Source organism: Homo sapiens, chromosome 10 (genome assembly GCF_000001405.40).
Source record: "Homo sapiens chromosome 10, GRCh38.p14 Primary Assembly".
NCBI classification, from domain to species: domain Eukaryota; kingdom Metazoa; phylum Chordata; class Mammalia; order Primates; family Hominidae; genus Homo; species Homo sapiens.
This window is the reverse complement of record NC_000010.11, coordinates 95,603,842-96,091,428: the sequence shown is the minus strand read 5'-3', so window position 1 is coordinate 96,091,428 and position 487,587 is coordinate 95,603,842. Positions and strand designations below refer to the sequence as shown.

The following is a 487,587-nucleotide window of genomic DNA, read 5'->3' as shown; positions in this document are numbered from 1 at the left end:
AATTTTGAGAATACACTGACTCACAAAAATCCAATGCTTTTCTAGTCAAACAGGATTTCTCTACGTGATTTGTATCAAGGACGGTCATTTATCAAAATGTGACAACATGCCTTTGCCGTCATTATAACAGCAGGCAATTAAAAATGTTTTTACCATAGCCAGTTTGCTTATTTTTCTATTTTAAAAGGGTTTTATAGCAGATATGCAAAAGAGAAAGCAGAGAGAAAAAAATAAAATCACTCTCTATTCAAACACTATCACTGTTAATTTTGATGTATTTCTTGTGTTTTTCTAGGCATAATTTGTTTTTACAAAAACATAGCCTTAGTGGCTAGTCCCACTTTATTATGTGAGTACTGGTCAATGCAGAAAGAAGACTAAACAAACTACAGATTGGTTTTCAGTCATATTCTAAAGAAACAGAAGCCAAACAAACACTTGGTCTGGTGGAAAGTCCAAGATTATGGTCCTTGGCCCTCTGTTAAGGCCAGCTAGAGTATCTGGTGATGGTGAGAGGCCTCCAACTGTCTTAGTCCTGGATTTAAAAGGGCCTAAACGGAGCTAAAATGTTCCCCAGAGCCTAGCAATCATTGACAGTTTCCTCAGGTAACCAGCGCTGCAGACGGAGAATGCTGCAAAGGCAAGGTGTCAGAAACCAATTGAAATCCGAGGTTCAGCCAAGGGGACCCAGGCACACACGTGGGCCTTGTGTTCACCATAAAGAGCATACTGGCTACAAGTTGGCCCCTCTCTGGGCAACAGAGTGCCTAACTTAAAGGGGCTTACGAGGATGCCATGCGCCAACAGCTCTGGTTTTACAAAATGGAGTCACCAGGGAGAACGCGGTGTCTGGGTTAGACCACGTTCACCAAGTACCAGCTATACGATCTCGGACAAATTTACTTGCCCTCTCTTAACCTTAGTTTCCCCATATATAAAATGTAAGTGATACATTTCTGACTGCTGGGATTGTAAGGAAGGGATTAAATGGCTTGCCAATGAGGTGTTCAGCACAATGCCTGCCTAACACGTAAAACGTGTTGGGGTTGGTTGGTTGTAAGACCCACAACCTCTCTCCCCACTCTACCCCCGCCCCGCCACCAGCAGCCCAGCTGCAGCCGCTTCCGGGAACCACTTCGCTTCGGTCTCCCACTGCCGAACGCGGATCCCTCCGCGTTGCGTCACTTCCGGGAGACTCTGGCCGCGGCGATTCAATATATCCGGAAGCAACTGTCATGGCTGCTGTCAGTGAGGGCCCGTAATGGAGATCGAGTCAAGGGTTGCCCAGGGACACTTAAGAGCCTTCGGCTTCAAGGAGGCCTCTCAAAGGACAAAGGATGAGACTGCCTGGCGGCAGAGTGCCCCCCACAATCGTAGGAACTGTGTCGCCGCGCTTCCCGTTAACTTGCCGCTAAGTTTTTCTAGAAAAGTCGCCCTTCTTGCCAGGGTGGGACCTCACTTCTGACCTAGCCCTTCTTTGTGTACCAAGTTTTTGTTTCCGTCATTTCCCGCAGCCCGGGAGCTCGGCGGGCGATACTGTGGTAGCCTGGGAGGAAGGGGCGGGCCGGATGCTGGAACCGAGAGAGGTGGGGCTCGTCGAGGAGTCACGGGCGGCCGAGGCTGGAGTCTCCTAAATGCAACCTTGAGCTGTTCCACCCTTTGGTGCTTGGTCTGTTAGCTCGAGGTGCTCCTCACCGTGGAGGCGTTTAGAGCTGGTCATAAGGCTCTTACCTGCTGACCCAACCACCCTCAACCACAGCTTGCCCTGCTCCAGATAGACTTTGATCCTAGAAAATATCTAAGATGGGTGTAGTGCAGTATGTTATTGTTTTAAGTCTCAAACATAAGCAAACTATTATTAAAAGTTTTAGAATTAATAGGCAGAGTTCACATATTGGGTCGTGTTATTGTTTTAAGGTTTAAATTTAGATAACATGTTAGTACTTGTTGAGATTTTAACAAAAGCATTAAAAAAATGAGAAAATAGATTAATCTTTAGAATATTTTAAGTTTGCTACTGCGCAGTGGTAACATGAAGACACCTCATAATAAGTCTTTGATTACCAGAAGCTTCTGAAAGTAAAATTATGGGTATATTAATGTGAGTTTTCCTCTCTGCAGGGTGTCCTATAGACTTTGTCATGGAGTGAAACAGAAACAAATGTGAGTTAATCATTAACATTTCCTAGTGGTTAAAATTACTTTTTAAGCGCTTAACTGTGTATTTTTTAGATTGAAGATTTCAAATGAAATTTTGATTTGACTGAAATATTTAATATGTGATGAGTTGATATTAAAATACAGAAGATTACTATTTTTATAGAAACAATAATGTAGAAACTAATATTTGAAGCAGGTTTACTCCACATACTGTGTTATAATTTAAATTTTCACTTAAACTCTCAAAATCAGAAGAGCTGACCTAGTAAGGCTTAAACCTCTAAAACTTGTGGTTTTAACAAGGCTTAATATACGTAGTTATAATAGTTTTTAAAAAAATTGTTATCAAGTTCCTCAGGTGATTCTGATATAGTATTTTAAAGAAAGCAAAGAGAAATGATCTGTTTATACATTTTAAATATTTTGTTCCTTATTTATGTATTGAGACTGTGCTTATAAATGCATTCACACGCATTGAAGTACATAATTTGATCGTCATGCCAGCCTGGAATCTTGCTTTTTGTATGGTTTCTTGCAGGTAGGTCTATTGGGTTCTTGGCATAGTACCTGGACAAAACATTGTTAAGGTGGAAATTTTCATTGTATTTATCACTTCAAACACTTGACCAGTTTATTTAGTTTTCAAGCGCTTTAGACAACTATATGTGGGCTTGACTTAGTGTATAATAAATGTAAAGTTTGATCTCAAGTAGTTGACATTTATGGAGTATTTACCATATGCCAATCTTTGTGATAATTGCTAGACATATTTTATTTAATGCTTACAGCAGTACTGTGAGTTAGGTTTGTTAAATCCCTGTTTTAATAGATGGAGAAACTGAGGCAAGGACGGATTAAGTTACAAATCCGTCTTTGTAACTTAGAGCCATCTTCTTACCTACTTGTTTTGTATGACACCCTTTTCCTCCATATAACTGAACACTGGTAGAAGAGTGAATGACTGTAGAAAACAGACCTGGACTCTATTCTACCTGTCCAGCTTTGTAAACTAGGGCAAGTTGTGTGACCACTCTGAATTTCATTTTCCTCACCTATAATAAATGAAAACTTTGAACTATTATGTTTTATTGAATCTTGAATCATCAGAAATCCTTAAGGCTGGGTGTGGTGCTTCACGCCTGTAATCCCACCACTTTGGGAGGCCCAGATGGGAGGATTGCTTGAGGCCAGGAGTTTGAGACCAGCCTGGTCAGTCAGCATAGCGATATCCCATCTCTACCACAAAAAAAAAAAAAAAAATTCCTTAAAATGGTGCCTTTACCATCAAACCTGGGATTTTCTTCCAAGCCCCTAGTGCTCATTCTGAGTTTTGAAGTTTTGATGCACGGCAGTGCCAACTCCATCTCCATTGCCGTCTAGTCTGATTACATTGTAAGATGTGACTGATTTCAGAGATGTCAAAATGTAAAATAATGTGCATCTTGGAACTAATGAGCTCTTTTTCAACCCTGACTCTGTAACATCTGTGACTTTTTAACATTTTATTGCAGGATTAAGTATTTTTGAATGTAAATGATTCAAGATAACACATAGACTTCGTTTGATGACATCTGCAAAATAAATTTTTAAAAAATTTGGGCTTCATGATAATGGAAAAGTAGAAACTATGTTTGTCTTTATCACCTGTGAATCCCCCATATTGAGAACATGCCTGGCACATAGTGAGTGTTCAGTAATCATTTACTCAATGAAGTAAACAAGTCTTCATTTCTTTTTTCTTTGTTTGAGACAATCTCACTCTGTTGCTCATGCTGGAGTGCAGTGACGCTATCTTGGCTCACTGCAACCTCTGCCTCCAAGGCTCAAGTGATCCTCCCGCCTCAGCCTCCCAAGTAGCTAGGACTACAGGCACACACCACCGCACCAGTTAATTTTTGAATTTTTTTGTAGAGACAGGGTCTTACCATATTTCCCAGGCTGGTCTTGAACTTCTGGGCTCAAGCCATCTGCCTGCCTCAGCTTCCAAAGTTCTAGGATTACAGGCATCAGCCACTGTGCCCTGCCACGTCTTCATTTCATATTACAAATACAATATTAAAAAATTGTGTTTGACTTGAATTAGACATAAAATACACAGTCATGCATCGCTTAATGACAGGGATACATTCTGAGAAATGTGTTGGGTGATTTTGTTATTGTGCGTGTACTTACATAAATCTACATGGTATGGGCTACTACATATCTGTATGGTATGGCGTATTGCTCCTAGGTTACAAACCTGTATAGCATGTTACTGTACTGGATACCATAGGTGGTTGTAACACAATGGTATTTGCATATGTAAACATGTCTAGACATAGAAAAGGTACAGTAAAAATATTATAACTTTATGGGACCGTCAGTGAAATGTCATTATGTAGCACATGACTGCAATAGTATTAATAGTGTAAAACTATTTTGCACTGAAATTTTTTGCATTCAGAAGTTCACTGTTGTAAACTGTCTTTCTTTCCAAATATCTTTTCTTCTGCTGATTATTGCTGATTGTCATCAAGTATGGGGTATATTTTGTTCCTCGAAGAGTTATAGTAAAAATTGAAATGCTGGCTTATAGACTTTCCAACAAAGAATCTGATTTATTTTTAAAGTGGCCAAAGTATAGGAACATTATTTAATTTTTAGAAATCTTGATTGTAAAAAAAGTTTTAAAAATGTGATTTGATAGCTTATTTAATTTTTGTGAGTATTCTGGAGGTGATTAGGCATACTATCTTTCCTAGTATACAAATAATATTGAATATTTCTGAGTTATGAACAATAAAAATAAACTACAATTGAAATTATGTCATAATTGAAATTATGTCAGTGGGCAGAAAAGTGTTCCAAGTTTTTGGGTGGGCAAGTGTAAGAATAATGTTAACAGGAGAAATTATTCCAACCGTAATTATGGATGTCTAATAGTCTGTACTTTCGGTTAGAACCAGGAAGGTGGCACAGGAATAATTATAGAGTTGTAGACTGTTCTCTGTAGATAATCAGCTGAGTTTTGTGCTGTGGCCAGAAAAGCCAGTGTGTGAGGTATCATCAGGAAGGGATTTGGGAAAATTAACAAAAAAAATGTTACCCTCAAATAACACAGTGTTTTAACTAAACATGAGATACAAGAAATTATTTTATATTCATAATCCAGATGTTAAAAATCGTTTCAATTGTTAAATGTGATTATGGCTATAATTTTACTTACATAATTCTGTAAAGGGTATATGCCTGTATATTCAATTTTTAAAGACCAAATATAGGAGTAAAATCATTTACATAATTACAAAAATTCCTGCCACTAAAATAAAACTCTGTACCACTTGATAGCACTTCATTACTGAGTGAACATTGACCATGAACATCTTGGAATTTTCACTATCAATTTCCTTTTCTCAGAGTCCTTTTTTACAGAAAACACAAAGTTTTTATTCTTTAGTTATGCCTGTGCAGTAATGAGGAGGGAATAGTATTCACTTCTGTTAGTACTTACTTCCTTGCACAAACTTTGTAATGTATACTTTACTGAGTTCTCCAAACCCAAAGGAGAATAAGGCCAAGGGCCTATAATAAATTATTTTATGAGTCCAAAAAAGTAATTCATTTTATGATGTTTTCACAGAAGTTTATGCTTATTAATCAAAGATTTCAAGTTTAAAGAACTGAAGGAGAAGTGATATCATTAAATTTGGAGCAAATATGTTCTTTCAATAATTTTTTAAGTACCTAAGGATTGTTTTGTACTACCCTGAAAATTGTTTTCCTTTAAAGTTTTTATTATTTCCACACCGTTTTTCTCCATCTTTCTGTTTTCCTGTAAACGAATAACAGTAAACCCCCCACCCTAACAAAATGTGAATTCACCTAGGCTGAAATCATAAGATATATTCACTTTGTTTTCCCTACTTTTTCTACATGTTCAAGAATTTATATCAAATACAGATTAATTTGAAAATTTGACATTTGGAGATAATCTCAGTGACTAAAAAGAATAAAACAGGCATGGGACACTTGCAAGGAGGAACAGAAACAAAATTTTAAAACCCTCTCATTACTTAACCTACAGCAAAGATGAATTTATAAGCATCTCATTTAAACTCTAGGGTAAGTAAATTTTTAAAAAGTTTTTAGAGAATGAGGAATACAAAGGGATTTTGCTAATTTAAGACATCATCGTTTTTAGTTTAGTGTACTGGGTAAAGGATTTTCCAAGTTAACTAACAACTTTATTCTCCAAATCCTGAGTTTTTACTTTTGGGTGTCAGCCATGACTACTTCTCATCAGGAGTATTTAAAAATGTTATCCTACCAGTTGGTGAAAAAATATCACACCTCCTTTCTAATCTTTATTGGAAAATCTCCTTTTCTTTTCTTTTTTCTTTTCTGTTGAGGCCTGGTCTCGCTGTTGCCCAGGCTGGAGTGCAGTGGCGCAGTCTCTGCTCACTGTACCCTCTGCCTCCCAGATTCAAGCGATTCTCCTGCCTCAGCCTCCTGGGTAGAGGGGATTACAGGCACCCGTCACCACACCCAGCTAAGTTTTGTATTTTTTCAGTAGAGACAGAGTTTCACCTGGTCTCGAATTCCTGACTTCAAGTGATCCACCCCGCTCGGCCTCCCAAAGTGCTGGGATTACAGGCATGAGCCACCGTGCCCAGCCAGAAAAAAATCATTCTTTATAGTCAAAGCTTAAATGCTTCATGACCCATCTTCATAGGAGAGTATTCTTTTTATGCTCTGTTCCCTGATTTGGTGACTGTGAGAACTCTTATATAACATTTATGAAGTGCTTACACAGCATTAAGAGATAGGCATGAAAAGATGACTACATCTTGCCTCAGCCCTGCAAGTACCTATGGGAGAGTGACATTTAAATGTATACATGTAGCTAGGTGTGGTGGCTCATGCCTATAATCCTAGCACTTTGTGAGGCTGAGACAGGAGGATCGCTTGAGGCCAGGAGTTCAGACCACTGTGGGCAACATAGGGATCTCATCTCTACAAAAAATAAAAAAAAATTAGCCAGGTGTGGTGGTTTGCAACTGTAGTCCTGGCTGTTCAGGAGGCTGAGGTGGGAAGATCACTTGAGCTTAGGAGGTCAAGGCTTCAGTGAGCTGTGATTTTGCCACTGCATTCCAGCCTGGTGACAGAGTGAGACCTTGTCTCCAGTCGATCAATCAATCAATCAAAAAAAAAATACATAAAGTATGAGCCATACTGTGGTGGACGTATGTGTAGGGGTAGAGAGAGGACACAAATGATCCTTCGAAAGGGCTTCAGAGATGCCATGACATGTGAAATAGCCAGGCTTCTTTGAGAAGGCACTCTAAACAGTTTGATGGCTGTATTTCTCAGCAGGAGCAGTAGTAACATTTTGGATAGGTCAGGTTGCTGTATTGTCATTATACTCTCTTAAACATCGCAAGATATTTAGCAGCCTTGGGTCTGTGGTCTTTTCCCACCAGCTAGCATCAGTTGGATCTGGGGAGAGCAGCTGGCATCCTTCTTTAGATGTGCTTATACAATATGACTTTATTATTTTCTGAACTTCCTGTCCCTGCCATTCCCATTCATTTCATTTCATTCACTGAAGACTTTGGCACCTGGCTTATAGTTACCCTCTTCTCCCCAAGTCCCACCTTTATGACGGTCACTTCAAATTCCATGTGGTTAACTAAACCAATATCCTGGCTCTCAACTGCTTGACCTCAAATTTAGTGACCTTTACCTTTTCATGAAGCCACCCAGTCTCTGAATCTTATAATTATTTATGTCAGCAGCTACACCCTTAAAAACTTAAAAAACTCTTCTGCTCTTTGCCCATTTTTCTAGCTTTTTAGCTGAATGACTTCCAGTGCATCTGTACTTCAGCTTCAAGAACTCCAATCCCTTGGCTGTTCTCTCTCCCAGTCAGCTTCCATCACTTCAACCATTACACTCTTGCACCCTTTTCCCTCTGTTAGACCTACCGAGTAAAACACAACCCTAGGTCAGAAATTATAATAATAGCTAACATAAACTGAGTGCTTATTGTATTCCAGACACTCTTCTGAGTTTACCTGGTTTGTCTCCTTTAATATTCTCAATGGCGCTGTTATCTCCATTTTGTGCGTGAGGAAAGTAAAGCTCAATTTTCTGTCTACTGTAGTAGGGTATAAACCCTAGAAGTTTGCCCTTAGAAAATGTGCATTTAACCACTTATTTAGCCTGCGTTTCAAAACAGCTGTCTTCTCTGCTTCCCCACTTGGACTGCTGTACTGTTTTCAGGACAGAGTAGGTTTGGCTAGGTGGAGAGTGTTGAAAGCACTCATCTTAAACCTTGGCTATGTAACTAACCCTTTTGGTAGGCCTCTAGCCAAGCCAGAAAACAGATAAAGAGGGAAGTAACAGTGATTAGGTATTCAATGTCACCAGCTGCTTCTGGGTGTCTGTAGACAGAGGGAGAAGAAAAGCTAAAGAGAATAGGTATCAGTTTGGGGATTGAGTGTGATGTCACCTTTGCCTGATGACCTACTGAACATTAGAGACTGAACTGACTTAAAATTGGTAGAATAAGCATGAGAGAGTCCTCCATTTGTTTGTTTGTTGTTTTTAATTTTAGGTGAGTCTGAGTGATTATGTCATGTATATGTATGTCATGGCTGATGGGCTGAGGACCTCCATTGCCCTCTCCGAGGCTTGGCTCAGCTGGCCTGGAGAGATGTGCTAGGGAACATGCACCCTCTTGTTACCTTCCATCTCTATCTGTTTTGAGAAAACCACTCTAACTAGTCTTTGCTGTGGATTTCTCTCTCTAGATGTCCTTCCTTTTGTTCTGGATTTGTTGACGCTGACATTGTCACTTGAAGTGACAGGGTAAAGCTTTTGAGAGCTGATTGCTTCAGTTATTAGGTCACCTGTGGGACTCTCTAAGTACCGTCATGCATCACTTGACTGTGGTGATATGTTCTGAGAAATGTGTCATTAGGTGAATTCACCATCATGTTTATTTACACACACATAGGTGGTGTAGCCTACTACACACCTAGATTGTATGGTATAGCCTGTTACTCCTAAGCTACAACCCTGTGCAGCATGTTGCTGTACTAAATACTGGAGGCAATTGTAGCACAATGGTGAATATTTGCATTTCTAAACATATCTAAACATGGAAATGGCACAGTAAAAATACAATATAACAGTTGTTTTTGTTTTTTAATACACCTATATAGTGCAGCTCCATTTTAATCTTACGGGACCAGCAGTGTATATACTGTTCATTGTTGACTGAAACATTGTTATGTAGTGCATGATGACTGTAATTAATTTAGGGCTTTGTTTTGACAATGGTTTTGTTTGTTTGTTTGTTTGTTTTTGAGAAGAGTCTGGCTCTGTTGCCCAGGCTGGAGTGCAATGGCGCGATCTTGGCTCATGGCAACCTCCGCCTCCTGCGTTCAAGCGATTCTCCTGCCTCAGCCTCCTGAGTAGCTGGGGCCACAGGCGTGCACCACCACACTGGGCTAATTTTTGTATTTTTAGTAGGGACGGAGTTTCACCACATTGCCCAGGCTGGTCTTGAACTCCTGTTTTCAGGTGATCTGCCTGCCTCAGCCTCCCAAAGTGCTGGGATTACAGGTGTTAGCCATTGTGCCGGCCTTGACAATGGTTTTCATTTTCCTGTACACAAAAACTTTCCTGTCACCATTCTTAGTCCCTTAAAGAGGCAAACTTTTATTTTCTAGATATTTAAAATAATACCAATAACTTCCTATAATTTTCAGATTCACCATAATTTCTGCATGTGATACTCACATAAATGTATTTCCACCACAATTTTGAACGTGAATTTAAGTCACTCAACTTAATTCTCACTCACAAGAGATAAGGCAGCCTCTGGTGGCAGGGATTTTTCTTAGAAACCCCTTTCTGCTCGAAAGACTTCTTAGAGAAAAATCACACATTGGTGAAAACTAATAGCATGACATTTATGTTCATGACTTTGCCTGGCAATTCTTCTCTTTCCCATTCTCCACAGGAGCTGTTTTAAACTTCTGCTGACCTTAGACCCTTCCCTATGTGCTCACTAGATCTCCTACTTTTTCATTCTCAGCAGATTATTTTACCTCCCGTTTTCTCAGAGAAAACAGAAAACATAAGATGGCAACTTTAGCAAATTAGTGCGACCAAACCTTCAAACTTACTTCATTGATAAACCATTTTTGTTCTTTTTTTGTTTGTTTGTTTGTCCTTTTCTCCTTGCACAGTGGAAAAGGTGGTCCTCTTCTGGTCCAAGCCTCTGGATCTCTTCCCATTCATTCCTACTCTTTAGGATTTTTCTCGTTTACTTAGCTATGGCTCCTTCCCACTGGCATTTAGGCATTCTCACATCTTTTCTGTCTTAGAAGAAAAAAATAAAACCATCCTACACCAATTTGCCGCTCTCTCTTCTGTTTCATACCTCTCTGTCCACAGACAAGTGTTCATGAAAAAGTTGTCTTTACTCACTGTTTATTTCCGTGAACTTCCTGTTTATTCTTCAACCAACTGCAACATTTTATCTCAACTGAAATTACCAGTTTTAAAGGTCACTAACTACCACTTCATTTCTAAATCCACTGGGTATTTCTCAGACCCTATCTGACTTGACCTCTGTTCAGTCCAGTGTGACAGTTTATCCACTTTCTTCTTGAAATCTTCTTTTACTTGGGCTTCACTGACACCAGTGTTTCCTAGTATTAAATAATTTACTTCTGTGGTCATTCTTTTGAATGTCTTTAGAGCTTTGCCTTCATTCATTCTCTCATCCTTTTATTTGTGTATTTATAAAGCATTTATTACATGCCAGGCAGCATACTAAGTATTGGAGACTGAGAATCTGAAGCAATACCTGGACTCTTTCTTCAGAAAAATATACTCCCAAACAAACACTGAAAATTTGGCATACATTTTCAAGCCTCTCACACAGTGTTAAATACATGCATATCACTCTAGAATCTTGCTTCAGGGCCTCCGAATTATCTTAGCAGAAAGTTGTTTTTTTTTTTTTTGAGATGGAGTCTCGCTCTGTCACCCAGGCTGGAGTGCAATGGCACAGTCTTGGCTCACTGCAACCTCCGCCTCCTGGGCTCAAACGATTCTGCTGTCTCAGCCTCCCAAGGAGCTGGGATTACAGGCATGTGTCATCACGCCCAGGTGATTTTTGTATTTTTAGTAGAGACAGGGTTTCACCATGTTGCCCAGGTTGGTCTTGAACTCCTGACCTCAGGTGATCCACCCGCCTCAGCCTCCCAGAGTGCTGGGATTACAGGTATGAGCCACCATGCCTGGCCAGAAACTTTTATAGAAATATTTTTTAAAACTGCCCCAAGAGGCTTAAATTTTCTTTTAAAGCCCATGGAAAGTGAAAATGAAAACAGTTTTTCCCAGAAAAAGATTTTGCTACCGTTGGAAATTTTCTTCAAGGCATTAAGACTAAACAAGTTCTTTCAAGCTAACATTTGTGAACAATCTACTTTTCCCCTTCTCCCTCCAACCCCTACTCCCATATGCTTTGATTGGTGTCATAAGAATACAATTCAGGAAAGAGACTTAACCCATCCATGAAAAGGAGAAAATGGAATTATAAGAGCTGATATCTTTACTTGAGAGTAGATTGAATAGGGTTCTCACATCTACCAGGGTTCAAATGGTGGATAGGATACCAACTTCAGAGAAGGGGTGGAGACAAGAGGTTGAGTAATTCCTCATTTGATGAAGTTATTTTCATGTCAAGAGAAGGAAATGGTCCTGGTGTTGATATCTTGTGGTTACAGGTAATAGAATATCTGCATTCTGGGCACTATCCCTTTATGTCATCTATGCTTTACAACCCTCTTCCAAAATGGGTGGGTGCTAAGAAGATCCAACCCCATCTTCCTCATGTAACATATATTTTAAAAAAGAATCTTCTAGCCAAAGACTTGTTATTGGGGTTCTTTCGATCGCTGGAAACAACTAGGGAAAAAAGATGGTGAATTTCATGTTGCTTTTGGGGGCTATTTTGTAGGAGATAAAACATTTGCCAATGTTTTCACCCATTGAATACATATTGAGCATCTACTCCAATAGAGGGCTTGTAAATGGTGAGTAAAAGCAGGTAAAACCCTTGTCCATAAAGCTGATGGTTTAATGTTACAGATCACCAGTAGCCAGATAATCACAAATACAAAAATGCAAATGTAACAGGTGTTAGGAAGAAGCACAAGTTTCTATAGATCACCAGTAACCAGATAATCACAAATATAAAAATGCAAATATAACAGGTATTACAAAGAAGCACAAGTTTCTATGAGAGTCTGTAACAAGAGAATTTGATTTTGTTAGATCAGGGAAGTCTCCCTAAAGTGATGCTCAAGCAGAAATCTGAAGACATGAATAAATGTTAACAAATGAAGAGGGAAGGAATGTGTGCCCCTGATAAAAGGGCTAATATATGCAAAGGACCTGTGGTAGGAAAGAACATTCAAATATAGGTATCAGAAGAAAGGCCAGTGGTCGGAGGGGAGAGAAGGGGGAGGAGATGACACTTGAGACCAGGTTCGAGTTTTGAGAAGATCTCCGTGGCCGCAATTGGAGCAAGGATTAGAGTGGGGCAGAGTAGACCTAAGACCAGTCATCCAAGCATGAGATAATGGTAACTAGGACCCAGGTAGTGGGGATGGAAATTTAAGACATTGATTGTATTTAATACTTGGTAATTGGTTTTGAATATTAGATTAGATTATATATAATTGTTTGCTAGTATTTAGCAGAAACAGTTTGACTCTTTTGGTATTGAAATAAGAATTAGTGGTTTAAAAAAGTGTGTGTATGTATGTGTGTATATATAAAAGTATATATATATTTTTTACCTTTTGAATATTGCTATATGTATTTATTACCTATTCAAAACATTCTTAGTTCTAAAGCCTTTTGTAAATATTAATTCAGGGATTCTCATTGAATTGGTTAAGAGCAGAGACAAATGCTAAGCAAATAAATCAATTCATAATTTCCAAGTAGAATTTTACCAAACCGTAGATCTGATTGGTCATTGCAGCAAAGTTTCTTCTTTTTATTTGGGAAGAGCCTAAAAATATTCTTCCCATATACCAAAGGACAAGGGGCAGTCAGTGAAGACACCTCCACTGCCCTCCACACAATCTTCAAAAGTGCCTAGAGAAGGATTTTGTTATACAGAAAGAATCAGAAACTATAAAACATGGTGTGTCGAAGTCTCAACCCCCGTTCTGCTGTCATGAAGATTTAGAGGAATGGGGTTGACTTATGAGAGGCGGGGCAGGCCTCCAACTCTCCGGATTAAGGAAAAGTGTTGTAGGTTGAGGTAGCTGTGAAAGAGACTGTGAGAGTGATTTGGCTATAGGTGGCTTAATGAGGAGGATTCTTGGGTGTAATATGAGTGAGGGAGTAAAGGAAGCAGAATTAGGCAAAAGAAGGAGTTAGTTGAGCTGTGATGCAGTCACAACAAAGATGTAAGGGGATCCTACAAGGGCACTCCGGAGTTGGGATGACCCTTCAGAGTTGTTGCAAGTTGGGGCAAGGGCACAAAAGTACATGTACTTTTAAAAAGTCATGGAAGACTGTACACTGACGCACAAGCCAGTCCCTCCTTGAAGCCTATTACATCCATCAAATATGAATAAGCCTTACTTTTGAGAAAATTGAGTCTTGGACCTTTGAGAATCAATCTTCAAACTAAAAAGTACCTCTGTGATTTTAAAAGCAATTTTTATAACCAGGGTTGAGATTATTTAGCTTGTTTAGATGGGCTAATGGAACAGTCTTTTGTTAGTATTCTGCATGATTCCCTTACTGACATTCATTTTATAACCGTACCCAACTCTAATTCAAATGCAGATTTAGATGTGATACTTAAAGACCTGTGGTAAAATTGCAGGAAGAGGGTGTTTGTCTTTCTCAGTGTGTTTTCTGTAATAGTGAAGGTTTATTGGTTTCTCACTTGCGTGCCACCAGCATGCTTTGAATAACAAGACTACTTACGATCTCTATACATATGGCTGAATTTCTAAGGTGTGCAGCTTCTTCATATTAATTGGTTTAGGACATTCATAAATTACAGCACCCAGGTGGGTAGGTATAATTAGCTAAAATTTTATTTTTTGCTTCAAAAATCATGGTTCAGTAGCATTCACAACCTTAAGAGCACTAGCAGCTGTAGCGTAGGAGTCACGAATATAACACATCTCAAAAGACATGGGAAGTATGAACATCTTAACCTTAAGACAAGTAAAGAGGGGTGTCTGTGTATGTGTGTGTGTCTGCGTGTATTTATGCATGTGTGTAAAATATCAGAATATTCAGAAATCCAAAAGGTAGCATTTTGAGGAGGGCACAATAAAATGTACACATATCTGACCGTATTGGAGAAGAATACAGGAAACTATACAAAGATGTCTGTATCAGTTACAATGCTTTTGGCAGCAAGTAACAAATCCAGACTCCAAGAAGATTAAATAGTAAAATTAACTCATTGATGACAGGAACTCCAGCTATAGGGTAGGCTTTGAGGCTTGGTTGCCTTTATTCACTGGCACAGTAATGTCATCAAGGGCACAGGTTCTTTGCAACTCTCTGTCATATTTTATGTTACAATTGGTTGGTGAAAGTATGTAATCATGACTTCAACCTCAAGCTGTAGCAAGACAGCTGCAGCAGTTCCAGGCATCACATCCAGAGCTGGCAACATTTGCTCACATTGTTAGAAAACTTCTAGAATCCTCCCAGCAGAGTTCCTCAGTGTGTCCTATTGGCCAGATTCTAAATGTGCCCATTTCCTTTTTTTGCTTTTAGAGACAAGGTCTCACTCGGTTGCCCAGGCTGGAGTGCAGTGGCATGATTATGGCTCACTGTGATCTCAAACTCCTGGGCTCAAGCAGGGTAGCTGGGAATACTAGCATGAGCCACTATGCCCAGCTAATTAAAAAATTTTTTTGTGTGTGTAGAGACAAGGTCTTGCTATGTTGACCAGGCTGGTCTTGAACTGCTTGCCTCAATTGATACTCCCACCTTGGCTTCCCAAAACGCTGGGATTACAGGCATGAGTTAACGCACCTGGCCTTGTGCCAGTTTCTTGAACCAAGCACTGGCAAAGAAAATGAATTACTTTTAGTCTTCTAAGTCCTCTCCCTGTAATTGAGGGCAGGTTCAGCTTCCAATGTTGATGTGGGGGTGGGGGAAGGGCACATGACAAATCAAGCTTCTGTTAGAAGGAAAAAAGGAGAAATGGATGCTAGGGTAGGCAAACTGAATCTTCTGTAATACATCTATTGTCTTCAAAGCTCTTTGATTAGAACAGTGCACACCAAAAGTAGGGGGGCAGTGAATGAGAAAGCTGCTTCATATTCTACCAGTGGACCACAGAGTTAGAAAGCTACTGACCTAATAGGCTCATTAAGAAGTCATTCTTTTGTCAGGTAGCATTTAACAATATATTTGACAAAGAAGGTTAAAGGAGCGTGGATTGGCTGCTAGGAGAAGAAACTAGAGCTGTTTTGGAGTTGATGAAAGTTCACCTCATCCCTTTAGCAGTGGTTCTTAAAATATGGACCTCCCAAAATCTGAATCAGAATTTCCCAGGGTAATTATTAAAAAATGCAGATTCATAGGCACTGTCCCAGACTTACCTTATGAAGTTGGGGTAGGGTGTTAGGAGCCTGCATTAATTAGCTCTTTGATTAATGCACACTGGCATTTAAGATTCACTGCTCTATAGACTAGTATCATATATAACAATAATGAACTTCTTTCCACTGTGCTACAAATAAACCATTCATGCTGGATTGGTCAAACAAAATCAATTTGTAACATATTTGAAGACCAGTGCCATGAGCTAAAGGGTCACTCTAAGCAAGGAGCCCAGATCCTGAAATAAACTTATATACTGTACCACTGAAAGATTCTGGCAGTGGCTTTCTCTAACACCCCTCCCCCAAATCTCCCTGCATTTTAAATCTCCAGATAGCTGACTGTCTCTGTCATTCAAGCTAGCATTTTACCTCATCCAAATAATATGTTCTGTGTGTATATAGGTTAGCATGAATGAAATCTCTACTACTTAGCTAATGAAGGGGCTGTGAGATCTTACTTTTTAGAGGAACTTTCCAGAGTCATCTTCACATTCAATGTTCTTATTGTTGCCCTATTCCTTAAAAAAAAAATCCACTTAATGACCAAACAGTTTTAGGGTATTTGTAAACAGAAGTGTTAGAGGAACTGTTTCTCTTGTTTCCATAGCGGGTATGAGTTTCTACTCCAGTCCGTAGGGAGAAAGAGGAGTGAGAAATACTTTCGGCCACTTCCCCTCCTCAGGGTAGGAGGGAGACTATATGATCTGTGAGTTGAGGATAAGGAAATAGGCATGTTTGGCTTCTCTCCCCTTCTGATCTTCACATTGGCAGAGGGGGGCATGTCTGGTTCACTCATACATGCAGGAAGTTTATTGCAGTAAGCCTATTCTGGTAGGGAAGGCCTACAGTTGTCCTGCCCTGCCTGTGTCTGGGAATACTGAATTATGTGGTAAAGTATCTGTTAGGTCACCCACTGAGATAACACATCTAAGGCATGCCCTTTGAGGTAGGTTTTATTAGTTCTAAAGCTGATACTTTGATCTTCGTCTGCCTTATTCCCATTTTTATCTGTGCATTGATCTGACTTTTCTCCCTTTTTGGGGAGGAGAAGAAAAGGGTGATATTTATTAGCCCCCCTGGAACCTAGAATAGAATCATGATCAAATTTCCTTGTCTCCAGGGGCACACCTGTGAGGTGAGGGAGCACGATGGGGAATAAGGCTCAAGGAAGATGATATGACTCTGGCTTCCCCTTAGAAATTGTGCTTTACTCAAGCTTTGGAGCTTGAGGGTGCCTTTTGGCAGGGACTGCAAAAGTTATCTGTCTTTATCTTGTCTTATAATTAGTGGGAGAAAGTTCATAATTATGATTTTATGAGCATGAATCCATTTGTTAACAAAAGTAAACGTCCCAATTGTGTATATTTTTGGAAGTCTCCAAAGATCTTACTTAGTGTGGGCTAGGGAAGGTTGTACCCATCTAGTGGAATGCTTTTTCCATTCTCCACTTTATTACTCACATTGCCCTGTCTGTGCCAGAGTCATCCCGAGGCTCCCTGCAGATATCATCATGAGAAGCCATGGTAGACACAGCATACATATTGCCTACCCAGTATGTATTTATTCTTTCTTTCTTGTTATTGAAACCTCAGTTTCGCTTGGGATAACAATTGCCAGCCTCAGTCTATGAGTCATGATTCATATGTGTCAGTCATAACCATCTTGTTTCATTTTGCAAGACCCTCATTGGCCTTCTTGCAGATGTGGATGGTTATGTGACCCAGTTCTGGTGGATGAATCATAAGAGGAAATCTGCTGGAGGCTTCTGGGAAGATTTTCTTTTCTGATAACAGTGACAGATGTTTCTTAGCTCTTCCTATCTTGAACATGGACATACTATCTTGGCTGCACCATCTTACCTCATTCTTATGACAGAACAAAATACACTATTCATGAAGTCTGCAAAGAACATTGAGACACTGGGTGCCCAGCCATGTAAGTTTAACGCTGCCCCATACAGTTTTCACATAGATAAGTAGGGCTACTATTGAATATTACACAGAATAATCTTTTTTCCCAGGATCAAAATTAGGTACATGATCCCAGAACCAACTGTGCAGCTTACATTTAACCAATGGCTGACACATTGCCTGATACATAAAAGGCAATACTACAACAGAATTTGTGGAATGAGAGAAAAATGAATCATTGAAAATATGTATGGGTGAATGAAGTAACTAATGAGCCCAAATACCATTTATCATGAATTTCTAATATGATGTAGTTTGGTTTCGTTCACTGCTGAGTACAAACAAAATAGTACTGTACTCAGCACTAAAAACAAACAACATGGATGAACCTTAAAAACAGTATGCCAAATGAAAGAAGTCACACCCAAAAGAGAACATCGTGTATAATTCCGTTTGTTTGAAACTATAGGAAAGGCAGACTTATTCCACGTTGGTAAATCTTCATCTCATGGGTGTTTCTCTCAGTGGTTGCCGGGGCCAGGGGCTTGGATACAGGGAGGATGGAGTGGGAGGGGCACAAAGAATCCTTTTAGGATAATGGAAATGTTCTGTATCTTGGTTGTGGTGGTGGTTGCATAGGTGTCAAAAGTTACTGAGTATGTGCATTTTATTGTGTGTAAATTATACCTCAATAAATTTGAATTTTCAAAAGAAAGCTCACTTCTTCAGGACCAATAGTAGGGAGAGGCACTGATGCTGAGTGTGACTCGTAATTCATGCAGCCGTGAGAGATCCTCATAGAACAGGAGGACAGAGGTGAAAAGGTTATCTGCCAGACAAATTTTTCTGAGTCTACAAGGAAGTGGCCTTAGACCAGGTCATTTTTGTAGGTTCCCTGCATCTTTGTAGGCTCCTTTGTAGGCTTCTCTCTACTTGAGCAAGAAAAGGCCCAAATTTTGTTGTAGATCAAGACTTAGAAGGTTCTCTTGGAATGAGGTCTTCAATACTTGAACCTTTGGATTTTTTAAAACCGAAAAAAACAATATCTGCACAAATACCTACTAAGGCTTTTATCTAGAACCTGCTCTAAGATATAATGAAATCAGTCTACTTTTTGATCTAAGAAGCTTTTTTTTCCTAAAAAAGATATATTTTCTCAATTGTAAAAGTAATCCATAATTACTGTAAGAAAAGTTAGAAAACACAAATTTGCAAAGGCAAAAATAAAAATCATCCATTTTCACTACCCAGCGATAACTATGATGACCCCTTGACAGACATCCTTTCAGATTATCAAATTAAATTAGTTGTCTTTGAATCAGTTAAACATACCCATTAAGCTACCAGGAAGTGACCTGTGAATAAGGGAGGCTTTCAGCCTCTCTGTAATCAAAGACTACTTTCACTTAGTACCTTACTAGAAGGCATATCTGTAAAATGTGAGTCTTACTAAATGTACCAGTTGCTAATATGGTAGCACATACCCTAACAATCCTTTTAATATATATTTCTCAGTGCTATTTCTTGGAGAGCATGGTTTCTAGGATTCTAGATTTAACTTTTATTTTTCCATGCCTTGATATGAGACCCACAGAGGCCATAGTCCTTAAAAGACATGAACAGTGTTTCCCTCAGGTATGTGAAGGAAGAGAAGTGTGAAATTGGAGGATATGGTCACCTTATCTCAGGCTTTGACAGGCCCCCTCCCTGGTGTCTAAAACCCATGAGGTACCTCTGCCAAAAGGAAAGACAAAGAACCTTTGCTGAGCTATTTATTGCCTTCTGTGTGTTGGGAGAGGGGGTAGTGTTGGTGGCTGAGTGTGAAAACTCCTGGGACAGTCATCTTTTTATTTCCACTAGTGCCCACCACAGTGCCTGAAATGCAGTAGTTTAGTGGTGTATTGAATGAAGGTATTAACAATTGTGTTAATAATCAAGGTCAAAGAGAACTCAGGTCATGTGAGGTCATATGTTGATACCAGCTCACTTCTGATGACTCTTAACTGTGTAAAAGACCCAGACCTTAGCCATGGCTGTTACCCTTCCAGGACATGTCCCTAGCCCGGTAACCCAGTGGAGTGGAGGTCGGTACAGGAATAATCTGCAGACCATTACAAGAACATGGCTGCATTCTGTAGGCCCATGCCATCCAGTCCTGCACTTCTGTACTGGGGTGGCTTTCCATGGCAAAAGTTTGTCACCCGCTATCTTGGGAACCTTTTGGAGAAGGACATGCATGTATATGGAGCATAGTTTTTCAAGTAGGCCTCAAGACTTTCTCCATCAGAATCACCTGTATAGTGTCTTTTAAAAATATAGATTCTTGATTCTTATTCAAGATTTACTGAATTGGAATCTTTTGGTCCTGAGATGCAGATGATTCTTATGTACCCCATTTGAGAACCCAGGACTAAGTAGTGTATTTCAAGCTTTTTGGACTCTGACCTAGAGTTAGAAATAAGTTTAGTAAAAACAATATTTGTACTTACTAGAGCAGTGTAGTCTTACAGTTTCTATTTGTTGTTGTTTTTTTGTTTTTGTTTTGTTTTGTTTTTTTCTGTTTAATTTGCTGGCTGCGACCCAGTAATTTCTTTTCTTTTTTTTTTTTTTTTGAGACCGAGTCTTGCTCTGTTGCCCAGGCTGGAGTGCAGTAGCGCGGTCTCAGCTCACTGCAACCTCCGCCTCCCGAGTTCACACCTTTCTTCTGCCTCAGCCTCCCGAGTAGCTGGGACTACAGCCGCCTGCCACCATGCCCAGCTAATTTGTTGTATTTTTAGTAGAGATGGGGTTTCACTGTATTAGCCAGAATGGTCTCGATCTCCTGACCTCGTGATCCGCCCGCCTCAGCCTCCCAAAGTGCTGGGATTACAGGCATGAGCCACTGCGCCCAGCTCTGTGCTTATTCTCATCTACATGTTTAAATATAAGCATGTATTCATGTACTGTTAGTGTACTTAAAAACACCTTGAAAGTAAAATATGGTTCTAAAACATAAATCATCTTTTTATATATGCAAACAATAACCAGATAAAATACAGTGGAAAAACAAATTTCATTCACAGTTGTGGTAATTTTTTTTTTTTTTTGAGAAGGAGTCTCGCCCTGTCACCGAGGCTGGAGTGTAGTGGCACGATCTCAGCTCACTGCAACTTCCACCTCCTGGGTTCAACTGATTCTCCTGCCTTGAGTAGCTGGGATTACAGGCGCCCGCCACCACGCCCAGCTAATTTTTGTATTCTTAGTAGAGATCGGGTTTCACCATGTTGGTCAGGCTGGTCTCGAACTCCTGACGTCGTGATCTGCCCACCTCACTCTCCCAATGTGCTGGGATTACAGGCGTAAGCCACCGTGTCCAGCCGGTAATTATTTTTAAAGGGTAAGATACCCAGAAGTAAACTTAAGAAATGTGTAAGATCTATATGAAGAAAACGTAAAGATTGTACTGAGGGTCATTCAAGAAGATTTCAATACACAGATATATCTTGTCACACTCGGGCACTCCAGCCTGGGCGACAGAGTGAGGGGAGAGACCCTGTCTCAAGAAAAAAAGAAAAAGGAAGATATATGTTGATAGGAACATGTCCCCCCTACAGTACAAGCAAGGGTAAAAAAATGTTAACTGGTAAAAATATTTGTAACAGGTAAAATAGTTAATGGGCTAATTTCTGACTATTTGGAGTGCTTTTTAAAACCAAGAACTAACAACCAAAGGAAAATTGGTAAAGGAATGAACAGCTATTTCATCAAATAAGTATAAGTAGTCAGTACACTCACACAAAAATGGTCATCTCTACTGAGAATTTAAGAAATGCTAATAAAAACAAAAATGAGATATTTTTACCTGATATATTTACAAAGATGAAATCGTTTGATAATAATGTCTGTTGTTGAAGAAGTGTGGTAAAAATATATATTTATTAGAGCATATTTAAATCATTTCAAAACATTAGAAAATGATTAAAATATATTCTATTCATATAATCCGTATGGCCAACCCTTCCAAAATATTCTTTGGATATATTTTAATTTCATGAAAAAATATTGTTGCTGATATATTGTGAAGTACAAAAAATATAATACAAAATTACATATTTAATATGCAGTCCATGTAGAAATAATATATGTGTGTACAGGAAAGATCCTCAAAGCAAATGATTAGTTATGTCCCCTTTTTTTTGTTTTTTTGGGAGAGGGTCTCACTTTGTAGCCCAGGCTGGAGTGCAGTGGTGCAATTTCGGCTCACTGCAACCTCTGCCTCCCAAGCTCAAGCGATCCTGCCACCTCAGCCTCCTGATCCCGAGTAGCTGGGACTATAGGCATGTGCCACCATGCCTAGCTAATTTTTTTTTGTATTTTGGTAGAGACGAAGTTTCTCCATGTTGGTCAGACTGGTCTTGAACTCCTGAGCTCAAGTGATCTACCTGTCTTGGCCTCCCAAAGTGCTGGGATTACAGGCATGAGCCACCATGCCCGGCCCGTTATGCCCTTTTGCTTTATATTTTTCGTTTTTCAAATTTTCTTTCTTTTTTTTTTTAGACGGAGTCTCGCTCCGTGCCCAGGCTGGAGTGCAGTGGCACGATATCGGCTCACTGCAACCTCCACCTCCCTGGTTCAAGCAATTCGCCTGCCTCAGCCTCCCAAGTAGCTGGGATTACAGGTGCACGCCACCACATCCAGCTAATTTTTTTGTATTTTTATTAGAGACGGAGTTTCACCATTTGGTCAGACTGGTCTTAATCTCCTGACTCAGGCAATCTGCTCGCCTCGGCCTCCCAAAGTGCTGGAATTACAGATGTGAGCCACCACACCTGGCCCATTTTTCAAATTTTCTATGTTGACCAGTCAGAAACAAACAGTGAAAATTAATAAATAAAAAAAAAGAGACCTCATGTGATCCTGTAAGCATTGGTGTAATGGTAGCATACTCTGTACTCTGATATGTCTTGGATATCATCCATACCAATGAGTATAGAGAAATATTTTGTTCTTTTAATGCCATTATAATAGCAAAACAGAGTCCCTATGGATGACCATTTAAGTTGTTTCTCATCTTTGCTCTTATCAGTAATGGTGAAATAAATAATTTGTACCTATCCCATTTCACATGTATATAACTCTTAACCTGTAGAGTACATTCCTAGAAGTGGAATTTCTGGGTCAAAAGATTTTTGCTTTTGTAACTTTGATATATATTGCCAAATTACCTTTCATAGAATTCGACCTATCAGACACTCGTAAGTAATGTAGAATAATGCCTACACCCTCACCAACACTGTTACCAAACTCTAAGATGAGGCTGAATATCTTTTCTTCAGAGACATTTGTATTTCTTTTTCTGGGAACTGCCTGTTCATATCTTTCCATCTTTATATGTTAAGGAAATTATCCCTTTGTCTGGAGATTAATTGCAAATACTTGACCTATGTTGTTATTTGTCTTTTGACTTTGATTATGATGATTTTTGCCTTGTAGAAAATTTTGAAAAATTTATATAAATTTTATTGCATTGGTATTCTTTTTTTTTTTTTTTCTCTGAGATGGAGTCTCACTTTGTCGTCCAGGCTGGAGTGCAGTGGTGCGATCTTGGCTCACTGTAACCTCTGCCTCCTGGGTTCAAGTGATTCTCCTGCCTCAGCCTTCTGAGTAGCTGGGATTATAGGCACATGACACCACACCCAGCTAATTTTTGTGTTTTTGGTAGAGTCAGGGTTTCGCCAGGCTGGTCTCGAACTCCTCATCTCAGGTGATCCACCCACCTTGGCCTCCCAATGTGCTGGGATTACAGGCAGCCACTACACCCAGCCTGCATTTGTATTCTTACACATTCTGTCTTTGAGGTTATAAAATAATTCTTCCATGGTTTCTTTTTGGTCAGAATTTAAATGTTTTATTTGTTTATTTAATTTTGTTTTAAGAGATGAGGTCTCACTCTGTTGCCCAGGCTGGAGTGCAATGGTGAGATCATAGCTCACTGTAATTTCCAACTTCTGGGCTCAAGCGATCCTCCCACCTCAGCCTCCCTAGTAGTTGGGACTACAGGCATGCACCATCATGCTTGGCTAATTTTTAAATTTTTTTGTAGGGATGGGATCTCACTGTGTTGCTCAAGCTTGTCTTTGAACTCCTGGATTCAAGTGATCCTCCCACCTCAGCCTCCATAGTAGCTAGAACTACAGACACGTACCACTACACCTGGCTAATTTTTGTATTTTTTACAGAAACGAGAGTCTCGCTATATCACCCAGGCTGGTCTCAAACTCCTGGCCTCAAACAATCCTCCCACCTCAGCCTCCTAAAATGCTGGGATTACAAGCATAAGCCACTGTGCCCAGCCTAAAACTTAAATTTTTTGAGGTGTGGAATCCAAATTTGTTTTTCTAGGTGGCTACCCAGTTGACCTAACTCAATTTATTGAATAATATTTATTTTCCTCTACTAATTTAAGATACCACCTTTATTATATAATAAATTCTAAATATGTTTATTTTGGGAATTTCTGTTCTGTTTCACAGAATTGTGTGTCAACTCATTTGCCAGTACCATTTTTATTTTTTATAGATTTGTAATATATTTTAATATGTCATGGGGCTTTTCTATATTCATTATTCTTTATTTAGGTAATTTAAAAAAATTACCTTGTTAGAGTATGTTAAATTTATAGATTAAGGACAATTGACATCTTTATAAAGTTTACACTTTCTATAAAAGTATATGGTATGCCTTGTGCAACTTTCTTTTGTGTCATAAGTATTTTAGAGTTTTCTTTATGTAGATCTTGTGCATGTGTTGTATTTATTGCCATTTTGTCTTATTTTGGTGGCCATTATAATTGAGTATATCTTGCATTAAATCTAATTGGTTGTTGTTTGTATATATGAGAGCTATTTTAATTGTGTAGCCAGCCAATTTACTAAATTTCCTTATCACGTGTGATAGTTTTTCAGTTGATTACCTTGCATTTCCAGGTATACATTGATTCTGCAAATAGTTGTAATTTTACCTCCTCCTTCCCAATGTTTAAACTGTATTTTATTTTCTCTTGTTTAGTTGTATTGCATGTATAGGTAGGTATTAGTTTTTTTCTTTTTCCCTTTTATAATTCATTTTTACTGCTTTTGTCTTATTTCTTTCCTCCTGCTTTTGTTTGGTTTCTTGTTCTTAGACTTTTTCAGTTGGATGTTAATTTTATTCTGAGCATTGCTTTAGTTTTATCCCAGAGCTCATGATACGTAGAATTTTTGTTACAAGTGATTTTCTAGATAATTTGAAATTTCAGTTTCGATTTCTTATTTGACCTAAAGATTATTTGAGTTCTTTGGTCCTATTACATATTTCTTTTTAGTCACATTTTCATCAGAATATGTCTTCTGTAGTAATTCTACTTTTTGGAATTGTTGCAGTTTTTTGGTGGATTAATACATAGTCAAGTTTTGTAAAACCTCACATTAGAGTTTGATATTATCCAAGAAAACTTACAGAAATATAGTCAGTTATTAGTATACTGTTGTGTAAAGTGAAATCCAGTAATGGATTGACCTCATCTAACAAAGGCAAAAGTGGAAGTGTTTTTGCAGTTTGGAAACCATGAATTTTATTTTCTCTAGATAAGCTGCAGATTAGCTGGTAGCTAGCAAAGAGGCCAGTAAGGATATTCTGATCTCAGGCACCTAGATGGGTCAACAAAGAAAGCAATTTCAGTTATCTAAGGACTCTTTAGAAGACAGAATTTTGCTGTTGGCATGCGTGACAGGCTATCTCTGTACATCTGGCGGTGTACTTTGTTTTCTCTGCCGTCTTTGTTATTCCAGGTCTGCACCATTTCCTTCTCAGAATATCTAATATGTGTCCATTAGATGAACCATAATGGTGTGTTAGGGTTTTGTATATCCTTGCTTTTTTTTTTTTTAATGTTACTGATCTGTCATGGACTTAGAGAAATAAATTAGTTTCTTACCTACCATCTTTTTTTTTTTTTTTGAGACGGAGTCTTGCTCTGTCACCCAGGCTGGAGTGCAGTGGCGCCATCTCGGCTCACTGCAAGCTCCGCCTCCTGGAGCTTTCTCCTGCTTCAGCCTCTGGAGTAGCTGGGACTACAGGCGCCCGCCACCACACCCGGCTAACTTTTTGTATTTTTGGTAGAGACGGAGTTTCACCGTGTTAGCCAGGATGGTCTCGATCTCCTGACCTCGTGATTCGCCCGCCTCGGCCTCCCAAAGTGCTGGGATTACAGGCGTGAGCCACTGCACCCTGCCCCATGTTTTTCTTTTATTTCTCTGTAAAACCTTTATAGTTTGTGCATAATATTGCTACAGTTATTTGATCCAGAAGTATTAATAACTTCATCCTTATCATGAACTGTAACCTTTAGCATTATAAAGTGCCCTTTTTAAAATTTGGTTTAATACATTTTGGCCAAAATTCAGCCTTGTCTGTTATTAAGATCTTGATCCTTGCTTTTTGTTTGAGTTTTTCTGGTATCTCTACTTTTTCGTTGATCTTCAACCTTTCTTAATCATTTTATTTTAGACCTGTCTCTCATACAACATAGATTTGAGTTTCACTTTGTGATTCAGTCTGAAGTTCTTTTTCCCTTAATAGTTGAGTTTGTTTTCATTTATTGATTTGATATGTTTGGACTTAGTTCTGTCAGATTATTTTGTTATACTTTTGCTATTTATACCTTTAAAGTATAGTTTACTATATGGAAAGTTTGCTTTGTTTTATTCCTTCTTTTCATAATTAGAAAGCTTTGTGTTTTTGTTCCTGTAGTTAACTTTGTAATACAGATTGTATAATCAGTATTTCTGTTTTCTATTTAGCCAGTATCTCAGTATCTGTAATTCACTTTTATAAGTAATAACAGAATTAGTATATTTCCTTTCCTTTATTCTATCCCTCAATTCTATCAATTTTGTTTTCTTTCTTAGGGTTTACCTTTGTACCATTAAATATCCATGTACCATTCTTACTCAATTTGTCATTATTGCAGAAAGCTTTCTGACTCCCATCTTCTCTTACTAACCTACCCTGATACTGTCAGATCATTCTTCCTAAAACCACCATTTTCTAAAATCATTATTCTTTCTAAAACCAATCTTCCTAAAATCATCATTCTTCCTAAAATCACCAGTATCATATCACAAATCCTCAGCGATATCTCTGACCCCACAAAGTCTGTATTCTCTTCTGGCTTTCAAAACTCCGTAACTCAACCTCATTCTACTCACTCAACTTTATTTCCTCTACAACTTCTCAATGAGTCTGCCCTCACTGTCCAACAATTGAGCTGAGAATATAAGAAGGGAAGGGCTTCAGCCAGGCTAGTGCAGTCTGCTTTGTGCCAACACTGGGGTGATGACTGCCCTAGTCTAGCTGAAGCTTTTCCCTTCTTTCTACACCCAGCTCAAGTCCCAGGTCCATAAAACCTTTAGAAACTCTTCAGAAACTCTTTAGAGCTTCAGAAGCTCTTGAGAATTGGAAGATGTTTACACCCAAGTTCAAGGATTACTTCCATCCCATTTCTGGTCTATGTCAGGGGCCTCTGTTAACTAGGAACTCAGGAACTCTCAAAGCAGCACTACTCTGTTTGTAACATTCTGGCTTATTATTCATTGAAATGTGAGAAACTTTGGACCACTGACTTAATTCTGCCCTTTGCAGTAATAGGACTTCTCACATCTGGGAAGACAAGCATTTTACCTTTCCTTAGGCTTCCCCAGGTGAAAACACCACCAGTTCCTTCAGTTGTTACTCATATAACATGATTCCTGGACCCATCACCAGCTTGTGGCAAAACTTGGGTTTATCACCATTCCACTTAAAATTCAGTTCACAAGATTTTTGTAGATACGATCTAACCAGTGCTGAATCTGATGGGACTGTGCCTTCCTATGATCAGAGTACTCTACTTTTTAAATCAACCCAAGGCAGCATTTGTTTATTAGTCACTGCCTACTTTTACACTGCATTTTTGTTGTTGTTGTTTTGAGACAGGGTCTCACTTTGTCACCCAGGCTGGAGTATAGTGGCACAAACATGGCTCACTGCAGCCTCGACCTCCTGGGCTCAAGCAGTCCTCCTGCTTCAGCCCCACAAGTAGCTGAGACTACAGGCACACACCACCACGCCCAGCTAGTTTTTTTATTTTTTGTAGAGATGGGGTTTTGCCATGTTGGCCAGGCTGGTCTTGAACTCCTGAGCTCAAGTGATCCACCCACCTTGGCCTCCAGAAGTGCTGGCATTACTGGTGTGAGCCACCGTGCTGGCCAATTTTTTGTTACCTACATCCCAAGAGCCTATGATGTGCTATCATACATCAGATCCCTATCACACACAGGGGCGTAAGATGAGTAAGACAAAATCCCTGCTCTCAAGAAACATATGTTCATTCTATGAAATACCTAACCACGGATTTTCAGAACTGTCGAGGTCATCACAGACAAAGTCTGAGTAACTGTCACAACCCAGAGTTGCCTAAGACCTGAGTGCTAAAGGTAATGTGATATCCTGCATAGGAATCTGGGAGAGAAAAAGGATATTAGGGAAAAACTAAGGAAATTTGAATAAAGCATGGATTTCTGTTAGTAATAGTACATCAGTACTGGTGCATTGTGACAAATGTACCATCTCAATATATTAATAAGAAGAGAGACTGGCTGTGGGCTATATGGGGACTCTGTGTACTATCTTAGTAATAATTCTGTACATCTAAGCTGTTCTAAAATTAAAAATCTTAAGAAAAAAAAAGGACAGCCTGGGTAACATGGCAAACCCCCACCTCTACAAAAAATTGTAAAAATGAGCCAGGCATGTGGTGGTGTATGCCTACGATCCTAGCTACTCAGGAGGCTGAAGTGGGAGAATTTTTTGAGCCCAGGAGGTCGAGGCTGCAGTGGGCCATAATGGCAACACTGCGCTCCAGCCTGGCAGACAGAGGGAAGATATGTTTGACATAGTTTAGATATTTGTCCCCACCCAAATCCATGTTGAAATGTAATCCCCAATGTTGGAGGTGGGGCCTAGTGGGAGGTGTTTGTCATGGGGGCGGATCCCTCATGGCTTGGTGCTGTCCTTGTGATAGTGAGTTCACTTCATGTGAGATCTGGTTAAAGTGTGTGGCACCTTCGCCTACCCCCACTTGTTCCCACCAAGTGAGATTCCTGCTCCTGCTTACCCTTCTGCCATGTTTCTTGAGGCCTCCCAGAAGCCAAGCAGATGCCAGCTCCATGCTCCCTGTACAGCCTACAGAAGCATGAGCCAGTTAAACCTCTCTTCTTTATAAATTACCCAGTCCTGAGTATTTCTTTATAGCAATGCGAGAACGGCCTAACACAAGGTTCTAGTAGGGAGAAACTAGCAAGTAAATGGATACAAGACAGTCACTCTTACATTTTTAATTACAGGTCCCTTTGAGTAGACAAAACTTTAAGAATAGGGGAAATCATTTACATATAAATTGCATACCATGTCAAGGCTTCATGGACTTAAGAACTAATAAATTCAGGGTGGTGATGCTTACCTGGGAGGCAGAGGGTGTTATGGGAGGAAACAGAGTGGTAGTCAGGCAAGGATAGGATAGCAGGTGTCCTTCCCATATGATCCCTGAGCCTGGTCCTTATGCTGTCAACTGACTGTACTTGCTACTTTAAAATCTAAGGGATTGAAAAATGAATGTTGAGTGATTCCTAAACTAACACGATATTAAACCGAGTTCCAGACTACACCAGCCTAATTTTATTTAGTGGCAGACTCTAGCTCTGTTGCCCAGGCTGGAGTGCAGTGGTGTGATCTCAGCTTATTGCAGTCTCCACCTCCTGAGTTCAAGTGATTCCTGTGCCTCAGTCTCCCAAGTAGCTGGGACTACAGGTACGTGCCACCACACCCAGCTAGTTTTTGTACTTTTAGTAGAGACAGGGTTTCACCATGTTGCCCAGGCTGGCTTCAAACTCCTGGCCTCAAGTGATCCACTGGCCTCAGCCACCCAAAATGCTGGGATTACAGGCATGAGCCACCGTGCGGGCCTCTACTAGCCTAATTGCTGCAAGTGTGCTAGTCGTATTTATCAAACTAGATGTAAGCTGCTTGAGGCTAGGGAGGCTTTTACCACGTGCCTGAGAGGCAGTTGTTGGTTATAAACTTGCCACATGGGGCTCAGATCACCTCAAGGCAAAGCTACCTGGCCTGGTTTGGAATGCTTTTTCTTTTTCTTAAAGTCAGCCCTAAAGAACATGGTATATTAACTCTTGAGGGCTGCTAAACCCTGGCACTGTGCCAGAACAAGTGACAATACGATAGTTTTGAGACTAATTTCAAAAATGTTTTTTAAAAAGGCAGTGTAAATTCCTAACCCGCTTGTACAAACCTGTTAAATTTTACTTTTCAAAACAAATTCCATCTGCTAAGGTTTGAGTTGAATTAAGTAGCAAATGATATTTATACTCAGGTAAATAGACCATTCTCACTCACTGTAGACCCTATATTCCTTCTCATAGCTTTAACCATTTTCTGTGTCCCTACTTTTGACATCAAACTTCAGATTTTCTGATGCTTGCATGATTGTTGAATAAATTAGAATCTGTAGTTGCTAACATACTAACAACTGATTTTAAGCTCAAAAAGGCAACAGTGGTGTCCAATATACTTTTGTGGGCTTTAATGCTCAGTATGGAATACGCAATGAACGGATGTTTTATGCCACTAATGGCTATATTCTACATCTTGATGGCTTTTAGTAAATAAAATCATGATTCCAAGTCTGAATTACATGATGAGATGGTTCACTAGAGCTGCAAATATACAAGTTTGTATTTAAAACAAAAATACCGAAGCCATTTTACTGAAAACTAGTTTTATTTTAAAATTAAGTGCATAGCACTCATCTAATTCCATTGGTGTAGACTTTAGCACCATACTTGCTATTTGCAATTAATGTCGTAACACAGATACATTTTGGTTTGCAGTCTGTACTTGAGTAGTGTTTATTTAGTGGACTTTGGTAAAGCCCTTCATACATATTAATCTCTTCACAGTACACATTTAATGATGGTCCAGTATTCTCAAAAAAAAAAAAAAAAGCCTACTTTAAAGACTAATCAATAAATTAAACAAAACAAAACCCACACAATGTTCCCCCACCCCCCAAAGCTAGCAGTTGTGAGTTGTATTTATATTGAAACCTAATGTTTTAAAAATAGTTCTGGTTCTCCAACCACCCCATCCCACCCCGGGTATGCAGCAATAGTAATCAATTATTTTATTCTACCCTCCCAAAAGATTATTAATCCAGTGTTCTTTAGCTTTTTAAAATATAAATTGGGAAAGTGTTATTAATAAGCTTTTTTAAAAGGCATATTCTTCTATAACAAGAATGGCATATAAACCAATCAATAAAAGTATTTGACAAGACATTAAGTTACCACAGGCACTGGCTGTTGTTTCAAGTTGGGATCTCTATCCCAATATCTTACATTCATAGCATTATTGAGGTAGTTAAAATACTGAAAATTGGACTCCAGGTTGCTGGGTTCTGAATGTGAATGTGAAAGATATATTCTCTTTTGAGCCTACTTTCCCCCAAATAATTCAAGTTTTCTTGAGGTAAGAACTACCAAAATCCAATTAGCAGCCTTCTTTAAAAAGGAAAAGTGATGATACTTTCAGAAAACAATTTTCATGCTTAAAAACTGCCATGAGTGAGTGTTCTTACCTGAGTGGTTTTTCATTTTATCTACCAGACTAATAAATCCACATCATGCCCTATGTACTCTAAATATAAAAGTTATTTTCTTTTTAAGGAAAGGATATTTCTCTAAGCATTGATACTGACAGAAGCTACCCACCCACATTCATCCCCGGGAGCCATCTGGATCAGTCCATCACTGTGTTGAGCCCCTTCCCTTCCTGACAAAGGCCATTGGCTTGATTACTGAGACTCCTGCTGCATACCCACAACATCTTTATAGTAAGTTTGTCTTCGATGCATATTGTGGCAGTCACGTATCTGCCATGCAGTTTTCCCTTCTATTCAAGTGCTATCTTAAAAAAAACAAAAAGACACACCTTACTAATTTTTAAACCAGAAAGCTTCCCTCCACCAAATCTTTCTTCTCCCACAGAAAGGAGCACAATGTATACAGTTTATCAGTTATTACAATGACTTTTTAACTTTTTAAGGTTATTCCTCCAAAATGCTTTACCCCCAAACTGCCCTTGCTGTAATGACAATTATTGCTGTTTGCAGTTAATACTGGTACAGTGAAATGTCCCAGGGCAGTTGTAGGGTCAATCCAATGAAAGTAGCTACTGAAATTTAGTCATCAGTTACCTTTGCCTGCTTAGACTGACTAGAGCTGGATTCAAAGGTTGCTTAAAAAACCTGTCTTCCACATAACAAAGTGCTGCTCTAGCACAACCTGAGAACTACCCTGGCCACAGTCCCTTCCAAAATAAACCTACAGGACTTTATTCTAGCACTGACCTCTTACAGTTATGCCATCCCTTGAAATAACTTTTTAAGAATGTCGATTCTGAGTATAAATCATGGATTGCACTGAGATATGCAAAACCTACATATGTATTATGAATCACAGGAACTACCACTTCATTCTGAGCTATATTATGTTCTCATTTGAAAACACACCCTAGCAAGCGTATTTTAACCTATGTTATAAAGGTAGTTCACACTATAACATTCCCAAGGCATGTTGCATTACAGTTAAGTGTTTCCAAGTAGTACAAATTCCCTGAGTTAAATGTATTTTAATTCTAAAAATTTGATGTTGATCACTTAGGGAAAAAAAGAAAAATTATGACCATGATTTAAAAAATAAGATCTTCTCCACCCTTAATTTTAGTATATAAACCCAGATACCTACACTATTTGTGAGACGAAGTTATATAGAATCATCTAAAAAAATTTTTTTTACTGCAGATTGGTATAGCATAACAATTCATGAGTTTAAACTTAGTCAAAAATTCATGTGTAGAACAAAAATAAAAAATTGCAGAATAAAAAAAACCTTTTCAAAAATTAATACTGTAACTTTCCTTCATAAAAGACTGTTTGGCAAGTCCATAGATGAGATAAACATTTAGTCTTTGACTTAGAAGCCAACATTAGGCCCAGATGCTACCACAGGTCAAATCTCAAAATGGCAAATTGAAGTCTGTCCAAATTTTCTGTTGTACTGAATATTTTTGAAATATTTGGACCATCAGCCAGGACTTGAACATTTTTGTCATACAGGGATTTGTTGTAACAGAATTTGACATACTGTTAATTTGCTTAGTCTCCCAGGATTCATGGTGCATTAAAAAGGATATTCAGTCTTCCTGGTGCTGGTACCTGAAGAGTTCTGATGTCATTTAGATCCCTTTCCTTTTGAACAGAAGTTTACAAAACGCTTACCCATAGCTTCATGTCACAAAGCAGTCTGGGTCGGTTATCAGCTTCACAAATAATCACCTTTCAAAACATGGAGTAATACAAGGGTAATGTTCATTTATCTGATAACTCCGGTTGTAAGAAACACTCAGACAGGGCTTAACTTCTACTGGTATTGCCAGTGACATCCCAACACCAGTCTGCATGTGCCCAAGGCCCTGAACACTAGTTTGGAAGCCAGCAGGACATGTCTGTAGTGTGTAAGATGAGGTGTGTGTGGTCGATACAATCTGCTGACAGCTTGGTTGTTCTGACGTAGGATGGCGATACTGCAGTGAGGTCTGATGTGTCTGATGGAGATACTGAGGTTGCTGAAAGTGAACTGGCCGTGATGGCTGGGAGGCTGTCTGGAATACACTTAGTTGCGCTGACTGAGGTCCTGCTTGCCCTCTCTGTTTGTTTGCTTCTTTCACATCATTATCATGAGCGCTGAAACGTGGAGAGAAAGGAAACTATTAAAAATACTGCTTGAGAAGAAATCTGCAAGAAAATCATGCCCCATCCCCAACTCAACAGCTTCTTCCACCACCACTACCCAGGTAGCAGTCACTGCACCATAATTCCAACAACAGTGAGACCTCGCTTGTGTTCTTCTAAAGCTATTTCCCTTGATGTGAACCTTCCTGGTAGCTTTGAGGATTATTTCCAGTTTGGGAGATGTGTCCATAATAAGCACGTAAGTGTGGCTGCCAATTTGGTAACATCCTGGTGGCCCCCAAAATTCAATGATGTTAGGAATGGGGCAAGGCTGGCCTGGACTGATCTCAGGGTTACAGACTTACAGACACACACAAGCAGCTCCTTTCCTTATAATGTGCCCAGAATTATTCTAACAATGACACCTTCCCTAGAGTTCTGCTCATACATGGGCTTGCTCATGGCAGCAAGTAACTGCTGCCAAAAGCAAATAACCTAGGAACTCTGTGCCTTTCAGAAGCTGTTTTCAGGGCACCTCATACATGAAGAAAACTGTTAATGAGAAAGTACAAACACAAGAATAAAAAGGCTTACATCAACAGTCGTTCAATACACTGCACTAAGAAATCCCAAGAGTAGGCAGTAAGACGATGTAGTCTTGTAGGCCACGTTGGAGAAAGACGAAGTATAATCCTCGAAGAAGCCACACATGCAGCAGCTACTAAAGAAGGTGCATAATTTAGAAAGGCATAATCTGTGGAGACACCAAAAATGAACTTAAGGAACAGAATACACGAGTCACAAGTGCACAAGTCACTTACTGGTATTCACAACAACCCACCTTGCAAAGATACTTCCAGGAAGTAATCTGCATATTTGGCCATGTAGAGTTTAGTCTTTTCCAAGCAAATCATTGGCCAGCCGTCATGAAGATCTGTTTCGTGTACTGCTTCAGAGAGATAATACTCAATGAAATGGGCGGCTGTTGGAAGGCAGAGGTTCCACTGAAAGGTTTCTAATAATAATAGTTCCATATGTAGCAAATTTTGTTTTGTTAATACTAGATTCATATTAGTCATACAACCCAGGCTGTTGAGCTGCTCCAGCTTAGGCACACTGTCTTCTTTTTCTTCAAATTTACCTTATAAGAAAAGGGGATGGGAGGGGAGAGAAAATGTCAGGCAAGTGATCATTATTGGTCTAGTCAGTAAAATGGGATTTGCTGTCTTATTGCCAGGATTTAGATCCAAAGACGTACTTACCTTACACAGATACAATTGTGCCAGAACCCTGTGTTTTCTTTCCCAGTGCCACCATCCCCAACCTTTCCCCAATCCCCTAAAAAAAAATGCTTGAAATACATAAACATTTTGATCTGTGTTCTAGTATAGAATGGAAATAGTCATGTGCCAGTGAAAAAAATAACTCAATCTCATCAGCTGAATATTTTCAGGAAATTTTTTTTGCAGGTGGGTGGTAGCTGGTAAAATAAATTATTTGATTTTAGAGTAGAAGATAGTTTTTTTTTTTTTTGAGATGGAGTCTTGCTCTGTCGCCCAGGCTGGAGTGCAGTGGCGTGATCTCGGCTCACTGCAAGCTCCACCTCCCGGGTTCACGCCATTCTCCTGCCTCAGCCTCCCGAGTAGCTGGGACTACAGGCGCCCGCCACCACGCCTGGCTAATTTTTTGTATTTTTAGTAGAGACGGGGTTTCACCATGTTAGCCAGGATGGTCTTGATCTCTTGACCTTGTGATCTGCCTGCCTCGGCCTCCCAAAGTGTTGGGATTACAGGCGTGAGCCACTGCGCCCGGCCAAGAGGAGAAGATAGTTTTAACAATTTAATGTCATAGCTTTATCTGAAATAAAAAATAGTTAAGCTCCAATTGTTTCATCTTGGCATCAACATAATCTCAATTCCAGAGAGAGACTGGAGGGAAAAACTGGGTGAACATTTAACACAAGCACTATCATTCCACAAAAAGCCCCATCCCCCACTTCTTCTGAATTCAAAACAAAAATCTAGTCTGTTAAAGAAAAAAGGGGCATGGGGGAGATAGTTTATATCTGCTTTTAAATTCCCTTACTGAAAGCAGAATAGGAGTAAAGACAATATGATGGCTGAACATTATTCAAAGGGATTAATTTCTTTTCTGGAAATACCCATCTATAAGGTTTCAGCTATGCACAGCTGAAGAATAAGATTCTCTTTCCAGCCCCAGAATGTTTCTATAGATTATGTACCATCTTACACTTTACTTTCCAAACATGCATTTTACTGTCTCTACATATAAAGGCTTCATTTTAGTAAGTATTTCTAGAACTGATGGCTGGAGAACATTTACAAACTATTAAGTACTACTATGATTTTCCAGATGCAGCAACAGAACCAGAGTTGTCATCAAGCCTCTTTGGGTCTTTGTTCCATGGTGGTCCACAGAAGAAAGGAAATTATAACTAAAGCTCCTATTACTGTGTTCTATTTTAGATTTAAGGTTTAAAACCATCATATTATGCCTATGCCAGGAGATTCTAAGCTCATGTGTTGTGAAGAATCTAAGCCCAAGGAAGCAGGAGTGATGGCAGAGAGGTGAACTTCCTTAGATCTAAACCACTCTAAATATTGCTGCAGGTAGAAGTTGATCCCAAACTTAAGTAATTCAGACTTGAATCTAGATAGCCCTTCCTAATTAAAATCACATAAAGATCAATTTAACAAGTTTTGCCAATAGCAAATACTTAAAGTTGAAAGCACTAAAGTGGTCTGTATGACATAGTTATCCAGCTTATTGCCTGAAAAAAGAAGAGGGAACCAGTGTTCCTAGTATGAAGTGAAATTCTTCAGAAGGAGAATGACCTAGGAATTTAGTTCAGTGTCTCTGGATGAATCATTACAGCTTTCAAGCACCCTGCCATTTGTGAAGCAACAGCAATACTGGCAGAATACTTCAAAGGAATACTGTAGAAATTAATGAGTTTATTTATATTATGCTTAAAGTTCCTTTGAAGAAATTAATACATCATAATTCAAGGAGCAAGAATGTTTCATATTATCTCCTTGAAATCTTCAACATTGGGAAAAAAAATTGCATATGACCAATTTCACTGCTCAAAAACCAAGGTAGCGAGGTTGGCCAATCCATTTAAGGTCAGATAAGTTAAATCAAACCAAAAATGGAAGCCAAAAGGAAAATTTATGTTTGAATTCCCAAATTTGCACTTCTAGACCAGAACTGACAGATTTCTGTATTATTAAGCATCTATGGGATGTTTATATTTATAAAATATTTGGCTACAAGTGTGAAAGACTTTGCATATTGATCTTGCAAAGTTAAGAATAATCTGATTCTGAATAAATAACCATACTTGGGGTTTTAATTCAGGGTTCAAATTTTTTGGAACTTTTCCATTATGTATAGTAATAAATATTCAGATACATGGATATTAAAAGATTTCAAAAAGTGTGATAATGTCAATTGAGTACCTGCATTCCTATCTATAGTTTTTGTTGTGCTCACTGCTATGCCTATGTTCATTTTAAGTTTACTTATCCACATTACCACACACAGTTCACAAAGATCAGTTTCTTCAATTGAAAGGAAATAACAGAAGCCATGTGATTATATTGATAAAGGCCCCAAATAGGAAATAAGGGCACAGGAAATTCATATCTGCTTCCCAGAAAATAAAGAATTAGAGGCCACAGAAACAAAAACACTGGGTTGTCTTTCCTTTGTAGGATATGTTCATATCAGCCATGGAAACCAACACATTTTCAAAGCCAGCAGTGAATAGTAGGTATGTGGTAGAGAAGATTTATATACTGAATAGGGCACGGATCAGATGTCACCGAGTGCTCTGCCAACCCACATTCTATTTTTTTATTACTAAGTAGGGGGAAAAAAGTCATCCCTAACATACACTAAGAATTATCACAAATTTATAAAATGAATCTAATATAAAAATGGGCAAACAAAAGAAAAAGGTAATTCATAGAAAAAAATTCTGAGCTCATTAAAAATTGAGATGTAAATTAAACCAACTGTGAGATATAAATTTTCACACATCAGTAAAAAGCTTTGCTAACCCAGTGTTGGTTGGCAAGGGGAAACAAGCACTTGTTACAAATTGTTACTACTAAAAGCCTCTGTCTCACTTTTCACTTTGTCTTGACTCCAAGATCATTTCTTAGTTATGTAAGATCTTGAGCAAATTATGAGAAATCTTATCTCCAAGATTACTTCCACATGCTCCATAAATGTAATGTTGGTCACAGAAGCCAAGGGAAGCCAGGGCATACATGTGAAAGAGTTGGAATAGGAGAACTTCCCTGGACAAATTAGGGTCCAGTTTGAAATAGGTCAAAACCTTTAGGGTAAAGGAGGCAGGCTAAAGGTAACAGAGCAACTTATGGAGGAATTAATAATTACCATGCTAATCTTTTAATGTTTCCATTTCCTACATGCTTTTAAACATATTACCCCCACTTGATCCCAGAACAACTTTGTAAGGTATCTTTATTTCCATCTTATAAAGAAATAACCTGAGATTCAGGGGTTGTTGAAATTCATATTGCTGATGAGACTCCAACCCAGGGAATCCATCACTATGGTCATTGCTCCAAAACACTACACATAGCTCTCCAATCAGAGATAATCTGTAGGCCCTTTCTTCTTCTAATAGTGTAGACATAAGCATTTGCTTCTAGAACTTACAAGGTATGCTCCATCTTTGGCCAAACCACCTACGGCTTCCCATTACAATGAACTCCACAAATTTAAAACAGGAATCAGACACTGAAAAGAGTTTATCAGTTTATAAGAATCCTAAGCTCTTCTGCTGTAAAGTTACAGACTAGGGTTGGGGGGCAAGGGTAGAGAGACTGCTGCCTACTAAGGGCTAACCTCTTCAATTCCTGACCCTGGTGTAGAGCTGATAGCTCAAACTCTTTTGAACAACTTGCTACTTGGGAGGAGCAGAAATCCTGAAGAATACCTCACATACATTCCTACTCTCCAATGCAAAAGGAAGAATGTAAAAGCAATTCTTCCCTCAAGGAAAGGGAAATCAGGAGGCATCAGCAGAAAAAGGAGGGAGGTATCCAGTTCTTTCAGTAATAGGTGATAATTCATATTTGAACCCCAGCAAATACAGATCCTAATGTCTAATTACTGGAAAGAGTCACAAATAACTACATCTTACCACTGATATTAATCCAAATAGTTCAATAAAATAAATTGTTCATGACCTTAAACTAACAGAAATACACAATTTAAAAATAAGAACAATTGAAAACTCCATTCCAACCAACCTAAGATGGTACACAAAGATGGCCTTCCCACTTGGCCCACGCTACACTTTAAAAATCACAGGCATAGAGCAGGTGCTAGTGTTAAAATGACAGTGATAGCCACACAGTTACTTTCCATTAATGATACCAAGTTTTTAAAATAATCTAACTTGCATGTCTGATTTCCAGTGACACTCTACTGTAAACTGATTCTATAATAAACATTCTGTACAATAACAAAAATCCATTTTATTTGTGGACTCACACATCTAAACTGTCACGTGTGAGCTTTTCCAATCTTATACAAACTATTAAACCCCAAAGGGCTTCACAGCCAGTGATTAAACACATACAGTATTACACACATGATTACTTATGAGCATGAAACTTTAATTAGAGGCTAAATTAAAGGTTAATTATAAATGTACAAGCATTACCTCTCTGGCTCCTGGGTAGGGGGATGAGGGATGAGTGAAGTGTCTGAATTTTAGAGAACAGTAGATTAAGGGGAAATGTAGATATTCAGGAAGTAAATGGTATTCTAAGAATTTTGCTCAACGTACATGGGGATGAGACTGGAAAGGTGGCTGGGTCCAGATGAAAGATTCTAAACACTACATTAAGCAGTTTCCACCTTAATATATAGGCAGTGGGAAGTCATGCTGCAGCTGTGTTTTATTTACATTCAGCCTGGTTCTACAATGGATCTGAAATAACTTACAAAGGGACATTCTGGGGACAAAATAAGTAGTTGAGGTCATCAGATCAAAGGAAGAATAAAGGTCAGAAAATAAAATCTGAGAAGAGATTAGTACCAGAAATGATACTACATAGGACTACATTTGGTTTTAGATTTATAAGCAGCCAGGCACAGAAGTGCTAAAGAACTCTGGTGGCATGGATATAGGGGGAATGTTCCTTATTTCATCCCAGCCATATTTGACCCCAAAACCTCAAGGGAGAGTTAGAGGTGAAGGTTATCAGTATATCTACATACTCCTTTAAGATTCTATTATAATGACATGGATAATACAGAAACTACATTACTGATTTAACTTCAATATCAAATACAATCTTTATCCCTCAAGTGAGAGTTAAAAGTGAAGGTTATCAATACATCTACATACTATAAATTTCATTGTAATAACATGAATATAGAAACTATATTACTGATTCAACTTCCATATCAAATACAATCTTCCACATTATTAAAAGAAAAAAAAACACAATTTCAATTCCTTTACGTGCCCTATCTTCAGTGAGAGTACCAACGAGCAATGAAATGAGGTATAGGAAGATGTAAAGAGAAAGAGGGGCCAAAAGATCCACCAGTATATTCTGTACTAAGTAACAAATATGGTTGTATCAGATTGTATCTTGGAGCCTACTACACAGTTGGTCTAATGCATAAGCAAAAGTTTTCACATTTATAGTAGTTGCACATTAACTTTTAGTTCATTAAGCCAACTCATTATTTAGTCAGTAGAAAGTATTCTAATATAAGAATATGGTACTTTTAAGACAGTTTCTCAACTTTAGCTCCATTGATGTTTTGGGACAGAGAATTTTGTTATGGGAAACTGTCCTGTACACTACCGGATGTTTAGCAGCATCCCAGGCCTCTATGTACTAGATGCTAAAAAAGCATCTCCCACTTTATCACCAGATGTGACAACCAAAACGTCTGTACACGTTGCCAAGTGTTCCCTGTGGGACAAAACTGCTCCTGGTTTAGAACCACTGCTTTAAGACAATGGTTCTCAATTGGAAAGGTAAATCAAAATCACCTTTGGAACTTTTTCAAAAAGTTAAAAAATACCCAGTACCCATTATGTAGATTTTGTCTTAGTAGATCTGGAGTGGCCGAGAATGTACGGCTTAGGCACATGTTTTTAACAGGCTCCAAAGCCATTTTTCAATGTCTGGTTAAGAATTATTACACTGAGAAGCACTTTTAACATAAGCTTCTTGATACTAGTGAACTGGAATGAATGGGATTTGATGATATTTCACTGAGTTCTACATAAATTTATTTTATTATATAAACATCAGAAATTTCCAGTCATGTAAATCAGATTCATACTTACTTGCTAGAAGCAGGCAGGAAAGCGCAACTAAATGCAGCTGCTGGATAGAGATGTCATAGCGGTCCATAAACAGGTCCAGTAAATAGACAGCAAGATGGCGGGCAGAAGGGCAGAGTGTGAAGCGATTGCTCACAATGGCAATCAAGTCAGCAAAATACCGTCTGAGACTTAACTGAGGGGACTGGCCTTTATAGGAGGGCAACTTCAGCTCCTAAGTCAAAAGGAACAACATTTAGTCTGACCTATCTGTAGGCGTATCCCCACAAGGCAATGACTTAACATTGTTTTTCCAATATATTAGTATTACAAGTGCCTAAAACATACTTTTCTTGACTGGAATACAAAAATGAAAAAGTTAAGTGGAGGGATAATGAATGACATTTAAAACCAAATTTTTCTCCTTACTCTTAACCACTTCTGATGTGAACAATTATAGATGTTCTTGTTTCTTGCTTTCTAGAATGGATACATCCTACAAAGATTTTTAATAAGAGAATCCTGTTTTCCCTACCAGGTGTTTTCAGAAAAACATCCCTGACAAACCAACCACATACCACACACACGCCCCTACACCTCTCCAAGATGCTCAGAACTTTTGGTTAGAAGGTAATAGATAAGTGGATATGCTGCATACAGTATTATACTTGCAACAGTGTAGAAAGCAGTACCTTTCCTCTAGTATCTTCTAATTTTGTTTCCCTTTTAACAGTTTTATGATCTGCCCTTTCCCATCATCCTCTCATACACCTAAAATCACTTCAATCTCAGGACTATATTATATCAACTTGTTTTTTAAAAACTGGAAAAATTCTATACTATTAAAATATTTCCAGAGCATAGAGAAAGATGGAAAGCTTCCAAATTCATTTTATAAGATCAGCATAATACTGATACTAAACCCAACAGGTATCACAATAGAAGAAGTAACAGGGATACGATACCAAAAGCAGAACTTCCCCTACCCTGCAAAAAAAAAAAAAAAAAAGAAAAAGAAAAAGAAAAGAGAAATGGGACTTTAACAAAATTAAAAACTTTTGTTTAACAAAAGATGCTATCAACAGAGTAAAAGGGCAACCCGCAGAATGGATGAAAGTATTTATAATCATATCTGATAAGGGGTAAATAGCTAGATTATATAAATAACTTATACAACTGGATAACAACCAAAAAACCTAATTATAAAAATGGGCAAAGGATTTGAATAGACATTTCTCCAAAGAAGATACACACAAATGCCCAAAAAATATCATAAAACATGAAAAAGATGTTTGTTCAGCATCACTAATTATTAGGAAATGCAAATCAAAACCACTAACAGCACTTCACACCTAGTTGGATTGCTATTATCAAAAAACAAAACAAAACAAAACAAAACCAGATAATCATAAGTGTTAGCTTGAATGTGGAGAAACTGGAATCCTTGTGCATTCCTGGTGGGAATGTAAAATGATGTAGTTGTTACAGATAACAGTATGGCAATCCCTCAATAAATTAAACAGAGTTACCACATGATCCAGCAATTCCACGTTTAGGTACATACTCAAAAGAACTGAAAGCAGGGACTTGAAGAGAGATTTGTACACACATGTTCAAAACAGGATTACTCACAATAACCAAAAGGTGGAAACAATGCAAATGCCCACCAGCAGATGAATGGATAAACAAAATGTGGTATATACATGGAGTATTATTCAGCCTTAGAAAATTCTTATAATATACTACATGGTTGAACCTTGGAGACAGTATGCTAAATGAAAAAAGTCATGAAAGAACATTTATTGTATGATTCCACTTAATGAGTTACCTAGAATAGTCCTATTTACAGGGACAAAGTAGAATAGTGGTTATCAGAAGCTAGAGGGTGGGAAATTGGGGAGTAATCGTTCAATGGGTATGGAGTTTCAGTTTGGGAAGATGAAAAAGTTCTAAAGATAGATAGTGGTGACAACAATGCAAATGTACCTAATGTCACTGAACTGTACAGTTAAAAATGGTTAGAATGGTAAGTTTTATGTTATGACAGCTGCTGGCAAGGTTGTGGAGAAAAAGGAACGCTTTTACACTGTTGGTGGGAGTGTAAATTAGTTCAACCATTGTGGAAGACAGTGTGGTGATTCCTCAAAGACCTAGAGGCAGAAATACCCTTTTACCTAGCAATCTCATTACTGGGTATATAACCAAAGGAATATAAATCATTCTACTATAAAGACACATGCATGTGTATGTTCACTGAAGCACTATTCACAAGAGCAAAGACATGGAATCAACCTAAATGCCCATCAATGATAGACTGGATAAAATGTGGTACATACAGACCATGGAATACTGTGCAGCCATGAAAAGGAACAAGATCACGTCCTTTGCAGAGAGATGGATGGAGCTGGAGGCCATTATCCTTAGCAAACTAATGCAGGAAAAGAAAACCAAATACCACATGTTCTCACTTATAAGTGGGAGCTAAATGATGAGAACACATGGACACATGTTGCGGGGAACAACACACACTGGGGCCTGTCGGAGGGTGGGGGTGGGAGGAGGAAGAGGATCAGGAAGAATAGCTAGTGGATGCTGGGATTAATACCTAGGTGATGGGATGATCTGTGCAGTAAGCCACCATGGCAAACGTTTACCTATGTAACAAACCTGCACATCCTGCACACGTACCCCTGAACTTAAAAGTTGGGGAAAAAAAGTTTTATGTTGATACATTTTACGATAAACAAAAAAGGGAAGTTATATATTCACCTAACTTAATATTACCTAAGATAAATGGATAAAATAGTCAATGTAATTTAGTAGTGTAGCCAAAGAATACATCAATTGTTGTTTTTTGAGACAGGGTTTCCTGTAGCCCAGGCTGGAGTACAGTGGTGCCATCTTGGCTCACTGCACCCTCCACCTCCCAGGCTCAAGCAATCCAACCACCTCAACCTCTGGAGTAGCTGGGACTACAAGCGCTCACTGCCACGCCCAGTTAGTTTCTGTACAACAGGGTCTCGCTATGTTGCCCAGGCTGGTCTCCAGCTCATGGACTCAAGTGATCCACCTGCTTTCAGCCTCCCAAAGTGTTGAGATTACAGGTGTGAGCCACCATGCCTGGCCAAAAAAATTTTTTTTTTCCACATAAAGGGAAGATGCCGATTTCTCATGTAGTTCCTAGGATTTTTCTTTTCTCCTTAACTCTTTCTTTGGATCTTTACAATGGTGTAAGTGAGTTGCAACTTTACCTTTGCTGCCACCATGTGACATTTATTGAGCATCTCCCATGCAGCAGACACTATACTAACCCAGGCATAAAAGCTGGAAAAACAGTCTCAAGCCTATCTCTAGCAGGTGAATCAAATACAGAGCTTATCACACAATATAGTCACCACAGGTTATTATGGCAACACCTAGGAAGAAAATCTAACTTAGCTCAGGGATTAGGGAGTTGGGGAAAAAAGGCAAAACCAGAGCAGGTTTTCCCAAAAAGTGGCCTGAACATGGTCTTAAAGACTCCCTGGAAACACCTGGAAAACACTGATGGACTTCACTTTCTTAATGTTTCTCACAAAGCTAGAATTGTTCCCATTTGTCATTAAGGCTCCTAAAAACACTTTCCCAAACAGCCTATGACACTAACTATACACAGCAAAATAATGAGAAGAAAGGAGACAAAAGGGTGTAAGGTGACAGCTGCTTTGTAGGGGTTTTTTGAGGGAGTGGATAGTTGGCATGATTTCCATTCATTGTCATTTTCACTCTTCCCTAGTAAACACAATGCTAGTCACACCAAATATTTCTCCACAAACCTAGGGCCTAAACATAGAATACCTTCTGCAGTATCTCAATGGCAACTGCCCAAAGGAAGACCTAAATGTGGATGCTCTAAATTATAGATAAGGTTAGACTATGAAGGCAAGGATCATGTCTCGTTCACTGTTATTGCTCTAACACCTGGCATGATATCATGTATGTCATAAATGATCAACATGTTGAAGAAAAACAGATGACTATCCGACTGAATCACCAATTAATAGCCTGGAATTACCACGTCTTTTCTAGGAGAAAAGTCCATTTTAAGTTTCCTTCAGTGTATTACAAACAGTGGTCTCTCCAGTTCCACAAGTTTAAGTTTTACAGATTAATGTAAATTCTTGTATAAAGTGTTGCCAGTAAGAACCATGGTTTGCATAATGCTTAAACATAAAGACAACCCAGGGCAGTAGGCCATAGGTGGCCCAATAAAACTTTCAGTGGCATTCCTTCACACCCTGTGCTACCTTGTCCTCTGATAGTTCATAAGCAACTTGAGTGAGTATAAGGTTGGGTCTTATGCCTTGGATGCTCCAGAAACTAATCCACAAAAGCCTTCAACAAATCTAAATCTAGGAGAAAAAACAAAAAAACAAAGAACCCATGTCCAAACTCAATTGACAAAATGCAGATAATCACTCACGAATTAAAATGATCTACACATAAAATGATTGAAAAGTATGGAAATCACCAAGAAAAACCTTTTAAGTTTCATGCCAATTAAAAAATATACTCTTGGCTGGGCGCAGTGGCTCATGCCTGTAATCCCAGCACTTTAGGAGGCCGAGGCAGGTGGATCACCTGAGGTCAGGTGAAACTCCAACTCAAAAAAAAAGTACTCTTAATATCAACTAATTAATTTCACTACATACCAGAGGGATAAAAAGGCTGACACTTAAAACACTTTTCAAAATATGTGCAACTATATTAATTTTTTTAAAAAAGAAAACATTTCACATTGAAAGATGACATCTGCCAAAAAAAAAAAAGATCAAAAGTGTATCTGGACAATTTTCCAAGAAACTGCAACTCTTTCCTAACTAACACTCCAGAGATCCCATTAGTTAGAATTTTTATGTGGTATAAACCATCTCCTAGGGGGCTGAACTGTATTTTAGTGAATCTAAGAGACTGAATGTCAGAATTAGTTAAGTAGCATTTAGAAATCTCAGGCCTAGAAAAGGGTAACAATTTAAGTCAGAATTAGGTTTTCCAATCTACTTGACCTGGTCAGAAACTCAAGATAAAAGTTCATTATCATTCCAGGATCTCAACCCCAAGAGTCAGAATCCTTTTTATTGAAAGTCAGCTGTTTTGCTTCTTTCTCAATTTTCTACATTTAACAAATGGCTTTCTTTATCCAAGGTGAAACTGAGTTAAGCTAGAGATCATTTTGGATCTGGTCTCTCTTTTGGTTATCGAAGAGGCAGAAATGTCTCATTAATCTGCCTTGCCACATGCAGAGTAAAACCGTTACTTAATAGCAACAATACACAGACTTTGCTTTGTGTTGGAAAAGTATTTTTTTCCAATATCTATTAAGTCTACTTTCTGCCTTTGATATCAGCAGGAAGGGGCAGCCAACTCCCTCCACTTTAGGGCTTTTGAACAGCCCAAATCCTGAGGGGTAAGTGATAAGAAGTTATCACTTAGTGCTTACTATATACCAAGAGCAGTTTCTAAGCACATGTACGGTACTAACTTAAGTTTCACAATCGCCAGAATCATAAGGCACACTCATTATTCCTCATTTTACAGATGAGGAAATCAAGAAACAGAAATTTCACTTGTCCACGTCTCACGGCAAGTTAGCGGAAAGGCTGAGGAATTTATGTACAAAAGCGACTTAAACTGGCTGCATGCAACGGCAACTCTCGAACAAAGAGGGCTGTTCTGCCCAACAAAAATTCAGTGTATATATCTTTTAAAATACAAGATCAAATTCATGACCCACCTGGAAGCCAGAACGCCCCTTTCCACCTTCCCTGGCCCAACTACCATCTCCCTACTCATTCAGGTTGCAGGTTCTTTTGATACATCCCAGAGAAGGAGCCAAGAAGTTAATTAACCTTGAGCAAATGAGCAAACTCGCCTTTTCTGGCCCGGAAGATAGTGAGTAAAGAACCTGACTAGACCTTCTAGAGAGCCGAGATTCAGAACAACTGGCGCGACACACAGAAGGAGAAGGCAGGCCGGGCCTCGGAGTTACCTTGTAGCGAAGCGCTTGGTGAATATCGGCGGCCAGCTGTCCTCGCCACCACTGCCCCTCCAGCTCCATGGGACCCGGCGGCGCGCCCAGCCCGACGCGGCAACTCGAGTCTGTAAGACACACCCCAGGCGCGGTCACTGCCGGCTCCCCCGCGACCCTCTGCGCCCCCTCCCCGGGGGGTGTGACCTCAGGCCACCCGGTGTGGCTGCTCATCTTCACTTGACTCTTCCTCAACCCAGCCCGACCCGAGTCGTTTCCCCCAACGCCACACGCGAAGCCGGGTCTGCCCCCGCAGGAAGAGCCGAAGGACTCTGAGACTCACTGCTCGACTATGTGTCGGGCAAAAGGGGATCCACTCGGGCCCTGAGTTGCCAAAGCGCGGAGCCAGGTGCGAGCTCGGGAAGAGCTGGGGGAGGCCCGGCTGGGGCTCCCTGCGTCCGGGGCTGGAGTTCTCCCGCCCTCCCTGAGGAGCGGGGAGAGGTGACACGCTCATAGCCCCGCTGAGGGGAAACGCTCCCATGGCAAAGCCCGGGGGTGAGCGTCTGCCTGGCCGCGGGTCTCCGCATGGACGTCGGGAGCCTGCTCCTCCCCGGGAGCCCCGAGAAACGCACGTTCCGCGCGGCCTCAGAAAGGGGAACAAAAGGCCGGGCCAGCCAGGCTCTGCGCCTCACCCCGGGAGGGTCCGCTGCCCCACGCCTACCCCAGGCCTGCCGGGCCGCCCGGCCCCACGCTGGCTCCCTTACCCGGAACCGCGGCCCTCACAGCCCCAGCCCCGCCGTCGTGCGGCGGACGCCGGCCCCGCTCATGCTGCGGACAGTGGGCCGCTAAGCGCCGGCCTCAGCTAGAGCCCAGCGCCTGGACGCTCGCGCCGCCCATTGTTAAAGGACCGGCAGGCGGCTCCGCATACAAAGCCAGCGCGGGGGCACTTGAGGCCCCGCCGCTGCCAATCTCGTCTCGCGATACAGCGGGGTCGCCCCGAGCCGTCCAATTGGCGGCCGGGCCGGGCCCAGGTGCAGCGCCAGGCGGCGGCGCGGCGGCTCCCGCCTGGGTACGGTCAGCATCCCGCACGGCGCGGCGTGGCCTGGGCTGGCCTGGCGCTTCGGTTGCCGGGGCGCTCAGCCGCCACCTACTGCGAAGCCGGCCTGATCGCCGGCTGAGGTCGGCAGAGAGCGCCGGAGAAATTGTAAGGTGGATCACTGCAGTGACCAATCCAGTTAGGCCACTCACCTGCTGAGAACCTTCGATGGCTCCTCGATGCCCGCGGAGCAAAGTTCCGACGCCTCAGTTTGGCGTTTAAAAGTCTTCACGGCATGGATTCGGTTTACCTTACTTCACGTTGCACCAACCGCTTCCATCCCAGGGGCTGCTCCGTGGATCATCAGGCCCTCCAAATGTGCTTTAGCTGTTTCTGCAGCCCCTGAAGCGTTTTTTTTTTCCTGTGAAATTATGCTCTTTTTTTAAGTTCCACCTCAAACTCCACCTTTCTTCTAGAAACCTAATTAATCTCTTCCCCCTCCTTATTTTCGTTGCTGTAGGGATTCCCAAGAGCTTTGAATGAAGACATTTAAGATTACTTCTAGTAACCTTGCTTGTCAAACCCATGGTGGATGTAATTAACCATCTGTGCTCGTAAATCAGGAAACTGCAAAACTGTGAGAACACTCCGACGTCAATTGAGGTGATATGGGGGCTGAAATGTGATTAGAGGAAACCTAATCAATTGTATTTTAACCTCTTTGGTGGATTATCACAAAAGAGGTGGATGGTAACCCTAGGACAGTGAGACTGTCCACTTTTCTGAGACTGGAGATCAATCTCTTAATAGTAAAACGTAAATATTTTTAAAACTTCACCCCTTTTACTTTGAATCCTTTGTCCAAAAAGATACATGATGATAAAGAACTACTACAAAGTGATAAATACATTTTATGTGATTCTGGGTGGCATCTTCATTTGAAGATCATCAGCAGACATGTATATGAGCCGTACCCTATCCATAGACGATGCTTATACCCAGGAGAGCAGGCCCGCAGGAACCAAAGGCAAGAAAAGGGAAACTCAGAAGCTGAAGTTGGCAGATCCCGGCCTAACCCGACATAGTCCAGGGAGAAGGCTGCCCTGGCCTGTCTCTCAGTTGCAGGGTCCTCTAGAGTGAAGGTAGACACATCAGGCTAAAAGCTTCATGCCATTTTTAATGGCATTTAAATAGTGTCTACATCCTTGGGTTCCATTTCATGACTATTAAACAACTTTATAATAATTTGGCTTCTAAATAACTGTCCAGGGCCTATTTAAGAACACTTTCAGAAAAATGGGGCACAGACTATAATCATTAGTATAAGAAGTAGACTGTATTTATCGCTTCTACTTTGAAAATATTGTTCACTGGGATATATTTGTTCAGAAATCATTATTGTTTTCTGGACTTGCCTTGTGATGAGAAGACTTCAATGTCCATTTCCTTTTATGGATTAATGTTCATTTTACACATATATTTTGCCATAGTGTGTCTTAGATAGTAAATCCTTAAAATGCAAAGTTCAAACTTACTATGATTTATTTAATTCCTTTAGAGCAAGGTGGACACAGTTAAGGTATTTACTTAACTCCTAAAGTCTCTGCTCTCATAGAGTTTTTATTCCACTAGAAATAGAGATACAATGAACAACAACAAAAAAACATATCACATGGTGACAAGTGATGTGAAGAAAAATAAACAGAAAAAAAGGCTAGAAAGTGACCATGGGTGGGCTGGGTGTGGTGGCTCATGCCTGTAATCCCATCACTTTGGGAGGCTGAGGCCAGCAGATTACCTAAGGTCGAGAGTTCGAGAACAGCCTGGCCAACATGGTGAAACCCCGTATCTACTAAAAATACAAAAATTAGCCAGGTGTGGTGGTGGGCGCCTATAATCCCAGCTACTCGGTAGGCTGAGGCAGAAGAATTGCTTGAGCCCGGGAGGCGGTGGTTGCAGTGAGCCGAGATCGCGCCACTATACTCCAGCCTGGGTGACAGAGCCAGACTGTGTCTCGGAAAAAAAAAAAAAAAAAAGAAATGGGTGGACTTTGTTTCATGATAAGGTAAGGCATGCAAAGGCCTGAGGGAAGTGAGAGAGTAGGTACGTATCAGGTGGCTGAGCATTCCAGGCCGAGGGAATTGGTACACGCAAAGACTCTAAAGTGAAGGCATGTTTGGAATGAAAATAGAGGCCACTGTATGTCTGGAGTGAAGAGGAGATAGGAAAGACGTTCTAAGTCAAGGAAGCACTGATCACCAATGGTATGAAAGAATGGAAGTAAAAAAGGCAGAACATCTATATAAAGGGCAGAATAGGGAAACTGCAGAGTCCTTTGTGACTGCAGCATAAGGCACAGGTAGATTTGACAAGAGATGAGGTGGGACCAGATTCTCTGGAAATCTTCTGTAACTCACAGAACTTTACGCCGTGGAAAAGCACTGATTTTTTAATTGTTTAAGTTTTTTAAATGAATGCATGAAAAAGCTAGAAGATTTCAAGCCATAGAAGACTATACAGTGACTAGCAAGTTTCTTTCCCTCCCTGGTCCCAGTTTTTTCCAGAGGTGACACCATTACTCTTTTCTTTTGTAGCCTTCCAGGGATATCCAGGTATTTATAACCATGTATATATATATATATATATATATATATATATATGAAACTCCCTTGCCTCATTTTATGTACAAATGGTAGTATGTTACATGCTCTGTTGTGTACCTAGATTTTGTCATACAGAATATTCCGGCGAACATTCCATAACAGGACATCCAGGATTCCTTTTAATGGCAGCAGCATATTCTACTGGATGCAAAGGCCTGGAAGCCAACAGCCCTGGGCTCTGGTTCTCTGTTCTTGATTTGTTGCTATTTGTAGTATTCAACTCATTGCAACTACTATTCATATCCACCATCTCTCAGTTACACTTGTACAGTAGTCTCTTAACTGGTCTTATTGCAACTGCTCCTGTCCTTCTTGAAAATATTCATCACCTAGTAGTTGGAGTGGTCATAAAAAGGTAAATCACATCTGAGCTTGATAGTCAAGAGTTCCTAGATCACATTTCCAAACTGTTTTAGCATATTGAACAATGTTAAGGATAGTTTTTAAGTCTACTTTATAAAAAATTAGTTCCAGGTATTTGTAATCACAGATATTTGTAATCTGTAATTTATGAAAAATATTCCAAATTTTAAAATGCTATATAAGATTCTATTTCTGGATAAGATGAATGTGACAGTTAATTTTATGTGTCAACTTGACTGGGCCAAGATTGGGTGCCAGATATTTGGTCAAATATTATTCTGGGTGTGTCTGTGAGAGTGTTTTTGGATGTGATAAACATTTGAATCATGGAGTAAGTAAAGTGGATTGCCCTCCCTAATGTGAGTGGTCCTCATCCAATCAGTTTAAGGCCTGAATAGAATAAAAAGATTGACCCTTTGTCGAGGAAGAGAGAATTCCTGCTGCCCAACTTATTTGAGCTGGGACATAGGTCTTTCCTGGCCTTCAGACTCAAACTGAAACATCAGCTCTTCTTGCATCTTGAGCCTGCCGGTTTTCAGACTGGAATTACCTGTCAACTCTCCTGGTCTCCAGCTCCTGACAGCAGATCTTGGGACTCCTCAGCCTTTATGATCATGTAAGATATAGATATATAACTATAGATATAGATATAATTCCTTAGTTTATATATCTGTATCTCTGTGTATATGCATATACACACATATATATGCAGATAGATAGGTAAATACACACATATGCACATGCACATTCTGTTGGTTCTGTTTCTCTGGAGAACCCTAACACAATGGATTAAGCCAGCTTCACCCTGTCTCTCCCACCGAATGTAACTATAAAATCTGGACAGACTGCATGAGCAGCTATTTGAAGACAATGTAAAGTAAATAGTAGCAGGCAAGTGGGGAGGAAGACCTTAATTTGAAATATCACCAAACTGGTGGTGAGTTACCCCTTCTTCCTCCAGGATTCCCCAGCTTGGATTCAGGAAGCCTGAAATCTAGAAATGGGCACCAGGGCACAGAAAGGGAGAGCCCTAGGAGAATCCCTTTTGTTATAAGGAACAGCAAAGGAGTCTCCTAATGATCAGAGTGAGGCAATTCCCATTTATTTATTTTTTCTTTCTTTTCTCTCTCTCCTGCTGTAGCCCCCAGGCATTCTTCAGCAGATTGGTGGTAGCCACAACAGTGGTAATAGGGGCCAACAGGTGCCGAAAACTTAGGAAAGGAAAGCCTCTTATCTGATCAGAACAGCTGTGGTTGTTTGTTTTCCTTTGTCTTCCCACTGCCTTACTCTGGATGGAGGTACAATAATGGGAAGTGTGGGCAAAGAGGTGTAACTAAAAACCACAGCTTTATGGCTGGAGAACTGAAAAAGGGAGGCCCAGGGAACTGAAAAGTACTGGGGAGACTGTGGAGAGGGAGGAGCAGCTTTGGAAAATGATCCCACAAAGTGCTTATGAACAACTGGGCTTACCTCTGAGTTGTGCATACATAGATCCACTCTGAAAAGACTAAAAACTCAGAACTGCCCAGAGCAGTGGCTGGCCACTAAGCAGCACACATATGTGACAGATCTGAGTAGCACAGAAAGACTTTGAAAATGGACCTGACATCGAAACCACAACCCACAAAAGGCTAGCCAGAACTTGCAGCCTGAACTCAACCAGATTGGTTCCCGGCTACAACAAAAAACATCAACATTCTCCAAAAGATTTAAGTAAGACGTAGATCTCCTAACATACAGCATATTCAAATTGCCCTGGATACAACCCAAATTACTCAGCCTATGAAGAACAAAAACAAATCTCAATTCTCATGGGAAAGACAATCAACAAACACTAACACTAAGATGACAGAGAATTATTTGACAAGACTTTAAAATAGCTATTATAGTAATGCTCCAAGAAGAGAAAACTTTCTTGAAATGAATGGAAAGATAAGAAGTTTCAGCAAATAAATAGAATACATAAAGAAGAAATTAGATGGAAAATTTATAACTAAAAAGATAGAAAAAAACAAAACTTAAAAACACTCATGGGATGGGCTCATTAGGAGAATGGAGATGTCAGAGTAGTCAGTGAACTTCAAGGTAGATCAATAGAAATAGTACAACCTGAAAAAAAGTTGGAAACAAATGAACAGAGACTTGGAGACCTGTGGGATAATACCCAGTGGTCTAATGCTTATGTCATTGGAGTCTCTGAAGGAAAGGAGAAAGAATATGGTACAGAAATATTTGGGAGAATAATGGCTGAAAATTCCTCTAATTTGAGAAAAGACAAAAACAGATTCAGAAACTCAGGTGATGCTAACAAGGATAAACCCAAAGAAATCTATACCCACACACATAATAAAACTGCTAAAAACTAGGCTGGGCACAGTCGCTCAAACCTGTAATACCAGCACTTTGGGAGACCAAGGTGAGTGGATCACTTGAGGCCAGGAGTTTGAGACCAGCCTGGACAACATGGTGAAACCCCATCTCTACTAAAAATACAAAAATTAGCTGGGCGTGGTGAGGTGCACCTGTTATCCCAGCTACTTGGGAGGCTGAGGCAGAAGAACTGCTGGAACGTAGGAGGTGGAGGTTGCAGTGAGCCAAGATTAAGCCATTGCACTCCATCCTGGGTGACAGAGCAAGACTCTGTCTCAAAAACAAACACACACACAAAAAACCCTTCTAAAAAACTAGAGAAAAAAATTGAAAACAACCAGAGAGAAACAAAACATTACTTATAGGGGAAGAATGAAAAATTCAACGTATGGTGGGTCTCTCACCAGAAACCAAGAAGACCAGAGAGAAATAGAACAAAATTTTTTAAATGCTGAGGTGCCACAGAAAAGAATGAAATCATGTCCTCTGCAGCAACATGGTTGTAGCTGGAGACCATTATCCTAAGTGAATTAATGCAGGAACAGAAAATCAAATATCACATTCTCACAAGTGGGAGCAAAACATTGGGTACTCATGGACATAAAGATGGCAACAATAGACACTGGGTACTACTAGAGCAGGGAGGGAGAGAAGGGGGGAAGGACTGAAAAACTAACTGTTGGTTACTATCCTCACTACCTGAGTGATGGGCTCATTCATATCTGCAACCTCAGCATCATTCAATATATCCATGTAACAAACCTACACATATGCCCCCTTAATCTAAAATAAAGGTTGAAATTTGTTTTTAAGTCCTGAGAGAAAAGAACTGTCAGGCCCAGAATTCTAATCCTGCAAAAATATCATTCAGAAATGAAATTAAAGACATTTGAAGATGAAAGAAAACAAAGACTTGTTGTCAGTAAACCTGCTCTAAAAGAATTGCTAAAGGACATTTTTTAAACAGAAGGGAAATAATACCAGAAGGAAACTTAGCACATCAGGAATGAAGGAAGAACAACAGAGTGATAAATGTTTGGGTAAACATTCTTTTCCACTTGAGTTCTTTAAAATACATTTGATGGTTAAAAGCAAAAATGTGAACATTGTCTTCTAGTGTTTTCAGCATATACTTCAACAGATACAATATATTAGACAATTATACCATAAAGGCAGAAGTACAAAAGAATATGTGGTAAGATTTCTACATTCCACTTAAAAGTGGTAAAAAGTAGATTCTGTGTAGGCTGTGAAAAGTTAAATGTGTATTAGGATAATCCCTAGAAAAACTTAAAAAATATATACAAAAACATATAGTCAAAAATATAATAGATACATTAAAATGAAATACTAAGAAATGTTCAAATAACCTGAGAAAGCAGGAAAGAGGAAACAGTGGAACTGAAACAGAGCAAATGAAATGCAAATAATGAAATGATAGACCTAAGTCCAAACATACCAACAATTACATTAAGTGTAAATTGTCTAAACACACCAATTAAAAAAGATTATCAGAGGGTATAAAAAATATCATAGGCCAGGCATGGTGGCTCACGCCTGTAATCCCAGCACTTTGGGAGCCTGAGGTGGGCAGATCATGAGGTCAGGAGATCAAGACCATCCTGGTCAACATGGTGAAACCCCAGCTCTACTAAAAATACAAAAAATCAGCTGGGCATGGTGGTGCACACCTGTAATCCCAGGTACTTGGGAGGCTGAGGCAGGAGAATTGCTTGAACCCAGGAGTCGGAGGTTGCAGTGAGCCGAAATTGCACCACTGCACTCCAGCCTGGCGACAGAGCGAGACTTCATCTCAAAACAAAACAAAAACCGTAACTCAGGTATATGCTGTCTACAAGAAACTCATTTCAACTATAATTATATAGGTATGTTAAAAATAAAAAAATGAAAATATGTATACCACACAAACCCTAATCAAAAGAAAGCTGGAGTAGCTACATTAACATCAGACAAAACAGACTTCAGAGCAAAGAAAATTACTGAGACTAAAGAGGGACATTGTATAATGATAAAAGAGTTAATTCATTAAGGAGACATAAATCCTAAATGTGTGTCCATCTAACAATAGAACTTAAAATACATTAAACAAAAACTAACAAAACTGAAAGAAGAAATAAACTCCCTGGCCAACATGGTGAAACCTCATCTCTACTAAAAGTACAAAAATCAGCCAGGCATTGTGGCAGGCGCCTGTAATCCCAGCTACTCAGGAGGCTGAGGCAGGAGAATCGCTTAAACCTTGGAGGTGGAGGTTGCAGTGAGTTGAGATTGTGCCACTGAACTCCAACCTGAGTGGCAGAATGAGACTCCTTCTCAAAAAAAAAGACATAGAGAAACTTATAATTACAGTTGGTAACTTCAACACTCCTCTTTCAGTAATAGAACTCATAGACACAAAAGTAGCAAGGATATAGGAAAAATAAACAACATGTCAACCAAATGGACTAAAAGAAATTCCCATCAGTAGGGGAATGGTTTGAATAAGCTGTAATAAATAACATTTACAACCAAGGTTTCTACATACTACACAACTCTAGGGGTCCTTGCACATAAACTTTCGAGTCATGTGGTGCATAACCTCCTTAAGTGTATGCAGTGGTCCTGCCCACACTGTAGAATGTTATGCATCCTTTAGGAAACATGAATAGTTCACTTGGAGGTGTTTTACTATTTTTGAAGGAAAAAAACAATATGCAGAAAAACATATGTCATCTCATTTTTCTAAGACAGTAACAGATGCATATATGTGCATGTGTGTGTGTGTTGGCATATGAATATTTGAGAATGTTGGTGAAGTGAAAGGATACATGCAACATGGTTGGTAAGAAGGTAGAAGAAGTGAACAATGTGGGTGGGGAGAGGAGAGCAGTGGACAGAGACTCAAGCGAAAAAAAGAAAAAACCTGCATTTCAAAAAACATGATGACATTTATGCACTTATATAAAATAATGAGTATCTGTAAAAAATAGTTTTTAAAGTAATTTCAAATATAAAAAAGAAAAATATTATTTTATTCAGTTGCTTAAAACTTTTCAATGATTTCCTGTTGCACTGTAAATAAAATCCAAACTCTTTACCAAGACCTACGTGATCTGGTCCTATCTACCTCTCCAGACTTATGTGCTACTACTCTCCCTTCCCCAGGCAAGTCTCTTTTTGGACAGAAGGACTTCACAGTTGCAGTTCCCTCTACCTCAAATGCTTTTTGCCACTGGTCTTTGCATGACTGGCTTCCTCTCATCTGTGGCAGACTCTGATTTGCCTACCCAACAGCCACCCTCTCCTCCTTCCTTACCAATAGGATACTGACTTTAGTTGGGAGAGCAATATGTCCATTTAAAATACTTGATCTCCCAGGCTCCCTTATGGCTAGGAGTGATACAGTTCTGGCCAAAGGGATATAAGTAGAAGTTACTGGCATGGCTTCTTGGCAAGCTTTCTTAAAAGAATGGAACCAGTTGGCATCGTCTGTCTTCCCCTTCCTTTTCTACATTTTTAAGCCATGAAAATGGTTGTGAAGCTAGAACTGAGGTTCTCAAAGTGTGGTCCCCAGATCAGCCGTCTCAGCATCACCAGGGAACTTACATGTGCAAATTATCAGGCATCACCCTGATAATTTCTGAATCAGAAACCCTGGGGGTGGGGCCCAGCAATCTGTGTTTCAACAAGCCCTTCAGGTGATTTTTATACCTGCTGAAATTTGAAAGCCACTGGGCTAGAAAATAGAAGTCTCTTTAGAGATCGCAAAGAAATTGGATGAAGTTAGTAGGCCTCTTGCACCAAACTTGGACTGCCTCCTCTGGACTTGGAGACATGTGAAAAATAATCCCTATTTGGTTAAGCTACTGTGGTTAGGTTTCTGTTACACGCAACTGAATGCAATTCTAATGTTAAATCATTTTTAAAATATCAGCTTAAATGTTATCTCCTTAGGCCTTCCCTGACTGCTCTGCTTATACCCTTCATCCCCACCAAAGTCCTTCTCTATCATCCCATCCTATTTGTTTCCTTTAGAGCACTCATCACACCCTGAAATCTTCTCACTTACTTGCTGTGGTTTGTTTCCCCTTTAAAAATGTAAGACTCACACTGGTAGAGTCTTTGTCTTTTCACCACTGTGCTCCAGCACATTATTAAATAGATAATACACAGTATCTGGCATGTAATGGATGCCCTGTAATTATTTATGGAATGATATAAAGAACTTTGCAATTATACATTCCACTTAAAATCATGTATTTTTCAAATGTTTTCATGAAAAAAAGATTCATTACAGATAATTTCATGATTTTCAGGAAAAAATTTAATTGAAAAAGTAACACTCATGTAAAAAGGATACAATATAAAAAGGTCCTCCATGCTTTCCTATGAACACTTGCTACCCTACTCTTAAGCAGTCTATCAATTCTAAAAACCCTGAACAACAAATAAAATAGCTATGTAAATATTCAAAGCTGTACAGAAATGAGTTGCATGAATTCAGTCTGTCTTTGGCATCCTCATCTTTCCATCAGCATCATTTTGTGCTAAATCAATCAAAGTGGGGGACTTGTTTAATAATAAAACTTCACATTAAATTTAAACAAAAACATTCAAATAAAAGTAAAAATTCTGATCAGTTTTCTTATGCATGCCACAAGACACATACAGTTAGGTTTTAACCTGGGAGAAAAAAACATTCCTTCACCCATGTCCCTACTTTGCCTCTTCTAGTAATCTCAAGCTTGGTCCAAGACTAACATCACCACAAATAAGTGAGGCCTTTTCTGGCACCAGCCCATGCACATTTAGGAAACAGATACAGATTGGGTATTCCCTGCAGATACATTTGGGGTCTCTGCTCTCTGCTTGTGGGAGTGAACCAAGAAACCTCAGTGGTTCTTCAATGGGAGAGGTGAATGTTCTTTTATCTTTACCTCATACAAAACTGCTCTGGTCAACCTTTGGAAATCCATACTCCTTGATTATTTCTTTTTGATAAGTTATTTTGTCATATGTAAGTAAATTATATAAACACATTTCTTTTAATGAAGGACAAAACAATAAACTAGAAGAAAGTATAGTGCTTCCTACTTAGACCCCTGTCCAGTCTTTCTTGAGGGGCTCTTAGGATCTAGATAAGCCACTACTAAGAAAGAAAAGCAGCAAAAAGTGCCAGAGGCAGAGTTGGGGGCTGCTCACTAAGGAAAAAAAGAGTCCTGAGATTTGTCAAGACCATTTCCTCCCTCACAGAATTGGGAGAAATTAGAGTTTCCTGGGAGTTCCTTCCAAATACATGGAGCTGTAAGAATTTCATGTCAGTAGCATCCAAAGTGCAAACTTTTGAGAAGCTTCCAGAAGCCAACATCAGCCCAACATGGTAGATTTTATTTTATTTTTCTTTACCAGTGAAATAACATTTTATCCATGAGAGGCAATGACCTTAGTTTTCCACTCGAGCAGCTTCCATCTGAAATTGTATCAGACCCAGCATCAAACGTACCAGCCTTAGTTTAGTAGTGACAACATTCTATAAGGCTGGGCTCTCCCTCATAACAGTGCATCAGAATTATCTGGGGAGCTTGTTGAAAATAATGCAGAGTCTGTAGCTTCACTCCCAGAGGTGCTGATTCAGTGGGTCTTGAGGAGGATCTAGTAATCTGCATTTTCAACAAGGCTCTCCAGATGATTCAAATGGAGGTGGTGTGAATTCTACAATTTGAGAAACATTGGTCTTAGGAGAAGAGGCCAAAATTGCTTCTTTCCCAGAATAAGACCTACTGCAGACAGTGACCCAAGAAAGCCAGACTATCCAAAGGTCCTTCCTGGAGAGGTCTCTGGTGAGAAGCTCATCTAGACTCCTCCTCAAAGACTCACTCAGGGGTGCGAGTCTCCATAGTGCCCAGCTCTGTAAGTGAATCAAAAATTGGGCCCAGCACTTAGCTGGACTTGAGAATAAACAGCAAAATCTCAAGGTACCAGAAAAGTTTTTGTTGGTACTAGAGGACTATAGTACAATCTTTTACTTTGCTCTGCTTCCTTTTCATTGATGTTGAACTAAGGAAGCCAAATAGACCCACACAGATAATATGTTGTTTGGGTATGGGTGAATGTATACAGCTAAAGCAAATTCTGTCTGGGGAAATTCAGCAGAGTGAATTCCAGTTTGATAAACAGCATCAATAATTGACTGTACATCAATGTATGGCATCTGGATGGGAAATCCCGTGACCTGGATCAAAGACAGAACAGCACATAAACCCACATTACAACTGGGTAATCTGGAATTACTGTATGCAAAAAGATCACAAAAGCCTCAAAGAAATAGTACTCATAAAATACTATAATAGTTGTCTGTGGGTGCCAAATTATGTTCTAGGTACAGCTAAATGCTTCACATACATATTTAATCCTCAAACAACCCTATGAGGTAGGTATTACTATAATCCTTACTTTACAGATAGGAGCACAACCAGGTCTGAGTCCAAAGCCTGCACATGTAACATTCCACAAACTTTCTAGAGAGCAAACTGCTGGTGAGAAAATTACTTGATTCTACATATGGGGGATTTAAGTGAGAATTTCAGAACAATTTATTCAACATCGATTCAGTTTATGTTTATTAAGTGACTACTATGTGATGGGATTAAAGGATTGTGGAACATGGTCCCATGGAAAATTACCTGTTTAATAATACATAGATGACAACCATTCTTTCACACTGTAATTGCTTAGCTCAGGAGGATTTTCCTGATCCTTAAATCTGTTCACACGCTCTTCCCATGTAGTTGTGTAGCACACTGTCCTTCCTTGAGCTTACTTAATAAAATATGTTGCAATTACCTGTTTTCTGGTCTCTCTCTAACTAACCCATAATCTCTGCAGATGTACAAGACTGTATCTGTCCTGTGTACTACTATAACTCCAGTGTCCAGCATAATGCCTGGCACATAGAAGAAAAAAAATAGATAGCATTTACTAAATACTTACTAGGTGTTGGGTGCCATGGTAATTATTAACTCACATAATCCTCAAGACAATGATAAAATGATAACTTTTTTAAAAAAATTCCTGTTTTCTAATGGAGTAGAGGGTATAGAGAGATTCGGTCACTTGCCCTAGGTCAAAGCTACTGAGTAGTTAAACTAGGATTTGAGCATGGGCTGCAGGGTTTAGTCCAGTTTTATTGTAGACTATGTATTACTAAATTGATTATTTTACATAGGTACTCCACATTTTAAACCTTGGCTTATATTTAACTATGCTTTATTATCTGTTTATCTCCTAATTCTACTAAAAACAAAGCAAAACCTACCTTACTTCTTTTACCATATGAGGAAACAGCAAGAAGGTGTATTATATATACAAGAACCCCTTTTCTGCCAGCACTTTGATCTTGGAATTCCCAGCTTCCAGAACCATGAGAAATAAATTTCTATTGTTTATAAGCTTTAAAATAAAGCAAAGCAAAGCAAAAACAACTTCCTCCCTATTCATGAGTGAATAGTGCCTGTAGATCCCTCCCTCCCCACCTAAGTACTCAACTCCCAATAGATTCCTTACTTCATCTCAGAGAGTTCCCTAGCAGACACCCTCTAGTCTATTGCATGGTAAGGGGAAGGAGTCTCACTCTTGGGAGGCTGAGGTTTTCAAAAACCCACTGGGCCAGTTTATAGGGAAGAAGAGGTGAAAGGATGCCCAGAGCTTGGGGTAGAGTAGGAGAAGGAAAGGAGCACCCTAACAATATACTAGATGCCCACCATGTTTGTTTATGGACTTGCTGAGTTTGAGATGTCTTTTTACCATCCAAAAAGATGTCAGTGGCCTGGCTGAATGTATAAATTTGGAAGTACGGTTGGTCCTTCATATCCATGGGTTTCGCATTTGAGGATTCAACCAACCACAAATTGAAAATATCCAGAAAAAAATAAAAAATAGCAGGCTGGGCACAGTGGCTCATTCTGTAATCCCAGCACTTTGGGAGGCTAAGGCTGGAGGATCATTTGAGCCCAGCAGTTCAAGACCAGTCTGGGCAATATAGTGAAACCCCATCTTTACAAAAATATTTTAAAAATTAGCCAGGCATGGTGGCAAGTACCTGTAGCCCCAGCTACTCAGAAGGCTGAAGCAGGAGGATTGCTTGAGCACAGGAGTTTGAGGCTACAGTGAACTATGATCACACCACTATACTCCAGCCTGGGTGACAAAGTGAGACCTCGTCGCAAAAAAAAAAACAAAACAACAATAAAAAATAATACAAATAGAAAACAATATAATGTAACTATTTATAATTATTACTTATAATACCTAACTATTGTGTGAGGTTGTACATAGATTATATGCAAAGACTATGGTATTTTATATAAGGGACTTGAGCATCTCTGGACTGTGGTATTTGTGGGGGTCCTGAGATAAATCTAATGATACCAAGGGACCACTGTAATTTGCATGTAGAAGATATTGAAGCTTGCCTGGAGTCCTCTTGCCCAGAACAAATAACAGGGAATTGATCTACTACTAGAGGTTTTTCTTAGTTTTTTAGTTGCAGAGTGGTTTCCTTTTGGACATCTCTTTGCAAAACCTGTAATTTATACATCATAAAACATATAACTGGTTCCAAGTTAATGCCATGCAACATGGTCCTAGTAATAATTCTTCAACACATTTGAAGTTTCTTGGTTTATAAGTAAATGCATTTTTAAAAATTTTTAATTTTTGTGGGCACATAGTACATATATAGATATACATATATATATATATATATACATATATATATATATATATATATATATATATATATATATATATATGGTACATGAAAAGATATTTTGATATGGGCATGCAATGATGCAATGCATAGTAGTCACATAATGGAAAATGGGCTATTCATCCCCCCAAGCATTTATCCTTTGTGTTATAAACAATTCAATTATACACTTTTAGTTATTTTTAAATGTACAATTAAATTATGATTGACTATAGTTACCCTGTTGTGCTATCAAATACTAGGTCTTATTCATTCTATTTTTTGTATCCATTACCCATTCCCCACCTCCCTCTGAACTCCCACTCCCCTTCCCAGCCTCTGGTAAGCTTCTACTCTCTATCTCCATGAGTTTGATTGTTTTGCTTTTTAGATCCCACAAATAAGTGAGAACATGTGATGTTTGTCTTTCTGTGCCTATCTAATTTCACTTAACATAATGACCTCCAGTTCCATCCATGTTGATGCAAATGACAGGATCTCATCCTTTCTATGGCTGAACTGTACTACATTGTGTATATCCACCACATTTTCCTTATCCGTTCATCTATTGATGGACACTTAGGTTGCTTGCAAATCTTGGCTCTTGTGAACAGTGCTGCAACAAACATGGGAGTGCAGGCATGTCTTCAATATACTGATGTCCTTTCTTTTGGGTATATACCCAGCAGTGGGATTGCTGGATCCTATGGTAGCTCTATTTTTAGTTTTTTGAGGAACCTCTAAACTATTCTCGATAGTGGTTGTACTAATTTACATTCCCACTAACGGTGTACAAAGGTTTCCTTTTCTCCACATCCTCTCCAGCATTTGTTATTGTCTGTCTTTTGAATAAAAGTCATTTTAATTGGGGTGAGATGATACCTTATTTAGTTTTGATTTGCATTTCTCTGATGATCAATGATGTTGAGCACCTTTTCATATGCCTGTTTGTCAATTGTATGTCTTCTTTTGAAAAATGTCTATTCAAGTCTTTTGCCCATTTAAAAAATCAGATTATTGTATTTTTTTCTTATAGTTGTTTGGGCCCCTTATATATTCTGGTTATTAATCCCTTGTCAGATTGGTAGTTTCCGAATATTTTCTCTCAGTCTTTTCACTTTGTTGATTGCTTCCTTTGCTGTGCCGAAGGTTTTTAACTTGATGTGATCCCATTTGTCCATTTTTTCTTTGGTTGCCTGTGCTTGTGGGGTATTACTCAAGAAATTTTTGCTCAGACCAATGTCCTGGAGGCATTCCCCAATGTTTTCTTGTAGCAATTTCATAGTTTGAGGCCTTAAACTAACTCTTTAGTCCAGCTTGATTTGATTTTGCATAAAGTGACATATGGGGGCCTAGTTTCCTTCTTCTGCATATGAATATCCAGTTTTCCCAGCATCATTTATTGAAGAGACTGTATTTTCCCCAGTGTATGTTCTTGGGGCCTTTGCTGAAAATGAGTTCACTTAGGTGTGTGGATTTGTTTCCGGGTTCTCTATTCTGTTCCATTGGTCTATGTTTTAATGCCAGTACCATACTATTTTAGTTACTAAAGCTCTATAGTATAATTTGAAGTCAGGTAATGTGATTCATGCAGTTTTGTGGGTTTTTTTGCTTAGGATAGCTTTGACTATTCTGAGTCTTTTGTGGTTCCACATAAATTTTAGGATTGTTTTTTCTATTTCTGTGAAGAATGTCATTAGTATTTTAATAGGGATTGCATTGAATCTGTAGATTGCTTTGGGTAGTATGGACATTTTAACAATATTGATTCTTCAGTAAGTGTATTTTAATGCTATAGCATCTATCTTTAAGGATCAAGATAAAAGGCCTTTCAGAAATATTTAAGACTGCTATTATTTAGCAATTAACAACATATATAAAACAAATGTCATTAATGCATTAAATCATATACAAACCCAATAAAATTGTAGTATTCTTTCAAATTCATTATCTCCTTCAGATGAAACAAAGCTTCCTATGCCAAATTCCAGCTTAGGAAGGATTTGTCGCAAAATAAAAGTACACTGTCGATTCCAATGTGTTGGGTGTTTAGGTCGCCATTCCATCACTTTACTCTTCAGAGTCCTTTCGATCCTAAGGTAAGAATCCAAAGGTAATTTTATGACAAGTTATAACTCATTTGGTAAATATAATAAGAGTTTTGTGACTTTTTTTTTTTTTTGAGACGAAGTCTCGCTCTTGTCCCCCAGGCTGGAGTGCAATGGTGAGATCTTGGCTCACTGAAACCTCTGCCTCCCGGGTTCAAGTGATTCTCCTGCCTCAGCCTCCCGATTAGCTGGGATTACAGGCACCTGCCACCACACGTGGCTAATTTTTGTATTTTCAGTAGAGACGGGGTTTCACCATGTTGACCAGGCTGGTCTCAAACTCCTGACCTCAGGTGATCCGCCCTCCTCGGTCTCCCAAAGTGCTGGGATTACAGGTGTAAGCCACCGTGCCCAGCCTGTGATTTTTATTCAAGTATGAGAATGATACTTTTTGGACTTAGGAGGAAACCAGAGCTCTATAGCTAGAGGTGTCTGCCACCATTCACATTAATGAAGCTGGGGAGAGGCAGGCTCTTACTTGGCTTGGGAAGACAAGAAGCCTCTTGGGGATAGCCAGCAATTAACTCTCCAAGGCACATCTCTTTTCCAGTTACCCGTATGTAGGCAGCTGCCTACTGGGTGTGATTTGACAACACCTACCATCCGATTACTGGGTTGACATTCCTACTCTTCAAGACCCTCCCTTGACTTGGACATTTTGTTTCCAAGAAACTGCCCTTATGAAAATCCACGCATCTGGTCTGGGATGATGTTAGCAGGGATGGGATTATTACATGAGTTAATTTAGCAAGCAGAGTTGGGAGGAAACAAGGCATTGAACAGGTAAGTTTGGTGATCAGCTTCCCCCTATTTGAATGTAAGCTCCATAAGGGCAGGCATTGTTACCCATATATATCCAGCCCCTAGAACAGTGCCTGGGGATGAATATGCCAGGGAGGAGAGAGAGGGGACACAGTGTGGGTTGGTTGATGGGGCTCTCCTGAAAAGCCTCTCTGTGCAGGATGATTGTGTGGCATTGATTCTCTAACTGCAGTGTATGTTATAGAGGAAGGTGCTGGAGGTCTCTTCTTAGCTGAGTTTATAGTGCAACTAAGTAGTTTGGAGTTTGTAGAGGGTCTCAATAGCGGCTATGCATCAGAATCACCTGTAGCGCCTTATCAAAATGTTTCACCTCCAGATATTGATCCAGGGATGCTCATACCTGTATTTTTAAATAGTTCTATAAGCGATTCTAATGAAAATCAGTTGGGAACCATTTCCCTATTGCATTTCTTCCTTTTTTGTTAAGAACTGGGAAATGAGGAGTAAGAATGACAGCTGGGGGGCTGGGGGGAGATGTGTGCTAGTGAGAAAGGGAGTGGTAAAATTGCTTTGGTCATGCTCTGTGTTGCTTGCTTTGTAGTGGCTTCCATGACAGCCTGCTATGTGAGTGTGAGCCACTGGAGGCAGTCAGATCTAGAAGCCTCTGACACACATGGCCTGAGAGCCAGTCCTGCTGCAAAGCCTGTGGCCCTTTGGGCTTGACTGACTGACTTCCTCAGGCACTTACGTGTAGGTGCTTGGGAGGCTGGGAGTGTCCAGCTGTGGCAGTACTGCCGTTTCTACTGCCTAACTGGGACATTTTTACCAGATGTCAAGTCACGGGTCATTTACCTTCATGTCCTTTCAAGAAGTGTTGGCTACTGCATTATTATTACTATAGGCTCCAACAGGCATCTATGTTGAGAACTTTCCAGTGGTGGCCCACAATGTTTCCAGAGTTAACTTAGTCTGTCCTATCAAAGAATGCCCTGGATGGCAGAGGGGCCACTTTTCCATGGATGTACCAAGAACCAGGTGGTTCAATGGAACTTTTTTTTTTTTTTTTTTTTTTGCAAGGCCTCACTCTGTTGCCCAGGCTGAAACACAGTGGTGTGTTGTGTGATCATATCTCATTACAGCCTCAAAATCCTGGGCTCAAGCGATCCTCCCCCTCTTAGTCACTGAGATTACAGGTATATGCCATCATGCCCAGCTATATATATATATATATATATATATATATTTTTTTTTATATATATATATATATATATATATATATATTTTTTTTTAGTAGAGATGACGTCTCCCTATGTTGCCCAGGCTGGTCTCAAACTCCTGGGCTCAAGTGATCCTCCCACCTTGGCTTCCCAGAGAACTGCGATTATAGGTGTGAGCCACTGGGCCAGCTGGAAATATTATAAACTCCTTTTTCATGTTTCTGTTGCTGATCTAGCAGGTATTTTGAATGGATGGGTCAGAAGACTGAAAGGTAACCCAACAAGAGATTAGGGGAAAACACAGTACCTATTCCTTAGATCTTCTACCATGCTTTTATCAGTTTCAAAATAAATTATTTCTTCAGGCTGAAATAGACAACCAAAGTTAGAATAGATTCTAGAGACCATGTTTACATCACAGTCACTCCTGGAATGCCAGCTATAATAAGGAGGAAGACAAACCAGGCTTCTGTGGCAAAAACACTCAATTCCATAGGTAACATGCAGACCACAGCATTTTCTTTTATTTTCACACTGCTTCACGAGAATAGGGGATGGGGGATGGGTTTACAAAAGATATATTTTCATGGGTAAAACAGACCTGGCGCCCCAATTCATTTTTCAAACAGGCATTTGACACACTATGGATGCTACTACCAAATAATCTTTGGCAGCTGCACTGGTGTCTTCCACTGTGACCTTGGTGAAGTCTTCACCTCTCTGTTCTGAGTTTTTAACATAGGGATAATAATAGTGCCTACTGCTCTAGGGTTTTGTAAAGATTTTAAAATAAAGTAATACATGTAAAGCCTGGCACATATGGAATGCTCAACAAACATCAGATATTATTATTCTAACATGGTTGATCATCTTCCTTCTTTGATTATTTGTTTCTTTCAGCTGGAAGAAGCCAGTTCTTTGTGTATGTATGCACACATGTGCATGCATACACACACACACACACACACACACATGCACATACACAGAATCCATTTCAACCTCCCCTGTCTCCAAGCCTTTGCCTGGAACAGTGCTATTCCACGTTTCTTCCAGTTCCCTTCCTGGGCAGGATTTTCTGGGAGGAGAGGACTTCTCAAGTTCCTTGCCAACCCAACCCTCAACTCCTTGCAGGTCTCACATGGACAAGAGTGAGGGGCTGGGTTTAGACAGTTTTTACTTTGGGTATTCCTGAGCTGAGGAAGAGGCAGCTGTAGGGACAGGAACAGATGTTCCCCCTTCGTGAGTGGAATGAGGGTTGTGTAAAAAGGAGGCAACATTTGATAGGCCTCTAGGTTCCTAAGTGTGGCCTCCAGACTGGCAACCTCACATCCGGGAACTTGTTCGAAACACAAATTCTTGGCCCTCACCTGAGAACTACTGAATCAGGAACTCTGGGGGTGAGGCCCAGCAACCTGTGTTTCAACAAGCTCCCCTTCCGCTGGCTCTGATGCCTGCCATGGTGGAGGAGCACTGGATTAGAGATGGTCCCAGGCACAGGGAGGAGCCCCACAGTACAGCATGGTAGGAGATGGAAGATACTGAGGAAGGGAAGGATGACTTTGTGTCATCTTGCAGGAGCTGGCAGCTATCTCACACAGGATAGGTGGACGGAATTCCCTGATTACTGTCACCAACGGCTGTCTACTCCTCACTGGGCAACTCCTGTGGATTAGTTAGGCCACTTCAGGCCTGAAAAAGAGGCCTGGTTTATGCTGACTTGAGAAGTTTATGGTGTGTTTATCCTTTCCTTTTCTGGCAAAGGCCTCTTTCTTTCTGGGCACTCATGTCCTTCAAAACTTCAAGGGGATTTCCCTGTTAACACCACTTCTGAGTACCCACATTCTCCTCATGCACATTCAAATTTGTGTTCACAATTGTGTGTAATAGTGTTCACTCTAGATAGTGGTTTATTCTGGGATGTATGTGGCAAGGCAGAAGATGGAGGGCCATGAGCCCACAGGAAAGAAGTAGAGATACAAGCTAAACACAACTATGAGTTTTACATTTATAGATTCAACTTGGCAGAAGGCTTTAGTTTCAGCCCTAAGTCAGAGTAGCTTTTACAAATACAATTTTGATCACAGCAGCCCTTGCCTTAGAGATGCTGGCTTCTGTCTGCCCTGAGGACAAAGGCCCAAACTCTCACCAGGACTGTCCACCCCAGCATTGGCCAGCCTGGCCTTTCAGCTCCTGGACAGATATCTCCTTGTCACTAAAGGTCTTCCCATTCGCTGTTCCTGCTATCTGTCGGGACCATTCTCATTCCTGACTTTTATCTAGGCCAGCTCCTGCTCACCCTTCCTCACTCATGTTTCTCATCACTCTTTCCCAGGAAGCCCCTACAACTCCCCTCCCTCAGGGCCTCCTGCTGTGCACTCCCCAAAGCACCATAATATCTTCTGTAACAGCATTCATTGCTCTGTACTGCACTTGCTTGTTCCCTTCTGTTTCTTCCTCTAGAATCCAAGTTCCAAGAACACTGAGATATGTCTTTTTTCTTGTAGTATCTACATCTAACGTAACACTGGCTCATAGTGGGAAATCAATAAATATCACCTGAATGAACAAGAGAATGATTATACATTAAACAAACAAGAGCCTCATCTTGAAATAGATTATTCTCCCCCTAGGAGGCATCAATGCTTTGGTCACAGCTTTGGGATGGGCAAAGCAAGGTATGGACTCTAGAGGCTTTAAATGTGGCTTGCTCAAGAGAGAGAAGCACTTTTCCCTTTCTTTAAAATGACTTTTCAAGTAGGAAATATAAAAATACCTATCTATGCTTGCATCTGCATGGAGAATGTTAGAAGGATGCACAAGAAACTACTGACAGTGACTTCTTTGAGAGCGGGAAAGAGATGTTGAATAAGAAAGAAACCCATCACTTTTTTTTTTCTTTGACAGAGTCTCATTCTGTTGCCCAGACTGGAGTGCAGTGGTGCAATTTCAGCTCACTGCAACCTCTGCCACTCTGGGCTCAAGTGATTCTCCTGCCTCAGCCTCCTGAGTAACTGGGATTACAGGTGTGCACCACCACATTCAGCTAAATTTTTTTGTATTTTCAGTAGAGACGGGATTTCATCATGTTGGCCAGGCTGGTCTCAAACTCCAGACCTCAAGTGATCCACCTGCCTCAGCCTCCCAAAGTGCTGGGATTACAGGCGTGAGCCACCGCACCCAGCCAGAAATCCATCACTTTATACACTTGGGCCCTCTTTGATTTCTTCCCCCACAGCCACCATGCATTCTTTTTGATAGTGTGAATTGCCTTGAATCTATACAGGCAAACATAGAGAATAATGTAATGAACATCCACCTAGCATACCTACCACCTAGCTACATCTGATCTTTGCATTCTTCCATATTTGTTTTAGACTTTTAAAAAATAAGTAAGATACTACAGACAGACTTGAAGTACTCTGTATACTGCTCCTTGATCTCATTCCTTTTTTTTCTCTCCCCAAAAGTAACCTCTAATCTGAATTTGGTATTTATCATTCCCATGAATGCTTTTCTACATCACCACATATCTATGTATACATAAACCATATACAGCTTTCAAACTCCACATAAATGGTTTTGTACTGTATGTGTCATTTCATGTCTTTTTATTTTGCTCAGCATTACATTTTTTATATTCTTTCATGTAGATATGCATGACTCTTGGCCAGTGATTCTCAACCTCGGCTGCACATTGGCATCAACTGGGGAACCTTCAAAGCTCCTGGCATGTGGGTTCCACCCTCAGAGATTGTGATGTAATGCACTGACAGTCAAATTGGGAACAACTGTAAATTGGCTCAGTTCATTCATCTTTTACTGCTGTACAGAAGATTTCATTGTATAAGTACTTCACAACTCATGTACTGATTTCTAGTTGATGAACTGTTTCAAATTTTTGTTATTTCAAGCAATTCTCTAATGAATGTTGTTGTACTTGTCTCCCCGTGAATGTTCCTCTGGGGTATATACTGAGAAGTTTGAATTGGCACATCAAAGGTTGAGCATCTTCACCTTTACCAGGTATTATCAACATATTGTTTTCCAAAGCATTTACAGAAATGTGTGCTTCCACCACTTCTCTGCCTCTTTGACAACACTCAGTATGATCACACATTTTTTTTTGCCAATTTTATGCATGTGAAATAATTTTATTGTTTTAGTTGTTTATTTATCTTAGAGAAAAGGTCTTGCAGTAGGCTCCTAGGCTGGAGTGCAGTGGTGCGATCATAGCTCACTGTAACCTCAACCTCCTGGGCTCAAACAGTCCTCTCACCTAAGCGTCCTGAGTAGCTGGGACTACACTTGCGCATCATCACCATGCCCGGGTAGTTCTTTTGTTTTTATTTTTAGAGACAGGGTCTTGCTCTGCTGCCCAGGCTGGTCTCGAACTCCTGGCCTCAAGTGATCCTCATGGCTTGACCGCCCCAAGTGTTGGGATTACAGGCATAAGCCACCATGTCCAGCAATTGTTTTATTGTTTTAAATTGTATTTACTTGATTATGAGTGAGGTTTAGCATGTAAGTTACTGCTTCTATGAATTGTCTTTTGCCTAATTTTTCTATTGTTCTTTTGCTCTCTCTTATCCTTTCTCTCTCTCTCCCTCCCTCCCTCTGGGCTCCTGTCTCCTCATTTGTGGACTGTGCAATTGCTGACACCCTGCACAGCTTGGCCCTCAATCCAGAAACAGCTGTTGACATGGTATTTCTAGTGCCTTCCCAAAGTAATACTGAGTACATCACAGATCCATTAGCCAACCCATGTAGTGATTGAGTTACTTCTTGGTCTCCTGTACCCTGAGCCCCAGACAGTGAGTCTATAGCTTTCCTTCCCATCTCCTTTCAAAAACAGGGAAGTAAAGTAGCCCCACCACAGTCCCTGTCTTTAAAAAGTGATGCTTGCTCTGGTTCTCTGGCTTTCATGAAGCATTTTCAGATCTTGCTGCCATCCCTGCTCCAGCCTACTCACTGCTAGTGTTTCTGTCCTGTTTCTATTCCGTGAGACAACTATCATGGTTGGGAGTCCAGAAAGCTTTTTGTCAATTTTTCTACTTGATCCTTACCATAGATATGGCGCAGGAGGGCTAGGTCAGAGTTAGAACTTACTACACATCTTGAACATTATATGTTATGTTTTATGGTGAAAAAATTTTAAATTCTATTTTAGCATCTAAATTTGCATTTAAGATGTCACTTTCTTCTCAATTTATTTTTTCTGCAAGTAGGGGAAAGAGCCTGTGAGCTGGATGGCAGAGAAAACTAGTTTTTAAATTAATATTGCCAAATATTTCAGTAACCAACCAACTATAAAACATAATAAGAGCTGTCACAATTAGTAAAGATTAGAAGCAATGGTAACTCTCATACAGACACCCCTGGGAAAATATGATTTACCTGTATGCTTTGTATTTTTGTTCCTTGAACGTTTTTTGGAAGCAACTGCTTCCAGAAACTTTCCTTTGAATAGTCAAAAAATACAGCCATTGGTGTATTATTTTGTTGAATATTAAACCAGACCTATGAAAACATTAATATAACATTAGTGTAGGTCCATAGGAACACAAGGCCCATTGTTGGTAAGGAAGGAGCAAAATTTTACAGTCTTACTACTCAATGAAGTGGCAGAATCCCAGCGGGGTTCTGAGGCAGGAGATAAAGAGATTCTAGGGTTTCATGATCATTAGACTACCTCAACGGTTCTCATCCTTGAAGGCACTACACAATCACCTGGAGGAGCTTTAGTGATAAAAGATTGCCCCGGCCCCATGCCCTAGGGAATCTGATAGACTATCTATATTTAAAGTTCCCCAGGTGATTCTAGTGTGTAGCCAGGGTGACTCTAGAGGAGATAACTCAAGATTTTTTTTCCCCATATACTTACATTTCTATCATCAAACAAACAATCTACACTTTTTAAGGGACAAAACGGGTCAAACTGCTTATAACATTGGCCAGTTGATGGATTCCAAAGCAAATATTCATTAGTTTCTTGAGTTACTACATAAGCCACATGCCCCTGTATGAGAAAAAAGAAAGTAATTTTTGGTGGATTTAAATAATTTCTATATATGGAAATTATACTGTGATGATTCTAATTTTTAAAGCCTTTTTTAGTGGAGTGTGGTGGCTTATACCTGTAATCCCGGCTCTTTGGGAGGCTGAGGTGGGAGGATCACTTGAGCCCAGGAGTTTGAGACCAGCCTGGGCAACATAAGGAAACCCTGTATCTATCACAAAAAATTTTTTTTTTAATTTGCTGGGCACAGCGGCACACACACCTGTAGTCCCAGCTACTTGGGAGGCTAAGGTGGGAGGATCGCTTGAGCCTGAGGAGTTGAGACTGCAATAAGCTGTGATAATGCCACTGCCCTATAGCTTGGGTGACAGAGTGAGATCCTGTCTCAATAACAAACAAACAACAAAAATAAATAAAAGCCTTTTTGAGGGCTTTTACATTTTCTTTGAAATAAAAAAAAAAAAAAGAAAGAAAAAGAAAAAACAAACCAAAGCTCCAGAAATCCTCAGCCCCAGGTTAGCATGAGGATTCAGATGAAACAACTTGTGAGCCAGTGCTGTCATGTATGGTCCTGCAGAGTGTGCCCCGATGGCAACACAGCTGCTGTTTTAACAAATCAGTGCATTACAAGGGTTTCCCAACAGATAGTACTGCAGTGTTTTGAGGTAGGGCACTTTTGTCTAATTCATACAAGATGCTATATGGACTATCCCTGCTTTGGTTAGAATATATTTGGAGACTGAGGGTGAACACCAGGCAGAGATAGGAAATGGAAACTGGCTTAAGGCTCTGACAAAACCAAGTAAAGTTAAAAAGCCATTAAATTAAATTTGGGAACAAGATTTGCAATTAGAAGCTAAAGGGAAGTATGCAGGAAACCAGTCTGAGGAATAAAAAGTAGTTATTATGTTGTTATTATTTTGCTCTGAAAGATAAGACTTTTTGTAGTGTAAGCCTATCCTACCAAAGAATAAAAATTTTTAGGTAATAATAATAATGAGACTATTTAATTTATTGAGTATTTATGTGCATCAGATATTATGCTAAGAATTAACACTAACTTTGTCACTTTCATTCACTCCAAATTCTGGGAGGAAGGGTTATTATGCCCATCTTTCATATAAAGAATCAGAGGTTAAGAGCCTTGTCAAAAGAGCCTGTGAGTGGCATTACTCCTGTCTCATGAGGAGGTAACTGAGGCTCAGAGAAGTAAACAAGGCTGAGATCATACAGTTAGTGGCATTGCTGGGTTTTTTGTCTGTGTGTGTGACAGGGTCTTGCTCTGTTGCCCAGGTTGGAGTGCAGTGGTGCCATTATAGCTCACTGCAGCCTCGACCTCCCAGGCTCAAGCGATCTTCCCTCCTCAGTCTAAGTATGTGGGACCACAGGTATGTGTCAGTATGCCTGGCTTATTTATTTATTTATTTATTTATTTATAGAGGTGGGGTCTCCCTGTGTTATCCAGGCTGATCTTGAACTCCTGAGCTCAAGCAATCCTCCCTCCTCAGCCTCCCAAAGTGCTGGGATCATAGGCATGAGCCACCATGCTCAGCAATTGCTGCATTTTAAACCTGTGTCTGACTGTCCCCCAAACCCATATTATTAAAACTACGCTGTGCAGCCTGCTCTCCTCGACTTCACAGCCCTTGCTCTTGGTCACTGTGCTCATCATCTTTATAGTAAAGAGGAGGCTTTACCTTAACCCCATGGCTGAGGTGAAACTGTGCAGGGCTACCTCCTGCAGTGTTGGTCCACAGGTACTAACGCTAATAGTTGCCAAAATATTGTTGACTGTTTACTGCCATCTAGTGGCACTTACAACTACGGCAGGAGATCATATAGAGGGAATGAACTTCTATTAATAGTTAACAAGCTTGGCAATGAAATAATAAACAATGCCGAGAGGATACAGGGAAATAAATCATCATGACAAAAACCATAAGGCAAGACTGTAAATACTGACACTTAGCAAGATACTCATGGTAGGGCTAGAAACAGTTCAGAAATGATAGCTTTCTGGTGGTACAAATGTAGAAGAAGCATATAAATTAAGCTGTAAACATTTCAGATAGGGAAACATTAATTCCTGGCTCACTTCTTATAAGATTAAAACCTCAGCAATGGAGCATGAGGAGAAGTGTTTTTTTTACAGATCTTAAAATACACTTATTAGAAACATATGATGGGCTGGGCACAGTGGCTCATGCCTGTAATCCCAGCACTTTGGGAGACCAAGGCGGGTGGATCACCTGAGGTCAGGAGTCAAGACCAGCCTGGCCAACATGATGAAACCCCATCTCTACTAAAAATACAAAAAATTAGCCGGGCGTGGTGGGTGCCTGTAATCCCAGCTACTCGGGAGGTTGAGGCAGAAAAATCACTAGAACGCGGGAGGCAGAGGTTGTAGTGAGGCGAGATCACGCTATTGCCCTCCAGCCTGGGCAGCAAGAGCGAAACTCCATCTCAAAAAACAAAAATAAAAACAAAAACCATATGATGATCATGGTGGTAACGATGGATAACAGCTGCCACAACTACACTATAACTATTACTACATTACCACCACCATCACCACCACCTTTATTGAGTCCAGGTGCTGCTCTCAGTCACTTAATATGTACTAAGTAATTTAATATTCCCAGTAACCCTATGATGTAGCACTATTTTTAGTACTCTTTTACAGGGGAGAAAAGCAAAAGGAAATCAGTCTTTACATTGTAAAAATTTTGATGAACCAACATTATCCTCTTAACTAATCATTGCTTGCCCATGAAATTCCAAATTAGTTTGTGAAGAGATGGAAACCTGGGTTTGAAGTCTTCTAAACTTGCAGCTGAAATCTGATTTCCTTTTGCTTACATTATTTCAATATGAACTCCAGCACTTACTTCTAACACTGACGTTCCCAAGAGGACCAGTGCCTTCTTTCCAAAATACAGAAAGAAATTACAGAGAAGGATGGCATGCTCCTCCTTATTTCCGATAGCTAAACTGATGCAGTGCTAAGACAAAACAAAAGCAATAGGAACAAAAAAAGAAAAGTGCGGGAAAGTTGAGTAACGCAAGCATCCAACTGATGCGGAGCACCTGTACTCACTCCAGTTCCAAACACATTTATTTTTACCAAGTTGCTAAGTTGACAGCAGAGCAGACAGCTCCAGCTTTGCTAGGGCATTAGAGGAAGAGAACATTGACTTGGAGCATTGGGGCCACCTTTATTATAGAACACTTAATGTAGATATTGTATAGAGTGACCAGACAATTTATACCCAAAATGGGATGTTTTTGTTTAGGACAAATATTAAAGTGCCCTGGGCAAGCAGGGACATATGGACTGGTATTTCGAGGAACCTTATCTGATAGGGAATCATATAGTGTTTGTAGGAAGTGATCCTTTGGGCTGTGGAGCTACATTCTGTCCTGTACCAATATAGTACTGTCAACTCAAAGAAAGGAAGAAATCTGAGTTGGATGTTAATCAGGAAAAGTGACTGAAACGTCTTCAACTCAAAGAGCTGAACAGCTGAGCAGGGTGTAACAGATCAAATAGAGAGTGCCCAGTAAAGCACAGCAATATAGCAGGGGAGAAAAAGTATAGCAGAAGTAGCCAACTGGTGGTCTATGACTTAGTTCTAGTCTACAGGTGTGTTTTGTTTGGCTCCCAGAATGTCAAAAAAAGAGAGAACATTTTCTTAGAAAACTCTGGATTTCTGGATTTTGTTGAAAAAAAAAACAAAAACAAACTCTAGCAAAGACTTGGGTCCAAATGCTCAGATGGCAACAATCTGTTGCTGACTAGTGGCTACACCATTTAAATGAGGTGTATGGCCAGGCGCGGTGGCTCATGCTTGTAATCCCAGCACTTTGGGAGGCTGAGGCGGCCAGATCACGAGGTCAGGAGATTGAGACCATCCTGGCCAACATGGTGAAACCCCATCTCTGCTAAAATACAAAAAAAAAAAAAAAAAAAATTAGCTGGGCCTGGTGGTGCGTGCCTGTAATTCCAGCTACTCAGGAGGCTGAGGCAGGAGAATTGCTTGAACTAGGGAGTTAGAGGTTGCAGTGAGTCGAGATCGTGCCACTGCACTCCAGCCTGGCGACAGAGCGAGACTCCATTTAAAAAAAAAATGATGTGGCATGCACTCTCCAGTTCAATACAGTCCCTGAGAAGGGGCTGTGGGGGCCAGGGAGGTGGGGATAAGGGGTGGGGAGCTATAGAGCTCATGGCAATGACTATTTACCAATCATTATGGAAGCATTGCAATGTTTTAACAACTGATATGGCCCTATCAGTGTGCATTGGCTGAACCTGATGGTGAAGGATGGGGGTTAGGGAGGATAGTTAAGGAGGCCCTTCTGAAAGAACAGTGTGAACAGGTGAGCTAAGGGCAGAATAACAATAGTCTTCATTGTCAGGTCAAGGAGGTTCTGGATTTTATAAGAGGAGTAGGGAGAGGATGACAGTAGGGAACTAAGTTTTCCTGAGGTCCAGATGCTTTGCATGTTACTACATTTAGTCTTTTTAAAACTCCTGTATGACATAGATAAGGAAATTGAGGTCCAAAGAAGTTAACTTATCTTAGGTCGCACATCTACTAAGTCTTTGAACTAGGATTTTGAACCAAGGTTGTTTGTTTGTTTTACTCCAAAGACTGTGTGTTAGGTGAGAGAAAATAATTCTTTTCTTGTAAAACTGAATCAGTCATACACTCATGGTTTATGACACAAACATGATTTAAGCTGAAATGGAAGAAATACTCTAAATACTCTACTTAGGGTTGCCAGACTTGAAAAGAAGTTATAGGATGCCCAGTTAGATTTGAATTTCAGATAAACAACAAATAATTTATTACTAAAAGTTTGTCCTGAATATTGCATGGGGCCTGTATTTTATTTGGCAATCAGACTAAAGAGGACTTTAATCTAAGTGCTAAGGAAGAGCACTGTTCTACGAGCTCTTCACTCAGATGGGGGTGATGGGGGAAAGCTTTTGGGAAGTGACAGTGCTTGCACAAGACTTCAGGGTCTGACCAACTCCATAGTGACAAGTCACACTGCTCTCTGGAGAATGGCATAATATTATACTCCTGGAATTCCCGTTGAGTCAAAATATTCATGAGCTACCACTTAGAATGTTGAAAAGATTTTTGGTATTCATGAATTATTTCCATAGATTGTTATGGAACTGAAGATGATGTATAAAATTATCAAATACTTTTAAATTTCACAAGGCAAAGTAATACATAAATACATAATATTTTTAAAAGGTTTCCTTAAAAGAAATACTATATATTTCAATTATATATATAAAATGTAATTTATTACCTCTGATGTCATCCATATATCAGAGCCATCATTTTCATCTGGTGTATTAGGCACAAAAGGAATCAAAGATACAAATCGAGCAATGAGGTCCTAGAATAATATTCACATTTATTGAGTGTGTGCTGTATGTCCATCACTTAGCACAATGCTTTACATGCACTCTCTCATTTAGCATATAATCTAAGCCTATAAAAGTAGACACTATTATTATTCTAGTATTACAGAAGAGGAAATAAGCTTGGAGTAATAAAATAACTTGCCCTGGGTTCCATGGCTAATACAATATGTGAAGTCTCTGGGAAACTGAGCCCAAGTTGGGCTGACTGCACAGGGTGCATGTAACCATTATATTTTATTTATATTTATTTATTTAGTAATTATTTAATTTATTACTAAAATTTTAAATATTACAATAATATGTTTCCACATTAAACATGTACTTTAAAGTACAACTGTTAAAAAATTTTAAGATATTGAAGAATAGCAAAGGTTTTTTTTTTTTTGGTTCAAAATCTATCACAATTATTTTTGTGAATATAACTTTATTATAAGCTGCTGCAGCAGGGAGATATTAGGGTAGTACAATGTGCTTTGTCAAACAATAGAAGTTATACTATGGATTTTTCCCCTATAGTGCTGGAGACAAAGACTCAGACTAATCTAGGAAAGGAGAAAGGGGTGCAAATAAACAATGTGTTAACGTAGAAAGTTCATGAACTGATGTTGAATAGCTGCCATTTATGTGCCATTATGACCTTCTACACTGGTGACTTCATGCAATTAATGAACAAGACTCACAATCCTTGACAAGCAAAGGAGCTCAGATTTGTACATAGTTTTTAAAAGATAAAGATAGCCTTTGAAATAGATCTGAGAGCACTATTACCTCCTTGGATATTGGGTGTCAGGACACACAGGCAGAAAGAAACCCATGATGGAAAAGCGGTGTAGCAATAGGCAATCTAAATTAGAACTTTTGATTTTAGCTTAAAGAGTCCAGCTAAGGGAGCTTTATGACTCACAAACAGTACAAATATTTTGAGGACAGACAACTCACTAGATTGAACCCAAATACACAAAAGGTAAAAGTGATTCTTCACAGATGCCCTTTAATCACAATGAAGATGTTAAAAATAATAATAACTTACAAATGTTGCATTAGAATTGTGAAGAAATATATCCAGAAGTTGCTGAGGTGGATTTAATGCCTTGATATATCTTGTGACTAAGAACTGTATCCCTTCATCATTAAAAACAGTAGTTACGATTCTTCGGTTGGGAAACATTGCCTTACAATTCTTTTTAAAAATCTGTGCTCTCTGCAAGACCTCTGTTTGATCTAAAAACTACAATAAAATGTAAAGTATTTCAGAATTGTACTGTATTGTTCTCACAAGAAAATATCAAGAACCAATGTTTATTTTTGCCATCTTTGAAATTATTACTGGTTTTTAAAATAGTTCATACCTCTTTGATGGTATATATAAAAGAAATTCAATGTAAAACCTACCTTATCTAGTGTTGGATTACAGGTGACATATGATATTTGAGGTTCAATGGTAGCAAAAATATTTAAGAATGTACATTCTTTTAAATTCTGCTCATTGGAATCTTCTTTAGGAAATACATAAGTATTACTCCAAGTATACCCGAGCAAAACTGGTGGAATAGTTACTTGAAATGTTCCACTAATCTGAAAGAGTATATCAGTATAATGGATTATGCATGATGAAAATAAACATCAGTCAAATATTTAGGCCCAGCAGAGTCCACTCCATCACAGAAAGCTTGCTTGCTTGCGTGAACGGGCTTCTACTCATTTGCACTTGCCCAAGAATGAGCAGGTTCTCTGTGGTGATGTGTTCATAGGCACCCTTGACACCTTGGGTCCCTGCCTAATATGTACTATGTAGAGAGGGTAGGAGTAAGAAAGGAATGGAACAAAGAAGCAAGTTACGATACCAGCGATAAAGCTCTTAGAAAATCTAATGCAGGCTCAGAGAAGAAGTTAAAAGATCATGTTACATTTTGTATTGGGTCCAGAAAGAGAAAATATGTAACAGCAAGAAAGACAACCCTGAGGTCCACAGTAGGAGAAATTGTGTGTGTGTGTGTGTGTGTGTGTATGTGTGTGTGCGTGTGTGTAAGAGGTAAATAATAAATATTAGCTGGGAGTGGTGGTGCACACCTGTGGTCCCAGCTACTTAGGAGGATGAGGTGGGAGGATCATTTGGGCTTGGGAGGCTGAGGCTGCAATAATCCATGATTGTCCCACTGCATTCCAGCCTGGGCAACGCAGTGAGATGCTGTCTCAAAAAAATGCATAATAGCTAATAGTTACTGAGTGCTTACTAATGTGCAAGACCCTGTGCCAAGTGCTTGATATAGATCGTATCATTCAATGGAGTAAACACTGCCCTTATCTCCATTTCACAAATAAGCAAACTGAGGGTCAGAGAATTGAAGTATTTGTGCAAGATCACAAAAGTAATGAGTCAGTGGAGCCAGGATTACAACCCAGATGTGTCCACCTTTGAAGCCCACACTCTTACCTACCACTGTATCCTGCAGTCTGGCCTGAGACTGAGCAGTGTCCACAGGGACTTAAAAACATAGGAATCCCTGTAGCTGTACCTCCAACAATGTGTATTCCTATTGCCAGTCTTTGCAACACGTGCCATCATGACTTCATGTGATTGCACATTGTGCAGGCACCTCTACTGTCCTACCTGATATTCGTTCTTTCCCACTTCCTTACCAATAGCTTCAGTTGGTAACATGACAGCCAGGTAGTAGGAACAGAATGTTCATTAACACTTTAACTGGTATACGATGGCAGCCATTTATGTACTACTATGACACTGTACAGTGGTGACTTCGTGCCATTAATAAACAAGGCTTACAATCCTTGACAAGCAAAGGAGCTAGGATTTGTATATATTTTTTAAATGATTGTCTCTGAAATAAATCTGAGAGCACTGTTATCTCCTTGGAAATTGGGTGTCAGGACACATAGGCAGGAAGAAACCCATGAAGGAAAAGCAGGGTAGCAAAAGGCAATCTAAATTAAGCCCTTATTTGCTTGACCAATTTGTCAAGCCCTTATTTTCTTGACAAATTCATCTTTAAGGACTTAATTCAAAAGTTATCGCCTATGTTAAGTTTTCTTTGATCTTTGGTTCTCCTCCTTAGTCTCCTCTTAACTACCAAACTCTCTGAACCACTCCCCCGGCATTTCCACTTGCAACCCAGGAACAGTAAAGTACTCCCTACTGTATGTTCCCATGTACCTATCTCATACCTCTATTAAAGCACTACAGCATTATCACATTGTACTGAAATGTTAGTTTTATTCCACAGACAGTGAACTCATTGAGGTAGAAAATTCATTTCTGAATTTTCACATTTACAGTGTCTGGCATGGCGTCGAGATGTCAAGTGCCTTGCCTATCATCACTTAGTGAAGAAGTAACAGTGGAGTCTGGGCTGGGGCTTTTCTACTTTGCTAGTCATGTAGGCATTTTCCTGCTACATAATAAACCAACAGCAGAGCCCTCTGAGGGTCTCACAGAGACTAGTGCAAATCATAGGTCTTACCATTGTCAATAAACAGTGTTGACAAGCTGAAACTCCTGGTACCCATGATTACAAAGAAACACCATTAATCAGAATGTTTCATGAATCTGATCTTATAGAACTCTTATATGCAAATACAAATGTTGTTTTAAGACCTAAGACTAGTTTTCCTATTCTTTGTTAGTTAACACTCTAAAGAACTCTCCAGAGACAGTTCAAATCTTCAAACACTTCAAAAGCCCAGAACATTCTAATACAGGATCATCTTAACTGACCTACCAGCCTGCCAATCACAGAGTCTGATTCAAAGACAACAGAAAGTTTTTCTATGAGCCAGAGGTCAAAACTTAGAATGAGCAAAGAAGCATTTTCTCTTACCTCAGATTGTTGCAGAAGAGCAGAAAAAGGGAAGACAATGCATCCAAGCCAATTCTTTCTTATATATGAGTGACCACTACAGCTCTTGAGACAGTGATCCTATGAAAATAAATAATTTTTTATTACTTACTTAATATCATGTGATGAATAGTTTTATAAACTCACAGGTAAATATAAAAAGTCATTCTCTTTCTTCTAAAAAAGAAATCAAAAGATAAATAGAAAAGATCTGTTTTTCTTGCTTTTTAATTTCTTTGAAAGATAACTATTTAAAGCAAAAATAATAGTCTGAGAGAAAATTATCTGTTGTGGAGTTTATGACTTGTGTAAAGTAGAATGTATGACAACACTAGCACAATGCAAGGAAGGGGAAATGGAGGCATTATATTATAGTATCCTGCTCTTACACTATATGTGAAGTGGTACTGTATTATGTACAGATAGTCTGTGGCAAATTAAAGAGAATATTGTAAACCTGAGAGCAACAGTTAAGAAAACAAACAATTATAGCTAATAAGCCAATAGTGGAGATAAAATGAAATCATAAAAGTATTCCATCAATCCAAAAGAAGGCAGGAAAAAAGAATACAGAATAGTTGGGATAAGCAGAAAATAAATAGGAAGATGGTACACAGCCAGGTTAATAATTATACAAAATGTAAATGGTCATACATTCAAAGGCAGAGATTGTCAGAGTGGATTAAAAAGCAAGACTCAACTGTATGCTGTCTAGAGTAAACCCATTTTAAATATAAAGACACAGCTTAAAAGAAAATAAAAAGATATGTTATACAAACACTAATGAAAAGAAAGCCGAGTCACTATATTTATAACAGTCAAACCATATTTAAAAACAAGAAATATAATCAGGAATAAAGAGAGATATTTTATACTGATACAGGAATCTATTCATCAAAAAGAAATATGTATGTAATATGTAATATATATCTAACATGTATGAACCTACAAACAGAGTTGCAAAATACAGAGCTAAAAAACATGACATCAAAAGCAAGTTGATAAGTTTGACTTCATCGAAATTAAAAACCTTGCTCTTCAAAACACACTGCTAAGAAAATAAAAAGATAAACTACATATTGGGAGAAAATATCTGCAAATCATATATCTGACAAAAGACTTGAATACAAAGGACTCCCAAAATTCAATAAGAAAATAACCCAATTTTAAAAATAGACAAAAGACTTGAACAGACACCTCACCAAAAAAGATATATAAATGGCAAATAAATATTTACATGGAAGGGTGCCTAACACCATTAGTCATTAGGAAATGCAAATTAGAGCTACAATGAGAAACCACCACACAACTATTAGAGTGGCTAAAGTTTAAAAGTTTGACCAAGTGTTTGTAAGAAAGTGAAAGAACTGGAAGTCTCCTACATTATTGGTGGGCATAAAAAGTGGTACAATCACTTTGGAAAACAGTTTAGCAGTTTCTTATTCATTTACCATCATATCCAGCTATTTTTATTTACTAAGAGAAATGAAAGCATTTGTCTATAAAAGGACTTTACACAAATGTTCATAGCAGCTTTATTTATAATAGTCAAAAAATGAAAACAACCTAAATGTCCATCAACAGGTGAATATATAAACAAGCAATGAAATGCATGTTTATCAATGGAATACTGCTATATAATAAAAAGAAATGAACTATTTGATAAAACTACAACATGAATGAATCTGAAAATAATTTTTCTGAGTAAAAGAAGCAAAACCAAAAAAAAAAAAAAAAGAACACATACCATAGGATTCCATTTTCGATAAAATTCTAGAAAATAGAAACGATAGTGACAGAACACAAATCACTGGTTGTGGGCAGGAGGTAGATAGGCCAACAGAGCAGGGGGATACTTTTGAGGGTAATGGATATGTTTATTATCTTAATTGTGATGCCAGTTTCATTGGTATATACATATATCAAAATGTCAAATTATACACTTTAAATATGTGCAGATTATTGCATGCTAATCATTCCTCAATAACACTATTACCAAAATTAGAGGAAGTATTCATAGTAGGGAGAAGCAGGGATTAGGCATAAAAGGGATTGGCATTCACTACCACCACCACCCCTCCCATTGGCAGCACCCTATGATCTACTCCACTTTTGGCCACTTATATTTTTCATTTCATCAACCAAAGGCCAGAGAATCTAGGGAAAGTGAAAGAAAATAGCTGAAGTTTGAAAAAAGCTGCTAAAACCCTGATTCCTGCCTTTAGTTAATAACCACTGCTTTGGACATTAGGAGCCCTTCCAACTTTTTGCACTTAGGAAGTTACCCCATCCACTTACCAGACAATATGAGAAGTGTCTTTTAAATCCAGAGGCTAACCAGCAACAACAGAGCTGAGCAAGATGGACTGTGCTGCTCTAGTCTAAAAGGTAATAGGCACACTTAGGTAGCTTTGTAGGAATCAAGTCCTTGGAATTCTGACTGATGTGCTCTCAACTGCATTAATCTTTCCATCCTAAGTCCCAGGGATGCTGGAGGCTTCTTAGGTCTACCTTGCCTTAGGCTATTGATTATAGCTCTATCAAGGTTCACTTTAGAATTAGTTCCCTACATGGATGGAGCTGGAGGCCATTATCCTTAGCAAACTAACACAGGAAAAGAAAACCAAATACCACATGCTCTCACTTATAAGTGGGAGCTAAACGATGAGAACACATGGACACATAGAGAGGGATAACACACACTGGGGCCTATTGGAGTGTGGAGGGTGGGAGGTGGGAAAGGATCAGGAAAAATAGCTAATGGATACTAGGCTTAATACCTGGGTGATGAAATAATCTGTACAACAAACCCCTGTGACACAAGTTTACCTGTATAACAAACTGGCATGTGTACCCCTGAACTTCAAAGTCAAATAAAAATAAAAAGTATGTAAAATTAGTTCCTTATGCATCCTCTCTGAGAAGCAATGAAAGAATTTTAAGATCAACAATACGAATTATATATGAAGCAACCTTTAAGGAATCTATTAGTATGGGAACTGTATGTATCAAGTAATAAAAAGAAGACAATATCTGGAGCTATAATGTGTATGTGGTGAGTCTGCATATCCTGGTGTAAGTTGAAGCAGGGCCAGGCACTCTGATGGTTAAATGGTGGAAGAGGTTCTGCTATGATTGGACCATCTCTTTAAATAACTCATATAAATAAAACTCAGATATCTGTGTATTTAGTCTCTCAATCCCTTGTAAATCAAAGGAACCCCTTCATCTTTGTCCTGGAAGATAATTTCTTTGTGAGCAACATAGCTTGTCCAATAGGGTCCCTTATCTTGTCATCAGGAGGAACATCTTTGTATGTTAATTAGCAGTCATAGAGTTGGGACAGTGGCTTGACTAAATGAACCATGGACTAAAGGCTCAAATGTACAGCATGACTTCCACAAGGTAATAAAACTGAAATTTAAAATCAAAAGTTTACACAAAAGCCTTTCAAACATTTGAAAATGCGAAGATACAGTATTAGAAGACTGTTAGGCCAAGCAAGAAAATGTTATAACAAGCAAGAAATGTTATGTATATATATATTATATAAATTCTATGTATATAATATATATTACATATATAAAATAAAAAATAAGTCACTAAATATAAAATACATAGCCTAAGATGTTTACCGAGATAAATTTATAGTCTCAGAATGTTTCTATTATTCATGAGAAGGCAAGAGATCAAACAAACTAGGCATTCAATACATTTGGCCAAAGTAAGTACAAAAACTGTAGTCCTGGAGGAATAGGGAGAAAAAAATAATTAAAATACAAGTGGAAATAAATGAATTAGAAAACCAAAAAAGTGAAAAGTAAAAACAATTTCAGTAGTTGGTTCTTTAAAGAATAGGCAAACATCTTCCAAATTAAATAATTTTTTAAAAATTTGAAAGACATGGTTGGATAAAGTTAGAAACCAGATGAGAGTAGATAATAGCAAGTCAAAAATTATGAGACTATGCTGAAAATTTATATGCTAATACATTTTAAAATCTTGAAAATAACTATTTTTTTAAAAAAAGTATTTAAACCAATCTGAGTTTTGGGTTAGTTTAAGGTCTTTCTGTGGCTACTGGGATTTTTGTTAGAGTTTCAGTTAATCTAAGTTTTAAATCTGGAGTATGCATGGGGCTTGCTCTGCCAGTTCCAAAGGCAGTTCAGTCCATTTCTTTCATGCCAAGCGTTAGAAATAGGCTACGTGTCTGTAAGAGTTCCAATTCTTCAGCTTTCTGCTAATACATAACTGAAGAAAGGGAGACCTGTGGGAAGTAAGAAAACAGTTGATAGCAGGAAGAAAATATACAGGAGGGGCACAGAGAAAAAAAGAGGAAAAATGAAACATTTCTAGACAAAATAATGTTCAGTGATAACTTAAAACCTTCTTTCAATTGTGTGGCTATCTCGGGGCTCAGCCTGGCTCTAGTCATTTAGAAGACAATGGAATGTTTTGGCCCATAGCTACCCTAAAACCTTGTCCATGAGAGGAGGACAAGAATGCAAGGCCCTTTCCTTTTTTAAAGAGCATGCCAATATTGTCACAAACAAGTCTGATACCTAAAGCATGTGGATCTCATTCCAATAACAACAAACTCACTCTAATAACAATGCAAAGCACTTTCAAGGGTTCAGTTGTTAATCAACTGCTATTCAATTCTGATCAAATTAGTCTTTGAGATAATTCACTTTTGAGAGAAAAAATTTGTTAGACATTCTTTTGGGTTTTCTAAGCTTTACCCGTTACCAATTTCGATCATCAAAACACTACTCAGTTTAACTCCTTGGAGAAAAGCTATCACCAAATTATTGCTCAATATTTTACCTTCAGCATTTATCATGGTTGATTTAAAGTTTCTTTAATAAGAATGTGTGTTGTATCTCCTGGAAAACTGAGTTGGAAAACATAGCCATTATGATTTGCAGTGGTTTTTACAGAAGGCTCGTTCCTGAACCTTACTCTTCAAGGTCTTGTTCAACTTCTCTGACATGGATCCCCAGGCCCTCCAGGTAGAATTAATTGCTCCTTCAGTAGCATTGCCATAGAATTTGGAAAACGTTTCTATTAAAGCATTTAATCTACATACCTTAAAAGAGTAGATACTATGGGTATGCATCTTTATATTTTTAGTAGCAAGTTCAATAGTGAGGAAACTAACGTTTATTTTGGAGCTTGCTAGGGTGCTGGGCATTGTGCTAGGAACTTTTACACATCTATGAGGATGACAGTAATTTTAGAAATTAGATTAAGTAGAACTGAATTTTAGCCTTAGGAATAATTTGATCTCTTTTGCAGGAGTGGTATATTTTCTTTGATCAGATAATAAGATATATGTAACCTATTTCTGTTTATATTTCTGTATTGGCTACAGGAAGCTCACATTTAATTGTAATGTTCAATTGCAGAAACCTACTTCTCCCAAGTTCTTGATAATATTTATTCCTCCTCCTCCTGTATGTGGTTTATGATCTCTGTTATTTTTGAACTGACTTGTTATATGTCTGATTTTATTGCAAATTGCCTCAAATCCTTTCAAGAAAATGTTGGATGTAGACATTGCATCTAAAAGCATATTTACAAACATGTTAGTAGACTTCATTCAGTTTGACCTTAGAATTATTTCAGCATTGGCTATTGTAATTATTCTACTTTACCTCATGTTTTTCAGTCATCATTTCATCAAAAATGTTGATATATATGTTATCTTTTATTTTAGATAAGCTTGAGAAGCTATAATCATGTCCTGGTGAGCTGCAAATAAGAAAAATATATTCAAATGCTTAATTTTCTCAAAATCCACTTATTTCCTAAGAGCACTATTCATAAAGAACTATAAAATTACCTGTGTTGTTTTCTTTTATGAAGTATAAACTAAGAAAAAGTTCTATGTTCTGAAGACTGGCTGCTACCTTTCATTAGAGCCAGCATGTGCTTTGTAATTTACATGTCTCTTAAGATGAAAAATAAAAATGTTTAAGTGTTGAACAGAAAGGCTTTCACTACAGCTATCAATTGCAAAGATTCTTTGGAGTATTGTATAGATTTTTCAACTATCTTAAATTCTGCTAGTTTCTGCTAGTTGACACATAGAGATAAAATGCTCTTTTATTCCCAGTTAATAGATATGACTTTAAATACAGAATTTACGGCCCGGCATGGTGGCTCACGCCTGTAATCCCAGCACTTTGGGAGGCCGAGGCGGGTGGATCACCTGAGGTCAGGAGTTCGAGGCAAGCCTGGCTAACATGGCGAAACCCTGTCTCTACTAAAAATACACACACACACACACACACACACACACACACACACACACACAATTAGCCGGGCCTGGTGGCAGGCGGTTGTAATCCCAGCTACTCAGGAGGCTGAGGCAGGAGAATCGCTTGAACCCGGGAGGCGGAGGTTGCAGTGAGTCGAGATCACGCCACTGCACTCCAGCCTGGGTAACAAGAGCAGAACTCCATCTCTAAATAAATACATAAATAAATAACGGAATTTATTCTCTTTCCCATGTTAATTTTCTCCAAGCAGAAACTGGGATAATGGAGTGCATTTAATTTTGCAAGCTGTCTGCTGATGGCATTCTTGATTAGGTACATTTTGGAGGTAGTTGAAAGGGTAGTGTATATCATGAGCAATGAACTTTCACTCTCAGCTCCAGTTTGTGCACTGAATCTCCATCAAACATTTAACAGTGATGGAAATCTCAATCCTGTACAATAGGTTACTTTACACAGAGAAACTGAAGCTCACAGAAGTTAAATAACTTACTCAAGGTAATGCCACCAGCAAATCACAGAGCCTGATCTGGACATAGCTTTTCTTCTTTTTAATATTTTTATTTAGTTTATTTATTTCTATATATATATATATATATATATTTATTTATTTTTTGAGACAGGGTCTATCTTTCCCAGGCTGATCTTGAACTCCTGGGCTCAAGTGATCCTCCTACCTCAGCCTCTCGAGTAGCTGGGCCTACAGGCTGTACCACCACACTTGGCTGGACCCGGTTCTAACAAACTCCAAAGACCAGGTCTTTTCATTATACAGCTGCCACTGACATTACTTGTTGAATCTTGTTGCTTAAGGAAGCAACCACTATTTCAAAGGATCTTCAACAGCTTCTCTAACTTTCTGAAGCCTACAAGCAATGATGATTGAAAAATGCTAGTTGAGTTTAGAGAACAATTTTAAGTGGAAGTTTCCTTATATTTCCTAGTGATAAAATAACTAGCTGACTCCCCTACTTTGTTCCTCAAGGATTTCCTTTCATGTTGCCAGAATCTAAGAAAGGGCGGGGCAGGCAATATTTATTTACAACATTGTGCTAGCAGGAGAAAGAACAACTGTCATCCTTACAACATTTTTTAGCTTGTTAACTTAGTATATTCCTGACATCACTTAAGTCCTTCTGCATTATTTTGCATTCTGTATTCTGTTAAAATGTTCTTCAGATGTTACCATAATTCTTCCCCCAGAAAGGGCTTATGGAGCTAATTATTTAATATTATTTATTACTTATAAATATTATTTATTATGACTACTTATCCATTTGCTTGTGGTTTTTATTCACTAAAATGTCACAAGAAGAGGGGAGTTGGGGTCTTGTATCAGAGGCAACAAAAAGTAGTAGCTGGATGGTTTTGCCTTATCCAAAGCCTCTGATCCACTTGGTTGTGCTCTACATTGTTCTTGGCCTATTTCACTGCTATAATTGCAAGGATGTAAACACTCCCAAGTCTTCTCATTAGTTCACTTATAAGTTTATGTATCTTATTGACTGTTTTATGTTCTCCTAAATTTATTTAATACAGTATATTTCTTCTAACTCTAATGTCTACATTAATATTCCAAATATTTGCAAACACACATGACCACACATTTTACATTTACAAACTTTTCAAACAAATACATTTTATATGTTAATTATTTAACTTGATATTATACAATATTATATAACAGATTTCCCTTTAAGTCAATAATTTCCTTCACACACAAAGAATAAATAGTTCAAGAAAGCAAGTGTCAGAAAACAAGGCAAAGTGAGAGGTACAAGATTCAGACAGGCAGCCAAATAACAAGAATATCTGTTTAGGAACTCTGGCCAATGACTCTGAAAATATAATTGAGCCTATGTTGAATCTGGAAGAACAAATTTGATTTCTGCTAATAGCAGAAGTTCCATAGTATCTAAGCTAACAAAATTCTAAGGTGTGCTTCCTTATAGTTCCCCTACCCCTAATTTGAAATAATGGCATAAACAGGGTCTCCCTTTCCTTGCAAATCCTGTTTAGGATCTGAAGCCTTTCACTTTCAGAAGGGGTGGCTGGGATGTGAATGTTTATATAGCCTCCAAGATGTCATCACATATATGCAAGTGATTATATCGGTTCTTCTGAGTTCCTTTAGCCTTTGTTAGTGGGGTTATATATTAACATAGGCTTCAGATAAAGCATAGAAATCCTATAAAATCATATAAACGATGAAAACATGAAATATAAAATATTCGTAGGAAATTATAGAAAATAAATTATAAAAAAATATAAAATGATGGCTAATCCACGACAATCCTGCTCTATGTGTATGAATAAGAAGTAAATTTTCCCACCTTTCAAAATAAAAAGAAACATATTATTTGAAAAAATGTTTAGATGTTTAATAGCTACACATACCTGCTCATGAGAGAAATTTATACCCAGCAGTAAAGCATAGCAATACTAAAGGAAGTGGCAATGGAATTAGATCCATTTTACTGGGTCTGTGTGTGTGTGTATGTGTGTGTCCCTAAACACCACATAAAGGATTATTCTAGTCTATATCTGTTTTATTCCTTCTTGGTAGCAAGCAGGAACATAGGTGTATATTTCTTTTTGGATTTAAAAATCTGATTTATTAACTATTTTAACTAAAAATACTTTTATATACAGGAATGTTATTGAAAAAGATATCCTCACTCATTCTTCAGAAAATGCGATGGTCTAAAATTTTAATGCAAGTTGACATATGTTCTAAAGTAAGGAAAGTAAAGGAAGACCACTATTTATTAAAGAAGATTTTTTTAAAAGGACATACCATAAAGGAAAGGACTGGTACAGTTTAAAACTTCTTTTCATCAAAATGCATCATAAAGAAAATGAAAAGTCAAGCCATTAGGGAAAGATAGTTTTAACACATATAACTCACAAAGGGCTGGTATCCATAATATATAGAGAATTGCTTTAAAAAAAATAAAGACAGGCCGGGCACGGTGGCTCACACCTGTAATCCCAGCACTTTGGGAGGCCGAGGCGGGAGGATCATGAGGTCAGGAGATCAATACCATCCTGACTAACATGGTGAAACCCTGTCTCTATCAAAAATACAAATAAATTAGCTGGGCGTGGTGGCAGGCACCTGTAGTCCCAGCTACTCGGGAGGCTGAGGCAGGAGAATGGTTCGAACCTGGGAGGCAGAGCTTGCAGTGAGCCCAGATCGCGCCACTGCACTCCAGCCTGGGCGACAGAGCAAGACTCCGCCTCAAAGATAAATATATAAATACATTTTATTTATTTATTTATTTATTTATTATAAATAAATAAAGACAGACGAAACAATAGAAAAATAGAGAAAAGTATCCTTTCGGCTGGAGCAGCCATCTTCCAGTAATTCGCCAAAATGATGAACGCAAAGGAAAAGAAGAAAGGCACCTGATGTATGTTCTCTAGGCCTTTTAGAAAACATGGAGTTGTTCCTTTGGCCATGTATATGCGAATCTATAAGAAAGGTGATATTGTAGACATCAAGAGAATGGATATTGTTTAAAAAGGAATGCCCACAGGTGTTACCACGGCAAAACTGGAAGAGTCTACAATGTTACCCAACATGCTGTTGGCATTGTTGTAAACAAAGAAGGGCAAGATTCTTGCCAAGAGAATTAATGTGTGTATTGAGCACATAAGTGCTCTAAGAGCTGAGATAGCTTCCCGAAACACGTGAAGGAAAATGATCAGAAAAAGAAGCCAGAGAGAAAGGTACCTGGGTTCAACTGAAGTGCCAGCCTGCTTCACCCAGAGAAGCACCCTTTGTGAGACCCAATGGGAAGGAGCCTGAGCTGCTGGAACCTACTCCCTATAAAGTCATGGCATAATTGGTGTTAAAAAAAAAAAAAAAAAAAAGACCTCTGGACTGTAAAAATGTTTCTCTTCATTGAGAAGAAGTGTGGTGTCCTCTCTCTCAAATAAATATTTAAAGCAAATTTTAATTGTGTCCTAATGCATTATATAATGTCTTTACTAGTCAAATTTAATGTATTTCTTGCTTAGATGTGAGGTGGCTTATTGTGCAACAAATTACTCAATTGGTTAGAAAACAGTCAGATATTATTTATGAAATATTTGTACTGGTTTGAAGATAGTCCCTCTAAATCATCATGGAAGAAATAAAATAATTTCCAAAAAGAAAAAAAAAAGAAAAACAGACAAAAGTAATGAAAGGTCATTTCACAGAAAAGAAAATACCAATGACCAATGAACCTATGGAAAGAAGCTCAATGTGGATAAATAAGTAAACTGTGATACATCCATATAATAGAATATTATGCAGGGGTAAAAAGAAGTAAGCAATCAAGCTATAAAAAGACATGGAGAAAACTTGACAGGCATGTTTTTCATGGAAGAAAGCCAATCTGAAATGGCTCCATACTGTATGATTCCAACTATATGACTATGATGGCTAATTTTATGTGTCAACTGGGCTGAGACACAGTTTCTAGATATTTGGTCAAACATTATTCTAGATGTTTCTCTGAAGGTTTTTTTGTTTGTTTTTTGTTTTTTTCTTTGAGACGGAGTCTCCTTCTGTCGCCCAGGCTGGAGTGCAGTGGCGCGATCTCTGTTCACTGCAACCTCCTCCTCCTGAGTTCAAGCGATTCTCCTGCCTCAGCCTCCCAAGTAGCTGGGATTACAGGCATCCACCAGCACAGCTCACCATCTTGGCCAGGCTGGTCTCAAACTCTTGACCTCTAGTGATCCACCCGCCTCGACCTCCCAAAGTGCTGGGATTACAGATGTGAGCCACTGCACCTGGCCTCTGAAGGTATTTTTTAGGTACAGTTTAAGCCAGTTGACTTTGAGTAAAGCAGATAACCCTCCATAATAAGGGTGGACCTTATCCAATCAGTTGAAGGCCTTAATAGACAAAAGACTGACCTCCCCTGTGGAAGAGGGAATTCTGCCAGCAGATTTCCTTCAGACTTAAACTGCAACTCTTTCCCAAGTCTCCAGCTTGCCATCCTACCCTGCACATTGTGGACTTGCCAGCCTCCACAATCATGTGATCCAATTCCTTAAAATAAATTTCTCTCTCTCTCTCTCTGTCTACATCCTATTGTTTCTGTTTCTCTGGAGAACCTTGATGTACACAATGACATTCTTTAAAAGGCAAAACTGTGAAGGCAGTAAAAAGATCAGTGGTTGGCAAGGTTCCAGGGGGAGGGAGGGATGAATAGACAGAGCACACAGGATGTTTAGGGGAGTGTAACCATTCTGTGTGATACTATAATGGTAGATACATGTCACTGTACATTTGTCAAAACCTATAGAATGTACAACACCAAGAGTAAACCCTAACGTTAAATATGGACTATGGTTGATAGTGATGTATCAATGTTGGCTCATTGATTGTAACAAATATCACACAATGCAGATGTTGATGCTGAGGGAGCTGTGTGTGTGCTGTGGTGAGGGCATTTGTGGGAACTCTGTACTTCCCATCCAATTTTCTTGTGAGCCTAAAATTGCTCTAAAAATAAAGTCTCTTAATTTAAAAAAAATTGAAAAAAAAACTGCCTCTTTAAAAAGAAATTATAAATTAAACCACAATGAGAATATAATTTTAGATCCACCATATTGAGAAAAATAATTTTTAAAACACAAAATATTATGAAGACATGGCACAAAAGGAAATTGTATATACTGCTGTTGGGAGTGTATATTGATATAATCACTTTAGAAAAGAGTTTGCATTGTCCAGTAAAGTTGAAGCTGACTTCAGCTACAACCTAGCAATTCCACTTTTGAACACATATCCTAGAAAACAGGTTCTCAAAGTGTCACCTGACTAGTAGCATTAGAACCACTGGGAACTTGCTAAAGATGGAATTATCAGACCCTACCCCAGACCTACTGAATTAGAAACTACAGAAGTGGGCTTACCAATCTGTGTTTTAAGAAGCAGGCCAGGTGTGGTGGCTCATGCCTGTAATCCCAGCACTCTGGGAGGCCAGGCAGGAGGATCATTTGAGCCCAGGAGTTTGACACCAGCCTGGGCAACATAGTGAGACCCTAGTGCTACAAAAATAAAAATAAATTAGCTGGGTGTGGTGGTACACTCCTGTAGTCTCGGCTACTTGGGAGGCTGAGGCAGGAGAATCACTTAAGCCCAGGAGTTTGAGGCAGTGAGCTATGATTATACAACTGCACTTCAGCCTGGGCAACAGAGTGAGATCCTGTCCTAATTAAAAAAAAAAGCTGTCTAGATGATTTGAATGCATAAAAAGGTCTGAGAGCCACTGTCTTAAAAAGAAACTCTTGCACATGTGCTCCAGAGGACAAGTACAAGAATGTTCAAAGCAATATTGCTTGTAATGGCAAAAATTAGAAAAAAGACCAATGTTCATCAACAGAAGAAAGTATAAATAAATTATGGCATTTTTATACAACAGAATACAATATAGAAATAAAAATAAAAAAATAACAATGTCTTAGTTCATTTTGTGCTGCCATAACAGAGTATCTGAGACTAGGTAATTTATAAAGAACAGAAATTTATTTCCTACAATTATGGAGGCTGCAAAGTTCAAAATCAAGATGTCAGCATCTGGTGTCTGGTGAGGGCCTTCTTGCTGTGTCTTCACATAGTGGAAGGTGGAAGGGAAAAAGGAGACAAATGCTGTGTCCTCACATGGCGGAAGAGTAGAAGAAAGTGAACCCACACTGCAAGCCCTTTTTATAATGACATTAATCTATTCATAAGGGTGGAGCTCTCATGGCCTCAAACACCTCCCATTAGGCCTCACTTCCCAGCATTGGGAGTTAAGTTTTCAACACATGAATTTTGGGGAGCACATTTAGGCCACAGCAAACAGCTACAAGCATGAACATGGATGAATCTTTCAAAATAATTAAAGAAACAAGATTACAGAAGAATAAACAAATATAACTCAATTTATATAAAGTTGAAAACATACATAAGTAAATAATACATACTTAGGGATGAATACCTATGAAGTAAAGTCATACAGGAGAGAAAGAATGATAAACACAAATTCATGGTTATTACCTCTAGGGAGAAAGAAAGAAGATGCCGTTAGGTAATGGCACAAAGGGCCTTCTAAGGTGTTGGTAATATTACATGTTTTTAAGCTGGATGGTAAATACATAGATATTCATTTTATTACTTTTCTTTAGAACTTATGTTTATATATACATATAGATTATATATTATGCTATACAGTATACATTATGTATTAGTTTATGTGCATGAAATATTTCAAAATTTAAAAGCTTAAATAAAGCCTATTTCAATAATTATTTTCAATAAGTGGCTCAAGAAAATAATTTTATTATTGCTCTTTTTTTAGGAGCTATGGAAAAATGAACTCCAACTTACACAAAATCTACTTTAATTTCTTCATTCCAGCATGGATGAGATCCACTTGCTGTATTGGTTTTGTATACAGTGTGCTGGAAAGAAACTTCCACGAATGGATGTACAGTATCCTGAAACACATAATAAACATTGACTAGATTTTGAAATACTATATATAGTCGATAAAGGTAGAGGCCTAGGAAATTACTTGGCAAATGTATGGCTTAAGTTTTCTAGTTTTTCAAATGACCATTATTTATTTATTTATTGAATAAACATCTACTGGGTCTATTCTATATCAGGTACTTTTCTAGGATCTAAAGATAAACAGAACTTTCTCTTAAGGATTTTAAAGTCTATCAGGGGAAAATATACAGGTAAACAAACAAGTGCAATGAAATGTGAGAAATAAGAGAAACATCTTTAAGGTATGAAAATTATTCAGGAAAAGGAATGATTAACTTTTGGGGGTGACAATAAGGAGAGCATCATGGAGAAAACATTGCTTGAGCGTGTGCTTTGAAACTTTAAGTCGTAGTTCCTTTGGACAATAACATGGATATGCGTCGAGGCCATTCCAGGCAAAGGAAACAACTAGTAGAGGCCTCATAGAACAAGGAGTAGCATGATATGCCTATGGGATAGAAAGAGATGAGGCTGATTGTAGGCATGGGCCAGATGCCTGAAGATTTTGTAGCCATTTTAAGGAGCTTACACCTTATCATATAGACCCTGAGAGCAGGGAATGAAATAGTTAGAATTACATTTTATAAAGGCCACCTTTACTGTGTCATGGAAAATAAACTGGAAGCCAAAGAAAATATAGATGGAGAGATGAATTAAGAGTCAATTGTAATTCAGAACAAACATAATCAATATTATACTTTATAGAAGTGTTAAATACTTACCTCATGTAAGGTCTCATCTGAGGCTACTGATTTGATTGTTTCTCTATGTCTGAGGCAAGATATAGATGATTTCAAACAAGTAGGCATATCCAAGGATCTTCAGGAAAAACAATAGAGAGACATACACCTTAATTAGTTTTAATATTAGTTTTGGTAGGAGTGGGTGGGTTTTTCCTGTGCTTATGAAGATATATAAGTCAGTTTCTCTGGTTCTTACTGAGTTTGCCTTGAATTGTCTTATCATGTGTGGTTACAGCTAAACATTTGATAATTACTACTCTGGAAGCGCAACTCCTAAATATTGAACTATGGATTAGATCTCGTCTATGATAAAATATTCACAGGTATTCAGAAAAAGGGGAAGAAAAGGCAAGTTATTCACGATGGATGTCAATTAAAATATATATTGTGGGTGGAGGATTACCCAGGTGCCGAGGCAAGAGACTGAAGGCACAAACTGTTGCAGTGTAATAAGGAAAATAGTTAAAATAAGAATAGTTATAATACAGATTAGATATAGAGATGATCATGGACATTATCAGTCATTAGTATAAACATTATTAATCATTAGCTTTTAATATTACTCTTTTTGTATTACTAATATAACCAAGGAATGACCGGCGGGTATAGGGTCAGATGCTGAAGGGACATTGTGAGAAGTGACCTAGAAAGGAAGAGGTGAGCCCTCTGTCACACCCGCATAAGGGCCGCTTGAGGGCTCCTTGGTCAAGCGGTAACGCCAGTGTCTGGGAAGGCACTCGTTACTTAGCAGACTGTGAAAGGAGTCTCCTTTCCTTGGAGGAGTCAGGGAACACTCTGCTCTACCAGCTTCTTGTGGAAGGCTGGATATTATCCAGGCCTGCCTGCAGTCATCCGGAGGCCTAAACCCCTCCCTGTGGCACTGTGCTTCAATGGTCACGCTCCTTGTCCACTTTCATGTTCCTCCCGTACTCCTGGTTCCTCTTTGAAGTTCTTAGAAGATAGCGGTAGAAGAAATAGTGAAAGTCTTAAAGTCTTTGATCTTTCTTACAAGTGCATAGAAGAAAACACTGATGTATGCTGCCTTCCCTGTCTGCTTTGGCTACCTAAAAGGGAAGGGCCCCCTGTCCCATGATCAGGTGACTTGCTTGACCTTATAATCACTTGGACGACTCACCCTCCTTACCCTGCCCCCTTTCTTGTATGCAATGAATATCAGTGCGCCCAGCCATTTGAGGCCACCACCGGTCTCTGCATCTTGGTGGTAGTGGTCCCCTGGGCCCAGCGGTTTTCTCTTTATCTCTTTGTCTTGTGTCTTTATTTCTTACTATCTCTCGTCTCTGCACACAGGGAGAATCCCTGCTAAGCCCCGTAGGGCTGGACTGTACTATATATATATATATATATATATATATATATATATATATATATATACACATACATACACACACACACACACACACACACACACACACACACACACACATTCTCTCTCTCTATATATATATATATACACTCTCTCTCTCTCTCTCTCTATATATATATATATATACACTCTTTATATATACACTCTATATATATTCTCTCTCTCTATATATATATACTCTATATATATACACACTCTTTCTATATATATATGACAAGTTATACTTTAAGAATATATCCCTCCTACTTTTTTGGTGTTACAATATTCTTTTTTTTTTTTTAGCAGCATGATGCTTATAGAAAATGGTGGTGATTTTATATGTCTTTATTTCACAAAACAGCCTTTGAAATATGCATTTGTTTTGAGCATACTTAATTCTTTTAGAAGAACAAGGCTGTAATTTGTAAGACACTGGCAAAACCTTTAAGAGATGTTAACTATAGATTAGTAGCCAGTAAGCAAAGCATTTGTTTTTCATAGGAAGAATTCATGAGCTGTGGTAGGCATAAATGTAAGCAAGCAGGGCACATGTATTGAACACAGACAGAGGGGAATGCCTAACATTCTTAAGGCATTTGGGTATAAATATTAGTAATATATAAATCATACTGACACTACATATATGAGACACTAAATATCCAGGATACACTAAATACACGTGGGCACTTAATATTCATGATGCTGTACTTTGCCCACCCACTAGTGATGTCCACTCTGGCCCCATGTATCCTCTGCCCCCAAAACACAAATAAAACCCAATGGGGCACATACAATTTGTAGATGTTACCTAAAAATAACAGGTCTAAAACAGAGCAGGGTGTAACTGTAGCAATTCTGATTTTACACACCATTCCACATTTGCTTCGCAGCTTTCCTGGGGCATTTTCTCCACCTTTCTGCTTCCAGTACTGAGAGAGTCAGTGGCATGGAATAGGGCAGTTGGCAGCAGAAGCTTCAGAATTTTCACAACAGGGAATAGAGACAAAGGAATTTACTTGATACAGTATGAGAAGGTGAGCATGCAGCCAATACCCTCAAAATATACATGTTAAAGTTACTCTGGGAATCTCGAACCTCAGAAAACTCTTAATACATGGCATTGACAGTAGGTATGACTATGCAAATGAAGATTTCAATTTTCATTCATTTTATGTATATGGAGCATTAACAAAGTGCAAAGGTTTACAAATAGAACAGCATGGAGAATTCTCACATTTAAAATAGACCTTTTGCAACTCTAAAAATTGGGGCATATTGCCTTACCCATTAATTGTTGTTTTTCTGGTAGGAATATTATAGGCCCTCACTATTCGGACAAGAATCTTAATATCTCCGTCAGAGATCGCCTGCGCTGTGACTTTTTTCCTTTCTTTCCTCTGAGGTTTTAACTTTCTCCGTGGTTCAACAAACTTACAAACTGCATCTGTCAATTGGCTAAAGGGTAAAAAATGATCATTAGCCTCATTTACGTTTTCTTGGTTTTAAAAGATAACAGTCTTTTGAGTAATTGAAATGAGACCATTATTCTAAACCATATTCTCTGCATTATGGAGGGGAGACAGAATTGTCTTAAACTCAAGGAGAAATATTTTTCTTAGCATAGGAAGGAAGAGATGCTATGTTCCTTCATGTTGAGAGAGACTGTGATTGCTCCTTGCCCCTTGGGTACATGGTCCAAACAGATACGTGGACATGGAGAGGTAAAGCCATGAAACATGATGATCTTTTGGAAGATTATTCATTGTTCAGGAATCATTCTCTTGAAAGTGCCCGAATATTAACATTTTATCCATGGCTCTGAAACTAGAATTAGTTATATATGCCGCCAACCCAGGCAACACAAATCCATAGAATTATAGTTTTATGGTCACACTCATTTTCCCCTCAAGGACTGAAAAGTAAAACACAATAGAGTTCAGCATCCTAAACCCGTTGAAAACCTTACTGATCATTCCAGGAGTCTGCATGTGGCCTCCAGGGAGTTTTCCCAGAGACAGCCCTGTTCCTACCCTTAGTTCACAGATAGGACAGTATGAGAATTGAGTTACTTCAGCAAACGCTCCCCCAACTGCTGCCTGTGGATCTCAGTACCTTTGTACAGCTGAGGATTCTCTGTTTTGCAAAGGGGTGATTACAGGCTTAGCATGGTGCTAGCAGCAACAACTTTTCCTATAGCAGTCTCAGGACAGGAAATCTTATGGCAAAACTAATTTGGGACAAAGGTGTTTCTTTTATTTTTCTTTCTTGCCCTGAAACCTGTCTAAGGAGAGGGCAAAAAACTGCCCCCAAATACTATATAATTGAAAATATATCATGTAGAGATCCCAAAATGCAACTTTAAATTGACCAAATATTTTAAATCATTATATTTCATGTTATGATCTGAAACCGCATCTTTTGACATATGGCTTAATTAAAATAAAAATAGAGAACTTAGAGGATTTTAAAGATATTATCTTAAAGGTTTATATTTCATACTTAATAGTTTTTAGCAATTACCTTGTAGATACAATTTCTTCATAATCATTCACAATATCTGACAAGTTACATTTGCTAATTTTAACAATTCTCTTCATTATCAACCTTCTCACCTAAAAAAAATTTAGAATTTAATAAAAAATGTATTGTTTATATTTTAAGGTTAAGTATTTACAATGCTACCGGTGCCAGTATATTTTACTCCTAATTTTTGCAAGCAATGAATGGAGTAGGAGATTAGACAAGTGAAAATACTCTTCTGTTTGCTGCCATTATTAAAGTAATTTCCAACTTTGACACTGTCACACCAAAGCTAGTTTATTTCCACTTTTTTTTGTCTTTCTACATCCAGTTCATCTCATCCTAAACTCTTTGCTCTCTTATTTTTTTCATCTAACTCACAGTGTATGTGGCCAGAACTAGTTTTCACCAAAGGAGACAATTGCCCTGTGAATCCACTTCTACAATAGCCACTAGTAATGGATATGAGTCTTGATCTACAAACCCAAGGAATTTTGATCCCATTTCTGTATTTCCTTCGAGTCAATCCTATTCTGACTTTAAGACCTCATTCTGGCAGCCTGGCAAGAAAGTCAGTGCTTGAAGGAAGCCATCTCCCTCTTCCTACTTGGAGAACCCACAGATCTTAGCTCCTCCAAGGACTCTGAACATCTCCTTTTTAGTCTGAGGAAATCCTTCCCTTTCTCCTCTTACCCTGTCTTTAGTTTTTCAGATATGAAACCAGGCAGAAGCATGTCTGGAGGCAATTTTCTGCTTTCTGTCCTGTCAAAGATCATTCTGGAGACAATGTAATCGAGACCCTAGTTATCTTCTTGAAGCGGGTAGGGAAATGGAGTGGTGAGAGATGAATGGGAAAAACATAACTCCTAAAAATTATCCTGCCACACGGACAACAAATTGTTTCCCTTGAAGGTGAACAAGACCCCGGTGGCCCCTTCACTGGCCACTCTCTCTCTTCTCCCACTTTCCCTTGGCACGATGCAGGCTGAGCTCCTGGCTGTTCCTCCCACAGGCCAGGTGTGCTTCTACGCCAAGTTTTCTACGCTGGGTTCCATCAGCCTAGAATATTCTTTCCCTAAACTTCCATGGCTAGCTTCCTTGTCTCCTTTAGGTCTTTTGCAGAAGTGTTACCTTCTTACCGGATTCTTTGACCACTTCTATTTAAAATTGTGCCCTTACTCACCCCAACCCCTCCCCTCCACCCAGAACTCCTGTTCTCTCTTCCTACTTTATTTTTCATAGCACCTTTCACTCTGTAACATACTAATAATGTGTTTCCAATTATCTGACTTATAGAATATATACTCAAGGAGCTCAGGGATTATAATAGGTGCTCAATAAATATTTCTTGAATAAATTAATGAAATGGACAGATTGAAGAGATGTGCTACCCTCTTAGAGAAAACGTTTCAGTAAAAACTTTAGTAATATTTGAGACTACTGGGACCTCATTCTGTACTGCTGTAATCCTGGCCTCAGCCATCACTGACTCCAGTAACACAGCAGGAAATGTAATGCACATAACTCACAGTTCCATGAGTTCCTCTCATAGAAGGATTTAGGTACCTATGGCCGTAATAGGCCTCCAGAAGCAAACTTTTCCAGTATCTTTGATTATAGTAATTATCCCATGAAACTACCAAACCTGTAGTTTCATTTTATTTTATTTTTCAAACCTGTAGTTTTAAACTGTCCTCAGCAAAGAAGTCTTCACAAGGAGTTAAAATCTAAACACAAAATGTTTGGAAAGTGCCTTTCCGGGATTCCTGTATGAAGTTCAAGCATACTCAGATACTTGCTCTCTTACATCCTTCCTAACCCTCTGCTACCCTCCCTCCTGGGCTTCTCCTTACATAAAAAAGAAGAAACAGGATAAGGAGGATATGTGTTCTCTTTTCTTATAAGCAAGAACACTTCTTTATTTCCCGAGACCACAAACTCACTATTAAAGCACATCCCAACTTAAAACATACAGCAAGCTAGTAAAGAAGTAAGAGAGGCAGGGGATGAGTGGGAAAAACAGCTGCCAGTGATAAAGGGGGCTGTCTCATGCCTGGGAGAGCTACAGCGGTCCACATTCCATCTCACAGTCATGGTGTACGAACTAGAAGAACACTTGTGGTTTGATCTCATTTGCCCCTCACATTGGATGTAAAGCAAAGCAAGCATTAATATTGTCCGTTTTTGTAAAAAATAAAGTGGGACTCAGTGATTTGGTTACTTGCCAGTGACACACAGGGTAGTAAGAACAGGTCTTCAGACACCTGCCTGGGGCTCTACTAGCTATACATGGTTGCCTCTCACCTGTCCCCATGAGGGATCTGGAATGTATCTCTTAGCTCTTTCCATAGCTTTCCTTGCTTCTTTTCAAATTACCCTGCAAGGCTGCACTGGTGCTCTACAGCAAAGAAGATGTAGGTGGGTAAGAGTCTACTTTTGTAGGAGTTGTAGAAACCACCTCAACTCCCATCCTTTAATTCATTAATTTCTCAAACATTTATCAGCATTTTCTCAGTGTAAGATACTATGCTAGGCACTAAGGATCTGTAGATGTCGCCCCTGCACTAAGCTTCTAAGTCTAGTGGCATGATGAGGGGTTGATAGAAATCAGGCATGAAATCCAGTGAAGGATTCCACTCAAACCTGGTTAAGACTCTGCTAGAGTGTTTTGTAAATATTCACTATTTGGCTTCGTTTCAAAGCGTATCTATTTTTCTAATACTGTCTGTGTGCCTCTGGTAGCTCCTTCATCCCTTCATCTCCTGAATTGCTATAGTCCTTGACATCATGAGGCACCAGTAAATATGAGTTCTGGCAAAATGCTGGGGTATCTCTCAAGGTGAACTTTTAGAGTCAAAGAAGAGATGGGAAGTCTTTAAAATGTATGTTTAAACAGAAAAGGTTGGGATGTGCTTTAATAATGAGTTCACTGTCAATGAAGTAACCTAACTCTCAAAAAGAGGTCTGAAAAGAACAGAAAACTCCTCAGTGATCTGAAAGAGGTGACGAGTGAGTGGATTCGTCCATCTGACTCTCTGGAAGGACTATAATACCATGGATCTAGCAGACCAGTTTTCACAAAAACAAATGCAAATATATTGATAATACTGTGTTGTTACCTTTTTCAGAAAATTGGCAGAATTAATCCTTTGTGCTGTAATAGAATTTACATCTGAAACGGATACCTCCTTCTCTTTCTGACTTTCATACTCCTAAATACAGAATTGTTAGTTTCACTTCTTGAATGTAACAAAGAGTTCACATATGACACATTGCAATAAATATCACTAGTCACTTCAGTCCATGTGTAAGACACTGGAAACATTCTGAGACTGACAGAAGAAAACATTTCTTTTAGATTCTCCCACTGAGGATAGGCTAAAAACCAGTTTCTAACTATATTCTGTTTGGGTCTAGATTGAAGTCCATTCATCTTTTAAATTAGAGTAATGATTAAGAACAAGATTTGTGACTGAGAAAATGATTTTTTAGAAAAGTGAAGAGGATTGAGAAAAGATTCTTCATGTATGCATTTGCCCTGTATCACTAAAAACAAAATACGTGGTTAAGAGCATGGGCAGTGGAGGCAGACAGTCCTAGGTTCAAGTTGGCCCTGGCATTTACTAACTGTGCAGTTTGGAAAAGTTGATTAACTGCTCCAGACCCCACTTTCCTCTTCAGTAATAATAATAATGCCTCTGTCACAAGATTGTTTGTGAGACTTAATTGAAATAATATCTGTAAAGTGCCTGGCATATACTAAGTAGTTAATGTGTGTTGACTATAATAAATAATTTTAATATTACATATATAGTCAGTATAAGATTGTCAGGATGCTTCATCTAAATAAAGTAAATTTGCATTTGTTATTTATGCATTTTCAGTATTATATATCCCCAATGCACTTGGAAATGATTTTATATTATAGATATTATTAAAGACTATACAAAAATAATGAAGTAAATACTTTAGAATCTTCAGCCATGAAACAACGCATGCTCATTATCTGAAGGTAAGTTACTTGTTCTTCTAATTATCCATAAGAAATCCTGAAATTAATTCTTTTGCAAGTAACAACTTTTATTTAACAAAATATTATATTGCCATTTCATATCACGTTATTTACATTTTTTTTTTTGAGACAGAGTCTCACTCTGTCACCCAGGCTGGAGTACAGTGGCACGATCTCAGTTCACTGCAACCTCTGCCTCCTGGGTTCAAGTGATTCTCCTGCCTCAGCCTCCCAAGTAGCTGGGATTACAGGTGTGTGCTGCCACACCTGGCTAATTTTTGTATTTTTAGTAGAGACGAGGGTCTCACCATGTTGGTCAGGCTGGTCTTGAAACCCTGACCTTGTGATCTGCCCACCTCAGCCTCCTAAAGGGCTGGGATTACAGGCATGAGCCACCATACCCGGCCTCATATCACTTTATTTACTTTTAAAGTATTAAGTTTTAGGAGTTAACACAATACTCTGGATATTAATATTTTAATTTTATATATGTTGGGAATAACTTTTCTAATCTGTAGGTTTTTAATTTTAATGTTATAAAATTTATTAATCTGGCCAGGCACTGTGGCTCATGCCTGTAATCCTAACACTGTGGGAGGCCGAGGCGGGCGGATCACTTAAAGTTAGGAGTTCAAGACCAGTCTGGGCAACATGACAAAACCCTGTCTCTACCAAAAATACAAAAATTAGCCAGGCATGACAGCGCACACCTGTAGCCCCAGCTACTACAGAGGCTGAGGAATGAGAATCACTTGAACCCAGGAGGTGGAGGTTGCACTGAGCCGAGATCACGCCATTGCACTCCAGCCTGTGCGACAAAGTGAGACTCCATCTCAAAGAAAAACTAATTAATCTTGTTCTTTATAATTTATACTTTTCGTGTCTTATTTAAGAAATACCTTTGTATCCCAAAATTGAAATGCCCATTTCAAGTTTTGCTTTTCACAAGTAATCTTCACTACACATGGTATTTATTTCTTTTCTGATGTCTGAATCTAATTTTATTTCTTTCCACATGTATGAATAACAATTCCAGAACCAGTTAATGCATCCTTCATTCTTTTCCAACTGATTTGTTATCAGGGGAACCCGCCCCCAATAATTCAACGTTATTTCACGTAGGTTCTTTTCTATTTCCCTAAGTGTCGGCCGGTCTGAGAAATAAAGGGAAAGAGTACAAAAGAGAGAAATTTTAAAGCTGGATGTCTGGGGGAGACATCTCATGTTGGCAGGTTCCGTGATGCCCCCCGAGCCGTAAAACCAGCAAGTTTTTATTAGTGATTTTCAAAAAGGTAGGGAGTGTACGAATAGGGTGTGGGTCACAGAGGTCACATGCTTCACAAAGTAATAAAATATCACAAGGCAAATGGAGGCAGGGTGAGATTACAGGGCCGGGGCGAAATTAAAATTGCTAATGAAGTTTTGGGCACGCATTGTCATTGATAACATCTTATCAGGAGACAGGGTTTGAGAGCAGACAACCGGTCTGACCAAAATTTATTAGGCGGGAATTTCCTTGTCCTAATAAGCCTGGGAGCGCTACGGGAGACCGGGGCTTATTTCATCCTGTATCCACAACTGTAAAAGACAGACATCCCTAGAGCGGCCATTTTAGAAGCCTACCCCTAGGCACACATTCTCTTTCTCAGGGCTGTTCCTTGCTGAGAAAAAGAATTCAGTGATATTTCTCCTATTTGCTTTTGACAGAAGAGAAATATGGCTCTGTTCTGCCTGGCTCTCAGGCAGCCAGACCTAATGGTTATCTCCCTTGTTCCCTGAACATTGCTGTTATCCTGTTCTTTTTTCAAGGTGCCCAGATTTCATATTGTTTAAACAATTTGTGCAGTTAACACAATCATCACAGGGTCCTAGGGCGACATTCATCCTCAGCTTATGAAGATGACAGGATTAAGAGATTAAAGTAAAGACAGGCATAGGAAATCACAAGAATATTGATTGGGGAAGTGATAAGTGTCCATGAAATCTTCACAATTTATGTTAAGAGATTGCAGTAAAGACAGGCGTAAGAAATTATAAAAGTATTAGTTTGGGGAACTAATAAATGTCCATGAAATCTTCACAATTTATGTTCTTCTGCCATGGCTTCAGCTGGTCCTTCCGTTCGGGGTCCCTGACTTCCCGCAACAATTTGTAATGACAATGCTGTCAAATATAAAATTTCCACATATGCATAATAAGTCTATTCTATTTCTTTGGTTGGGAATTGCATTTCTATATTTACAGTTTAATATGGGTAGAATTGGCAGTTTACAATGTTGACTCTTCCTATCAATGAACATTTACTCAGATTCTTTTGTATATCATTCAAAAATATTTCAAAATGTTATCTGTTGAGTTTTTGCATAACTTCTGTCAAATATATTCCTATGTATCTTACAGTCTTTATTGCTCTTACAAGTGATATATTTGTTAAATTACATTTTTAGTGGGTTTTTACTGGTATATTAGATGCTATTTATTTTTGTTTAAAATTTTTTCGAATTTTCAAACATATAGAAAAGTAGAAATATATATACACACACATGTGTATGTGGGTGTGTGTGTAATTTTTTTTTTTTAAAGACAGGGTCTCACTCTGTCACCCAGACTGGAGTGCAGTGGCAGGAGCTCAGCTCACTGTAGCCTTGACCTCAAGTGATCCTCCCACCTCAGCCTCCAAGTAGCTGGCACTACAGGTGTGGTCCACCATGCCCAGCTAATTTTGTTTATTTTTTTGTAGAGATGAGGTCTCACTATTTTGCCCAGGTTGGTCTCAAACTCCTGGACTCAAACTATCCTTCTGCCTCAGCTCCCCAGAGTGCCAAGATTACAGGCATGAGTCACTGCACCTGGCTGAAAAAAAGAAATTTTAAAATCCATATCTCTACCCCATTGATTAAATAATTAATATTTTATCATATTTGTTTTATCTGTTTTTATTTATTTTATTTTTGGCTAACATATTCTCAATTACAGTCATGATGACACTTTAAGCATCTCTAGATAAATACTTCAGCATGAATCTCCAAAGACTAAGGACATGCTTCTACATAACCACAATGCCGTAAGCACCACAAGCAATTCTCCAATATTATCTAATATTTGATCCATATCCAAATCTCACCAAGTAGCAAACTTAAAGCAACTAATATGAAAAGCTAGCCTTATTTGATAGTGTGCTAGACCTGGCTGGCACCAGCTAGTGAGAACCTATTGTGCATCCCAGCTTTTGTTTTCTTTTAGAAATATTTTAAAGATTCTAACATTGAGATGGGCCTTATAATTAATGTTTAAGTTTACTGTGGTAGTGTCTCTCCCCCTTACTCCCAAAGCCGCTTTTAAATTGGTGATACATTTTATGATAACAAAAATATAATAGTTACATAAATTTAGAATATGCCTAAAGGATTTTGGCTGCTGAATACTGAATAGACTGTTTGGACAACACTAAATCGTAAAGTCAAGCTGAAGAATTTCTGGAATTTGGGAGATACGTATATTTTTAATGCCTAAAGAGAAGGGAGGAAATCTGTCTACAGATTATTAGCTTAAAAAAAAAGAAATAAATTAAGATAGGGTTAAAGCAGCAAAACGTTAACTTTATCATACAATAAGCCATATTCAAATAGAAACCAAATACCTGGAAGACTAAATCTGGAATCTCTGTATCATGGAGGGGCATTTGCTGTAGAAGGAAATTATCTAATTGACCTGCATTTCTAAGTTGCAATAGCTGGAAACGTTTACTCTTTGCCATTTCCTCTTCAGAAACGAAGTTAAATTCATCTTGCAACTGTTCAAGACGAAAATACTTTGGAATATCCTGCCCCTTAAGTCTCATGTACTGTAAAACGCAAAGTCTTTAGTTAAAATATTAATTTTTTTTAATTCAGGAATTACTTCAAAAGACTTTTTCCCCAACTGTGAGATCTGAGTGGCAATATAAGTAGGAAATGGAACAACTGAATTTGTAGTCTAGAACATACAAAAAACAAAACAAAATAGAATCCAGCCTTTGTGGCTTTCCAACCTTTTCCCAGTCATGACTTACAAAGAAAACGAAAATATTCGCACTGAACACTGAATTTTGTATTGTACACTGATAGGGCAGATGAGACTGTTCCTATCTGGTCATCCTGAGTTGAGAGAGGATCAATATTTCTGTATACCTATAACCAATTCTGCACCTCAGCTGAGAAGCTCTAATCTAGGGAGTTTACTTGCAGCAATCTAATCTATAGGTTGTTTTATTCAACAAATGCAAATGTGAGTGCATAGTACACACGAGGAATAGTGCTAGCTGCCATCAGAGAGACACAGATTTCTTAGCTGTAGTTCCACAAGGAAAAATAAAATATATGAATGAATAACTACAGTAGGCTGGGCGCAGTGGCTCATGCCTGTAATCCCAGCACTTTGGGAGGCCATGGCAGGTGGATCACCTGAGTTCAGGAGTTCAAGACCAGCTTGGCCAACATGGTAAAACCCCCTCTCTACTAAAAATACAAAAATTAGCTGGGCGCAGTGGCGTGTGGCTGTAATCCCAGCTACACGAGAGGCTGAGGCAAGAGAATTGCCGGAACCTGGGAGGCGGAGGTTGTGGTGACCCGAGATCGCACCACTGTACTCCAGCCTGGCAACAGAACGAGAGTCCATCTAAAAAAAACAAACAACAATAACAACAAAAAACAAAGAAACCTATAGTAAAAGGCAGAATGAAATTAGAGTCATAAGAGTTGATTTTTTAAAAGAGAAGAAGAAAGGTTAACAGGAAAGCAAGGAAAGAAAATGTGGTGCCTAACTGAGGTTACCAGGGAAGCATTTATTAGACTTGCAGGGTGAATAAGATAACCGCTATGGACACCCTTCTAGGCAGAGCAGTGGCATGAATAAAGGTATGAAGAAAGCATGTGTGAGGTACATAGAGCAGTTCAGTTGGCTATAAAGAAGAGTAGAGGTGACCATATAATGGAGTCTGAGAGAAGGAGTGTGTTTATAAATCATCTCGGTATCTTCAGTATCTAATACCATGGCTGGCACATGGTAACTGCACAATAGATGTTAGCATAAAAGACTGTCAGATGTGCTGTGGCTGCTAAGTAGTGGCAGAGGACCATCCATCAGGCCTAAAGGAGGAATTATTTCAGTTGCTGAGTTTCTAATTGTCTTTACAGTATTGTACACTGGTTGAAAATGGTCTCTGTCCTCAGATTTACTTTTACATAACCCCAAGAGCCTAGAAAAATATACAGCAAACTATGGGGGAAACTATACTTTCCTAAGTAGAGCTTAGGAAATAGAATATGTTTACAGTATTGATATTTGCTTTAACTTACCGTAACAGATTCCATTAAATCAGAATATTCTGGATTATTTGGATCAATTCTGACTTCATTTGCCCATTCAAAAAGCTTCTGTTCATTCATGAGCCATGGAATTCCAGGAACACTTCTTGCATCTACATTCCTTAACATACTAACATAGAGAAAATATTTTGTGAACTTGCATACAATATAAAATATATGTATTATATATAATACACTGTTATATAGGGTAAAAACATACCCATTCTGGGTATTTGAAGATAAAATTTATCCATCCTCTGTATTTATGGATAGAATAGAAAGTTGAGATGTGACATCTCTCCTAGTTTTCACTCTAACTTGTATCACAGCTTTTTGATAAATGTTTATAAGAGACAATAACCTTATTAAGAATAGTCTGTAAATATTCATCTTTGCCATCGATATTGTATGTAACAGCTAAAATACTGTAGATGCTTAAATGAATGGTGCTTATGGGATGTATTATGTAAACCCTAAGCATAGTAACTTATTAAATGTTTTCTTTTCACAGGATGCACAATATTGAAATTTAATCAAAATATTCACTTAAGCAAAATTAAGAAAGCACAGAAAATAAAAACCACATTTAGGCTACATATTTACAGTGGAAACATAATAGAAAGTAATGCAATTAACTGGGTAAGTATGTGCCAGAGGACCATCCTTGGTCATATGAGATAATCTTTTTTTTTTTTTTTTTTTTTTTGAGACGGAGTCTCACTCTGTAGCCAGTTGCCAGGCTGGAGTGCGGTGGCGCGATCCCGGCTCACTGCAACCTCTGCCTCCCAGGTTCAAAGCGATTCTCATGCCTCAGCCTCCCGAGTAGCTGAGACTACAGGCACGTGCTACCACGCCTGGCTAACTTGTGTATTTTTAGTAGAGAGGGCATTTCACCATGTTGGCCAGGATGGTTTCAATCTCCTGACCTTGTGATCCGCCCCCCTTGGCCTCCCAAAGTGCTGGGATTACAGGCATGAGCCACTGTGCCCTGCCATGAGATAATCTTAAAAGTTGGAAAGCTGTAAAAGATAGGCTAGACTCCTAATATATTCTTAGTGACCTTAGCTATAGACTAAGTGCAAAAGGAATTCAACCCTAATTGAGTAAGGATTTCTTTAGAGCCATCAATTATCCCAGCTATTTAATCTGTCTCTTCATAGAGAATTTGTCTTATCATGTGTAACTAGAGAAATTTGGACTACAATCCAAATTTCTACAATCCTTTCTATAAAGTAGTCCAGAAAGGTTCCTGTCTATAAATTGGGATTCCAGAAATACAGTTCTGACACGGATTCAACAATGTCTTAGCCCAAACACGAGCACACATTTTATACTGTCTCCTTCCCATTTGTTCATATTTCTTTGATGATTCTTCTGAGGCTATTGCTGCAAAAGCCAATGTGTGGTATGGTAAGATGTAAGGAAAATTACGAACAGGTGAAGTTTGCATATTCTTCTTTTCTTTTGCTTCCCATGTCTGCCCTCATTTTGAACTGTTTTGATATCTATGTCATAAGAGATCGCTAGGACCTGACACCCTTTACACCATCATGTAATAAATTTTCCTTCTTGAAACAGTCTTAGCCCAGATCACCTAGAAGACAGCCTCAGGTAAAGCTTAAATCTTAACGAATAGATTAGAAACTTTTCCCGTTATATCCTTTAACAACAACAACAACAACAACAACAAACAACAAAGAAAGTTGTAATTGAATTTCAACATAGTCCCATGGTTTCTGCCTCAGAGAAAGTAATACAAATCTCAGAGCCTTGCTACAATGATTCCCCCAGCTGCTCCTATACACGTTTAGCTGTAGGCTATGGCTCACAGCAGTGCTGTTCTTGGGTCAAAACCAGTCAAATGATTGAAGATTTTTCCCTCCCTCCTTCCCTCCCTCCCTCCCTTCCTCTCTTCCTTCCTTCCTTCCTCCTCCCTCCCTCTTCTTTTCGATTGAAGATTTCTACTTTGGTGATGGAGAGCTGGAAGCAGTACTTTATAAAAGGCATGGGAAACTCTTTGGTTGTTGTCTATCTAATGCAGCCCTGACATTTACATCTTGTTTCTGACAAAAGAATCAAAGTATAGCATGGCCCCAAGAAAGAGGCGAGCTTTAATTCTAGCAGGCCCCAAGACCTTGGCTTATACACCCAAATGCAAGGCCACAGCCACCACATTTGTAAATTGAGGTAAAATATACATAACATTTACCACTTTATTTTAAAATACACAATTCAGTGGCATTAAGTACACTCACAATGTTGTGCAACCATCACCACCATCCATTTCCAGATTGTAATGATGGTTGTACAAGCCTGTGAATATATTAAAACCATTGCATTGCATGTTTTAATTGGCTGAATTTTATGGTTTGTGAGTTGTATCTCAATAAAGATGTTAAAAAATAGTTAAAAATATAACTGTGCTGAGAGCTAAGATAAACATTCCTGTGAACCAGAAATGGAAAAGAAAGGCAGAGTGGTGAGTGGGGATAGCACTGTGGGCTTGCTGGGCTTCAGGCCTAGGAGCAGTCCATGGTGGTTGTGGGCTCAGTTCCTGAGACAGGGAACTAGCACCAGGCTTATCATTTTAAGCCAAAGATCTGGGGGGAACTTTACTTAGATAAAGAGACCTTTAAAAAAATACTGACCACTGCATGGGGCCATGGCTTTTAGAAAGCTATGAGTCTAGAGAGGGAAAAGGACACAGACACTGCCCCATAATGAGGAACTGAACCAGGCTCACAGCTCACCAGATACCTAGATCTGTGATGACTCCAGTAGCAACCCAGTATAACAACCCAATCTCCCAACCTATCCAGTAAGTAGGCTTACAGCCCACTTCTGGATTTAGGAGGACAGATGAAGTCAAATTCAGAACCATTAGGTAAGGAGGGGTAGATACAGAAGGAGAGAGAGGAAAAAAAAAAAAAAACACCAAAAACCCAGAAACGTATAAATCAAAATCACCCAAAAGTTCTTCAAGTCAAAATGACACTGCTAACCAAAACTTCTGAGCAAAGAAGCCATGCTCAGAAAAATAATCAACAGTTATCAACTATCAGAACATAAATTAATTCTAGTTGAAATTCATTTTATGAAAGTCTGCCAAACACATTTTAATGAAGTATGCTTACGATGTAAAAGCAAATGAAAACTAATAATTCACTTTTAAATGCAAGAAATAATGGAACAAAATGCCAAAATGAAATAAGAAAATGTAGATATGAAAGAGAATCAAACAGAAAACTTGGCAGCAGAAAATAAAAGTAAAAATTATAACATAAAAATCAAATAAACCTTATACTGGACAAAGTTGAATAATGAATTAAGGAACTAAAAAATAGTACGCAGAAATTCACCCAGGATGCAGATGAAATAAAAACATAAAAATGTGAAATAATAGGTAAGAGATGTGGCTAATAGGCTGAGGCTTGGCTGGGCTCAGTGGCTTAGGCCTGTAATCCTAGCACTTTGTGAGGCCAAGGTGAAAGGATCACTTGAGCCCAGGAGTTTATCAGCCTGGGCAACATAGCAAGACCTCCTCATCTCTTAAAAAGAAAACAAAGAAAGCAAGAAAAAAATTAGCTGGATGTGGTGGCACCTGCCTACAGTCTCAGCTACTCGGGAGGCTGAGGCAGGAGAGTTGTTGAGCCCTGGAGTTTGAGGCTGCTATGATTACACCACTACATTCCAGCCTGAGTGACAGAGTGAGACCCTGTCTCAAAAATAAATAAATGAATAATAGACCAAGAGGCTCCAATACAAATTCAATAAGAAATCCTGAAGGAGAGAAGAGTGGGAATGGGGAAGAAGTAATATTTGAAGAAATAGTGGCTGAGAAGTTTCTGTAATTGATGAAAGATGTGAGGCTTTAAACATGAAATTTATTCTGCTAAGCAGGAAGAAGAATAATGATAAATCCACACATATACAGTATAGTAAAATTTCAGTACTTTAAGGATAAAGCAAAATTTTTTTCATGGCTCAAATGGCAGTTTCTTCCTTTTTTATTAAGGTTAAAGATACATAATATAAAATTTACCACCATTTTAAAGTGTATGATTCAGTAGTATTACGTATACTCACGGTACTGTATAACCATCATCATTACCTATTTCCAGAATTTTTTTCTTCATCCCAAACTGAAACTCTGTACACATTAAAAAATAACTCCTCATTTCTCCCTTCCCCATCCCTGGTAACCTTTATTCCACTTTCTGTCTCTGAATTAAAGTGAAATATTTCAATATTATCAGAGAGAAAAGATAGCCTATAAAAGCCCAACATTTAGACCAATAGCAGACTTATAAATAGCAATGATAAATCCCACAAGATAATGCAGTACTGTAACAGCTTCAAAGTGCTAAAGGGAAATAAATAACATCCTCAAATTTTCTACTCACCTAAACTATTAAGAATGAGGGCAAAATAAAGACACTTTTAGATCTAGAAAGGCTAAAGAATTTTGCTATCCATAGAAACTAACTGAAAGAATCATTAAAGGAGCATGCTTTCAGCATGAAAAGTAAATCGAGAATGAAGGATGGGAAATAAGAAATAAGGTAAACATAAAAGTCAATGAACTATGTTAAAAATTTCATTAACTAGTGTGTGTAAGAAAAACTGTTTCATGTTTAAAAATGAAAACTCTAGACAACGATCATTTAGGTTAGAGAGGTGTGGTGTTTTTTTTGTTTGTTTGTTTTTGGTTTTCTGATTTGTTTGTTTATTGAGACAGAGTCTCACTCTGTCACCAGGCTGGAGTGCAATGGCATGATCTTGGCTCACTGCAATCACCGCTTCCCAGGTTCAAGCGATTCTCCTGCCTCAGCCTCCTGGGTAGCTGGGACTACATGCGTGTGCCACCATGTCCAGCTAATTTTTGTATTTTTAGTAGAGATGGGGTTCCACTCCACCATGTTGGCCAGGCTGGTCTCAAACTCCTGACTTCAGGTGATCTGCCCACCTTGGCCTCCAAAGTGCTGGGATTACACGGTGAGCCACCACGCCCAGCTGGAGAGGTGTGTTTAATGTGGTATTAAAGCACTAAAGCTGGGCTGGGTGCGGTGGCTCATGCCTGTAATCCCAACACTTTGGGAGGTGGAGCCAGGCGGATCACCTGAGTTCAGCAGTTTGACACTAGCCTGACCAACATGGAGAGACCCCGTCTCTACTAAAAATACCAAAAATTAGCTGAGCTTGGTAGCGCATGCCTGTAATCCCAGCTACTCTGGAGGCTGAGGCAGGAGAACTGCTTGAACCAGGGAGGCAGAGGTTGCAGTGAGCCGAGATTGCACCATTGCACTCCAGCCTGGGCAACAAGAGCGAAGCTCTGTCTTAAACAAAAAAAAGCATCAAAGCTTTCTGAGACTCTCTTTCGGTTCACTACTTTATCTACAGTTCAGTCAGTGTTTGATGAATGAGTAAGTGAATGAATGAGTAACAAAACTGCCTTTCAGTTCTCCTTTGGCTTCATTCTCTGACTTCCACAAGTCAGTCCTGCCCTCTGGAGCACCCATCCCAATTCCTAGAACCTACTGCTCAGAGCCAGTCCTTGAGCTGCCACAACAAAACTGTGGGAAAGTTCTGTAACTTCCTCTAATTGTAAAGTTTGACTTAGAGAGGGCCCTGGACTTTGAAAACCTCTTTTGCAATTTACTTCCTGCTGAAACCTGTCATCTGTCCCACTCTTGCATGTAACTGTTTTCAATCTTTTGTAAGCTTGAGTTTCCAAGTAATAGGAATTGTAAGACAACGGAGACAAGCCAATGAATATGGCTTGAAGGTCACTTGCTGGTAACCTTCAGTGACAAGTGGGTAGGATTAGGAAGGGAATGGGTGAGCAGAAAGTGGAGGGAATGTATGCAGACCAGTAGGCCACACATAGGAGAACTCTGGCAGGAAAAATCTAGCCAAAATGGGCTTCAGGATTTAATCAGGTGCTTGAGTTTTTGCTTGTTTGTTTTAAAACAAAGAAGGCTTTTGGGTACAAAAGACCAACAGCCTAGGGAGATGGACAAGTTGAATGGAAGAAAAAGATATAAATGCGTCTGTAGAATTGTAAAAGAGAGTTGCAAATTACCTGCATAAAAGTTAGCCTCAGAGTGAGGAGGACAAACATCTCACTCCAAGAAAAATGCAAACAATATTATGATGAGGCAAAGATTAGGAATAGCTGCTGTGGAGACTATGCTAGAGAAATATTAAGAAATATAACAAAATAATAGTTCTAGGTATTAAACACTTTTCCACTGGCTCCAAAATGAATTACCTTTAATAACTGTAAGATTTGCTCTTAAAATGACCTTCTCCAGGTCTCTAAGAAGATGACCTCATTTACTTAGCAAAACAAGGACATCCATCAAAGTTCCATTTCTGTTTTCATAGTGATGACTGTCCCATTCCCTGAGTTGAGGAAGAGAGAGTTTCTCTTCTCCAGAACCACAGTTATTCACTTGGGTTCTGGTTTGATACCTTCCTGACTCTGAAGGACCTTATACTCTTTCCAATATATTGGGTCTTTTTCCCCACTGATTTCAATCTTTTGTAAGCTCATCACTTTTAATCACTTCTTTTAAGAAGATAAATATGGCCCCAATTTTTAAGAAATCTGTACCTTGATTCTTTTGTCTTCTGTTATTTTTTAGCATTTTTTTATTGTCAAACTCCTTGGTAAGTAAACTACCCCCACTATGTCAGTTTCGTCCATACCAACGATCTCCTTGTGCTACTGCCATTTAGCTTTTTTCTCTTTGTTTCTTATGTACCGAAGAAAAGCATTTATGAACTCTTACTATGACTCTGGCCATATGCTACTGGTTTTTATATATAATGTTCTCCCTGTTCTTTTTTAAACAGTCTCTAATTTCAGTTTTGATTTTCCATTTAATCCAGTTATGTATAACAATTTTCAAAACTATAATATTTTTAAAACATAATTTTTTAGAGAAGTTTTAGATTTGCAGCAAAATTGAACAAAAGGCACAGAGAGTTCCCATGTACCCCATCCCCATAAACATGCACAGCCTCCCCAGCTGTTAACATCCCTCGCTGGAGTGGTACCTTTTTTTACAATCCATGAACCTACATTGACACATCATTGTCACTCAAAGTCCATAGTTTACATTAGGGTTCACCCTTGGTCTTGTAAATTCTGTAGGTTTTGACAACTGTGTAATGACATGTATCCACCATTATAATGTTATGCAAAATAGTTTCACTACTCTAAAAATCCCGTGTGCTCCAACTATTCATTCTTATCTCCCCCTAGAACCTCTGGCAACCACTGATCTTTCTACTGTCTCCACAGTTTTGCCCTTTCTAGAATGCCATAAGTTATATGAAGCTTTTCATTTCCGTTTATTTTTAAAAATATGTGTTAAGATGTGGAGGGGAGAGGATATCTTTTTGTTATCATTGTTCATTATTTTAAATGATGAAATAAACTTTTTCCTTTATATTTACCATTTCCCTCAAACATAGCACATTATGGAAGCCAGCATTATCATCATTTTCATAGAATTTACTGTACTTATTTCTAGTAATCCCACAAATAATTAATCTGAAAATTAACCCCAACCCTTCTGGGAACTCCCAGAATGATGATAATGCATAAATGATTCTTTGCTAATCCAGAATGACTGGGAGATATACAGGCCCCAGAAATAAAGTCCCTGGGAGTCTTGACCTTTGCCTACAAGTGAGGGACTCTGGGAATGCCTCTCTCATCATCTGTGTGGCTATAATTCCAAGCACTGAAGGGACACATTCTCTTACATATAAATACACATACTGCCTTAGTAGAGTGATTTAAATAAAAGATAAATCAACATTCAAATAGACTAAACTCTTCCTATTGCTGCTCAAGTTTTCTCTTTTACACATAATATGTTTTGTGTGATGCTTTGCTGAGACCTGGCATTATTTTTCAAAGATAAAAGTTTATTACCTGCAGTAAGAAGATCTTAATGATTGTGGCATAGGTATCAGAGGAAGACCATTTTCATCTAAGCTCCATGATAGAGAATAGCTAAGTTTTCCTGATGTCAAAAGACAGAGTTCTTCAGTTCCATTTCCCTCAAGAAGAAAAGGCACATCTGTTTATAAAAGGCATTAAAAACATATGAATTGTTTTAAGTGCAGTTGAAGCACATTGTGGGTTTTTTCCTGAGTTTTACTTGTGGAACTCTAGGAACACAAAGGAAGATCTGTGCTAACCCCACTCTTTTTTTTTTTTTTTTTTTGAGACAGAGTTTTGCTCTTGATGCCCAGGCTGGAGTAAAGTGGGGCAATCTCAGCTCCCTGCAACCTCCACCTCCTGGGTTCAAATGATTCTCCTGCCTCAGGCTCCCAAGTAGCTGGGATTACAGGTGTCAACCACCATGCCTGGCTAATTTTTTGTATTTTTTAGTAGAGATGGGGTTTTACCATGTTGGCCAGGCTGGTCTCGAACTCCTGACCTGAGGTGATCCACCTGCCTGGGCCTCCCAAAGTGCTAGGATTACAGGTGTGAGCCACCACGCCCGGCCCTAACTCCACTCTTATCTTAGTGCTCTCCCTCATCTCCTCTCTAAGATCCTTCAAGGACTACAAAAGAGAAGGTAAAGATTGAGATGAATATGTAGAGATGAATATCATGATTTTCTTCCTTTCATGCCTGGAGGCTTCTTAACCATTCTCTGTGGGAGTGGCTTCCAGCAAGAAAGGACCATTGGCAGCAGAAAAAGAGGCCAGCAAGCTGTTCTTTCTCCTCTTTCCTTACATTCCCAAGTCTTCTGCATCTAATCTCCAAAGAGTTTAACAATACTTCTTAAAACTTTTGCTGAGTGCACAGTGTTCCCTAAATTTTTTGAGTCCTGAGTCTTTTGTCCCGGGTCTCCATAAGCTTATTTTTCTGCTTCATCTGGACTTGAAGCAAACTCCGTTCTTCCCTCGTTCTCTGCCCATTTCCCCCCGCCCCCTCCTCCTTGCTCACTTGTTCATACTTCCTTACTTTTCACCAAATAGGCCCAAGTAGTTTCCAAACCCCTAGGAAGGTGAAAGAAAGGAATAATGGGGAGAAGGAGAGGAATGACAGTGATCTCAGAGACGCACTAACTTACATTTAACCGTATAAGAGGAGTAAAATCAATTGAAAAACAACTAACAGAAACATCCCTTCTTTCTTCTCTCCTTTTCTCTGTCCCTCCCTCTTTCCTTCCCTCCCTCATTTTCTTCTTCCCTTCCCTATACAGTTCAAAGACAAACCCATATGTCTGCGAGCACCTGTAGGTTCACTAAAGGAGAGGTCGAGGCAGAGCAGCCAGCCCACTCAAAAGCAGAGCTTGCTTTCCAGACAGCATTCTGTCCTTGCCTTGGATGGCCTGCAAAAAGCGTGGGTGCTAACTGCTCATTTGAAATTTCCCAAAAATCTGACCCAAGACAAAACTTTAAACAATCTAGTTTAACATCTGAATGAATAATTTAATTCATTTTTAACAGAATAAACACAGGGCCAGGTGCGGTGGCTCACGCCTGTAATCCCAGCACTTTGGGAGGCTGAGGGGGGCGGATCACCTGAGATCAGGAGTTTGAGACCAGCCTGGTTAAAATGGTGAAACCCTGTCTCTACTAAAAATACAAAAATTAGATGGGCGTGGTGGCAGGGATCTGTAATCCCAGCTACTGGAGGCACGAGAATTGCTTGAACCTGGGAGGTGGAGGTTGCAGTGAGCTGAGATCGAGCCACTGCACTTCATCCTGGGTGAGATTCTGTCTCAAACAAACAAACAAACAAAAAAGAATATTGTAAATACAGGATTTTGTACTTATGTGAGTGAGCCAGGGTCACTTAGGAATATGGTACTCAGGAAGAAAATAGGGGGAATGTAATATTTTTAATAAACTCACTGCTTCCTACTTCTCCATCGGCAGGCATGACCAGCTTATCAGAGCTAAACTCTACATATTGCAAAGCGGTTTTGCCTTTCAGCTCTGTGTAGTTAGGTAAAGGTATATATAGTTTTGCCAGTAAGCTTGTCCTTTTACTTTTTTCATAAACCTAAATATAAAAGAAATGGCTGATAGATCACTAAAAATACAACACAGAAAAAGGAAAAAATAAGCACCCTTAACAACATATATTTTTTTAAATACCAGAATATAAAATAAGTATTGCTCTATAGCATTTCATCCACATGATTATGAGAAAAGCAGCCAGTCATGTCCTTGAAAGTGTAATGCCTTTTACTGGCTCCATAGAAAATGAATTGAATACAAGGGATTATGAATACAGTTCTGAGAATAAATATATGAGGTACATATAACATAATATCATAGCAATTTTGAGTAGCACTTTAAAAATTCTTTATCTCATGTAAATCTGATAAAAATTATAGGAAATAAATATTATTCTCATTTTATAAGTGAGGAAATGGAAGCTGTATATGAAAATATGTTTGTTTTTATTATAAGTGGTTGAGACTCAGGTTGAATTGCTTAGGAAAAAGGTAGTGATTGGTCATGAAATTCAAGGATGAGTTAAACAAGCTATGGGAGTGGTGAGGGAGGAAAAGCTCCAGAAGAAAGGAAAAGGGGGTGCTGAGTAGACAGTCCCATAGAGGTTCACTGGGCATGAAACCCAGGTCTTCTAATTCTATATGGTGTGTTTTTTACTACAATTCCATATAAGTTTACTGCCATAACTATAACTTTTTTCTTTCTTTTTTTTTTTTTTTTGAGGTTGAGTCTTGCTCTGTTGCCCAGGCTGGATTGTAGTGGTGCAATCACTGCTCACTGCAACCTCCGCCTCCTGGGTTCAAGCAATTCTCCTGCCTCAGCCTCCCAAGTACCAGGGATTACAGGTGCCCACCACCACACCTGGCTAATTTTTGTATTTTTAGTAGAGACGGGATTTCATCATTTTGGCCGGGCTGAACTCGAACTCCTGACCTCAGGTGATCTGCCTGCCTTGGCCTCCCAAAGTGCTAGGATTACAGGTGTGAGCCACTGCACCCAGTCTAAGCAAACTTTTTTCAATAAAAAATCTTATTTTGACTTATACTGTGTTGTCAGTGCTTGGGAAAACAGTGATATGAGCTCTAAGAAGGAAATCAGAGGGGAAAATTGCTCCTTGAAAGATAAGAAAGAATGTGCCAATCAAAGTGATGACTTATTAGCCAAGAAAGCAAAGAAAAAGGAAAGTCAAAGAGGCACATATTTTTTCTAGTTATCTGGTTTTACTTCCTTGTAAGAGAGAATTTAAGACACCACACTGGTCCCTTTGACAAAGGCATCCCTACTGCAGAAAGGTTTGTAGGAGTTGTAGCTCTGTGAAATAACTTTCTTATTGTAAATCAGTAAATGGGTTAACTTTCAGAGAACATGAACTGATAAATATATTCAAATGTTGAGTTGGCATTTACACTTCAGCCTTGTGAATTTGCTTAGGGTATGTAGGATGGATTCTCAGTGGACTGTCAAACCCAGGTTCTTGGACTACAGGCTGGAGGCCAGCCCCTGGACAGCAAGGTAAGTGTACTGAGATAGAGAATTTTATCAGTTGAGGGTTCCTAGGAGCCAGTCTTGTCCCCTGACAACTGTCAACACCATGATGCGATGAGATTGAGCATCTTAAAAGTGGTCAGAATGAAAATGGGCGTTTTTAAACGGAGCAGCTAACATGTACAAAAGCTTAGAGGTAGGAAATTACAAGCACGTGTGGGAAAAGACAAGCAGCTCAGTTTGGCTGAAGTGATGAATGAATAAGGAGGAGTAGTAAGAAATGAACTAAAGGCGGGGCATGTTGGTTCATGCCTGCAATCCCAGCACTTTGGGAGGCTGAGGCAGGCAGATCACTTGAGGTCAGGAGTTCGAGACCAGCCTGGCCGACATGGTGAAATCCTGTCTCTACTAAAGACACAAAAATTAGCGGGGCATGGTGGTGGGCATCTGTATCCCAGCTACTTGGCAGGCTGAGGAAGGAGAATTGGTTGAACCCAGGAAGTGGAGGTTGTGGTGGCTGGGATCACACCACTGCACTCCAGCCTGGGCAACAGGGTGAGACTTCATCTTAGAAAAAAAAAAAAAAAGAATTAAAAATGTAGGTTAAAGTCTGTTAGGCTAGGGCATATCGATTTATTTTGCAATTTTTGCATTTGCTAATGGTGAATTTATCTCTTAACTAGATTCCTCTCCCTCCCTGCCTCTTAGTTTGTTAGGCTCATATGCTAAGTGATAGGATGATAAAGGACTCAAAATACACATTTACCTATTTGGGGAGGCAGATTTTAAACTTCAAGTGATTGGATTATTATATCACAATTTACTTTAGGGACAACAGTAAGAAAGTATAGTTCTTTTTTTTTTGTATTAGGAATTCAGTGTGGAAAGTAGGCATATTTTTAATGTAGGAATTTCAACAGAGGGACATTGTAAGAGAGTGGAAACCTGAATACATGAATAATGAATAGAACATCTATCAGGAGAGAATAAAATTATTCTCGACATTATAAAAATAATTGTGATTTATATATGTAACTACAATTCTCTCCCTACTCCTCAAGCACCTCCCTTCTTACACACAAATCTTTATTCCCTCCTAATTTTTTTTTCAAGTCTAGCTTTAAGTTTAACCCCATTTTTAGCCACCAGGACTTCTTGTCTAGACTCGTTTGTTGTCTCTCATTTTTCTCCATCATCCTATTTTCTTCTTCCATTAGTGTGGGGGTTCTTACAGTGGGATCTTTGCACAGAGACTGGGGGTCTTTTGTGTGTATGTTCTTTCATCTGATTCTTAGAGGGATCTAAAAATCCAAAAAAGGAGGAAGAACAAATACAGCAAGAGACTGAAGCCACCAAGTCAGGAATGTGGAAGTTCGTATTATAGAAATCATTCAACACTTAAAATAGCTATGCTACTCATTATCCTGTAAACAGCACTTTTCCACCTCATTGCAATGAATAGTAGTGCTGCACATCCAGGGGTGCAGAAATTTTAGCAGGAGACGAGTATTTGGAACACTACAAATCAAATAACTTTGTACTTACAGCATAAAAGACTAGTGGTGAATTATACATTTATAAATATCTTATCATCTACACATAAAGATCAGTCCATCTCTTAACATCAAAGAAATTACTTATCACATATAACTGTAGCTAACAAAAAATTTTAAATTATGTATGGCATAAAATAAGATACAAAAGTAAATGACAATGGCATACCTCCAAACAAATCACTTCAGGCCAATACATTAACTGAATATTGAAAATTTGCTGAAACATGACTTTAAAATCAAACTGTAGGGGAGATACTGAAGTACAAGAAACCTGTTTATTGTTGTAAAATATTTTAATAAAGTATTTGAGCTTCTGAATTTTGGCTCTTCTTTTTTGTTCATGCCTAAAAATTAAACAAACCTTTAAATCACCCTTAAAAAGTACAACAGACATAACATATTGTTCTTTCAAAATGTATATTAGCATGTTAAACAGAAGATAATTTCAGAGGACAAATGTTATCTTTACATCAAATAACACTTGTCTACATGTGGATAAAAGTTTCTTCTTCCCAGTCAAATGTTTTTAATGAAAGAGATGTACTCAAAATATGTATTCAAAAATAGAACTAAAATCAAGGTCCTATAAATCATTCAGCTCTTATTTTACTAAATTACAATTTAAAGAGATTACAGCACATATCTACCAGATGTCTTATGAGAGGAAAAAACTGAGGGGCTTGGGAATGGGGAGGGGAGGTTGAATCAAGAATTTAAAAATATTTCCTAACTTTAAAAAGACACACACATAGACTATATACACAAACACACAACCCTCCACACACCATGTTGTCAATAACTTCAAAGATGTGGCTCTAAGGCAACAGGCTTGCTGTGTCCTCTTAAAGGTCTTTGTAAATCACCTTAAGCTTTAGGCTGTGTACCCCTTTTCTCCAGGACAGTGGGGAGGCCACCCTATCTCTGAACCCAAAGATCAAAGGAGCAAGCCAGGTTACTTCCCTGGGGGAAACACTTGTTGAGGCATAAGTTGATCCCTTGACTGATATAAAACTCCTAGAGTCTTTCATTCGTTGTTTAATTCACTCAACCAATGTTTATTGAATATTTTCCTAGTGGCAAGAGAACTGATCTAATGATGTTTAAGACTTGACCCTCTTTCTCAGAAGGGAGAAGGCTGGGTGGAAGATAAACCCTAAGTTGAAACATAAAATCCCCTTCTGCTCCCCAATCTAATCACCCTATGGGCCCAGTATGTCCCTGCCTTATTATCTGTCCATCTCTGTAACCTTCTCAAAGAGTTAGGGGACAAAAGATTACCTATTCTTATCTCCCTGTTGGCCTCTTTCGACCATATTCCCAATTACCTTTCAAGAAATATCTAAGTAAAAGTTACCCTTTCTGTTGCCCTCTAAAAGTATTGATTTTAAAAATTTGAATTTGATTTTAAAAGTTTGTTGAATTGATTTTAAAAATTTGTTTATTCAGGGTTATAATTATCTTCAGGAAATCTTGCCTTTCTCTTCACCTGTAAACTCTTTTTAATTTTTCTCTAATCTCTGTATTCTTTTCACTTCTATCCTCTATATCGACATATTATTCTTTTCTGGAGAATGAGTTTTTATTCTACTGGGTGTGTTAAATAGATGACAGCAATGCTATCGGATGGCAATGGCTTTGCAAAGATATAAAACACCATACATCCTTTTGCCTTGACTTCCACTAAGTTTTAGTCTAGGTTTTCCAGCACAAATATCTTCTTCCTCCTCTTTCTTCTCTCTCCCTCCAACTTTCATTTTATGGCTCCTGTATTCTTCCCCTTGTTTAGATAGTCTTTTTATATGGGTGTCCTACATAATAAAGTATCTCAGGCCCTTTTTGGAAGAAGGTACAGAACAAATAAAGGATTTCTCCACTGCTGCACTTCTCTGGTCAGAAAGTGGGTGGTGATAATTGTGACTTTGTGTCTGCTGCCCTTTTGGTTGTTAATGTAAGCATCCATTCACTCATTTAATATATATAAACATTTATTGATTACCCAGTATTTTCCAACACTGCTAAATGATGCACATTCCCAATACTCAATGATGGACTGGTACCAAGTGTGCCATGGGATAGAGATGTTGAAAAATTAGACCTAGTACTCTAAGTTGCCATATCCTCTTTAAGGGAGATGGGATCCATAGGCCTAGTAGATGGAGAAATGGGGTTACCTATGATGTCTGTTTTTGCATAATGTTCTAGGCATAGAGAGAAAACATTACAGCTCAAGGAAGAAATCACAACTGTGAAGTAAAGAAGTTTGTAATGTCAAAGAAGAAAATTGTTTAGGGGGCCCTCTTGATGTGAAATAGTTTTTATGAGAGCCAGAGTTCCTTTAACAAGCAAAGACAATGGTATATTACTTTTTACAGTGCCTTTATATCTCACCTATTTATACCTGAACGAAAATTACTAACATAGCAAAACAAAACAAAAAAACCCTGCAAATTATCAATATATGAAGACTAGCAGTGAAGATATCACAGTTTCTATAGAACACCAAACTGGTTTATGTCCCACCTCAGGCATGTATTAGATGTGTGAACCTGGGCAATTTAACTTCCCATGAGCTACATTCCTTCTTTAAGATGAGGATAATATGGAACTCTATAGAGTTATGGTGACAATTAAATATGAAAATGTGTTTTTAAAAACTTAGAGTGCCTGGCATATGGTACTCACCCAAGAAATCCCACTTTATTATTAAAAACAATCCAATTAATAGACAATATATAATAAATAAATAATTATTTAAACATGCTTACAAGGAACACTTGGATAAGCTTGTTAATTCTGCAGTGAAAGAAAGTTGTGGCCTCAAGGTAATTGGCTTTATTCTTTCAATTTCTGTTTCGTCTGAAGCTAGATATGAGAGGCTCTAGAAATCAAAAAATAAATATATGATTTGCCATGTACATCCCTGTGTAGGACATTTATTCTTAAAATTCATTTATTTCTTGTATTTGTCAGTTTGTTGGATAACTTTTAGAAATACCAAGATTTCACATTCTATCAAAAAATAAAATATTATAACTAGTTGAGTTTAATGTTATTTTGCAATATAAATACCTCCAGTTTTTTCCCATTCTTAAGTTCTTTTCCTTCATTTTTCTTCTCAGTTTCAGACATTTCTGAGATTTGCTCTTGTTCATCACATTTATTCATTTTAATCCTAATTAATAATAAACAGAATTATTGAAAGCAGAAATAATGGAGGTATTTGAGAGTTGTTCGAGATTTTGCCAACACACACACACACACACACACACACACACACACACAAAACCAATCTCTTACAAGTAATTTTACATTCTAAGGAAATTACCAATTTGATAAATATTTAAAAAACTTTATAAGCTTGTTCTCGGCTTTCAGATATTTCTCCCTACTCAGTAAATTTACCATTAGTGTTTACAGCCCTTTCTAAGGGCATCAAGAAACCTTTCCTCTGGTGAGAATAAGTAACAGGGGAATGGGGAGATAAATATTCAAGGACACATACCCTGTTTCCTCTCATTTTTCTTTCTCTCATATTTTTTAAGCTGTGAGAACCTGAGCAGGTATAAGGGCAGGTGATCATGGTGATATTAAGTAGTAAATCATAGTTGGTGTTTATGCATAAACAGTAAACAATTCATGGCATTAGCACTATTGCCACTGCTGCTGCTACTACTACTACTATTACTACTACTACTAGCTAATCCTTATATAGTACTTACTAAGTATGTGCCAGGCAATAGTGTAAGTACTTTACACGTATTGACTGATTTAATTATCACAACCCTATGAAGTAAGTACTATTATTCCTCTTTTATTAGTAGTTCAATAAAATCTCAGTTATCTGAACAGTGTCAGAAAATTATTGATGTAGGAGTCAAGTTTTTCTGATAGTGTAAAAATTTCTTGTTTTCAGTATAAGGTTTTGTTTTCCATTTTAATCATTTAAGAAGGAAATCCTTTGGTAAAATATTACATGCTCTGTTGGGAATGTAAAATGGTGCAGCTGTTTTGGCAAACAGTCTGGCAGTTCCTCAAAAATGTTAACTACAGAGTTACCATATGACCCAGCAATTCCACTCATATACCCAAAAGAAAGAAAAGCCTATGTCTGCATATGTGAGGAGTGACTGCTAATGGGAAGATGGTTTCTTTAGGAGGTGACAAAAACATCCTAAGATTAAATTGCGGTGATTGTTGCACAATTCTGGGAATTTATTAAAAACCACTGAACTGGAGACTTTGAATGGGTGAACCATATGGTATGTGAATTATATCTCAAGAGAGCTGTTTAAAAGGTATTATATGCTTTTTGCCTTCTGAAATAGAATATAGGGGACTAAGTGCAGATATTATCTATATGGTAGTATCTTGGGCTGAAAACCCAGCCCCATTAATGGCACTGCAGAATCTGGGTAAATTCCTTAAGAACTCTATGCCTCACTTTTCTCATCTGAAAATTAGGTTGTTGTGAGGATTAAATGCACTAATTTAAGTAAAGTGCTCAGCCCAGGACTTGGAGTAAAACAAACACTTAATAAATATTATTATTATTTTCTTCGGATTCAGGGCAATCAATACGACATCAGTAAACTTGCTGTTCTTTAATACAATGGCTTTTAACCTTTGTTACATATTAAAATCACCAGGGAAGCATTTTAAAACTCATGATGTCCAGACCATACCCCATACTAATTAAATTAGAACAGTCATTTTTAGAAATTCCTAACTGATTTCAATCTATAATAATTTGGGGAATAAGTGTTACGAGTAACTTAGACAATAGGTGTTATACCCAGATTTTCTTCTGAGGGAAACTATTGAAGCAGGGTCTATAGCTTCCTCCTTTCTATTCTGAGCCAAATGACTCTGGGAAATGATGAAGGTCCTGATGCTATTTTATCAAATGTTGTTGCATTTCCTGCTTACATAGCTTGCACTTTCTTTCTCATTTTAAGTTTCTTTGGCAGTTATCTGAATCTTCTCCAGGTAGGCAGTGCCAAACAGAGAGCACAAGTGAAGACAATATAAGAAATCTGGATTCTCTGTGTTATTTGCCAGTGCTGTAGTTTGGGTTCAGGGGCAGAAGAAAATACAATCTATCATCTATAGCGACTGACCCACCCAGTCTCTCTAAGCTGAATGCAGTGTTGCTAACAGTTAACAAGGAGAGTTTGCCACCTGAACGAGAAGACAGGGCTATCTCCTCAACTTCCTGTTACCTCATTTCTGCCGCTGTAACTTTATAAAACTTGCTCTAGCTGAGATTATCAATAACCTCCATGTCAGGAAATCCAGTGAACATTTTTAGTAGTGAACTTCACTGATAATAACTGCTAACCACTTCCTTCTACTTAAAATACTCCTGTTTCCTTGCCTCTGGGGCAAAATACTCTAACGGGTGCTTCTCTGTCCCTCCTCTGGTTTCTCCTCCTCTACCATGCCATTCAAAGCAATTTCTCAAGACTCAGTGCTTGGGGTCTCTCCTCATCTTATTCTCTGCCTTCTCCCTAGGCAGTTTCATGCACACCCATGGCTTCAATTATGCTTATTTACTGTGTCACAGACCATGCACGTAGCTGCCCACTCAATTACCTTATTTAGAGATATCTCAAAGGCATATCAACTTCAACATGCCCCAAACCAAATACATGACGAAATGATAACCTGAGCTCAGTGTCTAGGTACCAGGCCTTCTTATCATGAGTACTATCTTTCCAGGAAGCCTAGCTACAAGTTTATTCAGTTAGGGCTCACAAGGACCAGGTATGTTGTGAGGTCAATAGTGGTAAAGTTGGCCAGGAAACAGTTCCGAGGAACATCTTCAAACAGATAGCTTCTCCAATTGATCAGAATGATATTTTTAACTGCTTAAACTAAATGCCCCAATTTAGGGTCACTGGGGCTACCCCAGCTGGGGCCAGCCTGGTGACTGACAGTGTGGTATTTAGCTGAGAGGCAGTCTGGAGAGACAAATTGAAGCCAAAGTCAGCTGGAAAAGTTGAATGTCAGGAAGAACAAACACAAAGGGCCTCAGGTGGGGCTGGAGTTCAGAATAGTGGCAACAAGAGTTAGTGGTGAGCAGGCAATATGGGTCCAGAGCCATTGTTCTGGGTAACCCTACGACATCTGTGTCTCCTCTTTGTTGCTCAGGGATTCATGATGCATGGGTGTGTGAGGTTGGTTTAAAGGATTAGAAGCAAGTCATTACATTTACATTAATTTAGGAGTCTAAGATAAAGTTCAATGCTGGGTTTAGGTTTAGAAACCGTCCAGAGCACTTTTGTTAAAAAAAAAAAAAAAAAAACTACTGCAGCAAGAAAAAAAAATCAACAAAATAAACATTTTTCTTATTTGCCTGAAATTATACTAACCTTTCATACTTTTGAAAACCAAAAGACCCAGGACAATGGGTTGTGGGGAGAAAATTAGTTATTTCCCTGTGAGTTCACAAACAGCTTAAGTGTTTGGGTTTGAATTATTTCCTCCATAAGACATGGTTTTATGATTTTATCAAATAATCTAAAATGCGTTTCATCTAAAGTATGATTGCTGGCTCCACATTTAACTTTATAAGAATGTGCCAAACTGTTTCCAAAGTGGCTGTACCATTTTGCATTCCCATCAGCAATGAATAAGTTTCTATTGCTCAGCATCCTTTCCAGCATTTGTTAATGTCTTGTCTTTTCTTTCCTTTAGTTTTGGATTTTAGCCATTCTAATAGGTGTGTAGCACTGTTTCTTTCTGGTTTTAATTTGCATTTCTCTATTGACAAATCAATAGAGAATGACATGACAATATTGAGCATCTTTTCATGTGTTCATTTCCCATCCATACACATTCTTGAGTGAAGTGTCTGTTCAAATCATTTCCCCATGTTTAATTGGGTTTTCTTAAGTTGTAAGAATTCCACTTTATATATTCAACATATATATGCATATATATATATATATATGTTTATGTATTTAAGATACAAATTCTTTGTTGACTACATGGAATAGTTGCCTAGCTTCTGGATGTCTTCCTAGTCACTGTGAATTTCCAGTTATTCATGAGAAGTTCCTCAGGAGACCAATAAGAGCAAATAGAGCAGCCACTTACCTCTGAACCTGTAACTTTATTGGGGTGCTTGTAAACCCTTGCCCATGTCGAAGAGATTTAATCTGTTTCCAAGTTCGTAATATACTGTGTAGTAGGGAGAGGTCCTTTCCCCTTTCTAAGTCATACATCTGTTTTGTATTACTACAACAAAAATGGCAGAGCAAAAATTTGTCAGTGGATTAGAACTAAAAGCCTTCAAAAGTGGCATGGAAGAATGTATTGCAATAACTCTTCTGAACTCCCTCCCCACCTTATTCTTTTCATTTTATACACATCTGAACGCCATCTTACTATATTTTATGTTACCCACTGCAATTCCATTAGAAATTTGTTCCTTTATGACTTAATGGCTTTTCACTATTCAAAAGTGCCCTGCTAAAATGCAAATGCTTCTGAGAAAGGAAATAGCCTAGCTAGAATTCTACGAGATTTTTTTTTCTTTTTTGAGAGAGTCTCGCTCTGTTGCCCAGGCTGGAGTGCTATGGCACGATCTCAGCTCACTGCAACCTCCATCTCCCGGGTTCAAGTGATTCTCCTGCCTCAGTCTCCCAAGTAGCTGGGACCATAGGCATGTGCCACCATGCCTGGCTAATTGTTATATTTTAGTAGAGATGGGGTTTTACCATGTTGGGCACACTGGTCTCAAACTTCTGACCTCAAGCGATCTGCCTGCCTCAGCCTCCTAAAGCACTGGGGTTATAAGCGTAAGCCACTGAGCCCTGCCAGAACGCTACAAGATTCTGAAGTACCAAAGAGAGAAGAGCAATGGTGGAAGAAAGGAGCAATAAAAGAAAGGGAGTGGAAAGCCCCTACGTTTTGATAATTGTGCTTGCTATCTATTCAGGATTTAGTTAATTTCTGGTTGGCACTTCACTATTTACAAAAAAGAAGATGCAAACCAGCTGCTGCATGTCCCTTCCAATACTTTGGTGCAGTATGATGCTCCCACAACTTTTATTTTGCCACCTAAGTTCTATTTGGACGGTTCCAAAGCCACTGGTGAGGGATTGGCTTAGATTAAGGATGCCAAAATCTCAAGAGGTCTTGATGGGAAAGGATGGTGGTAGCCTAGCACCATAGAGTTTGAGTCACTCTAAGAAAGTGCTGGGGAGGGATTCTTACTTAAAGTGCATGAAGATAGAAAATATGCATTTCAAGGCTGAGCATGGTGGTGCATGCCTATAATCTCAGCATTTTAGAGGCCAAGGTGGGGTGGATCACTTGACCCCAGAAGTTGAAGACCAGCCTGGGCAACATGGTGAAACCCTGTCTCTACAAAAGTTACAAAAACTAGCCAAGCATGATGGTGCACACTTGTAGTCCCAGCTACTCAGGAGACTGAGGTGGGAGGACCACTTGAGACTAGAAGGTTGAGACTGCAGTGAGCCGTGATTGTGCCACTGAGCTCCAGGCCAGGCAACAGAGGGAGACCTTGTCTCAAAAAAAAAGAAAATATGTATTTCAAAACTCAGTTTATATCACTTCCTCAGTACAGCCTTGCTTGAAAACCCCCACAACAAAATTAAATTTTCTTATATCTCTTCATGCTTTTCCTTTTAAATATTCATCACACTTGTAATAAGTCATTCAATGTCTCTTTCCCTGTGTGATTTCAAGGTTCAGGGTACTTCAGGATAACAGGTGTATATTGTAAATGTTACCAACATTTTTTGTAAGCCTCCATTACCTCCCAATCCACTCACATAGCTGAAGTGTGAAACAAGAATACTTAAAGGAGTGTGGTCATTTTGAGTAAATGCCATAAGAAGTGTGATGCAGTAGAAAGGATAGCAAGATACTTGGAGTCAGACAAGCCCAGTGTTAACTGTGGTTCTCCAACTTACTTAAGAAAACTGCTTAAGTGTTCTGGGTCTTCACATGCTCAATTTTTCTTCAACCTCCTGACACCTATTTGAATGAAGTACCTCTAAACTGAAAGCAATGGATCAAATTATTAATCAGAAAATAATAAAATAAATACACTATTCTCCATATATTTCCAGATTTTCTGGAAATTGTATAATGTATTTATTACACTTTTTTCAGGTTAACAATTAGAATATTGCTTCAAATTTAGAGGTACTTTGCCTAATAGGCTAATAATCATATTTTTAGAATACTGAAGTAACATACTGTTTTAAAAAAGTTTCTTCTGTGTTTCATAACTTTGCAAACACATTATATTAGTATGTTAAATTACACTAATCAACACATTGTATTAGTATGTTAAGTTACACTAATTAATTTCTAATGTTGAACCATCCTTGCATTCCTTGGATTATTCCAAATTGGAATAATCCAAATTTGGTTATAATGTATGGAATAACCAAATTTGGTTATAATGTATTATTTGATAAAATTCTGTTTAGTACATTAGTATCTATGCTCATGAGTGAAATTCAGTTGCAATATTTTGATACAGTTGCCAGGTTTTAATTTCAAGGATACTGTAACCTCATTAAACGAGCTGAAAATGTAGCCTCTTTTTCTTTTATTTGAAAGAGTTTGTGAAGAATAGTAGTTATCATTAAATAAGAGGTTGTGAAACTTTTTTGTGCATCAGAATCACCTGGAGGGCTTGCTAAACACAGATTACCAGGCCCTACCTGTAGAGTTCCCGATTCAGTGGTCTGTGGTAGACCTGATAATGTGCATTTCTAACAAACTCCCAGGTGAAGGTGATGATGCTGGTCTGGGGACCATACTTTGAGACCCACTGCTTTAAACGTTCTAGAAAGTACTCTAGTCATCTGAGCCTGGAGTTTTCTTTGCAGAAAGGTTTCAAATTAATGGTTTGATTTCTTTAACAATTATTGAATTACTTAAGGTTTTTTTTCTTGTCTTTCACTTCTTGAATATGTTTGATTAGTTGTATTTTGTGTAGATTTGTCTTTTCCATATAAATGTTTACATTCTTTAGCATAAAGTTATTTAAAATATACAGCATCTATAGTAATGTTCCTTTTCCTTTCCTGACATTGTATATTTGTGCTGTCTCACTTTTTCCACTTGATCAGCTTTCCCAGAGTTTATCAATTTTTATCCAACTTTTGAGTGTACTGATTTTCTCTATTATGGTTTTATTATTAATTTCTGTTTATCTCTTTGTTATTTCATTCCTCTTACCCTTTATCCTAATTTCTTTTCTTTCTCTCTATCTTCTCCTTTTGAATCTCCTCCACTGAATATGTTGGTCCACTTAATGGTGTTCCACAGGTCTCTTAGGCTCTGTTTGTGTTTCTTCAATATTTTTTTCTTTCTGTTGCTCAAATTCAATGATTTACATTGTCCTATCTACAAGATCACTAATTCTTTCTTCTGCCTGCTGTAATCTGCCTTTGAATCTCTCTAGTGACTTTTTCATTTCAATTATACTTTTCAGCTTCATTCTCTTTTTCAATTTTCTATCTCTTTATTGTTACTTCCATTTTGTTTATATGTGGTTTATTTAATTAATTAATTAATTTATTTATTTACTGAGACAGAGTCTCACTCTGTCACCCAGGCTGGAATGCAGTGGCACAATCTCAGCTCACTGCAAGCTCTGCCTCCCAGGTTCAAGCAATTCTCCCACCTTAGCCTCCAGAGTAGCTGGGACTACAGGTGCACACCATGACACTTGGCTAATTTTTGTATTTTTAGTACAGTTGGGGTTTCACCATGTTAACTACGCTAGTCTTGAACTCCTGGCCTCAAGAAATCTGCTCACCTCAGCCTCTCAAAGTGCTGGGATTACAGGCTTGGAGCCAACACGCCCGGCCTATTTTGTTTATGCATGGTTTAACGTACGGTTTTCTTGACTTTCTTGACATCTTTCTTTAGTTCTTTGAGCATCTTTATGACAGTTGTTTTCAAGTCTTTATCTGGTAGATCTGCCATTGAGTAGGTCTTTATCTAGTAGGTTTTTTTTTTTGGCATAGTTTCTGTTGATTTATTCTTTTCCTTTGAGTTGGCCATACTTTCCTGTTTCTTTGTACACCTTTGTGTTTTTTTGTTGTTGAAAACTGGACATTTGAATCTAATAATGTGGTAACTCTAGAAATCACATTGTCCTCCTTTCCCAGGGCTTTCTGTTTTTTGTTATTGTTATTTTTTTTTTTTTAAATCATGGCCAGGTGTGGTGGCTCACACCTGTAATCCCAGGAATTTGGGAGGCCAAGGCAGGTGGATCACCTGAGGTCAGGAGTTCGAGACCAGCCTGGCTAATATGGTGAACCCCCATCTCTACTAAAAATACAAAAATTAGCCAGGCGTGGTGGCACACACCTGTAGTCCCAGCTACTCAGGAGGCTGAGGCAGGAGAATTGCTTGAACCTGGGAAGTGAAGGTCGCAGTGAGCCGAGATTGTGTCACTGCACTCTAGCCTGGATGACAGAGCAAGACTCTGTCTCAAAAAAAAAAAAAAAAAAAAAAAAATCATTGTCAGCTGTCTCTGTGCCCAGGATCAGGCTGAGGTATAAACATAAGGTCCTCTCCAGTCTTTTCTGAGTTGATGCCTTTCCCTGGGTATGTGTGGTCACTTTCTAATTTTCCCTGTATATGCAGTTGCTTTTAAATGTCGTAGTCTTTAATATCTGGCTCCCAAAAGAGGAAAAAGAAACAATGAAGGGGAGGGGAAGGGGCACCAGCCTTTTAAATCCTCTGGAAGTCACTTTATCCAGAGATAGAGGGGCTTGCAACAATGGGGAAAAGTACAACAATAATGGTCCCCTTCTCATTGCACCTCTGTGGTTAGAAGTAAGCAGTGATCAGAGCACAGGTCCTCAATATTTGTAGGATAAGGTCCTTTTTGCTTACCTTGGGCTCCTGAAAAATGTGTGTGGATTACTCCAGGAACAGGTACACAGCTGCCTGCCATGGGGCTGAGGGGCAGGGGTGGGGGGATAGCTGCTACTGTGCTAAGAGCTGACATTGACCAAAATTAACCCCAATTTACCACCCAAGCCTTCCTCTGGATGCTGCAAGCCTTCAATAGACTCCAGAGTTCCAAAATATAGGCTTTTCATATCCATGAGTTCTGCATCTATAGATTAACCAATCTCAGATTTAAAACATTTTTTAAAAAGCCAATAAAAATAACAATACAAGAGTAAAAAATAATGTGAATAAACAAATACAGTAGAACAACTATGTACATAGCATTTACATTGTAGTGGGTATTATAAATAATCTAGAAGCAATTTAAAGTATATGAGAGGATGTGCATAAGTTATATGCAAATACTATGTCATTTTATACAAGGGACTTGAACATCCATGAATTTTGGTATGTGTAGGAGGTTCTGGAACCAATCCCTTGCAGATACTGAGGGACAACTGCAGTTACATCAGACAGGTTCTCTGCTAGTACAACTGTTGTCTGGGTGGGCAGATTAATTCCTAGTGCTTCTTCTTCTTCCATCTTCCTAGAAACTCCTTCCACTGAATTTTTAAATTTTCATTTTATATTTTTCAATTCTATAAATTCTCTTTGGTTCTTCTTATATAAAAATAGCTCAAGAAGTACTCAATTATTTACTATATCTTGTTTGTAGATCATATTTTCAAGCTTGTCTTTTATTTTTAAATCATATTTTAAAAAGTTATATTATTTTCTATATTTGATAATTCTATTTTCTTAAGCTTTTGCTTGTATGAGCCTTCTATTATTTCTACTGGCTCTTATTCATGCTGTCTTTGTGTGTGTGTGATAGAAGAGGTTGTAAACTGTAAGCTCATGTTCCTTAAAATGTTATATCTTTGAATAATCTCTGAGCTAGGATTAAAATTGTGCTCTTTCAGAAAAAAATATGTATTTGCTTTGCCTGTTGTTTGGTGCCAATGCCAATCTGGGACTACTTTAAGTTAAATTCTAAATCTGAGATAGATTTTAGGCTAAATAAGTTGTATAAACTCATGTCAGAAGTCTGAATGAAGGCTGTCTTCTGATTATGAATACCTTCCAGTGAATTTTCCTGCTTTTAGAGATTCTGTGACACATGAATATGTTTTGTCTTGGAATTACTTTCCCAGTTATTTCATACTTTCATAACTTCGCTTTCCAGTCTATAAGCCAATGGCTCCCAACTTGTAGACCATGCTTTTTACAGGGGTCCTTAAATTCACTACTTGTGAAATATTGTCTTTAGACTGAAATAATAATATATCTTGCACATGTGTAAATGTGCACTAATTCTCAAATATATACTAACACTTCAGATCAATATAATCCAAGTCAATTTCAAAGTACTCATGAACTCATAGTTCTTCAACTTTTTAAAACAAATCAATGGATGTTAAAACTAGAACTATTTTCACATGGCACCCCTGTGAAATATTTTTACACAAACGTGGGTCTTAAAAAAGATTGAAACCATTTCTGTAATCGCCTAAAAAGTAAGGATTGTGTACTTTTCTTTATCTTCCATAGCAAGTGCAGTACTTTGTCTAAAGAAGTTACTTAATGAATGCTTGATGAACATGAATGGCTCAAAACCTACCTTATTTGCCAATAATAATCTTGTAAAGATTTTCTGGTCAGCTGGTTAATTTCTGAATTTTCATTTGACAATTTGGTAGCATCTGTCAGTGCTTTCAGCTATAACAAAAAAAAAAGAGCTCTTCGGTATATTTTATCTGCCTGTTACCATTGATCCAGTTCACCTGTAGGTCAAGGTGTGTGCAGCAGCCGAACAAATGTATAACTTTGTGTGTATTATTGGCTTATCTTCCACAATATATTTTATATAAGCACCTTGGGGAGGAACTGAGAAAGGCCTCAATATCTATGTAGGCAATAAACATCAATTTAGTATCTAATAACATCTAGTATCTTGAACATTACTAGACAATCAATTCATCAATTGATATAAAGAAATGCCATTAGATCAAGAAGGCATATTGAGCACAGGTATCAATCTTATCTTTCACCTAAAATCCCATAGTTACAGAAAAAATATATGTCTGTCTTTATCCACATTCATATCTATATACATATATTGATAACTATCTTTATGGATAAGTGCATAATGTAGGAAAACAAGAAGAATAAAATCAAGAGAACAAGATATACTGCAGAAGGTATAAAACAGAGTAACATCCATAGAGCAATAGAACTGGAGGAAACTAGGCCCTAAAACACATAAAGGAGACGTCTGTCACAGTTGGAGGTAATTTGTGGGAACTTCAAGACTAGAGTCAATTGATATAAACTTTCACTGGAAGACATACAAGAAGACCTAAACATAGGAAAACAAACTATATTCCTGGAAGAGGAAACCCAATTTTTATGAGGATCAAATTTCTTTCAAAATTAATGTAACAGTACAACACAATCACAATAAAGATGGTAACAGGGTTTTAAAAATAGAAGGTGACAAGCTAATTCTAAGGTTCATGTAGAAGATAAAATCTGTGGGGTATCCAAAAACATTCTAGAAAAGAACAACAAGGAGGCACTTGTGCTATGACATATAATTTAATAATTAAATATGGTAATGAAACAGTACGGAACTAGACAAATATGTCATATGAGGAACAGACAGTCCTCAAGCAAACCTATATATTAATAAATATGTGCAGCTGGTATAGGATAAAGTTAGTATTTTAAATCAATAGGGAAATAAATGATGGTATTTGGATATTAGGCTGCTCTTTTGGGAGAAAGAGTGGAGTTGGAGCCCAGTCTTAGCTGAGACACAGATATAAACTCTAGATAGAAAAGGCTAGAAATAATATACACACATGCCCTTTGACACACACATATATACTCACAAATCCATATGTATACACATACACAAATACATATATAATATATACCATAAGGATATATAAAAGGAAGTCTTTATAATTTTGGTCTGTCAGACACTATTCATTGCCCTTAAAGGATCATTTTTCTTTGTTGGCAGAACACCAGTTTTGTTCAATTGCTCAATCATTTTCCATGTGTTTTTGAGGTAAACTGATTAGTGCAGCTATTTGCAGCCATTTCATTCTTGCCAATGAATGGCTTAGGCATTATCATGCAAAATAATTCTAGTCAATGAAATATCAGGGGAAATCTGCTGCAGGGCAGGAGAGAGATTGGAGAAGGCTCTCAATGTGAGACACTACGCTGCATATTGTGTGTCTGACCAGTATGCCTTCAACTGGAGCAGCCACTTGGTTAGCTTCCATAAGTAGAGCTAACCACAAGTCAACTTGCTGAAGATGAAGAGAAGGACAGAAAAGGCTAGGGTTGTTGATAATATCATCGAGACACCAAATTAACCAAACCTAGAGCTGCCCTAACTTGGACAATATGAGGTAATGCCTTTTCCTTATTGTCTGAAGTAACTGAGATGAAGTTCTCCATGAATTGCAACCAAAAATATGCTAATTGATAAACTTGGGGTAGAGAAGGTCTTAGGAAGCTTAGGAAGCAAACAAGAAAATCTAAAATTCACAAGGGAAAAGATGAACAGATTTGACGTCGTAAAAATGTAAAATGCTTGCCAAGCTCAGTGGCTCATGCCTGTAATCCCAACAACTCAGGGAGCTGAGGTACGAGGATTGCTTGAGGCCAAGATTTCAAGGTCACTCTGGCAATACAGCAAGACCTTGTTTCTTAAAATTTTTTTAAAAATGACCCGGGTGTTGTGGCATGTACCTGTAGTCCCAGCTACTTGGGAGGCTGAGTGAGAGCATCACTTGAGCCCAGGAGTTAGAGGCTGCAGTGAGTTATAATTGCACTCTGGGGGACAGAGTGAGACCTTTCTCAAAAAAGAATTTTTTTTAAATTTAAAATGTTTGCCAAAATATATAATAAAGTTTAAAAGCAAGTAACAGAATAGGACAAAAATATACAAAACATATTTAAAAGACATACTTCTTTTATGGACTTACATCTAGAAAAATATATATATTCTTTTTTAACTTGTGAATTAATTAAAAATAAAGCTAGAGAAAAATACTGAATATTGGTGAAGGCTCTGGGAAGTGGGCTCTGTCCTGCCTTGCCAGTGGAAATTCAAATTGGAAAAACATTTGGGAAAGGCATTTTATCACTTTCTAATAAAATTCAAACTGCATATACCCTTACCTTTGACCAGGCAACTTCACTTCTATGGATCTATCCTATAGAAGTTTTCATATATGTGTTCAAATATATAGGTACAAGGATATTCACTGCTTCATTATTAATCATAAAGAAATGACCTAAGTGCCATTGAATGGGAGTGATTAAATATATTAAAATAAACCTATATTATGGACTTATATATATATAGTGATACATAAAAAGTTCCAAGATAGAGTATTAATTTCAGAAAACCAGCTGGGCATGGTGGTGCACACCTGTAGTCTCACCTACTTGGGAGGCTGAGGTGGGAGGATTGCTTGAGCCCAGGAGTTTGAGTCCAGCCTGGGCAACATAACAAGATGCTGTATCTAAAAAAAACCAAGTTGCCAAATAATACATATGGTAAGATCCAATTTATGTTAAAAACAATCATGGCATACATACATATAGAAATACAGGGAGAGGAGAACTTTAAGGATGTACTCAAAGAACTAAAGGATGTCCAAACCATGAGGTGATGAACGAAGTAGGGCTTTCACATCTTGACACTTCTACAATTAATCTTTTCCAGGGAGAACGTATTCCGGTATTACTTGTACAATTTTTTAAAGCTAGAGGGAAAAAGAGCAGAAATCTGCATAGCTGAGCATCCTTTCTACTCTCTCATACTATCAGCAACATCCCTCTTTGTTCTTTAAGTGGAAGTCATACTCATATAAAGGAGCATATTTCAGTTTAAGAATTCCTTGGATGCCAATGACTCTTCCACTACTCTGAATTGGTTTGAAAACACTGGGAACAGGCAAAGCCATACATTTCACACCCAGGGACTAAATTATCCATGTTTAAGAAATTAATCTTTTAGTGGGAGGCCAATGAACATGCTCTGCACCACCTGGCCTTTTCTTCTCTTCCCCACTGCTCTTCTCTACCTCAGAAGAGAAGATTATGCACACTTCCAAGCACATTTCTCTTTTCACAATTTACTGGGAGTTAGAGAAAATGTTTACATTCACATAAGAGAATAAATTGAAAAAAAGCAAAAATCCACTGAGAAATTACATTTGGTTCCTAATACAATAATAATACTGAAACATATTGCAAATAATAACCCCAAAAGTTTTTATTTTATGCAGAGAGCCATGCATATACATGAAAAATAAACCCAGAGTCTATATATACTTTAATAGATGGTACTCTAATAAACTAAAATTGATATTGCTAAATCAGATTTTAAAGATTCTATAATATTGTGGGAAAAAATTCTATAAAGCAGAAATCTGTAGATCAAATCACTTTTTAAATGATCTGCATTTTAATCTGAGTTGTTTCCTTCATTCATTTAAAAAATGGCCATATTTTACTAAAAGTTAGAATATTCAATATTTATTTTAGGAAATCTTCTGATATTGCTAATGCATGGTGTTCATCTATTAAGTTCTCCCACACAATTGCTTCATCAAATCAAATAGATTAACTCCTGGCTGGGCATGGTGGCTCACACCTGTAATCCCACCATATAAGGAGGCCGAGGCAGGCAAATCGCTTGAGCCCAGGAGTTCAAGAGCAGCCTGGGCAACATGGCAAAAGCCTGTCTCTATGAAAAAGAAAAAAACTTTAGCTGGGTGTGATGGTGCACATCTGTAGTTCCAGCTACTTAGGAGGCTGAAGTGGGAGGACAGCTTGAGCCTGGGTTGAGGCTGCAGTGAGCCATGATTGAGCCACTGCATTGCAGCCTGAATGACACCTTATCTCAAAAAAAAAAATGGATTAAGTCCTGTGGGTTTTAAACTTATATTTTAAAAAGCACATATTAGCCGGGCATGGTGGCTCATGCCTGTAATCTCAGCACTTTGGGAGGCCGAGTTAGGCAGATCACCTGAGGTCAGAAGTTCGAGAACAGCCCGGCCAACATGGCAAAACCCCATCTCTACTGAAAATACAAAAATTAGCCGTGCATGTGGTGGGCACCTGTAGTCCCAGCTACTCAGGAAGCTGAGGCAAGAGAATCGCTTGAACTCGGGAGGTAGAGGTTGCAGTGAGCCAAGATCACGCCACTGCACTCTAGCCTCGGCGACAGAGCAAGACTCCATCTCAAAAAGAAAAAAAAAAGCAGATATTTATGAAGGTTCATAACAGATATTTATGAAGGTTCATAATTAGTTCATGTCCAGTTTATTGAGACGGCTTTGTGGCTCCATCAGGATTGAATGTTTCATTAAATAGCTTAGAGGGGATTTGATTTCAAATGTATTCATTAGTTGAATGAGACATACTATCAAAATACCTTTCCCAAGAGAACACTAGTCAACAAAATGCTCATATATCAGAAAACTAGCAGAGAGTTTAAATGAGGCACAAGTTTATAAAAGTAATCAGTGGGTACTCCTTCTATTTCTCTTCAGACTTCATATACCCCTCATGATGTCATGAGATGACTGTTTGGATTAATCATCTTCAGACCAAGACTCTTCAGGTTTGTTATGAGAGTCAAGATTTCTAATATTTTAATTAAAATACTTTATTATAAGACTTAAAACAGCCACATGGCTCTTTTCATTAATAATCATTTCAAATACTCTTCTTGAGTTATAGGACCAAGAATACCATTGATTAGTAAACCATTTGTGGTAAATAAATATCCCATAGGATATATTTAAAGCTTTCTCCCCAGCCAGTCAATTCCTACAGTTTCTTTTCAGAGAAACTGAAATTGAACCATTGTTCTACTTAAATATTTAGAAAATGTTCTGATAATTTGCTCTGCACAAGGAATTTTTTCTTTTTCAATATTAAATGTTTAGCTTTATAATGAAAGCCATTCTCACCTTCTCATAAAGCAGCTGAGATACATTCTGTTGCTGCCTGTCCTGAAAACATTCATAAAGTTGGAGAAGCCTTGCGCATAATACTTGCTCTTGATTGAAGAGATGATGATGGCTGAATTGCAAACCCACAATGTTGAGGTCTAACTGGTATATTTCCCTTGAACCTTCCATTTTGTTCATAAATGAACTTCCCAGGTCATATTTTACTGCCTTTTAAAGAAAAATAAGTGCACAATGTTAATTTGATTCAGTTTCTTTTGAAATTATAAGTAACTTTTCCTTACAAAAGTAACATTTCAATTGTAGGAAAATCAAGAGATATAGAAAAACAAAAAATAATAATTTGATTCCTTTTCCTTAAATTGATTATGGCCCTTAATTTCATCAAATATATTTATATTACAGCATTTTAATCATCTTACTATTTTTTTTTTTAATTTTTTTTTTTATTATACTCTAAGTTTTAGGGTACATGTGCACATTGTGCAGGTTAGTTACATATGTATACATGTGCCATGCTGGTGCGCTGCACCCACTAACGTGTCATCTAGCATTAGGTATATCTCCCAATGCTATCCCTCCCCCCTCCCCCGACCCCACCACAGTCCCCAGAGTGTGATATTCCCCTTCCTGTGTCCATGTGATCTCATTGTTCAATTCCCACCTATGAGTGAGAATATGCGGTGTTTGGTTTTTTGTTCTTGCGATAGTTTACTGAGAATGATGGTTTCCAATTTCATCCATGTCCCTACAAAGGACATGAACTCATCATTTTTTATGGCTGCATAGTATTCCATGGTGTATATGTGCCACATTTTCTTAATCCAGTCTATCATTGTTGGACATTTGGGTTGGTTCCAAGTCTTTGCTATTGTGAATAGTGCCGCAATAAACATACGTGTGCATGTGTCTTTATAACAGCATGATTTATGGTCCTTTGGGTATATACCCAGTAATGGGATGGCTGGGTCAAATGGTATTTCTAGTTCTAGATCCCTGAGGAATCGCCACACTGACTTCCACAATGGTTGAACTAGTTTACAGTCCCACCAACAGTGTAAAAGTGTTCCTATTTCTCCACATCCTCTCCAGCACCTGTTGTTTCCTGACTTTTTAATGATTGCCATTCTAACTGGTGTGAGATGATATCTCATTGTGGTTTTGATTTGCATTTCCCTGATGGCCAGTGATGATGAGCATTTCTTCATGTGTTTTTTGGCTGCATAAATGTCTTCTTTTGAGAAGTGTCTGTTCATGTCCTTCGCCCACTTTTTGATGGGGTTGTTTGTTTTTTTCTTGTAAATTTGTTTGAGTTCATTGTAGATTCTGGATATTAGCCCTTTGTCAGATGAGTAGGTTGCGAAAATTTTCTCCCATGTTGTAGGTTGCCTGTTCACTCTGATGGTAGTTTCTTTTGCTGTGCAGAAGCTCTTTAGTTTAATTAGATCCCATTTGTCAATTTTGGCTTTTGTTGCCATTGCTTTTGGTGTTTTGGACATGAAGTCCTTGCCCACGCCTATGTCCTGAATGGTAATGCCTAGGTTTTCTTCTAGGGTTTTTATGGTTTTAGGTCTAACGTTTAAATCTTTAATCCATCTTGAATTGATTTTCGTATAAGGTGTAAGGAAGGGATCCAGTTTCAGCTTTCTACATATGGCTAGCCAGTTTTCCCAGCACCATTTATTAAATAGGGAATCCTTTCCCCATTGCTTGTTTTTCTCAGGTTTGTCAAAGATCAGATAGTTGTAGATATGCGGCATTATTTCTGAGGGCTCTGTTCTGTTCCATTGATCTATATCTCTGTTTTGGTACCAGTACCATGCTGTTTTGGTTACTGTAGCCTTGTAGTATAGTTTGAAGTCAGGTAGTGTGATGCCTCCAGCTTTGTTCTTTTGGCTTAGGATTGACTTGGCGATGCGGGCTCTTTTTTGGTTCCATATGAACTTTAAAGTAGTTTTTTCCAATTCTGTGAAGAATCATCTTACTATTAACTATTGTAATCTATCTCAGTATTGTGTGCTGGTGGAGTGGAAGTTGGACTTTCAAGTTATAAAACCAAAAATAATTTCCTATAGAAACACTATGACAAATGGTGTTTAGAACCGTGGGCCAGAGTTAAATGAGAATTACTTATTAAAACATTGTTTATAAATGAATACACTGGTGATCCTCTGGGAAATTATCTTCAGGAGCCTGGGCCCTCTAAGCAATTCCCATAAGAAGAGCACCTGTTTTTGTACATGAGATTGTCTCCATTTTGATACCAGATTGTCCTTAAATTTCTGAAGTCTGTAGGCTTTAGATCATATGGAAGATGATTCAACTGTTTTAGTCCATCTTTTTTTTTTTTTATTTCTTGAGACGGAGTCTCACTGTGTCACCAGGCTGGAATGCAGTGTGCAGTAGCGTGATCTCAGCTCACTGCAACCTCCACCTCCCAGGTTCAAGCGATGCTCCTGCCTCAGCCTCCCAAGTAGCTGGGACTACAGGTGCATGCCACCACACCCAGCTAATGTTTGTATTTTTAGTAGAGACGGTGTTTCACCATTTTGGCCAGGATAGTCTTGATCTCCTGACCTCGTGATCTGCCCACCTCGGCCTCCCAAAGTGCTGGGATTACAAGTGTGAGCCACTGCACCTGACCACCTTTTTTTTAAGTAAAAGCAAGTTTATTAAGAAAGTAAAGGAATAGGCCGAGTGTGGTGGCTCATACTTGTATAATCCCAGCATTTTGGGAGGCCGAGGCAGGTGGACCACCTGAGGTCAAGAGTTCGAGACCAGCCTGGCCAACATGGCAAAACCCCATCTCTACTAAAAATACAAAAATTAGCCGGGAGTGGTGATGGGTCCCTGTAATCCCGACTACTTGGGAGGCTGAGGCAGGAGAATCGCTAGAACCCAGGAGGCGGAGGTTGCAGTGAGCTGAGATCACACCATTGTACTCTAGCCTGGGTGACAGAGCAATACTTTGTCTCAAAAAAAAAAAAAAAAATATATATATATATATATATATATATATATATTTTTGAGTCCACTATTTGGAATTTATGCACATGTTTGAATATGCATGTGCTCAATATCATTGGTTTTCAGTAATGCAATTTACGAGGGTTGGTGAGTTACTTAGCATATGCAGCCTGATTCATCAATGCCTAGCCACTCCTGATAAAAGCCATGAATGCATCAACCCAAATAGGAGCACACTGAGCCCACTCTCTGGATCAGTCTGGTGTAATATGATATGCTCTTCAGTCTGTGCCATTGCTATTACACCTAATGTTGTCCCACCCCTAACCTGGTGTGGCAGACCCAATGCTCCTCAAGGACTGAAAGCCATCTGTACGGTGCCTAAATCTCTGCCTCCTTATTTTTTCCTGAGTTAGGAACCTTTCCTTCTTCCTTACTGGGTTTCAGGGAGGCAGACAAACAGCAATAAAGCTTGTTTATGGCTGGTAAGTCTTTGTTCTTTATGTAAGAGCCAACCCATAAAAGGGGAAACCTGCTCTTGATTTCACCTGAGAGATTTAGACAATTGGTAATAAGTTGGTAAATTGGCCATTAAACAGGAAAGAAAACACCAAGGAAAAATCATTTTCCATTTAAAACAACTAAATTGTAAATGAACTTTTGAAAATTAAAGTTCCTAAGCTAGAGAATCCTGTCTTGTTAAGCAGATCCAGCACTGGTTGAATAACTGTGTTGCTCAGTTGCTTTGGGTTTCTAATGGAGTGACACAAGCCTCTGCCCTTGGTCCTGTCCTCTTCAGCACCTACTGACTACAGTGCTAAGAAGCTAGAGGAGGGTAAATGAGGTGGTGGAATATCTAACAACAACCAAAGGAGGCAATTTAGACTGGAGAGCAAAAACTAAAGGTGGAAGTGACTGTAGGCTTCAAACATTTGAGGAGGTGTCACATAGATGAAGTACTTTATGTGTTCCTTATGGCCAAAAAGGGTCAAATAAGTAGAAGTGACCTGGAGACAGACTTTAACAACAGAAAACAAAGAACAATTAGAACTGTCCGCTGGGCGTGGTGGCTCACGCCTGTAATCCTAGCACTTTGGGAGGCTGGGCGGGCAGGTCTTCTGAGGTCAAGAGTTCAAGACCAGCCTGGCCAACATGGCAAAACCCCATCTCTACTAAAAATACAAAAATTAGCCAGGCGTGGTGGTGCACACCTGTAATCCCAGCTACTCGGGAGGCTAAGGCAGGAGAAGTACTTGAACCTGGGAGGCAGAGGTTGCAGTGAGCTGAGACTGTACCATTGCACTCCAGCCTGGGCAAAAAGAGTGAAACTCCGTCTCAAAAAAAAAAAAAAAAAAAAAAAAGTCCAACATTAGAATGAATTCTTTTGAGAGGTAGCAAACTCCCTGACACATTGGTGAAAAGCAGCACTTGACCGAGTGAGTTAAATAGGCTTCTAGAACTAGGTAAGTGTGTTCTACCAAAAGCATAAAGATTTGGGCAACAATGAATCAAAGGCTACATAAAAGCACAAAAACATCCAAGCTGGTTGACATATAAAAATCTATGTAAATATATAAAAAGAGTGCTAGAAATGGGAGCAGAGGGAAGGTCATAGTCAAATGGTCAGACGAAACTAATCAGTAAATAGCAGGCAAATAGGGTACCTGGGATAGTAGAGGTACAACAAGCTGTTAAAGTACCTGGCAGAGGCAGAAGCAAAGACAGGACTCTGATATGCATACAACTATTATATCTACCTTGGTTGCCCTTATATTTATTCTGGTGAGAGACCGTAAATCAGCTTTTCCTTCAAGGCTGGCTGGGCAACACGAAAAATGTGAAGAAGATAGAAGAGAAAGGCAGGTAGAGGCATTTGTCTGACACAAAATCTAGGACATGATCTGTTAAGGATGCTACTGTCTTAGTCAATTTGTTCTACTATAACAGAGTACCTGAGGCTAGGTAAATTATAAAGAAAAGAAATTTATTCCACAGTTCTGGAGGCTGGGAAGTCCAAGATTAAGACACCACATCTCATGTCTAGTGTGGACCTTTTTGCTGTGTCCGCTGGAAGGGAGGAATGCTGTGTCCTCACATGGCAGATGGTGGAAGGGCAAAAGCCCCTTTATAAGAGCACCTAATCCATTGACAATAGCGGAGGGGCCTTAATGGCCTAATTGCCTTTTATAGGTCCTACCCCTTAATGCTATCACATTGAAAAAACCTGAATTTTAGAGGAGACACATTCAAATCACAGCAGCTGCAAGAAAGAATTTTAAAACTCAATTTAGACAGTTGGTGAGATGGCCTTTACATTTTTTCCAAATTATAGCAGTCCATGAAATCCTGTAATTGTGCTTGGATGAAGCTAGAACAGATGCACTAAAAGAAAGTTACTTGTTCAGCCCAGTGGTTTCCAACTTGGGATTCTAGATTATTACAAAGGTTAACCTGAATGGTGGTTAATATTTCTTCAATAATTGTAAATTATGCATTTACTTTTTATGATGCATTTGTTCATTTATTCATTCATTCAACAAATTGTTGTTGTTTCAAAGGCCTCTCTCCTAAAAGCAATGATCCCAGATAATTACACCAAAATATCTCTGCTATATCTGGAGCAAAATTTAGATAAAATGCATTGTCACTATAAAGTCTAGAAATTATGCCACATAATATCAAAGAATAAGATAAATAGCAGGGCTTTTCCCTCCTCTTTTATTCTTTTATGTTTTTATATTTTAATGGTGATAGATTCTTTTATAGTAAGCCAACTGGGAAAATACATGAAGATATTGTAATGTTTGGTATGGTGGTACCATTTATAAAATCTTGACAACTGTGTTCCACTATGAATTAGGATGGGGCAGAGACATTGCTAGTCTCTCATGGTATGATAAGCACCTTGTAGGAAATAACATTTTCTAAGATTATGCCAGTGAACTTCTGTCAGTCTTTATCTTCTAAATTATATTAGGACCCTAAAAGCATACAGTGACTGAGGTGATGAGTTCTATTACACATAATATAAGCATTCGTTCAATGCTAGGCATTTGGGTAGGTGTTAGCAATAAATTATAAAACAAGCCAATAAAACAAAACAAAAACCCTGCCCTGCTTGCAGTCAAGCAGAGAAAATACTAGGTAAACGGAAAATATAGATACAGAATGAGCCTCAACAAAACTGTAATTCAGTCTTTAAATCAGTTAAGTCCCTGGTTGGATGAAGATGATCATCCTCAATACGCTTAACAAAGCAAAGGATGGAACATTTCTGGTGGAAGATAACATCATCTCGGGCTTCTATAATTTTTCATATATAATAATGTAGAATACAATTTTTAAAATCACCTGTCATAATAAGAGGCAAGACTAAATGAGCAAAACCAAGAGAAAAAATAGATAATAAAAAGATTCATAGTGATCCAAATATTGTAGTTACCAGATATGAACTTTAAAGTAGCTATTATTACTGTATTAAAAATAGCAGCAAAAACCCATGAAAAGACTAAATATATCTCAAGAAAATTAGAATATTTACAGAAGAATTAAATGTCGAATGAACACTTTCAAGCAAAAAATGTATTGAAAATATGTAAAATTAAGAAGTCAGCAGATGGGCTGGTCTGAAAATATGGTGGCAGTACAGTTTTAGATCTTCCCAAATTCCTATATTAAAAGAGGCAGAGCAACTAGACAGCAAAACCAAAAATCCACGGACAAGATTTATAATAGAAGTAGTTCTCAAGAAATGCCTCATGAAACCCAAAACACAAGTCAGTGAAGACAAATCATCAATATTCAGAAGGTCTGAATAGCATTGGCGATTGTGTGGGAGATAGCAGAGAGAAGCAATGGAACATCTGATAGACCTGACAAGAGTCCAAAAGAGCCAACAGAAATGCACCAGAAAGTACAGCAGGCCAACTTAAAAACAGCAGCTAAAATTGGAACAGGTTTTGTCTACTCCAATTGTGGATGGTCAGGTTAAGGACCGAAGGAGCTGCAGGAATCTAGTTCCCAGGAATTTTCAGAATGAGCCTTCACACTGAATAGAAACTACTGGGAGTGAAATCGAAACTAAGAAGTATGGGGACCACAGGAATTAAGGAAAAAGGAGGTCCAGAAAAAAATCTGGGGAAGGGAATAGAGCCAAGACATTTCAGAAATCCAGCCACAATATATTTTAACACAACACAAAAACAACAGGTCTGTGAAAATAGAAAAGTTATTTGAACTGAGCCTTTTTATAAAAGTTTAGGAAAAATAATTTTATATAAAAATAAGCAGTAGAAAAGGATCAAGATTAAATCCATCAAAGTTTCTATAAGAAAAAAGAATAAACAGCAAAATAACAGCCTACAGGAAATCAAAGCACACCAGAAAGGTATCCAAAACCAGATAAAAATAGAAATGTGGTTTTCACAGTGAGCTGAATTTATATGGAAGTTATATGACATTTAAAAACATAAATCAGAATTAAACTCAGAAATTAGGTGAAAGAAAATGGCAAAAAATTTAAAATTTAGAAATTAAGCCTATACTAGAAAGAACACAAGGGCAAATAAACACTACCAAATCTTTTTCTTAAGGTGAAGAAGGGGATATTTTAAACATATAAAAGAAATAAAGGGAAAGAACTCATTGGGTGGATTTAACTGGAGATAAAATATGGCAGAAAATTATATAAGTGAATGGTTAAGACAGGTCAATAGAATATATGCAAACTAAAATTCAGAGAGAAAAAAGAATTTTTTAAAAAGCAAAAGTAGAAGACAAATTAGAGAAAATATAAAATCTGAATGGTCCTATTTTTTATGGTAAAAAATACAAAACATGAGATCTACCCTCGTTTAAGTTTACAGTACTATTAACTATAAGCACAATGTTGTACCATAGATCCCTAGGGCTTTTTCATCTTGCATGACTGAAATTCTATACCCTTTGAACAGCAACTCCCTATTTCTCTCTTCCCCAAGCCCCTGGCAACCGCCATTCTACCTTCTGCTTCTGTGAAGCTGAACTACTTTGGATACCTCATATAAGCAGAATCATGCAGAATTTGTTCTTCTGTGATTGACTTATTTCATTTAGTATAACATCTTCAAGCTTCACCCATGTTTTAGCATATGACAAGATTTATTATTTATGGCTACATACACCATGTTTTCTTTATTCAACTGTCAATGAACAGCTAGGTTGTTTCCACCTCTTGGCTATTGTGAATAATGCTGCAATGAACATGGGAATGCAAATATCACTTCAAAATCTTAAATTTAATTTTTCTGGATAAATACCCAGAAGTGAGATTGTTGGATCATATTACGGTTCTATTTTAAATTTGCAGAGGAACTCCATACCATTTTCCATAGTGGTCGCACCATTTTACATTCCCACCAACAGTGTACAAGGGTTCTAATTTCTCCGCATTGTTGCCAACACTTGTTATTTTCAGGGGATTTTTTTTTTAAATAATGACCATCCTAACAGGTGAGAAGTGATATCTTACTATGGTTTTGATTTGCATTTCTCTGACAATTAGTGATGTTAGGCATGTTTTATATGTCTGTTGGCCATTTGTATGCATCTTTGGTTTTTTTTGGAGAAATGTCTGTTCAAGTCTTTTTCCCATTTTTTAATTTGTTACTGAGTTAAATCAGTTCTTTATATATTTTGGATTTCAATCTCTTATCAGATATATGGTTTGCAAATATTTTCTCCCATTCCATAGGTTGCCTTCTGTCTCTGGTGATTGTTTCCTTTACTGCAACAGATGCATTTTAGTTTGTTGTAGTCTCACTTCTCTATTTTTGTTTTGTTGCCTACGCTTTTGGTGTCATATCCAGGAAACCACTGCCAAGAACGATGTTATAAAGGCTTTCCTCCACGTTCTCATCTAGGAGTTTTATAGTTTCAGGTATTGTTTTTAAGTCTTTACTCCATCTCGAGTTGATGTTTGTGTATGATGTAAGATAAAGGTCTGATTTCATTCTTTTGCAAGTGGATGTCCAGTCTTCCCAGCACCATTTGTTGAAGAGACTATCCTTTCCCCATTGTGTAGTCTTGGCACCCTCTTGAAGATCATTTGACTGTATATACATAAGTTTATTTCTGGGCTCTTCATTCTGTTCCATTGGTCCATATATCTGTCTTTATGCCAGTACCATCCTGTTTTGATTAATGTAGCTTTGTAATATATTTTGAAGTCAGGAATATAAAGCTTCTACCTTGAAGGTCCTTTGTGGTTCCTTATTAATTATTGGATTTTTTTTCCATTTCTGTAAAAAAATGTCATTGGGAGTTTGAAATGGATTGCTCTAAGTCTGCAGATCAGTTTGGGTAGTATGGATATTTTTAACAATATTAAGTCCTCTAACCCATGAACATGGGATGTCTTTCCATTGACTAGTCCTTTATTTTTAAAGTCATAGATGGTCAGCTGACTAATGTCAAAGATGACAATGAATTATAATGAGAAAAGGTTTATTGATTTTTTTCAATAAATGGTACTAAGTCAACTGGATATCCATGTGGATGAAATGAAATATGACCCCCTACCTACCACTATACATAGAAAGTACCTTCCAGATGGGTGGTAACTCTAAATGAGAAAGGTACAACAATAAACTTTTTAGAATAAAAACAGAAGAATACTTTTGGGACCTGGAGTAAGCACACTTTCTTAAACAGGCTATAAAAGGTGCTAACCCTAAAGAAAAAGAAAATGGTAAATTATACTACATTAAAATTAAGAATATCCCATCAAAAAGCACAATTAAGAGTGATATGGTTTGGATCTGTGTCTCCACCCAAATCTCATGTTGAGTTGTAACCCCCAATGTTGGAGGTGGGGCTTGGTACAAAGTGATTGGATCATGGGGGTGGGTCCTTCATGAATGGTTTAACACCATCCCCTTGGGGTTGTTCTGGTGATAGAGTTCTCATGAGATCTAGTCATTCAAAAGTGGGTGGCACCTCCCCTCTTCTCTTTCTTCTTCCTACTCTAGCCTCGTGAAGTGCCAGCTCCCTCTTTGCCCTCCACCATGACTGCAAGTTTCCTGAGGCCTCCCAGAAGTTTCTTGAGGCCTCCCCAGAAGCCAAGCAGATGCCAGCATCATGCTTCCTGTACAGCCTGTAGAATCATGAGCCAATTACACCTCTTTTATTTATAAATTACCCAGTCTCAGGTATTTCTTTATAGTAATGTGAGAATGGACTAATACAGACAGTGAGAAAATTAGCCATAGAGTACATTATATGAGGGCTCACATCCAGAAATCAACACATCAATAAGAAAAAGCAGACAATCCAATAAGAAAAAAATGGGTAAAAGTCTTAACCAAGCTTTCATAAAAAAGGCTGTCCTAATAACCAACAGACATGAAAAGGTGTTCAGTTTCATTAGTCATTAGGGAAATGCAGATTAAAACTTCAATGAAATACAACTTATGTACATCAGAATGGCTATGATTTAAAAGACAGATAATACCAAATGTTGACAGGAATATAAAGCAGCTGAAACTCTCACACACTTCTTAGTTTGTGTATAGTTTGGTACAACCACTTTAGAAAATCATTTGGCACTATATAGTAAAACTAAACATATACAAACCTATAACCCAGCATTTCTACTCTGAGATATTTACCAACAGAAAATGCATACACACACAGTTATCAGAAGATGTGCAAATTTTCATGGTAGTGTTATTAGTAATAGTCAAAACTGGATGTAACTTATATCCATCAATAAAAGAATGGTTAATAAATAAAGGTATTTTTCATACTATGGAGTTCTATACAGCAACAGAAATGAACAAGCTATTGCTGTACACAACAATATAGAGTACCTATTCTATTATTCCATTTATATAAAATAGGTAAAACTAACAGACAAGAGTAACGTAGTGGTAGAAGTTATAATAGTGGCTACCTTGAGTATCATTCATTTATTCATTATTTTTGTAAAATTAGCACCATACATAATTTTGCATTCTGCTTTTTTCACTTCAGATTTTATTTTGAGCATTTCCCCATATCATTCAATATTCCTTGAAACTATAATTTTAAGGGCTATTTAACATTTCATCATGATTTAGACATTATATTAGTAGACTTAGTATCTTTAAAGGATAAATCAACACCACAAAACCACCAGCGATAATTGATATTACAAGAATTTTAACCATAATTACAAATAAATTGTTGTTGGTTACCTTCCTGTATATGGTCTTAAGTAATGGATTTAAAGGTTCCTTCCTTACATTTAGTCTGAAATTCCATGACTGTTTAATAGGTGTAGGTAATGACATTATTTCTCCACTTTCTCCAAACCAACATTTTCCCTATCAAAAATATTTAAGTATAGTAATTAAATATTTTGCTAAATAAGTCACATAGTAGCCAGTGTTTTAACTTGTTAGGTGGTGCACTTGCCTCTTCTAGTTTAAGCAGGCGATTTTCCATTTTGTTGCAGGTCTTTTTGTATATTTCTGGCTTTCTCTGAATATAGAATCCTTCATCTTCTAGAATACGTGGCATCATATCTTTTGGCAGTTTGCGCTGGTTAACCACTTTATAACAATAAAACTTAGATATTACTTTAAAGTCCAAAATATTAAATGGATATTGACCAAATAAGTAGTACAAACAACTATAATTACACCCTACTACTGAAGTCTAGCAGAAAGCCTCTCTCTCACTGTCTCTTACTTTCTCGCTCGCTCTCTCTCTCTATATATAAATACATATGCCTATATATGTACATTTTTTAAATGAAGAATGAGTTCTCTTAATCAGTTCCCTTAATTCAGGGAAGTCATGAAAAACAAATATAGAAAAGTTACTATAATTTTAGATCAGTATTTTTTATTTATCCAGCATACAATAAAGCTATTATCCCATAACATAATTCGTTAATGACTTGAATATTTTACTGGGAAAGAATGTTACCTGGAGAACTACTTGGTACAAAAATATTTGCCTTCTGTTTTTTTATTTGTTCTTGATCATCTTCATAGTCAGCAGCTTTTACTTTGAGTATATCTGTCAAAATGAATTCTTTCATAAACTCTTCCTCTTCACTCTCAGCAACATTTTGTAAATTAACACCAAGTGAAAAGCATTTGGGATAACTACGGTTTACTGGTCTCTGTTGAATACCAAAAAGGAAAATAAGTTTACATGCTTGTCTCCAATGATTAATATGCAAATAAATGAAATGTACTGGAACCTTACTGTGAACTGTGCGTCTGATCCTGCCACCCACAGAACAAGTTCCAGTTGAACTTGTGTTACAATGAAATTTCACTGAATTTAGAACTCATTTAAGGTTTAGTATTACACAATATGATTTTTCTATAGCCCATCTTTGCAATTCTTCACTGAAAGACTGCTGAAATAGCCCTTCCTCCCCTATGGAAAATGTTCTGAGATACTCAACTGTAATATTTCAACTACTGAGAATACACAGTGTAGGGCAGGGTCCAAAGATACCAGACCATGTGACCCTAAATCCTTTTTTTCCCCATCATTCAGAAAACAGTACCACCTAAAGTGCTGTAGAGTAGGCATGCTTTTTTCTACAAGGTATTCATGAAAAAAAAAAAGAAAGAAGAAAGAAAAGTAAAGATTCAGCATAGAAGTCTAGTAGAGTGATTATAGTGAAATTCTGATATATGATATATATAAAGGTTATAAACAATTTGAACATAGATGTGGAAACAGATACATTACTAAATATTAAAATGAATGTATCATACTCATAAATTTAATGAGTCTATTCATGAAAGCAAAATCATTATTTTGGATGATTTTATCTGTCTAATTTGAAATATACACATACTGAACAACAGAGACAGTGTGTGAGTCAGACAAAAATCCCTCAGTTTTCAAAAACACACATTTAGGGTAAATAATAAAATTTAAAAAGTTAATCACAGAATTCCTTTGACCAGATAATCCCTACATGGCCTCGATCAATACTGACAAAGTTAAATAAGTAATGTCATTAAACATCCACTAGGTTCATATAAAATCATATCATCATACCCTCCCTCCTATATCCCTGCCATGAAATCAGGATAATATTTTATATCCAGAAATCTTCATGATATCCTTTTCAGAATTTAAATAAAGTATGCCAACATCTAGGAGCAAGATTTGGCGGATCTCCACATGGGGGCTCTCTTTGAAGATCCCAGTCGTAGACTACAAAGCCTCTTTGCTCCAACTGGAGCTCTCATAACCAAGCTTCCTTTATAACACCCCTTGTGTGGGCCAGGGCTTTCCACCTGCCTTCAGAGCTAAGGTCTGCCCTGATGGTAGACTACGCTGGGCTCTCATCTTGGACTCTAGCCTCTGAGTTATGACTCTGTGGGTCTTTTTTTTATAAGCCCTACCCAATCTGCCTATATTTTTAGCTTGAGACAAGCTGTGATCTGGACCAATACAAGTCCTACCTGCTCAACTGTTCCTCACTTAGTCTGAGTCCAGCTGCTATCCCAGATCACTTTCTTGGTCTTCACTATGCAGCTCACAGCAGAGCAATGTGTGTGCTGTTGGCTATTGTGTGATAGGGTGAATGGGGTCAGAAGATATAAGTCTAGATGGATACAAGTGAGTTTTGTGCAGTAAAAAAGGGGTAGTGTCCCTGCCCCTTCTCACAGGAACATGCCTTGTTAACTGTGGTGTGACAAGCAGAACCTTCTGAAAGTAACCCCAGGCCTCACTCTGGGTTGCCCAGATGAGATATCTGGAACGAGGGCTCCCCTTTCTCCCAGCAGGAAGGTGCCACACTCAAACTCAGCCTCTTACAAAAGAAGTAGCATTCTCCTTTCTGTGATGGGGACAGTAGTCACTAGCTGCAGGGCAGATAGCTTTTCCAAACAACTTCTCTAAACAGCTCACATCTAAACCTTGACTTCCTCATACCCAAGAAGCCCATTTGCCCCACTCTTTACTCCTACTGACCTAATATCTTTATGCTTGCCCTACAAGAAGGAAAAGTGGCCACAGCCACAGCACCTAGCCCTGGCATACTCTGCTGGGTGGGAGGATCAGAGACACGGCCCGCTTTTGTTTTTGCAGAAAAGCCTATCTTAACCCAAATTGTGGGATGCTGGGAAGTCAGATGACTGATTAAGAGCATAGGAAAGTTTGATACCCATTTAATCAATATTCATTCAAATATTCATTGTGTGCCTAACATATTCCAGGAAGAAAATAAACAAATAGACACAGAAATATACATTAAGTGGTGATAAGTGTTATGAAGAAAAATAAAGCAGGGTAAGAGGATAGAGAATGCTGGGCTGGGTAGGTTGGGGGTACTATTTTAGATAGGGTTGTCAGGCATAGCATCTATAATAATATGTCATTTGAACAGAAATCCAAAGTTAGCGGGGGACACAGCTTACGGAAAAGGAAAGAGCTTTCTAGGCAGACACCTTGGTACAAAGGCCCTGAGGCAGGAGCTTGCTGTAAATGAGAAACAGGAAGGAAGCCAATGTGGCTGGTGTTAGATGACAGAGAGGAGAGTAGTGAAAAATGAAATAAAGTCAGAGAGGTGCTAAGGGGACCAGGTCCCCCCTGTAAGGACTTTTATTGTGAATGAGGTAGGAAACCATTAGAAAGTGTAAGCAAAAAAAAAAAAAAAATCTGTCTTAGATTTTAACAAGGTCACTGTGATGACTGTATGGTATGGAAAATGGACTACAGGGACAATAGTGAATACAGAGGGAGACAGTGGCAGTGATTCTGATGAGAGGCTATGGTGAAGTACCAGAGAGGCTGGTGAAAAGTGGGTCTGATATGGGAATACTTTGAAGGCAGAACCAACAGGGTTTGTAAGAAATTGGATTTGAAGCATTTGAGTAAAAGGAAATCTGAGGATGAGACCAAGGTTCAACTGAGCAACTGGAAAAATGGAATTGCCATTTACTACTGTGATTCTGTTTATATAAAACTGTGTGGCCAGATGTGGTGGCTCACGCCTGTAATCCCAACACTTTGGAAGGCCGAGGTGGGCAGATCACCTGAGGTCAGGAGTTTGAGACCAGCCTGGCCAACACAGCGAAACCCCATCTCTACTAAAAATACAAAAATTAGCCAGGTGTAGTGGCACATTCCTGTAATCCTAGCTACTCGGGAGGCTGAGGCAAGAGAATCGCTTGAAGCCAGGAGACAGAGGTTGCAGTGAGCTGAGGTCATGCCACTGCACTCCAGCCTGGGTGACAGACCAAGACTCCATCTCAAAACAAAACAAAACAAAACAAACAAACAAAAAACTCTGTGGCTGGCAAGATGGCGGAATAGGAACAGCTCCAGTCTGCAGCTCCCAGCAAGACTAACGCAGAAGGCCGGTGATGTCTACATTTCCAACTGAGGTACCTGGCTTATTGCACTGGGACTGATTAGACAGTGGGTGCAGCCCACAGAGGGTGAGCAGAAGCAGGGTGGGGCACCGCCTCACCCAGGAAGCATAAGGGGTTGGGGAACTCCCTCCCCTAGCCAAGGGAAGCCCTGAGGGACTGTGCCATGAGGAACACTTTTCCCATGGTCTTCTCAACCTGCAGACCAGGAGATTCCCTTGGGGGCCTACGTCACCAGGGCCCTGGGTTTCAATACAAAACTGGGTGGCTGTTTGGCAGACACTGAGGTAGCTTCAAGAGGTTTTTTTGTTTGTTTGTTTGTTTTTTTTTTTTCATACCCCAGTGGTGCCTGGAACGCCAACAAGACAGAATCGACAGAACCGTTCACTCCCCTGGAAAGGAGGCTGAAGCCAGGGAGCCATGTGGTCTAGCTTTGTGGATCCCACCCCGACGGAGCCCCGCAAGCTAAGATCAACTGGCTTGAAATTCTCACTGCCAGCACAGCAGTCTGAAGTCGACCTGGGACGCTCAAGCTTGGTGGGGAAGGGGCGTCCGCCATTACTGAGGCTTGGGTAGGCGGGTTTTCCCCTTACAGTGTAAACAAAGCCACGGGGAAGTTCAAACTAGGCAGAGCCCACCACAGCTTGGCAAAGCTGCTGTAGCCAAACTGCCTCTCTAGACTCCTCCTCTCTGGCCAGGGCATCTCTGAAAGAAAGGCAGTAGCCCCAGTCAGGAGCTTATAAATAAAACTCCCATCTCCTGGGACAGAGCACCTGGGGAAGGGGCGGCTGTGGGCACAGCTTCAGCAGACTTAAACGTTCCTGCCTGCCAGCTCTGAAGAGAGCAGCAGATCTTCCAGCACAGTGCTCGAGCTCTGCTAAGGGACAGACTCCCTCCTCAAGTGGTTCCCTGACCCCTGTGCCTCCTGACTGGGAGACACTTCCCAGCACAGGTCGACAGACACCTCATACAGGAGAGCTCCGCTGGCATCTGATGGGTGCCCCTCTGGGACGAAGCTTCCAGAGGAAGGAAGAGGCAGCAATCTTTGCTGTTCTGTAGCCTCTGCTGGTGACACCCAGGCAAAGGGGGTCTGGAGTGGACCTCCAGCAAACTCCAGTAGACCTGCAGCAGAGGGGTCTCTTACAAGGAAAACTAACAAACAGAAAGGAATAGCATCAACATCAACAAAAAGGATGTCCACACAGAAACCCCATCCAAAGGTCACCAACACCAAAGACCAAAGGTAAATAAATCCATGAAGATGAGGAAAAAACAGCAGAAAAAGGCTGAAAATTTCAAAAACCAGAACGCCTCTTTTCCTCCAAAGGATCACAACTCCTCACCAGCAAGGGAACAAAACTGGACAGAGAATAAGTTTGATGAATTGACAGAAGTAGGCTTCAGAAGGTGGGTAATAACAAATTCCTCTGAGCTAAAAGAGCATGTTCTAACCTAATGCAAGGAAGCTAAGAACCTTGAAAAAAAGTTAGAGGAATTGCTAACTGGAACAACCAGTTTAAAGAAGAACATAAATGACCAGATGGAGCTGAAAAACACAGCACGAGAACTTCGTGAAGCATACAAAAGTACCAACAGCTGAATCGATCAAGCAGAAGAAAAGATACCAGAGATTGAAGATCAACTTAATGAAATAAAGCATGAAGACAAGATTAGAGAAAAAAGAATGAAAAGAAATGAACAAAGCCTCTAAGAAATATGGGACTATGTGAAAAGACCAAACCTACATTTGATTGGTGTACCTGAAAGTGACGAGGAGAATGGAACTGAGTTGGAAAACACTCTTCAGGATATTATCCAAGAGAACTTCCCCAACTTAGCAAGACAGGTCAACATTCAAATTCAGGAAATACAGAGAATACCACAAAGATACTCCTCGAGAAGAGCAACCCCAAGAAACATAATCGCCAGAGTCACCAAGGTTGAAATGAAGGAAAAAATGTTAAGGGCAGCCAGAGAGAAAGGTCAAGTTACCCACAAAGGGAAGTCCATCAGACTAACAGTGGATCTCTATGCAGAAATCCTACAAGCCAGAAAAGAGTGGGGGCCAATATTCAACATTCTTAAAGAAAAGAATTTTCAACCCAGAATTTCATATTCAGCCAAACTAAACTTCGTAAGCTAAGGAGAAATAAAATCCTTTACAGACAAGCAAATGCTGAGAGATTTTGTTACCACCAGGCCTGACTTACAAGAGCTCCTGAAAAAAGTACTAAATATGGAAAGGAAAAACCAGCATCAGCCACTGCAAAAACATACCAAATTATAAAGACCATTGACACTATGAAGAAATTGCATCAACTAATAGGCAAAATAACCAGCTAGCATCGTAATGACAGTATCAGATTCACACAGAACAATATTAATCTTAAATGTAAATGGGCTAAATGCCCCAGTTAAAAGATACAGACTGGCAAATTGGATAATGAGTCAAGACCCATTGGTGTGCTGTATTCAGGAGACCCATCTCACATGCAAAGACACACATAGGCTCAAAATAAAGGGATGGAGGAAGATTTGCCAAGCAAATGGAAAGCAAAAAAAAGCAGGGGTTGCCATCCTAGTCTCTGATAAAACATACTTTAAACCAACAAAGATGAAAAAAGACAAAGAAGGGCATTACATAATGGTAAAGGATTGATGCAACAAGAAGAGCTAACTATCCTAAATATATATATGCATCCAACACTGGGGCACCCAGATTCATAAAGCAAGTCCTTAGAGACCTACAAAGAGACTTAGACTCCCACACAATAATAATGGGAGACTTTAACATCCCACTGTCAATATTAGACAGATGAATGAGACAGAAAATTAACAAGGATATTCAGGACTTGAACTCAGCTCTGGACCAAGTGGACCTAACAGACATCTACGGAACTCTCCACCCCAAATCAACAGAATATACATTCTTCTCAGCACCACATTGCACTTATTCTAAAATTGACCACATAATTGGAAGTAAAACACTCCTCAGCAAATGCAAAAGAATGGAAATCGTAACAGTCTCTCAGACCACAGTGCAATCAAATTAGAACTCAGGATTAAGAAACTCACTCAAAACTGCACAACTACATGGAAACTGAACAACCTGCTCCTGAATGACTACTGGGTAAGTATCAAAATTAAGGCAGAAATAAATAAGTTATTTGAAACCAAAGAAAACAAAGACACAATGTACCGGAATCTCTGGGACACAGTTAAAGCAGTGTTTAGAGGGAAATTTATAGCACAAAAAGCCCACAGGAAAAAGTGGGAAAGATCTAAAATCAACACCCTAACATCACAATTAAAAGAACTGGAGAAGCATGAGCAAACAAATTCAAAAGCTAGCAGAAGACAAGAAATAACTAAGATCAGAGCAGAACTGAAGGAGATAGAGACACAAAAAACTCTTCAAAAAATCAATGAATCCAGGAGCTGGTTTTTTGAAAAGATTAACAAAATAGACCACTAGCCAGACTAATAAAGAAGAAAAGAGAGGAGAATCAAATAGACACAATAAAAAACGATAAAGGGGATGTCACCACTGATCCCACAGAAATACAAACTACCATCAGAGAATGCTATTAACACCTCTACACAAATAAACTAGAAAATCTAGAAGAAATGGATAAATTCCTGGACACATACACCCTCCCAAGACTATACCAGGAAGAAGTCGAATCCCTGAATAGACCAATATCAAATTCTGAAATTGAGGCAATAATTAATAGCCTACCAACCATAAAAAGCCCAGGACCAGACAGATTCACAGCCGAATTCTACCAGAGATACAAAGAGGAGCTGATATCATTCCCTCTGAAACCATTCCAAACAATAGAAAAAGAGAGACTCCTCGCTAACTCATTTTATGAGGCCAGCATCATCCTGATACCAAAACCTGTCAGGGACACAACAAAAAAAGAAAATTTCAGGCCAATATTTCTGATGAACATCGATGCAAAAATCCTCAATAAAATACTGGCAAACCAAGTCCAACACCACCTCAAAAAGCTTATCCACCACGATCAGTGGGCTTCATCCTGGGAAGCAAGGCTGATTCCACATATGAAAATCAATAAACATAATCCATCACGTAAACAGAACCAATGACAAAAACCACATGACTATCTCAATAGATGCAGAAAAGACCTTTGATAAAATTCAACACCCTTTCATGCTAAAAACTCCCAATAAACTAGGTATTGATGGAATGTATATAAGAGCTATTCAGGACAAACCCACAGCCAATATCAAACTGAATGGGCAGAAGCTGGAAGCATTCCCTTTGAAAACTGGCACAAGACAAGGATGCCCTCTCTCACCACTCCTATTCAACATAGTATTGGAAGTTCTGACCAGGGAAATCAGGCAAGAGAAAGAAATAAAGGGTATTCAAATAGGAAGAGAAGAAGTCAAATTGTCTCTGTTTGCAGATGACATGATTGCATATTTAGAAAACCCCATCGTCTCAGCCCAAAACCTCCTTAAGCTGATAAGCAACTTCGGGAAAGTCTCAGGATACAAAATCAATGTGCAAAAATCACAGGCATTCTTATACACCAATAACAGACAAACAGAGAGCCAAATCATGAGTGAACTCCCATTCACAATTGCTACACAGAGAATAAAATACCTAGGAATACAACTTATAAGGGATGTGAAGCACCTCTTCAAGGAGAACTATAAACCACTGCTCAATTAAATAAAAGAGGACACAAACAAATGGAAATATATTCCATGCTCATGGATAGGAAGAATCAATATCGTGAAAATGGCCATACTGCCCAAAGTAATTTATAGATTCAATGCTATCCCCATCAAGCTACCATTGACTTTCTTCACAGAATTAGAAAAAAATACTTTAAATTTCATATGGAACCAAAAAAGAGCCTGGATAGCCAAGACAATATTAAGCAAAAAGAACAAAGCTGTAGGCATCACGCTACCTGACTTCAAACTATACTACAAGGCTACAGTAACCAAACAGCATGGTACTGGTACCAAAATAGATATATAGACTAATGGAACAGAACAGAGGCCTCAGAAATAATGCTACACATCTACAACCATCTGATCTTTGATAAACCTGACAAAAACAAGCAATGGGGTAAAGATTCCCTATTTAATCAATGGTGTTGGGAAAACTGGTTAGCCATATGCCGAAAACTGAAACTGGACCCCTTCCTTACACCTTATACAAAAATTAACTCGAGATGGATTAAAGACTTAAATGTAAGACCTAAAACCATAAAAACCCTAGAAGAAAACCTAGGCAATAATATTCAGGACATAGGCATGGGCAAAGGATTTATAACTAAAACACCAAAAGCAATGGCAACAAAAGCCAAAATTGACAAATGGGATCTAATTAAACTAAAGAGCTTCTGCACAGCAAAAGAAACTATCACCAGAGTGAACAGGCAACCTACAGAATGGGAGAAAATTTTTGCAATCTACTCATCTGAAAAGGGCTAATATCCAGAATCTACAAATAACTTAAACAAATTTACAAGAAAAAACAACCCCATCAAAAAGTGAGCGAAGGATATGAACAGACACTTCTCAAAAGAAGACATTTATGCAGCCAGCAAACATATGAAAAAAAAGCTCACCATCACTGGTCATTAGAGAAATGCAAATCAAAGCCACAATGAGATACCATCTCACACCAGTTAGAATGGCGATCATTAAAAAGTCAGGAAAGAATGGATGCTGGAGAGGATGGGGAGAAATAGGAACACTTTTACACTGTTGGTGGGAGTGTCTTCCACCATTGTGGAAGACAGTGTGGCAATTCCCTAAGGATCTAGAACCAGAAATACCATTTGACCAAGCAATCTCATTACTGGGTATATACCCAAAGGATTATAAATCATGCTACTATAAAGACACATGCACACGTATGTTTACTACAGCACTGTTCACAATAGCAAAGACTTGGAATCAACCCAAATGCCCATCAATGATAGACTGAATAAAAAAAATGTGGCACACATACACCATGGAATACTATGGAGACAAAAAAGGATGAGTTCATGTCCTTTGCAGGGACATGGATGAAGCTGGAAACAATCAGTCTCAGGAAACTAACACAGGAACAGAAAACCAAACACCGCATGTTCTCACTCATAAGTAGGAGTTGAACAATGAGAACACATGGACACAGGGAAGGGAACATCACACACCAGGGCCTGTCAGGGGGTGGGGGCGAGGGGAGGCATAGCATTAGGAGAATACCTAATGTAGATGACGGGTTGATGGGTGCAAGCAAACCACCATGGCACCTGTATACCTATGTAACAAACCTGCAAGTTCAGCACATGTATCCCAGAACTTAAAGTATAATAGTAATAAAAACGTGTGTGTGCATGTACAGGGCTAAGCATAGAGAAAAGTATGAAAAAATGATAATAGTGACTATCTTAGGGCAGTGGGATTTCAGATGATTTTTATTTTCTTCCTTGTGGCTTTCTGCATTACGTTTTTATACTGTGTATGTTTTACTTGTTCAAAATTTTAAGAGTTTTTTTTTTTTAATTGTGCAAAAAACAACAATAACAAAACGAGAATGAAAGGACTGGAGCAGAATGCAAAGAAAGGAGACTGGAAGAGACTGGGAGGTGGAAGTAGGAAGGCAAATGGGGGACCCAGAGGGACTTGACAGGGGGACCTGAGGGATCTGGAGGGACCAAGAGGTGTCAAAAGACATTATGTAGAACTACTGAGAATAAGAGGTACTGGGTAGCAGAGGGCTCAAGAAAACTGTAGGGAGACTGGAAGGTACACAGGAATTGAAGAAAGTGTCCAGGAACAAGAGCAGATAGGGAGACAAGTCAGGAGGAAATGGGAAAGACCAGTGAGGCTAAGTAGGACTGGAGGAAAGGGCAACCCCAGGGAAACAGGGAGACTACACAGTTTGAGGGGGACTGAGAGGGACTGACTAGAAGGAGGGCTTGGGATTGGGTTAGGAGGAATGAAGAATGAGGAGACCATGAGGAGTAGTGGAGATTGTGGAGAACAATGTAGGGCCCTTGGAAAGGATAGGAACAAAAAAAAAAAAAGAAAGAAAGAAAGAAAGAAAAAAGAAAACACAGGCTTTTGAGCTGACAGCCTAGACTTTCCAGCTGTATCAAGGCTTAACCCTCTTTGCTTGATTTTCGTTACCTGTAAAGATAAGCATAATGCCTGCCTCACAGGGTTAAGATGAGGATTTAATGCTACAATTCGTGTTAAAAACTTAGTAATCACTGGGCATTCAGAGTGCACTCAATAAATGCTAGGTTTTATTATTATGAACAGCTTCTTAATTCAAAGAGAAGATGAAGGCACAATAATAAAACTTTATCTCCCGTCCAAGTATTTCATTCTGCACTTTTAATAAAGAATCATTTTTTCCTGAGAGTGAGATGGTGGGAGGGAGGCAAACAAATCCAACCTGCTCTGAAGACTTGCCCAAAGCTGAACCTTCTTCACCACTCAGAATGAAAAATGAAAGACTTTCATCCAATGAGACTTCAGTCTGTGGAGACAACTATGATAAACCAGTATTTAGTGTTGAAATAAACACTTTTTCTGCTTATAAGTAAAGGAAATAGTTTTCTGTAATATGGTAAACATAATTGTTATCTCTCTAGCAAACAGGGAGCACCAAGGCAAACAATATCAAGGTATATTTAGCTTTGAGTCTGTTTGGTTCATGAGTTTTTATTTTTGTTTTGTTTCTAATGTTCGGGTAACTGCAAGAAAAGCCAGAATATACAGCCAGAATCTTCTCCATCTTCCCAAACTATCTCCTCACTATAGTCTGGGTGATAAGAGTTTGACCAAAATGCTGGCTCCAGTGGAACTTTCTTTTCTCTCCTTGTTTTTGGTGCTGTCCTGTTCAGGCGCGCGCACACACACACACACACACACACACAGACACACACACACACACACACACACACACACACTGCCACCTCAGCCCACAATCTTTCATGGAGTTAGAAGCAATTAAAAGTCTGAAAAGTGGTATATTCTTGGTTGTAAACCCGCTGACAAAGAAGCTCTCATTTTTCACTCTTGTCTGACTCTTTGAATTGATAAATCACTTCTTTCTCACACACATATATTAAAATGAAATGTTTTAAGGAAGGCTTGGGAAAGGAATCAATTCTATAATAAGTAAAACTCATAGTTACTAGGAATGAAAGAATTTAAAATATGTAAAATATAAAATTATAAGATATAACTTTATATAAGATAATTTTATAAAATATAAAATTATAAGATTTTATCTTGTAAGATAAAAGCTTATCTTTATATTGTTTGTATCTACACTGTAGCCATCATATTAACTTAAAAGTTATTCACCTTGTAACAATGCTGCTTATATGAATTGTCAGTATATACTTTTACCCCCCATCACCTCTGCACATCTCAAAATCACTTGCTGAAATCTTCTGCTTCCTGAGCAAATATACCTGTGTGGTAATTGGGATCGTGTTTCTTAGAAGCCAATTTCTCTTCCTTTTAACCCCTTTTCCTGATACTCAATGGATTGACCTTGACAAACTTTGTAACTCTTTATAGTTTTTACTACTCGTAGTGAAATTAAATCCAATTTAGGCATGTTTTAATTCATGTGTTGAGTGAATAACATGCACATAAACATCACTTTTTAGTCTGCGTTTACCTTTACATTTAATTAAAATAATTTTTATTAAGCATCTAAGAGGTGCTCTGTTGAGGAGCCAAAGATAAATTTAAAAAAAAAAACCTTGCATTTTAAAATTTGCAGTTAAATACTCTAGGTGCTTGTGGCAGAAACTATTAGTTGCTCATTACAGTCTTTTCTCCCAACTCTAATAGTAGAACCTAGACACTTCTTCCACATTCATTTGGTGGAAATGATATGATATGCAGTTTCCTGGTCTTCTCCCCTAAAAGATCAACCTAAAATCCTTTGGTTCTTTCTTCCCCACTTCCCTTTTGCTAGCAAATGGAAAACTACAGCTTTGCCATTGGACTTACGGATGGAAACCACATATTGGAGATGGCAAAACTCTCCTATCAGCCCCGACTGCTGATTTGTTACATTAGAGAAAAAGGAAACTTCTATCTTAATGAAAACACTTTACTTTGAATCTTTTTGTTACAGCTACTTAGCTTGTCCTCTAAATAATATAACTCTTTAAAAATATGAGTTGTTTTGTCATTTCAAGTTCCAAATATGTGATTACACATTGAATTTTCAAATATTGATTACACATTAAATTAAAAATCTGTAAGTTGGATTAAAATCTGTAAGTTGGATATCACCTATAACATTGTTAAAATAATTAATTGGGAGGCTATTAGACTGAAGCAGCTCTAGGGCCCTGAGTTCCTATGTAAGCAAACCAAACCCAATTCAGTGTGAATGGTCCTATCCAAGGAAACTGTAACTTTAGTTTTACCAATCAGAAACTGCCAACTAATCTCTAACTAGGAACTTTAAGGCTACTGCTCCATTCTAGTCAATCAATGTTTTCTTTGCCTTGCTTCCGCATGCACCGTTTAAAAGTTTTCCCTGCATGCCCTTTCGGTGGAGCCCTAACCATCTGCACAGTGGCACTCCTCAATTCATGGATTGTTGCCTGTTCAAATAAACTCTTTAAACTTTTAATGTTCCTAAGTTTATCTTTTAACAATATTTTATTATAATTTTTTAGGATAAAAAGTAATGCCAAGTAAGAATAGAGGGTGATTGCAAATGGGCAATCACTGATAAAGAGGAATCTTTTTTGGGTGATAAAAACTAAACTGTGGTATTGATTGAACAATTCTGTAAATTAACTAGAAATCATTGAGTCATATACACTTTAAATGGGTGAAGTTTTGCTATGTAAACTATACTTCCATAAAGCTGTTTTAAAAAGTAAAAAAAGAGAAAAGTTATTCACCTTGGACCTTTGATGTATTTCGCTATCAATGAGCTGCTCAGTTGAAGATTTTTCACCTTTATTAATCTGAAACACAACATAAATAAATCTTTACAGAAATAGACATAATTGTGCTCATAAGTCTTTTGTCCAAAATTTATAAATATCAATACTTTGCAATGTTTTTCTTTTAAAAAGTGTGGTATGTGTACATGAAATATCAGCAGACATACTGAAATGTCATTTATAATTACTATGACCAAATCACCTAGCTCTTCTTGGCTTTAGGTTTGACATTATAAGGATGTTATGAGACAAAAGGAAAATATATATATAGAGAGAGAGAGGAAGACTTTAGGAATTAAGGAGCTATATTAACACTGAATTTCGGCTCTTTTGACAAAGAAAACTTGATTGTGTTAAATGTCTCATTTAAATAGTAAATTTGAAAACAGGAAATTTTAAAAAGCATTACCTTAGAAATTTTTAGCTTTTCTCTCACTTTGCCTCTCAATGTCTTTGCTACATTTTGATTTTCTTCTGCATCTAAATCTATCAGGAAACCAACATAATAAAGAGTTTATGACACTTTATTATAATTAAACAACAATAGCAGCAAAAGTATTTATTAAATTCTTTAATTGCATGCATTTCTAAGCCTCATGACAATTATGAAAACTAGGTTATTATCTTATGAGAGCTTAGAATCTAAGACAAATAGATGTCCTTTCCCCTTTTCCATCTGGAATAAATACTTTCACCCATTCAGGACTGATTTTTGTTTTTCTTTGTGACAACTTTTCTATCCTCTATCACCTTCTTTTTTATTTTTTTTATTTTTTTTGAGACAGAGTTTTGCTCTTGTCACCCAGGCTGGAGTGCAGTGACACCATCTTGGTTCACTGCAACCTCCCCCTCCCGGGTTCAAGCGATTCTCCTACCTCAGCCTCCTGAGTGGCTGGGATTACAGGCGTGCGCCACCACACCCTGCTAACTTTCTTTTTTGTATTTTTAGTAGAGATGGGGTTTCGCCATGTTGGCCAGGCTGGTCTTAAACTCCTGACCTCAGGTGATCCACCCACCTCAGCCTCCCAAAGTCCTGGGATTACAGGCATGAGCCACCGCGCCCAGCCCTCTTTTTTAAATTTTTAATTATCGTGGGTACATAGTAGGTCTCTGTCACCTTCTTTTGTTGCTTCCTCAGCTACTGGCCAGAGCCCTTCTTTGGCCAAAAACAAAACAAAACAAAACAAAAACAAAGCTCAGATTTTAAAAATCTGTGAGACATCTCTGTGAAGTATACTAATACAAAAATATCAAAGCCTGGTTACTTGAATTTTATTAAACTGAAAAGACAGGAATCTAAAAAAGAAGAGTGATAAGTCTCTGGATACCCATTTTAATTATGATAGTTTTGTAAAATCATTATAACACTTCTGACCCCTACTTTTTCCAGCTATTAGAGAAAAGGAAAGTTTTGAGGGTATAAAGGAGGCTTATGCCTGCAATCTCAGCATTTTGGGAGGCCGAGGCAGGAGGACTGCTTGAGGCCAGGAGTTTGAGACCAGCTTGCGCAACATAGCAAGACCCTGTCTCCACACACACACACACACACAAATTTGGGGGCTGGGCACAGTGGCTCACGCCTGTAATCCCAGCACTTTGGGAAGCCGAGGCGGGCAGGTCAGGAGTTCGAGACCAGCCTGACCAACATGGAGAAACCCCATCTCTACTAAAAATACAAAATTAACTGGGCGTGGTGGCACATGCCTGTAATCCCAGCTATTTGGGAGGCTGAGGCAGGAGAATTGCTTGAACCCGGGAGGTGGAGGTTGTGGTGAGCCGAGATCACGCCATTGCACTCCAGTCTGAGCAATAAGAGCAAAACTCCATCTCAAAAAAAAAAAAAAATAACATACATGCCTATAGTCCCAGCTACTTGAGAGGCTGAGGTGGGACCACCGCTTGAGCCCAGAAGTCTGAGGCTGCAGTGAGCTATGATCGCACTACTTCACTCCAGCCTTAGGCAACAGAGCAAGACTCTGTTTCTTAAAAAAGAAAAAAAAAAGTCTCAAGCCCTTGTGTGTACTCCAAGCCATGTGTTATTTTCTGCTCGGTTGCTGGATGGAATGAAAGAGATCATGCAAGATCATGCAATCCTAGGTACAGTAAAAAATTGAGGACCTATTGATCACTTTGCCTTGCTTTTTACTTTTTCTATTCCCTGCCTTTGAGTGCTTAAAGGTTACATAGAAGTTTGTAGAAGTAAAGGGTAAGCATAAAGCTAAATAACTAACTATAGGTCATGAGAATCTTCATGTTTAACCACAGTATTCCTTGGTAAAATTTAAAAATTACTAGTTGGTTTTGTTTATACTCTATTCCCATAACTTAGAATGGCAGATGGCATATAATACATGCTCAATAAATATTTGCTTGATGAATGAACCAGAGCTCAACCATTATTTATGTATTTTCCTCCCTGAGATTTGAAGTTTGCTGAAGCAGGTTCTGCACCTATGTATCTTTGTGGTCTAAAACAGTCTCACCGCCAGTGGAATCTCCATGTTTGCAGTGACAAAAAGAAAATGAAATTCAGGTTTATTACATCCATTGACTTTTCTATTTCCTTATGCCCATCTTGTTTTATTTAGGAAGTTTAATTTCTCTTTAAACTGATTCCTTAGGAAATTTGTGTTCCCAGCTGAAACCCTGGCACAGGATTAATCATTTACATCTTTAAAAATAAAAATGAAGAGTATCAGAGTTATGGTATACTTATTGAGAACCTTTTTGGAGATGCTTGTCTATAATTTCTTCAGCTGTAATATTATCCATCTCTTCTGACATCTGCAAAAAAAGCAGGGAGGGTTAAACTTGCATCTTGTTTTGTCACTGAACATCTTTTATTATTATTATTATTATACTTTAAGTCCTAGGGTACATGTGCACAACATGCAGGTTTGTTACATAGGTATACATGTGCCATGTTGGTTGCTGCACCCATCAACTCGTCATTTACATTAGGTATATCTCCTAATGCTATCCCTCCCCCAGCCCCCCACCCTCTGACAGGCCCTGGCGTGTGATGTGCCCCGCCCCATGTCTATGTGTTCTCGTTATTGAACATCTTTTCAAATATTCGTCAGCCCTTTGAACATCATCTCCTTTAAAATGCCAGTTCACAGATTTTGCTTGTTTTCTTAAATTTCACCTTTTTATCAATTTGTATGAGCTCTTTATATATGGTGAAATTACTCTCTCTTAGGAGGTAAAGCAAGGTGGCTGGATAGAATCCTCCAGCAATCATCTGCACTGCAGGAACAACAAATTGAACAACTATCCACATAAGAAGCACCTTCACAAGAACCAAAAATCAGGTGAGCAATCATAGTGCCTGGTTTTAACATCATGTCAAGGAAAGAGGCACTGAAGAGAGTAGGAAAGACGATCTTGAATTGCCTATACCACCTCTCTCTCATCCCCAGGCAGCATGGCAGGAAGAGAGAATCTGTGCACTTGGAGGAGGGAGAGTTAAGTGATTGGGGGACTTTGCATTGGAACTCACTGCTCCCCTAACATAGCGGAAAGCAACACAGGGCAGAATTTGGCCAGCGCCCACAGAGGGAGCACTTAGACAAGCCCTAGCCAGACGGGAACTGTCCATCCCAGCAGTCAGAACCTGACTTCCAGCTAGCCCCACCACCATTGGCTAAAGCACTCTGGGGTCCTAATAAATTTGAAAGGCAGTCTAGCCCACAAGGACCACAATTCCTGGACAAGTCCTGGTACTGTGCAGGGCTCACAGCCAGTGGACTCAGGGTGACATGATCCAGTGAGACACCAGCTGGGGCAGCCAAGGGAGTGCTTGCATCACCCCTCCCCCAACTTCAGGCAGTACAGCTCACAGCTCCAGGAAAAGAGGGAAGAGCAAAGAGTACTTTGTCTTGCAACTTGGATACCAGCTCAGCCACAGTAAAAGCACCAAGCAGAGTCCTAAAGCCCCCACTCCTGGCACTATCTCCCAGATAATATTTTTAGACGGACACCGGGCCAGAAGAGAACCCACTGCCCTGAAGGAAAGGTTGCAATCCTGGCAGAATTCACCATCTGCTAACTAAAGAACCCTTGGGCCTTGAATAAACATCAGTGGTAGCCAGTCAGTAGTCACCACGACCTTGGGCGAGACCCAGTATTGTGCTGGCTTCAGGTGTGACCCAGTATATTTCCACCTGTGGCGGCCACAGTGAGAGACACCTTCTGCTTGAGGAAAGGAGGAGGAAGAGTAAAATGACTTTGTTTTGCAACTTGGCGATATGATTAGGCTTTGTGTTCCCACCCAAATCTCATCTTGAATTGTAATCCCCAGGTGTTGAGGGCGAGACCGAGTGGGAGGTGACTGGATCATGGGGGTGGTTTCCCCCATGCTGTTCTCATGATAGTGAGTGAGTTTTCACAAGATCTGATGGTTTTACAAGCGTCTGGTATTTGCCTGGCTTGCATTTCTCTCTCCTGCCACCATGTGAAGAAGGTCCTTGCTTCCCCTTCGCCTTCCACCATGATTCTAAGTTTCCTGAGGCCTTCCCAACCATGTGGAACTGTGAGTCAATTAAACCTCTTTCCTTTATAAATTACTTTTTAAAGGGTACTATCTTTATAGCAGTGCGAGAATGGACTACACACTTGGGTATCCAGCTCAGCCACAGTCAAATAAAGTGTATCAAGCAGACTCCTGAAGTCTCTGATTCCAGACCTTAGGTCTTGGTGGGCATTTCTAGACCCATCCTGGGCCAGAAAGGAACCTGCGGCTCTGGCGGGAGAGAACCAGGCTTGGTAGGACTCACCAACTGCTGACTAAAAACCCCTTGGGCCTTGAATAAACATCAGTGGTAGTCAGGGTATAGTCACCACTGGCCTGGTGCAGTGGTGCCCATAAGCAGATAGCCCTTCTGCTTGAGGAAAGAAAAGGGAAAAGCAGAGAGGACTTAGTTTTACAACCTGGGTGCCAGTTCAGCCCCAGTAAAATGAAGCACCAAACAAATTCCTAAAACCCCTGACCCCAGGCCCTCGCACTTCAATGGCATTTCTAAACCCACCCTGGGCCAGAAGGGAACCTGCTTCACTGGAAGGAACCTGCTTCACTGAAGGGGAAGCCCTAGTCCTGGCAGGATTCATCATTTGCTCACTAAATAGCCCTTGGGGCTTGAATAAACATCAAGACTCTCAGGACTCTCACCAACAGGCCTTGGGTGAGACCTAGCACTATGCTGGCTTCAGGTATGACCCAGCACAGTCCCAGTGGTGGTGGCCATGGGAGTGTCTGCATCACTCCTTCCCCAACTCCAGGCAGCTCAGCATGGAGAGAGAAAGACACTTTGTTTGGAGAAAAGGGAATAGAACAAGAAACCCTGCCTGGTAATCCAGGGAATTCTCCCTGATCTCCTTGGTCTTCTCCCAAGACCACCAAGGCAGTACCTCTACAAGTCTGCAAGAGTCAGCACATTACTGGACTTGGGGTGCCCCTTAATGCATTTATGGTTGCATGACCAAATAACTGGATTACAACACTCAAAATTATCTTTGAATACTTACTAATCCTTCTCTAGAAAGTTGGGTACAAACAAACCCAGACTGCAAATATTAGAATAAATATCTAACTATTCAATGCCCTGACATTGATGAACACCCACAAGCTTCAAGACCATCCAGGAAAACATGACTTCTCCAAATAAACTAAATAAGGCACCAGTGACCAATTCTGGAGTAACAGAAATATGTGATCTTTCAAGCGGTGAATTCAAAGTAACTGTTTTGAAGAAGCTCAGTGAAATCCAAGGTAAGACAGAGAAAGAATTCAGAATGTTATGAGACAAATTTAACAAAGAGATAGAAATAATTAAAAAGAATCAAGCAGAAATTCCGGAGCTGAAAAAATCAATTGAAAAAATGAAGAATGCATCAGAGTCTCCCAACATTAGAATTGATCAAGCAGAAGAAAGAATCAGTAAGCTTGAAGACAGGCTATTTGAAAATACACAGTCAGAGGAGACAAAAGAAAAAGAATAGAAAATAATGAAGCATGCCTATGGTAGCTAGAAAAAAAGCCTCAAAAGGGCAAATCTAAGAGTTATTGGCCTTAAAGAAGAGGTAGAGAGAGAGACTGGAGTAGAAAGTTTATTCAAAAGATAATAACACTTTCCAACCTAGAGAAAGATGTTAACATTAAAATACAAGAAGGCTTTAGAAAATTGAGCATATTTAACCCAATGAGACTACCTCAAGATATTTAATAATCAAACTCCCAAAGGTCAAAGATAAAGAAATAATCCTAAAAGCAGCAAGGGAAAAGAAAAGTAATAACATAAATTGGAACTCCAATATATCTGGCAGCACATTTCTCAGTGAAAACCTTACAGGCTAAAAGAAAGTGACAGAATCTATTTAACGTGCTGAAGGAAAAAATTTTTATCCTAGAAAATTGTATCCAGTGAAAATATCGTCAAAGATGAAGGAGAAATTGAGACTTTCCAAGACAAACAAAAGCTGAGGGATTTTGTCAACACCAAATCTGTTCTGCAAGAAATGTTAAAGGGACTTCTTTAATCTGAAAGAAAAGGACATTAATGAGCAGTAAGAAATCATCTGAAGGTACAAAACTCTCTTGTAATTAGGTATACAGACAAATACAGAATATTATAACACCATAATTGTGGTGTGTAAACTACTCATATCTTGAATGGGAATACTGAAAGTTGAACCTATCAAAAATAATAACTACAACAACTTTTAGGCTGGGCACGGTGGCTCATACCTGTAATCCCAGCACTTTGGGAGGCTGAGGTAGGCGGAACACTTGAGGTCAAGAGTTCAAGATCCGCCTGACCAATATGGTGAAACCCCGTCTCTACTTAAAAATACAAAAATTAGCCAGGTGTGGTGGTGTGCGTCTGTAACCCAGCTACTTGGGAGGCTGAGGCAGGAAAATCATCTGAATCCAGAGGTGGAGGCTGCAGTGAGCCGAGACCATGCTGCTGCACTCCAGCCTGGGTGACAGGCTGTCTCAAAATAATACTGTCTCAAAAATAATAACTGCAATAACTTTTTAAGACACAGACAGTATAAGAAGATATAAATAGAAACAAAAAGTTAAAAAGCAGGGGGGATAAAGTTAAAGGGTAGAGTTTTAATTAGTTTTCTCCTTGTTTGTTTGTTTTTGCAATAAGAGTTCAGTTGTCATCAATTTGAAATAATGGGTTGTAAGATGTTGTTTGTAGGCCTCATTGTAACATCAAACAAAAAACCTACCACAGATACACAAAAAATATAAAGCAAGGAGTTAAAACATACCACCAGAGAAAATTGCTTTCACCAAAAACAGAAGACAGACGGACGGATGGACGGACGGATGGAAGGAAGGAAGGAAGGAAGGAAGACAGAACAACCAGAAAACAAACAACAAAATGGCAATAGTAAAGTCCTTGCTTATCAACAACAACATTGAATATAAATGGACTAAACTCTCTAATCAAAAGACATAGAGTGGCTGAACGGATAAAAAAATCAAGACTCAATGACCCATAAGAAACACATTTCACCTATAAAAACACATAAACACTGAAAAGGATGAAAAAAGATAGTCCATGCAAATGGAAACCAAAAAAGAGCAGGAATAGCTATAATTATATCAGATAAAATAAATTTCAAGACAAAAACAGACAAAGAAGGTCATGATATAAAAGGGATCAATTCATCAAGAGGATGTCATAATTGTACATACATATGCTCCCAACACTGAAGCACCCAGATACATAAAACAAATATTATTAGAGCTAAACGGAGAGATAGACAACCAATGCAGCAATAGTTGGAGACTTCAACAGCCCACTTTCAACACTGAACAGATCATCCAGACAGAAAATCAACCAAAAAATATCAGACCTTATCTACACTAAAGACCAAATGGACCTAACAGATATTTATAGAATGTTTCATCTGACAGCTGAAGAATATACATTCTTCTCTTCACCACATGGATCATGCTCAAGAATAGACCATATGTTAGGCCACAAAATACATCTTTAAAAATTCAAAAACTTTGAAATCATATCAAGTATCTTCTCTGATTACAATGGAATAAAATCAAAAGTCAATAACAAGAGGAACTTTGGAAACTATACAAACACATGGAAATTACACAATATGCCTCTGAATGACCAGTGGCTCAATGAAGAAATTAAGAAAATTCCTTGAAACAAATGAAAATTGAAACACAACATACCAAAACCTATGGGATACAGCAAAAGCAGTACTAAGAGGAAAGTTTACAGCAATAAGTGTCTATGTCAAAAAATTTTTTAAAAGAAAAAAAATTAAAATAACCTAATGATGCGTCTTAAAGAACTAGAAAAGCAAGAGCAAATCAAACCCAAAATTCATAGAAGAAATAGTAAAAACAAGAGCAGGAAATAAATCACATTAAAATAAAAAAATACAAAACACCAATGAAACAAAAAGTTGTTTTTTTGAAAAGTTAAACAAAATTGACAAATCATTAGCCAGACTCACTAAGACAAAGAGAGAGAAAACCCAAATAAATAAAATCAGAAATGAAAAAGGAGACATTATAGCTGATACTGCAGAAATTCAAAGGATCCATTAGAGGCTACTATGAGAAATTATATGCCAATAAATTTAAAAACCTAGAAGAAATGAATAAATTCCTAGACACATACAACCTACCAAGATTGAACCATGAAGAAATCCAAAACTTGAATAGACCAATAATAAGTAACAAGATCAAAGCCATAATAAAAAGTCTCCAAGCAAAGAAAAGCCTGGGACCTGATGGCTTCACTGCTAAATTTTGGCAAACATTTAAAGAACTAATATCAATCCTACTCAAACTGTTCCAAAAAATAGAGGACAAGGGAATACTTCCAAAGTCATTCTACAAGGCCAATATTACCCTGATACTAAAACCAGACAAAGTGACATCAAAAAAAGAAAACTACAGGCCAATGTATCTGATGAACATTGATGCAAAAATCCTCAACAAAATACTAGCAAGCCGAATTCAACATCATATTAAAGAGATCATTCATCGTGACCAAATGAGATTCATCACAGGGATACAAGGGTGGTTCAACATACACAAATCAATCAATGTGATACATCATACCAACAGAATGAGAGACAAAAACCATATGATTATTTCAATTGATGCTGAAAAAGCATTTGATAAAATTCAACATCGCTTCATGAAAAAACCTTCAAAAACTGGGTATATAAGAAACATACCCCAACGCACTAAAAGCCATATGTGACAGACCCACAGCTAATGTTATACCAAACAGGGAAAAACTGAAAGCCTGTCCTCTAAGATCTGGAACAAGACAAGGATGCCTACTTTCACCACTGTTGTTCAACATGTACTGAAAGTCCTAGCTAGAGCAATCAGACGAAAGAAATAAAGGGCATCCAAATTGGAAAGAAAGAACTCAAGTTATCCTTGTTTGGAGATGATATAATTATGTATTTAGAAAAACATAAAGACTTCACAAAAAAAAATTAGAAATGATGAACAAATTCAGCAAAGTTGCAGGACATAAAATTGATATACAAAAGTCAGTAGCATTTCTATATGCCAACAGCAAACAATCTGAAAAAGAAATCTAGAAAATAATCCCACTTACAATAGTTACAAATCAAATTAAATACCCAGGAATTAACTTAAACAAATAAGTAAAAGATGTCCACAATGAGAACTATAAAATGCAAGAAACTGAAGAGGATACACAAAAAATGGAAAGATATTTCATGTTCATAGATTGGAAGAGTCAATATTGTTAAAATGTCCATTCTATTCAAAGCAATCTACGTATTCAATCCAATCCCTATCAAAATACCAAGAACGTTCTTCACAAAAATAGAAAAAGTAATCCTAAAATTTATAGGGAACCTAAAAAGACTCATAATAGCCAGAGCTATCCTGAGCAGGAAAACACAAGACTCGAGAAATCACATTACCTGACTCTATTAGTCCATTCTCACGCTGTTATGAAGAAATACCTGAGACTGGGTAATTTATAAAGGAAAGAAGTTTAATTGACTCACAGTTCCGCATTGCTGGGGAGGCCTCAGGAAACTTGCAATCATGGCAGAAGGCAAAGGAGAAGCAGGCACCTTCTTTACAGGGCAGCAGGACAGAGTGAGTGCAAGCAGGGGAAATGCCAAACACCTATAAAACCATCAGATCTTGTGAGACTCACTCACTCACTATAACAAGAACAGCATGGGGGAAACCACTCCCGTGATCCAATTCCCTCCATCTGGTCCCCCCATTGACACTTGGGGATTATGGGGATTATAATTCCAGATGAGATTTTGGATGGGGACACGGCCAAACCATATCACTGACTTCAAATTGTACTACAAAGCTATACTAAAAGCCAAACCATACCACTGACTTCAAATTGTGCTACAGAGCTGTACTAAACAAAATAGCATGGCACTGGCATTAAAATACACACACACACGCGCACACACATACACATCAATGGAACAAAATAAAGAAACCAAAAATAAATCTATACATCTACAATGAAATCATTTTCAACAAGGTGCCAAAAATGCACATTGGGAAAAGACAATCTCTTTAATAAAGGGGGCTGGGAAAGCTGGATATCCATATGCAGAAGAATGAAACTGGACCCCTATCTCTCACCATATACAAAAATCAAATCAAAATGAATTAAAGACTTAAATCTAAGATCTGAAAGTATAAAACTACTAAAAGAAAAATTGGGGAAACTCTCCAGGACATTGGTCTGGGCAAAGATTTCTTAAGTAATACCCCAAAAGCACAGGCAATCAAAGCAAAAAATGGACAAATGGGATCACATCAAGTTAAAAAGCTTCTGCAAAGTAAAGGAAACAATCAACAAAGAAACAGCCCTTAGAATGGGAGAAAATATATGCAAACTATGTATCTGATTAGGGATTAATAACCAAAATATACAAGGAGCTCAAACAACTCAGTAGGAAAATGTCTAATAATCTGATTTAAAAATGGGCAAAAGATCTACATAGATATTTCTCAAAAGAAGACATACAAATGGCAAACAGGTATATGAAAAGATGCTCAACATCATTGACCATTAGAGAAATGCAAATCAAAACTACAATGAGACATCATCTCACTCACTTAAAATGGCTTTTAACCAAAAGACAGGCAATAATGAATGCTGGCAAAAGCATTGAGAAAGGGCAACCCTAATACACTGTTGGTGGGAATGTAAATTAGTACAGCCACTACGGAGAACAGTATGGGGTTCCTCAAAAAACTGAAGATATAGCTACCATATGATCCAGCAATTCCACTGCTGGGTATATACTCAAAGGAAAGAAAATCAGTATATTGAAGACATACCTGCACTCCCATGTTTGTTGCAGCACTGTTCACAAGAGCCAAGATTTGGAAGCAACCTAAGTGTCCATCAACAGATAAATGGATAAAGAAAATGTGGTATATATATATATGCAATGGAGTACTATTCTGCCATAAAAAAAAGAATGAGATCCTATCACTTGCAACATCTTGGATGGAACTGGAGGTCATTATGTTAAGTGAAATAAGTCAGGCACAGAAAGAAAAACTTTGCATATTCTCACTCATTTGTGAGAACTGAAAATTAAAACAATTGAACTCACGGAAATAGAGAGTATAATGATGGTTTCCAGAGACTGGGAAAGGTATTGGGTGGGGGGCAGGGAATGGGGAAGGTTAATAAGTACAATGCAATGAATACGATCTAGTATTTTACAGCACAAAAGGGTGGCTATGGTCAACAATAATTTATAGTACATTTTAGAATAACTGAAAGAATACAATTGGAATGTTTATAACACAAAGAAATGATAAAAATGCTTGAGGTAATGAATAACCCATTTACCCTGATGTGATTATTACACATGGTATGCCTGTATAAAAATATCTCATGTACCCCATACCTATATATACCTACTGTGTATCCATAAAAATTAAAAATTTCCAAAAAGAAATTGTTCTCTGGAATATAAAAAAGGCCTTTTAATGATAAAATCCAAGAGTTAGTTCTTAGTGTTCATGTATTACCACTTCATGTACCTTTTAAGAAGGTCAAGTGAGATCAGACATATATGAAAATACTTTGAAAATTCAATGCTATACTAGTTTTAGCTATTACTTGATTTATTACCCTGCAGCGTGTGGCAACGTTCAGCAACCTTATTTTTTGAAAACTTTATATATCCTTGCCCTCTACCCTTCTACCTCTGTGGCCACTTATTTCTGTATCCTTCAATGGTCATACCTCTTCATATCCTAAATGTTGGGTACATTCCAAAGCTTTGGAGGGTGCACATATTCCCATGGATTCCCAAATCTGTGTCTCCAGCCTTCACTCTCCTAAGCATCAAAATCATATTTCTAGCTGACTTCTGGTAATTCTAGTTGAATGTTGTATCATCAACAAAAATTCAGTATGTTAAAATAAGCATTTCTTTTCCAGTTTTTATAAACCTCAATATTCTATAGGTAAACTATTCTAGCAATGTTAAACCCTTTTTAGAATGATATGGTTATAAGTTTCTTTTTAATTTTAATGCTAAAAAATATAATAGCAAAGACTCCTGAAATAACAACTGTACATGCTAACCAAACTAATGTGCAGTTGGAAATCTCAAGCTTTCTAATCACAGTAAAAACATGAATTTGTGTCAAAAACCAAAGCAGGCTATTGACATGATCACAGTTAAAATATCATAAAAAGAGCCCAGTCTATAAACTTTCCGAAAAAACTTCAAAATCTACTATTCGTTCTTGTACCACTATTAAAAACTACTGAATAAGGTCAACACAGACTACAATGTTCCCTTACATCTTATTCAACCTTCAGTACCTACCTCAAGACAATAAAAAATACCTAATTCTACTCTTGACCAGGGGATAGCAACCCTTAAGGTATGATGGAACAATTCTGGCAAGTAACTGATAGAGGGTCTCCCTTATTAGTTCCCAAATATCTTGCCCACCATTCCCAGAATCCTGTATACTTTTTCATAAGTTCTCATTTCCATCTAGAAGGTAGGGATAAAATGTGAATCTTAATTGCAGTTACTCTAAGAGACATGTAAATATTGCTCCTATATAGATTTAACTCACTGACAAACATCTTTTTTAACAAAGCAGGGAATGGCTTGTTGGCTAGGTGAGAGAACATATAAACAAATAGATATTGAAGTAAGAGATTAAATAAATACATACATAAATAATTCATCTTATTAAATAACTTACAGACCAAATAAGAATACAATTCATCCCTAAACTCTCCTATTGTTTCTTTTTTTACATATGAATTTATGATTTGTATATAGAAACAAATGTATCACATTTATCAGGATTATCCCCCATTTACAACAGGGCTATTTGGAATAATCAAAATATTATAAACTCCATTAATACCTTACCTTTTTAAAAATATCTTCTCTTTGAGATTTTTTCATGATGGTCCTTTTATTTCAACTTTCTAAATAAATAAGAAATATTATTGAGAATGACATATCATAAGAAAACTGACTTGTGATACTTGAGGTTAAAAGTATGCTTTTTAAATTTTTTAATTTAACAAGAAACAAAACAGATATACTATCACTTTTACTATTTCATATTTGTATTTGGTCACCTTCAGTATTTAATAGAAATCCCGGTTAATGCAATAAGATGTGCAAAAGAAGGAAGTAAGAGGTGTAACTCTTGGAAGAGGAAAACAAAATTATCATTGTTTGTAGATGATAGGTTTTTATACATGAAAAACCCAAAAGACTAAATAAAGTTTAGACATAATTAGAAAATTGGAATTGGCAGAATACAAGAGAATATATGTAAAAGTCAGTATCTTCCCTACATGCTAATGTACTAGAAAAAAATCACTTTCACAAAAAGGGTACTGAAAAAAACTTCAAGATACTAAGGAATTATTTTAATTAAAATATGTATGAATTCCCTTCCCCCCAAAAGTATAAAACTTTGCAGTAAGAAAAAAAAGGATCTGATTAAATATACATTTGATCTTAGCCAAAAGGCCAAGAGGCAATGATTAAATATAGATATTCTATGGAGGCAGGGAAATTGATTAAAAGGCTACTAATAGATACTAGAGATCTATTTGGATGTTTGTCTCCTCCAAATCTCATGTTGAAATGTGATTCCCAATAATGGACATGTGGCCAGGTGGGAAGTGATTGGATTGTGGGGGTGGATACCTCATGGTTGGCTTAGCACCATCCCCTTCATGATGAGTTCTTGCTCAGTTAGTTCACATGAGATCTAGTTGTTTAAAAGAGTCTGTCTAGGACCTCCCCCCTCCTTCCTTTATTTCCTCTCTTGCCATGTGACATGCTGGCTCCCCTTCCCTTCCACCATGATTGTAAGCTCCCTGATGCCCTCACCAGAAGCAGATGTTAGAGCCATGCTTATATAGCCTGCAGAACTGTGAGCCAATTAAAACTCTTTTCTTTATAAATTACCCAGTATTCTTCTATTGCAACGCAAGAATGGCCTAATACAAGAGTATCATTCAACATGACGGTTAAATGCAAGTTCATGCAATTCCCCAGACATTTGTAGAAACTAGAATGCCACACAAGTTTTTGTTTATCTGTTTGTTTTTTAGAGACAGGGTCTCACTCTTTCACCCAGGCTGAAGTGCAGTGGCATGATGACAGCTCATTACAGCCTTGAACTCCTGGGCTCAAGTGATCCACCTGCTTCCACCTCTTGAGTAGCTAGGACTACAGGCATGTGTCTCTAAGGCTCGGCTAATTATTATTATTGTTATTATTAGGTACAGACAGGGTCTCGCTGTGTTGCTCAGGCTGGTCTCAAACTCTTGGCCTCAAGCAATCCTCCTGCCTCAGCCTCTCAAAGCATTGGAATTATAGGCATGAGCCACTGCGCTTTGCCTAAACAAATTTCTAAATCAATTCTGCGGGCACAAGACTATGTGGATCCCTGAATCAGCACAGACTTCTTTTTGGCACAATTTTCAGTCACCTTGGTTACTTCTGTCACAGGCCATTTGGTTTCAGGAGTGCTAGCAAAATAAAACCACAGAAAAACCTCTAGCATGTGGAAATGGTTACACAATGCATATCTTAGTATATAGTAACATATCTTTAATTGTGATCCAATCAGAAAATTGGTTCCCTTTAATCTTCCCCTGGCTCTTGTTAGAAATATTTCTAAATGTATTAATGCACTTTCCTTCCTTAGCAGATCTGAATTCAGACCAAAATCCAATTTTATCTTTATCTCAGTTCATCTATTGTCACATAGTATGATGACACCTTTCTGAACTCTCTTATAGCAATGTTTCCTAAATGATGCCTTCCAGACTTAATTTGAATTAGGATGCTATGTCCAGAATTAAGGTCTCATTCACAGTTATGATGTAATTAAGGCAACAATAGCATTTTGTAAAAATAATCTATTAAATATATAGCACCAGCTACCCTTTATTGTTATTAGGATATGGAAGAAGTGGAATTTAACTTAACAATTCTTTACTTAGTTAAGAGGAATATAGCAGTATTTCACAGTGTTCTACAAAAAACATTATGACTTCCATGTATTGCATTAACTGGCAAGTTTAAAAATTAACTTAACTGTTATCTTGTTTTCCAAAATCAAAACTTAGGAACAAACGGCGTGACAAAAGATTTTCTGATCTGTGAATTTATTTAAGTCTTCGAAAGGCAACAAAACTAAATCACCCACTGCTCTGAGGACCAGTTCCCAAGTCATCATGTCCTGCTCCTGTAGATCAAGAAAGATTTGGGCCCACTTCTCTATCTTGGGACTTCTGGTACATGAAAACTAATGTGGAAACAGGTTACAAAAACTATCATATTATATTTTGAAAATTTACATCTAACACACACCATGCAACGTAGTTTTGCTACTCAAAGGTGAATTACAAGATTTATAAAAATGTATTAATTCTTAGAGCAACCACTGGCCAGGAGGCCCAGAAGCTCTAAACAAGTACTGTAATGTTTTTTATTCAAACCTGAAGATGTATCTCTGTGTCTATACTTATAGCCTCAATTAGAGAGAAAGTCAACCAGGAGGCCCTTTCTGAAAGTGAAGCCAAAAAACTCTCACATCACTTCCCCATCTAAGCCGCAGTGACCACTCTCCAACATTGACCACTCTCCAACATAACCCCTCAACTATAGCTGGATGGAGTTCTTGTTTATTCTCCCTGGCATCTCCAACCTTTAATTTTTACAACTTCCCCGCAAATGGATAGCATTCCGTGTTTCTAAGGCTGATTCAAACTCCACGTCTTTCAGGAAGTTTTTTCTAACTCTGTCTCTTGATCTCCAACAGCATTTGTAGTTCATAATGCGAATTTTTGTTCATTACATTCTACCTTCCAAGTTCATCTTCCTGCTTATCCTAATGTGAAGATCAGGACTAAGGCAAGGTGTTCAGCACACACAGTAGGCACTGAATTAATAATATGCCGACCCGTATTTCTTGCAAATCAAACACTGCTCTCGAGTGATTTTCAATTCTACTCATTCCCAAATTGGCTAACAAACCGGTCGGCCAGGCCCCCGAACTACAAGTCCCAGCGGCCTGCGCGGCCCCGGCTCCGGTTATCCCAGCCCAGCTAGTTCTGCCCATGCAGCAGAGCTCCACAAAAGTGCGGGAATGTCTGACAGGGAAGAATCAGAGAAACCTTCACCAGCAGCCCGACATTCACCTGGACGGACAGTGCACTTTTCTTACGTCTGGGCAGGGAAGGCAGGGCGCACCATCTACCGCAGGCTAGGATGATCACCAACCGCCCCACCGCACCCTGCGCCAGCCCTACGGCGCCCGCGGGCTGCAAGTAGCGGCGACCCAGGAGCATGCGCGCTGCCGCCCCTGGCCTGCCAGGACCCAGAGGGAGCGGAGCACGCGCCTTTGGGAATCTTCGGTGCGCCAAGTCTGTTCGCCGCCGGGGTCTATCACCCCCGCCCCTCGCCTCTGCCCGTGAGCGTGTGAGTTGTAGCGTACCCTGGGGTCTGTTCTGGAGGAGGCCTGAGAGCGGGGTTGCCTGGGGCGTGGGTCTCTCATCCCTCTCGTCCTGGTGAAGAAGAAGAGTATACCCAGCGGGTGAGTACCGGCCGCGAGCTCCCGGCTGAGCGGGCGTCCCCGGGGAGGACGCTGCGGGGCGCCGTTGTGGCAAGAGCGGTCGCCCGCGCAGGGCGTGGAGGCGCGAGGCCGGGGGACGCCAGCCGGCAAGTTGCACGGGTTGCAGCGCCCCGGGACCTACTTTCTCTTTGCCGTCGTCCCTGCCTTGCTAGGAAAAGAGGGGAGCTTTGACTTCAGGTGATTTCCTTTGTGGCTTACAAAAGAGCCCCCTAAATATGCAAGCGGTTCCTTTTATTTCCAGAGCTTGCTGTTAGCGTACTAATGTACTATGTTTAAAGTCTTAAATAGGGCATGCCAGACACGCTCACCCATGTGTCGTCATTCATCGCTTAATAAACAGAGTACGGCTCTCATTGTTTTTCTTTTTCCCATTGCCTCGCTCCGAGTTAAAATAACGAGATAAACTAAACGTGATGCGGTTGGGAACTTGTTCAGGGAAACCGGCTGGGGCGAACTTCGGAAACTTGCTAGTGTAGAGAGCCGCACGGTGGTGGTTTGTATGCTTTCACTCATTCAGGCTTTCCACAGTGTTTAACTGCGTTCTGTGTCAGGCATTATGCCCCAACAGTCGTCTTGTGTAAGACTTCCATGCATTTTTAAGCTTTGCTTTTATTTTCTAAATGTACATGTTAATAGAGAATAAACATTATTGACCTCTTTATTCTGATATTAATTGCCTAAGTTTCGTAGGATTGTCTTTATTTTTTAATAGTATGGTGACCAAAAGTAATACTAGTGTTTAACCTTAGTAAGCAAAATAGAGTCCCAGTGTCTCTGACAGCTTGGCACAGTTTCATTTGAGACCGTAAATCCCACCCTGTCTATAGTCTCTGTCATACTTGGTAACAACCCAGATAATTTATCCCTTCTCGCAGCCTCATTCCCACACCTTCTCCATCTGCTGATCGTCTCACTATCTGCCTTCTTCTGGAAACTGTAAACTCTTTTTCTAGACTCCTCATATGTAAACCCCTCTATATCTTTTTTTAAATTTATATATATATATATTTTATCATACTTTAAGTTCCAGGGTACATGCGCACAACGTGCAGGTTTGTTACATATGTATACATGTGCCATGTTGGTGTGCTGCACCCATTAACTCGTCATTTACATTAGGTATATCTCCTAATGCTATCCCTCCCCCTCCCCCCATTCCACAACAGGCCCTGGTGTGTGATGTTCCCCTTCCTGTGTCCAGGTGTTCTCATTGTTCAATTCTCATATGAAATACTATGCAGCCATAAAAAATGATGAGTTCATGTCATTTGTAGGGACATGGATGAAGCTGGAAACCATCATTCTCAGCAAAGTATCGCAAGGACAAAAAACCAAACACCACATGTTCTCACCCCTCTATGTCTTTATATCTTCTTGTTCACAAAACATTCCTCCTTGTGATATTGGGTACCTGGCTGTCTCCTGAAGACACTGCTTTCCCAGCAATTCACCACAGCGAAAGCCATGCCTGCTGGAGACACTGCTTTCCCAGCAATTCACCACAGCGAAAGCCGTGCCTGCCCGCGCCCCCCGCCCCCCAGAGGTGGTATCTGTATTCGCCATCTCCTCATGGCCATTGCTAGGCCATTCCATCCCACCCCAGGACCCAGAGCTGGTATCTGTATTCGCCATCTCCTCATGGCCATTGCTACGCCATTCCATTCCACCCTTGTAAAACTTACCAGAAACCCTTCTCTAATGAGCCCTTTTCCCTCTCCTCACTGTTATTTACCAGCTGCCTGGTCACTCATGTTCATTAAGGAATTTAGTACCCAACTCAAGTCTTTTTTTTTTTTTTTTTTTTGAGACGGAGTCTCTGTCAGCCCAGTTTGGAGTGCAGTGGTGTGATCTCAACTTACTGCAACCTCTGCCTCCCGGGTTCAGGCGATTCTCCTGCCTCAGCCTCCCGAGTAGCTGGGACTACAGGCGTGCACCACCACGCCCAGCTAATTGTATTTTTAGGAGAGACCGGATTTCACCATGTTGGCCAGGCTGGTCTTGAATTCCTGACCGCAGGTGATCCACCCGCCTCGGCATCCCAAAGTGCTGGGATTACAGGCATGAGCCACTGTGCCTGGCCAGTCTTTCTTTCATACTCAATTGCTACAAGGTTCTGGGGGGACTAAAGCAGTCATGTGTATCACAGGTCCAGCACCCCATATTCCCTTAACTTACTGCCATGACTGACTGACTGCAGGACCATAATATCTAAGACTGTTCCATATTAACAATCACGAACTCTAGTATTCTCTTCTCATCTTCCTGTTTCTTTCATCTCTTCCTCTGCCTTATTCTTCTATACTTAATCCCTGATCTCATGAAGACGCTGTCCCTTGATGACTATTTTGTCATCATCAGCCTCTACCTACATTGACTTTCTTCCTTGTCTAGCCCACACTCCTTGTTTTATTATTTACCCACATCAGTATCCACAATTTCTTTGCCTTTTGTGTTTCTTCCACTTTTGTCCAGCATACCTATTCTAGTTTAGTCTAGCCATTTGCTTTCTCTCCTCATATAGAAAGGTAATTGTATTAGTGAAAATCATGTAACCAGATTATTGCCATGATGATATGGCATGGTCCATAATGTAGCTCAGCCATTCTTTTCCTTTCTCACCCACAGCTACTATTCTAACTTTTATCGTTCCTTAAACCTACTCTACTTTTGACCTTGTACTTTCAGCAGCTGGCTTGGCTTTTTCAGAGGAAACAGAGACTCTCAGACATGAATACTGTGACACTGACCACCAGGCCAACTTAACATCAGCAGATATCCTGTCTCAGATGAAGAGGTATGTTTGATTTATTTCTTTTTTTTTTTTCTATCTACAGATGATCCAATATATGTCCTAGATCCCATTCATTCTGTCTCCTCTGGGGCCTTATTTCATCATTTAACCCTCCCTTTTTATCTTCAGTATACCCTTTCCCCACCTCCCTCCCCTGGCTTTATCTGCCCTATCCAACAAAACAAAAACAAAAAGAAAAACCATCAACTGGGATTATTCTCAGATTTCTTCTCTCTCTCCTTTTTTACAGCCACATTTAGAGAAAAAGGTAATCTTTTTTTCCCTTCCCTTACTTGTTAACTCTTCTACCCACAGAGTTCTGGCTTCCGCCACCTAATCATGCCACCAAGGACTTTGTGATTGCCAAACCCAAAATATCTTCTTAGGCTTCTTTTCTGCACTTGGCTCTGTAGACCATTTCCCAGTCTTGAACTTTCCTTGTTTCATTGTTTTCGCAAACATCAGTTTCTACCATTCTTCTCCCACCTCTTAGGTTATTTTAAATTTGCAGTACCAGTTCCTCTGGGATCTTGCTCTAGTGTGGGGTATCCAATTTTTTGGCATCCCTGGGCCATATTGGAAGAAGAAGAAATGTCTTGGGCCATACATAAAATACACTAACGATAGCTGATGAGCTCAAAAAATAAAAAATTGCAAAGAACTCTCAAAATGTTTTAAGAAAGTTTACAAATTTGTCTTGGGCCACATTCAAAGCAGTCCTGGGCCACATGGAGCCTGTGGGCTGCAGGTTGGACAAGCTTGCTCTAATACCTTTTCTATGCTTTTGTAGTCATTTTCTTCTCCTTGGCATCTAGACATGTTGAAGTTTGTCATAAAAATAAACAAACCTTTCCCTCTGTCCCCCTTCCCGCAGTTGTTGCTCTTTAAGGTTTTGTCCTTGATCTTTTTCTCTTTTCAGTTTCTGTTGTTCCCTATGAGTAATCTCTTAGCTTCAACCACCAGTTTAGGGAAATGACCTCCAAATCTCTCTTTAGCCTGGACTTCTTACCTGAGCTCCTGACGGTGACACCCTTACCCCAGTACCCAAAGTACCCGAAATGTATAGAGTTCAAAACCAACCTTCCCTCCCCAGACTTATTCCCTGTGTTTCCTGTTTCGTGAATGAGGCCAGTATCTGCTCAGTCACCCCAGTGAAAACTAAGAACAATCCTGAAATTCCATTTTTTAAAGTCATTCCACACACATTCAGCAGGTTAATTCTGCTGCCTGAATAGCTGTTCTTTGGAGCCTGTCTTTGTCCTCATGGCTGTGCTTTAGCAGCCAGCATCTCTTGACATTCACTGACTAACTAACTTGTCTCCCAGTTATCTCCTTCTTGTTTCTTTCATTATATTATCACCAGAACTGTGTTCCTAAAGTGCAGACCTGATCCCCTGCTTTCAGTTCCTCCATATAGTAAAATCTGAGCTCTGCCTGACATATATGAACTAGCTCCTTTCTTCCAAAACTTTGTTTTTCTGCGATTCTCCAGCATGCACACTGTGCTAAAACCATGCTAAACCATTAACTGTATCCTGGTCACAGCATGTAGTTTTCTTTGCACGAGCCATTCCTTGCTGGAATCCTGTCAACTTTTCCCCATAAAGTTTCTGCTCAAGCATTACTTTCTTTGTGATGCCACCACTAATTCCTTCTGTATGGCACTGTATAGTAATTACTCATCTGTCTCTCTCTCCACCAGACTAAAAACTGAGGGCTGACACTGAATTTCTTCATTTGTTTGTTGAATAAATGAGTAGCAATTAGCACAGTATCATCTGTGAACAGTGAACCATGATTCCTGTGTACTTTGGGTGATGATCAAATATTAACTTTGGGAAGGACCTCAAAAACAATGTAGGTCAGCTCTTCTTTTATCAGACGCAGAAACTGAGGACCAGCAAAGTTAAGGACCTTAAGCACCTGTTCCTCAGGCACATGATGCACATTGATGCCATCATGCCTTTACTTCTGTTCTCTGCCTAGAATGGACTGTTCCACCTGGCAAAACACTACTCTACTTATCCATGCACCTTGCTTTTCAGTGTTGTTCTTGGACTACCAGCATCAAAGTTATTAGGAGTGTTTATTTAAAATGCAGATTCCTGAACTCCATCACAGAGTTTTTGAACCAATCTCTGGAAGGGAATCCAGGAAGTCCATTTTAAGTGGAGTTTCACTGTATTAACCTAAAAAAAGAAAGGTCTCTACTTCCCCCTCTGCTTTCCCCTGCAAAACAAACACACAAGAAGAGAGAGAAAGATGGGCAGGGATGGGGGCTGGTAGAAAAGAATAAATACTGATTCCAAAATGAGAAAGGAACTGTCTTTGCATCTAGGTTTTAGTATATGCTGCCATAAACAGCTTTCAATAAATCTTTTGTGATTTTCATCTTTGTTACTTACAAAATGAACTAACTCAAAATTATATAGCAATAGCACAAAAAGTAATTGAAGCTTAAATTTATTATTGCTCATTCTTTAGCAAAACCTCACTCCAAAAAAATACTATTCAGTTCAGCATTCATTTTCAAAAGTTGGGGGGTGATTTTCAAAGGGATTCTTTTACATTTAGTGGTTGAGGGTAAGACCACTCTGAGACCCCAAAAGAGAACAAGGCCCAGCTTATTGCTGACATTTTACCATGGAATTGTAGGTGTCCTAAAGGGTAGTTGATGCCCCGTCACCTAACTTAAGACAAAGGTGTGAACAGGGTTGCTGTCTGCTGCATAAGTGAATGTTAGTTTGACTCATTCTTCCAGCTCAAATCGGTAGCAAGCAGCTGAGTTTTCCTTAAACCCAGCTTCTTTCCTGGCAAGAAGAATGTGGCTTAAAGAAATTTATACTGTCACCAATTATTTGGAGTTGAACAAAGTATTTACCTCCCCAATTTTAGCAACTGTATATTCTTGGTAGTACCTGCTTTTGATACATTTTTAAAAGTGTGTGGCTTATAGAGCTTTTATGTTAAGTTGCTCTGTAATTGGATCTTGATTCTCTGCATAAATCTGACTTTTCATATTATGAATAGTTGCAAAATAATCTGAGGAATTTTTATGTTCCTCAGATTAAATTTAGACCCTGATATTTACCAGTGTTGCCCAGTAAAACACTATTTTGCTTGCTTCTCAATTCACTTTTATCTTAATGAAAAGCAAGTGAGATTCAAATATAGCCATACTATTGACCTATAAATCAATCTATAGATCAGTTTTCTTGATCTATAGATTTATAGAGCAGTAGTATACCTATTTTGTGGGAAGGTCTGTCAAATTTAATATTTTGTTATGCACAGCTTACATTGACCTTTGTTTTAGTAGACAGTAACTAGTTATAAGTCGCATAAACTTAATATATACTTCAGTTAACTGATGTTTCTATAAAACCTGCATTTTTCTTCTTTTTTTTTTTAAATTATACTTTTTAAGTTCTGGGATACATGTGCACAATGTGCAGGTTTGTTACATAGGTATACATGTGCCATGTTAGTTTGCTACACCCATCAACTCGTCACTTACATTAGGTATTTCTCCTAATGCTATCCCTCCTCCAGCCCCCACCCCCCCACAGGCCCCGGTGTGTGATGTTCCCCTTCCTGTGTCCATGTGTTCTCATTGTTCAACTCTCACTTACGAGTGAGAACATGCCATGTTTGGTTTTCTCGTCTTGTGTTACTTTGCTGAGAATGATGAAAACCTGCATTTTAATAACACTACAGATAGCAGATATCGTGGCAGATTAAATACATATTTTTAAAAGTGCAAAATAAGACTATCCTGGATTCCTTTCAATGTGAATCTAACCATTTACAGCTTTTAAATGAACTGTGTGCATACTCCTGCGTAATTATCTTCAGTACACTGATAACATACTTTTACTTTGCAAATTAGGAGTGGCCTCAAGGGGCAGTTAGGATTGGTGATATATAAAAGTTCTCTAGTATCAAGTCTTCCTCTAGATGGAACTCTTCTATCTAGGTAAGAGTTCTAGTTTCTTATCTTGCTCAGTAAGATGCCAGCCTTATTGTCTAATTGGCTTTAAGAAAAAATAGTGACTGCTTACCAAGTGCTAGATACTGTGGGTTTGCTCTTCATATCTGTGGGCCTCTAATTTGTATGGATCCATTCTTAAGCAATATAAAACACCAGCACATCAGATTCTTGTGAGAGAGTAGAATCTAGAATTGTCCTTCCTAACTTTTTCTCAGAAGTTTGGCTGAAAGAAGTATTATTGCAGAAGGTCATTTAAAGACTGTGCAGTCCATTCATCACTCCCTATGGATCAAGCTGGACCACTCAGACTTATGTACTTGGACTATATTACATTAATTACTTAAAGCATTAGTTTCAGTGAGTCATGCCAGGGTGATTTTGTCCACCAGGAGACATTTGACAATGTCTGGAGACATGTTTGATTGTCATAACTTGGAGGGTCTGGGGAGGGGGTGCTCTTGGCATTCAGTATGCAGAGGCCAGGGGTGCTGCTAAATGTCCCACGATGCACAGGACAGCCCCACAACAATGTTTCACCCCAAATATTAGTGCCCAGTTGAGAAACCCTGATTTAGATGGTCAAGGAGCCTAAGGAAAGGTACAAGACACAGAAAGAGGAACGAACTTAAGGTATTTGTTGGACTGTAAGGAGAGCTGCCGGACTGGAGAGTGTTTCCAGGTGGGATCTGTGGTGAAAGGTAAGACTCAATATATGGATAAGTCTGTGTGTATACGGCCTTAAAGAATCACAGTAGATTTGAAGTTTATCCTGTAATGACAGTAGCATTTACAGAAAGTTTCTGTTGGAAATAGAAAAAAAATGGAAAACATATGAGTATAGAAGAAAAACAATTGAAATTCCACTTTTAAAAGTGATATATTTTCCTTCTCCTTACCCCTTCAAAAATAAATCAGAATAACACTGTATGTAAAAGTTTTGTGATGTGATCTTTATGTAACATTTTGAGGATTTTTCCTTATTAAATAGTCTTTGTGGCCAGGCATGGTGGCTGGTGCCTGAAATCCAAGGACTTTGGGAGGCCAAGGTGGGAGGATCACTTGAGGCCAGAAGTTTAAGACCAGCCTGGGCAACAACATAGCAAGACCCTATCTCCAAAAAAAAAAAAAAAAAAAAAATTAATACCTGGGTAGGGTATTGCCTACCTGTAGTCCTAGCTACTTGGGAGGCTGAGGAAGGAGGATCCCTTGAGCCCAAGAGTTCAAGAATACAGTGAGCTATGATAGCACCATTACACCACATCCTAGGTGACAGAGTGAGACCTCATTTAAAAAAATAATAATCAATTAGCCAGGCGTGGTGGTGGGCACCTGTAGTCCCAGCTACTCGGGAGGCTGAGGCAGGAGAATGGCGTGAACCCGGGAGGCGGAGCTTGCAGTGAGCCAAGGTTGCGCCACTGCACTCCAGCCTGGGTGACAGAGTGAGACTCTGTCTCATAATAATAATAATAATAATAATAATAATAATTTTGAGAAATGTGATTTTTAACAGCAACATGATATTCCAATGTGTTTCTATTATACATAATGTTGCAGTGAATGTTACGCCCAAACTCTTTTTCCCCAATATTTCTGATACTTGCCTTAGGATAATTTCCAAGACATGAAATCACTGAGGCAAAGGATGTGAATATGTTTAGGCAATTTGTACAGCTCTAGTTAGTTAAAAGCTTGTCAATATTCTTATGCTATGACATTTTCACCAAGTCTTTTTATTGTCTTATGTTTTTTCTCTTCCTTGTTCTATGTTTAATGTTAACATTTTATCTGTATTTTATAACCTTATTTTTCATTTTTCATCATAGACAGTTAATCAGAGACTTACTCCAACCCAGAAGTTTATACCAAAAGACTTGATTAGCGCAATAAAAGCACTAAATGAGGAGCTCGGATTAATTATTGATTTAACATACACCACAAGATATTATGAAGTTAAGGTAAAGTTGCAAATGTATATTGTTATCATGGGTAGGTCTTAAAATAGAAAGTTTGTTTTTTGTTTTGTTGTTATTTTGTTTTTTTAAGACAGAGTCCTGCTCTGTCACTCGGGTTGGAGTGCAGTGGCGTGATCTCGGCCCACTGCAACCTCCGCCTCCTGGGTTCAAGTGATTCTCCTGCCTCAGCCTTCTGAGTAGCTGGGATTACAGGCGCCCGCCACCACGCCTGGCTAATTTTTGTATTTTTAGTAGAGGTGGGGTTTCGCCATGTTGGCCAGGCTAGTCTCAAACTCCTGACCTCAGATGATCTGCCCACCTCGGCGTCCCAAAGTGCTAGGATTACAGGCGTGAGGCACCACATCTGGCAAGAATTTTTTTTTTAATACTGCACTTGGAAAGTGAATTAAGATATTCTCTTGGTTATTTTAATATTAATTTCAGAATTGCCCATGAATAATCTCTTAGCAATGTTTTTAGTCCTTCATATACTCATACAATATTCTTTTTCTAAAAACCATTGGTTGTGCAAAGAGGAAAAAAAACACTGAACTTATCCTTTTAAAAAAGCAAAATAACTAGAAGGAAATATAGTTGCAAATAGGAAAAGTGAAAAAGGGACAGAGAAACAAAAGGAGGGAAAGACAGCAATATGATGAAAACGGAAGAAATAAAAACGTAAGTGAGATGGGTATTACAACAGTAATTTTTGAACTTTAACAGAGAAATCTTTCAATTAAATCTTGCTCCGAAGCCCGTTATATAAAGCAGATATGGTAAGTGGGGAGTTGGGTTGGTTGAAGCAGGGGATTGAGGATCCAGACTTAGTCCACTTGACATGATAATTATTCTCCTTCCTTCACTTTCCACCCACAGACTAAGGGGCAGAAGGACACTTCGAAGAGCAGAATTTTAAAACCCTGCTCTAGAGGAAAATAATTTTTAGACCTTATGAGAAAACTAAAAATTGCAGTGACAAGATATGAAAGCATCTGTCTTAGCAGTTCACATGAAAAAGTGGAATTTTACTAGATGCAGTATGATGCCAGTGATTAAAAAGCTAATGCACTTTTAAAGTCTGATATTTTAAAGTTCCAGATTTAAGTCAAAGGAAATAGTAGTTTTACTATGCATGTGGATGGTTCTACCATTTTTCAAGTGTTGAGTTCAATGGTAATACTAAATTTTCTTTCTTTTTTTTTTTTTTGAGATGGAGTCTCGCACTGTCGCCCCAGTTGGAGTGTAATGGTGCGATCTCGGCTCACTGCAAGCTCCGCCTCCCGGGTTCATGCCATTCTCCTGCCTCAGCCTCCTGAGTAGCTGGAACTACAGGTGCCCGCCACCACGCCCGGCTAATTTTTTGTATGTATTTTTAGTAGAGACAAGGTTTCACTGTGTTAGCCAGGATGGTCTCGATCTTCTGACCTCGTTATCCGCCCGCCTCAGCCTCCCAAAGTGCTGAGATTGCAGGCGTGAGCCACCGCACCCGGCCTATAATACTACATTTTAAATCACTAAAAATTCAAGATGGATAATGACTGAGTCTCATGTCTCCTATAATATAGTAGTAAGACAGTTAAATTCTTTCAAGACTTCAGTTTTTGACCTCCACAAAGACAGCAATTAGAAATTGATTTTCTGAGGTCCCCTTTGGCTCCAAAATGCAATGATTAAAGTTTTCATTGACCCTGCTTACTGCCTTTATAGAAATAATTCCCAATATGTGGAAAGGGAATGCAGAGAATCTTAAATGGGACATAATCACTACAGTTGTTTGTATTTGGAGTATATAGAATTAGAGCCAATGACAACAAGGTGGATTTTTTTTTTATTGTTTAGTTTAATACTTTTACAACCTTAATTTTAAGGGATAAGAGACCATTTTCAGCTTAGGTGTTGATAGTGCTAGAGTTTCAAAGTGTGGAATATGTGATAAAGGATTTTTATGTAAAATTAGACATAGTATTAAAACCAGAGCTAGACAGTAAAGAAAGCAGTAAAAAATAGATTTTACTCAGGAACTATTGGAATAAAGTAAGGGACTTGAGTATAGAACTGTGCTCAGTTCTGAAAAGAAGAAGAATAAGGGGGGATTCATACCAAGGAACAGAGTGGGGTCGGTGGATGGAAAATTCCTAGGAGGAAACATCAAGGTAAGAGGTAATTCTGGTTAAACAGACCTAACAGGATTCTTGCTGAAGGCAGGCCAGGATGATCAGACAACACCTCGGGGGCAATGGAGGATGAGGAATTTGATCAGATATTGAAGGAGGTCAGATATGAGGATGGGATTCTTACAAAACTGACTTAACAGGATTCTTGCTCTTGAGGACAAGGCCCAAGTACCGGGCCTAGTAGAGAATGGGCTCAAAGGAACCTGACTAAATTTTGCTTAAGGAGAGTCTTTGTCAGTAGTCATCATACTTAAATTGTTTATTTTTGCCAAGTACCTCTTACCAAAGCTTTATAAGCATTTAATTGTGCTTCTCATTATGAGAACAGATAAAAGAAAAGGCTATTAAAAGAAAAGGAATTGTTATTAGCCAATTCATAAAGTAGGAGAGAGTTGTTAGACCCAAGATTTCAGAGTAAGAAAAAAAAAATGACGCCACTGGGACTTCTGCTTTCAGATAAGAGGAAGTAACAGGGACCAGATTAACCCTCCCACCTGAAACAACAAAAAAAAAAGTGAAGAAAATATATGAAACAACAATTTCCAAGAAGTTGGATATCAGGCAATGAAGGACAGTGATCTCTGAGAAATGTTCCAGCTTGCTGCCTTGAGAGAGTTTCCAGGTCATGGTGCAGAAAGTGGGAATCATGATGGAGCAAGTCACTGCCAAGTTAAGGGGACAGAACTGAGACGCCTGGGAAACCAAGGCAGCTAGCACTGGACAAGAGAGTACTGCCCAGGGAGAGTATTCTAGGGTACTCTTTACCAACCCTCAGATACTTTCCTGGAATGCAGAAGGTTTCCCTGCATTTCAGGAAAGTACCTGAGGCTGGAGAAAGAGCTACTCTAGAAGATTAGAAGGAACAGTACTTGGAGCTCACTTAGGGCTGGCAATAGGGACTTTTCCCACCAGCCATTATGAGGTTATGGAAAACCTCATAATTCACAGGATACTGGGTAGCATTCAGAAGAGCCTTGTCTCAATAGTGGGAAATAATGAGCCCTAGACTAAACACTACTCTGATCTATGGAAAACCTCATAATAGTAAGGAATAATGAGCTCTAGACTAAACACTACTCTGATCTATGGAAAACCTCATAATTCACAGGATGCTGGGTAGAGTTCAGAAGGGCCTTGTCTCAATAGTGGGGAATGAACTCTAGACTAAACACTACTCTGATCTTACCTAATAAGTCTTAACAGCGAGACCTGAAAGGATCAAACTGTTTCCAAGTAACTGCTTCCTGAAACAAAGCTTAAGAGTATTTGTAGGAATCCAAAAAAGATACAGTCCTATGAGTTTGGGTTACTTTTCTCCTTCTAATTTTTCTGTTTCTGTTCTGAAAATGTGGGAGGTTGCATGGGATAATGAAAAAAGTATTAGATTAGAAATCAGGAGAGCTGAGTTTTTGTCTAGTTCTGCTACCGACTTACCATGTGACCATGGTCAAGGTTTTCTTTTTTCTTGTCACAAGTGACCCCAGTACATGGAGGGATTTGGATCAAACAAATTCTGAAAAATTCTTAAACTCTAAAATGAAATTGTCTTCAGGCCTTCTATATTTGCTCAAAAGAATCAGGAACACTAAAATGCAGAAAAGATTACTTGATTCTACTTAGTTTTACTAATTGTTTTATCAAGCATAAGGGATTCTAATTTGTTACAAAAATTTAAATCATTTAAAATCAATTTGTGAATTTCTCTTAAAGTTAGTCATTTACTGGATAAACCAAATTATATATGATGTTTATTCATTTTAATATTTTTTATTTCAATAGTTTTTGGGGAACAGGTGATGTTTGCTTACGTGCAGAAGTTCTTTAGTGGTGATTTCTGAGATATTGGTGCACCCATCACCCAAGCAGTGTACACTGTACCCAATGTATACTCTTTTATCCCTCATCCCCTCTCCCAGCCTTTCCCCCAAGTCCCCAAAGTTCATTGTATCATTCTTATGCCTTTGTGTCCTCATAGCTTAGCTCCCACTTATGAGTGAGAACATACGATATTTGGTTTTCCATTCCTGAGTTACTTCACTTAGAATAATGGTCTCCAGTTCCATCCAGGTTGCTACAAATGCCATTATTTCATTCCTTGTTGTGGCTGAGTGGTATTCCCTCGTGGGTGTGTGTGTGTGTGTGTGTTTGTGTGTGTGTGTATACACACCACATTTTCTTTATCCACTCGTTGATTGATGGGCATTTGTACTGGTTCCATATTTTTGCAGATTTTGCAATTGTGAATTGTGCTGCTGTAAACAAGTGTGTGTAAGTATCTTTTTTGTATAATGACTTCTTTTCCTCTGGGTAGATACCCAGTAGTGGGATTGCTGGATCAAATGTAGTTCTACTTTTAGTTCTTTAAGGAATCTCCACACTGTTTTTCATAGTGGTTGTACTAATTTACATTCCCACCAGCAGTGTAAAAGTGTTCCCTTTTCACCACATCCACACCAACATCTATTTATTTTTATTTTTTTGATTATGGCTATTCTTGCAGGAGTAAGGTAGTATTGCATTGTGGTTTTGATTTGCATTTCCCTGATAATCAGTGATGTTGAGCATTTTTTCATATGTTCGTTGGCCATTTGTATATCTTATTTTGAGAATTGTCTATTCATGTCCTTAGCCCACTTTTTGATGGGACTGTTTGTTTTTTTCTTGCTAATTTGTTTGAGTTCCTGTAGATTCTGGATATTAGTCCTTCATTGGATGCATAGATTGCAAAGATTTTCTCCCACTCTGTGGGTTGTCTGTTTACTCTGCTGATTACTATTATTATTATTATTATTATTATTATCTTGCTGTGCAGAAGCTTTTTAGCTTAATTAAGTCCCATCTATTTATCTTTGTTACATTTGCTTTTGGGTTCTTGGTTATGAAGTCTTCGCCTAAGCCGATGTCTAAAAGGGTTTTTCCAATGTTATCTTCTAGAATTTTTATGGTTTTAGGTCTTAGATTTAAGTCTTTTATCCATCTTGAATTGATTTTTGTATAAGGTAAGAGATGAGGATCCAGTTTCATTCTTCTACATGTGGCTTGCCAATTATCCCAGCACAATTTGTTGAATAGGGTATCCTTTCCCCACTTTATGTTTTTGTTTGCTTTGTTGAAGATCAGTTGGCTGTAAGTGTTTGACTTTATTTCTGGGTTCTCTCTTCTATTCCATTGGTCTATGTGCCTCTTTTTATACCAGTGCCATGCTGTTTTGGTTATTATGGCCTTATAGTATGAAGTCGGGTAATGTGATATCTCCAGATTTGTTCTTTTTGCTTAGTCTTGCTTTGACTATGTGGGCTCTTTTTTGGTTCCATATGCATCTTAGGATTGTTTTTTCTAGTTCTGTGAAGAATGACAGTGGTATTTTGATGGGAATGCATTGAATTTACAGATTGCTTTTGGCGGTATGGTCATTTTCACAATATTGAATCTACCCATCCATGTACATGGGATGTGTTTCCATTTGTTTGTTGGTTAGGTATTTAACATACCATATAATTCACCCACTTCAAGCATACAATTTAATGATTTTTATTAAATTTACCTATTTATGCATCTATTACTGTACATCAGTTTTAAAACACTTCTATCTCCCTAATAAGAACCTTCATGTTCATGAATTGTTCATTCCTATTCCCCCACCCCAGGCAACAATTAATGTAGTTTCTGTCTCTAGAGATTTGTCTCATGTGGACATTTCATATAAATGGAATCATACAATATTGGTCTCTTGTGTTTGGCTTCTTTCGTTTAGCATAATGTTTTTGAGGTTTGTCCATGATATACAGCATATATCAGTAGTTCATTTGTGTTTTTGCTGAATAATAGTACATTATATGGATATACCACATTTTGTCTACCTATTCATCAGTAGGTGGTGTGAAAGGAAAATTAATCTTGGGGCCCCAAAATCACTAAGCTAAAGGGAAAAGTCAGGCCTGGACTGCTTAGGGCAAACCGGCCTCCCATTGTATTCAAAGTCACCCCTCTACTCACTGAGATAAATGCATATCTGATTGCTTCCTTTGGAGAGGCTAATCAGAAACTCAAAAGAATGCAGCCATTTGTCTCTTATCTACTTATGACCTGGAAGCCCCCTCCCAGCTTTGAGTTGTCCCACCTTTCCAGACAAAACCAGTGTTCATCTTATATATTTGATTTATGTCTCATGTCTCCCTAAAATGTATAAAACCAAACTGTGCTCTATCTTGGCCACATGTCATCAGGACCTCCTGAGGCTGTCTCACAGGCACATGTCCTCAACTTTGGCAAAATAAACTTTCTAAATTAACTGAGACCTATCTCAGATATTCAGGGTTCACAGTGGACATTTCAGTTGTTTCCCATTTTTGGCTACTGTTAATAAGGTTGCTAAGAACATTCATATGGAGGTCTTTGTATGGATATATGTTTTCATTTCTCATGGATTGATATCTAGGAGTGAAATTTCTGGGTCATATGGTAAATTTATATTTAACTTTTAAACAAATTGCCCAACTATTTAAGGTGAGTTTAGCCTTGCCAATATTTGTTATTGTCTATCATTTTTATTTATTATTTTAGTGGGTTTGAAAGGGTATGTCATTGTGCTTTTAATTTGCATTTCCCTATTTATAATTTGCATTTTGTATTCCTGAGTGGCTTTCTGCCATTATCCCATTTAGATTCATTCTTTACAATAAAGCTTAAGATTATTGGCAATAGAATTTAATTATCACTATAAGAATAGATCACTACCCCATTTCCCTTTTTATTAGTCTTTGCCTTATTCTTAGAAAAATTTTCCTTTTTTTTTTAAAGAAAAAAATCTTTCATTTCTACAGAATGTGATTCCTTTTTAGCTCTAGGATCTCACTGTCCCTATCACTTTCCTCTCTGGCATCTTAAATCTCCCTTGCCGCTTTCCTCTTACTTTCAAATATACCTAGAAGTATTCTGTTGGTTTCTATTCTCTTGTATGAACTACTATTCCACTTTCTTGTTGTGCCTATTGTCAAACATTTGAAAACACCTTGGCTGTGATCACCACCTCCATTTCTTTACTGTCCCATTCTCTTCTTAAATGTGTGGTTTGTTTTCACCACTTAATGAAATTGCCTTCTCAGAAATCACCAACAATCTAGCCAAATCCTGCAGCCTTTTCTTTGCAGCATCTGGCATCTACACATACAGATTGAGAATGCCAAATCCAAATATCTGAAAATTGAAATGCTCCGAAATATGGAACTTTTTGAGCACCAAACTGACACTCAAAGGAAATGATCATTAGAGCATTTCAGATTTCAGATTTTGGGATTATGGATGCTCAACTGGCATAGTGCAAATATGCCAAAATCCACAAAAATCTGAAATCTGAAACACTTCTGGGCATTATGGATGAGGGATCCTCAACCTGTACTTATATTTTTTTATTTTGAACACAGTAATTATCCAGGTTTGCCTCTTTTCTGATAGCTCTCAATCACTTTGGTTGTCTCCTATTCTTCTCACTGTAGAGGTTTTATAAAACTCTTTCTTTGGCTTTGCTTTTATTCCCATTCTCTTGTCACTTTGGCTGTCATGTCTGCCAGATGACCCCTAAATGTTTCGCATACCTCAGTTATGTACAAAATCCCCACTTCTCTAAGGAACACTTTCTTTTCAAATCACAGGTCTTTGGGATAGTTTATATAGCTCATAAAAAGAATGAATGTTTTATGTATATTTGTTTCTTTGACACCATATCTGTTTTGTTTGCATTATGATCTTTCAGTGTTTCATAAGCTAAATAAAATCAAACCAGAAACTGAATTTTGCCTGAAAGCTAGGGATTTCCTTCTCAGTATTTATTCAGGTATTCTGGGAGGAAAATTTATTGGTTCCTAATTTCTTATAAGAGCTGCTTGATAAAATGTTCTCTCCTTATAGTCTTCTTCCCTTTGCAACCTTTTACTTGTGCTTGTTTTTAGTCCCTACCTAAAGAAATGTTCTTCCCAATAGATGACATCTGAAAATTAACAATACCAGAAAATTAACTCTGGGGATCTTTTACTAGAATTCATATAAGTCATTTTCTGAGCTCATGTCAACATTAATATCCATCTAAGGTTGTGATTGCTATTTATAGATACTAATATATAATTTTTCCCTGAGAAGATTGCTTTTATAACATGCCTGGATGTCAGTTTTCTACTTTATGAAACTAAGCAACACTGGAACAATTCAAAAATCTTAGTGTCTTTTAGCCTAAACTCAGTGGCATATTCCTAAAGAATACTTTCCATTTAATTTTATCTTCTCTAATGAAGATAATGGTATTCATGCAACATCTTTTATATGCTGTATGGTACTCAAGCAACATCTTTTATATGCTGCTTAGCAACTCTGTTAAGCACCTCTATGTGCCAGGCATACAGCTCAACACTAGACCTACAGAGGTCAGAAGGAGCCCTTGCCTTCAAGGAGATAGGTAAGTAAACCAGCAAATAGACACTTTATCCATTCCACAAGTGTTTATGGAATACCTACTGTGTCCTGGCACTCTGCTTAGCTCTGAGGATTCAGCAATGAATAAGACAGGTGTGAAAATAAGTAATTCAAAATCTAAGCTGTTGGAACTCCAAACTATTTTGATCCTTAAAGAAATGTGATTATGGGGCCTGAGTCACGTTACAAGCAGCTGTAACCTGGGAAGCTGTAATCTTTGTTTCTATGATTATAGATTAACCTTCCTCCTTGCTTACATTGTTGTACAAAATGTTACAAATGACTAAAGGGCTCCAGGAAAGACCCCTTCCCTGTTACTGTTGATTTTTATTATAGATTAACTTCCCTTTTAGTTTCTCACCCAAAGGTTTCATGGCTATCACACCGTGTTAAGATGGAGTGTTAAATACCTCTTTTAAATCAGAAAGGAAATGAAAACCAACTGTAAAGAAAACAAGCCATACAGAAAAGAAACTCATAAACTAGCGTTCTAGAAAATGTTATAAACCTACTAAACTTCTTTGTTTTCTGCCTATATATGCAATAATTTAACTTTGAACTTTGGAACACTGACTCTATTTCTCTGGAGTCTGTGTCTCCCAAATGGCTATTCCCAGCTTTTTACTTGAATAATCTCGACTGGATTTTGATCCTTTTGATTATTTCAGGTTAACCCAGACCAGGCCATGAAGATTGTAAATCTGTGTGGGCTTGCAAGGCCTTATATGATGGGATTTTGCACTTGCTGTTTCCTCTGCCTAGAATGCTTTATCTTTGCATGGCTCGGTTCAAATGTCACCTTCTCAGAGGGCCAGCCTTCCATGACTGTCTTATTTAGTGCTGTTCCTCTCTTCTAGTCACTGTTGATTGTATGATCTTGATTTCCTTCAAAGCACTTATTACTATCAGAGATGATGTGTGTACTTGCTTTTGGTCTGTCCCTCTTGAGGACAGGGACTTTGATTGATTTGGTATCTCTAAGTGTTTAAACGGTATCTGGAATATTTTGGGCACCTAAAACACATTTGATGATGGGATGAAACAACGAATGTGTGGATGGTGCTGGAGAAAGGCATTCAACAAATAAGGCAATTTCAGATAGTGAAAGTATGGGTACTCAGAGAAGGTTAATGGAGAAGTGGAGTCAGTATTCTGATGTCTGAGCAGAAATGTAAAGGAAGAGTTGGCTAGGCAAAGAAAACAATGTAAGCTGGATCACAGAGGTGTGAAAGCATGGCGCATGGGGGATTCACAAGTAGTGAGAATGCCTAGATTATAGGTTCACCTAGGGGCAGATAGCAAGGGTGAGAGCTCCAAGGAGCTGACTTGTCTTACGAAGATTTGAATTGCAACCTAAAGGCAAAATGTAGTCACAGAGGCATTTTATGTAGAAGTCACATAATAAGTTATGTATCTTAGATCATTCTGGCACCAGAGAGTAAGATAGATTCGAATAGATAGGTTACATGTAGGAAAAAAGGTATTTTCCCTGCTCTCACACAGCTACTCAACACTTCTGACTCCAGATGTGTGGGGATTTTCCCACAAACATCAAGCAGTTCTGCTATGTACACCATCTGGGTGTCCGCTAATTCAATTCTGTTGACACTATCTACCTGGAGATAGCATCAGATCCCATAGGTTGAGGACTTAGTCTTACAAAACTGTCCCCCACTTCAGATGCCAATCACAAGCCCCAGGTTGCAGTCTGTACTTCTGACAACTATAAATCAGAGTTCCCACAACCCCTCCTAAATCATTCTATTAATTTCCTAGAGTGACTCACAGTATGCGGGGAAACACTTATGTTTACCCATTCATTAAAAAGGACATTGCAAAGGATACAGAGGAACAACCAGACAAGAGATGCACAGGGCAAAGTACGCGGGAAGGGGAGCCAGGCTTCCATGCCCTTTCCAGGCAAGCCACCTTCTAGGAACCTCCGCATGTTCAGCTATCCAGAAGTTGTCCAAACCCAAGCCTTTTGTATTTTTATGGAAGCTTCGTTAGGTAGGATGATGGATTAAATTACTGGCCATTGGCAAGGAGATTAACCTACAGCCTTTCTCCCCTCCCCAAAGGTTGGGGGATAGAGCTGAAAGTCCCAACACTTTAATCCTGCCTTGGTTTTTCTGAGGACCAGTCCCCGTGCTGAGGCTATCAGGGGCCCCAATCACCAGTCATCTCAGTAGTATACAAAAGGCACTCTTACCACTCTGGAGATTCCAAGGGTTTTGGGAGTTGTATGTCAGGAAATGGACTATGACCAAATATATGTTTCACAGTATCGAAGAATGGAAGTAGGTTGGGGGCACAGAGATTAGTGTGGGAACAATTACAGAAATTAAAGGAAAAATTAATTAGGGGCCTAATCTAAGGCAGTGGCAGAAGAGATGGTGAGGAAAACAGTTGAAGATTTTTAAAGAGAGACTTATTAAAATAATGGCAAAGAGATGTAGGTGAGTGAGTTGGGGGGAAGAATGGGTTGATTCCCAGGTTTCTCACTTGGTACCAATCACCCAGGTTGATGCATTAAGTAGAGAAGAGATAATTAGCTTCACCAGCTCTCAAAGTCATTGAACTGCTGGGGCACAGGTGCCTGCAGTTGTGTACGTAGTCCTTTGGCTAAAATCTGAAGGATAACCCTCGTAATGCTTTAATGAAACACAGCTTTGCTCATCTTGGCAACCTGTGCTGACTGCTGTCTATAAAACTTCTAGCTGTACCAGTTTGGGTGTAAGGATATGGTGTTTGTCTTCTAAGAAATCTTAGCTACTGGCCAGGCACAGTAGCTCACACCTGTGATCCCAGCACTTTGGCTGAGCCAGGAGGATCACTTGAGCCCAGGAGTTCAAGACCAGCTTGGGCAACATAGGAAGATCCCACCTCTACAAAAAATAAAAATTTAGCTGGGTGTGGTAGTGTGTACCTTGGTCCAAGCTACTTGGGAGGTTGAGGCAGGAGGATCACTTGAGCCTGGGAGGTTGAGTGTGCAGTGAGCCATGGTGGTGCCACTGTACTCCAGCCTGGGTGACAGAGTGAGACTCTGTCTCTCAAAAAAAGAAAAAGTCCTGGGTACCTATTAGAGAACAAAGTTATTCCCTCAACAGGCAATTCAGATGCTTATTTTCTTTTGTTCCTAGAATAGAGTTTTGAACTTAATTATACATTAGAATTTATTATGACATTTTTTTAACCTGATGTCTGGTCCCATCCAAGAGCAATTACATCAAAATTAAAAAGTGATCATTTCATGTACCCATGTCTGAGAACCTTCTAGATTCACTGCCCTCATGAATCAGAGTTCTATTTTACATCCCTACTTTTTGGGTTGATACTTGGACCAGAGAGGAAATTGGAAATTTGAGTTTGTGATCAGTGCCAATGGGTTGATTTTCCATTGCTGCTATTACAAATTATCGCAAATTTAGTGGCTTAAAAAACCTTACAGTTCCGTAGGTTAGAAGTCCAACGAGGGTCTCAGTGGGCTAAAATCAGGTGTCACCAGGCCTGCATTCTTTCCTGGAGGCCCTACAGGGGATTTGTTTCCTTGCCTTTTGCAGCTTCTAGATGCCACCCACACTTCATGGATATTGGCCCCCTTCCTTCATCTTCAAAGTCAACAACTTTGCATCTCTGTGTAACTTTCACCCATAGTCACATCTCCACAGCCAGAAAGGTTCTCCAGTTTTAAGAGCCTATGTAATTAGATTGTAAATATGGACCAGCTTTGACTAGCCATTTTAGGTCAAATACTACTTCGGTTCTTCATAAATATTTGTTGGACTGAATTGAAAATATGAGGTTTAAGCGTTTGTCTAGTTTAAAAGGATGACACTGGTCTTGGGGACCCACAAATGACTACTTTTGTTGTTTTCCCACTGTCTAGCTTTAAGTGATCTGTCTTTTCTGGGAGTCATTTTTTTTTTTTTTTTTTTTTTTTTTTTTTTTTGAGACAGAGTCTCACCCTGTCACCCAGGCTGGAGGATAGTGGCACGATTTCGGCTCACTGCAACCTCCACCTCCTGGGTTCAAGCGATTCTCCTGCCTCTGCCTCCCAAGTAGCTGGGACTACAGGCACACACCACCATGCCTGGCAAATGTTTTTTTTGTATTTTTAGTAGAGACAGGGTTTCACCATGTTGGCCAGGCTGGTCTCAACTGCCTCACCTCAGGTGATCTGCCCACCTCGACTTCCCAAAGTGCTGGGATTACAGGCATGAGCCACAACACCTGGCCCACTTTTCTTTTCTATAAAATGAAAAATTTGGATTTGATGATTGCAAGGTCCCATGAACATTTAAAATACGCTTGGGTACTTCTAGGACCCAAATATTGGTTACATACTACTGCTTACATGATTTTGATTTTCTGTGAGGCTGTAGAGCTAACATGAAAATAAACTGCCTGAAAATTTTAAGAAACACCTACCAGGTCTGGGTTCCAACGAATGATAGCTGAAAAGGAAATTCAGGTGTCTAGGTAAGCTACAGCTCAGAAAGAGGAAAGGCTTGTAGAGGGTGAGTATCAAGATATTTCAGACTAGAGGGCTGGATGCAGTGGTTCATGCCTGTAATCCCAGCACTTTGGAAGGCCGAGGTGGGTAGATCACCTGAGGTCAGCAGTTCCAGACTAGCCTGGCCAACGTGGTGAAACCCTGTCTTTACTAAAAATACAAAAATTAGCCGGGCATGGTGGCAGGCGCCTGTAATCCCAGCTACTTGGGAGGCTGAGGCAGGAGAATCGCTTGAAGCTGGGAGGCAGAGCTTGCAGTGAGCCAAGATCATGCCATTTGCACTCCAGCCTGGGCAACAAGAGCGAAACTCTGTCTCAAAAAAAAACAAAAAAACCCAGATATTTCAGACTAAATGTAGTCCTCAGAAAAAGGCAGGTCCTGCTCAAGTAATTTGGAGGTCAGTATTGGAAAGAAAACTAGAGTTATCTGGGAGGATTTATTCAAACTGGCCAGAAATAATTTGAATTAGGAATAGATTAGACTTAAGTAAAATTTTCCTGAACTCATGTTGACTCATGTACTAAATAGAACAGGGCTGGCCACTGCTTTGTACTTAAAATCAATTACCTCGTTGGAAAGAGACAATATAACTTTTTGGCTGTCTTAGTTAAGACTGCTGTTAACAAAAATACCATACACTGGGTAGTGTAAACAACAGAAATTTATTCCTTACAGTTCTGACAGCTGGGAAGTTCAAGATCAAGATGCCAGCTCATTCAGTTCCTGGTGAAGGCTCTCTTCCTGGTTTGCAAACAGACACCTTCTTGCTGTATCCTCACATATCCAAGAAAGAGATCATCTCTTTTATGTCTCTTCTTATAAGAGCACTATTCCCATTCATGAGAGCTCCACCCTCATGACCTAATTACTCCTCAAAGTCTCCACATTTAAATGCCATCACACTTGAGGATTAGGGCTTCAACATATAAATTTTAGGGGCACACAAACATTCAGTCCATAGCATTAACTAAGAACATGGGCTGCACAGCCAGAAAGCCTATGTTTAAATTTCACTGCTTCCACTTTATGATTTTTGTACTGCAGTTTTCTGAACTATAATATGGAGATAATACCTCACAGGTTGTTGTAAGAATTAAATGAGTTAATACAAGTAAAGCTCTTAGCACAGTGCCAAATATGGTAGGAGCTCAATAAGTGTTAGCTATTAGCTCTGAGATTTATACCTCAAATAGTCATTACTTATGTACTAAAGGACTGTACAGGAATCCCTATCCAGCTAAAATTCCTTTTAAACAAAATTATAATATGCATAATTTTTTCTGTAGAATTTCAGATTGATTATATGCATCTTATAAGTGATGAAGTAAAAACATGTTTAAAGTCATGGGATACTTGTGTATTATCTACAACAAGAAAAAAATGGAATTTATAACCATCTATTGAAGCAAGAGTTCTTGAAAAGTCTCTAATGAAGAGAGGAATAGTAAGCAAAATTAGTACTAAATCTCCACTATTAAAGATATTAAAATGCCATTATTATCTTGTATACTGTTTTGATTATATTTTGGTGAAGCTAAAAATACTTATAAGGGCTCATTAGTTAATTCAGTACTTCAGTACCCATAACCTATTTCCCACTTCCTCTCTATCTCTTCCTTTAAACTTTCCTCATAGTGCCTATTCTTTAAACCCTTAATAATTTTTATGCTCTCTTGGCCACAGGAGAAAATGGGTATATCCTAACAATTGAAAATACTCTCTAAAATTGTGCTTGATGATGTATTATTCTTGTTTCCACTACGACAAATGGCAACATATCTATAGATTCCCAAGATATGAATGGTGTGTAGATTTGCCTTTTTCTTATTTTGTGTTCAGCTTATGTTTCTAAAAGCCTGTGACTGTTTCTGATTGAATTTTAAGCTTCTGTTGTTTATTGATATTTTTCTTCTAGTAATCTTGGAATGGGTGTCTGGGGTTCAGATGAAGATGCAAATCCCCCAACCAATAATTCTATGGAAGAATCCAGAGAATAGCCTCCAAATAAAGACTTTCATGGCATTAGTAACATGATTTTAAATGAATATTTTATAAAAATTATGAAACATATTTTTTAAATAATAGCAGAGTAGTGGGGGAAATCCATAGGATTGGGAATCAGGAAATTTGGGTTCAAATCTTAGCTCTGCCACTTGTTAATTGTATGTGACCTAGAGTAAGTGATAACTTTTTTAGGCCACAGATATTTAATTTATAACATACAGGAGATGGACCAGATCAGTTAGCTATTCTTATGCTGTATTCTAAAAACATAGTGTTTCATGAGATATTGTTAGTTTTACAGGAATAAAAAGTATTTTTTTAAGTCAAATAAGTTTGGGAAATGCAGCCCACTATGACCATGAACATTCACTCATTAAAAGCATTAGAAATCCTGAAGGAATTTATTAAATTGTATTTAGCTCAGCATTTTCCCAACTTATTTAAGCACAGAACTCACTTTTTTTCCCCACAGAACAAGCATTATGATATGGGACAGTAATGTTCTCCAAACTGGGAAATGTTGAAATAGATAATCTCTATGCTCTTCAAAATCTAAAATGCTATGATTCTTAGTAATAACTTGTATTTATTCTACCAATATATCAGAAACTGAATTAAGGTTTATCAAATGGTACTAGAATCTCTTCTATGACTTTCACATATAATGTGTGTGTGTGTGTATTTATAAACTGATAGAGACAATAGAAAAAAATCTTGCAATCTTCCCTATCTTTGAAAAGTTTTTGCACTCTGATGGCATTTTTCTCTATAAAACTAATTTCACAATACACAGTACTAGTTTAAATATAAGAAATAGTTTGTGTTTGTCTTTGGTTTGATTTTTTGAGAAAAAAAATGAAATATATAACTTATTTTTTTATTTTATTATTATTATACTTTAAGTTTTAGGGTACATGTGTACAATGTGCAGGTTAGTTACATATGTATACATGTGCCATGCTGGTGTGCTGCACCCATTAACTTGTCATTTAGCATTAGGTATATCTCCTAATGCTATCCCTCCCCCCTCCCCCCACCCCACAACAGTCCCCAGAGTGTGGTGTTCCCCTTCCTGTGTCCATGTGTTCTCAATGTTCAATTCCCATCTATGAGTGAGAACATGCGGTGTTTGGTTTTTTGTCCTTGCGATAGTTTACTGAGAATGATGATTTCCAATTTCATCCATGTCCCTACAAAGGACATGAACTCATCATTTTTTATGGCTGCATAGTATTCCATGGTGTATATGTTGTATATGTGCCACATATATAACTTATTTTGAATACACTGAGACTATCTACTGTGAACTGATTTAATACAAGTTAGAACAGACACAATTCTGAATTTTCTGTTTCCCAGGAGAAGGAGCACTTGAGCAATGCCAGGCACTGTTAGGCATTAGCCTCACAGGACATAACATACAGGAAGGGTGTACAGAGCTCAACTTCCCACAGCACTTCATATTGCCTTGACACAGTTCCTTTCCCTCACACAATCTCTGCTCTCCCATTCCAAGGAAGCATTTATCTTCAACATTGAAAATAACTATTATATTCCTGTTTCTTATAAATCCTTGGGAAAATCCCTCTTAGGAGTTAGTGCCAGAGGCCGGGCGTGGTGGCTCACACCTGTAATCCCAACACTTTGGGTGGCCAAGGAGGGCAGATCACGAGGTCAGGAGATTGAGACCATCCTGGCTAACACGGTGAAACCCTGTCTCTACTAAAAATATAAAAAATTAGCCGGGCGTGGTGGTGGGCACTTGTAGTCCCAGCTACTCGGGAGGCTGAGGCAGGAGAATGGTGTGAACCCAGGAGGCGGAGCTTGCAGTGAGCCGAGATCACACCACTGCACTCCAACCTGGGCAATAGAGCAAGACTCCGTCTCAAAAAAAAAAAAAAAAAAAAGTTAGTGCCAGAAATCGGTGATATTGTGGGGCTTGGAGGGTTATTTTTATTTAGGTTGGGTTTTGTTTTGTTTTTTAATGAAACTTTCCTTTATGTTCCTGTTGCTAGGAAGCACAGTTCTAATTTGTGGTCAATTATAGTATCTTATCCTAGGTCTTTAAAAGTTATCTTTTTTCATTCTAACTGATATCTATTGTTTTTTATCTCTATTTCAAGTTGGAGTGTTTTTTGTTATAAAACAGTTTAGCAGTTCCTTATAAAAATAGAAACAGACTTAGCATATGACCCAACAGTTTCACTCTTGGGCATTTATCCCAGAGAAATGAAAATTTTGTTCACTCATAAATCTGATATGAATGTTCATAGCAGCTTTATTTATAGTAACTAAGAACAAGAAACAGCCCAAATATGTTATTTATATAATAAATATTTTATGTTATCAGCTGAATGTCTTTAGGAGTAAGTTATATTTTGATTGTTTCTTCTGACATGAAGTCAGTACAATAAACCAGCATGTCATCAGCCACATTTGTAAGATTACTTCTTTAATGCATCAAATTACAGTAAAAGTGACCTGGTTATGACACATTCCTTTAAATGAAAAGATGCCGGGAAATGTGTTCACCAGTTTTTACTAAAAATTTATTAACACCAAAACAAGTTTGGAATTTTTAAAGCTTATAGTTACAGTCTGATAGCTGATAGTGATACAGGAGATAGAGATTATTTAGGCAGATAGTGAGGGCAAAAGAGTCCTTGGAAGACCCCTCTCTGTAGCAGAGAACTATTCTTTCACCTGTTAAATTTCTGATCTTAACCTCACTCTTTGTGTGTCTGCATCCTTGATCTCTGTGGCCGTCAGACAGCAAACCTCAGGTGTCACCCCAGACAACGAGGCTGCTTCAGTGGGAGGGTGTTTTGGGCTCACAAGTAGATAAAAAGGAGAAATGAAAATGAGGCACAACCCAATTTAGGAGACATCACACCAAAGTCATCTTGTGTCCTGCTGAATTGGGTAAAGGGAGATATTGCTAATACAATAGCATTTATCTTTTATTTATTGTTAAAATACTGGTAATTTATAGCATATTTCCCCTGCCACACATGGGTCTGGGAAAAAGTCAAGGCTTCTTAATGATCAATACCCTCAAAATGGTGTACAGATAAAGAATTATGATTATGCCAACAATGAACCTGTCCAAAGGCATAGGGATTTTGATGAATACCAGTGTAGTGATAGCATAGCAGAAAAGAGACACTTGAGAGACTGGGATTTTGCTAGCAAGGGACTAGGATCAAGATGTTCATTTTTTTTTTTTTTTTTGCTAATCATCAGTGTTACAATGTCTCCCAAGAGGAGATGGAGATCATTAACTGGGTGCCTAGAACAAAACCAAGACCATTTAATGATCACCAGCCTCACAGTGACCTCCATGAACCAGACCCTGGAGATGATTTTGATTTTGTTAGCAAAGCTTGTAGACAAAAGATGCATACTGTTCATAACCAGGCCTATAGTAACTTTCAGGAACACTTCCAATGAAAGATTTTGGTTTTGTTAACAGAGGCTGGAGATAAAAACAACTCTTCCATATAGCTGTGAGTACTCAACCTCATGGGGATTTTCAGAACCAGTTACCTGGACAAGGTTTTCATTACTTCAGTTGAAGTGGTTTGTAAAGGTAAAGACCTTTCCACCAACACTATTCTTATGATGAAATGAATTTGGAAGATTTAGAATGTACTGATGAAGTATCAGATCATACACTGGGACCTTTATATGATCATTCCAACAGTGATTTTTCAGAGAAAATGCCCTTGAAAAAATGTGTTAATAGAGGTTGTGGACAAAGATTGCCACTTTCTCAAAAATTTCAAAAACAAATGGAGTTAAGAAATTTTGTTTTCAACAATGGAACTGGACCAAGGCAAATATTTTACTATTACCACCCACCTAGTGAGCCACAAGAATAAATGCCATCAGAAGACTTGGACTTTGACCAAGAAACATTCTTTTTTTTTTTTTTTTTTTTTTTGAGACAGAGTCTCGTTCTTTTGCCCAGGCCAGACTGCAGTGGCGCTATCTCGGCTCACTGCAAACTCCACTTCCCGGGTTCACGCCATTCTCCTGCCTCAGCCTCCTGAGTAGCTGGGACTACAGGCACCCGCCACCACGCCCGGCTAATTTTTTGTATTTTTAGTAGAGACTGGGTTTCACCATGTTAGCCAGGATGGTCTCGGATCTCCTGATCTCGTGATCCGCCCACCTCGGCCTCCCAAAGTGCTGGGATTACAGGCGTGAGCCACCACGCCCAGCCCCAAGAAACATTCTTACAAAGACCAAGATCTTTTCAGGACCACCCACTTCCTGTTAACATAAATCCTGATTGGTATTTAAACAAGTCAGTCATTTTGTTCTCTACACTAAGGAATGGTATTTTATTTCAATGAAACACTCAAACTTCTTTCAAATTAGGGCATTTGTATAAACATTCAAAAGTGGTATAAAATTATCACTCAATATTTGTTGCGCTATAGATTCAATTTACAACCGAGGTTATTTCTGATTGCTATGAATTGAAAATACCCCATTAAGTTATTTCTTAGGATTGAAGTAAATATAACTTACATTTAAATAGTTTAATTCTTGACCATAAAGAATATCAGAAACAGGCCAGGTGCAGTGGCTCACATCTGTAATCCCAGCACTTTGGAAGGCCAAGGCGGGTGGATCACCTGAGGTCAGAAGTTTGAGACCAGCCTGGCCAACAATGCAAAACTCTGTCTCTACTAAAAATACAAAAGTTAGCTGGGCGTGGTGGCAGGCGCCCGTAATCCCAGCTACTTGGGAGGCTGAGGCAGGAGAGTCACTTGAACCCGGGAGGCAGAAGTTGCAGTGAGCCAAGATTGCGCCACTGCACTCCGGCCTGGGTAACAGAGTGAGAGACTCCATCTCAAAAAAAAAAAAAAAAAAAAAAAATCAGAAACATAAATGTAAAGGCCATGATTTTTAGACAAGGGTCTTAAAAATATTCCTTATAGATGTGCTACAAAAAATATTTTTGACATACACAACCCAGTAGTCCTTTCTTCTATCATTCAGTAGTTTTTAAATCTGTATCACTGAGGTGAGAGCATTAGCAGATCACTGCCCTCAGAAATTGAAGTGCAAGGCAAGGAGAAAAGTAAAGCATGGCACCCTAAAGGGAAAGAACAAGAGAAGGAAGGATATAAAAAGGTATAGAAATCAAAAGAAAAGTCAGGAAAAGAGAAGTGCTGGAATAGAAAAACTGGAATAGAAAATAAGGCCACAGAAGAGAGAAAAGGTTGAAGGGACACAAAGAGGTGTATAGAGAAAGTCATTATGTGCCTTTCCCCGATTTACAATATATTTTCTCCAGTTATCTATGACATTATTCTGTATATACCTGGTTAGATGTTAACTCCTGCCTGAACCTAGTGTGGGTTATTTTGGTATTTCTTTAGAGACTACTCAGTTTTTCTCTCATAACTTTTCTACTAATATCTCATCTATCTTCCTCACCTTCTTCACTTGACAGGAATCTTGGTACCAATAATTGCAGAGGTAGAAGTCAGAGGTAAATATTGATTTAGCTATGGGATAATCTTTCTCAACCCTATCCCTAATCACTCCCATTGATATGTAAACATGTTAGAAAATAAGTGTTTCATGAATTCACACATATTCAGGGTTTAGATACAACCTCTACAGAGGTTGGCCAGGACCTCTTGAAATGACTGTCACTTCTCCTTCATGGCTTGGGGTTGCAAAACTGATCAGTTTATCTGTACCTAGGTTTCCAGTAGCTAGCAGTTGGTACCAGTTAAACCAGAAATTGTTTCATTTCCCTTATGATAATATAGCTCTATTCCATAATTATAATTCTACACCCTAACTCCAACCCACTGTCTTCCATTGTACAAGATAAAAGACAATGCTGGTCAATAAAAATTCCTTGCTTCTCTTAGGAAAACCTCTCTATTACTGATGGTGGGTTGGGTTAGGAATTTTATAGTATTCCAAAGAGAGCATATAAAAAGGCCTTTTCTCAAAAGCCTTCCTTTTTCTTCCCTCTTGTCACTCAGTACCAGATATGGGGTCGGGGTTACAAGTACACTATATGAAAGAATGAGTTTCAATATAAATGGATATTCCATGTTGAACTAAGCTACTCTATTAAAATCAGATTCAAGTTTTTGTTTCAAATTACCAAGTTTTTCATACTTCCCTAATTTCTTCATCTACTACAGACAGGATTAAAATGACTCAAAGGTATTCCAATCAAGTGGAGAAACCTAAAGGAAAAATTTAGTTATCCTAAAAAGCCTTGGCCTAAGAAAAAATAAGGCAGATGACAGCCAGACAGGATTCCTCCTACCCTCTTCCTTTTAACTGACCCACTACTGACAGATCCATACAATACAGCATGTTATAAATTTGGGTTAAGAAGGGATTGCAGTTGGAAAAAAATAGAGTTCTCTATAAACACTATGAAACAGTTACATTTAAAACATACTAGAATTGTCCCACAAATGTATATTTCAGAAGAAGTTTATTAAGAGGTTTTAGGCTTTAAGCATATGTGAAAAGCAAAAATTACATTTTAAAGTATATAATTTGCATTTTCCACCTTCTCAATGCCAATGAAATATTCTAGGAGACTCTATAAGATAACCAATTGATTTTCTACTACTCCCAAATTTTAACTTTGTAATTTAAAGAGGAATAGGCAAATAGAGCTGCTGTGGTTCTGGTTCTCCCTGCAGGATGAAGGGGGCCTGCAAAATGTCTCCTACTTCCATTCTAGTCATTCAGCAAGGTGCCTTCCTCTGGATGCACTGTCTGTATACTTTTGCCATGTTGCATCACATAATGATTCTGCCCACCTTCACCATTTGACTGTCAGTAAAAGAATGTATGTGCTCATTTCTTCTTTTATTATAGCGCAGTGCTCTTCATGAAGTCTGAATCTTGTTTCATTTGTGATTGTAATTAGCACTTGCTTCTTCAAGACTGGCTAAATGATGATAATCAGTGAAGTTCTGTGATGGGCACATGGATGTGTATTATATTTTTCTACTTTGGTTAATATTTGAATATTCCAATAAGTTTTAAAATAACTTGTTTGTTTCTGTTATTAGAATGGCCTGTCCAGAAGACAGCCAAATACATCCTTCAAACAGACTTCACTGCAGGAGACAGAGTGGATTCATCCTGTATTCTCCATGTAGACTTCCATCTTCATGAGTACTCCAAGAAGATGGTTCAGTTGACTATTGCAAAGGTAAAAATCCAAGAGATACAGATACAGAATAGGACAGAGAGACATATTTTTAAGCTATTGATTACAATTATGGTATGCCTATAGATTGCAGAACCGAGGAGAAAGGGAACATTATGATTTACCATCAAGAAAAACTTAGAATTGGTGCTGAGTAGTTCATTCTAAGAATTACCATTTATCTGTATTTGCCCCCATTTTCATTGTTACTAGGCCAAAAGTCATTTCATAATTAATAAGTTGGATGTCAAAATCAACTTGTGTTATTATAAAATTAGCAATCTACATTATGTGTTTCTTTACATTTTTATAGGAGTATTTATAAATATACCTAAGAAAACTGACAATGTGGAGTACAAATGTTGCATTTTCAAAACTGGGAATCTGTTTATTGAGGCTCTATTTTTAGTTATGTATGATAATAGACTGCATTTCAGGTTTCAAACCTTGTAAAAATAATTTCCTTATGATATGTTTACTCATTTTGCAAATAATTATTGTGTCATATAGCAAGAGATTGTACTTCCATTCAGCTGGTTAAAGTACAAAATCATTGATATGGTTTGGCTGTGTCCCCACCCAAATCTCAACTTGAATTGTACCTTCCAGAATTCCCACAGGACCCAGGGGGAGGTAATTGAATCAAGGGGGCTGGTCTTTCCCATGCTATTCTTGTGATAGTGAATAAGTCTCACGAGATCTGATGGTTTTATCAGGGGTTTCTGCTTTTGCTGCTTCTTCATTTTTCTCTTGCTGCTGCCGTGTAAGAAATGCCTTTCACCTCCTGCCATGATTCTGAGGCCTCCCCAGCCAGGTGGAACTATAAGTCCAATTAAACCTCTTTTTGTTCCCAGTCTCAGGTATGTCTTTATCAGCAGCATGAAAATGGACTAATAGTACCAGTAGAGTGGGGCATTGCTGAAAAGATACCCGAAAATGTGGAAGCAACTTTGGAACTGGGTGTTGAAATAATCTGGAGGGCTCAGAAGAAGATAGGAAAATGTAGGAAAGTTTGGAACCTCCTAGAGACTGTGAATGGCATTGACAAAAATACTGATAGTGATATGAACAATAAGGTCCAGGCTGAGGTGGTCTCAGATGGAGATGAAGACCTTGTTGGGAACTGAAGTAAAGGTGACCCTTGTTATGTTTTAGCAAGGAGACTGGCAGCATTTCACCCTTGCCCTAGAGATTTGTGGAACTTAGAGCTTGAGAGAGATGACTTAGGGTATCTGGTGGAATAAATTTCTAAGCAGCAAAGCATTCAAAAGGTGACTTGGGTGCTGTTAAAAACATTCTGTTTTAAAAGGGAAACAAGAGCATAAATGTGGAAAATCTGCAGCCTGATGATGCAGTAGAAAAGAAAAACCCATTTTTTTTAAGGAGAAATTCAAGCTGGCTGCAGAAATTTGCATAAGCAGCAAGGAGCCTAATGTTAATCCCCAAGACCATGGGGAAAATGTCTCCAGGTCATGTCAGAGACCTTCATGGCAGCCCCTCCCATCACAGGCCCAGAGGCCCAGGAGGAAAAAGTGGTTTTGTGGGCTGGGCCCAGGGTCTCTGTGCTGTGTGCAGCCTAGGGACTTGGTGCCCTGTGTCCCAGCTGCTCCAGCCATGGCTGAAAGGAGCCAACATAGAGCTTGGGCTGTGGCTTCAGAGGGTAGAGGCCCCAAGCATTGGCAGCTTCCATGTGATGTTGAGCCTGTGGGTGCAGAGATGTCAAGAATTGAGATTTGGGAACCTCTGCCTAGATTTCAGAATATATATGGAAACACCTGGATGTCCAGGCAAAAGTTTGCTGCAGGGGCAGAGCCCTCATGGGGAACCTCTCCTAGGGCAGTGTGGAAGGGAAATGTGGGGCAGAGCCCCCACACAGAGTCCCTGTTGGGGCACTGCCTAGTGGAGCTGTGAGAAGAAGGCCACAGTCCCAGAACGGTAGACCCCAGAATGGTAGACCCCAGAATGGTAGATCAACCACCAACTTGCATCTTGTGCCTGGAAAAGCTACAGACACTCAACATCAGCCTGAGAAAGCAGCCAGGAGGGAGGCTGTACTCTGCAAAGCCACAGGGGCGGAGCTGCACAAGACCATGGGAACCTATCTCTTGCATCAGCATGACCTGAATGTGAGACATGGAGTCAAAGGAGATCATTATGGAGCTTTAAAATTTGACTGCCCCACTGGATTTCAGACTTGCATGGACCCTGTAACCCCTTTGTTTTGGCCAATTTCTCTCATTTGGAACAGCTGTATTTACCCAATACCTGTACCCCCCATTGTATCTAGGAGGTAACTAGCTTGCTTTTACAGGCTTGTAAGTGGAAGGGACTTGCCTTGTCTCAGATGAGACTTTGGACTGTGGACTTTTGGGTTAATGCTGAAATGAGTTAAGACTTTGGGGAACTGTTGGGAAGGAATGATTGGTTTTGAAATGTGAGGATTATGAAATTTGGAGGAGCCCAGGGAGGAATGATATGGTTTGGCTGTGTCCCCACCCAAATCTCAACTTGAATTGTATCTCCCAGAATTCCCACATGTTGTGGGAGGGACGCAGTGGGAGGTAATTGAATCATGGAGGCCAGTCTTTTCTGTGCTATTCTCGTGATAATAAGTCCCACAAGATCTGGTGGGTTTATGAAGAGTTTCTGCTTTTGCTTCTTCCTCATTTTGCTCTTGATGCCACCACGTAAGAAGTACCTTTTGCCTCCCACCTGATTTTGAGGCCTCCCCAGCCATGTGGAACTGTAAGTCCAATTAAACCCTTTTTGTTTCCAGTCTCAGATATGTCTTTATCAGCAGCATGGAAACGAACTAATACAATCATAGTTTTTAAAAACCAATCTAAATGTAACTATTGAACATGATTAGCTGTTTCATCCCTAGTAGAGTGACAGAAGGAAACATCCATAGACAGGAGTAATAAGAAACCAGCTAAACTTCTAAACCATTTTTAAAGGATGCGTGTGAGCTGGCATAACCTACCTACTCTTTCCTATGGGCCTCTACTGAGAGCATGGAGGTAATACATCTAATACACTGAAGACCAGGGCAAGAGAGCTGGAAGAAATCCCTCTTAAGCACTCCAGGCCTTCACTGAGTATGAGGTGCTGGTCTCCAAAGGCAGAGGGCAAGGCAAGGCAGAGAGGGATCTCCTGGGGCACAGACAACTGACAAAAGAAACACTTGGATTGTTGTATAAGAGGAGTGAGCTTTGTAAATACCACGTTAGCTGGCCTGCTGTGGAACAGAATGCCTGTGAATGACAGTAGTCAGGTAGTGGATGAACACTGATCTGAGAGCCTGTAAAAGAAACTCTTTGGAATGATAATGTCATCTAGACCTTTGATACGCAAAGTGTGATTCCTGGACAGATGTATTGGCTTTACCTGGCAGCTTGTTGGAAATGTAAAACCTCAGGCCTCACCCCAGACCTACTGAATTATTTATATTAATTAAAATTAAATAATTTTTATTTCAACAAAATCCCTGGGTAATTTGTATGTACATTAAATTTTGAGATGCATGATCTTTTAAGGTTCATTCTAATCCTTAAAATTCTGTTTTAATAATGTGTACAATGAAGTGCTGCATGGCAAACTACACAGAAACTAAAGGCATGTTCCAAAAAGGAAAAGTTCCATGTGGCTAGGGGAATAAAAGCTTCATCAGGGAACCAGGAGTTGGGCTGGTTCTTAAAACCTGGAGAAAGAAGATGGTTACATCAAGAGATAAATAGAGTGAAGCAGAACTAGTGGTGCGGACCAGCTCGCCAGCAACAGAAGGGTTTGTAGTCGGCCTGGCAGTGGACAGGGAGGTTGGCTAGAACTATTACCTTAGGTCCGTGATAATATCCCTGAATCCAACTTTTCAGAAAGAAATAGGTAACATATTTTTCACCAGGAAGCTTCACCCAGACACTGAACAGAATGGTCTCAGTGCACTAATGGAGGCTCAGTTAAAGGGTTGTGGTAGCACAAGGAAGAGACATTCTGACTTGGAAATTTGGAGAAGGCTTCACAAATGAAGGGGCATTTGAAATGAGCTTTGAAGGTGCAAGAGTATTCCAAGTTGAGAAGACAACCTGAGTGGTGTTGGGTGAACAGTCATTCTACCTGGCTGTAGTGTAGTATAGTGTAGTGTAGTGTAGGAAACATCAGAGGAGTGGAGTGGGATATGAGCCTGGAGAGAGCTGGCGGCCATGGATCATTGAAAGCCTTGAATGTCTGATGGGGAGGTTGACTTTATTTTGTAGGCAATGGAAAGCCACCAGTGGTTTTAGTTGAGCAGCAATGAAATTAAGCCTGTGCTTTGCAAAGATTAATCTAGCAGCAACAGATTGGAAGCAACACCACCATTCCTGGTATCAGTCCAGGTAAAATATATTACAGCTCTTTACTGGAGCAATAACAGTAATATTAGAAGGAGAAATAAAAAAGAAAAATATTGCACAGGCAGAATGGGGAGGTCCCAGTGATGGAGCTGATCTTGGTTCATTGAGGCAGGGGTGGCATTAATCATGTAAAACACAGGAGGAGGAACTGGGTTAGGAGTAATGGTAGAGTTCAGTTTAGGTAATTGCAAATACACACTATTCCCTGACTAGCTCCCAAGACTTTTTCTTCCCTCTCTTCTTAGAACTTCATTAGAAGAGGTGATGTTATTTCTTAGATGAGAGTATCTTACTTACCATTGACTAATACATGTTCTCTGATGAACTTTGCTATTCAACATACATGCAAAGGGGTTATAAAAACAAGTCAACTCTAGTGCTGATGAGGGTGATCATCATCACTGATCATGGTGTCAGTTGATTATAGTGTCAATTTATAACTTAATTTATGTAAAATAGAGCAATGCAAAAGACATAGCAATCTTCACTTCAAATGAAGAGTCTTGAATGCCACTTTTCTAAAGAGAAGGCTCATGGAGGCACCTCCTCACTATTGAAAAATCCATTATACCTGTGATAAAACTGATTGTGTTCAGTTGTATTAGATTTGTATGCAAATAAAAAGTTGGGTAATTAGCTATACATTGTCCTAAACGTATAAAATAAGAAAAATACATAGATGTATGGTTTCCTAGGACATCTACCAGTTTAGAATGCGAGGCTAATGTGGGAGCTGCCACAGCATCCTGATTAAGGCTATGGAAAGAAGTTGCAGACTGATGATGTCTTAGAAGTAATGACATTTTTTAAAGATAATATTTCTTTGGTGAGATAAACAGATTATATTTTACAGTAAACACATTTTATATTTCAGTTAATAAGACATTGTATATTAAATAATCGCATTTAATGCTTTACTTTTTTCCTGTGTTAAAATTAATCACTCATGGCCTTGGCCATATGACTTTGCCATTCCTCCCACTGTTTATCTGACTTGTTTATATTTTATTGAGCTTGCTCATATGACTTACAATAGCCTGTGACAGAAGTGACAGGAGACCCCATCCTGACCAAGACCTTAAGAGGCATCCTAGTTTCCTCTCACTTTCACGAGCCTCTGCGGGGTTCATCATGAGAACATATCCCTAGAAACCACTGGACAAGGAGAACAAGAGGTATATGGAATAGGTCTGATCCACCCTTACCACCTGAAGTAGAGCTGCCCAGCTGGCTTGCAGACTCACAAACATGAAAATCAATGTTTACTGCAGCAATTCATGAAACTTTGAGGCTGTTATAAAAAGTAAAGGACCTAATACAAATGGAAAGAAACATGGTTAGTAAGCAAAGCTAGTTATGAGCAGCTGTCATGTTCTAACAGTTGGAATTTGAATCAGAGCAACTATTGGTATTTGAATCAGAGAGGGGCCAGACCAGTTTGGGTGAAACTCAGTTCATCTTTTAAACTGACAATAAAGGGAATATATTTTCATAGTAATTTTATCATTATGTGGCAAACTTTGTTCTGTGAGCTATTAAAATATTCATCTTGGCCAGGTGCAGTGGCTTACGCCTGTAATCTCAACACTTTGGGAGGCCAAGGCAGGAGGATTGCTTGAGGGCAGGAGTTCGAGACCAGCCTGGACAACATAGGAAAACCCTGTCTCTACAGAAAAAAAAATAGCTAGACATGGTGGTGCACACCTGTAGTCCTAGCTACTTAGGTGCACACCTGTAGCCTTGCTTGAGCTTGGGAGGTCGAGGCTGCAGTGAGCCATGATCATGCCACTGCATTCCAGCCTGGGCAACAGAGCAAGACTAGCTCCAAAAAAAAAATCATCTTTATTTTAATATTCAAATTTACATTTTGAGTATGGAATGTAAGCATCAAGAATTAATCTTTAAATCCAGATGAAACTTTCCCAAGGTCTCTTGTCATGCATCTTGGACTGAATAACAGGCATCCCTGCCTTCACATCTTCATGGGAAGGCAACAAAACCTGAGGAATACAACCTAGGATCTCAAAAGCTTTTTTAGGAATAATGTCATATATAATAAATAATAGCAAGAATGTTACAGCATCTATAGCTCTTTAAACTACCTCCCAAGGGAAAGACAATGAGGGCTTAGTTCCTGTGTCTTTTAAACTTTAACTTTACGTGTATTTTTTTGGACATGTGCTGTCCAGTATGGTAGCTACAAGCCACATGTGAGGTGAACACACAGCTAGTCCTAATTAAGATGTGCTGTAAATGTAATAGACACAAAATATTTTGAAAATTTAGTATGAGAAAAATATTAACAATTTTTATATTGATTCCTTGATAGTATTTTGGATTTAGTTGCTTTCTGAAAACTCTCCTGTGTTACCCAGTTTGAGTGTACCATACCATCCATCTCTTGCAGGGACCTTGACTGATACAACATTAAAATGAAGTGTAATTTTAAAAAATTTTATTTACATATTTCTTATTAAGAATTGGATGAATTGAAACTTCTTTATTTTCTTTCTCTTTCTTGTCACACAGAAAGCCTGATTAAGTAGCATTATTCTTTTGTCTACAGAAGTAACCACTTCTGGCCAGGCATGGTGGCTCACTCCTGTAATCCCAGCACTTTGGGAGCCCGAGGCAATAGGATCACCTGAGATTGGGAGTTGGAGACCAGCCTGGCCAACATGGTGAAACCCTGTCTTTACTAAAAATACAAAAATTAGCCGGGTGTGGTGGTGGGCACCTGCAATCCCAGCTACTCGGGAGGCTGAGGCAGGAGAATTGCTTGAACCCAGGAGGCGGAGGTTGCAGTGAGCCGAGATAGCACCACTGCACTCCAGCCTGGGCAATGGAGTGAGACTCTCTCTCAAAAAAAAAAAAAAAAAAAAAAAAAAGTAATGACTTCTGCTGATCTTTTTTCTCCCCTATAGGTTCATAGAAAAAAAACTCCCACCTTATAAAGGAATCTTTAAAAGGTTCCTCATAAAGGAACAGGGTTAGCAGAACCAAGTTTTGAGTCCTGGGTGAAAATCCAGGGGAGAATGGTAATCAGTGATAACCAATGGCCAATCCAATATTAAAATTAGTTAACAGTGACCAATCTTATTTCACCTACCCCACCCAGAGTGGCCCAAAGCAGATTGCTGGATCTGCCTCTAAACCAACCTTCCTGCCAAAATAATTGGGGTTAGGTTGTGTCTGCTGATTGTCTCCATAATTTGAGATTTTAACAAGTTGAGTTTGGCTCCCAAATACCTTAAAGGATTTTTTTTTTGGCATCTCTGGGGAGGGGGAGATTGGACGTAGGCAACCAAACAGGAATGGAATAAGAAAAGATTTGTGTTCTCTGAAGGAGACTTGTGAAGTCTAATTCCAACTTGCTGAGGGAAAGTGTTTAGAAAAGAAAAAGCAATAGGCTTCAACCAGAAGACATGAGTTGGAGTATCTGCTCTGCCATGTAGTAGTTTGTGTGATCCTCATTTGTAAAATGGAAATACTATTTACACCCTTATGGGTTGTTGTGAGGGTCAGAATAGATTGTGTGCATGACAGTGCTTTGTATACGCAGACAGAAGGAAAAAAGCGGCTGTTATTGGCTCAACTTATTTGACCTTTATTTTCATCATCATCGGCCACTATTTGATGTCAATCTACTATGCTGTGAGCAAACATTAAAATTAGGAAGCCAGGGGTATGGGAACCACTGATTAGCATCATATGCCAGATGTGCTTCCATCCAAAGCACATGAACAGAATGATATTAAATTACAAGCCTATCAGGAACAGACCAGCTTTCTGCCTCCCTTTCTATGAATACCAAGTCCCATGAACCTTGTATTCATGTGGAGTTTTAAGTGCATGCTTGGAAGTTATGAGGAGACAGCCTGGTATGTTCGGGAAAGAAAATAAAGGTTAGGTACATGGTAGGCTTTGGCTCAGCCATTTGGGCAAATGACTTAACCTCTCTGAACCTCAGTTTCTGTTTCTATGAAGTGGGAATTGTAATACCTACCTTCTTCAGATTGTTGTGAGGATTAAATGAGAAGATGAATGTAATACCCTTGAGCACACAGCGTGGTACACCACAAATGCTCAACCAACAGCAGCGATGACAGTATAGGCAACTACCACAAGAAAGAATTTGAACATGTCCCAATTCGAATTTTGATTCCTAATCAAGATCTAGTGAATTTAACCTAAGTAGCAGAAAAGAAGATTAAGAGTTCCTTTCCACAGCTTTATTAAGTTTTTATATTCACCTGGATGTTGTCAAAAGTGACTTGATCATTCAAGAGATAGGGGACATTTGGCTTCCGGTTTGTGTGAGAGCTTTTCTTTCCCCATCAGCTCAACAGTCAGTCCCCAGATCTAGAGATGGAGAGCTTGGGACAAGGTCAGAATGAAACATCACCAGTCAATCCTGCTCAACAGGTAACTCTTGCAGCAATCCTTAAGGAAAGGGGTGCAGGGTCTCTTCATGTTTCCATGGTAAGGTCTATAGCTGCTGCTTCATGGAATAAGCAAACAAAGCCCATGTTGTGTGACGGGTGGCAACACTTTCAGACTTGGATCCTGCACATTCTGATGTGTAAATTCCACGATAGGGCAAAAGCATGCCACTCCACACTAATGCTGCCCTCTCACTAAATTAAACCTTGGAAAAATAAGATGTGGCTTGGCTTTAAAACTCAGTGAACTATCTTTATGGTACAGTTGGTTTCCATAGCTGTAAACACAAAAGATCTATGGTTTCTGCCTACCCAGGATAGTCTTGTCTCTAGACAATGTATTGATGATGCAAATGTTCTGGAACTAAATAGTGGTGATGGTGGCACAACACTGTGAATGTACTAAATGTCACTGATTTGTACGTATTTAATATGAATTAAATGTTAAAATGGTGAATTATATTTATGTATATTTTACCATAATAAAAATATGCATTGGAAGATGCATTTTTTGTGACCCTGAGTTGTAACTGTATTTTTATTTGTGACATGTATATACCACCTACCTCATAGTAAGCCCTGATGTTTGAATGCATATATTTACATCTGCTTTTTGCAAATCTCAGGTCTGAGTGTTCCACTCTGTAGCATTTGGGTATCACCTAGGAATATGTGATTTATTGACATACCTGCTTTGGGTGGGATTGAGAACTGTATTGACTGCATGAGCACATATATTTCCTTATAAAACTCTTTGGCTTTAGCACATATTTGCCTACTGTAGAAAATTCTCCTACCCACAGAGCAGGCTGGGAATGGAATGTGTGTCTGCCTTCTCCAAAGGCATCATATGGCTTTCTTAATGGATGGCAAACAGGAGAGAGAAAGGGGTTCTTAAAGAGTACAACTGAACCAGTTCCTGAGATTCTTCTTTCAGCCAGCTCAGCCTCCTATCACAGGACTCAAGACTCTCAGTTCTTCTAGACAAAGTCAATATTGTTCTTTTATAAAGCAAAGATTATGAAAGGTGTCAGGTCTTTAAAACCTATACAAGCACAAAGTACAAAGGAGAAAGGTGTAGCTGGGAAAAACTCATGAAAGAGACAGTATCTGCCGAAGTCCTTGAGGCAAAGGATATTGAATACCTCCAAAAGAAAGGCTTCAGTAAAAGCCAAGGAAGCTTCACACTCGTCAAGACTGGCCCTGGCAGACAGGGAAGGATGGCCTTGAACACTGCGATGGAGGAAAATGCTCCCTGGACGATTTTTTTCCTCACTCCAGCCAGCATATTTCAGCTGCTTTTGCTATACCATATCTTTCCAGAAATATGAAGGCTTGTGAAAGATAAGCAAGCCTATGATGGCCACTGTGAAAAGGACCAGGGAGAATAGAACCATGAGGAAGACATAGGTGGAGTGGGAGAGAGGTGTGGACAATGGTTGCTCAGCTGGGATCATGTTGGTCAGGTTCAGCATGTAGCCCAAAGTCCAGCCGGCGTCGCTGCCCTGGATCTGCAAACAGTGGGGAAAGTCTGTTTGTGGTTGGAGGAGTTAGAAGAGTTATCACCTAGGGCTTAGAATTATTGGATCATGCATTGGAAGAGTTCAAACAATATAAATCACTGGCTGGGCACAGTGGCTCATGCCTGTAATCTCAGCACTTTGGGAGGCCAAGGAGGGAGGATCACTTGAGGCCAGGAGTTTGAGACTAGCCTGGGCAACATAGTGAGACCCTGTCTCTCTAAAAAATAAAATTAGCTGGGCACGGTGGAACATGTCTGTAGTCTCAGCTATTTGGGAGCCTGGGTGGGGAGGATCATTTAATCCCAGGAGTTTGAGGCTTCAGTGAGCTGTGATCATACCACTGCACTCCAGCCTGGGTGACAGCGTGAGACCATGTCTCTTAAAAAAAAAGTATATACACACACATACATCATGACTACCTCGTGTGTCAGTCCTAAATTTGACATAGGTATAATCTTTCAAACAAAATAAACTGCTGGAATTAAAGGAAGTCTGGAATATTATAACAAGGAAAAGATTTAAGTTTGAATTAGCAAGATCAGCACTGACAAGAGTGTAAGGACACTGTTATCCTCAGGCCTGCTACAGCCCTCTGTCTCAATGCTTTGTTTTGCTTGAAATCACCATATTTAATACAGGGGGTAAAATGTTTTCCCCACTAGTGAGCATGGGCTTAAAAAGGTAGAGACACACTGCTCTGGGTATTTTTGGTCAAGCATGAGTCGCTCAGCTGGGTTCTCTATTCCTGGATACCTGCAGGTGGTGCTATGGTAAAGCACAGCATTGAGGTTGCTTCTTCCGGACTCAGGCTAAGCCTGGCTTCTAAACAACGGTCTCATCATTCACAGCCACTCAGTCCCCTTCTTCACACAGAGCTTTCAGATTGGTCAACCTTGAAGTAATAACCAACAAGGATGATGAAACCATGATCATACTTTCCCAGCTTATGGAAGGGGCCTTTCAGAGGGCTGCTGAAGTCAGCACACAGAGTCACTGTAGCTGCTGAAATGCTGTTACTTTAATATATCTCGTTTTGTGTTTTGTTTTGTAAGGAATTAGTCACTGTTATGTGGGAAGGTGCAACTGAAAATGCAAGTAGCTGTCCTTAGCGAGGATGCTCACAGTGGGCCAACAGACCCAGGAGGGCTTGACACAGAATGCCAGGGTTTGAAGCAGAATGGCAGAACAGGACATCAAGCCAAAGCTACACCATGCTGACTCCCCCCTTTTTCAAGCCCCAAACTGCTTCAGTCACTACCACCGAACCCCAACCTCCCCCCAGCCCAACAGGCCCCCAAATTACCTTGCCAATGAAATGGATGTGCTCCCAGGAATCAGCTGTGAAATGATAGCCTTGCAGAAGGAGGGAGAGAATGTAGGTACCAGAAAAGCAGTATTCACTCAGGTACTTCTCCTTTACTCCAGCGTAAGATGTTTTTATCTAGAAGTGAAGTGAGGGGGAGATCATACTCGTATGATAGGCACCTCTCTGTGGCCCTCTTTTTCTCTACTAGCCCTGATGAAGAGAGGGGAAAGCCCCAGCTCCAGTGCACCTGAAGGTTGGCCTCTTCCAGAGGGTTTTGGGGGTGGTGCTGCACTCCTTCAGTGGGAGCAGGGTTTTATAGTTTAGGGTCTCTTAAGGAAGCTTTTCCTGCACAGGCTTCTATGAGATAATAACAGGTCCTCCAGGAAAAAAGTAGTTCCTGTGGTCTAGTAGGTTCTGAAACACTAAATTTCAGTACCTCTGTTCATGCCCTAGACTTTGTTTAATCTGAGTTTTCTATATGCTCTTGACCAGAGCCTTTGGCCCACAGCCATAAAAAGCCTTACCACTCACTTTAGTCCCTGGACTGGCAGCATCAGCATCACTTGGGAGCTGGTTAGTCCTCACCTTAAAACTACCAATTCAGAATCTGCATCCCAATATGATTCCCAGGTGATTCACGTGCACAGTAAAGTTTGAGAAACACAGCTGTGGACACAGTTTAGGCAGCATTTTGCTGAGGACTGCTAGCACTGCCAACATCTCACCTTCTATCTTCTGTCTTAATGTCTTTTTTTGCATCTGAGTCATGCAAAGTGGTTGTTTCCTTGAGTCCTTCCTATGTTTACTCATCCTACTCCCTACTAAAAATATTAAGAGCTGCTTGCCATCCCTTGCCCTTACCTAGCCTAGCTGTTGTGAATATACACCCAGATACCCACAGCCTGCTCTGCAACTCTCCTGCCCTCAATTTGAGGACAACAGGCCAGGACCTCTCTAGTTCAGCCTGGACTTCTGTCTGCTGCCCCATTCCTCAGCCCTTCAGATAGGCATTCCCTCCTGGATACCCTCGGCAGAGAGAGAACATTTGTTATGCATGCATCATGTACCATCTGGAACTATGCCAGATGTTTTATATGTAGTATCTCCTTGATGCCTAAACCACACCCCTCTTTTCCCAGATTTCTCTCCCTTCCGTGGGTCCTAACCCATATGCAAATCCTAACCGCTGGCTGGGGTCTGTTTCTCACTTGGTTCTTGCCTGTCCCCAGTTTCTGGAAGGATAAGTCCATAACTAGACTGCCTTGTCTTGCTCTGATGAAATTCTCAGAATGACCCAGCTTGGAGCTTGTCTTTTCAGCACAGTTCTGGAAATTATCCTTTGATTGATTCCTCTGCATGTGACATCCTCTTGAGACCTTGGTGTGGACATCAGTTGGCATTGCCTGTCCAGGTTCCTACCCCTTCCTTTCAGTCACTGCATTCTGCTTTCCCTTTGTGAAAAGACCTCCTCCCCTATTGAAGTAGTCTTGGGCCTGTCAATTGAAGGATGCCTATGGGACACAAAATCCCAAGAATCTACTTAGGTCCAACTTGAAAGTGCTGAGCCCCTGTAGGTCCTTGAAGGCTGGCCTATCCCTTGTGGGGGGCTGGGAGATGCCATTTTGGCCTAATTTCCCTGAATTCTTTAATACTCCTATTCCCCTCCTCCTTCTGGAAATCTGTACATTGGCTATGCAGTCTGGCCTCCTGAAGGTTATGATAGTAGCCAAAAATATAGAAGCCAAAAAGGCATCCACCTTCTTCATCAATCCAGAATTGATCATGCTCATGCCTGTGGGTGGATCACTATGTGCTCTCCAAATTGGGAGGGGAAGTCTACTCTCCTCTCTCCTCTCTCTCCCACCTTCCCCTCTCTCTTCTCTCCTTTCTATTCCCAGGGCAGTGGAACATGATGAGGTTCTTTTCTCTTCATGGATATCCTCTTTCTGCCCTCCACATAAAGGGGCATTGATGGATCTTCAAGAATGGGATGCCTTTCCCTAGAAAGGCTAAATATTCATGAGGCTGAATGTGAGGATCCAGAGTACACTGAAATATAACTGGTCATCAGTACACATAGAATCTGATCACATTGTTCACTTGGGCTGACCAGATCTTGGATGACCAGATTTTCAGAGTAGAAAATTGGCTGTGTTCTGGCTGCTGAAAGATTCTACTAGCCCTCTAATGAAGCTGCCAGAAGACAACCATGGAGTCTCCCTTCCACTCACTCTCCTGGTCCCTCCACTTCAGAGACCCAATGGCTTCAGGTACCTGACTGAGTGTCAGCAGGTGTGGTTTGCATTTTATTTCCCTTGCCAAAGCAGGGGAAGGCAGCATGATAGGATATGCATAAAGCACAGCAAGCAAATGTCCACCACTGTCAACACATAGTACATGCTTAAACATTGTTAATTATCTCTCTACCAAAGGTGTTTAGGAGGAACATTCCCAAACACAAGCCATACTGGAGTAGCAGTCCATGATGAAGTTAGGAGGGAAAGAAGAAAGAGTCACCTTCTAACAATGTACTTGACAAAACTATGCTTTCTACCTGGGTGGACGATGCAGCTTGGGAAAGTGAACCCTGGGTCATAACATCCACCTCAATGCTGTAGGCTCTGGGTGAAGACAGGGGTCTAACCCTGCAACCCCTTCCCCAAATGCTTCAGGAATTCTCCCAAATGCAGGCCCTTCTTAGCTTACTTCCAGGGCCTCTGAACAACTCCCCACATGACTTACCTGAGCAGAACTACAGGTCTAAATATAAGCATTCCCAGCCTAACATAGTCTTATGAAGTAAAACATGAGATGTGGATAAGAGAGGAAACCTGACAGAACTTTTTTTTTTTTTTTAATTTTTGAGATGGAGTCCTGCTCTGTCACCCAGGCTGGAGTGCAGTGGCACAATCTCAGCTCACTGCAAGCTCCGCCTCCTGGGTTCATGCCATTCTCCTGCTTCAGCCTCCCAAGTAGCTGGGACTACAGGTGCCCACCACCATGCCCGGCTAATTTTTTTTGTATTTTTAGTAGAGACGGGGTTTCACCATGTTAGCCAGGATGAGAACTTTTAATCTAAACCAGAAGTAATTTTTTTTCAAAGAGCAGCCTAAATCTGCTTCCTCAGCAGCCACATGTAGGCCTGGTCTCAAATTGCCTCCACTCTAACATGCTTATCTTCCTCCACAGATCACCGCCAGATGCAAAAAACCACCGCTAAGCATTTTGTAAAATGCTGAGACATATTTGAGCAACTCTTGATGAAGGCCCTGACCACATTTCTTTCATGTTCTAGACAAAATACCTGGAGAGAATGGCAAGCTTCCAGGCTCTTGCTCAGCCTTTCTTCCCCCTTGTCAGTGCAGTCAGGGATAAGCATCTATTTTTAATTAATAGTATTTCTTAAGAATGAAAACACCATTCACTTTTGCAACTGTCAACTTAAGTACAGCTGCTGTTTTGAGCTATGTCTTTTATAATCGGAGTGGATTCCATACCTCTCATCCCTGGATTTTCATCTTGTGGCACTGGATGTTGAATGGCTCAGTGCCTCTGATAAGAAAAAAATTGTGCTTCAAGTTTATGAATAAGTAGGAGATATCTTGGACCTGGGAAATGGAGAGGATTTTACCACAATTGTGTCTGTGTCAGACTCTGCAAATTGCCTGCTTTCTTGCTAACAGAACTCTGATTTGGGGACTGAAGGAGGAGAGTGGGCCACAATGTGCCCAGCTCGAGGCAGTGGCTCATTATAGGTCTAAGCTCTAAGCTGGTCACAAAATTCTGCACCTGGTTTTCCCAGTCAATCCTGGCCATTGAGATATAAGGGGAAGACTGCTGAGTCTGGGATAGCTTTTGCTTTCCTGTAAAAAGGAACAGATGTATCTGGTTCGACCCCTTTTCTGACCTTTCTGAACATGGCTGTGATGCCTGAAGCCACAGCCACCATCTTGTGTCCATGAAGAAACAGGCACAACAGCAGAGCTGAAGAAGCAATGGCTGAGATAGAGCAGAGCTGCTGACCCCATGCCAGCAGCTGCCTACTGCCAGACTTTGTATTAGGTGAGAAAAAAATAAGATCTTATTTAAGCCACTGGATGTCAAGTTATCAAGGAATGCTGATAAATTCATTCCTGAGTCCACCATCTGGTCTTCTCTAACACATTTGCTGGATCTTGGTCAAACCAGCAGGAGTTTCAGAGCAGACTCACATCCTCTGCATCAGCAACGACACAGGGCACTCATGCTGTTAGAGCTGCTGTGCCTAGTCACTTACCTCCTCCCAAGGCTGAGCACAGAACTTTTTCATCATCTCAGTCACCTTTTCCTGAGAGACTTTCTCTGATGTCAAGTTTAAAAACTTCATCACAAAGTAAAAAGCTGAAAATGCCTACAAGAGAAAATCGCAGTTTTAGGCTGTGTTCCACACAGAGGGATGCCAACTTGCTCTCCTAAAGGCCGCATCCCTTGTGCAGGTGCCTGGAAAGTTCTGCTGAGTAAATTAACACACAAAGTGATATTGCAGGCCCAAGAGCTGTTTCCTTCCTGGAAGAGGAGCCACTTTGCTGCTGACACACATTTCTAAGCCACCTGGCAGTTACTTTTCTCCATAATTGTAATAGAAGAGTCAGGGAGAAAGAAAAATGGGGAAAGAGAATAAGAAAAGAGAGAGAAAGGGGTTGCAAAAATCCCATTTAAAAATACTATGTACTACATATGAATGTTTAATAAATATAAACAACTGGAAAATTCTATACAACACTATTGAGTTATCTCTGAGTAGCGAAATTGGTTTTTTCCCCTTGTGCTTATTTTTTGCCTATTTTCTATAATGAATATGTACTGCTTTCCTTTAAAAAATCCATCTTTATTCAACAAATATTTATTACAGGTCTACTATGGGCTAGGTACTATTTTAGACACAACTGAAATTTTTTAAAAATCATTATCATCATCAAACATAAGAACTATAAAAAAAGTTAAAAGTTCAAATCAGTAAAACAAAAAAAAATTCTATTAAAATGACCTCTAAATTCTACTACTTAGTGACAACTGCTATTCAATATAGTATATAGGCTTCTAGCATCTTTCTCATTCTATGATACATATAAAATGTTTATTATACTTCATACCACCCTATAACTGCCTTTTTACTCTTTTAATAGAGCATAATTTAAAGGGGAAAAAATAATTGAGCAGAGCTTGCTAGATGAGGCAATTCAAACCCCAACTCCAGTGCTTTTCCTCTTTCCTACCCAAAAAGGTGCCAGTTTTTAGGGGGAAATCATGTTGGATATTAAAGGAGCACATCATTTGTTCATTCAGCAAACACACTGAGCTCTGTTTGCTAGACACTGTGCTGAGTCATAGTTTACTGAGATTATTTGAGGGGGGCATAAAGTTTTCCCTGTGGCAAACACGGTTAGATTGGGGATTATAATTTGCCTTCTGTAAAATTACTTAACTAGAAGTGAATGTAGAAAGCAAATGTGATTCCCAAAGTGTAATTCGCATAGGCAAAGAAACAGAGTTTTGGTAGGCAAAGAAACAGGAGGTAGCAGAGATCCCATTGGGGGCTCACTGTGACTCAGAGATGAGGAAAAATATCCTCCACCAGGCAATTTCCTGCTGCAAACAGGCCGTATGCCTCAGTTCCAATTGACATAAACCCAGTGCCAGCTTCTTAAAAGTTGCATTTTTCAATATTCTTATACATATATATCTAATAACATAAGTGTGAGCATATTAGTCCTTTTTAATAAATTTTCCTTTTTTTGGCTTGATTTTTTTCTTCCACTTTCAGTCCCAACAGGAGTTCATACTAACAACTTAATATGAAGCCTTCCATTTTTCCCATGCTCCTATAATCATATACAAACACACACATATAAAGGGTTTGTTTTAGAAATGAAATTTTAAACAGATTCTTCATCTTGCTTTTCTTAACAATCCTTTATAGAAATCCCTCCAAGTCAGCTGGGGCCACTCTAATGGCCACATAAGAGTCTACGGTGTAGATGTATCTTAATTTATTCAACAACTCTCTACTGGTAGATATTCTCCTGATTTCCAGCAATTTCCCCTATGAGCAATGGTATAAATACATTTAGCCTCTGAACTGGTATGCTCATTCCTCTAGGAAGTCGAGCTCTGCAGAAACTGGAGAGCCTCCATATGCCCTGAACTCAGGAATTCCAGCACTTCCATTATCATTGTATCCCAGGTGCAGAAAAAGATCGTGGTATGGTCCTATTTCTGCCCTCTTAACCCAAGCCACTATCATCTCGTGTGGATACTGCAATGGCCTCTTAATTAGTCTCCACATTAGCTTTCTGGTTCTAGTCCAACCCATCCTACAAACAGCAGTCACAGGAATCTTTTAAAAACAAATCTGATCATATCACTCCCCTGCTTAAAACCTTTGGTGGCTCCTAATTATACTTAGAATAAAAATCAAATCCTACAAGGTCGCTGAAAACCAGGCATGTTCTAGCCCTGCCCCCATGCCCACCATACCCAGCACCCTGGCTTTCAATCCCCGCCAAGCCTTTCCTCCCCTAGAACCTGTACACTTGCTATTCCCTCTGCTGGAATTCCCTGGACTTCCACTTCCCCTCCTTAGAGGGGTCTCTAGGACCCTCTGTTATCTGCTTTCACAGGACTGTCTCTTTCCTCCCAGCAGTTACTTTTTTTTTTTTTTTTGAGATGGAGTCTTGCTCTGTCGCCCAGGCTGGAGTGCAGTGGCGCGATCTCGGCTCACTGCAAGCTCTGCGTCCGGGTTCACGCCATTCTCCTGCCTCAGCCTCCCGAGTAGCTGGGATTACAGGCGCCTGCCACCACGCCCGGCTAATTTGTATTTTTAGTAGAGACGGGGTTTCACCGCATTAGCCAGGATGGTCTCAATCTCCTAACCTCGTGATCCGCCCGCGTCGGCCTCCCAAAGTGCTGGGATTACAGGCGTAAGCCACCGCGACCTGCCCCAGCAGTTCCTTTTGATTTGCAGCAGTCGGATTTGCCTTTGTTTGTGTTTCTGGTCTCATGTCTGCCTGCTTTCTAGAATGCCAACTCTGTGATGGCAGGCGCGGAATTTCCCTTGTTCTTGGTTGAATCTGCCCTCACTAACATGGCACTTGGCATATGTGAGTGCTCCGTAAATAAGTGGCAGAAAACTGCTCTCTCTCTAGTTCCTAAGGCACAACAATCTCTGTTAAATCTGGATAAATTTATATATGCTTGGATTCGCATAGCTAATGCCTGGAAAAGTTCTTCCTGTTTATTACAACTATTCCTCATTTTTCCTCTAGTGAACTGATGGTGGGGTGAGAGGGAGAAGAGACCTTTTAGTCTTTACTTTAAGCTTTTTGTACAGTTTTTTTATAATGAGCATGTAATAAAGCACTAATAAATATTTCCTTAAATTGTTACATTTCAAAAGACTTTCTGAAATTAATCCTAGAGCTTATTCTATTAGCAAAAGTCTCAATGAGGTAAGCATCTAGAAACTCTCTTGCTTTTGCTAAGTAGTGACATTTGCTTTATAAAGTAAGTACAAATTATAAAAAACAGATCAACAAACAACAAATTTCTATGAGGTAGATTTAGCAACATATTGAGCCTTCAGTAGGATACATAGCGATCAAGTCAGCAGGGCCTCCTGGTCCATGCCACCTCCAACCCCCCAAGACACTACATGCCATCGGCTCTTGAAAAATTTCCCATGACCTTCAGAAGCCTCCCTCTGGCATCTCAGAATCTTGCTCTTATTTATTTCTCAAAACATGAAGTTTCCCTATTCATTTCTTTTCCTTCAAAATAGAAATGTCTTTAAAATGCTGGCTTATTAAAAAAAAACACGTTTATTATATAGAATTTAAATAATACAAGTTAAAAATGGAAGTCCCTCCTTAATCTAACCATCCTCTAGAGATGTACACTTTTTAACAATTTACTGTTTAATATCTATAGCAAATAGATATGTAATAGAAAATAGTGAATACATATTTATATAATTATATATGTGTATATGTATATATATAACCTAAATATGATGATACTAGACAAATTTTTTATAATACTGCTTTGTTTTACTTAATACATCATGTGTCCTTGCTGCAAATGCCATGATTTCATTCCTTTTTATGGCTGAGTAGTATTCCATAGTGTGTGTATATACATTTATGTGTGTGTATATATATATATATATATATGCATACATATATATATTTACCACATTTTCTTTGTCCACTTGTTGATTGATGGGCATTTGGACTGGTTCCATATTTTTGCAACTGCGAATTGTGTTGCTGTGAACATGTGTGTGCAAGTGTCTTTTTCATACAATGACTTATTTTCCTCTGGGTAGATATCCAGTAGTGGGATTGCTGGATCAAACAGTAGTTCTACTTTTAGTTCCTTAAGGAGTCTCTATACTGTTTTCCATAGTGGTTGTACTGGTTTACATTCCCACCAGCAGTGCAAAAGTGTTCCCTTTACACCACATCCATGCCAACATCTATTATTTTTTGATTTTTAAATTATGACCATTCTTGCAGGAGAGTAAGGTAGTGTCTCACTGTGGTTTTAATTTGCATTTCCCTGATAATTAGTGATGTTGAGCATTTTTTCATGTTTGTTGGCCATTTGTATATCTTCTTTTAAGAATGGTCTAGCGAAATGAATGAATTGAAGTGAGAAGGGAAGTTTAGAGAAAAAAGAATAAAGAGAAACGGACAAAGCCTCCCAGAAATATGGGATTATGTGAAAAGACCAAATCTACGTCTGATTGGTGTACCTGAAAGTGACGGGGAGAATGGAACCAAGTTGGAAAACACTCTGCGGGATATTATCCAGGAGAACTTCCCCAATCTAGCAAGGCAAGCCAACATTCAAATTAAGGAAATACAGAGAACGCCACAAAGATACTCCTCGAGAAGAGCAACTCCAAGACACATAATTATCAGATTCACCAAAGTTGAAATGAAGGAAAAAATGTTAAGGGCAGCCAGAGAGAAAGGTCGGGTTACCCACAAAGGGAAGCCCATCAGACTAACAGCAGACCTTTTGGCAGAAACTCTATAAGCCAGAAGAGAGTGGTAGCCAATATTCAACATTCTTAAAGAAAAGAATTTTCAACCCAGAATTTCATGTCCAGCCAACCTAAGCTTCATAAGTGAAGGAGAAATAAAATACTTTACAGACAAGCAAACACTGAGAGATTCTGTCACCACCAGGCCTGCCCTAAAAGAGCTCCTGAAGGAAGCACTAAACATGGAAAGGAACAACTGGTACCAGCCACTGCAAAAACATGCCAAATTGTAAAGACCATCAAGGCTAGGAAGAAACTGCATCAACTAACGAGCAAAATAACCAGCTAACATCATAATGACAGGATCAAATTCACACATAACAATATTAACCTTAAATGTAAATGGGCTAAATGCTCCAATTAAAAGACACAGACTGGCAAATTGGATAAAGAGTCAAGACCCATCAGTGTGCTGTATTCAGGAAACCCATCTCGTGTGCAGAGACACACATAGGCTTAAATAAAGGGATGGAGGAAGATCTATCAAGCAAATAGAAAACAAAAAAAGGCAGGGGTTGCAATCCTAGTCTCAGATAAAACAGACTTTAAACCAACAAAGATCAAAAGAGACAAAGAAGGCCATTACATAATGGTAAAGGGATCAATTCAACAAGAAGAGCTAACTATCCTAAATATATATGCACCCAATACAGGAGCACCCAAATTCATAAAGCAAGTCCTTAGTGACCCACAAAGAGACTTAGACTCCCACACAATAATAATGGGAGACTTTAACACCCCACTGTCAACATTAGACAGATCAATGAGACAGAAAGTTAACAAGGATATCCAGGAATTGAACTCAGCTCTGCACCAAGTGGACCTAATAGATAGACATCTACAGAACTCTCCACCCCTAATCAACAGAATATACATTCTTTTCAGCGCCACACCACACTTATTCCAAAATTGACCACATAGTTGGAAGTAAAGCACTCCTCAGCAAATGTAAAAGAACAGAAATTATAACAAACTGTCTCTCAGACCACAGTGCAATCAAACTAGAACTCAGGATTAAGAAACTCACACAAAACTGCTCAACTACATGGAAACTGAACAACCTGCTCCTGAATGACTACTGGGTACGTAACGAAATGAAGGCAGAAATAAAGATGTTCTTTGAAACCAACGAGAACAAAGACACAACATACCAGAATCTCTGGGACACATTCAAAGCAGTATGTAGAGGGAAATTTATGGCACTAAATGCCCACAAGAGAAAGCAGGAAAGATCTAAAATTGACAACCTAACATCACAATTAAAAGAACTAGAGAAGCAAGAGCAAACATATTCAAAAGCTAGCAGAAGGCAAGAAATAACTAAGATCACAGCAGAACTGAAGGAAATAGAGACACAAAAAGCCCTTCAACAAATCAGTGAATCCAGGAGCTGGTTTTTTGAAAAGATCAACAAAATTGATAGACTGCTAGCAAGACTAATAAAGAAGAAAACAGGGAAGAATCAAACAGATGCAATAAAAAATGGTAAAGGGGATATCACCACCGATCCCACAGAAATACAAACTACCATCAGAGAATACTATAAACACCTCTATGCAAATAAACTAGAAAATCTAGAAGAAATAGATAAATTCCTCGACACACACACCCTCCCAAGACTAAACGAGGAAGAAGTTGAATCTCTGAATAGACCAATAACAGGCTCTGAAATTGAGGCAATAATTAATAGCTTACCAACCAAAAAAAGTCCAGGACCAGATGGATTCACAGCCGAATTCTACCAGAGATACAAGGAGAAGCTGGTACCATTCCTTCTGAAACTATTCCAATCAATAGAAAAAGAGGGAATCTGCCCTAACTCATTTTATGAGGCCAGCATCATCCTGATACCAAAGCTTGGCAGAGACACAACAAAAAAAGAGAATTTTAGACCAATATCCTTGATGAACATTGATGCAAAAATCCTCAATAAAATACTGGCAAACCGAATCCAGCAGCACATCAAAAAGCTTATCCACCATGATGAAGTGGGCTTCATCCCTGGGATGGAAGGCTGGATCAACATACGAAAATCAATAAACGTAATCCAGCATATAAACAGAACCAAAGACAAAAGCCACATGATTATCTCAATAGATGCAGAAAAGGCCTTTGACAAAATTCAACAACTCTTCATGCTAAAAACTCTCAATAAATTAGGTAATGATGGGACATATCTCAAAATAATAAGAGCTATCTATGACAAACCCACAGCCAATATCATACTGAATGGGCAAAAACTGGAAGCATTCCCTTTGAAAACTGGCACAAGACAGGGCTACCCTCTCTCACCACTCCTATTCAACATAGTGTTGGAAGTTCTGGCCAGGGCAATCAGGCAGGAGAAGGAAATAAAGGGCATTCAATTAGGAAAAGAGGAAGTCAAATTGTCCCTGTTTGCAGATGACATGATTGTATGTCTAGAAAACCCCATCATCTCAGCCCAAAATCTCCTTAAGCTGATAAACAACTTCAGCAAAGTCTCAGGATACAAAATCAATGTGCAAAAACCACAAGCGTTCTTATACACCAATAACAGACAAACAGAGAGCCAAATTATGAGTGAACTCCCATTCACAATTGCTTCAAAGAGAATAAAATACCTGGGAGTCCAACTTACAAGGGATGTGAAGGACCTCTTCAAGGAGAACTACAAACCACTGCTCAATGAAATAAAAGAGGATACAAACAAATGGAAGAACATTTCATGCTCATGGGTAGGAAGAATCAATGTCATGAAAATGGCCATACTGCCCAAGGTAATTTATAGATTCAATGCCATCCCCATCAAGCTACCAATAACTTTCTTCACAGAATTGGAAAAAAATACTTTAAAGTTCATATGGAACCAAAAAAGAGCCTGCATTGCCAAGTCAATCCTAAGCCAAAAGAACAAAGCTGAAGGCATCACGCTACCTGACTTCAAACTATACTACAAGGCTACAGTAACCAAAACAGCATGATACTGGTACCAAAACAGAGATACAGACCAATGGAACAGAACAGAGCCCTCAGAAATAATGCCACATATCTACAACTATCCGATCTTTGACAAACCTGACAAAAACAAACAATGGGGAAAGGATTCCCTATTTAATAAATGGTGCTGGGAAAACTGGCTAGCCATACGTAGAAAGCTGAAACTGGATCCCTTCCTTACACCTTAGACAAAAATTAATTCAAGATGGATTAAAGACTTACATGTTAGACCCAAAACCATAAAAACCCTAGAAGAAAACCTAGGCAATACTATTCAGGACATGGGCATGGGCAAAGACTTCATGTCTAATACACCAAAAGCAATGGCAACAAAAGCCAAAATTGACAAATGGGATCTAATTAAACTAAAGAGCTTCTGCACAGCAAAAGAAACTACCATCAGAGTGAACAGGCAACCTACAGAATGGGAGAAAATTTTTGCAACCTAATCATCTGACAAAGGGCTAATATCCAGAATCTAAAATGAACTCAAACAAATTTACAAGAAAAAAACAAACAACCCCATCACAAAGTGGGCGAAGGACCTGAATAGACACTTCTCAAAAGAAGACATTTTTGCAGCCAACAGATACATGAAAAAATGCTCATCATCACTGGCCATCAGAGAAATGCAAATCAAAACCACAATGAGATACCATCTCACACCAGTTAGAATGGCAATCATTAAAAAGTCAGGAAACGACAGGTGCTGGAGAGGATGTGGAGAAATAGGAACACTTTTACACTGTTGGTGGGACTGTAAACTAGTTCAACCATTATGGAAGACAGTGTGGCGATTCCTCAAGGATCTAGAACTAGAAATACCATTTGACCCAGCCATCCCATTACTGGGTATATACCCAAAGGATTATAAATCATGCTGCTATAAAGACACATGCACACGTATGTTTACTGCGGCACTATTCACAATAGCAAAGACTTGGAACCAACCCAAATGTCAATCAATGATAGACTGGATTAAGAAAATGTGGCACATATACACCATGGAATACTATGCAGCCATAAAAAATGATGAGTTCATGTCCTTTGCAGGGACATGGATGGAGCTGGAAACCATCATTCTCAGCAAACTATCGCAGGGACAAAAAAACAAACACTGCATGTTCTCACTCATAGGTGGGAATTGAACAATGAGAACACATGGACACAGGAAGGGGAACATCACACACCGGGGACTGTCGTGGGGTGGGGGGAGGGGGGAGGGATAGCATTAGGAGATATACCTAATGTAAATGACGAGTTAATGGGTGCAGCACACCAACATGGCGTATGTATACATATCTAACAAACCTGCATGTTGTGTACATGTACCCTAGAACTTAAAGTATAATTAAAAAAAAAAGATCATCCAACCTAGATTAATGTATTGTTAAGTTTTTGGGGATTTTATTGGTGTTATTTTCTCTCCTTTGTTGAACTTGTGAATATTTATATATTTAGTACTTTTCAAAAAAAATTAAAAAAATAAAATTCATGGTCTGAAACCACAATTACTTTTGTACCAACAAAAATATAAATATAAATAAATATAAATATAAATATACACACATTTATGTATACATATGTAAACAAATGTGTTTTTAATGTTCTTTAATTCCAGTTTCCTATTGAACTTGTTTCTTCCCTTTCTTATTTATATAAACAGCACAATGTGATCTTTAAAAATAATTTCTAAATTACCTCATAAGTAATTCCCTACAGATGTTCCCTCTTTCTTGTTAGTGTTTCTAATTTGCCCACAACATTGGATTCTGTTTAGCAACCAAGGCTACAGTGTAGCCAGACTGACTAAAGCAATGACAATTTTTAATACCATATTTACCAACTAAGAATCAGATCATCAGTGCTGAATGCAACTGTGGCAAAAACTCCCTCCCCAACAAATTCTCTGTGGCTTGAGAACACCCAGGCTAACTAGTTCTGGAAAGAATGGGAATGAAACTGGATTTCTGTGTTGCACATAGCTATGCTTCAAGAGGCAGGACTCGATAACAGGAACTCCCTGCAGGAAGGACAGCATAGAATGAAGACTGCTAGGATAAAGACCTAACCTTTTTAAGGGTGGTGCTGGGGTATGCCCGCTTTTTGCTATTTACAGTGGTGTGCTGGAGCTGACTCTTTCTTATGTACTCACAAGAGCTGATTCTTAAAATTTCCAGATTTTTGTGAGCCAGTTGATATGTTGATATAGCTTGAAATAGGCTGTGGTAGAACTACTTACACCATGGAAACTGGTAAGTGCTACAAATCAGCTCCCCATTCCCCGAGAGTTGGTTGTTGGACATTTCCCAGACCATCACTGCTTGTCTGACTCACAACTATCAATGAGGTAGATATTACTGTCCCCATTGTACAGATGAGGAAACAGACAAAAAAACTTTAGGTCTTAGGGATACATTACAGAGGGCATAAAACAAAACAAAACAAAAAACATCAAAAATCTGAAGCAGAATGAAACTGCCAATGCAGAAATCGGGACAGGACAGTCCTGACCCTGAGGGCTGTATCTAGAGGAGAAAGATCCTACATAGAGGCAGGCAATGCGATAGTCTCAGGAACTGCCAAACTGAGGTTCAGAAGGCTGGGAGAACAATCTCAATGAGGAACTAAGGGATCAAATAGAAAAGCCTCCAGGGGGAGTTCAAGACTCCTCCACCCTTTTCCAGCCCCTATCTCTCCCTGCTTTGGTTGGATGAATCACATTCAAAGGCAAGAAATTTCAGTCCCCTAAGGAGGAAAGGTTTGCTCAAGCTTGAAGGCAGGAATTGGCCATGTTTCCCAGGAAGTGAAACTTTCTGAGAAGTTACAAACTCAAGACACAAGGGTATGTTCATTGACTTTAGATTTACATCCTCGCAGTGACTGGAATGAAAAAGGCCCTTGGCCAAGGTGGCACCCTCCTTCCTCTTCAAGGAGTTCAATCTAAGGCAAGGGCCCTGGCCCAAAAAAAAGTCCAAGGTGAAGAGCCAGTGCCAGCTCAGCCACAGGGCATTCAAGTGAGGTTCAGTTTCTTCTGAATTTGGGTTTGCAGCCAACTAATAACCAAATATTACTCTGCCAGTCATTGTCTTGTCATGTATTTCCCTCAGGAACCTTGAGGGGAGGGTAGACTGTGGTTTGGACCATGGTTAAGGTAAGTCTGGATCTATGGCATTACCTATTGTTTTCTCAGAGACCAAGAAAATGAAGAGCTCATACAGTTCATAAGAAGCCAGAAGTAGAATCAGATCTGATTACGACAGTGCCTATGTTCTCTTCTAGAGCTTTGTCTTGGGCCAAGCCAGGTGACCTTAGGAGAAACTCTCTTGCTGGGGTCCTGGAGGGGAGGAGCTGAACCTCCCTTCTTACATGCTGATCTGTTTTCTGAAAAGGGAGAAAGCATGAAGGCAGGCAAAAGCCTTGTTTCTTTGAATATCTTGAATGAATAAATGAGATAATATACATATAGTGCATAGTCAATAATTGGCATTTGACAGATGGTAGCTAATTTTTCAATATGCTACTAAACTATGATTATAATAATGCTCAGCCTCTGGGACCAAAATAAGAAATTTGAAGACTGAGTCAATTAAGAGCCATCTCTTCTGCCTCTGCTCAAATATTTTATCTTATTCTGGAGTTATTAAGAAAATAAGGAATTTGGAGCTAGGATTCAAATAATCCCCCAACTCTTCAAAACATAATGACAATGATGTTATCTTCAATGTTTCTTTGGGATTTCCTGAGTTTCTACTTCCTAAATGTCTTTATAGAGGAAAACCCTCAGCTGTGTCATCTAACTGCTGCTCCTCCTCCTTCTAACATTTGAGAAGCCACCTATGGCAAACTCTAACAGGCACATACCCCATAGCTAGCCCCCTTCTTCCTCGCTTATGAAGTCCTGATTTTACCCAAGTAGAGGAAAGCAATATCCTCAAAAACGACTCCTCAGGTGATAAACAATAATTAGTCTAAACTAACTATATTAATCCATTTCTCTTTATCACAGATTGGTTTAGAGTATATATTTCACCAAGTTCTGGCCAGCAGGATCTGAAAAGATGTCAGTTGGCACTTCTGCAAAATGTGTGTGCAAGAGATGTGTGCAAGGAAAACCTTAAACATCTTTCCTGCTTTGGCTTTGCATGTGAAAGAAAATATGATGCTTGGATGTCTGATTCCAAAATGGCGGCATGGAAGCAAGCTGGCTTCATGCCCCCCAACCACAGACAACCAGAAACAAATGTACAGCACTGAGATTATCACCAGCAATATCCCAGAAATCAAATATGAAGATGAGACAGTTCCTGGGGCCACAAAGAAGTGAAAAAACTCCAAGCAGACGGGAAGATAATCAAACTTCCACATCCATGTCACCTCTCCCCCGATTCTGCCTGACACCAAGCTTGTGGAAAATTTCCCCCAAACTCACAATTTGTACACTGGAAAAAGTGAGATCAAGGTGGACAATCAGCTTCCCCATCATCCTGGGTTCCCTAGCAGGAAACCTGTCTTTGTCTTAACCCACAGTAAGCATCGTGACATCCTGAAGGGAGATATCCCTGGGGACAGGCAGAGACAAGGAAGAGGCAGATTTAGCATCCCCAGCCCTGGGAAGTCTGCTCTGTCACTTGGCCAAAGGAGATGCCAAATCAGAGTGGCTGTTCTATGGCTGTAGGAGGTCTGTCCCACAAGGTCCCCTGGGCACAACCCCCTAGTCAGTTTTCCCACACTGCTGGGGCTAACCTCTTTGGGACCTCCCCCATTCCGGAAAGGCAGTACTCTTATTGTTGACTAGAAAGGAGATGAACCTGGGCTTAAGGTGCTGCCTAGAGCCAAAAAGGAGGCAGTGACCTAGTGATATGGTGCTTGGAGCAGTAACATACCTTAGCACAAAAAGATCACAACGATAGTGGAAAAAACTGATCCCAAGTTCTGACATAGTTGAGCTGAAGAACCAACCCCTAATCATCTACCTCAAGACATTATGTAAGAGAAAAATGCATCCTATTATTTAAATCTTTTGTAGGCACATATTCTATAACTTGTAAACAAGACATCCTATACCTCATCATTTCACAAACTTACCCCAAAATCCCCCTGGAGTGGTGGCAAGAAAATCCCATTGAAGGCACACTGGGAGTAAGGGCAGTAACTGGTGTTGAAGAGCTCCAGGATGCTTTGATGGCATTGTTGATAGTTTCCAATACCCTGGATTTCAAACTGCTGGAATGGAAGAGTCATCTCAAATCTCTTGGTGCAGGGGGTCTTGTAAAGGTCACTTACGTTCACTACCTTCTTATATCCAGGATGAAAGCATGGGTCCCTGAGAATTTCATTACTTGCAACCTGAATGGAAAAATCACTTGAAAGCATCATGTGTGAACGCTTTGGATACAAAAGGTACAGTCTGACTTAATCAATATGTAGGCACTGTACAACATCCCACCACTTGGTATTGGAATCAATATGTCCTGCCCTGCCTTTTTACCCTTAGGAATAAATATGAAAAATGGATTTGTGTAACAGGCACCAGAAGTGGTATCAGATATAAATGTATTTGGCTAGTCAAAGAATGCTGATGTAGTTAAAACTGGGCCCAGAAATGCCATTAGTTTGAAATGTCCCTGAGTGCTTAGTCCTAATCATCTAGGTCAGGAGCAAATTCACAAGGAAACTCTCAAGGTTGTCAAAAATTTGGGCCTGGGAGTAGTTCTCCAGGAGCCTACATAATTTAAAAATTATTAAAAAAATTTTTTTTCTTCTTCAAGCATTCTCCTATCCAAGAAAAATAATTTTTTTTTTTGAGATGGAGTCTTGCTCTGTCGCCCAGGCTGGAGTAAAATGGCGCAATCTCAGCTCACTGCAACCTCAGCCTCCCAGGTTCAAGCGATTCTCCTGCCTCAGACTCCTTAGTAGCTGGAATTACAGGTGTGTGCCACCACACCCGGCTAATTTTTTGTATTTTTAGTAGAGACGGGGTGTCGCCATGTTGGTCAGGCTGGTCTCGAACTCCGGACCTCAAGTGATCCACCCGCCTCGGCCTCCCAAAGTGCTGGGATTACAGGTGTGAGCCACCACGCCTGGCCCAAAAAAAAGTAATTTCTAACCCACAACCTACTAGGGAAGAAAGGAGGCTGCTGTGGATAAGAAGGTTAGTGGAGCTTTGAGGCTCAGTGGATGTCTCTCAGCGCCCCCTACTCCCAGGACCATCTTATTGGTAGTGGTTTTGAAAACCAGAGAGAATGCTTTGGAGGAGAGCAGAGAACTTGTTATCCTTTCAGTGGAGACAGGGAACAGCTGGATATGACATCCTGGCTTTGTGTTTGCTTGTCAGGGTGTGCCTGGTACTCACATGATGTTGAGTATGTTTAACTTTTGTTTTCTTTTTCTTTTTCTTTTCTTTTTTTTCTTTTTGAGATGGAGTCTCGCTCTGTGGCCCAGGCTGGAGTGTAGTGGCACAATCTCGGCTCACTGCAACCTCCACCTCCCAGTTCAAGTGATTCTCCTTTCTCAGCCTCCCAAGTAGCTGGGATTACAGGTATGTGCCACCATGCCCAGCTAATTTTTTTTCTTTTTTTGTATTTTTAGTAGAGATGGGGTTTCACCATGTTGGCCAGGCTGGTCTCCAACTCCTGACCTCAAGTGATCCACCCACCTCAGCCTCCCAAAGTGTGTTTAACTTTTCTTGTCTTCAAAATGCAGAAGGCATCTGGGGACAAGATGACAAGATTTGAAGTGTCAATTGATACATTTTGTGTTTCTCCTGAAGTGTTTTTTTTTTTTTCCTTCTCCTCTCCAGGTCATTTCTAACAACTCTGTTTTTTTGTAGTTTGTAGGAAAGGGAGCTTTAAAAAGTGGTCTAAAAGAGCTTATAAATTGCAATTCCCCCTCCAACAAACAATATTCTACCACATAATTTTCATTATCAACCCCACGAGGGGGAGAAATTATTTCCTGAGAGAAGATCTCAGTTGTGTCTGTGGAGATAACGCAGTAAACAAACATGGGAGGGGATGTCTGACTGAAACAATTTATAGGGGTCAACCAGATGTAGTTCAATATCCTGCCTAAAAAGGTTTGGAAAGTACAATAACCAAGTTCAGACAAACTACTGAATTTGAAACAGAAAACAACAGGATGTGGGGGCTGGAGGTGCAGATGTGAAGGGGGCAGGTCTGGATTGAGTTATACTTGCCTGAATGTCCTTGGCCAGTTTCTGCCAGAGTGCCTGATCCTTCCCATAGCACAAGAAGCTATGTGTGTAGACATTGTAGTCCTTGCCATAGAGGCGAAATTGCAGAGCATTATCTGGGGACTCGATAGTCTGGTTTTGGGGTACAAAAGTGACTTGTGTAGAGGCTCCCCCAAGGTCCAAAGCTCCAAAGGTTTCCTGATTATTGGTTTCATATGGGACTATGCTGAACCACCTTGTTTTCTGAAAGACAGTACAGTTACCAGTGCTAGAAGTCTCTGGACACCCTGCTTTTCATAGTATCTATTGGAGTCAGGGATTTCCTAAGGCAAAGAAACAGGGGCATAAAGGTGAGGCAAAGCTCACTAGAGGCTCCTGATCTACAACAGATTATCAGCAAGAAAAGAGGGGCTTCAAAGACATAGCTCAGACTGCCGGACATAGAAGCAGTGTAACTGGTGTTTAAAAACAAGAGGTCTGAGGCCAGACACATTCAAGTTCAAATTCTCACTCAGTCGCTTGTTAGCTGTACAGCCATGGGCAGACTAATTACCCTCTCTAGGCATCGATATGGGGCTCTAAAATGGGGATGATGTAGTACCTCATAGTGTTGTTCTAAGGATAAAATCAGAGAAAACATGAAAAGTGCTGAGCACAGCGGGAGACACATAGCAGAAGGCAAATGTTAGCTATTCTAATTTTTAATGATAAATTTTTAATTTCCTTTATGCCTCCCTAAGGTAAAGACATGTCCTTATTCTCCCAATAGTAGAAGGTCTTGTAAGAGAATTATACCTCTGGTGACCCTTACAAATGTGAGAGTAAATTCATTCATCCAGTCATCCATCCATCCATCCATCTATCATTCATTCATTCATTCTGGCTAGCGACCCAAGTACTGCCTGAGATAGCAATGGCATTGGCCTCCAGAGAGCCACCTCCATGGATGCTGTGAGATATTCACCTGACTGAATTTGCCCAGCAGATAGTTGATAGTAATCCAGCCATAGGCACCTTCCTCTTGGCCAGTAATGATCCTGGCACCCTGGAAGTCAAAGGGGTAGTTGCTGAGGCTCCTCTCCACCACATCCAGAACCCTGTCTGCCAACTCTTCACTTTCCATCCTGTACAAAGGAAGAGCTGAGGTTATCATTTTTGTTTTAATAATTATATTACATTACCCATTTCAGCTACAGCATCCACACAGTGCTACTAAGAAGTGAACCATAATGCCCTGGAATAAATGAAGAGATGGGGATCTTCGCACATAGCTGTCCAAGAAACCCCTTTTTTGGATGAGGCAGAATTAATATTTTGTTCATCTCTCTCCAAATCCACATCCTTCCAATCCTTTCATAGGTTGGTTTTCCTTAAAATACCACTTTTGTTCTGAAGTTCCCTGGCTCAAAAAGTTATCAAAGGCTCTTAAAATTACTGTGGTGGTGATAGCTGGGTATGGTTTGATGACCATACCTGAAGCTGATGTGTGCTATATTAACCACTGTGGGTGGCTCCTAGCTGGTTACATGGCCAGACTCTGCTCCAGGTTTTTAATTAGGGTTCTAGTAGAAACCAGGTGGCAAATGACCTGGAATAGATATCCAATCTCCTCTGCTGCCAGACTGGGAAAAATCTTCCTCATATTACAGCTCAGTTCTTGGGTCTGTTTGAGACCTTGAGACCTAAAGAAGGAATCTTCCAGGGTTGTCTTAATGAAGATGGGATGCAATTGCTTCCAAGATCTAGGCTACCCAACACTGGGAGTCTCTGAGCGAGAGGATGCTACCTTCCAGCTGGCATTAGGCCCCTGTCATCTCTCATCTAAATGGCGTCCACACCTACTAACTGCCTTCCTTTTATCCCCAGCTTTTCTCCCCTCCAATCCATCTTCTCTACCAGTGTCACCAGTTGTGTAGCATCCTTTAATGGCTTCCTACTATCTCTAAGATAAACTCCAAACTTCCTAGCATGGCCCCATAGGGCACTTTGTGACCTGGACCCTTCCTTTTCAGAATCCCACTCAGAATCCTGGCTCCACCACTTCCCAGGTGTGTGACCTTGGGTGAGTTACTTAACATTTGTAAGCCACAGCTTCCTTATCTTGTTAATAATTGTTAATTTCATAGAGTTGTTATGACAGTGCAATTAAGTGCTTAGCGTAGTGCTAAGAACATAGGACGGGCTCAATAAATACGAGCTGCTACTATTATTATCATTATTATTTTACACTACTTACCTATCTTCTATCTATGCAGAACTACTTACAGTCCTCTGAATATGCCTCTCACACTTCCCTACCTTTGCACATCCGGTAGAACACAAGCTCCATGAAGTCAGAGACTTTGTCCTGTTCACTGTTGTATCCTCAGTACTTAGAACAGTGCCTGACATATAATAGGTGCTGAATAAACATCAGTTACTGAATGCATGCTGTCTGTTCTGCTGATAAAGCTGTTCCCCGATCCTCCAACTCATTTTTCATGATTCAGTTCAGGCATCCCTTCCTCTAAGTCTTCCTGACCTCCTCTCACCCTGGGCAGGGCCAAATGTGCTCCCATAGCAGCTCTGAGCACTCCTCTATTAAAACACTGATCACCCTGCATTGAAACTGATTTCCTTGAGGGTTGAGTTTTCATATTCTGGATAGAGCAGGCACTATATGCTGAATGAATGAACAAGTGAACAAATAATTCACACAGGTATCAAGTGATATAAAGATGTGCTAGTTGTGAATATTTATGACCTGGGATGTCTATGAGTCTCCTCTTATCCTCTTCCTCCCAGATATTGAATAGTTAAATCTGTAGCCCCAAACCCCAGAGTATACGGGCCCAGTCTTTCTCTCCCTGTGCCCCTTCCCCTTTGAATCCCCCATAGGGAGATGCACAAGGGGGCTTTTTTTTTTAACATACATAAAATCCTACCCCTATATATACTAAGAGTTTGAACATTTTATTCACTTACTAAAATATCCTTTCTTAAGTATGGACTTGGGTGTGTAGAACTTGGGGTATTAGGGAGTGTGGCCCTTTCCCATAACTTCAGAGGCTCTTTCACTGCCAAGCCTAACTCCCAGATACTCTTGGTCCCTACATGCTGCTATACCTGAGCAACCGCATGCCTGCCGTGGCTCCCAGGTAAACGGGTGTCTCTTGGTGCTGGGACCTTGGAATCACTTCCCTAGCTCTTTCCATGCAATCAGTCAGGTAAATGCCTATTTCATTTACTTTCTGAACAAATTTTGAGATTCCAGGACCTAGGAAAAAATGTAGAAGATAACAATCTTTTAAAAAAAAATTATAAAACATACCTTGACAATAGTAGATCAAAATATGGTGTTTTGAAAAAAATACAAGAAAACAATTTCCTGATGTACTATACATTAGGTTATTGTACTTAGAGGGTAATTCACTGGACCTAGCCTTGAGAGGATTTAATTTCCAGACTTTAAGTTGGGTCTGTTCAGTGTTCAATAATTCTGCCACTGGATGGCGCAATTTCATATTCAATTGCATAACATTCTCAGACTTTAATGGGGATATTATAGATAGCTACTCTGTTAGCTGCTTTTTGATATTTCCTCCAGAACACTGTAATTAATGACACTAGTTCCTAAAAGACCTAAAGATAACACTTGGAATAAAAATTAAGCGTCAGACAAATTGGCTTTTACTAAAAAGATGGAAGCTGCCACTAACTAGTTATCTGATCCTGGCCAGCACCTTAAAGTTTCTGAGGTGGAGTTGCTTCCTGTTACAAGAAAGAGGAACAGAATCTATGTCTCTTCAGTGACTTTTCCACTCCGATATCCTGCCTCCCTAGCAAAACTGTTTTTCCAGTTTTAGAGCAAAACCGACTGTTGCTATGGAGGATTAGAGCCAAGATTCCTTAAGCTTTTTGAAGTTATAACAACACTTTCATCTCACATTAAGATAAATATCTACACTATCAGTGCTTCATAGCAGAGTAATTGCTTTAAGGATAATTATTCAAATAAGTTATCCAGATCATTCACAGGTTTTCAAACAGCCTAATAACCATGAGAAAATCAGCTCTAAGTTACCAGCTAATTGTTTTGATTCAGAAAATTTGGTGTTAAATATTTGATTAACTAGAGAACTCTCTCTTTTGAGAGGGAAGAATCCTTCATTGTTAGGCCAAACGCTCATGGGATAAGTCTCAGAAGAAGGACATCTGCTAGATTTTTTTTTTTGAGACGGAGTCTTGCTCTGTCGCCCAGGCTGGAGTGTAGTGGCGCGATCTCGGCTAACTGCAACCTCCGCCTCCCGGGTTCAAGTGATTCTCCTGCCTCAGCCACCCTAGTAGCTGGGACTACAGGCACGCACCACCATGCCTAGCTAATTTTTTTGTATTTTTAGTAGATACAGGGTTTCACCGTGTTAGCCAGGATGGTCTCCATCTCCTGACCTTGTGATCCGCCCACCTCAGCCTCCCAAAGTGCTGGGATTACAGGCATGAGCCACCGTGCTTGGCCATTAAAATAACTTTTAAAAATGGAAGGCAGTGTGTCAAATAAAAGCCAATAAAATGAGGGATTTGGGCTTTAAGAAAGGCCAGAAGTACTGTCTCAGATGGGGCCAAAGTGTCAGTATTGATGGGGCTACTGGGTAGAATGACTTGCTCTCTTGGAAATATCTCCTCTCTACTACTTTCTTGACGACCTGTGAAAATTAGTGGATTCCACAGGCTGTCAAACTGAAAATCAATTATCTTCTAGGATCTAGGCTATCAGTCTGACTAAAAATAAACAGTGGGTTCCCAGCTCAAAAGGCTAAGAGAGATAAAAGTCAGAGAGACTGTGGTATAATGGTGCATGGTAGGGTACTGGGTAAAGGGATTGAAAGCTGAATGTCAACCACTCTAACATATTATGACCTTAAAAGAAAAAAATTATTGATATATAATGCAGCAGCTCAGAGTAGCAGGAAACCTAGAGTGTAATTAGGAGACCTAGATTCTTGTCTCTATTCTGTTGCTACTTTCAAGGCACTAATCCTCCAGGTTTTTGTTTCCTTCTCTGTGAAACAAAATTTAAACGATCTGTAAGTTCCTTTTCCCAGCCCTAAGAGCCTATAATTTGGTCTTTCCTGCCTACACAGAAGCTGAAAGCTTTGAAAAATGTCTTCCAAGCTGTAGATCAGGGTACAAAGATTAAGAGAGCAATAAATCTCTGAACCAGACAGATTAGCATCACCTAGGAACTTCTTAGAAATACAGATTATCAGGCTTCATTCCAGATCTGCTGACTCAGAAACTCTAGGGGATGGGACCCATCATCTGTGTTTTTAACAAGCTCATGCAAGTTTGAGAAGCACTGGCTAAGATGCAGACTTGAAGTCGGGCAGAACTTGGTTTGAACCGCAGCTCCATCACTTACTAGCTTGAGTAACAAACAAGTGGTATAACCTCTCTCAACCTCAGTGCCCTCATTTTTAAAAAATTAGTATAATAATGCATACCTCAAAGGGAGATTATGAGGGTATACTGAAGTAACACATGTTCAGTACTAAGTACATAGCATGCAGAAGTGTTCTGTTGATGGGAGCTACTATTAATTATATTTATGTGTGTTTATTCTTAGGTTTTGATCATTAACGACTGATTTCAATATGTTTTCTGTAACGATAACATAACAACAGCAGCTGCACTGTTTTCTTCACTTGGCTTCCTATGCGTGGGACTCCTTTTTCTCTTGTGTTCTACTGGTCATACACCTCTCATGTTCTCATGCCCCACTGTTGGCCTCCCCTTCCCTTGGTCTTCATCTTACCTTTAACCCTGCATTCTTCTACTTGATGCACCACGCCTGTGTCATTCTCCTTTTCTGCTGGCCACTTATAGATGTATAAACTTGTGTGAGAAGAACCCGCATCCAGCACAATCCCATACTGAAAGCAACACAGACCAAAAACTTATCAGTATCACATCACTCATCTCCATATTAGGCTTGCAAAAGAAAGGACTGGAATTTTCAAAAACATGAGGAGAAAGTATTTGAGAGGAACATTGAGGGGATGGCACTGGAGTCACTCCGATCACAAGATCTACCAGGACAACAACCCTGCTAGAACGGGGCTCTTCATGCTGTTTGCATGTTAGAAATATTCAGACCTTATGCAGAACAGGGCCCAAGAAGCAGTATTGTTTAGAAGCTTCTTAGGTGATTCTAATGTGCAGCCAAGATTCAGAACCACATGCTGAAGTAGCTGAGACACTATGGAAGGAATAGAAAGCCATTAATCTATAGTCCCCAAACTTGTCTACACATTGGAATCATACGGGAATCACCTGGAAAGCTTCAATGGCTACTGATGCTTGTGTCCTAGACCCAGGTATTGTGATCTAATTGATGTGGTATTGTGTCCTGGGCTTTGGAATTTTTATAAGGTCCCACATGATTCTAATGTGCAGATAAGTTTGGGAACCACTGAGTTACTCCATTGAATGCCAGTAAGACGTAATAAATATGTTCATCTAATTTTAGTTCAATAAATGCAGAGTTTGTTTTAAGGAGAGGTGTAAAAACACTAAATACACTCACTTTTAAATTATGAATATAACTGTAAAATTGTATTTAATATATTTTACAATATATGTACTTAAACTTCATGTTTTTAGCTTTACGAGTAGGGGGAGATGAAAAGAAGAAAAAAAGGAGGAAAGAAAGTCAGCAGAGGAGAAGAAGGACAGATGACAGCAGGAGAAAGAACTAGAAACAGAAACTATACACAGAAACATAGAAGCAAGGGCTGGGCAATAATTTTCAAATTGGTGCCCCCTTTTAAGGACATTAAATGAGGGGTAGCTACAGTAAAGTGTGCAAATACTAGGCATACACCTCAATAAATTTTTGCATATGTGCACATCCATATAACCACCACCCAGATCAAGATACAGAACACATTCTAGCCCTCATAAGGCTTCCCAGTGCCCCTCTCAGTCAGTTACCACTGTCTTAACTTCTACCACCATGTATGAGTTCTGCCTGTTTTTGAACTGCAATGTATGAACTCACATAGTATGCCTCCTTTATGTCTAACTTCTTTCACTTTACACTATGTAAGATGAACTCAAACTGTGTGTATCAGTAGTTCATCTTTTTCCATCACTGCAAAGTATTTCATTATATGGATATACTATATTTTTATCCATTCAACTGTTGATGGACATTCGGGTTATTTCCAGTTTGGGGCTACTGGAAATATAGCTGCCAGAAACATTCATATGCATTTCATTTTGTTGAAATAAGCTCTCATTTCTTTGGGGGTATCTATCCAGGAGTAAACTGCTCAATGCCCATTTTGATCAACTGATAGTCATCTTTGGTTATATCTCTGGGCTTACTCAGGATTAAAAAATTCCATGATTGATTAATGACATCTGATATGAACTTGGGAGAAGAGCATGATGGCACATGTGCTTTTAAATCTTCCTTAGAGAAGAAACATAGAGGGAAGTAAATGGGGAAGCGAAAGGAAGAGAAGAAGGAGACGCTTGTCACGTGGCTGCTTATTTAAGCTGCAGACCTCAAAGTATGGTCTGCCACTTTAAAAATGCTTAATTTAGCTGTGTGTGTGGGTGTGTGTGGGTGTGTGGTGTGTGTGTGTGTGTGTGTGTGTGTGAATCTCCCTACATATATAAGCTAGGTTGCATGAACAGAAGCAGTGGTCTGGAAAGAGGAACAGTAGAAATGACCTTGTTTGGTTCATGGAGACACCAATGTAGGGGCCCCAGTGAAGACCTGAAAATGTAGGTGGCAATGGGTATATATATCATCTGCTATGAATCTAAGAGACTCCAGGGAGAAAAGAAGACAAGAAATAGGATTTAAGAGACCTCCCTGGACCACTAGGAAAAGCTAAAAGTAGAGCCTATTGAGTGTCAAACTCTACTCCATTTCACTAGACCAGGGAGTACCACCGTGCAGACCTTGCAAGGACCCTTGACCTGCCATAACCTCCACAGTGTTCTCTTCCTAGTTACACACAGTGGGGATTCCCTCCAGTAATTAGCATTATGCCTTTAGAAAGAAAAGGGCCTGTATGCTGGCTTTGGGCACAGCAAGGAAGCAAGCTGGACAGACTCCTCTGCAGCTAGGCTTGCAGTGAAAGGAATCCAAGAAATGGCTTAGGTGGTGGCCATTGTGGGCAGAGAGGAACACTGACTAAGGTCTGGGGCCACTGGACCCTTGAGAAACCTCCCAGAGTGGAGAAAGAGGCTCAGGAATTACACATGGCAGAAAATTCTGTTGTTTCCTAACAGAGCCCCTGATTTCTTCCTGCCAGAAAATGTTCCAACCACAGCAGCATACGACAGAAACTGGTGAGGTAGAAGCAGCAAGCAGCATTTATCTGGGATCAGATTTTATTCTAACATTGTTGATACGAAAGTCATTCTTCCCATAGAGCCAAAGAACCAGGCTTGCTTCTGTCAGCTTGTTTTCTCTAAGGCCTTACTTACACAGTGAGGTAGTTGAGAAACAAAAACTTTTACTACGTTTCATTTGACAAGTGTTTGAGAAGGGGGTAAAGCATATTTTAACACAAATTGAAGACATTTCATCTTGTGTACACAGTACACTAGCATGCTAACCTGTGCAACTGTGCCAAACATTTTGTCTTCTAAAATGGCTTGCAGAATAAAAAACTGGCATTGTTTGCTGCTTGAGAGACAGATAAAGCTTGACTGAAAGTTCAATTTGAGCATTTGGGGAGCTTGCCTTTCTTTGTTACAACATCCATCAGAGCCCAGGTAGCCACAACGTTTTGTTCTCTTTCCACCACACCAGCATTTTCCAATGCATGTTCCAGAGAGTACGAGGCCTACAGGGGCTTCAGTAAATAAAGCTTCCCAGAAGTCTGGAGAATGTTCATGTTCTCTCTGCCTCCTGGGCTCAAAAGTCCATTAGCTAGTGAATGCCTCAAAGTCTGGCAGTGGAGAAACCCAACATTTCTCTGTAGCTTATATTTAAATATTTCCAAAAGTCCCTATGAGTATATCCTTTAAAGAAAGCAGTAAGATTTAGGTGGTAAGGAAGAGATCTGACACTCCCTCGGGATCATTTCAATATTATTTTCTATTTTAAGAGTACTAAAAGTTTCTTAAATATCACTTATAAAATGAAGTAAAAAAAGATGTTTAAGATTCTACTAATTAGATATCACTTTTATTTTTATTTATTTCCTTCCAAGTCTTTTTTGAATGCGTCGTATTGCCCAAAGAAATCAAAGAATTAGAAAAAAATCTACTCTAAAATTCATACAGACCAAAAAAGAGCCCAAATAGCCAAGGCAATCCTAAGCAAAAAGGATAAAGCCAGAGGCATCACATAACCTAACTTTAAACCACAAAGCTATGATAACTAAAACAGCATGGTACTGGTACAGAAATAGATACATAGATCAATGGAACAGAATAGAGACCCTGAAATAAAGCCATACACTTACAGCCAACTGATCTTTGACAAAGCTGACAAAAATAAACAATGGGAAAAGGACTTCCTATTTAATAAATGGTGGTTGGAAAACTGGCTAACCATATGTAGAAGTATGAAACTACACCCCTACCTCTCACAATATACAAAAATTAACTCAAGGTAGAATAAACACATAACTGTAAGACCCTCAAACTATAAAAGTCATAAAAGAAACCTAGGAAATACCCTTCCAGACATTGGCCTCAGGAAAGAATTTATGACTAAGTCCTCAAAAGCAAATGCAGTTAAAACAAAAAGTGACAATTGGGACCTAATTAAACTAAAGAGCTTCTGCACAGCAAAAAAAACCAGTGACAGAGTAAACACACAAAAAGTGGGTCAAAGACATAAATAGACACTTCTCAAGAGAAGACATACAAGTGGCCAATACACTTTTGAAAAAATGCTCATCATCACTGGTCATCAGAGAGATGAATGTTAAAACCACAATGAGATACCATCTTATACCAGTCAGAATGGCTATTAAGAAGTCAGAAAATAACAGATGCTGGCAAGATTGTGCATACAAGAGAATGCTTACACACTGTTGGTGGGAATGCAAATTTATTCAGCCCTGTGAAAAGAAGGTTAGAGATTTCTCAAAGAACTAAAAATAGAATTGCCATTTGACCCAGCAATCCCATTACTAGGTATATACCCAAAGGAAAACAAATTATTCCACCAAAAAGACACCTGCACTTGTATATTTATCACAGCACTATTCATAATAGCAAAGACATAGAATCAACCCAGGTGTCCATCAATGATGAATTGTATAAAGAAAATGTGGTACATATGCACCATGGAATACTATGCAGCCATAAAAAAGAATGAAATCATGTCCTTTGCAGCAACATGAATGCAGCTGGAGGCCACTACCCTAAGCGAATTAACACAGGAACAGAAAACCAAATACTGCATATTCTTATAAGTGGAAGCTAAACGTTGGGTACACATGAACACAAAGACGGGAACAATAAACACTAGGGATTCCAAAAGAGGGGAGGTGGGGAGGAGGTCAAAGGTTGAAAAACTACCTGTCAGGTTCTATGTTCACTACTTGGGTGACAGGATCATTAGAAGCCCAAACCTCAGCATCATGCAATATACCCATGAAACAAATATGCACATGTGCCCCATGAGTCTAAAAATAAATTAAATTTTTAAATTTTTTTTTTTTTGAGACGGAGTCTCGCTCTGTCACCCAGGCTGGAGTGCAGTGATCACATGAAGATCATAACCGATCTTCATGAGCTAGGTTGCATGGATAGAAGTGCTGGTCCAGAAAGAGGAACAGTAGAAGTGACCTTGCTTGGTTCATGGAAACACCAATGCAGGGGCCTTGGTGAAGACCTGGAAATGTAGGCGCAACAGACCCTAAGCTCACTGAGACTGGAGGCCGTATAGATATGGGGCAGATATCTCCTTAGGATGGAAACAATTCTACCTACACAAATGTCATAGTACCAGGCTTCTGGGTAAGTCTATTTAGAAGCAGAAAGAAAGAGAAACTAGAGCATCAGACAGCCTGCTTCCTGGCTCCACAGAAGTAGAATATTTCACCCTCTTCTCATTCAGAAAACACCTCTGGTGGAACTGGCCTGCTTGCAGTTGCCCATAGGTCTCATGGTTTCTGCTCCAGGGCCTTTACCGAGAAAGCCCTTCACTTGACATCTCAGCCTTCTCTGACCTCCTGAGTTTAGATCCTACCCTCCTGATCAGAATGCCTGTATTTTCCCTCTAAAGACGGTACTGGCCACATGGTGTAATTACATATTTATGCAGCTATTTGATTAATATCTATCTTTATTATTAGATTGTAAGCTACATGAGGGCAGGTCTACTTTGTTTACCACAGTATATACAGCATCCACGATGGTATATCCTACTATACATTAGGCACAGAGAAAGAATTCAACAGATCATTATTGAATCAAATGGATAAATGAGGGGGTTGGAACTGGATGGTTCCTAAATTCCTTCCAGCCCTAAAAGAGGTTAATATTCATTGTCTAATATAAAGTAGTACCACTGGAGTTGTCCTACACCATCCCCAAAAAGCTCATAAGACAGATGCTGTGGTTTGACTGTTTTCCCCTCCAAAACTCATGTGTTGAAAACTTCATCACCAATGCATCAGCATCAGGAGGTGAGCCCTAGTGGGAGGTATTTAGGTATTCAAGTACTCTGCCCTCTTAAATGGATTAATGCCACAATTAAATGGGGTTTGGGGAGTGAGTTTGCTATCTCCTACTCTTTTGCCATTGTGAGGAACAGCATTCCTCCCTCCAGAGGATGCAGAGTTCAAGGCATCATCTTGGAAGCAGAGACCAGGCCCTTACCAGACACCAAGCCTGCCAGCACCTTGATCTTGGGCTTCTTGGCCTCCAGAACTGTGAGAAAAGTAATTTCTGTTCTTTATATTATAAATTACCAAGTTTGTCACATTCTGTTACAGCCACACAAAACAGACTAAGACATCTGGTAACACAGGCAAGTATGATCATTAACTTTTCATGGTCCCTTCAGACACAGTGTGTCTTCAAAAACTTTCTTAAAAGTTCCTGTAGCTTTAATGGTAACTTCAGCAGCCTCATCAGTCTGTCTCAGTGAGCTTGGGTTTATAAACAAAGCTTATAATTTTGAGTAAGACTCTAGTACTCTATAAACAAACCAGATTAGCTACAGAGATGCTAGTAGGGCCTATAAACATTTAGAGACCATTTTCTTCCTTTCCTTTTTCTTTAATTAGAGTTACTAGATCTTTAATACAAACCACAGTTCTGTTATTGTCTTATTTTTTAATTGCTGTAAAACACACATAACATAAAAGTTACCATTGTAACCATTTTTAAGTGCAGTTTTGTGGTATTAAGGATATTCACATTGTTGTGCAACACCATCTATCTGCAGATGTTGTTTTCTAAAACACACATTAAAATCCAATAGAGTAAAAATAATACAGATATTTTCCAAGAGTATTCGAGGTTGGAAATCAGAGCAAATCTTTCCAAAGTCTCCATAAAAAGATAAAATCACAAATGCTTATCTAAGAACAGCACTTTTGTTCATTTTGAAAAAGCAGATGCATGAGGAAAGGTCATTACCCTTTAACAGAAGCTGGAAATCCTGCAGAGTACTGGTTCAGTGACCATAATACACTAATAGCTAAGGGCCTTCCATAGGACATATCTTCATTAAAGCAGGTAGTCTCCATTGAGGACCTCTGATGTGCTCATCGCTCTGACAATTAAGTCACTTGTATTATTCCATTTAATTCTCACAACCATATTCTAAGTAGGTACTGTTACTATCTTGATTTTACATATAAGGGGAGGCATAGAGAGAATTTCTTGCCCAAAGTCTCGGCTAGAAAGTAGCATATCTGGGATTAAAATCAAAGTGGTCTGGTCCCTGAGCCTGCATTCACAGAAGAGGCAGCGTTTAATGAAGGCTAGTTGTTTGGCATTGGGTCAGTCTGGTGCTTGTGTGACAGAGACTCAGTGTGTGCCAAAATGTGGAATGTTTGTGCTAAAAGAATATCTGACAACCACTAACTGCCAGTGTTCAGTTACGAGTAGACAAGGAAGTGGGGAACCAAGCAGACGTCAAAGCTACCGCCCCACCTAGGTCCACCAGAACAAAGGTACTTTCCCAGGGGGAGTCTTGGGTACAGCTAATGACTCTTCAGTTCATTAAGGCTATTTTTTTTTAAGTTCTCATTGTGTCTCACAGGCAGTGGTTCACAGACTTCAGTGGCATGAGAACACCCCAGGATGCCTGCTAACACATGTAGCTTCTGAGGCCCTGCACTCTGGAGGTTCAAACTGAGAAGGCTCTGAGGGTAAGAGTGGGGAACTAGGATCTCTAGAGAACTCTGAGGCAGAGGTCTGCTTCCCTCACTGACACTGCCTGGCTACCAGGTTGGTCCTGGGTTCTTCACATACAAGGAGGGAACGGTTTTATCTGTTCAAGGTGCTTTCTCTATTCAGAGTCAGCAAACTTCTCTGGAGCAACTACCCAAATCAGATGTTGTGCTGGCTGTAATTTAACATTTATTTTATGATTATTTGATTAATGATTATCTCCCTCATTATACTATAAGTTCAAAACAAGGGTATAATAAATTTGCCCATCTTGCTCACTAATATATGCCAGGGCCTACAATAGAGTTGATATTCAATGGCTATTTGTTAAATGAATGAATGGAGTCAATGAATAAATAAAATGCAAACAAAGACAAATGAAATCCATTCCCTGTCCTCAATGTGCTTATAACCTTTTAGGTAGCTGGGCAAGTAAACATTTCAGAACAATAAAGAGTTCTTGCTGTGTTATGCCACATGTGGCCCAGGCATGAGGGCACTATCTCCCCAGCAGGGCTGAACCCAAACTAGGTCAGGCAGGAAGATGACAAGACTGGATCATCAGCATGGGTGGGCTGACCTGAAATGGGCTAGACAAGGGCAAGTCAGATGGGGAACAGTGGGAATAAAATAAAGATAACTGTCAATTTGTCACTAAGGCAGGTAAGCTGCAAAAATGATAAGACATGAGTTATCAATCACTGAGTGTCTGCAGTGGGCCAGGCCTTCTGCTCTGGACTCATATTTGCATGTACTTTATCCCACTGAATTCTCACAGTAATCTTACAAGAGAAGAAGCATCAGTTCCATCATACAAGTGGAGAAACTAAGGCTTAGAGAGGTTAACTCCTGTGACCCTAAGAGCACAGCGAAGATTCAAACCCAAGGCAATGTGAGTCCATGGCCCATGTTGTGTTGTACTCTAGGCAGGCAGAATAATGATCCCTGCAAGAGGACAGGGATGACAAATCAGAGGAAGTGAGTACAGGACAGCTGAAAGTCTTTCCATGTATGAAGTTGCACCAACAGAGGCTTGTGGCCACCACCCTCTTTAAACAGAAGCATTCGGAGTTTTCTCTCAGCATTAACCGTCCCAAGGTACCTGTTCCATCTTAATCTTAAAAGGTCCTCAAAGGAATTTTGTCACAAAGATCTGGTCAACCCAAGTGTCTTTCACATTATCCCCTCCCCTTACCCCACAGACAATGCCTTAATTCTGGCCTCGCCTGCCTTGCCTAGACCATGGCAGGAGCATGCTAACTGGTCTCTCCTCTAATCTGCTCTCCAGCCAAAAGGAATCTTGGGAACACAAATCTGGGCATCACTTCCTTGTATGAAACCCTTCAAAGCAGTGGTCTTCAATCAAAACTACTCATTAGAATCACATGGAAGATTTTAGAACGTATCAGTCCCTGGGCTTTTTTTTCTTTTTTTTGAGACAGAGTCTCGCTCTGTTGCCCAGGCTGGAGTACAGTGGCGTGATCTCAGCTCACTGCAACCTCTGCCTCCTGGGTTCAAGCAATTCTCCTGCCTCAGCCTCCCGAGTAGCTGGGATTACAGGTACCTGACAACATGCCCAGCTAATTTTTGTATTTTTAGTAGAGACAGTTCACCATGTTGGCCAGGCTGGTGTCGAACTCCTGACCTCAAGTGATCTGCCGGCCTCAGCCTCCCAAAATGCTGGGATTACAGGAGTGAGCCACCACGCCCGGTGATCTACAATATTTTGAACCATTTTTATTTAACTGTAACCTCCAAAGATGATTTAATTGACCTGAGATGGGGCCCAGCCATATTTTTGAAAAGCTCCTCAGGTGCTTCTAACATGGATCCAAGCTTGAACACCACTGCAGTTTAATGGATGAGATGCCCACTTTTAAGCCAAAAATACTAAGCTCAGACTTGGACCTCCTCTTCCACCTCTCCTTCCTGCCCCCATATTCAACAATCTAACCATACTGAGCTGCTGATTCCCCAGGGATTGCATATGATTTCAAGCTGTCACTCTTCAACACATGATATAATCTTTGTCTGGAACATGTCCTATCCCACTTTCTAGAAAACTCCTTACCATTTGTCTTAGTCCATTCTCTGTTGCTATCACTGAATACTTGATACTGGGTAATTTATTTAAAAAATAAATGTATTTCTTACAGTTCTAGAAGCTATGAAGTCCAAGGTCAAGAGGCAACATCTCAGGAGGGCCTTCTTGCTGGTGGGGACTCTCTGCAGAGTCCCGAGGTGGCACAGGGCATCACATGGCAAAGGGGGCATACTGAGAGCCAAACTAGCTTTTAATACAGACCTACTCTAATAATAACTAACCCACCCTGTGATAACTCAATCCATTTATCCATGAATGGATTAATCCATTCATGAGGTCAGAGCCCTCATGACCCACCACCTCTTAAAGGCCCTGCCTCTTAATACTATTATACTGGGGATTAAGTTTCAACATGAGTTTTGGAGGGATCAAACATTCAAGCCATAGCACTTAAGACTCAGCTCCAAGGCTACCTTCTCTGTGAAGCCTCCATGTAAACAGGCACAATTAGCAGCTTCTTTCTCTGGGCTTCCATAGCACTGTCTCTGCATGAATATATCTCTATTATATTGAAATTATTTGTACGAAGAACCCTCACCTCCACAAAAATCAGGAGGTGCAATGATACTTCAGATACCTCTTGTGACCATTTTACATCTTGGCCAACTTTTTACTCCAGCCCCAGCAGTATCTCCTTATCTCTCTATTTCTGCCCAGCAGCTTCTCTCCTGCTGCCTAAGTTGTCACCTGTGGTACCCACATGACCCCTCTGACACACGTGCAAACCTGGAAGTGACAGGGACTTAACACCAGATGGGAGCAACCCTTGACCAACAGATAATGAGAACCAGGGGATAAATCCCCAGGGCAGACAATTCTAAAGTTCACTCTCCACAGCTCTTGAGAGGGTCCCTGGGAGGATCAAGCCTCAGTGGCCCAATGTGGTAATTTGCTCCTAACTCTCTCTTTCCCTTCTTCCTTGTTTCCTTGGAATCACTTCCCAAAATAAACATCCTGCATGCAATTTCTGTTAATAGGATGTGCTGTTTGGAAAAACTCACTAAGACAAATGGAAAGAACATTAGTCTTTGGATCAGAAAACTGGATTCTAGTTTTAGCTCCCCCTCTGCCTTGGGTGAGAGAACATCTAAGGCTTTGATTTTGTTATCTATAAAATGGGCATGGCCAGGTGCGATGGCTCATGCCTGTAATCCCAGCACTTTGGGAGGCCGAGGCGGGCAGATCAACTGAGGTCGGGAGTTCAAGACCAGCCTGACCAACATGGAGAAACCCCGTCTCTAGTAAAAATACAAAAATTAGCCGGGTGTGGTGGCGTGTGCCTATAATCCTAGCTACTCAGCAGGCTGAGGCAGGAGAATTGCTTGAACCTGGGAGGCAGAGATTGCGGTGAGCCGAGATCATGCCACTGCGCTCCAGCCTGGGCAACAAGAGCAAAACTCCGTCTCAAAAAAAAAAAAAAAAAATGGGGATAACCTTCTATTCTTCACAGTATTCACGGGAAGAAAAAATGGAAATGCATGTGGAAATGATTTATAACTGCAAAGCACTAAATAATGTTATCATTATGCCTTAGGAGGAATTCTTTCCCTATTCACCCTTTAAATCAGTGGTCTCCAACCTTTTTGACACCAGGGACCAGTTTCTTGGAGGACAATTTTTCCACAGACCCAGAGGTGGTGAGGAGGGGGAAATGGTTTTGGGATGATTCAAGTGCATTACACTTATTGTGAACTACCTTATTTCTATTTTTATTACATTGTAATACATAATGAAATAATTACACAACTCACCATAATGTAGAATCAATAGGAGGCCTGAGCTTGTTTTCCTGCAACTAGACAGTCCCATACGGGGGTAACGGGAGACAGTGACAGATCATCCGGCATTAGATTCTCACAAGGAGCACGCAATCCCGATCCTACATATGTGCAGTTCACAATAGGGTTCGCGGTCCTATAAGAATCTAATGCTGCCACTGATCTGACAGGAGATGGAGCTCAGGCAGTAATGTGGGCGATGGGGAGCAACTGTAAATACAGATGAAGCTTTGCTCGCTCGCGTGTTCCTCACCTCCTGCTGTACTGGTCCATGGCCTGGGGGTTGGGGACCCCTGCTTTAAATGATAGAGCTTCTCAGGACTTGGACCTTGACTCTCTTCTCATTTTATAACCCCATCCTAGATGACCTCATCCATTTCTAAGGCTTCAGTCAATCAATGCCATCAGAGACATAGCTTTAATCTAGGCCTGTGCTATTTAACCAGGGTAACAAATAGCTGGCAATTGAGCACTTGAAATGTGACTAGTTGGAATTGAGATATGCCATAAGTTAAAATTTGAAGATAGTATGAAAAAAGAATGTAACATATCTCATTAACAATTTTTTTTTGGCCGGGCATGGTGGTGGCTCATGCCTGTAATCCCAACACTTTGGGAGGCCAAGGTGGGCAGATCATGAGGTCAAGAGATGGAGACCATCCTGGCCAACAAGGTGAAACCCCGTCTCTACTAAATACAAAAATTAGCTGGGCATGGTGGCACGTGCCTGTAGTCCCAGCTACTCAGGAGGCTGAGGCAGGAGAATTGCTTGAACCCGAGAGGCAGAGGTTGTAGTGAGCTGAGATCGCACCACTGCACTCCAGCCTGTGCTACAGAGCGAAACTCCGTCTCAAAAAACAAACAAAACAAAACAAAACAAAAACGAAATTTTTTTTTTTTTGAGACAGAGTCTTGCTCTGTCACCCAGGCTAGAGTGTAGTGGCGTGATCTTGGCTCACTGCAACCTTCACCTCCCAGGTTCAAGGGATTCTCCTGCCTCAGCCTCCCAAGTAGTTGGGACTATAGGTGCCTACCACCACGCCCGGCTAATTTTTTTTGTATTTTTAGTAGAGACGGGATTTCACTATGTTGGCCAGGCTGGTCTTGAACTCCTGACCTCGTGATCCACCCACCTCAGCCTCCCAAAGTGCTGGGATTACAAGTGTGAGCCACCGCGCCCAGCCAACAATTATTTATTTTGATGAAATGTTGAGGTAATATTTTGGATGCATTGGGCCACATAAATTATATTATTAAAATTAATTTCACCTCTTTTCTTCTACTTTCTAAAATGTAGCTCTTTGAAAATTTAAAATTTGGCTTGTTTTATATTTTTATTGAGCACAGCAGTAGATATCTGCTTAGAAAAGAAAGGTCCAAATCTGATTATCCAACTGCTTTCTTGACATTTCCCATTGGCTTTCCAACACTCAAAACAATTCTTCAAAAATTGAACCCAAAGGCTCCCCCTCCTTCCACATTTTTCTTGTAGCCTCTTCCTGGTATCCTCCTATATCTCATCCTCCTCTAATTCATTGAAATCAGAGTGATCTTTGCAAAAACAAATCTGATCATACCACTAGCTTCCCACTACTCTTAGGATTAAAACTGAAATCCTCAACCTGTCTTGCAGGGCCTGCACCACGTACCTCCCCATCTTTATATAACACGTGGCCCACTCCTGCTCTCCAACTAGTTCCTAGGAGATATCCAACTCCTTCTTGTTTCAGGACTCTTGCACCTGCTTTCCTTCTGCCTGGAATTTTTTTTTTTTTTTTTTTTTTGAGTTGGCGTCTCACTCTGTAGCCCAAGCTAGAGTGCAGTGGCAGATCTTGGCTCACTGCAACCTCCGCCTCTGGGGCCCAAGTGATTCTCGCACCTCAGCTTCCTGAGTAGCTAGGATTACAAGTACGCGCCACCATACCAAGCTAATTTTTTGTATTTTAGTAGAGATTGGGTTTCACCATGTTGCCCAGGGTGGTCTCAAGCTCCTGAGCTCAGGCAATCTGCCCACCTCGGCCTCCCAAACTGCTTCGATTACAGGCATGAGCCACCGTGCTCGGCCCTGCCTGGACTACCCTTTACCTATGTCTTTCCCAGCTAACTTCCAATCATTCTTCAGATATTATTTTAGTATCATTTTTTCAGGGAAGACTTGCCTGGCCCCAAAACTTTCATTTGGTGGCAATTTATCATAATTACAATTAATAATTTGTGTTATTAAATATGTTTGCTTCCCCAGATGGTAAGCTCAGTCATATCTATATACTGCCTTCCCTATTGTGTAGCCCAGTGCCTAACACAGACAATGAATATTTTTTATTTTACTTTTTTTGAGACAGAGTCTTACTCTGTCAGCCAGACTGGAGTGTAATAAATAATTGTCGATGCATAAATTTATAAAAAATGAATGAAGAACTGCTGAATGAAGTATGGTCATAAAGTCATGTCATTGTGTGCTCTCAAAACACATGTATCAGCCGGGCACGGTGGCTCACGCCTGTAATCCCAGCATTTTGGGAGGCTGAGGCAGGCAGATCACAAGGTCAGGAGATCAAGACCATCCTGGCTAACATGGTGAAACCCCGTCTCTACTAAAAATACAAAAAAATTAGCCGGGCGTGATGGCGGGCACCTGTAGTCCCAGCTACTTGGGAGGCTGAGGCAGGAGAACGACGTGAACCCAGGAGGTGGAGCTTTCAGTGAGCCGAGATCGTGCCACTGCACTCCAGCCTGGGCGACAGAGCGAGACTCCATCTTGAAAAAGAAACAAACAAAAACCCCAAACAAAGAAACAAAAAACAAACAAACAAACAAAAAACATGTATCAGTACAAATATCCAAATAAGTGTTATCTTTTAAATGGTCATTTTTGGAAGCAAATACATTTATTTCAATAAACTACTCAAACCAGTTTAGTAGCCCATGATATTTGGGATGATCCTGGTACTAGTTTACAAACCATGCAAGAAAAAAAGTTTTTTTGTTTCTTATTCTAGATTTTATAAAATGTTTTATCATACACCCTATTCATTAAACTTAGTTTTGAATGACTTCAGAGTTATCATTCAAGAGTATGCTTTAAAGTGGCAATGTCCAATAGAACTTTCTACAGCAAGGCAATATTCTATATCTGTGTTGTCCAATACAGTAGCCACCAGCCATGTATGGCTATTGAGCACTTGAAATGTGGCTAGTGCAACAGAGGGACAGAATTTTTAATTTTATTTAATTTTAATTGACAAGCTTAAAGAGCTGCATGTGGCTAGTGGCTATCAAATTGGACAGCACATCTGGTTTAAAGCCATCACCAGAATACAAGTTCCTGAAATATTTTGCCCCCAATATATGCCAGGAATCTTACTAAAATTATTATATAACCTCAACAAATGGCTAGTTTGCATATATAAAACTATCTTTGTATAAAATAAATCAGTGATGTTATTAAAAAGATTCACTTCAGATGCCAATGACTGCTCTTCAATACTCCTACCTTTTATTTAAAGAATGCCAAAGACCTTGTTCCATTTTGCCAGGCCCATATAACAATGCAGAAGCACAAGAGACTTAAAGGAGACCACTGTGAATGAGGGAAGGTCGTCCATGACCACACATATTCTTGGGAACATAACTCAAGTTTGTCATGGATTTTGCCTCCTAGGCATCCCCCTCTCCAATGATGCAATACTGAACATGTAAAAAGGTCAAATTAAGAAGGCAACCATGTATTTTTGGAGCTGGTAAACAAATAATGGAACCAAGATGTCATGAGGCTTCAACTGTGAGTGAAGTTTTGCCAAGGAAACAACATCAGTCAACATTAAAAGGCAAGCGACCCTTAACAATGAGATAGTATCAGCCTTCTGTCTTGACAAAGGGACTGCTGTACACAGCACCACTGGGTTGAACTTGACAAAAAGATGCCAGTGTGACACCCACGCCTCTGCTATACAGTGATTTGGGTGGATGGCAAAAGTTTCAGAGGCCTGGCATACACAACCATCCTTCCAGGCTCCCAGTTCAACATCTTCAAATACAAGAGAATATACTTCTACACATGTATTCCCAGGCCTCCATGGTCAAGTTAACTTCTAGATATATTACTGCCCATGTGTACATACATGCATATTAGCATATTGGTATCATCTGGGCCCTTATATATTTGTTTACTATAATTTCAGTGAAAGTTTAAAATGGTGTATTTATAGTATAAATTTTTATTTACCACATGCTTTTTAATTAACAGATTAAAAAATATAATGACCATATTACAAAGTACTTGTGAGATATTCATGTCTGAAATTTTACTTTGATGAACTGGAAAGAAAACATAAATACATTAAAGTTAATGATCCTAATGATCTTTAATGATATTAACTAGTTGTTCAAATGTAGAAATGTCACAAGAAATCTGCCTATCCATGAATTCATTTCAAATGACTATACCTGATACACGTATATGTTTTCTGATTTGCTTTTATTGATTTTGATTCTTTACTATATCTGGAGATAAGAAACATGTCTTCTCCTCAATCTCTGACTTCCAAAGTACTTTATACAGAGTTGTATAATAAACGTTATTGTTTTGGTGATAGTGATAATAATGAAGTAAAAAGAACAGAGTGCAGTATTGTGATTCACCCATGATGAAGAAGTGGAAATATACTAGAATATAGAATCTTGGCATAGTATTACACAGATCTGGATAAGGTGAATAAAGCATTCATCTCTGCTAGAGTATCAATTTAATGAGTTTACTAAACAATCATAAAGGCAGTTAACTTCCCACCACTAATGATTCAAGGCATTTACTCTTCTAGAATGAGCACCTATTTCCATTTTACTCCCCTAATCCAGTGGAAATTGACTTGTTCCTGGGCTGTTAGAACCTCAACTCGTCCCCTATGCTCTACATACCTTATCCCTCCTCCCCCTGTCCCACCCAGATCTCCTCTTACATACACACAAACACACAGATATATTTGACTTACCTTAACGTTTTCTGGCAATGCTTTGTTCTGGGTCAACCCCACAGCAAGCAAAGCTATCACAGCTATGATAGAGGAGAAGCCAAGGATGGCTAGGATATTCTTGGAGCAAAATGTCTTCACGTTAGACTCTAAAACCAAAAGCAGAAGAAAAAAATACCAACAAGAAATCAAAAACACTGATTTTCCTCCCCTTTCTGTCTGGTCTTGTAATGGCTACCTGGAGACATCAGAGACAGATTAAAAGCCAATCTTTTTTATCAATGAGGTACTTACAGAGTAATTGGGAAATAATTCAAGAACAAAAGGATTTGTTTGTACTTTGACAAAGGCCAAGACTGAGTTAGTGGCTGTGGCAAGGACAAAACTAGGTCAGTGATCAGATATGGAATGAGGAGTGAGAAGAGCCCCAAATTGGCTGTTTAACAGTTCACACAGATCTATCAAGGTAGAAGTAACAAATAACAAAAAACAAGAATACCCCTCCTCATTTTTGAAATCTACCACAAAATGTTTATGATGTTAAAAAGTATTAAGAATGTATCATCAAACAACAAATCCCACTATTCCATGACATTTCCTGGCTTGACATACATACCCCTTGCATTTAAACCACCCTTACATAGTAAGCAATTGGTAATGGCATAGAGGCTGAGGAGTCTTGAACATTTTGGATCATAATTCATATTATCTTATTTATTTTGTCTTTAGTCTCATTCTGTCATGGGACATTAGAAAAGCTCCAATAGTAGAATTATATAAAAGGCAAAAGTGGCCGGACACGGCAGCTCACACCTGTAGTCCCAGCACTTTGGGAGGCTGAGGCAGGTGGATCTCAAGGCCAGCAGTTCAAGACCAGCCAGGTCAATATGGTGAAACCCCATCTCTACTAAAAATACAAAAATTAGCCAGGCATGGTGGTGGGCACCTGTAATCCCAGCTACTCGGGAGGCTGAGGCAGGAGAATCGCTTGAACCCCGGAGGCAGAGGTTTCGGTGAGCCAAGATCGCACCACTGCACTCCAGGCTGGGCGACAGAACAAGACTCCATCTCAAAAAAATAATAACCAAAAACGGGTGCCGTGGCTCACGCTTGTAATCCCAGCACTTTGGGAGGCTGAGGCAGGTGGATCACGAGGTCAACAGATCAAGACTATCCTGGCCAACATGGTGAAACCCCGTCTCTACTGAAAATACAAAAATTAGATGGGCATGGTGGCGTGCACCTGCCATCCCAGCTACTCAGGAGGCTGAGGCAGGAGAATCACTTGAACCCAGGAGGCAGAGGTTGCTGTGAGCCAAGATTGCACCACTGTGCTCTAGCCTGGAGACAGAGTGAAACTCCCTCTCAAAAAAAAAAAAAAAAAAAAAAGGCAAAAGCTACTTTGGTCAGATGTAAACAGATTGCATAGAGGAAGTGAACAGGAAATGAAATGGTTGCACCATTCCCTCCATTTTGACAACTCAACCTCCTCCTCTCTCAACTCCCCAAACTATTCCCAAACGTAGAAGCTGGCTGGGCACTGAAATGGGAGCTCTCTCTGAAGCTCTTGAGCAGAAGCTTGAACTTAATCCAAGTCTAAGCTTGGATTAAGGTATGGGTCTCCAATCCACCTCAATCCCCAGAATCTTGAGGCAGTCTTTACCCATCAGACCAAACAATACAAAATTTAGGAGAAAAAGTTTTAGCAACATCATTATCTATTGCTTCCAAACAAGGAAGAGCAGGTGAAATACACAGCACTTCCCTGCTTCTCCCTTCCCAAAAGAAACTCCATTTTGTTCAGATGCTTGCCTTTCCCCCAAGCTCAGGGATGGACTTGTCTGTGTAATTTCATTCCCTCACCAGTGACTGGTTTAATAATGGGTATGCCACCTAATTATGGCCCATGTGACCGTGGAGGAAGTCTTCTGGGGCAAGTCTAGGGAAAAAAGAAAACATTCTCTCTTCATCCTCAAACATTGTCCTGCCTGGAAGGGATGGCATTCAATGATGGCAGAGCAGAGAGATGTAGAGAACGTGAGTCCTTGATGGCATTTTAAGCTGCTAAATCAACAAATGCTGAGCCCATCCTTCCATAAAACTTATGCTTTGACCCAATTAGAGTCAGGATTTTAACTACTTGAAGCTAAAACATCTGGATAAAACTGGTATGGGAGAGATGTCCTCTTTGATGCCAGTGTTCTGGAATCTGGAAAAGAACCCTCTAAGGGCACCCCACTTTGGTTCCCAACGTTGTGATGTTGACAAACACAGCCCTAAGCAGCATGTCCTTTAGATAAGCAATTATAAATAAAACAACCAATTATAAATATAACAACAAACAAACTGTAGCAATGTTTCTACCATAATAAAATTTTGAATGTTTTACTCCCTCAAGCTATTCAACAAGGTCTACTTGTTAACTTCTTTTGTTTTTGTAAATATGACAATCTTGCAATCTCATTTTCCTTCCATGGCCATTTCAGGCACTATTCTTAGCATCCAAGTTACTACAATAAAAAAAGAAAAACTGATAAGGCCCCTGCTCTTTGGAATTTACAATCTAGTTAGCAAGACAGATAAACCAGAAAAGAAGCACATAAATAGGTGATTTCAGGTCACAATATGTGCTAAGAAGAAATTCAAACCAAGGAACTTGATAGAGTGACTTGCGGTAGAATTGGGAATGAAGGGAAAGGTATCAGATTGAGGGTCAAGAAAGCCTCTCTCAGAAGATGACATTTGAGCCGAGACCTTGAAGGTGACATTTGAGGAGAAAACACCAGCCTGGAGAGGGAGTAAGAACATAAGAGGAAGAAGGAACAGAAACTGCAAGAACCCAGAGGTGGGAACCAACTTGATGTGACTATAATTATTTCTTCCTTTTCCTAACGAGAAAATTTACTAACTTCTTCTTGTCATTGAGGAGTTAGATGTACACTTTTCCACATTTTCCCAGCTTTTGCAATGATATCCAGGTTACCAGAATATATGCAAGCCTTTCATCCTACTCTTATTTCTTATTAAAGATATAATAAGAAAAAGATTTTTAGGTCAGAGAGAAAATTTAGGAATTTTTCATACATGATTTTTCAAATGTTTTTATTACCAAAAGAACCCACAATGGTTAAGTTTGTTTTTCATGTAACTGACTACATTACCCAGAGAGCAGTAATTAAAATGCTATCTTCCATGGACTATATGTCAGCCAGTTTTCAAAAGCCCTGATCACATCCAGGAAGCAGGAGAGTCATCTCAGAAGTGGTGCCAAAGAAGAGGTGCTAGAGGTGGGGTGCAGGTTGACATATCTTGGATGTGTTCATAAAAAGAGAATTACTTAGGTAACTGCCCCTTCTTCTTAGACCCCCAGAGTGCTTTCAGATCCCATGACTGCCACAGTCAAGCTCTATTATGGAAAATTCACATTGATTGTCTTCCCCCTGAAAAGCCCTTAATTTGCCTTGTGGATAACAGAAATGTGGTTTCTGTCATACAATGTGAAATGGTATTTCGAAACAGAATTTCAACAAATGATTTTACCAAAATATCCAATGGCAAAGTGTTGTCATTGTTTTCCCTTTGAATTGGCTTACTGTACTGGAGAATTTAAGACGGCCACTTCCTTTGCATTTTTTTCTTTTCATGTGATGTGACAAGGGAGGGGAATTTTCAGCTTAAAGTGAGAGAGCAAGGTAATATTAACTTCAACTCTTCACCTGACAGAGAGATAAAACTGAAGGAAACCCAAGCTTTGAAAAAACACAGGCTGATTTCAAGCCAATTAGCTGTGTCAGAGGAAAAATACCTTCAAGACTTTTATAAGAATCAAAGGAAGCAAAGGTTCTTTTGATTCTTATAGAAACAGCCATCATGATGTCCAGTTATAATCATACTAAGGTGAAAATCAAAATTATTTAATCTCGGCAGGGTGCAGTGGCTCACACCTGTAATCTCAGCACTTTGGGAGGCAAAGGTGGGCGGATCACTTGAGTCCAGGAGTTTGAGACTGGGGGGTAACATGGTGAAAATCTGTCTCTACAAAAAAAATACAAAAATTAGCCAGGCGTGGTGGCATATGCCTGTAGTCCCAGCTATTTGGGAGGCTGAGGTGAGAGGATCGCTTGAGCCCAGGACACCGAGGTTGTAGTGAGCCAAGATCACACCACTGCACTCTAGCCTGGGCAACAGAGTGAGACCCTGTCTCCAAAACAAACAAACAAATTATTTAATTTTGTCCATAGTCAAAATTCTGTTGTATAGAGAAATCCCAGCATTGCTACTCTGTGATAACAAAAATATAACAGCTTAAAATTTTACTCCATTAATAAACAGATTTGGGGTGTTGACAGATGTGGTGGATTTCAGGCAAAAAAAAGTTTTGCTTTGCAGATCCAATGTGACTGACTAGATTCAAATTGTTTCCAATTTGTTATGAGTCACATCTGGACTAAACTTTTCTTGTCATATAGAGAACAAAACAGCAAATGTGGACAAGCATTGGTGAGCAAACATTCAAGGAATGTTGTGGTCCTTCCTGTGTTTACATAGCCTAATGATGGAACAATCACTGAAGCTCAGAAGACTGGTCCTAATCTGGCGTTGTCGTTCCTCCAACTCACAGAGTCAAAGTCTCCACACCACCCCTGCTACCTTCCTTCTTCTCCATCAGGGAACTCTTCTTGAGGACACATATGTAGGTTGTTCTCACACTCAGGGGCTTGAAGATCCTCTCTCAGTTATTTCATCCCAAGCCCCTTAGACCCACCTTCTTCTATAGTGATATCCACATCCCCTGATTCCAGTCACCCTTACCTCATATCTGATCTTCTACAATGGCCCTTTCTGGTGACTCCCACACTTCCTAATTATCTTCTCTATCAGAATCCCTCCTTCATGTGGCTATAGAAATCTTCCACAATTGACGTTCCTAAGACTCTACCTTATCAAGAACCTATGTCCTGCTGTGTGCCAGATGAAAGCTACACTGGTCTACCTAGACCTCCAAGCCCTTCAGAAATTTCAGCCCTTCCCATTTTACCATTCCAACCAACAGATCTGTTTGGGTCCAAGATGAGAATTCCTGACATTATGACTACTAGAATGTAAGCTCCTTAGGGCAGGGACTTTTTTCTGGCTTGTTCATTGGTATATCCCATGTTGTATGAATGAATGAATGAATGAATGAATTTTGGATTCTCTGAACTTTTCTCAGTGTGGGACGCCTTCATTTGTAATTCCATTCCCCTCATTCTCCAAGTCTTTTTGTCTCCTTCAAAATCAAGCTCAGTTGGAAGCTATGCTCCCCCTATACTCTACAAAGCTCAGTTATGTCAGTAGTCCTCTCTTCATGTGCTACCTCTAGATATAGCTTGAACCATTTCAGTTTGGGAGTTCTATAGTTGTTGGAGAGGGGACTATGCCTCATTCATTTTTTCAGTTGGTCACTCAATAATTACTTATTGAACACATTATTACTATGAACTAGACCTGCCCTAGGCTCTGAGCTACAGCAATAACCCAAAGTGAGAAATGTCCCTATCCTCATGGTGCTTATATTCTAGTTGGGAGAAAAATACAATAAGCAAGATAAACAAAATTTACAGTGTATTACATAATTTTAAGTGCTGAGGAGGAAGAAAAAGCAAGGAAGGTAAAAAGGAAGGATGCAGTGATTAGGACTGGCCTGAGAAGGTGATTTCTATCACAGGGAGAAAGCCTGCATACCTCTGAGGCAAGAGCTTTACAGCATCTGGAACTGTACACAGAAAGGCCCTGAGGGGAGAGTAGTAGGAACTGGTCAGAGGATCAATGGGGTCCCCTGCTCATAAGGCCTTGAGGGCACTAGTGAGGGCTTTGCCTTATTCTGAGTGATGTGACTTACTTCTAAAGTCATTCATATAATCTATGCTTAGCAACTTAGGGGTGAACAAGGAACCATTGGGGGCTGTTGAAGTCACTGGAGAGAGAGGGTGTGGCCTTTTAGGGTGGCACATCCCTGCCTCTTGTGGTAATGATGTGCTGAGGCTACTCAAATGAGGTCAGGCCACACAGCCAAGTGTGGACAGAGCCTGGCTCCATCAGAGCAGAGCTTGTGCCAAAACCAGGTCTGGGCAGACGCATCCAGGAGGAGTAAACATAATCACATGTGACAGCCTTCTCAATGCCTTCTAGACTTCTTGATGGCTCAGCACTGGAGAGTCTTTTCTGAGAGACCATCATCAGGAAGGGTCACCGAGCCAACAATCATCAGGATCCATCAGCAGTTAGTCAAACTCCACAGACTTCTGGGGGATGGTTCAAGCTAGAGCAGAGTTCAGATAAGCTTACCTTTGCTTAGTCTCTGTAAGCCTCCATTTCCTCATGGGCAGAATGGGAGTCACAATAGTATCTGCTTCATAGGGTTGCTATGTAAGGTTCAATGAGCTAACAACACGTAATAGCCTATACTAAAGAGTTCTTACTATATTCCAGATTCTACTCTTAGCACTTTAAATGCAGCCATCAATTTAGCCTTCACTACAATCCTATAAGGTGCACGTAATACTATCATCTTCTCTATAAAATCTGTATTAGTTTTTTAGGGCTGCCACAACAAGTTACCATGAACTTGCTGGCTTCAAACAGAAATGTATTCTTTCATAAATCTGGAGGCCAGAAGTCCAAAAGTTAAGGTATCAGCAGGGGCATGCTCCCTTTGAAGGTTCTGGAGGAGATGTCTTTCTTGTCTTTTTCAGCTTCTTAGCATTCCTTGGCTTGTGGCTGCATCACTCCAATCTCCACCTCTGTCTTCACATGGCCTTTCCCCCTGTTGCTCTTTGTGTCACGTTTCCTTCTCCTTTCTCTCATAAGGACACCAGTCATCAGATTTAGGGCCCACCCTAAATTCAAGATGATTTCATCTCAAGATCCTTAGCTTAATTACATCTCTGAACACCCTACTATATTTCCAAATAAAGTCACACTCACAGTCACTATTATAATTATCATTATTGTTAGTTTACAGATGAGGAAACTGAGTCACAGAGAGATTAAGTAACTTCCCAAAGTTACACTGATGTAAATGTTGCGCTGTTACATGTAGTTAGACAGACATGGCAGGAAAGGGCTCTTCTCCCCCACCAACTAGAAATATCAGGTGATGGTTTGACAGTTATCACATTGCCTCTCTAAAAATGATAATTTGGCAGCTGGAGCCAGGGAGAGAAAATCTGCTGATCCACAGCTGTAACATTAAAGTGTTAATTGAATTCAAGCACCAGGGAGAAGCAACTTCCTGGGCATGCACATTAAGAGACAAAAGGTGGAAGATGACTTGCCGGGAGCACTCCACCGGAAAAGGAAAGAAAGCCTCAGATGAGCATGCACACAACTTCCTAAACACACTGTGTGCTCAAGGAGGTAAGGAGGGCACTGTGCGTGCAGGCAGCCCACCCTAAGGGAAGAATCACGGGAAAAGGGCTCAAGATGGCCGCCTATAAAGTCCTAGGATCACAGCTAAACACGTTGTTTGTTCTCCAAGTTGCCCACTTGGATCTCTTCCAAGGGTTCTCTCCTTTCTTTCCTGTTCTAAAGCCTTTTCAATAAACTTCCAGTCCTGCTCTGAAACTTGACTCAGTCTCTTTTTCTACTTTATATCCCTCACATTCTTTCTTCTGATGAGGCAAGAATTGAGGTTACTGCAGACCCGTATGGATACACTGCCAGTAACTCAGATAGCTGCCACCGGTAACAGGGCCAGGAATTAAACACGGGCATTCTGGCTTCAAGGTCCAGGCTTTTAACCAGCACCCTACCCTACAATACATGACTGAGGCTCATACAGTGTCTGGGCTGTGCTACCAGTACTGTTATGTGGTAGCCAATCTCATTATCCAGAAATAAAAAGTGACCAACATTGAGGATTTGGCTGGAAGGGTTGTCTGGACTGTTCTCACTGAGGATACCAATGTCCTACCTTTTGAAATCATGAATCTCATCCCTGACAGTCAGAAGCTTACAGTTAAGTGACAAAAGGCTGAGACTGTGTTTCTCAGGAAGCTTAAGGGACTTGCCCAAGTCATGCACCTTGCACGTGGCAGAACAGGGATTTGATCCAAGTGTCTCAGTTCCACTTCAATGCCTTAAATCATTGTCCTGCATTAGAGATGCGTAGAAATTTTTCAGTTTTATTCTTTCTCAGCTGACCCAATGCAAAAGCACTAGTCCAAAATTCTATCTAAATGGAAAGGTCTTATTCTACCCCAACCCCATATTTCTCCAATTAACCAATCCAGAGTCACATTCAAGGATAAAGCAGTTTAATTTAGCGGGTTTTTTCCTGCCTATATTTTACTTAAAGAAGTCAGCACAAACATCAATAGAAACACAACTGCTAAAGACAAACTTTGATCCTAAAGATCTCAATGATAACCAGTTAGTTAAAGGGCAAAAGGCAAAAAAGAAGGAGGAAAAATGAGATGGACATTGGGTTGGGAGACACAGGTAAGAAAATAGAGCCAGGAAATAAGAAGGAAGGGAAGGGGTGGGGGTGAGAATGAAAAGAAAGGTAGAAAGACAAGGTAATTGAGTAAATAACCCATGTCCTGTTCCACTGATCTCTTGAACCACAGACGTCAGAGGAAGTTACTGGCTCTTTTTAATGCTATTTTATTTCCACTCTTTGAACTTTTAATTAGCCAATTATTCTCGGTTCACAGCTTCTTAGTTAGAAAACAATTGCATTTATCTTAACAACGTAGCCTGGCTGATACTGAGTGGACCCCTTGAGACTCAGCTTTGGGTGGGGAGAGCCTATTTGGTGACATCCAGATAGTGTAGATGTGGGTGGGGGTGCAGAACAAGCTCTTCCTGCAAATCAGATTCAGCCAACCTGAGGCTCCCCACCCACAGTTCTTGGGCAACACACTCTTCTCAGATTAGCAGCATGTAACTAACATAACTGGTTTGCACTTGGTTATACCTGACTCTAAAAATGTTAATGATCGCAAAAATCAAATGGTGACAGAGGCTCTATGTATGGGAAATGAGGAAGCAAAAGAGTCCTCTTCCCTGATTCTTCTCACTTCCTCCAACCAAACCATCCATTCTCTCTTGCCCCCACCCCTTCTAGCCTCCCTCAAATTCTTTTGCCCATAGATTGCATTGAGAATAATAGGCCTTTGTGGTCAGTGTGGAATCCCATGTTTAAGTGTAGGGTTGGCAGGGAGGAAGGCTGTTTCCGGCAAAGTGATGTCACTGACTCTGCAGACAGGAATTCCCTGTGTCCCAGCCAAAAGGCGTAACAATCTGGTATATTGATGGCCTCAGCAATAAGCGCATTGCTTCCACTAAACGAGTCTTCTTCCACATCTGAAATTGAAAAATTGTGCCCTGGGGACTCTACCCTTTCTCAAAGCAGCTGCATTTGTCAACAAGCCTTGGTTATTTGCAGATGGTGAGAATAAGCAAGAAAATCTGTATTGGCCATGCATCTCTAGTGCTGGATAATAGTGGAAGCAGGGTGAACTGACTCAACCAGGGTGCCTAGCCTTATAGTCTTGTCTTGTATACCTTGCCTTTATAAACTCTCTCATTTATACCGCCTTATTTTTGCACCAATGAGGTACAAAATTTAGAGGTTACATACAAATATTACTATAGAAAAATGTGCTATAAGCTATACAAAATAAAATTCTAAGCCCCCCAACTGACCAGACCATCTTTTGGCCAAGGGGACCCCAGAGAAACCTTGAAAACTGCGTTCTCGGCCAAGATGGAATGGAGGGTGGGAGGGGCTCAGACCCTCTCCCTTGCTAACCAGGAGTAGGCTTTCCTTCTCAAGGGCCTAACAGAAACCAGCCCTTTCAAAAGGCTCCACCACTGATATCAACCGACTCCCTGATGCTGCCCCATCTTTTCTGCCTGATAAGAGACCACTAACTATGGGGTGGTTCTGGCCAGTCTATGAAGAATAGGCAGCTAGTGTTTTCACATCCTCTGCTTCATGTTTTGATGTCAGAGGGCCAAAAACTCCACCTAAGGTCACCACCATTTTTTGAACATGGAGAAGCAGAAGGCTCAATTACACATGCAGATGGTTCTCCCTTCATAAATATTCATGACTCCTTCTATAGCTTATTGAATATGTATATTTGGCCACCAGCTCTGTGTAAATTCCTGTTCCCTTTGCCCCTCCCTCCAGATATGTTTCTGGCTTCTGACTGGAGGCTATACTTCCCAACCTGTCAAAATGGCCATCCTGCAGGCTGTAACCTTTTATAAGAAATAAAGTCTCCTCTTCTCTTCAAAATTTGTAAATTGTATTTCTGTAAGTTAACAAATCAAAGTAAAAAATGACAAAAGTTTGCAACAATTATGAAATAGTTGGATTCACTAATATATAAGCGTCATTTTAAAATCATTAAGAAAATGATCAGCTCACCTAATAGAAAAATGGCAAAGAAGATGAATAGGCAATTCAAAGAAAAAGAAATATGTGTTATCAACATATTAAATGTATTCTAACTACCCTTAATTAAAGAAATGTAAATGAAAAAAATAATTTTCAGAATAGCAACATTTTTAAAGTTTGATAAATACATAATATTCACTATACACTTATTAGAATGGCCAAAATTTTTTAAATATTGACAATATGAAATGTTGGTAAGAATGCAGAGCAACTGAAACACTTGTGCCTTGCTGCTAGGGATGGGAAATAACAAAGCCACTTTGAGAAAGTGTTTGGCAGTTTCTTATAAAGTTAAATAAAAACTCACCATAAAATTGAGCAATCCCACACTGAGGTATTTACCTGAGAAAAGCAAAGACCTATGTCCACACAAAGACATGTACCTAGATATTTCCAACTGCTTTATTCATAATTGCCAAAACCTCAAAACAATCCAAATGCTAGCAACTGGCAAATGTATACAAATTGGGAACAATCATACAATGAAATTCTACTCAGCAATAAGGAAAAGGAATAAACTACTGATAAATGTAACAATATGTATGAATCTCAAAAGCATTATGCTAAGTAAAAGAAACCAGACTCAAACAGGCTATTTACTTTGTGCTTTCATTGATATGATATTTTGGAAAAGGCAAAACTAAGAACAGAAATTAGATCAGTAGGCAAAGGCTCAGGATGGGCACAGAGGATTGACTACAAAGGGCCACAAAGGAGCTTTTGGAAATAATAGAAATATTCTAGATTTTGATTGTGATGGTGGTTAAATGACTTTATATGTTTGTCAAAATTCATAGAACTTTACACCTTAAAAAGTGAATTTTACTGTAAATTCAGTAAAGAAATTATATATGTTGACAAAGATGTGGGAAAACAGATACTTCTTGTATGTTTGTAGGAGTAAAAATTTGTAGAACCTCTTTGATGGGGAGGCAATTGAGTAACATCTATCAAAGGGTAAAGCACATATATCCTTTGACTGAAGAATTCTAATTCTAGAAATTTAACCTGCTGATATACTTATGAATATGTGAAAAAATGGTGCATAGACAGCGACATTCAGTGCAGCATTGTTTGTAATGGCAAAAGACTAAAAATGACTAAAAGTCCATCAACTGATGTCTGGATATATAAATTCTACCACATTCATAATACATAATTCTATGCAGACATGAAAAAGACTGAGCTAGATCTATGAATGTTGACACAAACTGTCTTCAAAACATTTCATTATGTGAAAAACAAGATGTGGGGCCAGGCGTGGTGGGTCATAACCCCAGTGCTTTGGGAGGCCGAGGCAGAATAATCACTTGAGCCCAGGAGTTCGAGACTAATCTGGGCAACATAGGGAGAGACCCTATCTCTACAAAAAATTTAAAAATTATCCAGGTATGGTGGCGTGTGCTTGTGGTCCCAGCTACTCAGGAGGCTGAGGCAGGAGGGGACTGCTTGAGCTCGAGAGTTCTAAAGGCTTTGAGTTAAAGAGGAAAAAATGTACAGAGGGTTTCCAGTTCAGAGTAAAGTGGCAAAGATGATAGGAGCTGGGAAGGTGAACATTGGGTACATAGGAAGTTGTGCGCTGGTGGTTTAATGTTGACTTTGCCCACTCTAGCACCCTGTCAGCCACTCACCAACCTGATTAACTCAAGCAGCTACCTTTGGGTTCCCATTCATTCTTTCTTGCCAGATCAATGTAATTTCTGTACTCTTTGGGCAGAATTGTAAAGTCTCACTTGGTAGACTTTGGGTGGACTCAAAGTTCTATTTTGAGGGAAATTTGACATCTCTCCCTCTGCCCCTCTGGGGTTATGTATCTGTGTAAGCGAGAAATGCCATCTGGATAAGATATGGTCATGCAATTAAATGTCTATGGTAACACTGTCAGAGATCATCTGACACCTAACCAGCTGGCTTTCTCTTTAACCATCAACACAGAGTATCTGCACTTTAGAAACATGAAAACTCAATCTTATAAATTGATTAGTATCTAGTTCCTGTCAAAATGTGACAGATACTACTGATATTTCAGAATGACAATATCAGGGTCCTCTGCGTTTTTTTCTAAGCATATTTTCTGTACCCATTTAGTGAGGAGGAAGGTAGGTGGAGTTAGAGAAAGGTTCCTTTACCTTGGAAACAGGAACTTCCTCTGAGAGCAAAACTAGTAAGATGAATATATAATAGATGAGAGTAGCTTTTAGCCAAATCACCCACAGTTTAAAAGTTATTTCAGTCTTGTGGCTTCAGTATCTCCTCAAATCCAGCATATGACTCAGAAAGTCGTGTCCTACTGAATTTTGTACCTGAGTGAAGAAGGAATATGTGAATATGGTGGGGATGGGGTCATCTACATAGAATAAAAAAGGCAACTAAACCCTGTCTGGGAAGTGAGGAGCGCCTCTGCCCGGCCACCACCCCATCTGGGATGTGAGGAGCGTCTCTGCCTGGCCGCCCTGTCCGGGAAGTGAGGAGCGCCTCTGCCCGGCTGCCCTATCCGGGAAGTGAGGAGCGCCTCTGCCCAGCCGCCCTGTCCAGGAAGTGAGGAGCACCTCTGCCCGGCCGCCCTGTCTGGGAGGTGAGGAGTGCCTCTGCCCAGCCGCCCCATCTGGGAACTGAGGAGCACCTCTGCCCAGCCACCGCCCCATCTGGGAGGTGAGGAGCGTCTCTGCCTGGCCGCCACCCCGTCTGGGAGGTGAGGAGTGCCTCTGCCTGGCCACCACCCCGTCTGGGATGTGAGGAGCGCCTCTGCCCGGCCAACCCGTCCGGGAGGTGAGGAGCGCCTCTGCCCGGCCGCCCCGTCCGGGAGGTGAGGAGCGCCTCTGCCCGGCCGCCCTGTCCGGGAGGTGAGGAGTGCCTCTGCCCGACCGCGACCCTGTCTGGGAAGTGAGGAGTGCCTCTGCCCGACTGCGACCCTGTCTGGGAAGTGAGAAGCGCCTCTGCCCGGCCGCCCTTTCTGGGAGGTGAGGAGCGCCTCTGCCCGGCCGCCCCGTCTGAGAAGTGAGGAGCACCTCTGCCCGGCAGCTGCCCCGTCTGGGAAGTGAGGAGCACCTCTGCCTGGCCACTGCCCCATCTGGGAAGTGAGGAGCATCTCAGCCCGGCCGCTGCCCCGTCTGGGAAGTGGGGAGCACTTCTGCCCCGCCGCCCCGTCTGGGAGGTGGGGAGTGCCTCTGCCCAGCCGCCCCATCTGGGAGGTGGGGAGCGCCTCTGCCCGGCGGCCACCCCGTCTGGGGGGTGGGGAGCGCCTCTGCCCGGCGGCCACCCCGTCTGGGAGGTGGGGAGCACCTCTGCCCGGCATCCGCCCCGTCTGGGAGGTGGGGAGCGCCTCTGCCTGGCATCCGCCCCGTCTGGGAGGTGGGGGGGCGCCTCTGCCCAGCATCCGCCCCATCTGGGAGGTGGGGGGCGCCTCTGCCCAGCATCTGCCCCGTCTGGGAGGTGGGGGGTGCCTCTGCCCGGCCGCCCCGTCTGGGAGGTGGGGGGCGCCTCTGCCCGGCCGCCCCGTCTGGGAGGTGGGGGACGCCTCTGCCCGGCCTCCCCGTCTGGGGGGTGGGGGGCGCCTCTGCCCGGCCGCCCCGTCTTGGGGGTGGGGGGCGCCTCTGCCCGGCCACCCCATCTGGGATGTGGGGGGCGCCTCTGCCTGGCCACCCTGTCTGGGATGTGGGGGGTGCCTCTGCCCGGCTGCCACCCTGTCTGGGAGGTGTACCCAATAACTCATTGAGAACGGGCCATGATGACGATGGTGGTTTTGTCGAAAAGAAAAGGGGGAAATGTGGGGAAAAGAAAGAGAGATCAGATTGTTACTGTGTCTGTGTAGAAAGAAGTAGGCATAGGAGACTCCATTTTGTTCTGTACTAAGAAAAATTCTTCTGCCTTGGGATGCTGTTAATCTATAACCTTACCCCCAACCCCGTGCTCTCTGAAACATGTGCTGTGTCAACTCAGGGTTAAATGGATTAAGGGTGGTGCAAGATGTGCTTTGTTAAACAGATGCTTGAAGGCAGCATGCTAGTTAAGAGTCATCACCACTCCCTAATCTCAAGTACCCAAGGACACAAACACTGCGGAAGGCTGCAGGGTCCTCTGCCTAGGAAAACCAGAGACCTTTGTTCACGTGTTTATCTGCTGACCTTCTCTCCACTATTGTCCTATTACCCTGCCACATCCCCCTCTCCGAGAAACACCCAAGAATGATCAACAAAATTATTAAAAAAAAAAAAAGCAACTAAAATAATCTGTCAAAGTATCTCTAGCATGGTCTGGGGAAAGAAGGTGCCTTGGCATGTGGACTCAAGTACACCATTTCCTTGAAAGTTTTTTCCCCTACAGTGATGAAGAATGCCTCCTCTAAGATAATCAAACTAACTCCCCCACTTCTGATTTCATGTCTACCAAGCTGTCTTGCCATGTCAATTTTTCTACAAGGTAAAAAATGAAGACCTGGTATCATTCCTGCTGAAACTATTCCCAGAATAGGGAAGAGGGACTTCACCCTAACTCATTCTACGAGGCATATGAGCATCATCCTGATACCAAAACCTGGCAGAGATGCAACAAAAAATGAAAACTTCAGGCCAATATCCTTGATAAACATGGATGCAAATATCCTCAACAAAATACTGGCAAACCAAATCCAGGAGCACATCAAAAAGCTTATCCACCACAATCAAGTAGCCTTTATCCCTGCGATGTAAGGTTGGTTCAACATAAGCAAATCAATAAATGTGATTCATCCTGCAAACAGAATTAAAGACAAAAACCACATGGTTATCTCAATAGACACAGAAAAGGATTTCTATAAAATTCAACGCCTCTTCATGTTAAAAACTCCCTGTAAATTAGGTATTGAGGGAACATCCCTCAAAATAATAAGAGCCATCTATGACAAACCCACAGCCAACATCATACTAAATGGCAAGACCTGGAAGCATTCCCCTTGAAAACTGGCACAAGGCAAGGATGTCCTCTGTCACCACTCCTATTTAACATAGTATTGGATGTCCTGGTTAGGGCAATCAGGCAAGAGAAGGAAATAAAGGGCATCCAAATAGGAAGAGAAGAAGTCAAACTATCCCTGTTTGCAGACAACATGATCCTATACCTAGAAAACCCCATGGTCTCAGCCCCAAAGCTCCTTAAGCTGATTAACAACTTCAACAAAGTCTCAGAATACAAAATCAATGTGCAAAGCTCCCTAACACTCCATACACCAACATCAGTCAAGCTGAGAGCCAAAGCAGGAAGAGCTCTCCAAGGAGAACTACAAAACACTGCTCAAAAAAGTCAGAGAAGGATCCATTCCAAGATGGCTGAATAGGAACAGCTCCAGTCTGCAGCTCCCAGTGTGATTGACCCAGAAGATGGGTGATTTCTGCATTTCCAATTGAGGTACCTGGTTCAACTCATTGGAACTGGTTGGACAACGGGTGCAGCCCACAGAGGGTGAGCTGAAGCAGGGCGGGGCATCGCCTCACCTGGGAAGCACAAGGGGTTGGGGGATTTCCCTTTCCTAGCCAAGGGAAGCTGTGACATATTACACCTGGAAAACGGGACACTCCCACCCAAATACTGTGCTTTTCTCAAGGTCTTGGCAACTGGCAGACAAGGAGATTCTCTCCCGTGCCTGGCTTGGCGGGTCACACACCCACGGAGCCTTGTTCACTGAAAGTGCAGCAGTCTGAGATTGAACCGCAAGGTGGAAGCCTGGCTGGGGGAGGGGCATCCACTATTGCTGAGGCTTGAGTAGGTAAACAAAGTGGCCTGGAAGTGCGAACTGGGCAGAGCCCACCGCAGCTCAGCAAGCCCTACTACCTCTACACTCCATCTCTGTGGGCAGGACTTAGCTGAACAAAAGGCAGCAGACAACTTCGGCAGACTTAAACATCCCTGTCTGACAGCTCTGAAGAGAGCAGTGGTTCTCCCAGCATGGTGTTTGAGCTCTGAAAACGGACAGATTGCCCCCTCAAGTGGGTCCCTGACCCCCATGTAGCCTAACTGGGAGACACCTCCCAGTAGGGGCCAGCAGACACCTCATATAGGCGGGTCCCCTTTTGGGACGAAGCTTCCAGAGGAAGGATCAGGCAGCAATATTTGCTGTTGTGCAATATTTGCTGTTCTGCAGCCTCCGCTGGTGATACCCAGACAAACAGGGTCTGGAGTGGACCTCCAGCAAACTCCAACAGACCTGCAGCAGAGGGGCCTGACTGTTAGAAGGAAAACTAACAAACAGAAGGAAATAGCATCAACATCAACAAAAAGGACACCTACACCAGAACCCCATCTGTAGGTCACCAATATCAAAGACCAAAAGTAGATAAAACCACAAAGATGGGGTGAAACCAGAGCAGGAAAGCTGAAAATTCTAAAAACCAGAGCACCTCTTCTCCTCCAAAGGATTGCAGCTCCTTGCCAGCAATGGAACAAAGCTGGATGGAGAATGACTTTGACGAGTTGACAGAAGTAGGCTTCAGAAGGTTAGTAATAACAAACTTCTCTGAACTAAAGGAGCATGTTCAAACCCATCACAAGAAAGCTAAAAACCTTAGGTTAGATAAATGGCTAACTAGAATAAACAGTGTAGAAAAGACCTTAAATGACCTGATGGAGCTGAAAACCATGGCACAAGAACTATGTGACACATGCACAACCTTCATTAGCCGATTCGATCAAGTGGAAGAAAGGGTATCAATGATTGAAGATCAAATTAATGAAATAAAGTGAGAAGAGAAGTTTAAAGAAAAAAGAGTAAAAAGAAATGAACAAAGCCTCCAAGAAATGTGGGACTATGTGAAAAGACCAAATCTATGTCTGATTGGTGTACCTGAAAGTGACAGGGAGAATGGAACCAAGTTGGAAAACACTCTTCAGGATATTATCCAGGAGAACTTCCCCAACCTAGCAAGGCAGGCCAACATTCAAATTCAGGAAATACAGAGAACACCACAAAGATATTCCTCGAGAAGAGCAACCCCAAGATACATAATTGTCAGATTCACCAAGGTTGAAATGAAGGAAAAAATGTTAAGGGCAGCCAGAGAGAAAGTTCGGGTTACCCACAAAGGGAAGCCCATCAGTCTTACAGCGGATCTCTGGGCAGAAACTCTACAAGCCAGAAGAGAATGGGGGCCAATATTCAACATTCTTAAAGAAAAGAATTTTCGACCTAGAATTTCCTATCCAGCCAAACTAAGCTTCATAAGTGAAGGAGAAATAAAATCCTTTACAGACAAGCAAACACTGAGAGATTTTGTCACCACAAGGCTTGCCTTACAAGAGCTCCTGAAGGAAGCACTAAACATGGAAAGGAACAACCAGTACCAGCCACTGCAAAAACATGCCAAATTGTAAAGACCATCGATACGAGAAAGAAACTGCATCAGCTAGCGGGCAAAATAACCAGCTAACATCATAATGACAGGATCAAATTCACACATAACAATATTAACCTTAAAAATAAATGGGCTAAATGTCCCAATTAAAAGACATAGACTGGCAAATTGGATAAAGAGTCAAGACCCATCAGTGTGCTATATTCAGGAGACCCATCTCATGTGAAACGAATGCACATAGGCTCAAAATAAATGGATGGAGGAAGATCTAACAAGCAAATGGAAAGCAAAAAAAAGGAGGGGTTGCAATCCTAGTCTCTTGTAAAACAGACTTTAAACCAACAAAGATCAAAAGAGACAAAGAAGGCCATTACATAATGATAAAGGGATCAATTCAACAAGAAGAGCTAACTATCCTAAGTATATATGCACCCAATACAGGAGCACCCAGATTCATAAAGCAAGTCCTTAGAGACCTACAAAGAGACTTAGACTCCCACACAATGATAATGGGAGACTTTTACACCCCACTGTCAATATTAGACAGATCAACGAGACAGAAGGTTAACAAGGATATCCAGGACTTGAACTCAGCTCTGCACCAAGCAGACCTAATAGACATCTACAGAACTCTCCATCCCAAATCAACAGACTATACCAAAGACAAAAACCACACGATTATCTCAATAGATGCAGAAAAAGCCTTTGACAAAATTCAACAGACCTTCATGCTGAAAACTCTCAATAAACTAGGTATTGATGGAACATATCTCAAAATAATAAGAGCTATTTATGACAAACCCACAGCCAATATCATACTGAATGTGCAAAAACTGGAAGCATTCCCTTTGAAAACTGGCACAAGACAGGGATGCCCTCTCTCACCACTCCTATTCAACATAGTGTTGGAAGTTCTGGACAGGGCAATCAGGCCAGAGAAAGAAGTATCAATTAGGAAAAGACAAAGTCAAATTGTCCCTGTTTGCAGATGACATGATTGTATATTTAGAAAACCCCATTGTCTCAGCCCAAAATCTCCTTAAGCTGATAAGCAACTTCAGCAAAGTCACAGGAAACAAATTTAATGTGCAAAAATCATAAGCATTCTTATACACCAGTAACAGACAAACAGAGAGCCAAATCATGAGTGAACTCCTATTCACAATTGCTTCAAAGAGAATAAAATACCTAGGAATCCAACTTACAAGGGATGTGAAGGACCTCTTCAAGAGAACTACAATCCACTGCTCAATGAAATAAAAGAGGACACAAACAAATGGAAGAGCATTCCATGCTCATGGATAGGAAGAATCAATGCTGCCCAAGGTAATTTGTAGATTCAAAGCCATCCCCACCAAGCTACCAATGACTTTCTTCACAGAATTGGAAGAAAACTACTTTAAAGCTCCTATGGAACCAAAAGAGAGCCCACATTGCCAAGACAATCCTAAGCAAGAAGAACAAAGCTGGAGGCATCACGCTACCTGACTTCAAACTATACTACAAGGCTACAGTAACCAAAACAGCATGGTACTGGTACCAAAACAGAGAGACAGACCAATGGAACAGAACAGTGGCCTCAGAAATAACACCACACATCTACAATCACCTGATCTTTGACAAACCTGACAAAAACAAGAAATGAGGAAAGGATTCCCTATTTAATGAATGGTCCTGGGAAAACTGGCTAGCCATATGTAGAAAGCTGAAACTGGATCCCTTCCTTACACCTTATACAAAAATTAATTCAAGAAGGATTAAAGACTTAAATGTTAGACCTAAAACCTTAAAAACCCTAGAAGAAAACCTAGGCAATGCCATTCAGGACATAGGTATGGGCAAGGACTTCATGACTAAAACACCAAAAGCAATGGCAACAAAAGCCAAAATGGACAAATGGGATCTAATTAAACTAAAAAGTTTGCACAGCAAAAGAAACTACCATCAGAGTGAACAGGCAACCTACAGAATGGGAGGAAATTTTTGCGATCTACCCATCTGACAAAGAGCTAATATTCAGAATCTACAAAGAACTTAAACAAATTTACAAGAAAAAAACAACCCCATCAAAAAGTGGGCAAAGGATATGAACAGACACTTCTCAAAAGAGGACATCTATGCAGCCAACAGACACATTAAAAAATGCTCATCATCACTGGTCATCAGAGAAATGCAAATCAAAACCACAATGAGATATCACCTCACATCAGTTAGAATGGCAATTATTAAAAAGTCAGGAAACGACAGATGCTGACGAGGCTGTGGAGAAACAGGAATGCTTTTACACTGTTGGTGGGAGTGTAAACTAGCTCAACCATTGTGGAAGACAGTGTGGTGATCCAAGGATCTAGAACTAGAAATACCATTTGACCCAGCAATCTAAAAAGCCAAAGATGACACAAACAAATGGAAAAACATTCCATGCTCATGGACAGGAAGATTCCATATCGTTAAAATGGCCATACCGCCCAAAGCAATTTATAGATTCAATGCTATTCCTATTAAGCTACCATTGAGATTCTTCACAGAACTAGAACAAACTATTTTAAAATTCATATGGAACCAAGAAAGAGCCCAGATAACCAAGGCAATCCTAAGCAAAAAGAACAAAGCTGGAGGCATCATGCTATCTGACCTCAAACTATACCAGCAATACCCAAAGGATTATAAAGCATGCTACTATAAAGACGTATGCATACGTATGTTTATTGCGGCACTATTCACAATAGCAAAGACTTGGAACCAACCCAAATGTCCATCAGTGATGGATTAAAAAAATGTGGCACATATACACCATGGAATACTATGCAGCCATAAAAAAGGATGAGTTCATGTCCTTTGCGGAGACATGGATGAAGATGGAAACCATCATCCTCAGCAAACTATCACAAGGACAAAAAACCAAACACCACATGTTCTCACTCATAGGTGGGAATTGAACAATGAGATCACTTGGACACAGGGCGGGGAACATCACACACCGGGGCCTGTCATGGTGTGGGGGGTTTGGAGAGGGATAGCATTAGGAGAAATACCTAATGTGAATGATGAGTTGATGGGTGCAGCAAACCAACATGGCACATGTATACCTATGTATCAAACCTGCATGTTCTGCACATGTACCCTAGAACTTAACGCATAATTTTAAAAAAAGAAGGTGGGAAATAAATCATTCAAAACAGAAAAAAAAAATTCATGGATATGCTAATTACCCTGAAAAAAGAAAAGAAAAGAAACATTTTACAACCTGCTCTCTCTCTCTGAGGTGTGCTATCTGAGAGCTTCCTCTGCAAAATAAAACTTGGTCTCCACAATCATTTATCTTTAACCTGAACATTCCTTTTTATAGATCTCAGGTCTTTTGACAAACTCAAGCAATTGTCAAACAGAAAACATTTAAATTTACCTATAGCCTGGTAGCCCTCACTTGGAGTTCTCCTACCTTTCTGAAACAAACCAATGTATTTCTTAAATGTATTTGATTAATGTCTCATGCCTCTCTAAAATATATAAAACCAAGCTGTACCCCGATCACCTTGGGCACATGTTCTCAGGACCTCCCGAGGGCTGACAGGCCATGGTCACTCACATTTGGATCAGAATAAATCTAAAAAGTCAGAGATGACACAAACAAATGGAAAAACATTCTATGCTCATGGATAGGAAGAATCCATATCATTAAAATGGCCATACCGCCCAAAGCAATTTATAGATTCAATGCTATTCCTATTAAACTACCATTGAGATTCTTCACAGAACTAGAACAAACTATTTTAAAATTCATATGGAACCAAGAAAGAGCCCAAATAACCAAGGCAATCCTAAGCAAAAAGAACAAAGCTGGAGGCATCACGCTATCTGACCTCAAACTATACTACAGGGTTACAGTAACCAAAACAGCTTGGTTCTGGTACAAAATCAGACACATAGACCAATGGAACAGAATAGAGAACCCAGAGGCAGAGGTTACAATAAGCAGAGATCACGCCATTGCACTCCAGCCTGGGCAACAAAAGCAAATCTCTGCCTCAAAAATAAATAAATAAAAATAAAAAATAAATAAAAATAAAAAGAATAGAGGACCCAGAAATAAGGCCACACATCTACAACCACCTGATCTTGGATAAACCTGACAAAAACAAACAATGGGGAAAGGATTCCCTATTCAATAAATGGTGCTGGGATAACTGGCTAGACATATGCATAAGACTGAAGCTGGACTCCTTCCTTATACCATATACAAAAGTTAACTCAGGATGGATTAAAGACCTAAATGTAAAACCCAAAACCATAAAAATCCTGGAAGACAACCTAGACAATACCATTCCAGACATAGGAATGGGCAAAGATTTCATGAGGAAGACACCAAAAGCAATAGCAACAAAAGCAAAAATTGACAAATGGTATCTAATGGAACTAAAAAGCTTCGGCACAGCTGTTGCAGGAAGTCAGGGACCCCAAACAGAGGGACCAGCTGGAGCCAAGGCAGAAGAAAATAAATTGTGAAGATTTCATGGACATTTATCAGTTCCCAAAATTAATACTTTTATAATTTCTTATGCCTGTCTTTACTGCAATCTCTGAACATAAATTGTGAAGATTTCATGGACATTTACCACTTCCCCAATCAATACTCTTATAATTTCTTATGCCTGTCTTTAATCTCTTAATCCTGTCATCTTCTTAAGCTGAGGATGTATGTCACCTCAGGACCCTGTGATGATTGTGTTAACTGTACAAATTGTTTGTAAAACATGTGTGTTTAAACAATATAAAATCAGTGCACCCTGAAAAATAACAGAATAACAGCTATTTTCAGGGAACGAGGAAAGATAACCATAAGGTCTGACTGCCTGTGGGGTCGGGCAGAATACAGCCATATTTTTCTTCTTGCAGAAAGCCTATAGATAGATGTGTGAGTAGGAGAAATATCGCTGAATTCTTTTCCCAGCAAGGAGTAACCCTGGGGAAGGAATGCATTCCTGGGGATAGGTCTATAGACAGCCACTCTGGGAATGTCTGTCTTATGCAGTTGAGATAAGGACTGAAATACGCCCTGGTCTCCTGCAGTACCCTCAGGCTTACTAGGATTGGGAAATTCCAGCCTGGTAAATTCTAGTCATACTGGTTGTCTGCTCTCAAACCCTGTTTCCTGTTAAGATGTTTATCAAGACAATGCATGCACAGTGGGACATAGGCCCTCATCAGTAATTCTAATTTTGCCTTGCCTTGTGACCTTTATTGCTCTTTGAAGCATGTGATCTTTGTGACTTACTCCCTGTTCATACACCCCCTCCCCTTTCAAAATCCCTAATAAAAACTTGCTGGTTTTGCGGCTCAGGGTCGTCATCACAGTCCTACCAATACGTGATGACATCCCCGGAAGACCAGCTGTAAAATTTCTCTCTTTGTACTCTTTCTCTTTATTTCTCAGACCGGCCAACACTTAGGGAAAATAGAAAGAACGTATGTTGAAATATTGGGGGCTGGTTCCCCCGATACACAGCAAAATAAACTATCAACAGAGTAAGCAGACAACCTACAGAATGGGAGAAAATTTTTGCAACTTATGCATCCAACAAAGATCTAATATCTGACATCCATAAGAAATTTAAACAAATGTACAAGAAAAAACAACCCCATTAAAAAGTGGGCAAAGGACATGAACAGACACTCTTCAGAATAAAGCATACATGTGGCCAACAATCATATAAAAAAAGCTCAACATCACTGATCATTAGAGGAATGCAAAACCACAATAAGATACCATCTCACACCAGTCAGAATGGCTATCATTAAAAAGTAAAAAAATAACGGATGCTGGCAAGGTTGTGGAGAAAAAAGAACGCTTATACACAATTGGTGGTAGTGTAAATTAGTTTAACCATTTTGGAAGACAGTGCAGTGATTCCTCAAAGACCTAAAAACAGAAATAACATTTGACCCAGAAATCCCATTACTGGATATATACCCAAAGGAATATAAATCATTCTATCATAAAGACACATATGTTCACTGCAGCACTATTCACAATAGCAGAGACACGGAATCAACTTAAATGCCCATCAATCATAGACCAGATAAAGAAAATGTGGTACATATACACCACAGAATACTATACAGCCATAAAAAAGAATGAGATCATGTCCTTTGCAGGAACAGGCATGGAGCTGGAGGCCATTATCCTTAGTAAATTAATGCAGGAACAAAAAACCAAATGCCACATATTCTCACTTATAAGTGAGAGCCAAATGATGAGAATACATGGATATATAAAGTGGCATAACACACACTAGGGCCTATTGGAGGGTGGAAGGTGGGAGGAGAGAGAGGATAAGGAAAAATAACCAATGGGAGCTAGGCTTAATACCTGGGTGATGAAATAATCTGTACAATAAACTCCCATGACACAAGTTTGCCTATATAACAGACCTGCACATGTACCCCTGAGCTTAAAAGTTTAAAAAATGAGCTGATATTGTTAATCCCTAAATGGGTATTATGCCTTACACATCCATCTCTTATGTGTTTGGTTTCACATGATTCTTATCCTTTTCATTCCATCAGGTGAAATAGATTGTCTGTCTGTATAAAACCGGGCTACCTATAGAACACAGAAGCAACGTGAAGACCACTGAAGCCACATATTCAGCAAAATCTGTGTGCTTCTTGCTCACATGCAGGTGGTCTGTTTTCTTATTTGCTCAGATTCACAGAAGTAGGAGTGGTGCAGCCACAGAAGGAAGGCCAATGCAGACAATAGTAATTCCACATGCCTTTTCTCCTTCAGAGTTACAACAATGTTCTGAGTGAAGGAAAATGTGTCTCTACCTTAACAAAAGCTTGAGATACCAAACTGAAGGAAGAATATATTATGGTACTTGGAAATGACTTGTAAAATATTTGAAATTCTTTGTAGAAATTCCTAAAAACCCAAAGACTCTGGGGAACACATGAGTTAATGAGGAAAATTTTACCCCACCTTCTGGGAAGGTCATGTTGCCTGGAACTGACCTCTGGGAATGGCTTGTCCCATCTTTAGGGAAAGGATAGCTGGTAAAGACAATATTTGGATAACAAGACAATATTAGGCCTACCCTCCACCCATTCTCTCAGGATTGGGTGGGGTGAAGCCACATCCTCTCTTCTCAGAGCTTTTTATAGTGTTTATTCCACTTCTCTCCCCTTCAGTTCTCTCCCTCCAGCATTCCCAGAGAGCTGATCCATGCCACACTAGTTCTTATTACTTGACTTTCTCTAACTTGCTTTTTTTTAAAATTCTCCTGGCAATAAGTGCCTTTCTAAACTCCACCTCCCTACTTGCTGAACCCACTGTATCTGGCTCCTGATCCCATTCCACTAAAGCTGTTCACACAAATATCACCAACAACCTCATAGTGCCAAATCCAGTGGACACATCTCAGTATCTACATTTCTTGTGCAATCTGACATTTGACATCTTAGTACATAAGCACTCTCCTTTCCTGGCTCCCATGACACCAGGTTTTTCCAATAACCATCCTACTTCCCCTACTTTGCCAGCTTCTCTTTTACACCATACCCTTTAAATATGAATGATCCACAGCGTTCCATCTTGGGATGTTGGTTCATCTCATTTTATCTACATATGCCAACTGAATGGTGATAACTCCCTACTCACTATGAGGATGGCAAGTCCTTAATCTCTATGAGGATAACTCCCCAACCTCTATAGGAATGACATCCTACTCTCTATGGCGATGATGCACAGTCTGGATGTTTTCCTCCTCCAAATCTCATGTTAAAATGTGACCTTCAATGTTGAAGGTGGGCCTAGTGGCAAGTTTTTGCGTCACAGGGGTGGATCCCTCATGAATGGCATGGTGTCCTCTCCATAGTAATGAGCGAGTTCTCGTTCTGTTAGTTCACACAAGAGCTGGTTGTTTAAAAGAGCCTGGCACCTCCTCCTTTCTCTCTTGCTCCATCACCATGTGATATGCCCATTGCCTTCTGCCACAATTGTAAGCTTCCTGAGGCCCTCACCAGAAGCAGATGTTGGCACTATACTGCTTGTGTACAAGCACCATGTTACAGGCTGAACCTGCAGGACCATAAGACAAATAAACCTCTTTTCTTTATAAATTACCCAGTCTCAGGCATTCCTTTAAAGAATGCAAACAGACTAACACAATGCCCTAGTCTCTATGAGGATAACTTCCTAATCTCTATGATGACAAGTCCCCAGTCTTTATGGCCGTGATTCCCTGATCTGTATTTCCAGCCCAGGCCTTTCTCTTGAGCTCAAAATTTATAATGCTAGTCACCTACTGGACATATCTGCTTGGATGTTCTATGGCCAAACTCACCATGTCTAAAATTTAACTTTTTACCCACTCTAAATTAATCTTTTCGCATAATTGGCTAAGTAAAGATCACCACTTTCCCTCTAAGTCCCCCTATATTCCCACTTCTCCCTCTAATCTCCAAGTTTTGTTGATTCCACCCACTAAATACCTCTCAAATCTATTTGTTTATCTCCTTATTTTGTTTTTGTGTTTTTTTCAGATAGAGTCTTGCTCTGTAACCCAGGCTGGAGTGCAGTGGCATAATTATAGCTCACTACAGCCTTGAACTCCTGGACTCAAGTGATTCTCCTGTCTCAGCCTCCTGAGTAGCTAGGGACTACGGGCGTGCACCACCGCACCTGGCTAATTTTTTTGTAGAGACAGGGTCTCAATATGTTGCCCAGGCTGGTCTCAAACTCCTGGCCTCAAGTGACCCTCCTTCCATAGCCTCCCAAATAATTGGGATTACCAGTATGAGCCACCATGCCCAGGCCATTTCTCTCTGTATTTCTTCCCTGGACTCCTACAATAACTTCTGTAGAGTCCTCCCCACCTCTAGGTACTTCCCCTTCCAACACATCATCTACTTAAAAGCTAACATAGTCATCCTAAAAATGCAAACCTCAGTATGTGGCCCTAACTAGTATGAAGTTCTTCAGTTATGCCTTTATGTCCCTCAAAAGCCAAACTCCAGCAACAATTTTAAGGCCATGCTAACCATCTAACCACACAACCCATGTGTATTAAGGTGTTGGTCTCTAAATGGGGTCTTTTTTTCCTATCCTCCTGCCTTATAGTAAAATGTTCCTGTTTCTTTCTTGTACCTGAAACAGTATTCTTTCCTCTCTTATTTATCTAACTAACTCTACCTTATGAAGAAATTGAGGCTCAAATTGTTAGTTTATGTGTTATCACTTCCAGGAAGTCTTTCTGAGAAAGGCTTTCCCCTTCTCTAATGATGGACGAAATACCCTCCTTTGCAATCCTCTCATAGCACCCTTCTCACAATGCTATAATAGCCTTTAACTTGTGTCAGTCTCCCCTATGAGACAGAGCACCTTAAGAACAAGGAGTGCCTCTCCAGAGCCCAGCAAAGGGTTTGGCCTATAGCAGTGTTACATATGTCAGTTGAATGAGTGAAATGGATTTAGACTTTTAGTACACAACGTTTTCCATCAAAAAAGTGGAGGTATATATTTGACTACTTCAAACATGTTTTAACTTCTCAATTCCATGGTTCTCACTATTTTTAGTAAGCTTCCAGGCAACCTCAACTTCAGTTTCCATGTTTTCTAGGAAGCAAGGGGACAGATGTTTGGGCAGTAAACCCAAAATCTGGATCTCAGAGCTTAATCATAAACTCCATGGGATATTTTTTCACTGACTTTCCAAGAATAGTAGACTCAAATGCCATGTTTATAATGGAAGAAAATATACACTCAGCTGGTCATTGGTCGTTCCTTAGCAAACATGGTTAACTCTCCATTGTATCTGAGAATCAGTCATTCTGATTAAGGAAATGCAGTATGACTAGGTACTGATGCATCTCCTATGAAATGGGATCTCAACCCTGCCTCTTACTAGCTGCATGACCTGGGGAAGTTATTTAACCTGTCTAAATTTTCATGTTCTAGATAAAATTTTAAAGACGTAACTTATTTAGGTAAGTTGACATGAAGACGCAGTGAGCTCTGTATGAAAAAATGATTAGAGTGATCTCACCGGACCCCATGGTCTTAGTTACTGTCCATACGTGGGAAATACTATATATTTGGTCCAGACATATGTATTATTGAACTTTCAGCTGCCTCCTTCACCTTTTAACTTGGATATCTCACAGGCACCTTAAACCTATTGTGCCCAAACAGAATTCATGCTCTCCTTTCCTCTGCAAAACTGTTTCTCCTGTAGCTTTCTATAACTCAATATTCACAGCTCAGTGAACATCACCACTCATCCAGTTACTGACACCAAGAACAGCAGCATCATCCTGTATTCCTTCCCCACCCTCACCCTTTATATCCAAGCAACTCACTAACTCAGCAAATGTCCCTGAGGCCTTGTACCAAGTCTTGGAATCTCCCAAAAATTCAATGCCATGTAACCCTCTCCATCACTCTAATGTCTTCTTAGTCCCATCATCATGCCCTCCCACAGAAGACTCCTAACTGATTCCTCTGCATCCACTCTTACCTATCATCAATCTGCTTTCCAACTACGGCCAGAGTAATCTTCTCAAAGGGTCTATATAATCACATCATCCACTAGTTACTTAGAATACTCCACAGCTTCCCATTACTTACAAGAAAGAACACAATCCTTTATCTAGCCCGTATGTCCTGTATGTTCTGGCCCCTCCCTGGGTCTCCACTTCTCTAATCACAGTATTTCCTTCACTGTTTGCCCCCTTTCAGCCCCCATTTCACTATGCTGTCCTCGCCCAGAGCCCTAGCACAATTTATGTACTCTGCCTAGAACATTCCCTTCCCATCCTCTTTGCTTAGCTATTTCCTATTTACCCTTCAGATCCCAACAGAAAGTCACTTCCTCAAGGATGCCTCAGAAAACCCTACCCTGAACCCCACACTAACTGGTACCCTTCACAACACTCTGAGCTTTTTCTTCATAGCACTTAAGGCTATTATAATGAATTGTTTACATATGTAAGTCTTTCACCAGAGCAGTCCTCAATTCCGGATATATACATTAGGTTCACTGGAGACCTTTGTAAAAATGCCAACTCTGGGGTCCCATCTCAAAGCAATTAAATCAGAATCCCTCGGGGGCTGGGGTCCTGGCACTGACATTTTTTAATGGCTCCCTGGTGCCAAGTGCAGCCAGGGTTGGGAATCACTGGGTAGGAGGGCAAGGACCATGTCTGCTGCTTATCCATGACTTCATCCCCCGTGCTGAGCACTCAGCAGTGTCTGCACAGAGTAGGCACTCGATAAATGGCAACTGTACTTATGATTGTTGTTTTTGTTATGGTTGATAGGGTTATGATTACAAAGATCATTAAGCCATATGACTTTTTTTTTCACATTTTTGGCCTCTGTGATTCTTTGCTACAGAACTCTAAAAAATAATAATAATAAAACTGTAGTAGCCAAATCATCTTTTTAAAATTCAATGAGTTTCTATTTTCCTGTCAACATAGAGCTTCAATTAAGGATTGACTAGAACCTATTGGACATGTTTTTACTAAAAGCTATGTCTCCAAAATGAAACAAAATACTGTATACTTAAAAATCCAATTCATATCATACAATGCCCTTTTATGCAGATATATATTAGAAATTAGTCATTAGTGACTTTCTAATTTTGTAATGATATGAATTAATTGGATTGACCACTGTGACATCATTCTGATCCTATTTGATTTCACAATTCTCTGTTCATTTTTCTTTCCTGTCACATTAACTGTCTTGTCACATAAATGTCAAACCACCACCCACCGTGGCTCAGTGGTTAGTTCTGGTTTCTTCTGCTTGCTGCTTTCCTGTTCAGCCCCATGTCAGAGGGTAGGCCCTGGACTTCTCCTTTAAAGAACCTTCTAAAAACATAGTTTCTCTAATCCAATTCTTAACCATAAACCTGCATCAGAATCACCTGGAAGGCTTATTACAACTGCTTGACCCCATCCTCAGAGTTTCTGATTCAGTAAGTCTGAGGTGAGGCCAGGGCATATGCATTTCTAACAAGTTGCTAGGTGATGCTCTGCTGCAGGTCCAGGGACTACACTTTGAGAACCACTGCTTTAATTCATAACACACATAAGTAACCTCCTAATTAATGGCGGATGAGAAGGGGAGAAAGAGACTGAAGAGCAATTGTGAGGCCTTTTAGGGATACAGTGGGTGAAGACTACCCAAGTTATTCTCTATACTTAAAGCCCAACCAGGGGCCTTTTCCCCATAATTTTAGGGGGATTTTCCCTTCATTATTTTTTATAAACAACTCAACATATCCCATCCATACTTCTCTCTTTATAAGGAAGAGATTATGTAGGGGCAGCATGCCTCCCGTCTATTCCTTATTAGGCAATTCCCTCAGTTACTATCAGCCTGCTTTTTAGAAGCAGTCCTAGTTCACCATCCTTGAAGTCAGCCAGTTTAATGAAATTCTTTGGCACTGTTTCACACAATGGTGGGAGGGGAACTGAAATAGCAGTGAGGAAATTGCTAAGAAGCTATTCAAAGAAACAAGCTTCAAAATCACTTCAGGAGGTTTCAGCTGGTGTTGGGAGGAAGCAATGACGTAAGGAATCCCAAGGCACCCCAAAGAAAGCATAGTAAGCCCAAGACCAGCACCCTGGCAAGATGCTGGACACACAAGTATGGTACTATGAGTGGAATACGTGGCCAGAGTGAACATGACATTTCAGCTTTTGCAGTTACGCACACCAAAGCCATGAATTCAGATGAATGCAGAGCACATCTTTACTCTGCAGGAAGAGTGACTAGGATAACAAATGCTTTCCCGTGCTGCCTTCATTTATGGGTGTTCAACAAAAATTATAGGAGGCCACTGTTTTGGACTAAACCCCTGCACTAGGCCCCAACAGACCAGCCTAAAAACCAAAATAGAGTCCCTTATCTAAGGTTCTGCTTCTCCAAACCTTGAGTTTGTTATCTGGTCTTCCATGAAATCAGGAGAGAGAGGCAACAGCCTAATTTCCCAACAGGCCAGTTTCAGTCTTCAACTGGCAATCATGCAGTTCCCTCTGTTTTAATTCTTACAACAGAGTAACCCGATGTTAACCAATCAGTTATCTTTCCATCTTTCTATCTCCCTATGCCCACAATGAAAGTAACTTTGAAATGTCCAATCTACTTTTTGTTCTTTGTTTCTGCTTTCTTCAGCCCTTTCTCTGTCTAGAAAGCCTGCTGCCTCTGGTCAACTCATTGGAACACTTACTCTGTTTTATGGAATGAAGTGTTGCCTAATTCTAAAATTGCAATAAAGCCTATTGAGATCTTTAAACTAAATTTGTTGTAATTTTGTCTTTTGACAGGGTCTTATGGGGCACTCGGGTGACCAACCATCCCAGTTTGCCTGGGATTGTCCTGGTTTTAACACTGAAAGTGCTGTATCCCAAGAAACCTCTCAGTCCCAGGCAAAGCAGGGTGGGTTGTCTGATGGACACTCCCATCTTCTTCAGCCACGCTCTCTTCTCCTAATACCATTCCCACTCTCACTTCTTTTGATGTTTTTTTTTAACTATGCAAGGCACCCTCTCCTCTAAGCTTCTCTGTCTCCTGGTAAACTCTGGCACTTTTAGTCTCTCTTAAGCAATTCTCTTTACTCCCCTGAGTTCAGTTTTGTGCCTGACTTCACTGTCATCTTCAGGTTTTCCACCATGCTGACTTCTAAAATACCCCCCATGAACATGATTTCTCTTTTTCAAACCAAAAAAAAATCTCAAAGTTGAAAGGATCCTTAGAGTTCACACACTCCAGAGTTCCCTGGGGACTTTCTGTAGTCTCACCTGGGACAATTACATCAGAATTTCTAGCATGGGGCCCAGGCACTGTTCACTTTTAACACCTCTACCCCCAGCCGGGTGATTCTAATGTACAGCCAAAGTTCTCCCTTGTGAACCTCTAACTTAGTCCAACTCCTTCCAAGTGGTAATCCTGTTTAAAAGATGGGTATTTACCCTCTGCAGTAAAATTCTCCACTGATGGGACAGAAGTGCATATCCAGGTAGTCTAAGCCATTGCCAGACATGTCTAACTGTTAGCAATCTATCTTGACCTAAGTTCTGTTTCATTCTAACTTCCACTCTCTGATCCCAGCTCGAAGCTACAAAGCAAATTAGAATTTGTTTACTTCATTAAAAATTTGTTTTTCAAGTCCTCATGGGTTGCCAGTATATAAACCCCATCCTCAAGTCCCCTATTCTCCAGGCTAAATAGCTCCAGTTCCATTTACCATTCTTTACATATCACGATTTTCAGATTTTATGTCACCCTAATTACCCTCCACTAGATGCCCTTCAGTTTGTAATGTCCTTCTCAAAATACATTGCTCTGAACTGAATATAGCAGATACAGTGAAGTTATTATAGCCCTTCACCTGGAAACTAAACATTAACACTGTTTAAATATGACTCATCATTTTAGATACTCATACTGAGGGCTACGGGTCTAGTAAAACCTACAGATCTTCCCATGAACTACCTCCAAGTCAGGAATCTCACCTTGTGTGTATCAATTAAATGTCAACCTATGGTTTCAGCTCATTTTTCCAGCCTGATGATACTTGATCCTTTTATGTAATACATTGCAGTCTCACTAAAAGCTACGTATTGTTAGCAAATCTGCTAAGCATGCTTTCTAAATTTTTGGCCATATCATTGATAAATCGTGCCACATAAGACAACAACAAGGACAGAATCTTGTAGTATATTTCCCTACCACCTTTCTTCAAGGTAGATTTCAAACTATTTATCAACATGATTTGGCCATGGTTTATGTTAGTACCAATCCTTTTAGTTCATTCTTATCCAATCTCTATTTCTCCAACTCATCTTTGGGCATATCATGAAAGACTCTGCTATACATTTTTTTCATACTGAAGTACTTACAAGTAAAATGATATAATATTTGAGATTTGCTTAAAATATTCCAAAAACAGCAAAAAGGTATGGTTGGGAGGAAAGTGATAGATGAAACAAAAAAAACTCAGAATATTGATAGTTTGTAATGATGGGTAATAAGTATACAGTGGTTTATTATATTACTCTCTTCATCTTGTATTTGTTTGAAATTTTCTACAACTAAAAAACATTTTAAACTCTTGATGAAATAAACTTCAGTTAGCCCTTGAACAACATGGAAGTTGGGGGTACTGACCTCCACGGAGTTGAAAATCTGCATGTAACTTTTGACTCCCCAAAAACTTAACTAATAGTCTGTTGACCAATAACACACATAGTCAATTTACACATATTTTCTATTTTACATGTATTATATGGTGTATTCTTACAATAAAGTAAGCTACATAAAAGAAAATGTTATTAAGAAAATCAAAAAGAAGTGAAAATACATTTATAACCCTGTACTGTATTTATCGATATGGTAAGTTTGCAAGATCCCCATCTATGAGATGAATCATCTATCTGAAGTGGTGGGCAACCACCGCTGCAGACATCAACCTACAGTTCATATGAAGCAATTCAACTTTTTCTTGTAATGTCATGAGTCATGACTTTTCTCTGCTTCTTGAGAGCACTTCCAATATCACTCGTGGTACTTTGAATGGGTCCCATGTTGTTATTCAAAGTTTACAGTGTTGTACTAAACACAATGAAAAATACTCAAAATACTTGAGAACCATTAGAGATCACTTTTTACTGCAATATGCAATTTATGGCATTCTAGGCAGATACATGCAACACCTGAGCTCACTGTAATAGCAAGAGGAGGTGGCTACAAAATTATTACAGTAGTATAGTATGTAATGCAGTTAATTTTATGCAGTTATGACTTAATACTGCATCTTTATATTTGTTTAAATTTCTATCAACTGTAAGTGGTGTCATGCATGGTCTGTAATTGTGTAAGCTTTGATAAATGTTAACTTTTTATAATAGATTTGTGTATATTTCATGGTAGTAATGATAGATTAATATCTACATATATTTTATGCATTCATGACATACCTTTTACCTAATTTTTTTCAGTATTTCTAGGCTATATGGTTCATCTTTGAGTTTTTCCAATTGTTGCAAAGTGGACCCATATAATTCAAACCTGTGTTGTGCAAGGGTCAAATGTACACTGTTTCTATGAATTTGAGAGACTGCCAAAATTTTTTAACCCTAGAGCCCTTCTAAATATTTTACAAATAAGAGTAATTTGATATAAGTTGATTCAATAAATGCATGCCAGTTTCAAGTGACTGGAGCTTTCTTTTTTAGGTGTTAACAAATCTTCCATATTTAAGACTTTGCCACGTATCAACTCATACTGAGTTTCCTGGATCCATTCTCTTTCATCTTTTACTATTTAGATTACCAATTCCAATAATTTAAAGAGCATATCTCTCTAAAATTCTTTAAACTCATTTAGAAAAGTCAAGGGCTCTCAATAAATTCTCATCCATTTCAATTACTTCTTAATTGTGTATGTTTTACTTTGTACTGATTGAACTCCATTTTTCTAGATGGAAGCAAAATAGAAGTTCAGAGGTTCCAATTCCTTTGCATCATCCATGATCACTATGCATTCCTCTTCCTGTTCATGTTCTTCCACTGAACTGTAACCAAAATAACTTTTGTTATCTTTAGCATTTTTTCCTCCATGCCTCATCGCCAACAGATATTTAGTCCAAGTGATGCTACTTTTAAAAGAATTCTCCTAGCTTCTAACCATTCTTCTCAATTACTTGCATCCATTTCTCTATTGTACAAATCCTCGGGGGAAAACTGTTTATTTTATAAAAGCCATAGTTACCATAGAGATTTTTAGAAAATAGAGAAAATAATATATAAGAAAATTAAACTCACCCATACTTTCTCGCCTCCTCGTAAAGTTCCTCAGATCAAATAAGTGTTTTAACTGCTTTTCGCTTTTCTCATCCATTATGATTATTTATTATTGTATAATCAGGTTTCTCATTTAGTTATTTCTTTTTTAGACTCGCTTTTTTCTTTTTTTTCTTTTTTTTTGGACAGAGTCTCACTTTGTCGCCCAGGCTGCAGTGCAGTGGTGCAATCTCAGCTCACTGCAACCTCCACCTCCCATGTTCAAGTGATTCTCCTGCCTCAGCCTCCAACGTATCTGGGATTACAGGCACCCACCACCACGCCCAGCTAATGTTTGTATTTTTAGTAGAGATGGGGTTTCACCATGTTGGCCAGGCTGGTCTCGAACTCCTGACCTCAAATGATTCCCCAACTCAGCCTCCCAAAGTGCTGGGATTACAGGCGTGAGCCACTATGCCTGGCCTAGACTCATCTTTTAAAGCCATATTCTTTTTAGTAAATTTGATCATGAGAATTCGTCTACCATTTTTTCTGGTTTTGTTTTAAAATTTTATTTATGCATGTATTTATTTTTAAATCTGCCTTCTTAAAAAATTGAGGCCATGTGTCTGGTTGCCTTACAGTTCCCTCTTTTAGGACTATTAATGCCTAGATGAACTAGTCAGTCATTTCTCCTACCTTCTCAATCATATCTTTCTTTTGAATTAAAATTAAACCAAGGAAGACAGGCACTAATATCTTCCTCTAACTTGCAAAGGTATCTCCAAGGAAAAATCAAGAATTCTTCACATGTTCTACTTTTCGAAAAGTAGATATCCAATAAATATATAGGTAAAGTTACAGTGTTTCAGAATTTTCATAACTGAAAGGAATTTGGGGGTGGGGGTTGATGGAGGAAAGTGTTGCCATATCCACTGCAGCCTTCTTTATGACAAGCACTGTAGTAGGCACTTCACATACTTTTTTTTGTTAATACTCTCAAAGATTACATATGGTAAGAACTGTACTGTTTTAGTCCCATTTTGCAAATAAGAAAAATGCAAATAATATAGGTTAAGCAACTTCCCCAAGATGGAAGAATATCTTTAAACAATAATAATTTACATATCCAGTGTGCAAACTCCCCTCGAGATACTGCATCAACAGTCTACATTGCTTCTGTCCCAGCTCTGTCATTTGTAATAGAAATACTTCATCCAGAGCCTGCACTTAACTGGGGTGGTTTATCTTATATTCATACAACAATGTCTTTCTCATTTTCTCTCCTTTGTATTCTCTCACCCAAAGCCCTCTACAGAGCTGCCAGTCTCATACTTCTATATTTTCATACAGCCAAATACTATCTTTAACATCCCCTCTCCTTCCTAAAACACCTATATCTTTAAATAAAAAATAGACTTTGTTGCTCTGTACCAATTAGTAGGCCCATCCTTCCAAGCCCTCTTGTAATATGTGGAGCTTCATGTTTACACAGAGTAAAAGAAGCATGTCTATTTTAACAGATTAAACTTTGGTTTGAAAATGATCAAAATAAAGCTTGGAATACTACGCTGATCAAATTTCCCTAAAAGTTGTATCAATAAATCATATTCCCCCTTTTTTCTCCCTCAACTCTTTTCCTGGAAATTAATATATCTTATTATGCTTTATTGGAAGATGCAAAGACCATGGCCCAGCACCTTTCTATGCATCATTCTAATGTTGGTAGCTCATTACCTAAATTGAAAACAAAACCAAAGAGCAAAACAAAACCTCGAGGTTACTAGCTCTGGGATCTTGAGTAAGTCACCTTTTCTACCTTGTTTCCTCAGCTGTAAAATGAGGATTAATGGTAATACCTACTTGACAGAGTTAAGAGGATTAAAGTAAATTGAATAATGTATAAGAAACTGCCATATGAACCATAAATTCAATGATTATAATGATGATTGTGATGGTTTGCAAGGCCACAACTCCATTTGTAATCAACATACAAAATCAAATATCTAAATGTGCAACACTCAAGTAACCAGAGGCTTTTTATATTTATAAATGGTGTTGAAAATTTTAAGTTTCCCAGATTTCCAGGTTTCATCTTTTTCCCATGGCAGAAAAGTCTAGGTTGGATAAGGTGGTTTCTGTCATTTTAAGATATGCTGAAACTTTTTCTCACTAGATTTGGTGCTTTCTCTGCTGACAGTGGGCACAGGGAGCCAGAATCTAGGACTGCACTTGGCTTGGTGGGAACCAGTCCTGAGCTGCCTTCCTCCTTGGGGAACAACATTAGTCTCAGATTCTAACACCAGGGTTCGCTTTCTCAGGCAAAGGACGGTAGTGCAATACGGAAGCTAGGGATATGCATTCCTTCTCCCTCCCCTACTGAACCTGCGTCTCCTTCAACCTTGTCTTTCAGGCTCCTTTTCAGGGCAATATGGAAGTCTCTGTGCTCAAAGTACCCTCCATCCTCCATTGCTTATTGCTCCACTAATTTCCAATTTGGTGGAGTTAAAAAGAAATACCTCTGGTGGCCTTAAAGTCAAAGGAAGCTGTGTGGTCCTTCTCACCAAAACCTGGCTGTGGCAAAGCTGAACAGAATGAACAGAAGTTTTGAGTCATTATGGGAAGGGGAGGGGCAAACCATCCCTAGGGAGTTTGGAACAAAGTGCTTTAAGCAGCACCCAAGCACTGGGTAGCAGGGTGGGAGGACATAAGGGGTCAGGAGGTAGAAGTGAGGCTCAGATATGAGGCCCTCAGATAAACACCTCTCTTTCACCTGCATCCAGTTTTACCAAGTGCCCACTCTTGTCTCCTTCCTGCCTCCTTAGATAACAAGAGCAGCACCACTGGATGCTAGGCCAAGAAAAACGCTTGCCATCCTCACAATCATCCTCTTCCCCATTTGTTATGTTCTTACTGGGTAGCAGGCACTGTGCTAAGCACTTTATACTCATTGTTCATCAAATTATCACAACACCATAGATATCATTAGCCTATTTTGCACTTGAGAAAACTGGGGTCCAAAAGTTTGATAACATATTCGTGGTCACACAAATGGTAAGCACAGAGCTGGAATTTGAGGACAAGCCTGTCTGACTCCAGGGATTCTAAGCTCTTAATTATTAGGAGACATTGACACTCATTTAACTCTTCTCTTTTCTTTTATTTCCCCCACCTATCCACCTCCCAACTTCCTTCAGCCAAATGAGGCCAGTTTACATAGCCACCTTCTGAGAAAAGTTACCACAGATGGTTTCTGCTTCATAAGTTGCTGGGTTGGTTTTGTGGCCAACCTTGTGTCCTGAGACCTTATGATCTTGGCCACAACAGATTGTTCCAACAACTGCTGCTTAAGCCAAAGTCAACTATAGGCTGGACTTGCATTATCTCATTTAATCCTCATAACAAAGCTTTAAATTAAGTACTAATACCAACTGCATTTTACAAGCGGGAAAACTGACATTCAGATAAGTTAACTTACCTGCCTAAGGTGGGACAGCTAGTAAGAAGCAGAACTATGATTGGAAGGTAGGTTTATCTGAATGCTTGAACACTGTTCTACCTCCCATTTTTTCAGAGATCAATAGAGTTGGCCTGGAACAAGAGATGCCCTTGAATGCAAGTTGTAACAACTGAGAGAAATTGCCCAGACACTGCAACGGGAGTTGCCAACAAAGTAACAGAGTCAGAGAAGAGCTGAGTCTTGGGAATGAAAAAGTGATGAGGGGATGACTTCCACAGTGGGTATCCGGTCATTTGGGCTGCTGCTCTGCCCTCATCAAAGTGATTTCCACTCTGTGAGTCTCTGATATGCAGCTATAGAACCTGTTGCCTGTTTCCTAATTTATCCATGTGGGCCTGTCACCCTCATCACCTCAGGTAACAAAGTCCAGTCCTTATTACTTTGTGCCTCACACATACACTCCCTTAGGCCTAAACTCCCTGCAACGCCACTCCTGCCAAACCCCCATGATTGTCCTGGCCTGATGGAGTGAAGTAATGAGAGACTTGAAGCTTTGTAGACCTGAATGCTCATATCTTGCCACTACCCCAGCCTCCAGCTTTACTTCCTCCTCCAATGGGTAGCTCTCTCTCCTCCTTCCTCATTGTCTGCCAGCCTGAGGGAAAAGAGTACTGAGGCCGATAGGTGTTTTCCAAAAGGCTCTGGGTGCACTGGATGTACACCAGATGTTTCCTGCGACAACAGCAAGACAAAGGCAGTGGGCATGCAGAAAGCCATATAGCAATTGGTCTCTGGAACTGCTACTTCCTGGGTCCACAAGGTCTTGGGGTGACTAGGAAACACAGCCTGAGTTTTTCTCCCCAGGCCTTCACACTCTACAGTTAGCCCCATTCTCTACACAAGACAATGGAGCTCATAGGAGTCCCCATGTCTCTGAGCTTGGCTAGGGCAAACAGTTAGAGAGTGGCTGCTGGTGAGAGACAGTGCTGAAAATGCTGGCAGCAAGCCATATAAGACATTTTTAGTGGCCCCATAATGTCTATATACTCTAAGGAACTTGTATTTGTGAGCAGCTGGTGCTACATCATTAGATGTCATATGTGACAGGCTGTTCCAAGAAAGATCCAGGATACAAGAAGCTGGATTTCCTGACTTCAGTGTCCCTGGGTTTTTAATGCCTACCCTATCTTATGGGTAATTTGGCAAATGGTCAAATTGCTACACTGATCTTTTCTACAATCAAAAAAAAAAAAAAAAGAACAAGCAAAGCACCTGATTATACAAAGCATCTTACTACATTCCTCCTGCAGGAAGGCAGGATATAGTAATCGAAAGAGACAAAAGAAAAAAAATGACTAGGAACCTATATTTTTGCATAGATTTTCTACCCGCTTTCACCCCCACCTCTTCCCAGGCCACCTGCTATTCTAGTTCTTGGTCACCAATTTTGCCTCATCTTAAAATTTGTTCCTCTTTCCCATAATCAGTAGTAACTAGAAGCTGAGTTCCCCAGGCAACCATAAATACTTGTTATTCTTTTTGCCACGTGACTTGCCCTAAAAATAAATTCAAATATTTTTCCTACCATCAAAATGCCAGGAAGAATTGGATACTGTCTTGAAGAAGTGGACACTGTTTTTTTTTTTTTTATGCCTACCTGTGAAATAGAGCAGGCCTAATGCTACTTAGCCAAAATTTTTAGGAATCCTAAGAAAGTCCTAACACAGAAGGTAATATAAAAACCTGGGTGTTATCCTATCTTGAAAATGGGACAAGCAAAGAAGGGGTTGGGAAAAGAGAATTAGAACAAGCTGATACACACATGCTCACACAACCCAGACCAGTATAATTTGTTTTTCTTTTTAGAAAGAGAGTAGCAAAGAAAAGAGTGCGTGTTTGCTCTGAAGTTTAGTCAAGATTTTGCCACTTTCTTTGAAATGCCCCCTTGATGTGCCAGCCAAGGACCCTTAGAGACCTCCATTTGAAGCTGAAAGTACTTGAAGCCAATTAATGAAAAAGATTTGCTTTCCAGTCTCATGTGACTCTGGGGTGGATGACCTTTTGGAAATCATGGACAAAGTCTCCATTTAGAGCTCCTACAGAGTGATGACCCCACTATACAAATCACTGTGAATTAGGGAGCTTCCAAATTAAACAAGATTCAGCAAATAGAACAGCGACAATGGTAACAATGCTACTCATAAAACTACATTTAGATGCTCTCAAAAACAGTTTACAAAATTCATTTTTGTCCACTCTCTTTTTTGATCCTCAAAGAAACTCCCTAGGAGACAACGGATACATACACTACACACACACACACAAACACACACACACACCGCTTCCATTTTATAGGTGTGCAAAAGCTGAAGCTAAAGAGCAAAGCAACTTGCCCAACCTGTATGTTGCTGAGTGTAAAATTCAACCAAGCCTTCTACTTCTAGCTCAGTATCTTTTTAACCCAGACATTCTCCTCCCATGCCTCCATCCCATTATCCCCAAGAATCCTGAAACCAGTAGTTATCCAGATGACCAGGAGCTGAAAACGCAGCCTTAGAACTTTTAGAGAATCAATTCAAAAATAGATAAAAGAATAGAAAAACTGTTGGGGTTGGGGGAACAACAGGAAGAGCTGAGATGAACTAATGCAGGATGAAATCAATAAGGCAAGGGGGAAAATTCTCTCTTCCTTTTTCCTTCACATCTTCCCTGTTCATCACCACCTAGCCTAGGCGCCAGGACTTCCTCAAATTGCCCTAACTCTTTTGCCCAATACTGGGTTGTTTTTACCAGGTTCACGTGATAGGCTCTGAAAATATTTTAGCTAAACCTTCTGATTAGCCAGGAGCATGTTTCCAATTTTTTCTTGGAACTACTAGCCCCAGTCATATTCATTTTTACTACCTCCTTTGACACATGTTCCTTATATGACATAGTCTCTGCATCCTTCCTCATTCTGGACATACCTACCCAGTTTGACAATGTCTCACTTCAGATGTGATACAAAAAAGGAAATATACTACCCATAAAGTGATTTTCAGTTCTTCACTCAATAAATCAACCAAAAAGTAAATAAATATATACTGAATCACAGGAAACATTTTAGAATGATAGAATGCTCTATATCTTAATAGGGCAATTTAAAAATTGTTGTTGTAGGGGTAAACAAGGTGGTGAAAGTCAAGCACTTAACACAGAGCCTGGCACATTAGTCCTTTATAGATCACTGCAAACCAATGCCTTCATGGCACTCTATCTGCATGCAGTATTATCTTCAGCTCAGAGCAGTGTATTTTGGAAGTGGCATTAACAAACTGGAGGCAGAAATTCTAAAGAAGAGAAAGGAGTTTCTACTCACAGAACTCTCATCAATAATTTGTCCCTTTCTGTTCACCCTTATCCAGCTCTGCCCTGCCTTGGTGAAGGCATAACAGGCTTGTTTCCTGAGGCTCTGTCTCACCTAATTCCTGGAATATATTATGGACATTTTTGCTTTAGTGGGAGAGCACCTGAAAACCCACCATCAATCCCATGCCTGGGGTCAAGTGTCCTGGAAGGAATTTAACATCACCTATGGGAGAATCTGGGCAAACCTCCTTGGCTAAATCCATTTCAGAGTATATAACACAGTCGTGAACTTTGGTCTGGCTACCAAGGTCCTGGCCCTCTTTTCGTTTCCACCCTTAAGACTACAACCTGACATAAACTGTTGACCAAATTAGTAGGAGACTGGCTCCCTATGCTGATTTTATTTTTATTTTTTTATTTTTAATTTTTATGGGTACACAGTAGGTATCTATATTTATGGGGTACTTGAGATATTTTGTTACAGGCATGCAATGCGTAATAATCACATCAGGATAAATGAGGTATCCATCACCTCAAGCATTTATCTTTTGTGTTACAATCCAATTATACTCTTTTAGTTATTTTTAAATGTTCAATTAAATTATTATTGTCTATAGTCACCCTATTGCAAACCAAGGCAATAGGTTTGATAGCACCCTGTTGCGCTATCAAATACTAGGTCTTATTCATTCTTTCTAACTATTTTTTGTACTCACTACCCATCCCTTTTTCCATTCTACCCAGCCCCCACTACCCTTCCCAGCCTCTAGTAACCATCCTTCTACTCTCTCTCAGTTCAATTATTTTAATTTTTAGCTCCCACAAATCAGTGAGAACAAGTGAAGTTTGTCTTTCTGTGCCTGACTTATTTCACTTAACATAATGACTTCCAGTTCTATCCATGTTATTGCAAATAACAGGATTTTATTATGTTTATGGCTGAATAGCAGTCCATTGTGTATATGTACCACATTTTATCCATTCATCTGTCGATGGACACTTAGGTTGCTTCCAAATCTTAGCTATTGTGAATAATGCTGCAACGAACATGGGAGGGCAGATATCTCTTCTATATACAGATTTTCTTTCTTTTGGGTGTATACCTAGCCATGGAATTGCTGGATCATATGCATGCACTGGTTTTAGTCCACTCCTGTCACATAAGGTCTGAATTCAGTTTCCCCTGTCTCCATGGTGCTAAGACAGACTTCCCTGACCAAGGACTTGGACACAGACCAAGAATGTACTTCCCTGATGCCCCTACAGCTGGACCCCACACCTAGGATCAAAGCCCTTGAATACAGTCATGACCTGGATCAAACATGAGTTTGTTCCTCTCTTGGACACAATGATCTGAATTGCCTGGGGCAACTTCCTTTTAGTCTTCCATTTGCAAAGAACTTCAGGCACATTTCATGTCCATAGATATTCTATTTACAATGACAGGGAGAAGGGAAAAAAATTACAAAAAGCAGACACATAGACTCATAAAGCAAAACAGTTTATAAAAGATTTAGTGTAGTGGCAAATAGTTCTAAAAACTTTAATAGACCTTGAGGTCATTGCTGTTTTATAACTTCATTGATTCATTCATGTACTCATTCAATACGCATGTGTGCAGTGATTTGAATCATAGTTGCCTACAATATGCTTGGCACTGTCTATACAAATATACATAAGATTCATATTTATAGGGCCACATATTTATTCTTACTTAAAGGGCCACAAAAATTAATGTTTGACGGACACTTAGGTTGCTTCCAAATCTTAGCTATTGTGAATAGTGCTACAATGAACATGGGAGGACAGATGTTCAATATCATCACCTCAACCTATCAAATAAAAGTTTTTATGTTTGGTATGTTCTGTTAAAGATGAGAAGTATGCAATACACCTCAGCAGATTATATAATTCCTTCCAACAACATCAGCTATAATTGGCATAAAATACAATATGTGAGCTTCATTTCTGTGGGTAACAGCAGTATTAGTCTTGAGTCTGGTATGTTTAGGTCTGCAATACACCTCTGGCCCTCCTAGTTGTATCGAACTAGCCACACCTCCTCACATCTAAATTGAGAATAACAGCAGTTCTCACCTCATAATGCTGTTATAAAAGCCAAATGAAATAATATATACCAAGTGCTTAACATGGTGCCTGAAAAGCCCCCATTTACATTGTATTTTACTTCTCAAATATGCACGATAGTGTTTGTTTGTGCAATTTAAATTAAGATATTTCCATTTTTCAAATCACCTTAGCACCTCCACTTGGGCTTAATAGCTAAGGTTAAGTGAAAATGGCCTTGAAAAAAAGACCCTAGGAGGTAAAAGCAGTAACCAGTAAGGACAACACACACACACAACCCTAACTAAAAAGGAGTAAGTAGAAGTAGGCAGCTCAGAGTCCTAGAAATTATAATTTGTGAGAAACATCAAAAGTATTACTTTCTAGGAAAAGAAGTTGCAGCACATGAAATTCCTCAAATTGAAACTAAGCCAACTCCAGCATACATTAATAAAATGACAGTATCCCATTTGAGGTTAAGTCTTTCAGAGCATATCTGGACCCTATGTTAAGTTATAGACACACCCTTAAAGTGAGACTTTGAGAGAACATGGTCCAAAGCGTTCCAAAAATGTTAGCCAAGCAGAATTTCACAAAGGTGCAGAATAAAGTAGGCAGAACCAGGCCTCTTCAGGCTGGGGAATGGCAGATGTGGAGGAATCATGACAGTATCATTTCAAATATTTGAGGGACTATCTCCTATGGAAGGAGATGTAGAAATGGGAGAGGATCTCTATGGTCTACAGGGCAGAACTAGTTCTAATGACAGTGGAAAGGTAAAGGGAAGGAGAAAGACTTTAATTCAACTTGGAAAAAATTCTAACAAAGTTGTCTAATATAATGAGACAAGTGTTGGGGTTAGGGAGGTGGTGAGGAGAGATTTTAAGGATTCAACAGAGAATCCAGCTAGATTAAGAAGCTGGACTGTGGATTTGGCTGGTCTGTGACCAGTACTTTTGGTCTATGACCAACAATTTTTTCAGCTGCCCATGGTAAGAGAAATAAAACAATGATACACTCTCTAAGACTCATTAACTATAAAACAAGGATAATAATATTAACCTGATAGAACTGAGTGAAGATTAAGTAAGATAATATGTGAAAAGGTCTTCAACATGAAAGACATAAATGAAAAGTTAAAAACACAGTTAAAAAAACAGAGGAAACAAAGAAGAAAACATTAATTACTATCATCAGAGAGAGGAGAAAATATTGCATCCATGATACCAAAAAAGTGTACAATTTTATTTAAATAAACTATCAGAAAATAAAAACAAGATTTTAGAAATTTAAACAGTAATAACCAAAATAAGAAATTTTAACAAAAAGGTTAAAAGATAAGGTTGAGGACATATCCTAAAAAGTAGAGCAAAATGTCAAATTTTATCCATTGCATTCTAGCCAACAGTTAGGGAATATTAGTTTCCCCACATTTTCAACAACACTGGATATTAAGAAAAAAATCTTTTAGGTATGTGAAAAATAGTACCTCACTGTTTTAGTTTACTTTGTTTGCCTACCAGTGAAGTTGGATATTTTCTCATATCTTTTAGCCATTGACACTTCCTCAACTACAAACCACCTGTTGAGCTCTAACAAGAGTCAAGTCAACTGCCTGGGTCTTGTCAGTTTTCTTTTCCCTGTCTGTCATTAGAAACATCTTGGTTCCAAGATGGCTGAATGGGAACAGCTCCAGTCTGCAGCTCCCAGCATGACTGACAAAGAAGACAGGTGATTTTTGCATTTCCAACTGAGGTACCTGGTTCATCTCATTGGGACTGGTTGGACAGTGGGTGCAGCCCATGGAGGACGAGCTGAAGCAGGGCGGGACATCACCTCACCTGGAAAGCGCAAGGGATCAGGGGATTTCCCTTTCCTAGCCAAGGGAAGCCATGACAGATGGTACCTGGAAAAACAGGACACTCCTGCCCTAATACTGTGCTTTTCCAACAGTTTCAGCAAATGGCACACCAGGAGATTATATCCCACACATGGTTCAGCGGATCCCATGCCCACAAAGCCTTGCTCACTTCTAGTGCAGCAGTCTGAGATCAACCTGCGAGGCAGGCGGAGGGGCATCCGCCATTGCCGAGGTTTGAGTAGGTAAACAAAGTGTCCTGGAAGATCGAACTGGGCAGAGCCCACCGCAGCTCAGCAAGGCCTACTGCCTCTGTAGTCTCCACCTCTGGGGGCAGGGCATAGCTGAACAAAAGGCAGCAGACAACTTCTGCAGATGTAAACGTCCCTGTCTAACAGCTCTGAAGAGAGCAGTGGTTCTCCCAGCATGGTGTTTGAGCTCAGAGAACAGACAGACTGCCTACTCAAGTGGGTCTCTGACCCCCATGTAGCCTAACTGGGAGACACCTCCCAGTAGGGGCCAGCTGACTCTTCATACAGGCGGGCACCCCTCTAGGACGAAGCTTCCAGAGGAAGGATCAGGCAGCAATATTTGCTGTTCTGCAATATTTGCTGTTCTGCAGCCTCTGCTGGTGATACCCAGAAAAACAGGGTCTGGAGTGGACCTCCAGCAAACTCCAACAGACCTGCAGTTAAGGGACCTGACTGTTAGAAGGAAAACTAACAAACAGAAAGGAATAGCATCAACATCAACAAAAAGGACATCCACACTAAAACCCCATCTGTAGGTCACCAACATCAAAGACCAAAGGTAGATTAAAACCACAAAGATGGGGAGAAACCAGAGCAGAAAAGCAGAAAATTCTAAAAACCAGAGGGCCTCTTTTCCTCCAAAGGATCACAGCTCCTCGCCAGCAAAGAAACAAAGCTGGATGGAGAATGACTTTGACGAGCTGACAGAAGTAGGCTTCAGAAGGTTGGTAATGACAAATTCCTCCAAGCTAAAGGAGGATGTTCGAACCCATCGCAAGGAAGCTAAAAACCTTGAAAAACGATTAGATAAATGGCTAACTAGAATAAACAGTGTAGAGAACACCTTAAATGACCAAGCTGAAAACCATGGCATGAGAACTATGTGACCCATGCACAAGCTTCATTAGCCAATTCGATCAAATGGAAGAAAGGGTATCAGTGATGGAAGATCAAATGAATGAAATGAAGTGAGAAGAGAAATTTAGAGAAAAAAGAGTAAAAAGAAATGAACAAAGCCTCCAAGAAATATGGGACTATGTGAAAAGACCAAATCTACATTTGATTGGTGTACCTAAAAGTGATGGGGAGAATAGGACCAAGTTGGAAAACACTCTTCAGGATGTTATCCACGAGAACTTCCTCAACCTAGCAAGGCAGGCCAATATTCAAATTCCGGAAACACAGAGAACACCATAAAGATACTCCTTGAGAAGAGCAACCCCAAGACACATAATTGTCAGATTCACCAAGGTGAAGGAAAAAATGTTAAGGGCAACCAGAGAGAAAGGTCGGGTTACCCACAAAGGGAAGCCCATCAGACTCACAGTGGATCTCTCGGCAGAAACTCTACAAGCCAGAAGAGAGTGGGGGCCAATATTCAACATTCTTAAAGAAAAGAATTTTCAACCCATAATTTCATATCCAGCCAAACTAAGCTTCATAAGTGAAGGAGAAATAAAATCCTTTACAGACAAGCAAATGCTGAGAGATTTTGTCACCACCAGGCCTGCCTTACAAGAGCTCCTGAAGGAAGCACTAAACATGGAAAGGAACAACCGGTAGCAACCACTGCAAAAACATGCCAAATCGTAAAGACTGTCGATGCTAGGAAGAAACTGCATAAACTAATGGGTAAAATAACCAGCTAACATCATAATGACAGGATCAAATTCACACATAACAATATGAACCTTAAATGTAAATGGGCTAAATGCTCCAATTAAAAGACACAGACTGGCAAATTGGATATAGTCAAGACCCATCAGTCTGCTGTATTCAGGAGACCCATCTCATGTGCAAGGAACGCACATAGGCTCAAAATAAATGGATGGAGGAAGATCTAACAAGCAAATGGAAAGCAAAAAAAAGTAGGGGTTGCAATCCTAGTCTCTGATAAAACAGACTTTAAACCAACAAAGATCAAAAGAGACAAAGAAGGCCATTACATAATGGTAAAGGGATCAATTCAACAAGAAGAGCTAACTATCCTAAATATATATGCACCCAATACAGGAGCACCCAGATTCATAAAGCGAGTCCTTAGAGACCTACAAAGAGACTTAGACTCCCACACAATAATAATGGGAGATTTTAACACCCCACTGTCAATATTAGACAGATCAATGAGACAGAAGGTTAACAAGGATATCCAGTACTTGAACTCAGCTCTGCACCAAGCAAACCTAATAGACATCTACAGAACTCTCCACCCAAATCAACAGAATATACCAAAGACAAAAACCACATGATTATCTCAATAGAGGCAGAAAAGGTCTTTGACAAAATTCAACAGCCCTTCATGCTAAAAATTCTCAATAAACTAGGTATTGATGGAACATATCTCAAAATAATAAGAGCTATTTATGACAAACCCACAGCCAATATCATACTGAATGGGCAAAAACTGGAAGCATTCCCTTTGAAAACTGGCACAAGACAGAGATGCCCTCTCTCTCACCACTCCTATTCAACATAGTGTTGGAAGTTCTGGCCAGGGCAATCAGGCAAGAGAAAGAAATAAAGGGTATTCAATTAGGAAAAGAGGAAGTCAAATTGTCCCTGTTTGCAGATGACCTGATTGTATATTTAGAAAACCCCATTGTCTCAGCCCAAAATCTCCTTAAGCTGATAAGCAACTTCAGCAAAGTCTCAGGATACAAAATTAATATGCGAAAATCACAAGCATTCTTATACACCAATAACAAACAGAAAGCCAAATGATGAGTGAACTCCCATTCAGAATTGCTTCAAAGAGAATAAAATACCTAGGAATCCAACTCACAAGGGATGTAAAGGACCCCTTAAAGGAGAACTACAAACCACTGCTCAACGAAATAAAAAAGGACACAAACAAATGGAAGAACATTCCATGCTCATGGATAGGAAGAATCAATATCATGAAAATGGCCATACTGCCCAAGGTAATTTGTAGATTCAATGCCATCTCCATCAAGCTACCAATGACTTTCTTCACAGAATTGGAAAAAACTACTTTAAAGTTCCTATGGAACCAAAAAAGAGCCCACATTGCCAAGACAATCCTAAGCAAAAAGAACAAAGCTGGAAGCATCACACTACCTGACTTCAAACTATACTACAAGGCTACAGTAACCAAAACAGCATGGTACTGGTACCAAAACAGAGAGATAGACCAGTGGAACACAACAGAGGCCTCAGAAATAACACCACACATCTACAACCATCTGATCTTTGACAAACCTGATAAAAACAAGAAATGGGGAAATGATTCCCTATTTAATAAATGGTCCTGGGAAAACTGGCTAGGCATATGTAGAAAGCTGAAACTGGATCCCTTCCTTACACCTTATACAAAAATTAATTCAAGAAGGATTAAAGACTTAAATGTTAGACCTAAAACCAGGAAAACCCTAGAAGAAAACCTAGGCAATGCCATTCAGGACATAGGTATGGGCAAAGACTTCATGACTAAAACACCAAAAGCAATGGCAACAAAAGCCAAAATAGACAAATGGGATCTAATTAAACTAAAGAGCTTCTGCACAGCTAAAGAAACTACCATCAGAGTGAACAGACAACCTACAGAATGGGAGAAAATTTTTGCAATCTACCTATTTGACAAAGGGCTAATATCCAGAATCTACAAAGAACTTAAACAAATTTACAAGAAAAAAACAACTCCATCGAAAAGTGGGCAAAGGATATGAACAGACACTTCTCAAAAGAAGACATCTATGCAGCCAACAGACACATTAAAAAATGCTCATCATCACTGGTCATCAGAGAAATGCAAATCAAAACCACAATGAGATACCATCTCACACCAGTTAGAATGGCAATCATTAAAAAGTCAGGAAACAACAGACGCTGGAGAGGATGTGGAGAAATAGGAACGCTTTTACACTGTTGGTGGGAGTGTAAACTAGTTCAACCATTGTGGAAGACAGTGTGGCAACTCCTCAAGGACCTAGAACTAGAAATACCATTTGACCCAGCAATCCCATTACTGGGTATCTACCCAAAGGATTATAAATCATGCTACTGTAAAGACACATGCACATGTATGTTTATTGCAGCACTATTCACAATAGCAAAGACTTGGAACCAACCCAAATGTTCATCAGTGATAGACCGGATTAAGAAAATGTGGCACATATACACCACGGAATACTATGCAGCCATAAAAAAGGATGGCTTCAAAGCTTCAAAGGACAGGATGACTCTCTTGTTAAAGGATAATGAAGCTAGTGACTTTAAGTTTAAGCCATTATTAATTGACCATTCTGAAAATCCTAGGGCCTTTAAGAATTATGTTAAATCTGCTCTGCCTGTGCTCTATAAATGGAACAAAAAAGGCTGGATGACCATAAATCTGTTTACAGTAAGGTTTACTGAATATTTTAAGCCCACTGTTGATGTCTGCTTCTCAGAAAAAAAAAATTCCTTCCAAAATATTACTGTCCATTGACAATGCACCTAGTCATCCAAGAGCTCTGATGAAGATATACAAGAAGATAAATGTTTTCATGCCTGCTAATACAACATCCATTCTGCAGTCTATGGATCAAGGAGTGCTACGGTTTGGATATTTGTCTCCTCCAAGCCTCATACTGAAATTTTATCCCCAGTGTTAGAGGTGGGGCCAAATGGGAGGTGTTTGGTCATGGGGGCAGATCCCTCATGCATAGATCAATGACCTTCTTTGGGGGTGAGTGAACTCTTACTCTATTCGTTCCCATGAGAGCGGTTGTTAAAAAGAGGCTAGCACCGGCCTCTCTATACTTTGCTTCCTCTCCCACCATGTGATCTCTGCACACTCTGGCTCCCCTTCACCTTCCTCCAAGAGTGGAAGCAGCCTGAAACCCTCGCCAGATGCCCAATCTTGAGCTTTCAAGCCATCAGAATTGTGAGCCAAATAAACTTTCTTTCTTTATAAATTTCCCTGTCTCTGGTATTCCTTTATAGCAACACAAAACAAAGTAATTTTGACTTTCAAGTCTCATTTAAGAAATACATTTAATAAGGCTATAGCTATCATACATAATGATTTTTCTGTTGGACCTGGGCAAAGTAAATTGAAAGCCTTCTGGACAAAAATTACCATTCTAGGTGCCATTAAGAACATTCATGATTCATGGGAGGAGGTCAAAATACCAATATTAACAGGAGTTTGGAAGAAGTTGACTCCAACCCTCATGAATGACTTGGAGGGGCTCAAGACTTCAGTGGAGAAAGTGACTACAGAAGTGATGGAAACAGCAGGAGAACTAGAATTAGTAGTGGAGCCTGAAGATGTGAATGAATGGCTGCAATCTCATGATGAAACTTGAACAGCTGTGGAGTTGCTTCTTATGGATGAACAGAGAAAGTGGTTTCTTGAGATGGAATCTACTCTTGGGGAAGATACTGTGAACATTGTTGAAATGACAGCAAAGGATTTAGAATATTATGTAAACTTGCTCAATGAAACAGCAGGAGTGCTGGAGGAGGATTGACTCCAATTTTGAAAGAAGTTCTACTGTTAGTAAAATGTTATCAAACAGCACCACATGCTACAGAGAAATCTGTCACGAAAGGAAGAGTCATTCAATGTGGTAAACATCATTGTTGTCTTCTTTTAATAAATTGCCACAGCCACTCCAACCTTCAGCAACCAACTCCTGATAAGTCAGCAACATAAACATCAAGGCAAGACTCTCCACCAACAAAAAGAGTACCACTCACTGAAGGTTCAGATGACTGTTAGCATTTTTTTAGCAATAAAGTATTTTTAATTAAGGTGCATTTTTTTAAACATAATGCTATTGTACACTTAATAGATACAGTATAGTGTAAACATAACTTTTATATGCACTGGGAAACCAAAAATTCATACTACTCTTTTAATCACGTTACTTCCTTTGTAGCGGTCTGGAACAAAACTTGCAATAACTTTAAAGTATGTCTGTACTACAGTGAGTAAGATTTTAGAGAGAAAATATATGATCAGTAAAGCTAAAAAGAAGTCAGGAAAACTCCAGGAAGCCTTCGGATACATGAAGGAATATCTAATGGGTGGCAGTTCTTGACTAATGGGAAAACATTTGTACCCCTAAAGAGAAAATGTATCTGAGAAGTGTACATCTTCTCTCATGAAAAAGGACATCTCTAATTGTTCAGAGTTCATGCCCAGAGATACACTGGGGGACTAGTTTGGGATAAGTGGGAGCCAAGAGTTTTCAGGAAAAGGTTAAATGTCATCAAGGTCCAAGGAGTCATACGGGACATCACTAAAAGGAGGCTGAAATGCTATAGAAAGCATGGTAGGAAGAAAAGGAGAGGGGCTCTTTCAAAAAGGCAAGGGAACTGGGCACACTCAGCCACCAACCAGTTGTGCAACATGAGCACATTCCTTCCCACCTCAGGACTTCAATGTTTCTATCACTCATACACTGCTGAAATTTGGAAAGAAATTTGGAAATTCTACTTTTAGGAATTGATCCTAAAGAAACTGTCAAAGATGTGAAATGAGATTAATCCACAGAAGTTATAATATAATTATATATTTGGAAAATAACTTGCAAATGTTTTTGAAAAATAATTTGGAAAGTAACTGGAAGTTTCTCAAATGTTTCCCAAAAGGAAATGGTTAAATAGACATATGGTACATGTTCAAATGATGGAATATTATATGCAGCCATTAAAAGATCATATGGTAAAAGCCATTCAATTGTCACGACAAACTGTAAAGTAAAATTGAGGATTACAATTGGTATGCATAACATGGATCCAAATTTGTAGAAAATAAATACTAAAAAACAATAAAAAGTAAGCCAAAGAGAGGGAACAAGAGAAAGACTAAAAAGTCATATGACAGAGTTATGAGTAGTAAACTTACACAAATTTTTATTTTCTTATTTATTCTTTATATATTTTAAATTTTGTTATAAACTTGTATTATTTTTGTAATTAAAACAGCAAATGCAATTGATTTCATTTTAATTAAGAGATTTGAGGATATTTAAGTCTCTTCTAGCACTAAAATCCACTGAGTCTTTTTAAAATGCCAAATGCATAGATACCTACACCACATTTGAAATGTGATCTTCTACTCCTCCCCAGCCCTAATCCTCCATTAGTTTTGCAAACAGATCTGCTCTCTGAAGCCATAAGGCAGTTCTGGGAAGAGTAACAGTAGGTAGGGGCCTGGAGTTTGGGCTGTCTTCACAATGTGAATCTTAGAGCAAGCTTTTTGAGAAAAACACAATTGAAAAAGACCATACTTCCTGGCCCTGAAAGGCCTCTGGCTTTTCTTTCACAGAAAATGTCTGCAGTCTGGATGGACATCAGCACCAGGAAGTTACACACCTCTCTGTAAATATTTCCATCCCTAAAAGACTTCCTCTACCTGTGAAATCTTTACTAACAACTTTCAACATTCACTGTGCCAAATGCCAGGGTCAATTCTCAGTTTCATCTTATTTTACCCATGAGCAGCATTAGACCCAGTTAGACCCAGTTGAAACACTTTTCTCCGATGGCTCCCAGGACACCATACTCACCTACCTAGTTTATCCTCCTTCCCCCACTCCAACACACACACACACACACACACACACACTCACTCACTCACTCTCTCTCTCTCTCTCAATCTTCTTGGACGGTTTCTCTTCCTATCCCCAACCTTTAAAGTTGGAGCATCCGGCTCAGTCCTTAGAGCATTGTCGTTTTTTTTTTTTTCTAGTTACACTCACTTACCCAGTCTCATTGGATTTAAATCCTGTCTCACTCAGTTTAAACACCATCTGATGACCTAAATTTGTATCTCAAGTCCAGTCTTCTTCCCCAAACTCCAAATTTGTATATCCATCTGCTCTATTTGAAAGACCCATGTCAAATAGGCATCGGAACATTAACACACCCAAAACCGAGATCCTGATCTTCCCACTCAAAACTATTCCTCCTACAGTCTTCTCATCTCAAGGCAACTCCATCCTTCTAGTTTCTTGGAAGGCCCAAAACCTTGGAGTCAAGTTTCCTCCTCTCTTGTTTCCCATCTAAATCCAACTAGGAGATTTTATTGGCTCTATTAGATCCCAAATCCAATCACTTTTCACCGTGTCCACTGCTACTACCTGGAAATGGACACCATCATCTTTTACCTGTATTACTGCAGTAGTCTCCCGACTAGTCTCTCTGCTTATATCCCTTTATGTCTGTTCTCTACAATGCAGCCAGAGTGATCCTATTAAAACGTGAATTGGATAAAGTCACTCCTGTGCTCAACACTCACAGTGGTTTCCCATTGCTCTATAAGTAAAAGCCAAAGGCTATACAGTGGCCTGCAGGATGCTAGACATTCTATTTAGGCCAAACCTACCTCTCAGCTCTCACCTCCTTGCTTTCTCCACTCCAACCACACTGGATTCTTTGTTGTTTCTTAAACACTTAATTTCTCCTCAGGACTTTGTACATGTTGGTTCCTCTGCGTGGAATGTTCTTCACAGAAACAGCCACACTAGCAGCCATATGCTACCACAAGTCTAAAGAGATCTTAGAAATGATATCCAAAAAAAGGCTGAGGAAAACTGCTAAGCAGTGGAACAGGAGCTCACTCCCTAATTCAACAGAGGTTTGCTCTCAGTGGGGAAGGAGCAAAGGCTCCTTCCTGAATGCCTTTATGCCTCTGGACAACCATATTGACAGAACTCTGACAGCCCTAGTCACTCTATCTTCTGGAACATGACTACTGTACATGGCGAGACTTTTGCCTTCTTTCCTGGGTCTGAGTGAACTTTTCTGCCTGGAGGATTTAGATGTCTTCTCATACTTAGATGGGGATCTAGCATTTGGTGATTGCATTTTTCCAAGACCTGAACAGAACCTAAGGGAGCCATGGGCAGACTATGCATTCCATCCATATCAACGTTAGACTGGGATAAATCTCCCCTAATACATCCTTAAATACTTTTTAGGATAAGGTGAAAAACACATTCATCCATACATACATACAAAAGGAATCTCTTTTCTTTCAAGGATAAGGCCTTAGATTAAATAAATTTTGCAAGAAAATAGAAAGAACAATGAAGGAAAAGCTTGCCTCTAAAATAGATATGAAGCAGGAATAGATGGAAATCGTTTGTTTTTTTGAACTCTGTACAAGAGGATGTTGCCATAAACAAGCTAAAATAAAAGATTTCATGGAAGCCAAAAACACTGTAACTGAATGAAAGTTTATATGGGAGATAGTTAAGGAAAATTGAATCAGTGATATAGAGGAAATTCTTAGGAAAATAGTCTCAGAATGCAATGAAAAATAAATGAAGAAAATGAAAGGAATAAAGAAGGAAGGAGAAAGAAAGAGAGAGAGAAAGAAAGAAAAAAGAAAAGAAAGAAAGAAGAAAGAGAGGGAAAGAGAAAGAAAGAGGGAAGGAGGCAGGCAGGCAGGCCACAGGCAGGCAATTTAGAGATAAGAGATCCAAATAGGTCCCTGAAGAAGAAAAAAACAAACAAACAAAACAGCAGCATTAATCAAAGTTGTGACAGAAGAAATCTTTCTTGCTCCTAAATAAGTCCTAAATTTGGAAATCAAGAGGGTTTACCATATCCCAGGCAAAAATTTTTGAAAGGAAGTCTATACCCAGTTATCTTATTGTGAAAGTTGTAAATTTCAGAAATGGGGAACAAAAACCATTCAGGCTAAAAAACAGTTGTCCTCAACTTCTGAGTCTGTTTTGTGCTGCTACAACAGACTGAGTCATTTATAAACAACAGAAGTTTATTTGGCTCACAGTTCTGGAGGCTGGGAAGTTCCAGATCAAGGGGCCAGCATCTGGCAAGGGCCTTCTTGCTGTGTCATCCCATGGCAGAAAGCAAAGGGCAAGAGAGCATAAGAGCAAGAGAACAAACTCACAGCTTCAAGTCCTTTTATTATTGGCATTGATCCATTCATCAGGGTGGAGCCCTCATGACCCAAGCACCTCCAGTAGGTCTTGCCTCCCAACATTGTTATACTGGGGATTAAGTTTTGAACATATGCTTTTGGGGGGACATATTCAAACTATAGCAACTTCTTTACAGCATCAAACTTCTCAAGACAATGGAGGAATATTTCCAATGACTTGAGGGGGAAAGATTGCTATATTTAAGAGAAGTTGTCTCTCTTTTATAACACTGATCCCCTTTCTAAAAATTAATATGCTTACTAGATCATTATGAAAGGAATCAAGATTAGGGTCCCAAGAATGGGGAAAGGCATAGTGAGATAAGAACTATATTAAAATTCATTAAATTCATGGATGGATGAATTTGATTATTAATATCCAAATAAAGAGAAAAAATCCTGTGAAATAAGTGACTAACATAATTTTTACTATTTGAATTTATAATATTATCAAATTAAATATTTAAAATAAGAAAAAGGAGGACACAGGGACACAAAAACTCTTAATCCTTCTCTCATAATGGGGTCAAAAATTACTAATTTCACTTTGATATTAAGATAAATTTAAGCTCAGGAATGTTTTGCTTTCCTTTTTTCTTTCTTTTTTTTTTTTTTTTTTTGAGATGGAGTCTCGCTCTGTCTCCCAGGCTGGAGTGCAGTGGTATGATCTCGGCTCACTGAAGCTCTGCCTCCCAGGTTCACACCATTCTCCTGCCTCAGCCTCCCGAGTAGCTGGGACTATAGGCGCCCACCACCACGCCCGGCTAATTTTTTTTGTATTTTTAGTAGAGATGGGGTTTCACCATGTTAGCCAGGATGGAATGCTTTTCTTTTATTTCCACAGCCTGGGCAACATAACAAGACCCTGTTTCTACAAAAAATAAAAAATCAGCTGGGTATGGTGGTGCACGCCTGTAGCCCTAGCTACTCAGAAGGCTGAGGCAGGAGGATCACCTGAGCCCAGGAGTTCAAGGTTACATTGAGCTATGATTATGCTACTGCACTCCAGCCTAGGTGACAGAGCAAGACCCTGCCTCAAAAAAAAAAAAAAGATTGCTACAAGTACAATTAAAAGTAAGATGTCCGTTATTCACAGCTTTGTGGAAATATAAAAACAAATAACAAAGTCCAGAGTCTGTATAGCAAAAAGCATAACAGAAAAAAACATTAAACACTAAAGAGAATAAAATGAGAAAAGGCAGATAAAATAAATGTGAACTGTTTACATTCCTTTATTAAAACAGAGAATCAAATTGGATTTAGAAAGATTAAAAATAAAGATGGACAAAATATATCAGCCAAATGAGAAGGGGGAACAGAATTTAGGACTAAAAAAGTAGATAAAAAGAGTTATTTCAATATTTTATCAAAATATGAACTGCAAAAACATACAAAATATGAGTAGAGGTAAATAGACAACAGACAATTGTATTGAATTAAATGAATCTTAATTGCATTAAGAGCATGAAGTCATTATTATTTGAAGCACTGTTAGAGAATCTAAGAACTTATGAGGAATATAGTATTGAGCGTAATTGAGGTTAAAAGTAAATCTATGATAACAATTGTTTGACCAATTAACAAAATTTGATTATGGACTACAATTGAAAGTATTCTATCAGTGTTAGATTTCCTGAGTTTGACTACTGTACTGTGGTTATATAAGAGAAAATCTTTGTTCTTAGGAAATACATACTGAAATATTTAGGGGTAAAGGAACATAATATATACAACTTATTCTCAAATGGTTCAGGAACAATACTATATGTGACTGTTGTGTGTGGGAGAGATATAAAAGGGAAGAGAGAATGATAAATGTGGCAGAATTTTTTAAATTGGTGAATACTTGTGAAATGCTCTTTGAATTGTTCTTGTAACTTTTCTGTAATTTTGAAGTCATTTTAAAATAAAAAAATTAATACAACAACAAAAAAAGTAAATCTATGATAACAAACCAAAAATGAAATTTTAAAACAATTATATTTATAATAGCATCAAAAAGAAAATCATACTTAGGAACAAATTTAACAAAAGAAATACAAAAGTTACACTCTGAAAACTACAAAATATTACTTAAGGAAATTAAGTAAGACCTACATACACAGAAAGACATCATATGTTCATGGATTAGAAGATTTAATATTTTTAAGATGGCAATATTCTCTAAATAGATTTACAGTTGATGCAATCTTATCAAAATCTCAGCTGGCTTCCTTGCAGAAGTTGACAACCTGATCTTAAAATTCATATGGAAGTTAATGGGACCCATAATACCCCAAACAATATTTAAAAAATAAAATGAAATTGGAGGACTCACACTGCCTGATTTCAAAACTTACTACCAAGCTGTAGTATCAAGAAATGTGGAATTGACATAGGGCTAGATATATAAAGAAATGGAATATAACTGAGAGTCTAGAAAAAAACGCTCACACTTATGGGAAATTGATTTTCAACAGGGTGCCAAAACAATTCACTGGAGAAAATAATAATCTTTTCAACAAATGGTGCTGGAACAACTAGATATTCACACACAAAAACATGAAGTTTGGCCCCTACCTCATAACATATACAAAAACTAACTCAAAGTGGATTAAAAACCTAAATGCAAGGGCTAAAACTATGTAGCTCTTTGAAGAAAATATAGATGTATATCTTCATGACTTTGGATTAGGCAATAGTTTCTTAGATAGGACAACAAAACCATAAGAACCAAAGAAACTATAGATTGAATATCATCAAAATTTAAAACTTTTAAATTTTGTGCTGCAAACAACACTATCAAGAAAGTGAAAAGACAACCCACAGAATGGGAGAAAATTTTTGGAAATCATATATCTGAAAAGGGAATATATAAGGAATCATTGCAACTCAATCATAAAAAGGTAAACCCATTTAAAAAATGGGCAAAGAGGCCAGGCGTGGTGGCTCACGCCTGTAATCCCAGCACTTTGGGAGGCCGAGGCAGGTGGATCACCTGAGGTCAGGAGTTCGAGACCAGCCTGGCCAACATGGTGAAAGCCCGTCTCTACTAAAAATACAAAATTAGCCGGGTGTGGTGGCACATGCCTGTAATCCCAGCTACTCCGGAGGCTGAGGCAGGAGAACTGCTTGAACTCAGGAGGTGGAGGTTGCAGTGAGCCAAAATCACGCCATCACACTCCAGCCTGGGCAACAAGAGCAAAACTCCACCTCAAAAAAAAAAAAAAAAAAAAATGGGCAAAGGATCTGAACAGGCATTTTTCCAAAAAAGATCCACAAATGCCCACTAAACACATGAATAGATTTTCAAAACCATCAGCCATCAGGGAAATACAAATCAAAACCTCAATGAGATACTACTTCACACTCATTAGGAAGGCTATAATAAAAGATAGGGAATAAAAAGTGTTGGCAAGGATGTGGAGAAATTGGAATCACCATATATTGCTGGTGGAAATGTAAATGGTCCAGCTACTTTGGAAAACAGTCTGGCAGTTCATCAAATGGTTAAACATAGACATACAAGTGACCCAGCAATTTTGCTCCTAGGTATATAACCAAAAGAAATTAAAAACAAGTCCACACCAACACTTGTCCATGAATGCTCACAGCAGCATTATTCATAATGTCAAAAAGTAAAAACAATCCAAATATTCATCAACTGATGAATAAAATGTGGTATATACATTCAATGGGATATATGCTATGAAATGAATGTCCAGAATTGGCAAAACTGTGGGGACAGAAAGTAGATTGGTGTTTTCCTAGGACTCAGAACGGTGGGGGCCATGTAGGGAGGAAATGGGGAGTGCCCATTAATAGGTATGAGGTTTCTTTTCAGGGTGATAAAATGTTCCAAAATTGATTGTGGTGGTGGTACACAATCCTGTGAATATACTAAAACCACTGAATTGTCGACTTTAAGTTGGTGAATCGTATGATATGTGAATTGTGTCTCCAGATAATAAGATCAACAACTATGGATTTGAATCTCAACTTCAACACTTACCAACTGAGAGACTTTAACAATTGAGTTATTTAACAGTAAATAATACCAACCTCCTTGGATGGTTGGAGAACTGAATTAACATCTGTAAGGTGATTAGAATAGTGTGCGAACCAATGTCCACTATAAGCCTGTGTGTTAACTAACTAAAGCCACCAGCACTTCCTTTCATTAAACACTTACCGTATTCGTTTTCTTTGCCTGCTATAACAAATTACCATAAAAAAACTCAGTGGTTTAAAACAAGACACATTTATTCTCTTACAGTTCTGGAAGTCTGAAGGCTGAAATCAGTTTCACTGGACTGAAATCAAGGTGTTGGTAGGACTAAGCTCCTCTCTACCCATCAGAGAATATTATGGTTGGAGATAAATTACCATATAATTGAAAAGACTGGATTGATTAATAAATATCCAATTTTATATCCTAAAAACATACAGCTTCTTCACAAGTGTTCATAGATTTACACAAACCCATCATATGCTTAGTTACAAGGAAACCTCAGAAATTATAAAGCCATATTCTCTAACCATCATGGAAAAAATGAAAAATTAATTATAATGGCAAACAAAAATAAAAATCATTTACAATCTTTTAGAAGTAATATTCTGGGCTACAGAGAATAAAAATGTGATGTCAAACTATTTAGAAAACGATGACACCACATATAAAAATGTGTTGGATCTATTCACAGTAAGAACAGATTCAGAAAAACTATCAGAGGCCGGGTGTGGTGGCTCACACCTGTAATCCCAGCATTTTGGGAGGCCTAGGCAGGCAGATCACTTGAGTCCAGGAGTTTGAGACCAGCCTGGGCAACATGGTGAAACCCCGTCATAACAAAAATAAATAAATAAATAAATAAATACAGAAAAACTATTATAAGTATGGCAGGAAAACTTGAATACTTTTATATGATAAAGCATGCACATAAGTTGATTAAAAACATCAAATCCAAATAAGTATTATAATAAACAGGAAAAGGATGTAAAAAGTATACAAAAGAAGTATATCGTGAAAAATGTCAAATTTACTGTAATTAAGAAATACAAACTAAAACAATCTAAAAATTGATAAAATTATTTAAAAACAAAAACACCAAAGCTGTCAGGGATGCCACAAAACAGGAACTGCTTTTGAGAGCATGAAGGGCCCAACCTTTGGGAATGCAACCTGGCAACAGTAATCAAGAACTTTAAAAAACATTAACAAGTTTCAATCTAGTAAGTCTATTTCTGGGATCCTGTCCTCAGAGTGCAATCCTACATATGGAAAAAACTTCCTGCACAAAGACATTTATTGGAAATGGAAACATCCTCAATATTCAATAACAGGAGAACTGTTAAATAAACTATGTGACTATAAAAATTACGCTAACAAAGACCACGCTATAAAATGGAAAATACATGTGCTTCACTGCTACAGTAAAACCAGGCTTTAAAACTGCATATATAGCCTAATGATCATGGTGCCATCTCATAACTTTTCAAGGTCCTATTCAAGTGAATGCCAAATGAGAGAAACAACCCAGGCATAGTAAAAAAAAAAAAAAAAAACTGCCAGGAAATGGCACCAAAATATTACAAGTGATTGTTTTTCTTCCCTACTGTAATCTATAGTATCATGTTTTCTTTAATGGGCATGTGCTATGTTACTTGTATCCTCACGGACATAAAGCAATGCTTTACATCCTTCCTATGAATCAAAAGGAAACACTTCTTTTTTTTTTTTTTTTTTGCTTCTTTTTAAATTTTTTTAAACCAAGCAGTGGTTATGGAAGGAAACACCTCTTTGTGTAACAGGGCATGTACTGCCACTGTCGGTCTCTAAAGTCACTTTGATGATCTAACAAAAACAGCATGTTTCATACATGTTAGACAACCTCTACTCTGGATTTTTTTCTCCAACAACTTATTTTCTCTTCACAACCCCCTCAAGTTTTCAAGCCTAAAGAAATTCCATCGGTTCTCTCTGCACCCACTTTCCTTGCTTTGCTCCTAGAATTATTCCCACCTTTCTTCTGCAGAGCGTAGACAATGCCTCAGGCACACTGTTGCCAGTCTCAGAGCCCTGAGTCCCTGCTACCTCTAGCTCCCTGGGACTCCAACACCCAGCACAAGATTCTGCAGGCAGCCACACATTCTGCTCCAGTACTTCTCAAGTTGAAGGCAGAGAATAAGGGAAGTTTAGGGAAGCTTGGAGCCATGGAGAAAAGGTGGAGACATGCAGGAAATCTAACACAAGGCCTTTTTGTGTAACAGTAGTTTTTGTGTGCTGAAGATTCCAGTTTCTAGGATTTGGCAAATTGGGAGCCTCAATTTCCTGTTCTAGGGCATATATTTGCTGAATGAATAAATGAATTAGGCTTCCCATCATCCTGCAATGACACCTGACCAGTGACTAGAAGTGGCAGCTTGGTGAGGGAGTAGAGGGTGGGAAGAGCTTGGTCATTTAGTACCAAAATAAGCCCTGAGACTAAGGCATGCGATGACCCTGCCACATTGCCAGTCAAAGTGTGGTCTGTGGAGGGGCAGCATTATCATCGCCTGGGAACTTGTTAGAAATGTAGACCTACTTCAGAGCTATTGGATCAGAATCTGCATTTTTAACAAGTTCTCTAATGATACATACTCATGCTAAAGTTTGAGAAGCACTGCTTCAGAACATATGCACACACACACCAAAATCACCAAGACAAACAAGTGACTCCACTCTTGCACACTTCACCAAACCATCAAGACATTTAGTGATTCTTCACCACAGGGGCTGCCCTTGATTTTGGCCTTCCTCCGAAGTACTTAAAAGAATAGACTCTATGGCTGGGCGCGGTGGCTCACGCCTGTAATCCCAGCACTCTGGGAGGCCGAGACGGGCGGATCATGAGGTCAGGAGATCGAGACCATCCTGGCTAACACAGTGAAACCCCGTCTCTACTAAAAATTACAAAAAATTAGCCGGGTGTAGTGGCAGGCGCCTGTAGTCCCAGCTACTCGGGAGGCTGAGGCAGGAGAATGGCGTGAACCTGGGAGGCGGAGCTTGCAGTGAGCTGAGATCGCGCCACTGCACTCCAGCCTGGGCGACAAAGCGAGACTCCGTCTCAAAAAAAAAAAAAAAAAAAAAAAAAAAAAAAAAGAATAAACTCTATGTAATTTACTCCAGGCCTCACCTTCACTCTACACAGATGGAGCCCATCACCTCTGGACAGTAGTTGGTGCGATTAAACACTAGTGCCCTTCAGCACCATTACCAGTTATAAAGAGCGGAGAAACAACCAAAAAGACAACACAAGAGGGAAAGCACTCTCAAAATGCAATTTGACCAAGTAAAGGCAATACCAATCACAATGATTTATAAAAACTGTTTACCAGATGTATGTTATTACCCCGCAGTGCAATCATGATTAAGGAAATCATTTAATGTGCAGCTGATTGCTTTGTAAAGGCTTATTTGATTACACGACCCATAGTGAAGGATAAACTCTGTACTTCTGCCTTCAAATCTCCAAGATGGACATGTAAGTAGGTTGACTGCTCAGAGCTTGGGAAAAAAGGGGGCTTTTTACTCTTAAATCTACACTATAGTTAAGGTAAAAGAGAGAAAAGATCTTCAAGCACTGCTGGGAGGGTGAAGGGGCTTGCCATGGGCACCAGATTCTACTCATCTTTCTAGATCCAACTGAAGTGTCCTATCCTTTGAGAAGTTTCTCCAGAAGCCATCGCTCCCTATTCTGCTTCTCATGGCACTTTCTCTTGTATTATTATTTTTTATTTTTATTTTGTTAGAGACAAAGTCTCATCATGTTGCCCAGGCTGGAGTGCAGTGGTTATTCACAGGTGCAAATATAGCACATTACAGCCTCAAACTCCTGGGCCCAAGCTATCCTCCTGCCTCAACCTCCTGAGTAGCTGGAACTACAAGCGTGCACCACTGTGTCATGGCACTTTGTTTAGACTTACATTACAGCTCTTGAGGAGGTAGAACGTATCCATTAGGATCCCAGACTTTGCAGCCTAACCACATCAGTCAAAATTTCCCCTCTGCCTATTATTAGCTGTGTGGCCTTAACCAAATGACCTCCTTCCACAGCTGGAAGATGCAGAAACCAATATCATGGAATTTTTGTAAAGATTACATGAGACAACACACATTACAATGTTTGGCACATAATAAATGATCAATGTTAGCTATTATTATTAGCACTTCCCAGCTATTATTATTAGGCTTCCCCACTAGACCGTGAGCAAACTGTTTATCCAAGGATCTGTGTGGCATGGGAACTTACAAATGGTAGACACACAATAATATTTGTCAAAATGGTTTGAAGGTATGCCAGGAAGAGGAAAGGGAGGGTGCTGGAAAAAACCATAGCGTACTTTATGATTTTTCCCAGGGCCAACTTCTGTAGTGTTTGTTTTTATTTCATTACCAGAGTACATTATCTCAGACAGCAAGGTTGCTATAAAGTAGGGCTAGAAAGACACTATTTATGGAACCAGATGTTCTGTTCAGAGAAAGCAAAGTTGGCTATGAGGCATCTGAAATCTCCAGTTTGGCCCTTGGCTGAGCAGGGAGTAGGGGCTGAAGTTCAGCCAGAGCTTCACTTGCCCAACAGGGTGCCCTGGCATGGGGTTACATTAGCTCTGAAAATCATCCACCCAGAGGGATGCATTTTGTTTTTCAGTGTATCCACATAGAGGGACGTCTTTACAGATTGTGCCAAAGATCTATATGTACCAGTGGGGAACCCTACTGCAAACTCAAAGGTCCCCTTTTAAACAAGCCTCTTGAAGGTCTCAAATGAGCATCAGCTAAAATAATAATACTTCACTTACTAAATATTTATTGAGTTCCCATTAGGGAACTCAAGGTGCTAATGGCTGACAAGGACCTTTTGGACTTGCACAAGAGCCTGGTGTGTACCACCTTCTAAGGAAAGCTTGGGATGTTCTCTGAGAGGAACACCAAATTCAAGAACCTGTCCCAGGGGCTGATGAATGTGGCTGCCAAGCTGACCCACAATAAGTACGTCAGAGGACCTCACAGACCTCATGGAGAAGGTCATTGAAACCTGACACCTTAACCATTGGTTGCTGAATGACATGTGCTCTTCCTGAATCAGTACTCAGCATATGTCCACTTCCTGCGTGGCTTCTGGCCCTCTATGACTGCTATATGGTCATCCTCTGTGGCTACCTCCTGTACCCCTATCATGACTGAGGCCCCTCTCCCACCACTCTGCCCACACTGATGAGAAAGTTGCCACAAGTTTAGAGACTAAAAATAAAATTGCACTAGACACTGCAGATCTAAAGGTGAATACAGAAAATATAATTGGAAGGGAGAGAAGGTGATGCAGAGGGCAGGAGCATGGACAAGTATGATGAGTGCCACCTTAGGCATAACTGATGAGGTACTATAGAAGCATCCAAGATGGGGGCTAATCTAGACTTGAAGGATTAGAGAAGGCTTAAAGGGGAATAACACCCAATATGAGGCTTCAAGCAGTGATAGCAAATGTTAATATTTATTTAGCAATACTATATATCAGGCCCTGTTCTAAAAACTTTGCATGAATCCCTCATTCAGTCCTTACCACAACCCTGTAAGATAGATGTTACTGTTATTCTCTTCATGTTACAGATGATGAAACTAAGGCACACAGTAAATGGTGGAGCTGAAATTCAAACCCAGGCAGCTCGGCTCCAGACTAAAGGGGAAGCAGAGTACCAGATAGGCCCTTAAAACAGAAGAAAGTGCCTAGCTTCAGTCTGAGGAAAGATGCAGTTCCTTTGGGGAACTGAAAGCAACTCAATGAGGCGCAGCTTGGGGTGGGGACAGACGTTCAGAGATGACTGGGTCTGCTCTGTAGGTTGGAAGAAAAACCAGAAGCAGAGGGTTTCAGATCCAGTCCAAATCTTTTTTTTTTTTTTTTTTTTTTTTTTTTGAGACAGTGTCTCACTCTCGCCCAGGCTGGAGTGCAGTGGTGCAACCTCAGCTCACTGCAACCTCTGCCTCCCGGGTTCAGGTGATTCTCCTACCTCAGCCTTCCAAGTGGCTGGGACTACAGGCGCACACCACCACACCCAGCTAATTTTTGTATTTTTAGTAGAGACAGGGTTTCATCATGTTGGCCAGGCCGGTCTCGAACTCCTGACCTCAGGTGATCCGCCCACCTCGGCCTCCCAAAGTGCTGGGATTACAGGTGCGAGCCACCACATCCAGCCCCCCAGTCCAGACTTTTGACAACTAGCTGTGACTGGTGTCACCAAACTAACCCCTTCTGACCTCAGTTTCTCCTTTTTGCAAAAGACCATAATAACAATACCTGCTTCTCATAGAGAATGGCCATGAGCACCAAATGAGGAAAATGTATGTGAACTTGAGTGCAAAGTACAAATTCCTTCACAGACTTAAGATTTTACCAGTATCACTTCCCCAGTAGCTTCAAGGATTTGCAAACCTGAAATCCACAATGTCAGGGCACCAGAAAAAGCAGAGAAACAGTATTGGGGAGTGGAAAAGCCCACCAGCCCTGCCTCAGACCACCTCCATCCACACTCAGCCCTTACTAACTATGAGATCTCAAGGCAAGTTATCCTCTCAGTACCTCAATTATGCCATCTGGAAAATGGGAATGTCAATGATAGCACTTGTAAGGTTCATGTGACAAGTAAGTAGCACATGTAATATGCTAGGTATAGCTCCCAACACAGAATAAAGACTTAGTCAACATTAACAGCTATCATTATTGTAAGTATTAAGAAATATGTTGGCTACTCATGCTATTCTTCCATGTTCTATACGGTATAAGCATGTGGGAATGTTAGAAGTTAGAGATGATAAAGAAGGAGGAGAAGGAGGTTTACAACCCTATACTCCCTCACTGCTGCAGAGATTCTTCCTGGCTCTCACACGCTGGCAAGCAGCTGGCTCTCCGTCTTGGCAGAAAATGCCCAAAAGAGGTAAAAGATAGAGACTGCACACCATCTGTGCAAACCAGGCTGCTCTTGTAGTTTTTAGACAAAATCTAAATGTAGTCAGATGTGACCTGCCCTTTTAAGATAGAATTATTCTATTTCCTCCCTCTACCCGTCCCCGTCCCCCACTCTGTCCCCCACATAAAACTCCCCCACATATCTCAAGAAACTTTCAGCATTTTGAAAGACATACTCTGGGGTCCTGTTGTGACAGCCTTGTGCCACATTAACTTCTCTGTCTTGTTCCCAGCAAAGAAGCCTTTGCTAATTTCACAACAGGAAAGCATGCAAGAAATTCGAGAACAAAACAAATCTACACGCAGAGCCCAGCATCTTCAAGCAAACACCCTGAGGTACAGACCCGAGGCTAGATGAGTCCGGACTGCAGATGAGGCAGCTGCCTCTTAAACTGCAAGGGGACTGAAAAAGTCATTTGCCTCTAAAAAAACCAACTCTGAATACAAATTGATAATGAATATTCATGAGCCCCTCCAGCTTGCTCTAGAGCCACCCTTGACTGCAACCCTGGACTCTGCTTCCTAAAAAGTTTCCCAAAGCTCTTTCTCTGCCTCCTCTCAGAAGGAAGAGGGTGGGAAAGTTCATTCAGGGCTTTTTGCCTCCAGCTTTCAAGTACTTGCTTTTTGGTCTGGGCTTTTATTTTTCCTTCTATTTTTTTTTTCTTAAGGATTCAGATCAAATCAATTTTGGTCTTACCCTTTGTATCTTCCATAAGTAGCAGCTTTTGTTTTCCTCCTCTTTCCTCGTCTTTCCCCCCCCCAGCCTCTGCTTGCTGTGGTCCGTCTCCGTGAGAGAGGTCCTCAAGGAAACAGAGATATAACAGACCCTTGGGCTCGTGGGAGGGGCTAAATTAGCCGGCCCCGTTTCGGAAGGAACCTCAAACCCTGTCTTTTTCATTGACTAGAAAGGACAGATTGACTGAGGAGTCCAGCAGCTCATTTTCCTAAAGTTACTCGAAGCCTTTTCCAGGTTGTAATTTTTTGCATCCTTGAAGCAATGTATATTCAAATCTCTCTCTCTTTCTCCCTTCTTCCCTCTCTCCCTTACTCCCTCCCTCTTCATCTCTCTCTCCCTCTCTTCGTTATAGAAATCCCTTTTTCTCCCTTGAAAAAGTCATCTCAGCTGCAAGCAAAAAAAGCTATTCCTTACTGCAATTATGAAGCTAGATAATAAGAAAGTTGTTACCTTGAAACCCGCTCGAAAAACTGAAAGTCAAGAACAGTTCTTCCCTCCCCATAAAGCCTCTGGTCCCATGACCAGCAATCCTTTCTCAAGGCTCATTAGAGCAAAGAGCAACAGGTGACCCAAGCGATGAGTTTCCTGCAGGAGACGCTGCGTTATTGGTTGGAAGGCTGGGTGGAACCACAGAGGAGCTGCTCAATGGGAACCGCTGCCTGGCTATGAATTGATGAAAGTCATCCACCATTTCCCAACTTTGACTTCCTACCTTTGAAGTCTAATGAGCATGAATTACCACATCCAGACCGTCAAGATTACCCCAATGTAGATGAGAGCCTGACCAAATTATTTTTAAACTGTGTAACAAAATTATTTTGAAATCAAAACAAGGGCTAATCCTTTGAAAGGAAGGTAAGTCCTCAAGTCCCAAGGCGACTTGGCAGCTTCTCCCTCCACAAGGCTGTTGCAAACCTTAGCATTTCAGGTCTGAAAGATACCTCAGACATTGAGTCTAAAAGAGGTTAGAGATGTGGAGAGGTTAAGCCACCTGCTCATGCTCACATACATGGTCTCTCTTATTTGCTACCATGTTCCCCAGCACCTAATACAGTTTCTCTCACAGCATGGGCTCTCAATAAATATTTGATGAATGGTTGAAAAAAATGAATGAATTGCAGCAAAGCAGAAATGTAGATCTGTTTTCCTGTTTCCTAGTTCTTGATTTTTCTACATTGCTTGTCTGGCATGTAAATTTGTATCTAAAGCCAGTTATACCATATAAATCATTAAATTTGTGAGCCCGAAGGACTGTTTTGACTCTATGTAGAAACTATATTCTCCAGCGAGCTTTCAGTCATACTTTAATAAGGACAAAGGATAACCTTTTAGTTTAGGCATCTCTGTTACTTTGCACGGTGCCACATGGTATATACTCAATACATTTTTTATACTTTAATAAATTTGGAGCTGTTTAACAATACTTTATTTCTGAAATGCTTTATAGTTATAGGATTTTGCATGTATGATAACAACTAATTACACTGAATGAAAGACTCAATGGATGTCTTCTCCCGAGTCAGTTTAGACTACATCTCTAATAATGAATATTGGTCTGATATTCATCCTGTTATGATAAAACTGGTTTTTGGTGATATGATGGGATTTTTTGTAAAAACCAACAATTGGTTTATGACTGCCTTTGTACTATTGTTTTGGAGAGAAATTTGAAAAGAGCATGTCCACAAAATAGTGTGCGAATTACAGAATGGAAACCAAAACATCAAAGCTAGAAAGAGAAAAGAATGATCAAAGGGAAGATCCAGAGTGGCTGAGGGGTAGGCAGGAGAAACAGACAAACAAGTACCTGAGCTTGTCAATGAGAGACACACTTTGGTGGGTGCTGTGGCAACGGTTCTCTACTTTATTACATTAGGATATTAGGTTCTTTTTTTTTTTTTTTTTTTGAGACAAGAGTTTTACTCTTGTCTCCCAGGCTGGAGTGCAATGGAGCCATCTCAGCTTACTGCACCCTCTGCCTCCCGGGTTCAAGTGATTCTCCTGCCTCTGCCTCCAAGTAGCTGGGATTACAGGCGCCCGCCACCTTGCCCAGCTAATTTGTGTATTTTTAGTAGAGATGGGGTTTCACCATGTTGGTCAGGCTGGTCTCGAACTCCTGACCTCAGGTGATCCGCCCGCCTCAGCCTCCCAAAGTGCTGGGATTACAGGCGTGAGCCACCATGCCTGGCCTATTTTACTACGTTCTTACATTCTTTTTTTTGAGACAGAGCCTCACTCTGTCATCCAGGCTGGAGTGCAGTGGCGTGATCTTGGCTCACTGCAACCTCTGCCTCCCAGGTTCAAGTGATTCTTGTGCCTCAGCCTCCCGCGTAACTGGGATTATAGATGCGCACCACTAAGCCTGGCTAATTTTTGTATTTTTAGTAGAGATTGGGTTTCACCATGTTGTCCAGGCTGGTCTCAAACTCCTGGCCTCAAGTGATCCGCTTGCCTTGGCCTCCCAAAGTGCTAGGATTACAGGTGTGAGCCACAGTGCCTAGCCACAGTTCTCTATTTTAAACAAAATTAAAATTCAAGGTCACTTCAGTCATGTTGTATCAGACGTTGTCGACAAAAGGTTACTTTGACAATTGTCTCATTCTCTTTACATTTCATCAGGGAGAGAAAGAGTTAGTAAAAAGTAAATTGTTCTAGTACCCAACTTCTGGTTTAACCAGGAGAGGTAAAATCTCATTATAGTAACTAGCACTTCATAAATATTTGAAGTTCATCCAAACTGAATATGGAGTAATAGAAACATAGTTTTAACCCCTAATTCATATTACATGAGCCTTTTGACAACATTTAATGCTTTTTATGGTAATATGCTCTGTGCTACAATTTAATCACGTTGTCCAGGTTCGCACCCTCCTCAGCATCATGAAAATACTATGGTTAAGTATATATTATCACCAATTCATACAAGAATAATTATAAAAGAGATGGGAGTTTGTGTGTATCTTTCTAAAGGCCTCAGAATTTATCTTAAAAAATAAATCGTCTTTCTCAACAAAAAATTATCATCAATTTTATTGTTTTTTTTTGTAATAGAAAGTAGAAAATTAAAACTGCACTCAGAAAGATGGAAGGAGTTGTCAGAAAGGGGTAAAGATATTTGTCTGTCTTTTAATGATGAAATGGTCTTATAAAGTTCTTAGAATGGTAGAATTTTCATTTTTCCTACACCTTCATCCTCTTTCACTGTACCGGTTCATCCCCCTATGCATATAAAATATTTAAGTGATTCTCATTCTTAAAAACAAATTCTGTTGTTTAATGGTATGAATTATTAGTGTTGCAAGATGAATAAATTCTTGAGATTGGCAGCACAACAATGTGAATGTACTTAAAAATACTTAAGTATACTGTTAAAAATGATTAATATGGGCCAGGTGCATTGGCTCACCGTGTAACCCCAGCATTTTGGGAGGCTGAAGCAGTAGGTTGTCTGGAGGCCTGGAGTTTGAGACCAGCCTAGGCAACATAACAAGACCCCATCTCTACAAAAATAAAAATAAATTTTAAATGATTAATATGGTAACTTTTTTTTTGAGACAGAGTTTCGCTCTTATTGCCCAGGCTGGAGTGCAATGTCGCGATCTCAGCATCTCGGCTCACCGCAACCCCTGCCTCCTGGGTGCAAGTGATTCTCCTGCCTCAGCCTCCCGAGTAGCTGGGATTACAGGCATGCACCACCACACCCAGCTAATTTTGTGTTTTTAGTAGAGACAGGGTTTCTCCATGTTGGTCAGGCGGCTGGTCTCGAACTCCTGACCTCAGGTGATCTGCCCACCTCGGCCTCCCAAAGTGCTGGGATTACAGGCGTGAGACACTGGGCCCAGCAATATAGTAACTTTTATGTCTATTTTATCACAATTTTTAAAAAATTAATTAAAACAAAAACAGCTCCTTCACAAACAAGCTACTTGAGACCATGGTCTACCTTTGCCTTCCTTCATCACCTCCATTCTCTCCTCATTCATTTACTCCTCCTTCCATTGCATTCCCGTTTCTCACCGCACCATGCCAATGAAACTGCCCTAAGATTGCCAATGGCCTGTAAAGCAAAGACCAATTTTTGTGTTTTATCTTCTTGGATCTATGTAGCATGGGCCATTGTTGGCCTTCCTTCTTTCTTGAAAATTGATCTCTCCTTATTTTCCAGAACCCCCCTCATGTCTGATTTTCCTCCTCCATCTGTGTATGATGGCTCCTTTTCAGTCAACTTTTGTGTCTTGTAAATGTTGGTATTCCCTAGACCTTCACCCTTTGCCTTCTCTCCCTACTTCACTTATTCTACCTAGGTCATAACTTCTTATGCCTTTACATTTCTGCCAAGTCCACTCCCATGAGCACCAGATCCATATTTCCATCCACCTACTGGGTGTCAAGAGAATATCCCACAAGCAGCTCAAACTTAGCATCCAAACTGTACTCTGTATCTTTACTTCCAAATCTGCTCCCATCCAGTACCAGTATTCCCTACTTTTTTTTTTTTTTTTGAGACGATGTCTCACTCTGTCGCCCAGGCTGGAGTGCAGTGGCACGATCTTGACTCACTGCAACCTCTGCCTCCCAGGTTCAAGCGATTCTTGTGCCTCCACCTCCTGAGTAGCTGGGATTGCAGGTGCACACCACCATGCCTGGCTAATTTTGTGTTAGGAGAGACAGGGTTTTGCCATGTGGTCCAGCCTGGTCTCGAACTCCTGACCTCAGGTGATAGGCTGCCTCGGCCTCCCAAAGTCCTGGGATTACAGGCGTGAGCCACTGCGCCCAACCCCTACATTAGATAATGGCACTACCATCCACCTAGTCACACAACCCAGCAACCTCAGGGTCCTCCTAGACCCCTCCCCACATCCCACATCTTATTGTTTACCAAATCCAATTGTTTCTATACCTTAAGATCTCTCAAATTCATCTCCTCTCTCCATTCTCGTCACTTCTGCCATAGTGCATACTCTCTCATCTTTCTGAAATCGATATCTGATAATGTCATTGGCAGACTTTAAAAATTCTAGTCTCCTTATCATGCATAAAATAAAATTTAAATTCCTGTCATCGAATATGTAAGGACTCTCTCTACCTCTCTAAACTCATTTCCTGTTATAGGCTTCCTGCACTCCAAAAACTGAATCTAATTCCAGGACCCATAATCCTTATAAAACTCTGAATTTTTGTTTTGTTTTGTTCTGAGATGGAGTCTCGCTCTGTCACCCAGGCTGGAGTCCAGTGGTGCTATCTTGGCTCGCTGCAACCTCCGCCTCCCAGGTTCAAGCAATTCTCCTGCCTCAGCCTCCCAAGTAGCTGGGACTAGAGGTGCGTGCCACCATGGCCGGCTAATTTTTGTATTTTTAGTGGAGATGGGGTTTCACCATATTGGCCAGGCTGGTCTCGAACTCCTGACCTCGTGATCTGCCCACCTTGGCCTCCCAAAGTGCTGGGATTACAGGCGTGAGCCACCGCGCCTGGCCACAACTCTGAATGTATACAAGCTATTACCCTGCTCAGAATGCTGTTTCCCCTCTTATCCACCTGGTCCTCCTATATATCTTTCATGACTCAAATATCTGGTCCCCTGTGTTAGGCCATTTTTGCATTGCAATAAAGAAATACCTGAGACTGGGTAATTTATAAAGAGGTAATTGGCTCATGGCTCTGCAGTCTGTGCAAGAAGCATGGCACCAGCATCTGCTTCTGGTGAGGACCTCAAGAAACTTACAATCATGGCAGAAGGTGAAGGGGGAGCTGGTACATCACATAGCAAGAGAGGGAGCACGAGAGAGAAAGGGGAGGTGCCAGACTCTTAAACAACCAGATTTCAAATGAACTCATTTTCACCAAGTCATTCATGAGGGATCTGCCCCCAGGACCCAAACACCTCCCACCAGGTCCCACCTCCAACATTGGGGATCACATTTCAACATGAAATTTGGAAGTGACAAATATCCAAACCACATCATCCCCCGTGAAGTTTTGCCTGACCCATCCCCGCTCCTTTCCCACAGACACAAACACTGTGCTGACCCACAAAAGAGATGCCACTCGTGTTATCATGTTTTATAATTTCATTAACATCTCAGGCCTTAAACCTTGGAGTCACATTTGAATCCTCTTTCCTTACAATCCAAGTCTAATCCTTTAGCAAATTCAGCGGTTCCTATCTTCCAGATACATCCAGGACCTGACCTCTTCTTATTACTTCTACTGCTACCACACTGATCCAAGCCACATCATCTCTCACCTGTATCCTGTATTATTGTGATAGCCTCCTCACTGGTCTCCTCCCAGATTCTACTCTTCAAACTCTTCAGCCTATTTTCAACCCAGAAACTATAATAATTCAGTTAAAAATTAAACAAAACAAAAGATTATGGAACTCTTTTGCTCAAAATTTATAAAAGGCTCCATCTCACCCCAAGAAAAGCCAAAGTCCTTCCAACTTCCCACCAGGAAGTTGGTCACCTCTATTTCTTTCCTACTACTGTCCTCTTCTTGCTCCCTCAGCTCTAGCCTCCAAGTCTTTGCATATGCTGTTCTTTCTGCCTGGAATGCTGTCCTCCCGAATATCCACATGGCTCATTCCCTCCTTCCCTATAGGTTTTTACTAAATCATTACCTTCTATCCCAGCACCAAGATGGCTATTTGTAAATGCTATTTTCTACTAAAATGGCCTAAGGCCCTTTGGAAAAATAGCTAACCAAGTCTGGGGCAGGAGGTATACCAGAAAGCAAGGACACTATCTAAAATTACTAGGGTTGTGTCAAAAGGATTCAGGAGCTAACTTTAAGTGGCTCCTACTGGCCAAAGTATAAGAAAAGAAGACATTTGAGCAGCAATAAAAAGAATAACTGCAATGGATTGAAATGTATCAGATATATTGAGATCCACATAGTCATAATGACCCTATGAAGAAATCACTGTTCACCTTTAGAACGAATTCATTATTGTGAAAACACACAAGGGGGATAATAGCAACACTCAACCTCCCTTTGCTGCACAAAATGTACCCCAGGACAACAAAATCATTGATGGGGAAAAGTGTCTTTAAAGTATTCCAGATAATGAAAGACTAAAATTGGTAGCATTTGGGTATCACCATCTTGCAATACCTCACAAAGGAATGAACATAAACAATAATCATCAATGACTGTTCACATAACAAAAGGGGGTATAAACATTCATTCTCTGCCTTCTGATGGAAGCACACATCACATCCTCTGAAGCTGTCTTCCCAAAAATGGAAGCTTCTAAACCTAATACCAGTTTGTGGGGAAAAGAGGGCACGGATAAACACGTTAAAAAAATACAACAGGAATGCAATCAGTAAAATCCAGTTTGTAGGAGACTAGACTAAAACAATCAATAAAACAACTCAACTTCTTGAACAAATAAACTGCAGAGAAGAAAAAAGAGAATGAGTTACCTATAAATTAAAAGAGATTTAAAAGATATACCAATAAAATTAATACCAGGACCTTGAAATTCTGATTCAAACCAATGTAAAAGAAACTTAAAGAAAATCAAAGAAATTTGAAAACTGACTAGATATTTTATAATATTATAGAACTGTTAACTTTTAAGGTATGATAGTAGTATTGTGGCTATAATTTTTCCAAAGCCCTTATCTGCTGGAGACACACACAGAAATATGTACAGATGAAATCTGAGATTAGTTTCAAAAAGAGGAGGAATGGGTGAGGTACAGATAAAACAAGATTAGGGATGACATTATAACTGCTGAAGCTGGATGGTATATGGGGATATGTTTTATTATTCTCTCTACTTTCTATGTTTGAAATTTTTTGCAATAAAAGGCAAAAAAGAATCCTGGTGAAAAAGTGGGAGATTATTTGATGATATGCAGTGGTTATATGGGGTATTATTACTGTTATTTAAGAAATGTAACTGAATATTTCCTGAGTCAGTAGACATATGCAAAATGGACTTGGGTAGTTAAAAATAATGCTATAATTTGGCAAGATGATACTCACAAAATAGGCTATTTCACTTTAGGGGCAAATAGAAAAAAGAAATAATTTGGGCCGGGTGCGGTGGCTCACGCCTGTAATCCCAGCACTTTGGGAGGCCGAGGTGGGCGGATCACGAGGTCAGGAGATCAAGGCCACCCGGGCTAACACAGTGAAATTCCGTCTCTACTAAAAATACAAAAAAAATTAGCCGGGCATGGTGGCGCATGCCTGTAATCCCAGCTACTTGGGAGGCTGAGGTGACAGAATGGTGTGAATCCAGGAGGCAGAGCTTGCAGTGAGCCGAGATGGTGCCACTGCACTCCAGCCTGGGCGACAGAGCGAGACTCCACTTCAAAAAAAAAAAAAATCATTTGCCAGAAAAATATAAGTAATTGAACAATAAACTGATCAAAGCCAAAAAAAACTGTTAAACCAGTGTAAGCAAGAAAAGTATATTCACCATGCAATTTGTCTGTTGTGTAATAATCAGGCAGCAATATCAAGGTTTCCTTAGATTTCCCTGTGGAACTTAACATCAGATGTAGAAATCAGGAAGGACCATACACAATGTCCAATATGCAATATGCTATTGTGGTTTGATGGTTTAAGGCACACTCCATAAACCCAACAGTGACCAAGCAGGAACCACATAAATTGGACTAAGTAGTAATGGTAGTTTCTGCATCATTAGGGGCCAGATAGGGGGGACAGAAAGGACAGAGCTAGTCGGATAGGGTGGAAGATGAGCATTCTGTTCTCTATATTGTTTCCAGTTCTCCATTAAAACAGAATTCTATTGATAAAACTCATGAGAGGTGGTACTCTGGTTTTACGTATCCTAAAATAAATGCCCAAAGTAACTATTGTATGAAATGACATGTTTTGCCAATTCCAAGAATGCCTGTGTTTATGTATTCAACTTTAGTTATAGATGAATATACGAAGAGGTTCTTCATAACGTATGTCAAAGTGTTCAAAATATTATGACATTTGAACATTTTGATTTGAATCAAAATATTATGATGCTCATGGTCAATTTCAAGGTTAAAAGGAGACTGTAAAATAATGGATTTTTATAATTGAGATGCCATAGATATGGTAAATCGCAATACTTCAAAAATCTTGGGGTAAAATGTTACATGTTATATGGCAATTAACAAATCTAATCTCAGGAATTCAAAATTATTTTCCTACCAGCAATAGATCCATGCCCCATCTTTTTTATGATCCCTACAAACCAAGATAATAAGTCAGTACTATTTGGTGTTGGTGAATGCATATTCAACAAACCAAAGTTGTCAACAAATTTGGAAAACTGTATCAAATTTTCTTGACACTACTTGACATTGTGCTTTGACAGTCTATCAGCACTACATATACGTGTTTTATCAAAAGAGGAATGCTGATTAAATTAATTCAATTGAATTTGTATTTCTCCACTATCAATAACAACCTCTCTTCTCATTCCATCTGCTTACTTACAGATATCCAGAGATGAAAAGGACACTGTGGTGCAGGGTAGGAGGAGCAGAGAAAAAGGGATGGATCTGAAAGTGTTCCAAGAGTATTTAGAATGCACACTCGTTCAAAAAATGCCCCGTCCCTTCTTGTGGAAAGTAGTAGGAGTGGCACTGCCTCTTTAGTCAGAGCCATGGTTCTCAACTTCAGCTGCACACTATAATCACTTGGCCCAATTATAAAAAATACTAATGCCCATCCCAACCCTCAGAGATTGGAATTTAATTGAGTTTGGGGTAGGTTTCAGCCACGTTTTTTTTTAAAGGCCAAGATGATTTTAGAGTGCTGCCAGAGCATTAAGAAGATCTGGATTCAATTCTTTTTGTATGATCTTAGACAAGTTAGCGAGCCCTTCTGAACCCCAATGTATCCATAAAATAAAGGTCTTTTTTTTAATCTACTTCACAAAGCCATGTTGGAGGTAAAAAAGAGAATAAATATGTGAGAACTCCCAACACAGACTCTGGCACATAGGTGGCACTCAGTAAGGGTGAGTTCTCTTCCTCTTCACTATGCACTAATCTATGTTCAGATTAAACAAAACATTGCCTTTTGTACTTGTGTCTCTTGCTTTTTCCCCCTCTGATATCTTCCACTTATTTTTCAGAAGTAACCTAACGGTACTTGAAGGAAATGAGAGTCAAAGTCCTTTCCCTTCTATAGCACAAAGGGCCTCTCCACCCCTTTTCCCAAAGTTAAGTGATTCTATGTATTCAACCAGCAGCTGTGGGACTGAGGCCATGTTGGGAGAGGGAGTGAAGTATGACATGAGATCACCCATGTCTTCCTATTTCCAGGTAGTCAGGGAGGAATGCCCTAACTGAGCTTGGGGAAGCCCTTGAATGTGGCAGAATGGCCAACTCTTCCAAAGTGAAAGTCTACAACCCAACGTGGCAGCAGGAGAAGGTAAGCCTAGAGTACACAGCACAGCAGCTTCAAGCACAGCAGACACTCAATGAGAGTTTGCTGAACTGAAATGAAGATCCTATGCTACGGCAAATATCTAACCCAATGCTAGTACTCAATGAAGTCAGTGCTGTGTAGGCATTACCTTAGTTTTTTTAGCTATAACTACTTCCTCTCTCTTGCCTTGCATGAGTGGATTCTCTTACATAAATGTTCTGTTGAAATATCCCCTTTAACTCCTTTATCCTACTCCCACATCAAGTGCCTCAATTTGTCTAAATGTCTCAAAGGTCTGCAGAGATAATAAGTGACTGTCACTTCATCAAAAATGGTAAGATTGGCCAGGTGCAGTGGCTCAAACCTGTAATCCCAGCACTTTGGGAGGCCAATTCAGGAGGATTGCTTGAGGCCAGGAGACCAGCCTGGACAACATAATGGATCTCGTCTTTAAAAAATGAAAATTAAAAAATTAGCTGGGCATGGTGGCTCATGTCTATATCCCATCTACTTAGGAGGCTGAGGCAAGAGGATCACTTGAGCCCAGGAGTTCAAGGCTGCAGTGAGCTATGATTGTGCCACTGCACTCCAACCTGAGAAAGAGAGCAAGACCTTATTTCTAAAAATAAAAAAACATTTAAAAAAAGTAAGATGTTATTGCTGCTTCAAAACACAAATCCAAATCTGTGAATTGCAAGTATAACTGATAAAAGCTATAATTTCTTTAAGGTCAAAGATACTCATTTTCAAACAAAGTACTCATTATCTATGAAAGACCAATCAACTTATTAGAGCTCCAAAACTTAAAAATATTTTTAAAAATTTAAATTTTTTAAAAAACTGCTTACTTTAAAGAGAGACAATAAATAAATGAGTGATTACCAAAGATTCATCAGGGTAGGGAAAGGTCGAATAAGTAAAGCAGAGGGGATATTTTCAGATTGATAAAATTTTTCAGTATGATACTGTAATGGTGGATACATGACAATATGCATTTGTCAAAATCTACAGAAATTTAAATCACAAAGAATGAACCTTAACCCATACAAAGTTTTCAAAAATTATTCAGGAAGTCAAGGGAGCCCAGAATGAAATTTAAATTCTGACAAAATAATGGAACTGTATTACAAATGTGTGAAAAAACCTCACAGAGGGAGGTAGAGGAAAAGGGTGCTGACCTAGTCACTTTTTTTTTTTTTTTGAGACAGAGTCTTACTCTGCCACAGAGGCTGGAGTTCAGTAGCATGATCTTGGCTCACTGCAACCTCTGCCTCCCTGGTTCAAGCAACTCTTGTGCCTCAGCCTCCCAAGTAGCACACCACCAAGCCTGGCTAATTTTTGTATTTTTAGTTGAGATGGGGTTTCACCATGTTGGTCAGGCTGGTCTTGAACTCCTGGCCTCAAGCAATCCACCTGCCTTGGCCTCCCAAAGTGCTAGGATTACAGGCATGAGTCCCCACTCTCGGCCCCAAGTCACTTTAGATGTGAGTAAAGTCTACAGGACCAAAGGCAAAAGGAACTGTGTAAAAGTACATTACTCTGTCTCCCAAGATTCATAATTCTGAAACCACTATACATGTATACTGGAATCAGAAATTATGTAAATGGATGACAGACAATAGGAGTCAGGCTTCTCACTGTTAGAGTGGAAGGTTATAGACAAGTAAGGGGAAATGGCTAGAATGATCCATGTGGTAATGGATTAACGTTAGAGACATCAGTATGAACTCAGGTTTAGCTTAATAGGGATACATATGAATAAATGTAGAACTATTTATAGTTGTGCATATATATATATATATATATATATATATATATATATATGGTTTAAAATACATCTATATTTTCTTGCTCTGTCAGCAGAGTGGGCCTATAAGCAATGATACTGCAGTAGCAATAAGCACATCTAACCCCCAGATTTTTGTTTCTATAACCGTTCTCCAGTAAAAGGAACCAGAATTCCCCTGATAAATAGGTGACTCTAGGCTGGGGACAGGAAATATTACAAGACAATCCTGGAGTATCTTATGGGGCCAGAAAGTAATTAAGAAAAAAAAAGCTTACAATGATGGGGTGTGTCAAAGTGACACAGGAGCCAATAGAGCTTCCAATAGCCAAAATTAGAATAATTTGAACAATAAAATAGAACCATATTCAAAGATAATCCAAAGTATAAAATAAATATCCACGAGTCTATACTGAAATAGACTATTAGTGTATTTATGAAATAGAATATTTAACAAATGAATTATTAAATAAACAAATGGGAGAGAATAGACAAATCCATACAGAAGAATTTCAAATGAGTTACATAAATACTCCACTCTCTAGGAGGTAAAGCATAACTCCTCACTCCTTAAGTATGGCCTGCATAGTGACTTCTTTCCAAAGAGTGCAGCAGAGAAAAAGAGTAAGAAAGAGTGACTTTACAGTGGAAAAACCTGACAAACACTACCTCAGCAAGGCCATCTAGATTAACATCAACAGTGATAAATCATGTTGATAACACATATCCTTGGTATGATGTGATGAAAATGGCACTCTGTGGTCTTCCTCCAAAAAGTGCATAACTCGAGCCTAATCATGAGAAAGATATCAGACAAATCCCAATTGAAGGACATTATACAAAAATTTCTGACCAGTATTTCTCAAAACTGCTACGGTCATCAAAAATAAAAAGTCTGAGAAATTCTCACAGCCAAGAGGAGCCTAAGGAGTCATGAAGATTAAATGTAATTTGGAATCTTGGAACAGAAAAGAACATTGGGTAAAAACTAAAGAAATCTGAATAAAGTATGGACTTTAGTTGATATTAAGGTATCAATATTGGTTCATTTATTGTATCAAATGTACCACACTAATGTAAGATGTTAATAATCAGGGAACTGGGTAGAGAGTACCTGGTAACTTTCTGTACTATCTTCATAACTTTTCTGTAAATTGAAAACTATTCTATAATTAAAAGCTTATTTTAAAAAATATGTTAACAGTGTATAGATATTTAACTGCAGCTGTTGTACCGGAAACCCCTTGTGAAGCCCATCTTTATTAAAGTAACTGCTTTAATGACGACATGATTTTGCAAAAGCATTTGTTACACATGATTTCTTGTTCAAACAGAATTCATTGTATCCACATCCAGCAAAGCAAAGTTAACTCAGGCTGTGTGCCAAGACACGGAAATGGCCTTGTTACATTGAACTCAATGTGAAAACATAGTAGTATTCAAATCTTTCCATCCACAACACACAATATTCCCATTGGTCTAAAAAAAAAAAAAGAAAAAAGAAAAAGAAGAAGAAGAAGAAAAAGAAAAAGAAAGTTTCTAAGTTGATTTTCTAGTATCTTAAAAAGTTTCCAAATACATGTCACTGGAGAGCAGTCAGCAACTCTAGGGGGAGGACAGGAAGGAGTAGCGACTGCTGGTTGCAGCACTTGAAAAAAAAAATAACAAAAGGAAGGAAAAGGCCTAGGCTTCTCCAGACGGGGTTACCCTTATTTGGGAACATTGCCAGACAACTTAAAGTAGCTCTGAGATGCAGAAAAGCTAGTGTTAAGCAAAATTTACTACACTAACCAACCGTTAAGTGCCCCAGAATTGTATTAATACTTGCCAAGCAATCAAGACTCCAAACAGCATAAATCTCTGTCTTCTACTTCTGGACCTTGCTGGGCCTAAGAGTCAGTGGAAAGTTTTGAAGAACACATGGCCCTTAGACTAATGCCGATGACCTTATCAGCATGGCCCACACACCCAGCTTTTGAGGACAATAATATCCCACAATACCAGAACAGTCTACAGCAGGAAGCTCCTATGTTGCTGTTAACGCCTCCGCCTTTGCAGAGATCAGCCAGGGGTGACAAATCTTTGAGGTAATGCCAAAATCAGGCCTCCTGTTCTCCTTTACATTAGGCCCTTCATCCTCTGGGGGCAGCAAAGTCTGAAGAAATAGGAAAACAGAAAAAGATAATAGTAATAGCAATTTTTATACTTTTGAGATCATTACTTAACCTAAGATGATTGTCTCAGCTCATCCTTCAGGGTCTGGCTCAAACCTTGAATCTTTCAAGTCTTCCAGCTAACCCTCTCTCCTCCAAATTCTAAGAGACTTTCATAAGTGCCAAGCAACCTGGGAACTGCTTAATGCCTCACACTGCTGATTTTTCATATTTTATGTTTCTTACAGGCATACTCCACTTGCTTGTGCTTGGCTTTATTGTGTTTCACAGACGTTGCGATTTTTACAAATTGAAGGTTTGTAGCGACCCTGCATTGAACAAGTCTATCAGTGCCATTATTGCAGTACCATGTGCTCACTTCATGTCTCTGTATCACATCTTGGTAATCCTTGCAATATTTAAAATTTTTCATTATTATTATACTTCTTATGATGATCTGGGATCAGTGATGTTTGATATTAAAATTGTAACTGTTTTGGGGCACCATGAACCATGCCCATATAAGATGATGAACTTAATTGATAACTGCTGTTTGTGGTCTGATTGTTCCACTCACTGTCTGTCCCACTATCTCCTCCTCTCCTTGGGCTTCCCTATTCCTTGAGACACAATATATTGAAATTAGGCCAATTAATAACCTTACAATGGCCTGTAAGTGTTCAAGTAAAAGGAAAAGTCACACATCTCTCACTGGAAATCAAAAGTTAGAAATGATTAAGCTTAGCAAGGAAGGCATGTCGAAAGCTGAGACAGGCTAAAAGCTAAGCTGCTTGCAGAAAACAGCCAAGTTATGAACGCAAAGAAAATTTCTTTAAAAAAAGTAAACACAGTGCTCCAGTGAACACACAAATGATAAGAAAGAGAAACAGCCTTATTACTAATATGGAAAATGTCTGAAAGGTCTGGATAGAAGATCAAACCAGCCACAACATTCCTTTGAGCCAAAACCTAATCCAGAGCAAGACCTTAACTCTCTTCAGTTCTATGAAGGCTGAGAAAGGTAAGAAAGCTGCAGAAGAAAAGTCAGAAGCCAGCAGAGGTTGGTTCATGAGGTTTAAGAAAGTAAGCCACCTCCGTAATGTAAAAGCGCAAGGTGAAGCAGCAAGTGCTGATGGAGAAGCTGCAGTGAGGTATCCAGAAGATCATGCTAAGATCATTGATGAAAGTGGCTACACGAAACAACAGATTTTCAATGTAGATGAAATAGCCTTCTTTTGGAAGAAGATGCCATCTTGGATGCCACATTAGGCCCTTCATCCTCTGGGGGCCAGTAGAGTTTTTCATAGCTAGAGAGGAGAAGTCAATACCTGGCTTCAAATCTTCAAAGGAGAGGATGACTCTCTTGTTAGGGCCTAATGAAGCTGGTGACTTTAAGTTAAAGCCATTGTTAATTGACCATTCTGAAAATCCTAGGGCCTTTAAGAATTACGTTAAATGGGCCGGGTGCAGTGGCTCACGCCTGTAATCCCAGGACTTTGGGAAGCCAAGGCAAGCAGATCACCTGAGGTTAGGAGTTCGAGCCCAGCCTGGCCAACATGGTAAAACCCCATCTCTAAAAATGCAGAAGAATTAGGAGGGCTTGGTGGCACGTGTCTGTAGTCCCAGCTATTCGGGAGGCCGAGGCACGAGAATCACTTGAACCCAAAAGGTGGAGGTAGCACTGAGCCAAGATCATGCCACTGCACTCTAGCCTGGGTGACAGAGACTCCATCTCAAAAACAAAAAGGATTATGTTAAAGCTACTCTGCCTGTGCTCTGTAACTGGAATAAAAAAGCCTGGATGACTGTAAATCTGTTTACAGCATGGTTTACTGAATATTTTAAGCTAACTGTTGATGGCTGCTGCTCAGAAAAAATATTCCTTTCAAAATATTACTGTTCATTGACAATGCACTTGATCACCCAGGAGCTCTGATGGAAATGTACAAGAAGATGAATGTTATTTTTATGCATGCTAACACAACATTTATTCTGCAGCCCATGGATCAAGAAGTAATTTCAAGTCTTATTACTTAAGAAATACATTTCATAAGTCTGTAGCCATCATAGATAGTTCCTCTGTTGGATGTGGGCAAAGTAAATCAAAAATTTTCTGGAAAGGATTCACCATTCTAGATACCATTAAGAACATTCGTGATTCATGGGAAGAGGTGAAAATATCAACATTAACAGGAATTTGGAAGAAGTCAATTCCAGCCCTTATAGATGACTTGGAGGGGTTCAAGACTTCAGTGAAGGAAGTAACTGCAGATGTGGTGGAAATAGCAAGAAAACTAGAATTAGAAGTGGAGTCTAAATATGTGACTGAGTTGCTACATCTCATGATACAAATGGAGCAGATGAGGACTTGCTTCTTATGGATAAGCAAAGAAACTGGTTTCTTGAGATGGAATCTATTCCTGGGGAAGATGCAGTGAACATCGTTGAAATGACAGCAAAGGATTTAAAATGTTACATAAACTTACTTGATAAAGCAGCAGCAGGGCTTGAGAGGACTGACACCAATTTTGAAAGTCCTACTGTGGGTAAAATGCTATCAAACAGCATCACATGCTACAGAGAAATTGTCATAAAAGGAAGAGTCAATTGATGTGGCAAACTTCACTGTTGTCTTCTTTTAAGAAATTGCCACAGCCACCCCAACCTTCGGCAACCACCACGCTGATCAGTCAGCAGCTATTAACATAGAGGTAAAATCCTCCAACAGCAAAAAGATTACAACTCACAGAAGGTTTAGATGATCATTAGCATTTTTAACAATAAAGTATTTTTAATCAAGGTATATACATTGTACTTTTGCAAATAATGCTATTGCACACTTTATAGACTATAATATAATGTATAATATAATGTAAACATAATTTTTATATGCCCTGGGAAACCAAAAAATTTGTGTAACTTGCTTTATTGTGGTGGTCTGGAACTGAACTTGCAATATCTCTGAAGTATACCTGTGTATACAATCCAAAGTGTGACTTCAAATTCTCGAGTCTGAGTGCAAATTCTTTTTCTCTCCTCCTCATCTAAATCCTTCAACATCCCACAGCACCTAAACCAGAGTGTGCCTATGTGCTTAATAAATAGGTAATCTTCTTTGGCTGTTGTGATCTCCCTCTAATTGTCATTTTAAAAAGTGTAAATTAGATCTCTTTTCTCATCTTACCCTTCTGGCAAGCTACTCAAAATAGTCAGATCATCATGAGTATGCATAGCCTATTTATGGTGAGTCTTGGTTTGAGGTGAGAAGGAATAGGTCTTCTCCATCTCACCAACAGGGTATGCATTTCTCTGACGAATTTTGCCTTTCTTGACCCTGACCACACACAACTCCTTGGCTCCCTGCTGACTGCCCACTATATCCAGCTTTGGTGCAGGAAAATGATGGGACCTAAGCCTTTGGACAGTGACTCCTGATCTGGCCAAGCAAGGGGCCTCCCTCACTTCAGTTTTGGCCCTAGGTTTGCCTACTGCCATACTTCATTAATATCTGACAATTACCCCATCCTGGTAAAAGCTGGTTCATATTCTTATCTGAGCCCTTACCATCTAGAAATCAAGGCAGGCACAGGACATTACCAATCTAATCACCAGACAACCATGCACACACAGAGATTCCAGGGGCTAATGCAAAACAGTGTTTTCTCCCTATGAGGCTACTGAGCAGTCCATGTGAGCTCAGTATCCATATCCCTGCTGAGCATCATTCACGCAATCATTTATTCAATAAATATTTACTGGACACCTACCATATGCCAGGGACTTTTCCAGAACATTGGGATCCTCTCCTGGTCTCCTTCATCTTCCCTCCCTTCCTTTCTCCCTACCCAGAAGTCCCAGCCCTCAACTGATTTGTTCCACCAGGTTTTCCTCTTACAGAGTGGTGGTGCTGGTGGTGGGATTCAGATGCTCCAGGTACCCCAGCATGATACGTTTACAAGTCAAACATTTTTCCAGCTAATTTGGCCACCTATCATAGTTATAGATTTTCTGTTGTTCCATCATAAGGGTTTGAGAGGAATTCTGCAACAAAGGTGGCTGTTCCACAGTCATTGCAATTTAGAGCAAAACTCAATTCCAAGTCTATTCAATTCAAATAAATACAAAACAAAATTCTTTAGAATGAATTTTAGGGCTGTGTAAATAATTTAAACATTGGGGAAAAGTTTTAATTTTTAGGCCGGTTGCAGCAGCTCAAGCGTGTAATGGCAGCACTTTGGGAGGCCGAAGCAGGTGGATCACCTGAGGTCAGGAGTTTGAGACCATCCTGGACAACATGGTGAAACCCCGTCTCTACTAAAAATACAAAAAAATTAGCCAGGAGTGGTGGCAGCCACCTGTAATCCCAGCTACTCAGGAGGCTGAGGCAGAATAATTGCTCAAACCCAGGAAGCAGAGTTTGCAGTGAGCTGAGATCACACCACTGTACTCCAGCTTGGGGGACAGAGCAAGATTCCATCTCAAAAAAAAAAAAAGTTTTAATTTTTTTTTCTACTGTCAATTCTCCAGAGAGGTTTTTCCATTTCTAAATTAGGCCCCCAATTAACTCTCACAGAGCACCTTCTATTCATTCTTCATAGCACTTATTCAATTTGCAAAGATTTACATATGACATCATTGCTTAATATCTTACTCCCCCACTAGACGAGCTCCACAAGGGCAGGAACCATTTCTGTTTTGTCCTGCACTGAATAGTAGACTGTACACAGAGCCTGCACATAGTAGGAAAACAGTAAATACTTGTTGAGAGGACAAAGATTCATTTGCCTAACCCCCCATAAATCCTTCTTCATACTTCTAGCTCCACTACTTTATCTCAATATTGTAGAAAGTGGCTTAGTTCAACTTCAGTAGACTCAAGTGGAGGCTCTCTTTCATGCACACACACAGACAAAATTACTTTTGGTAAATATATAGAATATATGTAGACAGTTTTATATTATAGCATTGTTTTTAGTGTCAGAAAGCAGAACAAAGCTGAGAAACTACTGGGAGTAATTGACTAAATTATACTGATGAGGGGGTCAAGAGCTGAAGTTTATATTTTTGCACCTATCAGTCATTAGTTAAGGGTTGGGGGGTGGAAGCATAAATTCAAAGGCACTTATGGCCCCCGATGTGCATAAATGAAGCACATTCCAGTAACCTGAGGGTCATTTGCTCATAAAGTGATGCAGGGCTGGGCTGTTGGGAGGATAACTACACCAGGAGTTGGAGTGCACAGAAATAGTGAAGAGATCTGAAGGGGTGTGCGTGCAACCATCATTGCTACATTTTAACAAAAACCTATATATGCACATCATGCAAGAGCATGAAAAAAGATGAACAAGAATCCTCTGAGGGAGGAACAGAAGAGAAAATGGCTGGAGGGGTGGGAAAGGAGTTTATTAACTTTTTCTTTATGTATTTTCATATTATTTCTATTAAATATTAAACATTTTAATAAACATTTTAGGGGAAAAGGTTAGCTAGAAACTTTTAATAGATGTACCATTCCCAAGCAAAACTCCTCCTCAGCACACGAATTGGTCACACACATTGCTCAAAACTTTGAAAATTTTCTAGCTGGGCACGACAGCTCACATCTGTAATCCCAGCACTTTGGGAGGCCGAGGCAGGTGGATCACTTGAGGCCAGGAGTTTTCAGAGCAGCCTGGGCAACATGGGGAAACCCCATCTCTACTAAAAATACAAAAATTAGCCTAGCATGGTGGCATGAGCCTGTAATCCCAGCTACTCTGGAGGCTGAGGCAGGAGAATTCCTTGAACCAGGGAGGCGGATGTTGCAGTGAGCTGAGGTCATGCCACTGCACTCCCATCTGGGCAACAGAGTGAGACTCTGTCTCAAAAAAAAAAAAAAAAACTTTGAAAATGTTCTAAAATAGACCAAAGTACGTAACAACTCCTATTGTTTTCAAATTCATTGTTCAGCTAAAACAGGCAATCTTCCATATTAAAAACTAAAGTCAGCCGGGGGCAGTGGCTCATGCCTGTAATCCCAACCCTTTGGGAGGCCAAGGTGGGTGGATCACCTGAGGTCAGGAGTTAGAGACCAGCCTGGACAACACGGTGAAACACTGTCTCTACTAAAGATAAAAAAAATTAGCCGAGCATGGTGGTGCGCACCTGTAATCCCAGCTACTCGGGAGGCTGAGGCAGGAGAATCACTTGAACCCGGGAGGTGGAGGTTGCAGTGAGCCGAGATCGCACCATTGCACTCCAGCCTGGGCAACAGGGCGAGACTCCATCTCATATAAACAAACAAACAAACAAATAAATAAATAAATAATTGTATTAAATATTTAAAAGGTTTTAAAAGCCAATTGGAGGTCTAGAATTTAATTAAAATTTACCTGCATCAACTACTGTTACAAATAACTTATCTGCTTTGGCAATCAGATTAAATGATATCTTCTATGAAATACTACGCATACTTGTGCACAATGACAAACACAGTATAACTTGAGATTCTCTGGAAACAAATAGATTTCTTTTGACTTTGACTGAAAGACACATCTTGATTTCCAAACACTAAAAATCTATTTTTGCCAGGCATGATGGCTCACGTCTATAATCCCAGTTGAGGCGGGAGAATCACCTGAGGTCAGGAGTTCAATAACAGCCTGGCCAACATGGTGAAACCCCGTCTCTACTAAAAATACAAAATTGGCCAGGTGTGGTGGCACACACCTGTAGTCCTAGTTACTCAGGAGGCTGAGGCAAGAGAATCACTTGAACCATGGAGGTGGAGGCTGCAGTGAGCCAAGATTGTGCCACTGCACTCCAGCCTGGGCAAGACAGAGCAAGACTCTGTCTAAAAAAAAAAAAAAAAAAAAAAATCTATTTTCATCAAGTGCTTTGGAATCCAGGAAATACAGATTCAATGTAGAAAATGCCTGTAACCCTACCCACCCAACTGTAATTTCTTCCATGAAAAACAGAAATTGCACAGAGGTCTCTGCTCTGAAGCCTGCACAATGACAAAGGAGTCTGTGAGATGGAGAACTAAAAGAGCGAAGGGATCTTCACCCTGTGTGCCATGATGCCTTGACACTGACACCAAACAATGTTGTGTCTGTCTCTATAATCCGGAGGATGGGCAATATGGATTTTGTGACATAAAAATCAGTGTGACATATGACTACCATAAAAGAAGGAATTAACAGACTAAGTATTTTCTTCATACTTGACTAATAAACATTTACTACATGTACAGTTACTTGTTACTGTACTTTATGTTATGAAATCGGAGCAAGCAAGAAAAGAATCCAAGAGAAAATCATTCCTTCCCCCTTCTCCGTTTAATTGTTCTTTCCTCTGCCCAGCTGGAAGAAGCTCTGTGGAGAAGAGCCTGCAAGGTTTCCAAATTGCAAATAACATATCATGATTTATTATAGATACATTCCATTGCTTAGCCTCCCCTAGAGCCCTTGCCATATTCTGCCCTTTTTGTCTCTGTTTTTTATGCATGGAGCAAGTTCCATCTTAATCCACCACATATAGGTGTCCAAAAAATTCTGCTCTTTATTTTCTTTATATCAACTTAAATTCATCTCAAGTCTCTGGCTCTCTGAGCTGGCAAGAAACTCAATCTGTCATTACTGGAGTCCTCTTACCTCCTTGGCTTACACCAGAATCTGGGGAAAGTGCATCTATAGAAACTGGGAGAAGGGTTTCTAATCTCACACCTAGCTTGATCCCATCTGATATTCTCACTGCCCAACCTTTCTTTCCCCATGCTAAGTAGGAAAGGGGGAGTGTGGTGAGGGGGCTTTGCCTCAGCTGGACGCCCTGGTGCTTGGAGTGGAGCATCTCTGAGACACCATGCAGCTGTCCTTTCTGACGTATTACCCAGCAGGACATGACCACAGAACAGGCAAGAGTCCCCATTACCCATAGACCCATGAACCTTCATCCCTTCCCAGTGACCCAAAACTTTCACTCTTTCTTGGTCTTCAAAGGTACCCCTTTATTCTTCCCTATTACCTTATTGCTTTAGGGAAGCTTGCATAATTTTGACAATGAGCCAGGGTAGGACTGGGAACCCACAATAATTAACATCTTAACAAAGAATTCTGCCACTCACACTTATGTTATCATTTCTTCCCACACAGAATTTCTCTTCGCTCCTCACCCCATCCTCCATTACTACCAAACCTGGAGTTCCAGAGAGAATGTTGCAGGAAGTCAGGGACCCGGAAAAGAGGGACTGACTGAAGCCATGGCAGGAGAACATAAATTGTGAAGATTTCATGGACATTTATTAGTTCCCCAAATTAAAACTTTTATAATTTCTTATGCCTGTCTTTACTGCAATCTGTGAACATAAATTGTGAAGATTTCATGGACATTTATCACTTCCCTAATCAATACTCTTGTGATTTCCTATACCTGTCTTTAATCTCTTAATCCCATCATCTTCATAAGCTGAGGATGTATGTCCACTCAGGATCCTGTCATGATTGCGTTAACTGCACAAATTGTTTGTAACCATGTGTGTTTAAACAATATGAAATCTGGGCACCTTGAAAAAAGAACAGGATAACAGTGATGTTCATGGAACAAGGGCGATAACCATTAGGTCTGGCTGCCTGAGAGCCAGGTGGAACAGAGCCATATTTCTCTTCTTTCAAAAGTAAATAGGAGAAATATTGCTGAATTCCTTTTCTCAGCAAGGAACAGCCCTGAGAAAGAGAATGCATTCCCAGGGGTAGGTCTCTAAACTGGCCGCTCTGGGAATGTCTGTCTTTTATGGTTGAAGATAAGGGATGAAATAAGCCCTGGTCTCCAGTAGCACTCCCAGGCCTATTACGGTGAGTAAATTCTCACCTAGTAAATTTTTAGTCAGACTGGTTGTCTGCTCTCAAACCCTGTCTCCTGATAAGATGTTATCAATGACAATGCGTGCCTGAAACTTCATTAGCAATTTTAATTTCGCCCCCGTCCTGTGATCTCACCCTGCCTCCATTTGCCTTGTAATATTTTATTACCTTGTGAAGCATGTGATCTCTGTGACCCATACCCTATTCATACACTCCCTCCCCTTTTGAAAATCACTAATAAAAACTTGCTGGTTTTGCGGCTTGGGGGGCATCATGGAACCTGCCGACATGTGTGTGTCTCCCGTGGATACCCAGCTTTAAAATTTCTCTCTTTTGTACTCTTTCCCTTTATTTCTCCGACTGACCAACACTTAGGGAAATAGAAAAGAACCTACGTGAAATAACGTTGAATTATTGGGGGCGGGTTCCCCTGATAAGGGAAGAGTCTGTTTATTACTTATTTTATCTTTCCTAAAATACCTAACATGGGGATTCACGACCACTGCATTTGAGAGAGCAAATCCCTCCCAGCAGCCCCTACAAATTTTCATTGATATGTAAAAAGAAAATTTTTATTTTTGCTACAACTGAGTGTAAATATTGTCACAGTAATGCCTGAGATGAGAAACAAAGTAGGTTAGATGGCTGGGTGTGGAATAGCTTTGTTGTAACTAAGACGTACATGGTTAGTGTGTCATCAGGTTGGCACTACAGAAAAATTGCAAGAACTTTGCCTCCATGAAGAATACAGCTAGGGCAGAACAAGCTCTTCTCTAACAGCCACCATCCTGACAGCCACCAATAACCCCAACCTTGTACTGGCATTATGGTGGCAATAGCACTGTAATCATTGCTGGCCTAATTAGTATTGTTGTCAATCATTTAATTATCTCATGTGTCTCAAAAAAGTATAGTATTCGAAGCATGCCTCTGTTGCAGTTACTAAAGGATGTCCACTCTGGCCGGACACAGTGGCTCACACCTGTAATCCCAGCACTTTGGGAGGCCAAGGCAGTTGGATCACCTGAGGTCAGGAGTTCAAGGTCAACCTGACCAACATGGTGAAACCCCGTCTCTACTAAAAATACAAAAATTAGCCGGGCGTGGTAGCAGGTGCCTGTAATCGCAGGTACTCGGGAAGCTGAGACTTCAGAATAGCTTGAACCCAGGAGGCGGAGGTTGCAGTGAGCCGAGATCACACCACTGTATTCCAGCCTGGGCGACAGAGCAAGACTCTGTCAAAAAAAAAAAAAAAAAAAAAGGATGTCCACTCCTCTAATTCTTACCTTCTTCCTAACTAAAAGAATATCCAATGTTAGACACACTCAGCATTTGGGGCTCTGTCTTGATAGGGACCCCCTGGGAAACAGGTGTAGAATACAGCTCATAGCTGTTCCAACTCAGGGGAACAGAAAGAGAGAAATTTATCCACCAGTTCCTACACATCATTCATTAAGGGGTGTTCCCTGGAGAAAGCAACTATCCAGAACCTCTGGCCGGTCCTGTGCATGGGCTAAGCGTGTTTCTATGGCCAGAAAAAGCCATCAGGCAGAGAGTGGCAGGTATTTTCAAAAGAAGAAGCCACCACCATTCATAAGGAATGGTGAGGGCTGAGGGTACATGGGTAGGGGGCCCAGAGGGTCGGCTACATCTTCAGTTAAAGAGTACAGCCACTACTCATCCATGGCCCAGCAGGGAAGGAGCTGAGGAATAAATACCAGATCTTGCTCTGCTCCCAGCCTCCAATCTCCTGCTGAACCTAACCAGAAGCCCCCTGATGCAGTTCACTCTGGCCGGTCTCTCAGGACCCAGAGCAGGGTGGAGGAGAATGGAGAATGAATACAGAATATCCAGCACACTAGCCTTCAGGCATTCTCAAGTCTCAAGATTTAAAATCTCAGACAGCACTGTTTGGCTATAAAAATATTATGACATGTTTATATATTAGCTAAAACTAGTGAAACTGGAAAAGATCTTGGAAAAGTTACCTGAGAGACCAAACAGTTGAAGAAAAATCCTAAATAAGAGGAGACTTGAATTCTAGTTCTGGTGCTGATAATTATTAATGACGCTACTTTAGGCAAGTCCTTAGCAGCATGGGCTGTTTCCTCACCTTCACAGTAGAGTAAGATCTATTGACCTAATGAAGCTATTATGAAAATCAAAAGAATGGGAAAATGCTCTGTAATCACAAAGGTTATACAAGTGTGAGGTATTAGTATACCTTCACTTTTCCAGACAGATAGGAAGCAATTCCATTGTTAAACACAACACTGTTAAAAAGAAATGCCACTATTTTTGTTTCATTGTGTTTTTCAATTAGGAAGACATTTACATAAATATTTACCACCACATATCTTTTTTAAAATAAGAATGGCTATAAATAAATAACACATATTTACTTACAATTATTTTCTTACCACTAATCTCTCACCAAAAATCTGCATTCTAATTATATATCAGTTTCTAATAAAGTCATAGTTTTTTCCCCATTATTTCCTTTTATTTTTCACTGTACTTTACTTTTTCAGCCACTTCCTCTTTTGTCCTTATATGCTTTAACATTTCTGATGACCCAGTAATTATGCCCAAGATTATGATTGATTCTTTGTCCTTTCTCTTTTCACTTCCCTTTTAATGTAGAAATATAAGCCAAATGGTGGTGGCACCACTTGATTATAGTGGGAAATACTGGCACAGTGGCTCACACCTGTAATCCCAGCATTTCAGGGGGCTGAGACAGGAAGCTCACTTGAGCTCAGGAGTTTGAGAACAGCCTGGGCAACATGGCGGGACCTTGTCTGTAACAAAAAAAAAAAAACAAAAGAACACAGAAATTAATGAGGTGTGGTGGCATGCATACCTGCAGTCCCAGCTACTCAGGAGGCTGAGGTGGGAAGATCACTTGAGCCTGGGAGATTGAGGCTGTAATGAGCTGTAATCGTGTCACTGCACTCCAGTCTGGGTAACAGAGTGAGAACCTGTCTCAAAAAGAAAGAAAGAAATACTGGGAAGAATAGCTTCTGTGTGCAATAATCAAATCCAGTGAATTAGGAAAAACATTATTAATGTTCCTAAGTGGAGATTTCAGTGTTTCTGACTTGCTACAAATCAGGAATCGGGATATCACTAAGTTAGAGAAATTCATGAAACAAAAGGCAATTATTTCCTCTAAGGCTATCTCGCTGTTATTGTCTTAAGATCCTCCCAATGTAAAGTCACTCTTTTGGCTGGAATAAAGTTTTTGAAAAGGAACATTAGGGGAAGGGAGATTGTTTTTAAATGTACCACTACTAGGAAAATAAGCATTTGTCAATTCTTACCTACCCAAGACAACATAGAGTGAGGTAGAGACTTAAGGAAACAAAATTAGAAATTTCATAAAAGGGAACATAAAGTTGCCATTCTTTTTGCTGACTCTATTGTTTCAAGTCTTTGCAGTGGGTGGGAGTAGGAAATTTTTCTGGGAAGGAAAAGGTTTTGCCCGCTTCCTTAAAGCAAGTCTACTCTATTTTAATTAGCTTTCTAGCTGTTATCTCTTTACTTCACATAAGGAACACTGCCAACACTCCATTTTGACACCATCCTGAGGAAACAGATAGTGCCCTCCTGAACTTTGGTAAGAAGCATAACACATACAGCAGCTTAAGACTGACTACTCCAGGAAACAGTTTTTGAGTAGAACCTCCTTCCCAATAAAGTTAAAGGAAATTACTTTCTAAAAATCTCTATGAAGTGATAAGCCACTTTCCATATAGGTACTTTTCATGCTTCATACTGTGTTTCTCTGAATATAATTGGTAGGAACTCCATTTAAAATGTTAGGATATTTGATGTATTTAAGGACAGAAAGAGAAAGGCTGGAGAGAATTCAAGTACCTTTGAACAACTCAAGTTTGAACTTTGAGAGTCCACTTACATGTGGATTTCAAAAAATATATATATATTTTAAAATTTTTAGAAATTTGCAACAATTTGAAAAAACATGCAGATGAACCATGCAGCCTAGAAATATTGAAAATACTAAGAAAAAGTTAGGTATGTCATGAATGCATAAAATATATGTAGATATTAGTCTATTTTATTGTTTACTAACATAAAATATATGTAACTCTATTATAAAAAGTTAAAATTTATCAAAACTTACACAAACACAGACTATACATAGTGCCATTTGCAGTTGAGAGAAATGGAAATAAACATAAAGATGCAGTATTAAATCATAACTTCATAAAATTCACCGTAGAACATACTGTACTATTGTAATGATTTCATAGCTACCTTCTGTTGCCATTGTGGGGAGCTCAAGTGTTGCAAGAATCTGCTTAAAACACTGTGTGACGAACATCATCTCTGTGTGAGCAGTTCATCTTTCCAGTAAATTGTGTGTCACAGTAAAAACTGATCTCTCATGGCTCTCACATATTTTTCATTGTGTTTAGTGCAATACTAGAAACCTCGAATAACACCGTGGGATCCATAAAAAGTGCCACTAGTGATGCTGGAAGTGCTCCCAACAAGCAGAGAAAAGTCATGCCATTACAAGAAAAAGATGAATTGCTTGATATGTACCATAAATTGAGGTTTGCGGCTGCAGCTGCCCACCATTTCAGATGGACAATTCACCTTTTAAACAGACAACATAAACTTACAGTATCCATAAATACAGTATAGTACTGTAAATATATTTTCTCTTCCCTACAATTTTCTTAATAATCTTTTCTTTACTTAGCTTACTTTATTATAAAAATACAAAATATAATACATATGACATACAAAATATGTATTAATCAACTGTTTATGTTATCAGTAAGGCTTCTGGCCAATAGTAGGCTATTAATAGATAAGTTTTGGGGAAGGCAACAGTTACATGCTAATTTTTTATGAGGCTCAGCGCCTATAGCCCCCACATTGTTCAAGGGTGAACTGAAATATGAAACAAATTCAATAGTTAGATAGCCTAAATAAGCTATTATTTTCATATTCCCAAACTTGCTAAAGATTGCTCCAGTTTGTAATAACTAAAACTACAATGAAGTTGTCTTAGGATTTAAAAAATATTTTGGATGGGAAGGATAATAACTTAATAATAAACTTAGATAATTTAACTTATACAAAATATTTATGTGAATACTGTGATGTTTGTACAACTGTCACTCCACATATAAAAATTCTAGATTTGTTTAGATTTTGGCATCAGACTGCTAGGAGTAACCATTTAGGTAGATGATATTATTGCAGCATTATTTTTAACATGCTGCTAAGAGAACTTCTATTAAACAACCTCTATCACTTGCCTGCTGACATCTTAAATTTTTTTAAACATGGCTAAATTCATTTACTCCACAATTAGTTGTAAATAACCATGAGAAAAGTAATGCAAGCATATATCATTTCTAGGTTAAAATAATAAGAAAATACATGTGCTTAAAGGAGTTAAAACATTGATCTCACAAGCAAATGGTGGGATTGGAGGTAGAGAGATTGCATTCTTCCCACGGCACATCTTGAGTCCTTATAACTGATTGACACGTGAGGGAATTCTTTCCACAAAGAAATGGGTAATAAATGAAACAAATCTTTATGATCGAAAAATATGAATCACATATAAGTTATCAAAGGGATTTCCTAGACAACTTCCAAACAGGAGGTAGAGACCTTGAGGTCATCTGTAGACTGAATTTTGACCACCATTCTCAGATACAGAGAAAAAATTTCTAGAGAATAAATATGAATGGAAGCCTTATGTTTTGGAGGTGGTCTAGTCTTGTTAATAATACAAGAGTTGGTCTTGATTAAATGAGTCTCTCCTTTCCTTCTCCTCAAATAAATGGGAAAATTCAGTGTACCAAAACTATGACTCAAATCGAGAGGTCACACTGTGAATCTCCAAATGTTAGAGCTCCATGTTTTGTCCAAACAAATCTCATAACCTGACTAAACTGCTTGGACTACACGGGACAAATTGGCATTTCATCAACTTCTGAACCTGAGCTGGGGCATAATTTACTGTGGAAACACTGACGAAGGAGCTTCATGTTCTTGGGAGTTCTCTGGATTTTAAATTCTAAACTGAAGATGGCAGTGAGCCAGTGACCCTAACCTGAGTTTGAAGGTGGTGCCACTTCTCTGGGAGCACAAAGTTCAAAAGGATGAATTTGGGAAAAAGCATCACTTCTGGTGGGCACTTCTGTCACTCAGGACCCAGTGTGCAGAGATGATACTGGGAACTCAAACACCTAAAAATTCAAGAAACTGAGTGAACCCTCTCAGAGATAAACCCCCCAAAATGCACCAAAACACATCAATCATCAAACTTTTGAAAATTAAAGACAAATAAAATATCTTGAAAGTAAAGAGAGAGAAACAACACTTTACTTTTAGAAGGAAACTAATTTGACTTACAGTAGCTTTCTCATCAGAAACCACAGAGGCCAGAGAAAATGGCACAGTATTTTTCAACTACTAAAATAAAAGAATTGTCAACACAGAATCCTATATCTAGCACAAATATTCTTGAGGAATGAAAGGAAAATTAAGACAGTCTCAGATGAAGGAAAATGAACAGAATCTATCACCAGCATATATACCCTAAAAGAATAGTTACAGAAGTTTTCTATGCAGAAAAGAAATGTTAAATAAGAATTTTTGGAAGACAAGAAGAAAGGAAGAACACAACAAAAATATGAATAATTATAAAAAGCTTTCCTTCTCTTTAGTTTTTAAAATTATATTTGATGAAAGAAGCAAAAGTTATAACACTTTCACTATGGTTCTAGTATATGTAGATGATATATTTATGAACATTATAAATAGAAGAGGGTAAAGTGATCTAAAAGGAGGTAAGGTTTCTATTATCAAGCACAGCCATTTCAGTGCACCAGAAATTGAGCAAAGGCAGACAACAAGTTGAAAAGCATTTATTCATGAAAAGTCTCCAAAACTTTGGGTAACAACAATGGGAAACTATGACCTGCTTGCCAGGGATGACTCCCCTTTAGTCTCTACCCATAACATGGACACAGCTTGGCAAGATAGTAGTTCAGCCATGAAAACCAGCAGCTTTCCTCCAGAGAGGGCAGGCTCAACCCAAGGTGGGAAGAGAAAACCACTTTTGCCAGCTAGATGTGAACAGGGAAAACCCCACGGTTTTGTAGTTCCAGTTGGGATGTGAAGTGTACCAACCAAAAATTTAATGGAATTATCTGAGAAGATATAAGCATTCCACATATCTCTCTCTGACCTGTGTATAGTGGAAATCCAAGACAGGCTAGCAAAAAGTGAAAGCCAGAGATTTGAGAACTGGCTATAACTTTGAAAGCATTCCCTAACTCACAAACAGATTGAGCAGGAGTGGGTGGAATCCCTGTGGACTCAGTTTTTTTAACACAACCTCTCCTAAAGTGTAGGCTGTCCACTAAACTAAAGTAGACATGAGGGCAACTTGCAGAAAGCCAGGCTAAAAATTAAGAATAAAAAGCTGAGCAGAGGTATCAGTAGCTACACACCACAGAGAAGAGAATCTGCAGTTTAATCCCAGACAAATTGCTAGAAAACAACAATCCTCAGAAAAATAAAACAGAATCCCGAGTTGCTATATTAGTTCATATGTCCAGTATTTAATTAAAAATCACTAGATATGCAAAGAACTATAAGAGTATAACCCATACTCACCGAGGGGGAATAAAGAAGTCAGTATAAACTGACTTTGAATGGGGCCAGATATATAGGATTTAGCAGAGATTTCAAGAAGTTATTATGATGTTAAAAAATCAAAGAAAAATATGATAATGATTCAGCAATAGGAAATATCAATAAGAAACAAAAGCCATAGCAAAGAATCAAATAAAAATTCTAGAGAAGAAAAGCAAAATAAGTGATATGAAAAATTCACTAGATGGGCCCAAAAGTATAATAGATTGAAAGTATCAGAATAAGGAATCAGTTAATTTAACAATATATCAATAGAAAGGATCTGATTCAAGTAACAGAGGGAAATAGATTGATGAAAAATAAAAAGAGCCTCAGAGATCTATGGGACCATTTCAAGTGTCCCAACACACATGTAAGAGGTGTCCCAGACAAAGAGGAGAGAGAAAAAATGAGCAGAAAATGTACTGGAAGAAATAAAGGCCCAAAACTTCTCAAATTTTACTTTTAAAAATTAACCTGGGCAACCCCCTTTGGGTCCCCTCCCATTTTATGGGAGCTCTGTTTTCACTCTATTAAATCTTGCAACTGCACACTCTTCTGGTCCATGTTTGTTATGGCTTGAGCTGAGCTTTCGCTTGCCATCCACCACTGCTGTTTGCCACCGTCGCAGACCCATCACTGACTTCCACCCCTCTGGATCCAGCAGGGTGTCTGCTGCACTCCTGATCCAGCGAGGTGCCCATTGCCACTCCCAATCAGGCTAAAGGCTCGCCATTGTTCCTGCATGGCTAAGTGCCCAGGTTCGTCCTAGTTGAGCTGAACACTAGTCGCTGGGTTCCATGGTTCTCTTCCATGACCCACGGCTTCTAATAGAGCTATAACACTCACCACATGGTCCCAGATTCCATTCCTTGGAATCCGTGAGGCCAAGAACCCCAGGTCAGAGAACAAGAGGCTTGCCGCCATCTTGGAAATGGCCCACGATCTTGGGAGCTCTAAGAACAAGGACCACCCCGCCCCGGTAACATTTTGGTGACCACGAAGGGACATCCAAAGTGGTAATATTGGACCACTTTCACTTGCTATTCTGTCCTATCCTTCCTTAGAATTGGAGGAAAATACCAGGCACCTGTTGGCCAGTTAAAAACGATTAGTGTGGCCGCTGGACTTAAGACTCAGGTGTGAGGCTATCTGGGAAAGGGCTTTTTTTTTTTTTTTTTTTTTTTTTGAGACAGAGTCTTGCTCTGTCACCCAGGCTGGAGTGCAGTGGTGCAATCTTGGCTCACTGCAAGCTCCACCTCCTGGGTTCACACCATTCTCCTGCCTCAGCTTCCCCAGCAGCTGGGACTACAGGTGTCCACCACAACACCCAGCTAATTTTTTTGTATTTTTAATAGAGACAGGGTTTCACCGTGTTAGCCAAGATGGTCTCGACCTCCTGACTTCGTGATCTGCCCACCTCAGCCTCCCAAAGTGCTGGGATTACAGGCGTGAGCCACCGTGCCTGTGCTGGGAAAGGGCTTTCTAACAACCCCCAATCCTTGTGGGTTGGGAATGTTGGTCTGCCTAGAATCAGCTTCCGCTTTCAATTTTCCTGGGGAAGCCGAGGGCCAACTAGAGGCAGAAAGCTGTTGTCCCGAACTCCCAGCATTAGCTGGTTCAGATCATGGCACAGCCAGAAGTCTCTACTCAACAGTTGCCCATGTGTGTGCCCCTACCTTTCCTTCTGACCCATACCTCCTGGGTCCCAACCACGACTTTCTTGAAAGTGTAGCCCCAAAATTCTCCTTACCTCTGAATCTACTTCCTCCCATCCCTGCCTCCTAGGTACTAATGGTTCAGAGTTTCATTTCCTCTAGCAAGTTGTATCTCCAAAGGGATCTAAGGGAGCTCTACACTGCATCCTTAGGCCCCTAGGCTATGAACCCAGAGAGTCTTGTCCCTGGTATCCCTCCCAATTTAGGTATACAGCTCTAGACATGGGCAGTTATGTGAGACCCATTCCCCACCACCCTTGCCAGGGCCCCAAGTTTGTAAAGGGCTAGGAGAAAAGAGAGAGAAAGAGAGAGACAGAGGGGAGAGAAAGAAAGAGAGACAAAGAGGGAGTCAAAGAGAGAAAGAAAGAGAAAGATAGAAGTAGTAAAGAAAAAACAATGTGCCCTATTCCTTTAAAAGCCAGGGTAAATTTAAAACCTATAATTGATCATGGAAGGTCTTCTCCATGACCCTATAACACTCCAATACTACCTTGTTGTCAGTGTAAACAAGGGCGTAACAGCCTGAAAACACTGAGACCACTGACAACCCGCAGCCTTCCTATCAAAAATCCTTAACCCAGTAACCCGCAGATGGCCCAAATGCATTCAATCTGTAGCAGCAACTGCTTTGCTAACAGAAGAAAGTAGAAAAATAACTTTTAGAGGAAACCTCATTGTGAGCACACCTCATCAGTTCAGAATTATCCTAAGTCAAAAAAGCAAAATGGTAGCTTACTAACTCAAATCTTACTCGTATGGGGCTATTCTGTTAGAAAAGGGTGATTTAACCTTAACCACTGAAAATTCCCTTAACCCAGCAGATTTCCTAACAGGGGATTTAAATCTTAATTACCATACAAAGGTCCGACCAGACCTAGGAGGAACTCCCTTCAGGACAGGACGATAGAGGTTTCCTCCCAGGTGATTGAGAAAAAAACCACAATGGTATATCTCCCAGTGCTAACCCTCCCCCCTCCCTCCAACCCACAACAGTCCCCAGAGTGTGATGTTCCCCTTCCTGTGTCCATGTGTTCTCTTTGTTCAACTCCCACCTATGAGTGAGAATATGCAGTGTTTGGTTTTTTGTTCTTGCGATAGTTTACTGAGAATGATGATTTCCAATTTCATCCATGTCCCTACAAAGGACATGAACTCATCATTTTTTATGGCTGCATAGTATTCCATGGTGTATATGTGCCACATTTTCTTAATCCAGTCTATCATTGTTGGACATTTGGGTGGGTGCAGCACACCAGCATGGCACATGTATACATATGTAACTAACCTGCACATTGTGCACATGTACCCTAAAACTTAAAGTATAATAATAATAAATAAAAAATTAAAAAATTAAAAAAAAACAAAAAAACAATGAACTTGGGATAATAAAAAAAAAACCACAATGGGTATTCAGTAATTGATAGGGAGACTCTTGTGGAAGCAGAGTTAGGAGAATTGCCTAATAATTGGTTTGCTGAAATGTTCGAGCTGTTTTCACTCAGCCAAGTCTTAAAGCACTTATAGAATCAAAAAAATCTATCTCAATCCTGACTCAAAATGTTACCTACACCCTCTCTGACACAAATTTGCATAAGAACTGTTTTATTTATTGGAATGTATCTTGATGGGGCAACTGGGTTGTTATGAAATACTCAGGAACCCAGCCCAGCTCTACAACTCACCCCTGAGCACAAAGGCAATGTTGGGCATGCTGGTAAAGGACCACTAGAATACAGCAGCCTGGACCCTTTTCTTTGTGGTCAAGAAAGGCGGGAAAAGGGGTGCAGGACTGCTACTTGGTAAGCGTAACTAACCCGATAAGCAGAGGTCCATGGGTAGTTACGCACCCTGGAAAGCAATAAGCATTAGGACCATAGAAGACGCTCTAGCACTAATGCTCATCAGAGAATGACTAGGGGTGATGGCATCCCGGTTTTTTTTTTTTCAGATAGGAAACATTACCCCTAAGGCAAAAACGCCCCTAAGATGTATTCTGGAGAATTCGGCCCAGTCAGAGTGTATGTACCTTTTTCCCTGTCAGACTTAAAGCAAATTAAAATAGACCTAGGTAAATTCTCAAATAACCCTGATGGCTATATTGATGTTTTACAAGGGTTAGGACAATCCTTTAATCTGACATGGAGAAATATAATGTTACTGCTAAATCAGACACTAACCCCAAATGAGAGAAGTGCCACCATAACTGCAGCCTGAGAGTTTGGCGATCTCTGGTATCTCAGTCAGGTCAATGATAGGATGACAACAGAGGAAAGAGAATGATTCCCCACAGGCCAGCAGGCAGTTCCCAGTGTAAACCCTCATTGGGATGCAGAATCAGAACATGGAGATTGGTGCCACAGACATTTGCTAACTTATGTGCTAGTAGGACTAGGGAAACCTAGGAGGAAGCCTATAAATTATTCAATGATGTCCACTATAACACAGGGAAAGGAAGAAAATCCTACTGCCTTTCTGGAGAGACTAAGGGAGGCACTGAGGAAGCATACCTCTCTGTCACCTGACTCTATTGAAGGCCAACTAGTCTTAAAGGATAAGTTTATCAGTCAGTCAGCTGCAGACATAAAAAAAAACACTTCAAAAGTCCGCCTTAGGCATGGAGCAAAACTTAAAAAACCCTATTGAACTTGGCAACCTCGGTTTTTTATAATAGAGATCAGGAGGAGCAGGTGGAACTGGACTAACGAGATAAGAAAAAGGCCACCGCTTTAGTCATGGCCCTCAGGCAAGCGGACTTTGGAGGCTCTGGAACACAGAAAGGCTGAGCAAATCGAATGCCTAATAGGGCTTGCTTCCAGTGTGGTCTACAAGGACACTTTAAAGCAGATTGTCCAAATAGAAATAAGCTGCCCCCTCGTCCATGCCCCTTATGTCAAGGGAATCACTGGAAGGCCCACTGCCCCAGGGGACGAAGGTCCTCTGAGTCAGAAGCCACTAACCAGATGATCCAGCAGCAGGAATGAGGGTGCCTGTGGCAAGCACCAGCCCATGCCATCACCCTCACAGAGCCCCGGGTATGTTTGACCATTGAGGGCCAGGAGGTTAACTGTCTCCTGGACACTGGCACGGCCTTCTCAGTCTTACTCTCTTGTCCCGGAAAACTGTCCTCCAGATCTGTCACTATCCGAGGGGTCCTAGGACAGCCAGTCACTAGATATTTCTCCCAACCACTAAGTTGTGACTGGGGAACATTACTCTTTCACATGCTTTTCTAATTATGCCTGAAAGCCCCACTCCCCTGTTAGGGAGAGACATTCTAGCAAAAGCAGCGGCCATTATACACCTGAACACAGGAAAAGAACACCCATTTGTTGCCCTCTGCTTGAGGAAGGAATTAATCCTGAAGTCTGGGCAACAGACGGACAATATGGACGAGCAAAGAATGCCTGTTCTGTTCAAGTTAAACTAAAGGATTCTGCCTCCTTTCCCTACCAAAGGCAGTACCCCCTTACACCCGAGGCCCAACAAGGACTCCAAAAGATTGTTAAGAAACTAAAAGCCCAAGGCCTAGTAAAACCATGCAATAGCCCCTGCAATACTCCAATTTTAGGAGTACAGAAACCCAATGGACAGTGGAGGTTAGGGCAAGATCTCAGGATTATCAGTGAGGCCATTGTCCCTCCATACCCAGCTGTACCTAACCCTTATACTCTGCTTTCCCAAATACCAGAGGAAGCAGAGTGGTTTACAGTCCTGGACCTTAAGGATGCCTTTTTCTGCATCCCTGTACATCCTGACTCTCAATTCTTGTTTGCCTTTGAAGATCCTTCGAACCCAATGTCTCAACTCACCTGGACTGTTTTACCCCAAGGGTTCAGGGATAGCCCCCATCTATTTGGCCAAGCATTAGCCCAAGACTTGAGTCAATTCTCATACCTGGACACTCTTGTCCTTTGGTACGTGGATGATTTACTTTTAGCCGCCCGTTCAGAAACCTTGTGCCATCAAGCCACCCAAACGCTCTTAAATTTCCTCGCCACCTGTGGCTACAAGGTTTCCAAACCAAAGGCTCAGCTCTGCTCACAGCAGGTTAAATACGTAGGGCTAAAATTATCCAAAGGCACCAGGGCCTTCAGTAAGGAACGTATCCAGCCTATACTGGCTTATCCTCATCCCAAAACCCTAAAGCAACTACGAGGGTTCCTTGGCATAACACGCTTCTGCCAAATATGGATTCCCAGGTACGGCAAAATAGCCAGGCTATTATATACACTAATTAAGGAAACTCAGAAAGCCAATACCCATTTAGTAAGAAGGACACCTGAAGCAGAAGCGGCTTTCCAGGCCCTAAAGAAGGCCCTAACCGAAGCCCCAGTATTAAGCTTGCCAACGGAGCGAGACTTTTCTTTATATGTCACAGAAAAAAGAGGAATAGCTCTAGGAATCCTTACACAGGTCCGAGAGACCAGCTTGCAACCCATGGCTTACCTAAGTAAGGAAATTGATGTAGTGGCAAAAGGTTGGCCTCATTGTTTACGGGTAGTGGTGGCAGTAGCAGTCTTAGTATCTGAAGCAGTTAAAATAATACAGGGAAGAGATCTTACCGTGTGGACATCTCATGATGTGAACAGCATACTCACTGCTAAAGGAGACTTGTGGCTGTCAGGCAACCATTTGCTTAAATAACAGGCTCTATTACTTAAAGGGCCAGTGCTGCAACTGCACACTTGTGCAACTCTTAACTGAGCCACATTTCTTCCAAATAATAAAGAAAAGATAGAACATAACTGTCAACAGGTGATTGCTCAAACCTATGCCACTCGAGGGGACCTTCTAGAGGTTCCCTTAACTGATCCCAACCTCAACTTGTATACTAATGGAAGTTCCTTTGTAGAAAAAGGACTTCGAAAAGTGGGGTATGCAGTGGTCAGTAATAATGGAATACTTGAAAGTAATCCCCTCGCTCCAGGAACTAGTGCTCAGCTGGCAGAACTAATAGCCCTCACTCGGGCACTAGAATTAGAAGAAGGAAAAAGGGTAAATATATATACAGACTCTAAGTATGCTCACCTAGTTCTCCATGCCCACACAGCAATATGGAGAGAAAGGAAATTCCTAACTTCCGAGGGAACACCTATCAAACATCAGGAAGCCATTAGGAGATTATTCTTGGCTGTACAGAGAAACCTAAAGAGGTGGCAGTCTTACACTGCTGGGGTCACCAGAAAGGAAAGGAAAGGGAAATAGAAGGGAACCACCAAGAGGATATTGAAGCCAGAAGAGCTGCAAGGCAGGACCCCCTCCATTAGAAATGCTTATAGAAGGACCCCTAGTATGGGGTAATCCCCTCCAGGAAACCAAGCCCCAGTACTCAGCAGAAGACATAGAATGGGGAACCTCACAAGGACATAGTTTCCTCCCCTCAGGATGGCTAGCCACCGAAGAAGGAAAAATACTTTTGCCTGCAGCTAACCAGTGGAAATTACTTAAAACCCTTCACCCAAAACTTTCACTCTCACTGCACCTCCTCCATGCCACTGTACTACCAGTAGCTCCCCTTACCAAGAGCTTCCATGGAGAATGCAGCTTCCTGGAAATATTGATGCCCCATCATATAGGAGTTTTTCTAAAGGAAACCCCACTTTCACCGCCCACACCCATATATGCCCCTGCACTTCAGGCCATACATTTCAATCCCTGTATGTTTAAGCTCCTTGTTAAGTTTGCCTCTTCCAGAATCGAAGCTGTAAAATTACAAATCGTTCTTCAAATGGAGCCCCAGATGCTGTCCATGACTGAGATCTACTGCAGACCCCTGGACCGGCCTGCTAGCCCATGCTCTGATGTTAATGGCATTGAAGGCACCCCTCCTGAGGAAATCTCAACTGCACGACCCCTATCATGCCCCAATTCAGCAGGAAGCAGTTAAGAGCGGTTGTCGGCCAACCTCCCCAACAGCACTTGGGTTTTCCCGTTGAGAGGGGGTACTGAGAGACAGGACTAGCTGGATTTCCTAGGCCGACTAAGAATTCCTAAACCTAGCTGGGAAAGGTGACCACACCCACCTTTAAACACGGGGCTTGCAACTCAGCTCACACCTGACCAATCAGGTAGTAAAGAGGGCTCGCTAGAATACAAATTAGGCTAAAGCAGGAGGTAAAGAAAGAGTCAAATCATATATCACCTGAGAGCACAGGTGGAGGGACAATGATCAGGACATAAACCCAGGCATTTGAGCAGGGAGCGGCAACCCCCTTTGGGTCCCCTCCCATTTTATGGGAGCTCTGTTTTCACTCTATTAAATCTTGCAACTGCAAAAAAAAAAAAAAAAAAAAAACCCTGCAGATCCAAGAACCTCAATGAACAATGTGTGTAAGATAAACACAAAGAGAACCACATCTAGGTAGCTAGGCGAATTGCTGAAAACAAATTTAAAAGGTGAAGGATTTGGGATTGTAGCTTACTTAAAGCTTACAGTTATCCTGACACTGTCCCATGGAAACAGGCAGAAGACACAAGATTCCTGCATCATAAACAAAAGACTTTATTACTCACAGAACAGCAAGAAGAATGCACATCAACATATTTGCCTAAGTTCCTTATGCCTAAATCCCACACGGCCCATGCCTACCCACACAGTGGGTTGCAACCCAGGCAAAGGGCCCAACACTTTTTGAGCAAGCAGCAAATCCAGTTTCCCTGCCTCTCCTTAGGTAGTGAGCAGGGACACAGTACCACTCTATGGTCACCTTGACCAGCTAGTTGACTATATGACTAGCTACAGAAATGGCTCAGTGTCAGAAGACAAATAAAGCTTGCCATCTGTCACGCTCAGCAAGGATATGCATGTTTCAGTTCATTTTACATTGCTATAATGGAATACCTGAGACTGGGTAATTGATTTTAAAAAGAAGTTTATTTAGCTCATGGTTCTGGAGACTGGGAAGTTTAAGACTGGGAAGCCACATCCGACAAGGGCCTCACGTTGCATCATAACATAGCAGATGGCATCACATGGCAGGAGCACACATGACAGTGGCAAGCAAGCATGTGGAAAAGAGACAAAACATGAGAGGAAACTTCACTTTATAACCACCTGCTCTCTCAGTAATTAATCCAGTACTGCAAGAGACAGAACTCACTCACTCCCACAATATGGCATTAATCCTTTCATAAGAGCAGATCTTTCATGACTCAAATGCCTTTTAAAGTCTTACCACCTCTCAACCCGTTACACTGGGGACCAAGCCTCAACATGAGTTTTGGTGGCGACAAACCATACTCAAACCACAGCAATGCAGGAACAAATAGGAACCAAAGGACTGCCGTTCGCAACCAAAATCAAAAGGAGAGAACTGAGCTATAGTGGAGCAAAGTTGCCATATCTTATCACAGGTAAACCACCATTAACCTGAAGTGGATTTTAAGTTAAAGTTATGAAGTTCAAGAAAAATAAAAATCCCTAGAGTAACCACTGAAAAATGAACTTTAAAAATATACTTAAAAATGAGCTGGGCACAGCGGTTCATACCTGCAATACCAACACTTTGGGAGGCCAAGGCAGGAGGATTGCTAGAGACCAAGACTTTAAGACCAGCATGGGCCACATAGTGGGACCCCTGACTGCACAAATTTTTTTTAAATTAGCTGGATGTGGTGTCACACATCTGTAGTCCCGGCTACTCAGGAGGCTGAGGTGGAAGGATTGCTTGAGCCTGGGAGGTCAAGGCTGCAGTGATCCATGATCACACCACTGCACTTCAGCCTGAGTGACAGAATGAAACCCTGTCACAAACAAGCAAACAAAAATACAAATATAAATAAGTAGTTGTCAGGGGATGAGGGAGAGGGAAATGGTAGTGGCTGCTTATAGATACAGGATTTCTTTTGGGAGTAATTAAAATGTTCTGAAATTAGATAATGACTCTATAAATATACTAAAAACCACTGAATTGTACACTTTAAAGGGGTAAATTTAAAGGTATGTGAATTATATCTCACTAAATGAATTAAAATATTGATTTAAAACAAAAGAAGGCAGTAAAAGGGGAACAGAGGAAAAAGAAGAAATAAGACATATAGAAAGGAAATAGCAAAATAGACAAATCCAAACATACCAATAACTACACTGAATGTGAATGAACTAAACAGTTTAATCAAAAGACAAAAATTGTCAGGATGTATTAAAAAAAAAAACAAGATCTAACTACATGTTGCCTAAAAGAAACACAGTTTAGTTTAAAATATACAGTAGGTTGAATAGCATGCACAAATAGCTGCTATGAAAGAGCTGGAATGGCTATATGAATATAAGATGAAATAGACTTTATGACAAGGCACATTAAGACAAGGAAGGACATCTAATCATAATAAAAAGGTTAATACATCTGAAAATATAACAATTATACACATATAACACCTAACCACAGAGCCCCAAAATACATGAAGCAAATACTGACAGAATTGAAAGGAGAAAGAGACAAGAGGGTATGACTCAGTTATCTGAAATGACTCCTGATTAAGTAAAGTTCACAAAAAATAAATATTGTTATCATGAAGTTCCAGGAGAAATCAAAAAGGCATAACAAGAATCATTGCATAAACCTTTTATTTAAACAAGTTTATAAACTATAATGTTTCCAGATTCCAGGGATAACCGAGGGGAATAACTCTCTCCAGTGAAAACTTAACGATTCTTTTCATTCCCGTTGTCCTTTTGCAAAACAATTCCAAGGCTTACTGAAACAGTAAGATAGTATCCAGAATGTACATTCTCACAAGATGTAAGAAAGCAGACCTGAAAATACTATTTTGATAATATGTGGGCTAATCTTATTCTTAAACTGTTGTTGCTGCTGCTGTTGTAGTTTTACAAACACTGCATATTCTAAAAAAAAAAAATTTTTGAAATTCTGTTTGAAAAACAAATAAATGATAAATATATTCCTTCCATGAAGTAAAGTAATGCACAAATGAATAAATAAATGATAGCATTTGTGCAAAGATTAAGAGGTTGTAAACTTATTTAGTTTCATCTCTGTTTGGTATAATACATAATATCATAAAGTGTTATAAGCTATTCTATTTTTCAACATAATCTTAAACTCAGGAAAAAATTAGCTTCTTTACTGCTAGACTGCAAGTTGGCAACAAACACATGGTTTGGTAGACAAAATAATACATTTATTAAGGCACTATGCCTCCAAAAGAGAACAGTGGTTAGTTACAATCCAAAACTGAGACCTGAAAAGAAGTAATGTATTACTAATTAAATAAGAAAAATAACTGGTAAATTAAGTTTTCAAACTTTAACGTTTATTTATTTATTTATTTATGTAAATTTTATTTTTATTCCTTTTTCGAGACAGGGTCTCATTCTATTGCCCAAGCTGCAGTAGTAGTGGTGCAATCATATAGTTCACTGCAGCCTCGTCCTCCCAGGCTCAAGGGATTCTCCCACCTCAGCCTCCCAAGTAGCCAGGACCACAGGCCCATGGCACCACATCCAGCTAATTTTTGTATTTTTTGTAGAGATGGGGTTTCACTATGTTGCCCAGGCTGGTCTTGAACTCCTGAGCTCAAGCAATCTGCCCACCTCTGCCTCCCAAAGTGCTGGGATTACAGGAGTGAGCCATCATGCCCAGGCCTCAAACTTTAACTTAAGAAAAATGTAGATGTCATTTCTGTGATAATGGTGACATTATTCTAGACTAAATAAATAAAATAGAGACTTACTACACTTTGAGCTGTACAAAAATTTGGACTTATGCCAAAATAGCTGTAACTATTTAAATTGATGAATGGATGGATGGCTATATGGATGGATATAAAAATAGTTGATAGATTTTTTTTCCTTTCTGCTGCTGCTTCATGGTAGAGCTAACCCACCCCTTGTCTCTCACTCCAGCTGCAGTGGATATCCTGTCTACCTTTTTTGTGGACATTTGTCCATCAATAACAAATGGGTACCCCAAAAGTCAAGAGTCACACAAATATTAAACCAAGTTTTATAAATGTTTGTGCTGTTGAGTTAAAGAGCTTACAAGTACTACAGGGACTGATTCTCTGACAAGGAATCAAACCCAGGCCACAGGTGTGAAAGCACAGAATCTTAGCCACTGCACCACAAGGTGGAATGCCTTATTTGTAAATCCCACAGGGAATTCAAAGCAGGCAGTTTGAGTGTACAAAGGATTTTAATTTTGTTTTGGGTTAGATTTTTGCATTTTAATTTTGTCAAGAGAATTTCTAAGCCAAGACACTATTGTGTCTTTCTTTATTTTGATTGTCCCATAAATACAAGTAAGACAATTGTTTAGAATGAGAGATCTCCAAAATCTTCTTTTTAAGAAAAAAAAATTAAAGTTCTTTCTAATTTAAAGGATCCATCTTTTGGCCACTGATGATTAGAATTTCCAATGGTTTACAAATTCCAGTAGTGACTCAACAATAAGCCTCTTCATGAAAAGTCCAGGAGATAATTTTCCAGGTTTAGAATAAGTTTTTACTATATAAACAAGAGGTGTTCCTTGAGAGCATATGGAGGAGACAGTCTCCATGATCCCCGAAAATTCACTGAGAAGTAGACTTAAGATAACAAAGACTCTTGCCGCCACAGCCTATTTTTTTTTTTTTTTTTTTAAGACAGAATCTCGCTCTGTCGCCCAGTCTGGAGTGCAGCGGCGCAATCTCTGCTCGCTGCAAGCTCCGCCTCCCGGGTTCACGCCATTCTCCTGCCTCAGCCTCCCGAGTAGTTGGGACTACAGGCGTCCGCCACCACACCCGGCTAATTTTTTGTATTTTTAGTAGAGATGGGGTTTCATCGTGTTAGCCAGGATGGTCTCGATCTCCTGACCTCATGATCTGCCCACCTTGGCCTCCCAAAGTGCTGGGATTACAGGCGGGAGCCACAGTGCCCAGCCCACCACAGACTATTAAGGCTGGTGTTTGTGCATATGGTGCCACTAGTAACCAACAAATTTGCCAGGGACCACCAGTCACAGACCCGTTAATCCACTGGCACCAGGTAGGCCCTCCTGGGATTAGAATTTTCCCAGCCTAACCAGGCAACAGGAGCCCCTTACAGATGGAACTTAAGACAAACTCCCCTGAGAGCTTGACATAGTTGGAACAAAAAGTATACCACTTAAAATCTTATGTGACCAGCCATTTTTAGACTGGTCACCTAATGTGACCTGAAAATCATGCTCCCTAAAATCGCAAGGACCAAGAGAAAATGCTCTCAAAAGTCAAGGTCTTATACGGACATGAAATAAGACAATAGGAGAACTTCATCTGGTTTTTATTTTGGGGACTACAGCAAAGTTTATAGACACAGGTCTAGTCAGAACCGCAAAACTGATCAGTCTGCAGTGCCAGCTCAAATAGAGAGTTTATGGGGGTTTAGGCCCATGTCCTACCCTATGGCATCCTTCTTTATGACACAACAACACGGAAAGACAAAGACTATTTCTGGAAGGAAAGGGACCGAACAATGTGAATATTCATACCAAAAAAGGACACCAGAGTCGCTACACCCAAAACTAGTCACACAAATCCTTTTTTCTCATTAATCAAGGTTTTGGAGATGAAAATGAGACAAACAGTGATTTTTACCATCGGCTCTACCAGATTCCACAGAGGGAGAGAGGCCGGGAGCCTGACTGGTAAGAATTTCTTACCCTTCTGCTGGCTTGTCAGGTCCTTGGTTCCCTTCATTGCAGCTTCCAGAAGAACAGAGCAGCTTTGGTATCCTGTTCACAGCACCAAAACTGGAGGGGCCAAGGAAAACTTCCCCTTTGCCCTCTGAAGTTTCACTGACAATCGCTGACAAAAAAGGCAGGTTAATAGGAGAAAAGGCATACAAATTTATTTGATCATAATTTTACACGTACACAGGAGACTGCAGAATGAAGACCTGAAGGGGAGGCTGGGCACAGTGTCACATGCCTGTGACCTCAGCACTTTGGGAGGCTGAGGAGGGAGTATGCCTTGGGGCCAAGAGTTTAAGGTCAGCCTTAGGAACAAAGCAAGATTCCATCTGTACAAAAAATTTTAAAATTAGCCAGGTATGCTGGGCCCAGGAGTTTGAGGCTGCATGAGCTGTGATTGTGCCACCGAGCTCCAGCTCGAGTGACAGTGTGAGACCCTGTCCCTAAAAAAAGTGAAAATAAATAAAATAAATAAAAGATATAGGGGAATTGTCCACTTTTATGCTTAGGTTCAACCAAGTATGAACAGCCATGTAGAAATATAACAGGATAAAAAAAGAGTGTGATCTAATGCTATAGACTGAGTGGGAGAAACTCAGCAATGCTGTCTATCTAGATTCTTCTTGACCTCTGTGCCTTCCTTCCTTCTGGATGTGGGACAGGACCCGCTCTGCAATGGGATTCAACAGTCTAAATGTGGGGTAGAAGCCTCTCCAGAATGGGTTTCAACAATCTGGAACAGTCAGACGAGGCAGGTCAGATCATTTCTTTATGGCCAGTTTTTATACAGAAAGGCTGGGAGAAAGAGAAAGTTAAAGTGATATTTTTAGGTTTTGTTGCTGGCTTCTATGACCCACCTGGGGGAAGAGGAATTCTAGTTTCCATTTCTCGGGGGAGAATGAGAGGCCAGAGACAGAAGGGCAAGAGAAAGTCCGAGAGGGCACCAGCACAGTAAAGATCCAGGGCAGTTCTGCTTCAGAGGCCTTCATTTGTGGCTACCATTTTCTGGGATCCTGGAATAGCCACAGCTATCTGCGAAAGAGGCTGGGCAATGTCATCTTTTGGCTATATTGTGCTCAGTAAAAAGTTGGGGCTCTGTTTATTTGAGAGAAGAGAGAACAAATGTATAGTCAGCAATAAACAGTTTCTGCCATAGAGTCAAAATTACACAGATTCAAAACTGGACAAAATGTGGGACTATAGACAGTCTCCAAGGGATGAAATGAGGAAGAAGAGCAAAGAAAAAAAGAAAAGGAGTAGAAACCCCTCTTCCCTTGTTATTAATACTACTTCCCTTGTTATTAATACTAAATGGCTAAAGAAAAATTTTTAAAAAGGTTTCAAAGTGAAAACATACTTCTTTCCTCTACAATGTATTCATTGTTTATTAATCTCTTAAAAAGCAAGGAGATGAATTCTGCCAGAGCTACTAAACATTTGTTTTCTACTAAACATGTAGACACCGTTTATTCAACTTACTTAGATAAATGCTTGTAAACAATAATTTAGATAAATTACATAGTTATTTTAATCATGAGTATCATTAAAAAAAATTTTTTTTAAAACAGTCTGGCTCTGTTGCCCAAGCTGGAATGCAGTGGTGTAATCTCTGCTCACTGCAACCTCCACCTCCTCTGTTCAAGTGATTCTCCTGCATCAGCCTCCTGAGTAGCTGGGATTACAGGCCAGCACCACCACACCCGGCTAATTTTTGTATTTTTAGTAGAGACAGGGTTTCACCATATTGGCCAAGCTAGTCTGGAACTCCTGACCTCAAGTGATCTGTCCGCCTCCGTCTCCCAAAGTGCTGGGATTACAGGCATGAGCCACCGTGCCTGGCCTATCATGGTTATTATAAAAATTAATGATGGTTTAAAATTACGTCTTGGGGGCTGTGCACAGTGGCTTACGCTTGTAATCCCAGCACTTTGGGAGGCCGAGGGGGGTGGATCACCTAAGGTCAGGAGTTCGAGACCAGCCTGGTCAACATGGTGAAACCCTCTCTACTAAAAATACAAAAACTAGCTGGGCGTGGTGGCACATGCCTGTAATCCCAGCTACTGGTGGGGGGGGCCGGGGCTAAGGCAGGAGAATTGCTTGAACCCAGGAGGTGGTGGTTGCAGTGATCTGAGATGGCACCACTGCACTTCAGCCTGGACGACAGAGGGAGACTCCGTCTCAAAAACAAACAAACAAACAAACAAACAACAACAAAAAACACTGCATCTTGGGGAGCAGGAGTGGGAAAAGAAAGGTGGGTTTGGTTATGAAAAGACAAGAGGCCCAGGCCCGGTGGCTCAGGCCTGTAATCCCAGCACTTGGGAGGCCAAGGCCGGCGGATTGCCTGAGGTCATGAGTTTGAGACCAGCCTGACCAACATGGTGAAACTTCGTCTCTACTAAAAATACAAAAATTAGCCGGGCGTGGTGGCAGGCACCTGTAATCCCAGGTACTCGGGAGGCTGAGGCAGAAGAATCGCTTGAACCCGGGAGGTGGAGGTTGCAGTGAGCCGAGACCAGGCCATTGCACTCTAGACTGGGCAACAAAAGCGAAACTTCGTCTCAAAAAAACAAAGAAAAAACAAACAAACAGAAAAAAAAAATAAGGAAAAGAGGAGAGATTTTCAGGGAGACAGAACTGCTCTGTATCTTTACTGTGGTGGTGGAAACATGAAACTACACATGCATTAAAATTTCATGAACTAAATATACACACACACAAATAAAACTGGGGAAATCTTGAAGATTGGTGGGTTGTATCAATGCCATTATTCCACTTGTGATATTGTATGATAGTTTTTGAAGTGTTACCTTTGAGGGTACACAGGATTGCTCTGAGTACTCTCAATTTCCTATAACTTCATGCATCTACCTGAAGGTTGTAGGTTGCATAACCTACAACTTCATCTATCATGAAATAGAAAATTTAATTTTAAAAAGTCTCAGCTGATGACAATGATTCTACAGGTACTCAGTTAAGTTTTTAAAAATGAAGAAATGCTCAATTTGTAATTATTGTATTGAGAGAGCTCTCACCGCTGTTCTTTTGCTACCAGAGCAGAATTTTTTTCACGAAATTATTATTAACTGTTTTTCAAAATCTAAGTACCACACAACATACATACTACCACACAAACATTGTTTAACTTTTTATTAGACACTGGGTTAAGAGTTTAAATGTGCCTTTTTTAGTGTAAATGATAGTATGCTCTGTGTACTGTTCTGTAACTTGGTTTTTTCATGTATTTGTCTTGGAGATATTTCCATTTCACTAAATAAAGAACTACCTCATTCTTGCTATTGCAGAGTATTCCATAATGAATGCATCATAGTTTATTTATCCACTCTGCTACTGATAGACATTTACATTGTTTCCAATATATATGCTTCTATTTGCCTCTTCTACACTTGTGTGGATTTCTCCGGAATAGCTATCAAGAAGTTAAATCTCTGGGCCAGGCGCAGCAGCTCATGCCTGTAATCCCAGCACTTTGGGAGGCTGAGGCAGGCGGATCACAAGGTCAGGAGATTGAGACCATCCAGGCCAACATAGTGAAACCCTGTCTCTACTAAAAATACAAAAATTAGCTGGGCGTGATGGCACATGCCTGTAATCCCAGCTACTCGGGAGGCTGAGGCAGAAGAATCACTTGAACCAGGGAGTCGGAGGTTGTAGTGAGCCGAGGTCACGGCACTGCACTCCAGCCTAGGGACAGAGTGAGACTCTGTCTCAAAAAAAAAAAAAATAAAATAAAAATAAATAAAAATTAAAAAAAAGAAGTTAAATCCCTGAATAAAGGGGCATATGCATATAAAAACTTAATAGATACTGACCTATGGCCCTCCAAAAAAGGCTATAACAGTTTACATTCCTAATGCAGTGTACCCATTTTTTTATATCATCATTTGATGTCATCAAACTTTTTCATTGTTGACAATCTAATTTGGAAAAATCTAGTATCTTTTTTTAAGTAAACTTTTTTGTTGAAGTATAAACATGAATACAGAACAACGCATAAATCAAATGTATATATAGCTCCACTAATTTTTACAAAGTGATGGCTAGGAGAGGTGGCTCACACCTGTAATCCCAGCACTTTGGGATGCCAAGGTGGGCAGATCACTTGAGGTCAGGAGTTCAAGACTAGCCTGGCTAGCATGGTGAAACTCCATTTCTATTAAAAATACAATAATTAGCTGGGCATAGTGGCACATGCCTATAATCCCAGCTACTCAGGAGGCTGAAGCACGAGAATCGCTTGAAGGCAGGAAGTGGAGGTTGCAGTGAGCCAAGATTGCACCACTGCACTCCAGCCTGAGACACAGAGCAAGACTCTGTCTCAAAAAACAAAACAAAACAAACAAACAACAAAAAAAGTGAGCCTGCCCATGTAACCCTAGCCCATTTGAAGACATGATTACCACCAGCTCAGAAATCTCCATTGTATTCCTACCCAGTCACTACTCCTCTCAAACATAACTGATGGCAGCGGATGCTACCATCACACTAGCTGCAGCAGGGAGGCCCCGCTGGGCCTGGGCACTCCATGGAGCCAGTGGGAGGCCTGCCCTTTCTGAATTGGGGTGGGAGCTACCCAGGTACCACTGCAGCCCCCCCAAACTGTGGCTGCAGACCCAGGCCTCATGCTCTATGGAGCAGGTAGAAGCTCCACCCTCCTGGGCAGGGCTGCAGCTGCCCAAACCATGGCTGTGCATCTGAGCCTCCCTGTGCTCTTGGAGGAGGCCAGGAGCAGGCAGGATCTGCCCTCCCGGGTGCAGCTGCAGCCCCCACGACCAACAGCTGCAGACCAGGTCCCCGCTGCATGGAGCAGGCAGGAGTTGGGAACAAGCGGGATCCCTGAGTTGGCAGGGCGGGAGCTCCCAGGTATAGCTGTGGCCACCCTCCCAGGCACAGGACCCGGCCATCTCTGCAGCCTGCACCCTCGGGTGCCCAGGAAGGCACCCCCCTCAGTCCCTGCAGGCTTAGGAGCGTCTGCTCCCACTGCCTGACCTCTCTTCTCTCCCGGCGCCTGCTCGGATCTCTCCAAGTGGGGTTGGGCTGAACACCCGGGCCATGAATGGCGGCGGAAGGCAGACAGGTTGCTGGGCAGAAGGGGGTGGGGTCCCCAGTAAGGCACCACCTTCAGGCCATGGAGGGCCTGAAAGCTGAGGGCCAGGCCACCAGTCCCACACACCAGAGTGGGGACTCCCTGCTGCCTATGACCACCCATGGACCAATCTGCATGTACTTACTACCCTATGAGCCACAGGACTAGAGAGGATGGCCAGAGCAGGACAGAGGATGCAGAGGACAGAGATGAGGGGACAACAAGCTGCAAAGAAGAGCTACCATCTGCTGACAGTTTGAGAGGCCTGCAGAGACCTCCAAACAACCTGTCTGCAGAGAAGAGCCACCCTCTCCAGGGCCTCCTCTCTGCTGAGAGCAGCAGATGATGGGACGACCAGCGGGCAGAGAGGAGCTACCCTCCCCAGGGCCTCCTCTATGCTGAGAGCTGAACACTTGACTGGAGGATCTGCAGAGAGGAGCCACCCACTGAGGGTCTCCTCTGAGCTGTTCTAACACTTAATAAAGTTTATCTTTGCCTTGTTCATCCTTCACTTGTCTGTGTACCTCATTCTTCCTGGACGCAGGACAAGAACTTGAACAAAGGCGCTACTGGCCACAGAGGTTTCTAGGAAGAAAATTGACAACCCAAAGATCCCATAACATAACCACTGTCCAACATTCTAATAATATAAGGCAGTTTTGCCTATTTTTTGAATTTTATATAAATGAATTAATATAATATGTTCTTTTGTGTATCTTGCTTTAGATCAACATTATATTTGTTTTTGTTTTTGTTTTGAGACAAGGTCTCACTCACTCACCCAGGCAGGAATGCAGTGGCATGATCACTGCTCACTGCAGCCTTGACCTCCCAGGCTCAAGTGAACTTCCCACCTCAGTTTCCCAAGTGGCTGGACCTATAGGTGCATGCCATCACACCCAACTAAATTTTTAAATTTTTCATAGAGACGAGGTCTCACTACATCGCCCAGGCTGGTCTCAAACTCCTGAGCTAAAGCAAATTCAACCACCTTGGACTCCCAAAGTGCCATGAGCCACCATGCCTGGCCAAATCAACACGATTATCATTTAGATTGTCTAAGTTGGCCTGGCGCAGTGGCTTATGCCTGTAATCCCAGCACTTTGGGAGGCCAAGGTGGGCAGATCACCTGAGGTCAGAAATTCAAGACCAGCCTGGCCAAAATGGCGAAACCCCATCTCTACTAAAAATACAAAAATTAGCCAGGTGTGGTGGCAGGCGCCTGTAATCCCAGGTACTCAGGAGGCTGAGGCAGGAGAATCGCTTGAACCCGGGAGGTGGAGGTTGCAGTGAGCCGAGTTCACGCCATTGCACTCCAGCCTGGGTGACAGACTTACACTCTGTCTCAAAAAACAACAACAACAAAAAAAATTGTTGTGTGGCAGTACTTTGTTCATTTTCATTGCAATATTATTATTCCATTGTATGAGTATACTACAATTTATATACATTTTGCTTTTGATGGATAATAAGGTTGATTGTAGTTTGGTGCTATTTTAAATCATGCTGCTATAAATGTTGTCATACAAGTCTTTTGTTAAATATATGTATTTACCATACACACACACACACACACACATTTTCTACTGGGTATACACCTAAAAGTGTATATTTTGCTGGGTCATAGGGTATGTATATGTTTAGCTTTATTATATGAAGCCCAACAGTAAATGGTAGCCCCAATTTATACCCCTATCAGTAGCAAATGAAATATCCAGTAACTCCATATCCTCCACCTTTAAAAAGTTTAACCACTTTAAAAGATATGGAATTCTATCTTATTATTGTCTTCATTTGAACTTCTTTGATAATGATGTTGAGTTTCTCTTTTATGTTTATTACTCATTTATATATCCTCCTTTATGAAAAGTCTGGTCAAAATTTTGGTCAATTTTTTGGGGGATTGTACATGGATTCTTTACGTATTCTGGGTACACATCCTTCTTTTTATATGTGTGTATGTGTATATTTACATATATATACATATATATATATAATATTTTACCATTGAGTAGCTTGCCTTTTTACTCTCTTAATACTGTCTTTTTATTAAGAGAAATTCTCAATGTTAACAAGACACAATTAAACAATCTTTTTCTTTATTATCAGTGATTTTTGTCCAGCTTAAAAACCCTTTGCCTACCTCAGGATCGTATTATCTTACATCACGTTCTAGAAGCTTTATTTTTTCCCTAAGTATAAAATCTATGTAAAATTGATGTTTGGGTATAGGTAAGGTAGGAGTACAGATACACTGTCATCCCTATAAATATCCAATTGGTACAGCACAGTTTATTGACAAAATCACCCTTTCCTCACTGTACTGTAATATTACCTTTGTCACAAATCAAGTGACTACATATGTGTGGGTCTTTTTCTGGACACTATTCTTTTCCATTGATCTATTTGTTGATCTTGGAGCCAAAGCGATACCATTTTATTCTAACAATTATTTTATCTTAATAATAAGATGTGATATCTAGTAGGTAGAGGCCTTCTAGCCTTGTTCTTCTTTAAGATTCTCTTGGTATTTTTGACCTTTTGAAATTACACGTAAATTTGAAATCAGCATGTCAATTTTTACCCAAAAATGCTGAAATTTTTACTGGACTGTATGAATCTATACATGAATTTGGGAAGACTTCACATGTTTTCATTAATAAGTCTTTCTAGCCATGAATTTGGTGCAGCTCTCATTTAGGTTTTCTATTATTCCTCTCAGAAATATTATATATTTTGATATGTAGTTTTGTTTTGTTTTGTTTTTTTGACAGAGTCTTGCTCTGTTGCCAGGCTGGAGTGCAGTGGCGTGATCTCAGCTCACTGCAATCTCTGCCTCCCGGGTTCAAGCAATTCCCCTGCCTCAGCCTCCTGAGTAGCTGAGACTACAGGCATGAACCACCATGCCTGGCTAATTTTTTGTATTTTAGTAGAGATGGGGTTTCACCATGTTGTCCAGGCTGGTCATGAACTCCTGACCTCAGGGGATCCACCCACCTCAGCCTCGCAAAGTGCTGGGATTACAGGTGTGAGCCACTGCGCCCAGTCAGATCTTTTTTTTTTTTTTTTTTTTTTGAGACAGAGTCTCGCTCTGTCGCCTAGGCTGGAGTGCAGTGGCACGATCTCAGCTCACTGCAATCTCTGCCTCCTGGGTTCAAGTGATTCTCCTGCCTCAGCCTCCCGAGTGGCTGGGATTACAGGCGCCTGCCACCACGCCTGGCTAATTTTTGTATTTTCAGTAGAGACAGCGTTTCACCATGTTAGCCAGGCTGGCCTCAAACTCCTAACCTCAAGTGATCCACCTGCCTTGGCCTCCCAAAGTGCTTGGATTACAGGCGTGAGCCACCGCGCCCAGTGATATGTAAAGATCTTATACTATTTCAGATTTATTCCTGTGTATTTAGTGTTTCTTCAGGTAATTGTACATTTTATCATCTAAAAGTTTTACTTTATTATGGCTATAATATAGGAATACAATTGAATTTTCTATATTGACATTATATTTATTCTTTCCATTGCTCTTCATTTATTTCTGCATTTCCATGCATCCGTCTGAGATCATTTTCTCTTTAGCATGAAGAATTCCCTTTAGCAATTCTTTGTGTGGGTCTGTTAGTGGTAATTTTTCCCTCAGTTTTTGGTTTATAAATACATTTTTATCTTATCTTCATTTTTGAGGAATCTTTTGCTGGGTATACAATTTTAGGTTAGCTTCCTTAAAGATATTCTACTTTTTATAACTTCCATTATTTTTGTTGAAAAGTCAGGTGTAGGCCGGGCGCGGTGGCTCACACCTGTAATCCCAGCACTTTGGGAGCCCGAGGCGGGTGGATCACGAGGTGAGGAATTCAAAACCAGCCTGGCCAAGATGGTGAAACCCCATCTCTACTAAAAATAAAAAAAAAAATTTAGCCTGGCGTGGTGGCAGGTGCCTGTCATTCCCAGCTACTCTGGAGGCTGAGGCAGAGAATTGTGTGAACCCAGAGGCGGAGTTTGCAGTGAACCGAGATCGCACCATTGCACTCCAGCATGGGCGACAGAGTGAGACTCTGTTTCAAGAAAAGTCAGGTGTTATTGTTGCTGTTTTGAAGGTAATATGTCTTTTTAAGCTATACATTTTAAAGATTTTCTCTTTGTCAATGTTTGGGATTTGAGTAAGATATCCCCATGTATTATTTTCTTTTAAATTTATCTTGTTTGGGTTTTGTAGAGCTGGAATCTACAGATTGATAACATTCATTTATTTGGGAAAATATTCAGCCAAAATATCCTAATATATTGCTGTGTCTACCCCATTATCTCTCTCCTTTCCTTCTGGGGCCCAATTACATATCAGTATTTCTACCACTCTCCCCACATTGTCTCTTACATTCTTTTCTGAATTTTCAACACATTTTCCCATGTTTTATACTAGATCTTAACAAATAATCTAGTTTTTCAGTTCACTAATCCTGCCCTCTGCTGTGTTTAATCCACTGTTAAACCAATCTAAGAGTTCTCAATTTCCATTATTGTACTTTTCAGTTCTAGGATTTACATTTGATGCATTTTCATAGGTTTCAGTCTCTGGTGAAATTCTCCATCTTGTCAGCTATTTTACTGAATGTATATTAATCATATATATATTTTAAGTCTATACCAATTGTTATGACCTCTTATTGGGACCTAATATTATTAATTTGTGTTTTTTAATTTGATCTTCTAAACATTTGTCTGTTTATCTTTTCACATAACCAGCTATTGGTTTTATCAATTACTCTACTGATTTTTTATTTGTTTTTAATTTTTAATTTCCTCTATTATCTTTATGAATTCTCTTCTTTATCTTTTAATTTGTAATTTGTTTGCTTACTAAATTGTAAGATTAAGTTTAGGATTATTTTAAATATTTCTTTTTAAAAAATAAAAGTACTTGAAAATATAAAAGTTCTCTAAGTTCTATTGGCTTTGTTCTATGTATTCTAGTTGTTTAACTTTCATTTTTAATTAGTTTGTAATTTTTGTGTTTATTTTCTTTTAACTCAAGATTTATTCAAAAATGTGATTTTTTCCCTTAATTTCCAAGAGGATATTTTGCTGTCCTTTTATGTTAATTTCTAATTTTAATGCATTGTGGCAAGCAGAATGTACTATAAAATCTTTGCCTTTTTTCTCTTCATTGAGATTCCCTTTGTGGCATAATACATGGTCAATTTTTGTCAATGCTCCAAGTATGATTGAAAATAATTAGTACTATTTGCTTATTAGGTTCAAGTTCTACACCATCTATAGATAAATTGAGAATTTTAAAATCACTTATTTAAATCTTTTTCTCTATTTTTATTATTTAATCTATCTATTTATGGAAGAGGTATGATAAAAATCTTTTACTCTGATGGTGGATTTACCTAGTCTACTCTTTCCACTACTTATTTGCTTTTATATTTTAAAACAATGTCTTTAGATCCACAAGGATTCATTAATTTAACATCTTCTAGGTAGTCTGTAACTTTTATAAAGATGAAATATATATTGCCCTCAAATATAATTCACTTAGAATTTTATTTTTATCTTTATATTTTTAGAGATAAGGTCTCACTATGTTGCCCGGCTGGTCTTGAACTCCTGGTCTCAAGCAGTCCTTCTGCTTCAACTTCCCTTCCTGAGTAGCTGAAATTATAGGCACAAGCCACTGCACTAGGCTGGAATTCTATTTTGACTGTCATTACTATTACCACATCTGTTTCCTCCTTATTAGCATTTGCCTATTAAGATTTTATTTCTGGCTGGGCACGGTGGCTCAGGCCTGTAATCCCAGCACTTTGGGAGGCTGAGGCGGGCAGATCACCTGAGGCCAGGAGTTCGAGACCAGCCTGGCCAACATGGCAAAACCTCATCTCTACTAAAAATACAAAACATTAGCCAGGCGTGGTGGTGGGCACCTATAATCCCAGCTACTTGGGAAGCTGAGGCAGGAGAATTGCTTGAGCCAGGGAGGTGGAGGCTGCAGTGAGCCGAGATCATGCCACTGCACTCCAGCCTGGGCAACAAGAGCGAAACTTGGTCTCAAAAAAAAAAAAAAGAATATACTTCTTAATAGATGAATTAAACTTATTCATATTTATTGTAATTATTTATATATTTGGACTTATTTGTTTTATTGTTTTTCCATTTTCTTTTCTTTTTAATAGAGACAGAGATTTGCTCTATTGTCCAGGCTGGAGTGCAGTGCTGTGATCACAGGTCACTATAACCTCAATTTCCTGGGTGCAAGCGATCTTCCCAACTCAGCCTCTTGTGCAGCTAGGACTATAGGCACGTGCCACCATGCCCAGGTATTTTTTTTCATTTCTTGTAGGAACGGAGTCTCACTATGTTGCCCAGGTTGGTCTCAAACTCCTGGCCTCAAGTGATCCTCCAGCCTCAAGCGATCCTCCTGCTTCAGCCTCTCAAAGTGCTGAGACTACAGGTGTGAGTTCCTAATATTTCCTTAACCAATTTAATTCTTCCATTTTCTTTTTTTTTCCTGGAACTCATATTAATCAAACATTGGACTTGTAGATTTAATCCTCAGTGTCTCATATTTTCTATTTATTTATCTTTTTGTTCAATAGATTAGATGTCCTTATATTTATCTTCCAAAATTTTAAACAAAAAAGTTAATAGTTTTAATTTCCAAGAGCTTTCTCTTATTCTGATTGCTCCTTTGCCAAATATTCTGCTCTCATGAATGTTTTATTGATTACTTCTCAAATCTCTCTTATATTAACTAGTGTATCAATTTCTAGAAAGAATTCTCTATTTTTTCCTCAAAGAAAATATCTAGTTATAGGTCCTTTTGAGTACAAAGGCAAACTATTCCATATACCATATAGACCTTCGATGTATTTTCTTGATTTCCATCAACTTTACCTTTTATCTTCTCTCTTACTTGCTATCGCTAGTTCTGGCTACTCTGTGGTATTCTGCTGGAAGGCAGCTGTCTCCTTTGGCTGCAGTCCCTTTCCATGGATATTCTAGGCTGCTGCTTCTTCAGTCAATATCCTTCCAATTTCTTCAAAAATGTATGAAAAATCTTCCATACTGACCATGCTGATGGTCAACCACACCTCCTACTTTTTGTTTTTATAAATATATACCCTTTTAAGTCTTTTAACAGGTATTTTAATAAAATTTCAAAAGAGGGGTCAAATGTGCATCTTTCTTTCCTTCTTACCTCCTTTCTTTTCTTCTCTCTTTCTCTCTCTCAATCTCTCTCTTTCTTTTTTTTTGGACAGGATTTTGCTCTGTCACCCAGGCTGGAGTGCAGTGGCACAATCAAGGCTCACTGCAGCCTCAACCTCTTGGGCTCAAGTGATCCTCCCACCTCAGCCTCCTGGGTAGCTGGAACTACAGGTGTGCACTACCACACCTGGCTAATTTTTATTTTTTGTAGAGACAGGGTTTCACCATGTTGCCCAAGCTGGTCTTTAACTCCTGAACTTAGGCAATCACCCTGCCTCAGCCTCCCAAATTGCTGGGATTATAGGCATGAGCCACCACACTTGGCCCAAATGTGCATTTTTCTTCCATCTTTAATCACAATTCCTAGTTGATTCCTCTCTAATAGATGCAAAATTCTCATGTCTCTCTATAAATGTTAATTATATTTGTTCTAAACTATTTTTCTAACTTGTCCTTTTTAAATTTTTTTTTCCTTTTTCCTTTACTTAAGAGACTTTGTCACCCAGGGCAGAGTGCACTGGTGTGATCATGGCTCACTGCAGCCTCAACCTCCCTGGCTCAAGCGATCCTCCTGCTTCTGCTTCCCAAATGCTAGGATAACAGGTGTGAGCCACTGTACTCGGCCTTGGGTTTTGATGTTTCTTGAATATTATACCCTTTTTTTGTTTGCTGGGTTTTTTCTTTTTCAAATGTAGATCTTTTGAGTGTGTGTCCACCTTGGTAACTGAGATTCCCTGTTAGCCTATGCACAGGCGGGATCTGCTTATTGCATTCCACCTGCAGGGTTTTTGAAGAAGAAAATGGTAGATGTGGAGTTTGACAAGGTGTGTATCTTAGTCCATTTTCTGTTGCTTATAACAGAATACCTAAAAATGGGTAATTTATAAAGAAAAAAATTGATTTCTTACAGTTATGAAGCCTGGGAAGTCCAAAGTCAAAGAGGCATACCTGGTGAGAGCCATCTTGCCGGTGGGACTCCCTTGAGGTGGCCCTGGGCAGTGAGCCTGTGGAGAGTACCCTGACCTGTCCTCTGAAACTATTCTGTCCTCCTATGCCTCTGGGCCTGTGATGGGAGGGGCACCCTCTAAGATCTTTGAAATGCCTTTGGGATCTTTCTTCCCTTGTCTAAAGGAATGGTATCTGTCTCCCTTTTATCCAAACTAATCTCTTTAGCAAACAGTCACTGGGCTGCACCCTTGGTTTCCTCTGCTGAACGTGCTTTTTTACTCTTCATGTGGTCAGGCTGAGAGTTATCCAAATCCTTCCACTCTGCTTCCCTTTTCATGATAAATTCTACCTTTAAATTATTCCTTTGCTCCTGAATATCAGCATAAGTTGTCAAATGTAATCATGTAGCTCCTTCTATATTTGGCTTAGGAATTTCTTTTGCTAGATACCCTAGTTCATTAATCTCAAGTTTGGCCCTCCACAATTCCCTCAGGCATGGACACAGTTCAGCCAAGTTCTTTGCCAATTTATAACAAGGATGGCCTTTACTCCATTTTCCAATACCACCTTCCTCAGTTCCATCTCAAATCTCAGCAGAATGGCCTTTACTGTCCATATTTCTATCCGTATTCTGGTTACAATCATTTAACAAATCTCTAAGAAGTTCCAAATGTTCCCTTGTCTTTTTGTTTTCTGAGTCTCGCCAGAATCACCCTTAATACTCCATTCACTGAAATACAGTCACTTTATAGCCTGCTCCTTCAAACTCTTCCAGCCCCTGCTCATTACCTAGTTCCAAAGCTGCTTCCCCATTTTCAGGTATTTGTCATCAGCAAAATCCCACTTCTTGGTTCCAATTTTCTGTCTTCGTTCATTCTCTGTTGCTTATAACAGAATGCCTGAAACAGGATAAGTTATAAAGAAAAGGAATTCATTTCTTACAGTTGTGGAGGCTGGGAAGCCCAAGGTCAAGGGGGCATCTCTTAAGAACCTTCTTGCTGCTGGCAACTCTCTGCAGCATCCCAAGGCAGCACAGGGCATCACATGGTGAGGAAGCTGAGCGTGTTAACTTGCTAACTCAGGTCTCTGTTCCTCTTCTTGTAAAGCCACCAGTTCCTCTCTCATGACAACACATTAATCCATTAACCCGTGAATGGATTAGTCCATTCATGAAGGCAGAGACCTCATGATCAAATCACCTCTTAAAGGTCCCACCTCTCAATACTGCACATTGGGGATTAAGTTTTGAAATGAATTTTGGAGGAGACACGCAAACCTAGTAGTGGGCTAGGACCAGTCTCAACGTGTGGGGCCTCTCTCTTCCTCCTAAATGTCAGAAGCCATCCAGGGCACTGTCCTGCCTTTTCAGTAAAAGTATACATGGACTGCCTCCCGCCACCCCCACCACCACCTTTAGGGGAAAATTCTTCTGCTATCCACCGCAAGCACAAGTAGGGATAAGCTTGAGAGGCTGACCTGGCTCTTCCTACAGTGGTACTTCAATCAATAACTCATAGAATTGTCTAAGGGCCACTATTGATAACAAATACCTTCTTTCTGTGTGCTTAGAGCACTCCAAGAGTCACTTCCATTTCTGTATAAGGCCTTTATTATGCAACTGTTGTTTGTCCACCTTCAATTCCATCCCATGTGCCTTCTATTTTTCAAGTATTCTTATAATGTCTGGCCCATGAGAGCACACCTTCATGTATTTCAATTCTGGGCATGTTCATGTATGCACAAGTGTGTGTGTATCTAAGTTTTCTGTAATTTTCAGAGATTTTTGGAAAAGGGGGGAGAAGTGGGAAAAGGACAGAACTTGTTGTCTGCCATCTCAGTACAATCTCCTTGCTAAATTTCCAATTACATATTAAACTCTTTTAATCCCAAACACAGACAACTGCTAGTATCATATGATCTAATTTGGAAATCTCTGCTTCTGAGATGATATTATATGATCTCAATTTAAGACTTGGTCCCCATACTAAACCTGACATCTGCATGACACATGTGAATAAATTTCATTCTTCATCCACAAAATTATCTTTCAGATTTTAATACTGGATCTCAAAAGTATTGAGAGTTCTATATTACAGAGATTCTTACAAATACAAAACAGCAATACATGCCAGGCACGGTGGCTCATGCCTGTAATCCCAACACTTCGGGAGGCTGAGGCAGGCAGATCACTTGAGGTCAGGAGTTTGAGACCAGCTTAGCCAACATGGTGAAACTCCGTCTCTACTACAAATGCAAAAATTAGCTGGGTGTGGTGGGTACACCTGTAGTCCCAGCTACTAGGGAGGCTGAGGCAGGAAAGTTGCTTGAACCTGGGAGGTGGAGGTTGCAGTGAGCCAAGATGGCGCCACTGCACTCCAGCCTGGGTGACAGGGCAAGACTCTCTCAAATAAGTTAATTAATTAATTAATTAAATCAATAAATAAAACAAGTTTAAAAAACAGCAATACAAATAATCTTTTTGCTTAACTATAACAAAAGAGAAAAAAATAACTTTTCTAAAAAAAAGTTGTGTTAAAATTCAAAAATAAGAAAAAGCAACTCAAAAAGATCCGGAAACATTACTTCCTTATCACTCATCTCTAAAATTACTTCAACCAACAGTCTTTTGCCAACGCTAATAAATTCAGAAATAATTTAACACTATTTGAGAGTTGCCATTTAAATTCCAAACTTTGAAATCTAAAATAGTCTCTGATCAGATGTACAATGGAAATTTTATAGAAAGATCATTACATGGTAAATTGGTTGCAAAAAGAAGAAATTTTATAGAAAGAAATACAATCCTGAAATAAAATAAACTAAAAATATTCCTAAGGATTAATTCTAAAGAGTTCAACAAAACAATTTTTAATATATTTTTAAAATATTTAATGCACATCTAACATGTCCCAGACACTGTTCTAGGCATGGGGATATTTCAATGAACAAAACAGACAAAACTCACTATTTTTGGAATTTACATTCTAGTATATACATATGATCATATAATCTGAATAATATGAACTTGGCCTTTTCCTATAGAAATTACTAATAAGGTAAATAAATGTTTTAAGACCAAACACATATCTCCCATAGCTGTCTATCACACAACAACATAAAAACATATTTGAAAATATTTATAACACAGAGAGACTTTTAGCTACTGACTTCAAAACATTAGAAAATAAAGATCTTGTAAGAGAATTCAAGTAAAGTCAAATGTCCTAAAACTTACCTGAGTTAAATGATTCACTTGTAAAGGGAGGTGTTGACCAGATTTTAGGTAAGTGTACTAGATTTTAGATAACTCTTAACAGATGTTAATTTATATACTAAAACTAAATATCCAAAATAATCCAGATGTCAGAACCGTGGACATAGGAAAATACTGGGTCTAGGAGGAGCAATATTTTGATCATCTACAGTCCCACTGTACAATATGGTAGCTACTCACGTCTGTGGTTAACTTTGAATTAATTACAATTTAAAAATTAAAAATTCAGGCCAGGCACAGCGACTCACAGCTGTAATCCCAGCACTTTAGGAGGCCAAGGCGGGAGGGTCACTTGAGGTCAGGAATTCGAGACCAGCCTGGACAACATGGTGAAACCCCATCTCTACTAAAAATAAAAATAAAATTAGCCGGGCGTGGTGGCGCGTGCCTGTCATCCCAGCTACTCAGGAGGCTGAAACAGAAGAATCACCTGAATCCTAGAGGCAGAGGTTGCAGTGAGCTGAGATCACACCACTGCACTCCAGCCTGAGCGACAGAGCGAAACACCGTCTCAAAAAAAAAAAAAAAAAAAAAAATCAGCTCCTCAGTCACGCTAGCCACATTTCAAGCGCACAATTGCCACATAAGGCCGGTGACTACCATGCTGGACAGTGCAGCTACGGTACATTTCCAATACCGAAGGAAAGTCCCATGGCCCGCGCTGCTGTGGGGAATCGGAAGAGGCACGCCATTCCCGGGAAGAACAAAAACCTCCTAGAGAGGCTTAAAAAATTTGCCATTAACACGGGGAAAAAAATCTTCTATTTCCATTCCTCCATCTTATTTTCTCACCTCCTAGACAATGTTTCTTTTTTTTATTCTTTCTCTCCCTATTTTCTCACATTTTTCCTGCCCTTTTTTCTTATTTTTCTCTCACTGCTTTTTCTAACAACAAACATGCAGTCCATCTTTAATGATTTGATGCATTTCTTTAGGGTTTTCAAAATTTCTCAATGTTAAAATGTAAGGAGCTGAATGAACATTATTTCTAATGTGTTTTTTTTTTTTTTAAAAAAGCCATATTTAGAGGAGACTGTTTTTTAAGGTATGTGACCTTAGGTGTGTTTCCCCCACCTGAGAACATTATTCTTCCATAGAAAGGGTTTCTCACCGTTGGAATCCGGGGTGAAAAAAAATTTGCAATTCTAGTTCCGGCCTCTGGGGTTTCCTTGCACCGGAGGCCGGGCTCAGTCCTCTGGGCCGCGAAGTGGGCGCGGAACCTCTCGGTCCGCCGAACTCCTACCGCCACCTAGCGGAAGGAAGGCGCAAGGGCTTCTTCGTCACTGACGGTTGCCAGGCAACGGAGGCACGGCCCGGCCCGCGTTAAGGAGGAGGGCGCAGACCGAAGGACACTGAAAGAGCTGTAACAACCCCACTTTCGATTGGTTGAAGAGCTCTCAGCCTTCTCATGAGCCAATGAGAAGAGGCACGCGGATGGCGTCAGACGCTATGCGACTCCTCCCACCCACGCTCTGGCAATGCGATTGGAGACCGCGGAGGCCTACGTCGGACCCGGAGGCCCTGAATGCCCCATGCGCACCCCACAGCTCGCGCTCCTGCAAGTGTTCTTTCTGGTGTTCCCCGATGGCGTCCGGCCTCAGCCCTCTTCCTCCCCATCAGGGGCAGTGCCCACGTCTTTGGAGCTGCAGCGAGGGACGGATGGCGGAACCCTCCAGTCCCCTTCAGAGGCGACTGCAACTCGCCCGGCCGTGCCTGGACTCCCTACAGTGGTCCCTACTCTCGTGACTCCCTCGGCCCCTGGGAATAGGACTGTGGACCTCTTCCCAGGTGAGGGAAAACGTTGTGGGGGTGGAAACTTACTTCTGAGATCTAAAATTCTGTGAGCAAAGTTGAGCTGCCACAAAGCAGGAGTGGGGCTGTCGGAAGAAGGAGGGTGAGCACCTGGGAGAGTTTGGGGATCTTCATCCCACTCACTCTGTGTCGTACTTTCATAGTCTTACCGATCTGTGTCTGTGACTTGACTCCTGGAGCCTGCGATATAAATTGCTGCTGCGACAGGGACTGCTATCTTCTCCATCCGAGGACAGTTTTCTCCTTCTGCCTTCCAGGCAGCGTAAGGTGAGCTTCGTTGCTCAGACTGAATCCTAAAGGGGTTTGGGGCCTACAACGGGTAACATTTGGATGTAAGAAGAGTTAGTCTTTGTGCCTCCCACCCGTACTTCCACTCCTAGGACATTCCCTTGGTTTTTCCTAGGAATTGCCTTTTCTGATTCTCTAGAGCAGGGCTGGCCAGTAGAATAAGACCTTCGTGTCGTCCTATAGGTGCCCAAGGAGTCCTCTTTGGCATCATCTGGCCGATATTGCTGGGACACTCTTTTTTGGACCTGCCCCGCCCCTTCTAAATATATCTTCTCCCTCCTCTTTCCTCACAGGTCTTCAAGCTGGGTTTGTGTAGACAACTCTGTTATCTTCAGGAGTAATTCCCCGTTTCCTTCAAGAGTTTTCATGGATTCTAATGGAATCAGGCAGTTTTGTGTCCATGTGAACAACTGTGAGTAGAAACATGTTGGTTGTTCTCATTTTCTAACACAGGAGTGTTATATTTTGTCTTCCCTGGCCCACATTGGAAGAAGAATTGTCTTGGGCCACACGTAAAATACACTAACGATAGCTGATGAGTTAAAAACAACAACAAAAAAAAAGCAAAAAAAATGTCAAATGTTTTAAGAAAGTTTACAAATTTGTGTTGTTGGGCTGCATTCATAAGCCGTCCTGGGCTGCATGCGGCCGGTGGGTTGCAGGTTGGACAAGCTTGGTCTAACATTTATTGAGAATTGGCTTTTATTCTGGCCTTTTTTCCATTTCTTTTTTTTAAACTTTTTTTTTTTTTGTCCTTTGAATCTCTACGCCTCTTTCTGCCTCTTCTCTCTTATTACGGAATACATTTGCATTTTTGTTTTTTTTTGAGACGGAGCCTCCACCTATCGCCAGGAGTGCAGTGCAGTGGCACGATCTCAGCTCACTGCAACCTCCACCTCCCGGATTAAAGTGATTCTCCTGCCTTAGCTTCCCGAGTAGCTGGGACTATGGGTGTGTGCCACCATGACCAGCTAATTTTTGTATTTTTAGTAGAGACGGGGTTTTGCAATGTTGGCCAGGATGGTCTTGATCTCTTGACCTCATGGGCCACCCACCTCGACCCCCAAAGTGCTGGGATTACAGGTGTGAGCCACCGCGCCTGGCCACATTTGCAACTTTTTATGTTCTGTTGGCTATGGATCAGAAAACTCATAAAGAACTTTAATTTCAATCATTTTAATCATTCCTCTTAACTCAGATAATCACAGATAGACTATATTCCCCACTTACTACAATCTCCATGAGGGTACTAACTGAATCCCCAGTGCCTAACACATAGTAAGCACCAAATAATGTTTGAATGAACATCTTTGACAAATGAGTCTATGCCAACCTTATTTTCATTTCATGAGGCAACAGTGTAGGAGGAGCATTAGATTAGGATCTCAGTCCTGCCATTTCCTTACCAGCTATACAGACTTGGGCAAATCCCTTAGCATTTCCAGGCTCGTTTCTTCAACTGTAAAGTGAGAAATAATATCATTGGCTTTGTATATGAAAGCGCTCTACAACTGTAGAGTACAATAAAGATTAGAGGTTATTATTATTGGGGATGGTTAGTGGACTTAGAAATTTGCTGGTGATGGCTATAACATTTCTAAAGATATGAAGCTAATCTATCTTTTTAAAATGTCTATGAAGCAAAATAATGTTCCTGCACAAAATGGATTTAAATGTCTCTTGCATCCTGGAAGTCACCTCATCCTGATTTCATCTGACTGTTAATAAGAATTGCAAAACTATATTTGTCTCAGAAAACAACCAGTTTTTGGTTTTGGGGGACTTGAATTTCAAAGCAGTTATCAGAAGCCTTGTGGTTATTTAGATGGTAATAGGGTAAAGGGAACAAGATGAATACTTCATTTTCAGATAAGGTTGTGGCCTGACGCGGTGGCTCACTCCTGTAATCTTAGCACTTGGGAGGCTGAGGTGGGCAGATCACTTGAGGTCAGGAGTTTGAGACCAGCCTAACCAACATGGTGAAACCCTGTCTCTACTAAAAAAACAAAAAATTATCCAGGCATGGTAGTGGGCACCTGTAATCTCAGCTAGTTGGGAGGCTGAGGCAGGAGAATCATGTGAGCCTGGGAGGCTGAGATTGCACCACTGCACTCCAACCTGGGTAACAGAACGAGAGTCTGTCTCAAAAAAAGAAAGTTGTCTCTTCTTTTCCAAACATTTTACTGCCTTTTAAATCCAGCCTTATGATCATGCTCCAGGGTTATTGCAATGGCACCTACCTGGTGCTCCCTGCTTTTGATCCCCACTCCTGCCCCCGACACCATCCTGCACACTCCTTCGGGATCAGTGGATCTGAACTTTCTTTAAACACCTGAGGGAGGAATATGGCCACTTCCAATAGTAGTTATGGTTCATTACATCAATGAACTTTTTCCTGAACGAGGGTGGGGTGTACATTCATGTTTAGTATGAAAAAGGCAAAAATTTCCCTTTGGTTCTGATTATTTACCTACCTTCCTCACATATACACACATAGCATCTACACACAGTATACACAGTTGTGGAGAATCATTTCACTAGATAAATCTTTCCATAACATTGCATTATGTTGCTTCCTTACTGAGAAACCTCCATTACTTCCCACTATCCATAAAATAACATCCAGCTTCTTAGCCAGCCTGTCAGATCTCCTATTTGATCCAACTTAGTGTTCCTGGCTCTTTTAGCATTACTCTGTACTTGACCCTCTGCTTTGGCTGAACTCATCTACTCGTTGTCCTCAAGATATGCCCTGTATTTTTCCCAAGTTTGTATTTGCTTTTCTTTCTGACTCTATAGTTCCTTTTTCTCTTTGCATTTTGAAATACCTATATTTTCCACGAGTGTTTTCTTGCTCATCTTTTGGAAGTAAGCCCATCCTCAGAAGTTCTAAAGCATTTATTGTTTGAGTCACCGTCTTAGAACCTATAGGATTTATTATATTGTTATTAGTTTATGTAAACATCATGTCTTTCCAGGTAAATTGTCAACACCATGAAAGGATGGACCATATCTTTGTTTCCCCATGGTGCTTAGTATCTATTGGTACAGCCAGGCATGGTGGCTCATACCTGTAATCCAGCACTTTGGGAGGTCAGGGCAGGAGGATTGCATGAGCCCAGGAGTTCGAGAACAATCCTGGCAACATAGCAAGACCCAGTCTTTACAAAAAATAGGAAAATTAGCTGGGTGTGGTGGTGCATGCCTGTAGTGCCAGCTACTTGGGAGGCTGAGGTAGGATTGCTTGAGCCCAGGAGTTCGAGGCATGCAGTGATCATGCTACTATACTGCAGCCTGGGCAACAGAGTGAGATCCTATCTCAAAATAAAATAAAATTCAAAAAAATATGTATCTACGATAATGATCATCAGTAAATTACGTTTTTAGTCAAAGTCTGTACAGCATGATGGAGTGGGGAAAAAACACCAGGAATAGGAGATCTGCAATCTACTCTTGGCTCTGCAAGCTGGCCCTCTGGCTTTTTGCTACCCTTTTACCTCTGAGGATCCAAATTTCCTCATGGGATTAGGTCAGATGGTCTGTAGGCTTCCTTTGACATCTGAAATTGTAATAGAAATCTAAATACCTTTAAGCTCTTTTAGGTGTAATATATCATCTGTGATGGTAGAAATTTTAGGCAAAAATTCTACTTAGCCTATGTTTACCATCACTACCGCCAATATCTTTGCACTGAAGTGAGAGACAAAATGTAAACTTTCTCTTATTCATTTAAGCCATGAAAAAATAGCCAGATAGATATTTTGCCATCTCAGTTCACCTTCTTTCTTAGCTTAACTTTAACTTTTATTTCATGTGTAAAGATACAAATAACTGCATTTTACATGAGGTAAATATCTCCTCCATGTGGTTTTCAGGGTATGAGTTCCGAAGGAAATGTTTAAATAGCTCTTGGAAGCGTTAGGGTTTGAAGATTTCAGATCAGAGGTGGAAAGTGGCCCACAGAACAGCAGCATCAACATCACCTGTTTCAGAGCAATGCTTTTCAAATTCTAATATGCATACACATTACCTGGAGATCTTGTTAACATGAAGATGTTGACTGAGGTCTGCGGAGTGGCCTGAGAGTCTACATTTCTGAGAAGCTCTCAGGTGATGCTGGAGCTACTAATGTGTGTACCCCACTTTGAATAAGAAGGATCTAGGAGATGTGTGGAGAGTGAGTAGTCTGAAAGGCCCCAGAATTGAGAGCCCCATTCATGCTGACTTTTCAGCAAGCTGAAAAGTCAGGTAATTAAGATGTTATCCATTATCACAGAGGGTAAAGGTCAGGTTCATTTAACGTGGAATCCTCATTTGCTTTCAATGATGCAGGTATTGTAACCTCTTTTACTCTGTACAAATGACCATTACTTATATGAAGAATGAAACTGGCAAGGGGCATGTTTCCCTATGTTCTTTTTTCAATTTAGCAGACTTGGAGTAGTAAAGCAGACAGAGTGTTGTCAATCACCTGCCATCTTCTGGGCAGGGGACAGCATCACAGCCCTTTTCCTACATCTCTCTACTGGTTCTGAAGTGCCATAAAGAGATGACTGCAAGAGTTTCGGTAGATTTATACATTGCTATCATAGAAATTAGAGAATTCTTCCAGAAAATACCCTTTTGAAGTATCTAAAATCTTGAATGGAGGAATTATAAGGCTTAAGGAATAAAATGCAACAAATCTCTAAACTTGAGAGATGGCAACATTGTTAGGACTCGTCAGTTGTTGTTAGGACTTGTCAGTTGAAGTGTAGAGGAAACAGGAAGATTTGGAAAGGACAGATCAAATAATTATCATAATTGTCTCTAATTGTCCCATGTTCCTATGGAAATAGTGCGATTCTGTTAGAGACTCATCTGGTATGGGGCAGACATGAGCATTATCGAGCTTCCTATTTTCTTTTTTTTTCTTTTTTTTTTTTTTTTTTTTTCTTTTTTTTGACAGAGTTTCGCTCTTGTTGCCCAGGCTGGAGTGCAGTGGTGCGACCTCGGCTCACTGCAACCTCTGCCTCCCAGGTTCAAGCAATTCTTCTGCCTTAGCCTCCTGAGTAGCTGGGATTACAGGCGCCTGCCACCATGTCCGGCTAATTTTTTGTATTTTTAGTAGAGATGGGGTTTCAGTATGTTGGCCAGGCTGGTCTCGAACTCCTGACCTCAGGTGATCCACCTGCCTCGGCCTCCCAAAGTGCTGGGATTATAGGCCTGAGCCACCATGCCTGGCTGAGCTTCCTATTTTCATTACAAATTGCTGATCATACACATTCTTGACCATCAATGACTTGAAACTGACTGGCATTCATGACCATATTCTTATCTCAGATCTGCATATTAAAACAATAATTCAGTTAATAGATTGTGAATAAGAAGTGATGGAAATCAGAATTGTTATTTCTGGAGATGGAGTATTGATTGGGAGCCTTCTGGGGAAATATTCTGTAACTTGATCTGGATAGTGGTAATACAAGTATATAAATTTGTAAAAATTCTTTGAGTTTACACTTAAGATTTGCACCCTGTATATTATGCTTCAATAAAAATATTTTTTAAAATTAGTTACTTGGCATGTTTTTCTTTTATCTAAACGCTTTTTCTTTTAAAAAACATTTTAGCAAACTTAAACTATTTCCAGAAGCTTCAAAAGGTCAATGCAACCAACTTCCAGGCCCTGGCTGCAGAGTTTGGAGGCGAATCATTCACTTCAACATTCCAAACTCAATCACCACCATCTTTTTACAGGGTGAGCCTGGGGAAGGGGATGGGATTGTTTGGTTTAGTTTTTACTCTCACAGCAGACAGCTGACAAGGTAACTTTGCAGCACTACCCTGCAGCTAGCTAAACCATTGTCAGCTCTTTGGAGGGCAGTACTGTCCACGTAATCATGCCCTTGAGTTAACCTTGTTTCTACTCTTTCTTTTCTGTTGTAGTTTAGTCCAGTCTCACTGTGAACAAAGTTTCTTTTATATTTTATTCAGGCTGGGGACCCCATTCTTACTTACTTCCCCAAGTGGTCTGTAATAAGCTTGCTGAGACAACCTGCAGGAGTTGGAGCTGGGGGACTCTGTGCTGAAAGCAATCCTGCAGGTGAATCCAGAGCAAAAGTACCAACCTTTTCATTCAATTTAAAACAGGCTTTCTCATTTACCACTCTCTTAATTATTTGTGTTTAAGGTTTCCTAGAGAGTAAAAGTACAACTTGCACTCGTTTTTTCAAGAACCTGGCTAGTAGCTGTACCTTGGATTCAGCCCTCAATGCTGCCTCTTACTATAACTTCACAGTCTTAAAGGTAGGTGTCCTTTCTCTCCCTACACTGTCACTACTATGAAGTTGAAGTGAACATGCTTCTCACTGTTGTGGGTTGTGGAAAGAGCATTGAATAAAAGTCAGAATCCCCAGGAGCCACGTAAAAGACAGAGGGCCTGGAAACCACATCTGAAGACAAATGAAATAATTGGGGATATATATGCAGGATAAGAGATCATCACCCTTCTCACTAATGGGATTGGCTTGCGAGGGTGGAAGGGGGAAAACACCCATCTCACCAAACTTCTTGCTTTTGCTATTCAGTAGAGCCCTGTCAGAGTAAATAGGCATCACAGTCTGTCACCCTCCTGCCTGGCTCCACTTCCTGGCATTTTAGTGTAAAGAAGAGTCAGGTGGAATAGAGGAAGTAAATCATTCTAATATATTGACTCCCCTGCCCGCCAAACCAAAGCCTATTGGTAGTAATATGAAACCACAAGCTCCTGGTGATTTTTGGTAAGGTATATGCACATTCATGTCCCTGCTGTTCTCCTAGGTTCCAAGAAGCATGACTGATCCACAGAATATGGAGGTATGATGCTGTTGTACCAGGAAAAAAGAAAAAGAATATTTGGCTCCTCTGCATCTGAGGCAATTTTAGTCTAAGTTGTACTGTTGAAAGATAAATGTAAGCGTGATGTAGCAAACAATTAAGTAGGGATCTAAAACGGTGCCTTTGCAAGTACGTCCTATACAGTTAATAGCCTCGTATGAAACCAGGATCCATAAGGTGTTAGATAAGTTTGTAAACATTGGGTTAAATAAACTATATTTAGGGTGGGCTTCTTAATTTTTTTGAGAGACAGGGTCTTGCTCTGTCACCCAGGCTGAAGTGCAGTGGCACGGTCACAGTTCACTGCAGCCTAAACCTCCTGGGCTCAACTAATCCTTCTACCTCAGCCTCCCAAGTAGCTGGGACTATAGACGTGTGCCACCATGCCCAGCTAATTTTTTAATATTTTGTAGAGATGGGGATCTTGCTATGTTGTCCAGGCTGGTCTTGAACTCCTGACCTCAAGCAATTCTCCTGACTTGGCTTCCCAAAGTATTGGGATTATAGGCGTGAGCCATCTCACCCCTCCTGGAGTCTTTAATTTGCTAGAGGGCCTTATTAATCTCTAAGGGGAATACTGAATATAGTATTTCTAACAATTATTTGACTATGGAACCCTTGTTTTATATTTAATAGAACTAGTGTTCTGAGAAATAAGTTTTGAGAAGTGCTCGTTTAGAAAGACTTGAATTTAAGTTGTTGGCTGGCACTGGAAGAAGAGAGAGAGAGGGTGGTCAAGGGGAAGGAAAAATACTCATCTTAGCATGATATCTATTAATAGATACAAGACAAAATACCGCCTTCAGTTTTAGTTAATTTGCTTCTTTTCGTTGCTAGTTCCAGGTTCCTGTAATACTTACCTCACAGGCTAATGCTCCTCTGTTGGCTGGAAACACTTGTCAGAATGTAGTTTCTCAGGTAGGGATACTGACCTCAGATTCTGGACTGATGTGTGTTAATCAACACTGCCAGAGGTGCCTCATCTTCCATTAAGTATCAGACTGACCCAACTGAATTTTGTTTGCATTCTCTAACAATGTTGGGAATGCAAACTTGTTGTATTGGTAGATTCTTGGTTGCAATCCTTGGTAAAAGTAGCATATTGTGAATTTCAACAATTCCCAACAAGTTTGAAATTAAACTTGTCAATAATTGAGCCCATTATCCTCCCTACCACGTTTCAGTTATTTCCATCACCACCATCCTCCAGTATTTCAGGTCCAGGACATTAAAATTATTTCTGACACCTCTTCTGTTGCCCACTTGCAGTCTGTTACTGATTCTTACTGACTGACCACATTTTATTCTCTTGACACAGTATCATCTGAAACTCTGAAGTAGATTAATCAACTTGTATTCCTCTGTTCTCTAAACAATCTAACCTTAAAAAGTAAGAATTATCTTAAAGCATCTTCTTAAAGACTATGCTCAGAAATTTAAGGTTACTTTCAATTGCCTGCAACTTGTATCCCCAGCAATGATCTTTATTAATTCTCAAACATTGTGAGAGCCAAGTAAACCAGATTTCTGTTCCATGCTCACCTCTGCCTGTTTCTACTTGCCCTCCTCTGTCCGTAATCAACTTATTTTTCTTCCCTTTCAGTTCCTACCAAAAACTCACCTACCCGTGAACCCTTTTAAAGAGCTCTATCCAGTTTCTTTTTCATATACAAATATAATATGAAATCATCTTTATCTTTCATAGTATTTGTGTTTGGCATTTTTAACATTACTGTTTCAGTCTGCCTCATTTAGTTATAATAACACCCTTGAAGACAGAAAATCTTCTGTCCTAAACATATTCGGCCCAATAACTACTTTTTATTAATTGATTCTTTTTGCATTTCAGGTCACCTATGAGATAGAGACCAATGGGACTTTTGGAATCCAGAAAGTTTCTGTCAGTTTGGGACAAACCAACCTGACTGTTGAGCCAGGCGCTTCCTTACAGCAACACTTCATCCTTCGCTTCAGGGTTAGGGCCCTTCTCTTATAGGGGATTTAGAGGGGAAGAAATATTGGGTTAGAAATAATTTCTTTGCTTCTGTAATACATGTGAAATAGAATAAGAATATGAAGGCCTAGTTCAGTCTGTCGATTGAGGCCTCAACATTTAATATTCCATAATTTTACTACAAGTTGTGGTTATTCTACAAGTCTTTACTCATTAAAATTTTCTCCAATTCTCTGTCTGGCCCCCAACAAAGCAGGACTTCAATCTAAAATCAAAACTTTTTTTATAGTCATTTTGAATCATAAATTCAGCCAACACCTACAAAAATTCTTTAACTAGCTGTTCTCATATTTCTGGGCAGTCAGCATTTTACTCATTTCCCACTTAATCTGAGTGTTCACTCTTAATCACTGCCATTTGGCTTTCTGCTACTTCTTTCCTCTTTTTGAACCCAGCATAGATTTTCTCAACTCTACCCTCAGGTGATCAACCAACTGCTGTGTCTCTCAGAGCTCATCTCTGGAACATCTGTAGTTAATTAAAATATATATTTTTTAATTACATTTAAATTTTTCAGATTTTAACCAGGCTGTGTTATTATTGCTAAATTGCTAGTAATTTTTAAGGGATCCTTAGTAGATTCTTGGTTGTAATCCTTGGTAAAAGTAGCGTATTATGAATTTCAATATTCAGATCATGAAGGATTTATTTTAGTAAATTTAAAAAAGTGAAAGAAGCAAAATGCTACACTGTGGAAAGAAGCCAGATTGTTCAGTGTAGCTCACTTATTGCATTTCCTTGCCTTAAGGAAGGGTACGGTGAAGCCAAGCAGTGGGAGGTGGGAAAGTATGCTTATCTCCATAATTGACTTCTCTTCCCTCTTTCTGCAGGCTTTTCAACAGAGCACAGCTGCTTCTCTCACCAGTCCTAGAAGTGGGAATCCTGGCTATATAGTTGGGAAGCCACTCTTGGCTCTGACTGATGATATAAGTTACTCAGTATCCTTTTTAGAGCTGGGTGGCCTGTTGCAGCCTAATGAGAAAAGCTGCAAAGGCTTTCAAACTTATGTTAGACTAGCCAAAGGTGAGGAATTTTTTGTTCATTATAATGAGGTACTTATATACTAATATATGGTTAATCATTTTTGGAATCTAGTTGTCTCTCTGTGGTTTTCTGAGGAAAAAAATCACAAATTTGTGACTCGAACATTATGATAGTAATACAAAATAAATAGCATTAAAGGAGAATGAGAACATAAATTTTGCAATGCTGCCTCCTTTTTTTTTCTGTTATGATGTCCTTGATCATCACTTTTCCACCTTGGATGACCCTCTTACAGAGCCAGGGTAATGGAAGTTGCTCTGTTAAAAGACATGAAGTGCAGTTTGGAGTGAATGCAATATCTGGATGCAAGCTCAGGTAGTTCTTTGCTTCCGCATCATTTCCTGCAATTTCGGGAATATGTAGGGAATATGTTGATATGGTAACTTTTATATTTTTAATGACAGTTCGGAAAATGCTAGTCAGGAATAGTCTTTTAGTCTAAATAGTGTTGATATTGCTAAGAGTTTTCTGGCAATTGTTAATACCTACTAAGGATTATACCCTCTGGTCTATTTTATATTATTTCCAATGTTTGGTTTAACATACCGTACTAATATAGGTATATTATTATGTTAGCATTGGACTGCAGCCTCCATGGTGTTTAATTATAGGTTGAAGAAGGCAGACTGCAGCCACTTGCAGCAGGAGATTTATCAGACTCTTCATGGAAGGCCCAGACCAGAGTATGTTGCCATCTTTGGTAATGCTGACCCAGCCCAGAAAGGAGGGTGGACCAGGATCCTCAACAGGCACTGCAGCATTTCAGTAAGGAGAGAAATATACTTTCTGATGAAGACTCATTTTTACCCCTTTGTAAATCTTGGATAGTAAGTTTAAAACCAGCCTTGTCTCCATAGATAATGCATTTGTCATAGAAGGAAGAGTATAAGAAATCATGCCCACTTGAAGCCTTTTTTTTTTTGAGATGGAGTCTCACTGTGTTGCCCTGGCTCGAGTGTGGTGGCATGATCTCGGTTCACTGCAACCTCCACCCCCCGGGTTCAAGGGATTCTCCTGCCTCACTCAGCCTCCCGAGTAGCTGGGACTGCAGGCACCCGCCACCACACCCGGCTAATTTTTGTATTTTTAGTAGAGATGAGGTTTCACTATATTGACCAGGCTGGTCTTGAACTCCTGACCTTGTGATCCGCCTGCCTCGGCCTCCCAAAGTGCTGGGATTACAGGCATGAGCCACCGCGCCTGGCCTTTTTTTTTTTTTCTAAGTCAAGATCTTGAACTCTTACCTAGGCTGGAGTGCAGTGGCACAATCATGGCTCATTGCATTCTCAACCTTCTGGGCCCAGGCTATCCTCCCACCTCAGCCCCTCGAGTAGCTGGGACCACAGGCACATGCCAGCATGCCTAGATAATTTTTTGATTTTTTTGTAGAGACAAGGTCTCAGTATGTTGTCCAGATGGTCTCAAACTCCTGGGCTCAAGTGATCCTCCTGCCTTGGCCTCCCAAAGTGCTGGGATTACAGGCATAAGCCACTGTTCCCAGCCTGAAGTAGTTATTTCAGGTTAGGTTTAAAATACCTAATGTATTTTCCTTACTTAGAAAAAAATTTGAAGGCAGATAATCTACAGATTTCTGTTGTTCAAAAATCTCATATATTTCAAATATTTTATATTCTTGAATATTTGGTCAGCACAGAGTTTCATGAGGTTAAAATTGTGCTCTTTCTATTGTAATTATAAAAATTTACATTTTTACAATTATTTACATGAAAATGCATTATCTGGTTAAAAATCAAAACCATATAGAATGATATGCCTTTCTGCATTTTGCAATTAATCCTCCTGGAGTACTGCATTAGGTATACCATATTTCTATTCTGGAAACTTTCGAGGCTCTCTGATGGCTTCCAGACTACTTGGATGCACTTCATAATCTAACCCTTACGTATCATCTTCTTTGACTTTACACTGCTCCTGTATTCAAATCCTTTACTTTAGCCACATGATCTGCTCAAGCCAGTGCCTACTAAGCAGCTCACACATAGGAGATACTCAGTAACTGTTATTTAGATTAATCAAGGAAGCCAGGTGCCATGGCTTACACCTGTAATCCCAGCACTTTGGAAGGCCGAGGCGGGCAGATCACTTGAGATCAGGAGTTTAAGACCAGACTGACCAACATGGTGAAACTCTGTCTCTACTAAAAATACAAAAATTAGCCAGGTGTAGTGGTGGGCATCTGTAATCCCAGCTACTGGGGAGGCTGAGGCAGGAGAATCGCTTGAGTCCAGGAGGCAGAGGTTGCAGTGAACTGAAATCACACCACTGTACTCCAGCCTGGGCAACAGAGCGAGACTCCATCTCAAAAAAAAAAAGATCAGAGGTCGGGTGTGGTGGGTCTCGCCTGTAATCCCAGCACTTTGGGAGGCCAAGGCAGGCAAATCACAAGGTCAGGAGTTCAAGACCAGCCTGGCCAACATGGTGAAACCCTGTCTGTACTAAAAATACAAAAATAAAAATTAGGTGTGGTGGGCACCTGTAATCCCAGCTACTTGAGAGGCTGAGGCAGGAGAATCGCTTGAACCTGGGAGGCAAAGGTTGCAGTGAGCCGAGATCGTGCCCCTGCACTCCAGCCTGGGTGACAGTGCGAGACTTCGTCTCAAAAAAAAAAAAAAAAAAGATCAGGAATAATAACATAGTCTTATTGTGAACTTTTGTGTTCTTCCACTAAGCTACATTGCCTTCCTTATTACTGAATAATGCTTAAGAAACAATGGCTTAGTACTTGGTGATTGACTATAGGCAACCATCAGGCAATTCAAGCAGATGCTTCTTTACCCTTCTGCAGGCTATAAACTGTACTTCCTGCTGTCTCATACCAGTTTCCCTGGAGATCCAGGTATTGTGGGCATATGTAGGTCTCCTGTCCAACCCGCAAGCTCATGTATCAGGAGTTCGATTCCTATACCAGTGCCAGTCTATACAGGTAAGTCATGGCTCATAAAGGATCACTAAACCTTGCAAAGCCTAGATTGTCTTATCAGTCATTTGTTAACCAAATAATTTTTTACCTTCCAAGAGCTAATTTATGTTAGCAACCAATGTTTGTTTAAAGTGAGCTGACATAATTTGTCAAGTCTATTCACCCTGCCTGATTACTGAAATTAACATGATGTCATGAATACCGCTTATATCCTTTTTTAAAAAAAATCTGACCCCAGATTATAGTACAGGTTAATTTCTTTTCAGTAATCCTACCATTATTACTATTCTGATTGATTCAACCACAGAAAACACCTTCCATAATTGTTCAATCTGTCAGCCACACAGTTATATGTGAGTCCCTGAGCCTGTTGATTGTGATTAAAGTTACCGCTGTGACTAGTTTATAGTTACCAGCTCTTGGTTGTATCTGCTCCATTAAATGAACACTTTTAATCTGTAGCAAACATATACCTATTGTTTATTATGCGCCTTAGGAGAGCTTTAGCATCTGCCTTGGTGTTTAAACCAATCTTTAGCTATAGAAGTTTAAAAACATGGTATTTTCATTTTACTTAGAAATGACGGCCGGGCGCGGTGGCTCACGCCTGTAATCCCAGCACTTTGGGAGGCCGAGGCGGGCGGATCACGAGGTCAGGAGATCGAGACCATCCCGGCTAAAATGGTGAAACCCCGTCTCTACTAAAACTACAAAAAATAGCCGGGCGTAGTGGCGGGCGCCTGTAGTCCTAGCTACTTGGGAGGCTGAGGCAGGAGAATGGCGTGAACCCGAGAGGCGGAGCTTGCAGTGAGCCGAGATCCCGCCACTGCACTCCAGCCTGGGCGACAGAGCGAGACTCCGTCTCAAAAAAAAAAAAAAAAAAAAAAAAAAGAAATGACTAGGTCCTAGTGAAATTATTCACATATAAACTGGCATGCCAATTTAGTAACTTATAATGAAAATCAAACAGATTTAAATTCTTACCTGTTGCACTGTACTTACATCCCAGAAATAAAGTAAACTTGAGACTACATTTAGGTCAGAAGTAAAATACCTTTGGGTCTCCCTCACAACAGGGTTGGGCAAGTTATTTCTCTTTGCCTAGAAATGGGGTCAACACTCAGGTTACCAGAAACTGTATTAATGAGAACATTCAATTATATTTTTTGGTTACTGTGTTGTTTGGAAAGATACCCACAGGACTGTTCACTGTGTATTTCCACATCTCTGGTTCCTTTAGGCATTGAAGTCACTCAGTGCCTTTTTTTTGTCTGGGTATTTTAACTGATAGCTTTTTCTAGTATTTAGCAAAAGTTAGCTTTTCAGGTTAGTTTGTCCCCGCTACAAAACCACACTACAGTCATTCACTTTAACTGGCCTAAGTGGGCGAGAGTTGAGAATTTTAGCTGTGCTTCATTCATACATAATTGAAGAAACATTATCTGTTCCAATTATTAAGTAAAAATTAATTGTTTGAATGTATTAATATGTGGTATGATATACACAAAACCACGTTCCTTTACTAAGTGTGATTTGAGGGATTTGCAAAGGTAATTTTGTGTAAAAATTTTCACTTTATGGGCTAACCAGCTCATCCCCATGAAAGACGCTATGCTCCTATAAAAGTATAAGGAGTTATAAAATGATACTTATATCTTATAGTGCTTACAATAAGCTTATAATAAAACATCTTAAAAGTATCATTTCATACTTATATGAAACTTATATCATAAAAGTTTATCAAATGCAAGCATTTCCTTCTATAATAAATTTTTTTTACTTCTTCAATCTTGAATGCAAATTTTCTCCAGAAGTCAGATAAACATACTCACTTTTTCTTTATGCATTTATGATTATTTGTCCTTAACTTGAAATCACTTCTCCGTCCACACAGGCTTTTGTCTAGGACATCTTGTGAAATTTTTTTTTTTTTTTTTTTTTGAGACAGTGTTTCACTCTTGTTTCCCAGCCTGGAGTACAGTGGTGTGATCTCGGCTCACTGCAACCTTCGCCTCCCAGGTTCAAGTGATTCTCCTGCCTCAGCCTTCCGAGTAGCTGGGACTACAGGCACCTGCAACCACGCCCAGCTAATTTTTTGTATTTTTAGTAAAGACGGAGTTTCACCATGTTGGCCAGGCTAGTCTCGAACTCCTGACCTCAGGTGATCCACCCGCCTCAACCTCCCAAAGTGCTGGGATTACAGGTGTGAGCCACCACGCCCAGCCTCTTGTGAAATTTTTTTCTCAGAATAGCAATAGCTTATCCAAAGAAAGCTAGTGTACATCTTCCAAAGCTTTTAAAATAAAAAAGAGGAGGAGTTACACTTGCAGAATGTATATCTTCTGGGATGCTTCTCCCTACTCCACTGGACACTGTTTGAAAGTTTGTAGTTTATAATATTCTTACCTAGGCTGTGTTGGTCAGCTTAGAATATCTAAGTGATAGGATAAAACTAAAGCTGAGTGGCAAACTGCCAGTCTATATACTGCATTTAGTCTATAGGCTTGTTTTGTTTGGCCCACAAAGCATTTTATTATTTAAGTTTATGCCAACATTTAAGAATCAAGAATTTCCCAGACATTCAGATTTCTGACTTCAATTGAAAATCTGACAGTATAAACCCTATTATATTCCTGCATGGCATAAAATCTTCAGTTGCTGAATGGTGATATCCACTTTTAGAAAGAGTACTCTACCCTGTTCTGCATTCATACAACCTAAGCCAACCCGCCCTTCACCATCCCACTTCTCTTTCAGGTTATCTGCTTAGGCTGGTAGGCATTTGTGTTTATAAACCTTGAACTCAAGCTGCTAGATGGTCAGTTGCATTGTGAACTGAACTATCTGAATGATTTTTCATTGTAAATATATAGCTATAGAAACACTTTAAATTCCTCTTTCTATAAAAAGTGAAGTAGCAAAATTTTTGGACCATTCCCAAGGACAAACAATAAAATAGAGGGAAAATACAGCAAAAAAAAAAAAAAAAAACAAAAAAAACTGTAGACTTCACTATCTTCTTGTATGATTATTATAATATATAAACATTTATTGAACATTTACTGTGTGACCGATACTAGTGGTATTTTTAATCAGTGTTTTTTGTAAGTGTTGAATTCTCACAACAAACCCATGAGGTAAACAGCATTTGTTTATATGGTATTCTGCCACTTACAATTTTATACTATTTAGGGTTCTAAAGGGATCTTTAAATTTGAGAATTAATAAAACACATCATATGTCATGTCTACATATAAACCCTTTAAATTAAAAAATATATCTCTAGGAAGAAACAACTAGTTTTAAGGAATATGCAGTATCAATTGAAACCAAAACAATAAGTGAATTTAAAAGACAATGTAGCATCACAGGATCATGGCTCTAAACCTTTCTAAAATTATAATATTTAATTTGTGTTTATCACCAAGTGAATCATCTACTCTTTAGATTATCTAGGAGATCCATTGTCTGCAGTTTATATGGTAAGCATGGGCTTTGAGTCAGACAGACCTAGGTCTAAATCAAGTTATTTTACTTCTCTAAATCTGTTTTCTCTTCTATAAAATGGAAATTAATAATACTCATTGGGTTGTACAGATTAAGTGAGATCATTAAAGTAAAACAGCACAGTTCCTGGTACGTAGTATATATTCAGTAAATATTACTCTTGATATCATTATTATCAATTTTATCATCATTAACTTTTTTGGTTCCAAGCTTCTATAGAAGTAGCGTATCAAGAAGTTTTGAGGCAAAACAGAAAAGAGAAAAGCAGGTATTAAAGCAATGTTTTTCAACCTTTGTTGACTATCACCCATGGTAAGAAAATATATTTTATATCATGACCGAGTTTGCAACACACATGTACATAAAATAGACACAAAAGTTTTATGAAACAATGCCCTTACTATACCCAGTGCACCCACAATTTGTGATTTTCAGTATCACAACAGAAAATGTGATATTTTCTGGCCGGGCGCGGTGACTCACACCTGTAATCCTAGCACTTTGGGAGGCCAAGGTGGGCAGATCCCTTAAGTTCAGGAGTTCAAGACCAAGTCTGGCCAACATGGTGAAACCCTGTCTCTACTAAAAATACAAAAATTACCTGGAAATTACTCAAACCCGTGAGACGGAGGTTGCAGTGAGCAAAGATCCTGCCACTGCACTCCAGCCTGGGTGACAGAGCAAGACTTTTTCTCAAAAAAAAAAAAAAAAAAGATATTTTCTATTCTGGTTTATTCTGGTTTGTTTTTGTATTTTAAATGCTAGACAAAACCCACTAGTGGGTCACAATTTGCAATTTGAAAAACACTTTCAGAGGATACATCTCTGACTATATTTCATAACTAATTGTTTTATTTAATAAGCATCTTTTATTTATTATAATTGAAAGTTGGCTATGTTTTATACCACAGTCAAATAACATATGCTAGAAAAATTGCCAATCTAGCTGTCTGTCTTAGTGGTTCTGAATCTTATGGACCCCACTGAGAGAATCTATTTAACACTATTGACTTACTAGAAGAATGCAGACATGCAACATTCCTTATATTGTTCCAGGGATTATTGATTTTTCGAAGCCAGGCTAAGAACCTCTGCCACAATCTTGTAATTAAACAGGCAGCATACTAGGAAAGATAAGGAACAATAATTAAGAGTAATTCAACATTAGATTTTAGAAATAATTGCTACAGTAGAAGGGGCTAGGAAGTGACAGGATTAGTAAGAAGGGATTCTCTTTCTCCTTTTTGTTAATGTCTTGGAGAATACTAACTGACTTCTCTTTCAATAAGGGACAGTTGCAGCACCACCAGTAGACTTAATAACTATGACTCAGTAGTTTCTGTCACTGAAATCTTTCTTTCACAAGGATCAGTCAACCACTATTTGCTTTTATCTCTTAATGAACTATTAGACTATAGAAGTACTTTGCCTCCTTCTGTGGTTTCCTAATAGCTAGCATTGAAGAAACTGACCTAGTTCATTCAGCTGGGGTTTATTTTTTAATTATTTTATTACCTTTTTTTTAAAAGAACTTTTCAAAGTTTGCTTAATGTTTCCTATGTTAAAATATATAACCGGCCAGGCATGGTGGCTCACACCTGTAATCCCAGCACTTTGGAAGCCGAGACAGATGGATCACTTAAGGTCAGGAGTTTGAGACCGGTCTGGCCAAAACGGCAAAACCCTGTCTCTATTGAAAATACAAAAATTAGCTGGGCATGGTGGCACACGCGTGTAATCCCAGCTACTCCAGAGGCTGAGACAGGAGAATTGCTTGAACCCGAGAGGCGGAGGTTGCAGTGAGCCGAGATCGCGCCACTGAACTCCAACATGGGTAAAAGAGCGAGACCCTGTTTCAAATAAAATAAAACATATAACCACTTGAAATCTCTCCCTGATACATGACATTTAACCACCTTTATCCTGTAACATATTCATTCTCAATGACTCCTTTGAAAATTTGGATAACTTCATTGACATCTTTAAAATAAGTTAGGGAATTTAAAGATTTTCAGTAGCTTCTCTCTCAAATATGTTTATCCCTAAGGAAAAAAAAATGGAGATATTTAAAGAAAAATTACCTTTACATGGACATTTACAACACACTTTATTTATTCATTCATTCATTCATTCATTCATTCATTCTAGAGATGGGGTCTCGCTCTGTCACTCTGGCTGGAGTCAAATATGCTTTATTAAATAAAGTCTAACATTCATAATAGAAATCACCATATCTGATTGTGTTAAATTAAAAGAGACTTGTAGATATAACATACAGATACAGTTTATGTTTTTGGATAGGAGTCTGATTTGGACAAAGAAATGTAAAGCACCTTTTGGGATAGTTAAGGAAACTTGAATATGGACTATATTTTAGATAGGAAAAAAATGTTATTGACATGAAAAGGTAGACACTATTTTTTTTAAAGTAGATTACAAGACAGCCTGTACAGTATGATCTCGTGGTTAAAAATATACATATGGATATCCGTGTGTATAGATAAAATATAGATATTAATAATGGTATTCTTAGCGGTAGAAATATGGTTTTATTATTTTTATTTATATTCTTTAACTTTATTATTTACTGCTTTTGTAAAATTAAACTTAAAGTCACTAGGAAACTCTAAAAATAACTAGATGTTATTTAAAAATGAATTTATTCAGTTTCATTTACAATATCATGGAAAAATTACTTAGGAACAATTTAGCAAAAAGATGCAAGACCTCTTCACTATAAAACATTACTGAGATAAAGGAGATCTAAATAAATGGTTCATGAAGAGGACTTAACATTAAGATTTCTATCCTCAAATGGATCTATAGATTTAATGCAGACCCAATAAAATCCTAGAAGGTATTTTTGTAGAAATTGATGAGCTGATTCTAAAATTTAAATGGAAATGCTAAGGGCTTAGAATAGCCAAAACAATTTTGAAAAAGAACAAAGTTGGAGGGCTTACAGTACTTGATTTAAAGACTTACTCTAAATCTCAGACAGAGTGGTACTCTAGTATAAAGATAGACAGACCAATGGGACAGAAGAGAGTTCAAAAATAGGTTCATAAATCACATCAATTCAATGGGAAAAATTTTAAAAAGTATGTATCTATTTACTTCTTAGAGACAGGGTCTTAAATTGTGTTACAGCCCAGGCTGGAGTGAAGTGGTGCCATCATAGTTCACTGCAGCCTCGAATTCCTAGGCTCAAGTGATCCTCCTGCCTCAGCCTCCCGAGGTAGCTAGGACTACAGGCACATGCCACCATGCCCAACTATTTAATATTTTGTTGAGATGAAGTCTCACTATGTTGCCCAGGATGGTCTCAAACTCCTGGTCTCAAGTGTTCCTCCAACCTTAGCCTCTCAAAGTTCTGGGATTACAGGCATGAGCCACCTGCCCTGAAAAAAAAAAAGTTTCTTTTTTTTTAACAATTGGTGCTGCTGAAATCTCAGAATTCACTATTAAAGAGCTCATCCCTGTAACCAAAAACCATCTGTACCTCAAAAACTATTGAAATTTTTTAAAAGTTGGTGCTGGGACAACTGGATGAATCTGGAATTACTGGGTAAACATATGGGGGAAAAATGAACTCTAACTTGTATCTCAGTCCATACATAGAGTACTTATGTCTGGATCATAGACCAATACATAAAATCCAGAATTATAAAGCTTCTAAAAGAAACATAAGAGACTGTAAGTTTGAAGAAAGCAAAGATTTCTTAGACAAGAAACAAAAAAATCATTGACCATAAACTTTAAAATTGATAAATTAGACTTTAGCAAAATTAAAAATCTCTGCTCACCAAAAGATACCATTATGAAAATGAGAAAACAGGCTAGTTTGGGAGAAAAAGTTTCTCAATAGTTTATCTGACAAAAGACTCATATCTAGAATATAAAAAGACCTTTTACAAATAAACAATACAATGACAAACTAAAAATGGGCAAAAGATTTGAACAGATACTTCAGCCTGGTGCAGTGGCTCACTCACACCTGTAATCCCAGCACTTTGAGAAGCTGAGATGAGCGGATCACTTGAGGTCAAGAGTTTGACACCAGCCTGGCCAACATGGTGAAACTCCATCTCTACTAAAAACACAAAAATTTGCTGGGCATGGCGACGCATGCCTGTAGTCCCAACTACTTCAGAGGCTGAGGCACGAGAATTGCTTGAACCTGGGAGGCAGAGATTGCAGTGAGCCGAGATCATGCCACTGCGCTCCAGCCTGGGCGACAGAGCAAGACTCCATCTTAAAAAAAAAAAAAAAAAAAAAAAAAGATTTGAACAGATACTTCACAAATGGAGATAAACAATTGATCATTAAACATAGAAAGGTATTCAACATCATTATCATTAGAGATATGCAAATTAAAACCGTGCGCTACTACTTCATGCTCACAAGAATGGCTAAAACAAAAAAGACTGACAATCATGTTCCAAGAATGTAGAACAACTGGAATTCTCATACATTGCTAGTAGATAAGAAAATTGGTCTAAACTTTTACAAATGCATCTTCCTTATGAATCCACAATTTTACTCCTAGGTGTTTACCCAAGAGACATTAAAACATATGCCCCAAAAAAGGCTTGTGCAAGGAAGTTTATAACAGCCCTATTCATAATCACTCAAAACTGGAAACAACCCAAATATCCATCTTGAGGAGAATGGGCAAATTATGATATATTCGCACAATGGAATACTACTTAGCAGTAAAACAGAATGAATTACTGATACACAAAACAACATAGATGAACGTCAGAAACATTTATCTTTAGTGAAAGAAGCCAGACACACACACACAATAATAATAATTAATTTTTAATGATAAAAGTCAGAAAGTGGTTACTTCTGGGAAAGGGACAGAGAATAGACTGGAAAGGGACATGAAGGAGCTCTGAAATGATGGACATACTCCAGACCTTGCTTTGCGTATTGGCTATAAAGCATATATAATTGGCAAAACTCATTGAACTAAATATTTAAAATGTATATATTTTATTGTTTATAAATTATACCTCAACAAAAATATTAAAACCAAACAAAAAAACATTTAAAAAAACATGAGAGGCCAGGCACAGTGGCTCACGCCTGTAATCCCAGCACTTTGGGAGACCAAGGCGGGCGGATCACCTGAGATTGGGAGTTTGAGACCAGCCTGACCAACATGGTGAAACCGTGTCTCTACTAAAAAAAAATACAAAAAATTAGCTGGGCAAGGTGGCACACGCCTGAGTCTGTAATATATGTGTCTGATAAAGTTCTTATATATGTAAAATAAGGAACTCTTACAGCTCATTAATGAGTTAGACACTTGTACCAAAGATGAATTTGTTCTAGTTGATAGTCTGAATGCAGCTACAAAAACACACCTAAAAGTTAGTATCCACAATTTTTTCTTTAATAGTTTTTATTTGTACTGATTTTACGTAGGGTATTAACATATAATGGTTTAAAAATCGTGATCATACAGATGTAATGTATAGGGTGTACTTCTTATTACCAAAGCCTAACGTAACCTAATCCAAGTCTTCATGTTGTTACAAAGTAAATCTTATTTTGGGACAAAGGATTTTATTGTACTGTAAATTGAATTGAAGCAAATAACCCCCCAAACTTTACAAAGTGTTAAAACAAAATTGCTGGTGGTAATTTCTTAAGTAAACATCATGAAATATAGCTTAAAGTAGAAATAAATTAAGTCAACCATACATAACAGAACTGGACCCACAGTAAATGAAGTGTGCTGACTGGGCTATGTATCTTTTGTCTGTCTTGATAAAAGAAATGAGGTGACCAGATTTTGAGAGAGTTATTTTTCCCCAGTGCTCTTCCTGTTGCACACACTAAATAAACAGTGAATTCTCTAATTTTGCCTATCTATAACTTTTAAAACACAAATGGAAAAATTTAGACTTGAGAATCAAAATAAAACACTGAATATACTCAAAGAACCTTGTTCTTCATGTGATACTAAAACTCAAATTCTAAAATGGGTCAATAGGCTGGTGCAGTGGTGCACACCTGTAATCTCAGCACTTTGGCAGGCTGAGGTGGGAGGATCACTTGAGCCTAGGAATTCGAGACCAGCCCAGGCAACATAGTGAGACCCCATCTCTACAAAACATCAAAAAATTAGCTGGGCATGGTGGCATGCACCTGTATTCCTAGCTACTCAGGAGGCTGAGGTGGGAGGATTGCTTGATTCTAAGAGGTCGAGGGTGCAGTGAGCCGTGTTTGTACCACTGCACTCCAGCTTGGGCGACAGAGTGAGACCCTGTTTCAAAAAATAAAATAGGCCAGGCATGATGGCTCATACTTGTAATTCCAGCATTTTGGGAGGCGGAGGCGGATGGATTGCCTGAGTCCAGGAATTTGAGACCAGGCTGGGTAACATGGCAAAACCCCATCTCTACTAAAAAAAAAAATATACAAAAAATTAGATGTGCAAGGTGGCACACGCCTGAGCCTCAGCTACTTGGGAGGCTGAGGTGGGAGAATCACCTGAGCCAGAAGAGGTCAAGGCTGCAGTGAGCCAAGATTGTACCACTGCACTCCAGCCTGGGCAATCAGAGTGAGACCCTGTCTTAATAAATAAATAAAAATAAAAATAAAATAAAGTAGGTCAATAACATTTGGTATTATCTGGTTACCTAGTAAGTGCAATGTAAGCTCCTTTTAATTGGAGTATCTACTAGGCTGCATTTACTCCAAACTTCTATACAATTATGGAGGCAATTTTAAAAATAAATGCAGAATAAACATTTCATTTGAAACATTTGTTAATAAATACATGAATTAATTAAGCACAACCATTAAGATCCTAATTACCATGTGATGGGAAGGAAAAAGGGTCAAATAGATCTGTAACTGCTAACTCTTTTTTTTTTTTTTTTTTTTTTTGAGACGGAGTCTCGCTGTCGCCCAGGCTGGAGTGCAGTGGCGCAATCTCGGCTCACTGCAGGCTCCGCCCCCTGGGGTTCACGCCATTCTCCTGCCTCAGCCTCCCGAGTAGCTGGGACTACAGGCGCCCGCCACCTCGCCCGGCTAATTTTTTGTATTTTTAGTAGAGACGGGGTTTCACCGTGTTAGCCAGGATGGTCTCGATCTCCTGACCTCGTGATCCGCCCGCCTCGGCCTCCCAAAGTGCTGGGATTACAGGCGTGAGCCACCGCGCCCGGCCTGCTAACTCTTAAATAGCTGTGACATACTTTCTACTTTGTGATTTATTAATCTCTTATTATGTTAGTTCCCTACCTCCAAAAGAAATCTCCCCTCATTTGTTTAAAAAAAAAAATCTTTATTGAGTGCTTACTCTGTGCCAAGTACTATGCCTGGAACTAGTTATAGAGAGGTGAAGCAGATAGACATCATCCATGGAAGGTCTGAGACACCCCTGAGGTGAACAGTTCTAATCTGTGTAGAAATTCACCAGCAGATACTGAAGGCCTGAACTTGGGTGGGAGTTTGGAGGGCTTTGAGAAGTGACAGAATTCAGATTTAGAGATGCCACAGGTAAGACTTGGCTATGTAGATGTGGAGGTTGAGGGGGAAGGAGTCAAGGATCCATGTGTTATTTTGATAAATTCATACACTATGTGATGATCAAATCGGTATTTAGGATACCCATCACCTTGAACATTTGTCATTTCTTTGTGGTTGGGAACATTTAAAATCTGCTCTTCTAGCTATTTTGAAATACACAATATATTGTTATTAATACAGTCGCCCTACTATGCTGTTGAACACTTAGTTATCCTTGACTTACCTGTTTCACAGATAATGTATTGACTTTCTATTTTTGTAGGTCGGTTATTTTCCTCCTACCCCCCCACTACTCTGCCAGTGTATTTGCATCAGATTATTAAATCAGTATTCAATGTTTCATCATGATGTTTATGTGAATATGCATGCTGCGGCAAGTATTCAATTTTTGTGGAACTTTTTATTTTTCTGAAATTAATAATTACCTATTTCACTCTTAGTTTTCTTTGAGCTAATAGCTAAGGCTTCTCACACTCTTCAACAGCTCTGTAAAATTTCTGTCAATGCAGTTTTTCAAATAGTTGAACTTGCCATATTATCTATCAGTTCCACATTTTCCTGCATATTTTCTTCATGGAGACCTCCATAACCCCATAACCTGATGTAGTGTGGACTAGTTGCTGCCCCGCAGTGGTCGTGGGACTTTCTTGTACTGCCATCTAGGGAATTATTCTTACTTGTCTTAGATTCACTGTTTACTGGACACTACTTCGTCCTTTTTCTTGGTTTATTCTCTTGTATTTATGGAGCTTAGAGTCTAATAATTTGGGGGGGGAAGATGCATGTAAAGTATTTTTTTTCTTTAGTTCACATTGTCTGAAAATATCTTTATTCAATCATCATCATCCATCATCATTATGCTTAAATGATCATTTGGTTAGATAGAACATTCTAGATTGAAAATTATTTTCACTCACAATTTTGAAGGCATTCTTTCATTGTCTTCTAGTTTCCAATATTGCTGTTCAGAAGCCATTTTAAGATCTTTTTATTCTTAATAGTCTGAAGTTTTCAAAAGTTTATGCCTTGAGTAGATCTTTTCTTCATTCATTATACCAAATTTTTTACTCTGAAACTCAGTTCTGAGAATTTTCTATTATTATTACATGATTAACAATTTCCTTCCCACTCTTTTCTCTGATATCTCTTTTTTTTTTTTTTTTTGGCACTCCTATTAATCTGTTAGGGTGTCGCTAGATTGAATCTCTATTTTTCTTTTCTCTCGTTGTCTATCTCCTTATCTTTTTGTTCTTCCTAAAAAAGATTCTCAACTTTATCTTTTAACTTTTTTACTGAATTTTTTATTTTGGCCATCAGATTTTTAATACCTAAGGTCTGTCTTATTCTGTTTCTTTTCATAATATCTTTTTTCATGTATCTCTGAAGATACTAACAACTTTGCATCTTCATCTTTCATTGTCTGTGTTTCCTCAGAGTTGTTTATTCTGTTCATTTGGTACAGTTTTTCTCTTTATTGTGAGAAACTTTCCGCATGTTTGTCAATCTTCAACTCTCAATCCAAAATAAGAGTAAGCTGTTAAGCTGACTGAAAGCTCTGTGATTGTGGGTGACACTGACTGACTTGTGGCCTTCACTGTGGAGCAGTTAGTATCTTTATGTCTTTGCTGGAACTGTTAATTTTTTCCAGAGAAAACTCTAGTCTCCTGACTGAAGGGTATGGGTGTAAAACCATCTTCATCTAAAATGAAGTAAGCATTTTAGAGCTAAATTAGAGAAGGGATAATTCCCCATTTTTCATTCCATGCCTCACTCTGTCCTTCTTTATGCCCAATGTCCCTGAATCCAGAATTTCTCTGGCTTAAGTGGTTTAGTCTCTTGTTGAGGGGGAGAAGGAATAGTTGCCTGATTGCATTGAAGGGATATCATTCAGTAATGATTTTCCATCTGCCCCTCATCCCTTCCTCTGTTACCTCCTGTCACTGAGTCTTTAGAGTTCCACAGAGAAAATCTGCTTGTATCTAGTCTCTGAAAACTTTCAGGTTTGGCCTTCTTTCTCTCTGTTAAACCTTGCTGCCATCTGCTTTCTGTTTTTGCATATTATGATGTCTCCCCATTCCAGTGAACATGGAGTTTTTGTATCTGTTTCTTGTTGGATTGGAGTGGTTTTAAGATATAGAGGGAGAAGACATGTCTTTATGCTGCTGTCTTCAAATCTAGTAGTAGCTCTTAATGAGCACATATTCTGGGTGACTCCGAAAGAACAACTCAGTTCGAACAATTTTTGTCATGTGGGGTTTCTCAGCCACTGAAACACCACTAGAAAGATATTAATATATATACTTGAGCAGACATTGGCCTAAGGTTTGCCTTCTTGGGTTAATAGTTATATTAGAGTTCAATTCTGGGTATGGGATGACCTCAAGGATACAGAAATTCCCTGATTTGGGAGTTTGAGGAGGCTAATGATACTCTTTTTCCCTGCCTAAGTTTGAAACCAATTAAAAGGAGTCAGATAAAGATAATCAAATATCAGTTTTATTACTAATTAATGCTAGGTGGATATGATTTGGGTGTATAGCAGTGTTCAATACCACACTCTTCCATCATGAGACCACTATCCCAATTCCAACCACAGCTCCTTTGGGAATTCTCCTGGGACTGCTAGTGGGCAGTTTCAAATCTGCCCCCCTCCTAAAAGCTCTGAAATAACTTAGAATAACACATTGATTCAATCAACTTCTAGACGACACTGACCCATAGCTGAAAAATCATTCCCTATTCCGTTTCCCATCCCAAAGTATTTCTCACCATTTCAGCCAGTATAGGTCACCAGGCATTTTGCAGTGAGTTTACATAACAATATTAACATGCTTCAATAATGTCAGCTATAAAGATTTGCTCCAAAAATTGAATATATGTCCTCTCCCCATTATAAAATTCCTGAAGGAAAACTAAAGTCCTAATAGTAAATCCTTTTGTAAGTTTAAGTCAAAAGAAAGTTTATTATTTATTCATAGGTAATATGTTCTTATCCATTTTCTTTCTCTGATTAGTCTCAGCCAGTCTTCGATGCCTGGCTGGAGTTAGGAATCCCTCGGCAGCTTCAGCCCAGGCTGGCCATCCTTGTAATGTATGTGGTTCTTTCAGTGCCTCAGAAGTTATATTTATCCTATGCCAAGTCCCTCATGAGCCTCACTATGTTAAAAAAAAAAAAAAAAGGCTGGGCATGGTGGCTCACACCTGTAATCCCAGCACTTTGGGAGGCCGAGGCGGGCAGATCACTAGGTCAGGAGATCGAGACCATCCTGGCTGGACACTGTGAAATCCTGTCTCTACCAAAAATACAAAAAATTAGCCAGGTGTGATGGTGGGCACATGTAGTCCCAGCTACTCGGGAGGCTGAGGCAGGAGAATGGCGTGAACCTGGGAGGCAGAGCTTGCAGTGAGCCGAGATCACGCCACTGCACTCCAGCCTGGGCGACAGAGCAAGACTCCATCTCAAAAAAAAAAAAAACTACAGAATTAATTTGAATGCAAGATTAGCACAGGACTGACTCAATACCCATTTAAAAACAAACTTTGGGAAGCTGAGGCAGGAGGATCACTTGAGGCCAGGTGTTTGAGATCAGCCTGGGCAACATAGCAAGATTAACATGGAAATTTTCCTAGGACTATAAACAGCTATTTTGTTAAACTTGAAGATTTTCTTCATTCACCCTCCTTCATTCTGATGCACATATTATGCATCAGAGAGGGCAGTTTCAAATAAGCCCTCCTAAAGGCTCTGAAATGAGTTAGAATAGCACATTTATTAAATCAACTTATAGACAACACTAACAACTGCCTCTACAAAAAAATATAATAATAAAAATTAGCCAGGCCGGGTGCAGTGGCTCACACCTGTAATCCCAGCACTTTGGGAGGCTGAACTGGGCAGATCACTTGAGGTCAGGAGTTCGAGACCAGCCCAGCCAACATGGTGAAACCCCGTCTCTACTAAAAATACAAAAAAATTAGCTAGGCATGGTGATGGGTGCCTATAATCCCAGCTACTTGGGAGGCTGAGGCATGAGAATCACTTGAACCCGGGAGGCAGAGGTTGCAGTGAGCCAAGATTGTGTCACTGCACTTCAGCCTGGGTGACAGAGTGAGACTCCATCTCACACACACACAAAAAAAAAATTTAGCCAGGTGTGGTTGTGCACTCGTATAGTCTTAGTTACTCAGGAGGCTGAGGCAGGAGGATCACTTGAGCCCAGGAGGTCAAGGCTGCAGTGAGTGATGATTGCACCACTCCACTCCAGTCTGGGTGTCAGAGCAAGACCCTGTCTCTAAAAACAAACAATCAAGTGACAGTCCCTAGGAGAGTTATTCCAGGCAAAACTATGTTCCCAGAGCTTGGTACTTACTGTTGCCAAAGACCACAGCAAATGCATAATATGTTCATCAGAGTGAAGGAGGGTGATTGAAGAAAATCTTCAAGTTTAACAAAATAATTATTTACTGTCCAAAAATTATAATCAAAAGTTTGCTTGTTGAGCTGAGTCAAAACAAAGGGAATTCATTTTAGATAAACATGATTCCAGACATCATCAGGCTGCAGCCATATCTACCAAAGCTACATCTGTTAGGTCAGATACTTGAGTCAGTCTGACAAGATCCCTTCTTCTAGGAACATCTGTTTTATTTGGCATGAATTGGTGGGTGGTGGAAGGATCCTTCCAACCCTGAGAGTCTGTGAGTGACCTTTCTTTCTGCCATTGGAGAAGGAATAGAATTGCTACTACTACTTTCACTTGTACATATGTACTGTTTCAGAGCCTGGAGCCTTCTGATAGAGTAGAGCTGCTAAGCACCTAAGAGCAGCAGTTTTGCCATGTGGCCTCTCTGATATCAGGCAGCTCCCCAGCTAGGGGAAGCTAGAGTCAGGGTTTAGGTAGGTGTAACTGTTCAGTTCTGCTATCATTGACTATTGCTAAGATATTCATTTCCTTGTGTCTCACTGAAAGAGAACTACATAGGACCAATATGAGATAAAGGTATATCTTGCTTAGAATAATTCATTTCTCTCTTCAGGGAAAGTAATAATAACAGCCAAGTTAGAGTGCTATATGAATGGGTACCAAGCGCTGACCTGTCATTGACTTTCTTCCCGTAGGATTCTCAGCAAGTTACAGAAGTATCTTTGACAACTCTTGTGAACTTTGTGGACATTACCCAGAAGCCACAGCCTCCAAGGGGCCAACCCAAAATGGACTGGAAATGGCCATTCGACTTCTTTCCCTTCAAAGTGGCATTCAGCAGAGGAGTATTCTCTCAAAAATGCTCAGTCTCTCCCATCCTTATCCTGTGCCTCTTACTACTTGGAGTTCTCAACCTAGAGACTATGTGAAGAAAAGAAAATAATCAGATTTCAGTTTTCCCTATGAGAAACTCTGAGGCAGCCACTTATCTTGGCTAAATAGAACCTCACCTGCTCATGACCAGAGAGCATTTAGGATAATAGAGGACCTAACTGAAGGAATCCTTGTATATGAAAGGAGTTATTTTAGAAAAGCAATAAAAATATTTTATTCATCATAGCTCTCTGCTTTGGGCTCTGCAGGCCACCAGATACACATGAGGCCCCTACTTCTCAAGCTGGGAAGGCCAAGAGCCTTCCTTCAGCCTTTCTGGTTATGTTACACCTAGCTGAATGTTTACAAGGTCTGGATCCATCAGCCCTCAGGCACAGTTGGGCCAAGCAGAAAGAGAGAAACACTTCTGCTGTCACCTTGAATGAACTCAGGAATAGCTTCCCTCTGGACTGTAGAGGAGCTAACTGTTTGGAACAGAAAACTGCTGGCTGTTGATTTTGTCTGGTTCCTTTGCCAACATCTGGGCACACCCTTTGCCCAGACACGAGTGGGGAAAGCAGTTCTTTCTCCTCAGTTTCCAAAGTAAATGGGGAATCCCAGCTTTCTTTTCTACTAGCAAATGACCCTACCATTTATTTCTGCCTTTTTCTTCCGTTCATTGTGAGGAAAAATAAAACTGGTTGAGAGCTTTGTTGTACTAATTCCAGCAGCATGGTAGAAGGCAGCTGACCTGTGGTCTGCCTCCTGATTATGCTTCTATGTTTGTGAGGTTTGGGGAAAAAAAGTCCGGGTAGAGTGGCTCATTCCTGTAATCCCAGCACTTTGGGAGGCTGAGGCAAGAGGATTGCTTGAGGTCAGGAGTTTGAGACCAGCCTGAGCAATGTAGCAAGACTCCACCTCTACAAAAAATGAAAAGCTGGCGGGCCACAGTGGCTCATGCCTGTAATCCCAGCACTTTGGGAGGCTGAGGCAAGAGGATTGCTTGAAGTCAGGAGTTCGAGACCAGCCTGAGCAATGTAGCAAGACTCCATCTCTACAAAAAATGAAAAGCTGGCCGGGCACAGTGGCTCACGCCTGTAATCCCAGCACTTTGGGAGGTCAAGGTGGATGGATCATGAGGTCAGGAGTTCAACACCAGCCTGGCCAACATGGTGAAACCCCATCTCTAATAAAAATACAAAAATTAGCCAGGCATGGTGGTGGGTGCCTGTAATCCCAGCTACTCAGGAAGCTGAGGCAGGAGAATCGCTTGAACCAGGGAGGCGGAGGTTGCAGTGAGCCGAGATTGCGCCATTGCACTCCAGCTTGGGCAACAAGAGCGAAACTCCATCTAAAAAAAAGAAAAGCTTAGCCAGGCATGGTGGCACACACTTGTGGTCCCAGCTACTCAGGAAGCTGAGGTGGGAGGATCACTTGAGCCCAGGGAGTCAAGGCTGCAGGAAGCCATGATCATGCCACTGTACTCCAGCCTGGGCAACAGAGCAAGACTGTCTCAAAAAAAGGGTGGGGGGTATGCAGGGAGGGATGAAACTTCCATAAATACACCATAGCATTTAAATCAGGGGACTTGGATTCTTTTCCTTGGAGATATACTCTGAAGACCCCAGTTTTGTGACTGACATTAGTGAGTTCAGCATAAAATTATTTTTTTTAGCAGCAGGCAGTGGCAGCTTACAAAGGGCCTTGCCTGCCCTGCCAATTCAGAGATTCTGGCTTGCAGAGAAAACAAGGTAATTTCCTATTATTCTTGGGCGGGTAGGAATTGGTTGGGAACTATGATAGAAAACATTAAAAGGTTTAGCCCTGGAGCAGAATTATGCTAGCCTTGTAATTAAGGCAAATTTTTGGTGGACGATATCAAATCTACTTGTTTTAAACTTTAAATCCATTTTACAAAGAATTGAATCTAAAGAATAGAATGTACTAGAACAACTTCAGTGAAACTCTGAAATGTGGAATTGTAAAGTGCAGCTCCTCAGTGACCCAACAACTCAGTGGGGGAAGATTGACGTAACACAGGAGACTACATTTGTTCAGAAAAGCAAACAATCAGTGTGGCCTACATTTGTTCAGAAAAGCAAACAATCAGTGTGGCCTAGACTAGTGAGGGGCAAGTTTGGAACTAACATGGCAGGATGTAGAGGATTGGGAGAGTGAGTGGGAGGGAGGTGATCCCAGGAGCCTAGAACAACCCTCATGAAGGCCCAGGGTTTTTCATGGGCAGGAGGGTTCAGGGCCTGAAGTGACTGTAGTAGAAACACTGAATGGGCCAAACAGCCAAGATGAGCAGGATGGCAGCTCCTTTTGTGGGGACTTGAAAGTCAGACAGAATTGGGAGATAGTTTGGTTTTCTTCACAGCATATTAATGCTCTGAAATTAAAATTGCCTTTTAATACAGCATATACTTAGTTATAATCCTGCTTCATGAGAAGAAAATGCTCATTTGTAAAGTCATCTCTGACTGGTTTATCATTTTGCCCTTTTCCAAAACACTTGGAAAGTAACCAGTTTCCCTGAAAGAAAAGGCAAAGTTTTGAGCAGTTGTTATTAAATTAGAGGAGGTGCTTCTGTACAAGGGGAAGTCGGTAGCTGGGAAGCTGATAGCACAGATCCCACCATAGTCCATTTCATAGACATTTAATTCAGTAACCCTGCCTCCGAGGAGACCTGTAGTGAAACTGACCACAAAGCTAATGGAATATTTAAGTTTGGGCTTCTTAAAGGAAAAAATATGTGACAACTCATTCTCATCTATGGGGCAGCAGACATCCAGTCCACTGCTGACAGACTACCTGCCCCTTTCAGAATCCGGTCTCTCTTACTCCCTGATTCAGATCCTTAGCCTCATTCCGAAGTGCTTTGAGACCACTCTGTGCCTTTAGACAAATTACATGTCAACTATAATTCACATACCATAAAATTCATCCTCTTAAAGTGTACAATTCAGTGGTTTTAAATGTATTCACAGAGTTACACAACCATCACCAGAACATTTGCAGTCCCAGCTATTTGTGAGATGGAAGTAGGAAGATCGCTTGAGCCCAGGAGGTTGAGGCTGCAGTGAACCATGATCATGCCACTGCACTCCAGCCTGGGTAACAGAGTGAGACCCTGTTTCAAAAACAAACAAACAAACAAATAAAAAACTCAACTTCTTGTGTATTGTATGTAATACTCTATGAGTAACTTCCCTTTTTTATCATTGTATTTGTTTGTTCAGTATTCTGGGTCTTTTAAAGCAGTGGTTCCCAAAGGTTAGTCACAAAGTAATCTTTTAGGGTGCTTTATAAAAATACTGATTCCTGGGCCCTACCCCTAGAGATTCTGATCACTGGTGGAAGAGGCAGGTCTAGGAAGTGGGGACTCCAAGATCTGTATTTTGTAAAGTTTTCTAGGTGCTTCTGATGTGCAGCTTGGTTTGTGAAAGTATGTGATGTTGCATAGTGTGGCTGAAACTGGTTTCATTTAAGGGTCCCATCATTGCCAACTCCTGAATATGTCCACTATTTCTCTGAGAATTCCAACTGCTCAGAACTTTGCTTAAGGAGGGGAGGGGACAGCCTCCATCTTTCCATTACATGCATGACTGGACCAAGAATGGAGTCCTGAACCAGTCTAGGCCAGTACAATTTTCTCTCCCAGGAACTTGGAATTTAGACCAAGACTTGAAATGAGTCATGAGTGGGCACTAACTGGAAAGATTTTTTAGAGCTAGGGAAGCCATTTTCCACCAAATGTTCACTAATGGAGACTCTATCTTAAAGGAAAAGTGGAGAGAAGGAAACAGATGGGCAAAGAAAAGTGTCAGCAAGAGACTTAGAGATGGAGAACCATCTTGATTACTTACTTTCCGGTTTTCTTGTCCCTGCCCCTTGTGAGACCCAATTTTACCTCCTGCCTTTGGAGACTATAAGTTACTGCTTCTAGTAAATTGTCTTGTTTGAATGAGTTTCTGTTTTTACAATTAAATAACTTGAGATTAAGGTAATTTAAGCCTAAAACAATTTAGATGGCATCTAAAGAAGCACTTCTAAATCCTGCATTCTTATAGACCAATACTAAATGTCCCACTTCCTATGTGACTGTCTGGTCATGTCCAGCCTTATTTCTAATTGCTGAGACAGAAGTTAAACCCCTCCAGTCAAAAAAAGAATCAGTCTTTTTATCATACACAGGAAAAATATCATAGCTGAATTACTTCCTTGACTTCTATGGAGGGAAAAACTAGCTCATATGTCTGGAATTTAATTTTTCCTAATCCATAGTTACATATCCCACTACTTTCTCCTTATTGATGGAATAGAATATTAGTAATAAAATAGTAATAAAAATGAGTGATAAATAAAATAGAAAATGTCTGTACAATGTTAAAGGATTTTCATTTTTTATACTCTTCACAACCCTATGGGATAGACAAGGATGGTGTCATTAGCCCAATTTCTTAATTTGAGAAAACTAAACCAAAAGTAGTTCATTTTATTTATCAAATATCTATTGAATATTTCTTATGTTCCATGAATATACTTCCCTGTTCTCAGGAGCTTATCTTTTAGCAGGGAAGGCAGATAAGCTATTACCATAAGGTAATCTGTGAGTTAAGAGAAGAACCAGAACAGGCCTTCTAAAGTGAAGGCCCCTATCCCTTGGCTCTAGCTATACCCACAGTCATCTAATTCATTCTAAGTACATGATGAGAATCTTAAAAGATGAGGTACCAGATATAACTTACTTGAGGGAAATTTAATTTCTTTTGTTTTTTTCTACCCTACTGCAAATTCAAAATGCTCCACATTTAACACATTTCGTATTCTCATTCCCCACCCAAAAGAACTGTTGTTCCCCGTTCACAGTTCCACATGGCTGGGGAGGTCTCAGGAAACTTACAATCATGGTGGAAGGGGAAGAGGCATGTCTTACATGGTGGCAGGCATGAGAGAGCAAACAAGTGAAGGGGGAAGAGTTCCTTAGAAAACCATCAGATCTCATGAGAACTCACCTCATAGATTTCCTGATTCATGGTATTGCAGCACCATCAGATTCCCAAGCACTGCTCTTCTTCTCTCACTCTCCCACTTTGAATAAGTGCTGTCAGCTCTCCCTCCTTTTTGTTCCCCATTCCTCTGCTGGAGCCTTTTTTGGGCCACCATTTCTTACCTGGGCCTTTGCAATAGGCTAACCAACATTCCAGCTCTAGGCGTCTTTACTGATTTCTGGCACAAAAATCGGATCATACCATTCCAGCACTTAAAAAGTCATGTTTCTCTGTTTTTAAGGATTATAAAATTCAAAATCTTTAGCATACCACAAAAAACCCTTTGTAAGTTTAGGATACCAGCCAGACCCCTCTCCTGTCATGTCCTACTGCAAGTAGCCTCTTTTCACGGGGTGTCTCACACCTCTGCATATATCATTCCCTTATTCCCTCTTCCTCATATGATCCTGTACTCCTCTCCTCTTTTAGGTAAACTCCTTACTTCTAGTGCTTCAAAGCACAATTTGAATATCAACTCTTTTTAAAGCCATTGTATTAGTCTGTTTTCACACTGTTACAAAGACATACCCAAGACTGGGTAATTTATAAAGAAAAGAGATTTAGATGATTCACAGTTTCACATGGCTGGGGAGGTTTCAGGAAACTTACAATCATGGTGGAAGGGGAAGAGGCAAGTCTTACATGGTGGCAGGCAGGAGAAAGCAAACCAGTGAAGGGGGAAGAGTCCCTTATAAAACCACCAGATCTCATAAGAACTCACTATCACAAGAACAGCATGGGGGAAACAGTCCCATGATCCAATCACCTCCCATCAGGTCCCACCCTCCATAGGTGGGGATTATGGGAATTACAATTCAAGGTGAGATTTGGGTGGGGACACAAAGTCAAACCATTTCAGCCATCCCTGAATGTCTGGCCATCCCATTCTTTAGTATTCATCACATGGTATTGTAATTATTTGCTCATATATCTCTCTCTTCCATAAGGCTGTGAACTCAGCTATGTCTTCTTCCACACCCAGGGAATGCTTGGCTGTCTCAGTCCATTTTGTGCTGCTAAAACACAATAACACAGACTGGATAATTTTTAAATAATAGAAATTTATTTCTCACAGTTCTAGAGGCTAGGAAGTCCAAGATCAAGGTGCCAGCATCTGGTGAGGGCTTTCTTGCTGTATCCTCACGTGGTGGAAGGGCAGAAGAGCAGAAGAGAACACCCACCTCCACAAACCTTTTGATAGCAGCATTAATCTATTCATGAGGGTCACTCTATTCATAAAGGTGGAGCACTCTTGACCCAAATGCCTCCCATTAGGCCCCACCTCCCAATATTCTTGCATTGGGAATTAAGTTTCCAACATATGAATTTTGGGGGACATATTCAGACCATAGCAGTAGCCAGTGTTTAATAAACAAGAAAATGAATAAATAGGCTTAGTAGTGTTATCAGGGACGACAGAAGGGCATGATGCCTTTCTGTGCCCAACCTCCTATCAAGTGCTGCCCTCCCACCACCCAGCACTATGTGCCTATGCAGGAATGTGTCCTTTGAGCAAAATACAGCAAGGAAAGAGGGAGAAAAATCTGTGTTTTCACTTTTTTTCTTTTTCTTTTTAAGAGGTGGGGTCTTGCTGTGTTGTCCAGGCTGGATTTGAACTCCTGGGCTCAGGTGGTTCTCCTGCCTCCACCTACGAGTAGCTGGGACTACAGGCACACACCACAGTGCCAGGTTTTTGTGGTCTCTCTTTAAAGGTGAGTCTGCATTCACCTTTGGAATAGTTCTAGTTGTCATAGATTGAATATCCTATTTTAAAATGCAATATTCTTACAACTGCCTTTGATGAAAGGGAGTTGAGATGGGACCATTGGGGAAACCTCCAGATGACTAGGGGGCAAGTAATTTGATTGCAGTGCCAAAATGCTTCCATTTAAGGAGCCAAAGTTTGCAAATGTGTGTAAACTGATCCAATCTATTCCCAGGATGTGCCTGAAGTAACAAACATATGTAAGTTGATCCAACCTATTTCCGAGGTGTGCCCGGGATATAAATGGTTAACATTGACAAACACACCTTATGAAATCTACCAGCAGCTGAGGGTGCCAGGCACCTCTTCTACCTCCCTGGAAGGCCCAGTGGGGCGGCGTTTCGAAGGTGTCTTCGCCCCTGTCTCCGGCCCCTGTCCCCTCCCGGGACGTGGGCGTTCCCCCTGAACTCGAGTCCCGCCTCTTCCAGGCTGCCGGGGCCTGGTGGGCTGGCCCGCCACGTGGAGCGCTGGCTTGATTCTCGAAAGGGGCCTACGCCATTGCCGCGCCGCAGCTCCAGGACAGGCCCTCGCCCCACGTCAACAGCGTAGGGCCGGCTGCCCAGGTTTACTCTTACGCCACTGACGTAACGTCATCGTGCGGGACGTGGACGGAAGAAAAAAGAGAGTGAGCGAGCGCCGGAATCAGCCCGGCGTGGAGTGCGGACCCGCGGTAGTGCCAGGGGGCGAAGGCGGCGGTGGTGAGGAAGGTACGCGGCGAGCGGCGGGGATGGCTAGGCGCCCGCGTCTCTGCGGAAGCTGTTGCGCGCCCAGGCTCAAGCGCGAGGGGCGTGAGCGCCGGGCCGCTGGAGCGGGGACGCTGCCGGAGCAGGTGCCGGGGCCCGGGGATCTGGCCCATGGGTAGGTGTGGGCCTCGGCCGAGGGATGGCGGCTGCATCGGGCCGCCCAGGGCGCGCTGCAAGACCGTGGCGCGCTCCCATATGCCGGTGCGCGGCCGCCCCGGGATCTACGGATGGCTACGGGCCCTGACCTCCCCGGCCTCCCCTGGGTACACCATGTAAGGAACTGGGCCAAGTGGAGACTTCAGGCATCCGCGGGCCCCTTCTTTCCAAGAGTATGGAGCCTGCACTGGTGGGTGGCGTGGGTGGCGGTGGTGGCAGCGCCGGGATGCCGCGGGTTTTAGCTGGCCGCACGCTGACTCTCAGGGGCCTGGGTCCCTAGTTCCCCGCGGCCCTCCAGGCGTTCATCATCCCCTCCTCAAAGCCAGACTCCCTTTGCAGTATGGCATTCTGTGTATGCTGGGGTCTTCCTGTTACAGCAGGACGCACCCACATACCCCACCTCGTCCTTCCCCCATCATTATCCCCTGCCCTCTGAGGTGGTGAGGCCCATCGGATCTTTGTATTTAAGTGGTGAGCCATATACCGAGCATGTGTTTGTGGGTGAACTGTGCTGGGACTGAGGTTCACTTCTCTGTTCAAATCAGTTAGATAAGGGCATTCTGTTTAGTCTGTAAAGAGATATTGAGAAATGTCTTGAGTCAAAACGTGAAAACTTTCTTCAACTGATGATATGGAGTCTAAACACACACACAGAGTCGAGACACAGTCACACAAATCTAGACACGAGTCTAGATACACACACACACACACACACACACACACTCTCTTTGCTCCTTGGGATCAACTGTGTGCTTCTCGAGGGCGTAATACACTCTGCCTGGTCAGTCAGAGATGGTGGTACAGGGGAGAGGTCAGGAGGCTTGGTTTCTACGTCAGTCTTCAATCTCTTATTTCAGTGACCGTAGGTGTTCAGAGCTTTCAATGACTCTTGGTTAATAGAGAGGTAAACAGTCAGTCAATATATGTGTGTGATTGTATCTAATAGTGAATATTCGTTGAATTCTTTGTTCCCGTGATGGGTCTTGAAGGAAATTAAGGAAAAAATAATTGTAAGGCATCATTAGTGCCTAAAAGACAAAAGGAGGAAAACTGACATTTACTGACCATTTGTTGTACCCAAGCACTTTCCACGCATTCTCTCTTTTAATTCTCACTATAATTTCATGAGGTCCATAGTGTTAGTATCCCTGATTTATAAGTGAGGAAACAGAGGCTTAGAAAAATTGGGTAACTCTTACATATGTAACTAACCTGCACATTGTGCACATGTACCCTAAAACTTAAAGTATAATAATAATAATAATAATAATAATAAAGAAAAATTGGGTAACTCTCCACAAGACACACAGCAAGTGCAGAGCTCGAACCCAAATCTGACCAACTTCAAAGGCCTTGTTCCTCATCGTTTTTGCCATATTGTCAATGGAAAGTTTGTAATCCAGATGGGAAAAGCAGTAGTCATGAGCTATTTAAAAGCTAACCTATAGAATTATATCCAGCTGTGAAGACTAGCCTTGCTGGGGAAGGTTTCTTAGGGAGGTGGAACTGGAATTTGATTGTTTTACCCTTTGGCTCTTCTGTAGTTATTTTGGAGAATTCACATGTAAATAATTGTTTAGCAGCCATTATTGAAGGAATTTATATAAGCAGCAAACTTAGATCACGTGCTAAAATCATACTTCAGTGTTATGAAAAAATTGAAATAACAAAGATCAATTAATACTTTCTGTTGCCTACTAGATGCCATATGTTTTAGAACAGCTGCATCCTGCCAGTCTCTTCTCTGTCCCATTTCAGTGCCTTTGTGCAGTATAAATTGTAAAGCAATGACACCATTCCTAATTTTTCTTCACTATGGGGCTAAATGCTAGTCTTCTGAGGCACATTTAAGAGGGCTGGGATATATCCACCAATCCATGGAACAAAAGTTAAAAGGAGGCCCACAAACAAAGAAAGTGAAGTATTTTTCTTACCTTGTGAAAATAGCAGTGTCTCTGTAGCATAAAAAGAGCTACAATATTGGGAGGCCGAGGTGGGTGGATCACAAGGTCAGGAGATCGAGACCATCCTGGCCAACATGGTGAAACCCCGTCTCTGCTAAAATACAAAAAATTAGCCAGGCATGGTAGCGCGTGCCTGTAGTCCCAGCTACTCGGGAGGCTGAGGCAGGGGAATCACTTGAACCCGGGAGACAGAGGTTGCAGTGAGCCGAGATCGCTCCATTGTACTCCAGCCTGGCAACAGAACAAGACTCCATCTTAAAAAAAAAAAAAAAAAGCTACAATAATGAATGGCTTGTTCTCCCTGTACATATAGGAAGGAGTTCCCTACTTTTTTGTGAAATAAACTATTCTTTGTCTAAAGTCTCAAATTTGACCCAGGGTGAGGAAATGCCCATAACTGCCTTATGTTCTCAACCGAGATTTGTAGCCATATTCTCTTCCTCCACAGGATTAAGATGTTAGCCAGTTGTAGGCATTGCCACTGCCTTCCAGGGGTACAAGAGTTATTTTGTAATCCTGTGGGCATCAGGAAGAAAGACATGGCAGCAGCCTCTGGCCTTTCCTCTTGCTTTTCATGGCTGGCTGGCAAGGATCAAGCTGACATTTCAAATAGGTGCATTTCCTGGTTCTGTTGGGAGATGTTAGCAGAAAGGTGGACATGATTGCTTTAGGATGTTGGATCTGTTACAGGAATTATATGAAGATTTAGTATTAACACATAAGCATTGCACCTGAAAGATTTTTTTTAAATTTGGAAGATACCAAAAAGAGCAGGTGTTTTTTGTGTCTCAAAATATTCCTAACTCTGCATTATTATTTGCTTACATAAAAACTAAGATGGTTGAGGCCTAGAAAGGAGCCACTTACTTTTTCTCTCTTTTCTATAATATAGAGGAGGTGGGAGTTTCCCTAATACAGAGGAGTTTGGAGCAGGAGAGTCAGATTTTTACTCCGAGGGTAAGGGGAAGTAGAGGGAAATAAAATGAATTGTCCAGTATTTTTCATTACTCACTTTTTAAAAAATGTATTCTGCAGATACTTTGGTTAGTGACCACATCGCAGCATGTTGAGTCAAGTTTACCGCTGTGGGTTCCAGCCCTTCAACCAACATCTTCTGCCCTGGGTCAAGTGTACAACCGTCTTCAGATCTCGTATGTACCATAGAAAACTTATGAGTATGTGGGACGTTTGATAGTCAAAGTATGTTTCAACAAGGTTTTCAAAGAGAAAAAAGATGTTTGTTTGTTTGTTTGGAGACAGGGTCTCATTTTGTCACACAGGCTGGAGTGCAGTGGCACAAACATAGCTCCATGCAGTCCAGACCTCTTGGACTCAAGCAATCCTCCTGCCTCAGCCCACCAAGTACTTGGGACTACAGGCACACACCACCGCGCTGACTCTAACTTTTTTATTTTTTGTCGAGATGCGATTTTGCCATGTTGCCCAGGCTGGTCTTGAACTCTTGAGATCAAGCAATCTGCCTGCCTTGGCCTCCCAAAGTGCTGGGATTACAGGCGTGAGCCATCGTGCCCAGCCAAGAAAAAAGGTTTAAAAGAGAGAGAGAGAAAAAAAAGATGTAATTTGGCAGAATTGGACAAAATTCTGCCAAATAGCAAGGAGGCAAAGAGGTAGTCTCCTGGTGAAATGTTCTCAGTGTTTGTGTCAATAAAGTTGACCCCCAAATAAATTTTTACATGCTTTTTTTTTTTCTTGAGTCTCACTCTGTCTCCCAGGTTGGAGTGCAGTGGTGTAATCTCAGCTCACTGCAACCTCTGCTTCCCAGGTTCAAGCGATTCTCCTGCCTCAGCCTCCCAGTTAGCTGGGATTACAGGTGTGCATCACCATACCCAGCTAATTTTGTATTTTTAGTAGAAATAGGGTTTCGCCATGTTGGCCAGGCTGGTCTCGAACTCCTGACCTCAGGTGATCTGCCCGCCTCGGCCTCCCTCCCAAAGTGTTGGGATTACAGGCGTTAGCCACTGTGCCCGGCCCCATGCTATTTTTGTTCATTACTCTTTTTTTGTAATTAAGTTTTAGATTTTGAGCTAATTATAAATTCACTTGCAATTTTAAGAAATAGTACAAAAAGGTCCCTTATACCCTTTACCCAATTTCACCCAGTATCTGAACCAAGGTATTGACGTTGATACGATCAAGATACAGAACATTTCAATCACCACAGGATTTTTTATTTCTCTTTAACAGCCACTGTCCTCTTCCCTATTACTAACCCCTGGCCAACATTAATCTGGTCTACATTTTTATAATTTTGTCCTTATAAAAATGTTATATAAATGGAATTATCCAGTATGTAACCTTTTGGAATTCTGTTTTCTTCAGCATAATTCTCTGGAGATTCATTCAAGTTGCTGTGTGTATCAGTTAGTTCCTTTTTATTACTGAGAAGTATGTAATGCTATGAGTGTATCACAGTTAGTGTAACCATTCACCCATTAAAGGACATCTGGGTTGTTCTCATTTTTTGGCTGTTATGAATAAGGCTGGTATGAACATTGATGTACAGGATTTTGTGTGAACATAGTTTTCATTTCTGTGGGATAAATGCCTAAGAGTGTAGTTGCTGGGTCAGATTGTAGCTACATGTTTAGTTTTTTACATAGTTTGAATGTATGTCCCTACCAAATCTCATATTGAATTGTAATCCCCAGTGTTGGAGGTGGGGCCTGTGGGAGGTGTTTGAGTCATGGGGGTGAATCCCTCATGCCTTGGTGCTGTCCTTGAGATAGTGAGTGACTTCTCACAAGATCTGGTTAAGTGTGTGGCACCACCCCCTCACTCTCTCTTCTTGTTCCCTCTCTCGCCATTGGAGATGCCTGCTTCCCCTTTGCCTTCTGCCATGATTATAAGCTTCCTGAGGCCTCACCAGAAGCTGAGCAGATGCCAGCACCATGCTTCCTGTACAGCCCACAGAACTATGAGCCAGTTAAACCTCTTTTCTTTATAAATTACCTAGCCTCAGGTATTTCTTTACAGCAATGCAAGAATGGCCTAACACAGTTTTATAAGAAACTGTCAAACTGTCTTTGCAGAGTGACAGTACCATTTTACATTCCTACTAGCACTGTATGAGTGATGCACTTTCTCTGCATCTTTACCGTCATTTGATGTGGTCACTCTTTTTTATTTTAGCCATTTTGATAGGTATGTAGTGATAATCACATTGTGGCTTTAATGTGCCTTTCCCTAATAGCTAATGATATTGAACATCTTTTCATGTGTTTATATCCTCTTCAGTGAAATGTTAGTTCATGTCTTTAGCTCATTCTTTTTGTTTTTTTTTGTTTTTTGAGATGGAGTCTTGCCCTGTCACCCAGGCTGGAGTGTAGTGGCGCAATCTCAGCTCACTGCAACCTCTGCCTCCCGGGTTCAAGCGATTCTCCTGCCTCAGTTCCTGAGTAGCTGGGATTACAGGTGCCCACCACCATGCCCAGCCAGTTTTTGTATTTTTAGTAGAAACAGGGTTTTACCATGTTGGCCAGGCTGGTGTCAAACTCCTGACCTCAAGTGATCCCCCCACCTCAGCCTCCCAAAGTCCTGGGATTATAGGCATGAGCCTCCACACCTGGCCTTCAGCTCAGTTTGAATTGGAAAGTTGTTTTTTTTTTAAACTATTGAATTTTGAGAATTCTCTATATCTTCCTGTCTTAGTCCATTTTTATTGCTATAAAGGAATATCTGAGGCTGGGTAATGTATAAAGAAAAGAGGTTTATTTGTCATGGTTCTGCAGGCTGCACAAAAAGCATGGCACCAAAAACTGCATTGGGTGAATGCCTCAGGCTGCTTCTGCTCTTGGAAGAGGATGAAGGGGAGCTGTTGTGTGCAAAATCAGATGGCCAGAGAGGAAGCAAGAGAGAGAAAAGAAAGGGCCAGGCTCTTTTTAACAACCATGTCTCATGGGAACTAAGAGTGAGGACTCATGCATTCCCTCTGAGACTGGCACCAGGCTGTTCATCAGGGATCTGCCCCCGTAATTCAAACACTTCCTACCAGGCCCCACCTCCAACACTGGGGATCAGATTTCAACCTGAGACTTGGAAGGGCCAAACCATATCCAAACCATAGCACTTCCAGGTATTAGTCCTTTGTTGGATAGGTGGTTTGCAAATGTTTTCTCCCAGTCTCATAGCTTGTCATTTTATTCTCTTAAGAGGGTCTTTCATATAGGAAAAGTTTTTCTTTTGATGACGTCAAATTTATCAGCTTTTGTTTTTATGGATTGTACTTTTGGGGTCAAGTCTAAGAACTCTTTGTATAACCCCGTATTCTGAAGATTTTCTCGTATGTTTTTTTCCCGAAAGTTCGATAGTTTTATATTTTATACTTAAATCCATGATCCATTTTTTTTTTGTTTTCTTGAGACAAGATCTTGCTCTGTTGTTACCCAGGGCTAGAGCATAGTGGCACGATCAAGGCTCACTGCAGCCTCAACCTCCAGGGCTCAAGTGATCCTCCTATGTCAGCCTCCCAGGTAGCTAGGACTATGGGTTGCACCACCACAGCTGGCTAATTTTTTTCTTTGTTTTTTTTTTTTATTTTTTGAGACAGGGTGTCACTCTGTCACCCAGGCTAGAGAGCAGTGGTGCAATCATTACTCACTGCAGCCTCAACGTCCCAGGCTCAAGCGATTCTCCTGCCTCAGCCTCCCAAGTAGCTGGGACTATAGGCGTGCACCACCATATCCAGCTAATTTTTATATTTTTTGTTGAGACAGGGTTTTGCCATGTTGCCCAGTCTTGGCACATTTAATTTTTTAAAAAGTTTTTTGGTTGGGCCTGATGGCTCACGCCTGTAATCCCAGCACTTTGGGAGGCCGAGGTGGGCAGATCACGAGGTCAGGATATCGAGACCATCCTGACTAACACAGTGAAACCCCGTCTGTACTAAAAAACACAAAAAATTAGCCGGGTGTGGTGGCAGGTGCCTGTAGTCCCAGCTGCTTGGGAGGCTGAGGCAGGAGAATGGCATTAACCCGGGAGGAGGAGCTTGCAGTGAGCCAAGATAGCGCCACTGCACTCTAGCCTGGGTGACAGAGTGAGACTCCGTTTCAAAAAAAAAAAAAAAAAAAAATCTGTAAAAATGGAGTCTATGTTGCTCTGGCTGGTCTCGAACTTCTGGGCTCAAAAGATCCTCCCACCTTGACCTCCCAACCTGCAGGAATTACAGGTGTGAGCCACTGCACCCAACTTCGTGATCTATTTTGAGTTAATTTTTGTATAAGGTGTGAGGTTTAGGTCAATGTTCATCTTTCAACTTTTAATACTAGTTGTTCCAGCATCATTTGTTGAAAGGCTGTTTGTGATGTTTTGAGTTGGCTAGCTCCTTGATATCACCTAAATCTTATCAGTAGTCCATTTCCAAGCTTCATTGCAAGATGACTTGCCAATCAACTAATCAAGCTTGTCATTAGACAGAAAAATCTCTTTCCTATTAATGTAGAGTATAAGGGCTGAAAGTTCAGGTTTTGGAACCAGTTCCTGGGTTTTTAAAACTAGCCCTTCTGCTTATGAAGTAACTTCGTAGCTTAAAACAACTGTCTGTTTAGGTCACAATTCTGTGGGATGGTATTTTGGACTGGGCTCAGCTGCACAGTGGTTCTGTGTCTGTGTCAGGTCTCAGATTGACTTAGGGCTGATTGTTGGGGATGAAGGGGCCTCTGCTGGGATGATACATCATGTACATTCCCTGTGGCTTCTCATTCTCCAGCAGGCTGTTCATTGCTGCTTTGCATGATGCTTGCAGGGTCCCCAGAACAGGAAGCATGGTAGCTACAAGTCCTCTTGAGATGTAAACTCAGAATTTATGCACTGTTCCTTCTGCCACATTTGTCAAAGCAAGTTACGGGGCCAGCTCAAATTTAAGAAGTTTGGAAGATTGACTCACCTGTTAATGGAGAAGCTGCAAAAGGATTGTGGCCATTTTTGTAATCTGGCAATGCTGGTAAATTACTCAGTTACTCTGAGCATCAGTTTCCTTATTTATAAAATGGGGATAATAATAATAATGAACTCATAATAATACCTAACTTATGAGGCTTAATTCATGAGAATTCAGTAAGATGATGATGATGATGATGATGATGATGATGATGATGATGATGAAGGTAGAATATGGAAAAGCTCAAACTATTTTTCCTCTGCTCTCACTCCATAACAACAATCAACACAGAAGACTTCTGTGACCAAATGTACGGGGTTGCAGTGGACATCAGTTGGGTATCCTCCAATTCAATTCTGACACTGTCTCCCTGAGGACAGCCCACAGGTTGAGGGCTCAGTCCCTCAAGATCATCCCCATCTTCCTAGTAGTCCTGAGTCCAGGCTTCTGGAACTTCTGACTGACTGGCTTCAAGTTGGGGTTCCCACAGTACCCTCTTTGGGCTTGATTGATTTGCTAGAGTGATGCAGAGAACTCAGGGAAACACTTAGATTTACCAATTTATTACAAAGGAAACAGATGAAGAGATATGTAGGGTGAGGTGTGTGGTAAGAGGCACAGATCTTCCATGCCCTTCCGGGGCACGCCACCCTCCAGGAACCTCCACATGTTCAGCCATCTGGAAGCTCTCCGAACCTTGTCCCCTTGGACCTCTTATGGAGACTTATTGGATAGGCATGATTGAAGCATGGGCAACTGTGTCGAAATGTGATTGAACAAAAAGAATGTGACCTGATACTAATAGACTGAGTGGGGTAACCCAGCAAGGCCTGTCTGTTCAGATTTTGTCTTGGTCTTCCTGTGCAATATTTCTTCCTCCAAGGTATGGGGCAGGACCCTCTCTGGACTGAGGGTCTTACAACCCACAATCAAATTAGAGTCCTGCCTTGAGTAGGTGAAAGGAGTTCAGGAGAATACCAGAGAGATTCTGTTTCCTTACACCAACATTATAACAAAAGACTGTAAAAAGGATTATTAGAGTTATAAGCCAGGGACCATGGATATATATGTCATGTCACAGTAAGTAACACTTTTTTTACAGTACCAGTTAATATTCATTGAGTATTTTGTGCCAATCTCTGTTCATGCATGAACTTGTTTTATCCACCCTACCAACCTTATGAGATAGTTAAGGAGACAGCAAGTAAGTGAAGGGGTTGAAATTTCACTCAGGCAGTCTGGCTCCAGAGCCAACACTTGTCCTTTTTACTCCTGTAGAAGGTGTATGAATACTTAGCACAACTCCTGGTATATAGTAAGTGTTCACTTCAGTATTTTTATTGATACTTATCCTCATTAGACTCATTCACAGAAGGAGGCACTTTCTAATTGTTTCCCTAGGTTTTTGAATTTGGGGATTTGGATTTTTCTGGAACGTGGAGCTCTTTCACTGACCATGATAAGCAGAATAGCAGAGGGAAAAAAAAAGAAAAGAAAGGCAAAATGAGAACGCTTGTGGAGATAAACAGAGAAGGCAATGGAAGGCCAGAGAGAAAAAGAGTAGTCATGTCTGGGTCCCTTCTTGTTGAGGCCTGGAACACAGCCTCATTGGTTACTGGGCATAAGGATTCTGATGCTGAAGAAGTAAAGGGTTCTCCTCTGTCAGAGTGGTAAGAGTATAATCCGTGGCCCTTAAGAAGAACATGGACAACCCCTCCCATCCCCCACCATGCCACATCTGTACACACATACACTTCAGTATGCCCTCATACCTACTAAGAGGGGACAGATTTTCTTTGGAACTTAGAGCCTAAAAGTTCCTTAGAAGATGGGAAACAATTATTTCTCTAGAAGCCTTGAATTTTCCTAACTAATCAAGGCCTTCTCAGTTTTCAATATGGACCCTAACAAGTATAATACATTGTAGAACATTAAAAAAATACCCCCAAGAAAGGTAGGGTCAGCCTTGGAAGGTAAAAGGCGTTGTTCAATAGGAAACCCAACAAGCCCTGAGTCCCCTGAAGCTCTCCTTTGTGCTAGAACCTACTGGATTTGACTGAGTCAACTGCATGAAACCTTGTTGTTAGTGGTGACCTCCTCTTGAACCCTAACAGGCCTTATCTACTGCTGTTACCCTATTGTCTCCAGCCAGAATGACCCTTGACTACCTGGCACTGAACCATGCGACCCACCCTCTTCTCCTGATACAGACTGTGGGTTAGCCTCCTTCATGCTAGCCTGGCTGCTGGATTCTGATTGGCTTCTACCATTTGATCACCTGGACAGACATGCATGCCACTGCCTGTGTTCCTGAGGTACCCTCTCAGGCTGCTCCACCCATGCTCACCACCCTTCCAGGTCAGGATAGGCCCTCCAGCAGACAGGAGAGAAAGCCAGAAAGCCTAGATCTGACAGCTACCAAAAGGATAATACATGATACTTGGCATAGCTCTAAGCTCTGCAAACAGCCACTGATGATCCCTGGTCCAAACCCTAGGGGAGTAAGCCTGTCCCTCCACCACCCTTCTCTCTGGCAGATCAGTAAGACCAAACCATTAGGCATACAACTTTTAAACTTAAGACTTAGTTGTACATATTGCTTAGGATAATATTCCTGAAAGCAGAGTAGGGTACCTATATTATTAATAATTAACCCAATGAAGGAAAGTAGCACTCCATAAAACTTAGCCTCAACAACAAACCAGTCTTTTAGTCCCAGGGACTCCCACAGCAGGAAGAGACCGTGCACCTGTGGATCCAGCAATGCCATCGGAATCCCAGTTCCATCCCAGATGATGGCTTACCAAGCAGCTCTGTGCCAGGATCTAGATGCCAAGCCTGTTGTGAAAAAAAATCATATTATCTTTCTTATATCTCCACAAACCTGAAACATAGTCACTTGAAAAACGGTTATTTAAGGAAAGGCAGAAATGACTATTACTTCATTAGAAATGTTCTTTCTAAGATATGTGTGTGAAGGAGGCAGGAAGGGAGGAGAACCCATAGTCGCCTTCCCATTCATGAGAATAAGGTCCTGCCTGCTTTACCCACCATCAGTAGATTGTGGTTAGGGAGTGAGTTAGCGGCCAGGAGATAGTCAGAAGGTCTAAAGAAATTTTGAGAAAATTGTCTGTAATTTATAGACAGACAATATAAAGGGAAGTGATAGTGGTTCAAGTGAAGGTAGTTAACTCTCTAATAAAGTTATAGAACAGTGGTTCAAAAGGTGGCTTGGAATGATAATTTTAGTAATTCATTCAAATATTTATGAGTTGCTTGTAATGAGATATAGAAAAGTCTTTCCAGGGAATTGCTTAAAGCTTAGTCCTGCTGAGAACCTATGTTACCCACCTTGTCTTGCTTCTTGCTATCAGGGAGGAACGTCTATTTGCTTAAGTGCTCCTCTACCCCCCACTGATTGACAGCATCTTATCTCCCATGTAGGCCTCACACAGTCCATCTGCCTATGCACTCATTGTCCTTCTGTGTCAGTTACAATTATGTGCATGTAGCAGGAAACTCAGAATATTCATGGCTCAAACAGGATAGAAATGTTTTTCTCTCTTTCTCCTGAAGGAAGCCTAGCAGCCCTGCAAGAAGGTAGGCAGTCCAGGGCTTCCAGAATAGCACTGTGAAATCCATCAGGGATCCCTGCTCGTTCTTTCTTGTTGCTTCACAGTTCCTTCTAGTCCAAAATGAATGAATGAGCTCCAGCCTTCATACCCATGTTCCAAGAAGCAGTGGGGATGAAGGGAAGAAAGCATGTCTCTTTTAAGTTCCTAGAAATCCCACATAACATTTTCACATGTATCTTGTTAGCCAGACTTGGTCACATTGTCCTGTCTACCTGAGCAAGAAAGGCTGGGAAATGTAGTCTTTCGACTGGTGGCAGTGTGCCTGGCTAATACTTGGGGATCTGGTAATTGTGTGAGAAAGGGCGAATGGGTAAGTAGTAAGCAGCTAAGCAGGAGGTGTTGGGCCCATAAGAAGTATTGAAGGGGTTCTGTGCCTGACATTCAGCTTTTACTCTTTTACTTTTGGCTTTATGCAGGTATCTATTTGGCTTTTAATGAAGATTTTTTTCCTCCTTAGAAATCTTGTAGAATTTTTGTTTGTTTGTTCATCTGTACAAATTATCTGTAATCTTGTACAGTGTTACAAGAAAAAGAATCAGGAAAGAATTGGTTAGAGGCAGATGTCCAAGGGGATAGAAAGTATCTGACTCTAACATTGCTTTTCCTTCAGAAAGCTGTCTGGTTTCTTTGATCATTGTTACAGGCATCTGGATTCATCAAAGAGAGAAATTGTAGGTAGAATAGTTGAGATTTTGTATTATTCATACACTTACTTTGTTCTTTACTGTCTTTGCTAATCAGGCTCTTCCCTCTTTTTTTGTTTTTTTGAGAAGGAGTCTTGCTCTGTTGCCTGGGCTGGAGTGCAGTGGCACGATCTTGGCTCACTGCAACCTCTGCCTCCCGGGTTCAAGCGATTCTCCTGCCTCAGCCACCTGAGTAGCTGGGATTATAGGTGCCCACCACCATGCTCGGCTAAGTTTTGCATTTTAGTAGAGACGGGGTTTCACCATGTTGTCCAGGCTGGTCTCGAACTCCTGACCTCAGGTGATCCTTCTGCCTCGGCCTCCCAGAGTGCTGGGATTATAGGCATGAGCTGCCATGCCTGGCCGGCTTTTTCCTCTTTTTATAGTAATATGGTTTCTTTAGAAACACCCATATTTTTCTGATTATGAAAAAAAAATGCATCTTTACTGCATAAACTTGGAAAATCTAAGAAAGAACAAAGAAGAAAATTTAAAATTGCTTATAATCCTATCAAGAGATAAAATATTAATTTTTCATTAATTTTATCCATCTATGTGTTTATACATGTATATGAAATTAACATGTATTTTTCTACATTATTAAAAATTCTAAAAATGTTAATCTTTTTCCCTTTATCCAACATTTACTCTGCTTCTGATTTTTCTGATAATAAATAACAGTGATGAATAGCTTTCTGATAAATCTCTTTTTTAGAGAACTTTTTTAAGGCTTTCGATAAATTTGCCAACCTGTCTTCAAGAGAGATTAATTTGTTTGTACTCTTCACCAACAGCATTTGAGTGTGCCTATGACCTGCATACTGGGTGTAAACTCCATACAATACTAAAATAAGAATACGCTAGATAGAGCTTTTGATACACTGTGCTAGTTTTACACAGTTAATAATGATAATGCTATTTTTTGGTATCTAAACTGGTTAATACTGAGCATGTATATTTTTATTGAAAAACTATATTGAGTATTTCTTTTTTTCTTGCATTTGACTTTGATGGCTACAGATTGTATCCAGCCTTCAGTCATCAGACATGTTCGTTCTTGGAGCAACATCCCGTTTATCACTGTACCCCTCAGTCGTACACATGGCAAGTCCTTCGCCCACCGCAGTGAGCTGAAGCATGCCAAGAGAATCGTGGTGAAGCTCGGCAGTGCCGTGGTGACCCGAGGGGATGAATGTGGCCTGGCCCTGGGGCGCTTGGCATCTATTGTTGAGCAGGTGATTGCCAAGATAGAAATTATGCTGTACTAAAATTGGGTTTTTAAGTCGCTAGTTCAGATTAGGTTTAAGTTGCTCATCAACTTAAAAAAATAATTGTGATTTCAGTGCAGTAGATTTAACCCAATGTGAAAACTGTTTCCCACTGTAGACGCCAGTGAGAGACGACATCTTAGGGCAAGAAAATGGGATGTTAAGGAGTAGGGGTGATTTCATGCAGTTCATGTCTCAGACTTCTTAGTGATAAAGAGCTGTTTCTGTCAGAGATTCTTAGTTCTGACTACGCAGTAGAATCATCTTGGGCCTGGAGATGCTTGGGCTTCACACCTAGCCATTTAAGAAGTATCTCTGGGATGAAGCAGCTGTGTTTGTTTGTTTTGAGAGGATCTCACTCTGTCACCCAGGCTGGACTGTTGTGGCATGATCATGGCTCACTGCAGCCTGGACCTATCGAGCTCAAGTGATACTCCCACCTCAGCCTCCCGAGTAGCTGCAGCTACAGGCACAAACCATTATGCCCAGCAAATTTTTGTATTTTTCGTAGAGACAGGGGTCTTGCTATGTTGCTCAGGCTGGTTTCCAACTGCTGGGCTCAAGTGATCCTCCCACCTTGGCCTCCCAAAGTGCTGGGCCTGCAAACTTTTTCTGCAAGAGGCCAGATAGTAAATATTTTAGTTTCGTAGGTTATATGGTCTTTGTCTCAACTACACAGCTCTGCAGAAGCAACCATAGATAATATATAAATGAATGAGCGTGGCCGTGAGCTGATAAAATTTCATTTACAAAAACCAGCAGCATGCCAGATTTGGCCAAAAGTAAAAATCCAGACATCCAGGCATCCCACAGATAAAGCAAGAGCTATTCCATGGCAGCTGAAATCTTACACTACCTTGTAATTAAATTTTCAGTTTTTAAAAAACAAGTTCCTGAGGTGTTAATATTGGGAAATTGCTAACCTGAAACTTGATACAATTTTTTTCTTATATTTTCTATTCTAAATTATCAAGCCTGAGCAACAAAGTGAGACCCTGTCTCTACAAAAATAAAATCGGTTGGGTGTGGTGACTTGCGCCTGTAATCCCAGCGCTTTGGAAGGCTGAGGCAGAAGGATTGCTTGAGCCCAGGAGTTCGAGACCAGCCTAAGCCACATAGTGAGACCCCCATCTCTACAAAAATTTTTTTAAAAATTAGCCAGGCATGTGGCACGTTCCTGTGGCCCCGGCTACTCGGGAGGCTGAGGTAGGAGGATTGCTTGAGCCTGGGAGATTGAGGCTGCAATGAGCTATGATCATGCGACTGCACTCCAGCCTTGGTGACAGAGCAAGACCCTGTCTCAAAAAGTTCTAACTTCTTGGTAGGCTGAGACAAGGGGATTGCTGGAGCCCAGGAGCTCAAGGTTGCAGTGAACTGTGATAAAGTCGCTGCACTACAACCTGGGCAACAGAGCAAAACCCTGACCACCCCCCCACCCGCCCCTGCAGAAAAAAAAAAACAAAAAACACCCAGAACAACAGCAATGATCAAACCCACCTCCCAGATTGAGTCCATCAGATAAATTTTAAAAATATTTATCAAGAGACTACACTGTGAGGGGCACTAGCCTCTCTACCCTCTCTACCTTAGAAACATAACAGTCTTTACCCTTTGCGAGCCAGAACTGGGACTCCCCACACATTAAGGTGACTGTTCAGGGCAGTAAATATCCAAATAAGTGGGCCCAAATGACAGTGAGCGATGGGTCCAGAGGTGGGAAACTCAGATGAGAGTATGGTTGTTCCTGGGGCTTCCTAGGAGAGCTGGAACTCAGCCTGGGCCTTGACAACTGATGGGATTTGCACAAACAGAGGGGAAAAGTTCCATGCTACTAAGTACACAGTGTGAGGTGCCCCTGCAGTTGTGCAATCCAGTGGTTCTGGGGAAGGGACAGGCTCTAGGAGTGTATTCCAGGTAGAGGACAGGCAGGAATGAGTATGGCATGCTGTGGGCCAGGGAGGAGACAAGCTGGAAAGCAGAGGTGGTGGTCTCATTAGGAAGAATGAAAAATAAAGTGGATCATTCCATTAGGCAGAGCTCTGAAGCCAACTAGGTGAGTTGGAGTTCAGTCTCAAAAGCAGGCTGAAGATTTTGAACGGAGGAGAAACTTGATGAAAACGGTAGGAAAAACCTGGTAAAGGTTTGCGTAGGTTACCAGCTTTCTTTCTAGGGCTGCGTGTGGACCTAATGGAAGAGCTGTCTCCATCAGGGCCTGACTAATAGACATCTTATCATGTCAGATGGACTCAGGAGCCAACTTAAACTGGCTTCCACTGGCCATAAATGGGATGATGTAAACATCAAGAAAGGGAATCACAGCTGGGCACAGTGGCTTACACCTGTAATCCCAACACCTTGGGAGGCCAAGGTGGGCAGATCACCTGAGGTCAGGAGTTCAAGACTAGCCTGGCCAACATGGTGAAACCTCATCTCTACTAAAGATACAAAAATTAGCCAGGAATGGTGGCACCTGCCTGTAATCCTAGCTACTTGGTAGGCTGAAGCAGTAGAATTGCTTGAACCTGGGAGGTGGAGGTTGCAGTGAGACAAGATCGCACCACTGCACTTCAGCCTGGGCGAGAGTGAGACTCAGTCTCAAAAAAAAAAAGAAAAAAGGGAATCACTGCACAATACAACAAAATATGTTTAAATCCATGAGTTCATAATTATACTTAAAAAAAAAACTTCATTGGCCATTTTTGGAGGCCACTAGAGAAGCTACTCATATTGAAAATGGATGAGTAAAGGGGAAGAGACACACATTTGTCCTGCTTTTCATAGACAAACTGTACCTCAGGGTAACCAAATAGTTGGTAAAGGAGAGTTTCCCTTTTGGAATTATTCCAGATTATAAATGACGAAGGAATCATTGAGTTAGAGTGTCAGCATTTTGCATCTCCTAATGGAATAATGGATCTTGGCAATGATCATCAACAGATGCTAACATCACAAAAAGAAAGATAACCAGGCATTATGTATCCCCTTGATGAACATGTACACCACAACTTATAAAGACTTGTTGGGGAAAAAAAAAAAAGCCTTCATACCAAACAGCAGTTTATAGGGTATACAAAGAGCAGTATTAATACCATAAGGACACAATTGGGAAAATGTAGGCTGGGAAATCCTAAAGAATAAACAACTCAGTTTAACAAAAAATTACAAGGGGGAAAACTGATGGAGAAGGGAACCCATGAATGAAAGAGACTTGAGAGACACTTCAATTAATTTGTAATGCAGGGTTTAATTTGCATCTCAATTTGAGCAAGGTAAAAAAAAATTGGAAAAATATGAACACTGGCTATTTGATATGAAGGAAATCATTGAAATATTCCAGATAATGGATTTGTGGAGAGAGAAAGACATATAATTATATATTATATATAATATATATGATTATCTTTTAGCAGTTATTACTGAGCTATTTACAGATGAAATAACATGTCTGTTGCCTGGAATTTGTATTAAAACAATGGTGAGGGTATAGAGGGGTTATTGGAGAGTGGGAAGTTGGCCATGAGAGATAGTTGGTGAAACTGGGTGGTATGTACATGGGGATTTATAATACTATTCTCAGCACTTTGGTTAAGTATTAAATTTTCTTTTTCTTTTTCTTTTTATTTATTTTAGAGAGAGGGTCTTGCTCTGTCACCTAGACTGGAATGCAGTGGTGTAATCATAGTTCACTGCAGCCCTGAACTCCAGGGCTCAGTTGGGATCCTTCTTCAGCCTCCTGAGTAGCTGGGACTACAGGCACATGCTACTTGGCTATTATTTTTTTTAATTTTTCATAGATATGGGGTCTTACTATTTTGCTCAGGCTGGTTTCGAATTCCTGGCCTCAAGCAGTCGTCCCACCTCAGCCAGCTGAAACTTTCTGTGATAAAATATTATTGTCGGGGCCAGGCACAGTGGCTCACACCTGTAATCCCAGCACTTTGGGAAGCCAAGGTGGCTACTCAAGGGGCTGAGGTCAGGGGGTTGCTTGAGTCCTGGAGGTCAGGGCTACAGTGAGCCATGATTGTGCCACTGTCCTCCAGCATGGGTGACAAAGCAAGACTGTGTTTCAAAAAAAAAAAAGTTATTATTGTTTTAAATCATGGTTTATCATAGCTGTTTGTTAAACAGCTGGACCAGTTAAAAGGTTTCAGACATCAGAAGGAAAGGACAGTTTAGGAATATTGACTTTATTACATCTTGAGTCTTTAATTTTTTCATGTAGGTCTGCTTAAGGTAGGAAACAAAGTGACCGCATTTGGTCTTGGGCAGACAGAGCAGAACAAGGTCAGCATGTGCCCCTGGTGTAGGCAGAGGCAACCCATAGGATTAGACATGCCACCAGAACAGCCTCCTTTACCCGGGTTAAGCCTTAGAACCTGAGAAGCCATCTACTGAGTCTGCGTTGCATTTCCTACCTGCGGACTTTTATTCTGGGCTTCATTTCTTGGAGGAACTAGGCCTTCTGCATTACACACTCCCTGCAAATATTAGGTTGGCACAAAAGTAATTGTGGTTTTTGCCATTACTGTCAATGGTAAAACTGCAATTACTTTTGCACCAACCTAATACAGTCAAGTCCTATAGATGTCAAACTTGGCTACACACCAGAATTTCCTCATTAAAAATGTCTTACTTAGGCCAGGCATGGTGGCTCATGTCTGTAATCCCAATGCTTTGGGAGGCCGTGGCAGGAGGATGGATTAAGACCAGAAGTTTGAGGCCAGCCTGGGCAACATAGTGAGACTCTGTTTCTACAAAAATGTGTTAAAAAAGAAAAATTAGCTGGGCATGGTGGCATGAGCCTGTAGTTCCAGCTACTTGTGAGGCTGAGGCAGGAGGATCACTTGAGCCTAGGCAGCCAAGGCTGCAGTGAGCCACATTCATGCCACGGCACTCCAGCCTGGGCGACAGAGCAAGACTCTGCCTTAAAAAAATTTTTTTCTTAGGGTGTTGTTGTTGTTGTTGTTGTTGTTGTTGTTGTTGTTGTTGTTTTTGAGACAGCATCTCTCTCATTCTATTGCCCAGGTTGGAGTGTGGTGGTGCGATCATGGGTTACTGCAGTCTTAACCTCCCTGAGCTCAGGTGATCCTCCTACCTCAGCCTCCCAAGTAGCTGGCATGCACTACCATGCCTGGCTAAATTTTGTACTTTTTGTAGAGATTGGGTCTTGCCATGTTGCCTGGGTGGTCTTGAACCTCCTGGGCTCAGGCATTGTGCCTGCCTTGGCCTCCCAAAGTGCTGGGATTACAGGCATGAGCCACCATGCCCAGCCAATTGTTTTAATTAAAAAATAAATTAAAATGTCTGATTTTTGTCTGCCACCTGCTAAATAGAAATTTGAGACAGGATGTAGGAATCTGTGTTTTTACCAATCTGGCTGATTCTTCCAGAGCCAGCCACATGCTGGTTCATAAACCAGCATTTGGGATCTACTCGATAGCCCACCCTACCTCCATCCCTTGTGAAGAGATGAAAGAGACAGTACGGTAACTTACAGTCCCCTTTCCTTTCTCAATGCCCAGGTATCAGTGCTGCAGAATCAGGGCAGAGAGATGATGCTGGTGACCAGTGGAGCCGTAGCCTTTGGCAAACAACGCTTGCGCCATGAGATCCTTCTGTCTCAGAGCGTGCGGCAGGCCCTCCACTCGGGGCAGAACCAGCTGAAAGAAATGGTGAGTGCTGCTTCCCCACACATTGAAATGGATCTTCAGGTCTTCTTCCCTCATTCCCTACCACACCTTGTCTCATTGGTATATTACAGGCAATTCCAGTCTTAGAGGCACGAGCCTGTGCAGCTGCCGGACAGAGTGGGCTGATGGCCTTGTATGAGGCTATGTTTACCCAGTACAGCATCTGTGCTGCCCAGGTGAGAGGCTGGGCTTTGAAATGGGTGTGGGACCTGTGAGGGTGGTTGTTGTGGAACAAAGGGGTCTGGAGCCAGACTATTGGAATATGGTGTCAGCTTCATCACTTGCTACTTGAGATCTGAAGAAAGTTTCTTTTCCTTTTTGTGCCTCAGTTTCCTCATCTGAAAATGGGGATAATATCAGTGCCTATTTCAGATAATTTTTGGAAGGGCTCAGTGAGAAAATATATGAAAAGCATTTAGTATAGTGTTTGGTACATAATACATTGTCAGTAAATATCAGTTCTTGTTACACTAATAACTTAGGATTCCAAGTGCTAACACTTCTGAAGACAGAGAAGTTAAATGTCTTTATTTCACTGGCTTCTTTGATTTCAGGTGGCTTGCTTCTCTTTGCACCTGGTTGGTTGCCTTTTATAGCAGATATTTATTAAGCTTTGAAGGGAAAGAGGAATGCTGGTGATTGGTTGGTTTTTCACTCATTCAGCAAATATTTATTGAGCACCTATGGTGTACCTAGCAGTCTTGGGCATTGGGGATACTGTGGTGAACAAATCAGACATGATTCCAGTCCTCATGGGACTTACGAATTTTTGGTGGCTACCCCTAAATGTTCTAGAACCTTCTTTCTACATTGTTTCATTTTTACCTAAATCTCCTGAATTTTTTTGAATTATATTCTTAATCAACTGTACAACTACACACTAGAGACATCTCAATAACAGTCACTTCAGGAAACAACTGAAAAAAAAATCTAACTCCCAAATTATTTTATTTTGAAATTCCTTTACCTGTAAAGATGTAAAATAGCTGTTATTTTATATTATGGATATTATTTTACATGTACACTACATGCACAGATGTTATTTTACACAGGTGATATTGTTATATATACATATATTGTTTCAGGTTTTGCTTCTTCATTTCCTGTTACTTTTTTTTGTTTCTCCATCATTTGCCTGTTTGTACCCACAGTGATGTTCTGGTATTACACCAGAGTGTCCTCAAGTCAGTGAGGTAAAACAGAAAGGCACGGACTTGTCCCATTGCCTATGGCTGGGGACCCCACTTTCTGTAGTCTTAGCTTTTTTTCTGTTAGTATAAATACAGTATAAATCTCTATTTATATCACTCTTCTTTATTATTTGGTTTCTCTTCACAGTCCAATGACAACTTTGGTCTTTAATTTTTTTAAAGTGCCTGGAGCCAGGTGAGGAAGCTCAAGTCAGGGAGCTATGGTTTTGCTTTGGTTTGGTTTTTCCCAGGGATGAAACCTTTTGAGAGTTTGTTTTTGTTTTATTTTGTTTTGAATGATGGTAGCATTAAGAGTCCATGCAGCATCAGCCATTGTTTCCATTTACATTGAGTGAAAGAAGAGCCCTGCCCCCTCCAGTTCCCAACAAGCTTCAACCCCTGGGCTCTTTCCTCTCACACCTGTGTCTTCCCCCAAGGCCATCATATCTACAGAAAATATTTGCCCTTTGTACCTTTTCCTGTGGTTCCTTATTTTCTTCAGTAATCCTATATAGAAGACCATTGTCAGTGGCTTTTGAAAATTTCCAGTAGGTGGTTTGCCAGGTTAAAGACTTAAACACTTAAAACAGCTTGTTTTTTCTTCATAGAAGGGAAACTGATTTTCCCTCAACAGATTGCGCTTGTCTAAACACGTACTTTTCCCTCTTGGGACTCTTTATCTCCTACCTTCATGCTGAGATCCCCAGGCCATGTTTGTGAAGCTATTTTGGTGACAGGTATTTTTCCTGGACCTTTAGATCTCCTGCTTGTCTCTCCTACACACGGGTTTATATTAATTGTTTGATCTTTCACCATCGTGACTAGAATCTATATGTTCAGTTTGGACCTAGTCCTGTGTCCAACAGCACTAAGCTTTTCTGAAAAGGAGTTCATGATCTTCCCTTTCAAAAATATGCTCCATTTTATTTTTCCCCAAGACATCAACATTCTTATTCTCCATTCCAGCAGCTAGACTCTGGCATTTCAGAGGTACTCAACAAATTTTTTATCGAGTGAGTGAATTATTTTTCTATATGTATGTTTCCTGTGTTTTATATACCATTAAGGCTACTGTTTTATTGCTATATTCTTCTCAGTTACCATAGCCAGACCCTTAACCATCCTCACTTTGACTGTTTCAGTGCCTGCTTTCTTTACTATTTGCTTCCAGCTTTCCCTACCTCATCCTGCCCTACACAGCAAGAACGCTCTTCCGTAAACATTAGAGAGATTGCATTATTTATTGTTGAGCCTCAAGGTTTGTTGCCATTTAGTTTCTTGCTATCTCCATTCACCCATTTATCTTTTTCTCCTAAACATTGCATAAAATTCTGATTTAAGCTAGAAAGCAGAGCTGTTTACCAGCCCACACACCAGCTCTCCATTCTACCTTTGAGCACCTTATGCTCATCTCCTCCCTTGAACCAAGTTGTGTTCTGCCCCCCTTTCAGCTTGTGACCAAAGACTAACTTCCATAAATTTCTCAGACTAACCCCACATGCTCACACACAATCTTAGTTAACTCCAGTAATAGTCTGCTTTAGAGCAAGAGCAGTGACAACACAGCCCTATTCCATTTTGTCTAATACACTTTCACTCACTCACCAAATATTTAAGGGCCTACTATGGCCAGGCCCTGAATCAGATCCTAGAATACAGAGATATTTTAGAAATTGCTGGGGCACAGCGGTGTGCATCTTTAGTCCCAGTTACTCAGGAGGCTGAGGTGGGAGGATCACTTGAGAGTAGGAGTTCAAGTCCAGCGTGGACAACAGAGTAAGACCCTCTCTATAAAAAAAGAAAAGAAATTAATGGATAATCACTGATTCCCCCAGTATCCCTCTAAAATAGATACATTAATTTTCTTAATTTTGTAAATGGATGAGATTTTGGAATTTGGTAGCTCTTTGAGGATTAAAGTACTTTTGCAAGAAGTCTTGAACATTCTTAAATAAATCTTTCAGATTATTGTAATTTTTTTTATCTCTACAAAAATTGGGGCCAGGTGCAGTGGATCACACCTGTAATCCCATCACTTGAGGCCAGGAGTTTGAGACCAGCCTGGCCAACATGGCGAAACCCTGTCTCTACTAAAAATACAAAAATTAGCTGCGTGTGCCTGTAATCCTAGCTACTTGGAAAGCTGAGGCATGAGAACTGCTTGAACCCAGGAGGTGGAGGTTGCAGTGAGCAGACATTATGCCACTGCATTACGGCCTGAGCGACAGAATGAGACCCTGTCTCAAAAAAAAAAAAAAAAAAAAAAGAATTGGATAGCACCCAGATATGTGTATTTCATTCTAATCTTCTAATCTGTGTGGGGCCCCAGAAACCTAAAGTTTAACTCCCCTGCTCTTAGCGTCTTTTGTATACTGGGAAGTTTAGCGTTTTTCTCCCTCATGCATTTTCCATCTATTTAATCCTTTTAGATTTTGGTGACCAATTTGGATTTCCATGATGAGCAGAAGCGCCGGAACCTCAATGGAACACTTCATGAACTCCTTAGAATGAACATTGTCCCCATTGTCAACACAAATGATGCTGTTGTCCCCCCAGCTGAGCCCAACAGTGACCTGCAGGGGGTAAATGTGGGTAAAGTATTTCTAAGGGTTTAGCATGCTGGAGACACTAACACCATGCTATGCTGCATGCACTAACACCAGAAGTTTGGCATAAACAAGATGGAAAAGTTGTGAGAGAAACTTGTCATGGAGCAGTGACTGCATAAGCTCTTCTGAACTCGTGGTTGCATTCAACAGGGTGAGGTGCTATAGTCACTGAAGATGGTGCGATGAGCATGGCTTGTATATTTCAGTGGCTAGAAGACTGCATGTTTGGAAAAAGGATTGCCAGTAGACAGTGTGTTCTGCAGACAGAAGGGGCCTGCAAGAGCCGTCATCTACATATTTGGGTTCATTGGTTTTGCCTGATCCTAGCTTGGTTTTGCCTGAGCTTGGCTGTGTTCTTCCATGAATTTCTTTTTGGACTGCTTAGCTCACTCACTTATGACTTTTTAATCTGCATTCTAGGTTATTAGTGTTAAAGATAATGATAGCCTGGCTGCCCGACTGGCTGTGGAAATGAAAACTGATCTCTTGATTGTTCTTTCAGATGTAGAAGGTACAAAGTAATGCTTTTTTCCTTTATCTGCCCTTTGTTTTAAATGCTACATATGTGAGCACATGAGTTTCCCTCTTTCTTTGAGTCCCTCTGATGTTTTTTTGCTATAGATCATTAGCCATATGTTCTGACAAAGGGCTTTTATGACTCAAAACAGGGTGGGTGAGTCTAAGAGATGTCATTTGAATCCTGAAATGTTACTTCCAGGTGCTTTCAGTTGTTTTCCTTAAATAACAGCTTTATGGAGATGTAATTCACATACCATACAATTCACTTATTTGAAGTTTACAATTCTGTCCTGGCGTGGTGGCTCACACCTATAATCCCAACACTTTGGGAGGCCAAAGCGGGAGGATCACTTGAGCCCAGGAATTCAAGATCAACCTGGGTAATATAGTGAGTCCCTGTTTCTACAAAAAATAGAAAAGTCAGCTGGACATGGTGGTATGCGCCTGCGGTTCCAGCTACTCGGGGCTGAAGCAGAAGGTTCACTTGGAGCTGGGAGTTCCAGGCTGCAGTGAGCTGTTATCGTGCCACTGCACTCCAGCCTGGGTGACAGAGCGAGACCCTATCTCAAAAATAAATAAATAAATAAAAGTTTACAATTCAGTGATTTTTAGTATATTCACATAATTGTGCAACCAAAACCACAGTCATTTGTAGAACACTTTCCCTTTCATCACCCAAATAAGAAATTCCATAACCATTAGCAGTCACTCCCCACTTCTACCCAAACTCCCCATCCCTAGGCAGTCTCCAGTATATTTTCTGTTTCTATGGATTAACCTGTTCTGGAAATTTTATTTAAATGGCATCATATACTATGGTGGCCCTTTGTGACCGGCTTTTTTCACTTAGCATGTTTTCAAGGTTCATCCATTTTACAGCATGTATCAATACTTCATTTGTTTTTATTGCTGAATAATATTCCACTCTGTGGATGTACCATGTTTTATTTATCAGTTCATCTATTGATGGACATTAGCTGTGAACATTCATGACACGTTTTTGTGTGAACATGTTTTTATTTCATCTAAGAGTGGAATTGCAGGGTCATATGGTAACTCTGTTTAAAAGACTTTTGAGGAGCTACTAGACTGTTTTCCAAAGTAAGGCCCCTTGTACCATTTCACATTCTCACCAGCATTGTATGAAGGTTCTAATGTGTTTACATCATTGCTGTTATTCAGTTGTTTTTTTTTTTTTTTTTTTTTTTGAGGCAGAGCCTTATCCTGTCACCCAGGCAGGAGTGTAGTGGCACAATATCGGCTCACCGCAACCTCCACTTCCCAGGTTCAAGCGATTCTCCTGCCTCAGCCTCCCGAGTAACTGGGATTATAGGCACCTGCCACCACACCTGGCTAATTTTTGTATATTTAGTAGAGATGGGGTTTCACCATTTGGGCCAGGCTGGTTTTGAACTCCTGACCTTGTGATCCACCTGCCTCAGCCTCCCAAAGTGCTGGGATTACAGGTGTGAGCCACCGCGCCCGGCCTATTCAGTTGTTTTTATCTGCCTTTTTTATTATAGCCATCCTAATGGGTGTGAAGTAATATCTTACTGTGGTTTTGATTACTTTCAGTTTTTAATGTAAACCATGGGACAGATTGTGGATTTTTTTTGTTTTTGTTTTTCCTTTGTTGGGACAGATTGTTTTAAGTTGGAGCCACTGTAGAAGTCTAGGCTATCTGGGTACCATATTCTTATATGTTACTCTGTTCTTCTCTGCTGTTCCCTTCTTCCTGGAGGGGCCACTCTTGGCTCTAATATGTCTTTCCATTCACTCCTCTCAAGCTTTCTTAAGCTATTTCCATTTCACAGTCTGACCCATAAGAAATATAGTAGCTGTGTCCAAAATCTAGGATTCCAAAAGTCCCCTGTTAACACTCCCAGAAGGTTAGAAAACCTCTACTTAATTCCCAGCCCACATCAAGGCAGGTTAACATGGCAGGACCTGTTCTCTGTTTTACGCTCAAGCAGTTGTGAGGTAAGGGCAGGGACTACCTAGTGGAGGCAGGGGCAGACATAGATGAATTGATCTGTCTCTGCCCATGTGGAAAGTCAGAGATACGACACCTACATGTCAATATCTTTACCTGTAAGAAGTCTTAGTCCTGTGTTATCCACTGTAATTTGAAGTCCCAGGATAGGAACAGGTAAGTTGGGGTAAGTGTGAGCCACCCTGGAGAAAAAAGGCATTTTGGTTCATCAACAGGTTTTCTATTTATTCATTCTCCCCACCCCCCTGAGATGGAGTCTTGCTCTGTCACCCAGGCTGGAGTGCAGTGGCATGATCTCAGCTCACTGCAACCTCCGCCTCCTGGGTTCAAGCGATTCTCCTGTCTCACCCTCCCTAGTAGCTGGGATTACAGGTGTGCGCTATCACGCCTGGCTAATTTTTGTATTTTTAGTAGAGAAGGGGTTTCACCATGTTGGCCAGGCTGGTCTTGAACTCCTCACCTCGTGATCCTCCTGCCTTGGCCTCCCAAAGCACTGGGATTACAGGCATGAGCCACGGCGCCTGGCCAATCAGCAGGTTTTTATTGAATTTCTAGCATGAGCACATAGTGTGCTAGGTGCTTGATAAATGTAATTTATTCAATCTTTATAGCAACCCTACAAAGTAGGTAGTGGGTAGGCTAACCCAGTTTTACAGATGAAGAAATTAAAAATTAGGTTCAAGCTGGGCACGGTGGCACATGCCTGTAATCCCAGCTACTTGGGAGGGCTGAGGCAGTAAGATCACTTGAGCCCAGGAAGTTGACGCTGCAGTCAACTGTGATCATGCCACCGCACTGCAGCCTGAGTGACAGAAACAGAGACCCTGTTGGGAGAGGGGGGGGAAAGAAGAAGAAATATTTTTTTTAGTTTAATTTAAAATTAAATTCAGATCTATTAAATGGTGTATCTGAAGTCACATAGCAAGTGCTTGACAGAGGCCAGTTTCAAATCTGAGTCTGTTCAATTAAAAAAGCTACACTCTTCCTTCTCTCTTATACTGCTTGACAAGGTAAAAAAAAAAATGTAAGGTTTTGAGATTAATTTATAAAACCCAGTTTGAACAAGACTCTAGCAAATCGTTTTGATGCAGCTTCAAGCACCAAAATCGGGTCATTGGTAGACTGGCATTCTTATTGTGATTATCCTAATTCATTTTCTACTGAGTGTTGATTTTTTAGAACAGTATCTGAATTTTAACTATGCTCTTGGTGGGGTAAGGGGAAAAGAGGAGTAGGCACATTATCAGAATGCTAGGAACCCCTCACTGTCTTTGGAGAAGGTTTGGCTAGAATTGTCCAATCTTTCCTGTACTAATATATGAAACTGAAACAGCTTCCAAATCTAAATCTGTGATCTCATAGCACTGTATCTTCTGGGAAGATCCTAACCCTAAATCCTGGAGAGTTGTGGAGTAGTAGGTTGAGACTGACAGATTGTGAAAGGTTATTTTTTCTTTTCCTGTAATAATTTGCACTGCTTATAGTTGCCACTGCTTTGCTCTACAATGGGCATTGATTTCCTCACTTCCCTGATTCACTTACTCCTGCAGAGAGGTAGTATGTAGCAAGATTGTCTTAAAGATTTGGAATAATAGAGGGGAGAGGTATATTATAGCACAGGAAAAGCAGTAACTTGAGACCAGAAAAATCACTGCCCAAAATGTCCTTCAGCCAGTCCCCAGCCTCCCCATCTGTGTCCACTTTAGGTCTTGATTTAACTCTAGTTTCTCAGCCCTTTCTTACCCCCACTTTTTCTTGTCCAAGCTCCTACTTACTCTTTTTCAAAGTGAAATTGTGAGGGTTTTTCATCTTGGATTGTATGCATGTAACATTTCAGGTAACTATTTTATGTCACTCCACTTAGTTATAAAAGGGACATACACTTTATGGTAATAAATCCAGACTGAATGCCAAGAGTCACGCACTCTCCTGCTGACTGAGCCTAACCTCTACAGTGACTCACTCATAAAACTGGGAGTGTAAATTAGTGACTGTTTCAAAGGGTACTGTGAGAGTTAATGAGTACCTCTGTTGCATTTCATCCTGCTTGGAAACAGTCACATTAAACAGTATATGGCTGCTATGCTGTTTCTGCAATAGCCACCCTTCTTTTTCAGTTCTGTCCTTAAAGCACAGCATCATAAGTAGCAATGGCAGAATTAAGGACACCTTGCCAGGAATATGGGCAGGGCTAATAAATGTTGTGCTGAGGATATGGCCATGATCTGATGTTGGGAAACATTTATTTATTAAGCCAGGTTATAGAAATAATGTAAGGTGAGTCTTCCTGGAGATGTTTGTCAGTGTCGAATCCCTTGTTCTCTTTTTCTGGTTAAAGCAGGTGGTAGTGCAGTGGAATTCATTTGGATGAGTAAAGTACAGAGTGATTGGCAGGTGCCCTGGGGAGGCCTGTCTTGGAGACACTTCCATCAAAGCAGTATTACTGACTCTTGTCTATTTTTTAGGCCTTTTTGACAGCCCCCCAGGTTCAGATGATGCAAAGCTTATTGATATATTTTATCCCGGAGATCAGCAGTCTGTGACATTTGGAACCAAGTCTAGAGTGGGAATGGGTGGCATGGAAGCCAAGGTAAGAATCTGGTGCCTTAACTGCCTATAACAATTTTAAAGCCCAAACTATATTGTATCCTTTTTACTTTTGTAATTATTTGGGGGTTAATGGTTCAGATAGTAGGCACATACACACTTAAATATGTACATACCTAAATACAGATTTAATGAGTGTTGCATTCCAACATTTGGTTATGTCTGTGTATGTGGGTTTTCTCATTAATATTGTATGAACAGTGTGTTCATGTTGTAAACTCTGCAAGGGCAGGGCCTATATATTTTTCATAATTCATAAATCTCTCATTTATCAGTTCAAATATTTCTTGATGAAATCTTTCAAAAATTGTGTCCCATTAATTGTTCTTAGAAGTTATACCCGTAAGGTACAGCATCACATGTATCAACAGCACAGATGAGGACAAGACCCCCACTTAGAAAAGCCAGAAGTACTCAAGATCAGACTCTGGTCAAACTCCAGCCTGTTGGTCTACTTAATTGTTTCTAAGTTGAGGCACAGTAAATCAAATGTAGAAGTTATGAGTCCCATACTAGAGAGACTGAAGAGAGAACAGACTGGAAACAAAGGATAGGTTGGTTTACCTTTAAGTAACACAGGCCAAGGTTGAGCTGGAAAGTGTGTGAACTGTTATGTGTTTTCAGAGCTTCTAAGCTTTTAAAAACATTCTCTCATATACTTAAGTTGTTCAATATCAACTTGTATTTTATATCTTTTTGCAAGTTTAAAATGTGGGTGAATAGGTCTGAATCTCATCTTTACTGGATCTAACCTGTCTCATTAGGTGAAAGCAGCCCTCTGGGCTTTGCAAGGTGGCACTTCTGTTGTTATTGCCAATGGAACCCACCCAAAGGTGTCTGGGCACGTCATCACAGACATTGTGGAGGGGAAGAAAGTTGGTACCTTCTTTTCAGAAGTAAAGCCTGCAGGTAAATAGTTCTTCATAAGGTCCCAAGGCCTGTGATGGGAACTAGTGACACCTGGCTTAGTTAGAGATCACAAAATTGATATGCTAATATTATGAAATATGGCATTGTTTTGAACGCTATTTGCAAAATCGGATTTTGCTTTGCTTTTGTGAAATTCTATCTAACCTGCCTATCTAGACCTATTCTCTGCAAAATCACTCGGTTAAAATATATAAGCATTGATTTTCTCAAGAAACATTTGCTAGGCCTATGTTAGATGCCAAGTGCTAAATAAGCACTAGAGATGCAAAGATGCATATGATACAGTATGTGCTCTCGAGTGTTCACAAAGGACAGAATTGCCTCATAATCTGCATTCAGAAGTGTAAACACATTAAAAAATATCGCCAAAGTGGAATTCAGAAGAATTCTAGAAAACAAAGTATATTGTCTGCCCCAGAAATACAGGCAAGTTCTTATGTTTATACCTGAGTGAATCTGGCACATTCTTTTGCTATTTTATTGGTCATGGTGATCCCCTGTGTGAAACAAGCATACCAAGACATCATGTGTTCCTTCTGTGGGCGTGATGAGCTTGTGCATGTGCTGGTAGTTCTCTCTCTAGTAGTAGAACTAGAGAGAGAACTAAGGTGACCATGACCTGATATTTGCACATATTCTTGCAGGCCCTACTGTTGAGCAGCAGGGAGAAATGGCGCGATCTGGAGGAAGGATGTTGGCCACCTTGGAACCTGAGCAGGTAATAACCTTAGGTGATAATATTGTTATAGTTTTCAGAGTGAGTCATGCTGTGTAGTTACAGGAGTCAAACCTGCTGACTCCATCTTTATTCCTAGTGAGCCACAGAGTTATCTGAGTTACAAGTCTGATTCAAATTTGCTCTGCCTTTTTTCTTTTTCTTAATTTTATTTTCCGTTTTATCTTTTATAGACAGAGGTCCAAGATAACTTTTCATCACTATGATGTTTTGATCAAGAGCATCATAAAAATGATGAGATTAGAAAGGTTACCTAATTCTGCCACATACTGGGCATGGAAATGTGGGAAAATTACTTATCCCACCCCATTCCAAATCCCCTGACTTGCCTAGAAGATGGGAAGCTCGAGAGCCTGCTCCATAGTTGGTAGCCCTGACCTGTCTGGCTTGAATTAGTCTAAGTAGCAGACATGATGAGGCTGGAAGTGGTGAGGAGGTCAAGTAGAAGCTGGGAGCTAGTCCCCCAGGGGTTATGTTGTCAAGGACGGATTTGAGAGTGAAGATGTGTGTGGGTTTATACTAGTGAATCCTTTGGCCTGAGAAAAGAAAAAGTAACTCCAATGGCAGAGAAAGGAAAGCAAAGGAGGAGCCTAGCTTCCCTTTCAAACCACTTCCCTCTGCTCCTCCAATAATCAGCATACTGATTTGCCACATTTCCTCATCTAGCAGGGTCAGGTTTGGGGTGTCTTCAAGTACCTAGGACTGAATTTTTTCACTTTGATTAAATGCATTAAATAAATAATTTACAAGGAAGAACCAGATGTAAAAACTTACCTGGACATAAACTAACTAATGATATTAAATATGTAAGACTCTATGTAACATGTTAATTCAAAGTACTGGCCCCTGTACAGTTACATAATCTCCTACAGATTATACAGTCTCCTACAGATTGTATCCATCATGCCCCTTCCCCCCCTTTTTTTTTTCTTATGACTCCTGATTATTACTATTAGCCATGGTTTGCTAATTATAATAATCAGGAGTCATAAGAAAAAAAAAGGAGGAAAAGTAAGAAGTGACCTAGAGGTTGGCAGTGAGAGAGGAAGGAAGAAATAAGGGGAGCAGTGGTGGGAATAAGTGATGGGAAGTCAGGAGATTTCAACTGGTGATGACCGTGGATGTGGGAGCAAGGCCTGGCACTCTCAGAAGAGTAGGTTTAAAAACTGTGGTGTGCATTCTTCTTGGATTAACATCTCTGTTTTTTTAATGGTGTACCTTTCTTCTAGAGAGCAGAAATTATCCATCATCTGGCTGATCTGTTGACGGACCAGCGTGATGAGATCCTGTTAGCCAACAAAAAAGACTTGGAGGAGGCAGAGGGTAAAGACCAGGCAATTTAAAGTCAATGTTGTGGAGGGGTGTGCATTATTTTGGTTTTTAGTTTTACTAATAATTCTTATGTCTGCCTAAAGATAAGGATTTTTATAAAAGAAATTGTACATTATGTATCATTTCTATTGAGGGTAGGTGGGTGGCTGGTATTCTCCTTCCCCAAATACTTTAGTACAACCCCCAGAGGAGCTTTTTTCATTCCCCACAGGTCACAAGCTGTGGCTACTATGGCGGTCAGGACAAAAAAGAACAAGATTGAGAACCCCACTGCTTAAGACATTCAGCTAATAGCTAACATTTATTGAGGCCTTTCTCTATTGACAGGCACTGTGCTAATGGCTATGCAGTCAGGATGTCATTTAATCTTCATAACATAGTGCCTCTGAGATAGCTACTACTTATTATCCCCATTTGACAGAGAAGGAAACTGAAGCTCAGAGAAGTTGTCACTTGCCCAAATCCACATGGTCAGTGATGGACCAGGATTTAAACACAGATGGACTGTACATGTGAAAGAGTTGTAGAAATAGTTTGTGCAGCCTGTGAAGAAAGATAGCTTGTTTCTTAGTTAATTAACCAGTCTTTTGTCTTCCCTGAGTTAGCACCAGGTGCCATCCAGAAATACCCTAGAGGTGCTAATGGTAAAGTAAGATGTTGAATTCACATTGTGAACACCTAGACATGTAGAGAGTCAGGGCCCTGACTCTTTCTCCTCTTTTTCTTAATTCTGTCTTTTCCCCCTTAAAATAATAGGGATTGATTTTATGGGGTTTTGAATTTCCTTTGCATTATCTTGAACATCCATATTAATGGTGTTTCTTTCAAAGAAATTTTGCACGGTTCAACGTTACTTTCATTCCTTAAAACATTTTTGAACCATTGTTTTAGAACTTCCTCTAGAATTTACATCTCATTTTTATAGTATTACAAAACGTAAAATAGATTTTCAGAACTGGAAGAAATCTTTGATACTATCCACTCATTAATTTAAAGTAAAAGAATTAAGACCCACAGAGGGTAAACCTGTTGTTGCCCAAGGTTCCACAGCTTGTTGTTGGCAGAAGACTCCTGATCCCAGCTATACCTCTCTGAACATGCATAAGGACACATAGTGGGTTAAGAACAAAGCCGTGGGTATACATGAGCGTGGCTTAGCAATCCCAGTTCGGGGAATTTATCCTCAAAAACTATTTCTAAAGAAAATAGGTCTTTAGGCCAGGCACAGTGGCTCACGCCCGTAATCCCAGCACTTTGAGAGGCCAAGCTGGGCAGATCACCTGAGGTCTGAGTTCAAGACCAGCCTGACCAACATGGTGAAACCTTGTCTCTAATAAAAATACAAAAATTACTGCTGGGCGCAGTGGCTCATGCCTGTAATCCCAGCACTTTGAGAGGCCAAGGTGGGCGGATCAGCTGAGGTCATGAGTTCGAGACCAGCCTGGCCAACATGGTGAAACCTTGTCTCTATAAAAATACAAAAATTACAGCTAGGCGCAGTGGCTCACGCCTGTAATCCCAGCACTTTCGGAGGCCTAGGTGGGCGGATCACCTGAGGTTGGGAGCTCAAGACCAGCCTGACCAACATGGAGAAACCTCATCTCTACTAAAAATACAAAATTAGCCGGGCTTGGTGGCGCATGCCTGTAATCCTAGCTACTCAGGAGGCTGAGGCAGGAGAATCGCTTGAACTCGGGAGGCAGAGGTTGCCATGAGCCGAGGTGGCACCACTGCACTCCAGTCTGGACAACAAGAGCAAAACTCCATCTCAAAAAAAAAAAGCCGGCCGTGGTAGCTCACATTTGTAATCCCAGTTACTCAGGCAGCTGAGGCAGGAGAATCGCTTGAACCTAGGAGGCAGAGGTTGCAGTGAGCCGAGATTGCGCTACTGCACTCCAGCCTGAGCGGCAGAGCAAGACTTCATCTCAAAAAAAAAAGAAAAAGAAAGAAAAGAAAATAGCTCTTTATCTAAGGATTCTTAGAGCAAGATTTATCACACTGAAAAACTGGAAACAAGCTGAGCATTTAATAACATAGGTGTGGTTAAGTGCGTTCAGCTGTATCAAATTAATGGAATATTTAGTAGTAATTAAGATAATTTTTGCAACATGGAAAATATACTCGCATTGTGAGGTGAAAAGCTAGGATGTAACATTTAACATATACTATAATTAAAACTTTTTTTTTAGCATATGGGGAAAAGTAAAGAAAATTAATTAATTTGTATAATTGGTTGGTAGAAAGATGGTTTAATTTTTTTTTCTTAATATAAGGTCAGTTGCTTCCCCCCAAGGCAGAAATCTTTTTATTATTTTATCTTGGTGGCTATGACTGTAAAAAAAGGAAAGGGAAAATTTTTGTAATCTCAACATTGACCACAGTAATGATTTGTGATATATGATTTCAAATGGTCTTCCTGAGTATATACATGTATATATATGAAGATGTACGTACATGTTTGTGTGTGGAGAGAGGGAATCACATCATGCATACTACTGTTTTTTAAAAAAATTCTGGGCCGGGTGCGGTGTCTCATGCCTGTAATCCCAGCACTTTGGGAGGCCGAGGTGGGCAGATCACAAGGTCAGGAGATGGAGACCATCCTGGCTAACACAGTGAAACCCCGTCTCTACTAAAAATACAAAAAATTAGCCGGGTGTGGTGGCGGGCGCCTGTAGTCCCAGCTACTCAGAAGGCTGAGGCAGGAGAATGGCTTGAACCCTGGAGGTGGAGCTTGCAGTGAGCCGAGATTGCGCCACTGCACTCCAGCCTGGGCGACAGAGCGAGACTCCGTCTCAAAAAAATATAGAAAATTCTGCGTATGAGCTTGCCATAATCCTATTTTTTTTTCAGCCAAGCATGGTCGCTCATACCAGTAATCCCAGCACTTTGGGAAGTGGAGACAGAGGAATCACTTTAGCCCAGGAGTTCGAGACCAGCCTGGGCAACATAGTGAGACCCCCTATCTCTACAAAATATGTTTTAAAATTAGCCAGCCATGGTGATACGTGCCTGTAGTCCTAGCTACTCTGGAGACTGAAGCAGGAGGATCACTTGAGCCCCGGAGTTCAAGGCTTCAGTGAGCTATGATTGCACCACTGCAGTCTAGCCTGGGCGGCACACTGAGACCCTGTCTCTAAAAGAAAAAAAGGAAAAAAGTTTTCTTTTTTAAAATTCTGTTCTCCTTCCCAAAATATTTAACATTTTATTTTAGAAGAAAACATCTTTGTTGGTTCTGATTATAAAAATAATTCACTCATTATAAAAAAAATAGAAAGATAGATTATTACTATTCTGGATGCGTTCCAGATTTCTTCCCGTGCACACATATATGTGCAGTGTTTGATAAATAAGATCATATCATACATGCTGTTTTATAGTTTGCCTTTTTCGTAGACTATATCCTAGACAGCTCTCCATGTCAGTGAACCTAGATATATTATTTATAATAACTGAATTATAAACCATTGTCTGAATATTTAGGTAGAATTCAATTTCTCAGCATTACAAAAATGCCATGCTAAGTATCCTTATTACATGCCTTTCTGTTCATACAAATGATAAATTTCTGGAACTGAAATTGCTGGGACAAAGGGTATCAGGGTACACAGCTTTACATGATGCTATGTACTACCAAATGGACCCCCAAGAAAGACAGTTTAAGTGGCATGTCATTGTCTTCCCAAGTCTGTTCCTAATGCAGTCCCACATGTTCAGTAAAACATCAAGACACATCAGTTGGGCCAGGCACGGTGGCTCGCACTTGTAATCCCAGCACTTTGGGAGGTCGAGGCAGGTGGATCACTTGAGTTGAGGAGTTCGAGATCAACCTGGCCAACCTGGTGAAACCCCCATCTCTACAAAAATAAGCCAGGCCTGGTGGTGCATGCCTGTAGTCCCAGCTACTAAGGAGGCTGAGGTGGGAGAATCGCTTGAACCCAGGAGGCAGAGGTTGCATTGGGCCTAGATCATGCCACTGCACTCCAGCCTGGGCGTCAGAGTGAGACCCTGTCTCAAAAAAAAAAAAAAAAAGACACATCGGTTGGTAGCTGTAGCCTGCCAGGTCTGCTACTTTATCATATCCTCTTAATGGCTTTTCAGGGAGACTTGCAGCTCCTCTGCTGAAACGTTTAAGCCTCTCCACATCCAAATTGAACAGCCTGGCCATCGGTCTGCGACAGATCGCAGCCTCCTCCCAGGACAGCGTGGGACGTGTTTTGCGCCGCACCCGAATCGCCAAAAACTTGGAACTGGAACAAGTGACTGTCCCAATTGGAGTTCTGCTGGTGATCTTTGAATCTCGTCCTGACTGTCTACCCCAGGTGTGTATATACCCCGGGAGAATAAATACCCTGCCATTGGGGGCTGGTGTGGATATTGGAGGAAGAATATATTTTCTTTTCTTTTTTTTTTTTTTTAATTTAAGTTCTAGGGTACATGTGCACAACGTGCAGGTTTGTTACATAGGTATACATGTGCCATATTGGTTTGCTGCACCCATCAACTCGTCATTTACATTAGTTATTTCTCCTAATGCTATCCCTCCCCCAGTCCCCCACCCCCCGACAGGCCCCAGTGTGTGATGTTCCCCACCCTGTGTCCAAGTGTTCTCATTGTTCAGTTCCCACCTACGAGTGAGAACATGCATTGTTTGGTTTTCTGTGCTTGTGAGAGTTTGCTGAGATTCTCTCAAGAGAATCATGCAGCTTCATCCATGTCCCTGCAAAGGACATGAACTTACCCTTTTTTATGGCTGCATAGTATTCCATGGTGTATATGTGCCACGTTTTCTTAATCCAGTCTATCATTGATGGACGTTTGGGTTGGTTCCAAGTCTTTGCTATTGTGAATAGTGCCACAATAAACATACGTGTGCATGTGTCTTTACAGTAGCATGATTTATAATCCTTTGGGTATATACCCAGTAATGGGATGGCTGGGTCAAATCGTATTTCTAGTTCTAGATCCTTGAGGAATTGCCACACTGTCTTCCACAATGGTTGAACTAGTTTACACTCCCACCAACAGTGTAAAAGTGTTCCTGTTTCTCCACATCCTCTCCAGCATCTTGTTTCCTGACTTTTTAATGAATGCCATTCTAACAGGCATGAGATGGTATCTCATTGTGGTTTTGATTTGCATTTCTCTGATGACCAGTGACGATGAACATTTTTTCATGTGTCTGTTGGCTGCATAAATGTCTTCTTTTGAGAAGTGTCTGTTCATATCCTTTGCACACTTTTTGATGGGGTTGTTTTTTTCTCGTAAATTTGTTTGAGTTATTTGAAGATTCTGGATATTAGCCCTTTGTCAAATAGGTAGATTGCAAAAATTTTCTCCATTCTGTAGGTTGCCTGTTCACTCTCATGGTAGTTTCTTTTGCCATGCAGAAGCTCTTTAGTTTAATTAGATCCCATTTGTCTATTTTGGCTTTTGCTGTCATTGCTTTTGGTGTTTTAGTCATGAAGTCCTTGCCCATGCCTATGTCCTGAATGATATTGCCTAGGTTTTCTTCTAGGGTTTTTATGGTTTTAGGTCTAACATTTAAGTTTTTAATCCATCTTGAATTAATTTTTGTATAAGGTGTAAGGAAGGGATCCAGTTTCAGCTCTCTACATATGGCTAGCCAGTTTTCCCAGCACCATTTATTAAATAGGGAATCCTTTCCCCATTTCTTGTTTTTGTCAGGTTTGTCAAAAATCAGATGGTTGTAGATGTGTGGTGTTATTTCTTAGGCCTCTGTTCTGTTCCATTGGTCTATCTCTCTGTTTTGGTACCAGTACCATGCTGTTTTGGTTACTGTAGCCTTGTAGTGTAGTTTGAAGTCAGGTAGCATGATGCCTCCAGCTTTGTTCTTTTTGCTTAGGATTGTCTTGGCAATGCGGGCTCTTTTTTGGTTCTGTATGAACTTTAAAGTAGTTTTTCCAATTCTGTGAAGAAAGTCATTGGTAGCTTGATGGGGATGGCATCGAATCTATAAATTACCTTGGGCAGTATGGCCATTTTCATGATATTGATTCTTCCTATCCATGAGCATGGAATGTTCTTCCATTTGTTTGTGTCCTCTTTTATTTCGTGGAGCAGTGGTTTGTAGTTCTCCTTGAAGAGGTCCTTCACATTCCTTGTAAGTTGGATTCCTAGGTATTTTATTCTCTTTGTAGCAATTGTGAATGGGAGTTCACTCATGATTTGGCTGTTTGTCTGTTACTGATGTATAGGAATGCTTGTGATTTTTGCACATTGATTTTGTATCCTGAAGAATATATTTTCAATACTGGAGATAGGTTTCCCAAAGACAATTGTGTGTGTGTGAAGGTCTTTTAACCAAAAAAAAGATAATTTTTGAGACTTTATTCTCAGGTTGTTCTTGAGGTAATATACGTTCTTGATTCCTCCAGTATCCTAAAGTAGTTGTTCATATGTCCATTTTAGACCTGGAGAAACTGAACCTCATAGAAGGTAATATTCCTGTCACACCTGTAAGGTGCAACTGGGACTGGAACCCAAATCAACCTACCATACCACAGTGCAGGAGCAAATTTCCAAATATCTTAGCCTGTGGTTCACTTTGTTCTCTGACCACAAGTCTCTGTTAGCCTGCTGCTGTCATTCATGAATAACTGGCTTGGCCCATGTGAAAAGGACCCCTTTATTGTCAGTATCACTGATGGCTTCCTATAAGTACATCTGTTAGGAAAAAGAACTTTCAGTAGTTAATGGAAATTAGAATGCAACTGTCGGCCAGGCACAGTGGCTGACACCTGTAATCCCAGCACTTTGGGAGGCCCAGGCAGGTGAATCACGAGGTCAAGAGATTGAGACCATCCTGGCCAACATGGTGAAACCTTGTCTCTACTAAAAAATACAAAATTAGTTGGCATGGTGGGACCTGTAGTCCCAGCTACTCAGGAGGCTGAGACAGGGGAATCACTTGAACCCAGGAGGCAGAGGTTGCAGTGAGTCGAGATCGTGCCACTGCATTCCAGCCTTGCAACAGGGCGAGATACCATCTCAAAAAAGAGAAAAGAATGCAACCCTCTTTAAGCAAGTTGACATATCACAGCCTCTGGTTGAGAAAGCATGCGTTAAAGTTCTTGCCAAGCAGCCATGCTGGGAAATACAAGGTGTCATTAGAGAGTGGCCCCACTTTATTACCCTAAACTGCCTCCCAGAATTCTGGGAGCATTTCCCCCACTGGACTGTCCTATAGGATACCAGCTCTTCCTTTGCACTAGCCCCAAAGTCTCAAAGGGAAATTCTACTGTAAAAACAAAAAACTAGCACCTCTTTACTATAAGACATAGTTGACTGTGGAATCTGGAATGCTCTGTGAAGGGTACTCTCTGACATCCCCTAAAACCAGTGTGTTCACCAAGGGACTCCCATACCACTGAGGCCTATCCTCAGTCCCTGGCTGATGCTGGCACACTACCTCTCTGGCCACATACCTGTCTTGCAGAAATGCCCCAGTGATGACTGCCAGACTCACCTCTGCTAGTAGAAATGGGCCTAAGTCTCTCTGTGGACTGTATCCGTGAAATTTCTTTGCTACCACTCATCCATACCAGCTGATACCTCACAAGGAGCTGATACCTCATTAGCTAACTACAGCTAAGGCTCCTCATCTGGACTCAGCCCTGGATGGTTTCACAGAATCCATGAATCCTAAAAATTGTGTGCAATATTCTGTGTGTTTATGTCTGGAGAAAGTTTACTTAACTTTTGTAAGAGGTAGGATGATCAGGTCAGTGTCACTCACTCTTTGCTCTAACAAGGCAACTAGCCCTCCTCCTGGATGGTTTACGTTTTCCTCCCCAGACAGGCATGTGGGAAAAAGACTCTGTTCTCAGCAGTCTCTACCACAGCTGCCCAGGGGCTGGCAGGAGCTCTGGTCTTCTCCAGGTTCTTAGCACCAAGCACTTAGAGCTCTCAGAACAATTCCAAGGCCAGAGTAGGATGTGGCCAGAGGAGCTGCCCAGCCTCAGCCTGATCAGATGAAGCAAGTGCTTCCTTACAGAGGTGGCTGAAGACCCTGTTCTCCACGGTGGGGGGTGCCATGTGGCCCTGGCCACTTAACTCAGTTCTCTTTGCTTTATTTGTTTGTTTGCGACGGAGTCTCACTCTGTTGCCCAGGCTGGAGTGAAGTGGTGCAATCTCGGCTGACTGCAGCCTCCGCCTCCCAGGCTCAAGAAAGTCTCTTGCCTCAGCCTCCTGGGTAGCTGGGACTACAGGCACCTGCCACCATGCCCGGCTAATTTTTGTATTTATAGTAGAGATGGGGTTTCACCATGTTGGTCAGGCTGGTATCGAACTCCTGACCTCAGGTGATCCACCCACCTCAGCCTCCCAAATTGCTGAGATTACAGGCGTGAGCCACCATACCTGGCCAACTCAGTTCTCTTTGCTAATGGTGCTAAGGAAGCCATATAGTTTAGTTGCTAAAATCCAGTGGTTTGTTCTGGAGTCAAACCACCTCAGTCTGGCTCCCATCCCTGTTATTTATAAGCTGTGTGACTTCGGGGAGTCATCAGCCTCTCTGGGCTTCAGTGCCCTTATCTGTAAAGTAGGGGATAAAACAGGCACTTAATTCACTGCAGTGTTGTGAAGATGAAACAGCATAGGCCTTCTAAAATGATGAACACAGTGCTTAGCACAGAAGGAGTGCTTGTGAATGCTAACATCACTGTTGCTATTACTGTTTGTCTCCTTTGATCCACTGCTCTCCCTTTGATCTGCAGGTGGCAGCTTTGGCTATCGCAAGTGGCAATGGCTTGTTACTCAAAGGAGGGAAGGAGGCTGCACACAGCAACCGGATTCTCCACCTCCTGACCCAGGAGGCTCTCTCAATCCATGGAGTCAAGGAGGCCGTGCAACTGGTAGGTCCCTGGGAATGCACCAAGTCAGGCCCAGAGGGGCCAGATCAGGTGTTTGGGAATTTAAAGCAAAACTTAGGCCACACAGAGCCAAGACACTACTACAAGCAGACTTGACACTCCAGCAGGCCTGTGAGCCTTCAGACTTTAGGCCATTCTGCAGAGCCAGATGGGTCCTCAGTGGCTTAGGAAGGCCCCTCCCTTACAGCTGCGTCTTGGCACTATTTATTTACAAGAATGTCAATTAGACCTTCATTCTTTGGGTCACAAGGCAGCAGGAGTACCAGAACTAGAGTGTGAGGCCTAGGTTCCTGTCATTGGCAGAGTGATCTAGGGTAAGTCAGATGAGAAACTTTACAAAAGTTTGTCATAAACTGTCATGCGGTGTGTTGAGTATGAGATCATGCTGTTATCACTATTATTATTAAGGTCATCACTTTAACTGACCATTTCTCATTCTCCTCAACTGTCAAATGAAGTTTGATAATAATAGCTACTACTTGTTGAGTACCTACTATGTGCAAGGCTCATTTTATCCGTTAACTCATTTGATCGTCACAGCAGTCCCATAAGGAAAATATCATTAATTATTAGACTCATTTTCTACATTGGGAAAAAACAGATTCAGAGGTAAAGTAATTCCCCAAGAGTCACATGGTGTGTGATAGAGTTTAGATTTGGACCTAGGCTGACTCCAGATCCTTTTTTTTCTTTGGCTCATTTGCTCCAACATTCCAGGATTCTGTTGGCTACTGGGAGGATGTCTACAAACCTGCTCATTACACACTCAGTGACCAGAATCTGGTTTTTTTCTTATGCCCACATAGTGGTTGGAAAGAGCGCAGATTTTAGGGATTCAAATCCCAGCCCCACCACTTCCTAGCTTACACAGGTGCCCTCCCTCCTTTTCTTCCTATTGATGTGTAACATACGTACAGTAAAGTATACAGATCCTGTGAACCACTCTGCGACTGTTCACACACACACATGTATAACCACCAGCCGTATCAAGATACAGAACAGTCCAACATCCTGGAGGGCCCCCTTGTGCCCTTCCCAGTCAATATGTAGCCCCCTTCCCCACAAACTACTTTTTTGACTTCTGTCACATTAAATTACTTTTGCCTTTTTTTTTTTTTTTGAGACATGGTCTTGCTCTGTTGCCCAGACTGGAATTCAGTGGCACAATCTTGGCTCTCGGCTCACTGCAGCCTCAGCCTCCTAGGCTCAAGCAGTCCACCCACCTCAGCTTTCCTAGTAGTTGGGACTACAGGTGTGTGCCTCCAGACCTGACTAACTTTTGTGGATTTTTTGTTTTTTGTAGAGACAGGGTTTCACCATGTTGCCCAGGCTGCTCTCAAACTCCTGAGCTCAGGCAATCTGCCTGCCTCAGCCTCCCAAAGTGCTGGGAATGTGCCACCACGCCCTGCCTTTTGCCTATTCTTGAAATTTATATAAATGAGATCAAACAAAACACACGTTTATGTTGCCTGTCATTTGTTCGTTATGTCTGTGGCATTCATTCCCATTGTTGCATCTAGCAGTAGTTTTCTCATTTAATTGCTGGGTAGTGTTCCATTTACCTGCATATACTACAGTTCATCTTTTCTTCTCTTGATGAATATTTAGATTGTTTCCAGTTTTGGGCTATGTGGAATAAAGTTGCTGTGAACATTCTGGCACACATATATATTTGTTATAAAAGTAATATGACCATGTGGAGAAAAATTAAAAATCAAGAGAAAACAAAATGCCCATAATCTCAGTATCCTCTCACAGGCTCTTTAAGTCATTCTAATCCACATCCCAGGGTAGAAGTTGCCATCAGAAGTCATGAGAACCATGACTCCCTAGCAAGACCAACCCAACATTTCCTCAATGCTGTGAATAGAAAACCAACAGAGAAGCCACTCCCTTTTGTGATCTTCATGGCCTGGAGTAGTGTACTGCATTTAACCTCCATAGATACCCCTTTGTGCTGCTTCTGGCATTTTAAAAATTGTCTGCCCTGTATTATGGCTAGCAGTACCCTAGTGCTGCCTTCCCTACTTGATGCTGAGCTCTTTGACGGCATGCAGTGTCCTGCGTGATATGTGATGTGGAGCACAGCACCGAGTATATAGTGTTTGATAAGCATTTGCTGGACAACTTTTTGATTCCCATGATCGGGAACTTAATTTTGTTTTTAGAATAAGTTTTCACAGTGTCTCACTTAGTTCTCAGAGTGTACAGATGTTTATCTGTAAAAGGGAAGCTGCTGTTTTTATATTTTGTGTGGTCAGATGTCATCTTTATCTTTTTCTTCTTTCCTTCTAAAGGTGAATACCAGAGAAGAAGTTGAAGATCTTTGCCGCCTAGACAAAATGATAGATCTGATCATTCCACGTGGCTCTTCCCAGCTGGTCAGAGACATCCAGAAAGCTGCTAAGGGGATTCCAGTGATGGGGCACAGCGAAGGGATCTGTCACATGTATGTGGATTCCGAGGCCAGTGTTGATAAGGTCACCAGGCTAGGTGAGCTGGATGGGGTCTTCTCTTTCACAACGGAGAAATATTACATCCTCTGCAGCTCTGGATCATGTCAATGGAAACAATTCTTTGCTCATCTTCTTTCAGTCAGAGACTCTAAATGTGAATATCCAGCTGCCTGTAATGCTTTGGAGACTTTGTTAATCCACCGGGATCTGCTCAGGACACCATTATTTGACCAGATCATTGATATGCTGAGAGTGGAACAGGTAAGAGTTCCATAGGACTAGTACATTACTTCCTGTCTTAGAAGCCTGTGGAATTAGACCAGGCACAGCCATACCATATAAGGCAGTTTAAGAAACAATATTTTTTAATATCTTCTGTGTACAAAGTTCCATGCTAAGTAAAGTGTGAGTAAAACACAACCCCTGCCCTCTAGTAGTCGAACCAAACCAATACACAAATAGCTTTATTACAAAGTGGAATGTGTTGTGTGCTAAAGAGGGTTCAAAGGTAAGACAGACCACATGGCACTATGCTGACTGAACTGTTTCTGGCAACCTTATATATGCAAGGTGTTCCCAAGCATATATTATTTTTTGGATTTGATTTGAAAAGATGGTGCAGAAACGTTTCAAACCAAAAACTTATGTACATTCACTGCCTCCCCCCAGTGTCTTTGGTTACCAATATTAGTGTACTTAATGCAGTGATATTTGGGATTCAGTAATTTGTAGAATGTCTCCCTGGATTATGTTTTTACTATATTGTTAAGGTTGTAAACAAACCAAAAGCCAGTAAGTTTCAAATATAAAGTTGTGCTGTGTCCTAAATTCATGCCTGCAAGAAAATATAATAGATGCCCTCAAGGCAAAAATGGACAATCTGTTAAACTCTCTGCATGGATGCATTTTAAGCTTTAATTTCTGATGTCATAGTACACTTTCAGAGTTATATAAACCAGCATGGCAGTAGAGAAGGTGCTTGTTGGCCTTGGTTGCTTTGACTCTGAACATATGTCTCTTCCCTTCCATCCTTTGACTGGAAAGGAAGGCTCCAGTTAGCTTATAAATGTGGCATGGTCCCAGTGAGAACTGGAAAGAATTGTTTTAAAAATGAAACTGTACTCCATGGATTACAAGGAAGTTAGATCACATGGTCATTCATGTTCGGGGACCTTACTTTACTTTGGTAAGGAAGCCTGTTGATTGGGCACCTGTGTTTGCCAAGCACCACAGTGAACTGGATTAGACAGGAGGAAAGCTCTCCTTTAGCCAGGACTAAATCCCTCCCCAGACCTAATTTGAACACACAAGTGGTATCCTCAGTCATTAAAATGAGGATGGCCTTGAAATTCCAAATCAAAATGAGTCACTGTGTGTACTTCATACAGCACTTTTGGATGGCAGAAAGTAAAGCTAGAAGGATGACTTGCACAGGGATGGGGTTCCAGTCCCCAAGGAACACAGAAGAAGTGAGATCCCAGATAAGAAACAATGGCAGGGCCTCGGGAATCATGAGGATAAGGCAGACACCACTTATAACTTGAGCCAAGGCAAAAGCTTGATCCCAAAGAATCAAGGCATGAACCCTGTCCTGGGGATGTCTCAGAAAACAAGGTTTAAGTGGGATCCAGCTTGTGATTGGGATCCTCGGTGACCAGCCTCAGAATCCTTAAATTCCTCTAACCAGCAGCAGGATTAGAGCCAGAGCCTGGGGCTGAGCTGAACCTAGAGGTGGGGCCAGACTGACGCAGTTGGAAATCAAATGAGTAGCCACAGTTTCAGGTGCTGAAAGCACCTGACCAAGTACTGCTTACCTCTAAAGCAAACCTGGGACTTCGCTAGGGTACAGGGAGTAGCAATGTATATGTGGCACCTCCCTTTTTCCACACGAGTCTAGTGCCTAGGTACCATATGCAGGAACTGGGATCTTTATTGTCAAGTATTCATTTTAGGAAAATGCCAGAAGTCAAGCCCTTGTGTTGATAACCCACTAAACGCCTTGCACATTCTTTTTTATTCTTTTTTTTTTCTTTGAGACGGAGTCTTGCTCTGTGCCCCAGGCTGGAGTGCAGTGGCACAATCTTGGCTCACTGCAACCTCTGCCTTCCAGGTTCAAGCAGTTCTCCTCCTGCTTGAACCTCCCAAGTAGCTGAGATTACAGGCACCTGCCACCATGCCCTGCTAATTTTTTTAGTAAAGACGGGGTTTCACCATGTTGGCCAGGTTGGTTTTTGAACTCCTGACCTCAAGTTATCCACCCGTCTCAGCCTCCCAAAGTACTGGGATTACAGGCGTGAGCCACCATGCCCGGCCCACCTTGCACATCCTTAACGTTCAAGGCTTCCTGCTTCAATCCCTGTTCCAACTGTCTTGAGGGCCCATTGCTGGCAAGTGGCCAGTCAGATCATGCTGGAGGGAGGAAAGTAGGACTAGTTCAGTTGTTGAGGCTACAGGAGCCACTTTGGGCTGTGGTTTTACAGGCTCACCTTTCTGTTCTATCCTAGAACTTGCTTATTTCAGTTGTTTTTATGTTGTTGCCCCTGGACTTCCTCTGTTCCAGGTAAAAATTCATGCAGGCCCCAAATTTGCCTCCTATCTGACCTTCAGCCCCTCCGAAGTGAAGTCACTCCGAACTGAGTATGGGGACCTGGAATTATGCATTGAAGTAGTGGACAACGTTCAGGATGCCATTGACCACATCCACAAGTATGGCAGCTCCCACACGGATGTCATCGTCACAGAGGACGGTCAGTGTCCAGATGCTTCCCGCATACAGTGTCTGCCTTTGCTGCTTTCTGATCCTGCTCCTCTTAGCCCCCCTTGGGCTGCAGAAAAACATCATTTGAGTAGGCTTATGGTAATGTTTAGTAGTGGTTGCATTTGGTACTTTGATGAGTGCTTTCACATCACTTTATTATATTGTCACAGCTGGAGGAGGAGGGGCAGGGATGATTAGCTCTGCTTCGAAGATGACTAACCCTGTCAGAGGCACTATCATTTAATGCGTGCAGCAAATCTTACAAGGTAGTTAAAATAAACCCATTTTACAGCTGAGGAAACCAAGGCAGAACCAACTCTGCACATTCATTCATTCATTCATTTATTCCACAAATATGTATGCAGGGACACTCCTGGGTGTCAGATACTGGAGCCTCAATGGTGGAGGATGCCAGTAGGGCCCCAATGAGGAATTTACAGTCAGCTAATTAGGGCACCAGAGCAGTACCACCCGTATTAACAGCCAACATTTACCAAGCACTCACTGTGTGCTAGGCACTAGCATGAGTACTCCCCAGGTGTTTCATCCTCTCTACAACCCTATCAGCTAGGTCATGTTGTAAGTCCCTTTTGACCCAGACACAGAGAGTTTTGTACACCTGCAGAAGGTCACAAAGCTAGCAGGTGTACAGCTGGAGTTCAGGCCTAGGAAGTCTGGCTCTGGAGCCCATAAGTAGGAAGTTTAGGCAGGTCACCTGCATGGGAGATCTGGATTCCAACTCAGTCTTTCCACAACACCGTGATTGATGAAGCTAACTTGTCTTCTTCCTGTTGAGATTTTTCATAAGCCTGAGTATTTAATACGTGAGAACACATGGAGAGGCCCCAGTGGGGACCCAGACCCTGCCCTGATCTGTCACCAGTCAATGGCTGGAAACAGGGATGTTCTCTGGGTATCATCCTAACTTGGTTTCTCCTTCTTCACCCTGCAGAAAACACAGCGGAGTTCTTCCTGCAGCACGTAGACAGTGCCTGTGTGTTCTGGAATGCCAGCACTCGCTTTTCTGATGGTTACCGCTTTGGACTGGGTAAGAAAGACTCTGGTTGGGAAGAAAGAAGTTCCTTGTGAAGCACTGTGTGGTCTAGGGGTATGTTGAGGTGGGAAAGACACCTCCCCTTGACTGTCACATGCTTGGTCAAGATAAGAGAGAAACAGGCTGGGTGCCGTGGCTCACGCCTGTAATCCCAGCACTTTGGGAGGCCGAGGTGGGTGGATCACCTGAGGTCAGGAGTTCGAGACCAGCGTGGCCAACATGGTGAAACCCTGTCTCTACTAAAAATGCAAAAAATTAGCCAGGTGTGGTGGTGCATGCCTGTAATCCCAGCTACTCAGGAGGCTGAGGCAGGAGAATTGCTTGAACCCGGGAGGCAGAGGTTGCGGTGAGCCCGAGATTACGCTACAGCACTCCAGCCTGGAGGACAGAGTGAGACACCATCTCAAAAAAAAAAAAAAAATAGAGACAGACTTCTGGCAAGGTAGGATTATCAGGGAGAATAATTAATGAAACCTCCCATGAGTTGGTGGAAGGCCTATCTTCTAAGCATTTCACATGCTAAGAAGGCAGGTACTTGTATTCATTTTTCAAAGAGGGAGAATGAGATTCAGAGAAGTATAGTAACTTGCCCAAAGTCCCACAGCTGGCATTCAGACCCAAACTTGAGCAAGTCCAAAGCCTGGGTTCTCCCGCTACAGCGTGGGCAACCACAGCCTGCCTTTTTACACAGGCTGCGCCAGAGGTACATGCTGTGTCCCTTGAGAGCACTCCTTTTACAGACTTATTTCGTCAAAATGGCACAGCCAGGTTGCCTCGGAGATAGGAAACCCCACAATGGTAGGACAAAAGAAGGTGCCGTGGGCCTAAGTACCAGCATCAAAACAAACAGGCCAGCCAGAAGTACAAGGTTACCTTCTACAGCAGACCTTGAAATAAAAAGCTTCAGAAGGGCACTTCTGTCCCTTTCCATTAGGTATAAAATTTCCAGCCCTCTGTCGTGTTGGGGTTATTTGGACAGTCTCTCGTTTTCAGGGGTACCAGTATATAAAACTCCAGAACGGGCGCAGTGGCTCACGCCTATAATTCCAGCACTTTGGGAGGCCAAGGCGGGCAGATCACCTGAGGCCGGGAGTTGGAGATCAGCGTGACCAACATAGAGAAACCCCATCTCTACTAAAAATACAAAATTAGCTGAGCATGGTGGCACTTGCCTGTAATCCCAGCTACTCGGGAGGCTGAGGCAGGAGAATCGCTTGAACCTGGGAGGCAGAGGTTGCAGTGAGCCGAGACCGCACCATTGCGCTCTAGCCTGGGCAACAAGAGCTAAACTCCATCTCAAAAAACAAAACAGACAAAAAACCTCCAATAATACATTTATGACACGTTTTCTGAATATTTGAGAATTATTTCAACCACTCAAAACATTTTAGGCCACGGGCAGTGGCTCACACCTGTAATCCCGGCACTTTGAGAGGCTGAAGCAGGAGGATCTCATGAGTCGGGGAGTTCGAGACCAGCCTGGGCAACGCAGCGAGACCTCCTCTCTACAGAGATGAAAAAATTATCCAGGTGTGGTGGCGTGAGCCTGTAGTCCCAGTTACTCAGGAGGCTGAGGCAAGAGGATCCCTTGAGCCCAGGAGTTCGAGGCTGCAGTGAGCTAAGATGATGCCATTGTACTCCAGCCTGGGAGAGAGTGAGGCCCTATCTGTATAACAAAACAAAACAGAAAGACACACATTTTAATCCTTCTGAACTTTTTGAGTAGATGATCTGCCTGGAGAAATAATTCTCACCAAATTGTTAAAAGGTTATGAAAGGGAATTTAACTCAGTTATTCTTAATCATGATACTCTTTATTTTTAGTTCCCCATTTGTATTATGTTGGGATTTTGATGTAATTATCACATCACTTGCATTGATCTTTATACTCTCCATGTACTTGAAAAAGAAATAGCAACATATTTTTAAGGGCTGGGGCACCCAGCATTCAAATGAAAATCCAGGATGAAGGAAGAACAAAAGATCATTTCATTGTCCTTCCAACACCAGCTCAGAGTGAAAGCTGGTTGAGTTAAATTCCTTGTGAAATGCATTAATGACAGTAACAGATTTTACTGAGCATTTACTACATTCCCAGCACTGTGCTAAATGTGTCGCAAGCATGCTCTCACTTCATTCTACAAGATGAATTCTCATTTTCCAGATGAAGAAACTGAGGCATGAGACATAAAGTTAGGTAGTATGTCCAAAGTCATGTGGTCTGTATGCTATTGAACCAGAATTTGAATCCTGCTGGTTTCACTCTCCTTGCCAACCACTACCCCAAGCACATCCCGCCCCTACTGTGTCTCGTACTTGCTCTTCTCTCTGCCTGCAGCACCTCTGTCTGGTTTTCTCCAGCCAGCTCCTTCTCACTGTTCAGGTCCCAACCAAAAGGCACTTCCTTAGGGAGGCTTTCCCTGACCATCCTACCCAGCGTGTCCCCAGCTCCACCACACAGCCTCTGTCATAGCACCCATCACTGCACTTGAGCACCACAGGAGACTATTTACTCACCTGTCCTTTGGCTGCCTCGCCTGCTATAATATCAGCGCCACAAAAACAGGGCCTTGTATCTATTATTCACCACTTTATCCCCAGGGCTCAACACAGTGCCTAGTACATAGTACATGCTCAGTAAAGTTGTGATGATTGAGGGAACCCTGCCTCCACTGTATACAGTGCAGAACACCAAGCCAGGGCCAGGAAAACCCCTGACGTTCCCTAGGTCTGAGCTGGGAGCAAGAGAAAAGGGAATGAACAGTAACCCTTTGATGTATTCAGTAACTGTCTAATGAGTCCCTTGTGCTAAGACTTCTAGGGGATACCACAAACATGTCCCTTTCTTTCTAAGATTTAAAGAGTATTTGAGGAGGTGAAACCATCATGGTAAACATTGTCGTACCCCTCAAAACATGCCCAAATGTCAAAATATGGTATGCAATTCAGATGCTAAACTGATAAAAGAGACAGCACTTGTATTAATAGCATTGTCAAAATGCACTGGGGATAAAATACAGAAGAAGAGTCCACACACTGTTTCACGAGAAGGAGTGTATCATGATTTGTAGTAATCGAAGAACATGTTTATGGGAACAGGGTGACTCAGCTCTTCTGGGGAGGATGGATGAGGAGTTAGCAGGAAGAGAGGGTACCAAGTGAGGGGAAAGCAGCAGGGTGGGTCTGGGGCATGGACAGGAAGCAGAGGCTGGGAAAAGCTACATCTTTTATTCATGCTTTTTCACAGGAGCTGAAGTGGGAATCAGTACATCGAGAATCCACGCCCGGGGACCAGTAGGACTTGAGGGACTGCTTACTACTAAGTGGCTGCTGCGAGGGAAGGACCACGTGGTCTCAGATTTCTCAGAGCATGGAAGTTTAAAATATCTTCATGAGAACCTCCCTATTCCTCAGAGAAACACCAACTGAAAAGAGCCAGGAAAACCCGGGAATTTTCCAAAAGGTCTTCACGTTAAACTTGTCTTATCTCAGGAGAGAGCCCGCTCTTGTCTCCCAGTTCCTGGTAGGGTCTGCCTGTTGGAAAGTGTACCTGGATGCTTCTGGGCTCCGTTTGGCAATAGCAGTCTTGGCTGATGTGCACAGTCTGGCTCCCAGCTCACCCTTTTTTTTTAAAGTAAGAAAATAGTTGCTACCGATAGGGACTTTGCCAAGTCCAATTATCTTCTAGGATTGAAAGGTGCATTTTCCCCATAAAAAAGGCGAGGAAAACCCATGGCTGCTTTGTGTCACCTCAGTGACTTACAGTCCCCCTTGGCATTTAGTTGGTACTAGAGCCAGTCATCCTTAACAAATCTTTTCACATTTTATTTCTTTCACATGTAGTCATCTTCAAAAAGGAAAGATTTGGAATTTTAGAAAAGGGGCAACTCTTCTTTTTAGCATTCTCATCAGAAAGTCACAAAAATCGATGGAATCATTTCCACTGGGAAGATTGACCTTTTGTATTTATTTGTGGGGTAAATTAATAAGCATTCCAGATGCTTGCAGCTTCCTGCATCCAGGAGATGCTGTGTTCCCCGTGATGCAGCTGGAACCCAAGCTGCAGCAGGAGATGCAAGTTTCAGGATGTTCCCCACTGAGCTGGAGGAATATCTACAGCAGTGATGCTTGAAATTTTTGTATGAATTATTTTGTCGTCCTACCCTTTTCCTCCAAAACAAAAATTAGAGGATTATTTTAATACTTTGGATTCTTCCCCCTTTTTTGAGAAATAAAGTTTTTTATGAAAAGCCTGTGCGTGATTGAAGTTTTCTCCCTTAATTGTTGTTACCCCCTTCCTTTTCCTCTCTTGTGACCCTCGTGCCCTGCTTGTGGGCATGGTCTCTTCTCTGGAAGCTGTCTGGGGAGACAAGACATCTGCCTCAACAGTGTTTGTTGGTGGAAGCAACATAGGCAGTCCCCACAGAGGGACTCAGACGGAGAGACAGGAAAGGAAAACAGGAGATTAAGCCCCAAGAGCTTGAAGACTAAAAGTGCAGTGAAGGTCTGAAGTTGGTGGGGTCCAACCTGAGCGAGCTCCCGCGGTGGCACATAGCCCCAGCTGACATCCTTAGTTCACTGCATCCCCCCAGCTCCTCCCTGCCAGTCCTGTTGCCTCAGGATCACTTGACAGCTCGGACCCTCCCCACTCTCCCTCCATCTCTAGCTCCTGTCCTTAGGGCCCCTGGTGCCTGACAGTCTGCAGTTGAAAGATTTCATGGGGGCCTCCTAAAGAAATAAGCACTCGCTTACGATGCTGCTGCTTTTCCTCTGAGGATGTTTTACCAGCACAAGAATGATGGTGTCATGTGGAACATGTTCCCAGGCTGGCTGCACAGCCTGCCTCTCCTCCAGACCCTTACATGGTCTGGCAAGTCACCCTGACTGCCCTGCCCTCTGGATGAGGAGTTCTGGCATAGCTTGCCTGAAAAGGCTATAAACAGTCCTGCCTGAAACTGTCACAAATACCACAATGAGCTCCCAACCAGACAACAAATGCCCAGGAATCTTAAATAGAAGGCAGCCCAAGAGAGCTGGGGCCCTTGGGGAAGACCACTGAGAAGGCAGGCCTGCATCTGGGCCCTGAGAAAGACCACTATCATCATCAGACAGAAACCCCAAGCTTCACTCATTAAACTGGCCTGCATCAATCATTGCTATAAATGCACACATTGAGTTGAACTGCATGCCACAGAAACTTCAAAGAATTGGGGCTTGAACTTGATCATTCCTGTTTCTCTCATGTAAAAAGAGCTCTGGAGGTAGGCAGCTTCAAGGCTGACTTAATGCCTCCATGAAGGCCATCAGGCACTGGGGCTGCTTTTGATTTATTCTCTTCTGTCCTAGGGTAAGGCTCTTGTCCACATGGTAGTGGCATTCCAACCATCAGGACTGCATTCCAGCCAGCAGGAAGAAGGAAAAACCATAGGCAGAGGAGTGTCTGCCAGCTGCCCCTTCTAAGTGACATTCCAGGAAGACCCCCCTGCCCAGTGCTTGACCAAAACTAGCTCATGGCCTACCCTCTCTAAAAGGGATCTGGGAGGTGTAGCTTTTTTATTTGGGCACATTGCAGCTCCAAGAAAGTAAGGGTTCTATTGGTAAGGGAGGAGGAAAATCGGATAGGGGAAGAAGATTATCCTAATTGATTCATGGAGCTGAGAGCAGGATTCATTCACCTAAACAGTAGGGCTGCTGGGGAATAAAAGAGGGCTGGGATGGCGGCCAGAGAGGTAGCCACAATGTCCCACTGCACTGCCTGACAGAGGAAATGGGAGGGAGAGGTGAGCAGACACTAAAGTTTCATGGTGCTATTTGCAGCCCAGTGTAATGGAGGGAGCACTGAACTGGGACTCCAGAATTTTTTTTCCAGCTCTGTCACTGACTGGCATTGTGACCTTGGGTAACTACTTAAACATTTTTGCCTCAGTTTCCACACTCATGAAATGGGAGCTTGGATAAGCTTTCTAGTTAGATGGAGGTGTGGGAAGCTCTTTATCACTAAATTGCAAATTAGCTGAACAAGGTGTTTTTTATATCTGACATCCACAGCTGGCCAAGTCTTTGGTAGGCATTGAAAGCAAAACCCAACATCACTGACCCGCTCTTCACACACACACACACACACACCCCTCTGCTATTTGCTGTATATGTGGGCCTCAGACTACTTCAAACTGTGGTTCAAGGATCATTGTAACAGAATGACCACAGGGCCTAGCTAAAACTGTAGATTCCCGCACCCAGACCTGCTGAGCCAAAATTTCTGAGGGTGGGGCAAAGAATTGGAATTTTTAGCCCCTTATATGATTTATCTCAGCATTACCACTACTGTAAGTAACCTGAGAGTTTTGTT

General features: G+C 40.1%; 5 protein-coding genes, 1 long non-coding RNA gene, 1 other non-coding gene and 1 pseudogene across 86 annotated transcripts, besides 30 other annotated features; 5 read left to right on the top strand and 3 right to left on the bottom strand.

Annotated features, from left to right (window-relative positions):
* Window positions 1,045–1,094: an enhancer, noted in NCBI's record as "active region_3816". NCBI's record gives its function as "activates an Ori minimal core promoter by ATAC-STARR-seq in GM12878 lymphoblastoid cells {active_cell/tissue: GM12878}" and the evidence as "EXISTENCE:reporter gene assay evidence [ECO:0000049][PMID:35858748]".
* Window positions 1,105–1,474: an enhancer, noted in NCBI's record as "active region_3815". NCBI's record gives its function as "activates an Ori minimal core promoter by ATAC-STARR-seq in GM12878 lymphoblastoid cells {active_cell/tissue: GM12878}" and the evidence as "EXISTENCE:reporter gene assay evidence [ECO:0000049][PMID:35858748]".
* ENTPD1-AS1 (ENTPD1 antisense RNA 1) lies at window positions 1,194–338,223 on the top strand. Of its 4 annotated transcripts, NR_038444.1 has the most exons (6): window positions 1,194–1,447; window positions 2,122–2,163; window positions 214,769–214,911; window positions 243,944–244,037; window positions 306,184–306,403; window positions 334,715–338,223. It is a non-coding gene; the product is annotated as an ENTPD1 antisense RNA 1 (long non-coding RNA). The 4 variants fall into 4 exon arrangements; NR_134320.1 differs by lacking the exons at window positions 214,769–214,911; window positions 243,944–244,037; window positions 306,184–306,403; window positions 334,715–338,223 and adding exons at window positions 64,084–64,222; window positions 69,861–70,229; NR_134322.1 differs by lacking the exons at window positions 214,769–214,911; window positions 243,944–244,037; window positions 306,184–306,403; window positions 334,715–338,223 and adding exons at window positions 48,502–48,644; window positions 69,861–70,229.
* MIR3157 (microRNA 3157) lies at window positions 27,030–27,114 on the top strand. Its single transcript, NR_036113.1, has one exon. It is a non-coding gene; the product is annotated as a microRNA 3157 (primary transcript).
* On the bottom strand, window positions 30,559–48,361 carry CCNJ (cyclin J). 9 transcript variants are annotated; one of them, XM_011539885.3, is made up of 6 exons: window positions 48,194–48,361; window positions 46,967–47,076; window positions 40,963–41,173; window positions 34,429–34,728; window positions 34,182–34,341; window positions 30,559–33,599 (listed from the first exon to the last, which is right to left on the bottom strand). In XM_011539885.3, exons 2-6 carry the CDS (start codon window positions 47,033–47,035, stop codon window positions 33,188–33,190), a joined length of 1,152 nt encoding a protein of 383 aa, XP_011538187.1. In that variant the 5' UTR covers window positions 47,036–47,076; window positions 48,194–48,361; the 3' UTR covers window positions 30,559–33,187. The 9 variants fall into 9 exon arrangements, with proteins under 9 accessions (XP_011538187.1, NP_001127847.1, NP_061957.2 ...); NM_001134375.2 differs by lacking the exon at window positions 48,194–48,361 and adding an exon at window positions 47,710–47,846; NM_019084.5 differs by lacking the exon at window positions 48,194–48,361 and adding an exon at window positions 47,710–47,846 and having other exon boundaries at window positions 34,182–34,308.
* Window positions 47,566–48,135: a silencer, noted in NCBI's record as "silent region_2652". NCBI's record gives its function as "represses an Ori minimal core promoter by ATAC-STARR-seq in GM12878 lymphoblastoid cells {active_cell/tissue: GM12878}" and the evidence as "EXISTENCE:reporter gene assay evidence [ECO:0000049][PMID:35858748]".
* Window positions 48,263–48,457: a silencer, noted in NCBI's record as "fragment chr10:97802729-97802923 (GRCh37/hg19 assembly coordinates)". NCBI's record gives its function as "represses an EF-1alpha promoter that drives an FKBP-Casp9 reporter gene in an ReSE screen in K562 erythroleukemia cells {active_cell/tissue: K562}" and the evidence as "EXISTENCE:reporter gene assay evidence [ECO:0000049][PMID:32094911]".
* Window positions 57,684–183,758, bottom strand: CC2D2B (coiled-coil and C2 domain containing 2B). 22 transcript variants are annotated; one of them, XM_024447996.2, is made up of 36 exons: window positions 183,372–183,454; window positions 180,070–180,128; window positions 177,992–178,047; window positions 169,353–169,413; window positions 167,039–167,115; window positions 166,585–166,650; window positions 164,097–164,192; window positions 153,240–153,438; window positions 152,724–152,860; window positions 152,504–152,632; window positions 141,324–141,533; window positions 135,938–136,035; window positions 129,460–129,600; window positions 125,431–125,533; window positions 125,127–125,239; window positions 122,528–122,705; window positions 119,213–119,363; window positions 117,273–117,420; window positions 109,316–109,454; window positions 107,620–107,823; window positions 103,087–103,179; window positions 99,968–100,059; window positions 98,732–98,902; window positions 96,064–96,160; window positions 95,177–95,286; window positions 87,181–87,277; window positions 81,506–81,604; window positions 79,062–79,244; window positions 78,700–78,897; window positions 77,552–77,641; window positions 75,115–75,228; window positions 72,092–72,226; window positions 71,605–71,727; window positions 66,518–66,576; window positions 64,040–64,217; window positions 57,684–59,609 (listed from the first exon to the last, which is right to left on the bottom strand). In XM_024447996.2, exons 3-36 carry the CDS (start codon window positions 178,001–178,003, stop codon window positions 59,421–59,423), a joined length of 4,290 nt encoding a protein of 1,429 aa, XP_024303764.1. In that variant the 5' UTR covers window positions 178,004–178,047; window positions 180,070–180,128; window positions 183,372–183,454; the 3' UTR covers window positions 57,684–59,420. The 22 variants fall into 22 exon arrangements, 18 of the variants coding, with proteins under 18 accessions (XP_024303764.1, XP_024303763.1, NP_001335937.1 ...); XM_024447995.2 differs by lacking the exons at window positions 177,992–178,047; window positions 183,372–183,454 and adding an exon at window positions 183,668–183,758; NM_001349008.3 differs by lacking the exon at window positions 177,992–178,047.
* Window positions 63,790–64,989: an enhancer, noted in NCBI's record as "CDK7 strongly-dependent group 2 enhancer chr10:97786197-97787396 (GRCh37/hg19 assembly coordinates)". NCBI's record gives its function as "activates an origin of replication core promoter dependent on BRD2, BRD4, P300/CBP, MED14 and CDK7 cofactors, with strong dependence on CDK7, by STARR-seq in HCT116 cells {active_cell/tissue: HCT116}" and the evidence as "EXISTENCE:reporter gene assay evidence [ECO:0000049][PMID:35650434]".
* On the top strand, window positions 91,143–91,695 carry RPL21P90 (ribosomal protein L21 pseudogene 90; annotated as a pseudogene).
* Window positions 183,138–183,197: an enhancer, noted in NCBI's record as "active region_3814". NCBI's record gives its function as "activates an Ori minimal core promoter by ATAC-STARR-seq in GM12878 lymphoblastoid cells {active_cell/tissue: GM12878}" and the evidence as "EXISTENCE:reporter gene assay evidence [ECO:0000049][PMID:35858748]".
* Window positions 183,238–183,427: an enhancer, noted in NCBI's record as "active region_3813". NCBI's record gives its function as "activates an Ori minimal core promoter by ATAC-STARR-seq in GM12878 lymphoblastoid cells {active_cell/tissue: GM12878}" and the evidence as "EXISTENCE:reporter gene assay evidence [ECO:0000049][PMID:35858748]".
* Window positions 195,050–195,250: a silencer, noted in NCBI's record as "peak1059 fragment used in MPRA reporter construct". NCBI's record gives its function as "represses an SCP1 promoter by STARR-seq MPRAs in K562 erythroleukemia cells {active_cell/tissue: K562}" and the evidence as "EXISTENCE:reporter gene assay evidence [ECO:0000049][PMID:32103011]".
* Window positions 205,729–205,888: a silencer, noted in NCBI's record as "fragment chr10:97645298-97645457 (GRCh37/hg19 assembly coordinates)". NCBI's record gives its function as "represses an EF-1alpha promoter that drives an FKBP-Casp9 reporter gene in an ReSE screen in HepG2 liver carcinoma cells {active_cell/tissue: HepG2}" and the evidence as "EXISTENCE:reporter gene assay evidence [ECO:0000049][PMID:32094911]".
* On the bottom strand, window positions 214,163–397,244 carry ENTPD1 (ectonucleoside triphosphate diphosphohydrolase 1). 32 transcript variants are annotated; one of them, NM_001440933.1, is made up of 13 exons: window positions 397,109–397,244; window positions 393,513–393,622; window positions 380,323–380,560; window positions 379,436–379,580; window positions 268,065–268,192; window positions 251,621–251,738; window positions 248,935–249,085; window positions 246,794–246,953; window positions 245,833–246,072; window positions 243,723–243,983; window positions 230,847–230,960; window positions 226,568–226,705; window positions 214,163–225,252 (listed from the first exon to the last, which is right to left on the bottom strand). In NM_001440933.1, exons 4-13 carry the CDS (start codon window positions 379,470–379,472, stop codon window positions 225,046–225,048), a joined length of 1,554 nt encoding a protein of 517 aa, NP_001427862.1. In that variant the 5' UTR covers window positions 379,473–379,580; window positions 380,323–380,560; window positions 393,513–393,622; window positions 397,109–397,244; the 3' UTR covers window positions 214,163–225,045. The 32 variants fall into 32 exon arrangements, 31 of the variants coding, with proteins under 31 accessions (NP_001427862.1, XP_047281982.1, XP_047281980.1 ...); XM_047426026.1 differs by lacking the exon at window positions 397,109–397,244 and adding an exon at window positions 393,715–393,795; XM_047426024.1 differs by lacking the exon at window positions 380,323–380,560 and having other exon boundaries at window positions 397,109–397,205.
* Window positions 225,843–226,137: a silencer, noted in NCBI's record as "tiled region #13404; K562 Repressive DNase matched - State 12:CtcfO". NCBI's record gives its function as "represses a minimal TATA promoter and a strong SV40 promoter by Sharpr-MPRA in K562 cells {active_cell/tissue: K562}" and the evidence as "EXISTENCE:reporter gene assay evidence [ECO:0000049][PMID:27701403]".
* Window positions 225,843–226,185: a biological region, named in NCBI's record as "Sharpr-MPRA regulatory region 13404".
* Window positions 225,956–226,185: an enhancer, noted in NCBI's record as "active region_3812". NCBI's record gives its function as "activates an Ori minimal core promoter by ATAC-STARR-seq in GM12878 lymphoblastoid cells {active_cell/tissue: GM12878}" and the evidence as "EXISTENCE:reporter gene assay evidence [ECO:0000049][PMID:35858748]".
* Window positions 249,381–249,520: an enhancer, noted in NCBI's record as "active region_3811". NCBI's record gives its function as "activates an Ori minimal core promoter by ATAC-STARR-seq in GM12878 lymphoblastoid cells {active_cell/tissue: GM12878}" and the evidence as "EXISTENCE:reporter gene assay evidence [ECO:0000049][PMID:35858748]".
* Window positions 256,928–257,017: an enhancer, noted in NCBI's record as "active region_3810". NCBI's record gives its function as "activates an Ori minimal core promoter by ATAC-STARR-seq in GM12878 lymphoblastoid cells {active_cell/tissue: GM12878}" and the evidence as "EXISTENCE:reporter gene assay evidence [ECO:0000049][PMID:35858748]".
* Window positions 258,509–258,748: an enhancer, noted in NCBI's record as "active region_3809". NCBI's record gives its function as "activates an Ori minimal core promoter by ATAC-STARR-seq in GM12878 lymphoblastoid cells {active_cell/tissue: GM12878}" and the evidence as "EXISTENCE:reporter gene assay evidence [ECO:0000049][PMID:35858748]".
* Window positions 259,914–259,973: an enhancer, noted in NCBI's record as "active region_3808". NCBI's record gives its function as "activates an Ori minimal core promoter by ATAC-STARR-seq in GM12878 lymphoblastoid cells {active_cell/tissue: GM12878}" and the evidence as "EXISTENCE:reporter gene assay evidence [ECO:0000049][PMID:35858748]".
* Window positions 270,777–270,826: an enhancer, noted in NCBI's record as "active region_3807". NCBI's record gives its function as "activates an Ori minimal core promoter by ATAC-STARR-seq in GM12878 lymphoblastoid cells {active_cell/tissue: GM12878}" and the evidence as "EXISTENCE:reporter gene assay evidence [ECO:0000049][PMID:35858748]".
* Window positions 299,449–299,748: an enhancer, noted in NCBI's record as "active region_3806". NCBI's record gives its function as "activates an Ori minimal core promoter by ATAC-STARR-seq in GM12878 lymphoblastoid cells {active_cell/tissue: GM12878}" and the evidence as "EXISTENCE:reporter gene assay evidence [ECO:0000049][PMID:35858748]".
* Window positions 305,890–305,969: a silencer, noted in NCBI's record as "silent region_2651". NCBI's record gives its function as "represses an Ori minimal core promoter by ATAC-STARR-seq in GM12878 lymphoblastoid cells {active_cell/tissue: GM12878}" and the evidence as "EXISTENCE:reporter gene assay evidence [ECO:0000049][PMID:35858748]".
* Window positions 323,403–323,482: an enhancer, noted in NCBI's record as "active region_3805". NCBI's record gives its function as "activates an Ori minimal core promoter by ATAC-STARR-seq in GM12878 lymphoblastoid cells {active_cell/tissue: GM12878}" and the evidence as "EXISTENCE:reporter gene assay evidence [ECO:0000049][PMID:35858748]".
* Window positions 334,016–334,075: a silencer, noted in NCBI's record as "silent region_2650". NCBI's record gives its function as "represses an Ori minimal core promoter by ATAC-STARR-seq in GM12878 lymphoblastoid cells {active_cell/tissue: GM12878}" and the evidence as "EXISTENCE:reporter gene assay evidence [ECO:0000049][PMID:35858748]".
* Window positions 335,406–335,705: an enhancer, noted in NCBI's record as "active region_3804". NCBI's record gives its function as "activates an Ori minimal core promoter by ATAC-STARR-seq in GM12878 lymphoblastoid cells {active_cell/tissue: GM12878}" and the evidence as "EXISTENCE:reporter gene assay evidence [ECO:0000049][PMID:35858748]".
* Window positions 349,212–349,271: an enhancer, noted in NCBI's record as "active region_3803". NCBI's record gives its function as "activates an Ori minimal core promoter by ATAC-STARR-seq in GM12878 lymphoblastoid cells {active_cell/tissue: GM12878}" and the evidence as "EXISTENCE:reporter gene assay evidence [ECO:0000049][PMID:35858748]".
* Window positions 349,282–349,371: an enhancer, noted in NCBI's record as "active region_3802". NCBI's record gives its function as "activates an Ori minimal core promoter by ATAC-STARR-seq in GM12878 lymphoblastoid cells {active_cell/tissue: GM12878}" and the evidence as "EXISTENCE:reporter gene assay evidence [ECO:0000049][PMID:35858748]".
* Window positions 358,190–358,390: a silencer, noted in NCBI's record as "peak1056 fragment used in MPRA reporter construct". NCBI's record gives its function as "represses an SCP1 promoter by STARR-seq MPRAs in K562 erythroleukemia cells {active_cell/tissue: K562}" and the evidence as "EXISTENCE:reporter gene assay evidence [ECO:0000049][PMID:32103011]".
* Window positions 396,542–397,043: an enhancer, noted in NCBI's record as "H3K27ac hESC enhancer chr10:97454143-97454644 (GRCh37/hg19 assembly coordinates)". NCBI's record gives its function as "activates a minimal SCP1, AML or CMV promoter by ChIP-STARR-seq in primed H9 embryonic stem cells {active_cell/tissue: H9 hESC(primed)}" and the evidence as "EXISTENCE:reporter gene assay evidence [ECO:0000049][PMID:30033119]".
* On the top strand, window positions 397,502–428,028 carry TCTN3 (tectonic family member 3). 8 transcript variants are annotated; one of them, XM_011539627.3, is made up of 14 exons: window positions 397,502–397,785; window positions 397,953–398,076; window positions 398,391–398,509; window positions 403,710–403,837; window positions 404,074–404,182; window positions 404,270–404,385; window positions 404,899–404,934; window positions 405,793–405,873; window positions 406,805–406,930; window positions 407,800–407,907; window positions 408,249–408,328; window positions 408,625–408,778; window positions 410,820–410,957; window positions 427,129–428,028. In XM_011539627.3, the coding sequence occupies exons 1-14, from the start codon at window positions 397,530–397,532 to the stop codon at window positions 427,360–427,362; spliced, it is 1,809 nt and encodes a 602-aa protein (XP_011537929.2). In that variant the 5' UTR covers window positions 397,502–397,529; the 3' UTR covers window positions 427,363–428,028. The 8 variants fall into 8 exon arrangements, with proteins under 8 accessions (XP_011537929.2, NP_056446.4, NP_001397911.1 ...); NM_015631.6 differs by having other exon boundaries at window positions 408,234–408,328; NM_001410982.1 differs by lacking the exon at window positions 405,793–405,873.
* Window positions 397,518–397,797: an enhancer, noted in NCBI's record as "active region_3801". NCBI's record gives its function as "activates an Ori minimal core promoter by ATAC-STARR-seq in GM12878 lymphoblastoid cells {active_cell/tissue: GM12878}" and the evidence as "EXISTENCE:reporter gene assay evidence [ECO:0000049][PMID:35858748]".
* On the top strand, window positions 434,718–485,488 carry ALDH18A1 (aldehyde dehydrogenase 18 family member A1). Of its 10 annotated transcripts, none has more exons than NM_001017423.2 (18): window positions 434,718–434,832; window positions 438,024–438,139; window positions 448,223–448,437; window positions 453,993–454,142; window positions 454,232–454,336; window positions 457,780–457,932; window positions 458,380–458,470; window positions 462,937–463,061; window positions 463,843–463,987; window positions 464,653–464,726; window positions 465,974–466,067; window positions 470,178–470,398; window positions 474,815–474,952; window positions 477,268–477,463; window positions 477,566–477,687; window positions 479,987–480,173; window positions 481,137–481,232; window positions 484,486–485,488. In NM_001017423.2, exons 2-18 carry the CDS (start codon window positions 438,052–438,054, stop codon window positions 484,665–484,667), a joined length of 2,382 nt encoding a protein of 793 aa, NP_001017423.1. In that variant the 5' UTR covers window positions 434,718–434,832; window positions 438,024–438,051; the 3' UTR covers window positions 484,668–485,488. The 10 variants fall into 10 exon arrangements, with proteins under 10 accessions (NP_001017423.1, NP_002851.2, NP_001310344.1 ...); NM_002860.4 differs by having other exon boundaries at window positions 457,780–457,938; NM_001323415.2 differs by having other exon boundaries at window positions 434,718–434,983.
* Window positions 434,872–434,981: a silencer, noted in NCBI's record as "silent region_2649". NCBI's record gives its function as "represses an Ori minimal core promoter by ATAC-STARR-seq in GM12878 lymphoblastoid cells {active_cell/tissue: GM12878}" and the evidence as "EXISTENCE:reporter gene assay evidence [ECO:0000049][PMID:35858748]".
* Window positions 477,783–478,077: an enhancer, noted in NCBI's record as "tiled region #3716; HepG2 Activating DNase matched - State 14:Gen5'". NCBI's record gives its function as "activates a minimal TATA promoter and a strong SV40 promoter by Sharpr-MPRA in HepG2 cells {active_cell/tissue: HepG2}" and the evidence as "EXISTENCE:reporter gene assay evidence [ECO:0000049][PMID:27701403]".
* Window positions 477,783–478,077: a silencer, noted in NCBI's record as "tiled region #3716; K562 Repressive non-DNase unmatched - State 15:Elon". NCBI's record gives its function as "represses a minimal TATA promoter and a strong SV40 promoter by Sharpr-MPRA in K562 cells {active_cell/tissue: K562}" and the evidence as "EXISTENCE:reporter gene assay evidence [ECO:0000049][PMID:27701403]".

Coding starts and splice junctions, on each gene's coding strand:
- ENTPD1 (NM_001440932.1), bottom strand. CDS start 334,746: ATGCTTTCCTGTTGTGAAATTAGCAAAGGCTTCTTTGCTGGGAACAAG. Junction 246,073..246,793: donor TGCTGGGCAAATTCAGTCAG/GTGAATATCTCA, acceptor ACTGTCTTTCAG/AAAACAAGGTGGTTCAGCAT. Junction 230,961..243,722: donor CACTCCAGGGGGATTTTGGG/GTAAGTTTGTGA, acceptor TTTCTCTTGTAG/GCATTTTCAGCTTTTTACTT.
- CC2D2B (XM_024447995.2), bottom strand. CDS start 180,105: ATGAAAAAATCTCAAAGAGAAGATATTTTTAAAAAG. Junction 166,651..167,038: donor AAAAGCTAAAAATTTCTAAG/GTAATGCTTTTT, acceptor GTTGTGTTTCAG/ATTAATAAAGGTGAAAAATC. Junction 66,577..71,604: donor CAAAAATACAAAGCATACAG/GTAAATCATATT, acceptor TGTCTATTTCAG/CCTGAAGAAATAATTTATTT.
- ALDH18A1 (NM_002860.4), top strand. CDS start 438,052: ATGTTGAGTCAAGTTTACCGCTGTGGGTTCCAGCCCTTCAACCAACAT. Junction 457,939..458,379: donor GTGACCTGCAGGGGGTAAAT/GTGGGTAAAGTA, acceptor TCTGCATTCTAG/GTTATTAGTGTTAAAGATAA. Junction 464,727..465,973: donor CCACCTTGGAACCTGAGCAG/GTAATAACCTTA, acceptor CCTTTCTTCTAG/AGAGCAGAAATTATCCATCA.
- CCNJ (XM_017016354.2), bottom strand. CDS start 47,179: ATGAGCAGCCACACCGGGTGGCCTGAGGTCACACCCCCCGGGGAGGGG. Junction 41,174..46,966: donor ACCAAGCGCTTCGCTACAAG/GTAACTCCGAGG, acceptor CTTTTGACTTAG/GAGCTGAAGTTGCCCTCCTA. Junction 34,342..34,428: donor CCTGGAAGTATCTTTGCAAG/GTGGGTTGTTGT, acceptor GTGTCTCCACAG/ATTATGCCTTTCTAAATTAT.
- TCTN3 (NM_015631.6), top strand. CDS start 397,530: ATGCGCACCCCACAGCTCGCGCTCCTGCAAGTGTTCTTTCTGGTGTTC. Junction 404,183..404,269: donor TGCTGAAAGCAATCCTGCAG/GTGAATCCAGAG, acceptor TTTGTGTTTAAG/GTTTCCTAGAGAGTAAAAGT. Junction 404,935..405,792: donor CTGATCCACAGAATATGGAG/GTATGATGCTGT, acceptor TTTCGTTGCTAG/TTCCAGGTTCCTGTAATACT.